Here is a 576,716-nt window from a genome sequence, read left to right as displayed (position 1 = left end):
GGGAAGCCCTCACTCATAGTGATTTAGACCTCTCCAAAAGCTCTGAAGTTATTCATGTAACAGCTATTACATGTTATAAGTTTCTCCTATTAAAACTTGAAAGACTAACAGACTCTTACTTTTCATCTAAATTCAGTGTTGTGCTAAATTCAGTGTTGGACTTTTTTTTACAAGTCCTTTGAAATGTATCCTCCTCTAGTCACTGGTCATGCTGGAATGTACTTTCTTGTGAAGACAGGATTTGAGCAAATTGACACAAGTACAGTTTGCCACTACTCTGGACACCTGGTTAAATATCGAGATGCCTAAATGGTGTGTGTTTTACTTTGATCTCTGCTCCCTCTTTGCCCATCCAGTTAGAACCACAGGGCTCCAGGCCATAGCGTTCTAGGCCTAAACAAGAAAATTTCCATTCCGTTTTGGGAGTTCATTCGTCTCTCATAATTAATTTTTCCACAAATGTGTGCTTCAGGAGAGGCCCTGTCTAAATGCAGAGAGGCCCATTTTCATTCACTCACTTTCAGACTTTCTAAGATTTTCAGTTACTAGAGGTTTGCCCAGACTTGCCATTGTCAAGGGACAGTGCACTTCACTTAAAGTTGTGCAGTATTACTTCATGTGTGACCGTGGAAATTCCACCAATGGGAAACTCTTGCTGTAGTCATCTCCAAGTGTTTCTGCGTAAGAAAATATAACTAACAAAGGATGTGGTTTCAAGCAGAATGAGGAATGAAGGGATAATCTTTATTTCAGTTCAGGTTGACCTTTCATAGAAACAGTAATTCCTATGAAATAGGAGGTAAAATCTTTTGTAAAGAGACATGGATATGACATGCTCAACATTATGTCACATTTTTTTAAAAAGCCAAGGGCATTTGAGAAATTCTTGGCTGCTGAATTGTCCCTTTTTTCAAATTTCTCTTAGGTAAGACACTCCATTTTCTTCAAACCATGGTACTGTTCCTTCCATGTAAAAAACCAAAGCAAAAAACAAAATAAATAAAACAAAACCCATCACATTACATTTGAGAGCACACAATTGCTCAGCAGGCCCACTATTCAAGAAGCTAGAGGTACAGAAGCCTCAGCCTTCAGCCCATGGCCTGAAGTTTTGTCTCTATCATGGCCCCTCAGTTCCCTGGCATGTCCACATTAACTCATGAATCTTTACACATTTCCTCTTCAAATGCACAGGATCCAATATATTTGAGCCCTGTACACCTGGGCGGTAATCATTGAAGGACACACCACAGGAAGGGCAGCAACCCCCTTGCCTGGGGCCTTGGAGCTTATCACAATAGAAATGGAAACCTGAACAAGGGGAGCCAAAACAAAGAGAGGAATATTCCTAAAGTCTGAAACACAGAAGCTACCTATAGACCAGTAGTGGGATTTCACAAATTATGTAAGAATCTCTGTGCACATCCTTGGCATGGTCGCTCATGCCTATAATCCCAGCAATCTGGGGGCTGAGGTGGATGGATCTTTGGGAGTTCCAGTCCATCGTGGGCTATGAATTTATCTCAAGGCCTCTTTCAACAACTACATAAGATGCTGTTTCCAAAAAGAGGACAACAGAAAACTGGACACACTTGGTCTAGGTGCCGGGGTTCACTACATGAGTTGTGGAATCTAAATATTCCATGCCATGAGAAAATACCTGGGATTTTTAGTGAAAGGGGCATATGAATCCCTTTTCTAAGGGTTACCCTTTCACCATGCTACATTTGAATTCTGGGAAACCCTGCTGGTGACAAGCTATCTAGCATTATGTTGGTTTAGGTATTGAGCTAGTACCTCATGTTTAGTGTTCAGGGTTATGCTGGAGTGGCTGCAGACCTCCCTGAAATAGCTATTGCAGACAAGTGAACCCCGAGGAAGCTGGATAGTTGAAGCAGGCACTCCAAATATTCATGCACTGCAAGGATTCACTTTCATTTTGGGACTCATCTTCTGGTTGCTGGCTTTTAGTGCTAACTGATACTACCATGGTGGCAGTAATCCAGCAGAGACTGCATGTATGGTTTGCAGGTTTGCTTCCCAAGCCACCAGAAACTTGGCAGAACACAAATCATTGTGGCATTTTCTTTCCTCCCCTGAAACATTTGGCTTTCTAAGTTTGAAAATTGAATAGACTGGCCAAGTCAGGTTTGGACCCCATGTACCACCAACAGAGCTAAAGACAGAGCCAATTACTTCCCTCCACTTGTCAAAATATGTCAAATTTGCTAGGTCAACACCACTTCAAAGAAAATTCTGAGGCAACTTAGAGAGGTGAATCAAATACTGCCTGATTGGAATGGATGGCTGTAGTTGTATGAGGTGGAAAGCTGCAGAGTTGGGCTGAAACTGTTCACAGAAATCCACAGGCTTGTGGTTGCCAGGCAACCACACTGGGCTGAGATTGGCTGAACATCACTGTGAAGTGGATTTTAGGTTCTAGGTTTGAAAATTAAAAGACTGTGGTAGTCAAGTTTGGAACACATCGACCACAGACAGACCAAAAGGTCTTTCAATTACTTCCCTCCACTTCTCAAAATATGTCAAATTTTGTTGATCACTACAACTGTAAAAAAAAAATTCTGAGGCAACATAGAGAGGCTAATCAAATACTGCATGATTGGAATGGCTGTGGTTGTAGGAGGTGGAAAGCTGCAGAGTTGGGCTGAAACAGTTCACAGAAAGCCACAAGCTTGTGGTTGCCAGGCAACCACACTGGGCAGTGATTGGCTGAGCACCATTGTGAGCTGGACTTTAGGCTCTAGGATACAAGTGTGCAGTAGGAGACCTGAGTCACAATGCTGGGCATTGCCATGGAGACCTCAGTGGCACAGAGGACCTTGTAGGGCAAGATTTAAATAGGATGAATATTCTTGGCCTGATATGCCACAGGATTCTCACTGAAGGCTTCCCTGCTCAGAATTTGGGGATGGAAATGCTTGCCAATCTACACATGGATGTACTTTCAATGGGATATGAAATATGCCAGGGCCTGGCAGATGTTCTCTGACATGTCCTATCCTTGAGCATGTGCTTTTCCCTTGTGATGTCTGTCATTTGGCTGAGTCCTGTTCCCTAAGCTATTCAGTCAAGACTTGCTGGAATCATTCACCTGCAGTATAAGAGCTTTCTGTGAAATTTCTCTGCAGAAATCCTCTGCAAGCGTATAGCTTTGGATATGAGAGACAGTGGTGGAAGTTGAATTTCAAGGGCAGATATTTCAAAACAATGAAACAAGCCCCGAATAAGATCTTTACATGTTTCCCAGATGAATATGTTTGGAAATACGGGGGAAGATGGAGATCAAGACTGAGAAGAGTGAACACCCATTTCAAGGTACAAAAACCAGGGAAAAACATGGGAAAGCAAGAGAGCTGGTTAATTTAATGTAAAAATCTTTGATGATGAAAGGAAAATTATATTCTCATGGTGATTTATTCAGGCTGTAGCAGTGATGTTCTCTTGTTGGTTGTCCTATGTGTGGCCTTCTGCATTGGGCAGTGGATGCAGGACAGGAGATCTTCAAATAAATCTGGTGGAACACAAAATACTGAAAAAAATATCAATCTAAATCCTGTGTATTCCCTCCCTTTGAGAACATATATGGATAATGTCCGGAGTTTCAAAAGAGAAAATGTCTATTGGGTCATGGTTTCACTAATTAAATGGTCACTTCACATAACATTTTGAATTTTGCTTTCACAGTTGCTCATGTACCGGGCCTGAATAAAGCAGAATGCAGAGTAAGCCTCATCAATAGTTGTGCATTCCATAAGTGGTTTTAAAACCAGTGAAACCCTTTGGACCTATTGTTTGCATTTAATTGATTGATTGGTTTTTCAAATTGTTTGTTTTACTATTTTTAACTTTGGGAGTCAGGGAAGTCCTCACTCATAGTGATTTAGACCTCTCCAAAAGCTCTGAAGTTATTCATGTAACAGCTATTACATGTTATAAGTTTCTCCTATTAAAACTTGAAAGACTAACAGACTCTTACTTTTCATCTAAATTCAGTGTTGTGCTAAATTCAGTGTTGGACTTTTTTTTACAAGTCCTTTGAAATGTATCCTCCTCTAGTCACTGGTCATGCTGGAATGTACTTTCTTGTGAAGACAGGATTTGAGCAAATTGACACAAGTACAGTTTGCCACTACTCTGGACACCTGGTTAAATATCGAGTTGCATAAATGGTGTGTGTTTTACTTTGATCTCTGCTCCCTCTTTGCCCATCCAGTTAGAACCACAGGGCTCCAGGCCATAGTGTTCTAGGCCTAAACAAGAAAATTTCCATTCCGTTTTGGGAGTTCATTCGTCTCTCATAATTAATTTTTCCACAAATGTGTGTTTCAGGAGAGGCCCTGTCTAAATGCAGAGAGGCCCATTTTCATTCACTCACTTTCAGACTTTCTAAGATTTTCAGTTACTAGAGGTTTGCCCAGACTTGCCATTGTCAAGGGACAGTGCACTTCACTTGAAGTTGTGCAGTATTACTTCATGAGTGTCCGTGGAAATTCCACCAATGGGAAACTCTTGCTGTAGTCGTCTCCAAGTGGTTCTGCGTAAGAAAATATAACTAACAAAGATGTCGTTTGAAGCAGAATGAGGAATGGAGGGATAATCTTTATTTCAGTGCAGGTTGACCTTTCAAAGAAACAGTAATTCCTATGAAATAGGAGGTAAAATCTTTTGTAAAGAGACATGGATATGACGTGCTCAACTTTATGTCACATTTTTTAAAAAGCCAAGGGCATTTGAGAAATTCTTGGCTGCTGAATTGTCCCTTTTTTCAAATTTCTCTTAGGTAAGACACTCCATTTTCTTCAAACCATGGTACTGTTCCTTCCATGTAAAAAACCAAAGCAAAAAACAAAATAAATAAAACAAAACCCATCACATTACATTTGAGAGCACACAATTGCTCAGCAGGCCCACTATTCAAGAAGCTAGAGGTACAGAAGCCTCAGCCTTCAGCCCATGGCCTGAAGTTTTGTCTCTATCATGGCCCCTCAGTTCCCTGGCATGTCCACATTAACTCATGAATCTTTACACATTTCCTCTTCAAATGCACAGGATCCAATATATTTGAGCCCTGTACACCTGGGCGGTAATCATTGAAGGACACACCACAGGAAGGGCAGCAACCCCCTTGCCTGGGGCCTTGGAGCTTATCACAATAGAAATGGAAACCTGAACAAGGGGAGCCAAAACAAAGAGAGGAATATTCCTAAAGTCTGAAACACAGAAGCTACCTATAGACCAGTAGTGGGATTTCACAAATTATGTAAGAATCTCTGTGCACATCCTTGGCATGGTCGCTCATGCCTATAATCCCAGCAATCTGGGGGCTGAGGTGGATGGATCTTTGGGAGTTCCAGTCCATCGTGGGCTATGAATTTATCTCAAGGCCTCTTTCAACAACTACATAAGATGCTGTTTCCAAAAAGAGGACAACAGAAAACTGGACACACTTGGTCTAGGTGCCGGGGTTCACTACATGAGTTGTGGAATCTAAATATTCCATGCCATGAGAAAATACCTGGGATTTTTAGTGAAAGGGGCATATGAATCCCTTTTCTAAGGGTTACCCTTTCACCATGCTACATTTGAATTCTGGGAAACCCTGCTGGTGACAAGCTATCTAGCATTATGTTGGTTTAGGTATTGAGCTAGTACCTCATGTTTAGTGTTCAGGGTTATGCTGGAGTGGCTGCAGACCTCCCTGAAATAGCTATTGCAGACAAGTGAACCCCGAGGAAGCTGGATAGTTGAAGCAGGCACTCCAAATATTCATGCACTGCAAGGATTCACTTTCATTTTGGGACTCATCTTCTGGTTGCTGGCTTTTAGTGCTAACTGATACTACCATGGTGGCAGTAATCCAGCAGAGACTGCATGTATGGTTTGCAGGTTTGCTTCCCAAGCCACCAGAAACTTGGCAGAACACAAATCATTGTGGCATTTTCTTTCCTCCCCTGAAACATTTGGCTTTCTAAGTTTGAAAATTGAATAGACTGGCCAAGTCAGGTTTGGACCCCATGTACCACCAACAGAGCTAAAGACAGAGCCAATTACTTCCCTCCACTTGTCAAAATATGTCAAATTTGCTAGGTCAACACCACTTCAAAGAAAATTCTGAGGCAACTTAGAGAGGTGAATCAAATACTGCCTGATTGGAATGGATGGCTGTAGTTGTATGAGGTGGAAAGCTGCAGAGTTGGGCTGAAACTGTTCACAGAAATCCACAGGCTTGTGGTTGCCAGGCAACCACACTGGGCTGAGATTGGCTGAACATCACTGTGAAGTGGATTTTAGGTTCTAGGTTTGAAAATTAAAAGACTGTGGTAGTCAAGTTTGGAACACATCGACCACAGACAGACCAAAAGGTCTTTCAATTACTTCCCTCCACTTCTCAAAATATGTCAAATTTTGTTGATCACTACAACTGTAAAAAAAAAATTCTGAGGCAACATAGAGAGGCTAATCAAATACTGCATGATTGGAATGGCTGTGGTTGTAGGAGGTGGAAAGCTGCAGAGTTGGGCTGAAACAGTTCACAGAAAGCCACAAGCTTGTGGTTGCCAGGCAACCACACTGGGCAGTGATTGGCTGAGCACCATTGTGAGCTGGACTTTAGGCTCTAGGATACAAGTGTGCAGTAGGAGACCTGAGTCACAATGCTGGGCATTGCCATGGAGACCTCAGTGGCACAGAGGACCTTGTAGGGCAAGATTTAAATAGGATGAATATTCTTGGCCTGATATGCCACAGGATTCTCACTGAAGGCTTCCCTGCTCAGAATTTGGGGATGGAAATGCTTGCCAATCTACACATGGATGTACTTTCAATGGGATATGAAATATGCCAGGGCCTGGCAGATGTTCTCTGACATGTCCTATCCTTGAGCATGTGCTTTTCCCTTGTGATGTCTGTCATTTGGCTGAGTCCTGTTCCCTAAGCTATTCAGTCAAGACTTGCTGGAATCATTCACCTGCAGTATAAGAGCTTTCTGTGAAATTTCTCTGCAGAAATCCTCTGCAAGCGTATAGCTTTGGATATGAGAGACAGTGGTGGAAGTTGAATTTCAAGGGCAGATATTTCAAAACAATGAAACAAGCCCCGAATAAGATCTTTACATGTTTCCCAGATGAATATGTTTGGAAATACGGGGGAAGATGGAGATCAAGACTGAGAAGAGTGAACACCCATTTCAAGGTACAAAAACCAGGGAAAAACATGGGAAAGCAAGAGAGCTGGTTAATTTAATGTAAAAATCTTTGATGATGAAAGGAAAATTATATTCTCATGGTGATTTATTCAGGCTGTAGCAGTGATGTTCTCTTGTTGGTTGTCCTATGTGTGGCCTTCTGCATTGGGCAGTGGATGCAGGACAGGAGATCTTCAAATAAATCTGGTGGAACACAAAATACTGAAAAAAATATCAATCTAAATCCTGTGTATTCCCTCCCTTTGAGAACATATATGGATAATGTCCGGAGTTTCAAAAGAGAAAATGTCTATTGGGTCATGGTTTCACTAATTAAATGGTCACTTCACATAACATTTTGAATTTTGCTTTCACAGTTGCTCATGTACCGGGCCTGAATAAAGCAGAATGCAGAGTAAGCCTCATCAATAGTTGTGCATTCCATAAGTGGTTTTAAAACCAGTGAAACCCTTTGGACCTATTGTTTGCATTTAATTGATTGATTGGTTTTTCAAATTGTTTGTTTTACTATTTTTAACTTTGGGAGTCAGGGAAGTCCTCACTCATAGTGATTTAGACCTCTCCAAAAGCTCTGAAGTTATTCATGTAACAGCTATTACATGTTATAAGTTTCTCCTATTAAAACTTGAAAGACTAACAGACTCTTACTTTTCATCTAAATTCAGTGTTGTGCTAAATTCAGTGTTGGACTTTTTTTTACAAGTCCTTTGAAATGTATCCTCCTCTAGTCACTGGTCATGCTGGAATGTACTTTCTTGTGAAGACAGGATTTGAGCAAATTGACACAAGTACAGTTTGCCACTACTCTGGACACCTGGTTAAATATCGAGTTGCATAAATGGTGTGTGTTTTACTTTGATCTCTGCTCCCTCTTTGCCCATCCAGTTAGAACCACAGGGCTCCAGGCCATAGTGTTCTAGGCCTAAACAAGAAAATTTCCATTCCGTTTTGGGAGTTCATTCGTCTCTCATAATTAATTTTTCCACAAATGTGTGTTTCAGGAGAGGCCCTGTCTAAATGCAGAGAGGCCCATTTTCATTCACTCACTTTCAGACTTTCTAAGATTTTCAGTTACTAGAGGTTTGCCCAGACTTGCCATTGTCAAGGGACAGTGCACTTCACTTGAAGTTGTGCAGTATTACTTCATGAGTGTCCGTGGAAATTCCACCAATGGGAAACTCTTGCTGTAGTCGTCTCCAAGTGGTTCTGCGTAAGAAAATATAACTAACAAAGATGTCGTTTGAAGCAGAATGAGGAATGGAGGGATAATCTTTATTTCAGTGCAGGTTGACCTTTCAAAGAAACAGTAATTCCTATGAAATAGGAGGTAAAATCTTTTGTAAAGAGACATGGATATGACGTGCTCAACTTTATGTCACATTTTTTAAAAAGCCAAGGGCATTTGAGAAATTCATGGCTGCTGAATTGTCCCTTTTTTCAAATTTCTCTTAGGTAAGACACTCCAGTTTCTTCAAACCATGGTACTGTTTCTTCCATGTAAAAAACCAAAGCAAAAAACAAAATAAATTAAAACAAAACCCATCAAATTACATTTGAGAGCACACAATTGCTCAGCAGGGCCACTATTTAAGAAGCTAGAGGTACAGAAGCCTCAGCCTTCAGGCCATGGCCTGAAGTTTTGTCTCTATCATGGCCCCTCAATTCCCTGGCATGTCCACATTAACTCATGAATCTTTACTCATTTCCTCTTCAAATGCACAGGATCCAATATATTTGAACCCTGTTCACCTGGGCTGGAATCATCCAAGGACACACCAGAGGAAGGGCAGCCACCCCTTGCCTGGGGCCTTGGAGCTTATCACAATGGAAATGGAAACCTGAACAAGGGGAGCCAAAACAAAGAGAAGCATATTCCTAAAGTCGGAAACACAGAAGCTACCTATAGACCAGTATTGGGATTTCACAAATTATGTAAGAATCTCTGTGCACATTCTTGGCATGGTCGCTCATGCCTATAATCCCAGCAATCTGGGGGCTGAGGTGGATGGATCCTTGGGAGTTCCAGTCCATCATGGGCTACGAATTTATCTCAAGGCCTCTTTCAACAACTACATAAGATGCTGTTTCCAAAAAAGAGGACAACAGAAAACTAGACACACTTGGTCTAGGTCCCGGGGTTCACTACATGAGTTGTGGAGTCTAAATATTCCATGCCATGAGAAAATACCTGGGATTTTTAGTGAAAGGGGCATTTGCATCCCATTTCTAAGTGTTTCACTTTCACCATGTTACATTTGAATTCTGGGAAAACCTGCTGGTGACAAGCTATCTAGCATTATGTTGGGTTAGGTATTGATCTAGTACTGCATGTTTAGTGTTCAGGGTTATGCTGGAATGGCTGCAGACCTCCTTGAAATAGCTATTGCAGACAAGTGAACCCCAAGGAAGCTGGATAGTTGAAGCAGGCACTCCAAATATTCATGCACTGCAAGGATTCACTTTCATTTTGGGACTCATCTTCTGGTTGCTGGCTTTTAGTGCTAACTGATACTACCATGGTGGCAGTAATCCAGCACAGACTGCATGTATGTTTGCAGGTTTGCTTCCCAAGCCACCAGAAACTTGGCAGAACCCAAATCATTGTGGCATTTTCTTTCCTCCCCTGAAACATTTGGCTTTCTAAGTTTGAAAATTGAATAGACTGGGCTAGTCAGGTTTGGACCCCATGTACCACCAACAGAGCTAAAGACAGAGCCAATTACTTCCCTCCACTTGTCAAAATATGTCAAATTTGCTTGGTCACCACAACTTCAAAGAAAATTCTGAGGCAACTTAGAGAGGTGAATCAAATACTGCCTGATTGGAGTGGCTGTGGTTGTATGAGGTGGAAAGCTGCAGAGTTGGGCTGAAACTGTTCACAGAAATCCACAGGCTTGTGTTTGCAAGGCAACCACACTGGGCTGAGATTGGCTGAACATCACTGTGAGGTGGATTTTAGGCTCTAGGTTTGAAAATTTAAAAGACTGGTGTAGTCAGGTTTGGAACACATCGACCACAGACAGACCAAAAGGTCTTTCAATTACTTCCCTCCACTTCTCAAAATATGTCAAATTTTCTTGATCACTACAACTGTAAAAAAATTCTGAGGCAACATAGAGAGGCTAATCAAATACTGCATGATTGGAGTGGCTGTGGTTGTATGAGGTGGAAAGCTGCAGAGTTGAGCTGAAACAGTTCATAGAAAGCCACAAGCTTGTGGTTGCCAGGCAACCACACTGGGCTGTGATTGGCTCAGCACCATTGTGAGCTGGACTTTAGGCTCTAGGATACAAGTGTGCAGTAGGAGACCTGAGTCACAATGCTGGGCGTTGCCATGGAGACCTCAGTGGCACAGAGGACCTTGTAGGGCAAGATTTAAATAGGATGAATATTCTTGGCCTGGTATGCCACAGGATTCTCACTGAAGGCTTCACTGCTCAGAATTTGGGGATGGAAATGCTTGCCAATCTACACATGGATGTACTTTCAATGGGATATGAAATATGCCAGGGCCTGGAAGATGTTCTCTGACATGTCCTATCCTTGAGCATATGCTGTTCCCTTGTCATGTCTGTCATTTGGCTGAGTCCTGTTCCCTAAGCTATTCAGTCAAGAATTGCTGGAATCATTCACCTGCAGTATAAGAGCTTTCTGTGAAGTTTCTCAGCAGAAATCCTCTGCAAGCACATAGCTTTGGATATGAGAGACAGTGGTGGAAGTTGAATTTCAAGGGCAGATATTTGAAAACAATGAAACAAGCCCCAAATAAGATCTTTACATGTTTCCCAGATGAATATGTTTGGAAATACAGGGGAAGATGTAGATCAAGACTGAGAAGAGTGAACACCCATTTCAAGGAACAAAAACCAGGGAAAAACTTGGGAAAGCAAGAGAGCTGGTTAATTTGATGTAAAAATCTTTGATGATGAAAGGAAAATTATATTCTCATGGTGATTTAATCAGGCTGTAGCAGTGAAGTTCTCATGTTGTTTGTCCTATGTGTGGCCTTCTGCATTGGGCAGTGGATGCAGGACAGGGGATCTTCAAATAAATCTGGTGGAACACAAAATAGTGAAAAAAATATTAATCTAAATCCTGTGTATTAGTTCCCTTTGAGAACATATATGGATAATGTCCGGAGTTTCAAAAGAGAAAATGTCTATTGGGTCATGGTTTCACCAATGAAATGGTCACTTCACATAACATTTTGAATTTTGCTTTCACATTTGCTCATGTACCGGGCCTGAGTAAAGCACAATGCAGAGTAAGCCTCATCAATAGTTGTGCATTCCATAAGTGGTTTTAAAACCAGTGAAACCCTTTGGACCTAGTGTTTGTATTTAATTGGTTGATTGGTTTTTCAAATTGTTTGTTTTACTATTTTTAACTTTGGGAGTCAGGGAAGCCCCCACTCATAGTGATTTAAACCTCTCCAAAAGTTCTGAAGTTATTCATGTAACAGCTATTACATGTTACAAGTTTCTCCTATTAAAACTTGAAAGACTAACAGACTCTGCTACTTTTCATATAAATTCAGTGTTGCGCTAAATTCAGTGTTGGACTTTTTTTTTACAAGTCCTTTAAAATGTGTCCTCCTCTAGTCACTGGTCGTGCTGGAATGTACTTTCTTGTGAAGACAGTATTTGAGCAAATTGACACAAGTACAGTTTGCCACTACTCTGGACATCTGGTTAAATATCGAGTTGCCGAAATGGTGTGTGTTTTACTTTGATCTCTGCTCACACTTTGCTCATCCAGTTAGAACCACAGGGCTCCAGGCCATAGCCTTCTAGGCCTAAACAAGAAAATTTCCATTCCGTTTTGGGAGTTCATTCGTCTCTCATAATTACTTTTTCCACAAATGTGTGCTTCAGGAGAGTCCCTGTCTAAATGTGGAGAGGCCCATTTTCATTCACTCACTTTCAGACTTTCTAAGATTTTCAGTTACTAGAGGTTTGCCCAGACTTGCCATTGTCAAGGGACAGTGCACTTCACTTGAAGTTGTGCAGTATTACTTCATGAGTGTCCGTGGAAATTCCACCAATTGGAAACTCTTGCTGTAGTCGTCTCCAAGTGTTTCTGCTTAAGAAAATATAACTAACAAAGGATGTCGTTTGAAGCAGAATGAGGAATGGAGGGATAATCTTTATTTCAGTGCAGGTTGACCTTTCAAAGTAACAGTAATTCCTATGAAATAGGAGGTAAAATCTTTTGTAAAGAGACATGGATATGACATGCTCAACTTTATGTCACATTTTTTAAAAAGCCAAGGGCATTTGAGAAATTCTTGGCTGCTGAATAGTCCGTTTTTTCAAATTTCTCTAAGGTAAGACACTCCAGTTTCTTCAAACCATGGTACTGTTCCTTCCATGTAAAAAAACAAAGCAAAAAACAAAATAAATTAAAACAAAACCCATCAAATTACATTTGAGAGCACACAATTGCTCAGCAGGCCCACTATTCAAGAAGCTAGAGGTACAGAAGCCTCAGCCTTCAGGCCATGGCCTGAAGTATTGTCTCTATCATGGCCCCTCAATTCCCTGGCATGTCCACATTAACTCATGAATCTTTACTCATTTCCTCTTCAAATGCACAGGATCCAATATATTTGAACCCTGTTCACCTGGGCTGGAATCATCCAAGGACACACCAGAGGAAGGGCAGCCACCCCTTGCCTGGGGCCTTGGAGCTTATCACAATGGAAATGGAAACCTGAACAAGGGGAGCCAAAACAAAGAGAGGCATATTCCTAAAATCTGAAACACAGAAGCTACCTATAGACCAGTAGTGGGATTTCACAAATTATGTAAGAATCTCTGTGCACATGCTTGGCATGGTCGCTCATGCCTATAATCCCAGCAATCTGGGGGCTGAGGTGGATGGATCCTTGCGAGTTCCAGTCCATCGTGGGCTACGAATTTATCTCAAGGCCTCTTTCAACAACTACATAAGATGCTGCTTCCAAAAAAGAGGACAACAGAAAACTAGACACACTTGGTCTAGGTCCCGGGGTTCACTACATGAGTTGTGGAGTCTAAATATTCCATGCCATGAGAAAATACCTGGGATTTTTAGTGAAAGGGGCATTTGCATCCCTTTTCTAAGGGTTTCCCTTTCACCATGTTACATTTGAATTCTGGGAAAACCTGCTGGTGAGAAGCTATCTATCATTATGTTGGGTTAGGTATTGAGCTAGGTCCTCATGTTTAGTGTGCAGGGTTATGCTGGAATGGCTGCAGACCTCCTTGAAATAGCTATTGCAGACAAGTGAACCCCAAGGAAGCTGGATAGTTGAAGCAGGCACTCCAAATATTCATGCACTGCAAGTATTCACTTTCATTTTGGGACTCATCTTCTGGTTGCTGTGTTTTAGTGCTAACTGATACTACCATGGTGGCAGTAATCCAGCACAGACTGCATGTATGTTTGCAGGTTTGCTTCCCAAGCCACCAGAAACTTGGCAGAACCCAAATCATTGTGGCATTTTCTTTCCTACCCTGAAACATTTGGCTTTCTAAGTTTGAAAATTGAATAGACTGGGCTAGTCAGGTTTGTGTCCATGTACCACCAACAGAGCTAAAGACAGAGCCAATTACTTCCCTCCACTTGTCAAAATATGTCAAATTTGCTTGGTCACCACAACTTCAAAGAAAATTCTGAGGCAACTTAGAGAGGTGAATCAAATACTGCCTGATTGGAATGGCTGTGGTTGTATGAGGTGGAAAGCTGCAGAGTTGGGCTGAAACTGTTCACAGAAATCCACGGGATTGTGTTTGCCAGGCAACCACACTGGGCTGAGATTGTCTGAACATCACTGTGAGGTGGATTTTAGGCTCTAGGTGTGAAAATTTAAAAGACTGGGGTAGTCAAGTTTGGAACACATCGACCACAGACAGACCAAAAGGTCTTTCAATTACTTCCCTCCACTTCTCAAAATATGTCAAATTTTCTTGATCACTACAACTGTAAAAAAATTCTGAGGCAACATAGAGAGGCTAATCAAATACTGCATGATTGGAATATCTGTGGTTGTATGAGGTGGAAAGCTGCAGAGTTGAGCTGAAACAGTTCATAGAAAGCCACAAGCTTGTGGTTGCCAGGCAACCACACTGGGCTGTGATTGGCTCAGCACCATTGTGAGGTGGACTTTAGGCTCTAGGATACAAGTGTGCAGTAGGAGACCTGAGTCACAATGCTGGGCGTTGCCATGGAGACCTCAGTGGCACAGAGGACCTTGTAGGGCAAGATTTAAATAGGATGAATATTCTTGGCCTGGTATGTCACAGGATTCTCACTGAAGGCTTCACTGCTCAGAATTGGGGGATGGAAATGCTTGCCAATCTACACATGCATGTACTTTCAATGGGATATGAAATATGCCAGGGCCTGGAAGATGTTCTCTGACATGTCCTATCCTTGAGCATATGCTGTTCCCTTGTCATGTCTGTCATTTGGCTGAGTCCTGTTCCCTAAGCTATTCAGTCAAGAATTGCTGGAATCATTCACCTGCAGTATAAGAGCTTTCTGTGAAGTTTCTCAGCAGAAATCCTCTGCAAGCACATAGCTTTGGATATGAGAGACAGTGGTGGAAGTTGAATTTCAAGGGCAGATATTTGAAAACAATGAAACAAGCCCCAAATAAGATCTTTACATGTTTCCCAGATGAATATGTTTGGAAATACAGGGGAAGATGTAGATCAAGACTGAGAAGAGTGAACACCCATTTCAAGGTACAAAAACCAGGGAAAAACATGGGAAAGCAAGAGAGCTGGTTAATTTGATGTAAAAATCTTTGATGAAGAAAGGAAAATTATATTCTCATGATGATTTAATCAGGCTGTAGCATGAGGTTCTCATGTTGGTTATCCTATGTGTGGCCTTCTGCATTGGGCAGTGGATGCAGGAAAGGAGATCTTCAAATAAATCTGGTGAAACACAAAATAGTGAAAAAATATCAATCTAAATCCTGTGTATTCCTTCCCTTTGAGAACATATATGGATAATGTCCGGAGTTTCAAAAGAGAAAATGTCTATTGGGTCATGGTTTCACCAATGAAATGGTCACTTCACATAACATTTTGAATTTTGCTTTCACAGTTGCTCATGTACCAGGCCTGAGTAAAGCAGAATGCAGAGTAAGCCTCATCAATAGTTGTGCATTCCATAAGTGGTTTTAAAACCAGTGAAACCCTTTGGACCTAGTGTTTGTATTTAATTGGTTGATTGGGTTTTCAAATTGTTTGTTTTACTATTTTTAACTTTGGGAGTCAGGGAAGCCCTCACTGATAGTGATTTAGACCTCTCCAAAAGCTCTGAAGTTATTCATGTAACAGCTATTACATGTTATAAGTTTCTCCTATTAAAACTTGAAAGACTAACAGACTCTGCTACTTTTCATATAAATTCAGTGTTGCGCTAAATTCAGTGTTGGACTTTTTTTTTACAAGTCCTTTGAAATGTGTCCTCCTCTAGTCACTGGTCGTGCTGGAATGTACTTTCTTGTGAAGACAGGATTTGAGCAAATTGACACAAGTACAGTTTGCCACTACTCTGGACACCTGGATAAATATCGAGTTTCCTAAATGGTGTGTGTTTTACTTTGATCTCTGCTCACACTTTGCTCATCCAGTTAGAACCACAGGGCTCCAGGAAATAGCGTTCTAGGCCTAAACAAGAAAATTTCCATTCCATTTTTGGAATTCATTCGTCTCTCATAATTACTTTTTCCACAAATGTATGCTTCAGAAGAGTCCCTGTCTAAATGTGGAGAGGCCCGTTTTCATTCACTCACTTTCAGACTTTCTAAGATTTTCAGTTACTAGAGGATTGCCCAGACTTGCCATTGTCAAGGAACAGTGCACTTGATTTGAAGTTGTGCAGTATTACTTCTTGTGTGTCGTGGAAATTCCACCAATGGGAAACTCTTGCTGTAGTCATCTCCAAGTGTTTCTACATAAGAAAATATAACTAACAAAGGATGTGGTTTGAAGCAGAATGAGGAATGGAGGGATAATCTTTATTTCAGTGCAGGTTGACCTTTCAAAGAAACAGTACTTCCTATGAAATAGGAGGTAAAATCTTTTGTAAAGAGACATGGATATTACATGCTCAACTTTATGTCACTTTTTTTAAAAAGCCAAGGGCATTTGAGAATTTCTTGGCTGCTGAATTGTCCCTTTTTTAAAATTTCTCTTAGGTAAGACACTCCAGTTTCTTCAAACCATGGATCTGTTCCTTCCATGTAAAAAACCAAAGCAAAAAACCAAATAAATTAAAACAAAACCCATCAAATTACATTTGAGAGCACACAATTGCTCAGCAGGCCCACTATTCAAGAAGCTAGAGGTACAGAAGCCTCAGCCTTCAGCCCATGGCCTGAAGGTTTGTCTCTATCATGGCCCCTCAATTCCCTGGCATGTCCACATTAACTCATGAATCTTTACTCATTTCCTCTTCAAATGCACAGGATCCAATATATTTGAACCCTGTTCACCTGGGCTGTAATCATCCAAGGACACACCAGAGGAAGGCAGCCACCCCCTTGCCTGGTGCCTTGGAGCTTATCACAATAGAAATGGAAACCTGAACAAGGGGAGCCAAAACAAAGAGAGGCATATTCCTAAAGTCTGAAACACAGAAGCTACCTATAGACCAGTAGTGGGATTTCACAAATTATGTAAGAATCTCTGTGCACATGCTTGGCATGGTCGCTCATGCCTATAATCCCAGCAATCTGGGCCCTGAGGTGGATGGATCCTTGGGAGTTCCAGTCCATCGTGGGCTACGAATTTATCTCAAGGCCTCTTTGAACAACTACATAAGATGCTGTTTCTAAAAAGAGGACAACAGAAAAGTAGACACACTTGGTCTAGGTCCCGGGGTTCACTACATGAGTTGTGGAGTCTAAATATTCCATGCCATGAGAAAATACCTGGGATTTTTAGTGAAAGGGGCATTTGCATTCCTTTTCTAAGGGTTTCCCTTTCACCATGTTACATTTGAATTCTGGGAAAACCTGCTGGTGACAAGCTATCTAGCATTATGTTGGGTTAGGTATTGAGCTAGGACCTCATGTTTAGTGTTCAGGGTTATGCTGGAATGGCTGCAGACCTCCTTGAAATAGCTATTGCAGACAAGTGAACCCCTAGGAAGCTGGATAGTTGAAGCAGGCACTCCAAATATTCATGCACTGCAAGGATTCACTTTCATTTTGGGACTCATCTTCTGGTTGCTGTGTTTTAGTGCTAACTGATACTACCTTGGTGGCAGTAATCCAGCAGAGACTGCATGTATGGTTTGCAGGTTTGCTTCCCAAGCCACCAGACACGTGACAGAACCCAAATCATTGTGGCATTTTCTTTCCTCCCCTGAAACATTTGGCTTTCTAAGTTTGAAAATTGAATAAACTGGGCTAGTCAGGTTTGGACCCCATGTACCACCAACAGAGCTAAAGACAGAGCCAATTACTTCCCTCCACTTGTCAAAATATGTCAAATTTGCTTGGTCACCACAACTTCAAAGAAAATTCTGAGGCAACTTAGAGAGGTGAATCAAATACTGCCTGATTGGAATGGCTGTGGTTGTATGAGGTGGAAAGCTGCAGAGTTGGGCTGAAACTGTTCACAGAAATCCACAGGCTTGTGTTTGCCAAGCAACAATACTGGGCTGAGATTGGCTGAACATCACTATGAGGTGAATTTTAGGCTGTAGGTTTGAAAATTTAAAAGACTGTGTTAGTCATGTTTGGAACACATTGACCACAGACAGACCAAAAGGTCTTTCAATTACTTCCCTCCACTTCTCAAAATATGTCAAATTTTCTTGATCGCTACAACTGTAAAAAAAATTCTGAGTCAACATAGAGAGGCTAATCAAATACTGCATGATTGGAATGGCTGTGGTTGTATGAGGTGGAAAGCTGCAGAGTTGAGCTGAAACAGTTCACAGAAAACCACAAGCTTGTGGTTGCCAAGCAATCACACTGGGCTGTGATTGGCTGAGCACCATTGTGAGCTGGACTTTAGGCTCTAGGATACAAGTGTGCAGTAGGAGACCTGAGTCACAATCCTGGGCGTTGCCATGGAGACCTCAGTGGCACAGAGGACCTTGTAGGGCAAGATTTAATAGGATGAATATTCTTGGCCTGTATGCCACAGGATTCTCACTTAATTCTTCCCTGCTCAGAATTTGGGGATGGAAATGCTTGCCAATCTACACATGGATGTACTTTCAATGGGATATGAAATATGCCAGGGCCTGGCAGATGTTCTCTGACATGTCCTATCCTTGAGCATATGCTTTTCCCTTGTCATGTCTGTCATTTGGCTGAGTCCTGTTCCCTAAGCTATTCAGTCAAGACTTGCTGGAATCATTCACCTGCAGTATAAGAGCTTTCTGTGAAATTTCTCAGCAGAAATCGTCTGCAAGCACATAGCTTTGGATATGAGAGACAGTGGTGGAAGTTGAATTTCAAGGGCAGATATTTGAAAACAATGAAACAAGCCCCAAATAAGATCTTTACATTTTTCCCAGAAGAATATGTTTGGAAATACAGGGGAAGATGTAGATCAAGACTGAGAAGAGTGAACACCCATTTCAAGGTACAAAAACCAGGGAAAAACATGGGAAAGCAAGAGAGCTGGTTAATTTGATGTAAAAATCTTTGATGATGAAAGGAAAATTATATTCTCATGGTGATTTAATCAGGCTGTAGCAATGAGGTTCTCATGTTGTTTGTCCTATGTGTGGCCTTCTGCAATGGGCAGTGGATGCAGGACAGGAGATCTTCAAATAAATCTGGTGGAACACAAAATAGTGAAAAAAATATCAATCTAAATCCTGTGTATTCCTTCCCTTTGAGAACATATATGGATAATTACCCGAGTTTCAAAAGAGAATATGTCTATTTGGTCATGGTTTCACCAATGAAATTGTCACTTCACATAACATTTTGAATTTTGCTTTCACAGTTGCTCATGTACCGGGCCTGAGTAAAGCAGAATGCAGAGTAAGCCTCATCAATAGTTGTGCATTCCATAAGTGGTTTTAAAACCAGTGAAACCCTTTGGAACTAGTGTTTGTATTTACGTGGTTGATTGGTTTTTCAAATTGTTTGTTTTACTATTTTTAACTTTGGGAGTCAGGGAAGCCCTCACTCATAGTGATTTAGACCTCTCCAAAAGCTCTGAAGTTATTCATGTAACAGCTATTACATGTTATGAGTTTTTCCTATTAAAACTTGAAAGACTAACAGACTCTGCTACTTTTCATCTAAATTCAGTGTTGCACTAAATTTGGTGTTGGACTTTTTTTTTACAAGTCCTTTGAAATGTGTCCTCCTCTAGTCACTGGTCGTGCTGGAATGTACTTTCTTGTGAAGACGGGATTTGAGCAAATTGACACAAGTACAGTTTGCCACTACTCTGGACATTTGGTTAAATATCCAGTTGCCCAAATGGTGTGTGTTTTACTTTGATCTCTGCTCACACTGTGCTCATCCAGTTAGAACCACAGGGCTCCAGGCCATAGCGTTCTAGGCCTAAACAAGAAAATTTCCATTCCGTTTTGGGAGTTCATTCGTCTCTCATAATTACTTTTTCCACAAATGTGTGCTTCAGGAGAGTCCCTGTCTAAATGTGGAGAGGCCCATTTTCATTCACTCACTTTCAGACTTTCTAAGATTTTCAGTTACTAGAGGTTTGCCCAGACTTGCCATTGTCAAGGGACAGTGCACTTCACTTGAAGTTGTGCAGTATTACTTCATGTGTGTCCGTGGAAATTCCGCCAATGGGAAACTCTTGCTGTAGTCATCTCCAAGTGTTTCTCCGTAAGAAAATACAAGTAACAAAGGATGTGGTTGGAAGCAGAATGTGGAATGGAGGGATAATGTTTATTTCAGTGCAGGTTGACCTTTCAAAGAAACAGTAATTCCTATGAAATAGGAGGTGAAATCTTTTGTAAAGAGACATGGATATGACATGCTCAACTTTATGTCACATTTTTCAAAAAGCCAAGGGCATTTGAGAAAATCTTGGCTGATGAATTGTCCGTTTTTTCAAATTTCTCTTAGGGAAGACACTCCAGCTTCTTCAAACCATGGTACAGTTCCTTCCATGTAAAAAACCAAAGCAAAAAACAAAATAAATTAAAACAAAACCCATCAAATTACATTTGAGAGCACACAATTTCTCAGCAGGCCACTATTCAAGAAGCTAGAGGTACAGAAGCCTCAGCCTTCAGCCCATGGCCTGAAGTTTTGTCTCTATCATGGCCCCTCAATTCCCTGGCATGTCCACATTAACTCATGAATCTTTACTCATTTCCTCTTCAAATGCACAGGATCCAATATATTTGAACCCTGTTCACCTGGGCTGTAATCATCCAAGGACACACCAGAGGAAGGGCAGCCACCCCCTTGCCTGGGGCCTTGGAGCTTATCACAATAGAAATGGAAACCTGAACAAGGGGAGCGAAACCAAAGAGAGGAATATTCCTAAAGTCTGAAACACAGACGCTACCTATAGACCAGTAGTCGGATTTCACAAATTATGTAAGAATCTCTGTGCACATGCTTGGCATGGTCGCTCATGCCTATAATCCCAGCAATCTGGGGGCTGACGTGGAATGATCCTTGGGAGTTCCAGTCCATCCTGGGCTACGAATTTATCTCAAGGCCTCTTTCAACAACTACATAAGATGCTGTTTCCAAAAAGAGGACAACAGAAACCTAGACACACTTGGTCTAGGTCCTGGGGTTCACTACATGAGTTGTGGAGTCGAAATATTCCATGCCATGAGAAAATACCTGGGATTTTTAGTGAAAGGGGCATTTGCATCCCTTTTCTAAGTGTTTCCCTTTCACCATGTTACATTTGAATTCTTGGAAAACCTGCTGGTGACAAGCTATCTAGCATTATGTTGGGTTAGGTATTGAGCTAGGACCTCATGTTTAGTGTGCAGGGTTATGCTGGAATGGCTGCAGACCTCCTTGAAATAGCTATTGAAGACAAGTGAACCCCGAGGAAGCTGGAGAGTTGAAGCCGGCACTCCAAATATTCATGCACTGCAAGGATTCACCTTCATTTTGGGACTGGTCTTCTGGTTCCTGGCTTTTAGTGCTAACTGATACTACCATGGTGGCAGTAATCCAGCAGAGACTGCATGTATAGTTTGCAGGTTTGCTTCCTAAGCCAGCAGAAACTTGGCAGAACCCAAATCATTGTGGCATTTTCTTTCCTCCCCTGAAACATTTGGCTTTCTAAGTTTGAAAATTGAATAGACTGGGCTAGTCAGGTTTGGACCCCATGTACCACCAACAGAGCTAAAGACAGAGCCAATTACTTCCTTCCACTTCTCAAAATATGTCAAATTTGCTTGGTCACCACAACTTCAAAGAAAATTCTGAGGCAACTTAGAGAGGTGAATCAAATACTGCCTGATTGGAATGGCTGTGGTTGTATGAGGTGGAAAGCTGCAGAGTTGGGCTGAAACTGTTCACAGAAATCCACAGGCTTGTGTTTGCCAGGCAACCACACTGGGCTGAGATTGGCTGAACATCACTGTGAGGTGGATTTTAGGCTCTAGGTGTGAAAATTTAAAAGACTGGGGTAGTCAAGTTTGGAACACATCGACCACAGACAGACCAAAAGGTCTTTCAATTACTTCCCTCCACTTCTCAAAATATGTCAAATTTTCTTGATCACTACAACTGTAAAAAAAATTCTGAGGCAACATAGAGAGGCTAATCAAATACTGCATGATTGGAATGGCTGTGGTTGTATGAGGTGGAAAGCTGCAGAGTTGAGCTGAAACAGTTCACAGAAAGCCACAAGCTTGTGGTTGCCAGGCAACCACACTGGGCTGTGATTGGCTCAGCACCATTGTGTGCTGGACTTTAGCCTCTAGGATACAAGTGTGCAGTAGGAGACCTGAGTCACAATGCTGGGCGTTGCCATGGAGACCTCAGTGGCACAGAGGACCTTGTAGGGCAATTTTTAAATAGGATGAATATTCTTGGCCTGGTATGCCACAGGATTCTCACTGAAGGCTTCACTGCTCAGAATTTGGGGATGGAAATTCTTGCCAATCTACACATGGATGTACTTTCAATGGGATATGAAATATGCCATGGCCTGGAAGATGTTCTCTGACATGTCCTATCCTTGAGCATATGCTTTTCCCTTGTCATGTCTGTCATTTGGCTGAGTCCTGTTCCCTAAGCTATTCAGTCAAGACTTGCTGGAATCATTAACCTGCAGTATAAGAGCTTTCTGTGAAATTTCTCAGCAGAAATCCTCTGCAAGCACATAGCTTTGGATATGAGAGACAGTGGTGGAAGTTGAATTTCAAGGGCAGATATTTGAAAACAATGAAACAAGCCCCAAATAAGATCTTTACTGTTTCCCTGATGAATATGTTTGGAAATACAGGGGAAGATGTAGATCAAGACTGAGAAGAGTGAACACCCATTTCAAGGTACAAAAACCAGGGAAAAACATTGGAAAGCAAGAGAGCTGGTTAATTTGATATAAAAATCTTTGATGAAGAAAGGAAAATTATATTCTCATGATGATTTAATCAGGCTGTAGCAGTGAGGTTCTCATGTTGGGTGTCCTATGTGTGGCCTTCTGCATTGGGCAGTGGATGCAGGACAGGAGATCTTCAAATAAACCTGGTGGAACACAAAATAGTGAAAAAAATATCAATCTAAATCCTGTGTATTCCTTCCCTTTGAGAACATATATGGATAATGTCCGGAGTTTCAAAAGAGAAAATTTCTATTGGGTCATGGTTTCACCAATGAAATGGTCACTTCACATAACATTGTGAATTTTGCTTTCACAGTTGCTCATGTACCGGGCCTGAGTAAAGCAGAATGCAGAGTAAGCCTCATCAATAGTTGTGCATTCCATAAGTGGTTTTAAAACCAGTGAAACCCTTTGGACCTAGTGTTTGTATTTAATTGGTTGATTGGTTTTTCAAATTGTTTGTTTTACTATTTTTAACTTTGGGAGTCAGGGAAGCCCTCACTGATAGTGATTTAGACCTCTCCAAAAGCTCTGAAGTTATTCATGTAACAGCTATTACATGTTATAAGTTTCTCCTATTAAAACTTGAAAGACTAACAGACTCTGCTACTTTTCATCTAAATTCAGTGTTGCGCTAAATTCAGTGTTGGACTTTTTTTTTACAAGTCCTTTGAAATGTGTCCTCCTCTAGTCACTGGTCGTGCTGGAATGTTCTTTCTTGTGAAGACAGGATTTGAGCAAATTGACACAAGTATAGTTTGCCACTACTCTGGACACCTGGTTAAATATCGAGTTGCCTAAATTGTGTGTGTTTTACTTTAATCTCTGCTCACACTTTGCTCATCTAATTAGAACCACAGGGCTGCAGGCCATAGCGTTCTAGGCCTAATCAAGAAAATTTCCATTCCGTTTTGGGAGTTCATTCGTCTCTCATAATTACTTTTTCCACAAATGTGTGCTTCAGGAGAGTCCCTGTCTAAATGTAGAGAGTCCCATTTTCATTCACTCACTTTCAGACTTTCTAAGATTTTCAGTTACTTGAGGTTTGCCCAGACTTGCCATTGTCAAGGGACAGTGCACTTCACTTGAAGTTGTGCAGTATTACTTCATGTGTCTCCGGGGAAATTCCACCAATGGGAAATTCTTGCTGTATTCATCTCCAAGTGTTTCTGCGTAAGAAAATATAACTAACAAAGGATGTGGTTTCAAGCAGAATGAGGAATGGAGGGATAATCTTTATTTCAGTGCAGGTTGACCTTTCAAAGAAACAGTAATTCCTATGAAATAGGAGGTAAAATCTTTTGTAAAGAGACATGGATATGACATGCTCAACTTTATGTCACATTTTTTAAAAAGCCAAGGGCATTTGAGAAATTCTTGGCTGCTGAATTGTCCCTTTTTTCAAATTTCTCTTAGGTAAGACACTCCAGTTTCTTCAAACCATGGTACAGTTCCTTCCATGTAAAAAACCAAAGCAAAAAACAAAATAAATTAAAACAAAACCCATCCAATTACATTTGAGAGCACACAATTGCTCAGCAGGCCCACTATTCAAGAAGCTAGAGGTACAGAAGCCTCAGCCTTCAGGCCATGGCCTGAAGTTTTGTCTCTATCATGGCCCCTCAATTCCCTGGCATGTCCACATTAACTCATGAATCTTTACTCATTTCCTCTTCAAATGCACAGGATCCAATATATTTGAACCCTGTTCACCTGGGCTGTAATCATCCAAGGACACACCAGAGAAAGGGCAGCCACCCCCTTGCCTGGGGCCTTGGAGCTTATCATAATAGAAATGGAAACCTGAACAAGGTGAGCCAAAACAAAGAGAGGAATATTCCTAAAGTCTGAAACACAGAAGCTACCTATAGACCAGTAGTGGGATTTCACAAATTATGTAAGAATCTCTGTGCACATGCTTGGCATGGTCGCTCATGCCTATAATCCCAGCAATCTGGGGGCTGAGGTGGATGGATCCTTGGGAGTTCCAGTCCATCGTGGGCTATGAATTTATCTCAAGGCCTCTTTGAACAACTACATAAGATGCTGTTTCCAAAAAGAGGACAACAGAAAACTAGACACACTTGGTCTAGGTCCCGGGGCTCACTACATGAGTTGTGGAGTCTAAATATTCCATGCCATGAGAAAATACCTGGGATTTTTAGTGAAAGGGGCATTTGCATCCCTTTTCTAAGGGTTTCCCTTTCACCATGTTACATTAGAATTCTGGGAAACCCTGCTGGTGACAAGCTATCTAGGATTATGTTGGGTTAGGTATTGAGCTATGACCTCATGTTTAGTGTGCAGGGTTATGCAGGAATGGTTGCAGACATCCTGGAAATAGCTATTGCAGACAAGTGAACCCCGAGTAAGCTGGAGAGTTGAAGCAGGCCCTCCAAATATTCATGCACTGCAAGGATTCACTTTCGTTTTGGGACTCATCTTCTGGTTGCTGGCTTTTAGTGCTAACTGATACTACCATGGTGGCAGTAATCCAGCAGAGACTGCATGTATGGTTTGCAGGTTTGCTTCCCAAGCCACCAGAAACTTGGCAGAACCCAAATCATTGTGGCATTTTCTTTCCTCCCCTGAAACATTTGGCTTTCTAAGTTTGAAAATTGAATAGACTGGGCTAGTCAGGTTTGGACCCCATGTACCACCAACAGAGCTAAAGACAGAGCCAATTACTTCCCTCCACTTGTCAAAATATGTCAAATTTGCTTGGTCACCACAACTTCAAAGAAAATCCTGAGGCAACTTAGAGAGTTGAATCAAACACTGCCTGATTGGAATGGCTGTGGTTGTATGAGGTGGAAAGCTGCAGAGTTGGGCTGAAACTGTTCACAGAAATCCACAGGCTTGTGGTTGCCAGGCAACCACACTGGGCTGAGATTGGCTGAACATCACTGTGAGGTGGATTTTAGGCTCTAGGTTTGAAAATTTCAAAGACTGGGGTAGTCAAGTTTGGAACACATCGACCACAGACAGACCAAAAGGTCTTTCAATTACTTCCCTCCACTTCTCAAAATATGTCAAATTTTCTTGATCACTACAACTGTAAAAAAAATTCTGAGGCAACCTAGAGAGGTTAATCAAATACTGCATGATTGGAATGGCTGTGGTTTGAATGGGGTGGAAAGCTGCAGAGTTGGGCTGAAACAGTTCACAGAAAGCCACAAGCTTGTGGTTGCCAGGCAACCACAAAGGGCTGTGATTTGCTGAGCACCATTGTGAGCTGGACTTTAGGCTCTAGGATACAACTGTGCAGTAGGAGACCTGAGTCACAATGCTGGGCGTCGCCATGGAGACCTCAGTGGCACAGAGGACCTTGTAGGGCAAGATTTAAATAGGATGAATATGCTTGGCCTGGTATGCCACAGGATTCTCACTGAAGGCTTCACTGCTCAGAATTTGGGGATGGAAATGCTTGCCAATCTACACATGGATGTACTTTCAATGGGATATGAAATATGCCAGGGCCTGGCGGATGTTCTCTGACATGTCCTATCCTTGAGCATATGCTTTTCACTTGTCATGTCTGTCATTTGGCTGAGTCCTGTTCCCTAAGCTATTCAGTCAAGACTTGCTGGAATCATTCACCTGCAGTATAAGAGCTTTCTGTGAAATTTCTCAGCAGAAATCCTCTGCAAGCACATAGCTTTGGATATGAGAGACAGTGGTGGAAGTTGAATTTCAAGGGCAGATATTTGAAAACAATGAAACAAGCCCCAAATAAGATCTTTACATGTTTCCCAGATGAATATGTTTGGAAATACGGGGGAAGATGTAGATCAAGACTGAGAAGAGTGAACTCCCATTTCAAGGCACAAAAACCATTGAAAAACATGGGAAAGCAAGAGAGCTGGTTAATTTGATGTAAAAATCTTTGATGATGAAAGGAAAATTATATTCTCATGGTGATTTAATCAGGCTGTAGCAGTGAAGTTCTCATGTTGGTTGTCCTATGTGTGGCCTTCTGCATTGGGCAGTGGATGCAGGACAGGAGATCTTCAAATAAATCTGGTGGAACACAAAATAGTGAAAAAAATATCAATCTAAATCCTGTGTATTCCTTCCCTTTGAGAACATATATGGATAATGTCCAGAGTTTCAAAAGAGAAAATGTCTATTGGGTCATGGTTTCCCCAATGAAATGGTCACTTCACATAACATTTTGAATTTTGCTTTCACAGTTGCTCATGTACCGGGCCTGAGTAAAGCAGAATGCAGAGTAAGCCTCATCAATAGTTGTGCATTCCATAAGTGGTTTTAAAACCAGTGAAACCGTTTGGACCTAGTGTTTGTATTTAATTGGTTGATTGGTTTTTCAAATTGTTTGTTTTACTATTTTTAACTTTGGGAGTCAGGGAAGCCCTCACTCATAGTGATTTAGACCTCTCCAAAAGCTCTGAAGTTATTCATGTAACAGCTATTACATGTTATAAGTTTCTCCTATTAAAACTTGAAAGACTAACAGACTCTGCTACTTTTCATCTAAATTCAGTGTTGCGCTAAATTCAGTGTTGGACTTTTTTTTTACAAGTCCTTTGAAATGTGTCCTCCTCTAGTCACTGGTCGTGCTGGAATGTACTTTCTTGTGAAGACAGGATTTGAGCAAATTGACACAAGTACAGTTTGCCACTACTCTGGACACCTGGTTAAATATCGAGTTGCCTAAATTGTGTGTGTTTTACTTTGATCTCTGCTCACACTTTGCTCATCCAGTTAGAACCACAGGGCTCCAGGCCATAGCGTTCTAGTCCTAAACAAGAAAATTTCCATTCCGTTTTGGGAGTTCATTCGTCCCTCATAATTAATTTTTCCACAAATGTGTGCTTCAGGAGAGTCCCTGTCTAAATGTGGAAAGGCCCATTTTCATTCACTCACTTTCAGACTTTCTAAGATTTTCAGTTAGTAGAGGTTTTCGCAGACTTGTCATTGTCCAGGGACAGTGCACTTCACTTGAAGTTGTGCAGTATTAATTCATGTGTGTCCGTGGAAATTCCACCAATGGGAAACTCTTGCTGTAGTCATCTCCAAGTGTTTCTGCTTAAGAAAATATAACTAACAAAGGTTGTGGTTTCAAGCAGAATGAGGAATAGAGGGATAATCTTTATTTCAGTGCCAGTTGACCTTTCAAAGAAACAGTAATTCCTATGAAATAGGAGGTAAAATCTTTTGTAAAGAGACATGGATAGGACATGCTCAACTTTATGTCACATTTTTTAAAAAGCCAAGGGCATTTGAGAAATTCTTGGCTGCTGAATTGTCCCTTTTTTCAAATTTCTCTTAGGTAAGACACTCCAGTTTCTTCAAACCATGGTACTGTTCCTTCCAGGTAAAAAACAGAAGCAAAAAACCAAATAAATTAAAACAAAACCCATCAAATTACATTTGAGAGCACACAATTGCTCAGCAGGCCCACTATTCAAGAAGCTAGAGGTACAGAAGCCTCAGCCTTCAGCCCATGGCCTGAAGTTTTGTCTCTATCATGGCCTCTCAATTCCCTGGCATGTCCACATTAACTCATGTATCTTTACTCATTTCCTCTTTAAAATGCACAGGATCCAATATATTTGAACCCTGTTCACCTGGGCTGTAATCATCCAAGGACACACCAGAGGAAGGGAAGCCACCCCCTTGCCTGGGGCCTTGGAGCTTATCACAATAGAAATTGAAACCTGAACAAGGGGAGCCAAAACAAAGAAAGGAATATTCCTAAAGTCTGAAACACAGAAGCTACCTATAGACCCGTAGTGGGATTTCACAAATTATGTAAGAATCTCTGTGCACATGCTTGGCATGTTCGCTCATGCCTATAATCCCAGCAATCTGGGGGCTGAGGTGGATGGATCCTTGGGAGTTCCAGTCCATTGTGGGCTACGAATTTATCTCAAGGCCTCTTTCAACAACTAGATAAGATGCTGTTTCCAAAAAGAGGACAACAGAAAACTAGACACACTTGGTCTAGGTCCCGGGGTTCACTACATGAGTTGTGGAGTCTAAATATTCCATGCCATGAGAAAATACCTGGGATTTTTAGTGAAAGGGGCATTTGCATCCCTTTTCTAAGGGTTTCCCTTTCACCATGTTACATTTGAATTCTTGGAAAACCTGCTGGTGACAAGCTATCTAGCATTATGTTGGGTTAGGTATTGAGCTAGTACCTCATGTTTAGTGTTCAGAGTTATGCTGGAATGGCTGCAGACCTCCTTGAAATAGCTACTGCAGACAAGTGAACCCCGCGGAAGCTGGATAGTTGAAGCAGGCACTCCAAATATTCATGCACTGCAAGGATTCACTTTCATTTTGGGACTCATCTTCTGGTTGTTGGCTTTTAGTGCTAACTGATACTACCATGGTGGCAGTAATCCAGCAGAGACTGCATGTATGGTTTGCTGGTTTGCTGCCCAAGCCACCAGAAACTTGGCAGAACCCAAATCATTGTGGCATTTTATTTCCTCCCCTGAAACATTTGGCTTTCTAAGTTTGAAAATTGAATAGACTGGGCTAGTCAGGTTTGGACCCCATGTACCACCAACAGAGCTAAAGACAGAGCCAATTACTTCCCTCCACTTTTCAAATATGTCAAATTTGCTTGGTCACCACAACTTCAAAGAAAATCCTGAGGCAACTTAGAGAGTTGAATCAAACACTGCCTGATTGGAATGGCTGTGGTTGTATGAGGTGGAAAGCTGCAGAGTTGGGCTGAAACTGTTCACAGAAATCCACAGGCTTGTGGTTGCCAGGCAACCACACTGGGCTGAGATTGGCTGAACATCACTGTGAGGTGGATTTTAGGCTCTAGGTTTGAAAATTTCAAAGACTGGGGTAGTCAAGTTTGGAACACATCGACCACAGACAGACCAAAAGGTCTTTCAATTACTTCCCTCCACTTCTCAAAATATGTCAAATTTTCTTGATCACTACAACTGTAAAAAAAATTCTGAGGCAACCTAGAGAGGCTAATCAAATACTGCATGATTGGAATGGCTGTGGTTTGAATGGGGTGGAAAGCTGCAGAGTTGGGCTGAAACAGTTCACAGAAAGCCACAAGCTTGTGGTTGCCAGGCCACCACACTGGGCTGTGATTTGCTGAGCACCATTGTGAGCTGGACTTTAGGCTCTAGGATACAATTGTGCAGTAGGAGACCTGAGTCACAATGCTGGGCGTCGCCATGGTGACCTCAGTGGCACAGAGGACCTTGTAGGGCAAGATTTAAATAGGATGAATATGCTTGGCCTGGTATGCCACAGGATTCTCACTGAAGGCTTCACTGCTCAGAATTTGGGGATGGAAATGCTTGCCAATCTACACATGGATGTACTTTCAATGGGATATGAAATATGCCATGGCCTGGAAGATGTTCTCTGACATGTCCTATCCTTGAGCATATGCTTTTCCCTTGTCATGTCTGTCATTTGGCTGAGTCCTGTTCCCTAAGCTATTCAGTCAAGACTTGCTGGAATCATTCACCTGCAGTATAAGAGCTTTCTGTGAAATTTCTCAGCAGAAATCCTCTGCAAGCACATAGCTTTGGATATGAGAGACAGTGGTGGAAGTTGAATTTCAAGGGCAGATATTTGAAAACAATGAAACAAGCCCCAAATAAGATCTTTACATGTTTCCCAGATGAATATGTTTGGAAATACGGGGGAAGATGTAGATCAAGACTGAGAAGAGTGAACTCCCATTTCAAGGCACAAAAACCATTGAAAAACATGGGAAAGCAAGAGAGCTGGTTAATTTGATGTAAAAATCTTTGATGATGAAAGGAAAATTATATTCTCATGGTGATTTAATCAGGCTGTAGCAGTGAAGTTCTCATGTTGGTTGTCCTATGTGTGGCCTTCTGCATTGGGCAGTGTATGCAGGACAGGAGATCTTCAAATAAATCTGGTGGAACACAAAATAGTGAAAAAAATATCAATCTAAATCCTGTGTATTCCTTCCCTTTGAGAACATATATGGATAATGTCCGGAGTTTCAAAAGAGAAAATGTCTATTGGGTCATGGTTTCACCAATGAAATGGTCACTTCACATAAGATTTTGAATTTTGCTTTCACAGTTGCTCATGTACCGGGCCTGAGTAAAGCAGAATGCAGAGTAAGCCTCATCAATAGTTGTGCATTCCATAAGTGGTTTTAAAACCAGTGAAACCGTTTGGACCTAGTGTTTGTATTTAATTGGTTGATTGGTTTTTCAAATTGTTTGTTTTACTATTTTTAACTTTGGGAGTCAGGGAAGCCCTCACTCATAGTGATTTAGACCTCTCCAAAAGCTCTGAAGTTATTCATGTAACAGCTATTACATGTTATAAGTTTCTCCTATTAAAACTTGAAAGACTAACAGACTCTGCTACTTTTCATCTAAATTCAGTGTTGCGCTAAATTCAGTGTTGGACTTTTTTTTTACAAGTCCTTTGAAATGTGTCCTCCTCTAGTCACTGGTCGTGCTGGAATGTACTTTCTTGTGAAGACAGGATTTGAGCAAATTGACACAAGTACAGTTTGCCACTACTCTGGACACCTGGTTAAATATCGAGTTGCCTAAATGGTGTGTGTTTTACTTTGATCTCTGCTCACACTTTGCTCATCCAGTTAGAACCACAGGGCTCCAGGCCATAGCGTTCTAGTCCTAAACAAGAAAATTTCCATTCCGTTTTGGGAGTTCATTCGTCCCTCATAATTAATTTTTCCACAAATGTGTGCTTCAGGAGAGTCCCTGTCTAAATGTGGAAAGGCCCATTTTCATTCACTCACTTTCAGACTTTCTAAGATTTTCAGTTAGTAGAGGTTTTCGCAGACTTGCCATTGTCCAGGGACAGTGCACTTCACTTGAAGTTGTGCAGTATTAATTCATGTGTGTCCGTGGAAATTCCACCAATGGGAAACTCTTGCTGTAGTCATCTCCAAGTGCTTCTGCTTAAGAAAATATAACTAACAAAGGTTGTGGTTTCAAGCAGAATGAGGAATAGAGGGATAATCTTTATTTCAGTGCCAGTTGACCTTTCAAAGAAACAGTAATTCCTGTGAAATAGGAGGTAAAATCTTTTGTAAAGAGACATGGATATGACATGCTCAACTTTATGTCACATTTTTTAAAAAGCCAAGGGCATTTGAGAAATTCTTGGCTGCTGAATTGTCCCTTTTTTCAAATTTCTCTTAGGTAAGACACTCCAGTTTCTTCAAACCATGGTACTGTTCCTTCCAGGTAAAAAACCAAAGCAAAAAACAAAATAAATTAAAACAAAACCCATCAAATTACATTTGAGAGCACACAATTGCTCAGCAGGCCCACTATTCAAGAAGCTAGAGGTACAGAAGCCTCAGCCTTCAGCCCATGGCCTGAAGTTTTGTCTCTATCATGGCCTCTCAATTCCCTGGCATGTCCACATTAACTCATGTATCTTTACTCATTTCCTCTTTAAAATGCACAGGATCCAATATATTTGAACCCTGTTCACCTGGGCTGTAATCATCCAAGGACACACCAGAGGAAGGGCAGCCACCCCCTTGCCTGGGGCCTTGGAGCTTATCACAATAGAAATTGAAACCTGAACAAGGGGAGCCAAAACAAAGAAAGGAATATTCCTAAAGTCTGAAACACAGAAGCTACCTATAGACCCGTAGTGGGATTTCACAAATTATGTAAGAATCTCTGTGCACATGCTTGGCATGTTCGCTCATGCCTATAATCCCAGCAATCTGGGGGCTGTGGTGGATGGATCCTTGGGAGTTCCAGTCCATCGTGGGCTACGAATTTATCTCAAGGCCTCTTTCAACAACTAGATAAGATGCTGTTTCCAAAAAGAGGACAACAGAAAACTAGACACACTTGGTCTAGGTCCCGGGGTTCACTACATGAGTTGTGGAGTCTAAATATTCCATGCCATGAGAAAATACCTGGGATTTTTAGTGAAAGGGGCATTTGCATCCCTTTTCTAAGGGTTTCCCTTTCACCATGTTACATTTGAATTCTTGGAAAACCTGCTGGTGACAAGCTATCTAGCATTATGTTGGGTTAGGTATTGAGCTAGTACCTCATGTTTAGTGTTCAGGGTTATGCTGGAATGGCTGCAGACCTCCTTGAAATAGCTACTGCAGACAAGTGAACCCCGCGGAAGCTGGATAGTTGAAGCAGGCACTCCAAATATTCATGCACTGCAAGGATTCACTTTCATTTTGGGACTCATCTTCTGGTTGTTGGCTTTTAGTGCTAACTGATACTACCATGGTGGCAGTAATCCAGCAGAGACTGCATGTATGGTTTGTTGGTTTGCTGCCCAAGCCACCAGAAACTTGGCAGAACCCAAATCATTGTGGCATTTTATTTCCTCCCCTGAAACATTTGGCTTTCTAAGTTTGAAAATTGAATAGACTGGGCTAGTCAGGTTTGGACCCCATGTACCACCAACAGAGCTAAAGACAGAGCCAATTACTTCCCTCCACTTTTCAAATATGTCAAATTTGCTTGGTCACCACAACTTCAAAGAAAATCCTGAGGCAACTTAGAGAGTTGAATCAAACACTGCCTGATTGGAATGGCTGTGGTTGTATGAGGTGGAAAGCTGCAGAGTTGGGCTGAAACTGTTCACAGAAATCCACAGGCTTGTGGTTGCCAGGCAACCACACTGGGCTGAGATTGGCTGAACATCACTGTGAGGTGGATTTTAGGCTCTAGGTTTGAAAATTTCAAAGACTGGGGTAGTCAAGTTTGGAACACATCGACCACAGACAGACCAAAAGGTCTTTCAATTACTTCCCTCCACTTCTCAAAATATGTCAAATTTTCTTGATCACTACAACTGTAAAAAACATTCTGAGGCAACCTAGAGAGGCTAATCAAATACTGCATGATTGGAATGGCTGTGGTTGAATGGGGTGGAAAGCTGCAGAGTTGGGCTGAAACAGTTCACAGAAAGCCACAAGCTTGTGGTTGCCAGGCCACCACACTGGGCTGTGATTTGCTGAGCACCATTGTGAGCTGGACTTTAGGCTCTAGGATACAATTGTGCAGTAGGAGACCTGAGTCACAATGCTGGGCGTTGCCATGGAGACCTCAGTGGCACAGAGCACCTTGTAGGGCAAGATTTAAATAGGATGAATATTCTTTTCCTGGTATGCCACCGGATTCTCACTGAAGGCTTCATTGCTCAGAATTTGGGGACGGAAATGCTTGCCAATTTACACATGGATGTACTTTCAATGGGATATGAAATATGCCAGGGCCTGGCAGATGTTCTCTGACATGTCCTATCCTTGAGCATATGCTTTTCCGTTGTCATGTCTGTCATTTGGCTGAGTCCTGTTCCCTAAGCTATTCAGTCAAGAATTGCTGGAATCATTCACCTGCATTATAAGAGCTTTCTGTGAAATTTCTCAGCAGAAATCCTCTGCAAGCACATAGCTTTGGATATGAGAGACAGTGGTGGAAGTTGAATTTCAAGGGCAGATAGTTGAAAACAATGAAACAAGCCCCAAATAAGATCTTTACATGTTTCCCAGATGAATATGTTTGGAAATACGGGGGAAGATGGAGATCAAGACTGAGAAGTGTGAACACGCATTTCAAGATACAAAAACCAGGGAAAAACATGGGAAAGCAAGAGATCTGGTTAATTTGATGTAAAAATCTTTGATGATGAAAGGAAAATTATATTCTCATGGTGATTTAATCAGGCTGTAGCAGTGAAGTTCTCATGTTGGTTGTCCTATGTTTGGCCTTCTGCATTGGGCAGTGGATGCAGGACAGGAGATCTTCAAATAAATCTGGTAGAACACAAAATAGTGAAAAAAATATCAATCTAAATCCTGTGTATTCCTTCCCTTTGAGAACATATATGGATAATGTCTGGAGTTTCAAAAGAGAAAATCTCTATTGGGTCATGGTTTCACCAATGAAATGGTCACTTCACATAACATTTTGAATTTTGCTTTCACAGTTGCTCATGTACCGGGCCTGAGTAAAGCAGAAAGCAGAGTAAGCCTCATCAATAGTTATGCATTCCATAAGTGGTTTTAAAACCAGTGAAACCCTTTGGACCTAGTGTTTGTATTTAATTGGTTGATTGGTTTTTCAAATTGTTTGTTTTACTATTTTTAACTTTGGGAGTCAGGGAAGCCCTCACTCATAGTGATTTAGACCTCTCCAAAAGCTCTGAAGTTATTCATGTAACAGCTATTACATGTTATAAGTTTCTCCTATTAAAACTTGAAAGACTAACAGACTCTGCTACTTTTCATCTAAATTCAGTGTTGGAATTTTTTTTTTACAAATCCTTTGAAATGTGTCCTCCTCTAGTCACTGGTCGTGCTGGAATGTACTTCCTTGTGAAGACAGGATTTGAGCAAATTGACACAAGTACAGTTTGCCACTACTCTGGACACCTGGTTAAATATCGAGTTGCCTAAATGGTGTGTGTTTCACTTTGATCTCTGCTCACACTTTGCTCATCCAGTTAGAACCACAGGGCTCCAGGCCATAGCGTTCTAGGCCTAAACAAGAAAATTTCCATTCCATTTTGGGAGTTCATTCGTCCCTCATAATTACTTTTTCCACAAATGTGTGCTTCAGGAGAGTCCCTGTCTAAATGTGGAAAGGCCCATTTTCATTCACTCACTTTCAGACTTTCTAAGATTTTCAGTTAGTAGAGGTTTTCCCAGATTTGCCATTGTCAAGGGACAGTGCACTTCACTTGAAGTTGTGCAGTATTACTTCATGTGTGTCCGTGGAAATTCCACCAATGGGAAACTCTTGCTGTAGTCATCTCCAAGTGTTTCTGCATAAGAAAATATAACTAACAAAGGATGTTGTTTCAAGCAGAATGAGGAATGGAGGGATAATCTTTATTTCAGTGCAGGTTGACCTTTCAAAGAAACAGTAATTCCTATGAAATAGGAGGTAAAATCTTTTGTAAAGAGACATGGATATGACATGCTCAAATTTATGTCACATTTTTTAAAAAGCCAAGGGCATTTAAGAAATTCTTGGCTTCTGAATTGTCCCTTTTTTCAAATTTCTCTTAGGTAAGACACTCCAGTTTCTTCAAACCATGGTACTGTTCCTTCCATGTAAAAAACCAAAGCAAAAAACAAAATAAATTAAAACAAAACCCATCAAATTACATTTGAGAGCACACAATTGCTCAGCAGGCCCACTATTCAAGAAGCTAGAGGTACAGAAGCCTCAGCCTTCAGCCCATGGCCTGAAGTTTTGTCTCTATCATGGCCTCTCAATTTCCTGGCATGTCCACATTAACTCATGAATCTTTACTCATTTCCTCTTTAAAATGCACAGGATCCAATATATTTGAACCCTGTTCACCTGGGCTGTAATCATCCAAGGACACACCAGAGGAAGGGCAGCCACCCCCTTGCCTGGGGCCTTGGAGCTTATCACAATAGAAATTGAAACCTGAACAAGGGGAGCCAAAACAAAGAGAGGAATATTCCTAAAGTCTGAAACACAGAAGCTACCTATAGACCCGTAGTGGGATTTCACAAATTATGTAAGAATCTCTGTGCACATGCTTGGCATGGTCGCTCATGCCTATAATCCCAGCAATCTGGGGGCTGAGGTGGATGGATCCTTGGGAGTTCCAGTCCATCGTGGTCTATGAATTTATCTCAAGGCCTCTTTCAACCACTACATAAGATGCTGTTTCCAAAAAGAGGACCACAGAAAACTAGACACACTTGGTCTAGGTCCCGGGGTTCACTACATGAGTTGTGGAGTCTAAATATTCCATGCCATGAGAAAATACCTGGGATTTTTAGTGAAAAGGGCATTTGCATCCCTTTTCTAAGGGTTTCCCTTTCACCATGTTACATTTGAATTCTGGGAAAACCTGCTGTTGACAAGCTGTCTAGCATTATGTTGGTTTAGGTATTGAGCTAGTACCTCATGTTTAGTGTTCAGGGTTATGCTGGAATGGCTGCAGACCTCCTTTTAATAGCTATTGCAGACAAGTGAAACCCGAGGAAGCTGGATAGTTGAAGCAGGCACTCCAAATATTCATGCACTGCAAGTATTCACTTTCATTTGGGGACTCATCTTCTGGTTGCTGTCTTTTAGTGCTAACTGATACTACCATGGTGGCAGTAATCCAGCAGAGACTGCATGTATGGTTTGCAGGTTTGCTTCCCAAGCCACCAGAATCTTGGTAGAACCCAAATCATTGTGGCATTTTCTTTCCTCCCCTGAAACATTTGGCTTTCTAAGTTTGAAAATTGAATAGACTGGGCTAGTCAGGTGTGGACCCCATGTACCACCAACAGAGCTAAAAACAGAGCCAATTACTTCCCTCCACTTGTCAAAATATGTCAAATTTGCTTGGTCACCACAACTTCAAAGAAAATTCTGAGGCAACTTAGAGAGGTGAATCAAATACTGCCTAATTGGAATGGCTGTGGTTGTATGGGGTGGAAAGCTGCAGAGTTGGGCTGAAACTGTTCACAGAAATCCACAGGCTTGTGTTTGCTAGGCAACCACACTGGGCTGAGATTGGCTGAACATCACTGTGAGGTGGATTTTAGGCTCTAGGTTTGAAAATTTAAAAGACTGGGGTAGTCAAGTTTGGAACACATCGACCACAGACAGACCAAAAGGTCTTTCAATTACTTCCCTCCACTTCTCAAAATATGTCAAATTTTCTTGATCACTACAACTGTAAAAAAAATTCTGAGGCAACATAGAGAGGCTAATCAAATACTGCATGATTGGAATGGCTGTGGTTGTATGAGGTGGAAAGCTGCAGAGTTGAGCTGAAACAGTTCACAGAAAGCCACAAGCTTGTGGTTGCCAGGCAACCACACTGGGCTGTGATTGGCTGAGCACCATTGTGAGCTGGACTTTAGGCTCTAGGATACAAGTGTGCAGTAGGAGACCTGAGTCACAATGCTGGGCGTTGCCATGGAGACCTCAGTGGCACAGAGCACCTTTTAGGGCAAGATTTAAATAGGATGAATATTCTTGGCCTGGTATGCCACAGGATTCTCACTGAAGGCTTCACTGCTCAGAATTTGGGGATGGAGATGCTTGCCAATCTACACATGGATGTACTTTCAGTGGGATATGAAATATGCCAGGGCCTGGCAGATGTTCTCTGACATGTCCTATCCTTGAGCATATGATTTTCCCTTGTCATGTCTGTCATTTGGCTGAGTCCTGTTCCCTAAGCTATTCAGTCAAGACTTGCTGGAATCATTCAGCTGCAGTATAAGAGCTTTCTGTGAAATTTCTCAGCAGAAATTCTCTGCAAGCACATAGCTTTGGATATGAGAGACAGTGGTGGAAGTTGAATTTCAAGGGCAGATATTTGAAAACAATGAAACAAGCCCCAAATAAGATCTTTACGTGTTTCCCAGATGAATATGTTTGGAAATACGGGGGAAGATGTAGAACAAGACTGAGAAGAGTGAACACCCATTTCATGGTAAAAAACCAGGGAAAAACATGGGAAAGCAAGAGAGCTGGTTAATTTGATGTAAAAATCTTTGATGATGAAAGGAAAATTATATTCTCATGGTGATTGAATCAGGCTGTAGCAGTGAGGTTCTCATGTTGGTTGTCCTATGTGTGGCCTTCTGCATTGGGCAGTGGATGCAGGACAGGAGATCTTCAAATAAATCTGGTGGAACACAAAATAGTGAAAAAAATATCAATCTAAATCCTGTGTATTCCTTCCCTTTGAGAACATATATGGATAATGTCCGGAGTTTCAAATGAGAAAATGTCTATTGGGTCATGGTTTCACCAATGAAATTGTCACTTCACATAACATTTTGAATTTTGCTTTCACAGTTGCTCATGTACCGGGCCTGTGTAAAGCAGAATGCAGAGTAAGCATCATCAATTGTTGTGCATTCCATAAGTGGTTTTAAAACCAGTGAAACCCTTTGGACCTAGTGTTTGTATTTAATTGGTTGATTGGCTTTTCAAATAGTTTGTTTTACTATTTTTAACTTTGGGAGTCAGGGAAGCCCTCACTCATAGTGATTTAGACCTCTCCAAAAGCTCTGAAGTTATTCATGTAACAGCTATTACATGTTATAAGTTTCTCCTATTAAAACTTGAAAAACTAACAGACTCTGTTACATTTCATCTAAATTCAGTGTTGCGCTAAATTCAGTGTTGGACTTTTTTTTTACAAGTCCTTTGAAATGTGTCTTCCTCTAGTCACTGGTCGTGCTGGAATGTACTTTCTTGTGAAGACAGGATTGGAGCAAATTGACACAAGTACAGTTTGCCACTACTCTGGACACCTGGTTAAATATCGAGTTGCCTAAATGGTGTGTGTTTTATTTGATCTCTGCTCACACTTTGCTCATCCAGTTAGAACCACAGGGCTCCAGGCCATAGCGTTCTAGGCCTAAACAAGAGAATTTCCATTCCGTTTTGGGAGTTCATTCGTCTCTCATAATTACTTTTTCCACAAATGTGTGCTTCAGGAGAGGCCCTGTCTAAATGTGGAGAGGCCCATTTTCATTCACTCACTTTCAGACTTTCTAAGATTTTCAGTTACTAGAGGTTTGCCCAGACTTGCCATTTTCAAGGGACAGTGCACTTCACTTGAAGTTGTGCAGTATTACTCCTTGTGTGTCCGTGGAAATTCCACCAATGGGAAACTCTTGCTGTAGTCATCTCCAAGTGTTTCTGCGTAAGAAAATATAACTAACAAAGGATGTGGTTTCAAGCAGAATGAGGAATGGAGGGATAATCTTTATTTCAGTGCAGGTTGACCTTTCAAAGAAACAGTAATTCCTATGAAATAGGAGGTAAAATCTTTTGTACAGAGACATGGATATGACATGCTCAACTTTATGTCACATTTTTTAAAAAGCCAAGGGCATTTGAAAAATTCTTGGCTGCTGAATTGTCCCTTTTTTCAAATTTCTCTTAGGTAAGACACTCCAGTTTCTTCAAACCATGGTACTGTTCCTTCCATGTAAAAAACCAAAGCAAAAAACAAAATAAATTAAAACAAAACCCATCAAATTACATTTGAGAGCACACAATTCCTCAGCAGGCCCACTATTCAAGAAGCTAGAGGTACAGAAGCCTCAGCCTTCAGCCCATGGCCTGAAGTTTTGTCTCTATCATGGCCCCTCAATTCCCTGGCATGTCCACATTAACTCATGAATCTTTACTCATTTCCTCTTCAAATGTACAGGATTCAATATATTTGAACCCTGTTCCCCTGGGCTGTATTCATCCAAGGACACACCAGAGGAAGGGCAGCCACCCCCTTGCCTGGGGCCTTGGATCTTATCACAATAGAATTGGAAACCTGAACAAGGGGAGATAAAACAAAGAGAGGAATATTCCTAAAGTCTGAAACACAGAAGCTACCTATAGACCAGTAGTGGGATTTCACAAATTATGTAAGAATCTCTGTGCACATGCTTGGAATGGTCGCTCATGCCTATAATCCCAGCAATCTGGGGGCTCAGGTGGATGGATCCTTGGGAGTTCCTGTGAATCGTGGCCTACGAATTTATCTCAAGGCCTCTTTGAACAACTACATAAGATGCTGTTTCCAAAAAGAGGACAACAGAAACTGGACACACTTGGTCTAGGTCCCGGGGTTCACTACATGAGTTGTGGAGTCTAAATATTCCATGCCATGAGAAAATACCTGGGATTTTTGGTGAAAGGGGCATTTGCATCCCTTTTCTAAGGGTTTCCCTTTCACCATGTTACATTTGAATTCTGGGAAAACCTGCTGGTGACAAGCTATCTAGCATTATGTTGGTTTAGGTATTGAGCTAGTACCTCATGTTTAGTGTTCAGGGTTATGCTGGAATGGCTGCAGACCTCCTTCAAATAGCTACTGCAAACAAGTGAACCCTGAGGAAGCTGGATAGGTGAAGCAGGCACTCCAAATATTCATGCACTGCAAGGATTCACTTTCATTTTGGGACTCATCTTCTTGTTGCCGGCTTTTAGTGTTAACTGATACTACCATGGTGGCAGTAATCCAGCAGAGACTGCATGTATGGTTTGCAGGTTTCCTTCCCAAGCCACCAGAAACTTGGCAGAACCCAAATCTTTGTGGCATTTTCTTTCCTACACTGAAATATTTGGCTTTCTAAGTTTGAAAATTGAATAGACTGGGCTAGTCAGGTTTGGACCCCATGTTCCACCAACAGAGCTAAAGACAGAGCCAATTACTTCCCTCCACTTGTCAAAATATGTCAAATTTGCTTGGTCACCACAACTTCAAAGAAAATTCTGAGGCAACTTAGAGAGGTGAATCAAATACTGCCTGATTGGAATGGCTGTGGTTGTATGAGGTGGAAAGCTGCAGAGTTGGGCTGAAACAGTTCACAGAAATCCACAGGCTTGTGTTTGCCAGGCAACCACACTGGGCTGAGATTGGCTGAACATCACTGTGAGGTGGATTTTAGGCTCTAGGTTTGAAAATTTAAAAGACTGGTGTAGTCAAGTTTGGAACACATCGACCACAGACACACCAAAAGGTCTTTCAATTACTTCCCTCCACTTCTCAAAATATGTCAAATTTTCTTGATCACTACAACTGTAAATAAAATTCTGAGGCAACATAGAGAGGCTAATCAAATACTGCATGATTGGAATGGCTGTGGTTGTATGACGTGGAAAGCTGCAGAGTTGGGCTGAAACAGGTCACAGAAAGCCACAAGCTTGTGGTTGCCAGGCACCCAAACTGGGCTGTGATTGGCTGAGCACCATTGTGAGCTGGCCTTTAGGCTCTAGGATACAAGTGTGCAGTAGTAGACTTGAGTCACAATGCTGGGCGTTGCCTTGGAGACCTCAGTGGCACAGAGGACCTTGTAGGGCAAGATTTAAATAGGATGAATATTCTTGGCCTGGTATGCCACAGGATTCTCACTGAAGGCTTCACTGCTCAGAATTGGGGGATGGAAATGCTTGCCAATCTACACATGGATGTACTTTCAATGGGATATGAAATATGCCAGGGCCTGGCAGATGTTCTCTGACATGTCCTATCCTTGAGCATATGCTTTTCCCTTGTCATGTCTGTCATTTGGCTGAGTCCTGTTCCCTAAGCTATTCAGTCAAGACTTGCTGGAATCATTCACCTGCAGTATAAGAGCTTTCTGTGAAATTTCTCAGCAGAAATCCTCTGCAAGCACATGGCTTTGGATATGAGAGACAGTGGTGGAAGTTGAATTTCAAGGGCAGATATTTGAAAACAATGAAACAAGCCCCGAATAAGATCTTTACATGTTTCCCAGATGAATATGTTTGGAAATACGGGGGAAGATGTAGATCAAGGCTGAGAAGAGTGAACACCCATTTCAAGGTACAAAAACCAGGGAAAAACATGGGAAAGCAAGAGATCTGGTTAATTTGATGTAAAAATCTTTGATGATGAAAGGAAAATTATATTCTCATGGTGATTTAATCAGGCTGTAGCAGTGAAGTTCTCATGTTGGTTGTCCTATGTGTGGCCTTCTGCATTGGGCAGTGGATGCAGGACAGGAGATCTTCAAATAAATCTGGTGGAACACAAAATAGTGAAAAAAATCAATCTAAATCCTGTGTATTCCTTCCCTTTGAGAACATATATGGATAATGTCCGGAGTTTCAAAAGAGAAAATGTCTATTGGGTCATGGTTTCACCAATGAAATGGTCACTTCACATAACATTTTGAATTTTGCTTTCACAGTTGCTCATGTACCGGGCCTGAGTAAAGCAGAATGCAGAGTAAGCCTCATCAATAGTTGTGCATTCCATAAGTGGTTTTAAAACCAGTGAAACCGTTTGGACCTAGTGTTTGTATTTAATTGGTTGATTGGTTTTTCAAATTGTTTGTTTTACTATTTTTAACTTTGGGAGTCAGGGAAGCCCTCACTCATAGTGATTTAGACCTCTCCAAAAGCTCTGAAGTTATTCATGTAACAGCTATTACATGTTATAAGTTTCTCCTATTAAAACTTGAAAGACTAACAGACTCTGCTACTTTTCATCTAAATTCAGTGTTGTGCTAATTTCAGTGTTGGACTTTTTTTTACAAGTCCTTTGAAATGTGTCCTCCTCTAGTCACTGGTCATGCTGGAATGTAATTTTTTGTGAAGACAGGATTTGAGCAAATTGACACAAGTACAGTCTGCCACTACTATGGACACCTGGTTAAATATTGAGTTGCCTAAATGGTGTGTGTTTTACTTTGATCTGTGCTCACACTTTGCTCATCCAATTAGAACCACAGGGCTCCAGGCCATAGCATTCTAGGCCTAAACAAGAAAATTTCCATTCTGTTTTGGGAGTTCATTCGGCTCTCATAATTACTTTTTCCACAAATGTGTGCTTCAGGAGAGGCGATGTCTAAATGTGGAGAGGCCCATTTTCATTCACTCACTTTCAGACTTTCTAAGATTTTCAGTTAGTAGAAGTTTGCCCAGACTTGCCATTGTCAAGGGACAGTGCACTTCACTTGAAGTTGTTCAGTGTTACATCATGTGTGTCCGTGGAAATTCCACCAATGTGAAACTCTTGCTGTAGTCATCTCCAAGTATTTCTGCGTAAGACAATATAACTAACAAAGGATGTGGTTTCAAGCAGAATGAGGAATGGAGGGATAATCTTTATTTCAGTGCAGGTTGACCTTTCAAAGAAACAGTAATTCCTATGAAATAGGAGGTAAAATCTTTTGTAAAGAGACATGGATATGACATGCTCAACTTTATGTCACATTTTTTAAAAAGCCAAGGGCATTTGAGAAATTCTTGGCTGCTGCATTGTCCCTTTTTTCAAATTTCTCTTAGGTAAGACACTCCAGTTTCTTCAAACCATGGTACTGTTCCTTCCATGTAAAAAACCTAAGCAAAAAACAAAATAAATTAAAACAAAACCCATCAAATTTCATTTGAGAGCACACAATTGCTCAGCAGGCACACTATTCAAGAAGCTAGAGGCACGGAATCCTCAGCCTTCAGCCCATGGCCTGAAGTTTTGTCTCTATCGTGGCCCCTCAATTCCCTGGCATGTCCACATTAACTCATGAATCTTTAGTCATTTCCTCTTCAAATGCACAGGATCCAATATATTTGAACCCTGTTCACCTGGGCTGTAATCATCCAAGGACACAGCAGAGGAAGGGCAGCCACCCCCTTGCCTGGGGCCTTGGAGATTATCACAATAGAAATGGAAACGTGAACAAGGGGAGCCAAAGCAAAGAGAGGAATATTCCTAAAGGCTGAAACACAGAAGCTACCTATAGACCAGTAGTGGGATTTCACAAATTATGCAAGAATCTCTGTGCACATGCTTGGCATGGTCGCTCATGCCTATAATCCCAGCAATCTGGGGGCTCAGGAGGATGGATCTTTGGGAGTTCCAGTCCATCGTGGGATACGAATTTATCTCAAGGCCTCTTTGAACAACTACATAAGATGCTGTTTCCAAAAAGAGGACAACAGAAAACTAGACACACTTGGTCTAGGTCCCTGGTTTCACTATATGAGTTGTGGATTCTAAATATTCCATGCCATGAGAAAATACCTGGGATTTTTGGTGAAAGGGGCATTTGCATCCCTTTTCTAAGGGTTTCCCTTTCACCATGTTACATTTGAATTCTGGGAAAACCTGCTGGTGACAAGCTATCTAGCATTATGTTGGTTTAGGTATTGAGCTAGTACCTCATGTTTAGTGTTCAGGGTTATGCTGGAATGGCTGCAGACCTCCTTGAAATAGCTATTGCAGACAAGTGAACCCTGAGGAAGCTGGATAGGTGAAGCAGGCACTCCAAATATTCATGCACTGCAAGTATTCACTTTCATTTTGGGACTCATCTTCTGGTTGCTGGCTTTTAGTGTTAACTGATACTACCATGGTGGCAGTAATCCAGCAGAGACTGCATGTATGGTTGCAGGTTTGCTTCCCAAGCCACCAGAAACTTGGCAGAACCCAAATCATTGTGGCATTTTCTTTCCTACCCTGAAATATTTGGCTTTCTAAGTTTGAAAATTGAATAGACTGGGCTAATCAGGTTTGGACCCCATGTACCACCAACAGAGCAAAAGACAGAGCCAATTACTTCCCTCCACTTGTCAAAATATGTCAAATTTGCTTGGTCCCCACAACTTCAAAGAAAATTTTGAGGCAACTTAGAGAGGTGAATCAAATACTGCCTGATTGGAATGGCTGTGGTTTTATGAGGTGGAAAGCTGCAGAGGTGGGCTGAAACTGTTCACAGAAATCCACAGGCTTGTGTTTGCCAGGCAACCACACTGGGCTGAGATTGGCTGAACATCACTGTGAGGTGGATTTTAGGCTCTAGGTTTGAAAATTTAAAAGACTGGTGTAGTCAAGTTTGGAACACATCGTCCACAGACACACCAAAAGGTCTTTCAATTACTTCCCTCCACTTCTCAAAATATGTCAAATTTTCTTGATCAGTACAACTGCAAAAAAAATTCTGAGGCAACATAGAGAGGCTAATCAAATACTGCATGATTGGAATGGCTGTGGTTGTATGAGGTGGAAAGCTGCAGAGTTGGGCTGTAACAGTTCACAGAAAGCCACAAGCTTGTTGTTGCCAGGCAACCACACTGGGATGTGATTGGCTGAGCACCATTGTGAGCTGGACTTTAGGTTCTAGGATACAAGCGTGCAGTAGGAGACCTGAGTCACAATGCTGGGCATTGCCATGGAGACCTCAGTGGCACAGAGGACCTTGTAGGGCAAGATTTCAATAGGATGAATATTCTTGGCCTGGTATGCCACAGGATTCTCACTGAAGGCTTCACTGCTCAGAATTGGGGGATGGAAATGCTTGCCAATCTACACATGGATGTACTTTCAATGGGATATGAAATATGCCAGGGCCTGGCAGATGTTCTCTGACATGTCCTATCCTTGAGCATATGCTTTTCCCTTGTCATGTCTGTCATTTGGCTGAGTCCTGTTCCCTAAGCTATTCAGTCAAGACTTGCTGGAATCATTCACCTGCAGTATAAGAGCTTTCTGTGAAATTTCTCAGCAGAAATCCTCTGCAAGCACATGGCTTTGGATATGAGAGACAGTGGTGGAATTTGAATTTCAAGGGCAGATATTTGAAAACAATGAAACAAGCCCCGAATAAGATCTTTACATGTTTCCCAGATGAATATGTTTGGAAATACGGGGGAAGATGGAGATCAAGGCTAAGAAGAGTGAACACCCATTTCAAGGTACAAAAACCAGGGAAAACCATGGGAAAGCAAGAGAGCTGGTTAATTTGATGTAAAAATCTTTGATGATGAAAGGAAAATTATATTCTCATGGTGATTTAATCAGGCTGTAGCAGTGAAGTTCTCATGTTGGTTGTCCTATGTGTGGCCTTCTGCATTGGGCAGTGGTTGCAGGACAGGAGATCTTCAAATAAATCTGGTGGAACACAAAATAGTGAAAAAAATATCAATCTAAATAATGTGTATTCCTTCCCTTTGAGAACATATATGGATAATGTCCGGAGTTTCAAAAGAGAAAATGTCTATTGGGTCATGGTTTCACCAATGAAATGGTCACTTCACATAACATTTTGAATTTTGCTTTCACAGTTGCTCATGTACCGGGCCTGAGTAAAGCAGAATGCAGAGTAAGCCTCATCAATAGTTGTGCATTCCATAAGTGGTTTTAAAACCAGTGAAACCCTTTGGACCTAGTGTTCGTATTTAATTGGTTGATTGGTTTTTCAAATTGTTTGTTTTACTATTTTTAACTTTGGGAGTCAGGGAAGCCCTCACTCATAGTGATTTAGACCTCTAAAAAGCTCTGAATTTATTCATGTAACAGCAATTTCATGTTATAAGTTTCTCCTATTAAAACTTGAAAGACTAACAGACTCTGCTACTTTTCATCTAAATTCAGTGTTGTGCTAATTTCAGTGTTGGACTTTTTTTTACAAGTCCTTTGAAATGTGTCCTCCTCTAGTCACTTGTCGTGCTGGAATGTACTTTCTTGTGAAGACAGGATTTGAGCAAATTGACACAAGTACAGTCTGCCACTACTCTGGACACCTGGTTAAATATTGAGTTGCCTAAATGGTGTGTGTTTTACTTTGATCTGTGCTCACACTTTGCTCATCCAGTTAGAACCAGAGGGCTCCAGGCCATAGCATTCTAGGCCTAAACAAGAAAATTTCCATTCTGTTTTGGGAGTTCATTCGTCTCTCATAATTACTTTTTCCACAAATGTGTGCTTCAGGAGAGGCCCTGTCTAAATGTGGAGAGGCCCATTTTCATTCACTCACTTTCAGACTTTCTAAGATTTTCAGTTAGTAGAGGTTTGCCCACACTTGCCATTGTCAAGGGACAGTGCACTTCACTTGAAGTTGTGCAGTATTACTTCATGTGTGTCCGTGGAAATTCCACCAATGGGAAACTCTTGCTGTAGTCATCTCCAAGTGTTTCTGCGTAAGACAATATAACTAACAAAGGATGTGGTTTCAAGCAGAATGAGGAATGGAGGGATAATCTTTATTTCAGTGCAGGTTGACCTTTCAAAGAAACGGTAATTCCTATGAAATAGGAGGTAAAATCTTTTGTAAAGAGACATGGATATGACATGCTCAACTTTATGTCACATTTTTTAAAAAGCCAAGGGCCTTTGAGAAATTCTTGGCTGCTGCATTGTCCCTTTTTTCAAATTTCTCTTAGGTAAGACACTCCAGTTTCTTCAAACCATGGTACTGTTCCTTCCATGTAAAAATCCTAAGCAAAAAACAAAATAAATTAAAACAAAACCCATCAAATTTCATTTGAGAGCACACAATTGCTCAGCAGGCACACTATTCAAGAAGCTAGAGGCACGGAAGCCTCAGCCTTCTGCCCATGGCCTGAAGTTTTGTCTCTATCGTGGCCCCTCAATTCCCTGGCATGTCCACATTAACTTATGAATCTTTACTCATTTCCTCTTCAAATGCTCAGGATCCAATATATTTGAACCCTGTTCACCTGGGCTGTAATCATCCAAGGACACACCAGAGGAAGTGCAGCCACCCCCTTGCCTGGGGACTTGGAGATTATCACAATAGAAATGGAAACGTGAACAAGGGGAGCCAAAGCAAAGAGAGGAATATTCCTAAAGTCTGAAACACATCAGCTACCTATAGACCAGTAGTGGGATTTCACAAATTATGTAAGAATCTCTGTGCACATGCTTGGCATGGTCGCTCATGCCTATAATCCCAGCAATCTGGGCCTCAGGTGGATGGATCCTTGGGAGTTCCAGTCCATCGTGGGATACGAATTTATCTCAAGGCCTCTTTGAACAACTACATAAGATGCTGTTTCCAAAAAGAGGACAACAGAAAACTAGACACACTTGGTCTAGGTCCCGGGGTTCACTATATGAGTTGTGGAGTCTAAATATTCCATGCCATGAGAAAATACCTGGGATTTTTGGGGAAAGGGGCATTTGCATCCCTTTTCTAAGGGTTTCCCTTTCACCATGTTACATTTGAATTCTGGGAAAACCTGCTGGTGAGAAGCTATCTAGCATTATGTTGGTTTAGGTATTGAGCTAGTACCTCATGTTTAGTGTTCAGGGTTATGCTGGAATGGCCTCAGACCTCCTTGAAATAGGTATTGCAGACAAGTGAACCCTTAGGAAGCTGGATAGGTGAAGCAGGCACTCCAAATATTCATGCACTGCAAGGATTCACTTTCATTTTGGGACTCATCTTCTGGTTGCTGGCTTTTAGTGTTAACTGATACTATCATGGTGGCAGTAATCCAGTAGAGACTGCATGTATGGTTGCAGGTTTGCTTCCCAAGCCACCAGAAACTTGGCAGAACCCAAATCATTGTGGCATTTTCTTTCCTACCCTGAAATATTTGGCTTTCTAAGTTTGAAAATTGAATAGACTGGGCTAATCAGGTTTTGACCCCATGTACCACCAACAGAGCTAAAGACAGAGCCAATTACTTCCCTCCACTTGTCAAAATATGTCAAATTTGCTTGATCACCACAACTTCAAAGAAAATTTTGAGGCAACTTAGAGAGGTGAATCAAATACTGCCTGATTGGAATGGCTGTGGTTGTATGAGGTGGAAAGCTGCAGAGTTGGGCTGAAACAGTTCACAGAAAGCCACAAGCTTGTGGTTTCCAGGCAACCACACTGGGCTGTGATTGGCTGAACACCATTGTGAGCTGGACTTTAGGTTCTAGGATACAAGCGTGCAGTAGGAGACCTGAGTCACAATGCTGGGCATTGCCATGGAGACCTCAGTGGCACAGAGGACCTTGTAGGGCAAGATTTAAAGAGGATGAATCTTCTTCGCCTGGTATGCCACAGGATTCTCACTGAAGGCGTCACTGCTCAGAATTGGGGGATGGAAATGCTTGCCAATCTACACATGGATGTACTTTCAATGGGATATGAAATATGCCAGGGCCTGGCAGATGTTCTCTGACATGTCCTATCCTTGAGCATATGATTTTCCCTTGTCATGTCTGTCATTTGGCTGAGTCCTGTTCCCTAAGCTATTCAGTCAAGACTTGCTGGAATCATTCAACTGCAGTATAAGAGCTTTCTGTAAAATTTCTCAGCAGAAATCCTCTGCAAGCACATAGCTTTGGATATGAGAGACAGTGGTGGAACTTGAATTTCAAGGGCAGATATTTGAAAACAATGAAACAAGCCCCGAATAAGATCTTTACATGTTTCCCAGATGAATATGTTTGGAAATACGGGGGAAGATGGAGATCAAGGTTGAGAAGAGTGAACACCCATTTCAAGGTACAAAAACCAGGGAAAAACATGGGAAAGCAAGAGAGCTAGTTAATTTGATGTAAAAATCTTTGATGATGAAAGGAAAATTATATTCTCATGGTGATTTAATCAGGCTGTAGCAGTGAAGTTCTCATGTTGGTTGTCCTATGTGTGGCCTTCTGCATTGGGCAGTGGATGCAGGACAGGAGATCTTCAAATAAATCTGGTGGAACACAAAATAGTGAAAAATATCAATCTAAATCCTGTGTATTCCTTCCCTTTGAGAACATATATGGATAATGTCCGGAGTTTCAAAAGAGAAAATGTCTATTGGGTCATGGTTTCACCAATGAAATGGTCACTTCACATAACATTTTGAATTTTGCTTTCACAGTTGCTCATGTACCGGGCCTGAGTAAAGCAGAATGCAGAGTAAGCCTCATCAATAGTTGTGCATTCCATAAGTGGTTTTAAAACCAGTGAAACCCTTTGGACCTAGTGTTCGTATTTAATTTGTTGATTGGTTTTTCAAATTGTTTGTTTTACTATTTTTAACTTTGGGAGTCAGGGAAGCCCTCACTCATAGTGATTTAGACCTCTAAAAAGCTCTGAATTTATTCATGTAACAGCTATTTCATGTTATAAGTTTCTCCTATTAAAACTTGAAAGACTAACAGACTCTGCTACTTTTCATCTAAATTCAGTGTTGTGCTAATTTCAGTGTTGGACTTGTTTTTACAAGTCCTTTGAAATGTGTCCTCCTCTAGTCACTTGTCGTGCTGGAATGTACTTTCTTGTGAAGACAGGATTTGAGCAAATTGACACAAGTACAGTCTGCCACTACTCTGGACACCTAGTTAAATATTGAGTTGCTTAAATGGTGTGTGTTTTACTTTGATCTCTGCTCACACTTTGCTCATCCAGTTAGAACCACAGGGCTCCAGGCCATAGCATTCTAGGCCTAAACAAGAAAATTTCCATTCTGTTTTGGGAGTTCATTCGGCTCTCATAATTACTTTTTCCACAAATGTGTGCTTCAGGAGAGGCCCTGTCTAAATGTGGAGAGGCCCATTTTCATTCACTCACTTTCAGACTTTCTACGATTTTCAGTTACTAGAGGTTTGCCCAGACTTGCCATTGTCAACGGACAGTGCACTTCACTTGAAGTTGTGCAGTATTACTTCATGTGTGTCCGTGGAAATTCCACCAAAGGGAAACTCTTGCTGTAGTCATCTCCAAGTGTTTCTGCGTAAGACAATATAACTAATAAAGGATGTGGTTTCAAGTAGAATGAGGAATGGAGGGATAATCTTTATTTCAGTGCAGGTTGACCTTTCAAAGAAACAGTAATTCCTATGAAATAGGAGGTAAAATCTTTTGTAAAGAGACATGGATATGACATGCTCAACTTTATGTCACATTTTGTAAAAGCCAAGGGCATTTGAGAAATTCTTGGCTGCTGAATTGTCCCTTTTTTCAAATTTCTCTTAGGTAAGACACTCCAGTTTCTTCAAACCATGGTACTGTTCCTTCCATGTAAAAAACCAAAGCAAAAAACAAAATAAATTAAAACAAAACCCATCAAATTACATTTGAGAGCACACAATTGCTCAGCAGGCCCACTATTCAAGAAGTTAGAGGTACAGAAGCCTCAGCCTTCAGCCCATGGCCTAAAGTTTTGTCTCTATCATGGCCCCTCAATTCCCTGGCATGTCCACATTAACTCATGAATCTTTACTCATTTCCTCTTCAAATGCACAGGATCCAATATATTTGAACCCTGTTCACCTGGGCTGTAATCATCCAAGGACACACCAGAGGAAGGGCAGCCACCCCCTTGCCTGGGGCCTTGGAGCTTATCACAGTAGAAATGGAAACCTGAACAAGGGGAGCCAAAACAAAGAGAGGCATATTCCTAAAGTCTGAAACACAGAAGCTACCTATAGACCAGTAGTGGGATTTCACAAATTATGTAAGAATCTCTGTGCACATGCTTGGCATGGTCGCTCATGCCTATAATCCCAGCAATTTGGGGGCTGACGTGGATGGATCCTTGGGAGTTCCAGTCCATCGTGGGCTACGAATTTATCTCAAGGCCCCTTTGAACAACTAGATAAGATGCTGTTTCCAAAAAGAGGACAACAGAAAACTAGACACACTTGGTCTAGGTCCCGGGGCTCACTACATGTGTTGTGGAGTCTAAATATTCCATGCCATGAGAAAATACCTGGGATTTTTAGTGAAAGGGGCATTTGCATCCCTTTTCTAAGGGTTTCCCTTTCACCATCTTACATTTGAATTCTGGGAAAACCTGCTGGTGACAAGGTATCTAGCATTATGTTGGTTTAGGTATTGAGCTAGTACCTCATGTTTAGTGTTCAGGGTTATGCTGGAATGGCTGCAGACCTCCTTGAAATAGCTATTGCAGACAAGTGAACCCCGAGGAAGCTGGATAGTTGAAGCAGGCACTCCAAATATTCATGCACGGCAAGGATTCACTTTCATTTTGGGACTCATCTTCTGGTTGCTGGCTTTTAGTGCTAACTGATACTACCATGGTGGCAGTAATCCAGCAGAGACTGCATGTATGGTTTGCAGGTTTGCTTCCCAAGCCACCAGAAACTTGACAGAACCCAAATCATTGTGGCATTTTCTTTCCTCCCCTGAAACATTTGGCTTTCTAAGTTTGAAAATTGAATAGACTGGGCTAGTCAGGTTTGGACCCCATGTACTACCAATAGAGCTAAAGACAGAGCCAATTAATTCACTCCACTTGTCAAAATATGTCAAATTTGCTTGGTCACCACAACTTCAAAGAAAATTCTGAGGCAACTTAGAGAGGTGAATCAAATACTGCCTGATTGGAATGGCTGTGGTTTTATGAGGTGGAAAGCTGCAGAGTTGGGCTGAAACTGTTCAGAGAAATCCACAGGCTTTTGGTGGCCAGGCAAGCACACTGGGCTGAGATTGGCTGAACATCACTGTGAGGTGGATTTTAGGCTCTAGGTTTGAAAATTTAAAAGACTGGAGTAGTCAAGTTTGGAACACATCGACCACAGACAGAACAAAAGATCTTTCAATTACTTCCCTCCACTTCTCAAAATATGTCAAATTTTCCTGATCACTACAACTGTAAAAAAATTCTTAGGCAACATAGAGAGGCTAATCAAATACTGCATGATTGGAATGGCTGTGGTTGTATGAGGTGGAAAGCTGCAGATTTGGGCTGAAACAGTTCACAAAAAGCCACAAGCTTGTGGTTGCCAGGCAACCACACTGGCTGTGATTTGCTGAGCACCATTGTGAGCTGGACTTTAGGCTCTAGGATACAAGTGTGCAGTAGGAGACCTGAGTCACAATGCTGGGCGTGTCCATGGAGACCTCAGTGGCACAGAGGACCTTGTAGGGCAAGATTTAAATAGGATGAATATTCTTCGCCTGATATGCCACAGGATTCTCACTGAAGGCTTCACTGCTCAGAATTTGGGGATGGAAATGCTTACCAATCTACACATGGATGTACTTTCAATAGGATATGAAATATGCCAGGGCCTTGCAGATGTTCTCTGACATGTCCTATCCTTGAGCATATGCTTTTCCCTTGTCATGTCTGTCATTTGGCTGAGTCATGTTCCCTAAGCTATTCAGTGAAGACCTGATTGAATCATTCACCTGCAGTATAAGAGCCTTCTGTGAAATTTCTCAGCAGAAATCCTCTGCAAGAACATAGCTTTGGATATGAGAGACAGTGGTGGAAGTTGAATTTCAAGGGCAGATATTTGAAAACAATGAAACAAGCCCCGAATAAGATCATTACATGTTTCCCAGATGAATATGTTTGGAAATACTGGGGAAGATGTAGATCAAGACTGAGAAGAGTGAACACCCACTTCAAGGTACAAAAACCAGGGAAAAACATGGGAAAGCAAGAGAGCTGGTTAATTTGATGTAAAAATCTTTGATGATGAAAGGAAAATTGTATTCTCATGGTGATTTAATCAGGCTGTAGCAGTGAAGTTCTCATGTTGGTTGTCCTATGTGTGGCCTTCTGCATTGGGCAGTGGATGCAGGACAGGAGATCTTCAAATAAATCTGGTGGTACACAAAATAGTGAAAAAAATATCAATCTAAATCCTGTGTATTCCTTCCCTTTGAGAACATATATGGATAATGACCCGAGTTTCAAAAGAGAATATGTCTATTGGGTCCTGGTTTCACCAATGAAATTGTCACTTCACATAACATTTTGAATTTTGCTTTCACAATTGCTCATGTACCGGGCCTGAGTAAAGCAGAATGCAGAGTAAGCCTCATCAATAGTTGTGCATTCCATAAGTGGTTTTAAAACCAGTGAAACCCTTTGGACCTAGTGTTTGTATTTAAGTGGTTGATTGGTTTTTCAAATTGTTTGTTTTACTATTTTTAACTTTGGGAGTCAGGGAAGCCCTCACTCATAGTGATTTAGACCTCTCCAAAAGCTCTGAAGTTATTCATGTAACAGCTATTACATGTTATGAGTTTCTCCTATTAAAACTTGAAAGACTAACAGACTCTCCTACTTTTCATCTAAATTCAGTGTTGCGCAAAATTTGGTGTTGGACTTTTTTTTTACAAGTCCTTTGAAATGTGTCCTCCTCTATTCACTGGTCGTGCTGGAATGTACTTTCTTGTGAAGACAGGATTTGAGCAAATTGACACAAGTACAGTTTGCCTCTACTCTGGACACCTGGTTAAATATCGAGTTGCCTAAATGGTGTGTGTTGTACTTTGATCTCTGCTCACACTTTGCTCATCCAGTTAGAACCACAGGGCTCCAGGCCATAGCGTTCTAGGCCTAAACATGAAAATTTCCATTCCGTTTTGGGAGTTCATTCGTCTCTCATAATTACTTTTTCCACAAATGTGTGCTTCAGGAGAGGCCCTGGCTAAATGTGGAGACGCCCATTTTCATTCACTCACTTTCAGACTTTCTAAGATTTTCAGTTACTAGAGGTTTTCCCAGACTTGCCATTGTCAAGGGACAGTGCACTTCACTTGAAGTGGTGCAGTATTACTTCATGTGTGTCCGTGGAAATTCCACCAATGGGAAACTCTTGTTGTAGTCATCTCCAAGTGTTTCTGCGTAAGAAAATATAACTAACAAAGGATGTGGTTTCAAGCAGAATGAGGAATGGAGGGATAATCTTTATTTCAGTGCAGTGTGAACTTTCAAAGAAACAGTAATTCCTATGAAATAGGAGGTAAAATCTTTTGTAAAGAGACATGGATATGACATGCTCAATGTTATGTCACATTTTTTAAAAAGCCAAGGCATTTGAGAAATTCTTGGCTGCTGAATTGTCCCTTTTTTCAAATTTCTCTTAGGTAAGACACTCCTGTTTCTTCAAACCATGGTACGGTTCCTTCCATGTAAAAAACCAAAGCAAAAAGCAAAATAAATTAAAACAAAACCCATCAAATTACATTTGAGAGCACACAATTGCTCAGCAGGCCCACTATTCAAGAAGCTATAGGCACAGAAGCCTCAGCCTTCAGCCCATGGCCTGAAATTTTGTCTCTATCATGGCCCCTCAATTCCCTGGCATGTCCACATTAACTCATGAATCTTTACTCATTTCCTCTTCAAATGCACAGGATCCAATATATTTGAACCCTGTTCACCTGGGCTGTAATCATCCAAGGACACACCAGAGGAAGGGCAGCCACCCCTTGCCTGGGGCCTTGGAGCTTATCACAATAGAAATGGAAACCTGAACAAGGGGAGCCAAAACAAAGAGAGGAATATTCCTAAAGTCTGAAACACAGAAACTACCTATAGACCAGTAGTGGCATTTCACAAATTATGTAAGAATCTCTGTGCACATACTTGGCATGGTCGCTCATTCCTATAATCCAGGCAATCTGGGGGCTGAGGTGGATGGATCCTTGGGAGTTCCAGTCCATCGTGGGCTACGAATTTATCTCAAGGCCTCTTTCAACAACTACATAAGATGCTGTTTCCAAAAAGAGGACAACAGAAAACTAGACACACTTGGTCTAGGTCCCGGGGTTCACTACATGAGTTGTGGAGTCTAAATATTCCATGCCATGAGAAAATACCTGGGATTTTTAGTTAAAGGGACATTTGCATCCCTTTTCTAAGGGTTTCCCTTTCACCATGTTACATTTGAATTCTGGGAAAACCTGCTGGTGACAAGATGTCTAGCATTATGTTGGTTTAGGTATTGAGCTAGGACCTCATGTTTAGTGTTCAGGGTTATGCTGGAATGGCTGCAGACCTCCTTGAAATAGGTATTGCAGACAAGTGAACCCTGAGGAAGCTGGATAGTTGAAGCAGGCACTCCAAATATTCATGCACTGCAAGGATTCACTTTCATTTTGGGACTCATCTTCTGGTTGCTGTCTTTTAGTGCTAACTGATACTACCATGGTGGCAGTAATCCAGCAGAGACTGCATGTATGGTTTGCAGGTTTGCTTCCCAAGCCACCAGAAACTTGACAGAACACAAATCATTGTGGCATGTCAGTGTCGCTCCCAGCCAGCAGCAAAAACACACGACAGATTCTGACGGTGTGCAACCTTGTCTTTATTAGTCTCCGCGTGTGCTCTGCGAGTCCTCCACTCTGCCACCAGTCTTTTCTCACTGGTGGACTTTCTCTATCCCTCTCTCTATCTCTCTCTTGCAGGGTGGGTCACACACATATATATGGGCTCATTGTCCAATAGGGCAGCAGCAGGCAATGTGAGCTGATTGGTCATCGTCATTAGTTGCTGGGTAGATCAGTCTATTGCGCGGGCTCTTTAAGTCGCCAGGGCAATCAGGGGGCAGGAAGCAGGCGCCAACTTGGCTCACTCGATGGAGGGGTAATCTAGCTCAGGCTTTGCTCTTTTCTACCGGCCTCACGTGCGCCATGTAAGGTGACCGGCTTGGCCGCGGCTCCCAACATCTCCCCCTATTTTATTTTAAATGAATACATGCATCGCAGCCCGTCCTGGATAGAGTGCAGAGGCCTATGCCCTGTGTTGAGGCCCTCCGTAGGCCCTTGGCTTGGACCCTGGTCGGCCGCCCCTGGGTTCGCCAAGGCCTTGAGACCCTCGTCCTTTTTTCAGGGCCAGGAGTGAACTGGATGGAACCTGGATGCACATAGGCATGCACTCATGCCCCTCCGTGTGATCCCCTCGGAGAGGCATCTAGATCTGGGCAGATTCTAATAATCCAGCGGCTTTCGTGCAATATGGGGTAGGGCCTGGCTTAGGTCGAGTCGTTCTGGGGAGGCACGCTCTTACCCGTCATTGACTCACCTACCCTGCTGTGTGTTGTCAATAGGGAAGGAGTAAGGAAGACCCGCCACATCTAGACCCGGTCGTAGGCCAGTCGAGCGAGCCATGCGTAAGCCTGGGGATCATTGTGCCCATCACGGGCTGCTGCCAGGGCTTCATGGGCAACCAGGCGTACTTGATGCCGGGCCGCCGCAAGGCGCCCATTAATGAACGATGTGACCCATCGGAGCAAGCATGGTCCTATAAGCAGGAGCAGAAGCAAGGAGCACAAGGGACCTACCAATGGTAGAACATAGGGGAGCAAGCCATTCCAGGCTCCCCAAAAGGGATTGTCTTGTAGTTCTTTTCTTCTCTTTTCTAGGTCTTCTTGCAGTTTCTTTAAATGGTCCGGAACGATTCTGGACTTGTTGGCATAAAAGCAGCATCTTTCCTGTAAGGCAATACAGATACCTCCCCTTTCTACAGTGAGTAGATCTAGGCCCCTTCTATTCTGCAGAACAACCTCTGCAAGGGAATCAATTTGATCTTGTATCTCCTGAAGGGTTCTCTCAACTATAGACATGTCTTCTATCAATTGCTTGGATAACTGAGTATATTTGGTTAATGAAACTCCTAGGCCAGCAGTCCCGGTGGCCAGGGCTCCAGTTATCCCCAGACCAGCCAAGAGAGGTAAAATCAGTACATCTCTCTTATGTCTTTTTATAAAGGTGTCCACAGCTGGGATGGGCATGGGTTGGTCCCCAGGGACGATACCAATGTCAGGTAACAAGTAAGCTAGGCCACATAGGCCGGTCCAATTACTGGGCAGGTAAGTATAAGCATGACCATTGCCGCAAGCAAATACTTTGCCAAAGGGGGCACATAGCGGCGAGCTACTACTTACATTGGTTACGGACTCACACGAGGCGACTGCCAGCGCTCCAACAACAATATCATAACTATTATTTTGTGGGTACTTTTGGAAACAGGATGCATTAAACTGCCCCATAAATTGGACCCGAAATGGAGGCCCATGTGAGCAATTATAGGGTGTGTTGTAATTGTAAGGTTCACTTTCATTGTCTCTAAATGGCATGGCCAGCGGCCATGATTCTCCCATCATCATACACAGCCAACAATCGGAGGCCAGCCCTGGGTCAGTAAGATTGAGCCTTGTGGGTAGCCTCTAATATGGATTCAGTAGCGGGGTCAAGGTTAATGCCTCGGGATTTTGGGCGTAGGAGTGGATGGTAATTGACTTCAGGGAACGGATTTAATTGTTCCCATCGCTCGATGACCTGTTCCTGCCGGTACTGGTCTTGGACCCCTCCACAGTCAGAGATGTGAATGGGAGCGGTCATAGACCAACAGACCGTTTCTCCAACCTCTCCATTACAACCTGACTGCATGAATGGAGAACTGCCTACAGCAGCGGGAATATGGTTAGGGGCAACAGGGCTTTTAGTTGTAGTTAGCGTTGCCATCCAATAGGTTGTACTCTTAAGTTTGCATTGTTTTGTCTCTGTATAGCATGTAACATGCATGGATTCCTCAAACTTAGTGCAGGGACATGTGGCGAGATCACCAGGCCCTGAGGGACTCACCTTAGGCTTAAGTATGCACTGATAGGATGGTTGACTAAATCCTCCTGCAGTGGAGGGGTACACAACTGAGAATGCTGTTTTATCCCCACAATCAGTCCCTGGTCCTTTTTTGGCGCTAGGTGGTATACTGCTTACCATGCCACCTCCGCAATCGCACGGACTGCCAAGAAGGCTCGTGCGAAGATCTATTCCAGAAGCGGGGCCCCCCAGCCCCGCATGTACCATACTTATCCTGAGGAGTGCTAGGACAACGCCCCCAATGAAAAAGGCAGCCTTTTTCGGGTTCATCTGGCTGTCAGGCCTGCTGCTGGTCTCCGGCAGGACAGGATTAGTCTTCAGTCAAAGGGCTTGTCGCACGCGTCAGTCTTTCTGGGACCCACAATGGTTCTCGTCCCGGTTCCTGCGGGAAAACACAAACCGCACCTCGGTTCCAGCTGACTACCGGATCCGGGCCCATCCATTGTCCCGTCAGGACATCTTTGCATTTTACCCATCCCTTATTGCTAGGAGATGGATTACAATGCTCCATAGCCGGGGGGTGGTTGTTATTGTTCAGGTTTAAAAAATTGTATGTGAATAGTGCCATGGATAGCCGTGCCTTTGGGGGCAGGCCCTGGCCTACTCCCCCTTTTTGTTTACATAAGATTTCTTTGAGGCTTTTATGAGCTCTTTCAATAATTCCTTGGCCTTGAGGATTATATGGGATACCATGTTTTAAGTGTACTTCCATAGTCTTACAGAACTCATTGAAGGCTTTTCCTGTATAGGCTGGTCCATTGTCTGTCTTTAATATTTTGGGCTTGCCCCACGCGGCCCAAGCCGCTAGGCAGTGATTGATCACATTAGATACCTTTTCACCTGTCTCTGCAGTTGCGAATATAATATGAGAACAGGTGTCCGTGGAGACATGGACATACTTAAGAGATCCAAATTCTGTCATGTGTGTGACATCCATTTGCCAAATATCACCAGGGATCAACCCTCTGGGGTTAACCCCCATTGATATGGCAGGCGTGTGTGTGGTGCATGAGCCGCACAGTCGCACGATGTCCCGCGCGTCAGCCCTGGAGATGCGGTACTGGTTGGCTAGCGTCCTGGCATTGACATGGAATTTGTCATGGAACTGACGGGCTTGCTCTATTGGAGATAACATATTGAAAATCCATAACGGGCAAGTGGCCACGTCAGCAGCCGCATTGCCCTGTACCATGGGCCCTGGTAGGTGTGTATGTGCTCTTATGTGAGTGATGTATATTTTGTTGTGTCTATTTATGAGCAATGTCTGGATAGACAAAAACAAGTTAGTTACTTTGGAGGTTGGTTTAATTGGGCCTGCAGTCTCAAGGACCTGCATGGCATTGACAACATATTTTGAATCAGAAACAATATTAAGGGCCCCTGGGAACTTCTCGAGGACGGTTTGTACAATTTGTAACTCCACCACCTGTGGTTGATCTGGTTCAAACTGTATGTTAACTGGAGGCATGCCTGAGACCACATAGGCCCCTATCCCGGTTTTTGACCCATCAGTATAGACTGTTGTTGCAGGAGTAAGGGGTGCAGGGGCGGTGATTTTTGGAAATATCACTGGATGTTGAGTAATAAACTGTAGTATAGGGTCCTTAGGGAACTGATTGTCTATCTCCCCAAGAAATACACATCTCAGGATGGCCCAAGTATCTATGCAAGCAGTCAGAATTTTTATTTGAGAAGCGGTATAAGGCACCCGAATAGCGTGAGGCGTGGAGCCAAAGTGCTGGATGGCTCTACTATGTTCCTCCAGAGCCAGAGAAGCAACTGCTTCCGGGTAATGTTCAATAATCTTGGCAGGTGAAACCTTAGGGTGCACCCACAGAAGTGGTCCTTTCTGCCAAATCACTGCCGTGGGCTGGGAACTGGTCTGCAACAAGCAGACCTCAAAAGGCTGTTCTGGGTCAATTCTCTGTAATGTAGCTTTGCTTAGAGCCTCTTCTATCTTTTTTAGAGCAACTCTGGCCTCTGGGGTGAACTCTCTAGGGGAGGCAATATCCGGATCCCCTCTTAGGAGATCAAACAGGTGCTTTAAGTCTGAATTACGGATGTGCAAGTAAGGTCTGATCCAATTTATATCTCCCAGTAACTTTTGCATGTCATTTAGGGTTGTAAGATTATCTGTTCTGATGGTTACCTTCTGTGGAGAAATCGATGTAGGGGAGACTTTGGTACCCAAGTAAGTCACTATGTCTCCTCCTTGAATCTTGTCAGGGGCAATATGTAAATTAGCCTTTCTCAGGGCCTTGACCAGTTGGCCTAGCATATCCTCTAACCTATTTATGTCCTTCGCACTGATCAGCAGATCATCCATGTAATGAATGCACCTAACTCTGGGGAAGGCTTTGCGTAGGGGGGCCAGTAGGGAATCAAGGTAAATCTGACACATAGTGGGACTGTTGGCCATACCTTGGGGCAGCGTTATCCACTCGTATCTGAGATCAGGGCTTTCTTGGTTAATGGTGGGTAAAGTAAAGGCGAACCTATGGGTGTCCTCTGGATGCAGGGGGATTGAGAAGAAACAGTCTCTAAGATCTATAACATAAACTGGCCAAGACTGAGGGATGGCTGAGAGAGCTGGCAGCCCACTCTGGACCGCCCCCAGGGGCTGCATCTGCGCGTTGACCGCCCTTAGATCATTGAGCAGCCTCCACTTACCTGATTTCTTTCTAATAACAAAAACAGGGGTATTCCAAGGGGAGGTTGATGGCTTTATGTGCCCTGCCTGAAGCTGGGTTTTGACTATCTCGGTTAACGCTAAAAGCTTCTCCTTGGGTAGGGGCCGCTGAGGTACCCAAACCGGATTCAGGGACTTCCAAGTGATCTTAATTGGAGTAGGCAGGAGAACTTCCTCAGCGGCCCCTAGGAAAAACCCAGCCCATGTCTACCTTCCATTTTCTCTACAGGTACGGGAGATGTCCGGCCCTGCAGGGCAGAGCCTAGGCCCTTGCCGGGGACATATCCCTGATTCTTAAGTATACCCTTGGCTTGGGGAGAGCAGGTGGTTGTAAGAGTGACATCCATCTGAGTGAGGATGTCTCTTCCCCACAAAGATACCGGCAGCTGTAGAACAAAAGGTTGAAAATGTCCTTGGTGACCCTCCTCATCACACCAAGGCAGGGTCACGGCACTAACCTGGGGGGCAGCCACCATCCCCAACCCTTGGAGTGTGTTATCAGCTGTATTGGTGGGCCAGCTAGAAGGCCAGTCCCTCTTGGAGACAATGGAGCGGTCTGCCCCTGTATCAAAGAGTCCTGTTATATTTCTACCATTAACCCTGAGCGAGAGCATGGGTCTTTTATCAAGAGTCATATGAAGTCCTTCAAAAATTTCTCCAGAGGAGCCAAAACCCTGATCCCCTCTAACCCATTGTCTAGACTGGAATCTCTCATGGAGACTGGGGAGCAATAAAAGTTGTGCTATCTTATCCCCCTCATTAATCACCATGGTCCCTACATGAGATTGGACCATAATCTTAATGTTTCCTGTGTAGTCTGAGTCTATAACCCCAGGGAGCACGGTAAGGCCCCGGAGGGCTGTGGAGGACCGTCCAATCACTAAACCAACTGACTTTTCAGGTAGCGGTCCCTTGAAGGTGGTCCCGACCACCTGAACGCCCATATCGGGCGTTAATAGGAGTCTGGAGGCGACACAGAGGTCCACGCCTGCTGACCCAGGGGTAGCCCTTGTGGAGGGCTGCCACTTTGTGTTGTCCTGTCTAGGGGGCGGGGGCCCGTCCGTAAGGAGGGCCCCCTCTGGCCGTTTTTTGGCTCCTGAATCCCCCTGCCACTAATGCGGTTTCCCTGGGCATCAAAAAATGATCTGCAATCTTTCGCTTTGTGTGTTCCCTTCCTGCATCATTCGCACACGCCTATTGGCCCTTCCCGTGTATTAACACTGTGCGGACAGTCTCTCCTAATATGCCCTGGTTCCCCGCAGCCAAAACATCCTTTGGGCTTACGATCTCGCTTAGGTCCGGAAGCATCCTTAGCTTGTGCTGTCGCAGCTACAAAGGCCGCCGCAAGCTTTGCTGCAGTCATCTGCCCTCCAATCTCCCTACAAATCCTAATACAAGCATTGAGATCCTTGCTTTTATGCGGGGCAAGAGCCGCTTTGCACTCCGTTGTGCATTGTTCAAAAATGAGTTGTTTGATCAGGGGCTTTGCTACCTCTTGGTCTGAAAAAACTTTATCGCCCGCGTCTTGCATCCTAGCCACGAAATCAACAAATGGCTCTGTGGCACCCTGCACTATCTTTGAAAGGCATAATGAGGCCGCCCCCGCACCGTTCACCTGTTTCCATGCGCGGAGCCCAATATTAGAGATTTGGTCATACACCTCATTGGGGAACTGAGTTTGGTCATCCCTATATTTACCTGAGCCCTGGAGCATATCTTCGTTCCACCTTGCATGCCCCCTGCTAACATTCTTTTCTGCTTGCTCGATGGCAAACTCGGCATACCAGGCTCGCCAATCAAGATAACTACCCGAAGGAAGGCATGCCTTGGCCAGCTGCATCCAATCACCTGGTGTAAGAGGCTGAGAGGCAAGATTCTCTAGCATAGCTATAGTATAAGGAGCTGTGGGCCTGAAGGTCATGACAGCGCATTTTAATTCTCTAATCTGTTTTATTTCGAATGGTTCCCAAACATTGCGCCCTTGGCCTGGGGCCATTTGCACAGGATATACTCCATAAAGACCGTAATCCATTCCTTGCATCAGTGGATCCCCTCCGGGCCATCGTTCACCCCTCCATAACCGCCCATGAAAATATCGTCCGCCCCGCAGCGCAACGTCATAGGACGGCGGTCGCGACAGAGTGGAACGGGGCGTCACTTCCTGTGCCGGCTGAGAGAAGGGAGGGTCCCCTGTAGCGGCCTCTCGGCGGGGAACCGCTTCTGGAAAAGAATTCCAGGGCGGAGCGGATGGCTCTCTATCTCCTCCCCGCCAGAGGGCTCTCGGGAGCTCCCTACTCTTTAGTAAGCCTACCTGAGCAGAGCGTAGGTCGCGATGCAACGCGGCAAAAGGGCCCCGCACCTTCTCTTTATCTGACTCGGCCTCCTGGCAATCGGCCTTCTCGGCCCCTTCGCCTTCTAAGTCCCCCTCGTCCTCTGAGTCGGACGACTCCGAGGCTTGAGCCTCGGCTTCCTCTTTTGTATCTCTGCCCTCTTTGACTGACCCTTCTCGGGAGCTTTCCGATCTTGCCTGCTCAAAAGCCTTACGTGCGTCCATGATTTCCATGTCTCTAACTGCCGACAGGAACCCCTTCCCCTCCCCTTCAAGGCACGCATGTATCATTTCCCACAGGGGGCGAATAGCCGGCGAAATATCGCCTCCCAATTCCGCCGAGGCAAGGTCCCCGCCTAACTTCTCCCATGACGGCAGGTTTAAATGCCCCGTGGGTAAAAACCAGGGAGCTATCCTATCTACCTCTGCTATGAATAGTTCCAGTGTTTTTTGACCTACCCTGAGGTCCCTAGATTTAAAAGCTTCTTAAGGGCCTTTACCAAGGGCCGTGCCTCTGCGCTCCGTAAATTACCCATTTTAACCTCTAAGGGCTGTAACTCACCGCGTGTGACTTAGAGAACCCGTCACCTACGCGTGAGCTTGAGGGGAGTCTAAAAGCCCGGTAGGTGCGCGCCAACCAGAGCCCTGGCTTACCCCCAACTCACCTGTCCGGCACCACCACGCTGGAGCGTTGCACACCACCGCCGTATCTCGGGGTTGATCAGTCCCCGTGCGGGCCACCAAATGTCAGTGTAGCTCCCAGCCAGCAGGAAAAACATACGACAGATTCTGACTGTGTGCAACCTTGTCTTTATTAGTCTCCACGTGGGCTCCGCGAGGCCTCCACTCTGCCACCAGTCTTTTCTCACTGGTGGACTTTCTCTATCCCTCTCTCTATCTCTCTCTTGCAGGGTGGGTCACACACATATATATGGGCTCATTGTCCAATAGGGCAGCAGCAGGCAATGTGAGCTGATTGGTCATCGTCATTAGTTGCTGGGTAGATCAGTCTATTGCGCAGGCTGTTTAAGTCGCCAGGGCAATCAGGGGGAAGGAAGCAGGCGCCAACTTGGCTCATTTGATGGGAGGGGTAATTTAGCTCAGGCTTGGCTCTATTCTACCGGCCTCACGTCCTCCAAGTAAGGCGACCGGCTCGGCCGCGGCTCCCAACAGTGGCATTTTCTTTCCTCCCCTGAAACATTTGGCTTTCTAAGTTTCAAAATTGAATAGACTGGGCTAGTCAGGTTTGGACCCCATGTACCACCAACAGAGCTAAAGACAGAGCCAATTACTTGCCTCCACTTGTCAAAATATGTCAAATTTGCTTGGTCACCACAACTTCAAAGAAAATTCTGAGGAAACTAAGAGAGGTGAATCAAATACTGCCTGATTGGAATGGCTGTGGTTGTATGAGGTGGAAAGCTGCAGAGTTGGGCTGAAACTGTTCACAGAAATCCACAGGCTTGTGTTTGCCAGGCAACCACACTGGGCTGAGATTGGCTGAACATCACTGTGAGGTGGATTTTAGGCTCTAGGTTTGAAAACTTAAAAGCCTGGGGTAGTCAAGTTTGGAACACATCGACCACAGACAGACCAAAAGTTCTTTCAATTACTTTCCTCCACTTCTCAAAATATGTCAAATTTTCTTGATCATTACAACTGTAAAAAAAATTCTGAGGCAACATAGAGAGGCTAATCAAATACTGCATGATTGGAATGGCTGTGGTTACATGAGGTGGAAAGCTGCAGAGTTGGGCTGAAACAGTTCACAGAGAGCCACAAGCTTGTGGTTGCCAGGCAACCACACTGGGCTGTGATTGGCTGAGCACCATTGTGAGCTGGACTTTAGGTTCTAGGATACAAGTGTGCAGTAGGAGACCTGAGTCACAATGCTGGGCGTTGCCATGGAGACCTCAGTGGCACAGAGGACCTTGTAGGGCAAGATTTAAATAGGATGAATATTCTTGGCCTGGTATGCCACAGGATTCTCACTGAAGGCTTCACTGCTCAGAATTTGGGGATGGAAATGCTTGCCAATCTACACATGGATGTACTTTCAATGGGATATGAAATATGCCAGGGCCTGGCAGATGTTCTCTGACATGTCCTATCCTTGAGCATATGCTTTTCCCTTGTCATGTCTGTCATTTGGCTGAGTCCTGTTCCCTAAGCTATTCAGTCAAGACTTGCTGGAATCATTCACCTGCAGTATAAGAGCTTTCTGTGAAATTTCTCAGCAGAAATCCTCTGCAAGCACATAGCTTTGGATATGAGAGGCAGTGGTGGAAGTTGAATTTCAAGGGCAGATATTTGAAAACAATGAAACAAGCCTCGAATAAGATCTTTACAAGTTTCCCAGATGAATATGTTTGGAAATACGGGCAAAGATGGAGATCAAGACTGAGAAGAGTGCACACCCATTTCAAGGTACAAAAGCCAGGGAAAAACATGGGAAAGCAAGAGAGCTGGTTAATTTGATGTAAAAATCTTTGATGATGAAAGGAAAATTATATTCTCATGGTGATTTAATCAGGCTGTAGCAGTGAATTTCTCATGTTGGTTGTCCTATGTGTGGCCTTCTGCATTGGGCAGTGGATGCAGGACAGGAGATCTTCAAATAAATCTGGTGGAACACAAAATAGTGAAAAAAAATATCAATCTAAATCCTGTGTATTCCTTTCATATATGGATAATGTCGGGAGTTTCAAAAGAGAAAATGTCTATTGGGTCATGGTTTCACCAATGAAATGGTCACTTCACATAACATTTTGAATTTTGCTTTCACAGTTGCTCATGTACCGGGCCTGAGTAAAGCAGAATGTAGAGTAAGCCTCATCAATAGTTGTGCATTCTATAAGTGGTTTTAAAACCAGTGAAACCCTTTGGACCTAGTGTTTGTATTTAATTGGTAGATTGGTTTTTCAAATTGTTTGTTTTACTTTTTTTAACTTTGGGAGTCAGGGAAGCCCTCACTCATAGTGATTTAGACCTCTCCAAAAGCTCTGAAGTTATTCATGTAACAGCTATTACATGTTATAAGTTTGTCCTATTAAAACTTGAAAGACTAACAGACTCTGCTACTTTTCATCTAAATTCAGTGTTGCACTAAATTCAGTGTTGGACTTTTTTTACAATTCCTTTGAAATGTGTCTTCCTCTAGTCACTGGTCGTGCTGGAATGTACTTTCTTGTGAAGACAGGATTTGAGCAAATTGACACAAGTACAGTTTGCCACTACTCTGGACACCTGGTTAAATATCGAGTTGCCTAAATGGTGTGTGTTTTACTTTGATCTCTGCTCACACTTTGCTCATCCAGTTAGAACCACAGGGCTCCAGGCCATAGCGTTCTAGGCCCAAACAAGAAAATTTCCATTTCGTTTTGGGAGTTCATTCGTCTCTCATAATTACTTTTTCCACAAATGTGTGCTTCAGGAGAGGCCCTGTCTGAATATGGAGAGGCCCATTTTCATTCACTCACTTTCAGACTTTCTAAGATTTTCAGTTACTAGAAGTCTGCCCAGACTTGCCATTGTCAAGGGACAGTGGACTTCACTTGAAGTCGTGCTGTATTACTTCATGTGTCTCCGTGGAAATTCCACCAATGGGAAACTCTTGCTGTAGTCATCTCCAAGTGTTTCTACGTAAGACAATATAACTAACAAAGGAAGTGGTTTCAAGCAGAATGAGGAATGGAGGGATAATCTTTATTTCATTGCAGGTTGACCTTTCAAAGAAACAGTAATTCCTATGAAACAGGAGGTAAAATCTTTTGTAAAGAGACATGGATATGACATGCTCAACTTTATGTCACATTTTGTAAAAGCCAAGGGCATTTGAGAAATTCTTGGCTGCTGAATTGTCCCTTTTTTCAAATTTCTCTTAGGTAAGACACTCCAGTTTCTTCAAACCATGGTACTGTTCCTTCCATGTAAAAAACCAAAGCAAAAAACAAAATAAATTAAAACAAAACCCATCAAATTACATTTGAGAGCACACAATTGCTCAGCAGGCCCACTATTCAAGAAGTTAGAGGTACAGAAGCCTCAGCCTTCAGCCCATGGCCTAAAGTTTTGTCTCTATCATGGCCCCTCAATTCCCTGGCATGTCCACATTAACTCATGAATCTTTACTCATTTCCTCTTCAAATGCACAGGATCCAATATATTTGAACCCTGTTCACCTGGGCTGTAATCATCCAAGGACACACCAGAGGAAGGACAGCCACCCCCTTGCCTGGGGCCTTGGAGCTTATCACAGTAGAAATGGAAACCTGAACAAGGGGAGGCAAAACAAAGAGAGGCATATTCCTAAAGTCTGAAACACAGAAGCTACCTATAGACCAGTAGTGGGTTTCACAAATTATGTAAGAATCTCTGTGCACATGCTTGGCATGGTCGCTCATGCCTATATTCCCAGCAATCTGGGGGCTGAGGTGGATGGATCCTTGGGAGTTCCAGTTCATCCTGGGCTACGAATTTATCTCAAGGCCTCTTTCAACAACTACCTAAGATGCTGTTTCCAAAAAGAGGACAACAGAAAACTAGACACACTTGGTCTAGGTCCCGGGATTCACTACATGAGTTGTGGAGTCTAAATATTCCATGCCATGAGGAATTACCTTTGATTTTTAGTGAAAGGGGCATTTGCATCCCTTTTCTAAGAGTTTCCCTTTCACCATGTTACATTTAAATTCTGGGAAAACCTGCTGGTGACAAGCTCTCTAGTATTATGTTGGGTTAGGTATTGAGCTAGTACCTCATGTTTAGTGTTCAGGGTTATGCTGGAATGGCTGCAGACCTCCTTGAAATAGCTATTGCAGACAAGTGAACCCCAAGGAAACTGGATAGTTGAAGCAGGCACTCCAAATATTCATGCACTGCAAGGATTCACTTTCGTGTTGGGACTCATCTTCTGGTTGCTGGCTTTTAGTGCTAACTGATACTACCATGGTGGCAGTAATCCAGCAGAGACTGCATGTGTGGTTTGCAGGTTTGCTTCCCAAGCCACCAGAAACTTGGCAGAACACAAATCATTGTGGCATTTTCTTTCCTCCCCTGAAACATTTGGCTTTCTAAGTTTGAAAATTGAATAGACTGGGCTAGTCAGGTTTGGACCCCATGTACCACCAACAGAGCTAAAGACAGAGCCAATTACTTGCCTCCACTTGTCAAAATATGTCAAATTTGCTTGGTCACCACAACTTCAAAGAAAATTCTGAGGCAACTTAGAGAGGTGAATCAAATACTGCCTGATTGGAATGGCTGTGGTTGTATGAGGTGGAAAGCTGCAGAGTTGGGCTGAAACTGTTCACAGAAATCCACAGGCTTGTGTTTGCCAGGCAACCACACTGGGCTGAGATTGGCTGAACATCACTGTGAGGTGGATTTTAGGCTCTAGTTTTGAAAATTTAAAAGACTGGGGTACTCAAGTTTGGAACACATCGAACACAGACAGACCAAAAGGTCTTTCAATTACTTCCCTCCACTTCTCAAAATATGTCAAATTTTCTTGATCACTACAACTGTAAAAAAAATTCTGAGGCAACATAGAGAGGCTAATCAAATACTGCATGATTGGAATGGCTGTGGTTGTATGAGGTGGAAAGCTGCAGAGTTGAGCTGAAACAGTTCACAGAAAGCCACAAGCTTGTGGTTGCCAGGCAACCACACTGGGCTGTGATTGGCTGAGCACCATTGTGAGCTGGACTTTAGGGTCTAGGATACAAGTGTGCAGTAGGAGACCTGAGTCACAATGCTGGGCGTTGCCATGGAGACCTCAGTGGCACAGAGGACCTTGTAGGGCAAGATTTAAATAGGATGAATATTATTGGCCTGGTATGCCACAGGATTCTCACTGAAGGCTTCACTGCTCAGAATTTGGGGATGGAAATGCTTGCCAATCTACACATGGATGTACTTTCAATGGGATATGAAATATGCCAGGGCCTGGCAGATGTTCTCTGACATGTCCTATCCTTGAGCATATGCTTTTCCCTTGTCATGTCTGTCATTTGGCTGAGTCCTGTTCGCTAAGCTATTCAGTCAAGACTTGCTGGAATCATTCACCTGCAGTGTAAGAGCTTTCTGTGAAATTTCTCAGCAGAAATCCTCTGCAAGCACATAGCTTTGGATATGAGAGACAGTGGTGGAAGTTGAATTTCAAGGGCAGATATTTGAAAACAATGAAACAAGCCCCAAAGAAGATCTTTAATTGTTTCCCCGATGAATATGTTTGGAAATACAGGGGAAGATGTACATCAAGACTGAGAAGAGTGAACACCCATTTCAAGGCACAAAAACCAGGGAAAAACATGGGAAAGCAAGAGAGCTGGTTAATTTGATGTAAAAATCTTTGATGATGAAAGGAAAATTATATTCTCATGGTGATTTATTCAGGCTGTAGCAGTGAGGTTCTCATGTTGGTTATCCTGTGTGTGGCCTTCTGCATTGGGCAGTGGATGCAGGACAGGAGATCTTCAAATATATCTGGTGGAACACAAAATAGTGAAAAAAATGTCAATCTAAATCCTGTGTATTCCTTCCCTTTGAGAACATATATGGATAATGTCCGGAGTTTCAAAACAGTAAATGTCTATTGGGTCATGGTTTCACCAATGAAATGGTCACTTCACATAACATTTTGAATTTTGCTTTCACAGTTGCTCATGTACCGGGCCTGAGTAAAGCAGAATGCAGAGTAAGCCTCATCAATAGTTGTGCATTCCATAAGTGGTATTAAAACCAGTGAAACCCTTTGGACCTAGTGTTTGTATTTAATTGGTTGATTGGTTTTTCAAATTGTTTGTTTTACTATTTTTAACTTTGGGAGTCAGGGAAGCCCTCACTCATAGTGATTTAGACCTCTCCAAAAGCTCTGAAGTTATTCATGTAACAGCTATTACATGTTATAAGTTTGTCCTATTAAAACTTGAAAGACTAACAGACTCTGCTACTTTTCATCTAAATTCAGTGTTGCGCTAAATTCAGTGTTGGAGTTTTTTTTTTACAAGTCCTTTGAAATGTGTCCTCCTCTAGTCACTGGTCGTGCTGGAATGTACTTTCTTGTGAAGACAGGATTTGAGCAAATTGACACAAGTACAGTTTGCCACTACTCTGGACACCTGGTTAAATATCGAGTTGCCTAAATGGTGTGTGTTTTACGTTGATCTCTGCTCACAGTTTGCTCATTCAGTTAGAACCACAGGGCTCCAGGCCATAGCGTTCTAGGCCTAAACAAGAAAATTTCCATTCCGTTTTGGGAGTTCATTCGTCTCTCATAATTTCTTTTTCCACAAATGTGTGCTTCAGGAGAGTCCCTGTCTAAATGTGGAGAGGCCCATTTTCATTCACTCACTTTCAGACTTTCTAAGATTTTCAGTTACTAGAAGTTTGCCCAGACTTGCCATTGTCAAGTGACAGTGCACTTCACTTGAAGTTGTGCAGTATTACTTCATGTCTCCGTGGAAATTCCACCAATGGGAAACTCTTGCTGTAGTCATCTCCAAGTGTTTCTGCGTAAGACAATATAACTAACAAAGGATGTGGTTTCAAGCAGAAGGAGGAATGGAGGGACAATCTTTATTTCAGTGCAGGTTGACCTTTCAAAGAAACAGTAATTCCTATGAAATAGGAGGTAAAATCTTTTGTAAAGAGACATGGATATGACATGCTCAACTTTATGTCACATTTTTAAAAAGCCAAGGGCATTTGAGAAATTCTTGGCTGCTGAATTGTCCCTTTTTTCAAATTTCTCTTAGGTAAGACACTCCAGCTTCTTCAAACAATGGTACAGTTCCTTCAATGTAAAAAACCAAAGCAAAAAACAAAATAAATTAAAACAAAACCCATCAAATTACATTTGAGAGCACACAATTCCTCAGCAGGCCCACTATTCAAGAAGCTAGAGGTACAGAAGCCTCAGCCTTCAGCCCATGGCCTGAAGTTTTGTCTCTATCATGGCCCCTCAATTCCCTGGCATGTCCACATTAACTCATGAATCTTTACTCATTTCCTCTTCAAATGCACAGGATCCAATATATTTGAACCCTGTTCACCTGGGCTGTAATCATCCAAGGACACACCAGAGGAAGGGCAGCCACCCCCTTGCCTGGGGCCTTTTAGCTTATCACAATAGAAATGGAAACCTGAACAAGGGGAGCCAAAACAAAGAGAGGCATATTCCTAAACTCTGAAACAGAGAAGCTACCTATAGACCAGTAGTGGGATTTCACAAATTATGTAAGAATCTCTGTGCACATGCTTGGCATGGTCGCTCATGCATATAATCCCAGCAATCTGGGGGCTGAGGTGGATGGATCCTTGGAAGTTCCAGTCCATCATGGGCTACGAATTTATCTCAAGGCCTCTTTCAACAACTACATAAGATGCTGTTTCCAAAAAGAGGACAACAGAAAACTAGACACACTTGGTCTAGGTCCCGGGGTTCACTACATGAGTTGTGGAGTCTAAATATTCCATGCCATGAGAAAATACCTGGGATTTTTAGTGAAAGGGGCATTTGCATCCCTTTTCTAAGGGTTTCCCTTTCACCATGTTACATTTGAATTCTGGGAAAACCTGCTGGTGACAAGCTATCTAGCATTATGTTGGGTTAGGTATTGAGCTAGTACCTCATGTTTAGTGTTCAGGGTTATGCTGGAATGGCTGCAGACCACCTTGAAATAGCTATTGCAGACAAGTGAACCCCGAGGAAGCTGGATAGTTGAAGTAGGCACTCCAAATATTCATGCACTGCAAAGATTCACTTTCATTTTGGGACTCATCTTCTGGTTGCTGGCTTTTAGTGTTGATACTAACTTGGTGGCAGTAATCCAGCAGAGACTGCATGTATGGTTTGCAGGTTTGCTTCCCAAGCCACCAGAAACTTGGCACAACCCAAATCATTGTGGCATTTTATTTCCTCCCCTGAAACATTTGGCTTTCTAAGTTTGAAAATTGAATAGACTGGGCTAGTCAGGTTTGGACCCCATGTACCACCAACAGAGCTAAAGACAGAGCCAATTACTTCCCTCCACTTGTCAAAATATGTCAAATTTGCTTGGTCACCACAACTTCAAAGAAAATTCTGAGGCAACTTAGAGAGGTGAATCAAATACTGCCTGATTGGAATGGCTGTGGTTGTATGAGGTGGAAAGCTGCAGAGTTGGGCTGAAACTGTTCACAGAAATCCACAGGCTTGTGTTTGCCAGGCAACCACACTGGGCTGAGATTGGCTGAACATAACTGTGAGGTGGATTTTAGGCTCTAGGTTTGAAAATTTAAAAGACTGGGGTAGTCATGTTTGGAACACATCGACCACAGACAGACCAAAAGGTCTTTCAATTACCTCCCTCCACTTCTCAAAATATGTCAAATTTTCTTGATCACTACAACTGTAAAAAAAAATTCTGGGGCAACATAGAGAGGCTAATCAAATACTGCATGATTGGAATGGCTGTGGTTGTATGAGGTGGAAAGCTGCAGAGTTGAGCTGAAACAGTTCACAGAAAGCCACAAGCTTGTGGTTGCCAGGCAACCACACTGGGCTGTGATTGGCTGAGCACCATTGTGAGCTGGACTTTAGGGTCTAGGATACAAGTGTGCAGTAGGAGACCTGAGTCACAATTCTGGGCGTTGCCATGGAGACGTCAGTGGCACAGAGGACCTTGTAGGGCAAGATTTAAATAGGATGAATATTCTTGGCCTGGTATGCCACAGGATTCTCACTGAAGGCTTCACTGCTCAGAATTTGGGGATGGAAATGCTTGCCAATCTACACATGTATGTACTTTCAATGAGATATGAAATATGCCAGGGCCTGGCAGATGTTCTCTGACATGTCCTATCCTTGAGCATATGCTTTTCCCTTGTCATGTCTGTCATTTGGCTGAGTCCTGTTCCCTAAGCTATTCAGTCAAGACTTGCTGGACTTATTCACCTGCAGTATAAGAGCTTTCTGTGAAATTTCTCAGCAGAAATCCTCTGCAAGCACATAGCTTTCGATATGAGAGAAAGTGGTGGAAGTTGAATTTCAAGGGCAGATATTTGAAAACAATGAAACGAGCCCCAAAGAAGATCTTTACATGTTTCCCAGATGAATATGTTTGGAAATACGGGGGAAGATGGAGATCAAGACTGAGAAGAGTGAACACCCATTTCAAGGCACAAAAACCAGGGAAAAACATGGGAAAGCAAGAGAGCTGGTTAATTTGATGTAAAAATCTTTGATGATGAAAGGAAAATTATATTCTCATGGTGATTTAATCAGGTTGTAGCAGTGAAGTTCTCATGTTGATTGTCCTATGTGTGGCCTTCTGCATTGGGCAGTGGATGCAGGACAGAAGATCTTCAAATAAATCTGGTGGAACACAAAATAGTGAAAAAAATATCAATCTAAATCCTGTGTATTCCTTCCCTTTGAGAACATATATGGATAATGTCCGGAGTTTCAAAAGAGAAAATGTCTATTGGGTCATGGTTTCACCAATGAAATGGTCACTTCACATAACATTTTGAATTTTGCTTTCACAGTTGCTCATGTACCGGGCCTGAGTAAAGAAGAATGCAGAGTAAGCCTCATCCATAGTTCTGCATTCCATAAGTGGTTTTAAAACCAGTGAAACCGTTTGGACCTAGTGTTTGTATTTAATTGGTTGATTGGGTTTTCAAATTGTTTGTTTTACTATTTTTAACTTTGGGAGTCAGGGAAGCCCTCACTGATAGTGATTTAGACCTCTCCAAAAGCTCTGAAGTTATTCATGTAACAGCTATTACATGTTATAAGTTTCTCCTATTAAAACTTGAAAGACTAACAGACTCTGCTACTTTTCATCTAAATTCAGTGTTGCGCTAAATTCAGTGTTGGAGTTTTTTTTTTACAAGTCCTTTGAAATGTGTCCTCCTCTAGTCACTGGTCGTGCTGGAATGTACTTTCTTGTGAAGACAGGATTTGAGCAAATTGACACAAGTACAGTTTGCCACTACTCTGGACACCTGGTTAAATATCGAGTTGCCTAAATGGTGTGTGTTTTACTTTGATATCTGCTCACACTTTGCTCATCCAGTTAGAACCACAGGGCTCCAGGCCATAGCGTTCTAGGCCTAAACAAGAAAATTTCCATTCCGTTTTGGGAGTTCATTCGTCCCTCATAATTACTTTATCCACAAATGTGTGCTTCAGGAGAGTCCCTGTCTAAATGTGGAGAGGCCCATTTTCATTCACTCACTTTCAGACTTTCTAAGATTTTCAGTTAGTAGAGGTTTGCCCAGACTTTCCATTGTCAAGGGACAGTGCACTTCACTTGAAGTTGTGCAGTATTACTTCATGTGTGTCCGTGGAAATTCCACCAATGGGAAACTCTTGCTGTAGTCAACTCCAAGTGTTTCTGCGGAAGAAAATATAACTAAAAAAGGATGTGGTTTCAAGCAGAATGAGGAATGGTGGGATAATCTTTATTTCAGTGCATGTTGACCTTTCAAAGAAACAGTAATTCCTATGAAAAAGGAGGTAAAATCTTTTGTAAAGAGACATGGATATGACATGCTCAACTTTATGTCGCATTTTTTAAAAAGCCAAGGGCATTTGAGAAATTCTTGGCTGCTGAATTGTCCCTTTTTTCAAATTTCTCTTAGGTAAGACACTCCAGTTTCTTCAAACCATGGTACTGTTCCTTCCATGGAAAAAACCAAAGCAAAAAACAAAATAAATTAAAACAAAACCCATCAAATTACATTTAGGAGCACACAATTGCTCAGCAGGCCCACTATTCAAGAATCTAGAGGTACAGAAGCCTCAGCCTTCATCCCATGGCCTGAAGTTTTGTCTCTATCATGGCCTCTCAATTCCCTGGCATGTCCACATTAACTCATGAATCTTTACTCATTTCCTCTTCAAATGCACAGGATCCAATATATTTGAACCCTGTTCACCTGGGCTGTAATCATCCAAGGACACACCAGAGGAAGGGCAGCCACCCCCTTGCCTGAGGCCTTGGAGCTTATCACAATAGAAATGGAAACCTGAACAAGGGGAGCCAAAACAAAGAGAGGCATATTCCTAAAGTCTGAAGCACAGAAGCTACCTATAGACCAGTAATGGGATTTCACAATTTATGTAAGAATCTCTGTGCACATGCTTGGCATGGTCACTCATGCCTATATTCCAGGCAATCTGGGGGCTGAGGTGGATGGATCCTTGGGAGTTCCAGTCCATCGTGGGCTACGAATTTATCTCAAGGCCTCTTTCAACAACTACATAAGATGCTGTTTCCAAAAAGAGGACAACAGAAAACTAGGCACACTTGGTCTAGGTACCGGGGTTCACTACATGAGTTGTGGAGTCTAAATATTCCATGCCATGAGAAAATACCTGGGATTTTTAGTGAAAGGGGCATTTGCATCCCTTTTCTAAGGGTTTCCCTTTCACCATGTTACATTTAAATTCTGGGAAAACCTGCTTGTGACAAGCTAACTAGCAATATGTTGGGTTATGTATTGAGCTAGGACGTCATGTTTAGTGTTCAGGGTTATGCTGGAATGGCTGCAGACCTCCTTGAAATAGCTATTGTAGACAAGTGAACCCCGAGGGAGCTGCATAGTTGAAGAAGGCACTCCAAATATTCATGCACTGCAAGGATTCACTTTCATTTTGGGACTCATCTTTTGGTTGCTGGCTTTTAGTGCTAACTGATACTACCATGGTGGCAGTAATCCAGCAGAGACTGCATGTATGGTTTGCAGGTTTGCTTCCCAAGCCACCAGAAACTTGGCACAACCCAAATCATTGTGGCATTTTATTTCCTCCCCTGAAACATTTGGCTTTCTAAGTTTGAAAATTGAATAGACTGGGCTAGTCAGGTTTGGACCCCATGTACCACCAACAGAGCTAAAGACAGAGCCAATTACTTCCCTCCACTTGTCAAAATATGTCAAATTTGCTTGGTCATCACAACTTCAAAGAAAAGTCTGAAGCAACTTAGAGAGGTGAATCAAATACTGCCTGATTGGAATGGCTGTGCTTATATGAGGTGGAAAGATGCAGAGTTGGGCTGAAACTGTTCACAGAAATCCACAGGCTTGTGTTTGCCAGGCAACCACACTGGGCTGAGATTGGCTGAACATCACTGTGAGGTGGATTTTAGGCTCTAGGTTTGAAAATTTAAAAGACTGGGGTAGTCAAGTTTGGAACACATCGACCACAGACAGAACAAAAGGTCTTTCAATTACTTCCCTCCACTTCTCAAAATATGTCAAATTTTCTTGATCACTACAACTGTAAAAAAATTCTGAGGCAACATAGAGAGGCTAGTCAAATACTGCATGATTGGAATGGCTGTGGTTGTATGACGTGGAAAGCTGCAGAGTTGGGCTGAAACAGTTCATAGAAGGCCACAAGCTTGTGGTTGCCAGGCAACCACACTGGGCTGTGATTGGCTGAGCACCATTGTGAGCTGGACTTTAGGGTCTAGGACACAAGTGTGCAGTAGGAGACCTGAGTCACAATGCTGGGCGTTGCCATGGAGACCTCAGTGGCACAGAGGACTTTGTAGGGCAAGATTTAAATAGGATGAATATTCTTGGCCTGGTATGCCACAGGATTCTCACTGAAGGCTTCACTGCTCAGAATTTGGGGATGGAAATGCTTGCCAATCTACATATTGATGTACTTTCAATGGGATATGAAATATGCCAGGGCTTGGCAGATGTTCTCTGACATGTCCTATCGTTGAGCATATGCTTTTCCCTTGTCATGTCTGTCATTTGGCTGAGTCCTGTTCCCTAAGCTATTCAGTCAAGACTTCCTGGAATAATTCACCTGCAGTATAAGAGCTTTCTGTGAAATTTCTGAGCAGAAATCCTCTGCAAGCACATAGCTTTGGATATGAGAGACAGTGGTGGAAGTTGAATTTCAAGGGAAGATATTTGAAAACAATGAAACAAGCCCCGAATATGATCTTGATATCTTTCCCAGATGAATATGTTTGGAAATACGGGGTAAGATGGAGATCAAGACAGAGAAGAGTGAACACCCATTTCAAGGCACAAAAACCAGGGAAAAACATGGGAAAGCAAGAGAGCTGGTTAATTTGATGTAAAAATCTTTGATGATGAAAGGAAAATTATATTCTCATGGTGATTGAATCAGGCTGTAGCAGTGAAGTTCTCATGTTGGTTGTCCTATGTGTGGCCTTGTGCATTGGGCAGTGGATGCAGGACAGGAGTTCTTCAAAGAAATCTGGTGGAACACAAAATAGTGAAAATAATATCAATCTAAATCCTGTGTATTCCTTCCCTTTGAGAACATATATGGATAATGTCGGGAGTTTCAAAAGAGAAAATGTCTATTGGGTCATGGTTTCACCAATGAAATGGTCACTTCACATAACATTTTGAATTTTGCTTTCACAGTTGCTCATGTACCGGGCCTGAGTAAAGAAGAATGCAGAGTAAGCCTCATCAATAGTTGTGCATTCCAAAAGTGGTTTTAAAACCAGTGAAACCCTTTGGACCTAGTGTTTGTATTTAATTGGTTGATTGGTTTTTCAAATTGTTTGTTTTACTATTTTTAACTTTGGGAGTCAGCGAAGCCCTCACTCATAGTGATTTAGACCTCTCCAAAAGCTCTGAAGTTATTCATGTAACAGCTATTACGTGTTATAAGTTTCTCCTATTAAAACTTGAAAGACTAACAGACTCTGCTACTTTTCATCTAAATTCAGAGTTGCGCTAAATTCAGTGTTGGACTTTTTTTTTACAAGTCCTTTGAAATGTGTCCTCCTCTAGTCACTGGTCGTGCTGGAATGTACTTTCTTGTGAAGACAGGATTTGAGCAAATTGACACAAGTACAGTTTGCCACTACTCTGGACACCTGGTTAAATATCGAGTTGCCTAAATGGTGTGTGTTTTACTTTGATCTCTGCTCACACGTTGCTCATCCAGTTAGAACCACAGGGCTCCAGGCCATAGAGTTCTAGGCCTAAACAAGAAAATTTCCATTCCGTTTTGGGAGTTCATTCGTCCCTCATAATTACTTTTTCCACAAATGTGTGCTTCAGGAGAGTCCCTGTCTAAATGTGGAGAGGCCCATTTTCATTCATTCACTTTCAGACTTTCTAAAATTTTCAGTTAGTAGAGGTTTTCCCAGACTTGCCATTGTCAAGGGACAGTGCACTTCACTTGAAGTTGTGCAGTATTACTTCATGTGTGTCCGTGGAAATTCCACCAATGGGAAACTCTTGCTGTAGTCAACTCCAAGTGTTTCTGCATAAGAAAATATAACTGAAAAAGGATGTGGTTTCAAGCAGAATGAGGAATGGAGGGATAATCTTTATTTCAGTGCAGGTTGACCTTTCAAAGAAACAGTAATTCCTATGAAATAGGAGGTAAAATCTTTTGTAAAGAGACATGGATATGACATGCTCAACTTTATGTCACGTTTTTAAAAAGCCAAGGGCATTTGAGAAATTCTTGGCTGCTGAATTGTCCCTTTTTTCAAATTTCTCTTAGGTAAGACACTCCAGTTTCTTCAAACCATGGTACTGTTCCTTCCATGTAAAAAACCAAAGCAAAAAACAAAATAAATTAAAACAAAACCAATCAAATTACATTTGAGAGCACACAATTGCTCAGCAGGCCCACTATTCAAGAAGCTAGAGGTACAGAAGCCTCAGCCTTCAGCCCATGGCCTGAAGTTTTGTCTCTATCATGGCCGCTCAATTCCCTGGCATGTCCACATTAACTCATGAATCATTACCCATTTCCTCTTCAAATGCACAGGATCCAATATATTTGAACCCTGTTCACCTGGGCTGTAATCATCCAAGGACACACCAGAGGAAGGGCAGCCACCCCCTTGCCTGGGGCCTTGGAGCTTACCACAATAGAAATGGAAACCTGAACAAGGGGAGCCAAAACAAAGAGAGGCATATTCCTAAAGTCTGAAACACAGAAGCTACCTATAGACCAGTAGTGGGATTTTACAAATTATGTAAGAATCTCTGTGCACATGCTTGGCATGGTCGCTCATGCCTATAATCCCAGCAATCTGGGGGCTGAGGTGGATGGATCCTTGGGAGTTCCAGTCCATCATGGGCTACGAATTTATCTCAAGGCCTCTTTCAACAACTACATAAGATGCTGTTTACAAAAAGAGGAATACAGAAAACTAGACACACTTGGTCTATGTCGCGGGGTTCACTACATGAGTTGTGGAGTCTAAATATTCCATGCCCTGAGAAAATACCTGGGATTTTTAGTGAAAGGGGCATTTGCATCCCTTTTCTAAGGGTTTCCCTTTCACCATGTTACATTTGAATTCTGGGAAAACCTGCTGGTGACAAGCTATCTAGCACTATGTTGCTTTAGGTATTGAGCTAGGACGTCATGTGTAGTGTTCAGGGTTATGCTGGAATGGCTGCAGACCTCCTTGAAATAGCTATTGCAGACAAGTGAACCCCGAGGAAGCTGTATAGTTGAAGTAGGCACTCCAAATATTCATGCACTGCAAGGATTCACTTTCATTTTGGGACTCATCTTCTGGTTGCTGGCTTTTAGTGCTAACTGATACTACCATGGTGGCAGTAATCCAGCAGAGACTGCATGTATGGTTTGCAGGTTTGCTTCCCAAGCCACCAGAAACTTGGCAGAACACAAATCATTGTGGCATTTTCTTTCCTCCCCTGAAACATTTGTCTTTCTAAGTTTGAAAATTGAATAGACTGGGCTAGTCAGGTTTGGACCCCATGTACCACCAACAGAGCTAAAGACAGAGCCAATTACTTCCCTCCACTTGTCCAAATATGTCAAATTTGCTTGGTCACCACAACTTCGAAGAAAATTCTGAGGCAACTTAGAGAGGTGAATCAAATACTGCCTGATTGGAATGGCTGTGGTTGTATGAGGTGGAAAGCTGCAGAGTTGGGCTGAAATTGTTCACAGAAATCCACAGGCTTGTGGTTGCCAGGCAACCACACTGGGCTGAGATTGGCTGAACATCACTGTGAGGTCGATTTTAGGCTCTAGGTTTGAAAATTTAAAAGACTGGTGTAGTCAGGTTTGGAACATATCGACCACAGACAGACCAAAATGTCTTTCAATTACTTCCCTCCACTTCTCAAAATATGTCAAATTTTCTTGATCACTACAGCTGTAAAAAAATTCTGAGGCAACAAAGAGAGGCTAAGCAAATACTGTGTGATTGGAATGGCTGTGGTTGTATGAGGTGGAAAGCTGCAGAGTTGGGCTGAAACAGTTCACAGAAAGCCACAGGCTTGCGGTTGCCAGGCAACCACACTGCGCTGTGATTGGCTGAGCACCATTGTGAGCTGGACTTTGGGCTCTAGGATACAAGTGTGCAGTAGGAGATCAGAGTCACAATGCTGGGCGTTGCCATGGAGACCTCAGTGGCACAGAGGACCTTGTAGGGCAAGATTTAAATAGGATGAATATCCTTGGCCTCTTATGCCACAGATTCTCACTGAAGGCTTCACTCCTCAGAATTTGGGGATGGAAATGCTTTCCAATCTACACATGGATGTACTTTCAATGGGATGTGAAATATGCCAGGGCCTGGCAGATGTTCTCTGACATGTCCTATCCTTGAGCATATGCTTTTCCCTTGTCATGTCTGTCATTTGGCTGAGTCCTGTTCCCTAAGCTATACAGTCAAGACTTGCTGGAATCATTCACCTGCAGTATAAGAGCTTTCTGTGAAATTTCTCAGCAGAAATCCTCTGCAAGCACATAGCTTTGGATATGAGAGACAGTGGTGAAACTTGAATTTCAAGGGCAGATATTTGAAAACAATGAAACAAGCCCCGAATAAGATCTTTACATGTTTCCCAGATGAATATGTTTGGAAATATGGGGGAAGATGGAGATCAAGACTGAGAAGTGTGAACACCCATTTCAAGGCACAAAAACCAGGGAAAAACATGGGAAAGCAAGAGAGCTGGTTAATTTGATGTAAAAATCTTTGATGATGAAAGGAAAATTATATTCTCATGGTGATTTAATCAGGCTGTAGCAGTGAAGTTCTCATGTTGGTTGTCCTATGTGTGGCCTTCTGCATTGGGCAGTGGATGCAGGACAGGATATCTTCAAATAAATCTGGTGGAACACAAAATAGTGAAAAAAATATCAATTTAAATCCTGTGTATTCCTTCCTTTTGAGAACGTATATGGATAATGTCCGGAGTTTCAAAAGAGGAAATGTCTATTGGGTCATGGTTTCACCAATGAAATCGTCACTTCACATAACATTTTGAATTTTGCTTTCACAGTAGCTCATGTACCGGGCCTGAGTAAAGCAGAATGCAGAGTAAGCCTCATCAATAGTTGTGCATTCCATAAGTGGTTTTAAAACCGGTGAAACCCTTTGGACCTAGTGTTTGTATTTAATTGGTTGATTGGTTTTTCAAATTGTTTGTTTTACTATTTTTAACTTTGGGAGTCAGGGAAGCCCTCACTCATAGTGATTTAGACCTCTCCAAAAGCTCTGAATTTATTCATGTAACAGCTATTACATGTTATAAGTTTCTCCTATTAAAACTTGAAAGACTAACAGACTCTGCTACTTTTCATCTAAATTCAGTGTTGCGCTAAATTCAGTGTTGGACTTTTTTTACAATTCCTTTGAAATGTGTCCTCCTCTAGTCACTGGTCATGCTGGAATGTACTTTCTTGTGAAGACAGGATTTGAGCAAATTGACACAAGTACAGTTTGCCACTACTCTGGACACCTGGTTAAATATCGAGTTGCCTAAATGGTGTGTGTTTTACTTTGATCTCTGCTCACACTTTGCTCATCCAGTTAGAACCACAGGGCTCCAGGCCATAGCGTTCTAGGCCCAAACAAGAAAATTTCCATTCCATTTTGGGAGTTCATTCGTCTCTCATCATTACTTTTTCCACAAATGTGTGCTTCAGGAGAGTCCCTGTCTAAATGTGGAGAGGCCCATTTTCATTCACTCACTTTCAGACTTTCTAAGATTTTCAGTTACTAGAGGTTTGCCCAGACTTGCCATTGTCAAGGGACAGTGCACTTCACTTGAAGTTGTGCAGTATTACTTCATGTGTCTCCGTGGAAATTACACCAATGGGAAACTCTTGCTATAGTCATCTACAAGTGTTTCTGCGTAAGAAACTATAACTAACAAAGGATGTGGTTTCAAGCAGAATGAGGAATGGAGGGATAATCTTTATTTCAGTGCAGGTTGACCTTTCAATGAAACAGTAATTCCTATGAAATAGGTTGTAAAATCTTTTGTAAAGAGACATGGATATGACATGCTCAACTTTATGTCACATTTTTTTAAAAAGCCAAGGGCATTTGAGAAATTCTTGGGTGCTGAATTGTCCCTTTTTTCAAACTTCTCTTAGGTAAGACACTCCAGTTTCTTCAAACCATGGTACTATTCCTTCCATGTAAAATACCAAAGCAAGAAACAAAATAAATTAGGGGCTGGGGATTTAGCTGGTGCTGGGGATTCAGCTCAGCGGCATAAGCGCCTGCCTTGCAAGCAGGCAGTCGTTAGTTCGATCCCTGGTACCGATAAAAAATGAAAAAGACAAAAAAAAAAAAAAAAAGAAAAAAAAAGAAACAAAATAAATTAAAACAAAACCCATTAAATTACATTTGAGAGCACACAATTGCTCAGCAGTCCCACTCTTCAAGAAGTTAGAGGTACAGAAGCCTCAGCCTTCAGCCCATGGCCTGAAGTTTTGTCTCTATCATGGCCCCTCAATTCCCTGGCATGTCCACATTAACTCATGAATCATTACCCATTTCCTCTTCAAATGCACAGGATCCAATATATTTGAACCCTGTTCACCTGGGCTGTAATCATACAAGGACACACCAGAGGAAGGGCAGCCACCCCCTTGCCTGGGGCCTTGGAGCTTATCACAATAGAAATGGAAACCTGAACAAGGGGAGCCCAAACAAAGAGAGGGATATTCCTAAAGTCTGAAACACAGAAGCTACCTATAGACAAGTAGTGGGATTTCACAAATTATGTAAGAATCTCTGTGCACATGCTTGGCGTGGTCGCTCATCCCTATAATCCCAACAATCTGGGGGCTGAAGTGGATGGATCCTTGGGAGTTCCAGTCCATCGTGGGCTACAAATTTATCTCAAGGCCTCTTTCAACAAACTACTTAAGATGCTGTTTACAAAAAGAGGAAAACAGAAAACTAGACACACTTGGTCTAGGTCACGGGGTTCATTACATGAGTTGTGGAGTCTAAATATTCCATGCAATGAGAAAATACCTGGGATTTTTAGTGAAAGGGGCATTTGCATCCCTTTTCTAAGGGTTTCCCTTTCACCATGTTACATTTGAATTCTGGGAAAACCTGCTGGTGACAAGCTATCTAGCACTATGTTGGTTTAGGTATTGAGCTAGTACCTCATGTTTAGTGTTCAGGGTTATGCTGGAATGGCTGCAGACCTCCTTGAAATAGCTATTGCAGACAAGTGAACCCCGAGGAAGCTGGATATTTGAAGCAGGCACTCCAAATATTCATGCACTGCAAGGATTCACTTTCATTTTGGGACTCATCTTCTGGTTGCTCGCTTTTAGTGCTAACTGATACTACCATGGTGGCAGTAATCCATCAGAGACTGCATGTATGGTTTGCAGGTTTGCTTCCCAAGCCACCAGAAACTTGGCAGAACACAAATCATTGTGGCATTTTTTTCCTCCCATGAAACATTTGTCTTTCTAAGTTTGAAAATTGAATAGACTGGGCTAGTCAGGTTTGGACCCCATGTACCACCAACAGAGCTAAAGACAGAGCCAATTACTTCCCTCCACTTGTCCAAATATGTCAAATTTGCTTGGTCACCACAACTTTGAAGAAAATTCTGAGGCAACTTAGAGAGGTGAATCAAATACTGCCTGATTGGAATGGCTGTGGTTGTATGAGGTGGAAAGCTGCAGAGTTGGGCTGAAACTGTTCACAGAAATCCACAGGCTTGTGGTTGCCAGGCAACCACACTGGGCTGAGATTGGCTGAACATCACTGTGAGGTGGATTTTAGGCTCTAGGTTTGAAAATTTAAAAGACTGGGGTAGTCAAGTTTGGAACACATCGACCACAGACAGACCAAAAGGTCTTTCAATTACTTCCCTCCACTTCTCAAAATATGTCAAATTTTCTTGATCACTACAACTGTAAAAAAATTCTGAGGCAACATAGAGAGGCTAATCAAATACTGCATGATTGGAATGGCTGTGGTTGTATGAGGTGGAAAGCTGCAGAGTTGGGCTGAAACAGTTCACAGAAAGCCACAAATTTGTGGTTGCCAGGCAACCACACTGGGCTGTGATTGTCTGAGCACCATTGTGAGCTGCACTTTAGGCTCTAGGATACAAGTGTGCAGTAGGAGACCTGAGTCACAATGTTGGGCGTTGCCATGGAGACCTCAGTGGCACAGAGGACCTTGTAGGGCAAGATTTAAATAGGATGAATATTCTTGGCCTGGTATGCCACAGGATTCTCACTGAAGGCTTCACTGCTCAGAATTTGGGGGTGGAAATGCTTGCCAATCTACACATGGATGTACTTTCAATGGGATATGAAATATGCCAGGGCCTGGCAGATGTTCTCTTACACGTCCTATCCTTGAGCATGGGCTTTTCCCTTGTCATGTCTGTCATTTGGCTGAGTCCTGTTCCCTAAGCTGTTCAGTCAAGACTTGCTGGAATCATTCACCTGCAGTATAAGAGCTTTCTGTGAAATTTCTCAGCAGAAATCCTCTGCAAGCACATAGCTTTAGAAATGAGAGATAGTGGTGGAAGTTGAATTTCAAGGGCAGATATTTGAAAACAATGAAACAAGCCCCGAATAAGATCTTGACAGGTTTCCCAGATGAATATGTTTGGAAATAAAGGGGAAGATGGAGATCAAGACTGAGAAGAGTGCACACCCATTTCAAGGTACAAAAGCCAGGGAAAAACATGGGAAAGCAAGAGAGCTGGTTAATTTGATGTAAAAATCTTTGATGATGAAAGGAAAATTATATTCTCATGGTGATTTAATCAGGCTGTAGCAGTGAAGTTCTCATGTTGGTTGTCCTATGTGTGGCCTTCTGCATTGGGCAGTGGATGCAGGACAGGAGATCTTCAAATAAATCTGGTGGAACACAAAATAGTGAAAAAAATATCAATCTAAATCCTGTGTATTCCTTCCCTTTGAGAACATATATGGATAATGTCCGGAGTTTCAAAAGAGAAAATGTCTATTGGGTCATGGTTTCACCAATGAAATGGTCACTTCACATAACATTTTGAATTTTGCTTTCACAGTTGCTCATGTACCGGGCCTGAGTAAAGCAGAATGCAGAGTAAGCCTCATCAATAGTTGTGCATTCCATAAGTGGTTTTAAAATCAGTGAAACCCTTTGGACCTAGTGTTTGTATTTAATTGGTTGATTGGTTTTTCAAATTGTTTGTTTTACTATTTTTAACTTTGGGAGTCAGGGAAGCCCTCACTCATAGTGATTTAGACCTCTCCAAAAGCTCTGAAGTTATTCATGTAACAGCTATTACATGTTATAAGTTTGTCCTATTAAAACTTGAAAGTCTAACAGACTCTGCTACTTTTCATCTAAATTCAGTGTTGCACTAAATTCAGTGTTGGACTTTTTTTACAATTCCTTTGAAATGTGTCTTCCTCTAGTCACTGGTCGTGCTGGAATGTACTTTCTTGTGAAGACAGGATTTGAGCAAATTGACACAAGTACAGTTTGCCACTACTCTGGACACCTGGTTAAATACCGAGTTGCCTAAATGGTGTGTGTTTTACTTTGATCTCTGCTCACACTTTGCTCATCCAGTTAGAACCACAGGGCTCCAGGCCATAGCGTTCTAGGCCCAAACAAGAAAATTTCCATTCCGTTTTGGGAGTTCATTCGTCTCTCATAATTACTTTTTCCACAACTGTGTGCTTCAGGAGAGGCCCTGTCTGAATATGGAGAGGCCCATTTTCATTCACTCACTTTCAGACTTTCTTAGATTTTCAGTTACTAGAAGTCTGCCCAGACTTGCCATTGTCAAGGGACAGTGCACTTCACTTGAAGTCGTGCTGTATTACTTCATGTGTCTCCGTGGAAATTCCACCAATGGGAAACTCTTGCTGTAGTCATCTCCAAGTGTTTCTGCGTAAGAAAATATAACTAACAAAGGAAGTGGTTTCAAGCAGAATGAGGAATGGATGGATAATCTTTATTTCAGTGCAGGTTGACCTTTCAAAGAAACAGTAATTCCTGTGAAATAGGAGGTAAAATCTTTTGTAAAGAGACATGGATATGACATGCTCAACTTTATGTCACATTTTTTAAAAAGCCATGGGCATTTGAGAAATTCTTGCCTGCTGAATTGTCCCTTTTTTCAAATTTCTCTTAGTTAAGACACTCCAGTTTCTTCAAATCATGGTACTGTTCCTTCCATGTAAAAAACCAAAGCAAAAAACAAAATAAATTAAAACAAAACCCATCAAATTACATTTGAGAGCACACAATTGCTCAGCAGGCCCACTATTCAAGAAGCTAGAGGTACAGAAGCCTCAGCCTTCAGAGCATGGCCTGAAGTTTTGTCTCTATCATGGCCCCTCAATTCCCTCGCATGTCCACATTAACTCATGAATCTTTACCCATTTCCTCTTCAAATGCACAGGATCCAATATATTTGAACACTGTTCACCTGGGCTGTAATCATCCAAGGACACACCAGAGGAAGGGCAGCCACCCCCTTGCCTGGGGCCTTGGAGCTTATCACAATAGAAATGGAAACCTGAACGAGCAGAGCCAAAACAAAGAGAGGAATACTCCTAAAGTCTGAAACACAGAAGCTACCTATAGACCAGTACTGGGATTTTACAAATTATGTAAGAATCTCTGTGCACATGCTTGGCATGGTTGCTCATGCCTATAATCCCAGCAATCTGGGGGCTGAGGTGGATGGATTCTTGGGTGTTCGAGTCCATCGTGGGCTACAAATTTATCTCAAGGCCTCTTTCAACAACTACATAAGATGCTGTTTACAAAAAGAGGACAACAGAAAACTAGACACACTTGGTCTAGGTCCCGGGGTTCACTACATGAGTTGTGGAGTCTAAATATTCCATGCCATGAGAAAATACCTGGGATTTTTACTGAAAGGGGCATTTGCATCCCTTTTCTAAGAGTTTCCCTTTCACCCTGTTACATTTGAATTCTGGGAAAACCTGCTGGTGACAAGCTATCTAGCATTATGTTTGTTTAGGTATTGAGCTAGTACCTCATGTTTAGTGTTCAGGGTTATGCTGGAATGGCTGAAGACCTCCTTGAAATAGCTATTGCAGACAAGTGAACCCCGAGGAAGCTGGATAGTTGAAGCAGGCACTCCAAATATTCATGCACTGCAAGGATTCACTTTCATTTTGGGACTCATCTTCTGGTTGGTGGCTTTTAGTGCTAACTGATACTACCATGGTGGCAGTAATCCAGCAGAGACTGCATGTATGGTTTGCAGGTTTCCTTCCCAAGCCACCAGAAACTTGGCAGAATACAAATCATTTTGGCATTCTCTTTCCTCCCCTGAAACATTTGGCTTTCTAAGTTTGAAATTTGAATAGAATGGGCTAGTCAGGTTTGGACCCCATGTACCACCAACAGAGCTAAAGACAGAGCCAAGTACTTCCCTCCACTTGTCAAAATATGTCAAATTTGCTTGTTCACCACAATTTCGAAGAAAATTCTGAGGCAACTTAGAGAGGTGAATCAAATACTGCCTGATTGGAATGGCTGTGGTTGTATGAGGTAGAAAGCTGCAGAGTTGGGCTGAAACTGTTCACAGAAATCCACAGGCTTGTGGTTGCCAGGCAACCACACTGGGCTGAGATTGGCTGAACATCACTGTGAGGTGGATTTTAGGCTCTAGGTTTGAAAATTTAAAAGACTGGTGTAGTCAAGTTTGGAACACATCGACCACAGAGAGACCAAACGGTCTTTCAATAACTTCCCTCCACTTCTCAAAATATGTCAAATTTTGTTGATCACTACAAGTGTAAAAAAAATTCTGAGGCAACATAGAGAGGCTAATCAAATACTGCATGATTGGAGTGGCTGTGGTTGTATGAGGTGGAAAGCTGCAGAGTTGGGCTGAAACAGTTCACAGAAAGCCACAAGTTTGTGGTTGCCAGGCAACCACACTTGGCTGTGATTGGCTGAGCACCATTGTGAGCTGGACTTTAGGCTCTAGGATACAAGTGTGCAGTAGGAGACCTGAGTCACAATGCTGGGCATTGCCATGGAGACCTCAGTGGCACAGAGGACCTTGTAGGGCAAGATTTAAATAGGATGAATATTCTTGGCCTGGTATGCCACAGGATTCTCACTGAAGGCTTCACTGCTCAGAAATTGGGGGTGGAAATGCTTGCCAATCTACACATGGATGTACTTTCAATGGGATATGAAATATACCAGGGCCTGGCAGACGTTCTCTGACATGTCCTATCCTTGAGCATATGCTTTTCCCTTGTCATGTCTGTCATTTGGCTGAGTCCTGTTCCATAAGCTATTCAGTCAAGACTTGCTGGAATCATTCACCTGCAGTATAAGAGCTTTCTGTGAAATTTCTCAGCAGAAATCCTCTGCAAGCACATAGCTTTGGATATGAGAGGCAGTTGTGGAAGTTGAATTTCAAGGGCAGATATTTGAAAACAATGAAACAAGCCCCGAATAAGATCTTTACAAGTTTCCCAGATGAATATGTTTGGAAATATGGGCGAAGATGGAGATCAAGACTGAGAAGAGTGCACACCCATTTCAAGGTACAAAAGCCAGGGAAAAACATGGGAAAGCAAGAGAGCTGGTTAATTTGATGTAAAAATCTTTGATGATGAAAGGAAAATTATATTCTCATGGTGATTTAATCAGGCTGTAGCAGTGAAGTTCTCATGTTGGTTGTCCTATGTGTGGCCTTCTGCATTGGGCAGTGGATGCAGGACAGGAGATCTTCAAATAAATCTGGTGGAACACAAAATAGTGAAAAAAAATATCAATCTAAATCCTGTGTATTCCTTCCCTTTGAGAACATATATGGATAATGTCCGGAGTTTCAAAAGAGAAAATGTCTATTGGGTCATGGTTTCACCAATGAAATGGTCACTTCACATAACATTTTGAATTTTGCTTTCACAGTTGCTCATGTACCGGGCCTGAGTAAAGCAGAATGCAGAGTAAGCCTCATCAATAGTTGTGCATCCCATAAGTGGTTTTAAAACCAGTGAAACCCTTTGGACCTAGTGTTTGTATTTAATTGGTTGATTGGTTTTTCAAATTGTTTGTTTTACTATTTTTAACTTTGGGAGTCAGGGAAGCCCTCACTCATAGTGATTTAGACCTCTCCAAAAGCTCTGAAGTTATTCATGTAACAGCTATTACATGTTATAAGTTTCTCCTATTAAAACTTGAAAGTCTAACAGACTCTGCTACTTTTCATCTAAATTCAGTGTTGCACTAAATTCAGTGTTGGACTTTTTTTACAATTCCTTTGAAATGTGTCGTCCTCTAGTCACTGGTCGTGCTGGAATGTACTTTCTTGTGAAGACAGGATTTGAGCAAATTGACACAAGTACAGTTTGCCACTACTCTGGACACCTGATTAAATATCGAGTTGCCTAAATGGTGTGTGTTTTACTTTGATCTCTGCTCACACTTTGCTCATCCAGTTAGAACCACAGGGCTCCAGGCCATAGCGTTCTAGGCCCAAACAAGAAAATTTCCATTCCGTTTTGGGAGTTCATTCGTCTCTCATAATTACATTTTCCACAAATGTGTGCTTCAGGAGAGGCCCTGTCTGAATATGGAGAGGCCCATTTTCATTCACTCACTTTCAGACTTTCTAAGATTTTCAGTTACTAGAAGTCTGCCCAGACTTGCCATTGTCAAGGGACAGTGCACTTCACTTGAAGTCGTGCTGTATTTCTTCATGTGTCTCCGTGGAAATTCCACCAATGGGAAACTCTTGCTGTAGTCATCTCCAAGTGTTTCTGCGTAAGAATATATAACTAACAAAGGATGTGGTTTCAAGCAGAATGAGGAATGGAGGGATAATCTTTATTTCAGTGCAGGTTGACCTTTCAAAGAAACAGTAATTCCTATGAAATAGGAGGTAAAATCTTTTGTAAAGAGACATGGATATGACATGCTCAACTTTATGTCACATTTTTTAAAAAGCCATTGGCATTTCAGAAATTCTTGGCGGCTGAATTGTCCCTTTTTTCAAATTTCTCTTAGGTAAGACACTCCAGTTTCTTCAAACCATGGTACTGTTCCTTCCATGTAAAAAACCAAAGCAAAAAACAAAATAAAGTAAAACAAAACCCATCAAATTACATTTGAGAGCACACAATTGCTCAGCAGGCCCACTATTCAAGAAGCTAGAGGTACAGAAATCTCATGCTTCAGCCCATGGCCTGAAGTGTTATCTCTATCATGGCCCCTCAATTCCCTGGCATGTCCACATTAACTCATGAATCTTTACTCATTTCCTCTTCAAATGCACAGGATCCAATATATTTGAACACTGTTCACCTGGGCTTTAATCATCCAAGGACACACCAGAGGAAGGGCAGCCACCCCATTGCCTGGGGCCATGGAGCTTATCACAATAGAAATGGAAACCTGAACAAGAGGAGCCAAAACAAAGAGAGAAATATTCCTAAAGTCTGAAACATAGAAGCTACCTATAGACTAGTAGTGGGATTTCACAAATAATGTAAGAATCTCTGTGCACATGCTTGGCATGGTCGCTCATGCCTATAATCCCAGCAATCTGGGGCTGAGGTGGATGGATCCTTGGGAGTTCCAGTCCATCGTGGGCTACAAATTTATCTCAAGGCCTCTTTCAACAACTACATAAGATGCTGTTTCCAAAAAGAGGACAACAGAAAACTAGACACACTTGGTCTAGTTCCCGGGGTTCACTACATGAGTTGTGGAGTCTAAATATTAAATGCCATGAGAAAGTACCTGGGATTTTTAGTGAAAGGGGCATTTGCATCCCTTGTCTAAGGGTTTCCCTTTCACCATGTTACATTTGAATTCTGGGAAAACCGGCTGGTGACAAGCTATCTAGCATTACGTTGGTTTAGGTATTGAGTTAGTACCTCATGTTTACTGTTCAGGGTTATGCTGGAATGGCTGCAGACCTCCTTGAAATAGTTATTGCAGACAAGTGAACACCCAGGAAGCTGGATAGTTGAAGCAGGCACTCCAAATATTCATGCACTGCAAGGATTCACTTTCATTTTGGGACTCATCTTCTGATTGCTGGCTTTTAGTGCTAACTGATACTACCCTGGTGGCAGTAATCCAGCAGAGACTGCATGTATGGTTTGCAAGTTTGCTTCCCAAGCCACCAGAAACTTGGCAGAACCCAAATCATTGTGGCATTTTCTTTCCTCCCCTGAAACATTTGGATTTCTAAGTTTGAAAATTGAATAGACTGGGCTAGTCAGGTTTGGACCCCACGTACCACCAACAGAGCTAAAAACAGAGCCTAGTACTTCCCTCCACTTGTCAAAATATGTCAAATTTGCTTGGTCACCACAACCTCGAAGAAAATTCTGAGGCAACTTAGAGAGGTGAATCAAATACTGCCTGATTGAAATGGCTGTGGTTGTATGAGGTGGAAAGCTGCAGAGTTGGGTGAAACTATTCACAGAAATCCACAGGCTTGTGTTTGCCAGGCAACCACACTGGGCTGAGATTGGCTGAACATCACTGTGAGGTGGATTTTAGGCTCTAGGTTTGAAAATTTAAAAGACTGGGGTAGTCAAGTTTGGAACACATCGACCACAGAGAGACCAAACAGTCTTTCAATAACTTCCCTCCACTTCTCAAAATATGTCAAATTTTGTTGATCACTACAAGTGTAAAAAAAATTCTGAGGCAACATAGAGAGGCTAATCAAATACTGCATGATTGGAATGGCAGTGGTTGTATGAGGTGGAAAGCTGCAGAGTTGGGCTGAAACAGTTCACAGAAAGCCACAAGCTTGTGGTTGCCAGGCAATCACACTGGGCTGTGATTGGCTGAGCACCATTGTGAGCTGCACTTTAGGCTCTAGGATAAAAGTGTGTAGTAGGAGACCTGAGGCACAATACTGGGCGTTGCCATAAAGACCTCAGTGGCACAGAGGACCTTGTAGGGCAAGATTTAAATATGATGAATATTCTTGGCCTGGTATGCCACAGGATTCTCAATGAAGGCTTCACTTCTCAGAATTTGGGGATGGAAATGCTTGCCAATCTACACATGGATGTACTTTCAATGGGATATGAAATATGCCAGGGCCTGGTAGATGTTCTCTGACATGTCCTAAATTTGAACATATGCTTTTCCCTTGTCATGTCTGTCATTTGGCTGAGTCCTCTTCCCTAAGCTATTCAGTCAAGACTTGCTGGAATCATTCACCTGCAGTATAAGAGCTTTCTGTGAAATTTCTCAGCAGAAATCCTCTGCAAGCAGATAGCTTTTCATATGAGAGACAGTGGTGGAAGTTGCATTTCAAGGTCAGATATTTGAAAACAATGAAACAAGCCCCGAATAAGATCTTTACATGTTTCCCAGATGAATATGTTTGGAAATACGGGGGAAGATGGAGATCAAGACTGAGAAGTGTGCACACCCATTTCAAGGTACAAAAGCCAGGGAAAAACATGGGAAAGCAAGAGAGCTGGTTAATTTGATGTAAAAATCTTTGATGATGAAAGGAAAATTATATTCTCATGGTGATTTAATCAGGCTGTAGCAGTGAAGTTCTCATGTTGGTTGTCCTATGTGTGGCCTTCTGCATTGGGCAGTGGATGCAGGACAGGAGATCTTCAAATAAATCTGGTAGAACACAAAATAGTGAAAAAAATATCAATCTAAATCCTGTGTATTCCTTCCCTTTGAGAACATGTATGGATAATGTCCAGAGTTTCAAAAGAGAAAATGTCTATTGGGTCATGGTTTCACCAATGAAATGGTCACTTCACATAACATTTTGAATTTTGCTTTCACATTTGCTCATGTACCGGGCCTGAGTAAAGCAGAATGCAGAGTAAGCCTCATCAATAGTTGTGCATTCCATAAGTGGTTTTAAAATCAGCGAAACCCTTTGGACCTAGTGTTTGTATTTAATTGGTTGATTGGTTTTTCAAATTGTTTGTTTTACTATTTTTAACTTTGGGAGTCAGGGAAGCCCTCATTCATAGTGATTTAGACCTCTCCAAAAGCTCTGAAGTTATTCATGTAACAGCTATTACATGTTATAAGTTTCTCATATTAAAACTTGAAAGACTAACAGACTCTGCTACTTTTCATCTAAATTCAGTGTTGTGCTAAATTCAGTGTTGGACTTTTTTTTACAAGTCCTTTGAAATGTGTCCTCCTCTAGTCACTGGTCGTGCTGGAATGTACTTTCTTGTGAAGACAGGATTTGAGCAAATTGACACAAGTACAGTTTGCCACTACTCTGGACACTTGGTTAAATATCGAGTTGCCTAAATGGTGTGTGTTTTACTTTGATCTCTGCTCACACTTTGCTCATCCAGTTGGAACCACAGGGCTCCAGGCCATAGCGTTCTAGGCCTAAAGAAGAAAATTTCCATTCTGTTTTGGGAGTTCATTGGTCGCTCAAAATTACTTTTTCCACAAATGTGTGCTTCAGGAGAGGCCCTGTCTAAATGTGGAGAGGCCCATTTTCATTCACTCACTTTCAGACTTTCTAAGATTTTCAGTTACTAGAGGTTTGCCCAGACTTGCCATTGTCAAGGGACAGTGCACTTCACTTGAAGTCATGCAGTATTACTTTATGTGTCTCCGTGGAAATTCCAGCAATGGGAAACTCTTGCTGTAGTCATCTCCAAGTGTTTCTGCGTAAGACAATATAACTAACAAAGGATGTGCTTTCAAGCAGAATGAGGAATGGAGGGATAATCTTTATTTCAGTGCAGGTTTACCATTCAAAGAAACAGTAATTCCTATGAAATAGGAGGTAAAATCTTTTGTAAAGAGACATGGATATGACATGCTCAACTTTATGTCACATTTTTCATACTTATTTATTCTTTATTTTAAAAAAATTTTCATTTAAGGAGAAAAAAAAACAGAAAAAGTGTACAAGTTATACAGAATTTCAAAAATAAACAGTAGGAAATCACTAGTTAATAGATTACATATTGTCATTTTAGAAATAGTTGTTCAAGTTACAAAATTAAATCATACAAAGTGGACATTCAAACAGTGAGACTGCAAACAGTTCGGTTCAATGATCCAACAAAACTCAGTAATATAGTCATCTATCTCATACACTTAAATATACATTCAGTTATATTCTTTAGAGCACTTTCTTTTCCTCTCTTTTTTTACAAGAACAATTACACATTTTGCAATTTATTACTCCCACAGTTCTTATTACTTTTTTGAAGAGAATAAAACCAAATGTGACAAAACAAAACAGAGTCAGTGAAATCAAAAGGATGGACATAGTACATGATGTAAAAACAGAATACAAGGTGATCATCAATGGTTACCATAATGCCTCTTGCTATCTTAAAAAAAAGAATTGCCTATATCATCAGTTATAATAAAATTGAACAAAACAGTAAAGAACAAAACCAATAAAACCAAAACATTGGAGACATTAGAGGACTTCAAAAGAAGATAATAGTCAAACCAGAACAGGATTCATACTGAATCTTATTGTCTTCACAGTTGTTGCCAATACTCTCAAACTTGGTACTATCAAGAAAAACAAAATAGAGGAACTTGAGTCAAAAGAAAATGGTGAGAGCAATACAGGGTTTCAAATCAAGTTAATAGGAAATCAAAGTGGTTACTATGATATATCCTGCTATTTTTAATTTTTTTCCCTTAATTAAAAAGATAAAAATAAAAAAATAAACAATAAAAAAGGAGATTGAGATAAAAGAGGACATAACAACAAAACAGCACAGGTCAGAACATAACCATTTAAGCAAAATAGTGTTTCACCACAAGATATCCTGACATAAAAGTAGATACCATAGTGTCTCTTCCCTTAAAATCTTTGGGTAAAACTTCGTATACTGTAGCATCAAACATATCAAGACAATATAAAACCATTCAAGAGAATGACATTATTATAGGGTATTTAGAACCAACTAACAGAAAATGAACAATGGTTTCTGTATAATCTCCTTGTCTATAGTTTTTGTTTATATTATCTCATATAATAAAATCCAGTCAGATACACCTGTTAAGACCAATGAAGACAGAAGAAGAAATGCTTGATGGGACTTCAAAACAAGATGATATTAAATCAGCACTACCTATTATGATGTCTTGTTTTTTCCAAAATAGCTGTTCCAACCATCTCATCTTCTCTGCCTCATTTCTGTTGAGCTCTTTTTCTGTCATTAGTTGTCAGTTTGTCTTCTTCATTTCGCTTTCTGCTCCATTCATTGCAGCCTCTCTGCCACTGTTTCTGGAATCTTGGAATTTTTCTTTTTTAGACTATCCTGCAGTAATCTCTATAGAGTTGAATTGGTGATTGCAAATTCCCCTAGTTCCTCTTTATCCTGTAAGCACCTTGTTTCTCCACTAATTTCTAGTGACAGTTGTGCAAGATATATAAATCTTGGCTGGATGTTATTGTCTTTCAAAGCTTGAATTATTTCGCTCCATACTCTTCGTGATTTGATGGTTTGTGCCGAGAAGTCTGCTGTAATTCTTTTTTTATTTTTATTTTTATTTTTATTTTTATTTTTTTAAAATTTTATTTAAGGAGAAAAGAAAAAAAAAGCAGGGAAAGGGTACAAGTTATACAGATTTACAGAAAAAAAATGAACAGTAGGAAATCACTAGTTAATGGATTACATATTGTCATCTTAGAAATAATTGTTCAAGTCACAAAATTAAAGCTTGTAAAGTGGACATTCCATCAATGATACTGCAAACAGTTCTGTTCATTGATCCAATAAAACTCTGTGATATCATTTTCTATCTTATACACTTAAATATACATGCAGTTATATAGTTGGAGCACTTTCATTTCCTCTCTTTTGTACCATGACTATTACACATTTTGGGTTTCATTGCTCTCACGGTTCTTATTACTTTTTTGGAAGAGAGTAAAACCAAATGTGACATAACAGAACAGAAACGGTCATGTCAAAAGGGTGGACATAATAGATAATGTAAAAACATAATACAAGGTGATCAACAATGGTTACTATAATGCCTCCCGCTATCTCTAATAGAATTGTCTATATCGTTAGTTTTAATACAATTGAACAAAACTGTAAAGAATAAAACTGACAAAACCAAAACATTGGAGACATTGTAGGTCTTCAAAAGTAGATAAAAGTCAACAAGAATGGGCGTCATAATGAATCTCATTATCTTCACAGCTGATGCCTAAACTTTCAAACCTGATACTATCCAGCAAAACAGAATAGGGGAACATCAGTTAAAAACCAGATGGTGAGAGTAATACAGGGCTTTAAATCAAGGCAATGAAAAGTCAAAGTGTGTTACTATAAAAAAGCCAAGGGCATTTGAGAAATTCTTGGCTGCTGAATTGTGCCTTTTTTCAAATTTCTCTTAGGTAAGACACTCCAGTTTCTTCAAACCATGGTACTGTTCCTTCCATGTAAAAAACCAAAGCAAAAAACAAAATAAATTAAAAGAAAACCCATCAAATTACATTTGAGAGCACACAATTGCTCAGCAGGCCCACTATTCAAGAAGCTAGAGGTACAGAAGCCTCAGCCTTCAGCCCATGGCCTGAAGTTTTGTCTCTATCGTGGACAGTCAGTTCACGGACATGTCCACATTAACTCATGAATCTTTACTCATTTCCTCTTCAAATGCACAGGATCCAATATATTTGAACCCTGTTCACCTGGGCTGTAATCATCCAAGGACACAGCAGAGGAAGGGCAGCCACCCCCTTGCCTGGGGCCTTGGAGCTTATCACAATAGAAATGGAAACCTGAACAAGGGGAGCCAAAACAAAGAGAGGAATATTCCTAAATTCTGAAACACATAAGCTACCTATAGACCAGTAGTGGGATTTCACAAATTATGTAAGAATCTCTGTGCACATGCTTGGCATGGTCGCTCATGCCTATAATCCCAGCAATCTGGGGGCTGAGGTGGATGGATCCTTGGGAGTTCCAGTCCATCGTGGGCTACGAATTTATCTCAAGGCCTCTTTCAACAACTACATAAGATGCTGTTTCCAAAAAGAGGACAACAGAAAACTAGACACACTTGGTCTAGGTCCCGGGGTTCACTACATGAGTTGTGGAGTCTAAATATTCCATGCCATGAGAAAATACCTGGGATTTTTAGTGAAAGGGGCATTTGCATCCCTTTTCTAAGGGTTTCCCTTTCACCATGTTACATTTGAATTCTGGGAAAACCTGCTGGTGACAAGCCATCTAGCATTATGTTGGTTTAGGTATTGAGCTGGTACCTTATGTTTAGTGTTCAGGCTTATGCAGGAATGGCTGAAGACCTCCTTGAAATAGCTATTGCAGACAAGTGAACCCCGAGGAACCTGGATAGTTGAAGCAGGCACTCCAAATATTCATGCACTGCAAGGATTCACTTTGATTTTGGGACTCATCTTCTGGTTGCTGGCTTTTAGTGCTAACTGATACTACCATGGTGGCAGTAATCCAGCAGAGACTGCATGTATGGTTTGCAAGTTTGCTTCCCAAGCCACCAGAAACTTGGCAGAACACAAATCATTGTGGCATTTTATTTCCTCCCCTGAAACTTTTGGCTTTCTAAGATTGAAAATTGAATAGACTGGGCTAGTCAGGTTTGGACCCCATGTACCACCAACAGAGCTAAAGACAGAGCCAATTACTTCCCTCCACTTGTCAAAATATGTCAAATTTGCTTGGTCACCACAACTTCGAAGAAAATTCTGAGGCAACTTAGAGAGGTGAATCAAATACTGCCTGATTGGAATGGCTGTGGTTGTATGAGGTGGAAAGCTGCAGAGTTGGGCTGAAACTATTCAACAGAAATCCACAGGCTTGTGGTTGCCAGGCAACCACACTGGGCTGAGATTGGCTGAACATAACTGTGAGGTGGATTTTAGGCTCTAGGTTTGAAAATTTAAAAGACTGGTGTAGTCAAGTTTGGAACACATCGACCACAGACAGACCAAAAGGTCTTTCAATTACTTCCCTCCACTTCTCAAAATATGTCAAATTTTCTTGATCACTACAACTGTAAAAAAAATTCTGAGGCAACATAGAGAGGCTAGTCAAATACTGCATGATTGGAATGGCTGTGGTTGTATGAGGTGGAAAGCTGCAGAGTTGGGCTGAAACAGTTCACAGAAAGCCACAAGCTTGTGGTTGCCAGGCAACCACACTGGGCTATGATTGGCTGAGCACCATTGTGAGCTGGACTTTAGGCTCTAGAATACAAGTGTGCAGTAGGAGACCTGAATCACAATGCTGGGCGTTGCCATGGAGACCTCAGTGGCACAGAGGACCTTTTAGGGCAAGATTTAAATAGGATGAATATTCTTGGCCTGGTATGCCACAGGATTCTCACTGAAGGCTTCACGGCTCAGAATTTGGGGATGGAAATGCTTGCCAATCTACACATGGATGTACTTTCAATGGGATATGAAATATGCCAGGGCCTGGCAGATGTTCTCTGACATGTCCTATCCTTGAACATATTCTTTTCCCTTGTCATGTCTGTCATTTGGCTGAGTCCTGTTCCCTAAGCTATTCAGTCAAGACTTGCTGGAATCATTCACCTGCAGTATAAGAGCTTTCTGTGAAATTTCTCAGCAGAAATACTCTGCAAGCACATAGCTTTGGATATGAGAGACAGTGGTGGAAGTTGAATTTCAAGGGCAGATATTTGAAAACAATGAAACAAGCCCCGAATAAGATCTTTACATGTTTCCCAGATTAATATGTTTGGAAATACGGGGGAAGATGGAGATCAAACTGAGAAGAGTGCACACCCATTTCAAAGTACAAAAGCCAGGGAAATACATGGGAAAGCAAGAGAGCTGGTTAATTTGATGTAAAAATCTTTGATGATGAAAGGAAAATTATATTCTAATATGGTGATTTAATCAGGCTGTAGCGGTGAAGTTCTCACGTTGGTTGTCCTATGGGTGGCCTTCTGCATTGGGCAGTGGATGCAGGACAGGAGATCTTCATATAAATCTGGTGGAACACAAAATAGTGAAAAAATATCAATCTAAATCCTGTGTATTCCTTCCCTTTGAGAACATATATGGATAATGTCCGGAGTTTCAAAAGAGAAAATATCTATTGGGTCATGGTTTTACCAATGAAATGGTCACTTCACATAACATTTTGAATTTTGCTTTCACAGTTGCTCATGTACCGGGCCTGAGTAAAGCAGAATGCAGAGTAAGCCTCATCAATAGTTGTGCATTCCATAAGTGGTTTAAAAACCAGTGAAACCCTTTGGACCTAGTGTTTGTATTTAACTGGTTGATTGGTTTTTCAAATTGTTTGTTTTACTATTTTTAACTTTGGGAGTCAGGGAAGCCCTCACTCATAGTGATTTAGACCTCTCCAAAAGCTCTGAAGTTATTCATGTAACAGCTATTACATGTTATAAGTTTCTCCTATTAAAACTTGAAAGACTAACAGACTCTGCTACTTTTCATCTAAATTCAGTGTTGCGCTAAATTCAGTGTTGGACTTTTTTTTACAAGTCCTTTGAGATGTGTCCTCCTCTAGACACTGGTCGTGCTGGAATGTACTTTCTTGTGAAGACAGGATTTGAGCAAATTGACACAAGTACAGTTTGCCACTACTCTGGACACCTGGTTAAATATCGAGTTGCCTAAATGGTGTGTGTTTTACTTTGATCTCTGCTCACACTTTGCTCATCCATTTGGAACCACAGGGCTATAGACCATAGCGTTCTAGGCCTAAAAAAGAAAATTTCCATTCCGTTTTGGGAGTTCATTCCTCTCTCATAATTAATTTTTCCACAAATGTGTGCTTCAGGAGAGGCCCTGTCTAAATGTGGAGAGGCCCATTTTCATTCCCTCAATTTCAGACTTTTTAAGATTTTCAGTTACTATAGGTTTGCCCAGACTTGCCATTGTCAAGGGACAGTGCACTTCACTTGAAGTCGTGCAGTATTACTTCATGTGTCTCCGTGGAAAATCCACCAATGGGAAACTCTTGCTGTAGTCATCTCCAAGTGTTTCTGTGTAAGACAATATAACTAACAAAGGATGTGATTTCAAGCAGAATGAGGAATGGAGGGATAATCTTTATTTCAGTTCAGGTTGACCTTTCAAAGAAACAGTAATTCCTATGAAATAGGAGGTAAAATCTTTTGTAAAGAGACATGGATATGACATGCTCAACTTTATGTCACATTTTTTAAAAAGCCAAGGCCATTTGAGAAATTCTTCGCTGCTGAATTGTCCCTTTTTTCAAATTTCTCTTAGGTAAGACACGCCAGTTTCTTCAAACCATGGTACTGTTCCTTCCATGTAAAAAACCAAAGCAAAAAACAGAATAAATTAAAACAAAACCTATCAAATTACATTTGAGAGCACAGAATTGCTCAGCAGGCCCACTATTCAAGAAGCTAGAGGTACAGAAGCCTCAGCCTTCAGCCCATGGCCTGAAGTTTTGTCTCTATCATGGCCCCTCAATTCCCTGGCATGTCCACATTAACTTATGAATCTTTACTCATTTCCTCTTCAAATGCACAGGATCCAATATATTTGAACCCTGTTCACCTGGGCTGTAATCATCCAAGGACACACCAGAGGAAGGGCAGCCACCCCCTTGCCTGGGGCCTCGGAGCTTATCACAATAGAAATGGAAACCTGAAAAAGGGGAGCCAAAACAAAGAGAGGAATATTCCTAAAGTCTGAAACACAGAAGCTACCTATAGACCAGTAGTGGGATTTCACAAATTATGTAAGAATCTCTGTGCACATGCTTGGCATGGTCGCTCATGCCTATAATCCCAGCAATCTGGGGGCTGAGGTGGATGGATCCTTAGGAGTTCCAGTCCATCATGGGCTACGAATTTATCTCAAGGCCTCTTTCAACAACTAGATAAGATGCTGTTTCCAAAAAGAGGACAACAGAAAACTAGACACACTTGGTCTAGGTCCCGGGGTTCACTACATGAGTTGTGGATTCTAAATATTCCATGCCATGAGAAAATACCTGGGATTTTTAGTGAAAGGGGCATTTGCATCCCTTTTCTAAGGGTTTCCCTTTCACCATGTTACATTTGAATTCTGGGAAAACCTGCTGGTGACAAGCTATCTAGCATTATGTTGGTTTAGGTATTGAGCAAGTACCTCATGTTTAGTGTTCAGGGTTATGCTGGAATGGCTGCAGACCTCCTTGAAATAGCTATTGCAGACAAGTGAACCCTGAGGAAGCTGGATAGTTGAAGCAGGCACTCCAAATATTCATGCACTGCAAGGATTCACTTTCATTTTGGGACTCATCTTCTGGTTGCTGGCTTTTAGTGCTAACTGATACTACCATGGTGGCAGTAATCCAGCAGAAACTGCATGTATGGTTTGCAAGTTTGCTTCCCAAGCCACCAGAAACTTGGCAGAACACAAATCATTGTGGCATTTTCTTTCCTCCCCTGAAACATTTGGATAAGTTTGAAAATTGAATAGACTGGTCTAGTGAGGTTTTGACCCCATGTACCACAGACAGAGCTAAAGACAGAGCCAATTACTTGCCTCCACTTGTCAAAATATGTCAAATTTGCTTGGTCACCACAACTTCGAAGAAAATTCTGAGGCAACTTAGAGAGGTGAATCAAATACTGCCTGATTGGAATGGCTGTGGTTGTATGAGGTGGAAAGCTGCAGAGTTGGGCTGAAACTGTTCACAGAAATCCACAGGCTTGTGTTTGCCAGGCAACCACACTGGGCTGAGATTGGCTGAACATCACTGTGAGGTGGATTTTAGGCTGTAGGTTTGAAAATTTAAAAGACTGGGGTAGTTATGTTTGGAACACATCGACCACAGACAGACCAAAAGGTCTTTCAATTACTTCCCTCCACTTCTCAAAATATGTCAAATTTTCTTGATCACTACAAGTGTAAAAAAATTTTGAGGCAACATAGAGAGGCTAATCAAATACTGCATGATTGGAATGGCTGTGGTTGTATGAGGTGGAAAGCTGCAGAGTTGAGCTGAAACAGTTCACAAAAAGCCACAAGCTTGTGGTTGCTAGGCAACCACACTGGGCTGTGATTGGCTGTGCACCATTGTGAGCTGGACTTTAGGCTCTAGGATACAAGTGTGCAGTAGGAAACCTGAATCACAATGCTGGGCTTTGCCATGGAGACCTCAGTGGCACAGAGGACCTTGTAGGGCAAGAATTAAATAGGATGAATATTCTTTGCCTCGTATGCCACAGGATTCTCACTGAAGGCTTCACTGCTCAGAATTTGGGGATGGAAATGCTTGGCAATCTACACATGGATGTACTTTGAATGGGATATGAAATATGCCAGGGCCTGGCAGATGTTCTCTGACATGTCCTATCCTTGAGCATATGCTTTTCCCTTGTCATGTCTGTCATTTGGCTGAGTCCTGTTCCCTAAGCTATTCAGTCAAGACTTGCTGGAATCATTCACCTGCAGTATAAGAGCTTTCTGTGAAATTTCTCAGCAGAAATCCTCTGCAAGCACATGGCTTTGGATATGAGAGACAGTGGTGGAAGTTGAATTTCAAGGGCAGATATTTGAAAACAATGAAACAAGCCCCGAATAAGATCTTGATATGTTTCCCAGATGAATATGTTTGGAAATACGGGGGAAGATGGAGATCAAGACTGAGAAGAGTGAACACCCATTTCAAGGCACAAAAACCAGGGAAAATCATGGTAAAGCAAGAGAGCTGGTTAACTTGATGTAAAAATCTTTGATGATGAAAGGAAAATTATATTCTCATGGTGATTTAATCAGGCTGAAGCAGTGAAGTTCTCATGTTGGTTGTCCTATGTGTGTCCTTCTGCATTGGGCAGTGGATGCAGGACAGGAGATCTTCAAATAAATCTGTTGGAACACAAAATAGTGAAAAAATATCAATCTAAATCCTGTGTATTCCTTCCCTTTGAGAACATATATGGATAATGTCCGGAGTTTCAAAAGAGAAAATGTCTATTGGGTCATGGTTACACCAATGAAATGGTCACTTCACATAACATTTTGAATTTTGCTTTCACAGTTGCTCATGCACCGGGCTTGAGTAAAGCAGAATGCAGAGTAAGCCTCATCAATAGTTGTGCATTCCATAATTGGTTTTAAAACCAGTGAAACACTTTGGACTTAGTGTTTGTATTTAATTGGTTGTTTGGTTTTTCAAATTGTTTGTTTTACTATTTTTAACTTTGGGAGTCAGGGAAGCCCTCACTCATAGTGATTTAGACCTCTCCAAAAGCTCTGAAGTTATTCATGTAACAGCTATTACATGTCATAAGTTTCTCCTATTAAAACTTCAAAGAGTAACAGACTCTGCTACTTTCCATCTAAATTCAGTGCTGCACTAAATTCAGTGTTGGACTTTTTTTTTACAAGTCCTTTGAGATGTGTCCTCCTCTAGTCACTGCTCGTGCTGGAATGTACTTTCTTGTGAAGACAGGATTTGAGCAAATTGACACAAGTACAGGTTGCCACTACTCTGGACACCTGGTTAAATATCGAGTTGGCTAAATGGTGTGTGTTTTACTTTGATCTCTGCTCACACTTTGCTCATCCAGTTAGAACCACAGGGCTCCAGACGATAGCGTTCTAGGCCCAAACAAGAAAATTTCCATTCCGTTTTGGGAGTTCATTCGTCTCTCATAATTACCTTCTCCACAAATGTGTGCTTCAGGAGATTCCCTGTCTAAATGTGGAGAGGCCCATTTTCATTCACTCACTTTCAGACTTTCTAAGATTTTCAGTTACGAGAGGTTTGCCCAGACTTGCCATTGTCAAGGGACAGTGCACTTCACTTGAAGTTGTGCAGTATTACTTCGTGTGTGTCTGTGGAAATTCCATCAATGGGAAAATCTTGCTGTAGTCATCTCCAAGTGTTTCTGCGTAAGACAATATAACTAACAAAGGATGTGGTTTCCAGCAGAATGAGGAATGGAGGGATAATCTTTATTTCAGTGCAGGTTGACCTTTCAAAGAAACAGTAATTCCTATGAAATAGGAGGTAAAATCTTTTGTAAAGAGACATGGATATGACATGCTCAACTTTATGTCACATTTTTTAAAAAGCCAAGGGCATTTGAGAAATTCTTGGCTGCTGAATTGTCCCTTTTTTTCAAATTTCTCTTAGGTAAGACACTCCAGTTTGTTCAAACCATGGTACTGTTCCTTCCATGTAAAAAACCAAAGCAAAAAACAAAATAAATTAAAACAAAACCCATCAAATTACATTTGAGAGCTCACAATTGCTCAGCAGGCCCACTATTCAAGAAGCTAGAGGTACAGAAGCCTCAGCCTTCAGCCCATGGCCTGAAGTTTTGTCTCTATCATGGCCCCTCAATTCCCTGGCATGTCCACATTAACTCATGAATCTTTACTCATTTCCTCTTCAAATGCACAGGATCCAATATATTTGAACCCTGTTCACCTGGGCTGTAATCATCCAAGGACACACCAGAGGAAGGGCAGCCACCCCCTTGCCTGGGGCCTTGGAGCTTATCACAATAGAAATGGAAACTTGAACAAGGGGAGCCAAAACAAAGAGAGGCATATTCCTAAAATCTGAAACACAGAAGCTACCTATAGACCAGTAGTGGGATTTCACAAATTATGTAAGAATCTCTGTGCACATGCTTGGCATGGTCGCTCATGCCTATAATCCCAGCAATCTGGGGGCTGAGGTGGATGGATCCTTGGAGTTCCAGTCCATCGTGGGCTACGAATTTATCTCAAGACCTCTTTCAACAACTACATAAGATGCTGTTTCCAAAAAAGAGGAAAACAGAAAACTAGACACACTTGGTCTAGGTCCCGGGGTTCACTACATGAGTTGTGGATTCTAAATATTCCATGCCATGAGAAAATACCTGGGATTTTTAGTGAAAGGGGCATTTGCATCCCTTTTCTAAGGGTTTCCCTTTCACCATGTTACATTTGAATTCTGGGGAAACCTGCTGGTGACAAGCTATCTAGCACTATGTTGGTTTAGGTATTGAGCTAGTACCTCATGTTTAGTGTTCAGGGTTATGCTGGAATGGCTGCAGACCTCCTTGAAATAGCTATTGCAGACAAGTGAACCCCGAGGAAGCTGGATAGTTGAAGCAGGAACTCCAAATATTCATGCACTGCAAGGATTCACTTTCATTTTGGGACTCATCTTCTGGTTGCTGGCTTTTAGTGCTAACTGATACTACCATGGTGGCAGTAATCCAGCAGAGACTGCATGTATGTTTTTCAAGTTTGCTTCGCAAGCCACCAGAAACTTGGCAGAACACAAATTATTGTGACATTTTCTTTCCTCCTCTGAAACTTTTGGCTTTCTAAGTTTGAAAATTGAATAGACTGGGCTAGTCAGGTTTGGACCCCATGTACCACCAACAGAGCTAAAGACAGAGCCAATTACTTCCCTCCACTTGTCAAAATATGTCAAATTTGCTTGGTCACCACAACTTCGAACAAAATTCTGAGGCAACTTAGAGAGGTGAATCAAATACTGCCTGATTGGAATGGCTGTGGTTGTATGAGGTGGAAAGCTGCAGAGTTGGGCTGAAACTGTTCACAGAAATCCACAGACTTGTGGTTGCCAGGCAACCACACTGGGCTGTGATTGGCTGAGCACCATTATGAGCTGGACTTTAGGCTCTAGGATACAAGTATGCAGTAGGAGACCTGAGTCACAACGCTGGGCGCTGCCATGGAGACCTCAGTGACACAGAGGACCTTGTAGGGCAAGATTTAAATAGGATGAATATTCTTGGCCTGATATGCCACAGGATTCTCACTGAAGGCTTCACTACTCAGAATTTGGGGATGGAAATGCTTGCCAATCTACACATGGATGTACTTTCAATGGGATATGAAATATGCCAGGGCCTGGCCGATGTTCTCTGACATGTCCTATCCTTGAGCATATGCTTTTCCCTTGTCATGTCTGTCATTTGGCTGAGTCCTGTTCCCTAAGCTATACAGTCAAGACTTGCTGGAATCATTCACCTGCAGTATAAGAGCTTTCTGTGAAATTTCTCAGCAGAAATCCTCTGCAAGCACATAGCTTTGGATATGAGAGACAGTGGTGGAAATTGAATTTCAAGGGCAGATATTTGAAAACAATGAAACAAGCCCCCAATAAGATCTTTACATGTTTCCCAGATGAATATGTTTGGAAATATGGGGGAAGATGGAGATCAGGACTGAGAAGAGTGCACACCCATTTCAAGGTACAAAAGCCAGGGAAATACATGGGAAAGCAAGAGAGCTGGTTAATTTGATGTAAAAATCTTTGATGATGAAAAGAAAATTATATTCTCATGGTGATTTAATCAGGCTGTAGCAGTGAAGTTCTCATGTTGGTTGTCCTATGTGTGGCCTTCTGCATTGTGCATTGGATGCAGGACAGGAGATCTTCAAATAAATCTGGTGGAACACAAAATAGTGAAAAAAATATCAGTCTAAATCCTGTGTATTCCTTCCCTTTGAGAACATATATCGATAATGTCCGGAGTTTCAAAGAGAAAATGTCTATTGGGTCATGGTTTCACCAATGAAATGGTCACTTCACATAACATTTTGAATTTTGCTTTCACAGTTCCTCATGTACCTGGCCTGAGTAAAGCAGAATGCAGAGTAAGCCTCATCAATAGTTGTGCATTCCATAAGTGGTTTTAAAACCAGTGAAACCCTTTGGGCTTAGTGTTTGTATTTAATTGGTTGATTGGTTTTTCAAATTGTTTGTTTTACTATTTTTAACTTGGGAGTCAGGGAAGCCCTCACTCATAGTGATTTAGACCTCTCCAAAAGCTCTGAAGTTATTCATGTAACAGCTATTACATGTTATAAGTTTCTCCTATTAAAACTTCAAAGAGTAACAAATTCTGCTACTTTCCATCTAAATTCACTGTTGCACTAAATTCAGTGTAGGCCTTTTTTTTTACAAGTCCTTTGAAATGTGTCGTCCTCTAGTCACTGGTCGTGCTGGAATGTACTTTCTTGTGAAGACAGGATTTGAGCAAATTGACACAAGTACAGTTTGCCACTACTCTGGACACCTGCTTAAATATCGAGTTGCCTAAATGGTGTGTGTTTTACTTTGATCTCTGCTCACACTTTGCTCATCCAGTTAGAACCACAGGGCTCCAGGCCATAGCGTTCTATGCCTAAACAAGAAAATTTCCATTCCGTTTTGGGAGTTCATTCGTCTCTCATAATTACTTTTTCCACAAATGTGTGCTTCAGAGAGGCCCTGTCTAAATGTGGAGAGGCCCATTTTCATTCACTAACTTTCAGACTTTCTAAGATTTTCAGTTACTAGAGGTTTGCCCAGACTTGCCATTGTCAAGGGACAGTGCACTTCACTTGAAGTTGTGCAGTATTACTTCATGTGTGTCCGTGGAAATTCCACCAATGGGAAACTCTTGCTGTAGTCATCTCCAAGTGTTTCTGCATAAGAAAATATAACTAACAAAGGATGTGGTTTCAAGCAGAATGAGGAATGGAGGGACAATCTTTATTTCAGTGCAGGTTGACCTTTCAAAGAGACAGTAATTCCTATGAAATAGGAGGTAAAATCTTTTGTAAAGAGACATGGATATGACATGCTCAACTTTATGTCACATTTTTTAAAAAGCCAAGGGCATTTGAGAAATTCTTGGCTCCTGAATTGTCCCTTTTTTTCAAATTTCTCTTAGGTAAGACACTCCAGTTTCTTCAAACCATGGTACTGTTCCTTCCATGTAAAAAACCAAAGCAAAAAACAAAATAAATTAAAACAAAACCCATCAAATTACATTTGAGAGCACACAATTGCTCAGCAGGCCCACTATTCAAGAAGCTAGAGGTACAGAAGCCTCAGCCTTCAGCCCATGGCCTGAAGTTTTGTCTGTATCATGGCCCCTCAATTCCCTGGCATGTCCACATTAACTCATGAATCTTTACTCATTTCCTCTTCAAATGCACAGGATCCAATATATTTGAACCCTGTTCACCTGGGCTGTAATCATCCAAGGACACAGCAGAGGAAGGGCAGCCACCCCCTTGCCTGGGGCCTTGGAGCTTATCACAATAGAAATGGAAACCTGAACAAGGGGAGCCAAAACAAAGAGAGGAATATTGCTAAAGTCTGAAACACAGAAGCTACCTATAGACCAGTAGTGGGATTTCACAAATTATGTAAGAATCTCTGTGCACATGCTTGGCATGGTCGCTCAAGCCTATAAACCCAGCAATCTGGGGGCTGAGGTGGATGGATCCTTGGGAGTTCCAGTCCATCGTGGGCTACGAATTTATCTCAAGGCCTCTTTCAACAACTACATAAGATGCTGTTTCCAAAAAGAGGACAACAGAAAAGTAGACACACTTGGTCTAGGTCCCAGGGTTCACTACATAAGTTGTGGAGTCTAAATATTCCATGCCATGAGAAAATACCTGGGATTTTTAGTGAAAGGGGCATTTGCATCCCTTTTCTAAGGGTTTCCCTTTCACCATGTTACATTTGAATTCTGGGAAAATCTGCTGGTGACAAGCTATCTAGCATTATGTTGTTTTAGGTATTGAGCTAGTACCTCATGTTTAGTGTTCAGGGTTATGCTGGAATGGCTGCAGACCTCCTTGAAATAGCTATTGCAGACATGTGAACCCCGAGGAAGCTGGATAGTTGAAGCAGGCACTCCAAATATTCATGCACTGCAAGGATTCACTTTCATTTTGGGACTCATCTTCTGGTTGCTGTCTTTTAGTGCTACCTGATACTACCATGGTGGCAGTAATCCAGCAGAGACTGCATGTATGGTTTGCAGGTTTGCTTCCCAAGCCACCAGAAACTTGGCAGAACACAAATCATTGTGGCATTTTCTTTCCTCCCCTGAAACTTTTGGCTTTCTAAGTTTGAAAATTGAATAGACTGGTCTAGGGAGGTTTGGACGCCATGTACCACCAAAAGAGCTAAAGACAGAGCCAATTACTTGCCTCCACTTGTCAAAATATGTCAAATTTGCTTGGTCACCACAACTTCAAAGAAAATTCTGAGGCAACTTAGAGAGGTGAATCAAATACTGCCTGATTGGAATGGCTGTGGTTGTATGAGGTGGAAAGCTGCAGAGTTGGGCTGAAACTGTTCACAGAAATCCACAGGCTTGTGTTTGCCAGGCAACCACACTGGGCTGAGATTGGCTGAACATCACTGTGAGGTGGATTTTAGGCTCTAGGTTTGAAAATTTAAAAGACTGGTGTAGTCAGGTTTGGAACACATCGACCACAGACAGACCAAAAGGTCTTTCAATTACTTCCCTCCAATTCTCAAAATATGTCAAATTTTCTTGATCGCTACAACTGTAAAAAAATTCTGAGGCAACATAGAGAGGCTAATCAAATACTGCATGATTGGAATGGCTGTGGTTGTATGAGGTGGAAAGCTGCAGTGTTGGGCTGAAACAGTTCACAGAAAGCCACAAGCTTTGGTTGCCAGGCAACCACATTGGGCTGTGATTGGCTGAGCACCATTGTGAGCTGGACTTTAGGCTCTAGGATACAAGTGTGCAGTAGGAGACCTGAGTCACAATGCTGGGCGTTGCCATGGAGACCTCAGTGGCACAGAGGACCTTGTAGGGCAAGATTTAAATAGGATGAATATTCTTGGCCTGGTATGCCACAGGATTCTCAATAAAGGCTTTACTGCTCAGAATTTGGGGATGGAAATGCTTGCCAATCTACACATGGATGTACTTTCAATGGGATATGAAATATGCCAGGGCCTGGCAGATGTTCTCTGACATGTCCTATCCTTGAGCATATGCTTTTCCCTTGTCATGTCTGTCATTTGGCTGAGTCCTGTTCCCTAAGCTATTCAGTCAAGACTTGCTGGAATCATTCACCTGCAGTATAAGAGCTTTCTGTGAAATTTCTCTGCAGAAATCCTCTGCAAGCAGATAGCTTTGGTTATGAGAGACAGTGGTGGAAGTTGAATTTCAAGGGCAGATATTTGAAAGCAATGAAACAAGCCCCGAATAAGATCTTTACATGTTTCCCAGATGCATATGTTTGGAAATACGGGTGAAGATGGAGATCAAGACTGAGAAGAGTGCACACCCATTTCAAGGTACAAAAACCAGGGCAAAACATGGGAAAGCAAGAGAGCTGGTTAACTTGATGTAAAAATCTTTGATGATGAAAGGAAAATTATATTCTCATGGTGATTTAATCAGGCTGTAGCAGTGAAGTTCTCATGTTGGTTGTCCTATGTGTGGCCTTCTGCATTGGGCAGTGGATGCAGGACAGGAGATCTTCAAATAAATCTGGTGGAACACAAAATAGTGAAAAAAATATCAATTTAAATCCTGTGTATTCCTTCCCTTTGAGAACATATATGGATAATGTCCGGAGTTTCAAAAGAGAAAATGTCTATTGGGTCATGGTTTCACCAATGAAATGGTCACTTCACATAACAGTTTCAATTTTGCTTTCACAGTTGCTCATGTACCGGGCCTGAGTAAAGTAGAATGCAGAGTACGCCTCATCAATAGTTGTTAATTCCATAAGTGGTTTTAAAACCAGTGAAACCCTTTGGATCTAGTGTTTGTATTTAATTGGTTGATTGGTTTTTCAAATTGTTTGTTTTACTATTTTTAACTTTTGGAGTCAGCGAAGCCCTCACTCATAGTGATTTAGACCTCTCCAAAAGCTCTGAAGTTATTCATGTAACAGCTATTACATGTTATGAGTTTCTCCTATTAAAACTTGAAAGACAAACAGACTCTGCTACTTTTCATCTAAATTCAGTGTCGCGCTAAATTCAGTGTTGGACTTTTTTTTACAAGTTCTTTGAAATGTGTCCTCCTCTAGTCACTGGTCCTGCTGGAATGTACTTTCTTGTGAAGACAGGATTTGAGCAAATTGACACAAGTACAGTTTGCCACTACTCTGGACACCTGGTTAAATATCGAGTTGCCTTAATCGTGTGTGTTTTACTTTGATCTCTGCTCACACTTTGCTCATCCAGTTAGAACCACAGGGCTCTAGGCCATAGCGTTCTAGGCATAAACAAGAAAATTTCCATTCCGTTTTGGGAGTTCATTCGTCTCTCATAATTACTTTTTCCACAAATGTGTGCTTCAGGAGAGGCCCTGTCTAAATGTGCAGTGGCCCATTTTCATTCACTCACTTTCAGACTTTCTAAGATTTTCAGTTACTAGAGGTTTGCCCAGACTTGCCATTGTCAAGGGACAGTGCACTTCACTTGAAGTTGTGCAGTATTACTTCATGTGTGTCCGTGGAAATTCCACCAATGGGAAACTCTTGCTGTAATCATCTCCAAGTGTTTCTGCGTGAGAAAATATAACTAACAAAGGATGTGGTTTCAAGCAGAATGAGGAATGGAGGGATAATCTTTATTTCAGTGCAGGTTGACCTTTCAAAGAAACAGTAATTCCTATGAAATAGGAGGTAAAATCTTTTGTAAAGAGATATGGATATGACATGCTCAACTTTATGTCACATTTTTTAAAAAGCCAAGGGCATTTGAGAAATTCTTGGCTGCTGAATTGTCCCTTTTTTCAAATTTCTCTTAGGTAAGACACTCCAGTTTCTTCAAACCATGGTACTGTTCCTTCCATGTAAAAAACCAAAGCAAAAACAAAATAAATTAAAACAAAACCCATCAGATTACATTTGAGAGCACACAATTGCTCAGCAGGCCCACTATTCAAGAAGCTAGAGGTACAGAAGCCTCAGCCTTCAGCCCATGGCCTGAAGTTTTGTCTGTATCATGGCCCCTCAATTCCCTGGCATGTCCACATTAACTCATGAATCTTTACTCATTTCCTCTTCAAATGCACAGGATCCAATATATTTGAACCCTGTTCACCTGGGCTGTAATCATCCAAGGACACAGCAGAGGAAGGGCAGCCACCCCCTTGCCTGGGGCCTTGGAGCTTATCACAATAGAAATGGAAACCTGAACAAGGGGAGCCAAAACAAAGAGAGGAATATTGCTAAAGTCTGAAACACAGAAGCTACCTATAGACCAGTAGTGGGATTTCACAAATTATGTAAGAATCTCTGTGCACATGCTTGGCATGTTCGCTCAAGCCTATAATCCCATCAATCTGGGGGCTGAGGTGGATGGATCCTTGGGTGTTCCAGTCCTTCGTGGGCTACGAATTTATCTCAAGGCCTCTTTCAACAACTACATAAGATGCTATTTCCAAAAAGAGGACAACAAAAACTAGACACACTTGGTCTAGGTCCCGGGGTTCACTACATGAGTTGTGGAGTCTAAATATTCCATGCCATGAGAAAATACCTGGGATTTTTAGTGAAAGGGGCATTTGCATCCCTTTTCTAAGGGTTTCCCTTTCACCATGTTACATTTGAATTCTGGGAAAACCTGCTGGTGACAAGCTATCTAGCATTATGTTGGTTTAGGTATTGAGCTAGTACCTCATGTTTAGTGTTCAGGGTTATGCTGGAATGGCTGCAGACCTCCTTGAAATAGCTATTGCAGACAAGTGAACCCCGAGGAAGCTGGATAGTTGAAGCAGGCACTCCAAATATTGATGCACTGCAAGGATTCACTTTCATTTTGGGACTCATCTTCTGGTTGCTGTCTTTTAGTGCTAACTGATACTACCATGGTGGCAGTAATCCAGCAGAGACTGCATGTATGGTTTGCAGGTTTGCTTCCCAAGCCACCAGAAACTTGGCAGAACACAAATCATTGTGGCATTTTCTTTCCTCCCCTGAAACGTTTGGCTTTCTAAGTTTGAAAATTGAATAGACTGGTCTAGGGAGGTTTGGACGCCATGTACCACCAAAAGAGCTAAAGACAGAGCCAATTACTTGCCTCCACTTGTCAAAATATGTCAAATTTGCTTGGTCACCACAACTTCAAAGAAAATTCTGAGGCAACTTAGAGAGGTGAATCAAATACTGCCTGATTGGAATGGCTGTGGATTTATGAGGTGGAAAGCTGCAGAGTTGGGCTGAAACTGTTCACAGAAATCCACAGGCTTGTGGTTGCCAGGCAACCACACTGGGCTGAGATTGGCTGAACATCACTGTGAGGTGGATTTTAGGCTCTAGGTTTGAAAATTTAAAAGACTGTGGTAGTCAAGTTTGGAACACATCGACCACAGACAGACCAAAAGGTCTTTCAATTACTTCCCTCCACATCTCAAAATATGTCAAATTTTCTTCATCACTACAATTGTAAAAAAAAAAATTCTGAGGCAACATAGAGAGGCTAATCAAATACTGCATGATTGGAATGGCTGTGGTTGTATGACGTGGAAAGCTGCAGAGTTGGGCTGAAACAGTTCACAGAAAGCCACAAGCTTGTGGTTGCCAGGCAGCCACACTGGGCTGTGATTGGCTGAGCACCATTGTGAGCAGGACTTTAGGCTCTAAGATACAAGTGTGCAGTAGGAGACCTGAATCACAATGCTGGGTGTTGCCATGGAGACCTCAGTGGCACAAAGGACCTTGTAAGGCAAGATTTAAATATAATGAATATTCTTGGCCTGGTATGCCACAGGATTCTCACTGAAGGCTTCACTGCTCAGAATTTGGGGATGGAAATGCTTGCCAATCTACACATGGATGTACTTTCAATGGGATATGAAATATGCCAGGGCCTGGCAGATGTTCTCTGACATGTCCTATCCTTGAGCATATGCTTTTCCCTTGTCATGTCTGTGATTTGGCTGAGTCCCTAAGCTATTCAGTCAAGACTTGCTGGAATCATTCACCTGCAGTATAAGAGCTTTCTGTGAAATTTCTCAGCAGAAATCCTCTGCAAGCAGATAGCTTTGCATATGAGAGAGTGGTGGAAGTTGAATTTCAAGGGCAGATATTTGAAAACAATGAAACAAGCCCCGAATAAGATCTTTACATGTTTCCCAGATGAATATGTTTGGAAATATGGGGGAAGATGGAGATCAAGACTGAGAAGAGTGCACATGCATTTCAAGGTACAAAAAGCAGGGAAAAACATGGGAAAGCAAGAGAGCTGGTTGATTTGATGTAAAAATCTTTGATGATGAAAGGAAAATTATATTCTCATGGTGATTTAATCAGGCTGTAGCAGTGAAATTCTCATGTTGGTTGTCCTATGTGTGGCCTTCTGCATTGGGCAGTGGATGCAGGACAGGAGATCTTCAAATAAATCTGGTGGAACACAAAATAGTGAAAAAAATATCAATCTAAATCCTGTGTATTCCTTCCCTTTGAGAACATATATGGATAATGTCGGGAGTTTCAAAAGAGAAAATGTCTATTGGGTCATGGTTTCACCAATGAAATGGTCACTTCACATAACAGTTTCAATTTTGCTTTCACAGTTCCTCATGTACCAGGCCTGAGTAAAGCAGAATGCAGAGTACGCCTCATCAATAGTTGTTAATTCCATAAGTGGTTTTGAAACCAGTGAAACCCTTTGGATCTAGTGTTTGTATTTAATTGGTTGATTGGTTTTTCAAATTGTTTGTTTTACTATTTTTAACTTTGGGAGTCAGGGAAGCCCTCACTCATAGTGATTTAGACCTCTCCAAAAGCTCTAAAGTTATTCATGTAACAGCTATTACATGTTATGAGTTTCTACTATTAAAACTTGAAAGACTAACAGACTCTGCTACTTTTCATCTAAATTCAGTGTCGCGCTAAATTCAGTGTTGGACTTTTTTTTACAAGTCCTTTGAAATGTGTCCTCTTCTAGTCACTGGTCGTGCTGGAATGTACTTTCTTGTGAAGACAGGATTTGAGCAAATTGACACAAGTACAGTTTGCCACTACTCTGGAAACCTGGTTAAATATCGAGTTGCCTAAATGGTGTGTGTTTTACTTTGATCTCTGCTCACACTTTGCTCATCCAGTTAGAACCACAGGGCTCCAGGCCATAGCGTTCTAGGCCTAAACAAGAAAATTTCCATTCCGTTTTGGGAGTTCATACGTCTCTCATAATTACTTTTTCCACAAATGTGTGCTTCAGGAGAGGCCCTGTCTAAATGTGCAGAGGCCCATTTTCATTCACTCACTTTCAGACTTTCTAAGATTTTCAGTTACTAGAGGTTTGCCCAGACTTGCCATTGTCAAGGGACAGTGCACTTCACTTGAAGTTGTGCAGTATTACTTCATGTGTGTCCGTGGAAATTCCACCAATGGGAAACTCTTGCTGTAATCATCTTCAAGTGTTTCTGCGTGAGAAAATATAACTAACAAAGGATGTGGTTTCAAGCAGAATGAGGAATGGAGGGATAATCTTTATTTCAGTGCAGGTTGACCTTTCAAAGAAACAGTAATTCCTATGAAATAGGAGGTAAAATCTTTGTAAAGAGATATGGATATGACATGCTGAACTTTATGTCACATTTTTTAAAAAGCCAAGGGAATTTGAGAAATTCTTGGCTGCTGAATTGTCCCTTTTTCAAATTTCTCGTAGGTAAGACACTCCAGTTTCTTCAAACCATGGTACTGTTCCTTCCATGTAAAAAACCAAAGCAAAAACAAAATAAATTAAAACAAAACCCATCAAATTACATTTGAGAGCACACAATTGCTCAGCAGGCCCACTATTCAAGAAGCTAGAGGTACAGATGCCTCAGCCTTCAGCCCATGGCCTGAAGTTTTGTCTCTATCATGGCCCCTCAATTCCCTGGCATGTCCACATTAACTCATGAATCTTTACTCATTTCCTCTTCAAATGCACAGGATCCAATATATTTGAACCCTGTTCAACTGGGCTGTAATCATCCAAGGACACAGCAGAGGAAGGGCAGCCACCCCCTTGCCTGGGGCCTTGGAGCTTATCACAATAGAAATGGAAACCTGAACAAGGGGAGACAAAACAAAGAGAGGAATATTGCTAAAGTATGAAACACAGAAGCTACCTATAGACCAGTAGTGGGATTTCACAAATTATGTAAGAATCTCTGCACATGCTTGGCATGGTCGCTCAAGCCTATAAACCCAGCAATCTGGGGGCTGAGTTGGATGGATCCTTGGGAGTTCCAGTCCATCGTGGGCTACGAATTTATCTCAAGGCCTCTTTCAACAACTACATAAGATGCTGTTTCCAAAAAGAGGACAACAGAAAAGTAGACACACTTGGTCTAGGTCCCGGGGTTCACTACATGAGTTGTGGAGTCTAAATATTCCATGCCATGAGAAAATACCTGGGATTTTTACTGAAAAGGGCATTTGCATCCCTTTTCTAAGGGTTTCCCTTTCACCATGTTACAATTGAATTCTAGGAAAACCTGCTGGTGACAAGCTATCTAGCATTATGTTGGTTTAGGTATTGAGCTAGTACCTCATGTTTAGTGTTCAGGGTTATGCTGGAATGGCTGCAGACCTCCTTGAAATAGCTATTGCAGACAAGTGAACCCCGAAGACGCTGGATAGTTGAAGCAGGCACTCCAAATATTCATGCACTGCAATGATTCACTTTCATTTTGGGACTCATCTTCTGGTTGCTGGCTTTTAGTGCTAACTGATACTACCATGGTGGCAGTAATCCAGCAGAGACTGCATGTATGGTTTGCAGGTTTGCTTCCCAAGTCACCAGAAACTTGGCAGACCACAAATCATTGTGGCATTTTCTTTCCTGCCCTGAAACATTTGGCTTTCTAAGTTTGAAAATTGAATAGACTGGTCTAGTGAGGTTTGGATGCCAAGTACCACCAAAAGAGCTAAAGACCGAGCCAATTACTTGCCTCCACTTGTCAAAATATATCAAATTTGCTTGGTCACAGGAACTTCAAAGAAAATTCTGAGGCAACTTAGAGAGGTGAATGAAATACTGCCTGATTGGAATGGCTGTGGTTGTATGAGGTGGAAAGCTACAGAGTTGGGCTGAAACTGTTCACAGAAATCCACAGGCTTGTGGTTGCCAGGCAACCACACTGGGCTGAGATTGGCTGAAGGTCACTGTGAGGTGGATTTTAGGCTCTAGGTTTGAAAATTTAAAAGACTGGGGTAGTCAAGTTTGGAACACATGGACCACAGACAGACCAAAAGTTCTTTCAATTACTTCCCTCCACTTCTCAAAATATGTCAAATTTTCTTGATCACTACAACTGTAAAAAAATTCTGAGGCAACATAGAGAGGCTAATCAAATACTGCATGATTGGAATGGCTGTGGTTTTATGAGGTGGAAAGCTGCAGAGTTGGGCTGAAACAGTTCACAGAAAGCCACAAGCTTGTGGTTGCCAGGCAACCACACTGGGCTGTGATTGGCTGAGCACCATTGTGAGCTGGACATTAGGCTCTAGGATACAAGTGTGCAGTAGGAGACCTGAGTCACAATGCTGGGCGTTGCCATGGAGACCTCAGTGGCACAGAGGACCTTGTAGGGCAAGATTTAAATAGGATGAATATTCTTGGACTGGTATGCTACAGGATTCTCACTGAAGGCTTCACTGCTCAGAATTTCGGGATGGAAATGCTTGCCAATCTACACATGGATGTACTTTCAATGGGAAATGTAATATGCCAGGGCCTGGCAGATGTTCTCTGACATGTCCTATCCTTGAGCATATGATTTTCCCTTGTCATGTCTGTCATTTGGCTGAGTCCTGTTCCCTAAGCTATTCAGTCAAGACTTGCTGGAATCATTCACCTGCAGTACAAGAGCTTTCTGTGAAATTTATCAGCAGAAATCCTCTGCAAGCACATAGCTTTTATATGAGAGACAGTGGTGGAAGTTGAATTTCAAGGGCAGATATTTGAAAACAATGAAACAAGCCCCGAATAAAATCTTTGCATGTTTCCCAGATGAGTATGTTTGGAAGTACTGGGGAAGATGGAGATCAAGACTGAGAAGAGTGCACACGCATTTCAAGGTACAAAAAGCAGGGAAAAGCATGGGAAAGCAAGAGAGCTGGTTAATTTGATGTAAAAACCTTTGATGATGAAAGGAAAATTATATTCTCATGGTGATTTAATCAGGCTGTAGCAGTTAAGTTCTCATGTTGGTTGTCCTATGTGTGGCCTTCTGCATTGGGCAGTGGATGCAGGACAGGAGATCGTCAAATAAATCTGGTGGAACACAAAATAGTGAAAAAAATATCAATCTAAATCCTGTGTATTCCTTCCCTTTGAGAACATGTATGGATAATGTCCGGAGTTTCAAAAGAGAAAATGTGTATTGGGTCATGGTTTCACCAATGAAATGGTCACTTCACATAACATTTTGAATTTTGCTTTCACAGTTGCTCATGTACTGGGCCAGAGTAAAGCAGAATGCAGAGTAAGCCTCATTAATAGTTGTGCATTCCATAAGTGGTTTTAAAACCAGTGAAACCCTTTGGACCTAGTGTTTGTATTTAATTAGTTGATTGGTTTTTCAAATTGTTTGTTTTACTCTTTTTAACTTTGGGAGTCAGTGAAGCCCTCACTCATAGTGATTTAGACCTCTCCAAAAGCTCTGAAGTTATTCATGTAACAGCTATTACATGTTATAAGTTTCTCCTATTAAAACTTGAAAGACTAACAGACTCTGCTACTTTTCATCTAAATTCAGTGTTGCACTAAATTCAGTGTTGGACTTTATTTACAAGTCCTTTGAAATGTGTCCTCCTCTAGTCACTGATCGTGCTGGGATGTACTTTCTTGTGAAGACAGGATTTGAGCAAATTGACACAAGTACAGTTTGCCACTACTCTGGACAACTGGTAAAATATCGAGTTGCCTAAATGGTGTGTGTTTTACTTTGATCTCTGCTCACACTTTGCTCATCCAGTTAGAACCACAGGGCTCCAGGCCATAGCATTCTAGGCCTAAACAAAAAAATTTCCATTCCATTTTGGGAGTTCATTCGTCTCTCATTATTACGTTTTCCACAAATGTGTGCTTCAGGAGAGTCCCTGTCTAAATGTGGAGAGGCCCATTTTCATTCACTCACTTTCAGACTTTCTAAGATTTTCAGTTACTAGAGGTTTGCCCAGACTTGCCATTGTCAAGGGACAGTGCACTTCACTTGAAGTTGTGCAGTATTACTTCATGTGTCTCCGTGGAAATTCCACAATGGGAAACTCTTGCTGTAGTCATCTCCAAATGTTTCTGCGTAAGAAAATATAACTAACAAAGGATGTGGTTTCAAGCAGAATGAGGAATGGAGGGATAATCTTTATTTCAGTGCAGGTTGACCTTTCAAAGAAACAGTAATTCCTATGAAATAGGAGGTAAAATCTTTTGTAAAGAGACATGGATATGACATGCTCAACTTTATGTCACATTTTTTAAAAAGCCAAGGGCCTTTGAGAAATTCTTGGCTGCTGAATTGTCCCTTTTTTCAAATTTCCCTTAGATAGGACACTCCAGTTTCTTCAAACCATGGTACTGTTCCTTCCATGTAAAAAACCAAAGCAAAAAACAAAATAAATTAAAACAAAACCCATCAAATTACATTTGAGAGCACACAATTGCTCAGAAGGACCACTCTTCAAGAAGCTAGAGGTACAGAAGCCTCAGCCTTCAGGCCATGGCCTGAAGTTTTGTCTCTATCATGGCCCCTCAATTCCCTGGCATGTCCCCATTAACTCATGAATCTTTACTCATTTCCTCTTCAAATGCACAGGATCCAATATATTTGAACCCTGTTCACCTGGGCTGTAATCATACAAGGACACACCAGAGAAAGGGCAGCCACCCCCTTGCCTGGGGCCTTGGAGCTTATCACAATAGAAATGGAAACCTGAACAAGGGGAGCCAAAACAAAGAGAGGAATATTCCTAAAGCCTGAAACAGAGAAGCTACCTATAGACCAGTAGTGGGATTTCACAAATTATGTAAGAATCTCTGTGCACATGCTTGGCATGGTCGCTCATGCCTATAATACCAGCAATCTGGGGGCTGAGGTGGATGGATCCTTGGGAGTTCCAGTCCATCGTGGGCTATGAATTTATCTCAAGGCCTCTTTCAACAACTACATAAGATGCTGTTTCCAAAAAGAGGACAACAGAAAACTAGACACACTTGGTCTAGCTCCCGGGGTTCACTACATGAGTTGTGGAGTCAAAATATTCAATGCCATGAGAAAATACTTGGGATTTTTAGTGAAAGGAGCATTTGCATCCCTTTTCTAAGGGTTTCCCTTTCACCATGTTACATTTGAATTCTGGGAAAACCTGCTGGTGACAAGCTATCTAGCATTATGTTGGTTTAGGTATTGAGCTAGTACCTCATGTTTAGTGTTCAGGGTTATGCTGGAATGGCTGCAGACCTCCTTGAAATAGCTATTGCAGACAAGTGAACCCCGAGGAAGCTGGATAGTTGAAGCAGGCACTCCAAATATTCATGCACTGCAAGGATTCACTTTCATTTTGGGACTCATCTTCTGGTTGCTGGCTTTTAGTGCTAACTGATACTACCATGGTGGCAGTAATCCAGCAGAGACTGCATGTCTGGTTTGCAGGTTTGCTTCCCAAGCCACCAGAAACTAGGCAGAACACAAATCATTGTGGCATTTTCTTTCCTCCCCTGAAACATTTGGCTTTCTAAGTTTGAAAATTGAATAGACTGGGCTAGTCAGGTTTGGACCCCATGTACCACCAACAGAGCTAAAGACAGAGCCAATTACTTGTCTCCACTTGTCAAAATATGTCAAATTTGCTTGGTCACCACAACTTCGAAGAAAATTCTGAGGCAACTTAGAGAGGTGAATGAAATACTGCCTGATTGGAATGGCTGTGGTTGTATGAGGTGGAAAGCTGCAGAGTTGGGCTGAAACTGTTCACAGAAATGCACAGGCTTGTGGTTGCCAGGCAACCACACTGGGCTGAGATTGGCTGAACATGACTGTGAGGTGGATTTTAGGCTCTAGGTTTGAAAATTTAAAACACTGGTGTAGTCAAGTATGGAACACATCGACCACAGACAGACCAAAAGGTCTTTCAATTACTTCCCTCCACTTCTCAAAATATGTCAAATTTTCTTGATCACTACAACTGTAAAAAAAATTCTGAGGCAACATAGAGAGGCTAATCAAATACTGCATGATTGGAATGGCTGTGGTTGTATAAGGTGGAAAGCTGCAGAGTTGGGCTGAAACAGTTCACAGAAAGCCACAAGCTTGTGGTTGCCAGGCAACCACACTGGGCTGTGATTGGCTGAGCAGCACTGTGAGCTGGACTTTAGGCTCTAGGATACAAGTGTGCAGTAGGAGACCTGAGTCACAATGCTGGGCGTTGCCATGGAGACCTCAGTGGCACAGAGGACCTTGTAGGGCAAGATTTAAATAGGATGAATATTCTTGGCCTGGTATGATACAGGATTCTCACTGAAGGCTTCACTGCTCAGAATTTGGGGATGGAAATGCTTTCCAATCTACACATGGAAGTACTTTCAATGGGATATGAAATATGCCAGGGCCTGGCAGATGTTCTCTGACATGTCCTATCCTTGAGCATATGCTTTTCCCTTGTCATGTCTGTCATTTGGCTGAGTCCTGTTCCCTAAGCTATTCAGTCAAGACTTGCTGGAATCATTCACCTGCAGTATAAGAGCTTTCTGTGAAATTTCTCAGCAGAAATCCTCTGCAAGCACATAGCTTTGGATATGAGAGACAGTGGTGGAAGTTGAATTTCAAGGGCAGATATTTGAAAACAATGAAACAAGCCCCGAATAAGATCTTTACATGTTTCCCAGATGAATATGTTTGGAAATATGGGGGAAGATGGAGATCAAGATTGAGAAGAGTTCACACCCATTTCAAGTTACAAAAACCAGGGAAAAACATGGGAAAGCAAGAGAGCTGGTTAATTTGATGTAAAAACCTTTGATGATGAAAGGAAAATTATATTCTCATGGTGATTTAATCAGGCTGTAGCAGTGAAGTTCTCATGTTGGTTGTCCTATGTGTGGCCTTCTGCATTGGGCAGTGGATGCAGGACAGGAGATCTTCAAATAAATCTGGTGGAACACAAAATACTGAAAAAAATATCAATCTAAATCCTGTGTATTCCTTCCCTTTGAGAACATATATGGATAATGTCGGGAGTTTCAAAAGAGAAAATGTCTATTGGGTCATGGTTTCACCAATGAAATGGTCACTTCACATAACATTTTGAATTTTGCTTTCACAGTTGCTCATGTACCAGGCCTGAGTAAAGCAGAATGCAGAGTAAGCCTCCTCAATAGTTGAGCATTCCATAAGTGGTTTTAAACCAGTGAAACCCTTTGGACCTAGTGTTTGTATTTAATTGGTTGATTGGTTTTTCAAATTGTTTGTTTTACTATTTTTAACTTTGGGAGTCAGGGAAGCCCTCACTCATAGTGATTTAGACCTCTCCAAAAGCTCTGAAGTTATTCATGTAACAGCTATTACATGTTATAAGTTTCTCCTATTAAAACTTGAAAGACTAACAGACTCTGCTACTTTTCATCTAAATTCAGTGTTGCGCTAAATTCAGTGTTGGACTTTTTTTTACAAGTCCTTTGAAATGTGTCCTCCTCTAGTCACTGGTCGTGCTGGAATGTACTTTCTTGTGAAGACAGGATTTGAGCAAATTGACACAAGTACAGTTTGCCACTACTCTGGACACCTGGTTAAATATCGAGTTGCCTAAATCGTGTGTGTTTTACTTTGATCTCTGCTCACACTTTGCTCATCCAGTTAGAACCACAGGGCTCCAGGCCATAGAGTTCTAGGCCTAAACAAGAAAATTTCCATTCCGTTTTGGGAGTTCATTGGTCTCTCATAATTACTTTTTCCACAAATGTGCGCTTCAGGAGAGGCCGAGTCTAAATGTGGAGAGCCCCATTTTCATTCACTCACTTTGATACTTTGTAAAATTTTCAGTTACTAGAGGTTTGCCCAGACTTGCCATTGTCAAGGGACAGTGCACTTCACTTGAAGTTGTGCAGTATTACTTCATGTGTCTCCGTGGAAATTCCACCAATGGGAAACTCTTGCTGTAGTCATCTCAAGGTGCTTCTGCGTAAGAAAATATAACTAAGAAAGGATGTGGTTTCAAGCAGAATGAGGAATGGAGGGATAATCTTTATTTCAGTGCAGGTTGACCTTTCAAAGAAACAGTAATTCCTATGAAATAGGAGGTAAAATCTTTTGTAAAGAGACATGGATATGACATGCTCAACTTTATGTCACATTTTTTAAAAAACCAAGGGCATTTGAGAAATTCTTGGCTGCTGAATTGTCCCTTTTTTCAAATTTCCCTTAGATAGGACACTCCAGTTTCTTCAAACCATGGTACTGTTCCTTCCATGTAAAAAACCAAAGCAAAAAACAAAATAAATTAAAACAAAACCCATCAAATTACATTTGAAAGCACACAATTGCTCAGAAGGACCACTCTTCAAGAAGCTAGAGGTACAGAAGCCTCAGCCTTCAGGCCATGGCCTGAAGTTTTGTCTCTATCATGGCCCCTCAATTCCCTGGCATGTCCCCATTAACTCATGAATCTTTACTCATTTCCTCTTCAAATGCACAGGATCCAATATATTTGAACCCTGTTCACCTGGGCTGTAATCATCCAAGGACACACCAGAGAAAGGGCAGCCACCCCCTTGCCTGGGGCCTTGGAGCTTATCACAATAGAAATTGAAACCTGAACAAGGGGAGCCAAAACAAAGAGAGGAATATTCCTAAAGCCTGAAACAGAGAAGCTACCTATAGACCAGTAGTGGGATTTCACAAATTATGTAAGAATCTCTGTGCACATGCTTGGCATGGTCGCTCATGCCTATAATCCCAGCAATCTGGGGGCTGAGGTGGATGGATCCTTGGGAGTTCCAGTCCATCGTGGGCTATGAATTTATCTCAAGGCCTCTTTCAACAACTACATAAGATGCTGTTTCCAAAAAGAGGACAACAGAAAACTAGACACTCTTGGTCTAGCTCCCGGGGTTCACTACATGAGTTGTGGAGTCAAAATATTCAATGCCATGAGAAAATACCTGGGATTTTTAGTGAAAGGAGCATTTGCATCCCTTTTCTAAGGGTTTCCCTTTCACCATGTTACATTTGAAGTCTGGGAAAACCTGCTGGTGACAAGCTATCTAGCATTATGTTGGTTTAGGTATTGAGCTAGTACCTCATGTTTAGTGTTCAGGGTTATGCTGGAATGGCTGCAGACCTCCTTGAAATAGCTATTGCAGACAAGTGAACCCCGAGGAAGCTGGATAGTTGAAGCAGGCACTCCAAATATTCATGCACAGCAAGGATTCACTTTCATTTTGGGACTCATCTTCTGGTTGCTGGCTTTTAGTGCTAACTGATACTACCATGGTGGCAGTAATCCAGCAGAGACTGCATGTATGGTTTGCAGGTTTGCTTCCCAAGCCACCAGAAACTAGGCAGAACACAAATCATTGTGGCATTTTCTTTCCTCCCCTGAAACATTTGGCTTTCTAAGTTTGAAAATTGAATAGACTGGGCTAGTCAGGTTTGGACCCCATGTACCACCAACAGAGCTAAAGACAGAGCCAATTACTTGTCTCCACTTGTCAAAATATGTCAAATTTGCTTGGTCACCACAACTTCGAAGAAAATTCTGAGGCAAATTAGAGAGGTGAATGAAATACTGCCTGATTGGAATGGCTGTGGTTGTATGAGGTGGAAAGCTGCAGAGTTGGGCTGAAACTGTTAACAGAAATCCACAGGCTTGTGGTTGCCAGGCAACCACACTGGGCTGAGATTGGCTGAACATGACTGTGAGGTGGATTTTAGGCTCTAGGTTTGAAAATTTAAAACACTGGTGTAGTCAAGTATGGAACACATCGACCACAGACAGACCAAAAGGTCTTTCAATTACTTCCCTCCACTTCTCAAAATATGTCAAATTTTCTTGATCACTACAACTGTAAAAAAAATTCTGAGGCAACATAGAGAGGCTAATCAAATACTGCATGATTGGAATGGCTGTGGTTGTATAAGGTGGAAAGCTGCAGAGTTGGGCTGAAACAGTTCACAGAAAGCCACAAGCTTGTGGTTGCCAGGCAACCACACTGGGCTGTGATTGGCTGAGCAGCACTGTGAGCTGGACTTTAGGCTCTAGGATACAAGTGTGCAGTAGGAGACCTGAGTCACAATGCTGGGCGTTGCCATGGAGACCTCACTGGCACAGAGGACCTTGTAGGGCAAGATTTAAATAGGATGAATATTCTTGGCCTGGTATGCCACAGGATTCTCACTGAAGGCTTCACTGCTCAGAATTTGGGGATGGAAATGCTTTCCAATCTACACATGGAAGTACTTTCAATGGGATATGAAATATGCCAGGGCCTGGCAGATGTTCTCTGACATGTCCTATCCTTGAGCATATGCTTTTCCCTTGTCATGTCTGTCATTTGGCTGAGTCCTGTTCCCTAAGCTATTCAGTCAAGACTTGCTGGAATCATTCACCTGCAGTATAAGAGCTTTCTGTGAAATTTCTCAGCAGAAATCCTCTGCAAGCACATAGCTTTGGATATGAGAGACAGTGGTGGAAGTTGAATTTCAAGGGCAGATATTTGAAAACAATGAAACAAGCCCCGAATAAGATCTTTACATGTTTCCCAGATGAATATGTTTGGAAATATGGGGGAAGATGGAGATCAAGATTGAGAAGAGTTCACACCCATTTCAAGTTACAAAAACCAGGGAAAAACATGGGAAAGCAAGAGAGCTGGTTAATTTGATGTAAAAACCTTTGATGATGAAAGGAAAATTATATTCTCATGGTGATTTAATCAGGCTGTAGCAGTGAAGTTCTCATGTTGGTTGTCCTATGTGTGGCCTTCTGCATTGGGCAGTGGATGCAGGACAGGAGATCTTCAAATAAATCTGGTGGAACACAAAATACTGAAAAAAATATCAATCTAAATCCTGTGTATTCCTTCCCTTTGAGAACATATATGGATAATGTCGGGAGTTTCAAAAGAAAAAATGTCTATTGGGTCATGGTTTCACCAATGAAATGGTCACTTCACATAACATTTTGAATTTTGCTTTCACAGTTGCTCATGTACCAGGCCTGAGTAAAGCAGAATGCAGAGTAAGCTTCATCAATAGTTGTGCATTCCATAAGTGGTTTTAAAACCAGTGAAACCCTTTGGACCTAGTGTTTGTATTTAATTGGTTGATTGGTTTTTCAAATTGTTTGTTTTACTATTTTTAACTTTGGGAGTCAGGGAAGCCCTCACTCATAGTGATTTAGACCTCTCCAAAAGCTCTGAAGTTATTCATGTAACAGCTATTACATGTTATAAGTTTCTCCTATTAAAACTTGAAAGACTAACAGACTCTGCTACTTTTCATCTAAATTCAGTGTTGCGCTAAATTCAGTGTTGGACTTTTTTTTACAAGTCCTTTGAAATGTGTCCTCCTCTAGTCACTGGTCGTGCTGGAATGTACTTTCTTGTGAAGACAGGATTTGAGCAAATTGACACAAGTACAGTTTGCCACTACTCTGGACACCTGGTTAAATATCGAGTTGCCTAAATGGTGTGTGTTTTACTTTGATCTCTGCTCACACTTTGCTCATCCAGTTAGAACCACAGGGCTCCAGGCCATAGAGTTCTAGGCCTAAACAAGAAAATTTCCATTCCGTTTTGGGAGTTCATTGGTCTCTCATAATTACTTTTTCCACAAATGTGCGCTTCAGGAGAGGCCGAGTCTAAATGTGGAGAGCCCCATTTTCATTCACTCACTTTGATACTTTGTAAAATTTTCAGTTACTAGAGGTTTGCCCAGACTTGCCATTGTCAAGGGACAGTGCACTTCACTTGAAGTTGTGCAGTATTACTTCATGTGTCTCCGTGGAAATTCCACCAATGGGAAACTCTTGCTGTAGTCATCTCAAGGTGCTTCTGCGTAAGAAAATATAACTAAGAAAGGATGTGGTTTCAAGCAGAATGAGGAATGGAGGGATAATCTTTATTTCAGTGCAGGTTGACCTTTCAAAGAAACAGTAATTCCTATGAAATAGGAGGTAAAATCTTTTGTAAAGAGACATGGATATGACATGCTCAACTTTATGTCACATTTTTTAAAAAACCAAGGGCATTTGAGAAATTCTTGGCTGCTGAATTGTCCCTTTTTTCAAATTTCTCTTAGGTAAGACACTCCAGTTTCTTCAAACCATGGTACTGTTCCTTCCATGTAAAAAACCAAAGCAAAAAACAAAATAAATTAAAACAAAACCCATTAAATTACATTTGAGAGCACACAATTGCTCAGCAGGCCCACTATTCAAGAAGCTAGAGGTACAGAAGCCTCAGCCTTCAGCCCATGGCCTGAAGTTTTGTCTCTATCATGGCCCCTCAATTCCCTGGCATGTCCACATTAACTCATGAATCTTTACTCATTTCCTCTTCAAATGCACAGGATCCAATATATTTGAACCCTGTTCCCCTGGGCTGTAATCATCCAAGGACACACCAGAGGAAGGGCAGCCACCCCCTTGCCTGGGGCCTTGGAGCTTATCACAATAGAATTGGAAATCTGAACAAGGGGAGCCAAACCAAAGACAGGAATGTTCCTAAAGTCTGAAACACAGAAGCTACCTATATACCAGTAGTGGCATTTCAGAAATTATGTAAGAATCTCTGTGCACATGCTTGGCATGGTCGCTCATGCCTATAATCCCAGCAATCTGGGGGCTGAGGTGGATGGATCCTTGGAAGTTCCAGTCCATCCTGGGCTACGAATTTATCTCAAGGCCTCTTTCAACAACTACATAAGATGCTGTTTCCAAAAAGAGGACAACAGAAAACTAGACACACTTGGTCTAGGTCCCGGGGTTCACTACATGAGTTGTGGAGTCTAAATATTCCATGCTATGAGAAAATACCTCGAATTTTTAGTGAAAGGGGCATTTGCATCCCTTTTCTAAGGGTTTCCCTTTCACCATGTTACATTTGAAGTCTGGGAAAACCTGCTGGTCACAAGCTATCTAGCATTATGTTGGTTTAGGTATTGAGCTAGTACCTCAGGTTTAGTGTTCAGGGTTATGCTGGAAAGGCTGCAGACCTCCTTGAAATAGCTATTGCAGACAAGTGAACCCCGAGGAAGCTGGATAGTTGAAGCAGGCACTCCAAATATTCATGCACTGCAAGGATTCACTTTCATTTTGGGACTCATCTTCTGGTTGCTGGCTTTTAGGGCTAACTGATACTACCATGGTGGCAGTAATCCAGCAGAGACTGCATGTATGGTTTGCAGGTTTGCTTCCCAAGCCACCAGAAACTTGGCAGAACCCAAATCATTGTGGCATTTTCTTTCCTCCGCTGAAACCTTTGGCTTTCTAAGTTTGAAAATTGAATAGACTGGGCTAGTCAGGTTTGGACCCCACGTACCACCAACAGAGCTAAAGACAGAGCCAATTACTTTCCTCCACTTGTCAAAATATGTCAAATTTGCTTGGTCACCACAACTTCAAAGAAAATTCTGAGGCAACTTAGAGAGGTGAATCAAATACTGCCTGATTGGAATGGCTGTGGTTGTATGAGGTGGAAAGCTGCAGAGTTGGGCTGAAACTGTTCACAGAAATCCACAGGCTTGTGGCTTCCAGGCAACCACACTGGGCTGAGATTGGCAGAACATCACTGTGAGGTGGATTTTAGGCTCTAGGTTTGAAAATTTTAAAGACTGAGGTAGTCAAGTTTGGAACACATGGACCACAGACAGACCAAACGGTCTTTCAAATACTTCCATCCACTTCTCAAAATATGTCAAATTTTCTTGATCACTACTACTGTAAAAAAATTCTGAGGCAACATAGAAAGGCTAATCAAATACTGCATGATTGGAATGGCTGTTGTTTTATGAGGTGGAAAGCTGCAGAGTTGGGCTGAAACAGTTCACAGAAAGCCACAAGCTTGTGGTTTCCAGGCAACCACACTTGGCTATGATTGGTTGAGCACCACTGTAGGCCGCACTTTAGGTTCTAGGATACAAGTGTGCAGTAGGAGACCTGAGTCACAATGCTGGTCGTTGCCATGGAGAACCTCAGTGGCACAGAGGACCTTGTAGGGCAAGATTCAAATAGGATGAATATTCTTGGCCTGGTATGCCACAGGATTCTCACTGAAGGCTTCACTGCTCAGAATTTGGGGATGGAAATGCTTGCCAATCTACACATGGAAGTACTTTCAATGGGATATGAAATATGCCAGGGCCTGGCAGATGTTCTCTGACATTTCCTATCCTTGAGCATATGCTTTTCCCTTGTCATGTCTGTCATTTGGCTGAGTCCTGTTCCCTAAGCTATTCAGTCAAGACATGCTGGAATCATTCACCTGCAGTTTAAGAGATTTATGTGAAATTTCTCAGCAGAAATACTCTGCAAGCACATAGCTTTAGATATGAGAGGCAGTGGTGGAAGTTGAATTTCAAGGGCAGATATTTGAAAACAATGAAACAAGCCCCGAATAAGATCTTTACATGTTTCCCAGATGAATATGTTTGGAAATACGGGGGAAGATGGAGATCAAGACTGAGAAGAGTGCACACCCATTTCAAGGTACAAAAACAAGGGAAAAACATGGGAAAGCAAGAGAGCTGGTTAATTTGATGTAAAAATCTTTGATGATGAAAGGAAAATTATATTCTCATGGTGATTTAATCAGGCTGTAGCAGTGAAGTTCTCATGTTGGTTGTCCTATGTGTGGCCTTCTGCATTGGGCAGTGGATGCAGGACAGGTGATCTTCAAATAAATCTGGTGGAACACAAAATAGTGAAAAAAATATCAATGTAAATCCTGTGTATTCCTTCTCTTTGAGAACATAACTGGATAATCTCCGGAGTTTGAAAAGAGAAAATGTCTATTGGGTCATGGTTTCACCAATGAAATGGTCACTTCACATAACATTTTGAATTTTGCTTTCACAGTTGCTCATGTACCGGGCCTGAGTAAAGCAGAATGCAGAGTAAGCCTCATCAATAGTTGTGCATTCCATAAGTGGTTTTAAAACCAGTGAAACCCTTTGGACCTAGTGTTTGTATTTAACTGGTTGATTGGTTTTTCAAATTGTTTGTTTTACTATTTTTAACTTTGGGAGTCAGGGAAGCCCTCACTCATAGTGATTTAGACCTCTCCAAAAGCTCTGAAGTTATTCATGTAACAGCTATTACATGTTATAAGTTTCTCCTATTAAAACTTGAAAGACTAACAGACTCTGCTACTTTTCATCTAAATTCAGTGTTGCGCTAAATTCAGTGTTGGACTTTTTCTTACAAGTCCTTTGAGATGTGTCCTCCTCTAGTCACTGGTCGTGCTGGAATGTACTTTCTTGTGAAGACAGGATTTGAGCAAATTGACACAAGTACAGCTTGCCACTACTCTGGACACCTGGTTAAATATCGAGTTGCCTAAATGGTGTGTGTTTTACTTTGATCTCTGCTCACACTTTGCTCATCCAGTTGGAACCACAGGGCTCCAGGCCATAGAGTTCTAGGCCTAAACAAGAAAATTTCCATTCCGTTTTGGGAGTTCATTGGTCACTCATAATTACTTTTTCCACAAATGTGTGCTTCAGGAGAGGCCCTGTCTAAATGTGGAGTGCCCCATTTTCATTCACTCACTTTCAGACTTTCTAAAATTTTCAGTTACTAGAGGTTTGCTCAGACTTGCCATTGTCAAAGACAGTGCACTTCACTTGAAGTTGTGCAGTATTACTTCATGTGTCTCCGTGGAAATACTACCAATGGGAAACTCTTGCTGTAGTCATCTCCAGGTGTTTCTGTGTAGGAAAATATAACTAACAAAGGATGTGGTTTCAAGCAGAATGAGGAATGGAGGGATAATCTTTATTTCAGTGCAGGTTGACCTTTCAAAGAAACAGTAATTCCTATGAAATAAGAGGTAAAATCTTTTGTAAAGAGACATGGATATGACATGCTCAACTTCATGTCACATTTTTTTAAAAAGCCAAGGGCATTTGAGAAATTCTTGCCTGCTTAATTGTCCCTTTTTTCAAATTTCTCTTAGGTAAAACACTCCAGTTTCTTCAAACCATGGTACTGTTCCTTCCATGTAAAAAACCAAAGCAAAAACAAAATAAATTTAAACAAAACCCATCAAATTACATTTGAGAGCACACAATTGCTCAGCATGCCCACTATTCTAGAAGCTAGATGTACAGAAGCCTCAGCATTCAGCCCATGGCCTGAAGTTTTGTCTCTATCATGGCCCCTCAATTCCTTGGCATGTCCACATTAACTCATGAATCTTTACTCATTTCCTCTTCAAATGCACAGGATCCAATTAATTTGAACCCTGTTCACCTGGGCTGTAATCATCCAAGGACACAGCAGAGGAAGGGCAGCCACCCCCTTGCCTGGGGCCTTGGAGCTTATTACATTAGAAATGGAAACCTGAACAAGGGGAGCCAAAACAAAGAGAGGAATATTCCTAAAGTCTGAAACACAGAAGCTACCTATAGACCAGTAGTGGGATTTCACAAATTATGTAAAAATTTCTGTGCACATGCTTGGCATGGTTGCTCATGCCTATAATCCCAGCAATCTGGGGGCTGAGGTGGATGGATCCTTGGGAGTTCCAGTCCATGAATTTATCTCAAGACCTCTTTCAACAACTACATAAGATGCTGTATCCAAAAAGAGGACAACAGAAAACTAGACACACTTGGTCTAGGTCCCGGTGTTAACTACATGAGTTGTGGAGTCTAAATATTCCATGCCATGAGAAAATACCTGGGATTTTTAGTGAAAGGGGCATTTGCATCACTTTTCTAAGGGTTTCCCTTTCACCATGTTACATTTGAATTCTGGGAAAACCTGCTGGTGACAAGCTATCTAGCATTATGTTGGTTTAGGTATTGAGCTAGTACCTCATGTTTAGTGTTCAGGGTTATGCTGGAATGGCTGCAGACCTCCTTGAAATAGCTATTGCAGACAAGTGAACGGCGAGGAAGCTGGATAGTTGAAGCAGGCATTCCAAATATTCATGCACTGCAAGGATTCACTTTCATTTTGGGACTCATCTTCTGGTTGCTGGCTTTTAGTGCTAACTGATACTACCATGGTGGCAGTAATCCAGCAGAGAGTGCATGTATGGTTTGCAGGTTTGCTTCCCAAGCCACCAGAAATTTGGCAGAACACAAATCATTGTGGCATTTTCTTTCCTCCCCTGAAACATTTGGCTTTCTAAGTTTGAAAATTGAATAGACTGGGCTAGTCAGGTTTGGAACCCATGTACCACCAACAGAGCTAAAGACAGAGCCAATTACTTCCCTCCACTTGTCAAAATATGTCAAATTTGCTTGGTCACCACAACTTCAAAGAAAATTCTGAGGCAAATTAGAGAGGTGAATCAAATGCTGCCTGATTGGAATGGCTGTGGTTGTATGAGGTGGAAAGCTGCAGAGTTGGGCTGAAACTGTTAACAGAAATCCACAGGCTTGTGGTTGCCAGGCAACCACACTGGGCTGATATTGGCTGAACATCACTGTGAGGTGGATTTTAGGCTCTAGGTTTGAAAATTTAAAAGACTGGGGTAGTCAAGTTTGGAAGACATCGACCACAGACAGACCAAAAGGTCTTTCAATTACTTCCCTCCACTTCTCAAAATATGTCAAATTTTCTTGATCACTACAAGTGTAAAAAAAATTCTGACGCAACATAGAGAGGCTAATCAAATACTGCATGATTGCAATGGCTGTGGTTTACGAGGTGGAAAGCTGCAGAGTTGGGCTGAAACAGTTCACAGAAAGCCACAAGCTTGTGGTTGCCAGCCAACCACACTGGGCTGTGATTGGCTGAACACCATTGTGAGCTGGACTTTAGGCTCTAGTATACAAGTGTGCAGTAGGAGACCTGAGTCACAATGCTGGGCGTTGCCATGGAGACCTCAGTGGCACAGAGGACCTTGTAGGGCAAGATTTAAATAGGATGAATATTCTTGGCCTGGTGTGCCACAGGATTCTCACTGAAGGCTTCACTGCTCAGAATTTGGGGATGGAAATGCTTGCCAATCTACACATGGAAGTACTTTCAATGGGATATGAAATATGCCAGGGCCTGACAGATGTTCTCTGACATGTCCTATCCTTGAGCATATGCTTTTCCCTTGTCATGTCTGTCATTTGGCTGAATCCTGTTCCATAAGCTATTCAGTCAAGACTTGCTGGAATCATTCACCTGCAGTATAAGAGCTTTCTGTGAAATTTCTCAGCAGAAATCCTCTGCAAGCACATAGCTTTGGATATGAGAGACAGTGGTGGAAGTTGAATTTCAAGGGCAGATATTTGAAAACAATGAAACAAGCCCCAAATAAGATCTTTATATGTTTCCCAGATGAATATGTTTGGAAATACGGGGAAGATTGAGATCAAGACTGAGAAGAGTGAACACCCATTTCAAGGTACAAAAACCAGGGAAAAACATGGGAAAGCAAGAGAGCTGGTTAATTTGATGTAAAAATCTTTGATGATGAAAGGAAAATTATATTCTCATGGTGATTTAATCAGGCTGTGGCAGTGAAGTTCTCATGTTGGTTGTCCTATATGTGGCCTTCTGCATTGAGCCGTGGATGCAGGACAGGAGATCTTCAAATAAATCTAGTGGAACACAAAATAGTGAAAAAAATATCAATCTAAATCCTGTGTATTCCTTCCCTTTGAGAACATATATGGATAATGTCGGGACTTTCAAAAGAGAAAATGTCTATTGGGTCAAGGTTTCACCAATGAAATGGTCACTTCACATAACATTTTGAATTTTGCTTTCACTGTTGCTCATGTACCGGGCCTGAGTAAAGCAGAATGCAGAGTAAGCCTCATCAATAGTTGTGCATTCCATAAGTGGTTTTAAAATCAGTGAAACCCTTTGGACCTACTGTTTGCTTTTAATTGGTTGATTGGTTTTTCAAATTGTTTGTTTTACTATTTTTAACTTTGGGAGTCAGTGAAGCCCTCACTCATAGTGATTTAGACCTCTCCAAAAGCTCTGAAGTTATTCATGTAACAGCTATTACATGTTATAAGTTTTTCCTGTTAAAACTTGAAAGACTAACAGATTCTGCTACTTTTGATCTAAATTCAGTGTTGCGCTAAATTCAGTGTTGGACTTTTTTTTACAAGTCCTTTGAAATATGTCCTCCTCTTGTCACTGGTCGTGCTGGAATGTACTTTCTTGTGAAGACAGGATTTGAGCAAATTGACACAAGTACAGTTTGCCACTGCTCTGGACACCTGGTAAAATATCGAGTTGCCTAAATGGTGTGTGTTTTACTTTGATCTCTGCTCACACTTTGCTCATCCAGTTAGAACCACAGGGCTACAGGCCATAGAGTTCTAGGCCTAAACCAGAAAATTTCCATTCCATTTTCGGAGTTCATTCTTCTCTCATAATTACTTTTTCCACAAATGTGTGCTTCAGGAGAGGCACTGTCTAAATGTGGAGAGGCCAATTTTCATTCACTCACTTTCAGACTTTCTAAGATTTTCAGTTAGTAGATGTTTGCCCAGACATGTCATTGTCAAGGGACAGGGCACTTCACTTGAAGTTGTGCTGTATTACTTCATGTGTCTCCGTGGAAATTCACCCAATGGGAAACTCTTGCTGTAGTCATCTCCAAGTGTTTCTGCGTAAGAAAATATAACTAACAAAGGATGTGGTTTCAAGCAGAATGAGGAATGGAGGGATAATCTTTATTTCAGTGCAGGTTGACCTTTCAAAGAAACAGTAATTCCTATGAAATAGGAGGTAAAATCTTTTGTAAAGAGACATGGATATGACATGCTCAACTTTATGTCACATTTTTTAAAAAGCCAAGGGCATTTGAGAAATTCTTGGCTGCTGAATTGTCCCTTTTTTCAAATTTCTCTTAGGTAAGACACTCCAGTTTCTTCAAACCATGGTACTGTTCCTTCCATGTAAAAAACCAAAGCAAAAAAAAAATAAATTAAAACAAAACCCATCAAATTACATTTGAGAGCACACAATTGCTCAGCAGGCCCACTATTGAAGAAGCTAGAGGTACAGAAGCCTCAGCCTTCAGCCCATGGCCTGAAGTTTTGTCTCTATCATGGCCCCTCAATTCCCTGGCATGTCCACATTAACTCATGAACCTTTACTCATTTCCTCTTCAAATGAACAGGATCCAATATATTTGAACACTGTTCACCTGGGCTGTAATCATCCAAGGACACACCAGAGCAAGGGCAGCCACCCCCTTGCCTGGGGCCTTGGAGCTTATCACAATAGAAATGGAAACCTGAACAAGGGGAGCCAAAACAAAAAGAGGCATATTCCTAAAGAATGAAATACAGAAGCTACCTATAGACCAGTAGTGGGATTTCACAAATTATGTAAGAATCTCTGTGCACATGCTTGGCATGGTCGCTCATGCCAATAATCCCAGCAATCTAGGGGCTGAGGTGGATGGATCCTTGGGAGTTCCAGTCCATCGTGGGCTACAAATTTATCTCAAGGCCTCTTTCAACAACTACATAAGATGCTGTTTCCAAAAAGAGGACAACAGAAAACTAGACACACTTGGTCTAGGTCGCGGGGTTCACTACATGAGTTGTGGAGTCTAAATATTCCATGCCATGAGAAAATACCTGGGATTTTTAGTGAAAGGGGCATTTGCATCCCTTTTCTAAGGGTTTCCCTTCACCATGTTACATTTGAATTCTGGGAAAACCTGCTGGTGACAAGTTATCTAGCATTATGTTGGTTTAGGTATTGAGCTAGTACCTCATGTTTAGTGTTCAGGGTTATGCTGGAATGGCTGCAGACCTCCTTGAAATAGCTATTGCAGACAAGTGAACCCCGAGGAAGCTGGATAGTTGAAGCAAGCACTCCAAATATTCATGCAATTCAAGTCTTCACTTTCATTTTGGGACTCATCTTCTGGTTGCTGGCTTTTAGTGCTAACTGATACTACCATGGTGGCAGTAATCCAGCAGAGACTGCATGTATGGTTTGCAGGTTTGCTCCCCAAGCCACCAGAAACTTGGCAGAACACAAATCATTGTGGCATTTTCTTTCCTCCCCTGAAACTTTTGGCTTTCTAAGTTTCAAAATTGAATAGAATGGGCTAGTCAGGACTGGACCCCAAGTACCACCAACAGAGCTAAAGACAGAGGCAATTACTTCACTCCACTTGTCAAAATATGTCAAATTTTCTAGGTCACCACAACTTCAAAGAAAATTCTGAGGCAACTTAGAGAGGTGAATCAAATACTGCCTGATTGGAATGGCTGTGGTTGTATGAGGTGGAAAGCTGCAGAGTTGGGCTGAAACTGTTCACAGAAATCCACAGGCTTGTGTTTGCCAGGCAACCACACTGGGCTGAGATTGGCTGAACATCACTGTGAGGTGGATTTTAGGCTCTAGGTTTGAAAATTTAAAAGACTGGGGTAGTCAAGTTTGGAACACATCGACCACAGACAGACCAAAAGGTCTTTCAATTACTTCCCTACACTTCTCAAAATATGTCAAATTTTCTTGATCACTACAACTGTAAAAAAAGTTCTGAGGCAACATAGAGAGGCTAATCAAATACTGCATGATTGGAATGGCTGTGGTTGTATGAGGTGGAAAGCTGCAGAGTTGGGATGAAACATTTCACAGAAAGCCACAAGCTTGTGGTTGCCAGGAAACCACACTGGGCTGTGATTGGCTGAGCACCATTGTGAGCTGGACTTTAGGCTCTAGGATACAAGTGTGCAGTAGGAGACCTGAGTCACAATGCTGGGCGTTGCCATGGAGACCTCAGTGGCACAGAGGACCTTGTAAGGCAAGATTTAAATAGGATGAATATTTTTGGCCTGGTATGCCACAGCATTCTCACTGAAGGCTTCACTGCTCAGAATTTGGGGATGGAAATGCTTGCCAATCTACACATGGATGTACTTTCAATGGGATATGAAATATGCCAGGGCCTGGCAGATGTTCTCTGAAATGTCCTATCCTTGAGCATATGCTTTTCCCTTGTCATGTCTGTCATTTGGCTGAGTCCTGTTCCCTAAGCTATTCAGTCAAGACTTGCTGGAATCATTCACCTGCAGTATAAGAGCTTTCTGTGAAATTTCTCAGCAGAAATCCTATGCAAGCACATAGCTTTGAATATGAGAGAAAGTCGTGGAAGTTGAATTTCAAGGGCAGATATTTGAAAACAATGAAACAAGCCCCAAATAAGATCTTTACGTGTTTCCCAGTTGAATATGTTTGGAAATATGGGGGAAGATGGAGATCAAGACTGAGAAGAGTGAACACCCATTTCAAGGTACAAAAACCAGGGAAAAACATGGGAAAGCAAGAGAGCTGGTTAATTTGATGTAAAAATCTTTGATGATGAAAGGAAAATTATATTCTCATGGTGATTTAATCAGGCTGTGGCAGTGAAGTTCTCATGTTGGTTGTCCTATGTGTGGACTTCTGCATTGAGCCGTGGATGCAGGACAGGAGATCTTCAAATAAATCTAGTGGAACACAAAATAGTGAAAAAAATATCAATCTAAATCCTGTGTATTCCTTCCCTTTGAGAACATATATGGATAATGTCGGGACTTTCAAAAGAGAAAATGTCTATTGGGTCAAGGTTTCACCAATGAAATGGTCACTTCACATAACATTTTGAATTTTGCTTTCACAGTTGCTCATGTACCGGGCCTGAGTAAAGCAGAATGCAGAGTAAGCCTCATCAATAGTTGTGCATTCCATAAGTGGTTTTAAAATCAGTGAAAGCCTTTGGACCTACTGTTTGTTTTTAATTGGTTGATTGGTTTTTCAAATTGTTTGTTTTACTATTTTTAACTTTGGGAGTCAGTGAAGCCCTCACTCATAGTGATTTAGACCTCTCCAAAAGCTCTGAAGTTATTCATGTAACAGCTATTACATGTTATAAGTTTTTGCTGTTAAAACTTGAAAGACTAACAGATTCTGCTCCTTTTGATCTAAATTCAGTGTTGCGCTAAATTCAGTGTTGGACTTTTTTTTACAAGTCCTTTGAAATGTGTCCTCCTCTAGTCACTGGTCGTGCTGTAATGTACTTTCTTGTGAAGACAGGATTTGAGCAAATTGACACAAGTACAGTTTGCCACTGCTCTGGACACCTGGTAAAATATCGAGTTGCCTAAATGGTGTGTGTTTTACTTTGATCTCTGCTCACACTTTGCTCATCCAGTTAGAACCACAGGGCTACAGGCCATAGAGTTCTAGGCCTAAACCAGAAAATTTCCATTCCATTTTTGAAGTTCATTCTTCTCTCATAATTACTTTTTCCACAAATGTGTGCTTCAGGAGAGGCCCTGTCTAAATGTGGAGAGGCCCATTTTCATTCACTCACTTTCAAACTTTCTAAGATTTTCAGTTAGTAGATGTTTGCCCAGACATGTCATTGTCAAGGGACAGTGCACTTCACTTGAAGTTGTGCTGGATTACTCCATGTGTCTCCGTGGAAATTCCCCCAATGGGAAACTCTTGCTGTAGTCATCTCCAAGTGTTTCTGCATAAGAAAATATAACTAACAAATGATGTGGTTTCAAGCAGAATGAGGAATGGAGGGATAATCTTTATTTCAGTGCAGGTTGACCTTTCAAAGAAACAGTAATTCCTATGAAATAGGAGGTAAAATCTTTTGTAAAGAGACATGGATATGACATGCTCAACTTTATGTCACATTTTTTAAAATGTCAAGGGCATTTGAGAAATTCTTGGCTGCTGAATTGTCCCTTTTTTCAAATTTCTCTTAGGTAAGACACTCCAGTTTCTTCAAACCATGGTACTGTTCTTTCCATGTAAAAAACCAAAGCAATAAACAAAATAAATTAAAACAAAACCCATCAAATTACATTTGAGAGCACACAATTGCTCAGCAGGCCCACTATTGAAGAAGCTAGAGGTACAGAAGCCTCAGCCTTCAGCCCATGGCCTGAAGTTTTGTCTCTATCATGGCCCCTCAATTCCCTGGCATGTCCACATTAACTCATGAATCTTTACTCATTTCCTCTTCAAATGAACAGGATCCAATATATTTGAACCCTGTTCACCTGGGCTGTAATCATCCAAGGACACACCAGAGGAAGGGTAGCCACCTCCTTGCCTGGGGCCTTGGAGCTTATCACAATAGAAATGGAAACCTGAACAAGGGGAGCCAAAACAAAGAGAGGCATATTCCTAAAGCCTGAAACACAGAAGCTACCTATAGACCAGTAGTGGGATTTCACAAATTATGTAAGAATCTCTGTGCACATGCTTGGCATGGTCGCTCATGCCAATAATCCCAGCAATCTAGGGGCTGAGGTGGATGTATCCTTGGGAGTTCCAGTCCATCCTGGGCTACGAATTTATCTCAAGGCCTCTTTCAACAACTACATAAGATGCTGTTTCCAAAAAGAGGACAACAGAAAACTAGACACATTTGGTCTAGGTTCCGGGGTTCACTACATGAGTTGTGGAGTCTAAATATTCCATGCCATGAGAAAATACCTGGGATTTTTAGTGAAAGGGGCATTTGCATCCCTTTTCTAAGGATTTCCCTTCACCATGTTACATTTGAATTCTGGGAAAACCTGCTGGTGACAAGTTACCTAGCATTATGTTGGTTTAGGTATTGAGCTAGTACCTCATGTTTAGTGTTCAGGGTTATGCTGGAATGGCTGCAGACCTCCTTGAAATATCTATTGCAGACAAGTGAACCCCGAGGAAGCTGGATAGTTGAAGCAAGCACTCCAAATATTCATGCAATTCAAGTCTTCACTTTCATTTTGGGACTCATCTTCTGGTTGCTGGCTTTTAGTGCTAACTGATACTACCATGGTGGCAGTAATCCAGCAGAGACTGCATGTATGGTTTGCAGGTTTGCTTCCCAAGCCACCAGAAACTTGGCAGAACACAAATCATTGTGGCATTTTTTTTCCTCCCCTGAAACTTTTGGCTTTCTAAGTTTCAAAATTGAATAGAATGGCCTAGTCAGGTCTGGACCCCAAGTACCACCAACAGAGCTAAAGACAGAGGCAATTACTTCCCTCCACTTGTCAAAATATGTCAACTTTTCTAGGTCACCACAACTTCAAAGAAAATTCTGAGGCAACTTAGAGAGGTGAATCAAATACTGCCTGATTGGAATGGGTGTGGTTGTATGAGGTGGAAAGCTGCAGAGTTGGGCTGAAACTGTTCACAGAAATCCACAGGCTTGTGGTTGCCAGGCAACCACACTGGGCTGAGATTGGCTGAACATCACTGTGAGGTGGATTTTAGGCTCTAGGTTTGAAAATTTAAAAGACTGGGGTAGTCAAGTTTGGAACACATCGACCCCAGACAGACCAAAAGGTCTTTCAATTACTTCCTTACACTTCTCAAAATACGTCAAATTTTCTAGATCACTACAACTGTAATAAAAATTCTGAGGCAACATAGAGAGGCTAATCAAATACTGCATGATTGGAATGGCTGTGGTTGTATGAGGTGGAAAGCTGCAGAGTTGGGATGAAACAATTCACAGAAAGCCACAAGCTTGTGGTTGCCAGGCAACCACACTGGGCTGTGATTGGCTGAGCACCATTGTGAGCTGGACTTTAGGCTCTAGGATACAAGTGTGCAGTAGGAGACCTGAGTCACAATGCTGGGCGTTGCCATGGAGACCTCAGTGGCACAGAGGACCTTGTAAGGCAAGATTTAAATAGGATGAATATTCTTGGCCTGGTATGCCACAGCATTCTCACTGAAGGCTTCACTGCTCAGAATTTGGGGATGGAAATGCTTGCCAATCTACACATGGATGTACTTTCAATGGGATATGAAATATGCCAGGGCCTGGCAGATGTTCTCTGACATGTCCTATCCTTGAGCATATGCTTTTCCCTTGTCATGTCTGTCATTTGGCTGAGTCCTGTTCCCTCAGCTATTCAGTCAAGACTTGCTGGAATCATTCACCTGCAGTATAAGAGCTTTCTGTGAAATTTCTCAGCAGAAATCCTATGCAAGCACATAGCTTTGGATATGACATAAAGTCGTGGAAGTTGAATTTCAAGGGCAGATATTTGAAAACAATGAAACAAGCCCCAAATAAGATCTTTACGTGTTTCCCAGATGAATATGTTTGGAAATATGGGGGAAGATGGAGATCAAGACTGAGAAGAGTGAACACCCATTTCAAGGTACAAAAGCCAGGGAAAAACATGGGAATGCAAGAGAGCTGGTTAATTTGATGTAAAAATCTTTGATGATAAAAGGAATATTATATTCTCATGGTGATTCAATCAGGCTGAATCAGTGAAGTTCTCATTTTGGTTGTCCTATGGGTGGCCTTCTGCATTGGGCAGTGGATGCAGGACAGGAGATCTTCAAATAAATCTGGTGGAACACAAAACAGTGAAAAAAATATCGATCTAAATCCTGTGTATTCCTTCCCTTTGAGAACATATATGGATAATGTCCGGAGTTTGAAAAGAGAAAATGTCTATTGGCTCATGGTTTCACCAATGAAATGGTCACTTCACATAACATTTTGAATTTTGCTTTCACTGTTGCTCATGTACCGGACCTGAGTAAAGCAGAATGCAGAGTAAGCCTCATCAACAGTTGTGCATTCCATAAGGGGTTTTAAATCCAGTGAAACCCTTTGGACCTAGTGTTTGTATTTAATTGGTTGATTGGTTTTTCAAATTGTTTGTTTTACTATTTTTAACTTTGGGAGTCAGGGAAGCCCTCACTCATAGTGATTTAGACCTCTCCAAATGCTCTGAAGTTATTCATGTAACTGCTATTACATGTTATAAGTTTTTCCTATTAAAACTTGAAAGACTAACAGATTCTGCTACTTTTGATCTATATTCAGTGTTGCGCTAAATTCAGTGTTGGACACTTTTTTACAAGTCCTTTGAAATGTGTCCTCCTCTAGTCATTGGTCGTGCTGGAATGTACTTTCTTGTGAAGACAGGATTTGAGCAAATTGACACAAGTACAGTTTGCCACTGCTCTGGACACCTGGTTAAATATCGAGTTGCCTAAATGGTGTGTGTTTTACTTTGATCTCTGCTCACACTTTGCTCATCCAGTTAGAACCACAGGGCTACAGGCCATAGAGTTCTAGGCCTAAACCAGAAAATTTCCATTCCATTTTGGGAGTTCATTCTTCTTTCATAATTACTTTTTCCACAAATGTGTGCTTCAGGAGAGGCCCTGTCTAAATGTGGAGAGGCACATTTTCATTCACTCACTTTCAGACTTTCTAAGGTTTTCAGTTAGTAGATTTTTGCCCAGACATGTCATTGTCAAGGGACAGTGCACTTCACTTGAAGTTGTGCAGTATTACTTCATGTGTCTCCGTGGAAATTCCCCCAATGGGAAACTCTTGCTGTAGTCATCTCCAAGTGTTTCTGCATAAGAAAATATAACTAACAAATGATGTGGTTTCAAGCAGAATGAGGAATGGAGGGATAATCTTTATTTCAGTGCAGGTTGACCTTTCAAAGAAACAGTAATTCCTATGAAATAGGAGGTAAAATCTTTTGTAAAGAGACATGGATATGACATGCTCAACTTTATGTCACATTTTTTAAAATGTCAAGGGCATTTGAGAAATTCTTGGCTGCTGAATTATCCCTTTTTTCAAATTTCTCTTAGGTAAGACACTCCAGTTTCTTCAAACCATGGTACTGTTTCTTCCATGTAAAAAACCAAAGCAATAAACAAAATAAATTAAAACAAAACCCATCAAATTACATTTGAGAGCACACAATTGCTCAGCAGGCCCACTATTGAAGAAGCTAGAGGTACAGAAGCCTCAGCCTTCAGCCCATGGCCTGAAGTTTTGTCTCTATCATGGCCCCTCAATTCCCTGGCATGTCCACATTAACTCATGAATCTTTACTCATTTCCTCTTCAAATGAACAGGATCCAATATATTTGAACCCTGTTCACCTGGGCTGTAATCATCCAAGGACACACCAGAGGAAGGGCAGCCACCTCCTTGCCTGGGGCCTTGGAGCTTATCACAATAGAAATGGAAACCTGAACAAGGGGAGCCAAAACAAAGAGAGGCATATTCCTAAAGCCTGAAACACAGAAGCTACCTATAGACCAGTAGTGGGATTTCACAAATTATGTAAGAATCTCTGTGCACATGCTTGGCATGGTCGCTCATGCCTATAATCCCAGCAATCTGGGGGCTGAGGTGGATGTATCCTTGGGAGTTCCAGTCCATCCTGGGCTACGAATTTATCTCAAGGCCTCTTTCAACAACTACATAAGATGCTGTTTCCAAAAAGAGGACAACAGAAAACTAGACACACTTGGTCTAGGTTCCGGGGTTCACTACATGAGTTGTGGAGTCTAAATATTCCATGCCATGAGAAAATACCTGGGATTTTTAGTGAAAGGGGCATTTGCATCCCTTTTCTAAGGATTTCCCTTCACCATGTTACATTTGAATTCTGGGAAAACCTGCTGGTGACAAGTTACCTAGCATTATTTTGGTTTAGGTATTGAGCTAGTACCTCATGTTTAGTGTTCAGGGTTATGCTGGAATGGCTGCAGACCTCCTTGAAATAGCTATTGCAGACAAGTGAACCCCGAGGAAGCTGGATAGTTGAAGCAATCACTCCAAATATTCATGCAATTCAAGTCTTCACTTTCATTTTGGGACTCATCTTCTGGTTGCTGGCTTTTAGTGCTAACTGATACTACCATGGTGGCAGTAATCCAGCAGAGACTGCATGTATGGTTTGCAGGTTTGCTTCCCAAGCCACCAGAAACTTGGCAGAACACAAATCATTGTGGCATTTTTTTTCCTCCCCTGAAACTTTTGGCTTTCTAAGTTTCAAAATTGAATAGAATGGCCTAGTCAGGTCTGGACCCCAAGTACCACCAACAGAGCTAAAGACAGAGGCAATTACTTCCCTCCACTTTTCAAAATATGTCAAATTTTCTAGGTCACCACAACTTCAAAGAAAATTCTGAGGCAACTTAGAGAGGTGAATCAAATACTGCCTGATTGGAATGGCTGTGGTTGTATGAGGTGGAAAGCTGCAGAGTTGGGCTGAAACTGTTCACAGAAATCCACAGGCTTGTGGTTGCCAGGCAACCACACTGGGCTGAGATTGGCTGAACCTCACTGTGAGGTGGATTTTAGGCTCTAGGTTTGAAAATTTAAAAGACTGGGGTAGTCAAGTTTGGAACACATCGACCCCAGACAGACCAAAAGGTCTTTCAATTACTTCCTTACACTTCTCAAAATATGTCAAATTTTCTAGATCACTACAACTGTAAAAAAAATTCTGAGGCAACATAGAGAGGCTAATCAAATACTGCATGATTGGAATGGCTGTGGTTGTATGAGGTGGAAAGCTGCAGAGTTGGGATGAAACAATTCACAGAAAGCCACAAGCTTGTGGTTGCCAGGCAACCACACCCTGCTGTGATTGGCTGAGCACCATTGTGAGCTGGACTTTAGGCTCTAGGATACAAGTGTGCAGTAGGAGACCTGAGTCACAATGCTGGGCGTTGCCATGGAGACCTCAGTGGCACAGAGGACCTTGTAAGGCAAGATTTAAATAGGATGAATATTCTTGGCCTGGTATGCCACAGCATTCTCACTGAAGGCTTCACTGCTCAGAATTTGGGGATGGAAATGCTTGCCAATCTACACATGGATGTACTTTCAATGGGATATGAAATATGCCAGGGCCTGGCAGATGTTCTCTGACATGTCCTATCCTTGAGCATATGCTTTTCCCTTGTCATGTCTGTCATTTGGCTGAGTCCTGTTCCCTCAGCTATTCAGTCAAGACTTGCTGGAATCATTCACCTGCAGTATAAGAGCTTTCTGTGAAATTTCTCAGCAGAAATCCTATGCAAGCACATAGCTTTGGATATGACATAAAGTCGTGGAAGTTGAATTTCAAGGGCAGATATTTGAAAACAATGAAACAAGCCCCAAATAAGATCTTTACGTGTTTCCCAGATGAATATGTTTGGAAATATGGGGGAAGATGGAGATCAAGACTGAGAAGAGTGAACACCCATTTCAAGGTACAAAAGCCAGGGAAAAACATGGGAATGCAAGAGAGCTGGTTAATTTGATGTAAAAATCTTTGATGATAAAAGGAATATTATATTCTCATGGTGATTCAATCAGGCTGAATCAGTGAAGTTCTCATTTTGGTTGTCCTATGGGTGGCCTTCTGCATTGGGCAGTGGATGCAGGACAGGAGATCTTCAAATAAATCTGGTGGAACACAAAACAGTGAAAAAAATATCGATCTAAATCCTGTGTATTCCTTCCCTTTGAGAACATATATGGATAATGTCCGGAGTTTGAAAAGAGAAAATGTCTATTGGCTCATGGTTTCACCAATGAAATGGTCACTTCACATAACATTTTGAATTTTGCTTTCACTGTTGCTCATGTACCGGACCTGAGTAAAGCAGAATGCAGAGTAAGCCTCATCAACAGTTGTGCATTCCATAAGGGGTTTTAAATCCAGTGAAACCCTTTGGACCTAGTGTTTGTATTTAATTGGTTGATTGGTTTTTCAAATTGTTTGTTTTACTATTTTTAACTTTGGGAGTCAGGGAAGCCCTCACTCATAGTGATTTAGACCTCTCCAAATGCTCTGAAGTTATTCATGTAACTGCTATTACATGTTATAAGTTTTTCCTATTAAAACTTGAAAGACTAACAGATTCTGCTGCTTTTGATCTATATTCAGTGTTGCGCTAAATTCAGTGTTGGACACTTTTTTACAATTCCTTTGAAATGTGTCCTCCTCTAGTCATTGGTCGTGCTGGAATGTACTTTCTTGTGAAGACAGGATTTGAGCAAATTGACACAAGTACAGTTTGCCACTGCTCTGGACACCTGGTTAAATATCGAGTTGCCTAAATGGTGTGTGTTTTACTTTGATCTCTGCTCACACTTTGCTCATCCAGTTAGAACCACAGGGCTACAGGCCATAGAGTTCTAGGCCTAAACCAGAAAATTTCCATTCCATTTTGGGAGTTCATTCTTCTTTCATAATTACTTTTTCCACAAATGTGTGCTTCAGGAGAGGCCCTGTCTAAATGTGGAGAGGCACATTTTCATTCACTCACTTTCAGACTTTCTAAGGTTTTCAGTTAGTAGATTTTTGCCCAGACATGTCATTGTCAAGGGACAGTGCACTTCACTTGAAGTTGTGCAGTATTACTTCATGTGTCTCCGTGGAAATTCCCCCAATGGGAAACTCTTGCTGTAGTCATCTCCAAGTGTTTCTGCATAAGAAAATATAACTAACAAATGATGTGGTTTCAAGCAGAATGAGGAATGGAGGGATAATCTTTATTTCAGTGCAGGTTGACCTTTCAAAGAAACAGTAATTCCTATGAAATAGGAGGTAAAATCTTTTGTAAAGAGACATGGATATGACATGCTCAACTTTATGTCACATTTTTTAAAATGTCAAGGGCATTTGAGAAATTCTTGGCTGCTGAATTGTCCCTTTTTTCAAATTTCTCTTAGGTAAGACACTCCAGTTTCTTCAAACCATGGTACTGTTCCTTCCATGTAAAAAACCAAAGCAAAAAAAAAATAAATTAAAACAAAACCCATCAAATTACATTTGAGAGCACACAATTGCTCAGCAGGCCCACTATTGAAGAAGCTAGAGGTACAGAAGCCTCAGCCTTCAGCCCATGGCCTGAAGTTTTGTCTCTATCATGGCCCCTCAATTCCCTGGCATGTCCACATTAACTCATGAACCTTTACTCATTTCCTCTTCAAATGAACAGGATCCAATATATTTGAACCCTGTTCACCTGGGCTGTAATCATCCAAGGACACACCAGAGCAAGGGCAGCCACCCCCTTGCCTGGGGCCTTGGAGCTTATCACAATAGAAATGGAAACCTGAACAAGGGGAGATAAAACAAAAAGAGGCATATTCCTAAAGAATGAAATACAGAAGCTACCTATAGACCAGTAGTGGGATTTCACAAATTATGTAAGAATCTCTGTGCACATGCTTGGCATGGTCACTCATGCCAATAATCCCAGCAATCTAGGGGCTGAGGTGGATGGATCCTTGGGAGTTCCAGTCCATCGTGGGCTACGAATTTATCTCAAGGCCTCTTTCAACAACTACATAAGATGCTGTTTCCAAAAAGAGGACAACAGAAAACTAGACACACTTGGTCTAGGTCGCGGGGTTCACTACATGAGTTGTGGAGTCTAAATATTCCATGCCATGAGAAAATACCTGGGATTTTTAGTGAAAGGGGCATTTGCATCCCTTTTCTAAGGGTTTCCCTTCACCATGTTACATTTGAATTCTGGGAAAACCTGCTGGTGACAAGTTATCTAGCATTATGTTGGTTTAGGTATTGAGCTAGTACCTCATGTTTAGTGTTCAGGGTTATGCTGGAATGGCTGCAGACCTCCTTGAAATAGCTATTGCAGACAAGTGAACCCCGAGGAAGCTGGATAGTTGAAGCAAGCACTCCAAATATTCATGCAATTCAAGTCTTCACTTTCATTTTGGGACTCATCTTCTGGTTGCTGGCTTTTAGTGCTAACTGATACTACCATGGTGGCAGTAATCCAGCAGAGACTGCATGTATGGTTTGCAGGTTTGCTCCCCAAGCCACCAGAAACTTGGCAGAACACAAATCATTGTGGCATTTTCTTTCCTCCCCTGAAACTTTTGGCTTTCTAAGTTTCAAAATTGAATAGAATGGGCTAGTCAGGACTGGACCCCAAGTACCACCAACAGAGCTAAAGACAGAGGCAATTACTTCCCTCCACTTGTCAAAATATGTCAAATTTTCTAGGTCACCACAACTTCAAAGAAAATTCTGAGGCAACTTAGAGAGGTGAATCAAATGCTGCCTGATTGGAATGGCTGTGGTTGTATGAGGTGGAAAGCTGCAGAGTTGGGCTGAAACTGTTCACAGAAATCCACAGGCTTGTGTTTGCCAGGCAACCACACTGGGCTGAGATTGGCTGAACATCACTGTGAGGTGGATTTTAGGCTCTAGGTTTGAAAATTTAAAAGACTGGGGTAGTCAAGTTTGGAACACATCGACCACAGACAGACCAAAAGGTCTTTCAATTACTTCCCTACACTTCTCAAAATATGTCAAATTTTCTTGATCACTACAACTGTAAAAAAAGTTCTGAGGCAACATAGAGAGGCTAATCAAATACTGCATGATTGGAATGGCTGTGGTTGTATGAGGTGGAAAGCTGCAGAGTTGGGATGAAACATTTCACAGAAAGCCACAAGCTTGTGGTTGCCAGGCAACCACACTGGGCTGTGATTGGCTGAGCACCATTGTGAGCTGGACTTTAGGCTCTAGGATACAAGTGTGCAGTAGGAGACCTGAGTCACAATGCTGGGCGTTGCCATGGAGACCTCAGTGGCACAGAGGACCTTGTAAGGCAAGATTTAAATAGGATGAATATTCTTGGCCTGGTATGCCACAGCATTCTCACTGAAGGCTTCACTGCTCAGAATTTGGGGATGGAAATGCTTGCCAATCTACACATGGATGTACTTTCAATGGGATATGAAATATGCCAGGGCCTGGCAGATGTTCTCTGACATGTCCTATCCTTGAGCATATGCTTTTCCCTTGTCATGTCTGTCATTTGGCTGAGTCCTGTTCCCTCAGCTATTCAGTCAAGACTTGCTGGAATCATTCACCTGCAGTATAAGAGCTTTCTGTGAAATTTCTCAGCAGAAATCCTATGCAAGCACATAGCTTTGGATATGACATAAAGTCGTGGAAGTTGAATTTCAAGGGCAGATATTTGAAAACAATGAAACAAGCCCCAAATAAGATCTTTACGTGTTTCCCAGATGAATATGTTTGGAAATATGGGGGAAGATGGAGATCAAGACTGAGAAGAGTGAACACCCATTTCAAGGTACAAAAGCCAGGGAAAAACATGGGAATGCAAGAGAGCTGGTTAATTTGATGTAAAAATCTTTGATGATAAAAGGAATATTATATTCTCATGGTGATTCAATCAGGCTGAATCAGTGAAGTTCTCATTTTGGTTGTCCTATGGGTGGCCTTCTGCATTGGGCAGTGGATGCAGGACAGGAGATCTTCAAATAAATCTGGTGGAACACAAAACAGTGAAAAAAATATCGATCTAAATCCTGTGTATTCCTTCCCTTTGAGAACATATATGGATAATGTCCGGAGTTTGAAAAGAGAAAATGTCTATTGGCTCATGGTTTCACCAATGAAATGGTCACTTCACATAACATTTTGAATTTTGCTTTCACTGTTGCTCATGTACCGGACCTGAGTAAAGCAGAATGCAGAGTAAGCCTCATCAACAGTTGTGCATTCCATAAGGGGTTTTAAATCCAGTGAAACCCTTTGGACCTAGTGTTTGTATTTAATTGGTTGATTGGTTTTTCAAATTGTTTGTTTTACTATTTTTAACTTTGGGAGTCAGGGAAGCCCTCACTCATAGTGATTTAGACCTCTCCAAATGCTCTGAAGTTATTCATGTAACTGCTATTACATGTTATAAGTTTTTCCTATTAAAACTTGAAAGACTAACAGATTCTGCTGCTTTTGATCTATATTCAGTGTTGCGCTAAATTCAGTGTTGGACACTTTTTTACAAGTCCTTTGAAATGTGTCCTCCTCTAGTCATTGGTCGTGCTGGAATGTACTTTCTTGTGAAGACAGGATTTGAGCAAATTGACACAAGTACAGTTTGCCACTGCTCTGGACACCTGGTTAAATATCGAGTTGCCTAAATGGTGTGTGTTTTACTTTGATCTCTGCTCACACTTTGCTCATCCAGTTAGAACCACAGGGATACAGGCCATAGAGTTCTAGGCCTAAACCAGAAAATTTCCATTCCATTTTGGGAGTTCATTCTTCTTTCATAATTACTTTTTCCACAAATGTGTGCTTCAGGAGAGGCCCTGTCTAAATGTGGAGAGGCACATTTTCATTCACTCACTTTCAGACTTTCTAAGGTTTTCAGTTAGTAGATTTTTGCCCAGACATGTCATTGTCAAGGGACAGTGCACTTCACTTGAAGTTGTGCAGTATTACTTCATGTGTCTCCGTGGAAATTCCCCCAATGGGAAACTCTTGCTGTAGTCATCTCCAAGTGTTTCTGCATAAGAAAATATAACTAACAAATGATGTGGTTTCAAGCAGAATGAGGAATGGAGGGATAATCTTTATTTCAGTGCAGGTTGACCTTTCAAAGAAACAGTAATTCCTATGAAATAGGAGGTAAAATCTTTTGTAAAGAGACATGGATATGACATGCTCAACTTTATGTCACATTTTTTAAAATGTCAAGGGCATTTGAGAAATTCTTGGCTGCTGAATTGTCCCTTTTTTCAAATTTCTCTTAGGTAAGACACTCCAGTTTCTTCAAACCATGGTACTGTTCCTTCCATGTAAAAAACCAAAGCAAAAAAAAAATAAATTAAAACAAAACCCATCAAATTACATTTGAGAGCACACAATTGCTCAGCAGGCCCACTATTGAAGAAGCTAGAGGTACAGAAGCCTCAGCCTTCAGCCCATGGCCTGAAGTTTTGTCTCTATCATGGCCCCTCAATTCCCTGGCATGTCCACATTAACTCATGAACCTTTACTCATTTCCTCTTCAAATGAACAGGATCCAATATATTTGAACCCTGTTCACCTGGGCTGTAATCATCCAAGGACACACCAGAGCAAGGGCAGCCACCCCCTTGCCTGGGGCCTTGGAGCTTATCACAATAGAAATGGAAACCTGAACAAGGGGAGATAAAACAAAAAGAGGCATATTCCTAAAGAATGAAATACAGAAGCTACCTATAGACCAGTAGTGGGATTTCACAAATTATGTAAGAATCTCTGTGCACATGCTTGGCATGGTCACTCATGCCAATAATCCCAGCAATCTAGGGGCTGAGGTGGATGGATCCTTGGGAGTTCCAGTCCATCGTGGGCTACGAATTTATCTCAAGGCCTCTTTCAACAACTACATAAGATGCTGTTTCCAAAAAGAGGACAACAGAAAACTAGACACACTTGGTCTAGGTCGCGGGGTTCACTACATGAGTTGTGGAGTCTAAATATTCCATGCCATGAGAAAATACCTGGGATTTTTAGTGAAAGGGGCATTTGCATCCCTTTTCTAAGGGTTTCCCTTCACCATGTTACATTTGAATTCTGGGAAAACCTGCTGGTGACAAGTTATCTAGCATTATGTTGGTTTAGGTATTGAGCTAGTACCTCATGTTTAGTGTTCAGGGTTATGCTGGAATGGCTGCAGACCTCCTTGAAATAGCTATTGCAGACAAGTGAACCCCGAGGAAGCTGGATAGTTGAAGCAAGCACTCCAAATATTCATGCAATTCAAGTCTTCACTTTCATTTTGGGACTCATCTTCTGGTTGCTGGCTTTTAGTGCTAACTGATACTACCATGGTGGCAGTAATCCAGCAGAGACTGCATGTATGGTTTGCAGGTTTGCTTCCCAAGCCACCAGAAACTTGGCAGAACACAAATCATTGTGGCATTTTCTTTCCTCCCCTGAAACTTTTGGCTTTCTAAGTTTCAAAATTGAATAGAATGGGCTAGTCAGGACTGGACCCCAAGTACCACCAACAGAGCTAAAGACAGAGGCAATTACTTCCCTCCACTTGTCAAAATATGTCAAATTTTCTAGGTCACCACAACTTCAAAGAAAATTCTGAGGCAACTTAGAGAGGTGAATCAAATGCTGCCTGATTGGAATGGCTGTGGTTGTATGAGGTGGAAAGCTGCAGAGTTGGGCTGAAACTGTTCACAGAAATCCACAGGCTTGTGTTTGCCAGGCAACCACACTGGGCTGAGATTGGCTGAACATCACTGTGAGGTGGATTTTAGGCTCTAGGTTTGAAAATTTAAAAGACTGGGGTAGTCAAGTTTGGAACACATCGACCACAGACAGACCAAAAGGTCTTTCAATTACTTCCCTACACTTCTCAAAATATGTCAAATTTTCTTGATCACTACAACTGTAAAAAAAGTTCTGAGGCAACATAGAGAGGCTAATCAAATACTGCATGATTGGAATGGCTGTGGTTGTATGAGGTGGAAAGCTGCAGAGTTGGGATGAAACATTTCACAGAAAGCCACAAGCTTGTGGTTGCCAGGCAACCACACTGGGCTGTGATTGGCTGAGCACCATTGTGAGCTGGACTTTAGGCTCTAGGATACAAGTGTGCAGTAGGAGACCTGAGTCACAATGCTGGGCGTTGCCATGGAGACCTCAGTGGCACAGAGGACCTTGTAAGGCAAGATTTAAATAGGATGAATATTCTTGGCCTGGTATGCCACAGCATTCTCACTGAAGGCTTCACTGCTCAGAATTTGGGGATGGAAATGCTTGCCAATCTACACATGGATGTACTTTCAATGGGATATGAAATATGCCAGGGCCTGGCAGATGTTCTCTGACATGTCCTATCCTTGAGCATATGCTTTTCCCTTGTCATGTCTGTCATTTGGCTGAGTCCTGTTCCCTCAGCTATTCAGTCAAGACTTGCTGGAATCATTCACCTGCAGTATAAGAGCTTTCTGTGAAATTTCTCAGCAGAAATCCTATGCAAGCACATAGCTTTGGATATGACATAAAGTCGTGGAAGTTGAATTTCAAGGGCAGATATTTGAAAACAATGAAACAAGCCCCAAATAAGATCTTTACGTGTTTCCCAGATGAATATGTTTGGAAATATGGGGGAAGATGGAGATCAAGACTGAGAAGAGTGAACACCCATTTCAAGGTACAAAAGCCAGGGAAAAACATGGGAATGCAAGAGAGCTGGTTAATTTGATGTAAAAATCTTTGATGATAAAAGGAATATTATATTCTCATGGTGATTCAATCAGGCTGAATCAGTGAAGTTCTCATTTTGGTTGTCCTATGGGTGGCCTTCTGCATTGGGCAGTGGATGCAGGACAGGAGATCTTCAAATAAATCTGGTGGAACACAAAACAGTGAAAAAAATATCGATCTAAATCCTGTGTATTCCTTCCCTTTGAGAACATATATGGATAATGTCCGGAGTTTGAAAAGAGAAAATGTCTATTGGCTCATGGTTTCACCAATGAAATGGTCACTTCACATAACATTTTGAATTTTGCTTTCACTGTTGCTCATGTACCGGACCTGAGTAAAGCAGAATGCAGAGTAAGCCTCATCAACAGTTGTGCATTCCATAAGGGGTTTTAAATCCAGTGAAACCCTTTGGACCTAGTGTTTGTATTTAATTGGTTGATTGGTTTTTCAAATTGTTTGTTTTACTATTTTTAACTTTGGGAGTCAGGGAAGCCCTCACTCATAGTGATTTAGACCTCTCCAAATGCTCTGAAGTTATTCATGTAACTGCTATTACATGTTATAAGTTTTTCCTATTAAAACTTGAAAGACTAACAGATTCTGCTGCTTTTGATCTATATTCAGTGTTGCGCTAAATTCAGTGTTGGACACTTTTTTACAAGTCCTTTGAAATGTGTCCTCCTCTAGTCATTGGTCGTGCTGGAATGTACTTTCTTGTGAAGACAGGATTTGAGCAAATTGACACAAGTACAGTTTGCCACTGCTCTGGACACCTGGTTAAATATCGAGTTGCCTAAATGGTGTGTGTTTTACTTTGATCTCTGCTCACACTTTGCTCATCCAGTTAGAACCACAGGGATACAGGCCATAGAGTTCTAGGCCTAAACCAGAAAATTTCCATTCCATTTTGGGAGTTCATTCTTCTTTCATAATTACTTTTTCCACAAATGTGTGCTTCAGGAGAGGCCCTGTCTAAATGTGGAGAGGCACATTTTCATTCACTCACTTTCAGACTTTCTAAGGTTTTCAGTTAGTAGATTTTTGCCCAGACATGTCATTGTCAAGGGACAGTGCACTTCACTTGAAGTTGTGCAGTATTACTTCATGTGTCTCCGTGGAAATTCCCCCAATGGGAAACTCTTGCTGTAGTCATCTCCAAGTGTTTCTGCATAAGAAAATATAACTAACAAATGATGTGGTTTCAAGCAGAATGAGGAATGGAGGGATAATCTTTATTTCAGTGCAGGTTGACCTTTCAAAGAAACAGTAATTCCTATGAAATAGGAGGTAAAATCTTTTGTAAAGAGACATGGATATGACATGCTCAACTTTATGTCACATTTTTTAAAATGTCAAGGGCATTTGAGAAATTCTTGGCTGCTGAATTGTCCCTTTTTTCAAATTTCTCTTAGGTAAGACACTCCAGTTTCTTCAAACCATGGTACTGTTCCTTCCATGTAAAAAACCAAAGCAAAAAAAAAATAAATTAAAACAAAACCCATCAAATTACATTTGAGAGCACACAATTGCTCAGCAGGCCCACTATTGAAGAAGCTAGAGGTACAGAAGCCTCAGCCTTCAGCCCATGGCCTGAAGTTTTGTCTCTATCATGGCCCCTCAATTCCCTGGCATGTCCACATTAACTCATGAACCTTTACTCATTTCCTCTTCAAATGAACAGGATCCAATATATTTGAACCCTGTTCACCTGGGCTGTAATCATCCAAGGACACACCAGAGCAAGGGCAGCCACCCCCTTGCCTGGGGCCTTGGAGCTTATCACAATAGAAATGGAAACCTGAACAAGGGGAGATAAAACAAAAAGAGGCATATTCCTAAAGAATGAAATACAGAAGCTACCTATAGACCAGTAGTGGGATTTCACAAATTATGTAAGAATCTCTGTGCACATGCTTGGCATGGTCACTCATGCCAATAATCCCAGCAATCTAGGGGCTGAGGTGGATGGATCCTTGGGAGTTCCAGTCCATCGTGGGCTACGAATTTATCTCAAGGCCTCTTTCAACAACTACATAAGATGCTGTTTCCAAAAAGAGGACAACAGAAAACTAGACACACTTGGTCTAGGTCGCGGGGTTCACTACATGAGTTGTGGAGTCTAAATATTCCATGCCATGAGAAAATACCTGGGATTTTTAGTGAAAGGGGCATTTGCATCCCTTTTCTAAGGGTTTCCCTTCACCATGTTACATTTGAATTCTGGGAAAACCTGCTGGTGACAAGTTATCTAGCATTATGTTGGTTTAGGTATTGAGCTAGTACCTCATGTTTAGTGTTCAGGGTTATGCTGGAATGGCTGCAGACCTCCTTGAAATAGCTATTGCAGACAAGTGAACCCCGAGGAAGCTGGATAGTTGAAGCAAGCACTCCAAATATTCATGCAATTCAAGTCTTCACTTTCATTTTGGGACTCATCTTCTGGTTGCTGGCTTTTAGTGCTAACTGATACTACCATGGTGGCAGTAATCCAGCAGAGACTGCATGTATGGTTTGCAGGTTTGCTCCCCAAGCCACCAGAAACTTGGCAGAACACAAATCATTGTGGCATTTTCTTTCCTCCCCTGAAACTTTTGGCTTTCTAAGTTTCAAAATTGAATAGAATGGGCTAGTCAGGACTGGACCCCAAGTACCACCAACAGAGCTAAAGACAGAGGCAATTACTTCCCTCCACTTGTCAAAATATGTCAAATTTTCTAGGTCACCACAACTTCAAAGAAAATTCTGAGGCAACTTAGAGAGGTGAATCAAATACTGCCTGATTGGAATGGCTGTGGTTGTATGAGGTGAAAAGCTGCAGAGTTGGGCTGAAACTGTTCACAGAAATCCACAGGCTTGTGTTTGCCAGGCAACCACACTGGGCTGAGATTGGCTGAACATCACTGTGAGGTGGATTTTAGGCTCTAGGTTTGAAAATTTAAAAGACTGGGGTAGTCAAGTTTGGAACACATCGACCACAGACAGACCAAAAGGTCTTTCAATTACTTCCCTACACTTCTCAAAATATGTCAAATTTTCTTGATCACTACAACTGTAAAAAAAGTTCTGAGGCAACATAGAGAGGCTAATCAAATACTGCATGATTGGAATGGCTGTGGTTGTATGAGGTGGAAAGCTGCAGAGTTGGGATGAAACATTTCACAGAAAGCCACAAGCTTGTGGTTGCCAGGCAACCACACAGGGCTGTGATTGGCTGAGCACCATTGTGAGCTGGACTTTAGGCTCTAGGATACAAGTGTGCAGTAGGAGACCTGAGTCACAATGCTGGGCGTTGCCATGGAGACCTCAGTGGCACAGAGGACCTTGTAAGGCAAGATTTAAATAGGATGAATATGCTTGGCCTGGTATGCCACAGGATTCTCACTGAAGGCTTCACTGCTCAGAATTTGGGGATGGAAATGCTTGCCAATCTACACATGGATGTACTTTCAATGGGATATGAAATATGCCAGGGCCTGGCAGATGTTCTCTGAAATGTCCTATCCTTGAGCATATGCTTTTCCCTTGTCATGTCTGTCATTTGGCTGAGTCCTGTTCCCTAAGCTATTCAGTCAAGACTTGCTGGAATCATTCACCTGCAGTATAAGAGCTTTCTGTGAAATTTCTCAGCAGAAATCCTCTGCAAGCACATAGCTTTGAATATGAGAGAAAGTCGTGGAAGTTGAATTTCAAGGGCAGATATTTGAAAACAATGAAACAAGCCCCAAATAAGATCTTTACGTGTTTCCCAGATGAATATGTTTGGAAATATGGGGGAAGATGGAGATCAAGACTGAGAAGAGTGAACACCCATTTCAAGGTACAAAAACCAGGGAAAAACATGGGAAAGCAAGAGAGCTGGTTAATTTGATGTAAAAATCTTTGATGATGAAAGGAAAATTATATTCTCATGGTGATTTAATCAGGCTGTGGCAGTGAAGTTCTCATGTTGGTTGTCCTATGTGTGGACTTCTGCATTGAGCCGTGGATGCAGGACAGGAGATCTTCAAATAAATCTACTGGAACACAAAATAGTGAAAAAAATATCAATCTAAATCCTGTGTATTCCTTCCCTTTGAGAACATATATGGATAATGTCGGGACTTTCAAAAGAGAAAATGTCTATTGGGTCAAGGTTTCACCAATGAAATGGTCACTTCACATAACATTTTGAATTTTGCTTTCACAGTTGCTCATGTACCGGGCCTGAGTAAAGCAGAATGCAGAGTAAGCCTCATCAATAGTTGTGCATTCCATAAGTGGTTTTAAAATCAGTGAAAGCCTTTGGACCTACTGTTTGTTTTTAATTGGTTGATTGGTTTTTCAAATTGTTTGTTTTACTATTTTTAACTTTGGGATTCAGTGAAGCCCTCACTCATAGTGATTTAGACCTCTCCAAAAGCTCTGAAGTTATTCATGTAACAGCTATTACATGTTATAAGTTTTTGCTGTTAAAACTTGAAAGACTAACAGATTCTGCTCCTTTTGATCTAAATTCAGTGTTGCGCTAAATTCAGTGTTGGACTTTTTTTTACAAGTCCTTTGAAATGTGTCCTCCTCTAGTCACTGGTCGTGCTGTAATGTACTTTCTTGTGAAGACAGGATTTGAGCAAATTGACACAAGTACAGTTTGCCACTGCTCTGGACACCTGGTAAAATATCGAGTTGCCTAAATGGTGTGTGTTTTACTTTGATCTCTGCTCACACTTTGCTCATCCAGTTAGAACCACAGGGCTACAGGCCATAGAGTTCTAGGCCTAAACCAGAAAATTTCCATTCCATTTTTGAAGTTCATTCTTCTCTCATAATTACTTTTTCCACAAATGTGTGCTTCAGGAGAGGCCCTGTCTAAATGTGGAGAGGCCCATTTTCATTCACTCACTTTCAAACTTTCTAAGATTTTCAGTTAGTAGATGTTTGCCCAGACATGTCATTGTCAAGGGACAGTGCACTTCACTTGAAGTTGTGCTGGATTACTCCATGTGTCTCCGTGGAAATTCCCCCAATGGGAAACTCTTGCTGTAGTCATCTCCAAGTGTTTCTGCATAAGAAAATATAACTAACAAATGATGTGGTTTCAAGCAGAATGAGGAATGGAGGGATAATCTTTATTTCAGTGCAGGTTGACCTTTCAAAGAAACAGTAATTCCTATGAAATAGGATGTAAAATCTTTTGTAAAGAGACATGGATATGACATGCTCAACTTTATGTCACATTTTTTAAAATGTCAAGGGCATTTGAGAAATTCTTGGCTGCTGAATTGTCCCTTTTTTCAAATTTCTCTTAGGTAAGACACTCCAGTTTCTTCAAACCATGGTACTGTTTCTTCCATGTAAAAAACCAAAGCAATAAACAAAATAAATTAAAACAAAACCCATCAAATTACATTTGAGAGCACACAATTGCTCAGCAGGCCCACTATTGAAGAAGCTAGAGGTACAGAAGCCTCAGCCTTCAGCCCATGGCCTGAAGTTTTGTCTCTATCATGGCCCCTCAATTCCCTGGCATGTCCACATTAACTCATGAATCTTTACTCATTTCCTCTTCAAATGAACAGCATCCAATATATTTGAACCCTGTTCACCTGGGCTGTAATCATCCAAGGACACACCAGAGGAAGGGCAGCCACCTCCTTGCCTGGGGCCTTGGAGCTTATCACAATAGAAATGGAAACCTGAACAAGGGGAGCCAAAACAAAGAGAGGCATATTCCTAAAGCCTGAAACACAGAAGCTACCTATAGACCAGTAGTGGGATTTCACAAATTATGTAAGAATCTCTGTGCACATGCTTGGCATGGTCGCTCATGCCAATAATCCCAGCAATCTAGGGGCTGAGGTGGATGTATCCTTGGGAGTTCCAGTAAATCCTGGGCTACGAATTTATCTCAAGGCCTCTTTCAACAACTACATAAGATGCTGTTTCCAAAAAGAGGACAACAGAAAACTAGACACACTTGGTCTAGGTTCCGGGGTTCACTACATGAGTTGTGGAGTCTAAATATTCCATGCCATGAGAAAATACCTGGGATTTTTAGTGAAAGGGGCATTTGCATCCCTTTTCTAAGGATTTCCCTTCACCATGTTACATTTGAATTCTGGGAAAACCTGCTGGTGACAAGTTACCTAGCATTATGTTGGTTTAGGTATTGAGCTAGTACCTCATGTTTAGTGTTCAGGGTTATGCTGGAATGGCTGCAGACCTCCTTGAAATAGCTATTGCAGACAAGTGAACCCCGAGGAAGCTGGATAGTTGAAGCAAGCACTCCAAATATTCATGCAATTCAAGTCTTCACTTTCATTTTGGGACTCATCTTCTGGTTGCTGGCTTTTAGTGCTAACTGATACTACCATGGTGGCAGTAATCCAGCAGAGACTGCATGTATGGTTTGCAGGTTTGCTTCCCAAGCCACCAGAAACTTGGCAGAACACAAATCATTGTGGCATTTTTTTTCCTCCCCTGAAACTTTTGGCTTTCTAAGTTTCAAAATTGAATAGAATGGGCTAGTCAGGTCTGGACCCCAAGTACCACCAACAGAGCTAAAGACAGAGGCAATTACTTCCCTCCACTTTTCAAAATATGTCAAATTTTCTAGGTCACCACAACTTCAAAGAAAATTCTGAGGCAACTTAGAGAGGTGAATCAAATACTGCCTGATTGGAATGGCTGTGGTTGTATGAGGTGGAAAGCTGCAGAGTTGGGCTGAAACTGTTCACAGAAATCCACAGGCTTGTGGTTGCCAGGCAACCACACTGGGCTGAGATTGGCTGAACCTCACTGTGAGGTGGATTTTAGGCTCTAGGTTTGAAAATTTAAAAGACTGGTGTAGTCAAGTTTGGAACACATCGACCCCAGACAGACCAAAAGGTCTTTCAATTACTTCCTTACACTTCTCAAAATATGTCAAATTTTCTAGATCACTACAACTGTAAAAAAAATTCTGAGGCAACATAGAGAGGCTAATCAAATACTGCATGATTGGAATGGCTGTGGTTGTATGAGGTGGAAAGCTGCAGAGTTGGGATGAAACAATTCACAGAAAGCCACAAGCTTGTGGTTGCCAGGCAACCACACTGGGCTGTGATTGGCTGAGCACCATTGTGAGCTGGACTTTAGGCTCTAGGATACAAGTGTGCAGTAGGAGACCTGAGTCACAATGCTGGGCGTTGCCATGGAGACCTCAGTGGCACAGAGGACCTTGTAAGGCAAGATTTAAATAGGATGAATATTCTTGGCCTGGTATGCCACAGGATTCTCACTGAAGGCTTCACTGCTCAGAATTTGGGGATGGAAATGCTTGCCAATCTACACATGGATGTACTTTCAATGGGATATGAAATATGCCAGGGCCTGGCAGATGTTCTCTGACATGTCCTATCCTTGAGCATATGCTTTTCCCTTGTCATGTCTGTCATTTGGCTGAGTCCTGTTCCCTAAGCTATTCAGTCAAGACTTGCTGGAATCATTCACCTGCAGTATAAGAGCTTTCTGTGAAATTTCTCAGCAGAAATCCTATGCAAGCACATAGCTTTGGATATGACAGAAAGTCGTGGAAGTTGAATTTCAAGGGCAGATATTTGAAAACAATGAAACAAGCCCCAAATAAGATCTTTACGTGTTTCCCAGATGAATATGTTTGGAAATATGGGGGAAGATGGAGATCAAGACTGAGAAGAGTGAACACCCATTTCAAGGTACAAAAGCCAGGGAAAAACATGGGAATGCAAGAGAGCTGGTTAATTTGATGTAAAAATCTTTGATGATAAAAGGAATATTATATTCTCATGGTGATTCAATCAGGCTGAATCAGTGAAGTTCTCATGTTGGTTGTCCTATGGGTGGCCTTCTGCATTGGGCAGTGGATGCAGGACAGGAGATCTTCAAATAAATCTGGTGGAACACAAAACAGTGAAAAAAATATCGATCTAAATCCTGTGTATTCCTTCCCTTTGAGAACATATATGGATAATGTCCGGAGTTTGAAAAGAGAAAATGTCTATTGGCTCATGGTTTCACCAATGAAATGGTCACTTCACATAACATTTTGAATTTTGCTTTCACTGTTGCTCATGTACCGGGCCTGAGTAAAGCAGAATGCAGAGTAAGCCTCATCAACAGTTGTGCATTCCATAAGGGGTTTTAAATCCAGTGAAACCCTTTGGACCTAGTGTTTGTATTTAATTGGTTGATTGGTTTTTCAAATTGTTTGTTTTACTATTTTTAACTTTGGGAGTCAGGGAAGCCCTCACTCATACTGATTTAGACCTCTCCAAATGCTCTGAAGTTATTCATGTAACTGCTATTACATGTTATAAGTTTTTCCTATTAAAACTTGAAAGACTAACAGATTCTGCTACTTTTGATCTATATTCAGTGTTGCGCTAAATTCAGTGTTGGACTTTTTTTTACAAGTCCTTTGAAATGTGTCCTCCTCTAGTCACTGGTCATGCTGGAATGTACTTTTTTGTGAAGACAGGATTTGAGCAAATTGACACAAGTACAGTTTGCCACTACTCTGGACACCTGGTTAAATATCGAGTTGCCTAAATGGTGTGTGTTTTACTTAGATCTCTGCTCACTCTTTGCTCATCCAGTTAGAACCACATGGATCCAGGCCGTAGCGTTCTAGCCCTAAACAAGAAAATTTCCATTCCATTTGGGAGTTCATTCGTCTCTCATAATTACTTTTTCCACAAATGTGTGCTTCAGCAGAGTTCCTGTCTAAATGTGGAGAGGCCCATTTTCATTCACTCACTTTCAGATTTTCTAAGATTTTCAGTTACTAGAGGTTTGCCCAGACTTTCCATTGTCAAGGGACAGTGCACTTCACTTGAAGTTGTGCAGTATTACTTCATGTGTCTCCGTGGAAATTCCACCAAAGAGAAACCCTTGCTGTAGTCATCTCCAAGTGTTTCTGCATAAGAAAATATAATTAACAAAGGATGTGGTTTCAAGCAGAATGAAGAATGGAGGGATAATCTTTATTTCAGTGCAGGTTGACCTTTCAAAGAAACAGGAATTCCTATGAAATAGGAGGTAAAATCTTTTGTAAAGAGACATGGATATGACATGCTCAACTTTATGTCACATTTTTTAAAAAGCCAAGGGCTTTTGAGAAATTCTTGGCTGCTGAATTGTCCCTTTTTTCAAATTTCTCTTAGGTAAGACACTCCAGTTTCTTCAAACCATGGTACTGTTTCTTCCATGTAAAAAACCAAAGCAAAAAGCAAAATAAATTAAAACAAAACCCATCAAATTACATTTGAGAGCACACAATTGCTCAGCAGGCCCACTATTTAAGAAGCTAGAGGTACAGAAGCCTCAACCTTCAGCCCATGGCCTGAAGTTTTGTCTCTATCATGGCCCCTCAATTCCCTGGCATGTCCACATTAACTCATGAATCTTTACTCATTTCCTCTTCAAATGCACAGGATCCAATATATTTTGACCGGAGCCGCGGGAGACAGGAGACCAAACTCGAGCAGGATCAGCTCTCAAACTTTATTACGTACAGCGAACGGGACCTGACAAGGTCCGCCACCCTCGGTGTTGATTCCTCTTCCGCCGTTGGGGGCAGGAACAACCTCTTATAAGGGTAAGCAGTATCCAATCACAGAGAAGCGCTCCTAACAAGCTGATAGGCTAGCGTCACGGGTAACTGGGCAGATATGACAATTTGGTGGGCTTGTTCAGGCCGGGAAGAACCCGGAAGCAGGAAATGGGCGCCATTCATAGGCGGCTTCCCACATCTCCCCCTTTTTTATTTATTAAAATAGGATGGTCTGTGGGTCCCTCCAAGGTGTCTATGACCTTGTTGCTGTTAGACACCTAGGAGTGGGCCTACCTTGTAGGCCGAGGCATGAGAGAATGTAGAGGTCTATACCCTGCTGTGCATCACCCTGTTTTGTGCATATCCTTGCGCCAGGACCATGCTCAAGGTGAGTGGTTCATTTTTTCGCAGGGCCAGGCTTTTGTGAACCGAACCTGGATGCATATAGACATTCATTCCTGCCTTCCCCCCAACCTTTGAGGCGGATGGCACTGCAGTACCCTTGGTCTCGCATCTCAATGCCAATAATTTGACTTCAGAAGGGACCCCTGGCCTTATAGACCATGTATATCTGAGTGGAGCCTGTCTTAGTTTGACCGGTAGGGCTTTTCCCGTCTTACCCGTCATTGGCTTGCCCACTCAGCTCTTATAGCTGATGTTCTGCAATGTGAAGGAGATATGCGGCGGCCTGCTGGCCTGATGGGCCACCTGCTGCCATTTGCATGGCTGCCATAGCTGTGATCTTAACCTGCTGCTGAGTTTGTATGAGGTGATCTAACAAGCATTTAATAACCACAAGCCCCACTAGGAAGGCCACGGCAATCAGGATCCAAATAGTCAGGTTGGGCCAGGAGAACCAGGAGGTGACGCATTCCCACAAACTGGCTATAACACTGCCTAAAGTTGATAAATCGAACCTGACTGGACCTAGTTGGATACCGTCCATATTGTCAAGTTCCTGACCGACTATGAGGGACAAATTGTGAAACTTAGGTAGGTAGGTGTCTTGCAGCCAAGCTGTCATATTTTTAACAGTGTTGGTCAAATTTGTGCGAACAGGGGTGATTAATAGGAACCCACAGAATAGAAAAGGCTCCAAACCAGACATTTTAGTTTGTAGATGGTCTCAGGTGCTGAGCGTCGGTCCCAGAAGGGTTGAGTTGACTTGTGTCCGTGGGCTTATCCTCCTGTGCTTTATCAGGAACTGGTGGGGAATTTACTGCTCGCGTCAATCTTTCCGGGACCCACAGCGGTTCACAGCCTGGTTCCTGTGGGAAGACACAAACCGCACCTCGGGTCCAGCTAATCACTGGATCTGGGCCCATCCATTGTCCTGTAAGGACATCTTTCCATCTCACCAGCCCTTTGTCGGCCGGGGACGGGTTATTGTGCTCCATGGCAGGGGAATGATTATTGTGATTAAGATTTAAAAAATTTATGGTAAAGAGTGCCAATGATATTCTTCCTTTGGGCGTTAGGCCATGGCCTATTCCCTCCTTTTGTTTTTGTAAGACATCCTTGAGTGTCCGATGGGATCGCTCAATGATGCCTTGTCCTTGGGGGTTGTAAGGAATGCCATGTTTAAGAGTGACTTCCATTTGTTGACAAAATGTCATAAAAATTTTGCTGGTATAGGCAGGACCATTGTCTGTTTTTAGTATATTGGGCTTTCCCCAAGCAGCCCAGGCTGCCAGGCAATGATTAATAACGTGGGTGGCCCTTTCTCCGGGTTCTGCTGAGGCAAACATAACCTGGGAGGTGGTATCTACCGAAACATGAACATATTTAAGTTTTCCGAATTCTGGGATGTGTGTAACATCCATTTGCCAAATATGATTTGGGCGAAGTCCTCTTGGGTTAATGCCAATAGATTGTTGGGGTGAAGAGATCACACAAGCTGGGCAATACCGTACAATCTCTCGTGCTTGTGCTCTCGTGATGTTGAAGCGCGCCCTGAGGGTGCGGGCATTAACATGGAACTGAGAGTGGAATTTTTGGGCTGCTTCCAGAAGGTTGGGAAAGGTGAAGACCCATATCAGGCGCGTGGCTGAGTCTGCCAAGGCATTGCCCTCCGCCAAGGGCCCAGGTAAATTAGTATGGGCTCTGATATGTGAGATGAACACTTTTGAGGTTCTATTCCATAGCTGATGTTGAATACCTAAGAATATGGAGGCTACCGTTGAAGAGGGTTTAATGGGACCCGCCGTCTCCAGAACTTGGAGAGCATTTACCACATACTTGGAGTCTGACAGGAGGTTAACGTCGCCTGGGAAGCGACGTAAGACTTCCTGTATTATCTGGAGCTCGACCACCTGGGGTTGGTCTGGAGTGAATTGGATAGTTTTTGGCTCTTGACCCATAACCACATATGCGCCTATGCCTGATTTGGAGCCATCCGTGAAGATTATTGGAGCTCCAGTTATGGGGTATGCGGATGTAACCTTGGGAAAAATCACAGGGTGTACTGTAATAAACTGAAGTAGTGGGTCTTTTGGGAATTGATTATCTATGGTCCCTTGAAATGTACACCGGAGAATCGCCCAGGAATCTAGACATGTTGTTAAGGTCTCAATTTGTTCTCTTGTGTATGGTACATGTAGGGAGGAAGGAGGCACCCCAAAGTGTTGTATGGCTCGTGAGATGCCCTCTAGAGAAAGGGAAGCGACCGCATCTGGATAATGGTCAATAGCCTTAGCAGGAGACATTTTTGGGTGGACCCAAAGCAAGGGTCCTTGCTGCCAAATGACAGCCGTAGGTTGTCTAGCTGTTTTGAGAATGCACAAGGCGAAGGTCTTTTCTGGATTAATACGCCTTAATGCGGCCGTGGTCAGGGCCTGCTCTACTGCTTGTAGTGCCACTTCTGCCTCCGGTGTAAGTTCTCGGGATGAATTTAAGTCAGGGTCTCCCTTAAGTAAGTCAAAGAGGGGTTTTAATTTGCTGTTAGGTAAGGCCAAGTACGGCCTGATCCAATTGATATCCCCAACTAATTTTTGCATGTCATGTAAACTTAGGATCGTATCACGCCGGATAACCAATTTTAATGGTGATACCTGAGAGGAAGTAATTTTTGTCCCTAAATATTGGGCTATCTCTGACCGCTGGATCTTGTCTGGGGCAATGTGCAGATTAGCGGCTCTAAGAGTAGAGACCAGCTGTCTAAGCATTTGCTCTAAGCTCGGGAGGTCCTTTCCTGATATTAGGATGTCGTCCATATAATGGAGGCATCTATTTTTTGGGAATTTATGTCTTATGGGCTCTATGACAGCGTCGACAAACAATTGGCACATAGTGGGACTGTTGGTCATCCCTTGGGGTAACATTATCCACTCATATCTAAGGTCTGGCTTTTCCTGATTGATAGTGGGCAAGGTAAAAGCGAAGCGAGGTGAATCATCTGGGTGAAGAGGGATGGAGAAAAAGCAATCTTTAAGATCGATGACATAGACCGGCCAATTTTGTGGGAGCGCTGATAGTGCAGGCATGCCTCTCTGAACTGCACCCAGGGGTTGCATCTGAGCATTGACTGCCCTCAGGTCATGGAGGAGCCGCCATTTTCCCGAGCGCTTTTTAATGACAAAAATAGGGGTATTCCAGGGGGAGGTTGATGGTCTGATATGTCCCGCCTGGAGTTGGTCCTGAATTAGCTCCAGAGCGGCTTCTGCCTTCTCCTTTGGTAGGGGCCACTGTTGAACCCACACAGGGGTGTCAGTTTTCCAAGTAATTTTTATGGGTTCAGGTGTGAGAAGGCTTTCAGTGACCCCTAGGAAAAACCCAGTCCTTTTTTGTCTTCTTTGGGGCTGCCTTGAATAGGTGAGGTTCGGCCTTGTAGGTGAACACCTAGGCCCTTTCCAGGGATATACCCTTGTTTTAGCAACATGGAGTGAGCTTTTTGGGAGTAGATGTTAGTTAAGGTGATGCCCATGTCTGTCAAAATATCTCTTCCCCATAGAGATATGTGAAGCTGGAGTACGAAGGGACGGAAGTGACCAGAATGACCTTCCTTGTCGCGCCATGTCAGGAGCGAAGCACTCACCTTAGGGGCGTGGACAAACCCAAGCCCCTGTAGGCTCTGGGATGCCACATCTGTGGGCCAAGAGCTAGGCCAATCTTTTTGTGAAATGATTGAGCGATCTGCTCCAGTGTCAAGCAAGCCTTTAATGGGTCTGCCATTGATGTCAATGGTTAGCATAGGACGTTCTTGCAACGTCAAATGTAAGCCTTCAAAGGTATCCCCGGAAGAGCCGAAGCCCTGAGCGCCTCGGGTCAGGTTTCTCGTGGGGAAGTTTTTATGAAGGCTTGGTAGAACCAACAGCTGGGCTATTTTATCTCCTTTATTAATGATAATCGTGCCTTGTAGGGCTTGAACCATAATTTTGATTGTGCCAGTGAAATCTGAGTCAATTACACCTGGGATGATTGTAAGGCCCCTGAGTGCCACCGAGGACCTCCCCAATAGAAGTCCGACCGTGTAATAGGAGGTCGGAGGTGGCACTGAGGTCCAGCCCTGCTGAGCCTGGGGTTAAAGGGACCTGGGGTGTTTGTGGTTGCTGGGGCTGGAACTGAAGGAAGGTTTGGGCCAGAGGGGGCCCCGCCTGCAGGAGGGGCCCCCTTCGGCCGTTTTTTGGCTGATTGTCTGGACGTCCTGAAAGCCTATTGCCATCTTTATCGAATATCGACCGGCACTTGGCTGCTGAATGATTACCTTTTTGGCATCTTGGGCATAATCCAGGGCCAGGGGCTCCTCCCTGCCAGATCTGTTTGTTGGGGCAATTACGCTTAATGTGTCCTAGTTGGCCACAGCCAAAGCAAGAAGTGTTGTTTCTATTTTTATTTCTATTGCCCCCTACCCGAGGCTTGCCTCCGTTGGCAGCGCCTTGAAGGGCAGCGACCATGGCGGCAACGAGCCCGTGATTAGTTACCGGGCCACCCAGTTCATGGCACAGGCGTGTCCACTCTTCTAAAGACCTATTTTTGTTGGACCTTAGGACATCACGACACTCTTTAGTGCACTGTTCGAAAATCAGTTGTTTTATGAGAGGGTGAGCCACCTCAGTGTCTGGAAAAATTCTGTTAGCGGCCTCAAGCATGCGGGCCACGAAATTGGAGAAGGGCTCCCCCTGCTGTTGTAAAATTTTTGTGAGGTGGCCCGTATGCTCTCCCTTTCCAGCCAGCCGTCTCCAGGCCTGAAGGCCACAGCGACTGATTTGTTCATAAACCTGGCGAGGGTACTGGGTCTGATCTTCCTCGAAAGCTCCTTGCCCTAATAACATGTCTCTGTTCCAATCTCTTTGGCCATGTTCCCGGTTAGCCGCCGCCTGCTCTACGCAGAATTCCTCATTCCAAGACTTCCAATCTAAATACTGTCCGGGGTAAAGGCAGGCACGCGCCAGCTGGGTCCAATCTCCTGGAGTTAAAAACAGGCCAGCCAATGCCTCTAAAAGCGCCATGGTAAATGGTGCATTGGGCCCATAAGCTGAAACTGCATCCTTGATAGCTTTAAGTTGTTTAATTTCTAAGGGCTCATAATATCCTCCTCCTCCCCTGCCTCCTACTTGTACCGGGAATGCATGGAGACCGGGACACTCAAAGGGAAGCCGCGACCATACCCTCTGGTGGAAGGAACGTGCTCCTCCTCCCCCAAAAGGGGGCGCAGGAGGTAACCCAGGAAATAGCTCTCCCTCTAACCAGGGCGGTGCCATGGATTGTGGGCGCCCTCCGGCGGCCACGGGTGGAGGTGGCAGCCCAGGGAGCAACTCCTCTTCCGGCCACGGCGGTGCAGTAGGGCCTGGCGTCCTAAAGGGGGCGACCATGGGTCGCGAGCTTGCCAAGGAGCGGAAGGGCCTAAGTTCCTCCCTCGAAGCGGAATAGCTCGGGCAGGGTGGTGTTTGGTTACCCTTTTTAACTTCCCGAGCCCTAAGTTCCTTTTTTAACGGTGTAGGAGGGTCATGCTTAGCAAAGACGACCTCCTCTTCTGAGCCCTCCGAATCCAAATCAGAATCGGAGCCCTTGTGTTTCTCTGGAGGCCCAAAGTCAGGTGTGACTTCGGGCTCCTCCGAGCACTCGGATCGAGCTTTGTCAAGAGCCTGTCGGGCTGAGCAAAGCCCGGGGGATTGTTTGTCCGTCAGACAAGCCCTAATCAGTTCCCACAGGGGTAAAACCATGGGATCCAAGAGTCCCTCTTCTCGGGCGCATCTAAGATCCCCTCCTAACTTCTCCCATGACGGGAGGGTTAGAGAGCCCGTGGGCCAAAACCAGGGGGCAATCTCATTAACACTATCCAGAAACCTCGAAAGGGTGACCCGGTTTATGTAGATGCCTCGGGTCCGCAGCAGGACTCTTAGGGAGTCAGCGAGGGGTTTGCGAGCAGCGTTGCCCATAATGGCAAAGCGAAAGCGAAACAAATGCAAGGGGAAAGAAAAAAAAAAGGACCGGCGTCCACCCGTGTGGCACTCAAAATCTGTTAGGTGCGTCCACCCAACCCAGGCGATTACTCACCTGTCCCGGGAACCGCTGTATCTCACGTAGCTGATCAGGGTGAAGAGAAGAGGTTCTCGGGGCCTTCCGTTGTTATTGAGCCGGGTTCTCCGTCGTACCGCAGGTGACAGCAGTCCCGCACGCGCCTCGCTGAACCTTCCCCGTGCGGGCTACCAGATGACCGGAGCCACGGGAGAGAGGAGACCAAACTCGAGCAGGATCAGCTCTCAAACTTTATTACGTACAGCGAACCGGAACTGACAAGGTCCGCCAACCTCGGTGTTGATTCCTCTTCCGCCGTTGGGGGCAGGAACAACCTCTTATAAGGGGAAGCAGTATCCAATCACAGAGAAGCGCACCTAACAAGCTGATAGGCTAGCGTCACGGGTAACTGGGCAGATATGACAATTTGGCGGGCTTGTTCAGGCCAGGAAGAACCCGGAAGCAGGAAATGGGCGCCATTCATAGGCGGCTTCCCACAATATTTGAACCCTGTTCACCTGGGTTGTAATCAACAAGGACACACCAGAGGAAGGGCAGCCACCCCCTTGCCTGGGGCCTTGGAGCTTATCACAATAGAAATGGAAACCTGAACAAGGGGAGCCAAAAAAAGAGAGGAATATTCCAAAAGTCTGAAACACAGAAGCTAAATATAGACCAGTAGTGGGATTTCAAAAATTATGTAAGAATCGATGTGCACATGCTTGGCATGGTCGCTCGTGCCTATAATCCCAGCAATCTGGGGGCTGAGGTAGATGGATCCTTGGGAGTTCCAGTCCATCTTGGGCTACGAATTTATCTCAAGGCCTCTTTCAACAACTACATAAGATGCTGTTTCCAAAAAGAGGACAACAGAAAACTAGACACACTTGGTCTAGGTCCCGGGATTCACTACATGAGTTGTGGAGTCGAAATATTCCATGCTATGAGAAAATACCTGGGATTTTTAGTGAAAGGAGTATTTGCATCCCTTATCTAAGGGTTTCCCTTTCACCATGTTACATTTGAATTCTGGGAAAACCTGCTGGTGACAAGCTATCTAGCATTATGTTGGTTTAGGTATTGAGCTAGTACCTCATGTTTAGTGTTCAGGGTTATGCTGGAATGGCTGCAGACCTCCTTGAAATAGCTATTGCAGACAAGTCAACCACAAGGAAGCTGAATAGTTGAAGCAGGCACTCCAAATATTCATGCACTGAAAGGATTCACTTTCATTTTGGGACTCATCTTCTGGTTGCTGGCTTTTAGTGCTAACTGATACTACCATGGTGGCAGTAATCCAGCAGAGACTGCATGTATGGTTTGCAAGTTTGCTTCCCAAGCCACCAGAAACTTGGCAGAACACAAATCATTGTGGCATTTTCTTTCCTCCCCTGAAACATTTGTCTTTCTAAGTTTGAAAATTGAATAGACTGGGCTAGTCAGGTTTGGACCCCACGTTCCACCAACAGAGCTAAAGACAGAGCCAATTACTTCCCTCCACTTGTCAAAGTATGTCGAATTTTGTTGGTCACCACAACTTCAAAGAAAATTCTGAGGCAACTTAGAGAGGTGAATCAAATACTGCCTGATTGGAATGGCTGTGGTTGTATGAGGTGGAAAGCTGCAGAGTTGGGCTGAAACTGTTCACAGAAATCCACAGGCTTGTGGTTGCCAGGCAACCACACTGGGCTGAGATTGACTGAACATCACTGTGAGGTGGATTTTAGGCTCTAGGTTTGAAAATATAACAGACTGGTGTAGTCAAGTTTGGAAAACATCGACCACAGACAGACCAAAAGGTCTTTCAATTACTTCCCTCCACTAATCAAAATATGGAAAATGTTCTTGATCAGTACAATTGTAAAAAAAAAATTCTGAGGCAACATAGAGAGGCTAATCAAATACTGCATGATTGGAATGGCTGTGGTTGTATGAGGTGGAAAGCTGCAGAATTGGGCTGAAACAGTTCACAGAAATCCACAAGCTTGTGGTTGCCAGGCAACCACACTGGTCTGTGATTGGCTGAGCACCATTGTGAACTGGACTTTAGGCTCTAGGATACAAGTGTGCAGTAGGAGACCTGAGTCACAATGCTGGGCGTTGCCATGGAGACCTCAGTGGCACAGAGGACCTTGTAGGGCAAGATTTAAATAGGATGAATATTCTTGGCCTGGTATGCCACAGGATTCTCACTGAAGGCTTCACTGCTCAGAATTTGGGGATGGAAACGCTTGCCAATCTACAGATGGATGTACTTTCAATGGGATATGAAATATGCCAGGGCCTGCCAGATGTTCTCTGAAATGTCCTAACCTTGAGCATATGCTTTTCCCTTGTCATGTCTGTCATTTGGCTGAGTCCTGTTCCCTAAGCTATTCAGTCAAGACTTGCTGGAATCATTCTCCTGCTGTATAAGAGCTTTCTGTGAAATTTCTCAGCAGAAATCCTCTGCAAGCACATAGCTTTGGATATGAGAGACAGTGGTGGAAGTTGAATTTCAAGGGCAGATATTTGAAAACAATGAAACAAGCCCCGAATAAGATCTTTACATGTTTCCCATATGAATATGTTTGAAAATACGGGGGAAGATGGAGATCAAGACTGACAAGAGTGCACACCCATTTCAAGGCACAAAAACCAGGGAAAAACATGGGAAAGCAAGAGAGCTGGTTAATTTGATGTAAAAATCTTTGATGATGAAAGGAAAATTATATTCTCATGGTGATTTAATCATGCTCTAGCAGTGAAGTTCTCATGTTCGTTGTCCTATGTGTGGCCTTCTGCATTGGGCAGTGGATGCAGGACAGGAGATCTTCAAATAAATCTGGTGGAACACAAAATACTGAAAAAAATATCAATCTACATCCTGTGTATTCCTTCCCTTTGAGAATATATATGGATAATGTCCGGAGTTTCAAAAGAGAAAATGTCTATTGGGTCATGGTTTCACCAATGAAATGGTCACTTCACATAACATTTTGAATTTTGCTTTCACAGTTGCTCATGTACCAGGCCTGAGTAAAGCAGAATGCAGAGTAAGCCTCATCAATAGTTGTGCATTGCATAAGTGGTTTTAAAACCAGTGAAACCCTTTGGACCTAGTGTTTGTATTTAATTTGTTGATTGGTTTTTCAAATTGTTTGTTTTACTATTTTTAACTTTGGGAGTCAGGGAAGCCCTCACTCATAGTGATTTAGACCTCTCCGAAAGCTCTGAAGTTATTCATGTAACAGCTATTACATGTTATAAGTTTCTCCTGTTAAAACTTGAAAGACTAACAGACACTGATACTTTTCATCTAAATTCAGTGTTGCGCTAAATTCAGTGTTGGACTTTTTCTTACAAGTCCTTTGAAATGTGTCCTCCTCTAGTCACTGGTCGTGCTGGAATGTACTTTCTTGTGAAGACAGGATTTGAGCAAATTGACACAAGTACAGTTTGCCACTACTTTGGATACCTGTTTAAATATCGAGTTGCCTAAATGGTGTGTGTTTTACTTTGATCTCTGCTCACACTTTGCTCATCCAATTAGAACCACAGGGCTCCAGGCCATAGCGTTCTGGGCCTAAACAAGAAAATTTCCATTCCGTTTTGGGAGTTCATTCGTCTCTCATAATTACTTTTTCCACAAATGTGTGCTTCAGGAGAGTCCCTGTCTAAATGTGGAGAGGCCCATTTTCATTCACTCACTTTCAGACTTTCTAAGATTTTCAGTTACTAGAGGTTTGCCCAGACTTGCCATTGTCAAGGGACAGTGCACTTCACTTGAAGTTGTGCAGTATTACTTCATGTGTCTACGTGGAAATTCCACCAATGGGAAACGCTTGCTGTAGTCATCTCCAAGTGTTTCTCCGTAAGACAATATAACTAACAAAGGAAGTGGTTACAAGCAGAATGAGGAATGGAGGGATAATCTTTATTTCAGTTCAGGTTGACCTTTCAAAGAAACAGTAATTCCTATGAAATAGGAGGTAAAATCTTTTGTAAAGAGACATGGATATGACATGCTCAGCTTTATGTCACATATTTTAAAAAGCCAAGGACATTTGAGAAATTCTTGGCTGCTGAATTGTCCCTTTTTTCAAATTTCTCTTAGGTAAGACACTCTAGTTTCTTCAAACCATGGTACTGTTCCTTCCATGTAAAAAACCAAAGCAAAAAACAAAATAAATTAAAACAAAACCCATCAAATTACATTTGAGAGCACACAATTGCTCAGCAGGCCCACTATTCAAGAAGCTAGAGGTACAGAAGCCTCAGCCTTCAGCCCATGGCCTGAAGTTTTGTCTCTATAATGGCCCCTCCATTCCCTGGCATGTCCACATTAACTCATGAATCTTTACTCATTTCCTCTTCAAATGCACAGGATCCAATATATTTGAACCTTGTTCACCTGGGCTGTAATCATCCAAGGACACACCAGAGGAAGGGCAGCCACCCCCTTGCCTGGGGCCTTGGAGCTTATCACAATAGAAATGGAAACTGGAACAAGGGGAGCCAAAACAAAGAGAGGCATATTCCTAAAGCCTGAAACACAGAAGCTACCTATAGACCAGTAGTGGGATTTCACAAATTATGTAAGAATCTCTGTGCACATGCTTGGCATGATCGCTCATGCCTATAATCCCAGCCATCTGGGGGCTGAGGCTGATGGATCCTTGGGAGTTCCAGTCCATCGTGGGCTACGAATTTATCTCAAGGCGTCTTTCAACAACTACATAAGATGCTGTTTCCAAAAAGAGGACAACACAAAACTAGACACACTTGGTCTAGGTCCCGGGGTTCACTACATGAGTTGTGGAGTCTAAATATTCCATGCCATGAGAAAATACCAGGGATTGTTAGTGAAAGGGGCATTTGCATCCCTTATCTAAGTGTTTCCCTTTCACCATGTTACATTTGAATTCTGGAAAAACCTGCTGGTGACAAGCTATCTAGCATTATGTTGGTTTAGTTATTGAGCTAGTACCTCATGTTTAGTGTTCAGGGTTATGCTGGAATGGCTGCAGACCTCCTTGAAATTGCTATTGCAGACAAGTGAACCCCGAGGAAGCTGGATAGTTGAAGCAGGCACTCCAAATATTCATGCACTGCAAGGATTCACTTTCATTTTGGGACTCATCTTCTGGTTGCTGGCTTTTAGTGCTAACTGATACTACCATGGTGGCAGTAATCCAGCAGAGACTGCATGTATGGTTTGCAGGTTTGCTTCCCAAGCCACCAGAAACTTGGCAGAACACAAATCATTGTGGCATTTTCTTTCCTCCCCTGAAACATTTGTGTTTCTAAGTTTGAAAATTGAATAGACTCGGCTAGTCAGGTTTGGACCCCATGTACCACCAACAGAGCTAAAGACAGAGCCAATTACTTCACTCCACTTGTCAAAATATGTCAAATTTGCTTGGTCACCACAACTGCAAAGAAAATTCTGAAGCGTCTTAGAGAGGTGAATCAAATACTGCCTTATTGGAATGGCTGTGTTTGAATGAGGTGGAAAGCTGCAGAGTTGGGCTGAAACTGTTCACAGAAATCCACAGGCTTGTGGTTGCCAGGCAACCACACTGGGCTGAGATTGGCTGAACATCAATGTGAGGTGGATTTTAGGCTCTAGGTTTGAAAATTTAAAAGACTGTTGTAGTCAATTTTGGAACACAACGACCACAGACAGACCAAAAGGTCTTTCAATTACTTCCCTCCACTTCTCAAAATATGTCAAATTTTCTTGATCACTACAACTGTAAAAAAAATTCTGAGGCAACATCGAGAGGCTAATCAAATACTGCATGATTTGAATGGCTGTGGTTGTGTGAGGTGGAAAGCTGCAGAGTTGGGCTGAAACAGTTCACAGAAATCCACAAGCTTGTGGTTGCCATGCAAAGAAACTGGGCTGTGATTGGCTGAGCACCATTGTGAGCTGGACTTTAGGGTCTAGGATACAAGTGTGCAGTAGGAGACCTGAGTCACAATGCTGGGCGTTGCCATGGAGACCTCAGTGGCAAAGAGGACCTTGTAGGGCAAGATTTAAATAGGACGAATATTCTTGGCCTGGTATGCCACAGGATTCTCACTGAAGGCTTCACTGCTCAGAATTTGGGGACGGAAATGCTTGCCAATCTACACATGGATGTACTTTCAATGGGATATGAAATATGCCAGGGCCTGGCAGATGTTCTCTGACATGTCCTATCCTTGAGCATATGCTTTTCCCTTGTCATGTCTGTCATTTGGCTGAGTCCTGTTCCCTAAGCTATTCAGCCAAGACTTGCTGGAATCATTCACCTGCAGTATAAGAGCTTTCTGTGAAATTTCTCAGCAGAAATCCTCTGCAAGCACATAGCTTTGGACATGAGAGACAGTGGTGGAAGTTGAATTGCAAGGGCAGATGTTTGAAAACAATGAAACCAGCCCCGAATAAGATCTTTACATGTTTCCCAGATGAATATGTTTGGAAATACGGGGGAAGATGGAGATCAAGACTGAGAAGAGTGAACACCCATTTCAAGGTACAAAAACCAGGGAAAATCATGGGAAAGCAAGAGAGCTGGTTAATTTGATGTAAAAATCTTTGAGGATGAAAGGAAAATTATATTCTCATGGTGATTTAATCAGGCTGTAGCAGTGAAGTTCTCATGTTGGTTGTCCTATGTGTGGCCTTCTGCATTGGGCAGTGGATGCAGGACAGGAGATCTTCAAATAAATCTGGTGGAACACAAAATAGTGAAAAAAATATAAATCTAAATCCTGTGTATTCCTTCCCTTTGAGAACATATATGGATAATGTCCAGAGTTTCAAAAGAGAAAATGTCTATTGGGTCATGGTTTCACCAATGAAATGGTCACTTCACATAGCATTTTTAATTTTGCTTTCACAGTTGCTCATGTACCGGGCCTGAGTAAAGAAGAATGCAGAGTAAGCCTCATCAATAGTTGTGCATTCCATAAGTGGTTTTAAAACCAGTGAAACCCTTTCGACCTAGTGTTTGTATTTAATTGGTTGATTGGTTTTTCAAATTGTTTGTTTTACTATTTTTAACTGTGGGAGTCAGGGAAGCCCTCACTCATAGTGATTTAGACCTCTCCAAAAGCTCTGAAGTTATTCATGTAACAGCTATTACATGTTATAAGTTCCTCCTATTAAAACTTGAAAGACTAACAGACTCTGCTACTTTTCATCGAAATTCAGAGTTGCGCTAAATTCAGTGTTGGACTTTTTTTTACAAGTCCTTTGAAATATGTCCTCCTCTAGTCACTGGTCGTGCTGGAATGTACTTTCTTGTGAAGACAGGATTTGTGCAAATTGACACAAGTACAGTTTGCCACTACTCTGGACACCTGGTTAAATGTCGAGTTGCCTAAATGGTGTGTGTTTTACTTTGATCTCTGCTGACACTTTGCTCATCCAGTTAGAACCACAGTGCTCCAGGCCATAGCGTTCTAGGCCTAAACAAGAAAATTTCCATTCCGTTTTGGGAGTTCATTCGTCCCTCATAATTACTTTTTCCACAAATGTGTGCTTCAGGAGAGTCCCTGTCTAACTGTGGAGAGGCCCATTTCATTCACTCACTTTCAGACTTTTTAAGATTTTCAGTTACTAGAGGTTTGCCCAGACTTGCCATTGTCAAGGGACAGTGCACTTCACTTGAAGTTGTGCAGTATTACTTCATCTGTCTCCGTGGAAATTCCACCAATGGGAAACTCTTGCTGTAGTCATCTCCAAGTGTTTCTGCGTAAGAAAATATAACTAACAAAGGATGTGGTTTCAAGCAGAATGAGGAATGGAGGGATAATCTTTATTTCAGTGCAGGTTTGACCTTTCAAAGAAACCATAATTCCTATGAAATAGGAGGTAAAATCTTTTGTAAAGAGACATGGATATGACATGCTCAACTTTATGTCACATTTTTTAAAAAGCAAAGGGCATTTGAGAAATTCTTGGCTGTTGAATTGTCCCTTTTTTCAAATTTCTCTTAGGTAAGACACTCCAGTTTCTTCAAACCATGTTACTGTGCCTTCCATGTAAAAAACCAAAGCAAAAAACAAAATAAATTAAAACAAAACCCATCAAATTACATTTGAGAGAACACAATTGCTCAGCAGGCCCACTATTCAAGAAGCTAGAGGTACAGAAGCCTCAGCCTTCAGCCCATGGCCTGAAGTTTTGTCTCTATCATGGACCCTCAATTCCCTGGCATGTTCACATTAACTCATGAATCTTTCCTCATTTCCTCTTCAAATGCACAGGATCCAATATATTTGAACCCTGTTCACCTGGGCTGTAATCATCCAAGGACACACCAGAGGAAGGACAGCCACCCCCTTGCCTGGGGCCTTGGAGCTTATCACAATAGAAATGGAAACATGAACAAGGGGAGCCAAAACAAAGAGAGGAATATTCCAAAAGTCTAAAACACAGAAGCTACCTATAGACCAGTAGTGGGATTTCACAAATTATGTAAGAATCTCTGTGCACATGCTTGGCATGGTCGCTCATGCCTATAATCCCAGCCATCTGGGGGCTGAGGTGGAAGGATCCTTGTGAGTTCCAGTCCATCGTGGGCTACGAATTTATCTCAAGGCCTCTTTCAACAACTACATAAGATGCTGTTTCCAAAAGGAGGACAACAGAAAACTAGACACACTTGGTCTAGGTCCCGAGGTTCACTACATGAGTTGTGGAGTCTAAATATTCCATGCCATGAGAAAATACCTGGGATTTTTAGTGAAAGGGGCATTTGCATCCCTTTTCTAAGGGTTTCCCTTTCACCATGTTACATTTGAATTCTGGGAAAACCTGCTGGTGACAAGCTATCTAGCATTATGTTGGTTTAGGTATTGAGCTAGTACCTCATGTTTAGTGTTCAGGGTTATGCTGGAATGGCTGCAGACATCCTTTAAATAGCTATTGCAGACAAGTGAACCCCGAGGAAGCTGGATAGTTGAAGCAGGCACTCCAAATATTCATGCACTGCAAGGATTCACTTTCATTTTGGGACTCATCTTCTGGTTTCTGGCTTTTAGTGCTAACTGATACTACCATGGTGGCAGTAATCCAGCAGAGAATGCATGTATGGTTTGCAAGTTTGCTTCCCAAGCCACCAGAAAATTGGCAGAACCCAAATCATTGTGGCATTTTCTTTCCTCCCCTGAAACATTTGGCTTTCTAAGTTTGAAAATTGAATAGACTGGGCTAGTCAGGTTTGGACCCCATGTACCACCAACAGAGCTAAAGACAGAGCCAATTACTTCCCTCCACTTGTCAAAATATGTCAAATTTGCTTGGTCACCACAACTTCAAAGAAAATTCTGAGGCAACTTAGAGAGGTGAATCAAATACTGCCTAATGTAAATGGGTGTAGTTGTATGAGGTGGAAAGCTGCAGAGTTGGGCTGAAACTGTTCACAGAAATCCACAGGCTTGTGGTTGCCAGGCAACCACACTGGGCTGAGATTGGCTGAACATCACTGTGAGGTGGATTTTAGGCTCTAGGTTTGAAAATTTAAAAGACTGTTGTAGTCAATTTTGGAACACAACGACCACAGACAGACCAAAAGGTCTTTCAATTACTTCCCTCCACTTCTCAAAATATGTCAAATTTTCTTGATCACTACAACTGTAAAAAAAATTCTGAGGCAACATCGAGAGGCTAATCAAATACTGCATGATTGGAATGGCTGTGGTTGTATGAGGTGGAAAGCTGCAGACTTGGGCTGAAACAGTTCACAGAAATCCACAAGCTTGTGGTTGCCATGCAAAGAAACTGGGCTGTGATTGGCTGAGCACCATTGTGAGCTGGACTTTAGGCTCTAGGATACAAGTGTGCAGTAGGAGACCTGAGTCACAATGCTGGGCATTGCCATGGAGACCTCAGTGGCACAGAGGACCTTGTAGGTCAAGATTTAAATAGGACGAATATTCTTTGCCTGGTATGCCACAGGAATCTCACTGAAGGCTTCACTGCTCAGAATTTGGGGATGGAAGTGCTTGCCAATCTACACATGGATGTACTTTCAATGGGATATGAAATATGCCAGGGCCTGGCAGATGTTCTCTGACATGTCCTATCCTTGAGCATATGCTTTTCCCTTGTCATGTCGGTCATTTGGCTGAGTCCTGTTGCCTAAGCTATTCAGTCAAGACTTGCTGGAATCATTCACCTGCAGTATAAGAGCTTTCTGTGAAATTTCTCAGCAGAAATCCTCTGCAAGCACATAGCTTTGGACATGAGAGACAGTGGTGGAAGTTGAATTTCAAGGGCAGATATTTGAAAACAATGAAACCAGCCCCGAATAAGATCTTTACATGTTTCCCAGATGAATATGTTTGGAAATACGGGGGAAGATGGAGATCAAGACTGAGAAGAGTGAACACCCATTTCAAGGTACAAAAACCAGGGAAAATCATGGGAAAGCAAGAGAGCTGGTTAATTTGATGTAAAAATCTTTGATGATGAAAGGAAAATTATATTCTCATGGTGATTTAATCAGGCTGTATCAGTGAAGTTCTCATGTTGGTTGTCCTATGTGTGGCCTTCTGCATTGGGCAGTGGATGCAGGACAGTAGATCTTCAAATAAATCTGGTGGAACACAAAATAGTGAAAAAAATATCAATCTAAATCCTGTGTATTCCTTCCCTTTGAGAACATATATGGATAATGTCCAGAGTTTCAAAAGAGAAAATGTCTATTGGGTCATGGTTTCACCAATGAAATGGTCACTTCACATAACATTTTGAATTTTGCTTTCACAGTTGCTCATGTACCGGGCCTGAGTAAAGCAGAATGCAGAGTAAGCCTCATCAATAGTTGTGCATTCCATAAGTGGTTTTAAAACCAACGAAACCCTTTGGACCTAGTGTTTGTATTTAATTGGTTGATTGGTTTTTCAAATTGTTTGTTTTACTATTTTTAACTGTGGGAGTCAGGGAAGCCCTCACTCATAGTGATTTAGACCTCTCCAAAAGCTCTGAAGTTATTCATGTAACAGCTATTACATGTTATAAGTTTCTCCTATTAAAACTTGAAAGACTAACAGACTCTGCTACTTTTCATCTAAATTCAGTGTTGTGCTAAATTCAGTGTTGGACTTTTTTTTACAAGTCCTTTGAAATGTGTCCTCCTCTAGTCCCTGGTCGTGCTGGAATGTACTTTCTTGTGAAGACAGGATTTGAGCAAATTGACACAAGTACAGTTTGCCACTACTGTGGACACCTGGTTAAATATCGAGTTGCCTAAATGGTGTGTGTTTTACTTTGATCTCTGCTCACACTTTGCTCATCCAGTTAGAACCACAGGGCTCCAGGCCATAGCGTTCTAGGCCTGAACAAGAAAATTTCCATTCCGTTTTGGGAGTTCATTCGTCTCTCATAATTACTTTTTCCACAAATGTGTGCTTCAGGAGAGGCCCTGTCTAAATGTGGAGAGGCCCATTTTCATTCACTCACTTTCAGACTTTTTAAGATTTTCAGTTACTAGAGGTTTGCCCAGACTTGCCATTGTCAAGGGACAGTGCACGTCACTTGAAGTTGTGCAGTATTACTTCATCTGTCTCCGTGGAAATTCCACCAATGGGAAACTCTTGCTGTAGTCATCTCCAAGTGTTTCTGCGTAAGAAAATATAACTAACAAAGGATGTGGTTTCAAGCAGAATGAGGAATGGAGGGATAATCTTTATTTCAGTGCAGGTTTGACCTTTCAAAGAAACCATAATTCCTATGAAATAGGAGGTAAAATCTTTTGTAAAGAGACATGGATATGACATGCTCAACTTTATGTCACATTTTTTAAAAAGCAAAGGGCATTTGAGAAATTCTTGGCTGTTGAATTGTCCCTTTTTTCAAATTTCTCTTAGGTAAGACACTCCAGTTTCTTCAAACCATGTTACTGTGCCTTCCATGTAATAAACCAAAGCAAAAAACAAAATAAATTAAAACAAAACCCATCAAATTACATTTGAGAGCACACAATTGCTCAGCAGGCCCACTATTCAAGAAGCTAGAGGTACAGAAGCCTCAGCCTTCAGCCCATGGCCTGAAGTTTTGTCTCTATCATGGACCCTCAATTCCCTGGCATGTTCACATTAACTCATGAATCTTTCCTCATTTCCTCTTCAAATGCACAGGATCCAATATATTTGAACCCTGTTCACCTGGGCTGTAATCATCCAAGGACACACCAGAGGAAGGACAGCCACCCCCTTGCCTGGGGCCTTGAAGCTTATCACAATAGAAATGAAAACCTGAACAAGGGGAGCCCAAAAAAAGACAGGAATATTCCTAAAGCCTGAAACACAGAAGCTACCTATAGACCAGTAGTGGGATTTCACAAATTATGTAAGAATCTCTGTGCACATTCTTGGCATGGTTGCTCATGCCTATAATCCCAGCAATCTGGGGGCTGAGGTGGATGGATCCTTGTGAGTTCCAGTCCATCATGGGCTACGAATTTATCTCAAGGCCTCTTTCAACAACTACATAAGATGCTGTTTCCAAAAAGAGGACAACAGAAAACTAGACACACTTGGTCTAGGACCCGGGGTTCACTTCATTAGTTGTGGAGTCTAAATATTCCATGCCATGAGAAAATACCTGGGATTTTTAGTGAAAGGGGCATTTGCATCCCTTTTCTAAGGGTTTCCCTTTCACCGTGTTACATTTGAATTCTGGGAAAACCTGCTGGTGACAAGCTATCTAGCATTATGTTGGTTTAGGTATTGAGCTAGTACCTCATGTTTAGTGTTCAGGGTTATGCTGGAATGGCTGCAGACCTCCTTGAAATAGCTATTGCAGACAAGTGAACCCCGAGGAAGCTGGATAGTTGAAGCAGGCACTCCAAATATTCATGCAATGCAAGGATTCCCTTTCATTTTGGGACTCATCTTCTGGTTGCTGGCTTTTAGTGCTAACTGATACTACCATGGTGGCAGTAATCCAGCAGAGAATGCATGTATGGTTTGCAAGTTTGCTTCCCAAGCCACCAGAAAATTGGTAGAACACAAATCATTGTGGCATTTTCTTTCCTCCCCTGAAACATTTGGGTTTCTAAGTTTGAAAATTGAATAGACTGGGCTAGTCAGGTTTGGACGCCATGTACCACCAACAGAGCTAAAGACAGAGCCAATTACTTCCCTCCTCTTGTCAAAATATGTCAAATTTGCTTGGTCACCACAACTTCAAAGAAAATTCTGAGGCAACTTAGAGAGGTGAATCAAATACTGCCTGATTGGAATGGCTGTGGTTGTATGAGGTGGAAAGCTGCAGAGATGGGCTGAAACTGTTCACAGAAATCCACAGGCTTGTGGTTTCCAGGCAACCACACTGGGCTGAGATTGGCTGAACATCACTGTGAGGTGGATTTTAGGCTCTAGGTTTGAAAATTTAAAAGACTGTTGTAGTCAAGTTTGGAACACATCGACCACAGACAGACCAAAAGGTCTTTCAATTACTTCCCTCCACTTCTCAAAATATGTCAAATTTTCTTGATCACTACAACTTTAAAAAAATTCTGAGGCAACATCGAGAGTCTAATCAAATACTGCATGATTGGAATGGCTGTGGTTGTATGAGGTGGAAAGCTGCAGAGTTGGGCTGAAACAGTTCACAGAAAGCCACAAGCTTGTGGTTGCCATGCAAACAAACTGGGCTGTGATTGGCTGAGCACCATTGTGAGCTGGACTTTAGGCTCTAGGATTCAAGTGTGCAGTAGGAGACCTGAGTCACAATGCTGGGCGTTGCCATGGAGACCTCAGTGGCACAGAGGACCTTGTAGGTCAAGATTTAAATAGGACGAATATTCTTTGCCTGGTATGCCACAGGAATCTCACTGAAGGCTTCACTTCTCAGAATTTGGGGATGAAATGCTTGCCAATCTACACATGGATGTACTTTCAATGGGATATGAAATATGTCAGGGCCTGGCAGATGTTCTCTGACATGTCCTATCCTTGAGCATATGCTTTTCCCTTTTCATGTCGGTCATTTGGCTGAGTCCTGTTCCCTAAGCTATTCAGTCAAGACTTGCTGGAATCATTCACCTGCAGTATAAGAGCTTTCTGTGAAATTTCTCAGCAGAAATCCTCTGCAAGCACATAGCTTTGGACATGAGAGACAGTTGTGGAAGTTGAATTGCAAGGGCAGATATTTGAAAACAATGAAACAAGCCCCGAATAAGATCTTTACATGTTTCCCAGATGAATATGTTTGGAAATACGAGGGAAGATGGAGATCAAGACTGAGAAGAGTGAACACCCATTTCAAGGTACAAAAACCAGGGAAAATCATGGGAAAGCAAGAGAGCTGGTTAATTTGATGTAAAAATCTTTGATGATGAAAGGAAAATTATATTCTCATGGTGATTTAATCAGGCTGTAGCAGTGAAGTTCTCATGTTGGTTGTCCTATGTGTGGCCTCCTGCATTGGGCAGTGGATGCAGGACAGGAGATCTTCAAATAAATCTGGTGGAACACAAAATAGTGAAAAAAATATCAATCTAAATCCTGTGTATTCCTTCCCTTTGAGAACATATATGGATAATGTCCGGAGTTTCAAAAGAGAAAATGTCTATTGGGTCATGGTTTCACCAATGAAATGGTCACTTCAAATAACATTTTGAATTTTGCTTTCACAGTTGCTCATGCACCGGGCCTGAGTAAAGCAGAATGCAGAGTAAGCCTCATCAATAGTTGTGCATTCCATAAGTGGTTTTAAAACCAACAAAACTCTTTGGACCTAGTGTTTGTATTTAATTGGTTGATGGGTTTTTCAAATTGTTTGTTTTACTATTTTTAACTTTGGGAGTCAGGGAAGCCCTCACTCATAGTGATTTAGACCTCTCCAAAAGCTCTGAAGTTTTTCATGTAACAGCTATTACATGTTATAAGTTTCTCCTATTAAAACTTGAAAGACTAACAGATTCTGCTACTTTTGATCTAAATTCAGTGTAGCGCTAAATTCAGTGTTGGACTTTTTTTTACAAATCCTTTGAAATGTGTCCTCCTCGAGTCACTGGTCGTGCGGGAATGTACTTTCTTGTGAAGACAGGATTTGAGCAAATTGACACTAGTACAGTTTGCCACTGCTCTGGACACCTGGTTAAATATCGAGTTGCCTAATGGTGTGTGTTTTACTTTGATCTCTGCTCACACTTTGCCCATCCAATTAGAACCACAGGGCTCCAGGCCATAGCGTTCTAGGCCTAAACAAGAAAATTTCCATTCCGTTTTGGGAGTTCATTTGGCTCTCATAATTACTTTTTCCACAAATGTGTGCTTCAGGAGAGGCCCGGTCTAAATGTGGAGAGGCCCATTTTCATTCACTGACTTTCAGACTTTCTAAGATTTTCAGTTATTAGAGGTTTGCCCAGACTTGCCATTGTCAAGGGATAGTGCACTTCACTTGAAGTTGTGCTGTATTACTTCATGTGTCTCCGCGGAAATTCCACCAATGGGAAACTCTTGCTGTAGTCATCTCCAAGTGTTTCTGCGTAAGAAAATATAACTAACAAAGGATGTGGTTCCAAGCAGAATGACGAATGGAGGGATAATCTTTATTTCAGTGCAGGTTGACCTTTCAAATAAAAGAAATTCCCATGAAATAGGAGGTAAATCCTTTGGTAAAGAGACATGGATATGACATGCTCATCTTTATGTCACATTTTTTAAAAAGCCAAGGGCATTTGAGAAATTCTTACCTGCTGAATTGTCCCTTTTTTCAAATTTCTCTTAGGTAAAACACTCCAGTTTCTTCAAACCATGGTACTGTTCCTTCCATGTAAAAAACCAAAGCAAAAAACAAAATAAATTAAAACAAAACCCATCAAATTACATTTGAGAGCACACAATTGCTCAGCAGGCCCACTATTCAAGAAGCTAGAGGTACAGAAGCCTCAGCATTCAGCCCATGGCCTGAAGTTTTGTGTCTCTCATGGCCCCTCAATTCCCTGGCATGTCCACATTAACTCATGAATCTTCATTCATTTCCTCTTCAAATGCACAGGATCCAATATATTTGAACCCTGTTCACCTGGGCTGTAATCATCCAAGGACACACCAGAGGAAGGACAGCCACCCTCTTGCCTGGGGCCTTGGAGCTTATCACAATAGAAATGGAAACCTGAACAAGGGGAGCCAAAACAAAGAGAGGAATATTCCTAAAGTCTGAAACACAGAAGCTACCTATAGAACAGTAGTGGGATTTCACAAATTATGTAAGAATCTCTGTGCACATGATTGGCATGGTCGCTCGTGCCTATAATCCCAGCCATCTGGGGGCTGAGGTGGATGGATCCTTGGGGGTTCCAGTCCATCGTGGGCTATGAATTTTTCTCAAGGCCTCTTTCAACAACTACATAAGATGCTGTTTCCAAAAAGAGGACAACAGAAAACTAGACACATTTGTTCTAGGTCCCGGGGTTCACTACATGAGTTGTGGATTCTAAATATTCCATGCCATGAGAAAATACCTGTGATTTTTAGTGAAAGGGGCATTTGCATCCCTTTTCTAAGGGTTTCCCTTTCACCATGTTACATTTGAATTCTGGGAAAACCTGCTGGTGACAAGCTATCTAGCATTATGTTGGTTTAGGTATTGAGATAGTACCTCATGTTTAGTGTTCAGGGATATGCTGGAATGGCTGCAGACCTCCTTGAAATAGCTATTGCAGACAAATAAACCCCGAGGAAGCTGGATAGTTGAAGCAGGCACTCCAAATATTCATGCACTGCAAGGATTCACTTCCATTTTGGGACTCATCTTCTGGTTGCTGGCTTTTAGTGCTAACTGATACTACCATGGTGGCAGTAATCCAGCAGAGACTGCATGTATGGTTTGCAGGTTTGCTTCCCAAGCCACCAGAAACTTGGCAGAACACAAATCATTGTGGCATTTTCTTTTCTCCCCTGAAACATTTGGCTTTCCAAGTTTGAAAATTGAATAGACTGGGCTAGTCAGATTTGGACCCCATGAACCACCAACAGAGCTAAAGACAGAGCCAATTACTTCCCTCCACTTGTCAAAATATCTCAAATTTGCTTGGTCACCACAACTTCAAAGAAAATTCTGAGGCAACTTAGAGAGGTGAATCAAATACTGCCTGATTGGAATGACTGTGGTTATATGAGGGGGAAAGCTGCAGAGTTGGGCTGAAACTGTTCACAGAAATCCACAGGCTTGTTTTTGCCAGGCAAACACACTGGGCTGAGATTGGCTGAACATCACTGTGAGGTGGATTTTAGGCTCTAGGTTTGAAAATTTAAAAGACTGGGGTAGTCAAGTTTGGAACACATCGACCACAGACAGACCAAAAGGTCTTTCAATTACTTCCCTCCACTTCTCAAAATATGTCAAATTTTCTTGATCACTACAACTGTAAAAAAAATTCTGAGGCAACATAGAGAGGCTAATCAAATACTGCATGATTGGAATGGCTGTGGTTGTATGAGGTGGAAAGCTGCAGAGTTTGGCTGAAACAGTTCACAGAAAGCCAGAAGATGGGGTTGCCAGGCAACCACACTGGGCTGTGATTGGCTGAGCACCATTGTGAGCTGGACTTTAGGCTCTAGGATACAAGTGTGCAGTAGGAGACCTGAGTCACAATGCTGGGCGTTGCCTTGGAGACCTCAGTGGCACAGAGGACCTTGTAGGGCAAGATTTAAATAGGATGAATATTCTTGGCCTGGTATGCCACAGGATTCTCACTGAAGGCTTCACTGCTCAGAATTTGGGGATGGAAATGCTTGCCAATCTACACATGGATGTACTTTCAATGGGATATGAAATATGCCAGGGCCTGGCAGATGTTCTCTGACATGTCCTGTCCTTGAGCATACGCTTTTCCCTTGTCATGTCTGTCATTTGGCTGAGTCCTGTTCCCTAAGCTATTCAGTCAAGACTTGCTGGAATCATTTACCTGCAGTACAAGAGCTTTCTGTGAAATTTCTCAGCAGAAATCCTCTGCAAGCACATAGCTTTGGATATGAGAGACAGTGGGGGAAGTTGAATTGCAAGGGCAGATATTTGAAAACAATGAAACAAGCCCCGAATAAGATCTTAACATGCTTCCCTGATGAATATGTTTGGAAATACGGGGGAAGATGGAGATCAAGACTGAGAAGAGTTAACACGCTTTTCAAGGTACAAAAACCAGGGAAAAACATTGGAAAGCAAGAGAGCTGGTTAATTTGATGTAAAAATCTTTGATGATGAAAGGAAAATTATATTCTCATGGTGATTTAATCAGGCTATCGCAGTGAAGTTCTCATGTTGGTTGTCCTATGTGTGGCCTTCTGCATTGGCCAGTGGTTGTAGGACAGGAGATCTTCAAATAAATCTGGTGGAACACAAAATAGTGAAAAAAATATCAATCTAAATCCTGTGTATTCCTTCCCTTTGAGAACATGTATGGATAATGTCCGGAGTTTGAAAAGAGAAAATGTCTATTGGGTCATGGTTTCACCAATGAAATGGTCACTTCACATAACATTTTGAATTTTGCTTTCACAGTTGCTCATGTACCGGGCCTGAGTAAAGCAGAATGCAGAGTAAGCCTCATCAATAGTTGTGCATTCCATAAGTGGTTTTAAATCCAGTGAAACCCTTTGGACCTAGTGTTTGTATTTAATTTGTTGATTGGTTTTTCAAATTGTTTGTTTTATTATTTGTAACTTTGGGAGTCAGGGAAACCCTCACTCATAGTGATTTAGACCTCTCTAAAAGCTCTGAAGTTATTCATGTAACAGCTATTACATGTTATAAGTTTCTCCTATTAAAACTTGAAAGACTAACAGACTCGGCTACTTTTCATCTAAATTCAGTGTTGCGCTAAATTCAGTGTTGGACATTTTTTTACAAGTCCTTTGAAATGTGTCCTCCTCTAGTCACTGGTTGTGCTGGAATATACTTTCTTGTGAAGACAGGGTTTGAGCAAATTGACACAAGTACAGTTTGTCACTACTCTGGACACCTACTTAAATATCGAGTTGCCTAAATGGTGTGTGTTTTACTTTGATCTCTGCTCACACTTTGCTCATCCTGTTAGAACCACAGGGCTCCAGGCCATAGCATTCTAGGCCTAAACAAGAAAATTTCCATTCCGTTTTGGGAGTTCATTCGTCTCTCATAATTAATTTTTCCACAAATGTGTGCTTCAGGAGAGGCCCTGTCTAAATGTGGAGAGTCCCATTTTCATTCACTCACTTTCAGACTTTCTAAGATTTTCAGTTACTAGAGGTTTGCCCAGACTTGCCATTGTCAAGGGACAGTGCACTTCACTTGAAGTTGTGCAGTATTACTTCATGTGTCTCCGTGGAAATTCCAGCAATGGGAAACTCTTGCTGTAGTCATCTCCAAGTGTATCTGCGTAAGACAATATAACTAACAAAGGATGTGGTTTCAAGCAGAATGAGGAATGGAGGAATAATCTTTATTTCAGTGCAGGTTGACCTTTCAAAGAAAAAGTAATTCCTATGAAATAGGAGGTAAAATCTTTTGTAAAGAGAGATGGATATGACATTCTCAAATTTATGTCACATTTTTTAAAAAGCCAAGGGCATTTGAGAAATTCTTGGCTGCTGAATTGTCCCTTTTTTCAAATTTCTCTTAGGTAAGACACTCCAGTTTCTTCAAACCATGGTACTGTTCCTTCCATGTAAAAAACCAAAGCAAAAAACAAAATAAATTAAAACAAAACCCATCAAATTACATTTGAGAGCACACAATTGCTCAGCAGGCCCACTATTCAAGAAGCTAGAGGTACAGAAGCCTCAGCCTTCAGCCTATGGCCTGAAGTTTTGTCTCTATCATGGCCCCTCAATTCCCTGGCATGTCCACATTAACTCATGAATCTTTACTCCTTTCCTCTTCAAATGCACAGGATCCAATATATTTGAACCCTGTTCACCTGGAGTGTAATCATCCAAGGACACACCAGAGGAAGTGCAGCCACTCCCTTGCCTGGGGCCTTGGAGCTTATCACAATAGAAATGGAAACCTGAACAAGGGGAGCCAGAACAAAGAGATGAATATTCCTAAAGCCTGAAACACAGAAGCTACCTATAGACCAGTAGTGGGATTTCACAAATTATGTAAGAATCTCTGTGCACATGCTTGGCATAGTCGCTCATGCCTATAATCCCAGCAATCTGGGGGCTGAGGTGGATGGATCCTTGGGAATTCCAGTCCATCGTGGGCTACGAATTTATCTCAAGGCCTCTTTCAACAGCTACATAAGATTCTGTTTCCAAAAAGAGGACAACAGAAAACTAGCCACATTTGGTCTAGGTCCCGGGGTTCACTACATGAGTTGTGGATTCTAAATATTCCATGCCATGAGAAAATACCTGTGATTTTTAGTGAAAGGGGCATTTGCATCCCTTTTCTAAGGGTTTCCCTTTCACCATGTTACATTTGAATTCTGGGAAAACCTGCTGGTGACAAGCTATCTAGCATTATGTTGGTTTAGGTATTGAGATAGTACCTCATGTTTAGTGTTCAGGGATATGCTGGAATGGCTGCAGACCTCCTTGAAATAGCTATTGCAGACAAATAAACCCCGAGGAAGCTGGATAGTTGAAGCAGGCACTCCAAATATTCATGCACTGCAAGGATTCACTTCCATTTTGGGACTCATCTTCTGGTTGCTGGCTTTTAGTGCTAACTGATACTACCATGGTGGCAGTAATCCAGCAGAGACTGCATGTATGGTTTGCAGGTTTGCTTCCCAAGCCACCAGAAACTTGGCAGAACACAAATCATTGTGGCATTTTCTTTTCTCCCCTGAAACATTTGGCTTTCCAAGTTTGAAAATTGAATAGACTGGGCTAGTCAGATTTGGACCCCATGAACCACCAACAGAGCTAAAGACAGAGCCAATTACTTCCCTCCACTTGTCAAAATATCTCAAATTTGCTTGGTCACCACAACTTCAAAGAAAATTCTGAGGCAACTTAGAGAGGTGAATCAAATACTGCCTGATTGGAATGACTGTGGTTATATGAGGGGGAAAGCTGCAGAGTTGGGCTGAAACTGTTCACAGAAATCCACAGGCTTGTTTTTGCCAGGCAAACACACTGGGCAGAGATTGGCTGAACATCACTGTGAGGTGGATTTTAGGCTCTAGGTTTGAAAATTTAAAAGACTGGGGTAGTCAAGTTTGGAACACATCGACCACAGACAGACCAAAAGGTCTTTCAATTACTTCCCTCCACTTCTCAAAATATGTCAAATTTTCTTGATCACTACAACTGTAAAAAAAATTCTGAGGCAACATAGAGAGGCTAATCAAATACTGCATGATTGGAATGGCTGTGGTTGTATGAGGTGGAAAGCTGCAGAGTTTGGCTGAAACAGTTCACAGAAAGCCAGAAGATGGGGTTGCCAGGCAACCACACTGGGCTGTGATTGGCTGAGCACCATTGTGAGCTGGACTTTAGGCTCTAGGATACAAGTGTGCAGTAGGAGACCTGAGTCACAATGCTGGGCGTTGCCTTGGAGACCTCAGTGGCACAGAGGACCTTGTAGGGCAAGATTTAAATAGGATGAATATTCTTGGCCTGGTATGCCACAGGATTCTCACTGAAGGCTTCACTGCTCAGAATTTGGGGATGGAAATGCTTGCCAATCTACACATGGATGTACTTTCAATGGGATATGAAATATGCCAGGGCCTGGCAGATGTTCTCTGACATGTCCTGTCCTTGAGCATACGCTTTTCCCTTGTCATGTCTGTCATTTGGCTGAGTCCTGTTCCCTAAGCTATTCAGTCAAGACTTGCTGGAATCATTCACCTGCAGTACAAGAGCTTTCTGTGAAATTTCTCAGCAGAAATCCTCTGCAAGCACATAGCTTTGGATATGAGAGACAGTGGTGGAAGTTGAATTGCAAGGGCAGATATTTGAAAACAATGAAACAAGCCCCGAATAAGATCTTAACATGCTTCCCTGATGAATATGTTTGGAAATACGGGGGAAGATGGAGATCAAGACTGAGAAGAGTTAACACGCTTTTCAAGGTACAAAAACCAGGGAAAAACACGGGAAAGCAAGAGAGCTGGTTAATTTGATGTAAAAATCTTTGATGATGAAAGGAAAATTATATTCTCATGGTGATTTAATCAGGCTATCGCAGTGAAGTTCTCATGTTGGTTGTCCTATGTGTGGCCTTCTGCATTGGCCAGTGGTTGTAGGACAGGAGATCTTCAAATAAATCTGGTGGAACACAAAATAGTGAAAAAAATATCAATCTAAATCCTGTGTATTCCTTCCCTTTGAGAACATGTATGGATAATGTCCGGAGTTTGAAAAGAGAAAATGTCTATTGGGTCATGGTTTCACCAATGAAATGGTCACATCACATAACATTTTGAATTTTGCTTTCACAGTTGCTCATGTACCGGGCCTGAGTAAAGCAGAATGCAGAGTAAGCCTCATCAATAGTTGTGCATTCCATAAGTGGTTTTAAATCCAGTGAAACCCTTTGGACCTAGTGTTTGTATTTAATTTGTTGATTGGTTTTTCAAATTGTTTGTTTTATTATTTGTAACTTTGGGAGTCAGGGAAACCCTCACTCATAGTGATTTAGACCTCTCTAAAAGCTCTGAAGTTATTCATGTAACAGCTATTACATGTTATAAGTTTCTCCTATTAAAACTTGAAAGACTAACAGACTCGGCTACTTTTCATCTAAATTCAGTGTTGCGCTAAATTCAGTGTTGGACATTTTTTTACAAGTCCTTTGAAATGTGTCCTCCTCTAGCCACTGGTTGTGCTGGAATATACTTTCTTGTGAAGACAGGGTTTGAGCAAATTGACACAAGTACAGTTTGTCACTACTCTGGACACCTACTTAAATATCGAGTTGCCTAAATGGTGTGTGTTTTACTTTGATCTCTGCTCACACTTTGCTCATCCAGTTAGAACCACAGGGCTCCAGGCCATAGCATTCTAGGCCTAAACAAGAAAATTTCCATTCCGTTTTGGGAGTTCATTCGTCTCTCATAATTAATTTTTCCACAAATGTGTGCTTCAGGAGAGGCCCTGTCTAAATGTGGAGAGGCCCATTTTCATTCACTCACTTTCAGACTTTCTAAGATTTTCAGTTACTAGAGGTTTGCCCAGACTTGCCATTGTCAAGGGACAGTGCACTTCACTTGAAGTTGTGCAGTATTACTTCATGTGTCTCCGTGGAAATTCCAGCAATGGGAAACTCTTGCTGTAGTCATCTCCAAGTGTATCTGCGTAAGACAATATAACTAACAAAGGATGTGGTTTCAAGCAGAATGAGGAATGGAGGGATAATCTTTATTTCAGTGCAGGTTGACCTTTCAAAGAAAAAGTAATTCCTATGAAATAGGAGGTAAAATCTTTTGTAAAGAGAGATGGATATGACATGCTCAAATTTATGTCACATTTTTTAAAAAGCCAAGGGCATTTGAGAAATTCTTGGCTGCTGAATTGTCCCTTTTTTCAAATTTCTCTTAGGTAAGACACTCCAGTTTCTTCAAACCATGGTTCTGTTCCTTCCATGTAAAAAACCAAAGCAAAAAACAAAATAAATTAAAACAAAACCCATCAAATTACATTTGAGAGCACACAATTGCTCAGCAGGCCCACTATTCAAGAAGCTAGAGATACAGAAGCCTCAGCCTTCAGCCTATGGCCTGAAGTTTTGTCTCTATCATGGCCCCTCAATTCCCTGGCATGTCCACATTAACTCATGAATCTTTACTCCTTTCCTCTTCAAATGCACAGGATCCAATATATTTGAACCCTGTTCACCTGGAGTGTAATCATCCAAGGACACACCAGAGGAAGTGCAGCCACTCCCTTGCCTGGGGCCTTGGAGCTTATCACAATAGAAATGGAAACCTGAACAAGGGGAGCCAGAACAAAGAGATGAATATTCCTAAAGCCTGAAACACAGAAGCTACCTATAGACCAGTAGTGGGATTTCACAAATTATGTAAGAATCTCTGTGCACATGCTTGGCATGGTCGCTCATGTCTATAATCCCAGCAATCTGGGGGCTGAGGTGGATGGATCCTTGGGAATTCCAGTCCATCGTGGGCTACGAATTTATCTCAAGGCCTCTTTCAACAGCTACATAAGATTCTGTTTCCAAAAAGAGGACAACAGAAAACTAGACACACTTGGTCTAGGTCCCGGGGTTCACTACATGAGGTGTGGAGTCTAAATAATCCATGCCATGAGAAAATACCTGGGATTTTTAGTGAAAGGGGCATTTGCATCCCTTTTCTAAGGGTTTCCCTTTCTGTTGGGAGCCGTGGCACTGTTAAGTCATCAGACGCAGTGATAGCGAAGCCTGTAGGAAAGTACAAAAGCCTGAGCTATATTACCCCTCTTATCGAGCCCGCCTGTGTGGCACCTGTTTCCTGCTTCCTGATCCCTATCACCCCACTAAGTTCCCGCCTCGCAGGGCAGTCTGCTAGCCAATCAGCTTACGCGACCCGCCTTGATTTGATTGGAGGCCACAATCCTATATATAGCCAGTACCTCCACCCCTGGAGGAGAGAAGCACAGAAGGAGACGCGGAGAGCGGACCGGTAGAGGCTTCGGGGCAGACTGAAGCACGGAAGGAGCCGCGGGGAGCGGACCAACAGAGGCTTCGGCCGGGACGAGTCCCGGGGTAGACTGTGAAGGAGGAGAGAAATAAAATAGAATACTTCGCCACCGCCAGATTTTGTCGTGTGTTCTTCCTGCCGGCCGGTAGCGACACCGACGGCTGGGGGCCCGTACGGGTGTTGATAATCCCTGAGACGCGGCCGTGGACTGCATTCTCCTACACAGTGCTGCAGGACAGGTGAGTAGCGGATAAACCTTGGCCCTGGGTGGCGCGCACCTACAGGGTTTGTAGACTCCTCTCAACCTCACTCGTAAGTGGCGGGTTTCTTGGGCCTCACTCGGTGAGTATGAAACATAACACCAGAACTTAAGGTAATAAAAGAGTGTAAAACATGAACATAGAAGTAAAAATAACAGAAGATATATTAAAAATGGGAAACATGCCAAGTAAAGATACACAGCTTGGTGTTGGTCCTTCGGAGACTCCTAAAGTCCAAGGACCTCAAGGTGGGGCGTAAGACTCTAGAAAATTTCCTTGCAGAAATTGGCAGCTTTGCTCCCTGGTTTCTGCCTACAGGGCATGTAAACCTACCCTCCTGGGAAAAGTTGGGCAGAGACCTTTCCCTAGCAGAACGGGAGGGTAGAGCTTTGGTCTCTGCTCATCCATTGTGGGAAATGATACACGCGTGCCTAAAGAGTGAGGGTAGTTACGGGGGGAGCTCTCAAGAAATTGTAGAAATACGCAAGGTGTTTGAACAGGAACAGTCAGGAAGCTCCCGAGAAGGGTCCGTCAAGGAGGACAGAGATACAAAAGAGGAAGCCAAGGCGCGGTTTGTGTCTTTCCGCAGGGACCGGGACGAGAACCACTGTGGGTCCCAGAGAGGTTGACAAGTCCCTCGACTGAAGATCAGGCCTGTTCCACCAGAGGCCAACCGCAGACCCAACAACAAGATGAGCCCTAAAAGAACTGCAGGACAATCCCTTTTTGGGGGCCTGGAACGGCTTGCTCCCCTATGTGCTACCCTTGTATACGCATGGCTCGCTCGCATGGCTTACGACCGCGTTTAAAAGTGACAGGCTTCCCACATTCTCCTCCCTAGACAACAACATGTAGCAGGGTGGGTGAGTCAATGAAGGGTAAGAGAGTGCCTCCCCAGCACGACTCAACCTAAGCCAGGCCCTACCCCGTTCTGCTCGAAAGCCGCTGGATTGTTAGATAAATTTCTCTCCGAGGGGATTAGTGGAGAGAAATGAGTGCATGCCTATGTGCAACCAGGTTCTGTCTGGTTCATTCCTGGCCCTAGAAAAAAGGACAAGGGCCTCAAGGCCTTGGTGGACCCTGGGACGGCCGACCAGGGTCTACGACAAGGGCCTATGGTGGGCCTCAGTTCGGGGAATAGGCCTCTGCACTCTATCCAGGACGGGCTGCGATGCGCGTATTCATTTAAAATAAAATAGGGGGAGATGTTGGGAGCCTTGGCACTGTTAAGTCATCAGACGCGGTGATTGCGAGGCCTGTAGGAAAGTACAAAAGCCTGAGCTAGATTACCCCTCTCATCGAGCCCACCTGTGTGGCACCTGTTTCCTGCTTCCTGATCCCTATCACCCCACTAAGTTCCCGCCTCGCAGGGTAGTCTGCTAGCCAATCAGCTTACGCGACCTGCCTTGATTTGATTGGAGGCCACAATCCTATATATAGCCAGTACCTACACCCCTGGAGGAGAGAAGCACAGAAGGAGCCACAGAGAGCGGACCGGTAGAGGCTTCGGGGCAGACTGAAGCACGGAAGGAGCCGCGGGGAGCGGACCAACAGAGGCTTCGGCCGGGACGAGTCCCGGGGTAGACTGTGAAGGAGGAGAGAAATAAAATAGAATACTTCGCCACCGCCAGATTTGGTCATGTGTTCTTCCTGCTGGCCGGGAGCGACACCGACACCTTTCACCATGTTACATTTGAATTCTGGGAAAACCTGTTGGTGACAAGCTATCTAGCATTATGTTGGTTTAGGTATTGAGCTAGTACCTCATGTTTAGTGTTCAGGGATATGCTGGAATGGCTGCAGACCTCCTTGAAATAGCTATTGCAGACAAGTGAACCCCGAGGAAGCTGAATAGTTGAAGCAGGCACTCCAAATATTCATGCACTGCAAGGATTCACTTTTATTTTGGGACTCATCTTCTGGTTGCTGCTTTTAGTGCTAACTGATACTACCATGGTGGCAGTAATCCAGCAGAGACTGCATGTGTGGTTTCCAAGTTTGCTTCCCAAGCCAATAGAAACTTGGCAGAACCCAAATCATTGTGGCATTTTCTTTCCTCCCCTGAAACATTTAGCTTTCTAAGTTTGAAAATTCAATAGACTGGGCTAGTCAGATTTGGAGCCCATGTACCACCAACAGAGCTAAAGAAGGAGCCAATTACTTCCCTCCACTTGTCAAAATATGTCAAATTTGCTTGGTCACCACAACTTCAAAAAAAATTCTGAGGCAACTTAGATAGGTGAATCAAATACTGCATGATGGGAATGGCTGTGGTTGTATGAGGTGGAAAGCTACAGAGTTGGGCTGAAACTGTTCACAGAAATCCACAGGCTTGTGGTTTCCAGGCAACCACACTGGGCTGAGATTGGCTGAACATCACTGTGAGGTGGATTTTAGGCTCTAGGTTTGAAAATTTAAAAGACTGGTGTAGTCAAGTTTGGAACACATCGACCGCAGAGAGACCAAAAGGTCTTTCAATTACTTCCCTCCACTTCTCAAAATATGTCAAATTTTCTTGATCACTACAACTGTAAAAGAAATTCTGAGGCAACATCGAGAGGCTAATCAAATACTGCATGATTGGAATGGCTGTGGTTGTATGAGGTGGAAAGCTGCAGAGTTGGGCTGAAACAGTTCACAGAAAGCCACAAGCTTGTGGTTGCCATGCAAACAAACTGGGCTGTGATTGGCTGAGCACCATTGTGAGCTGGACTTTAGCATCTAGGATACAAGTGTGCAGTAGGAGACCTGAGTCACAATGCTGGGCGTTGCCATGGAGACCTCAGTGGCACAGAGGAACTTGTAGGTCAAGATTTAAATAGGACGAATATTCTTTGCCTGGTATGCCACAGGAATCTCACTGAAGGCTTCACTGCTCAGAATTTGGGGATGGAAATGCTTGCCAATCTACACATGGATGTACTTTCAATGGGATATGAAATATGCCAGGGCCTGGCAGATGTTCTCTGACATGTCCTATACTTGAGCATATGCTTTTCCCTTGTCATGTAGGTCATTTGGCTGAGTCCTGTTCCCCAAGCTATTCAGTCAAGACTTGCTGGAATCATTCACCTGCAGTATAAGAGCTTTCTGTGAAATTTCTCAGCAGAAATCCTCTGCAAGCACATAGCTTTGGGTATGAGAGACAGTGGTGGAAGTTGAATTTCAAGTGCACATATTTGAAAACAATGAAACAAGCCCCGAATAAGATCTTTACATGTTTCCCAGATGAATATGTTTGGAAATACGGGGGAAGATGGAGATCAAGACTGAGAAGAGTGAACACACATTTCAAGGTAAAAAAACCAGGGAAAATCATGGGAAAGCAAGAGAGCTGGTTAATTTGATGTAAACATCTGTGATGATGAAAGGAAAATTATATTCTCATGGTGATTTAATCAGGCTGTAGCAGTGAAGTTCTCATGTTGGCTGTCTTATGTGTGGCCCACTGCATTGGGCAGTGGATGCAGGACAGGAGATCTTCAAATAAATCTGGTGGAACACAAAATAGTGAAAAAAATATCAATCTAAATCCTGTGTATTCCTTCCCTTTGAGAACATATATGGATAATGTCCGGAGTTTCAAAAGTGAAAATGTCTATTGGGTCATGGTTTCACCAATGAAATGGTCACTTCACATAACATTTTGAATTTTGCTTTCACAGTTGCTCATGTACCGGGCCTGAGTAAAGCAGAATGCAGAGTAAGCCTCATCAACAGTTGTGCATTCCATAAGTGGTTTTAAAACCAGTGAAACCCTTTGGACCTAGTGTTTGTATTTAATTGGTTGATTGGTTTTTCAAATTGTTTGTTTTAATATTTTTAACTGTGGGAGTCAGGGAAGCCCTCACTCATAGTGATTTAGACCTCTCCAAAAGCTCTGAAGTTATTCATGTAACAGCTATTACATGTTATAAGTTTCTCCTATTAAAACTTGAAAGACTAACAGACTCTGATACTTTTCATCTAAATTCAGCGGTGCACTAAATTCAGTGTAGGACTTTTTTTTACAAGTCCTTTGAAATGTGTCCTCCTCTAGTCCCTGGTCGTGCTGGAATGTACTTTCTTGTGAAGACAGGATTTGAGCAAATTGACACAAGTAGAGTTTGCCAGTACTCTGGACACCTGGTTAAATATCGAGTTGCCTAAATGGTGTGTGTTTTACTTTGATCTCTGCTCACACTTTGCTCATCCAGTTAGAACCACAGGGCTCCAGGCCATAGCGTTCTAGGCCTAAACAAGAAAATTTCCATTCCATTTTGGGAGTTCATTCGTCTCTCATAATTACTTTTTCCACAAATATGTGCTTCAGGAGAGGCCCTGTCTAAATGTGGAGAGGCCCATTTTCATTCACTCACTTTCAGACTTTCTAAGATTTTCAGTTACTAGAGGTTTGCCCAGACTTGCCATTGTCAAGGGACAGTGCACTTCACTTGAAGTTGTGCAGTATTACTTCATGTGTCTCCGTGGAAATTCCACCAATGTGAAACTCTTGCTGTATTCATCTCCAAGTGTTTCTGTGTAAGAAAATATAACTAACAAAGGATGTGGTTTCAAGCAGAATGAGGAATGGAGGGATAATCTTTATTTCAGTGCAGGTTTAACCTTTCAAAGAAACAGTAATTCCTATGAAATAGGAGGTAAAATCATTTGTAAAGAGACATGGATATGACATGCTCAACTTTATGTCACATTTTTTAAAAAGCAAAGGGCATTTGAGAAATTCTTGGCTGTTGAATTGTCCCTTTTTTCAAATTTCTCTTAGGTAAGACACTACAGTTTCTTCAAACCATGTTACTGTGCCTTCCATGTAAAAAACCAAAGCAAAAAACAAAATAAATTAAAACAAAACCCATCAAATTACATTTGAGAGCACACAATTGCTCGGCAGGCCCACTATTCAAGAAGCTAGAGGTTCAAAAGCCTCAGCCTTCAGCCCATGGCCTGAAGTTTTGTCTCTATCATGGACCCTCAATTCCCTGGCATGTCCACATTAACTCATGAATCTTTACTCATTTCCTCTTCAAATGCACAGGATCCAATATATTTGAACCCTGTTCACCTGGGCTGTAATCATCCAAGGACACACCAGAGGAAGGACAGCCACCCCCTTGCCTGGGGCCTTGGAGCTTATCACAATAGAAATGAAAACCTGAACAAGGGGAGACCAAAAAAAGAGAGGAATATTCCTAAAGCCTGAAACACAGAAGCTACCTATAGACCAGTAGTGAGATTTAACAAATTATGTAAGAATCTCTGTGCACATCCTTGGCATGGTCGCTCATTCCTATAATCCCAGCCATCTGGGGGCTGAGGTGGATGGATCCTTGTGAGTTCCAGTCCATTGTGGGCGACGAATTTATCTCAAGACCTCTTTCAACAACTACATAAGATGCTGTTTCCAAAAAGAGGACAACAGAAAACTAGACACACTTGGTCTAGGTCCCGGGGTTCACTACATGAGTTGTGGAGTCTAAATATTCCATGCCATGAGAAAATACCTGGGATTTTTAATGAAAGGGGCATTTGCATCCCTTTTCTAAGGGTTTCCCTTTCACCATGTTACATTTGAATTCTGGGAAAACCTGCTGGTGACAAGCTATCTAGCATTATGTTGCTTTAGGTATTGAGCTAGTACCTCATGTTTAGTGTTCAGGGTTATGCTGGAATGGCTGCAGACCTCCTTGAAATAGCTATTGCAGACAAGTGAACCCCAAGGAAGCTGGATAGTTGAAGCAGGCACTCCAAATATTCATGCACTGCAAGGATTCACTTTCATTTTGGCACTCATCTTCTGGTTGCTGGCTTTTAGTGCTAACTGATACTACCATGGTGGCAGTAATCCAGGAGAGAATGCATGTATGGTTTGCAAGTTTACTTCCCAAGCCACCAGAAAATTGGCAGAACACAAATCATTGTGGCATTTTCTTTCCTCCCCTGAAACATTTGGCTTTCTAAGTTTGAAAATTGAGTAGACTGGGCTAGTCAGGTTTGGACCCCATGTACCACCAACAGAGCTAAAGACAGAGCCAATTACTTCCCTCCACTTGTTAAAATATGTCAAATTTGCTTGGTCACCACAACTTCAAAGAAAATTCTGAGGCAACTTAGAGAGGTGAATCTAATACTGCCTGATGGGAATGGCTGTGGTTGTATGAGGTGGAAAGCTGCAGAGTTGGGCTGAAACTGTTCACAGAAATCCACAGGCTTGTGGTTTCCAGGCAACCACACTGGGCTGAGATTGGCTGAACATCACTGTGAGGTGGACTTTAGGCTCTAGGTTTGAAAATTTAAAAGACTGTTGTAGTCAAGTTTGGAACACATCGACCACAGACAGACCAAAAGGTCTTTCAATTACTTCCCTCCACTTCTCAAAATATGTCAAATTTTCTTGATCACTACAACTGTAAAAGAAATTCTGAGGCAACATCGAGAGGCTAATCAAATACTGCATGATTGGAATGGCTGTGGTTGTATGAGGTGGAAAGCTGCAGAGTTGGGCTGAAACAGTTCACAGAAAGCCAGAAGCTTGTGGTTTCCATGCAAACAAACTGGGCTGTGATTGGCTGAGCACCATTGTGAGCTGGACTTTAGCATCTAGGATACAAGTGTGCAGTAGGAGACCTGAGTCACAATGCTGGGCGTTGCCATGGAGACCTCAGTGGCACAGAGGACCTTGTAGGTCAAGATTTAAATAGGACGAATATTCTTTGCCTGGTATGCCACAGGAATCTCACTGAAGGCTTCACTGCTCAGAATTTGGGGATGGAAATGCTTGCCAATCTACACATGGATGTACTTTCAATGGGATATGAAATATGCCAGGGCCTGGCAGATGTTCTCTGACATGTCCTATCCTTGAGCATATGCTTTTCCCTTGTCATGTAGGTCATTTGGCTGAGTCCTGTTCCCTAAGCTATTCAGTCAAGACTTGCTGGAATCATTCACCTGCAGTATAAGAGCTTTCTGTGAAATTTCTCAGCAGAAATCCTCTGCAAGCACATAGCTTTGGACATGAGAGACAGTGGTGGAAGTTGAATTTCAAGGGCAGATATTTGAAAACAATGAAACCAGCCCCGAATAAGATCTTTACATGTTTCCCAGATGAATATGTTTGGAAAGAAGGGGAAGATGGAGATCAAGACTGAGAAGTGTGAACACCCATTTAAAGGTACAAAAACCAGGGAAAATCATGGGAAAGCAAGAGAGCTGGTTAATTTGATGTAAAAATCTTTGAGGATGAAAGGAAAATTATATTCTCATGGTGATTTAATCAGGCTGTAGCAGTGAAGTTCTCATTTTGGTTGTCCTATGTGTGGCCATCTGCATTGGGCAGTGGATGCAGGACAGGAGATCTTCAAATAAATCTGGTGGAACACAAAATAGTGAAAAAAATATCAATCTAAATCCTGTGTATTCCTTCCCATTGAGAACATGTATGGATAATGTCCGGAGTTTCAAAAGAGAAAATGTCTATTGGGTCATGGTTTCACCAATGAAATGGTCACTTCACATAACATTTTGAATTTTGCTTTCACAGTTGCTCATGTACCGGGCCTGAGTAAAGCAGAATGCAGAGTAAGCCTCATCAATAGTTGTGCATTCCATAAGTGGTTTTAAAACCAACGAAACCCTTTGGTCCTAGTGTTTGTATTTAATTGGTTGATTGGTTTTTCAAATTGTTTGTTTTACTATTTTTAACTTTGGGAGTCAGGGAAGCCCTCACTCATAGTGATTTAGACCTCTCCAAAAGCTCTGAAGTTATTCATGTAACAGCTATTACATGTTATAAGTTTCTCCTATTAAAACTTGAAAGAATAACAGACTCTTACTTTTCATCTAAATTCAGTGTTGTGCTAAATTCAGTGTTGGACTTTTTTTTACATGTCCTTTGAAATGTGTCCTCCTCGAGTCACTGGTCGTGCTGGAATGTACTTTCTTGTGAAGACAGGATTTGAGCAAATTGACACAAGTACAGCTTGCCACTGCTCTGGACACCTGGTTAAATATCGAGTTGCCTAATGGTGTGTGTTTTACTTTGATCTCTGCTCACACTTTGCTCATCCAATTAGAACCACAGGGCTCCAGGCCATAGCGTTCTATGCCTAAACAAGAAAATTTCCATTCCGTTTTGGTAGTTCATTTGGCTCTCATAATTACTTTTTCCACAAATGTGTGCTTCAGGAGAGGCCCGGTCTAAATGTGGAGAGGCCCATTTTCATTCACTCACTTTCAGACTTTCTAAGATTTTCAGTTACTAGAGGTTTGCCCAGACTTGCCATTGTCAAGGGACAGTGCACTTCACTTGAAGTTGTGCAGTATTACTTCATGTGTCTCCGTGGAAATTCCACCAATGGAAAACTCTTGCTGTAGTCATCTCCAAGTGTTTCTGCCTAAGACAATATTACTAACAAAGCAGGTGGTTTCAAGCAGAATGACGAATGGAGGGATAATCTTTATTTCAGTGCAGGTTGACCTTTCAAAGTAAAAGTAATTCTTTTGAAATAGGAGGTAAAACCTTTGGTAAAGAGACCTGGATATGACATGCTCAACTTTATGTCACATTTTTTAAAAAGCCAAGCACATTTGAGAAATTCTTGGCTGCTGAATTGTCCCTTTTTTCAAATTTCTCTTAGGTAAGACACTCCAGTTTCTTCAAACCATGGTACTGTTCCTTCCATGTAAAAAACCAAAGCAAAAAACAAAATAAATTAAAACAAAACCCATCAAATTACATTTGAGAGCACTCAATTGCTCAGAAGGCCCACTATTCAAGAAGCTAGAGGTACAGAAGCCTCAGCCTTCAGCCCATGGCCTGAAGTTTTGTCTCTCTCATGGCCCCTCAATTCCCTGGCATGTCCACATTAACTCATGAAACTTTATTCATTTCCTCTTCAAATGCACAGGATCCAATATATTTGAACCCTGTTCACCTGGGCTGTAATCATCCAAGGACACACCAGAGGAAGGACAGCCACCCCTTTGCCTGGGGCCTTGGAGCTTATCACAATAGAAATGGAAACGTGAACAAGGGGAGCCAAAACAAAGAGAGGAATATTCCAAAAGTCTCAAACACAGAAGCTACCTATAGACCAGTAGTGGGATTTCACAAATTATGTAAGAATATCTGTGCACATGCTTGGCATGGTCGCTCATGCCTATAATCCCAGCCATCTGGGGGCTGAGGTGGATGGATCCTTGGGAGTTCCAGTCAATCGTGGGCTATGAATTTTTATCAAGGCCTCTTTCAACAACTACATAAGATGCTGTTTCCAAAAAGAGGACAACAGGAAACTAGACACATTTGGTCTAGGTCCCTGGGTTCACTACATGAGTTGTGGATTCTAAATATTCCATGCCATGAGAAAATACCTGTGATTTTTAGTGAAAGGGGCATTTGCATCCCTTTTCTAAGGGTTTCCCTTTCACCATGTTACATTTGAATTCTGGGAAAACCTGCTGGTGACAAGCTATCTAGCATTATGTTGGTTTAGGTATTGAGCTAGTACCTCATGTTTAGTGTTCAGGAATATGCTGGAATGGCTGCAGACCTCCTTGAAATAGCTATTGCAGACAAGCGAACCCCGAGGAAGCTGGATAGTTGAAGCAGGCACTCCAAATATTCATGCACTGCAAGGATTCACTTTCATTTTGGGACTCATCTTCTGGTTGCTGGCTTTTAGTGCTAACTCATACTACCATTGTGGCAGTAATCCAGGAGAGATTGCATGTATGGTTTGCAGGTTTGCTTCCCAAGCCACCAGAAACTTGGCAGAACACAAATCATTGTGGCATTTTCTTTCCTCCCCTGAAACATTTGGCTTTCTAAGTTTGAAAATTGAATAGAATGGGCTAGTCAGATTTGGACCCCATGTACCACCAACAGAGCTAAAGACAGAGCCAATTACTTCCCTCCACTTGTCAAAATATGTCAAATTTGCTTGGTCACCACAACTTCTAAGAAAATTCTGAGGCAACTTAGAGAGGTGAATGAAATACTGCATGATTCGAATGGCTGTGTTTGTATGAGGTGGAAAGCTGCAGAGATGGGCTGAAACTGTTCACAGAAATCCACAGGCTTGTGGTTTCCAGGCAACCACACTAGGCTGAAATTGGCTGAACATCACTGTGAGGTGGATTTTAGGCTCTAGGTTTGAAAATTTAAAAGACTGTTGTAGTCAAGTTTGGAACACATCGACCACAGACAGACCAAAAGGTCTTTCAATTACTTCCCTCCACTTCTCAAAATATGTCAAATTTTCTTGATCACTACAACTGTAAAAAAAATTCTGAGGCAAAATCGAGAGGCTAATCAAATACTGCATGATTGGAATGGCTATGGTTGTATGAGGTGGAAAGCTGCAGAGTTGGGCTGAAACAGTTCACAGAAAGCCACAAGCTTGTGGTTGCCATGCAAACAAACTGGGCTGTGATTGGCTGAGCACTATTGTGAGCTGGTCTTTAGGCTCTAGGATTCAAGTGTGCAGTAGGAGACCTGAGTCACAATGCTGGGCGTTGCCTTGGAGACCTCAGTGGCACAGAGGACCTTGTAGGTCAAGATTTAAATAGGACGAATATTCTTTGCCTGGTATGCCACAGGAATCTCACTGAAGGCTTCACTGCTCAGAATTTGGGGATGGAAATGCTTGCCAATCTACACATGGATGTACTTTCAATGGGATATGAAATATGCCAGGGCGTGGCAGATGTTCTCTGACATGTCCTATCCTTGAGTATATGCTTTTCCCTTGTCATGTCGGTCATTTGGCTGAGTCCTGTTCCCTAAGCTATTCAGTCAAGACTTGCTGGAATCATTCACCTGCAGTATAAGAGCTTTCTGTGAAATTTCTCAGCAGAAATCCTCTGCAAGCACATAGCTTTGGACATGAGAGACAGTGGTGGAAGTTGAATTTCAAGGGCAGATATTTGAAAACAATGAAACAAGCCCCGAATAAGATCTTTACATGTTTCCCAGATGAATATGTTTGGAAATATGGGGGAAGATGGAGATCAAGACTGAGAAGAGTGAACACCCATTTCAAGGTACAAAAACCAGGGAAAATCATGGGAAAGCAAGAGAGCTGGTTAATTTGATGTAAAAATCTTTGATGATGAAAGGAAAATTATATTCTCATGGTGATTTAATCAGGCTGTAGCAGTGAAGTTCTCATGTTGGTTGTCCTATGTGTGGCCTTCTGCATTGGGCAGTGGATGCAGGACAGGAGATCTTCAAATAAATCTGGTGGAACACAAAATAGTGAAAAAAATATCAATCTAAATCCTGTGTATTCCTTCCCTTTGAGAACATATATGGATAATGTTTGGAGTTTCAAAAGAGAAAATGTCTATTGGGTCATGGTTTCACCAATGAAATGGTCACTTCACATAACATTTTGAATTTTGCTTTCACAGTTGCTCATGTACCGGGCCTGAGTAAAGCAGAATGCAGAGTAAGCCTCATCAATAGTTGTGCATTCCATAAGTGGTTTTAAAACCAACAAAACTCTTTGGACCTAGTGTTTGTATTTAATTGGTTGATTGGTTTTTCAAATTGTTTGTTTTACTATTTTTAACTTTGGGAGTCAGGGAAGCCCTTACTCATAGTGATTTAGAACTCTCCAAAAGCTCTGAAATTATTCATGTAACAGCTATTACATGTTATAAGTTTCTACTATTAAAACTTGAAAGACTAAGAGACTCTGCTACTTTTCATCTAAATTCAGTGTTGTGCTAAATTCAGTGTTGGACTTTTTTTTACATTTCCTTTGAAATGTGTCCTCCTCGAGTCACTGGTCGTGCTGGAATGTACTTTCTTGTGAAGACAGGATTTGAGCAAATTGACACAAGTACAGTTTGCCACTGCTCTTGACACCTGGTTAAATATCGAGTTGCCTAAATGGTGTCTGTTTTACTTTGATCTCTGCTGTCACTTTGCTCATCCAATTAGAACCACAGGGCTCCAGGCCATAGCGTTCTATGCCTAAAGAAGAAAATTTCCATTCCGTTTTGGTAGTTCATTTGGCTCTCATAATTACTTTTTCCACAAATGTGTGCTTCAGGAGAGGCCCGGTCTAAATGTGCAGAGGCCCATTTTCATTCACTCACTTTCAGACTTTCTAAGATTTTCAGTTACTAGAGGTTTGCCCAGACTTGCCATTGTCAAGGGACAGTGCACTTCACTTGAAGTTGTGCAGTATTACTTCATGTGTCTCCGTGGAAAGTCCACCAATGGAAAACCCTTGCTGTAGTCATCTCCAAGTGTTTCTGCCTAAGACAATATAACTAACAAATGTGGTGGTTTCAAGCAGAATGACGAATGGAGGGATAATCTTTATTTCAGTGCAGGTTGACTTTTCAAAGTAAAAGTAATTCCTATGAAATAGGAGGTTAAACCTTTGGTAAAGATACATGGATATGACATGCTCAACTTTATGTCACATTTTTTAAAAAGCCAAGGGCATTTGAGAAATTCTTGGCTGCTGAATTGTCCCTTTTTTCAAATTTCTCTTAGGTAAGACACTCCAGTTTCTTCAAACCATAGTACTGTTCCTTCCATGTAAAAAACCAAAGCAAAAAACAAAATAAATTAAAACAAAACCCATCAAATTACATTTGAGAGCACACAATTGCTCAGCAGGCCCACTATTCAAGAAGCTAGAGGTACAGAAGCCTCAGCCTTCAGCCCATGGCCTGAAGTTTTGTCTCTCGCATGGCCCCTCAATTCCCTGGCATGTCCACATTAACTCATGAATCTTTATACATTTCCTCTTCAAATGCACAGGATCCAATATATTTGAACCCTGTTCACCTGGGCTGTAATCATCCAAGGACACACCAGAGGAAGGACAGCCACCCCCTTGCCTGGGGCCTTGGAGCTTATCACACTAGAAATGGAAACCTGAACAAGGGGAGCCAAAACAAAGAGAGGAATATTCCGAAAGTCTGAAACACAGAAGCTACCTATAGACCAGTAGTGGGATTTCACAAATTATGTAAGAATCTCTGTGCACATGCTTGGCATGGTCGCTCATGCCTATAATCCCAGCCATCTGGGGCTGAGGTGGATGGATCCTTGGGAGTTCCAGTCCATCGTGGGCTATGAATTTTTCTCAAGGCCTCTTTCAACAACTACATAAGATGCTGTTTCCAAAAAGAGGACAACAGAAAACTAGACACATTTGGTCTAGGTCCCGGGGTTCACTACATGAGTTGTGGATTCTAAATATTCCATGCCATGAGAAAATACCTGTGATTTTTAGTGAAAGGGGCATTTGCATCCCTTTTCTAAGGGTTTCCCTTTCACCATGTTACATTTGAATTCTGGGAAAACCTGCTGGTGACAAGCTATCTAGCATTATGTTGGTTTAGGTATTGAGCTAGTACCTCATGTTTAGTGTTCAGGGATATGCTGGAATGGCTGCACACCTCCTTGAAATAGCTATTGCAGACAAGTGAACCCCAAGGAAGCTGGATAGTTGAAGCAGGCACTCCAAATATTCATGCACTGCAATTATTCACTTTCATTTTAGGACTCATCTTCTGGTTGCTGGCTTTTAGTGCTAACTGATACTACCATGGTGGCAGTAATCCAGCAGAGACTGCATGTATGGTTGCATGTTTGCTTCCCAAGCCACCAGAAACTTGGCAGAACACAAATCATTGTGGCATTTTCTTTCCTCCCCTGAAAAGTTTGGCTTTCTAAGTTTGAAAATTGAATAGACTGGGCTAGTCAGATTTGGACCCCATGTACCACCAACAGAGCTAAAGACAGAGCCAATTACTTCCCTCCACTTGTCAAAATATGTCAAATTTGCTTGGTCACCACAACTTCAAAGAAAATTCTGAGGCAACTTAGAGAGGTGAATCAAATACTGCCTGATTGGAATGACTGTGGTTGTATGAGGTGGAAAGCTGCAGAGTTGGGCTGAAACTGTTCACAGAAATCCACAGGCTTGTGGTTGCCAGGCAACCACACTGGGCTGAGATTGGCTTAACATCACTGTGAGGTGGATTTTAGGCTCTAGGTTTGAAAATTTAAAAGACTGGTGTAGTCAAGTTTGGAACACATCGACCACAGACAGACCAAAAGGTCTTTGAATTACTTCCCTCCACTTCTCAAAATATGTCAAATTTTCTTGATCACTACAACTGTAAAAAAAATTCTGAGGCAACATAGAGAGGCTAATCAAATACTGCATGATTGGAATGGCTGTGGTTGTATGAGGTGGAAAGCTGCAGAGTTGGGCTGAAACTGTTCACAGAAATCCACAGGCTTGTGGTTGCCAGGCAACCACACTGGGCTGAGATTGGCTTACCATCACTGTGAGGTGGATTTTAGGCTCTAGGTTTGAAAATTTAAAAGACTGGGGTAGTCAAGTTTGGAACACATCGACCACAGACAGACCAAAAGCTCTTTCAATGACTTCCCTCCACTTCTCAAAATATGTCAAATTTTCTTGATCACTACAATTGTAAAAAAAAAAAATCTGAGGCAACATAGAGAGGCAAATCAAATACTGCATGATTGGAATGGCTGTGGTTGTATGAGGTGAAAAGCTGCAGATTTGGGATGAAACAGCTCACAGAAAGCCACAAGCTTGTGGTTGCCAGGCAACCACACTGGGCTGTGATTGGCTGAGCACCATTGTGAGCTGGACTTTAGGCTCTAGGATCCAAGTGTGCAGTAGGAGACCTGAGTCACAATGCTGGGCGTTGCCATGGAGGCCTCATGGCACAGAGGCCCTTGTAGGGCAAGATTTAAATAGGATGAATATTCTTGGCCTGGTATGCCACAGGATTCTCACTGAAGTCTTCATTCCTCAGAATTTGTTGATGGAAATGCTTGCCAATCTACACATGGATGTACTTTCAATGGGATATGAAATATGCCAGGGCCTGGCAGATGTTCTCTGACATGTCCTATCCTTGAGCATATGCTTTTCCCTTGTCATGTCTGTCATTTGGCTGAGTCCTGTTCCCTAAGCTATTCAGTCAAGACTTGCTGGAATCATTCACCTGCAGTATAAGAGCTTTCTGTGAAATTTCTCAGCAGAAATCCTCTGCAAGCACATAGCTTTGGATATGAGAGACAGTGGTGGAAGTTGAATTTCAAGGGCAGATATTTGAAAACAATGAAACAAGCCCCGAATAAGATCTTTACATGTTTCCCAGATGAATCTGTTTGGAAATACGGGGGAAGATGGAGATCAAGACTGAGAAGTGTGCACACGCATTTCAAGGTACAAAAACCAGGGAAAAACATGGGAAAGCAAGAGAGCTGGTTAATCTGATCTACAAATCTTTGATGATGAAAGGAAAATTATATTCTCATGGTGATTTAATCAGGCTGTAGCAGTGAAGTTCTCATGTTGGTTGTCCTATGTGTGGCCTTCTGCATTGGGCAGTGGATGCAGGACAGGAGATCTTCAAATAAATCTGGTGGAACACAAAATAGTGAAAAAAATATCAATCTCAATCCTGTGTATTCCTTCCCTTTGAGAACATATATGGATAATGTCCGGAGTTTCAAAAGAGAAAATGTCTATTGGGTCATGGTTTCACCAATGAAATGGTCACTTCACATAACCTTTTGAATTTTGCTTTCACAGTTGCTCAGGTACCGGGCCTGAGTAAAGCAGTATGCAGAGTAAGCCTCATCAATAGTTGTGCATTCCATAAGTGGTTTTAAAACCAGTGAAACCCTTTGGATCTAGTGTTTGTATTTAATTGGTTGATTGGTTTTTCAAATTGTTTGTTTTACTATTTTTAACTTTGGGAGTCAGGGAAGCCCTCACTCATAGTGATTTAGACCTCTCCAAAGCTCTGAAGTTATTCATGTAACAGCTATTACATGTTATGAGTTTCTCCTATTAAAACTTGAAAGACTAACAGATTCTGCTACTTTTCATCTAAATTCAGTGTTGCGCTAAATTCAGTGTTGGACTTTTTTTTTACAAGTCCTTTGAAATGTGTCCTCCTCTAGTCACTGGTCGTGCTGGAATGTACTTTCTTTTGAAGACAGGATTTGAGCAAATTGACACAAGTACAGTTTGCCACTACTCTGGACACCTGGTTAAATATCGAGTTGCCTAAATGGTGTGTGTTTTACTTTGATCTCTGCTCACACTTTGCTCATCCAGTTAGTACCACAGGGCTCCAGGCCATAGGGTTCTATGCCTAAACAAGAAAATTTCCATTCCGTTTTGGGAGTTCATTCGTCTCTCATAATTACTTTTTCCACAAATGTGTGCTTCAGGAGAGGCCCTGTCTAAATGTGGAGAGGCCCATTTTCATTCACTCACTTTCAGACTTTCTAAGATTTTCAGTTACTAGAGGTTTGCCCACACTTGCCATTGTCAAGGGACAGTGCACTTCACTTGAAGTTGTGCAGTATTACTTCCTGTGTGTCCGTGGAAATTCCACCAATGGGAAACTCTTGCTGTAATCATCTCCAAGTGTTTCTGCGTAAGAAAATATAACTAACAAAGGATGTGGTTTCAAGCAGAATGAGGAATTGAGGGATAATCTTTATTTCAGTGCAGGTTGACCTTTCAAAGAAACAGTAATTCCTATGAAATAGGAGGTAAAATCTTTTGTAAGGAGACATGGATATGACATGCTCAACTTTATGTCACATTTTTTAAAAAGCCAAGGGCATTTGAGAAATTCTTGGCTGCTGAATTGTCCCTTTTTTCAAATTTCTCTTAGGTAAGACACTCCAGTTTCTTCAAGCCATGGTACTGTTCCTTCCATGTAAAAAACCAAAGCAAAAAACAAAATAAATTAAAACAAAACCCATCAAATTACATTTGAGAGCACACAATTGCTCAGCAGGCCCACTATTCAAGAAGGTAGAGGTACAGAAGCCTCAGCCTTCCGCCCATGGCCTGAAGTTTTGTCTCTATCATGGACCCTCAATTCCCTGGCATGTCCACATTAACTCATGAATCTTTACTCATTTCCTCTTCAAATGCACAGGATCCAATATATTTGAACCCTGTTCACCTGGTCTGTAATCATCCAAGGACACACCAGAGGAAGTGCAGCCACCCCCTTGCCTGGGGCCTTGGAGCTTATCACAATAGAAATGGAAACCTGAACAAGGGGAGCCAAAACAAAGAGAGGAATATTCCTAAAGCCTGAAACACAGAAGCTACCTATAGACCAGTAGTGGCATTTCACAAATTATGTAAGAATCTCTGTGCACATGCTTGGCATGGTCGCTCATGCCTATAATCCCAGCCATCTGGGGGCTGAGGTGGATGGATCCTTGGGAGTTCCAGTCCATGGTGGGCTACGAATTTATCTCAAGGCCTCTTTCAACAACTACATAAGATGCTGTTTCCAAAAAGAGGACAACAGAAAACTAGACACACTTGGTCTAGGTCCCGGGGTTCACTACATGAGTTGTGGAGTCTAAATATTCCATGCCATGAGAAAATACCTGTGATTTTTAGTGAAAGGGGCATTTGCATCCCTTTTCTAAGGGTTTCCCTTTCACCATGTTACATTTGAATTCTGGGAAAACCTGCTGGTGACAAGCTATCTAGCATTATGTTGGTTTAGGTATTGAGCTAGTACCTCATGTTTAGTGTTCAGGGTTATGCTGGAATGGCTGCAGACCTCCTTGGAATCGCTATTGCAGACAAGTGAACCCCGAGGAAGCTGGATAGTTGAAGCAGGCACTCCAAATATTCATGCCCTGCAATCATTCACTTTCATTTTGGGATTCATCTTCTGGTTTCTGGCTTTTAGTGCTAACTGATACTACCATGGTGGCAGTAATCCAGCAGAGACTGCATGTATGGTTTGCAGGTTTGCTTCCCAAGCCACCAGAAACTTGGAAGAACACAAATCATTGTGGCATTTTCTTTCCTCCCCTGAAACATTTGGCTTTCTAAGTTTGAAAATTGAATAGACTGGGCTAGTCAGGTTTGGACGCCATGTACCACAAAAAGAGCTAAAGACAGAGCCAATTACTTCCCTCCACTTGTCAAAATATGTCAAATTTGCTTGGTCACCACAACTTCAAAGAAAATTCTGAGGCAACTTAGAGAGGTGAATCAAATACTGCCTGATTGGAATGGCTGTGGTTGTATGAGGTGGAAAGCTGCAGAGTTGGGCAGAAACTGTTCACAGAAATCCACAGGCTTGTGGTTGCCAGGCAACCACACTGGGCTGAGATTGGCTGAACATCACTGTGAGGTGGATTTTAGGCTCTAGGTTTGAAAATTTAAAAGACTGGGGTAGTCAAGTTTGGAACACATCGACCACAGACAGACCAAAAGGTCTTTCAATTACTTCCCTCCACTTCTAAAAATATGTCAAATTTTCTTGATCACTACAATTGAAAAAAAAAACAATTCTGAGGCAACATAGAGAGGCTAATCAAATACTGCATGATTGGAATGGCTGTGGTTGTATGAGGTAGAAAGCTGCAGAGTTGGGCTGAAACAGTTCACAGAAAGCCACAAGCTTGTGGTTTCCAGGCAACCACACTGGGCTCTGATTGGCTGAGGACCATTGTGAGCAGGACTTTAGGCTCTAGGATACAAGTGTGCAGTAGGAGACCTGAGTCACAATGCTGGGCGTTGCCATGGAGACCTCAGTGGCACAGAGGACCTTGTAGGGCAAGGTTTAAACAGGATGAATATTCTTGGCCTGGTATGCCACAGGATTCTCACTGAAGGCTTCACTGCTCAGAATTTGGGGATGGAAATGCTTGCCAATCTACACATGGATATACTTTCAATGGGATATGAAATATGCCAGGGCCTGGCAGATGTTCTCTGACATGTCCTATCCTTGAGCATATGCTTTTCCCTTGTCATGTCTGTCATTTGGCTGAGTCCTGTTCCCTAAGCTATTCAGTCAAGACTTGCTGGAATCATTCACCTGCAGTATAAGAGCTTTCTGTGAAATTTCTCAGCAGAAATCCTCTGCAAGCCCATAGCTTTGGATATGAGAGACAGTGGTGGAATTTGAATTTCAAGGGCAGATATTTGAAAACAATGAAACAAGCCCCGAATAAGATCTTTACATGTTTCCCAGATGAATATGTTTGGAAATACGTGGGAAGATGGAGATCAAGACTGAGAAGAGTGCACACGCATTTCAAGTTACAAAAACCAGGGAAAAACATGGGAAAGCCAGAGAGCTGGTTAATTTGATGTGAAAATCTTTGATGATAAAAGGAAAATTATATTCTTATGGTGATTTATTCAGGCTGTAGCAGTGAAGTTCCCATGTTGGTTGTCCTATGTGTGGCCTTCTGCATTGGGCAGTGGATGCAGGACAGGAGATCTTCAAATAAATCTGGTAGAACACAAAATAGTGAAAAAAATATCAATCTAAATCCTGTGTATTCCTTCCCTTTGAGAACATATATGGATAATGTCCGGAGTTTCAAAAGAGAAAATGTCTATTGGGTCATGGTTTCACCAATGAAATGGTCACTTCACATAACCTTTTGAATTTTGCTTTCACAGTTGCTCATGTACCGGGCCTGAGTAAAGCAGAATGCAGAGTAAGCCTCATCAATAGTTGTGCATTCCATAAGTGGTTTTAAAACCAGTGAAACCCTTTGGATCTAGTGTTTGTATTTAATTGGTTGATTGGTTTTTCAAATTGTTTGTTTTACTATTTTTAACTTTGGGAGTCAGGTAAGCCCTCACTCATAGTGATTTAGACCTCTCCAAAGCTCTGAAGTTATTCATGTAACAGCTATTACATGTTATGAGTTTCTCCTATTAAAACTTGAAAGACTAACAGATTCTGCTACTTTTCATCTAAATTCAGTGTTGCGCTAAATTCAGTGTTGGACTTTTTTTTTACAAGTCCTTTGAAATGTGTCCTCCTCTAGTCACTGGTCGTGCTGGAATGTACTTTCTTTTGAAGACAGGATTTTAGCAAATTGACACAAGTACAGTTTGCCACTACTCTGGACACCTGGTTAAATATCGAGTTGCCTAAATGGTGTGTGTTTTACTTTGATCTCTGCTCACACTTTGCTCATCCAGTTGGAACAACAGGGCTCCAGGCCATAGCGTTCTAGGCCTAAACAAGAAAATTTCCATTCCATTTTGGGAGTTCATTCGTCTCTCATAATTACATTTTCCACAAATGTGTGCTTCAGGAGAGGCCCTGTCTAAATGTGGAGAGGCCCATTTTCATTCACTCACTTTCAGACTTTCTAAGATTTTCAGTTACTTGAGGTTTGCCCACACTTGCCATTGTCAAGGGACACTGCACTTCACTTGAAGTTGTGCAGTATTACTTCATGTGTGTCCGTGGAAATTCCACCAATGGGAAACTCTTGCTGTAATCATCTCCAAGTGTTTCGGCGTAAGAAAATATAACTAACAAAGAATGTGGTTTCAAGCAGAATGAGGAATGGAGGGATAATCTTTATTTCAGTGCAGGTTGACCTTTCAAAGAAACAGTAATTCCTATGAAATAGGAGGTAAAATCTTTTGTAAGGAGACATGGATATGACATGCTCAACTTTATGTCACATTTTTTAAAAAGCCAAGGGCATTTGAGAAATTCTTGGCTGCTGAATTGTCCCTTTTTTCAAATTTCTCTTAGGTAAGACACTCCAGTTTCTTCAAGCCATGGTACTATTCCTTCCATGTAAAAAACCAAGCAAAAAACAAAATAAATTAAAACAAAACCCATCAAATTACATTTGAGAGCACACAATTGCTCAGCAGGCCCACTATTCAAGAAGCTAGAGGTACAGAAGCCACAGCCTTCCGCCCATGGCCTGAAGTTTTGTCTCTATCATGGACCCTAAATTCCCTGGCATGTCCACATTAACTCATGAATCTTTACTCATTTCCTCTTCAAATGCACAGGATCCAATATATTTGAACCCTGTTCACCTGGTCTGTAATCATCCAAGGACACACCAGAGGAAGGGCAGCCACACCCTTGCCTGGGGCCTTGGAGCTTATCACAATAGAAATGGAAACCTGAACAAGGGGAGCCAAAACAAAGAGAGGAATATTCCTAAAGCCTGAAACACAGAAGCTACCTATAGACCAGTAGTGGCATTTCACAAATTATGTAAGAATCTCTGTGCACATGCTTGGCATGGTCGCTCATGCCTATAATCCCAGCAATCTGGGGGCTGAGGTGGATGGATCCTTGGGAGTTCCAGTCCATCGTGGGCTATGAATTTTTCTCAAGGATTCTTTCAACAACTACATAAGATGCTGTTTCCAAAAAGAGGACAACAGAAAACTAGACACACTTGGTCTAGGTCCCTGGGTTCACTACATGAGTTGTGGATTCTAAATATTCCATGCCATGAGAAAATACCTCTGATTTTTAGTGAAAGGGGCATTTGCATCCCTTTTCTAAGGGTTTCCATTTCACCATGTTACATTTGAATTCTGGGAAAACCTGCTGATGACAAGCTATCTAGCATTATGTTGGTTTAGGTATTGAGCTAGTACCTCATGTTTAGTGTTCAGGGATATGCTGGAATGGCTGCAGACCTCCTTGAAATAGCTATTGCAGACAAGTGAACCCTGAGGAAGCTGGATAGTTGAAGCAGGCACTCCAAATATTCATGCACTGCAAGGATTCACTTTCATTTTGGGACTCATCTTCTGGTTGCTGGATTTAGTGCTAACTGACACTACCATGGTGGCAGTAATCCAGCAGAGACTGCATGTATGGTTTGCAGGTTTGCTTCCCAAGCCACCAGAAACTTGGCAGAACACAAATCTTTGTGTCACTTTCTTTCCTCCCCTGAAACATTTAGCTTTCTAAGTTTGAAATTTGAATAGAATGGGCTAGTCAGATTTGGACCCCATGTACCACCAACACAGCTAAAGACAGAGCCAATTACTTCCCTCCACTTGTCAAAATATGTCAAATTTGTTTGGTCACCACAACTTCAAAGAAAATTCTGAGGCAACTTAGAGAGGTGAATCAAATACTGCATGATTGGAATGACTGTGGTTGTATGAGGTGGAATGCTGCAGAGTTGGGCTGAAACTGTTCACAGAAATCCACAGGCTTGTGGTTGCCAGGCAACCACACAGGGCTGAGATTGGCTGAACATCACTGTGAGTTGGATTTTAGGCTCTAGGTTTGAAAATTTAAAAGACTGGGGAAGTCAAGTTTGGAACACATCGACCACAGACAGACCAAAAGGTCTTTCAATTACTTCCCTCCACTTCTCAAAATATGTCAAATTTTCTTGATCACTGCAACTGTAAAAAAAATTGTGAGGCAACATAGAGAGGCTAATCAAATACTGCATGATTGGAATGGCTGTGTTTGTATGAGGTGGAAAGCTGCAGAGTTGGGCTGAAACAGTTCACAGAAAGCCAGAAGCTTGTGGTTGCCAGGCAACCACACTGGTCTGTGATTGGCTGAGCACCATTGTGAGCTGGACTTTAGGCTCTAGGATACAAGTGTGCAGTAGGAGACCTGAGTCACAATGCTGGTCGTTGCCTTGGAGACCTCATTGTCACAGAGGACTTTGTAGGGCAAGATTTAAATAGGATGAATATTCTTGGCCTGGTATGCCACAGGATTCTCACTGAAGGCTTCACTGCTCAGAATTTGGGGATTGAAATGCTTGCCAATCTACACATGGATGTACTTTCAATGGGATATGAAATATGCCAGGGCCTGGCAGATGTTCTCTGACATGTCCTTTCCTTGAGCATACGCTTTTCCCTTGTCATGTCTGTCATTTGGCTGAGTCCTGTTCCCTAAGCTATTCAGTCAAGACTTGCTGGAATCATTCACCAGCAGTATAAGAGCTTTCTGTGAAATTTCTCAGCAGAAATCCTCTGCAAGCACATAGCTTTGGATATGAGAGACAGTGGTGGAAGTTGAATTGCAAGGGCAGATATTTGAAAACAATGAAACAAGCCCCGAATAAGATCTTAACATGCTTCCCTGATGAATATGTTTGGAAAAACGGGGGAAGATGGAGATCAAGACTGAGAAGAGTGCACACCCAATTCAAGGTACAAAAACCAGGGAAAAACATGGGAAAGCAAGAGAGCTGGTTAATTTGATGTAAAAATCTTTGATGATGAAAGGAAAATTATATTCTCATGGTGATTTAATCAGGCTGTAGCAGTGAAGTTCTCATGTTGGTTGTCCTATGTGTGGCCTTCTGCATTGGCCATTGGTTGCAGGACTGGAGATCTTCAAATAAATCTGGTGGAACACAAAATAGTGAAAAAAATATCAATCTAAATCCTGTGTATTCCTTCCCTTTGAGAACATGTATGGAAAATGTCCGGAGTTTCAAAAGAGAAAATGTCTATTGGGTCATGGTTTCACCAATGAAATGGTCACTTCACATAACATTTTGAATTTTGCTTTCACAGTTGCTCATATACCGGGCCTGAGTAAAGCAGAATGCAGAGTAAGCCTCATCAATAGTTGTGCATTCCATAAGTGGTTTTAAAACCAGTGAAACCCTTTGGACCTAGTGTTTGTATTTAATTGGTTGATTGGTTTTTCAAATTGTTTGTTTTACTATTTTTAACTTTGGGAGTCAGGGAAGCCCTCACTCATAGTGATTTAGAACTCTCCAAAAGCTCTGAAGTTATTCATGTAACAGCTATTACATGTTATAAGTTTCTCCTATTAAAACTTGAAAGACTAACAGACTCTGCTACTTTTCATCTAAATTCAGTGTTGTGCTAAATTCAGTGTTGGACTTTTTTTACAAGGCCTTTGAAATGTGTCCTCCTCTAGTCACTGGTCATGCTGGAATGTACTTTCTTGTGAAGACAGGATTTAAGCAAATTGACACAAGTACAGTTTGCCACTGCTCTCGACACCTGGTTAAATATCGAGTTGCCTAAATGGTGTGTGTTTTACTTTGATCCCTGCTCACACTTTGCTCATCCAATTAGAACCACAGGGCTCCAGGCCATAGCATTCTAGGCCTAAAGAAGAAAATTTCCATTCCGTTTTGGTAGTTCATTTGGCTCTCATAATTACTTTTTCCACAAATGTGTGCTTCAGGAGAGGCCCGGTTTAAACGTGGAGAGGCCCATTTTCATTCACTCACTTTCAGACTTTCTAAGATTTTCAGTTACTAGAGGTTTGCCTAGACTTGCCATTGTCAAGGGACAGTGCACTTCACTTGAAGTTGTGCAGTATTACTTCATGTATCTCCTTGGAAATTCCACCAATGGGAAACTCTTGCTGTAGTCATCTCCAAGTGTTTCTGAGTAAGACAATATAACTAACAAAGGATGTGGTTTCAAGCAGAATGAGGAATGGAGGGATAATCTTTATTTCAGTGCAGGTTGACGTTTCAAAGTAAAAGTAATTCCTATGAAATAGGAGGTAAAACCTTTGGTAAAGAGACATGGATATGACATGCTCAACTTTGTGTCACATTTTTTAAAAAGCCAAGTGCATTTGAGAAATTCTTGGCTGCTGAATTGTCCCTTTTTTCAAATTTCTCTTAGGTAAGACACTCCAGTTTATTCAAACCATGGTACTGTTCCTTCCATGTAAAAAACCAAAGCAAAAAACAAAATAAATTAAAACAAAACCCATCAAATTACATTTGAGAGCACACAATTGCTCAGCAGGCCCACTATTCAAGAAGCTAGAGGTACAGAAGCCTCAGCCTTCAGCCCATGGCCTGAAGTTTTGTCTCTCTCATGGCCCCTCAATTCCCTGGCATGTCCACATTAACTCATGAATCTTTATTCATTTCCTCTTCAAATGCACAGGATCCAATATATTTGAACCCTGTTCACCTGGGTTGTAATCATCCAAGGACACACCAGAGGAAGGACAGCCACCCCCTTGCCTGGGGCCTTGGAGCTTATCACAATAGAAATGGAATCCTGAACAAGGGGAGCCAAAACAAAGAGAGGAATATTCCGAAAGTCTGAAACACAGAAGCTACCTATAGACCAGTAGTGGGATTTCACAAATTATGTAAGAATCTCTGTGCACATGCTTGGCATGGTCGCTCATGCCTATAATCCCAGCCATCTGGGGGCTGAGGTGGATGGATCCTTGGGAGTTCCAGTCCATCGTGGGCTATGAATTTTTCTCAAGGCCTCTTTCAACAACTACATAAGATGCTGTTTCCAAAAAGAGGACAATAGAAAACGAGACACACTTGGTCTAGGTCCCGGGGTTCACTACATGAGTTGTGGATTCTAAATATTCCATGCCATGAGAAAATACCTGTGATTTTGAGTGAAAGGGGCATTTGCATCCCTTTTCTAAGGGTTTCCCTTTCACCATGTTACATTTGAATTCTGGGAAAACCTGCTGGTGACAAGCTATCTAGCATTATGTTGGTTTAGGTATTGAGCTAGTACCTCATGTTTAGTGTTCAGGGATATGCTGGAATGGCTGCAGACCTCCTTGAAATAGCTATTGCAGACAAGTGAACCCCGAGGAAGCTGGATAGTTGAAGCAGGCACTCCAAATATTCATGCACTGCAAGGATTCACTTTCATTTTGGGACTCATCTTCTGGTTGCTGGCTTTTAGTGCTAACTGATACTACCATGGTGGCAGTAATCCAGCAGAGACTGCATGTATGGTTTGCAGGTTTGCTTCCCAAGCCACCAGAAACTTGGCAGAACACAAATCTTTGTGTCACTTTCTTTCCTCCCCTGAAACATTTAGCTTTCTAAGTTTGAAATTTGAATAGACTGGGCTAGTCAGATTTGGACCCCATGTACCACCAACAGAGCTAAAGACAGAGCCAATTACTTCCCTCCACTTGTCAAAATATGTCAAATTTGCTTGGTCACCACAACTTCAAAGAAAATTCTGAGGCAACTTAGAGAGGTGAATCAAATACTGCCTGATTGGAATGACTGTGGTTGTATGAGGTGGAAAGCTGCAGAGTTGGGCTGAAACTGTTCACAGAAATCCACAGGCTTGTGGTTGCCAGGCAACCACACTGGGCTGGTACTGGCTGAACATCACTGTGAGGTGGATTTTAGGTCTAGGTTTGAAAATTTAAAAGACTGGGGTAGTCAAGTTTGGAACACATTGACCACAGACAGACCAAAAGGTCTTTCAATTACTTCCCTCCACTTCTCAAAATATGTCAAATTTTCTTGATCACTACAACTGTAAAAAAATTCTGAGGCAACATAGAGAGGCTAATCAAATACTGCATGATTGGAATGGCTGTGTTTGTATGAGGTGGAAAGCTGCAGAGTTGGGCTGAAACAGTTCACAGAAAGCCAGAAGCTTGTGGTTGCCAGGCAACCACACTGGGCTGTGATTGGCTGAGCACCATTGTGAGCTGGACTTTAGGCTCTAGGATACAAGTGTGCAGTAGGAGACCTGAGTCACAATGCTGGGCGTTGCCTTGGAGAACTCAGTGTCACAGAGGACCTTGTAGGGCAAGATTTAAATAGGATGAATATTCTTGGCCTGGTATGCCACAGGATTCTCACTGAAGGCTTCACTGCTCAGAATTTGGGGATGGAAATGCTTGCCAATCTACACATGGATGTACTTTCAATGGGATATGAAATATGCCAGGGCCTGGCAGATGTTCTCTGACATGTCCTGTCCTTGAGCATACGCTTTTCCCTTGTCATGTCTGTCATTTGGCTGAGTCCTGTTCCCTAAGCTATTCAGTCAAGACTTGCTGGAATCATTCACCTGCAGTACAAGAGCTTTCTGTGAAATTTCTCAACAGAAATCCTCTGCAAGCACATAGCTTTGGATATGAGAGACAGTGGTGGAAGTTGAATTGCAAGGGCAGATATTTGAAAACAATGAAACAAGCCCCGAATAAGATCTTAACATGTTTCCCTGATGAATATGTTTGGAAATATGGGGGAAGATGGAGATCAAGACTGAGAAGAGTTAACACGCTTTTCAAGGTACAAAAACCAGGGAAAAACATGGGAAAGCAAGAGAGCTGGTTAATTTGATGTAAAAATCTTTGATGATGAAAGGAAAATTATATTCTCATGGTGATTTAATCAGGCTGTAGCAGTGAAGTTCTCATGTTGGTTGTCCTATGTGTGGCCTTCTGCATTGGCCAGTGGTTGCAGGACAGGAGATCTTCAAATAAATCTGGTGGAACACAAAATAGTGAAAAAAATATCAATCTAAATCCTGTGTATTCCTTCCCTTTGAGAACATGCATGGATAATGTCCAGAGTTTCAAAAGAGAAAATGTCTATTGGGTCATGGTTTCACCAATGAAATTGTCACTTCACATTACATTTTGAATTTTGCTTTCACAATTGCTCATGTACCAGGCCTGAGTTAAGCAGAATGCAGAATAAGCCTCATCAATAGTTGTGCATTCCATAAGTGGTTTTAAAACCAGTGAAACCCTTTGGACCTAATGTTTGTATTTAATTGGTTGATTGGGTTTTCAAATTGTTTGTTTTACTATTTTTAACTTTGGGAATCAGGGAAGCCCTCACTCATAGTTATTTAGAACTCTCCAAAAGCTCTGAAGTTATTCATGTAACAGCTATTACATGTTATAAGTTTCTCCTATTAAAACTTGAAAGACTAACAGACACTGCTACTTTTCATCTAAATTCAGTGTTGCGCTAAATTCAGTGTTGGACTTTTTTTTACAAGTCCTTTGAAACGTGTCCTCCTCGAGTCACTGATCCTGCTGGAATGTACTTTCTTGTGAAGACAGGATTTGAGCAAATTGACACAAGTATAGTTTGCCACTGCTCTCGGCACCTGGTTAAATATCGAGTTGCCTAAATGGTGTGTGTTTTACTTTGATCTCTGCTCACACTTTGCTCATCCAATTAGAACCACAGGGCTCCAGGCCATAGCGTTCTAGGCCTAAAGAAGAAAATTTCCATTCCGTTTTGGTAGTTCATTTGGCTCTCATAATTACTTTTTCCACAAATGTGTGCTTCAGGAGAGGCCCGGTCTAAATGTGGAGAGGCCCATTTTCATTCACTCACTTTCAGACTTTATAAGATTTTCAGTTACTAGAGGTTTGCCCAGACTTGCCATTGTCAAGGGACAGTGCACTTCAGTTGAAGTTGTGCAGTATTACTTCATGTGTCTCCGTGGAAATTCCACCAATGGGAAACTCTTGCTGTAGTCATCTCCAAGTTGTTCTGAATAAGACAATATAACTAACAAAGGATGTGGTTTCAAGCAGAATGAGGAATGGAGGTATAATCTTTATTTCAGTGCAGGTTGACCTTTCAAAGTAAAAGTAATTCCTATGAAATAGGAGGTAAAACCTTTGGTAAAGAGACATGGATATGACATGCTCAACTTTATGTCACATTTTTTAAAAAGCCAAGGGCATTTGAGAAATTCTTGGCTGCTGAATTGTCCCTTTTTTCAAATTTCTCTTAGGTAAGACACTCCAGTTTCTTGAAACCATGGTACTCTTCCTTCCATGTAAAAACCAAAGCAAAAAACAAAATAAATTAAAACAAAACCCATCAAATTACATTTCAGAGCACACAATTGCTCAGCAGGCCCACTATTCAAGAAGCTAGAGGTACAGAAGCCTCAGCCTTCAGCCCATGGCCTGAAGTTTTGTCTCTCTCATGGCCCCTCAATTCCCTGGCATGTCCACATTAACTCATGAATCTTTATTCATTTCCTCTTCAAATGCACAGGATCCAATATATTTGAACCCTGTTCACCTGGGCTGTAATCATCCAAGGACACACCAAAGGAAGGACAGCCACCCCCTTGGCTGGGGCCTTGGAGCTTATCACAATAGAAATGGAAACCTGAACAAGGGGAGCCAAAACAAAGAGAGGAATATTCCGAAAGTCTGAAACACAGAAGCTACCTATAGACCAGTAGTGGGATTTCACAAATTATGTAAGAATCTCTGTGCACATGCTTGGCATAGTCGCTCATGCCTATAATCCCAGCCATCTGGGTGCTGAGGTGGATGGATCCTTGGGAGTTCCCGTCCATCGTGGGCTATGAATTTTTCTCAAGGCCTCTTTCAACAACTACATAAGATGCTGTTTCCAAAAAGAGGACAACAGAAAACTAGACACATTTGGTCTAGGTCCCGGGGTTCACTACATGAGTTGTGGATTCTAAATATTCCATGCCATGAGAAAATACCTGTGATTTTTAGTGAAAGGGGCATTTGCATCCCTTTTCTAAGGGTTTCCCTTTCACCATGTTACATTTGAATTCTGGGAAAAACTGCTGGTGACAAGCTATCTAGCATTATGTTGGTTTAGGTATTGAGCTAGTACCTCATGTTTAGTGTTCAGGGATATGCTAGAATGGCTGCAGACCTCCTTGAAATAGCTATTGCAGACAAGTGAACCCCAAGGAAGCTGGATAGTTGAAGCAGGCACTCCAAATATTCATGCACTGCAAGGATTCACTTTCATTTTAGGACTCATCTTCTGGTTGCTGGCTTTTAGTGCTAACTGATACTACCATGGTGGCAGTAATCCAGCAGAGACTGCATGTATGGTTGCATGTTTGCTTCCCAAGCCACCAGAAACTTGTCAGAACACAAATCATTGTGGCATTTTCTTTCCTCCCCTGAAACATTTGGCTTTCTAAGTTTGAAAATTGAATAGACTGGGCTAGTCAGATTTTGACCCCATGTACCACCAACAGAGCTAAAGACAGAGCCAATTACTTCCCTCCACTTGTCAAAATATGTCAAATTTGCTTGGTCACCACAACTTCAAAGAAAATTCTGAGGCAACTTAGAGAGGTGAATCAAATACTGCCTGATTGGAATGACTGTGGTTGTATGAGGTGGAAAGCTGCAGAGTTGGGCTGAAACTGTTCACAGAAATCCACAGGCTTGTGGTTGCCAGGCAACCACACTGGGCTGAGATTGGCTGAACATCACTGTGAGGTGGATTTTAGGCTCTAGGTTTGAAAATTTAAAAGACTGGGGTAGTCAAGTTTGGAACACATCGACCACAGACAGACCAAAAGGTCTTTCAATTACTTCCCTCCACTTCTCAAAATATGTTAAATTTTCTTGATCACTACAACTGTAAAAAAAATTCTGAGGCAACATAGAGAGGCTAATCAAATACTGCATGATTGGAATGGCTGTGTTTGTACGAGGTGGAAAGCTGCAGAGTTGGGCTGAAACAGTTCACAGAAAGCCAGAAGCTTGTGGTTGCCAGGCAACCACACTGGGCTGTGATTGGCTGAGCACCATTGTGAGTTGGACTTCAGGCTCTAGGATACAAGTGTGCAGTAGGAGACCTGAGTCACAATGCTGGGTGTTGCCTTGGAGACCTCAGTGTCACAGAGGACCTTGTAGGGCAAGATTTAAATAGGATGAATATTCTTGGCCTGGTATGCCACAGGATTCTCACTGAAGGCTTCATTGCTCAGAATTTGGGGATGGAAATGCTTGCCAATCTACACATGGATGTACTTTCAATGGGATATGAAATATGCCAGGGCCTGGCAGATGTTCTCTGACATGTCCTATCCTTGAGCATATGCTTTTCCCTTGTCATGTCTGTCATTTGGCTGAGTCCTGTTCCCTAAGCTATTCAGTCAAGACTTGCTGGAATCATTCACCAGCAGTATAAGAGCTTTCTGTGAAATTTCTCAGCAGAAATCCTCTGCAAGCACATAGCTTTGGATATGAGAGACAGTGGTGGAAGTTGAATGTCAAGGGCAGATATTTGAAAACAATGAAACAAGCCCCAAATAAGATCTTTACATGTTTCCCAGATGAATATGTTTGGAAATATGGCGGAAGATGGAGATCAAGACTGAGAAGAGTGAACACCCATTTCATGGTAAAAAAACCAGGGAAAAACATGGGAAAGCAAGAGAGCTGGTTAATTTGATGTAAAAATCTTTGATGATGAAAGGAAAATTATATTCTCATGGTGATTTAATCAGGCTGTAGCAGTGAAGTTCTCATGTTGGTTTTCCTATGTGTGGCCTTCTGCATTGGGCAGTGGATGCAGGACAGGAGATCTTCAAATAAATCTGGTGGAACACAAAATAGTGAAAAAAATATCAATCTAAATCCTGTGTATTCCTTCACTTTGAGAACATATATGGATAATGTCCGGAGTTTCAAAAGAGAAAATGTCTATTGGGTCATGGTTTCACCAATGAAATGGTCACTTCACATAAAAGTTTGAATTTTGCTTTCACAGTTGCTCATGTACCGGGCCTGAGTAAAGCAGAATGCAGAGTAAGCCTCATCAATAGTTGTGCATTTTATAAGTGGTTTTAAAACCAGTGAAACCCTTTGGACCTAGTGTTTGTATTTAATTGGTTGATTGGTTTTTCAAATTGTTTGTTTTACTATTTTTAACTTTGGGAGTCAGGAAAGCCCTCACTCTTAGTGATTTAGACCTCTCCAAAAGCTCTGAAGTTATTCATGTAACAGCTATTACATGTTATAAGTTTCTCCTATTAAAACTTGAAAGACTAACAGACTCTGCTACTTTTCATCTAAATTCAGTGTCGCGCTAAATTCAGTGTTGGACTTTTTTTACAAGTCCTTTGAAATGTGTCCTTCTCTAGTCCCTGGTCATGCTGGAATGTACTTTCTTGTGAAGACAGGATTTGAGCAAATTGACACAAGTACAGTTTGCCACTATTCTGGACACCTGGTTAAATATCGACTTGCCTAAATGGTGTGTGTTTTACTTTGATCTCTGCTCACACTTTGCTCATCCAGTTAGAACCACAGGGCTCCAGGCCATAGCGTTCTAGGACTAAACAAGAAAATTTCCATTCCGTTTTGCGAGTTCATTCATCTCTCATAATTACTTTTTACACAAATGTGTGCTTCAGGAGAGTCCCTGTCTAAATGTGGAGAGGCCCATTTTCATTCACTCACTTTCAGACTTTCTAAGATTTTCAGTTACTAGAGGTTTGCCCAGACTTGCCATTGTCAAGGGACAGTGCACTTCACAAGAAGTTGTGCAGTATTACTTCATGTGTCCCCCTGGAAATTCCACCAATGTTAAACTCTTGCTGTAGTCATCTCGAAGTGTTTCTGCCAAAGACAATATAACTAACAAAGCAGGTGGTTTCAAGCAGAATGACGAATGGAGGGATAATCTTTATTTCAGTGCAGGTTGACCTTTCAAAGAAACAGTAATTCCTATGAAATAGGAGGTAAAATCTTTTGTAAAGAGACATGGATATGACATGCTCAACTTTATGTCACATTTTTTAAAAATCCAAGGGAATTTGAGAAATTCTTGGCTGCTGAATTGTCCCATTTTTCAAATTTCTCTTAGGTAAGACACTACAGTTTCTTCAAACCGTGGTACTGTTCCTTCCATGTAAAAAACCAAAGCAAAAAACAAAATAAATTAAAACAAAACCCATCAAATTACATTTGAGAGCACACAATTGCTCAGCAGGCCCACTATTCAAGAAGCTAGAGGTACAGAAGCCTCAGCCTTCAGCCCATGGCCTGAAGTTTTGTCTCTATCGTGGCCCCTCAATTCCCTGGCATGTCTACATTAACTCATGGATCTTTACCCATTTCCTCTTCAAATGCACAGGATCCAATATATTTGAACCCTGTTCACCTGGGCTGTAATCATCCAAGGACACACCAGAGGAAGGGCAGCCACCCCCGTGCATGGGGCCTTGGCGCTTATCACAATAGAAATGGAAACCTGAACAAGGGGAGCCAAAACAAAGAATGGAATATTCCTAAAGCCTGAAACACAGAAGCTACCTATAGAACAGCAGTGGGATTTCACAAATTATGTAAGAATCTCTGTGCACATGCTTGGCATGGTTGCTCATGCCTATAATCCCAGCAATCTGGGGGCTGAGATGGATGGATCCTTGGGATTTCCAGTCCATCGTGGGCTACGAATTTATCTCAAGGCCTCTTTCAACAACTACATAAGATTCTGTTTCCAAAAGGAGGACAACAGAAAACTAAACAACTTGGTCTAGGTCCCGGGGTTCACTACAAGAGGTGTGGAGTCTAAATATTCCATGCCATGGGAAAATACCTGTGATTTTGAGTGAAAGGGGCATTTGCATCCCTTTTCTAAGGGTTTCCCTTTCACCATGTTACATTTGAATTCTGGGAAAACCTGCTGGTGACAAGCTATCTAGCATTATGTTGGTTTAGGTATTGAGCTAGTACCTCATGTTTAGTGTTCAGGGTTATGCTGGAATGGCTGCAGACCTCCTTGAAATAGCTATTGCAGACAAGTGAACCCCGAGGAAGCTGGATAGTTGAAGCAGGCACTCCAAATATTCATGCACTGCAAGGATTCACTTTTATTTTGGGACTCATCTTCTGGTTGCTGGATTTTAGTGCTAACTGATACTACCATGGTGGCAGTAATCCAGCAGAGACTGCATGTATGGTTTGCAAGTTTGCTTCCCAAGCCACCAGAAACTTGGCAGAACACAAATCTTTGTGGCATTTTCTTTCCTCCCCTGAAACATTTGGCTTTCTAAATTTGAAATTTGAATAGACAGGGCTAGTCAGGTTTGGACCCGATGTACCACCAACAGAGCTAAAGACAGAGCCAATTACTTCCCTCCACTTGTCAAAATATGTCAAATTTGCTTGGTCACCACAACTTCAAAGAAAATTCTGAGGAAATTAAGAGAGGTGAATCAAATACTGCCTGATGGGAATGGCTGTGGTTGTATGAGGTGGAAAGCTGCAGAGTTGGGCTGAAACTGTTCAGAGAAATCCACAGGCTTGTGGTTGCCAGGCAACCACACTGGGCTGAGATTGGCTTAACATCACTGTGAGGTGGATTTTAGGCTCTAGGTTTGAAAATTTAAAAGACTGGTGTAGTCAAGTTTGGAACACATCGACCACAGACAGACCAAAAGGTCTTTGAATTACTTCCCTCCACTTCTCAAAATATGTCAAATTTTCTTGATCACTACAACTGTAAAAAATATTCTGAGGCAACATAGAGAGGCTAATCAAATACTGCATGATTGGAATGGCTGTGGTTGTATGAGGTGGAAAGCTGCAGAGTTGGGCTGAAACAGTTCACAGAAAGCCACAAGCTTGTGGTTGCCAGGCAACCACACTGGGCTGTGATTGGCTGAGCACCATTGTGCTCAGCTGGACTTTAGGCTCTAGGATACAAGTGTGCAGTAGGAGACCTGAGTCACAAAGCTGGGCGCTGCCATGGAGACCTCAGTGGCACAGAGGACCTGGTAGGGCAAGATTTAAATAGGATGAATATTCTTTGCCTGGTATGACACAGGATTCTCACTGAAGGCTTCATTGCTCAGAATTTGGGGATGGAAATGCTTGCCAATCTACACATGGATGTACTTTCAATGGGATATGAAATATGCCAGGGCCTGGCAGATGTTCTCTGACATGTCCTATCCTTGAGCATATGCTTTTCCCTTGTCATGTCTGTCATTTGGCTGAACCTGTTCCCTAAGCTATTCAGTCAAGACTTGCTGGAATCATTCACCTGCAGTATAAGAGCTTTCTGTGAAATTTCTCAGCAGAAATCCTCTGCAAGCACATAGCTTTGGATATGAGAGACAGTGGTGCAAGTTGAATTTCAAGTGCAGATATTTGGAAACAATGAAACAAGCCCAGAATAAGATCTTTACATGTTTCCCAGATGAATATGTTTGGAAATATGGGGAAAGATGGAGATCAAGACTGAGAAGAGTGAACACACATTTCAAGGTACAAAAACCATGAAAAAACATGGGAAAGCAAGAGAGCTGGTTAATTTGATGTAAACATCTTTGATGATGAAAGGAAAATTATATTCTCATGGTGATTTAATCAGGCTGTAGCAGTGAAGTTCTCATGTTGGTTGTCCTATTTGTGGCCTTCTGCATTGGGCAGTGGATGCAGGACAGGAGATCTTCAAATAAATCTGGTGGAACACAAAATACTGAAAAAATATCAATCTAAATCCTGTGTATTCCTTCCCTTTGAGAACATATATGGATAATATCCGGAGTTTCAAAAGAGAAAATGTCTATTGGGTCATGGTTTCACCAATGAAATGGTCACTTCACATAACATTTTGAATTTTGCTTTCACGGTTGCTCATGTACCGGGCCTGAGTAAAGCAGAATGCAGAGTAAGCCTCATCAATAGTTGTGCATTCCATAAGGAGTTTTAAAACCAGTGAAACCCTTTGGACATAGTGTTTGTATTTATTTGGTTGATTGGTTTTGCAAATTGTTTGTTTTACTATTTATAACTTTGGGAGTCAGAGAAGCCCTCACTCATAGTGATTTAGACCTCTCCAAAAGCTCTGAAGTTATTCATGTAACAGTTATTACATGTTATAAGTTTCTCCTATTAAAACTTGAAACACTAACAGACTCTGCTACTTTTCATCTAAATTCAGTGTTGCGCTAAATTCAGTGTTGGACTTTTTTTTACAAGTCCTTTGAAATGTGTCCTCCTCTAGTCCCTGGTCGTGCTGGAATGTACTTTCTTGTGAAGACAGGACTTGAGCAAATTGACACAAGTACAGTTTGCCACTACTCTGGACACCTGGTTAAATATCGAGTTGCCTAAATGGTGTGTGTTTTACTTTGATCTCTGCTCACACTTTGCTCATCCCGTTAGAACCACAGGGCTCCAGGCCATAGCTTTCTAGGCCTAAACAAGAAAATTTCCATTCCGTTTTGGGAGTTCATTCGTCTCTCATAATTACTGTTTCCACAAATGTGTGCTTCAGGAGAGTCCCTGTCTAAATGTGGAGAGGCCCATTTTCATTCACTCACTTACAGACTTTCTAAGATTTTCAGTTACTAGAGGTTTGCCCAGACTTGCCATTGTCAAGGGACAGTGCACTTCACAAGAAGTTGTGCAGTATTACTTCATGTGTCCCCCTGGAAATTCCACCAATGGGAAACTCTTGCTGTAGTCTTCTCCAAGTGTTTCTGCCTAAGACAATATAACTAACAAAGGATGTGGTTTCAAGTAGAATGACGAATGGAGGGATAATCTTTATTTCAGTGCAGGTTGACCTTTCAAAGAAACAGTAATTCCTATGAAATAGGAGGTAAAATCTTTTGTAAAGAGACATGGATATGACATGCTCAACTTTATGTCACATTTTTTAAAAAGCCAAGGGCATTTGAGAAATTTTTGGCTGCTGAATTGTCCCTTTTTTCAAATTTCTCTTAGGTAAGACACTCCAGTTTCTTCAAACCATGGTACTGTTCCTTCCATGTAAAAAACCAAAGCAAAAAACAAAATAAATTAAAACAAAACCCATCAAATTACATTTGAGAGCACACAATTGCTCAGCAGGCCCACTATTCAAGAAGCTAGAGGTACAGAAGCCTCAGCCTTCAGCCCATGGCCTGAAGTTTTGTCTCTATCGTGGCCCCTAAGTTCCCTGGCATGTCCACATTAACTCATGAATCTTTAATCATTTCCTCTTCAAATGCACAGGATCCAATATATTTGAACCCTGTTCACCTGGGCTGTAATCATCCAAGGACACACCAGTGGAAGGACAGCCACCGCCTTGCATGGCGCCTTAGAGCTTATCACAATAGAAATGGAAACCTGAACAAGGGGAGCGAAAACAAATAGAGGAACATTCCTAAAGCCTGAAACACAGAAGCTACCTATGGACCAGTAGTGGGATTTCACAAATTATGTAAGAATCTCTGTGCACATGCTTGGCATCGTCGCTCATGCCTATAATCCCAGCAATCTGGGGGCTGAGGTGGATGGATCCTTGGGAGTTCCAGTCCATCGTGGGCTACAAATTTATCTCAAGGCCTCTTTCAACAACTACATAAGATGCTGTTTCCAAAAAGAGGACATCAGAAAACTAGACACACTTGGTCTAGGTCCTGGGGTTCACTACATGAGTTGTGGAGTCTAAATATTCCATGCCATGAGATAATACCTGGGATTTTTAGTGAAAGGGGCATTTGCATCCCTTTTCTAAGTTTTTCCCTTTCACCATGTTACATTTGAATTCTGGGAAAACCTGCTGGTGTCAAGCTATCTAGCATTATGTTGGTTTAGGTATTGAGCTAGTACCTCATGTTTAGTGTTCAGGGTTATGCTGGAATGGCTGCAGACCTCCTTGAAATAGCTATTGCAGACAAGTGAACCCCGAGGAAGCTGGATAGTTGAAGCAGGCACTCCAAATATTCACGCACTGCAAGGATTCACTTTCATTTTGGGACTCATCTTCTGGTTGCTGGCTTTTAGTGCTAACTGATACTACCATGGTGGCAGTAATCCAGCAGGGACTGCATGTATGGTTTGCAGGTTTGCTTCCCAAACCACCAGAAACTTCGCAGAGCACAAATCATTGTGGCATTTTCTTTCCTCCACTGAAACACTTGGCTTTCTAAGTTTGAAAATTGAATAGACAGGGCTAGTCAGGTTTGGACCCCATGTACCACCAACAGAGCTAAAGACAGAGCCAATTACTTCCCTCCACTTGTGAAAATATGTCAAATTTGCTTGGGGCTTCAATTCTGAGGCAACTTAGAGAGGTGAATCAAATGCTACCTGATTGAAATGGCTGTGGTTGTATGAGTTGGAAAACTGCAGAGTTGGGCAGAAACTGTTCACAGAAATCCACAGGCTTGTGGTTGCCAGGCAACCACACAGGGCTGAGATTGGCTGAACATCGCTGTGAGGTGGATTTTAGGCTCTAGGTTTGAAAATTTAAAAGACTGGGGTAGTCAAGTTTGAAACACATCTACCACAGACAGACCAAAAGGTCTTTCAATTACTTCCCTCCACTTCTCAAAATGTGTCAAATTTTATTGATCACTACAACTGTAAAAAAAACTCTGAGGCAACATAGAGAGGCTAATCAAATACTGCATGATTGGAATGGCTGTGGTTGTATGAGGTGGAAAGCTGCAGAGTTGGGCTGAAACAGTTCACAGAAATCCTCAAGCTTGTGGTTGCCAAGCAACCACACTGGGCTGTGATTGGCTGAGCACCATTGTGAGCTATATTTTAGGCTCTAGGATACAAGTGTGCAGTAGGAGACCTGAGTCACAATGCTGGGCGTTGTCATGGAGACCTCAGTGGCACAGAGGACCTTGTAGGGCAAGATTTAAATAGGATGAATATTCTTGGCCTGGTATGCCACAGGATTCTCACTGAAGGCTTCACTGCTCAGAATTTGGGGATGGAAATGCTTGCCAATCTACACATGGATGTACTTTCAATGGGATATGAAATATGCCAGGGCCTGGCAGATGTTCTCTGACATGTCCTATCCTTGAGCATATGCTTTTCCCTTGTCATGTCTGTCATTTGGCTGAGTCCTGTTCCCTAAGCTATTCAGTCAAGACTTGCTGGAATCATTCACCTGCAGTATAAGAGCTTTCTGTGAAATTTCTCAGCAGAAATCCTCTGCAAGCACATAGCTTTGGATATGAGAGACAGTGGTGGAAGTTGAATTGCAAAGGCAGATATTTGAAAACAATGAAACAAGCCCCAAATAAGATCTTTACATGTTTCCCAGATGAATAAGTTTGGAAATATGGGGGAAGATGGAGATCAAGACTGAGAAGGGTGAACACCCATTTCAAGGTACAAAAACAAGGGAAAAACATGGGAAAGCAAGAGAGCTGGTTAATTTGTTGTAAAAATCTTTGATGATGAAAGGAAAATTATATTCTCATGGTGATTTAATCAGGCTGTAGCAGTGAAGTTCTCATGTTGGTTGTCCTATGTGTGGCCTTCTGCATTGGCCAGTGGTTGCAAGACAGGAGATCTTCAAATAAATCTGGTGGAACACAAAATAGTGAAAAAAATATCAATCTAAATCCTGTGTATTCCTTCCCTTTGAGAACATGTATGGATAATGTCCGGAGTTTCAAAAGAGAAAATGTCTATTGGGTCATGGTTTCACCAATGAAATGGTCACTTCACATTACATTTTGAATTTTCCTTTCACAGTTGCTCATGTACCGGGCCTGAGTAAAGCAGAATGCAGAGTAAGCCTCATCAATAATTGTGCATTCCATAAGTGGTTTTAAAACCAGTGAAACCCTTTGGACCTAGTGTTTGTATTTAATTGGTTGATTGGTTTTTCAAATAGTTTGTTTTACTATTTTTAACTTTGGGAGTCAGGGAAGCCCTCACTCATAGTGATTTAGAACTCTCCAAAAGCTCTGAAGTTATTCATGTAACAGCTATTACATGTTATAAGTTTCTCCTATTAAAACTTGAAAGACTAACAGACCCTGCTGCTTTTCATCTAAATTCAGTGTTGTGCTAAATTCAGTGTTGGACTTTTTTTTACAAGTCCTTTGAAAGGTGTTCTCCTCCAGTCACTTATCTTGCTGGAATGTACTTTCTTGTGAAGACAGGATTTGAGCAAATTGACACAAGTACAGTTTGCCACTGCTCTCGACACCTGGTAAAATATCGAGTTGCCGAAATGGTGTCTGTTTTACTTTGATCTCTGCTCACACTTTGCTCATCCAATTAGAACCTCAGGGCTCCAGGCCATAGCGTTCTAGGCCTAAACAAGAAAATTTCCATTCCGTTTTGGTAGTTCATTTGGCTCTCATAATTACTTTTTCCAAAAATGTGTGCTTCAGGAGAGGCCCGGTCTAAATTTGGAGAGGCCCATTTTCATTCACTCACTTTCAGACTTTCTAAGATTTTAAGTTACTAGAGGTTTGCCCAGACTTGCCATTGTCAAGGAACAGTGCACTTCACTTGAAGTTGTGCAGTATTACTTCATGTGTCTCCGTGGAAATTCCACCAATGGGAAACTCTTGCTGTAGGCATCTCCAAGTGTTTCTGCCTAAGACAATATAACTAACAAAGCAGGTGGTTTCAAGCAGAATGACGAATGGAGGGATAATCTTTATTTCAGTGCAGGTTGACCTTTCAAAGTAAAAGTAATTCCTATGAAATAGGAGGTAAAACCTTTGGTAAAGAGACATGGATATGACATGCTCAACTTTATGTCACATTTTTTAAAAAGCCAAGGGCATTTGAGAAATTCTTGACTGCTGAATTGTCCCTTTTTTCAAATTTCTCTTAGGTAAGACACTCCAGTTTCTTCAAGCCATGGTACTGTTCCTTCCATGTAAAAACCCAAAGCAAAAAACAAAATAAATTAAAACAAAACCCATCAAATTACATTTGAGAGCACACAATTGCTCAGCAGGCCCACTATTCAAGAAGCTAGAGGTACAGAAGCCTCAGCCTTCAGCCCATGGCCTGAAGTTTTGTCTCTCTCATGGCCCCTCAATTCCCTGGCATGTCCACATTAACTCATGAATATTTATTCATTTCCTCTTCAAATGCACGGGATCCAATATATTTGAACCCTGTTCACCTGGGCTGTAATCATCCAAGGACACACCAGAGGAAGGACAGCCACCCCCTTGCCTGGGGCCTTGGAGCTTATCACAATAGAAATGGAAACCTGAACAATGGGAGCCAAAACAAAGAGAGGAATATTCCGAAAGTCTGAAACACAGAAGCTACCTATAGACCAGTAGTGGGATTTCACAAATTAGGTAAGAATCTCTGTGCACATGGTTGGCATGGTCGCTCATGCCTATAATCCCAGCCACCTGGGGGCTGAGGTGGATGGATCCTTGGGAGTTCCAGTCCATCGTGGGCTATGAATTTTTCTCAAGGATTCTTTCAACAACTACATAAGATGCTGTTTCCAAAAAGAGGACAACAGAAAACTAGACACACTTGGTCTAGGTCCCTGGGTTCACTACATGAGTTGTGGATTCTAAATATTCCATGCCATGAGAAAATACCTGTGATTTTTAGTGAAAGGGGCATTTGCATCCCTTTTCTAAGGGTTTCCATTTCACCATGTTACATTTGAATTCTGGGAAAACCTGCTGATGACAAGCTATCTAGCATTATGTTGGTTTAGGTATTGAGCTAGTACCTCATGTTTAGTGTTCAGGGATATTCTGGAATGGCTGCAGACCTCCTTAAAATAGCTATTGCAGACAAGTGAACCCTGAGGAAGCTGGATAGTTGAAGCAGGCACTCCAAATATTCATGCACTGCAAGGATTCACTTTCATTTTGGGACTCATCTTCTGGTTGCTGGATTTAGTGCTAACTGATACTACCATGGTGGCAGTAATCCAGCAGAGACTGCATGTATGGTTTGCAGGTTTGCTTCCCAAGCCACCAGAAACTTGGCAGAACAGAAATCTTTGTGTCACTTTCTTTCCTCCCCTGAAACATTTAGCTTTCTAAGTTTGAAATTTGAATAGATTGGGCTAGTCAGATTTGGACCCCATGTACCACCAACACAGCTAAAGACAGAGCCAATTACTTCCCTCCACTTGTCAAAATATGTCAAATTTGCTTGGTCACCACAACTTCAAAGAAAATTCTGAGGCAACTTAGAGAGGTGAATCAAATACTGCCTGATTGGAATGACTGTGGTTGTATGAGGTGGAATGCTGCAGAGTTGGGCTGAAACTGTTCACAGAAATCCACAGGCTTGTGGTTGCCAGGCAACCACACAGGGCTGAGATTGGCTGAACATCACTGTGAGTTGGATTTTAGGCTCTAGGTTTGAAAATTTAAAAGACTGGGGTAGTCAAGTTTGGAACACATCGACCACAGACAGACCAAAAGGTCTTTCAATTACTTCCCTCCACTTCTCAAAATATGTCAAATTTTCTTAATCACTACAACTGTAAAAAAAATTCTGAGGCAACATAGAGAGGCTAATCAAATACTGCATGATTGGAATGGCTGTGTTTGTATGAGGTGGAAAGCTGCAGAGTTGGGCTGAAACAGTTCACAGAAAGCCAGAAGCTTGTGGTTGCGAGGCAACCACACTGGTCTGTGATTGGCTGAGCACCATTGTGAGCTGGACTTTAGGCTCTAGGATACAAGTGTGCAGTAGGAGACCTGAGTCACAATGCTGGGCGTTGCCTTGGAGACCTCATTGTCACAGAGGACTTTGTAGGGCAAGATTTAAATAGGATGAATATTCTTGGCCTGGTATGCCACAGGATTCTCACTGAAGGCTTCACTGCTCAGAATTTGGGGATGGAAATGCTTGCCAATCTACACATGGATGTACTTTCAATGGGATATGAAATATGCCAGGGCCTGGCAGATGTTCTCTGACATGTCCTTTCCTTGAGCATACGCTTTTCCCTTGTCATGTCTGTCATTTGGCTGAGTCCTGTTCCCTAAGCTATTCAGTCAAGACTTGCTGGAATCATTCACCTGCAGTACAAGAGCTTTCTGTGAAATTTCTCAGCAGAAATCCTCTGCAAGCACATAGCTTTGGATATGAGAGACAGTGGTGGAAGTTGAATTGCAAGGGCAGATATTTGAAAACAATGAAACAAGCCCCGAATAAGATCTTAACATATTTCCCTGATGAATATGTATGGAAAAACGGGGGAAGATGGAGATCAAGACTGAGAAGAGTGCACACCCAATTCAAGGTACAAAAACCAGGGAAAAACATGGGAAAGCAAGAGAGCTCGTTAATTTGATGTAAAAATCTTTGATGATGAAAGGAAAATTATATTCTCATGGCGATTTAATCAGGCTGTAGCAGTGAAGTTCTCATGTTGGTTGTCCTATGTGTGGCCTTCTGCATTGGCCAGTGGTTGCAGGACAGGAGATCTTCAAATAAATCTGGTGGAACACAAAATAGTGAAAAAAATATCAATCTAAATCCTGTGTATTCCTTCCCTTTGAGAACATGTATGGATAATGTCCGGAGTTTCAAAAGAGAAAATGTCTATTGGGTCATGGTTTCACCAATGAAATGGTCACTTCACATAACATTTTGAATTTTGTTTTCACAGTTGCTCATGTACCGGGCCTGAGTAAAGCAGAATGCAGAGTAAGCCTCATCAATAGTTGTGCATTCCATAAGTGGTTTTAAAACCAGTGAAACCCTTTGGACCTAGTGTTTGTATTTAATTGGTTGATTGGTTTTTCAAATTGTTTGTTTTACTATTTTTAACTTTGGGAGTCAGGGAAGCCCTCACTCATAGTGATTTAGAACTCTCCAAAAGCTCTGAAGTTATTCATGTAACAGCTATTACATGTTATAAGTTTCTCCTATTAAAACTTGAAAGACTAACAGACTCTGCTACTTTTCATCTAAATTCAGTGTTGTGCTAAATTCAGTGTTGGACTTTTTTTTACAAGGCCTTTGAAATGTGTCCTCCTCTAGTCACTGGTCATGCTGGAATGTACTTTCTTGTGAAGACAGGATTTGAGCAAATTGACACAAGTACAGTTTGCCACTGCTCTCGGCACCTGGTTAAATATCGAGTTGCCTAAATGGTGTGTGTTTTACTTTGATCCCTGCTCACACTTTGCTCATCCAATTAGAACCACAGGGCTCCAGGCCATAGCATTCTAGGCCTAAAGAATAAAATTTCCATTCCGTTTTGGTAGTTCATTTGGCTCTCATAATTACTTTTTCCACAAATGTGTGCTTCAGGAGAGGCCCGGTCTAAATGTGGAGAGGCCCATTTTCATTCACTCACTTTCAGACTTTCTAAGATTTTCAGTTACTAGAGGTTTGCCCAGACTTGCCATTGTCAAGGGACAGTGCACTTCACTTGAAGTTGTGCAGTATTACTTCATGTGTCTCCGTGGAAATTCCACCAATGGGAAACTCTTGCTGTAGTCATCTCCAAGTGTTTCTGAGTAAGACAATATAACTAACAAAGGATGTGGTTTCAAGCAGAATGAGGAATGGAGGGATAATCTTTATTTCAGTGCAGGTTGACCTTTCAAAGTAAAAGTAATTCCTATGAAATAGGAGGTAAAACCTTTGGTAAAGAGACATGGATATGACATGCTCAACTTTGTGTCACATTTTTTAAAAAGCCAAGTGCATTTGAGAAATTCTTGGCTGCTGAATTGTCCCTTTTTTCAAATTTCTCTTAGGTAAGACACTCCAGTTTATTCAAACCATGGTACTGTTCCTTCCATGTAAAAAACCAAAGCAAAAAACAAAATAAATTAAAACAAAACCCATCAAATTACATTTGAGAGCACACAATTGCTCAGCAGGCCCACTATTGAAGAAGCTAGAGGTACAGAAGCCTCAGCCTTCAGCCCATGGCCTGAAGTTTTGTCTCTCTCATGGCCCCTCAATTCCCTGGCATGTCCACATTAACTCATGAATCTTTATTCATTTCCTCTTCAAATGCACAGGATCCAATATATTTGAACCCTGTTCACCTGGGCTGTAATCATCCAAGGACACACCAGAGGAAGGACAGCCACCCCCTTGCCTGGGGCCTTGGAGCTTATCACAATAGAAATGGAATCCTGAACAAGGGGAGCCAAAACAAAGAGAGGAATATTCCGAAAGTCTGAACCACAGAAGCTACCTATAGACCAGTAGTGGGATTTCACAAATTATGTAAGAATCTCTGTGCACATGCTTGGCATGGTCGCTCATGCCTATAATCCCAGCCATCTGGGGGCTGAGGTCGATGGATCCTTGGGAGTTCCAGTCCATCGTGGGCTATGAATTTTTCTCAAGGCCTCTTTCAACAACTACATAAGATGCTGTTTCCTAAAAGAGGACAACAGAAAACTAGACACACTTGGTCTAGGTCCCGGGGTTCACTACATGAGTTGTGGATTCTAAATATTCCATGCCATGAGAAAATACCTGTGATTTTGAGTGAAAGGGGCATTTGCATCCCTCTTCTAAGTGTTTCCCTTTCACCATGTTACATTTGAATTCTGGGAAAACCTGCTGGTGACAAGCTATCTAGCATTATGTTGGTTTAGGTATTGAGCTAGCACCTCATGTTTAGTGTTCAGGGATATGCTGGAATGGCTGCAGACCTCCTTGAAATAGCTATTGCAGACAAGTGAACCCCGAGGAAGCTGGATAGTTGAAGCAGGCACTCCAAATATTCATGCACTGCAAGGATTCACTTTCATTTTGGGACTCATCTTCTGGTTGCTGGCTTTTAGTGCTAACTGATACTACCATGGTGGAAGTAATCCAGCAGAGACTGCATGTATGGTTTGCAGGTTTGCTTCCCAAGCCACCAAAAACTTGGCAGAACACAAATCTTTGTGTCACTTTCTTTCCTCCCCTGAAACATTTAGCTTTCTAAGTTTGAAATTTGAATAGATGGGCTAGTCAGATTTGGACCCCATGTACCACCAACAGAGCTAAAGACAGAGCCAATTACTTCCCTCCACTTGTCAAAATATGTCAAATTTGCTTGGTCACCACAACTTCAAAGAAAATTCTGAGGAAATTTAGAGAGGTGAATCAAATACTGCCTGATGGGAATGGCTGTGGTTGTATGAGGTGGAAAGCTGCAGAGTTGGGCTGAAACTGTTCAGAGAAATCCACAGGCTTGTGGTTGCCAGGCAACCACACTGGGCTGAGATTGGCTTAACATCACTGTGAGGTGGATTTTAGGCTCTAGGTTTGAAAATTTAAAAGACTGGTGTAGTCAAGTTTGGAACACATCGACCACAGACAGACCAAAAGGTCTTTCAATTACTTCCCTCCACTTCTCAAAATATGTCAAATTTTCTTGATCACTACAACTGTAAAAAATATTCTGAGGCAACATAGAGAGGCTAATCAAATACTGCATGATTGGAATGGCTGTGGTTGTATGAGGTGGAAAGCTGCAGAGTTGGGCTGAAACAGTTCACAGAAAGCCACAAGCTTGTGGTTGCCAGGCAACCACACTGGGCTGTGATTGGCTGAGCACCATTGTGCTCAGCTGGACTTTAGGCTCTAGGATACAAGTGTGCAGTAGGAGACCTGAGTCACAAAGCTGGGCGTTGCCATGGAGACCTCAGTGGCACAGAAGACCTGGTAGGGCAAGATTTAAATAGGATGAATATTCTTTGCCTGGTATGCCACAGGATTCTCACTGAAGGCTTCACTGCTCAGAATTTGGGGATGGAAATGCTTGCCAATCTACACATGGATGTACTTTCAATGGGATATGAAATATGCCAGGGCCTGGCAGATGTTCTCTGACATGTCCTATCCTTGAGCATATGCTTTTCCCTTGTCATGTCTGTCATTTGGCTGAACCTGTTCCCTAAGCTATTCAGTCAAGACTTGCTGGAATCATTCACCTGCAGTATAAGAGCTTTCTGTGAAATTTCTCAGCAGAAATCCTCTGCAAGCACATAGCTTTGGATATGAGAGACAGTGGTGGAAGTTGAATTGCAAGGGCAGATATTTGAAAACAATAAAACAAGCCCCGAATAAGATCTTAACATGTTTCCCTGATGAATATGTTTGGAAATATGGGGGAAGATGGAGATCAAGACTGAGAAGAGTTAACACGCTTTTCAAGGTACAAAAACCAGGGAAAAACATGGGAAAGCAAGAGAGCTGGTTAATTTGATGTAAAAATCTTTGATGATGAAAGGAAAATTAGATTCTCATGGTGATTTAATCAGGCTGTAGCAGTGAAGTTCTCATGTTGGTTGTCCTATGTGTGGCCTTCTGCATTGGCCAGTGGTTGCAGGACAGGAGATCTTCAAATAAATCTGGTGGAACACAAAATAGTGAAAAAAATATCAATCTAAATCCTGTGTATTCCTTACCTTTGAGAACATGTATGGATAATGTCCGGAGTTACAAAAGAGAAAATGTCTATTGGGTCATGGTTTCACCAATGAAATTGTCACTTCACATTACATTTTGAATTTTGCTTTCAACAGTTGCTCATGTACCAGGCCTGAGTTAAGCAGAATGCAGAATAAGCCTCATCAATAGTTGTGCATTCCATAAGTGGTTTTAAAACCAGTGAAACTCTTTGGACCTAGTGTTTGTATTTAATTGGTTGATTGGGTTTTCAAATTGTTTGTTTTACTATTTTTAACTTTGGAAGTCAGGGAAGCCCTCACTCATAGTTATTTAGAACTCTCCAAAAGCTCTGAAGTTATTCATGTAACAGCTATTACATGTTATAAGTTTCTCCTATTAAAACTTGAAAGACTAACAGACTCTGCTACTTTTCATCTAAATTCAGTGTTGCGCTAAATTCAGTGTTGGACTTTTTTTTACAAGTCCTTTGAAACGTGTCCTCCTCGAGTCACTGATCCTGCTGGAATGTACTTTCTTGTGAAGACAGGATTTGAGCAAATTGACACAAGTACAGTTTGCCACTGCTCTCGACACCTGGTTAAATATCGAGTTGCCTAAATGGTGTGTGTTTTACTTTGATCTCTGCTCACACTTTGCTCATCCAATTAGAACCACAGGGCTCCAGGCCATAGCGTTCTAGGCCTAAAGAAGAAAATTTCCATTCCGTTTTGGTAGTTCATTTGGCTCTCATAATTACTTTTTCCACAAATGTGTGCTTCAGGAGAGGCCCGGTCTAAATGAGGAGAGGCCCATTTTCATTCACTCACTTTCAGACTTTCTAAGATTTTCAGTTACTAGAGGTTTGCCCAGACTTGCCATTGTCAAGGGACAGTGCACTTCACTTGAAGTTGTGCAGTATTACTTCATGTGTCTCCGTGGAAATTCCACCAATGGGAAACTCTTGCTGTAGTCATCTCCAAGTGTTTCTGAGTAAGACAATATAACTAACAAAGAATGTGGTTTCAAGCAGAATGAGGAATGGAGGGATAATCTTTATTTCAGTGCAGGTTGACCTTTCAAAGTAAAAGTAATTCCTATGAAATAGGAGGTAAAACCTTTGGTAAAGAGACATGGATATGACATGCTCAACTTTATGTCACATTTTTTAAAAAGCCAAGGGCATTTGAGAAATTCTTGTCTGCTGAATTGTCCCTTTTTTCAAATTTCTCTTAGGTAAGACACTCCAGTTTCTTCAAACCATGGTACTCTTCCTTCCATGTAAAAACCAAAGCAAAAAACAAAATAAATTAAAACAAAACCCATCAAATTACATTGGAGAGCACACAATTGCTCAGCAGGCCCACTATTCAAGAAGCTAGAGGTACAGAAGCCTCAGCCTTCAGCCCATGGCCTGAAGTTTTGTCTCTATCGTGGCCCCTAAGTTCCCTGGCATGTCCACATTAACTCATGAATCTTTAATCATTTCCTCTTCAAATGCACAGGATCCAATATATTTGAACCCTGTTCACCTGGGCTGTAATCATCCAAGGACACACCAGTGGAAGGGCAGCCACCGCCTTGCATGGCGCCTTAGAGCTTATCACAATAGAAATGGAAACCTGAACAAGGGGAGCGAAAACAAATAGAGGAACATTCCTAAAGCCTGAAACACAGAAGCTACCTATGGACCAGTAGTGGGATTTCACAAATTATGTAAGAATCTCTGTGCACATGCTTGGCATGGTCGCTCATGCCTATAATCCCAGCAATCTGGGGGCTGAGGTGGATGGATCCTTGGGAGTTCCAGTCCATCGTGGGCTACAAATTTATCTCAAGGCCTCTTTCAACAACTACATAAGATGCTGTTTCCAAAAAGAGGACAACAGAAAACTAGACACACTTGGTCTAGGTCCTGGGGTTCACTACATGAGTTGTGGAGTCTAAATATTCCATGCCATGAGATAATACCTGTGATTTTTAGTGAAAGGGGCATTTGCATCCCTTTTCTAAGGGTGTCCCTTTCACCATGTTACATTTGAATTCTGGGAAAACCTGCTGGTGACAAGCTATCTAGCATTATGTTGGTTTAGGTATTGAGCTAGTACCTCATGTTTAGTGTTCAGGGATATGCTGGAATGGCTGCAGACCTCCTTGAAATAGCTATTGCAGACCAGTGAACCCCAAGGAAGCTGGATAGTTGAAGCAGGCACTCCAAATATTCATGCACTGCAAGGATTCACTTTCATTTTAGGACTCATCTTCTGGTTGCTGGTTTTAGTGCTAACTGATTCTACCATGGTGGCAGTAATCCAGCAGAGACTGCATGTATGGTTGCATGTTTGCTTCCCAAGCCACCAGAAACTTGGCAGAACACAAATCATTGTGGCATTTTCTTTCCTCCCCTGAAACATTTGGCTTTCTAAGTTTGAAAATTGAATAGACTGGGCTAGTCAGATTTGGACCCCATGTACCACCAACAGAGCTAAAGACAGAGCCAATTACTTCCCTCCACTTGTCAAAATATGTCAAATTTGCTTGGTCACCACAACTTCAAAGAAAATTCTGAGGCAACTTAGAGAGGTGAATCAAATACTGCCTGATTGGAATGACTGTGGTTGTATGAGGTGGAAAGCTGCAGAGTTGGGATGAAACTGTTCACAGAAATCCACAGGCTTGTGGTTGCCAGGCAACCACACTGGGCTGAGATTGGCTGAACATCACTGTGAGGTGGACTTTAGGCTCTAGGTTTGAAAATTTAAAAGACTGGGGTAGTCAAGTTTGGAACACATCGACCACAGACAGACCAAAAGGTCTTTCAATTACTTCCCTCCACTTCTCAAAATATGTTAAATTTTCTTGATCACTACAACTGTAAAAAAAATTCTGAGGCAACATAGAGAGGCTAATCAAATACTGCATGATTGGAATGTCTGTGGTTGTATGAGGTGGAAAGCTGCAGAGTTGGGCTGAAACAGTTCACAGAAAGCCAGAAGCTTGTGGTTGCCAGGCAACCACACTGGGCTGTGATTGGCTGAGCACCATTGTGAGTTGGACTTCAGGCTCTAGGATACAAGTGTGCAGTAGGAGACCTGAGTCACAATGCTGGGTGTTGCCTTGGAGACCTCAGTGTCACAGAGGACCTTGTAGGGCAAGATTTAAATAGGATGAATATTCTTGGCCTGGTATGCCACAGGATTCTCACTGAAGGCTTCATTGCTCAGAATTTGGGGATGGAAATGCTTGCCAATCTACACATGGATGTACTTTCAATGGGATATGAAATATGCCAGGGCCTGGCAGATGTTCTCTGACATGTCCTATCCTTGAGCATATGCTTTTCCCTTGTCATGTCTGTCATTTGGCTGAGTCCTGTTCCCTAAGCTATTCAGTCAAGACTTGCTGGAATCATTCACCAGCAGTATAAGTGCTTTCTGTGAAATTTCTCAGCAGAAATCCTCTGCAAGCACATAGCTTTGGATATGAGAGACAGTGGTGGAAGTTGAATTGCAAAGGCAGATATTTGAAAACAATGAAACAAGCCCCAAATAAGATCTTTACATGTTTCCCAGATGAATATGTTTGGAAATATGGGGGAAGATGGAGATCAAGACTGAGAAGGGTGAACACCCATTTCAAGGTACAAAAACCATGGAAAAACATGGGAAAGCAAGAGAGCTGGTTAATTTGATGTAAACATCTTTGATGATGAAGGGAAAATTATATTCTCATGGTGATTTAATCAGGCTGTAGCAGTGAAGTTCTCATGTTGGTTGTCCTATGTGTGGCCTTCTGCATTGGGCAGTGGATGCAGGACAGGAGATCTTCAAATAAATCTGGTGGAACACAAAATAATGAAAAAATATCAATCTAAATCCTGTGTATTCCTTCCCTTTGAGAACATATATGGATAACATCCGGAGTTTCAAAAGAGAAAATGTCTATTGGGTCATGGTTTCACCAATGAAATGGTCACTTCACATAACATTTTGAATTTTGCTTTCACGGTTGCTCATGTACCGGGCCTGAGTAAAGCAGAATGCAGAGTAAGCCTCATCAATAGTTGTGCATTCCATAAGGGGTTTTAAAACCAGTGAAACCCTTTGGACATAGTGTTTGTATTTAATTGGTTGATTGGTTTTGCAAATTGTTTGTTTTACTATTTTTAACTTTGGGAGTCAGGTAAGCCCTCACTCATAGTGATTTAGACCTCTCCAAAAGCTCTGAAGTTATTCATGTAACAGTTATTACATGTTATAAGTTTCTCCTATTAAAACTTGAAACACTAACAGACTCTGCTACTTTTCATCTAAATTCAGTGTTGCGCTAAATTCAGTGTTGGACTTTTTTTTACAAGTCCTTTGAAATGTGTCCTCCTCTAGTCACTGGTCGTGCTGGAATGTACTTTCTTGTGAAGACAGGACTTGAGCAAATTGACACAAGTACAGTTTGCCACTACTCTGGACACCTGGGTAAATATCGAGTTGCCTAAATGGTGTGTGTTTTACTTTGATCCCTGCTCACACTTTGCTCATCCAGTTAGAACCACAGGGCTCCAGGCCATAGCGTTCTAGGCCTAAACAAGAAAATTTCCATTCCGTTTTGGGAGTTCATTCGTCTCTCATAATTATTTTTCCACAAATGTGTGCTTCAGGAGAGTCCCTGTCTAAATGTGGAGAGGTCCATTTTCATTCACTCACTTACAGACTTTCTAAGATTTTCAGTTACTAGAGGTTTGCCCAGACTTGCCATTGTCAAGGGACAGTGCACTTCACAAGAAGTTGTGCAGTATTACTTCATGTGTCCCCCTGGAAATTCCACCAATGGGAAACTCTTGCTGTAGTCTTCTCCAAGTGTTTCTGCCAAAGACAATATAACTAACAAAGGATGTGGTTTCAAGCAGAATGAGGAATGGAGGGATAATCTTTATTTCAGTGCAGGTTGACCTTTCAAAGAAACAGTAATTCCTATGAAATAGGAGGTAAAATCTTTTGTAAAGAGACATGGATATGACATGCTCAACTTTATGTCACATTTTTTAAAAAGCCAAGGGCATTTCAGAAATTCTTGGCTGCTGAATTGTCCCTTTTTTCAAATTTCTCTTAGGTAAGACACTCCAGTTTCTTCAAACCATGGTACTGTTCCTTCCATGTAAAAAACCAAAGCAAAAAACAAAATAAATTAAAACAAAACGCATTAAATTACATTTGAGAGCACACAATTGCTCAGCAGGCCCACTATTCAAGAAGCTAGAGTTACAGAAGCCTCAGCCTTCAGCCCATGGCCTGAAGTTTTGTCTATATCGTGGCCCATAAGTTCCCTGGCATGTCCACATTAACTCATGAATCTTTAATCATTTCCTTTTCAAATGCACAGGATCCAATATATTTGAACCCTGTTCACCTGGGCTGTAATCATCCAAGGACACACCAGTGGAAGGACAGCCACCGCCTTGCATGGCGCCTTAGAGCTTATCACAATAGAAATGGAAACCTGAACAAGGGGAGCGAAAACAAATAGAGGAACATTCCTAAAGCCTGAAACACAGAAGCTACCTATGGACCAGTAGTGGGATTTCACAAATTATGTAAGAATCTCTGTGCACATGCTTGGCATGGTCGCTCATGCCTATAATCCCAGCAATCTGGGGGCTGAGGTGGATGGATCCTTGGGAGTTCCAGTCCATCGTGGGCTACAAATTTATCTCAAGGCCTCTTTCAACAACTACATAAGATGCTGTTTCCAAAAAGAGGACAACAGAAAACTAGACACACTTGGTCTAGGTCCTGGGGTTCACTACATGAGTTGTGGAGTCTAAATATTCCATGCCATGAGATAATACCTGGGATTTTTAGTGAAAGGGGCATTTGCATCCCTTTTCTAAGGTTTTCCCTTTCACCATGTTACATTTGAATTCTGGGAAAACCTGCTGGTGTCAAGCTATCTAGCATTATGTTGGTTTAGGTATTGAGCTAGTACCTCATGTTTAGTGTTCAGGGTTATGCTGGAATGGCTGCAGACCTCCTTGAAATAGCTATTGCAGACAAGTGAACCCCGAGGAAGCTGGATAGTTGAAGCAGGCACTCCAAATATTCATGCACTGCAAGGATTCACTTTCATTTTGGGACTCATCTTCTGGTTGCTGGCTTTTAGTGCTAACTGATACTACCATGGTGGCAGTAATCCAGCAGGGACTGCATGTATGGTTTGCAGGTTTGCTTCCCAAACCACCAGAAACTTCGCAGAACACAAATCATTGTGGCATTTTCTTTCCTCCACTGAAACATTTGGCTTTCTAAGTTTGAAAATTGAATAGACAGGGCTAGTCAGGTTTGGACCCCATGTACCACCAACAGAGCTAAAGACAGAGCCAATTACTTCCCTCCACTTGTGAAAATATGTCAAATTTGCTTGGTCATCACAACTTCAAAGAAAATTCTGAGGCAACTTAGAGAGGTGAATCAAATGCTACCTGATTGAAATGGCTGTGGTTGTATGAGTTGGAAACCTGCAGAGTTGGGCAGAAACTGTTCACAGAAATCCACAGGCTTGTGGTTGCCAGGCAACCACACAGGGCTGAGATTGGCTGAACATCACTGTGAGGTGGATTTTAGGCTCTAGGTTTGAAAATTTAAAAGACTGGTGTAGTCAAGTTTGAAACACATCTACCACAGACAGAAGAAAAGGTCTTTCATTTACTTATCTCCACTTCTCAAAATATGTCAAATTTTCTTGATCACTACAACTGTAAAAAATATTCTGAGGCAACATAGAGAGGCTAATCAAATACTGCATGATTGGAATGGCTGTGGTTGTATGAGGTGGAAAGCTGCAGAGTTGGGCTGAAACAGTTCACAGAAAGCCACAAGCTTGTGGTTGCCAGGCAACCACACTGGGCTGTGATTGGCTGAGCACCATTGTGAGCTATACTTTAGGCTCTAGGATACAAGTGTGCAGTAGGAGACCTGAGTCACAATGCTGGGCGTTGTCATGGAGACCTCAGTGGCACAGAGGACCTTGTAGGGCAAGATTTAAATAGGATGAATATTCTTGGCCTGGTATGCCACAGGATTCTCACTGAAGGCTTCACTGCTCAGAATTTGGGGATGGAAATGCTTGCCAATCTACACATGGATGTACTTTCAATGGGATATGAAATATGCCAGGGCCTGGCAGATGTTCTCTGACATGTCCTATCCTTGAGCATATGCTTTTCCCTTTTCATGTCTGTCATTTGGCTGAGTCCTGTTCCCTAAGCTATTCAGTCAAGACTTGCTGGAATCATTCACCTGCAGTATAAGAGCTTTCTGTGAAATTTCTCAGCAGAAATCCTCTGCAAGCACATAGCTTTGGATATGAGAGACAGTGGTGGAAGTTGAATTGCAAAGGCAGATATTTGAAAACAATGAAACAAGCCCCAAATAAGATCTTTACATGTTTCCCAGATGAATATGTTTGGAAATATGGGGGAAGATGGAGATCAAGACTGAGAAGGGTGAACACCCATTTCAAGGTACAAAAACCAGGGAAAAACATGGGAAAGCAAGAGAGCTGGTTAATTTGATGTAAACATCTTTGATGATGAAGGGAAAATTATATTCTCATGGTGATTTAATCAGGCTGTAGCAGTGAAGTTCTCATGTTGGTTGTCCTATGTGTGGCCTTCTGCATTGGGCAGTGGATGCAGGACAGGAGATCTTCAAATAAATCTGGTGGAACACTAAATAATGAAAAAATATCAATCTAAATCCTGTGTATTCCTTCCCTTTGAGAACATATATGGATAACATCCGGAGTTTCAAAAGAGAAAATGTCTATTGGGTCATGGTTTCACCAATGAAATGGTCACTTCACATAACATTTTGAATTTTGCTTTCACGGTTGCTCATGTACCGGGCCTGAGTAAAGCAGAATGCAGAGTAAGCCTCATCAATAGTTGTGCATTCCATAAGGGGTTTTAAAACCAGTGAAACCCTTTGGACATAGTGTTTGTATTTAATTGGTTGATTGGTTTTGCAAATTGTTTGTTTTACTATTTTTAACTTTGGGAGTCAGGTAAGCCCTCACTCATAGTGATTTAGACCTCTCCAAAAGCTCTGAAGTTATTCATGTAACAGTTATTACATGTTATAAGTTTCTCCTATTAAAACTTGAAACACTAACAGACTCTGCTACTTTTCATCTAAATTCAGTGTTGCGCTAAATTCAGTGTTGGACTTTTTTTTACAAGTCCTTTGAAATGTGTCCTCCTCTAGTCACTGGTCGTGCTGGAATGTACTTTCTTGTGAAGACAGGACTTGAGCAAATTGACACAAGTACAGTTTGCCACTACTCTGGACACCTGGGTAAATATCGAGTTGCCTAAATGGTGTGTGTTTTACTTTGATCCCTGCTCACACTTTGCTCATCCAGTTAGAACCACAGGGCTCCAGGCCATAGCGTTCTAGGCCTAAACAAGAAAATTTCCATTCTGTTTTGGGAGTTCATTCTTCTCTCATAATTATTTTTCCACAAATGTGTGCTTCAGGAGAGTCCCTGTCTAAATGTGGAGAGGCCCACTTTCATTCACTCACTTTCAGACTTTCTAAGATTTTCAGTTACTAGAGGTTTGCCCAGACTTGCCATTGTCAAGGGACAGTGCACTTCACTTGAAGTTGTGCAGTATTACTTCATGTGTCCCCCTGGAAATTCCACCAAATGGAAACTCTTGCTGTAGTCATCTCCAAGTGTTTTTGCCTAAGACAATATAACTAACAAAGCAGGTGGTTTCAAGCAGAATGAGGAATGGAGGGATAATCTTTATTTCAGTGCAGGTTGACCTTTCAAAGAAACAGTAATTCCTATGAAATAGGAGGTAAAATCTTTTGTAAAGAGACATGGATATGACATGCTCAACTTTATGTCACATTTTTTAAAAAGCCAAGGGCATTTGAGAAATTCTTGGCTGCTGAATTGTCCCTTTTTTCAAATTTCTCTTAGGTAAGACACTCCAGTTCCTTCAAACCATGGTACTGTTCCTTCCATGTAAAAAACCAAAGCAAAAAACAAAATAAATTAAAACAAAACCCATCAAATTACATTTGAGAGCACACAATTGCTCAGAAGGCCCACTATTCAAGAAGCTAGAGGTACAGAAGCCTCAGCCTTCAGCCCATGGCCTGAAGTTTTGTCTCTATCGTGGCCCATAAGTTCCCTGGCATGTCCACTTTAACTCATGAATCTTTAATCATTTCCTCTTCAAATGCACAGGATCCAATATATTTGAACCCTGTTCACCTGGGCTGTAATCATCCAAGGACACACCAGTGGAAGGGCAGCCACCGCCTTGCATGGCGCCTTAGAGCTTATCACCATAGAAATGGAAACCTGAACAAGGGGAGCGAAAACAAATAGAGGAACATTCCTAAAGCCTGAAACACAGAAGCTACCTATGGACCAGTAGTGGGATTTCACAAATTATGTAAGAATCTCTGTGCACATGCTTGGCATGGTCGCTCATGCCTATAATCCCAGCAATCTGGGGGCTGAGGTGGATGGATCCTTGGGAGTTCCAGTCCATCGTGGGCTACAAATTTATCTCAAGGCCTCTTTCAACAACTACATAAGATGCTGTTTCCAAAAAGAGGACAACAGAAAACTAGACACACTTGGTCTAGGTCCTGGGGTTCACTACATGAGTTGTGGAGTCTAAATCTTCCATGCCATGAGATAATACCTGGGATTTTTAGTGAAAGGGGCATTTGCATCCCTTTTCTAAGGTTTTCCCTTTCACCATGTTACATTTGAATTCTGGGAAAACCTGCTGGTGTCAAGCTATCTAGCATTATGTTGGTTTAGGTATTGAGCTAGTACCTCATGTTTAGTGTTCAGGGTTATGCTGGAATGGCTGCAGACCTCCTTGAAATAGCTATTGCAGACAAGTGAACCTCGAGGAAGCTGGATAGTTGAAGCAGGCACTCCAAATATTCATGCACTGCAAGGATTCACTTTCATTTTGGGACTCATCTTCTGGTTGCTGGCTTTTAGTGCTAACTGATACTACCATGGTGGCAGTAATCCAGCAGGGACTGCATGTATGGTTTGCAGGTTTGCTTCCCAAACCACCAGAAACTTCGCAGAACACAAATCATTGTGGCATTTTCTTTCCTCCCCTGAAACATTTGGCTTTCTATGTTTGAAAATTAAATAGACAGGGCTAGTCAGGTTTGGACCCCATGTACCACCAACAGAGCTAAAGACAGAGCCAATTACTTCCCTCCACTTGTGAAAATATGTCAAATTTGCTTGGTCATCACCACTTCAAAGAAAATTCTGAGGCAACTTAGAGAGGTGAATCAAATGCTACCTGATTGAAATGGCTGTGGTTGTATGAGTTGGAAAACTGCAGAGTTGGGCCGAAACTGTTCACAGAAATCCACAGGCTTGTGGTTGCCAGGCAACCACACTGGGCTGAGATTGGCTGAACATCACTGTGAGGTGGATTTTAGGCTCTAGGTTTGAAAATTTAAAAGACTGTGGTAGTCAAGTTTGAAACACATCTACCACAGACAGACCAAAAGGTCTTTCAATTACTTCCCTCCACTTCTCAAAATATGTCAAATTTTCTTGATCACTACAACTGTAAAAAATGTTCTGAGGCAACTTAGAGAGGCTAATCAAATACTGCATGATTGGAATGGCTGTGGTTGTATGAGGTGGAAAGCTGCAGAGTTGGGCTGAAACAGTTCACAGAAAGCCACAAGCTTGTGGTTGCCAGGCAACCACACTGGGCTGTGATTGGCTGAGCACCATTGTGAGCTATACTTTAGGCTCTAGGATACAAGTGTGCAGTAGGAGACCTGAGTCACAATGCTGGGCGTTGTCATGGAGACCTCAGTGGCACAGAGGACCTTGTAGGGCAAGATTTAAATAGGATGAATATTCTTGGCCTGGTATGCCACATGATTCTCACTGAAGGCTTCACTGCTCAGAATTTGGGGATGGAAATGCTTGCCAATCTACACATGGATGTACTTTCAATGGGATATGAAATATGCCAGGGCCTGGCAGATGTTCTCTGACTTGTCCTATCCTTGAGCATATGCTTTTCCCTTGTCATGTCTGTCATTTGGCTGAGTCCTGTTCCCTAAGCTATTCAGTCAAGACTTGCTGGAATCATTCACCTGCAGTATAAGAGCTTTCTGTGAAATTTCTCAGCAGAAATCCTCTGCAAGCACATAGCTTTGGATATGAGAGACAGTGGTGGAAGTTGAATTGCAAAGGCAGATATTTGAAAACAATGAAACAAGCCCCGAATAAGATCTTTACATGTTTCCCAGATGAATATGTTTGGAAATATGGGGGAAGATGGAGATCAAGACTGAGAAGGGTGAACATCCATTTCAAGGTACAAAAACCAGGGAAAAACATGGGAAAGCAAGAGAGCTGGTTAATTTGATGTAAAAATCTTTGATGATGAAAGGAAAATTATATTCTCATGGTGATTTAGTCAGGCTGTAGCAGTGAAGTTCTCATATTGGTTGTCCTATGTGTGGCCTTCTGCATTGGGCAGTGGATGCAGGACAGGAGATCTTCAAATTAATCGGGTGGAACACAAAATAGTGAAAAAATATCAATCTAAATCCTGTGTATTCCTTCCCTTTGAGAACATATATGGATAATGTTTGGAGTTTCAAAAGAGAAAATGTCTAATGTGTCATGGTTTCACCAATGAAATGGTCACTTCACATAACAGTTTGAATTTTGCTTTCACAGTTGCTCATGTACCGGGCCTGAGTAAAGCAGAATGCAGAGTAAGCCTCATCAATAGTTGTGTATTCCATAAGTGGTTTTAAAACCAGTGAAACCCTTTGGACCTAGTGTTTGTATTTAATTGGTTGATTGGTTTTTCAAATTGTTTGTTTTACTATTTTTAACTTTGGGAGTCAGGTCAGAGCTCACTCATAGTGATTTAGACCTCTCCAAAAGCTCTGAAGTTATTCATGTAACAGCTATTACATGTTATAAGTTTCTCCTATTAAAACTTGAAAGACTAACAGACTCTGCTACTTTTGATCTAAATTCAGTGTGCGCTAAATTCAGTGTTGGACTTTCTTTTACAAGTCCTTTGAAATGTGTCCTCCTCTAGTCACTGGTCGTACTGGAATGTACTTTCTTGTGAAGACAGGATTTGAGCAAATTGACACAAGTACACTTTGCCACTACTCTGGACACCTGGGTAAATATCGAGTTGCCTAAATGGTGTGTGTTTTACTTTGATCTCTGCTCACACTTTGCTCATCCAGTTAGAACCACAGGGCTCCAGGCCATAGCGTTCTAGGCCTAAACAAGAAAATTTCCATTCCGTTTTTGGAGTTCATTCGTCTCTGATAATTACTTTTTCCACAAATGTGTGCTTCAGGAGATTCCCTGTCTAAATGTGATGAGGCCAACTTTCATTCACTCACTTTCAGACTTTCTAAGATTTTCAGTTACTAGAGGTTTGCCCAGACTTGCCATTGTCAAGGGACAGTGCACTTCACTTGAAGTTGTGCAGTATTACTTCATGTGTCCCCCTGGAAATTCCACCAAAGGGAAACTCTTGCTGTAGTCATCTCCAAGTGTTTCTGCCTAAGACAATATAACTAACAAAGGATGTGGTTTCAAGCAGAATGAGGAATGGAGGGATAATCTTTATTTCAGTGCAGGTTGACCTTTCAAAGAAACAGTAATTCCTATGAAATAGGAGGTAAAATCTTTTGTAAAGAGACATGGATATGACATGCTCAACTTTATGTCACATTTTTTAAAAAGCCAAGGGCATTTGAGAAATTCTTGGCTGCTGAATTGTCCCTTTTTTCAAATTTCTCTTAGGTAAGACACTCCAGTTTCTTCAAACCGTGGTACTGTTCCTTCCATGTAAAAAACCAAAGCAAAAAACAAAATAAATTAAAACGAAACCCATCAAATTACATTTGAGAGCACACAATTGCTCAGCAGGCCCACTATTCAAGAAGCTAGAGTTACAGAAGCCTCAGCCTTCAGCCCATGGCCTGAAGTTTTGTCTCTATCATGGCCCCTCACTTCCCTGGCATGTCTACATTAACTCATGGATCTTTACCCATTTCTTCTTCAAATGCACAGGATCCAATATATTTGAACCCTGTTCACCTGGGCTGTAATCATCCAAGGACACACCAGAGGAAGGGCAGCCACCCCCTTGCCTGGGGCCTTGGCGCTTATCACAATAGAAATGGAAACCTGAACAAGGGGAGAGAAAACAAAGAGAGGAATATTCCTAAAGCCTGAAACACAGAAGCTACCTATAGACCAGTAGTGGGATTTCACAAATTATGTAAGAATCTCTGTGCACATGCTTGGCATGGTCGCTCATGCCTATAATCCCAGCAATCTGGGGGCTGAGGTGGATGGATCCTTGGGAGTTCCAGTCCATCGTGGGCTACGAATTTATCTCAAGGCCTCTTTCAACAACTACATAAGATGCTGTTTCCAAACTGAGGACAACAGAAAACTAGACACACTTGGTCTAGGTCCTGGTGTTCACTACATGAGTTGTGGAGTCTAAATATTCCATGCCATGAGAGAATACCTGGGATTTTTAGTGAAAGGGGCATTTGCATCCCTTTTCTAAGGTTTTCCCTTTCACCATGTTACATTTGAATTCTGGGAAAACCTGCTGGTGACAAGCTATCTAGCATTATGTTGGTTTAGGTATTGAGCTAGTACCTCATGTTTAGTGTTCAGGGTTATGCTGGAATGGCTGCAGACCTCCTTGAAATAGCTATTGCAGACAAGTGAACCCCAAGGAAGCTGGATAGTTGAAGCAGGCACTCCAAATATTCATGCACTGCAAGGATTCACTTTCATTTTGGGACTCATCTTCTGGTTGCTGGCTTTTAGTGCTAACTGATACTACCATGGTGGCAGTAATCCAGCAGGGACTGCATGTATGGTTTGCAGGTTTGCTTCCCAAGCCACCAGAAACTTGGCAGAACACAAATCATTGTGGCATTTTCTTTCCTCCCCTGAAACATTTGGCTTTCTAAGTTTGAAAATTGAATAGACTGGGCTAGTCAGGTTTGGACCCCATGTACCACCAACAGAGCTAAAGACAGAGCCAATTACTTCCCTCCACTTGTGAAAATATGTCAAATTTGCTTGGTCATCACAACTGCAAAGAAAATTCTGAGGCAACTTAGAGAGGTGAATCAAATGCTACCTGATTGGAATGGCTGTGGTTGTATGAGTTGGAAAACTGCAGAGTTGGGCAGAAACTGTTCACAGAAATCCACAGGCTTGTGGTTGCCAGGCAACCACACTGGGCTGAGATTGGCTGAACATCACTGTGAGGTGGATTTTAGGCTCTAGGTTTGAAAATTTTAAAGACTGGGGGAGTCAAGTTTGAAACACATCGACCACAGACAGACCAAAAGGTCTTTCATTTACTTCCCTCTACTTCTCAAAATATGTCAAATTTTCTTGATCACTACAACTGTAAAAAATATTCTGAGGCAACATAGAGAGGCTAATCAAATACTGCATGATTGGAATGGCTGTGGTTGTATGAGGTGGAAAGCTGCAGAGTTGGGCTGAAACAGTTCACAGAAAGCCACAAGCTTGTGGTTGCCAGGCAACCACACTGGGCTGTGATTGGCTGAGCACCATTGTGAGCTGGACTTTAGGCTCTACGATACAAGTGTGCAGTAGGAGACCTGAGTCACAATGCTGGGCATTGCCATGGAGACCTCACTGGCACACAGGACCTGGTAGGGCAAGATTTAAATAGGATGAATATTCTTTACCTGGTATGCCACAGGATTCTCACTGAAGGCTTCACTGCTCAGAATTTGGGGATGGAAATGCTTGCCAATCTACACATGGATGTACTTTAAATGGGATATGAAATATGCCAGGGCCTGGCAGATGTTCTCTGACATGTCCTATCCTTGAGCATATGCTTTTCCCTTGTCATGTCTGTCATTTGGCTGAGTCCTATTCCCTAAGCTATTCAGTCAAGACTTGCTGGAATCATTCACCTGCAGTATAAGAGCTTTATGTGAAATTTCTCAGCAGATATCCTCTGCAAGCACATAGCTTTGGATATGAGAGACAGTGGTGGAAGTTGAATTGCAAGGGCAGATATTTGAAAACAATGAAACAAGTCCCGAATAAGATCTTTACATGTTTCCCAGATGAATATGTTTGAAAATATGGGGGATGATGGAGATCAAGACTGAGAAGAGTGAACACCCATTTCAAGGTACAAAAACCAGGGAAAAACATGGGAAAGCAAGAGAGCTGGTTAATTTGATGTAAAAACCTTTGATGATGAAAGGAAAATTATATTCTCATGGTGATTTAATCAGGCTGAAGCAGTGAAGTTCTCATGTTGGTTGTCCTATGTGTGGCCTTCTGCATTGGGCAGTGGATGCAGGACAGGAGATCTTCAAATAAATCTGGTGGAACACAAAATAGTGAAAAAAATATCAATCTAAATCCTGTGTATTCCTTCCCTTTGAGAACATATATGGGTAATGTCCGGAGTTTCAAAAGAGAAAATGTCTATTGGGTCATGGTTTAACCAATGAAATGGTCACTTCACATAACAGTTTGAATTTTGCTTTCACAGTTGCTCATGTACCAGGCCTGAGTAAAGCAGAATGCAGAGTAAGCCTCATCAATAGTTGTGTATTCCATAAGTTGTTTTAAAACCAGTGAAACCCTTTGGACCTAGTGTTTGTATTTAATTGGTTGATTGGTTTTTCAAATTGTTTGTTTTACTATTTTTAACTTTGGGAGTCAGGGAAGCCCTCACTCATAGTGATTTAGACCTCTCCAAAAGCTCTGAAGTTATTCATGTAACAGCTATTACATGTTATAAGTTTCTCCTATTAAAACTTGAAAGACTAACAGACTCTGCTACTTTTGATCTAAATTCAGTGTGCGCTAAATTCAGTGTTGGACTTTCTTTTACAAGTCCTTTGAAATGTGTCCTCCTCTAGTCACTGGTCGTGCTGGAATGTACTTTCTTGTGAAGACAGGATTTGAGCAAATTGACACAAGTACAGTTTGCCACTACTCTGGACACCTGGTTAAATATCGAGTTGCCTAAATGGTGTGTGTTTTAATTTGATCTCTGCTCACACTTTGCTCATCCAGTTAGAACCACAGGGCTCCAGGCCATAGCGTTCTAGGCCTAAACAAGAAAATTTCCATTCCGTTTCGGGAGTTCATTCGTCTCTCATAATAACTTTTTCCACAAATGTGTGCATCAGGAGATTCCCTGTCTAAATGTGGAGAGGCCCACTTTCATTCACTCACTTTCAGACTTTCTAAGATTTTCAGTTACTAGAGGTTTGCCCAGACTTGCCATTGTCAAGGGACAGTGCACTTCACTTGAAGTTGTGCAGTATTACTTCATGTGTCCCCCTGGAAATTCCACCAAATGGAAACTCTTGCTGTAGTCATCTCCAAGTGTTTTTGCCTAAGACAATATAACTAACAAAGGATATGGTTTCAAGCAGAATGAGGAATGGAGGGATAATCTTTATTTCAGTGCAGGGTGACCTTTCAAAGAAACAGTAATTCCTATGAAATAGGAGGTAAAATCTTTTGTAAAGAGACATGGATATGACATTCTCAACTTTATGTCACATTTTTTAAAAAGCCAAGGGCATTTGAGAAATTCTTGGCTGCTGAATTGTCCCTTTTTTCAAATTTCTCTTAGGTAAGACACTCCAGTTCCTTCAAACCATGGTACTGTTCCTTCCATGTAAAAAACCAAAGCAAAAAGCAAAATAAATTAAAACAAAACCCATCAAATTACATTTGAGAGCACACAATTGCTCAGAAGGCCCAATATTCAAGAAGCTAGAGGTACAGAAGCCTCAGCCTTCAGCCCATGGCCTGAAGTTTGGTCTCTATCATGGCCCCTCAATTCCCTGGCATGTCCACATTAACTCATGAATCTTTAATCATTTCCTCGTCAAATGCACAGGATCCAATATATTTGAACCCTGTTCACCTGGGCTGTAATCATCCAAGGACACACCAGAGGAAGGGCAGCCACCCCCTTGCCTGGGGCCCTGGAGCTTATCACAATAGAAATGGAAACCTGAACAAGGGGAGCCAAAACAAAGAGAGGAATATTCCTAAAGCCTGAAACACAGAAGCTACCTATAGACCAGAAGTGGGATTTCACAAATTATGTAAGAATCTCTGTGCACATGCTTGGCATTGTCGCTCATGCCTATAATCCCAGCAATCTGGGGGCTGAGGTTGATGGATCCTTGGGATTTCCAGTCCATCGTGGGCTATGAATTTATCTCAAGGCCTCTTTCAACAACTACATAAGATTCTGTTTCCAAAAAGAGGACAACAGAAAACTAGACACACTTGATCTATGTCCCGGGGTTCACTAAATGAGTTGTGGAGTCTAAATATTCCATGCCATGAGAAAATACCTGGGATTATTAGTGAAAGGGGCATTTTCATCCCTTTTCTAAGGGTTTCCCTTTCACCATGTTACATTTGAATTCTGGGAAAACCTGCTGGTGACAAGCTATCTAGCATTATGTTGGTTTAGGTATTGAGCTAGTACCTCATGTTTAGTGTTCAGGGTTATGCTGGAATGGCTGCAGACATCTTTGAAATAGCTATTGCAGACAAGTGAACCCCGAGGAAGCTGGATAGTTGAAGCAGGCACTCCAAATATTCATGCACTGCAAGGATTCACTTTCATTTTGGGACTCATCTTCTGGTTGCTGGCTTTTAGTGCTAACTTATACTACCATGGTGGCAGTAATCCAGCAGTGACTGCATGTATGGTTTGCAAGTTTGCTTCCCAAGCCACCAGAAACTTGGAAGAACACAAATCATTGTGGAATTTTCTTTCCTCCCCTGAAACATTTGGCTTTCTAAGTTTGAAAATTGAATAGACTAGGCTAGTCAGGTTTGGACCCCATGTACCACCAATAGAGATAATTACAGAGCCAATTATTTCCCTCCACTTGTCAAAATATGTCAAATTTGCTTGGTCACCACAACTTCAAAGAAAATTCTGAGGCAACTTAGATGGGTGAATCAAATACTGCCTGATTGGAATGGCTGTGGTTGTATGAGGTGGAAAGCTGCAGAGTTGGGCTGAAACAGTTCACAGAAAGCCACAAGCTTGTGGTTGCCAGGCAACCACACTGGGCAGTGATTGGCTGAGCACCATTGTGAGCTGGACTTTAGGCTCTAGGATACAAGTGTGCAGTAGGAGACCTGAGTCACAATGCTGGGCGTTGCCATGGAGACCTCACTGGCACAGAGGACCTGGTAGGGCAAGATTTAAATAGGATGAATATTCTTTACCTGGTATGCCACAGGATTCTCACTGAAGGCTTGACTGCTCAGAATTTGGGGATGGAAATGCTTGCCAATCTACACATGGATGTACTTTCAATGGGATATGAAATATGCCATGGCCTGGCAGATGTTCTCTGACATGTCCTATCCTTGAGCATATGCTTTTCCCTTGTCATGTCTGTCATTTGGCTGAGTCCTGTTCCCTAAGCTATTCAGTCAAGACTTGCTGGAATCATTCACCTGCAGTATAAGAGCTTTCTGTGAAATTTCTCAGCAGAAATCCTCTGCAAGCACATAGCTTTGGATATAAGAGACAGTGGTGGAAGTTGAATTTCAAGGGCAGATATTTGAAAACAATGAAACAAGTCCCGAGTAAGATCTTTACATGTTTCCCAGATGAATATGTTTGGAAATACAGGGGGAGATGGAGATCAAGACTGAGAAGAGTGCACACGCATTTCAAGGCACAAAAACCAGGGAAAAACATGGGAAAGCAAGAGAGCTGGTTAATTTGATGTAAAAACCTTTGATGATGAAAGGAAAATTATATTCTCATGGTGATTTAATCAAGCTGTAGCAGTGAAGTTCTCATGTTGGTTGTCCTATGTGTGGCCTTCTGCATTGGGCAGTGGATGCAGGACAGGAGATCTTCAAATAAATCTGGTGGAACACAAAATAGTGAAAAAAATATCAATCTAAATCCTGTGTATTCCTTCCCTTTGAGAACATGTATGGATAATATCCGGAGTTTCAAAAGAGAAAATGTCTATTGGGTCATGGTTTCACCAATGAAATGGTCACTTCACATAACATTTTGAATTTTGATTTCACAGTTGCTCATGTACCGGGCCTGATTAAAGCAGAATGCAGAGTAAGCCTCATCAATAGTTGTGCATTCCATAAGTGGTTTTAAAACCAGTGAAACCCTTTGGACCTAGTGTTTGTATTTAATTGGTTGATTGGTTTTTCAAATTGTTTGTTTTACTATTTTTAACTTTGGGAGTCAGGGAAGCCCTCACTCATAGTGATTTAGACCTCTCCAAAAGCTCTGAAGTTATTCATGTAACAGCTATTACATGTTATGAGTTTCTCCTATTAAAACTTGAAAGACTAACAGACTCTGCTACTTTTCATCTAAATTCAGTGTTGCGCTAAATTCAGTGTTGGACTTTTATTTACAAGTCCTTTGAAATGTGTCCTCCTCTAGTCACTGGTCGTGCTGGAATGTACTTTCTTGTGAAGATAGGATTTGAGCAAATTGACACAAGTACAGTTTGCCACTACTCTGGACACCTGGTTAAATATCAAGTTGCCCAAATGGTGTGTGTTTTACTTTGATCTCTGCTCACACTTTGCTCATCCAGTTAGAACCACAGGGCTCCAGGCCATAGCGTTCTAGGCCTAAACAAGAAAATTTCCATTCCGTTTTGGGAGTTCATTCGTCTCTGATAATTACTTTTTCCACAAATTTGTGCTTCAGGAGATTCCCTGTCTAAATGTGGAGAGGCCCACTTTCATTCACTCACTTTCAGACTTTCTAAGATTTTCAGTTACTAGAGGTTTGCCCAGACTTGCCATTGGCAAGGGACAGTGCACTTCACTTGAAGTTGTGCAGTATTACTTCATGTGTCCCCCTGGAAATTCCACCAAAGGGAAACTCTTGCTGTAGTCATCTCCAAGTGTTTCTGCCTAAGACAATATAACTAACAAAGGATGTGGTTTCAAGCAGAATGAGGAATGGAGGGATAATCTTTATTTCAGTGCAGGTTGACCTTTCAAAGAAACAGTAATTCCTATGAAATAGGAGGTAAAATCTTTTGTAAAGAGACATGGATATGACATGCTCAACTTTATGTCACATTTTTTAAAAAGCCAAGGGCATTTGAGAAATTCTTGGATGCTGAATTGTCCCTCTTTTCAAATTTCTCTTAGGTAAGACACTCCAGTTTCTTCAAACCGTGGTACTGTTCCTTCCATGTAAAAAACCAAAGCAAAAAACAAAATAAATTAAAACAAAACCCATCAAATTACATTTGAGAGCACACAATTGCTCAGCAGGCCCACTATTCAAGAAGCTAGAGTTACAGAAGCCTCAGCCTTCAGCCCATGGCCTGAAGTTTTGTCTCTATCATGGCCCCTCACTTCCCTGGCATGTCTACATTAACTAATGGATCTTTACCCATTTCCTCTTCAAATGCACAGGATCCAATATATTTGAACCCTGTTCACCTGGGCTGTAATCATCCAAGGACACACCAGAGGAAGGGCAGCCACCCCCTTGCCTGGGGCCTTGGCGCTTATCACAATAGAAATGGAAACCTGAACAAGGGGAGCGAAAACAAAGAGAGGAAAATTCCTAAAGCCTGAAACACAGAAGCTACCTATAGACCAGTAGTGGGATTTCACAAATTATGTAAGAATCTCTGTGCACATGCTTGGCATTGTCGCTCATGCCTATAATCCCAGCAATCTGGGGGCTGAGGTGGATGGATCCTTGGGAGTTCCAGTCCATCGTGGGCTACGAATTTATCTCAAGTCCTCTTTCAACAACTACATAAGATGCTGTTTCCAAAAAGAGGACAACAGAAAACTAGACACACTTGGTCTATGTCCTGGTGTTCACTACATGAGTTGTGGAGTCTAAATATTCCATGCCATGAGAGAATACCTGGGATTTTTAGTGAAAGGGGCATTTGCATCCCTTTTCTAAGGTTTTCCCTTTCACCATGTTACATTTGAATTCTGGGAAAACCTGCTGGTGACAAGCTATCTAGCATTATGTTGGTTTAGGTATTGAGCTAGTACCTCATGTTTAGTGTTCAGGGTTATGCTGGAATGGCTGCAGACCTCCTTGAAATAGCTACTGCAGACAAGTGAACCCCAAGGAAGCTGGATAGTTGAAGCAGGAACTCCAAATATATATGCACTGCAAGGATTCACTTTCATTTTGGGACTCATCTTCTGGTTGCTGGCTTTTAGTGCTAACTGATACTACCATGGTGGCAGTAATCCAGCAGGGACTGCATGTATGGTTTGCAGGTTTGCTTCCCAAGCCACCAGAAACTTGGCAGAACACAAATCATTGTGGCATTTTCTTTCCTACCCTGAAACATTTGGCTTTCTAAGTTTGAAAATTGAATAGACTGGGCTAGTCAGGTTTGGACCCCATGTACCACCAACAGAGCTAAAGACAGAGCCAATTACTTCCCTCCACTTGTCAAAATATGTCAAATTTGCTTGGTCATCACAACTTCAAAGAAAATTCTGAGGCAACTTAGAGAGGTGAATCAAATGCTACCTGATTGGAATGGCTGTGGTTGTATGAGTTGGAAAACTGCAGAGTTGGGCAGAAACTGTTCACAGAAATCCACAGGCTTGTGGTTGCCAGGCAACCACACTGGGCTGAGATTGGCTGAACATCACTGTGAGGTGGATTTTAGGCTCTAGGTTTGAAAATTTTAAAGACTGGGGGAGTCAAGTTTGAAACACATCGACCACAGACAGACCAAAAGGTCTTTCAATTAGTTCCCTCTACTTCTCAAAATATGTCAAATTTTCTTGATCACTACAACTGTAAAAAATATTCTGAGGCAACATAGAGAGGCTAATCAAATACTGCATGATTGGAATGGCTGTGGTTGTATGAGGTGGAAAACTGCAGCGTTGGGCAGAAACTGTTCACAGAAATCCACAAGCTTGTGGTTGCCAGGCAACCACACTGGGCTGTGATTGGCTGAGCACCATTGTGAGCTGGACTTTAGGCTCTAGGATACAAGTGTGCAGTAGGAGACCTGAGTCACAATGCTGGGCATTGCCATGGAGACCTCACTGGCACAGAGGACCTGGTAGGGCAAGATTTAAATAGGATGAATATTCTTTACCTGGTATACCACAGGATTCTCACTGAAGGCTTCACTGCTCAGAATTTGGGGATGGAAATGCTTGCCAATCTACACATAGATGTACTTTAAATGGGATATGAAATATGCCAGGGCCTGGCAGATGTTCTCTGACATGTCCTATCCTTGAGCATATGCTTTTCCCTTGTCATGTCTGTCATTTGGCTGAGTCCTATTCCCTAAGGTATTTAGTCAAGACTTGCTGGAATCATTCACCTGCAGTATAAGAGCTTTCTGTGAAATTTCTCAGCAGATATCCTCTGCAAGCACATAGCTTTGGATATGAGAGACAGTGGTGGAAGTTGAATTTCAAGGGCAGATATTTGAAAACAATGAAACAAGCCCCGAATAAGATCTTTACATGTTTCCCAGATGAATATGTTTGGAAATATGGGGGAAGATGGAGATCAAGACTGAGAAGAGTGAACACCCATTTCAAGGTACAAAAACAAGGGAAAAACTTGGGAAAGCAAGAGAGCTGGTTAATTTGATGTAAAAACCTTTGATGATGAAAGGAAAATTATATTCTCATGGTGATTTAATCAGGCTGAAGCAGTGAAGTTCTCATGTTGGTTGTCCTATGCGTGGCCTTCTGCATTGGGCAATGGTTGCAGGACAGGAGATCTTTAAATAAATCTGGTGGAACACAAAATAGTGAAAAAAATATCAATCTAAATCCTGTGTATTCCTTCCCTTTGAGAACATATATGGATAATGTCCGGAGTTTCAAAAGAGAAAATGTCTATTGGGTCATGGTTTAACCAATGAAATGGTCACTTCACATAACAGTTTGAATTTTGCTTTCACATTTGCTCATGTACCAGGCCTGAGTAAAGCAGAATGCAGAGTAAGCCTCATCAATAGTTGTGTATTCCATAAGTGGTTTTAAAACCAGTGAAACCCTTTGGACCTAGTGTTTGTATTTAATTTTTTTGATTGGTTTTTCAAATTGTTTGTTTTACTATTTTTAACTTTGGGAGTCAGGGAAGCGCTCACTCATAGTGATTTAGACCTCTCCAAAAGCGCTGAAGTTATTCATGTAACAGCTATTACATGTTATAAGTTTCTCCTATTAAAACTTGAAAGACTAACAGACTCTGCTACTTTTGATCTAAATTCAGTGTGCGCTAAATTCAGTGTTGGACTTTCTTTTACAAGTCCTTTGAAATGTGTCCTCCTCTAGTCACTGGTCGTGCTGGAATGTACTTTCTTGTGAAGACAGGATTTGAGCAAATTGACACAAGTACAGTATGCCACTACTCTGGACACCTGGTTAAATATCGAGTTACATAAATGGTGTGTGTTTTACTTTGATCTCTGCTCACACTTTGCTCATCCAGTTAGAACCACAGGGCTCCAGGCCATAGAGTTCTAGGCCTAAACAAGAAAATTTCCATTCCGTTTTGGGAGTTCATTCGTCTCTCATAATAACTTTTTCCACAAATGTGTGCATCAGGAGATTCCCTGTCTAAATGTGGAGAGGCCCACTTTCATTCAGTCACTTTCAGACTTTCTAAGATTTTCAGTTACTAGAGGTTTGCCCAGACTTGCCATTGTCAAGGGACAGTGCACTTCACTTGAAGTTGTGCAGTATTACTTCATGTGTCCCCCTGGAAATTCCACCAAATGGAAACTCTTGCTGTAGTCATCTCCAAGTGTTTTTGCCTAAGACAATATAACTAACAAAGGATATGGTTTCAAGCAGAATGAGGAATGGAGGGATAATCTTTATTTCAGTGCAGGTTGACCTTTCAAAGAAACAGTAATTCCTATGAAATAGGAGGTAAAATCTTTTGTAAAGAGACATGGATATGACATTCTCAACTTTATGTCACATTTTTTAAAAAGCCAAGGGCATTTGAGAAATTCTTGGCTCCTGAATTGTCCCTTTTTTCAAATTTCTCTTAGGTAAGACACTCCAGTTCCTTCAAACCATGGTACTGTTACTTCCATGTAAAAAACCAAAGCAAAAAACAAAATAAATTAAAACAAAACCCATCAAATTACATTTGAGAGCACACAATTGCTCAGAAGGCCCACTATTCAAGAAGCTAGAGGTACAGAAGCCTCAGCCTTCAGCCCATGGCCTGAAGTTTTGTCTCTATCATGGCCCCTCAATTCCCTGGCATGTCCACATTAACTCATGAATCTTTAATCATTTCCTCATCAAATGCACAGGATCCAATATATTTGAACCCTGTTCACCTGGGCTGTAATCATCCAAGGACACACCAGAGGAAGGGCAGCCACCCCCTTGCCTGGGGCCCTGGAGCTTATCACAATAGAAATGGAAACCTGAACAAGGGGAGCCAAAACAAAGAGAGGAATATTCCTAAAGCCTGAAACACAGAAGCTACCTATAGACCAGAAGTGGGATTTCACAAATTATGTAAGAATCTCTGTGCACATGCTTGGCATTGTCGCTCATGCCTATAATCCCAGCAATCTGGGGGCTGAGGTTGATGGATCATTGGGATTTCCAGTCCATCGTGGGCTATGAATTTATCTCAAGGCCTCTTTCAACAACTACATAAGATTCTGTTTCCAAAAAGAGGACAACAGAAAACTAGACACACTTGGTCTATGTCCCGGGGTTCACTAAATGAGTTGTGGAGTCTAAATATTCCATGCCATGAGAAAATACCTGGGATTATTAGTGAAAGGGGCATTTTCATCCCTTCTCTAAGGGTTTCCCTTTCACCATGTTACATTTGAATTCTGGGAAAACCTGCTGGTGACAAGCTATCTAGCATTATGTTGGTTTAGGTATTGAGCTAGTACCTCATGTTTAGTGTTCAGGGTTATGCTGGAATGGCTGCAGACATCTTTGAAATAGCTATTGCAGACAAGTGAACCCCGAGGAAGCTGGAGAGTTGAAGCAGGTACTCCCAATATTCATGCACTGCAAGGATTCACTTTCATTTTGGGACTCATCTTCTGGTTGCTGGCTTTTAGTGCTAACTGATACTACCATGGTGGCAGTAATCCAGCAGAGACTGCATGTATGGTTTGCAAGTTTGCTTCCCAAGCCACCAGAAACTTGGCAGAACACAAATCATTGTGGAATTTTCTTTCCTCCCCTGAAACATTTGGCTTTCTAAGTTTGAAAATTGAATAGACTAGGCTAGTCAGGTTTGGACCCCATGTACCACCAATAGAGATAATTACAGAGCCAATTATTTCCCTCCACGTGTCAAAATATGTCAAATTTGCTTGGTCACCACAACTTCAAAGAAAATTCTGAGGCAACTTAGATGGGTGAATCAAATACTGCCTGATTGGAATGGCTGTGGTTGTATGAGGTGGAAAGCTGCAGAGTTGGGCTGAAACAGTTCACAGAAAGCCACAAGCTTGTGGTTGCCAGGCAACCACACTGGGCTGTGATTGGCTGAGCACCATTGTGAGCTGGACTTTAGGCTCTAGGATACAAGTGTGCAGTAGGAGACCTGAGTCACAATGCTGGGCGTTGCCATGGAGACCTCACTGGCACAGAGGACCTGGTAGGGCAAGATTTAAATAGGATGAATATTCTTTACCTGGTATGCCACAGGATTCTCACTGAAGGCTTCACTGCTCAGAATTTGGGGATGGAAATGCTTGCCAATCTACACATGGATGTACTTTCAATGGGATATGAAATATGCCATGGCCTGGCAGATGTTCTCTGACATGTCCTATCCTTGAGCATATGCTTTTCCCTTGTCATGTCTGTCATTTGGCTGAGTCCTGTTCCCTAAGCTATTCAGTCAAGACTTGCTGGAATCATTCACCTGCAGTATAAGAGCTTGCTGTGAAATTTCTCAGCAGAAATCCTCTGCAAGCACATAGCTTTGGATATGAGAGACAGTGGTGGAAGTTGAATTTCAAGGGCAGATATTTGAAAACAATGAAACAAGCCCCGAATAAGATCTTTACATGTTTCCCAGATGAATATGTTTGCAAATACAGGGGGAGATGGAGATCAAGACTGAGAAGAGTGCACACGCATTTCAAGGTACAAAAACCAGGGAAAAACATGGGAAAGCAAGAGAGCTGGTTAATTTGATGTAAAAACCTTTGATGATGAAAGGAAAATTATATTCTCATGGTGATTTAATCAAGCTGTAGCAGTGAAGTTCTCATGTTGGTTGTCCTATGTGTGGCCTTCTGCATTGGGCAGTGGATGCAGGACAGGAGATCTTCAAATAAATCTGGTGGAACACAAATTGTGAAAAAAATATCAATCTAAATCCTGTGTATTCCTTCCCTTTGAGAACATATATGGATAATATCCGGAGTTTCAAAAGAGAAAATGTCTATTGGGTCATGGTTTCACCAATGAAATGGTCACTTCACAGAACATTTTGCATTTTGATTTCACAGTTGCTCATGTACCGGGCCTGATTAAAGCAGAATGTAGAGTAAGCCTCATCAATAGTTGTGCATTCCATAAGTGGTTTTAAAACCAGTGAAACCCTTTGGACCTAGTGTTTGTATTTAATTGGTTGATTGGTTTTTCAAATTGTTTGTTTTACTATTTTTAACTTTGGGAGTCAGGGAAGCGCTCACTCATAGTGATTTAGACCTCTCCAAAAGATCTGAAGTTATTCATGTAACTGCTATTACATGTTATAAGTTTCTGCTATTAAAACTTGAAAGACTAACAGACTCTGCTACTTTTCATCTAAATTCAGTGTTGCGCTAAATTCAGTGTTGGACTTTTATTTACAAGTCCTTTGAAATGTGTCCTCCTCTAGTCACTGGTCATGCTGGAATGTACTTTTTTGTGAAGACAGGATTTGAGCAAATTGACACAAGTACAGTTTGCCACTACTCTGGACACCTGGTTAAATATCAAGTTGCCCAAATGGTGTGTGTTTTACTTTGATCTCTGCTCACACTTTGCTCATCCAGTTAGAACCACAGGGCTCCAGGCCATAGCGTTCTAGGCCTAAACAAGAAAATTTCCATTCCGTTTTGGGAGTTCATTCGTCTCTCATAATTACTTTTTCCACAAATGTGTGCTTCAGGAGATTCCCTGTCTAAATGTGGAGAGGCCCACTTTCATTCACTCACTTTCAGACTTTCTAAGATTTTCAGTTACTAGAGGTTTGCCCAGACTTGCCATTGTCAAGGGACAGTGCACTTCACTTGAAGTTGTGCAGTATTACTTCATGTGTGCCCCTGGAAATTCCACCAAAGGGAAACTCTTGCTGTAGTCATCTCCAAGTGTTTCTGCCTAAGACAATATAACTAACAAAGGATGTGGTTTCAAGCAGAATGAGGAATGGAGGGATAATCTTTATTTCAGTGCAGGTTGAACTTTCAAAGAAACAGTAATTCCTATGAAATAGGAGGTAAAATCTTTTGTAAAGAGACATGGATATGACATTCTCAACTTTATGTCACATTTTTTAAAAAGCCAAGGGCATTTGAGAAATTCTTGGCTGCTGAATTGTCCCTTTTTTCAAATTTCTCTTAGGTAAGACACTCCAGTTTCTTCAAACCGTGGTACTGTTCCTTCCATGTAAAAAACCAAAGCTAAAAACAAAATAAATTAAAACAAAACCCATCAAATTACATTTGAGAGCACACAATTGCTCAGCAGGCCCACTATTCAAGAAGCTAGAGTTACAGAAGCCTCAGCCTTCAGCCCATGGCCTGAAGTTTTGTCTCTATCGTGGCCCCTCACTTCCCTGGCATGTCTACATTAACTCATGGATCTTTACCCATTTCCTCTTCAAATGCACAGGATCCAATATATTTGAACCCTGTTCACCTGGGCTGTAATCATCCAAGGACACACCAGAGGAAGGGCAGCCACCCCCTTGCCTGGGGCCTTGGCGCTTATCACAATAGAAATGGAAACCTGAACAAGGGGAGCGAAAACAAAGAGAGGAATATTCCTAAAGCCTGAAACACAGAAGCTACCTATAGACCAGTAGTGGGATTTCACAAATTATGTAAGAATCTCTGTGCACATGCTTGGCATGGTCGCTCATGCCTATAATCCCAGCAATCTGGGGGCTGAGGTGGATGGATCCTTGGGAGTTCCAGTCCATCGTGGGCTACGAATTTATCTCAAGGCCTCTTTCAACAACTACATAAGATGCTGTTTCCAAAAAGAGGACAACAGAAAACTAGACACACTTGGTCTAGGTCCTGGTGTTCACTACATGAGTTGTGGAGTCTAAATATTCCATGCCATGAGAGAATACCTGGGATTTTTAGTGAAAGGGGCATTTGCATCCCTTTTCTAAGGTTTTCCCTTTCACCATGTTACATTTGAATTCTGGGAAAACCTGCTGGTGACAAGCTATCTAGCATTATGTTGGTTTAGGTATTGAGCTAGTACCTCATGTTTAGTGTTCAGGGTTATGCTGGAATGGCTGCAGACCTCCTTGAAATAGCTATTGCAGACAAGTGAACCCCAAGGAAGCTGGATAGTTGAAGCAGGCACTCCAAATATTCATGCACTGCAAGGATTCACTTTCATTTTGGGACTCATCTTCTGGTTGCTGGCTTTTAGTGCTAACTGATACTACCATGGTGGCAGTAATCCAGCAGAGACTGCATGTATGGTTTGCAAGTTTGCTTCCCAAGCCACCAGAAACTTGGCAGAACACAAATCATTGTGGAATTTTCTTTCCTCCCCTGAAACATTTGGCTTTCTAAGTTTGAAAATTGAATAGACTAGGCTAGTCAGGTTTGGACCCCATGTACCACCAATAGAGATAATTACAGAGCCAATTATTTCCCTCCACTTGTCAAAATATGTCAAATTTGCTTGGTCACCACAACTTCAAAGAAAATTCTGAGGCAACTTAGATGGGTGAATCAAATACTGCCTGATTGGAATGGCTGTGGTTGTATGAGGTGGAAAGCTGCAGAGTTGGGCTGAAACAGTTCACAGAAAGCCACAAGCTTGTGGTTGCCAGGCAACCACACTGGGCTGTGATTGGCTGAGCACCATTGTGAGCTGGACTTTAGGCTCTAGGATACAAGTGTGCAGTAGGAGACCTGAGTCACAATGCTGGGCGTTGCCATGGAGACCTCACTGGCACAGAGGACCTGGTAGGGCAAGATTTAAATAGGATGAATATTCTTTACCTGGTATGCCACAGGATTCTCACTGAAGGCTTCACTGCTCAGAATTTGGGGATGGAAATGCTTGCCAATCTACACATGGATGTACTTTCAATGGGATATGAAATATGCCATGGCCTGGCAGATGTACTCTGACATGTCCTATCCTTGAGCATATGCTTTTCCCTTGTCATGTCTGTCATTTGGCTGAGTCCTGTTCCCTAATCTATTCAGTCAAGACTTGCTGGAATCATTCACCTGCAGTATAAGAGCTTTCTGTGAAATTTCTCAGCAGAAATCCTCTGCAAGCACATAGCTTTGGATATGAGAGACAGTGGTGGAAGTTGAATTTCAAGGGCAGATATTTGAAAACAATGAAACAAGCCCCGAATAAGATCTTTACATGTTTCCCAGATGAATATGTTTGGAAATACAGGGGCAGATGGAGATCAAGACTGAGAAGAGTGCACACGCATTTCAAGGTACAAAAACCAGGGAAAAACATGGGAAAGCAAGAGAGCTGGTTAATTTGATGTAAAAACCTTTGATGATGAAAGGAAAATTATATTCTCATGGTGATTTAATCAAGCTGTAGCAGTGAAGTTCTCATGTTGGTTGTCCTATGTGTGGCCTTCTGCATTGGGCAGTGGATGCAGGACAGGAGATCTTCAAGTAAATCTGGTGGAACACAAATTGTGAAAAAAATATCAATCTAAATCCTGTGTATTCCTTCCCTTTGAGAACATATATGGATAATATCCGGAGTTTCAAAAGAGAAAATGTCTATTGGGTCATGGTTTCACCAATGAAATGGTCACTTCACATAACATTTTGCATTTTGATTTCACAGTTGCTCATGTACCGGGCCTGATTAAAGCAGAATGTAGAGTAAGCCTCATCAATAGTTGTGCATTCCATAAGTGGTTTTAAAACCAGTGAAACCCTTTGGACCTAGTGTTTGTATTTAATTGGTTGATTGGTTTTTCAAATTGTTTGTTTTACTATTTTTAACTTTGGGAGTCAGGGAAGCGCTCACTCATAGTGATTTAGACCTCTCCAAAAGATCTGAAGTTATTCATGTAACTGCTATTACATGTTATAAGTTTCTCCTATTAAAACTTGAAAGACTAACAGACTCTGCTACTTTTCATCTAAATTCAGTGTTGCGCTAAATTCAGTGTTGGACTTTTATTTACAAGTCCTTTGAAATGTGTCCTCCTCTAGTCACTGGTCATGCTGGAATGTACTTTTTTGTGAAGACAGGATTTGAGCAAATTGACACAAGTACAGTTTGCCACTACTCTGGACACCTGGTTAAATATCAAGTTGCCCAAATGGTGTGTGTTTTACTTTGATCTCTGCTCACACTTTGCTCATCCAGCTAGAACCACAGGGCTCCAGGCCATAGCGTTCTAGGCCTAAACAAGAAAATTTCCATTCCGTTTTGGGAGTTCATTCGTCTCTCATAATTACTTTTTCCACAAATGTGTGCTTCAGGAGATTCCCTGTCTAAATGTGGAGAGGCCCATTTTCATTCACTCACTTTCAGACTTTCTAAGATTTTCAGTTACTAGAGGTTTGCCCAGACTTGCCATTGTCAAGGGACAGTGCACTTCACTTGAAGTTGTGCAGTATTACTTCATGTGTGCCCCTGGAAATTCCACCAAAGAGAAACTCTTGCTGTAGTCATCTCCAAGTGTTTCTGCCTAAGACAATATAACTAACAAAGGATGTGGTTTCAAGCAGAATGAGGAATGGAGGGATAATCTTTATTTCAGTGCAGGTTGACCTTTCAAAGAAACAGTAATTCCTATGAAATAGGAGGTAAAATCTTTTGTAAAGAGACATGGATATGACATTCTCAACTTTATGTCACATTTTTTAAAAAGCCAAGGGCATTTGAGAAATTCTTGGCTGCTGAATTGTCCCTTTTTTCAAATTTCTCTTAGGTAAGACACTCCAGTTTCTTCAAACCGTGGTACTGTTCCTTCCATGTAAAAAACCAAAGCAAAAAACAAAATAAATTAAAACAAAACCCATCAAATTACATTTGAGAGCACACAATTGCTCAGCAGGCCCACTATTCAAGAAGCTAGAGTTACAGAACCCTCAGCCTTCAGCCCATGGCCTGAAGTTTTGTCTCTATCGTGGCCCCTCACTTCCCTGGCATGTCTACATTAACTCATGGATCTTTACCCATTTCCTCTTCAAATGCACAGGATCCAATATATTTGAACCCTGTTCACCTGGGCTGTAATCATCCAAGGACACACCAGAGGAAGGGCAGCCAGACCCTTGCCTGGGGCCTTGGCGCTTATCACAATAGAAATGGAAACCTGAACAAGGGGAACGAAAACAAAGAGAGAAATATTCCTAAAGCCTGAAACACAGAAGCTACCTATAGACCAGTAGTGGGATTTCACAAATTATGTAAGAATCTCTGTGCACATGCTTGGCATGGTCGCTCATGCCTATAATCCCAGCAATCTGGGGGCTGAGGTGGATGGATCCTTGGGAGTTCCAGTCCATCGTGGGCTACGAATTTATCTCAAGTCCTCTTTCAACAACTACATAAGATGCTGTTTCCAAAAAGAGGACAACAGAAAACTAGACACACTTGGTCTAGGTCCTGGTGTTCACTACATGAGTTGTGGAGTCTAAATATTCCATGCCATGAGAGAATACCTGGGATTTTTAGTGAAAGGGGCATTTGCATCCCTTTTCTAAGGTTTTCCCTTTCACCATGTTACATTTGAATTCTGGGAAAACCTGCTGGTGACAAGCTATCTAGCATTATGTTGGTTTAGGTATTGAGCTAGTACCTCATGTTTAGTGTTCAGGGTTATGCTGGAATGGCTGCAGACCTCCTTGAAATAGCTATTGCAGACAAGTGAACCCCAAGGAAGCTGGATAGTTGAAGCAGGCACTCCAAATATTCATGCACTGCAAGGATTCACTTTCATTTTGGGACTCATCTTCTGGTTGCTGGCTTTTAGTGCTAACTGATACTACCATGGTGGCAGTAATCCAGCAGGGACTGCATGTATGGTTTGCAGGTTTGCTTCCCAAGCCACCAGAAACTTGGCAGAACACAAATCATTGTGGCATTTTCTTTCCTCCCCTGAAACATTTGGCTTTCTAAGTTTGAAAATTGAATAGACTGGGCTAGTCAGGTTTGGACCCCATGTACCACCAACAGAGCTAAAGACAGAGCCAATTACTTCCCTCCACTTGTCAAAATATGTCAAATTTGCTTGGTCATCACAACTTCAAAGAAAATTCTGAGGCAACTTAGAGAGGTGAATCAAATGCTACCTGATTGGAATGGCTGTGGTTGTATGAGTTGGAAAACTGCAGAGTTGGGCAGAAACTGTTCACAGAAATCCACAGGCTTGTGGTTGCCAGGCAACCACACTGGGCTGAGATTGGCTGAACATCACTGTGAGGTGGATTTTAGGCTCTAGGTTTGAAAATTTTAAAGACTGGGGGAGTCAAGTTTGAAACACATCGACCACAGACAGACCAAAAGGTCTTTCAATTACTTCCCGCTACTTCTCAAAATATGTCAAATTTTCTTGATCACTACAACTGTAAAAAAAATATTCTGAGGCAACATAGAGAGGCTAATCAAATACTGCATGATTGGAATGGCTGTGGTTGTATGAGGTGGAAAGCTGCAGAGTTGGGCTGAAACAGTTCACAGAAAGCCACAAGCTTGTGGTTGCCAGGCAACCACACTGGGCTGTGATTGGCTGAGCACCATTGTGAGCTGGACTTTAGGCTCTAGGATACAAGTGTGCAGTAGGAGACCTGAGTCACAATGCTGGGCATTGCCATGGAGACCTCACTGGCACACAGGACCTGGTAGGGCAAGATTTAAATAGGATGAATATTCTTTACCTGGTATGCCACAGGATTCTCACTGAAGGCTTCACTGCTCAGAATTTGGGGATGGAAATGCTTGCCAATCTACACATGGATGTACTTTAAATGGGATATGAAATATGCCAGGGCCTGGCAGATGTTCTCTGACATGTCCTATCCTTGAGCATATGCTTTTCCCTTGTCATGTCTGTCATTTGGCTGAGTCCTATACCCTAAGATATTCAGTCAAGACTTGCTGGAATCATTCACCTGCAGTATAAGAGCTTTCTGTGAAATTTCTCAGCAGATATCCTCTGCAAGCACATAGCTTTGGATATGAGAGACAGTGGTGGAAGTTGAATTGCAAGGGCAGATATTTGAAAACAATTAAACAAGCCCCGAATAAGATCTTTACATGTTTCCCAGATGAATATGTTTGGAAATATGGGGGAAGATGGAGATCAAGACTGAGAAGAGTGAACACCCATTTCAAGGTACAAAAACCAGGGAAAAACATGGGAAAGCAAGAGAGCTGGTTAATTTGATGTAAAAACCTTTGATGATGAAAGGAAAATTATATTCTCATGGTGATTTAATCAGGCTGAAGCAGTGAAGTTCTCATGTTGGCTGTCCTATGTGTGGCCTTCTGCATTGGGCAGTGGATGCAGGACAGGAGATCTTCAAATAAATCTGGTGGAACACAAAATAGTGAAAAAAATATCAATCTAAATCCTGTGTATTCCTTCCCTTTGAGAACATATATGGATAATGTCCGGAGTTTCAAAAGAGAAAATGTCTATTGGGTCATGGTTTAACCAATGAAATGGTCACTTCACATAACAGTTTGAATTTTGCTTTCACAGTTGCTCATGTACCAGGCCTGAGTAAAGCAGAATGCAGAGTAAGCCTCATCAATAGTTGTGCATTCCATAAGTGGTTTTAAAACCAGTGAAACCCTTTGGACCTAGTGTTTGTACTTAATTGGTTGATTGGTTTTTCAAATTGTTTGTTTTACTATTTTTAACTTTGGGAGTCAGGGAAGCCCTCACTCATAGTGATTTAAACCTCTCCAAAAGCTCTGAAGTTATTCATGTAACAGCTATTACATGTTACAAGTTTCTCCTATTAAAACTTGAAAGACTAACAGACTCTGCTACTTTTCATCTAAATTCAGTGTTGCGCTAAATTCAGTGTTGGACTTTTTTTTACAAGTCCTTTGAAATGTGTCCTCCTCTAGTCACTGGTCGTGCTGGAATGTACTTTCTTGTGAAGACAGGATTTGAGCAAATTGTCACAAGTACAGTTTGCCACTACTCTGGACACCTGGTTAAATATCGAGTTGCCTAAATGGTGTGTGTTTTACTTTGATCTCTGCTCACACTTTTCTCATCCAGTTAGAACCACAGGGCTCCAGGCCATAGCTTTCTAGGCCTAAACAAGAAAATTTCCATTCCGTTTTGGGAGTTCATTCGTCTCTCATAATTACTTTTTCCACAAATGTGTGCTTCAGGAGAGGCCCTGTCTAAATGTGGAGAGGCCTATTTTCATTCACTCACTTTCAGACTTTCTAAGATTTTCAGTTACTAGAGGTTTGCCCAGACTTGCCATTGTCAAGGGACAGTGCACTTCACTTGAAGTTCTGCAGTATTACTTCATGTGTCTCCGTGGAAATTCCTCCAATGGGAAACTCTTGCTGTAGTAATCTCCAAGTGTTTCTGCCTAAGACAATATAACTAACAAAGGATGTGGTTTTAAGCAGAATGAGGAATGGAGGGATAATCTTTATTTCAGTGCAGCTTGACCTTTCAAAGAAACAGTAATTCCTATGAAATAGGAGGTAAAATCTTTTGTAAAGAGACATGGATATGACATGCTCAACTTTATGTCACATTTTTTAAAAAGCCAAGGGCATTTGAGAAATTCTTGGCTGCTGAATTGTCCCTTTTTTCAAATTTCTCTTAGGTAAGACACTCCAGTTTCTTCAAACCATGGTACTGTTCCTTCCATGTAAAAAACCAAAGCAAAAAACAAAATAAATTAAAACAAAACCCATCAAATTACATTTCAGAGCACACAATTGCTCAGCAGGCCCACTATTCAAGAAGCTAGAGGTACAGAAGCCTCAGCCTTCAGCCCATGGCCTGAAGTTTTGTCTCTATCGTGGCCCCTAAGTTCCCTGGCATGTCCACATTAACTCATGAATATTTAATGATTTCCTCTTCAAATGCACAGGATCCAATATATTTGAACCCTGTTCACCTGGGCTGTAATCATCCAAGGACACACGAGTGGAAGGGCAGCCACCCCCTTGCATGGGGCCTTGGAGCTTATCACAATAGAAATGGAAACCTGAACAAGGGGAGCGAAAATAAAAAGAGAGGAACATTCCTAAAACCAGAAACACAGAAGCTACCTATAGACCAGTAGTGGGATTTCACAAATTATGTAAGAATCTCTGTGCACATGCTTGGCATGGTCGCTCATGCCTATAATCCCAGCAATGTGGGGGCTTAGGTGGATGGATCCTTGGGAGTTCCAGTCCATCATGGGCTACAAATTTATCACAAGGCCTCTTTCAACAACTACATAAGATGCTGTTTCCAAAAAGAGGACAACAGTAAACTAGACACACTTGGTCTAGGTCCTGGTGTTCATTACATGAGTTGTGGAGTCTAAATATTCCATGCCATGAGAGAATACCTGGGATTTTTAGTGAAAGGGGCATTTGCATCCCTTTTCTAAGGTTTTCCCTTTCACCATGTTACATTTGAATTCTGGGAAAACCTGCTGGTGACACGCTATCTAGCATTATGTTGGTTTAGGTATTGAGCTAGTACCTCATGTTTAGTGTTCAGGGTTATGCTGGAATGGCTGCAGACCTCCTTGAAATAGCTATTGCAGACAAGTGAACCCCGAGGAAGCTGGATAGTTGAAGCAGGAACTCCAAATATTCATGCACTGCAAGGATTCACTTTCATTTTGGGACTCATCTTCTGGTTGCTGGCTTTTAGTGCTAACTGATACTACCATGGTGGCAGTAATCCAGCAGAGACTGCATGTATGGTTTCTAGGTTTGCTTCCCAAGTCACCAGAAACTTGGCAGAACACAAATCATTGTGGCATTTTCTTTCCTCCCCTGAAACATTTGGCTTTCTACGTTTGAAAATTGAATAGATTGGGCTAGTCAGGTTTGGACCCCATGTACCACCAACAGAGCTAAAGACAGAGCCAATTACTTCCCTCCACTTCTGAAAATATGTCAAATTTGCTTGGTCATCACAACTTCAAAGAAAATTCTGAGGCAACTTAGAGAGGTGAATCCAATGCTACCTGATTGGAATGGCTGTGGTTGTATGAGTTGGAAAACTGCAGAGTTGGGCAGAAACTGTTCACAGAAATCCACAGGCTTGTGGTTGCCAGGCAACCACACTGGGCTGAGATTGGCTGAACATCACTGTGAGGTGGATTTTAGGCTCTAGGTTTGAAAATTTAAAAGACTGGTGTTGTCAAGTTTGAAACACATCGACCATAGACAGACCAAAAGGTCTTTCAATTACTTCCCTCCACTTCTCAAAATATGTCAAATTTTCTTGATCACTACAACTGTAAAAAAATATTCTGAGGCAACATAGAGAGGCTAATCAAATACTGCATGATTGGAATGGCTGTGGTTGTAGGAGGTGGTAAGCTGCAGAGTTGGGCTGAAACAGTTCACAGAAAGCCACAAGCTTGTGATTGCCAGGCAACCACACTGGGCTGTGATTGGCTGAGCACCATTGTGAGCTGGACTTTAGGCTCTAGGATACAAGTGTGCAGTAGGAGACCTGAGTCACAATGCTGGGCGTTGCCTTGGAGACCTCAGTGGCACAGAGGACCTTGTAGGGCAAGATTTAAATAGGATGAATATTGTTGGCCTGGTATGCCACAGGATTCTCACTGATGGCTTCACTGCTCAGAATTTGGGGATGGAAATGCTTGCCAATCTACACATGGATGTACTTTAAATGGGATATGAAATATGCCAGGGCCTGGCAGATGTACTCTGACATGTCCTATCCTTGAGCATATGCTTTTCCCTTGTCATGTCTGTCATTTGGCTGAGTCCTGTTCCCTAAGCTATTCAGTCAAGACTTGCTGGAATCATTCACCTGCAGTATAAGAGCTTTCTGTGAAATTTCTCAGCAGAAATCCTCTGCAAGCACATAGCTTTGGATATGAGAGACAGTGGTGGAAGTTGAATTTCAAGGGCAGATATTTGAAAACAATGAAACAAGCCCCGAATAAGATCTTTACATGTTTCCGAGATGAATATGTTTGGAAATACGGGGGGAGATGGAGATCAAGACTGAGAAGAGTGCACACACATTTCAAGGTACAAAAACCAGGGAAAAACATGGGAAAACAAGAGAGCTGGTTAATTTGATGTAAAAACCTTTGATGATGAAAGGAAAATTATATTCTCATGGTGATTTAATCAGGCTGTAGCAGTGAAGTTCTCATGTTGGTTGTCCTGTGTGGCCTTCTGCATTGGGCAGTGGATGCAGGACAGGAGATCTTCAAATAAATCTATTGGAACACAAAATAGTGAAAAAAAATATAAATCTAAATCCTGTGTATTCCTTCCCTTTGAGAACATATATGGATAATGTCCGGAGTTTCAAAAGAGAAAATGTCTATTGGGTCATGGTTTCACCAATTAAATGGTCACTTCACATAACATTTTGAATTTTGCTTTCACAGCTGCTCATGTACTGGGCCTGATTAAAGCAGAATGCAGAGTAAGCCTCATCAATAGTTGTGCATTCCATAAGTGGTTTTAAAACCAGTGAAACCCTTTGGACCTAGTGTTTGTATTTAATTGGTTGATTGGTTTTTCAAATTGTTTGTTTTACTATTTTTAACTTTGGGAGTCAGGGAAGCCCTCACTCATACTGATTTAGACCTCTCCAAAAGCTCTGAAGTTATTCATGTAACAGCTATTACATGTTATGAGTTTCTCCTATTAAAACTTGAAAGACTAACAGACTCTGCTACTTTTCATCTAAATTCAGTGTTGCGCTAAATTCAGTGTTGGACTTTTTTTTACAAGTCCTTTGAAATGTGTCCTCCTCTAGTCACTGGTCGTGCTGGAATGTACTTTCTTGTGAAGACAGGATTTGAGCAAATTGACACAAGTACAGTTTGCCACTACTCTGGACACCCGGTTAAATATCGAGTTGCCTAAATGGTGTGTGTTTTACTTTGATCTCTGCTCACACTTTGCTCATCCAGTTAGAACCACAGGGCTCCAGGCCATAGCGTTCTAGGCCTAAACAAGAAAATTTCCATTCCGTTTTGGGAGTTCATTCGTCTCTCATAATTACTTTTTCCACAAATGTGTGCTTCAGGAGATTCCCTGTCTAAATGTGGAGAGGCCCATTTTCATTAACTCACTGTCAGACTTTCTAAGATTTTCAGTTACTAGAGGTTTGCCCAGACTTGCCATTGTCAAGGGACAGTGCACTTCACTTGAAGTTGTGCAGTATTACTTCATGTGTCCCCCTGGAAATTCCACCAATTGGAAACTCTTGCTGTAGTCATCTCCAAGTGTTTCTGCCTAAGACAATATAACTAACAAAGGATGTGGTTTCAAGCAGAATGAGGAATGGAGGGATAATCTTTATTTCAGTGCAGGTTGACCTTTCAAAGAAACAGTAATTCCTATGAAATAGGAGGTAAAATCTTTTGTAAAGAGACATGGATATGACATGCTCAACTTTATGTCACATTTTTTAAAAAGCCAAGGGCATTTGAGAAATTCTTGGCTGCTGAATTGTCCCTTTTTTCAAATTTCTCTTAGGTAAGACACTCCAGTTCCTTCAAACCATGGTACTGTTCCTTCCATGTAAAAAACCAAAGCAAAAAACAAAATAAATTAAAACAAAACCCATCAAATTACATTTGAGAGCACACAATTGCTCAGATGGCCCACTATTCAAGAAGCTAGAGGTACAGAAGCCTCAGCCTTCAGCCCATGGCCTGAAGTTTTGTCTCTATCATGGCCCCTCAATTCCCTGGCATGTCCACATTAACTCATGAATCTTTAATCATTTCCTCTTCAAATGCACAGGATCCAATATATTTGAACCCTGTTCACCTGGGCTGTAATCATCCAAGGACACACCAGTGGAAGGGCAGCCACCCCCTTGCCTGGGGCCTTGGAGCTTATCACAATAGAAATGGAAACCTGAACAAGGGGAGCCAAAACAAAGAGAGGAATATTCCTAAAGCCTGAAACACAGAAGCTACCTATAAACCAGTAGTGGGATTTCACAAATTATGTAAGCATCTCTGTGCAAATGCTTGGCATGGTCGCTCATGCCTATAATCCCAGCAATCTGGGGGCTGAGGTGGATGGATCCTTGGGATTTCCAGTCCATCGTGGGCTACGAATTTATCTCAAGGCCTCTTTCCACAACTACATAAGATTCTGTTTCCAAAAAGAGGACAACAGAAAACTAGACACACTTGGTCTATGTCCCGGGGTTCACTACATGAGTTGTGGAGTCTAAATATTCCATGACATGAGAAAATACCTGGGATTTTTAGTGAAAGGGGCATTTGCATCCCTTTTCTAAGGGTTTCCCTTTCACCATGTTACATTTGAATTCTGGGAAAACCTGCTGGTGACAAGCTATCTAGCATTATGTTGGTTTGGATATTGAGCTAGTACCTCATGTTTAGTGTTCAGGGTTATGCTGGAATGGCTGCAGACATCCTTGAAATAGCTATTGCAGACAAGTGAACCCCGAGGAAGCTGGATAGTTGAAGCAGGCACTCCAAATATTCATGCACTGCAAGGATTCACTTTCATTTAGGGACTCATCTTCTGGTTGCTGGATTTTAGTGCTAACTGATACTACCATGGTGGCAGTAATCCAGCAGAGACTGCATGTATGGTTTGCAAGTTTGCTTCCCAAGCCACCAAAAACTTGGCAGAACACAAATCATTGTGGAATTTTCTTTCCTCCCCTGAAACATTTGGCTTTCTAAGTTTGAAAATTGAATAGACTCTGCTAGTCAGGTTTGGACCCCATGTAACACAAATAGAGATAATTACAGAGCCAATTACTTCCCTCCACTTGTCAAAATATGTCAAATTTGCTTGGTGACCACAACTTCAAAGAAAATTCTGAGGCAACTTAGATGTGTGAATCAAATACTGCCTGATTGGAATGGCTGTGGTTGTATGAGGTGGAAAGCTGCAGAGTTGGGCTGAAACAGTTCACAGAAAGCCACAAGCTTGTGGTTGCCAGGCAACCACACTGGGCTGTGATTGGCTGAGCACCATTGTGAGCTGGACTTTAGGCTCTAGGATACAAGTGTGCAATAGGAGACCTGAGTCACAATGCTGGGCATTGCCATGGAGACCTCACTGGCACGGAGGACCTGGTAGGGCAAGATTTAAATAGGATGAATATTCTTGGCCTGGTATGCCACAGGATTCTCACTGAAGGCTTCACTGCTAAGAATTTGGGGATGGAAATGCTTGCCAATCTACACATGGATGTACTTTAAATGGGATATGAAATATGCCAGGGCCTGGCAGATGTTCTCTGACATGTCCTATCCTTGAGCATATGCTTTTCCCTTGTCATGTCTGTCTTTTGGATGAGTCCTATTCCCTAAGCTATTCAGTCAAGACTTGCTGGAATCATTCACCTGCAGTATAAGAGCTTTCTGTGAAATTTCTCAGGAGAAATCCTCTGCAAGCACATAGCTTTGGATATGAGAGACAGTGGTGGAAGTTGAATTGTAAGGGCAGATATTTGAAAACAATGAAACAAGCCCCGAATAAGATCTTTACATGTTTCCCAGATGAATATGTTTGGAAATATGGGGGAAGATGGAGATCAAGAATGAGAAGAGTGAGCACCCTTTTCAAGGTACAAAAACCAGGGAAAAATATGGGAAAGCAAGTGAGCTGGTTAATTTGATGTAAAAACCTTTGATGATGAAAGGAAAATTATATTCTCATGGTGATTTAATCAGGCTGTAGCAGTGAAGTTCTCATGTTGGTTGTCCTATGTGTGGCCTTCTGCATTGGCCAGTGGATGCAGGACAGGAGATCTTCAAATAAATCTGGTGGAACACAAAATACTGAAAACAATATCAATCTAAATCCTGTGTATTCCTTCCCTTTGAGAACATATATGGATAATGTCCGGAGTTTCAAAAGAGAAAATGTCTATTGGGTCATGGTTTCACCAATGAAATGGTCACTTCACATAACAGTTTGAGTTTTGCTTTCACAGTTGCTCATGTACGGGGACTGAGTAAAGCAGAATGCAGAGTAAGCCTCATCAATAGTTGTGCATTCCATAAGTGGTTTTAAAACCAGTGAAACTCTTTGGACCTAGTGTTTGTACTTAATTGGTTGATTGGTTTTTCAAATTGTTTGTTTTACTATTTTTAACTTTGGGAGTCAGGGAAGCCCTCACTCATAGTGATTTAGACCTCTCCAAAAGCTCTGAAGTTATTCATGTAACAGCTATTACATGTTATAAGTTTCTCCTATTAAAACTTGAAAGACTAACAGACTCTGCTACTTTTCATCTAAATTCAGTGTTGCGCTAAATTCAGTGTTGGACTTTTTTTTACAAGTCCTTTGAAATGTGTCCTCCTCTAGTCACTGGTCGTGCTGGAATGTACTTTCTTGTGAAGACAGGATTTGAGCAAATTGACACAAGTACAGTTTGCCACTACTCTGGACACCTGGTTAAATATCGAGTTGCCTAAATGGTGTGTGTTTTACTTTGATCTCTGCTCAACCTTTGCTCATCCAGTTAGAACCACAGGGCTCCAGGCCATAGCATTCTAGGCCTAAACAAGAAAATTTCCATTCCGTTTTGGGAGTTCATTCGTCTCTCATAATTACTTTTTCCACAAATGTGTGCTTCAGGAGAGGCCCTGTCTAAATGTGGAGAGGCCTATTTTCATTCACTCACTTTCAGACTTTCTAAGATTTTCAGTTACTAGAGGTTTGCCCAGACTTGCCATTGTCAAGGGACAGTGCACTTCACTTGAAGTTGTGCAGTATTACTTCATGTGTCTCCGTGGAAATTCCACCAATGGGAAACCCTTGCTGTAGTCATCTCCAAGTGTTTCTGCCTAAGAAAATATAACTAACAAAGGATGTGGTTTCAAGCAGAATGAGGAATGGAGCGATAATCTTTATTTCAGGGCAGGTTGAACTTTCAAAGAAACAGTAATTCCTATGAAATAGGAGGTAAAATCTTTTGTAAAGAGACATGAATATGACATGCTCAACTTTATGTCACATTTTTTAAAAAGCCAAGGGCATTTGAGAAATTCTTGGCTGCTGAATTGTCCCTTTTTTCAAATTTCTCTGGGGTAAGACACTCCAGTTTCTTCAAACAATGGTACTGTTCCTTCCATGTAAAAAACCAAAGCAAAAAACAAAATAAATTAAAACAAAACGCATCAAATTACATTTGAGAGCACACAATTGCTCAGCAGGCCCACTATTTAAGAAGCTAGAGGTACAGAAGCCTCAGCCTTCAGCCCATGGCCTGAAGTTTTTTCTCTATCGTGGCCCCTAAGTTCCCTGGCATGTCCACATTAACTCATGAATCTTTACTCATTTCCTCTTCAAATGCACAGGATCCAATATATTTGAACCCTGTTCACCTGGGCTGTAATCATCCAAGAACACACCAGAGGAAGGGCAGCCACCCCCTTGCCAGGGGCCTTGGAGCTTATCACAATAGAAATGGAAACCTGAACAAGGGGAGCCAAAACAAAGAGAGGAATATTCCTAAAGCCTGAAACAGAGAAGCTACCTATGGACCAGTAGTGGGATTTCACAAATAATGTAAGAATCTCTGTGCACGTGCTTGGCATTGTGGCTCATGCCTATAATCCCAGCAATCTGGGGGCTGAGGTGGATGGTTCTTTGGGAGTTCCAGTCCGTCGTGGGCTACGAATTTATCTCGAGGCCTGTTTCAACAACTACATAAGATGCTGTTTTCAAAAAGAGGACAACAGAAATGTAGACATTCTTGGTCTAGTTCCCGGGGTTCACTACATGAGTTGTGGAGTCTAAATATTCCATGCCATGAGAAAATACCTGGGATTTTTAGTGAAAAGGGCATTTGCATCCCTTTTCTAAGGGTTTCCCTTTCACCATGTTACATTTGAATTCTGGGAAAACCTGCTGGTGACAAGCTATCTAGCATTATGTTGGTTTAGGTATTGAGCTAGTACCTCATGTTTAGTGTTCAGGGTTATGCTGGAATGGCTGCAGACCTCCTTGAAATAGCTATTGCAGACAAGTGAACCCCGAGGAAGCTGGATAGTTGAAGCAGGCACTCCAAATATTCATGCAATGCAAGGATTCACTTTCATTTTGGGACTCATCTTCTGGTTGCTGGCTTTTAGTGCTAACTGATACTACCATGGTGGCAGTAATCCAGCAGGGACTGCATGTATGGTTTCCAGGTTTGCTTCCCAGGCCACCAGAAACTTGGCAGAACACAAATCATTGTGGCATTTTCTTTCCTCCCCTGAAACATTTGGCTTTCTAAGTTTGAAAATTGAATAGACTGGGCTAGTCAGGTTTGGACCCCATGTACCACCAACAGAGCTAAAGACAGAGCCAATTACTTCCCTCCACTTGTCAAAATATGTCAAATTTGCTTGGTCATCACAACTTCAAAGAAAATTCTGAGGCAACTTATAGAGGTGAAACAAATGCTACCTGATTTGAATGCCTGTGGTTGTATGAGTTGGAAAACTGCAGAGTTGGGCAGAAACTGTTCACAGAAATCCACAGGCTTGTGGTTGCCAGGCAACCACACTGGGCTGAGATGGGCTGAACATCACTGTGAGGTGGATTTTAGGTTCTAGGTTTGAAAATTTTAAAGACTGGTGTAGTCAAGTTTGAAACACATCGACCACAGACAGACCAAAAGGTCTTTCAATTACTTCCCTCCACTTCTCAAAATATGTCAAATTTTCTTGATCAATACAACTGTAAAAAAAATTCTGAGGCAACATAGAGAGGCTAATCAAATACTGCATGATTGGAATGGCTGTGGTTGTATGAGGTGGAAAGCTGCAGAGTTGGGCTGAAACAGTTCACAGAAAGCCACAAGCTTGTGGTTGCCAGGCAACCACACTGGGCTGTGATTGGCTGAGCACCATTGGGAGCTGGACTTTAGGCTCTAGAATACAAGTGTGCAGTAGGAGACCTGAGTCACAATGCTGGGCGTTGCCATGGAGACCTCAGTGGCACAGATGACCTGGAAGGGCAAGATTTAAATAGGATGAATATTCTTGGCCTGGTATGCCACAGGATTCTCACTGAAGGCTTCACTGCTCAGAATTTGGGGATGGAAATGCTTGCCAATCTACACATGGATGTACTTTCAATGGGATATGAAATATGCCAGGGCCTGGCAGATGTTCTCTGACATGTCCTATCCTTGAGCATATGCTTTTGCCTTGTAATGTCTGTCATTTGGCTGAGTCCTGTTCCCTAAGCTATTCAGTCAAGACTTGCTGGAATCATTCACCTGCAGTATAAGAGCTTTCTGTGAAATTTCTCAGCAGAAATCCTCTGCAAGCACATAGCTTTGGATATGAGAGACAGTGGTGGAAGTTGAATTTCAAGGGCACATATTTGAAAACAATGAAACAAGCCCCGAATAAGATCTTTACATGTTTCCCAGATGAATATGTTTGGAAATACGGGGGGAGATGGAGATCAAGACTGAGAAGAGTGCACACCCATTTCAAGGTACAAAAACCAGGGAAAAACATGGGAAAGCAAGAGAGCTGGTTAATTTGATGTAAAAACCTTTGATGATGAAAGGAAAATTATATTCTCATGGTGATTTAATCAGGCTGTAGCAGTGAAGTTCTCATGTTGGTTGTCCTATGTGTGGCCTTCTGCATTGGGCAGTGGATGCAGGACAGGAGATCTTCAAATAAATCTATTGGAACACAAAATAGTGAAAAAAATATCAATCTAAATCCTGTGTATTCCTTCCCTTTGAGAACATATATGGATAATGTCCGGAGTTTCAAAAGAGAAAATGTCTATTGAGTCATGGATTCACCAATGAAATGGTCACTTCACATAACATTTTGAATTTTGCTTTCACAGTTGCTCATGTACCGGGACTGAGTAAAGCAGAATGCAGAGTAAGCCTCATCAATAGTTGTGCATTCCATAAGTGGTTTTAAAACCAGTGAAACCCTTTGGACCTAGTGTTTGTATTTAATTGGTTGATTGGTTTTTCAAATTGTTTGTTTTACTATTTTTAACTTTGGGAGTCAGGGAAGCCCTCACTCATACTGATTTAGACCTCTCCAAAAGCTCTGAAGTTATTCATGTAACAGCTATTACATGTTATAAGTTTCTCCTATTAAAACTTGAAAGACTAACAGACTCTGCTACTTTTCATCTAAATTCAGTGTTGCGCTAAATTCAGTGTTGGACTTTTTTTTACAAGTCCTTTGAAATGTGTCCTCCTCTAGTCACTGGTCGTGCTGGAATGTACTTTCTTGTGAAGACAGGATTTGAGCAAATTGACACAAGTACAGTTTGCCACTACTCTGGACACCTGGTTAAATATCGAGTTGCCTAAATGGTGTGTGTTTTACTTTGATCTCTGCTCACACTTTGCTCATCCAGTTAGAACCACAGGGCTCCAGGCCATAGCGTTCTAAGCCTAAACAAGAAAATTTCCATTCCGTTTCGGGAGTTCATTCGTCTCTCATAATTACTTTTCCACAAATGTGTGCTTCAGGAGAGGCCCTGTCTAAATGTGGAGAGGCCCATTTTCATTCACTCACTTTCAGACTTTCTAAGATTTTCAGTTACTAGAGATTTGCCCAGACTTGCCATTGTCAAGGGACAGTGCACTTCACTTGAAGTTCTGCAGTATTACTACATGTGTGGTGGAAATTCCACCAATGGGAAACTCTTGCTGTAGTCATTTCCAAGTGTTTCTGCCTAAGAAAATATAACTAACAAAGGATGTGGTTTCAAGCAGAATGGGGAATGGAGGGATAATCTTATTTCAGTGCAGGTTGACCTTTCAAAGAAACAGTAATTCCTATGAAATTGGAGGTAAAATCTTTTGTAAAGAGACATGGATATGACATGCTCAACTTTATGTCACATTTTTTTAAAAAGCCAAGGGCATTTCAGAAATTCTTGGCTGCTGAATTGTCCCTTTTTTCAAATTTCTCTTAGGTAAGACACTCCAGTTTCTTCAATCCATGGAACTGTTCCTTCCATGTAAAAAACCAAAGCAAAAAACAAAATAAATTAAAACAAAACCCATCAAATTACATTTGAGAGCACACAATTGCTCAGCAGGCCCACTATTCAAGAAGCTAGAGGTACAGAAGCCTCAGCCTTCAGCCCATGGCCTGAAGTTTTGTCTCTATCGTGGCCCCTATGTTCCCTGGCATGTCCACATTAACTCATGAATCTTTACTCATTTCCTCTTCAAATGCACAGGATCCAATATATTTGTACCCTGTTCAACTGGGCTGTAATCATCCAAGAACACACCAGAGGAAGGGCAGCCACCCCCTTGCCAGGGGCCTTGGAGCTTATCACAATAGAAATGGAAACCTGAACAAGGGGAGCCAAAACAAAGAGAGGAATATTCCTAAAGCCTGAAACAGAGAAGCTACCTATGGAACAGTAGTGGGATTTCACAAATAATGTAATAATCTCTGTGCACGTGCTTGGCATTGTGGCTCATGCCTATAATCCCAGCAATCTGGGGGCTGAGGTGGATGGTTCTTTGGGAATTCCAGTCCGTCGTGGGCTACGAATTTATCTCGAGGCCTGTTTCAACAACTACATAAGATGCTGTTTTCAAAAAGAGGACAACAGAAATGTAGACATTCTTGGTCTAGTTCCCGGGGTTCACTACATGAGTTGTGGAGTCTAAATATTCCATGCCATGAGAAAATACCTGGGATTTTTAGTGAAAGGGGCATTTGCATTCCTTTTCTAAGGGTTTCCCTTTCACCATGTTACATTTGAATTCTGGAAAACCTGCTGGTGACAAGCTATCTAGCATCATGTTGGTTTAGGTATTGAGCCTGTACCTCATGTTTAGTGTTCAGGGTTATGCTGGAATGGCTGCAGACCTCCTTGAAATAGCTATTGCAGAAAGTGAACCCCGAGGAAGCTGGATAGTTGAAGCAGGCACTCCAAATATTCATGCACTGCAAGGATTCACTTTCATTTTGGGACTCATCTTCTGGTTGCTGGCTTTTAGTGCTAACTGATACTACCATGGTGGCAGTAATCCAGCAGGGACTGCATGTATGGTTTCCAGGTTTGCTTCCCAAGCCACCAGAAACTTGGCAGAACACAAATCATTGTGGCATTTTCTTTCCTCCACTGAAACATTTGGCTTTCTAAGTTTGAAAATTGAATAGACTGGGCTAGTCAGGTTTGGACCCCATGTACCACCAACAGAGCTAAAGACAGAGCCAAATACTTCCCTCCACTTGTGAAAATATGTCAAATTTGCTTGGTCATCACAACTTCAAAGAAAATTCTGAGGCAACTTAGAGAGGTGAATCAAATGCTAACTGATTGGAATGGCTGTGGTTGTATGAGTTGGAAAACTGCAGAGTTGGGCAGAAACTGTTCACAGAAATCCACAGGCTTGTGGTTGCCAGGCAACCACACCGGGCTGAGATTGGCTGAACATCACTGTGAGGTGGATTTTAGGCTCTAGGTTTGAAAATTTAAAAGACTGGGGAAGTCAAGTTTGGAACACATCGACCACAGACAGACCAAAATATCTTTCAATTACTTCCCTCCACTTCTCAAAATATGTCAAATTTTCTTGATCACTACAACTGTAAAAAACATTCTGAGGCAACATAGAGAGGCTAATCAAATACTGCATGATTGGAATGGCTGTGGTTGCATGAGGTGGAAAGCTGCAGAGTTGGGCTGAAACAGTTCACAGAAAGCCACAAGCTTGTGGTTGCAGGGCAACCACACTGGGCTGTGATTGGCTGAGCACCATTGTGAGCTGGACTTTAGGATCTAGGATACAAGTGTGCAGTAGGAGACCTGAGTCACAATGCTGGGCGTTGCCATGGAGACCTCAGTGGCACAGAGGACCTTGTAGAGCAAGATTTAAATAGGATAAATATTCTTGGCCTGGTATGCCACAGGATTCTCACTGAAGGCTTCACTGCTCAGAATTTGGTTATGTAAGTGCTTGCCAATCTACACATGGATGTACTTTCAATGGGATATGAAATATGCCAGGGCCTGGCAGATGTTCTCTGACATGTCCTATCCTTGAGTATATGCTTTTCCCTAGTCATGTCTGTCATTTCGCTGAGTCCTGTTCCCTAAGCTATTCAGTCAAGACTTGCTGGAATCATTCACCTGTAGTATAAGAGCTTTCTGTGAAATTTCTCAGCAGAAATCCTCTGCAAGCACATAGCTTTGGATATGAGAGACAGTGGTGGAAGTTGAATTTCAAGGGCAGATATTTGAAAACAATGAAACAAGCCCTGAATAAGATCTTTACATGTTTCCCAGATGAATATGTTTGGAAATACGGGGGAAGATGGAGATCAAGACTGAGAAGAGTGCACACCCATTTCAAGGTATAAAAACCAGGGAAAAACATGGGAAAGCAAGAGAGCTGGTTAATTTGATGGAAAAATATTTGATAATGAAAGAAAAATTAAATTCTCATGGTGATTTAATCAGGCTGTAGCAGTGAAGTTCTCATGTTGGTTGTCCTATGTGTGGCCTTCTGCATTGGGCAGTGGATGCAGGTCAGGAGATCTTCAAATAAATCTGGTGGAACACAAAATAGTGAAAAAATATCCTGCTAAATCCTGTGTATTCCTTCCCTTTGAGAACATATATGAATAATGTCCGAAATTTCAAAGAGAAAATGTCTATTGGGTCTTGGTTTCACTAATGAAATGGTCACTTCACATAACATTTTGAATTTTGCTTTTACAGTTGCTCATGTACCGGGCCTGAGTAAAGCAGAATGCAGAGTAAGCCTCATCAATAGTTGTGCATTCCAAAAGTGGTTTTAAAACCAGTGAGACCCTTTGGACCTAGTGTTTGTATTTAATTGGTTGATTGGTTTTTCAAATTGTTTGTTGTACTATTTTTAAATTTGGGAGTCAGGGAAGCCCTCACTCATAGTGATTTAGACCTCTCCAAAAGCTCTGAAGTTATTCATGTGACAGCTATTACATGTTACAAGTTTCTCTTGTTAAAACTTGAAAGACTAACAGACACTGCTACTTTTCATCTAAATTCAGTGTTGCGCTAAATTCAGTGTTGGACATTTTTTTACAAGTCCTTTGAAATGTGTCATCCTCTAGTCACTGGTCGTGCTGGAATGTACTTTTTGTGAAGACAGGATTTGAGCAAAGTGACACAAGTACAGTTTGCCACTACTCTGGACACCTGGTTAGATATCGAGTTGCCTAAATGGTGTGTGTTTTACTTTGATCTCTGCTCACACTTTGCTCATCCAGTTAGAAGCACAGAGCTCCAGGCCATAGTGTTCTAGGCCTAAACAGGAAAATTCCCATTCCATTTTGGGAGTTCATTCATCTCTCATAATTACTTTTTCCACAAATGTGTGCTTCAGGAGAGTCCCTGTCTAAATGTGGAGATGCCCATTTTCCTTCTCTCACTTTCAGACTTTCTAAGATTTTCAGTTACTAGAGGTTTTCCCAGACTTGCCATTGTCAAGGGACAGTGCACTTCACTTGAAGTTGTGCAGTATTACTTCATATGTCTCCGTGGAAATTCCACCAATGGGAAACTCTTGCTGTAGTCATCTCCAAGTGTTTCTGCCTAAGACAATATAACTAACAAAGGATGTTGTTTCAAGCAGAATGAGGAATGGAGGGATAATCTTTATTTCAGTGCAGGTTGACCTTTCAAAGAAACAGTAATTCCTATGAAATAGGAGGTAAAATCTTTTGTAAAGAGACATGGATATTACATGCTCAACTTTATGTCACATTTTTTAAAAAGCCAAGGGCATTTGAGAAATTCTTGGCTGCTGAATTGTCCCTTTTTTCAAATTTCTCATAGGTAAGACACTCCAGTTATTTAAAACATGGTACTGATCCTTCCATGTAAAAAACCAAAACAAAAAACAAAATAAATTAAAACAAAACCCATCAAATTACATTTGAGAGCACACAATTGCTCAGCAGGCCCACAATTCAAGAAGCTAGAGGTACAGAAGCCTCAGCCTTCAGCCCATGGCCTGAAGTTTTGTCTCTATCGTGGCCCCTCAATTCCCTGGCATGTCCACACTAACTCATGAATTTTTACTCATTTCCTCTTCACATGCACAGGATCCAATATATTTGAACCCTGTTCACCTGGGCTGTAATCATCCAAGAAAACACCAGAGGAAGTACAGCCACCCACTAGCCTGGGACCTTGGAGCTTATCACAATAGAAATGGAAACCTGAACAAGGGGAGCCAAAACAAAGAGAGGAATATTCCTAAAGTCTGAAACACAGAAGCTACCTATAGACCAGTAGTGGGATTTCACAAATTATGTAAGAATCTCTGTTCACATGCTTGGCATGGTCGCTCATGCCTATAATCCCAGCAATCTTTGGGCTGAAGTGGATGGATCCTTGGGAGTTCCAGTCCATCGTGGGCTTCGAATTTATCTCAAGGCCTCTTTCAACAAATACATAAGATGCTGTTTCCAAAAAGAGGACAACAGAAAACTAGACACACTTGGTCTAGTTCCCCGGGGTTCACTACATGAGTTGTGGAGTCTAAATATTCCATGCCATGAGAAAATACCTGGGATTTTTAGTGAAAGGGGCATTTGAATCCCTTTTCTAAGGGTTTCCCTTTCACCATGTTACATTTGAATTCGGGGAAAACCTGCTAGTGACAAGCTATCTAGCATTATGTTGGTTTAGGTATTGAGCTAGTACCTCATGTTTAGTGTTCAGGGTTATGCTGGAATGGCTGCAGACCTCCTTGAAATAGCTATTGCAGACAAGTGATCCCCGAGGAAGCTGGATAGTTGAAGCAGGCACTCCAAATATTCATGCACTGCAAGGATTCACTTTCATTTTGGGACTCATCTTCTGGTTGCTGGCTTTTAGTGCTAACTGATACTACCATGGTGGCAGTAATCCAGCAGAGACTGCATGTATGGTTTGCAGGTTTGCTTCCCAAGCCACCAGAAACTTGGCAGAACACAAATCATTGTGGCATTTTCTTTCCTCCCCTGAAACATTTGGCTTTCTAAGTTTGAAAATTGAATAGACTGGGCTAGTCAGGTTTGGACCCCATGTACCACCAACAGAGCTAAAGACAGAGCCAATTGCTTCCCTCCACTTGTCAAAATATGTCAAATTTGCTTGGTCACCACAACTTCAAAGAAAATTCTGAGGCAACTTAGAGAGGTGAATCAAATGCTGCCTGATTGGAATGGCTGTGGTTGTTTGAGGTGGAAAGCTGGAGAGTTGGGCTGAAACTGTTCACAGAAATCCACAGGCTTGTGGTTGCCAGGCAACCACACTGGGATGAGATTGGCTGAACATCACTGTGAGGTGGATTTTAGGCTCTAGGTTTGAAAATTTAAAACACTGGCGTAGTCAAGTTTGGAACACATCGACCACAGACAGACCAAAAGGTCTTTCAGTTACTTCCCTCCACTTCTCAAAATATGTCAAATTTTCTTGATCACTACAACTGTAAAAAAAAAATTGAGGCAACATTGAGAGGCTACTCAAATACTGCATTATTGGAATGGCTGTGGTTTTAGGAGGTGGAAAGCTGCAGAGTTGGGCTGAAACAGTTCACAGAAAGCCACAAGCTTGTGGTTGCCAGGCAACCACACTGGGCTGTGATTGGCTGAGCACCATTGTGAGCTGGACTTTAGGCTCTAGGGTACAAGTGTGCAGTAGGAGACCTGAGTCACAACGCTGGGCGTTGCCATGGAGACCTCAGTGGCACAGAGGACCTTGTAGGGCAAGATTTAAATAGGATGAATATTGTTGGCCTGGTATGCCACAGGATTCTCTCTGAAGGCTTCACTGCTCAGAATTTGGTTATGGAAGTGCTTGCCAATCTACACATGGATGTACTTTCAATGGGATATGAAATATGCTAGGGCCTGGCAGATGTTCTCTGACATGCCCTATCCTTGAGCATATGCTTTTCCCTTGTCATGTCTGTCATTTGACTGAGTCCTGTTCCATAAGATATTCAGTCAAGACTTGCTGGAATCATTCACCTGCAGTATAAGAGCTTTCTGTGAAATTTCTCAGCAGAAATCCTCTGCAAGCACATAGCTTTGGATATGAGAGACAGTGGTGGAAGTTGAATTTCAAGGGCACATATTTGAAAACAATGAAACAAGCCCCGAATAAGATCTTTACATGTTTCCCAGATGAATCTGTTTCGAAATACGGGGGAAGATGGAGATCAAGACTGAGAAGAGTGCACACAAATTTCAAGGTATAAAAACCAGGGAAAAACGTCTGAAAGCAAGAGAGCTGGTTAATTTGATGTAAAAATCTTTGATGATGAAAGGAAAATTATATTCTCATGGTGATTTAATCAGGCTGTAGCAGTGATGTTCTCATGTTGGTTGTCCTATGTGTGGCCTTCTGCATTGGGCAGTGGATGCAGGACAGGAGATCTTCAAATAAATCTGGCGGAACACAAAATAGTGAAAAAAATATCAATCTAAATCCTGTGTATTCCTTCCCTTTGAGAACATATATGGATAATGTCCGGAGTTTCAAAAGAGAAAATGTCTATTGGGTCATGGTTTCACCAATGAAATGGTCACTTCACATAACATTTTGAATTTTGCTTTCACAGTTGCTCATGTACCTGGCCTGAGTAAAGCTGAATGCAGAGTAAGCCTCATCAATAGTTGTGCATTCCATAAGTGGTTTTAAAACCAGTGAAACCCCTTGGACCTAGTGTTTGTATTTAATTGGTTGATTGGTTTTTCAAATTGTTTGTTTTACTATTTTTAACTTTGGGAGTCAGGGAAGCCCTCACTCATAGTGATTTAGACCTCTCCAAAAGCTCTGAAGTTATTCATGTAACAGCTATTACATGTTATGAGTTTCTCCTATTAAAACTTGAAAGACTAACAGACTCTTCTACTTTTCAATTAAATTCAGTGTTGCACTAAATTCAGTGTTGGACTTTTTTTTACAAGTCCTTTGAAATGTGTCCTCCTCTAGTCACTGGTCGTGCTGGAATGTACTTTCTTGTGAAGACAGGATTTGAGCAAATTGACACAAGTACAGTTTGCCACTACTCTGGACACCCGGTTAAATATCGAGTTGCCTAAATGGTGTGTGTTTTACTTTGATCTCTGCTCACACTTTGCTCATCCAGTTAGAACCACAGGGCTCCAGGCCATAGCGTTCTAGGCCTAAACAAGAAAATTTCAATTCCATTTTGGGAGTTCATTCGTCTCTCATAATTACTTTTTCCACAAATGTGTGCTTCAGGAGAGGCCCTGTCTAAATGTGGAGAGGCCCATTTTCATTCACTCACTCTGAGACTTTCTAAGATTTTCAGTTATTAGAGATTTGCCCACACTTGCCATTGTCAAGGGACAGTGCACTTCACTTGAAGTTGTGCAGTATTACTTCATGTGTGTCCGTGGAAATTCCACCAATGGGAAACTCTTGCTGCAGTCATCTCCAAGTGTTTCTGCATGAGAAAATATAACTAACAAAGGATGTGGTTTCAAGCAGAATGAGGAATGGAGTGATAATCTTTATTTCAGTGCAGGTTGACCTTTCAAAGAAACAGTAATTCCTATGAAATAGGAGGTAAAATCTCTTGTAAAGAGACATGGATATGACATGCTCAACTTTATGTCACATTTTTTAAAAAGCCAAGGGCATTTGAGAAATTCTTGGCTGCTGAATTGTCCCTTTTTTCAAATTTCTCTTAGGTAAGACACTCCAGTTTCTTCAAGCCATGTTACTGTTCCTTCCATGTAAAAAACCAAAGCAAAAAACAAAATAAATTAAAACAAAACCATCAAATTACATTTGAGAGCACACAATTTCTCAGCAGGCCCACTATTCAAGAAGCTAGAGGTACAGAAGCCTCAGCCTTCAGCCCTTGGCCTGAAGTTTTGTCTCTATCATGGCCCCTCAATTCCCTGGCATGTCCACATTAACTCATGAATCTTTACTCATTTCCTCTTCAAATGCACAGGATCCAATATATTTGAACCCTGTTCACCTGGGCTGTAATCATCCAAGGACACACCAGAGGAAGGGCAGCCACCCCCTTGCCTGGGGCCTTGGAGCTTATCACAATAGAAATGGAAACCTGAACAAGGGGAGCCAAAACAAACAGAGGAATATTCCTAAAGCCTGAAACACAGAAGCTACCTATAGACCAGTAGTGGGATTTCACAAATTATGTAAGAATCTCTTTGCACATGCTTGGCATGGTCGCTCATGCCTATAATCCCAGCAATCTGGTGGCTGAGGTGGATGGATCCTTGGGAGTTCCAGTCCATCGTGGGCTACGAATTTATCTCAAGGCCTCTTTCAACAACTACATAAGATGCTGTTTACAAAAAGAGGACAACAGAAAACTAGACACACTTGGTCCTGGTCCCGGGGTTCACTACATGAGTTGTGGAGTCTAAATATTCCATGCCATGAGAAAATACCTGGGATTTTTAGTGAAAGGGGCATTTGCATCCCTTTTCTAAGGGTTTCCCTTTCACCATGTTACATTTGAATTCTGGGAAAACCTGCTGGTGACAAGCTATCTAGCATTATGTTGGTTTAGGTATTGAGCTAGTACCTCATGTTTAGTGTTTAGGGTTATGCTGGATTGGCTGCAGACCTCCTTGAAATAGCTATTGCAGACAAGTGAACCCCGAGGAAGCAGGATAGTTGAAGCAGGTACTCCAAATATTCATGCACTGCAAGGATTCTCTTTCATTTTGGGACTCATTTTCTGGTTGCTGGCTTTTAGTGCTAACTGATACTACCATGGTGGCAGTAATCCAGCAGAGCCTGCATGTATGCTTTGGTGGTTTGCTTCCCAAGCCACCAGAAACTTGGCAGAACACAAATCATTGTGGCATTTTCTTTCCTCCCTTGAAACATTTGGCTTTCTAAGTTTGAAAATTGAATAGACTGGGATAGTCAAGTTTGGACCCCACGTACCACCAACAGAGCTAAAGACAGAGCCAATTACTTCCCTCCACTTGTCAAAATATGTCAAATTTGCTTGGTCACCACAACTTCAAAGAAAATTCTGAGGCAACTTAGAGAGGTGAATCAAATACTGCCTGATTGGAATGGCTGTGGTTGTATGAGGAGGAAAGCTGCAGAGTTGGGCTGAAACTGTTCACAGAAATCCACAGGCTTGTGGTTGCCAGGCAACCACACTGGGCTGAGATTGGCTGAACATCACTGTGAGGTGGATTTTAGGCTCTAGGTTTGAAAATTTAAAAGACTGATGTAGTCAAGTTTAGAACACATTGACCACAGACAGACCAAAAGGTCTTTCAAATACTTCCCTCCACTTCTCAAAATATGTCAAATTTTCTTGATCACTACCATTGTAAAAATAAATTCTGAGGCAACATACAGAGGCTAATCAAATACTGCATGATTGGAATGGCTGTGGTTGTATGAGGTGGAAAGCTGCAGAGTTGGGCTGAAACAGTTCACAGAAAGCCACAAGCTTGTGGTTGCCAGGCAACCACACTGGGCTGTGGTTGGCTGAGCACCATTGTGAGCTGGACTTTAGGCTCTAGGATACAAGTGTGCAGTAGGGGACCTGAGTCACAATGCTGGGCGTTGCCATGGAGACCTCAGTGGCACAGAGGACCTGGTAGGGCAAGATTTAAATAGGATGAATATTCTTTGCCTGGTATGCCACAGGATTCTCACTGAAGGCTTCCCTGCTCAGAATTTAGGGATGGAAATGCTTGCCAATCTACACATGGATGTACTTTCAATGGGATATGAAATATGCCAGGGCCTGGCAGATGTTCTCTGACATGTCCTATCCTTGTGCATATGCTTTTCCCTTGTCATGTCTGTCATTTGGCTGAGTCCTGTTCCCTAAGCTATTCAGTCAAGACTTGCTGGAATCATTCACCTGCAGTATAAGAGCTTTCTGTGAAATTTCTCAGCAGAAATCCTCTGCAAGCAGATAGCTTTGGATATGAGAGACAGTGGTGGAAGTTGAATTTCAAGGGCAGATATTTGAAAACAATGAAACAAGCCCCGAATAAGATCTTTACATGTTTCCCAGATGAATATGTTTGGAAATACGGGGGAAGATGGAGATCAAGACTGAGAAGAGTGCACACGCATTTCAAGGTACAAAAACCAGGGAAAAACATGGTAAAGCAAGAGACCTGGTTAATTTGATGTAAAAATCTTTGATGATGAAAAGAAAATTATATTCTCATGGTGATTTAATCATGCTGTAGCAGTGATGTTCTCATGTTGGTTGTCCTATGTGTGGCCTTCTGCATTGGGCAGTGGATGCAGGACAGGAGATCTTCAAATAAATCTGGTGGAACACAAAATAGTGAAAAAAATATCAATCTAAATCCTGTGTATTCCTTCCCTTTGAGAACATATATGAATAATGTCCGGAGTTTCAAAAGACAAAATGTCTATTGGGTCATGGTTTCACCAATGAAATGGTCACTTCACATAACATTTTGAATTTTGCTTTCACAGTTTCTCATGTACCGGGCCTGAGTAAAGCAGAATGCAGAGTAAGCCTCATCAATAGTTGTGCATTCCATAAGTGGTTTTAAAACCAGTGAAAACCTTTTGATGTATTGTTTGTATTTAATTGGTTGATTGGTTTTTCAAATTGTTTGTTTTACTATTTTTAACTTTGGGAGTCAGGGAAGCCCTCACTCATAGTGATTTAGACCTCTCCAAAAGCTCTGAAGTTATTCATGTAACAGCTATTACATGTTATGAGTTTCTCCTATTAAAACTTGAAAGACTAACAGACTCTGCTACTTTTCATCTAAATTCAGTGTTGCGCTAAATTCAGTGTTGGATTTTTTTTTACAAGTCCTTTGAAGTGTGTCCTCCTCTAGTCACTGGTCGTGCTGGAATGTACTTTCTTTTGAAGACAGGATTTGAGCAAATTGACACAAGTACAGTTTGCCACTACTCTGGACACCTGGTTAAATATCGAGTTGCCTAAATGGTGTGTGTTTTACTTTGATCTCTGCTCACACTTTGCTCATCCAGTTAGAACCACAGGGCTCCAGGCCATAGCATTCTAGGCCTAAACAAGAAAATTTCCATTCCATTTTGGGAGTTCATTTGTCGCTCATAATTACTTTTTCCACAAATGTGTGCTTCAGGACAGGCCCTGTCTAAATGTGGAGAGGCCCATTTTCATTCACTCACTTTCAGACTTTCTAAGATTTTCAGTTACTAGAGGTTTGCCCAGACTTGCCATTGTCAAGGGACTGTGCACTTCACTTGAAGTTGTGCAGTATTACTTCATGTGTCTCCGTGGAAATTCCACCAATGGGAAACTCTTGCTGTAGTCATCTCCAAGTGTTTCTGCGTAAGAAAATATAACTAACAAAGGATGTGGTTTCAAGCAGAATGAGGAATGGAGGGATAATCTTTATTTCAGTGCAGGTTGACCTTTCAAAGAAACAGTAATTCCTATGAAATAGGAGGTAAAATCTTTTGTAAAGAGACATGGATACGACATGCTCAACTTTATGTAACATTTTTTAAAAAGCCAAGGGCATTTGAGAAATTCTTGGCTGCTGAATTGTCCCGTTTTTCAAATTTCTCTTAGTTAAGACACTCCAGTTTCTTCAAACCATGGTACAGTTCCTTCCATGTAAAAAACCAAAGCAAAAAACAAAATAAATTAAAACAAAACCCATCAAATTACATTTGAGAGCACACAATTGCTCAGCAGGCCCACTATTCAAGAAGCTAGAGGTACAGAAGCCTCAGCCTTCAGCCCATGACCTGAAGTTTTGTCTCTATCATGGCCTCTCAATTCCCTGGCATGTCCACATTAACTCATGAATCTTCACTCATTTCCTCTTCAAATGCACAGGATCCAATATATTTGAACCCTGTTGACCTGGGCTGTAATCATCCAAGGACACACCAGAGGAAGGGCAGCTACCCCCTTGCCTGGGGCCTTGGAGCTTATCACAATAGAAATGGAAACCTGAACAAGGGGAGCCAAAACAAACAGAGGAATATTATTAAAGCCTGAAACAAAGAAGCTAACTATAGACCAGTAGTGGGATTTCACAAATTATGTAAGAATCTCTTTGCACATGCTTGGCATGGTCGCTCATGCCTATAATCCCAGCAATCTGGTGGCTGAGGTGGATAGATCCTTGGGCCTTCCAGTCCATCGTGGGCTACGAATTTATCTCAAGGCCTCTTTCAAAAACTACATAAGATGCTGTTTCCAAAAAGAGGACAACAGAAAACTACACACACTTGGTCCTGGTCCCGGGGTTCACTACATGAGTTGTGGAGTCTAAATATTCCATGACATGAGAAAATACCTGGGATTTTTAGTGAAAGGGGCATTTGCATCCCTTTTCCAAGGGTTTCCCTTTCACCATGTTACATTTGAATTCTGGGAAAACCTGTTGGTGACAAGCTATCTAGCATTATGTTGGTTTAGGTATTGAGCTAGTACCTCATGTTTAGTGTTTAGGGTTATGCTGGATTGGCTGCAGACCTCCTTGAAATAGCTATTGCAGACAAGTGAACCCCGAGGAAGCTGGATAGTTGAAGCAGGCACTCCAAATATTCATGCACTGCAAGGATTCACTTTCATTTTGGGACTCATTTTCTGGTTGCTGGCTTTTAGTGCTAACTGATACTACCATGGGGGCAGTAATCCAGCAGAGCCTGCATGTATGCTTTGGTGCTTTGCTTCCCAAGCCACCAGAAACTTGGCAGAACACAAATCATTGTGGCATTTTCTTTCCTCCCTTGGAAGATTGGCTTTCTAAGTTTGAAAATTGAATAGTCTGGGCTAGTCAAGTTTGGACCCCACGTACCACCAACAGAGCTAAAGACAGAGCCAATTACTTCCCTCCACTTGTCAAAATATGTCAAATTTGCTTGGTCACCACAACTTCAAAGAAAATTCTGAGGCAACTTAGAGAGGTGAATCAAATACTGCCTGATTGGAATGGCTGTGGTTGTATGAGGAGGAAAGCTGCAGAGTTGGGCTGAAACTGTTCACAGAAATCCACAGGCTTGTGGTTGCCAGGCAACCACACTGGGCTGAGATTGGCTGAATATCACTGTGAGGTGGATTTTAGGCTCTAGGTTTGAAAATTTAAAAGAATGGTGTAGTCAAGTTTGGAACACATTGACCACAGACAGACCAAAAGGTCTTTCAAATACTTCCCTCCACTTCTCAAAATATGTCAAATTTTCTTGATCACTACCATTGTAAAAAAAAATTCTGAGGCAACATAGAGAGGCTAATCAAATACTACATGATTGGAATGGCTGTGGTTGTATGAGGTGGAAAGCTGCAGAGTTGGGCTGAAACAGTTCACAGAAAGCCACAAGCTTGTGGTTGCCAGGCAACCACACTGGGCTGTGATTGGCTGAGCACCATTGTGAGCTGGACTTTAGGCTCTAGGATACAAGTGTGCAGTAGGAGAACTGAGTCACAATGCTGGGCGTTGCCATGGAGACCTCAGTGGCACAGAGGACCTTGTAGGGCAAGATTTAAATAGGATGAATATTCTTGGCCTGGTATGCCACAGGATTCTCACTGAAGGCTTCACTGCTAAGAATTTGGGGATGCAAATGCTTGCCAATCTACACATGGATGTACTTTCAATGGGATATGAAATATGCCAGGGCCTGGCAGATGTTCTCTGACATGTCCTATCCTTGAGCATATGCTTTTCCCTTGTCATGTCTGTGATGTGGCTGTGTCCTGTTCCCTAAGCTATTCAGTCAAGACTTGCTGGAATCATTCACCTGCAGTATAAGAGCTTTCTGTGAAATTTCTCAGCAGAAATCCTCTGCAAGCACATAGCTTTGGATATGAGAGACACTGGTGGAAGTTGAATTTCAAGTGCAGATATTTGAAAACAATGAAACAAGCCCCGAATAAGATCTTTACATGTTTCCCAGATGAATATGTTTGGAAATACAGGGGAAGATGTAGATCAAGACTGAGAAGAGGGAACACCCATTTCAAGGTACAAAAACCAGAGAAAAACATGGTAAAGCAAGAGATCTGGTTAATTTGATGTAAAAATCTTTGATGATGAAAGGAAAATTATATTCTTGTGGTGATGTAATCAGGCTGTAGCAGTGAAGTTCTCATGTTGGTTGTCCTATGTGTGGCCTTCTGCATTGGGCAGTGGATGCAGGACAGGAGATCTTCAAATAAATCTGGTGGAACACAAAATAGTAAAAAAAATATCAATCTAAATCCTGTGTATTCCTTCCCTTTGAGAACATATATTTATAATGTCCGGAGTTTCAAAAGACAAAATGTCTATTGGGTCATGGTTTCACCAATGAAATGGTCACTTCACATAACATTTTGAATTTTGCTTTCACATTTGCTCATGTACCGGGCCTGAGTAAAGCAGAATGCAGAGTAAGCCTCATCAATAGTTGTGCATTACATAAGTGGTTTTAAAACCAGTGAAAACCTTTGGATCTAGTGTTTGTATTTAATTGGTTGATTGGATTTTCAAATTGTTTTTTTAATATTTTTCACTTTGGGAGTCAGTGAAGCCCTCACTCATAGTGATTTAGACCTCTCCAAAAGCTCTGAAGTTATTCATGTAACAGCTATCACATGTTATGAGTTTCTCCTATTAAAACTTGAAAGACTAACAGACTCTGCTACTTTTCATGTAAATTCAGTGTTGCGCTAAATTAGGAGTTGGATTTTTTTTTTTACAAGTCCTTTGAAATGTGTCCTCCTCTAGTCACTGGTCGTGCTGGAATGTACTTTCTTGTGAAGACAGGATTTGAGCAAATTGACACAAGTACAGTTTGCCACTACTCTGGACACCTAGTTAAATATCGAGTTGCCTAAATGGTGTGTGTTTTACTTTGATCTCTGCTCACACTTTGCTCATCCAGTTAGAACCACAGGGCTCCAGGCCATAGCGTTCTAGGCCTAAACAAGAAAATTTCAATTCCATTTTGGGAGTTCATTCGTCTCTCATAATTACTTTTTCCACAAATGTGTGCTTCAGGAGAGGCCCTGTCTAAATGTGGAGAGGCCCATTTTCATTCACTCACTCTGAGACTTTCTAAGATTTTCAGTTATTAGAGATTTGCCCACACTTGCCATTGTCAAGGGACAGTGCACTTCACTTGAAGTTGTGCAGTATTACTTCATGTGTGTCCGTGGAAATTCCACCAATGGGAAACTCTTGCTGCAGTCATCTCCAAGTGTTTCTGCATGAGAAAATATAACTAACAAAGGATGTGGTTTCAAGCAGAATGAGGAATGGAGTGATAATCTTTATTTCAGTGCAGGTTGACCTTTCAAAGAAACAGTAATTCCTATGAAATAGGAGGTAAAATCTCTTGTAAAGAGACATGGATATGACATGCTCAACTTTATGTCACATTTTTTAAAAAGCCAAGGGCATTTGAGAAATTCTTGGCTGCTGAATTGTCCCTTTTTTCAAATTTCTCTTAGGTAAGACACTCCAGTTTCTTCAAGCCATGTTACTGTTCCTTCCATGTAAAAAACCAAAGCAAAAAACAAAATAAATTAAAACAAAACCATCAAATTACATTTGAGAGCACACAATTTCTCAGCAGGCCCACTATTCAAGAAGCTAGAGGTACAGAAGCCTCAGCCTTCAGCCCTTGGCCTGAAGTTTTGTCTCTATCATGGCCCCTCAATTCCCTGGCATGTCCACATTAACTCATGAATCTTTACTCATTTCCTCTTCAAATGCACAGGATCCAATATATTTGAACCCTGTTCACCTGGGCTGTAATCATCCAAGGACACACCAGAGGAAGGGCAGCCACCCCCTTGCCTGGGGCCTTGGAGCTTATCACAATAGAAATGGAAACCTGAACAAGGGGAGCCAAAACAAACAGAGGAATATTCCTAAAGCCTGAAACACAGAAGCTACCTATAGACCAGTAGTGGGATTTCACAAATTATGTAAGAATCTCTTTGCACATGCTTGGCATGGTCGCTCATGCCTATAATCCCAGCAATCTGGTGGCTGAGGTGGATGGATCCTTGGGAGTTCCAGTCCATCGTGGGCTACGAATTTATCTCAAGGCCTCTTTCAACAACTACATAAGATGCTGTTTACAAAAAGAGGACAACAGAAAACTAGACACACTTGGTCCTGGTCCCGGGGTTCACTACATGAGTTGTGGAGTCTAAATATTCCATGCCATGAGAAAATACCTGGGATTTTTAGTGAAAGGGGCATTTGCATCCCTTTTCTAAGGGTTTCCCTTTCACCATGTTACATTTGAATTCTGGGAAAACCTGCTGGTGACAAGCTATCTAGCATTATGTTGGTTTAGGTATTGAGCTAGTACCTCATGTTTAGTGTTTAGGGTTATGCTGGATTGGCTGCAGACCTCCTTGAAATAGCTATTGCAGACAAGTGAACCCCGAGGAAGCAGGATAGTTGAAGCAGGTACTCCAAATATTCATGCACTGCAAGGATTCTCTTTCATTTTGGGACTCATTTTCTGGTTGCTGGCTTTTAGTGCTAACTGATACTACCATGGTGGCAGTAATCCAGCAGAGCCTGCATGTATGCTTTGGTGGTTTGCTTCCCAAGCCACCAGAAACTTGGCAGAACACAAATCATTGTGGCATTTTCTTTCCTCCCTTGAAACATTTGGCTTTCTAAGTTTGAAAATTGAATAGACTGGGATAGTCAAGTTTGGACCCCACGTACCACCAACAGAGCTAAAGACAGAGCCAATTACTTCCCTCCACTTGTCAAAATATGTCAAATTTGCTTGGTCACCACAACTTCAAAGAAAATTCTGAGGCAACTTAGAGAGGTGAATCAAATACTGCCTGATTGGAATGGCTGTGGTTGTATGAGGAGGAAAGCTGCAGAGTTGGGCTGAAACTGTTCACAGAAATCCACAGGCTTGTGGTTGCCAGGCAACCACACTGGGCTGAGATTGGCTGAACATCACTGTGAGGTGGATTTTAGGCTCTAGGTTTGAAAATTTAAAAGACTGATGTAGTCAAGTTTAGAACACATTGACCACAGACAGACCAAAAGGTCTTTCAAATACTTCCCTCCACTTCTCAAAATATGTCAAATTTTCTTGATCACTACCATTGTAAAAATAAATTCTGAGGCAACATACAGAGGCTAATCAAATACTGCATGATTGGAATGGCTGTGGTTGTATGAGGTGGAAAGCTGCAGAGTTGGGCTGAAACAGTTCACAGAAAGCCACAAGCTTGTGGTTGCCAGGCAACCACACTGGGCTGTGGTTGGCTGAGCACAATTGTGAGCTGGACTTTAGGCTCTAGGATACAAGTGTGCAGTAGGGGACCTGAGTCACAATGCTGGGCGTTGCCATGGAGACCTCAGTGGCACAGAGGACCTGGTAGGGCAAGATTTAAATAGGATGAATATTCTTTGCCTGGTATGCCACAGGATTCTCACTGAAGGCTTCCCTGCTCAGAATTTAGGGATGGAAATGCTTGCCAATCTACACATGGATGTACTTTCAATGGGATATGAAATATGCCAGGGCCTGGCAGATGTTCTCTGACATGTCCTATCCTTGAGCATATGCTTTTCCCTTGTCATGTCTGTCATTTGGCTGAGTCCTGTTCCCTAAGGTATTCAGTCAAGACTTGCTGGAATCATTCACCTGCAGTAGAAGAGCTTTCTGTGAAATTTCTCAGCAGAAATCCTCTGCAAGCAGATAGCTTTGGATATGAGAGACAGTGGTGGAAGTTGAATTTCAAGGGCAGATATTTGAAAACAATGAAACAAGCCCCGAATAAGATCTTTACATGTTTCCCAGATGAATATGTTTGGAAATACGGGGGAAGATGGAGATCAAGACTGAGAAGAGTGCACACGCATTTCAAGGTACAAAAACCAGGGAAAAACATGGTAAAGCAAGAGACCTGGTTAATTTGATGTAAAAATCTTTGATGATGAAAAGAAAATTATATTCTCATGGTGATTTAATCATGCTGTAGCAGTGATGTTCTCATGTTGGTTGTCCTATGTGTGGCCTTCTGCATTGGGCAGTGGATGCAGGACAGGAGATCTTCAAATAAATCTGGTGGAACACAAAATAGTGAAAAAAATATCAATCTAAATCCTGTGTATTCCTTCCCTTTGAGAACATATATGAATAATATCCGGAGTTTCAAAAGACAAAATGTCTATTGGGTCATGGTTTCACCAATGAAATGGTCACTTCACATAACATTTTGAATTTTGCTTTCACAGTTTCTCATGTACCGGGCCTGAGTAAAGCAGAATGCAGAGTAAGCCTCATCAATAGTTGTGCATTCCATAAGTGGTTTTAAAACCAGTGAAAACCTTTTGATGTATTGTTTGTATTTAATTGGTTGATTGGTTTTTCAAATTGTTTGTTTTACTATTTTTAACTTTGGGAGTCAGGGAAGCCCTCACTCATAGTGATTTAGACCTCTCCAAAAGCTCTGAAGTTATTCATGTAACAGCTATTACATGTTATGAGTTTCTCCTATTAAAACTTGAAAGACTAACAGACTCTGCTACTTTTCATCTAAATTCAGTGTTGCGCTAAATTCAGTGTTGGATTTTTTTTTACAAGTCCTTTGAAGTGTGTCCTCCTCTAGTCACTGGTCGTGCTGGAATGTACTTTCTTTTGAAGACAGGATTTGAGCAAATTGACACAAGTACAGTTTGCCACTACTCTGGACACCTGGTTAAATATCGAGTTGCCTAAATGGTGTGTGTTTTACTTTGATCTCTGCTCACACTTTGCTCATCCAGTTAGAACCACAGGGCTCCAGGCCATAGCATTCTAGGCCTAAACAAGAAAATTTCCATTCCATTTTGGGAGTTCATTTGTCGCTCATAATTACTTTTTCCACAAATGTGTGCTTCAGGACAGGCCCTGTCTAAATGTGGAGAGGCCCATTTTCATTCACTCACTTTCAGACTTTCTAAGATTTTCAGTTACTAGAGGTTTGCCCAGACTTGCCATTGTCAAGGGACTGTGCACTTCACTTGAAGTTGTGCAGTATTACTTCATGTGTCTCCGTGGAAATTCCACCAATGGGAAACTCTTGCTGTAGTCATCTCCAAGTGTTTCTGCGTAAGAAAATATAACTAACAAAGGATGTGGTTTCAAGCAGAATGAGGAATGGAGGGATAATCTTTATTTCAGTGCAGGTTGACCTTTCAAAGAAACAGTAATTCCTATGAAATAGGAGGTAAAATCTTTTGTAAAGAGACATGGATACGACATGCTCAACTTTATGTAACATTTTTTAAAAAGCCAAGGGCATTTGAGAAATTCTTGGCTGCTGAATTGTCCCTTTTTTCAAATTTCTCTTAGTTAAGACACTCCAGTTTCTTCAAACCATGGTACAGTTCCTTCCATGTAAAAAACCAAAGCAAAAAACAAAATAAATTAAAACAAAACCCATCAAATTACATTTGAGAGCACACAATTGCTCAGCAGGCCCACTATTCAAGAAGCTAGAGGTACAGAAGCCTCAGCCTTCAGCCCATGACCTGAAGTTTTGTCTCTATCATGGCCTCTCAATTCCCTGGCATGTCCACATTAACTCATGAATCTTCACTCATTTCCTCTTCAAATGCACAGGATCCAATATATTTGAACCCTGTTGACCTGGGCTGTAATCATCCAAGGACACACCAGAGGAAGGGCAGCTACCCCCTTGCCTGGGGCCTTGGAGCTTATCACAATAGAAATGGAAACCTGAACAAGGGGAGCCAAAACAAACAGAGGAATATTATTAAAGCCTGAAACAAAGAAGCTAACTATAGACCAGTAGTGGGATTTCACAAATTATGTAAGAATCTCTTTGCACATGCTTGGCATGGTCGCTCATGCCTATAATCCCAGCAATCTGGTGGCTGAGGTGGATAGATCCTTGGGCCTTCCAGTCCATCGTGGGCTACGAATTTATCTCAAGGCCTCTTTCAAAAACTACATAAGATGCTGTTTCCAAAAAGAGGACAACAGAAAACTACACACACTTGGTCCTGGTCCCGGGGTTCACTACATGAGTTGTGGAGTCTAAATATTCCATGACATGAGAAAATACCTGGGATTTTTAGTGAAAGGGGCATTTGCATCCCTTTTCCAAGGGTTTCCCTTTCACCATGTTACATTTGAATTCTGGGAAAACCTGTTGGTGACAAGCTATCTAGCATTATGTTGGTTTAGGTATTGAGCTAGTACCTCATGTTTAGTGTTTAGGGTTATGCTGGATTGGCTGCAGACCTCCTTGAAATAGCTATTGCAGACAAGTGAACCCCGAGGAAGCTGGATAGTTGAAGCAGGCACTCCAAATATTCATGCACTGCAAGGATTCACTTTCATTTTGGGACTCATTTTCTGGTTGCTGGCTTTTAGTGCTAACTGATACTACCATGGGGGCAGTAATCCAGCAGAGCCTGCATGTATGCTTTGGTGCTTTGCTTCCCAAGCCACCAGAAACTTGGCAGAACACAAATCATTGTGGCATTTTCTTTCCTCCCTTGGAAGATTGGCTTTCTAAGTTTGAAAATTGAATAGTCTGGGCTAGTCAAGTTTGGACCCCACGTACCACCAACAGAGCTAAAGACAGAGCCAATTACTTCCCTCCACTTGTCAAAATATGTCAAATTTGCTTGGTCACCACAACTTCAAAGAAAATTCTGAGGCAACTTAGAGAGGTGAATCAAATACTGCCTGATTGGAATGGCTGTGGTTGTATGAGGAGGAAAGCTGCAGAGTTGGGCTGAAACTGTTCACAGAAATCCACAGGCTTGTGGTTGCCAGGCAACCACACTGGGCTGAGATTGGCTGAATATCACTGTGAGGTGGATTTTAGGCTCTAGGTTTGAAAATTTAAAAGAATGGTGTAGTCAAGTTTGGAACACATTGACCACAGACAGACCAAAAGGTCTTTCAAATACTTCCCTCCACTTCTCAAAATATGTCAAATTTTCTTGATCACTACCATTGTAAAAAAAAATTCTGAGGCAACATAGAGAGGCTAATCAAATACTACATGATTGGAATGGCTGTGGTTGTATGAGGTGGAAAGCTGCAGAGTTGGGCTGAAACAGTTCACAGAAAGCCACAAGCTTGTGGTTGCCAGGCAACCACACTGGGCTGTGATTGGCTGAGCACCATTGTGAGCTGGACTTTAGGCTCTAGGATACAAGTGTGCAGTAGGAGAACTGAGTCACAATGCTGGGCGTTGCCATGGAGACCTCAGTGGCACAGAGGACCTTGTAGGGCAAGATTTAAATAGGATGAATATTCTTGGCCTGGTATGCCACAGGATTCTCACTGAAGGCTTCACTGCTAAGAATTTGGGGATGGAAATGCTTGCCAATCTACACATGGATGTACTTTCAATGGGATATGAAATATGCCAGGGCCTGGCAGATGTTCTCTGACATGTCCTATCCTTGAGCATATGCTTTTCCCTTGTCATGTCTGTGATGTGGCTGTGTCCTGTTCCCTAAGCTATTCAGTCAAGACTTGCTGCAATCATTCACCTGCAGTATAAGAGCTTTCTGTGAAATTTCTCAGCAGAAATCCTCTGCAAGCACATAGCTTTGGATATGAGAGACACTGGTGGAAGTTGAATTTCAAGTGCAGATATTTGAAAACAATGAAACAAGCCCCGAATAAGATCTTTACATGTTTCCCAGATGAATATGTTTGGAAATACAGGGGAAGATGTAGATCAAGACTGAGAAGAGGGAACACCCATTTCAAGGTACAAAAACCAGAGAAAAACATGGTAAAGCAAGAGATCTGGTTAATTTGATGTAAAAATCTTTGATGATGAAAGGAAAATTATATTCTTGTGGTGATGTAATCAGGCTGTAGCAGTGAAGTTCTCATGTTGGTTGTCCTATGTGTGGCCTTCTGCATTGGGCAGTGGATGCAGGACAGGAGATCTTCAAATAAATCTGGTGGAACACAAAATAGTAAAAAAAATATCAATCTAAATCCTGTGTATTCCTTCCCTTTGAGAACATATATTTATAATGTCCGGAGTTTCAAAAGACAAAATGTCTATTGGGTCATGGTTTCACCAATGAAATGGTCACTTCACATAACATTTTGAATTTTGCTTTCACAGTTGCTCATGTACCGGGCCTGAGTAAAGCAGAATGCAGAGTAAGCCTCATCAATAGTTGTGCATTACATAAGTGGTTTTAAAACCAGTGAAAACCTTTGGATCTAGTGTTTGTATTTAATTGGTTGATTGGATTTTCAAATTGTTTTTTTAATATTTTTCACTTTGGGAGTCAGTGAAGCCCTCACTCATAGTGATTTAGACCTCTCCAAAAGCTCTGAAGTTATTCATGTAACAGCTATCACATGTTATGAGTTTCTCCTATTAAAACTTGAAAGACTAACAGACTCTGCTACTTTTCATGTAAATTCAGTGTTGCGCTAAATTAGGAGTTGGATTTTTTTTTTTACAAGTCCTTTGAAATGTGTCCTCCTCTAGTCACTGGTCGTGCTGGAATGTACTTTCTTGTGAAGACAGGATTTGAGCAAATTGACACAAGTACAGTTTGCCACTACTCTGGACACCTGGTTAAATATTGAGTTGCCTAAATGGTGTGTGTTTTACTTTGATCTCTGCTCACACTTTGCTCATCCAGTTAGAACCACAGGGCTGCAGGCCATAGCGTTCTAGGCCTAAACAAGAAAATTTCCATTCCGTTTTGGGAGTTCATTCGTCTCTCATAATTACTTTTTCCACAAATGTGTGCTTCAGCAGAGTCCCTGTCTAAATGTGGAGAGGCCCATTTTCATTCACTCACTTTCAGACTTTCTAAGATTTTCAGTTACTAGAGGTTTTCCCACACTTGCCATTGTCAAGGGACTGTGCACTTCACTTGAAATTGTGCAGTATTACTTCATGTGTGTCCGTGGAAATTCCACCAATGGGAAACTCTTGCTGTAGTAATCTCCAAGTGTTTCTGCATAAGAAAATATAACTAACAAAGGATGTGGTTTCAAGCAGAATGAGGAATGGAGGGATAATCTTTATTTCAGTGCAGGTTGACCTTTCAAAGAAACAATAATTCCTATGAAATAGGAGGTAAAATCTTTTGTAAAGAGACATGGATATGACATGCTCAACTTTATGTCACATTTTTTAAAAAGCCAAGGGCATTTGAGAAATTCTTGGCTGCTGAATTGTCCCTTTTTTCAAATTTCTCTTAGTTAAGACACTCCCGTTTCTTCAAACCATGGTACAGTTCCTTCCATGTAAAAAACCAAAGCAAAAAACAAAATAAATTAAAACAAAACCCATCAAATTACATTTGAGAGCACACAATTGCTCAGCAGGCCCACTATTCAAGAAGCTAAAGGTACAGAAGCTTCAGCCTTCAGCCCATGGCCTGAAGTTTTGTCTCTATCATTTGCCCTCAATTCCCTGGCATGTCCACATTAACTCATGAATCTTTACTCATTTCCTCTTCAAATGCACAGGATCCAATATATTTGAAACCTGTTCACCTGGGCTATAATCATCCAAGGACACACCAGAGGAAGGGCAGCCAGCCCCTTGCTGGGGCATTGGAGCTTATCCCAATAGAAATGGAAACCTGAACAAGGGGAGCCAAAACAAACAGAGGAATATTCCTAAAGCCTGAAATATAGAAGCTACCTATGGACCAGTAGTGGGATTTCACAAAATATGTAAGAATCTCTTTGCACATGCTTGGCATGGTCGCTCATGCCTATAATCCAAGCAATCTGGGGGCTGAGGTGGATGGATCCTTGGGAGTTCCAGTCCATCGTGGGCTACGAATTTATCTCAAGGCCACTTTCAACAACTATATAAGATGCTGTTTCCAAAAAGAGGACAACAGAAAAGTAGACACACTTGGTCTAGGTCCCGGGGTTCACTACATGAGTTGTGGAGTCAAAATATTCCATGCCATGAGAAAATACCTGGGATTTTTAGTGAAAGGGGCATTTGCATCCCTTTACTAAGGGTTTCCCTTTCACCATGTTAAATTTGAATTCTGGGAAAACCTGCTGGTGACAAGCTATCTACAATTATGTTGGTTTAGGTATTGAGCTAGCACCTCATGTTTAGTGTTCAGGGTTATGCTGGAATGGCTGCAGACCTCCTTGAAATAGCTATTGCAGACTAGTGAACCCCGAGGAAGCAGGATAGTTGAAGCAGGTACTCCAAATATTCATGCACTGCAAGGATTCACTTTCATTTTGGGACTCATCTTCTGGTTGCTGGCTTTTAGTGCTAACTGATACTACCATGGTGGCAGTAATCCAGCAGAGACTGTATGTATGGTTTGCTGGTTTGCTTTCCAAGCCACCAGAAACTTGGCAGAACACTAATCATTGTGGCATTTTCTTTCCTCCCTTGAAACATTTGGCTTTCTAAGTTTGAAAATTGAATAGACTGGGCGAATCCGGTTTGGACCCCACGTACCACCAACAGAGCTAAAGACAGAGCCAATTACTTCCCTCCACTTGTCAAAATATGTCAAATATCCTTGGTCACCACAAATTCAAAGAAAATTCTGAGGCAACTTAGAGAGGTGAATCAAATACTGCCTGATTGGAATGGCTGTGGTTGTATGAGGTGGAAAGCTGCAGAGTTGGGCTGAAACTGTTCACAGAAATCCACAGGCTTGTGTTTGCCAGGCAACCACACTGGGCTGAGATTGGCTGAACATCACTGTGAGGTGGATTTTAGGCTCTAGGTTTGAAAATTTAAAAGACTGGCATAGTCAAGTTTGGAACACATCGACCACAGACAGACCAAAAGGTCTTTCAATTACTTCCCTCCACTTCTCAAAATATGTCAAATTTTCTTGATCACTACAATTGTAAAAAATATTTTTGAGGCAACATAGAAAGGCTAATCAAATAAGGCATGATTGGAATGGCTGTGGTTGTATGCGGTGGAAAGCTGCAGAGTTGGGCTGAAACAGTTCACAGAAAGCCACAAGCTTGTGGTTGCCAGGCAACCACACTGGGCTGTGATTGGCTGAGCACCATTGTGACCTGGACTTTAGACTCTAGGATACAAGTGTGCAGTAGGAGACCTGAGTCACAATGCTGGGCGTTGCCATGGAGACCTCAGTGGCACAGAGGACCTTGTAGGGCAAGATTTAAATAGGATGAATATTCTTGGCCTGGTATGCCACGCAATTCTCACTGAAGGCTTCACTGCTCAGAATATAGGGATGGAAATGCTTGCCAATCTACACATGGATGTACTTTCAATGGAATATGAAATATGCCAGGGCCTGGCAGATGTTCTCTGACATGGCCTATCCTTGAGCATATGCTTTTCCCTTGTCATGTCTGTGATTTGGCTGAGTCCTGTTCCCTCAGCTATTCAGTCAAGACTTGCTGCAATCATTCACCTGCAGTATAAGAGCTTTCTGTGTAATTTCTCAGTAGAAATCCTCTGCAAGCACATAGCTTTGGATATGAGAGACAGTGGTGGAAGTTGAATTTCAAGGGCAGATATTTGAAAACAATGAAACAAGCCCCGAATAAGATCTTTACATGTTTCCCAGATGAATATGTTTGGAAATACAGGGGAAGATGGAGATCAAGACTGAGAAGAGTGCACACCCATTTCAAGGTACAAAAACCAGGGAAAAACATGGGAAAGCAAGAGAGCTGGTTAATTTGATGTAAAAATCTTTGATGATGAAAGGAAAATTATATTCTCATGGTGAGTTAATCAGGCTGTAGCAGTGAAGTTCTCATGTTGGTTGTCCTATGTGTGGCCTTCTGCATTGGGCAGTGGATGCAGGACAGGAGATCTTCAAACAAATCTGGTGGAACACAAAATAGTGAAAAAAATATCAATCTAAATCCTGTGTATTCCTTCCCTTTGAGAACATATATGGAAAATGTCCGGAGTTTCAAAAGAGAAAATGTCTATTGGGTCATGGTTTCACCAATGAAATGGTCACTTCACATAACATTTTGAATTTTGCTTTCACAGTTGCTCATGTACCGGGCCTGAGTAAAGCAGAATGCAGAGTAAGCCTCATCAATAGTTGTGCATTCCATAAGTGGTTTTAAAACCAGTGAAACCCTTTGGACCTAGTGTTTCTATTTAATTGGTTGATTGGTTTTTCAAATTGTTTGTTTTACTATTTTTAACTTTGGGAGTCAGGGAAGCCCTCACTCATAGTGATTTAGACCTCTCCAAAAGCTCTGAAGTTATTCATGTAACAGCTATTACATGTTATGAGTTTCTCCTATTAAAACTTGAAAGACTAACAGACTCTGCTACTTTTCATCTAAATTCAGTGTTGCGCTAAATTCAGTGTTGGACTTTTTTTTACAAGTCCTTTGAAATGTGTCCTCCTCTAGTCACTGGTCGTGCTGGAATGTACTTTCTTGTGAAGACAGGATTTGAGCAAATTGACACAAGTACAGTTTGCCACTACTCTGGACACCTGGTTAAATATCGAGTTGCCTAAATGGTGTGTGTTTTACTTTGATCTCTGCTCACACTTTGCTCATCCAGTTAGAACCACAGGGCTCCAGGCCATAGCGTTCTAGGCCTAAACAAGGAAATTTCCATTCCGTTTTGGGAGTTCATTCCTCTCTTAATTACTTTTTCCACAAATGTGTGCTTCAGGAGAGGCCCTGTCTAAATGTGGAGAGGCCCATTTTCATTCACTCACTTTCAGACTTTCTAAGATTTTCAGTTACTAGAGGTTTGCCCAGACTTGCCATTGTCAAGGGACAGTGCACTTCACTTGAAGTTGTGCAGTATTACTTCATGTGTCTCCGTGGAAATTCCACCAATGGGAAACTCTTGCTGTAGTCATCTCCAAGTGTTTCTGCGTAAGAAAATATAACTAACAAAGGATGTGGTTTCAAGCAGAATGAGGAATGGAGGGATAATCTTTATTTCAGTGCAGGTTGACCTTTCAAAGAAACAGTAATTCCTATGAAATAGGAGGTAAAATCTTTTGTAAAGAGACATGGATATGACATGCTCAACTTTATGTCACATTTTTTAAAAAGCCAAGGGCATTTGAGAAATTCTTGGCTGCTGAATTGTCCCTTTTTTCAAATTTCTCTTAGGTAAGACACTCCAGTTTCTTCAAAACATGGTACTGTACGTTCCATGTAAAAAGCCAAAGCAAAAAACAAAATTAATTAAAATAAAACCCATCAAATTATATTTGAGAGCACAAAATTGCTCAGCAGGACCACTCTTCAAGAAGATAGAGGTACAGAAGCCTCAGCCTTCAGCCCATGGCCTGAAGTTTTGTCTCTATCATGGCCCCTCAATTCCCTGGCATGTCCACATTAACTCATGAATCTTTACTCATTTCCTCTTCAAATGCACAGGATCCAATATATTTGAACCCTGTTCTCCTGGGCTGTAATCATCCAAGAACACACCAGAGGAAGTGCAGCCACCCCCTTGCCTGGGGCCTTGGAGCTTAGCACAATACAAATGGAAACCTGAACAAAGGGACCCAAAACAAAGAGAGGAATATTCCTAAAGTCTGAAACACAGAAGCTACCTATAGACCAGTACTGGAATTTCACGAATTATGTAAGAATCTCTGTGCACATGCTTGGCATATTCGCTCATGCCTATAATCCCAGCAATCTGGGGGCTGATGTGGATGGATCCTTGGGAGTTCCAGTCCATCGTGGGCTACGAATTTATCTCAAGGCCTCTTTCAACAACTACATAAGATGCTGTTTCCAAAAAGAGGACAACAGAAAACTAGACACACTTGGTCTAGGTCCCGGGGTTCACTACATGAGTTGTGGAGTCTAAATATTCCATGCCATGAGAAAATACCTGGGATTTTTAGTGAAAGGGGCATTTGCATCCCTTTTCTAAGGGTTTCCCTTTCACCATGTTACATTTGAATTCTGGGAAAACCTGCTGGTGACAAGCTATCTAGCATTATGTTGGTTTAGGTATTGAGCTAGTACCTCATGTTTAGTGTTCAGGGTTATGCTGGAATGGCTGCAGACCTGCTTGAAATAGCTATTGCAGACAAGTGAACCCCGAGGAAGCTGGATAGTTGAAGGAGGCACTCCAAATATTCATGCACTGCAAGGATTCACTTTCATTTTGGGACTCATCTTCTGGTTGCTGGCTTTTAGTGCTAACTGATACTAACATGGTGGCAGTAATCCAGCAGAGACTGCATGTATGGTTTGCAGATTTGCTTCCCAAGCCACCAGAAACTTGGCAGAACACAAATCATTGTGGCATTTTCTTTCCTCCCTTTCAACATTTGGCTTTCTAAGTTTGAAAATTGAATAAACTGGGCTAGTCAGGTTTGGACCACACATACCAAAAACAGAGCTAAAGACAGAGCCAATTACTTCCCTCCACTTGTCAAAATATGTCAAATTTGCTTGGTAACCACAACTTCAAAGAAAATTCTGAGGCAACTTAGAGAGGTGAATCAAATACTGCCTGATTGGAATGGCTGTGGTTGTATGAGGTAGAAAGCTGCAGAGTTGGGCTGAAACTGTTCACAGAAATCCACAGGCTTGTGGTTGCCAGGCAACCACACTGGGCTGAGATTGGCTGAACATCACTGTGAGGTGGATTTTAGGCTCTAGGTTTGAAAATTTAAAAGACTGGGGTAGTCAAGTTTGGAACACATCGACCACAGACAGACCAAAAGGTCTTTCAATGACTTCCCTCCACCTCTAAAAATATGTCAAATTTTCTTGATCACTACAAGTGTAAAAAAAAAAATTTCGAGGCAACATAGAGAGGCAAATCAAATACTGCATGATTGGAATGGCTGTGGTTGTATGAGGTGGAAAGCTGCAGAGTTGGGCTGAAACAGTTCACAGAAAGCCACAAGCTTGTGGTTGCATGGCAACCACACTGGGCTGTAATTTTCCTGAGCACCATTGTGAGCTGGACTTTAGGCTCTAGGATACAAGTGTGCAGTAGGAGACCTGAGTCACAATGCTGGGCGTTGCCATGGAGACCTCAGTGGCACAGAGGACCTTGTAGGGCAAGATTTAAATAGGATGAATATTGTTGGCCTGGTATGCCACAGGATTCTCACTGATGGCTTCACTGCTCAGAATTTGGGGATGGAAATGCTTGCCAATCTACACATGGATGTACTTTCAATGGGATATGAAATATGCCAAGGCCTGACAGATGTTCTCTGACATGGCATATCCTTGAGCATATGCTTTTCCCTTGTCATGTCTGTCATTTGGCTGAGTCCTGTTCCCTAAGCTATTCAGTCAAGACTTGCTGGAATCATTCACCTGCAGTATAAGAGCTTTCTGTGAAATTTCTCAGCAGAAATCCTCTGCAAGCACATGGCTTTGGATATGAGAGACAGTGGTGGAAGTTGAATTTCAAGGGCAGATATTTGAAAACAATGAAACAAGCCCCGAATAAGATCTTTACATGTTTCCCAGATGAATATGTTTGGAAATACGGGGGAAGATGGAGATCAAGACTGAGAAGAGTGCACACACATTTCAAGGTACAAAAACCAGGGAAAAACATGGGAAAGCAAGAGAGCTGGTTAATTTGATGTAAAAATCTTTGATGATGAAAGGAAAATTATATTCTCATGGTGATTTAATCAGGCTGTAGCAGTGAAGTTCTCATGTTGGTTGTCCTATGTGTGGCCTTCTGCATTGGGCAGTGGATGCAGGACATGAGATCTTCAATAAATCTGGTTGAACACAAAATAGTGAAAAAATATCAATCTAAATCCTGTGTATTCCTTCCCTTTGAGAACATATATCGATAATGTTCAGAGTTTCAAAAGAGAAAATGTCTATTGGGTCATGGTTTCACCAATGAAATGGTCACTTCACATATCATTTTGAATTTTGCTTTCACAGTTGCTCATGTACCGGGCCTGAGTAAAGCAGAATGCAGAGTAAGCCTCATCAACAGTTGTGCATTCCATAAGTGGTTTTAAAACCAGTGAAACCCTTTGGACCTAGTGTTTGTATTTAATTAGTTGATTGGTTTTTCAAATTGTTTGTTTAACTATTTTTAACTTTGGGATTCAGGGAAGCCCTCACTCATAGTGATTTACACCTCTCCAAAAGCTGTGAAGTTATTCATGTAACAGCTATTACATGTTATGAGTTTCTCATATTAAAATTTGAAAGACTAACAGACTCTGCTACTTTTCATCTAAATTCAGTGTTGCGCTAAATTCAGTTTTGGACTTTTTTTTACAAGTCCTTTGAAATGTGTCCTCCTCTAGTCACTGGTCGTGCTGGAATGTACTTTCTTGTGAAGACAGGATTTGAGCAAATTGACACAAGTACAGTTTGCCACTACTCTGGACACCTGGTTAAATATCGAGTTGCCTAAATGGTGTGTGTTTTACTTTGATCTCTGCTCACACTTTGCTCATCCTGTTAGAACCACACGGCTCCAAGCCATAGCATTCTAGGCCTAAACAAGAAAATTTCCATTCCGTTTTGGGAGTTCATTCATCTCTCATAATTACTTTTTCCACAAATGTGTGCTTCAGGAGAGGCCCTGTCTAAATGTGGAGAGGTCCATTTTCATTCACTCACGTTCAGACTTTCTCAGATTTTCAGTTACTAGAGGTTTGCCCAGACTTGCCATTGTCAAGGGACAGTGCACTTCACTTGAAGTTGTGCAGTATTACTTCATGTGTCTCCGTGAAAATTCCTCCAATGGGAAACTCTTGCTGTAGTAATCTCCAAGTGTTTCTGCATAAGAAAATATAACTAACAAAGGATGTGGCTGCAAGCAGAATTAGGAATGGAGGGATAATCTTTATTTCAGTGCAGGTTGACCTTTCAAAGAAACAGTAATTCCTATGAAATAGGAGGTAAAATCTTTTGTAAAGGGACATGGATATGACATGCTCAACTTTATGTCACATTTTTTAAAAAGGCAAGGGCATTTGAGAAATTCTTGGCTGCTGAATTGTCCCTTTTTTCAAATTTCTCTTAGGTAAGACACTCCAGTGTCTTCAAACCATGGTACTGTTCCTTCCATGTAAAAAACCAAAGCAAAAAACAAAATAAATTAAAACAAAACCCGTCAAATTACATTTGAGAGCACACTATTGCTCAGCAGGCCCACTATTCAAGAAGCTACAGGTACAGAAGCCTCAGCCTTCAGCCCATGGCCTGAAATTTTGTCTCTATCATGGCCCCTCAATTCCCTGGCATGTCCACATTAACTCATGAATCTTTACTCATTTCCTCTTCAAATGTACAGGATCCAATATATTTGAACCCTGTTCACCTGGGCTGTAATCATCCAAGGACACACCAGAGGAAGGGCAGCCACCCCCTTTCCTGGGGCCTTGGAGCTTATCCCAATAGAAATGGAAACCTGAACAAGGGGAGCCAAAACAAAGAGAGGAATATTCCTAAAGCCTGAAACATAGAAGATACCTATAGACCAGTAGTGGGATTTCACAAATTATGTAAGAATCTCTGTGCACATGCTTGGCATGGTCGCTCATGCCTATAATCCCAGCAATCTGGGGGCTGAGGTGGATGGATCCTTGGGAGTTCCAGTCCATCGTGAGCTACAAATTTATCTCAAGGCCTCTTTCAACACCTACATAAGATGCTGTTTCCAAAAAGAGGACAACAGAAAACTAGACACACTTGGTCTAAGTCCCGGGGTTCACTATATGAGTTGTGGAGTCTAAATATTCCATGCCATGAGAAAATACCTGGGATTTTCAGTGAAAGTGGCATTTGCATCCCTTTTCTAAGGGTTTCCCTTTCACCATGTTACATTTGAATTCTGGGAAAACCTGCTGGTGACAAGCATCCTAGCATTATGTTGGTTTAGGTATTGAGCTAGTACCGCATGTTTAGTGTTCAGGGTTATGCTGGAATGGCTGCCGACCTCCTTGAAATAGCTATTGCAGACAAGTGAACCCCGAGGAAGCTGGATAGTTGAAGCAGGCATTCCAAATATTCATGCACTGCAAGGATTCACTTTCATTTTGGGACTCAACTTCTGGTTGCTGGCTTTTAGTGCTAACTGATACTACCATGGTGGCAGTAATCCAGCACAGACTGCATGTATGGTTTGCAGGTTTGCTTCCCAAGGCACCAGAAACTTGGCAGAACACAAATCATTGTGCCATTTTCTTTCCTCCCCTGAAACTTTTGGCTTTCTAAGTTTGAAAATTGAATAGACTGGGCTAGTCATGTTTGGACCCCATGTACCACCAACAGAGCTAAAGACAGAGCCAATTACTTCCCTCCACTTGTCAAAATATGTCAAATTTGCTTGGTCACCACAACTTCAAAGAAAATTCTGAGGCAACGTAGAGAGGTGAATCAAATACTGCCTGATTGGATAGGCTGTGGTTGTATGAGGTGGAAAACTGCAAAGTTGGGCTGAAACTGTTCACAGAAATCCACAGGCTTGTGGTTGCCAGGCAACCACACTGGGATGAGATTGGCTGAACATCACTGTGAGGTGGATTTTAGGCTCTAGGTTTGAAAATTTAAAAGACTGGGGTAGTCAAGTTTGGAACACATCGACCCCAGACAGACCAAAAGGTCTTTCAATTACTTCCCTCCACTTCTCAAAATATGTCAAATTTTCTTGATCACTACAACTGTAAAAAAAATTCTGAGGCAACATAGAGAGGCTAATCAAATACTGCATGATTGGAATGGCTGTGGTTGTAGGAGGTGGAAAGCTGCAGAGTTGGGCTGAAACAGTTCACAGAAAGTCACAAGCTTGTGGTTGCCAGGCAATCACACTGGGCTATGATTGGCTGAGCACCATTGTGAGCTGGACTTTAGGCTCTAGGATACAAGTGTGCAGTAGGAGACCTGAGTCACAATGCTGGGCGTTGCCATGGAGACCTCAGTGGCACAGAGGACCTTGTAGGGCGAGATTTAAATAGGATGAATACTGTTGGCCCGGTATGCCACAGGATTCTCACTGAAGGCTTCACTGCTCAGAATTTGGGGATGGAAATGCTTGCCAATCTACACATGGATGTACTTTCAATGGGATATGAAATATGCCAGGGCCTGTCAGATGTTCTCTGACACGTCCTATCCTTGAGCATATGCTTTTACCTTGTCATGTCTGTCATTTGGCTGAGTCCTGTTCCCTAAGCTATTCAGTCAAGACTTGCTGGAATCATTCATCTGCAGTATAAGAGCTTTCTGTGAAATTTCTCAGCAGAAATCCTCTGCAAGCACATAGCTTTGGATATGAGAGACAGTGGTGGAAGTTGAATTTCAAGGGCAGATATTTGAAAACAATTAAAGAAGCCCCAAATAAGATCTTTACATGTTTCCCAGATGAATATGTTTGGAAATATGGGGGAAGATGGAGATCAAGACTGAGAAGAGTGAACACCCATTTCAAGGTACAAAAGCCAGGGAGAAACATAGGAAAGCAAGAGAGCTGGTTAATTTGATGTAAAAATCTTTGATGATGAAAGGAAAATTATATTCTCATGGTGATTTAATCAGGCTGTAGCAGTGAAGTTCTCATGTTGGTTGTCCTATGTGTGGCCTTCTGCATTGGGCAGTGGATGCAGGACAGGAGATCTTCAAATAAATCTGGTTTAACACAAAAAACTGAAAAAAATATCAAGATAAATCCTGTGTATTCCTTCCCTTTGAGAACATATATGGATAATATCCGGAGTTTCAAAAGAGAAAATGTCAATTGGGTCATGGTTTCACCAATGAAATGGTCACTTCACATAACATTTTGAATTTTGCTTTCACAGTTGCTCATGTACCGGGCCTGAGTAAAGCTGAATGCAGAGTAAGCCTCATCAATAGTTGTGCATTCCATAAGTGGTTTTCAAACCAGTGAAACCCTTTGGACCTAGTGTTTGTATTTAATTGGTTGATTGGTTTTTCAAATTGTTTGTTTTACTATTTTTAACTTTGGGAGTCAGGGAAGCCCTCACTCATAGTGATTTAGACCTCGCCAAAAGCTCTGAAGTTATTCATGTAACAGCTATTACATGTTATAAGTTTCTCCTATCAAAACTTGAAAGACTAACAGACTCTGCTACTTTTGATCTAAATTCAGTGTTGCGCTAAATTCAGTTTTGGACTTTTTTTTACAAGTCCTTTGAAATGTGTCCTCCTCTAGTCACTGGTCGTGCTGGAATGTACTTTCTTGTGAAGACAGGATTTGAGCAAATTGACACAAGTACAGTTTGCCACTACTCTGGACACCTGGTTAAATATCGAGTTGCCTAAATGGTGTGTGTTTTACTTTGATCTCTGCTCACACTTTGCTCATCCAGTTAGAACCAAAGGGATCCAGGCCATAGCATTCGAGGCCTAAACAAGAAAATTTTCATTACGTTTTGGGAGTTCATTCGTCTCTCATAATTACTTTTTCCACAAATGTGTGCTTCAGGAGAGGCCCTGTCTAAATGTGGAGAGGTCCATTTTCATTCACTCACTTTCAGACTTTCTAAGATTTTCAGTGACTAGAGGTTTGCCCAAACTTGCCAATGTCAAGGGACAGTGCACTTCACTTGAAGTTGTGCAGTATTACTTCATGTGTCTCCGTGGAAATTCCACCAATGGGAAACTCTTGCTGTAGTCATCTCCAAGTGTTTCTGCGTAAGACAATATAACTAACAAAGGATGTGGTTTCAAGCAGAATGAGGAATTAAGGGATAAATTTTATTTCAGTGCAGGTTGACCTTTCAAGAAACAGTAATTCCTATGAAATAGGAGGTAAAATCTTTTGTAAAGGGACATGGATATGACATGCTCAACTTTATGTCACATTTTTTAAAAAGGCAAGGGCATTTGAGAAATTCTTGGCTGCTGAATTGTCCCTTTTTTCAAATTTCTCTTAGGTAAGACACTCCAGTGTCTTCAAACCATGGTACTGTTCCTTCCATGTAAAAAACCAAAGCAAAAAACAAAATAAATTAAAACAAAACCCGTCAAATTACATTTGAGAGCACACAATTGCTCAGCAGGCCCACTATTCAAGAACCTAGAGGTACAGAAGCCTCAGCCTTCAGCCCATTGCCTGAAGTTTTGTCTCTATCATGGCCCCTCAATTCCCTGGCATGTCCACATTAACTCATGAATCTTTACTCCTTTCCTCTTCAAAGGCACAGGATCCAATATATTTGAACCCTGTTCACCTGGGCTGTAATCATCCAAGGACACACCAGAGGAAGGGCAGCCACCCCCTTTCCTGGGGCCTTGGAGCTTATCACAATAGAAATGGAAACCTGAACAAGGGGAGCCAAAACAAAGAGAGGCATATTCCTAAAGCCTGAAACACAGAAGCTACCTATAGACCAGTAGTGGGATTTCACAAATTATGTAAGAATCTCTGTGCACATGCTTGGCCTGGTCGCTCATGCCTATAATCCCAGCAATCTGGGGGCTGAGGTGGATGGATCCTTGGGAGTTCCAGTCCATCGTGGGCTACGAATTTATCTCAATTCCTCTTTGAACAACTACATAAGATGCTGTTTCCAAAAAGAGGACAACAGAAAACTAGACACACTTGGTCTAAGTCCCGGGGTTCACTATATGTGTTGTGGAGTCTAAATATTCCATGCCATGAGAAAATACCTGGGATTTTTAGTGAAAGGGGCATTTGCATCCCTTTTCTAAGGGTTTCCCTTTCACCATGTTACATTTGAATTCTGAGAAAACCTGCTGGTGACAAGCTATCTAGCATTATGTTGGTTTAGGTATTGAGCTAGTACCGCATGTTTATTGTTCAGGGTTATGCTGGAATGGCTGCAGACCTCCTTGAAATAGCTATTGCAGACAAGTGAAACCCGAGGAAGCTGGATAGTTGAAGCAGGCACTCCAAATATTCATGCACTGCAAGGATTCACTTTCATTTTGGGACTCATCTTCTGGTTGCTGGCTTTTAGTGCTAACTGATACTACCATGGTGGCAGTAATCCAGCAGAGACTGCATGTATGGTTTGCAGGTTTGCTTCCCAAGCCACGAGAAACTTGGCAGAACACAAATCATTGTGGCATTTTCTTTCCTCCCCTGAAACTTTTGGCTTTCTAAGTTTGAAAATTGAATAGACTGGGCTAGTCATGTTTGGACCCCATGTACCACCAACAGAGCTAAAGACAGAGCCAATTACTTCCCTCCACTTGTCAAAATATGTCAAATTTGCTTGGTCACCACAACTTCAAAGAAAATTCTGAGGCAACGTAGAGAGGTGAATCAAATACTGCCTGAGTGGATTGGCTGTGGTTGTATGAGGTGGAAAGCTGCAGAGTTGGGCTGAAACTGTTCACAGAAATCCACAGGCTTGTGGTTGCCAGGCAACCACACTGGGCTGAGATTGGCAGAACATCACTGTGAGGTAGATTTTAGGCTCTAGGTTTGAAAATTTAAAAGACTGTGGTAGTCAAGTTTGGAACACATCGACCACAGACAGATCAAAAGGTCTTTCAATTACTTCCCTCCACTTCTCAAAATATGTCAAATTTTCTTGATCACTACAACTGTAAAAAAAATTCTGAGGCAACATAGAGAGGCTAATCAAATACTGCATGATTGGAATGGCTGTGGTTGCATAAGGTGGAAAGCTGCAGAGTTGGGCTGAAACAGTTCACAGAAAGTCACAAGCTTGTGGTTGCCAGGCAATCACACTGGGCTATGATTGGCTGAGCACCATTGTGAGCTGGACTTTAGGCTCTAGGATACAAGTGTGCAGTAGGAGACCTGAGTCACAATGCTGGGCGTTGCCATGGAGACCTCAGTGGCACAGAGGACCTTGTAGGGCAAGATTTAAATAGGATGAATATTGTTGGCCTGGTATGCCACAGGATTCTCACTGAAGGCTTCACTGCTCAGAATTTGGGGATGGAAATGCTTGCCAATCTACACATGGATGTACTTTCAATGGGATATGAAATATGCCAGGGCCTGTCAGATGTTCTCTGACAGGTCCTATCCTTGAGCATATGCTTTTCCCTTGTCATGTCTGTCATTTGGCTGAGTCCTGTTCCCTAAGCTATTCAGTCAAGACTTGCTGGAATCATTCATCTGCAGTATAAGAGCTTTCTGTGAAATTTCTCAGCAGAAATCCTCTGCAAGCACATAGCTTTGGATATGAGAGACAGTGGTGGAAGTTGAATTTCAAGGGCAGATATTTGAAAACAATTAAAGAAGCCCCAAATAAGATCTTTACATGTTTCCCAGATGAATATGTTTGGAAATATGGGGGAAGATGGAGATCAAGACTGAGAAGAGTGAACACCCATTTCAAGGTACAAAAGCCAGGGAAAAACATAGGAAAGCAAGAGAGCTGGTTAATTTGATGTAAAAATCTTTGATGATGAAAGGAAAATTATATTCTCATGGTGATTTAATCAGGCTGTAGCAGTGAAGTTCTCATGTTGGTTGTCCTATGTGTGGCCTTCTGCATTGGGCAGTGGATGCAGGACAGGAGATGTTCAAATAAATCTGGTTTAACACAAAAAACTGAAAAAAATATCAAGCTAAATCCTGTGTATTCCTTCCCTTTGAGAACATATATGGATAATGTCCGGAGTTTCAAAAGAGAAAATGTCAATTGGGTCATGGTTTCACCAATGAAATGGTCACTTCACATAACATTTTGAATTTTGCTTTCACAGTTGCTCATGTACCGGGCCTGAGTAAAGCTGAATGCAGAGTAAGCCTCATCAATAGTTGTGCATTCCATAAGTGGTTTTCAAACCAGTGAAACCCTTTGGACCTAGTGTTTGTATTTAATTGGTTGATTGGTTATTCAAATTGTTTGTTTTACTATTTTTAACTTTGGGAGTCAGGGAAGCCCTCACTCATAGTGATTTAGACCTCGCCAAAAGCTCTGAAGTTATTCATGTAACAGCTATTACATGTTATAAGTTTCTCCTATCAAAACTTGAAAGACTAACAGACTCTGCTACTTTTCATCTAAATTCAGTGTTGCGCTAAATTCAGTTTTGGACTTTTTTTTACAAGTCCTTTGAAATGTGTCCTCCTCTAGTCACTGGTCGTGCTGGAATGTACTTTCTTGTGAAGACAGGATTTGAGCAAATTGACACAAGTACAGTTTGCCACTACTCTGGACACCTGGTTAAATATCGAGTTGCCTAAATGGTGTTTGTTTTACTTTGATCTCTGCTCACACTTTGCTCATCCAGTTAGAACCAAAGGGATCCAGGCCATAGCATTCGAGGCCTAAACAAGAAAATTTTCATTACGTTTTGGGAGTTCATTCGTCTCTCATAATTACTTTTTCCACAAATGTGTGCTTCAGGAGAGGCCCTGTCTAAATGTGGAGAGGTCCATTTTCATTCACTCACTTTCAGACTTTCTAAGATTTTCAGTGACTAGAGGTTTGCCCAAACTTGCCATTGTCAAGGGACAGTGCACTTCACTTGAAGTTGTGCAGTATTACTTCATGTGTCTCCGTGGAAATTCCACCAATGGGAAACTCTTGCTGTAGTCATCTCCAAGTGTTTCTGCGTAAGACAATATAACTAACAAAGGATGTGGTTTCAAGCAGAATGAGGAATTAAGGGATAAATTTTATTTCAGTGCAGGTTGACCTTTCAAGAAACAGTAATTCCTATGAAATAGCAGGTAAAATCTTTTGTAAAGGGACATGGATATGACATGCTCAACTTTATGTCACATTTTTTAAAAAGGCAAGGGCATTCGAGAAATTCTTGGCTGCTGAATTGTCCCTTTTTTCAAATTTCTCTTAGGTAAGACACTCCAGTGTCTTCAAACCATGGTACTGTTCCTTCCATGTAAAAAACCAAAGCAAAAAACAAAATAAATTAAAACAAAACCCGTCAAATTACATTTGAGAGCACACAATTGCTCAGCAGGCCCACTATTCAAGAAGCTAGAGGTACAGAAGCCTCAGCCTTCAGCCCATGGCCTGAAGTTTTGTCTCTATCATGGCCCCTCAATTCCCTGGCATGTCCACATTAACTCATGAATCTTTACTCATTTCCTCTTCAAATGCACAGGATCCAATATATTTGAACCCTGTTCACCTGTTCTGTAATCATCCAAGGACACACCAGAGGAAGGGCAGCCACCCCCTTTCCTGGGGCCTTGGAGCTTATCACAATAGAAATGGAAACCTGAACAAGGGGAGCCAAAACAAAGAGAGGCATATTCCTAAAGCCTGAAACACAGAAGCTACCTATAGACCAGTAGTGGGATTTCACAAATTATGTAAGAATCTCTGTGCACATGCTTGGCCTGGTCGCTCATGCCTATAATCCCAGCAATCTGGGGGCTGAGGTGGATGGATCCTTGGGAGTTCCAGTCCATCGTGGGCTACGAATTTATCTCAATTCCTCTTTGAACAACTACATAAGATGCTGTTTCCAAAAAGAGGACAACAGAAAACTAGACACACTTGGTCTAAGTCCCGGGGTTCACTATATGTGTTGTGGAGTCTAAATATTCCATGCCATGAGAAAATACCTGGGATTTTTAGTGAAAGGGGCATTTGCATCCCTTTTCTAAGGGTTTCCCTTTCACCATGTTACATTTGAATTCTGAGAAAACCTGCTGGTGACAAGCTATCTAGCATTATGTTGGTTTAGGTATTGAGCTAGTACCGCATGTTTATTGTTCAGGGTTATGCTGGAATGGCTGCCGACCTCCTTGAAATAGCTATTGCAGACAAGTGAAACCCGAGGAAGCTGGATAGTTGAAGCAGGCACTCCAAATATTCATGCACTGCAAGGATTCACTTTCATTTTGGGACTCATCTTCTGGTTGCTGGCTTTTAGTGCTAACTGATACTACCATGGTGGCAGTAATCCAGCAGAGACTGCATGTATGGTTTGCAGGTTTGCTTCCCAAGCCACGAGAAACTTGGCAGAACACAAATCATTGTGGCATTTTCTTTCCTCCCCTGAAACTTTTGGCTTTCTAAGTTTGAAAATTGAATAGACTGGGCTAGTCATGTTTGGACCCCATGTACCACCAACAGAGCTAAAGACAGAGCCAATTACTTCCCTCCACTTGTCAAAATATGTCAAATTTGCTTGGTCACCACAACTTCAAAGAAAATTCTGAGGCAACGTAGAGAGGTGAATCAAATACTGCCTGAGTGGATTGGCTGTGGTTGTATGAGGTGGAAAGCTGCAGAGTTGGGCTGAAACTGTTCACAGAAATCCACAGGCTTGTGGTTGCCAGGCAACCACACTGGGCTGAGATTGGCAGAACGTCACTGTGAGGTAGATTTTAGGCTCTAGGTTTGAAAATTTAAAAGACTGTGGTAGTCAAGTTTGGAACACATCGACCACAGACAGACCAAAAGGTCTTTCAATTACTTCCCTCCACTTCTCAAAATATGTCAAATTTTCTTGATCACTACAACTGTAAAAAAAATTATGAGGCAACATAGAGAGGCTAATCAAATACTGCATGATTGGAATGGCTGTGGTTGCATAAGGTGGAAAGCTGCAGAGTTGGGGTGAAACAGTTCACAGAAAGCCACAAGCTTGTGGTTGCCAGGCCACCATACTGGGCTGTGATTGGCTGAGCACCATTGTGAGCTGGACTTTAGGCTCTAGGATACAAGTGTGCAGTAGGAGACCTGAGTCACAATGCTGGGCATTGCCATGGAGACCTCAGTGGCACAGAGGACCTTGTAGGGCAAGATTAAATAGGATGAATATTCTTGGCCTCATATGCCACAGGATTCTCACTGAACGCTTCACTGCTCAGAATTTGGGGATGCAAATGCTTGCCAATCTACACATGTGTCGATGTCCGCTCCCGGCCGGCAGGAAGGACACACGACAAAGTCTGGCAGTGGACAACCTTTTCTTTTATTTTCCTTCTCCGTACAGCCTGCCCTGGGATCGCGCCCAGCCGAAGCCTCCTTTGGTCCGCTCCCCGCGGCTCCTTCTGGGCTTCTACTTCCGGGTTCTTCTTCCCCCCCAGGGGTGGCACCAGTATATATACGGATACAGTGTCCAATCATGTTAAAGTGAGCAAGGCAAGCTGATTGGCTAACATCATCAGTTGCCAGGCAGACTATATTGTTGAGCGGTTTGCTTACGCGGTAAGCAGGAAACTAACGTGCTCGATGGGAGGGGTAATCTACCTCAGGCTTTACTCTTTACTACAGGCCTCACGTCCGCCAAGTGAGGTGACCGGGCTCAGGGCTGCGGCTCCCAACATCTCCCCCTTTTTTATTTTTTATGAATGTGCGCATCGTAGCCCTTTCTGGACTGGGTGCAGAGGCTTATGCCCTATGCGTAGGCCCACCGTAGGTCCTTGGCTTAGACCCTGGTCGGCCGTCCCATGGTCTGCCAAGGCCCTGAGGCCCTCGTCCTTTTTCTAGGGCCAGGCACAAACTGGACGGAACCTGGATGCACACAAGCTTGCACTCATTTCCTCTCCGTAAAGAAATCCCCTCGGAGAGAAATTTAGACCTGGGCAGCATCTAACAGTCCAGCGGCTTACGTGCAGAATGGGGTAGGGCCTGGCTTAGGTTGAGTTGCACCGGGGGAGTATGCTCTTACCCGTCATAGACTCTCCTACCCAGCTATGTCATAATTTTTTAGAGGAGGAGTGTGGGAAGCTCACCGTCCCTAGACTCGGTCGTAGGCTAGGCGAGCGAGCCATGCATATGCCTGAGGATCTTCTTGTCCATTTCGGGCTACCGCTGTTTCTATTCATCTTGTTGGTTGGTCTGTGATGGATCTCCGGTAGGGCAGGTCTGATCTTCAGTCGAGGGCTTTGTTGCCCGTGTCAGTCTCTCCGGTACCCACAGTGGTTCTCGTCCCGATTCCTGTGGGAAAACACAAACCGCGCCTCGGTTCCAGCTGACCACTGGATCCGGGCCCATCCATTGTCCTGTCAGGACATCTTTCCACTTCACCCACCCTTTATGGTTGGGGGAAGGGTTGCAGTGCTCCACAGCTGGGGAGCGATTATCATTATTTAAATTTAAAAAATTGTGTGTGAATAGTGCCATGGATAATCGTGCCTTTGGGGCCAGGCCTTGGCCTACTCCCCCTTTTTGTTTTTGTAAAATTTCTTTGAGGCTTCTATGAGCCCTCTCAATGATTCCTTGACCTTGGGGATTGTATGGGATACCATGTTTTAATTGAACCTCCATCATTTTGCAGAACTCATTGAAGGCTTTGCCTATATAGGCTGGTCCATTATCAGTTTTTAATATTTTTGGTTTGCCCCATGCGGCCCAAGCCGCCAGGCAATGATTGATCACATTAGACACTTTTTCACCTGTTTCTGCTGTTGCAAATATGATGTGAGAACAGGTGTCTGTGGAAACATGAACATATTTAAGAGTTCCAAACTCCTGTATATGTGTGATGTCCATCTGCCAAACATCACCAGGGATCAAACCTCGAGGGTTTACTCCCATCGGTATGGCAGGTTTGTATGTGGCACAGGAGTCACATAGTCGCACGATATCTCGTGCATCTGCTCTGGAAACATGGAAATGGTTTGCTAGTGTCCTGGCATTGACATGAAACTTATCATGGAAGGCACGGGCTCGCTCGATTGGTGTTAGTAAGGTAAAAATCCATAACGGGCGAGTGGCAGTGTCAGCAGCCGCATTCCCCTGTGCCATGGGCCCCGGCAGGGATGTATGTGCTCTTATGTGGGTGGTGAAGACCTTATGGTGTCTGTTCTGAAGCAATGTCTGGATAGACAGGAACAGCCCAGCCACTGTGGAAGTGGATCTAATTAAACCGGCAGTCTCAAGCACTTGCATAGCATTGACCACATACCTAGAATCGGAGACAATATTAATGGCTTCTGAGAACCGTTCAAGAATCATTTTAACGATCTGCAGTTTCACCACCTGAGGCTGATCTGGTTCAAATTGTATGGTAACCGGGGGCTTGCCTAGGATCACATAGGCGCCTATCCCCGTCTTGGAGCCATCTGTGTATATTGTAGTTGCTGGGACTAATGGCTCAGAGGCAGTAACCTTTGGAAAAATTATAGGGTGCTGAGTGACAAATGACAAGATAGGGTCTTTAGGGTATTGATTGTTTATATCCCCATGGAAAACACATCTCAGAATGGCCCATGTATCTATGCAGGCAGCCAGGGTCTTGATCTGGCTGGCGGTATAGGGTACTCGGATGGCTTGTGGTCCTGAGCCAAAATGTTGGACAGCTCTATCATGCGCCTCAAGGGCCAATGAAGCGACTGCCTCCGGGTAATGCTCTATGACTTTTGCAGGTGAGACCTTAGGGTGTATCCACAGTAATGGTCCTTTCTGCCAAATCACCGCTGTGGGCTGTAGACTAGTCTGTAGCAAACAGACATCAAAGGGTCGCCCTGGTTCAATTCTGTGTAAGGTAGCCCCACCTAAGGCTTTTTCCACTCTCTGTAAGGCAGCTCTTGCCTCAGGAGTGAGCCTCCTGTGGGAGGCTATATCTGGGTCTCCCTTCAGAAGGTCGAACAGGGGTTTGAGATCTGAATTTGGTATATGTAAATATGGCCTAATCCAATCAATGTCTCCCAATAGTTTTTGCATGTCATTTAGGGTCCTAACGCCATCCGTCCTAATGGTGACCTTCTGTATAAGTCTGGAGGCGACACTGAGGTCCACACCTGCTGACCCAGGGGTGGCCCTTGTTGACTGCTGCCACCCTGAGCTGTCCTGTCTCTGGGGCGGGGGCCCGCCTGTGAAGGGGGCCCCCTCTGGCCGTTTTTTGGCTCTGTAGCATCTCGTCCACAAATACGGTTGCCCTGAGCATCAAAGACCGACCTACACTCCTCAGCTTTGTGTGATCCCTTCTTGCATCGCCCACAAACATATGGTTCTTCATTCCTAGGACGGGGCCTAGCATCTGCATTGTTTGGGCAGTGACGTTTAATGTGTCCTGGCTCCCCGCAGGCAAAACACCCTTTAGCCTTACATTCCCCTCCTGACCCGCGAGGTCCCCTCTGCTGTACAGCCGCGGCCAGGAGAGCAGCCACTCCCGAGTTGGAGAGCGGCCCCCCTATCTCTCTACATATCCTAATCCAGGCGTTGAGGTCCTTGTTCTTATGAGGAGCTATCGCTGCCTTGCACTCCTTTGTACATTGCTCAAAAATCAGCTGCCTTACCAGCGGTCGAGCCACTCCCGGATCAGAAAATATCTTATCGGCAGCATCTTGCATTCGGGCCACAAGGTCAACAAATGGCTCTGTGGTACCCTGAATTATTTTTGAAAGACACAAGGAGGCTGTTCCGGCACCACTTACTTGCTTCCAGGCCCGGAGCCCTATGGCATTGATTTGTTCATAGACAGCGCCGGGGAACTGAGTCTGATCATCAGCGTGCCGACCTTCTCCCATAAGCATTTCTTTGTTCCACCCCCGGTTTCCCCGATTGGCGTTTCTCTCAGCCTGCTCTGCAGAGAACTCTGCGTACCAGGCTCGCCAATCCAGGTAACTGCCCGAGGGCAGACACGCCTTTGCCAGCTGAATCCAGTCCGCAGGGGTGAGGGGCCCAGAAGACAGATTCTCCAGCATGGCAATGGTGTAAGGCGCAGTCGGCCCAAAGGTTGTAACTGCATTTTTAAGTTCTCTAATCTGCTTTATCTCAAAAGGCTCCCATACATTGCGTCCCTGGCCCATAGCTACTTGTACAGGAAATATCCCGTAGGGGCCACTATCTATCCCAGGTGGTGGATGTACCTCATGAGACAAGCGTCCCCCCTGCCAAAGCCGCCTGTAAAAATACCGACCCGCCGGCGGCGGAGCATAAGACGGCGGCCGTGATTGGGCGGAAAATGGGGGCCCGTGCATCACTTCCTGTTCTGGCGAAAGGGGAGAGAGCTCCCAGGCGGCCGCCTCGTGGCGAGGGATCGCCTCCCTCTCGCGCCGGGGAGCACTCAGGAGCTCTCTACTCCTCCGCAGACCAAGTTGAGCAGAGCGCAATTCACGGCGCAACGCTGGAAAAGAACCCTGTGACTCCTTATCGAGTGACTTGGGCTCCTGACAGCTGGTCTCTTTGGCCTCCTTGCCATTCAACTTTCCCTCGTCCTCGGAGTCAGACGACTCCGAGGCTAGAGCCCCGTCCTTCTCCTTAGCATCTTTGTTCCCCTTGACGGGACACTCTCGGGAGCTCCCTGACTGGGTCTGCTCAAATACCCTGTGTACTTTTGTAAGCTCTTGAGAGCTTTCTCCACAAACACCCTCGCTCTTAATGTTACTACCTAGCATGTTTCCCATTTTTTAATATGTTACTCACTGCGTGAGGCCCAAGGAACCCGCCACTTACGCGTGAGCCTGAGGGGAGTCTAAAAGCCCTGTAGGTGCACGCCACCCAGAGCCCAGGCTTATCCCCAACTCACCTGTCTCGCAGCTCTGTACTGGAGCATTGTCCACTTCCACGTCTCGGGGGTGATCAGTCCCCGGGCGGGCATCCAAATGTCGATGTCCGCTCCCGGCCGGCAGGAAGGACACACGACAAAGTCTGGCAGTGGACAACCTTTTCTTTTATTTTCCTTCTCCGTACAGCCTGCCCTGGGATCGCTCCCAGCCGAAGCCTCTTTGGTCCGCTCCCCGCGGCTCCTTCTGGGCTTCTACTTCCGGGCTTCTTCTTCCCCCCCAGGGGTGGCACCAGTATATATACGGATACAGTGTCCAATCATGTTAAAGTGAGCAAGGCAAGCTGATTGGCTAACATCATCAGTTGCCAGGCAGACTATATTGTTGAGCGGTTTGCTTACGCGGTAAGCAGGAAACTAATGTGCTCGATGGGAGGGGTAATCTACCTCAGGCTTTACTCTTTACTACAGGCCTCACGTCCGCCAAGTGAGGCGACCGGGCTCGGGGCTGCGGCTCCCAACACACATGGATGTACTTTCAATGGGATATGAAATATGCCAGGGACTGGCAGATGTTCTCTGACATGACTTATCCATGAGCATATGCTTTTCCCTTGTCATGTCTGTCATTTGGCTGAGTCCTGTTCCCTAAGCTATTCAGTCAAGACTTGCTGGAATCATTCACCTGCAGTATAAGAGCTTTCTGTGAAATTTCTCAGCAGAAATCCTCTGCAAGCACATAGCTTTGGATATGAGAGACAGTGGTAGAAGTTGAATTTCAAGGGCAGATATTTGAAAACAATGAAACAAGCCCCAAATAAGATCTTTACGTGTTTCCCAGATGAATATGTTTGGAAATATGGGGGAAGATGGAGATCAAGACTGAGAAGAGTGAACACCCATTTCAAGGTACAAAAGCCAGGGAAAAACATGGGAAAGCAAGAGAGCTGGTTAATTTCATGTAAAAATCTTTGATGATGAAAGGAAAATTATATTCTCATGGTGATTTAATCAGGCTGTAGCAGTGAAGTTCTCATGTTGGTTGTCCTATGTGTGGCCTTCTGCATTGGGCAGTGGATGCAGGAAAGGAGATCTTCAAATAAATCTGGTGGAACACAAAATACTGAAAAAAATATCAATCTAAATGCTGTGTATTCCTTCCCTTTGAGAACATATATGGATAATGTCCGGAGTTTCAAAAGAGAAAATGTCTATTGTGTCATGGTTTCACCAATGAAATGGTCACTTCACATAACATTTTGAATTTTGCTTTCACAGTTGCTCATGTACGGGGCCTGAGTAAAGCATAATGCAGAGTAAGCCTCATCAATAGTTGTGCATTCCATAAGTGGTTTTCAAACCAGTGAAACCCCTTGGACCTAGTGTTTGTATTTAATTGGTTGATTGGTTTTTCAAATTGTTTGTTTTACTATTTTTAACCTTGGGAGTCAGGGAAGCCCTCACTCATAGTGATTTAGACCTCTCCAAAAGCTCTGAAGTTATTCATGTAACAGCTATTACATGTTATAAGTTTCTCCTATTAAAACTTGAAAGATTAACAGATTTTGCTACTTTTGATCTAAATTCAGTGTTGCGCTAAATTCAGTGTTGGACTTTTTTTTACAAGTCCTTTGAAATGTGTCCTCTTCTAGTCACTGGTCGTGCTGGAATGTACTTTCTTGTGAAGACAGGATTTGAGCAAATTGACACAAGTACAGTTTGCCACTACTCTGGACACCTGGTTAAATATCGAGTTGCCTAAATGGTGTGTGTTTTACTTTGATCTCTGCTCACACTTTGCTCATCCAGTTAGAACCACAGGGCTACAGGCCAAAGAGTTCTAGGCCTAAACCAGAAAATTTCCATTCCATTTTGGGAGTTCATTCTTCTCTCATAATTACTTTTTCCACAAATATGTTCTTCAGGAGAGGCCCTGTCTAAATGTGGAGAGGCCCATTTTCATTCACTCACTTTCAGACTTTCTAAGATTTTCAGTTACTAGAGGTTTGCCCAGACTTGCCATTGTCAAGGGACAGTGCACTTCACTTGAAGTTGTGCAGTATTACTTCATGTGTCTCCGTGGAAATTCCACCAATGGGAAACTCTTGCTATAGTCATCTCCAAGTGTTTCTGCATAAGAAAATATAACTAACAAAGGATGTGGTTTCAAGCAGAATGAGGAATGGTGGGATAATCTTTATTTAAGTGCAGGTTGACCTTTCAAAGAAATAGTAATTCCTATGAAATAGGAGGTAAAATCTTTTGTAAAGTTACATGGATATGCCATGCTCAAATTCATGTCACATTTTTTAAAAAGCCAAGGGCATTTGAGAAATTCTTGGCTGCTGAATTGTCCCTTTTTTCCAATTTCTCTTAGGTAAGACACTCCAGTTTCTTCAAACCATGGTACTGTTCCTTCCATGTAAAAAACCAAAGCAAGAAACAAAATAAATTAAAACAAAACCCATCAAATTATATTTGATAGCCCACAATTGCTCAGCAGGCCCCCTATTCAAGAAGCTAGAGGTACAGAAGCCTCAGCCTTCAGCCCATGGCCTGAAGTTTGTCTCTATCATGGCCCCTCAATTCCCTGGCATGTCCACATTAAATCATGAATCTTTACTCATTTCCTCTTCAAATGCACAGGATCCAATATATTTGAACCCTGTTCAACTGGACTGTAATCATCCAAGGACACACCAGAGGAAGGGCAGCCACCCCCTTGCCTGGGGCCTTGGAGCTTATCACAATAGAAATGGAAACCTGAACAAGGGGAGCCAAAACAAAGAGAGGCATATTCCTAAAGCCTGAAACACAGAAGCTACCTATAGACCAGTAGTTGGATTTCACAAATTATGTAAGAATCTCTGTGCACATGCTTGGCATGGTCGCTCATTCCAATAATCCCAGCAATCTGGGGGCGGAGGTGGATGGATCCTTGGGAGTTCCAGTCAATCGTGGGCTACGAATTTATCTCAAGGCCTCTTTCAACAACTACATAAGATGCTGTTTCCAAAAAGAGGGCAACAGAAAACTAGACACACTTGGTCTAGGTCCCTGGGTTCACTACATGAGTTGTGGAGTCTAAATATTCCATGCCATGAGAAAATACCTGGGATTTTTAGTGAAAGGGGCATTTGCATCCCTTTTCTAAGGGTTTCCCATTCACCATGTTACATTTGAATTCTGGGAAAACCTGCTGGTGACAAGCTATCTAGCATTATGTTGGTTTAGGTATTGAGCTAGTACCTCATGTTTAGTGTTCAGGGTTATGCTGGAATGGCTGCAGACCTCCTTGAAATAGCTATTGCAGACAAGTGAACGCCGAGGAAGCTGGATAGTTGAAGCAGGCACTCCAAATATTCATGCACTGCAAGGATTCACTTTCATTTTGGGACTCATCTTCTGGTTGCTGGCTTTTACTGCTAACTGATACTACCATGGAGGCACTAATCCAGCAGAGACTGCATGTATGGTTTGCAGGTTTGCTTCCAAAGCCACCAGAAACTTGGCAGAACACAAATCATTGTCAGCATTTTCTTTCTTCCCCTGAAACTTTTGTCTTTCTAAGTTTGAAAATTGAATAGACTGGGCTAGTCAGGTTTGGAACCCAGGTACCACCAACAAAGCTAAAGACAGAGCCAATTACTTCCCTCCACTTGTCAATATGTCAAATTTGCTTGGTCACCACAACTTCAAAGAAAATTCTGAGGCAACTTGGAGAGGTGAATCAAATACTGCCTGATTGGAATGGCTGTGGTTGTATGAGGTGGAAAGCTGCAGAGTTGGGCTGAAACTGTTCACAGAAATCCACAGGCTTCTGGTTGCCAGGCAACCACACTGGGCTAAGATTGGCTGAACATCACTGAGAGGTAGATTTTAGGCTCTAGGTTTGAAAATTTAAAAGACTGGGGTAGTCAAGTTTTGAAGACATTGACCACAGACAGACGAAAAGGTCTTTGAAGTACTTCCCTCCACTTCTCAAAATATGTCAAATTTTCTTGATCACTACAAGTGTAAAAAAAAATTCTGAGCCAAGATAGAGAGGCTAATCAAATACTGCATGATTGGAATGGCTGTGGTTGTATGAGGTGGAAAGCTGCAGAGTTGGGATGAAACAGTTCACAGAAAGCCACAAGCTTGTGGTTGCCAGGCAACTATACTGGGCTGTGATTGGCTGAGCACCATTGTGAGCTGGACTTTAGGCTCTAGGATACAAGTGTGCAGTAGGAGACCTGAGTCACAATGCTGGGTGTTGCCATGGAGATCTCAGTAGCACAGAGGACCTTGTAGGGCAAGATTAAATAGGATGAATATTCTTGGCCTGGTATGCCACAGGATTCTCACTGAAGGCTTCACTGCTCAGAATTTGGGGATGGAAATGCTTGCCAATCTACACATGGATGTACTTTCAATGGGATATGAAATATGCCAAGGCCTGGCAGATGTTCTCTGACATGTCCTATCCTTGAGCATATGCTTTTCCCTTGTCATGTCTGTCATTTGGCTGAGTCTTGTGCCCTAAGCTATTCAGTCAAGACTTGCTGGAATCATTCACCTGCAGAATAAGAGCTTTCTTTGAAATTTCTCAGCAGAAATCCTCTGCAAGCACATAGCTTTGGATATGAGAGACTGTGGTGGAAGTTGAATTTCAAGGGCAGATATTTGAAAACAATGAAACAAGCCCCAAATAAGATCTTTACGTGTTTCCCAGATGAATATGTTTGGAAATATGGGGGAAGATGGAGATCAAGACTGAGAAGAGTGAACACCCATTTCAAGGTACAAAAGCCAGGGAAAAACATGGGAAAGCAAGAGAGCTGGTTAATTTGATGTAATAATCTTTGATGATGAAAGGAAATTTATATTCTCATGGTGATTTAATCAGGCTGTAGCAGTGAAGTTCTCATGTTGGTTGTGCTATCTGTGGCCTTCTGCATTGGGCAGTGGATGCAGGACAGGAGATCTTCAAATAAATCTGGTGGAACACAAAATACTGAAAAAAATATCAATCTAAATCCTGTGTATTCCTTCACTTTGAGAACATATATGGATAATGTCCGGAGTTTCAAAAGAGAAAATGTCTATTGGGTCATGGTTTCACCAATGAAATGGTCACTTCACATAACATTTTGAATTTTGCTTTCACAGTTGCTCATGTACCGGGCCTGAGTAAAGCAGAATGCAGAGTAAGCCTCATCAATAGTTGTGCATTCCATAAGTGGTTTTCAAACCAGGGAAACCCTTTGGACCTAGTGTTTGTATTTAATTGGTTGATTGGTTTTTCAAATTGTTTGTTTTACTATTTTTAACTTTGGGAGTCAGGGAAGCCCTCACTCATAGTGATTTAGACCTCTCCAAAGCTCTGAAGTTATTCATGTAACAGCTATTACATGTTATAAGTTTCTCCTATTAAAACTTGAAAGACTAACAGATTCTGCTACTTTTGATCTAAATTCAGTGTTGCGCTAAATTCAGTGTTGGACTTTTTTTTACAAGTCCTTTGAAATGTGTCCTCTTCTAGTCACTGGTCGTGCTGGAATGTACTTTCTTGTGAAGACAGGATTTGAGCAAATTGACACAAGTACAGTTTGCCACTACTCTGGACACCTGGTTAAATATCGAGTTGCCTAAATGGTGTGTGTTTTACTTTGATCTCTGCTCACACTTTGCTCATCCAGTTAGAACCACAGGGCTACAGGCCATAGAGTTCTAAGCCTAAACAAGAAAATTTCCGTTCCATTTTGGGAGTTCATTCTTCTCTCATAATTACATTTTCCACAAATGTGTGCTTCAGGAGAGGCCCTGTCTAAATGTGGAGAGGCCCATTTTCATTCACTCACTTTCAGACTTTCTAAGATTTTCAGTTACTAGAGGTTTGCCCAGACTTGCCATTGTCAAAGGACAGTGCACTTCACTTGGAGTTGTGCAGTATTACATCATGTGTCTCCGTGGAAATTCCACCAATGGGAAACTCTTGCTGTAGTCATCTCCAAGTGTTTCTGCGTTAGAAAATATAACTAACAAAGGATGTGGTTTCAAGCAGAATGAGGAATGGAGGGATAATCTTTATTTCAGTGCAGGTTGACCTTTCAAAGAAACAGTAATTCCTATGAAATAGGAGGTAAAATCTTTTGTAAAGAGACATGGATATGACATGCTCAACTTCATGTCACATTTTTTAAAAAGCCAAGGGCATTTGAGAAATTCTTGGCTGCTGAATTGTCCCTTTTTTCCAATTTCTCTTAGGTAAGACCATCCAGTTTTTTCAAACCATGGTACTGTTCCTTCCATGTAAAAAACCAAAGCAAGAAACAAAATAAATTAAAACAAAACCCATCAAATTACATTTGAGAGCACACAATTGCTCAGCAGGCCCACTATTCAAGAAGCTAGAGGTACAGAAGCCTCAGCCTTCAGCCCATGGCCTGAAGTTTTGTCTCTATCATGGCCCCTCAATTCCCTGGCATGTCCACATTAAATCATGAATCTTTACTCATTTCCTCCTCAAATGCACAGGATCCAATATATTTGAACCCTGTTCACCTGGGCTGTAATCATCCAAGGACACACCAGAGGAAGGGCAGCCACCCCCTTGCCTGGGGCCTTGGAGCTTATCACAATAGAAATGGAAACCTGAACAAGGGGAGCCAAAACAAAGAGAGGCATATTCCTAAAGCCTGAAACACAGAAGCTACCTATAGACCAGTAGTTGGATTTCACAAATTATGTAAGAATCTCTGTGCACATGCTTGGCATGGTCGCTCATGCCAATAATCCCAGCAATCTGGGGGCGGTGGTGGATGGATCCTTGGGAGTTCCAGTCAATCGTGGGCTACGAATTTATCTCAAGGCCTCTTTCAACAACTACATAAGATGCTGTTTCCAAAAAGAGGGCAACAGAAAACTAGACACACTTGGTCTAGGTCCCTGGGTTCACTACATGAGTTGTGGAGTCTAAATATTCCATGCCATGAGAAAATACCTGGGATTTTTAGTGAAAGGGGCATTTGCATCCCTTTTCTAAGGGTTTCCCATTCACCATGTTACATTTGAATTCTGGGAAAACCTGCTGGTGACAAGCTATCTAGCATTATGTTGGTTTAGGTATTGAGCTAGTACCTCATGTTTAGTGTTCAGGGTTATGCTGGAATGGCTGCAGACCTCCTTGAAATAGCTATTGCAGACAAGTGAACGCCGAGGAAGCTGGATAGTTGAAGCAGGCACTCCAAATATTCATGCACTGCAAGGATTCACTTTCATTTTGGGACTCATCTTCTGGTTGCTGGCTTTTACTGCTAACTGATACTACCATGGAGGCACTAATCCAGCAGAGACTGCATGTATGGTTTGCAGGTTTGCTTCCAAAGCCACCAGAAACTTGGCAGAACACAAATCATTGTCAGCATTTTCTTTCTTCCCCTGAAACTTTTGTCTTTCTAAGTTTGAAAATTGAATAGACTGGGCTAGTCAGGTTTGGAACCCAGGTACCACCAACAAAGCTAAAGACAGAGCCAATTACTTCCCTCCACTTGTCAATATGTCAAATTTGCTTGGTCACCACAACTTCAAAGAAAATTCTGAGGCAACTTGGAGAGGTGAATCAAATACTGCCTGATTGGAATGGCTGTGGTTGTATGAGGTGGAAAGCTGCAGAGTTGGGCTGAAACTGTTCACAGAAATCCACAGGCTTGTGGTTGCCAGGCAACCACACTGGGCTAAGATTGGCTGAACATCACTGAGAGGTAGATTTTAGGCTCTAGGTTTGAAAATTTAAAAGACTGGGGTAGTCAAGTTTTGAAGACATTGACCACAGACAGACGAAAAGGTCTTTGAAGTACTTCCCTCCACTTCTCAAAATATGTCAAATTTTCTTGATCACTACAAGTGTAAAAAAAAATTCTGAGCCAAGATAGAGAGGCTAATCAAATACTGCATGATTGGAATGGCTGTGGTTGTATGAGGTGGAAAGCTGCAGAGTTGGGATGAAACAGTTCACAGAAAGCCACAAGCTTGTGGTTGCCAGGCAACTATACTGGGCTGTGATTGGCTGAGCACCATTGTGAGCTGGACTTTAGGCTCTAGGATACAAGTGTGCAGTAGGAGACCTGAGTCACAATGCTGGGTGTTGCCATGGAGACCTCAGTAGCACAGAGGACCTTGTAGGGCAAGATTAAATAGGATGAATATTCTTGGCCTGGTATGCCACAGGATTCTCACTGAAGGCTTCACTGCTCAGAATTTGGGGATGGAAATGCTTGCCAATCTACACATGGATGTACTTTCAATGGGATATGAAATATGCCAAGGCCTGGCAGATGTTCTCTGACATGTCCTATCCTTGAGCATATGCTTTTCCCTTGTCATGTCTGTCATTTGGCTGAGTCTTGTGCCCTAAGCTATTCAGTCAAGACTTGCTGGAATCATTCACCTGCAGTATAAGAGCTTTCTTTGAAATTTCTCAGCAGAAATCCTCTGCAAGCACATAGCTTTGGATATGAGAGACTGTGGTGGAAGTTGAATTTCAAGGGCAGATATTTGAAAACAATGAAACAAGCCCCAAATAAGATCTTTACGTGTTTCCCAGATGAATATGTTTGGAAATATGGGGGAAGATGGAGATCAAGACTGAGAAGAGTGAACACCCATTTCAAGGTACAAAAGCCAGGGAAAAACATGGGAAAGCAAGAGAGCTGGTTAATTTGATGTAATAATCTTTGATGATGAAAGGAAATTTATATTCTCATGGTGATTTAATCAGGCTGTAGCAGTGAAGTTCTCATGTTGGTTGTGCTATCTGTGGCCTTCTGCATTGGGCAGTGGATGCAGGACAGGAGATCTTCAAATAAATCTGGTGGAACACAAAATACTGAAAAAAATATCAATCTAAATCCTGTGTATTCCTTCACTTTGAGAACATATATGGATAATGTCCGGAGTTTCAAAAGAGAAAATGTCTATTGGGTCATGGTTTCACCAATGAAATTGTCACTTCACATAAAATTTTGAATTTTGCTTTCACAGTTGCTCATGTACCGGGCCTGAGTAAAGCAGAATGCAGAGTAAGCCTCATCAATAGTTGTGCATTCCATAAGTGGTTTTCAAACCAGGGAAACCCTTTGGACCTAGTGTTTGTATTTAATTGGTTGATTGGTTTTTCAAATTGTTTGTTTTACTATTTTTAACTTTGGGAGTCAGGGAAGCCCTCACTCATAGTGATTTAGACCTCTCCAAAAGCTCTGAAGTTATTCATGTAATAGCTATTACATGTTATAAGTTTCTCCTATTAAAACTTGAAAGACTAACAGATTCTGCTACTTTTGATCTAAATTCAGTGTTGCGCTAAATTCAGTGTTGGACTTTTTTTTACAAGTCCTTTGAAATGTGTCCTCTTCTAGTCACTGGTCGTGCTGGAATGTACTTTCTTGTGAAGACAGGATTTGAGCAAATTGACACAAGTACAGTTTGCCACTACTCTGGACACCTGGTTAAATATCGAGTTGCCTAAATGGTGTGTGTTTTACTTTGATCTCTGCTCACACTTTGCTCATCCAGTTAGAACCACAGGGCTACAGGCCATAGAGTTCTAAGCCTAAACAAGAAAATTTCCGTTCCATTTTGGGAGTTCATTCTTCTCTCATAATTACTTTTTCCACAAATGTGTGCTTCAGGAGAGGCCCTGTCTAAATGTGGAGAGGCCCATTTTCATTCACTCACTTTCAGACTTTCTAAGATTTTCAGTTACTAGAGGTTTGCCCAGACTTGCCATTGTCAAAGGACAGTGCACTTCACTTGAAGTTGTGCAGTATTACATCATGTGTCTCCGTGGAAATTCCACCAATGGGAAACTCTTGCTGTAGTCATCTCCAAGTGTTTCTGCGTTAGAAAATATAACTAACAAAGGATGTGGTTTCAAGCAGAATGAGGAATGGAGGGATAATCTTTATTTCAGTGCAGGTTGACCTTTCAAAGAAACAGTAATTCCTATGAAATAGGAGGTAAAATCTTTTGTAAAGAGACATGGATATGACATGCTCAACTTCATGTCACATTTTTTAAAAAGCCAAGGGCATTTGAGAAATTCTTGGCTGCTGAATTGTCCCTTTTTTCCAATTTCTCTTAGGTAAGATAATCCAGTTTTTTCAAACCATGGTACTGTTCCTTCCATGTAAAAAACCAAAGCAAGAAACAAAATAAATTAAAACAAAACCCATCAAATTACATTTGAGAGCACACAATTGCTCAGCAGGCCCACTATTCAAGAAGCTAGAGGTACAGAAGCCTCAGCCTTCAGCCCATGGCCTGAAGTTTTGTCTCTATCATGGCCCCTCAATTCCCTGGCATGTCCACATTAAATCATGAATCTTTACTCATTTCCTCCTCAAATGCACAGGATCCAATATATTTGAACCCTGTTCACCTGGGCTGTAATCATCCAAGGACACACCAGAGGAAGGGCAGCCACCCCCTTGCCTGGGGCCTTGGAGCTTATCACAATAGAAATGGAAACCTGAACAAGGGGAGCCAAAACAAATAGAGGCATATTCCTAAAGCCTGAAATACAGAAGCTACCTATAGACCAGTAGTGGGATTTCACAAATTATGTAAGAATCTCTGTGCACATGCTTGGCATGGTCGCTCATGCCAATAATCCCAGCAATCTGCGGGCTGAGGTGGATGGATCCTTGGGAGTTCCAGTCCATCGTGGGCTACGAATTTATCTCAAGGCCTCTTTCAACAACTACATAAGATGCTGATTCCAAAAAGAGGACAACAGAAAACTAGACACACTTGGTCTAGGTCCCGGGGTTCACTACATGAGTTGTGGAGTCCAAATATTCCATGCCATGAGAAAATACCTGGGATTTTTAGTGAAAGGGGCATTTGCATCCCTTTTCTAAGGGTTTCCCTTTCACCATGTTACATTTGAATTCTGGGAAAACCTGCTGGTGACAAGCTATCTAGCATTATGTTGGTTAAGGTATTGAGCTAGTACCTCATGTTTAGTGTTCAGGGTTATGCTGGAATGGCTGCAGACCTCCTTGAAATAGCTATTGCAGACAAGTGAACCCTGAGGAAGCTGGATAGTTGAAGCAGGGACCCCAAATATTCATGCACTGCAAGGATTCACTTTCATTTTGGGACTCATCTTCTGGTTGCTGGCTTTTAGTGCTGATACTACCATGGTGGCAGTAATCCAGCAGAGACTGCATGTATGGTTTGCAGGTTTGCTTCCCAAGCCACCAGAAACTTGGCAGAACACAAATCATTGTCTGCATTTTCTTTCCTCCCCTGAAACTTTTGGCTTTCTAAGTTTGAAAATTGAATAGACTGGGCTAGTCAGGTTTGGACTCCAAGTACCACCAACAGAGCTAAAGACAGAGCCAATTACTTCCCTCTGCTTGTCAATATGTCAAATTTGCTTGGTCACCACAACTTCAAAGAAAATTCTGAGGCAACTTAGAGAGGTGAATCAAATACTGCCTGATTGGAATGGCTGTGGTTGTATGAGGTGGAAAGCTGCAGAGTTGGGCTGAAACTGTTCACAGAAATCCACAGGCTTGTGGTTGCCAGGCAACCACATTGGGCTGAGATTGGTTGAACATCACTGTGAGGTGGATTTTAGGATCTAGGTTTGAAAATTTAAAAGACTGGTGTAGTCAAGTTTGGAACACATCGACCACAGACAGACCAAAATGTCTTTCAATTACTTCCCTCCACTTCTCAAAATATGTCAAATTTTCTTGATCACTACAACTGTAAAAAAATTCTGAGGCAACATAGAGAGGCTAATCAAATACTGCATGATTGGAATGGCTGTGGTTGTATGAGGTGGAAAGCTGCAGAGTTGGGCTGAAACAGTTCACAGAAAGAAACAAGCTTGTGTTTGCCAGGCAAACATACTGGGCTGTGATTGGCTGAGCACAATTGTGAGCTGGACTTTAGGCTCTAGGATACAAGTTTGCAGTAGGAGACCTGAGTCACAATGCTGGGCGTTGCATGGAGACCTCAGTGGCACAGAGGACCTTGTAGGGCAAGATTAAATAGGATGAATATTCTTGGCCTGGTATGCCACAGGATTCTCACTGAACGCTTCACTGCTCAGAATTTGGGATGGAAATTCTTGCCAATCTACACATGGATGTACTTTCAATGGGATATGAAATATGCCAGGGCCTTGCAGATGTTCTCTGACATGTCCTATCCTTGAGCATATGCTTTTCCCTTGTCATGTCTGTCATTTGGCTGAGTCCTGTTCCCTAAGCTATTCAGTCAAGACTTGCTGGAATCATTCACCTGCAGTATAAGAGCTTTCTGTGACATTTCTCAGCAGAAATCCTCTGCAAGCACATAGCTTTAGATATGAGAGACAGTGGTGGAAGTTGAATTTCAAGGGCTGATATTTGAAAACAATGAAACAAGCCCCAAATAAGATGTTTACATGTTTCCCAGATGAATATGTTTGGAAATACGGGGGAAAAGGGAGATCAAGTCTGAGAAGAATTAACACCCATTTCAAGGTACAAAAACCAGGGAAAAACATGGGAAAGCAAGAGAGCTGGTGAATTTGATGTAAAAATATTTGATGATGAAAGGAAAATTATATTCTCATGGTGATTTAATCAGGCTGTAGCCGTGAATTTCTCTTGTTGGTTGTCCTATGTGTGGCCTTCTGCATTGGGCAGTGTATGCAGGACAGGAGATCTTCAAATAAATCTGGTGGAACACAAAATACTGAAAAAAATATCAATCTAAATGCTGTGTATTCCTTCCCTTTGAGAACATATATGGATAATGTCCGGAGTTTCATAAGAGAAAATGTCTATAGGGTAATAGTTTCACCAATGAAATGGTCACTTCACATATCATTTTGAATTATGCTATCACCGTTGGTCATGTACTGGGCCTGAGTAAAGCAGAATGCAGAGTAAGCCTCATCAATAGTTGTGCATTCCATAAGTGGTTTTAAAACCAGTGAAACCCTTTGGACCTAGTGTTTGTATTTAATTGGTTGATTGGTTTTTCAAATTGATTGTTTTACTATTTTTAACTTTGGGAGTCAGGGAAGCCCTCACTCATAGTGATTTCGACCTCTCCAAAAGCTCTGAAGTTATTCATGTAACAGCTATTTCATGTTATAAGTTTCTCCTATTAAAACTTAAAAGACTAACAGACTCTGCTACTTTTCATCTAAATTCAGTGTTGTGCTAAATTCACTGTTGGAATTTTTTTACAAGTCCTTTGAAATGTGTCCTCCTCTAGTCACTGGTCATGCTGGAATGCACTTTCTTGTGAAGACAGGATTTGAGCAAATTGACACAAGTACAGTTTGCCACTACTCTGGACACCTGGTTAAATATCGAGTTGCCTAAATGGTGTGTGTTTTACTTTGATCTCTGCTCACACTTTGCTCATCCAGTTAGAACCACAGGGCTCCAGGCCATAGCGTTCTAGGCCTAAACAAGAAAATTTCCATTCCTTTTTGGGAGTTCATTCGTCTCTCATAAATACTTTTTCCACAAATGTGTGCGTTACGAGAGTCCCTGTCTAAATGTGGAGAGGCCCATTTTCATTCACTCACTTTCAGACTTTCTAACATTTTCAGTTACTAGAGATTTGCCGAGACTTGCCATTGTCAAGGGACAGTGCACTTAACTTGAAGTTGTGCAGTATTATTTCATGTGTCTCCGTGTAAATTCCACCAATGGGAAACTCTTGCTGTAGTCATCTCCAAGTGTTTCTGTGTAAGAAAATATAACTAACAAAGGATGTGGTTTCAAGCAGAATGTGGAATGGAGGGATAATCTTTATTTCAGTGCAGGTTGACCTTTCAATGAAACAGTAATTCCTATGAAATAGGAGGTAAAATCTTTTGTAAAGAGACATGGATATGACATGCTCAACTTGTGTCACATTTTTTTAAAAAGCCAAGGAAATTTGAGAAATTCTTGGCTGCTGAATTGTCCCTTTTTTCAAATTTCTCTTACGTAAGACACTCCAGTTTCTTCAAACCATGTTACTGTTCCTTCCATGTAAAAAACCAAAGCAAAAAACATAATAAATTAAAACAAAACCCACTAAATTACATTTGAGAGCACACAATTGCTCAGCAGGCCCACTATTCAAGAAGCAAGAGGTACAGAAGCCTCAGCCTTCAGCCCATGGCCTGAAGTGTTGTGTCTATCATGGCCCCTCAATTCCCTGGCATGTCCACATTAACTCTTGAATCTTTGCCCATTTCCTCTTCAAATGCAGAGGATCCAATATATTTGAACCCTGTTCACCTGGGCTGTAATCATCCAAGGACACACCAGAGGAAGGGCAACCACTCCCTTTCCTGGGGCCTTGGAGCTTATCACAATAGAAATGGAAAACTGAACAAGGGGAGCCAAAACAAAGAGAGGAATATTTCTAAAGTCTGAAACACAGAAGCTACTTATAGACCAGTAGTGGGATTTAACAAATTATGTAAGAATCTCTGTGCACATGCTTGTCATGGTCGCTCATGCCTATAATCCCAGCAATCTGGGGGCTGAGGTGTATGGATCCTTGGGAGTTCCTGTCCATCGTGGGCTACGAATTTATCTCAAGGCCTCTTTGAACAACTACATAAGATGCTGTTTCCAAAAAGAGGACAACAGAAAACTAGACACACTTGGTCTAGGTCCCGGGGTTCACTACATGAGTAGTGGAGTCTAAATATTCCATGCCATGAGAAAATACCTGGGATTTTTAGTGAAAGGGGCATTTGCATCCCTTTTCTAAGGGTTTCCCTTTCACCATGTTACATTTGAATTCTGGGAAAACCTGCTGGTGACAAGCTATCTAGCATTATGTTGGTTTAGGTATTGAGCTAATACCTCAAGTTTAGTGTTCAGGGTTATGCTGGAATGGCTGCAGACCTCCTTGAAATATCTATTGCAGACAAGTGAACCCCGAGGAAGCTGGATAGTTGAAGCAGGCACTCCAAATATTCATGCACTGCAAGGATTCACTTTCATTTTGGGACTCATCTTCTGGTTGCTGGCTTTTAGTGCTAACTGATACTACCATGGTGGCAGTAATCCAGCAGAGACTGCATGTATGGTTTGCAGGTTTGCTTCCCAAGCCACCAGAAACTTGGCAGAACACAAATCATTGTGGCATTTTCTTTCCTCCCCTGAAACTTTTGGCTTTCTAAGTTTGAAATTTGAATAGACTGGTCTAGTCAGGTTTGGAACTCACGTACCACCAACAGAGCTAAAGACAGAGCCAATTACTTCCCTCCACTTGTCAAAATATGTCAAATTTGCTTGGTTACCACAACTTCAAAGAAAATTCTGAGGCAACTTAGAGAGGTGCATCAAATACTGCCTGATTGGAATGGCTGTGGTTGTATGAGTTGGAAAACTGCAGAGTTGGGCAGAAACTGTTCACAGAAATCCACAGGCTTGTGGTTGCCAGGCAACCACACCGGGTTGAGATTGGCTGAACATCACTGTGAGGTGGATTTTAGGCTCTAGGTTTGAAAATTTAAAAGACTGGGGAAGTCAAGTTTGGAACACATCAACCACAGACAGACCAAAAGGTCTTTCAATTACTTCCCTCCACTTCTCAAAATATGTCAAATTTTCTTGATCACTACAACTGTAAAAAACATTCTGAGGCAACATAGAGAGGCTAATCAAATACTGCATGATTGGAATGGCTGTGGTTGTATGAGGTGGAAAGCTGCAGAGTTGGGCTGAAACAGTTCACAGAAAGCCACAAGCTTGTGGTTGCCAGGCAACCACACTGGCCTGTGATTGGCTGAGCACCATTGTGTGCTGGACTTTAGGCTCTAGGATACAAGTGTGCAGTAGGAGACTTGAGTCACAATGCTGGGCGTTGCCATGGAGACCTCAGTGGCACAGAGGACCTTGTAGGGCAAGATTTAAATAGGATGAATATTCTTGGCCTGGTATGCCACAGGATTCTCACTGAAGGCTTCACTGCTCAGAATTTGGGGATGGAAATGCTTGCCAACCTACACATGGATGTACTTTCAATGGGATATGAAATATGCCAGGGCCTGGCAGATGTTCTCTGACATGTCCTATCCTTGAGCATATGCTTTTCCCTTGTCATGTCTGTCATTTGGCTGAGTCCTGTTCCCTAAGCTATTCAGTCAAGACTTGCTGGAATCATTCACCTGCAGTATAAGAGTTTCTGTGAAATTTCTCAGCAGAAATCCTCTGCAAGCGCATAGCTTTGGATATGAGAGACAGTGGTGTAAGTTGAATTTCAAGGGCAGATATTTGAAAAAATGAAAGAAGCCCTAAATAAGATCTTTACATGTTTCCCAGATGAATATGTTTGGAAATACGGGGGTAGATGGAGATCAAGACTGAGAAGAGTGAACACCCATTTCAAGGTACAAAAACCAGGGAAAAACATGGGAAAGCAAGAGAGCTGGTTAATTTGATGTAAAAATCTTTGATGATGAAAGGAAAATTATATTCTCATGGTGATTTATTCAGGCTGTAGCAGTGAAGTTCTCTTGTTGGTTGTCCTATGTGTGGCCGTCTGCATTGGGCAGTGGATGCACGACAGGAGATCTTCAAATCTGGTGGAACACAAAATACTGAAAAAAATATCAATCTAAATGCTGTGTATTCCTTCCCTTTGAGAACATATATGCATAATGTCCGGAGTTTCAAAAGAGAAAATGTCTATTGGGTCATGGTTTCACCAATGAAATTGTCACTTCACATAACATTTTGAATTTTGCTTTCACATTTGCTTATGTACCGGGCCTGAATAAAGCAGAATGCAGAGTAAGCCTCATCAATAGTTGTGCATTCCATAAGTGGTTTTAAAACCAGTGAAACCCTTTGGACCTAGTGTTTGTACTTAATTGGTTGATTGGTTTTTCAAATTGTTTGTTTTACTATTTTTAACTTTGGGTGTCGGGGAAGCCCTCACTCATAGTGATTTAGACCTCTCCAAAAGCTCTGAACTTATTCATGTAACAGCTATTACATGTTATAAGTTTCTCCAATTACAACTTGAAAGACTAACAGACTCTGCTACTTTTCTTCTAAATTCAGTGTTGCGCTAAATTCAGTGTTGGACTTTTTTTTACAAGTCCTTTGAAATGTATCCTCCTCTAGTCACTGGTCGTGCTGGAATGTACTTTCTTGTGAAGACAGGATTTGAGCAAATTGACACAAGTACAGTTTGCCACTACTCTGGACACCTGGTTAAATATCGAGTTGCGTAAATGGTGTGTGTTTTACTTTGATCTCTGCTCACTCTTTGCTCATCCAGTTAGAACCACAGGGCTCCAGGCCATAGCGTTCTACGCCTAAACAAGAAAATTTCCATTCCGTTTGGGAGTTCATTCGTCTCTCATAATTACTTTTTCCATAAATGAGTGCTTCAGGAGAGGCCCTGTCTAAATGTGGAGAGGCCCATTTTCATTCACTCACTTTCAGACTTTCTAAGATTTTCAGTTACTAGAGGTTTGCCCAGACTTGCCATTGTCAAGGGACAGTGCACTTCACTTGAAGTTGTGCAGTATTACTTCATGTAGGTCCGTGGAAATTGCACCAATGGGAAACTCTTGCTGTAGTCATCTCCAAGTGTTTCTGCATAAGAAAATATAAGTAACAAAGGATGTGGTTTCAAGCAGAATGAGGAATGGAGGGATAATCTTTATTTCAGTGCAGGTTGACCTTTCAAAGAAACACTAATTCCTATGAAATAGGAGGTAAAATCTTTTGTAAAGAGACATGGATATGACATGCTCAACTTTTTGTCACATTTTTTTAAAAAGCCAAGGGCATTTGAGAAATTCTTGGCTGCTGAATTGTCCCTTTTTTCAAATTTCTCTTAGGTAAGACACTCCAGGTTCTTCAAACCATGGTACAGTTCCTTCCATGTAAAAAACCAAAGCAAAAAACAAAATAAATTAAAACAAAACCCATCAAATTACATTTGAGAGCACACAATTGCTCAGCAGGCCCACTATTCAAGAAGCTAGAGGTACAGAAGCCTCAGCCTTCAGCCCATGGCCTGAAGTTTTGTCTCTATCATGGCCCCTCAGTTCCCTGGCATGTCCACATTGACTCATGAATCTTTACTCATTTCCTCTTCAAATGCACAGGATCCAATATATTTGAACCCTGTTCACCTGGGCTGTAATCATCCAAGGACACACCAGAGGAAGGGCAGCAACCCCCTTGCCTGGGGCCTTGGAGCTTATCACAATAGAAATGGAAACCTGAACAAGGGGAGCCAAAACAAAGAGAGGAATATTCCTAAAGTCTGAAACACAGAAGCTACCTATAGACCAGTAGTGGGATTTCACAAATTATGTAAGAATCTCTGTGCACATGCTTGGCATGGTCACTCATGCCTATAATCCCAGCAATCTGGGAGCTGATGTGGATGGATCCTTGGGAGTTCCAGTCCATCATGGGCTACGAATTTATCTCAAGGCCTCTTTCAACAACTACATAAGATGCTGTTTCCAAAAAGAGGACAACAGAAAACTAGACACACTTGATCTAGGTCCCGGGGTTCACTACATGAGTTGTGGAGACGAAATATTCCATGCCATGAGAAAATACCTGGGATTTTTAGTGAAAGGGGTATTTGAATTCCTTTTCTAATTGTTTGCCTTTCACCATGTTGCATTTGAATTTTGGGAAAACCTGCTGGTGACAAGCTATCTAGCATTATGTTGGTTTAGGTATTGAGCTAGTTCCTCATGTTTAGTGTTCAGGGTTATGCTGGAATGGCTGCAGACCTCCTTGAAATAGCTATTGCAGACAAGTGAACCCCGAGGAAGCTGGATAGTTGAAGCAGGCACTCCAAATATTCATGCACTGCAACGATTCACTTTCATTTTGGGACTCATCTTCTGGTTGCTGGCTTTTAGTGCTAACTGATACTACCATGGGGGCAGTAATCCAGCAGAGACTGCATGTATGGTTTGCAGGTTTGTTTCCCAAGCCACCAGAAACTTGGCAGAACACAAATCATTGTAGCATTTTCTTTCCTCCCCTGAAACTTTTGGCTTTCTAAGTTTGAAAATTGAATAGACTGGACTAGTCAGGAGTGGACCCCATGTACCACCAACAGAGCGAAAGACAGAGCCAATTACTTCCCTCCACTTGTCAAAATATGTCAAATTTGCTTGGTCACCACAACTTCAAAGAAAATTCTGAGGCAACTTAGAGAGGTGAATCAAATACTCACTGATTGGAATGGCTGTGGTTGTATGAGGTGGAAAGCTGCAGAGTTGGGCTGAAACTGTTCACAGAAATCCACAGGCTTCTGGTTGCCAGGCAACCACACTGGGCTGAGATTGGCTGAACATCACTGTGAGGTGGATTTTAGGCTCTAGGTTTGAAAATTTAAAAGACTGGTGTAGTCAAGTTTGGAACACATCGACCACAGACAGACCAAAAGGTCTTTCAATTACTTCCCTCCACTTCTCAAGATAGTCAAATTTTCTTGATCACTACAACTGTAAAAAAAATTCTGAGGCAACATAGAGAGGCTAATCAAATGCTGCATGATTGGAATGGCTGTGGTTGTATGAGGTGGAAAGCTACAGATTTGGGCTGAAACAGTTCACAGAAAGCCACAAGCTTGTGGTTGCCAGGCAACCACACTGGGCAGTGATTGGCTGAGCACAATTCTGAGCTGGACTTTAGGCTCTAGGATACAAGTGTGCAGTAGGAGACCTGACTCACAATGCTGGGCCTTGCCATGGAGACCTCAGTGGCACAGAGGACCTTGTAGGGCAAGATTTAAATAGGATTAATATTCTTGGCCTGGTATGCCACAGGATTCTCATTGAAGGCTTCACTGCTCAGAATTTGGGGATGGAAATGCTTGCCAATCTACACATGGATGTACTTTCAATGGGATATGAAATATGCCAGGGCCTGGCAGAGGTTCTCTGACATGTCCTATCCTTGAGCATATGCTTTTCCCTTGTCATGTCTGTCATTTGGCTGAGTCCTGTTCCCTAAGCTATTCAGTCAAGACTTGCTGGAATCATTCACCTGCAGTATAAGAGCTTTCTGTGTAATTTCTCAGCAGAAATCCTCTGCAAGCACATAGCGTTGGATATGAGAGACAGTGGTGGAAGTTGAATTTCAAGGGCAGATATTTGAAAACAATGAAACAAGCCCCGAATAAGATCTTTACATGTTTCCCAGATGAATACGTTTGGAAATACGGGGGAAGATGGAGATCAAGACTGAGAAGAGTGAACACCCATTTCAAGGTACAAAAGCCAGGGAAAAACATGGGAAAGCAAGAGAGCTGCTTAATTTCATGTAAAAATCTTTGATGATGAAAGGAAAATTATATTCTCATGGTGATTTAATCAGGCTGTAGCACTGAAGTTCTCATGTTGGTTGTCCTATGTGTGGCCTTCTGCATTGTGCAGTGGATGCAGGACAGGAGATCTTCAAATAAATCTGGTGGAACACAAAATAGTGAAAAAAATATAAATCTAAATCCTGTGTATTCCTTCCCTTTGAAAACATATATGGATAATGTCCGGAGTTTCCAAAGAGAAAATGTCTATTGGGTCATGGTTTCACCAATGAAATGGTCACTTCACATAGCATTTTGAATTTTGCTTTCACGGTTGCTCATGTACCGGGCCTGAGTAAAGCATAATGCAGAGTAAGCCTCATCGATAGTTGTGCATTCCATAAGTGGTTTTAAAACCAGTGAAACCCTTTGGACCTAGTGTTTGTATTTAATTGGTTGATTGGTTTTTCATATTGTTTCTTTTACTATTTTTAACTTTGGGAGTCATGGAAGCACTCACTCATAGTGATTTAGACCTCTCCAAAAGCTCTGAATTTTATCATGTAACAGCTATTAGATGTTATAAGTTTCTCCTATTAAAACTTGAAAGACTAACAGATTCTGCTACTTTTCATCTAAATTCAGTGTTGCGCTAAATTCAGTGTTGGACTTTTTTTTACAAGTCCTTTGAAATGTGTCCTCCTCTAGTCACTGGTTGTGCTGGAATGTACTTCCTTGTGAGGACAGGATTTGAGCAAATTGACACAAGTACAGTTTGCCACTACTCTGGACACCTGGTTAAATATCGAGTTGCCTAAATGGTGTGTGTTTTATTTGATCTCTGCTCACACTTTGCTCATCCAGTTAGAACCACAGGGCTCCAGGCCATAGAGTTCTAGGCCTAAACAAGAAAATTTCCATTCCATTTTGGGAGTTCATTCATCTCTCATAATTACTTTGTCCACAAATATGTGCTTCAGCAGAGGCCCTGTCTAAATGTGGAGAGGCCCATTTTCATTCACTCATTTTCAGACTTTCTAAGATTTTCAGTTACTAGAGGTTTGCCCAGACTTGCCATTGTCAAGGGACAGTGCACTTCACTTGAAGTTGTGCAGTATCACTTCATGTGTGTCCGTGGAAATTCCACCAATGGGAAACTCTTGCTGTGGTCATCTCCAAGTGTTTCTGCATTAGAAAATATAACTAACAAAGGATGTGGTTTCAAGCAGAATGAGGAATGGAGGGATAATCTTTATTTCAGTGCAGGTTGACCTTTCAAAGAAACAGTAATTCCTATGAAATAGGAGGTAAAATCTTTTGTAAAGAGACATGGATATGACATGCTCAACTTTATGTCACATTTTTTAAAAAGCCAAGGGCATTTGAGAAATTCTTGGCTGCTGAATTGTCCCTTTTTTCAAATTTCTCTTAGGTAAGACACTCCAGTTTCTTCAAACCATGGTACTGTTCCTTCCATGTAAAAAACCAAAGCAAAAAACAAAATAAAATTAAAATAAAACCCATCAAATTACATTTGACAGCACACAATTGCTCAGCAGGCCCACTATTCAAGAAGCTAGAGGTACAGAAGCCTCAGCCTTCAGCCCATGGCCTGAAGTTTTGTCTCTATCATGGCCCCTCAGTTCCCTGGCATGTCCACATTAACTCATGAATCTTTACTCATTTCCTCTTCAAATGCACAGCATCCAATATATTTGAACCCTGTTCACCTGGGCTGTAATCATCCAAGGACACACCAGAGGAAGGGCAGCAACCCCCTTGCCTGGGGCCTTGGAGCTTATCACAATAGAAATGGAAACCTGAACAAGGGGAGCCAAAACAAAGAGAGGAATATTCCTAAAGTCTGAAACACAGAAGCTACCTATAGACCAGTAGTGGGATTTCACAAATTATGTAAGAATCTCTGTGCACATGCTTGGCATGGTCGCTCATGCCTATAATCCTAGCAATCTGGGGGCTGATGTGGATGGATCCTTGGGAGTTCCAGTCCATCGTGGGCTACGAATTTCTCTCAAGGCCTCTTTCAACAACTACATAAGATGCTGTTTCCAAAAAGAGGACAACAGAAAACTAGACACACTTGGTCTAGGTCCGGGGGTTCACTACATGAGTTGAGGAGTCTAAATATTCCATGCCATGAGAAAATACCTGGGATTTTTAGTGAAAGGGGCATTTGAATCCCTTTTCTAAGGGTTACCCTTTCACCATGCTACATTTGAATTCTGGGAAAACCTGCTGGTGACAAGCTATCTAGCATTATGTTGGTTTAGGTATTGAGCTAGTACCTCATGTTTTGTGTTCAGGGTTATGCTGGAGTGGCTGAAGACCTCCCTGAAATCGCTGTTGCAGACAAGTGAACCCAAAGGAAGCTGGATAGTTGAAGCAGGCACTCCAAATATTCATGCACTGCAAGGATTCACTTTCATTTTGGGACTCATCTTCTGGTTGCTTGCTTTTATTGCTAACTGATACTACCATGGTGGCAGTAATCCAGCAGAGACTGCATGTATGGTTTGCAGGTTTGCCTCTGAAGCCACCAGAAACTTGGCAGAACACAAATCATTGTGGCATTTTCTTTCCTCCCCTGAAACATTTGGCTTTCTAAGTTTGAAAATTGAATAGACTGGCCTAGTCAGGTTTGGACCACATGTACCACCCACAGAGCTAAAGACAGAGCCAATTACTTCCCTCCACTTGTCAAAATATGTCAAATTTGCTTGGTAAACACCACTTCAAAGAAAATTCTGAGGCAACTTAGAGAGGTGAATCAAATACTGCCTGATTCGAATGGATGGCTGTGGTTGTATGAGGTGGAAAGCTGCAGAGTTGGGCTGAAACTGTTCACAGAAATCCACAGGCTTGTGGTTGCCAGGCAACCACACTGGGCTGAGATTGGCTTAACATCACTGTGAGGTGGATTTTAGGCTCTAGGTATGAAAATTTAAAAGACTGGGGTAGTCAAGTTTCGAACACATCGACCACAGACAGACCAAAAGGTCTTTCAATTAATTCCCTCCACTTCTCAAAATATGTCAAATTTTCTTGATCACTACAACTGTAAAAAAAAAATTCTGAGGCAACATAGAGAGGCTAATCAAATACTGCATGATTGGAATGGCTGTGGTTGTATGAGGTGGAAAGCTACAGAGTTGGGCTGAAACAGTTCACAGAAAGCCACAAGCTTGTGGTTGCCAGGCAACCACACTGGGCAGTGATTGGCTGAGCACCATTGTGAGCTGGACTTTAGGCTCTAGGATACAAGTGTGCAGTAGGAGACCTGAGTCACAATGCTGGGCGTTGCCATGGAGACCTCAGTGGCACAGAGGACCTTGTAGGGCAAGATTTAAATAGGATGAATATTCTTGGCCTGGTATGCCACAGGATTGTCACTGAAGGCTTCACTGCTCAGAATTTGGGGATGGAAATGCTTGCCAATCTATACATGGATGTACTTTCAATGGGATATGAAATATGCCAGGGCCTGGCAGATGTTCTCTGACAAGTCCTATCCTTGAGCATATGCTTTTCCCTTGTGATGTCTGTCATTAGGCTGAGTCCTGTTCCCTAAGCTATTCAGTCAAGACTTGCTGAAATCATTCACCTGCAGTATAAGAGCTTTCTGTAAAATTCTCAGCAGAAATCCTCTGCAAGCGCATAGCTTTGGATATGAGAGACAGTGGTGGAAGTTGAATTTTAAGGGCAGATATTTGAAAACAATGAAACAAGCCCCGAATAAGATCTTGACATGTTTCCCAGATGAATATGTTTGGAAATACGTGGGAAGATGGAGATCAAGACTGAGAAGAGTGAACACCCATTTCAAGGTACAAAAGCCAGGGAAAAACATGGGAAAGCAAGAGAGCTGGTTAATTTGATGTAAAAATCTTTGATGATGAAAGGAAAATTATATTCTCATGGTGATTTAATCAGGCTGTAGCAGTGAAGTTCTCATGTTGGTTGTCCTATGTGTGGCCTTCTGCATTGTGCAGTGGATGCAGGACAGGAGATCTTCAAATAAATCTGGTGGAACACAAAATGCTGAACAAAATATCAATCTAAATCCTGTGTATTCCTTCCCTTTGAGAACATATATGGATAATGTCCAGAGATTCAAAAGAGAAAATGTCTATTGGGTCATGGTTTAACCGATGAAATGGTCACTTCACATAACATTTTGAATATCGGTTTCACATTTGCTCATGTACCGTTCCTGAATAAAGCAGAATGCAGAGTAAGCCTCATCAATAGTTGTGCATTCCATAAGTGGTTTTAAAACCAGTGAAACCCTTTGGACCTAGTGTTTGCATTTAATTGGTTGATTCGTTTTTCTAATTGTTTGTTTTACTATTTTTAACTTTGGGAGTCAGGGAAGCCCTCACTCATAGTGATTTAGACCTCTCCAAAAGCTCTGAAGTTATTCATGTAACAGCTATTACATGTTATAAGTTTCTCCTATTAAAACTTGAAAGACTAACAGACTCTTACTTTTCATCTAAATTCAGTGTTGCGCTAAATTCAGTGTTGGACTTTTTTTACAAGTCCTTTGAAATGTATCCTCCTCTAGTCACTGGTCTTGCTGGAATGTACTTTCTTGTGAAGGCAGGATTTGAGCAAATTGACACAAGTACAGTTTAGCACTACTCTGAACACCTGGTTAAATATCGAGTTGCCTAAATGGTGTGTGTTTTACTTTGATCTCTGCTCACTCTTTGCCCATCCAGTTAGAACCACAGGGCTCCAGGCCATAGCGTTCTAGGCCTAAACAAGAAAATTTCCATTCCGTTTTGGGAGTTCATTCGTCTCTCATAATTACATTTTTCCACCAATGTGTGCTTCAGGAGAGACCCTGTCTAAATGCGGAGAGGCCCATTTTCATTCACTCACTTTCAGACTTTCTAAGATTTTCAGTTACTAGAGGTTTGCCCAGACTTGCCATTGACAAGGGACAGTGCACTTCACTTGAAGTTGTGCAGTATTACTTCATGTGTGTCCGTGGAAATTCCACCAATGGGAAACTCTTGCTATAGTCATCTCCAAGTGTTTCTGCATAAGAAAATATAACTAACAAAGGATGTGGTTTCAAGCAGAATGAGGAATGGAGGGATAATCTTTATTTCAGTGCAGGTTGACCTTTCAAAGAAACAGTAATTCCTATGAAATAGGAGGTAAAATCTTTTTGTAAAGAGACATGGATATGACATGCTCAACTTTATGTCACATTTTTTAAAAAGCCAAGGGCATTTGAGAAATTCTTGGCTGCTGAATTGTCCCTTTTTTCAAATTTCTCTTAGGTAAGACACTCCACTTTCTTCAAACCATGGTGCTGTTCCTTCCATGTAAAAAACCAAAGCAAAAAACAAAATAAATTAAAACAAAACCCATCAAATTATATTTGAGAGCACACAATTGCTCAGCAGGCCCACTATTCAAGAAGCTAGAGGTACAGAATCCTCAGCCTTCAGCCCATGGCCTGAAGTTTTGTCTCTATCATGGCCCCTCAGTTCCCTGGCATGTCCACATTAACTCATGAATCTTTATTCATTTCCTCTTCAAATGCACAGGATCCAATATATTTGAACCCTGTTCACCTGGGCTGTAATCATCCAAGGACACACCATAGGAAGGGCAGCAACCCCCTTGCCTGGGGCCTTGGAGCTTATCACAATAGAAATGGAAACCTGAACAAGGGGAGCCAAAACAAAGAGAGGAATATTCCTAAAGTCTGAAACACAGAAGCTACCTATAGACCAGTAGTGGGATTTCACAAATTATGTAAGAATCTCTGTGCACATGCTTGGCATGGTCGCTCATGCCTATAATCCCAGCAATCTGGGGGCTGATGTGGATGGATTCTTGGGAGTTCCAGTCCATCGTGGGCTACGAATTTATCTCAAGGCCTCTTTCAACAACTACATAAGATGCTGTTTCCAAAAAGAGGACAACAGAAAACTAGACACACTTGGTCTAGGTCCCGGGGTTCACTACATGAGTTGTGGAGTCTAAATATTCCATGCCATGAGAAAATACCTGGGATTTTTAGTGAAAGGGTCATTTGAATCCCTTTTCTAAGGGTTACCCTTTCACCATGCAACATTTGAATTCTGGGAAAACCTGCTGGTGACAAGCTATCTAGCATTATGTTGGTTTAGGTATTGAGCTAGTACCTCATGTTTTTTGTTCAGGGTTATGCTGGAGTGGCTGCAGACCTCCTTGAAATAACTATTGCAGACAAGTGAACCCCAAGGAAGCTGGATAGTTGAAGCAGGCACTCCAAATATTCATGCACTGCAAGGATTCACTTTTATTTTAGGACTCATCTTCTGGTTGCTGGCTTTTAGTGCTAACTGATACTACCATGGTGGCAGTAATCCAGCAGAGACTGCATGTATGATTTGCAGGTTTGCTTCCCAAGCCACCATAAACTTGGCAGAACACAAATCATTGTGGCATTTTCTTTCCTCCCCTGAAATATTTGGCTTTCTAAGTTTGAAAATTGAATAGCCTCGGTTAGTCAGGTTTGGACCCCATGTACCACCAACAGAGCTAACGACAGAGCCAATTACTTCCCTCCACTTGTCAAAATATGTCAAATTTGCTTGGTCACCACAACTTCGAAGAAAATTCTGAGGCAACTAAGAGAGGTGAATCAAATACTGCCTGATTGGAATGGCTGTGGTTGTATGAGGTGGAAAGCTGCAGAGTTGGGCTGAAACTGTTCACAGAAATCCACAGGCTTGTGGTTGCCAGGCAACCACACTGGGCTGAGATTGGCTGAACATCACTGTGAGGTGGATTTTAGGCTCTAGGTTTGAAAATTTAAAAAACTGGGGTAGTCAAGTTTGGAACACATCGACCACAGACCGACCAAAAGGTCTTTCAATTACTTCCCTCCACTTCTCAAAATATGTCAAATTTTCTTGATCACTACAACTGTAAAAAAAATTCTGAGGCAACATAGAGAGGCTAATCAAATACTGCATGATTGGAATGGCTGTGGTTGTATGAGGTGGAAAGCTGCAGAGTTGAGCTGAAACAGTTCACAGAAAGCCACAAGCTTGTGGTTGCCAGGCAACCACACTGGGCTGTGATTGGCTGAGCACCATTGTGAGCTGGACTTTAGGCTCTAGGATACAAGTGTGCAGTAGGAGACCTGAGTCACAATGCTGGGCGTTGCCATAGAGACCTCAGTGACACAGAGGACCTTGTAGGGCAAGATTTAAATAGGATGAATATTCTTGGCCTGGTATGCCACAGGATTCTCACTGAAGGCTTCACTGCTCAGAATTTGGGGATGGAAATGCTTGCCAATCTACACATGGATGTACTTTCAATGGGATATGAAATATGCCAGGGCCTGGCAGATGTTCTCTGACATGTCCTATCCTTGAGCATATGCTTTTCCCTTGTCATGTCTGTCATTTGGCTGAGTCCTGTTCCCTAAGCTATTCAGTCAAGACTTGCTGGAATCATTCACCTGCAGTATAAGAGCTTTCTGTGAAATTTCTCAGCAGAAATCTTCTGCAAGCACATAGCTTTGGATATGAGACACAGTGGTGGAAGTTGAATTTCAAGGGCAGATATTTGAAAACAATGAAACAAGCCCCGAGTAAGATCTTTACATGTTTCCGAGATGAATATGTTTGGAAATACGGGGGAAGATGGAGATCAAGACTGAGAAGAGTGCACACCCGTTTCAAGGTACAAAAACCAGTGAAAATCATGGGAAAGCAAGAGAGCTGGTTAATTTGATGTAAAAATCTTTGATGATGAAAGGAAAACTATATTCTCATGGTGATTTAATCAGGCTGTAGCAGTGAAGTTCTCATGTTGGTTGTCCTATGTGTGGCCTTCTGCATTGGGCAGTGTATGCAGGACAGGAGATCTTCAAATAAATCTGGTGGAACACAAAATAGTGAAAAAAATATCAATCTAAATCCTGTGTATTCCTTCCCTTTGAGAACATATATGGATAATGTCCGAAGTTTCAAAAGAGAAAATGTCTATTGGGTCATGGTTTCACCAATGAAATGGTCACTTCACATAATATTTTGAATTTTGCTTTCACAGTTGCACATGTACCGGGCCTGAGTAAACAGAATGCCGAGTAAGCCTCATCAATGGTTGTGCATTCCATAAGTGGTTTTAAAACCAGTGAAACCCTTTGGACCTAGTGTTTGTATTTAATTGGTTGATTGGTTTTTCAAATTGTTTGTTTAACTATTTTTAACTTTGGGAGTCAGGGAAGCCCTCACTCATAGTGATTTAGACCTCTCCAAAAGCTCTGAAGTTATTCATGTAACAGCTATTACATGTTATAAGTTTCTCCTATTAAAACTTGAAAGACTAACAGACTCTGCTACTTTTCATCTAAATTCAGTGTTGCGCTAAATTCAGTGTTGGACTTTTTTTACAAGTCCTTTGAAATGTGTCCTCCTCTAGTCACTGGTCGTGCTGGAATGTACTTTCTTGTGAAGACAGGATTTGAGCAAATTGACACAAGTACAGTTTGCCACTACTCTGGACACATGGTTAAATATCGAGTTCCCTAAATGGAGTGTGTTTTATTTTGATCTCTGCTCACACTTTGCTCATCCAGTTAGAACCACAGGGCTGCAGGCCATAGCATTCCAGACCTAAACAAGAAAATTTCCATTCCGTTTTGGGAGTTCATTCGTCTCTCATAATTACTTTTTATACAAATGTGTGCTTCAGGAGAGTCCCTGTCTAAATGTGGAGAGGCCCATTTTCATTCACTCACTTTCAGACTTTCTAAGATTTTCAGTTACTAGAGGTTTGCCCAGACTTGCCATTGTCAAGGGACAGTGCACTTCACTTGAAGTTGTGCAGTATTACTTCATGTGTGTCCGTCGAAATTCCACCAATGGGAAACTCTTGCTGTAGTCATCTCCAAGTGTTTCTGCGTAAGAAAATATAACTAACAAAGGATGTGGTTTCAAGCAGAATGAGGAATGGAGAGATAATCTTTATTTCAGTGCAGGTTGACCTTTCAAAGAAACAGTAATTCCTACAAAATACGAAGGAAAATCTTTTGTAAAGAGACAGGGATATGACATGCTCAACTTTATGTCACATTTTTTAAAAAGCCAAGGGCATTTGAGAAATTCTTGGCTGCTGAATTGTCCCTTTTTTCTAATTTCTCTTAGGTAAGACACTCCAGTTTCTTCAAACCATGGTACTGTTCATTCCATGTAAAAAACCAAAGAAAAAACAAAATAAATTAAAACAAAACCCATCAAATTACATTTGAGAGCACACAATTGCTCAGCAGGCCCACTCTTCAAGAAGCTAGAGGTACAGAAGCCTCAGCCTTCAGCGCATGGCCTGAAGTTTTGTCTCTATCATGGCCCCTACTTCCCTGGCATTTCCACATTAACTCATGAATCTTTACTCGTTTCCTCTTCAAATGCACAGGATCCAATATATTTGAACCCTGTTCACCTGGGCTGTAATCATCCAAGGACACACCAGAGGAAGGGCAGCCACCCCCTTGCCTGGGGCCTTGGAGCTTATCACAATAGAAATGGAAACCTGAACAAGGGGAGCCAAAACAAAGAAAGGAATATTCCTAAAGTCTGAAACACAGAAGCTACCTATAGACCAGTAGTGGGATTTCACAAATTATGTTAAAATCTCTGTGCACATGCTTGGCATGGTCGCTCATGCCTATAATCCCAGCAATCTGGGGGCTGAGGTGGATGGATCCTTGGGAGTTCCAGTCCATCTTGGGCTACGAATTTATCTCAAGGCCTCTTTCAACAACTACATAAGCTGCTGTTTCCAAAAAGAGGACAACAGAAAACTAGACACACTTGGTCTAGGTCCCGGGGTTCACTACATGAATTGTGGAGTCTAAATATTCCATGCCATGAGAAAATACCTGGGATTTTTAGTGAAAGGGGCATTTGCATCCCTTTTCTAAGGGTTTCCCTTTCACCATGTTACATTTGAATTCTGGGAAAACCTGCTGGTGACAAGCTATCTAGCATTATGTTGGTTTAGGTATTGAGCTAGTACCTCATGTTTAGTGTTCAGGGTTATGCTGGAGTGGCTGCAGACCTCCCTGAAATAGCTATTGCAGACAAGTGAACCCCGAGGATGCTGGATAGTTGAAGCAGGCACTCCAAATATTCATGCACTGCAAGGATTCACTTTCATTTTGGGACTCATCTTCTGGTTGCTGGCTTTTAGTGCTAACTGATACTACCATGGTGGCAGTAATCCAGCAGAGACTGCATGTATGGTTTGAAGGTTTGCTTCCCAAGCCATCAGAAACTTGGCAGAACACAAATCATTGTGGCATTTTCTTTCCTCCCCTGAAACATTTGGCTTTCTAAGTTTGAAAATTGAATAGACTGGGCTAGTCAGGATTGGACACCACGTACCACCAACAGAGCTAAAGACAGAGCCAATTACTTGCCTCCACTTGTCAAAATATGTCAAATTTGCTTGGTCACCACAACTTCAAAGAAAATTCTGAGGCAACTTAGAGAGGTGAATCAAATACTGCCTGATTGGAATGGCTGTGGTTGTATGAGGTGGAAAGCTGCAGAGTTAGGCTGAAATTGTTCCCAGAAATCCACAGGCTTGTGGTTGCCAGGCAACCACACTGGGCTGAGATTGGCTGAACATCACTCTGAGGTGGATTTTAGGCTCTAGGTTTGAAAATTTAAAAGACTGGGTTAGTCAAGTTTGGAACACATCGACCACAGACAGACCAAAAGGTCTTTCAATTACTTCCCTCCACTTCTCAAAATATGTCAAATTTTCTTGATCACTACAACTGTAAAAAAAAAAATTCTGAGGCAACATAGAGAGGCTAATCAAATACTGCATGATTGGAATGGCTGTGGTTGTATGAGGTGGAAATGCTGCAGAGTTGGGCTGAAACAGTTCACAGAAAGCCACAAGCTTGTGGTTGCCAGGCAACCACACTGGGCAGTGATTGGCTGAGCACCATTGTGAGCTGGACTTTAGGCTCTAGGATACAAGTGTGCAGTAGGAGACCTGAGTCATAATACTGGGCCTTGCCATGGAGACTTCAGTGGCACAGAGGACCTTGTAGGGCAAGATTTAAATAGGATGAATATTCTTGGCCTGGTATGCCACAGGATTCTCACTGATGGCTTCACTGCTCAGAATTTGGGGATGGAAATGCTTGCCAATCTACACATGGATGTACTTTCAATGGGATATGAAATATGCCAGGGCCTGGCAGATGTTCTCTGACATGTCCTATCCTTGAGCATGTGCTTTTCCCTTGTCATGTCTGTCATTTTGCTGAGTCCTGTTCCCTAAGGTATTCAGTCAAGACTTCCTGGAATCATTCACCTGCATTATAAGAGCTTTCTGTAAAATTTCTCAGCAGAAATCTCCTGCAAGCAAATAGCTTTGGATATGGGAGACAGTGGTCGAAGTTGAATTTCAAGGGCAGATATTTGAAAACAATGAAACAAGCCCCGAATAAGATCTTTACATGTTTCCCAGATGAATATGTTTGGAAATACGGGGGAAGATGGAGATCAAGCCTGAGAAGAGTGCACACCCGTTTCAAGGTACAAAAACCAGTGAAAATCATGGGAAAGCAAGAGAGCTGGTTAATTTGATGTAAAAATCTTTGATGATGAAAGGAAAATTATATTCTCATGGTGATTTAATCAGGCTGTAGCAGTGAAGTTCTCATATTGGTTGTCCTATGTGTGGCCTTCTGCATTGGGCAGTGTATGCAGGACAGGAGATCTTCAAATAAATCTGGTGGAACACAAAATAGTGAAAAAAATATCAATCTAAATCCTGTGTATTCCTTCCCTTTGAGAACATATATGGATAATGTCCGAAGTTTCAAAAGAGAAAATGTCTATTGGGTCATGGTTTCACCAATGAAATGGTCACTTCACATAATATTTTGAATTTTGCTTTCACAGTTGCACATGTACCGGGCCTGAGTAAACAGAATGCAGAGTAAGCCTCATCAATGGTTGTGCATTCCATAAGTGGTTTTAAAACCAGTGAAACCCTTTGGACCTAGTGTTTGTATTTAATTGGTTGATTGGTTTTTCAAATTGTTTGTTTTACTATTTTTAACTTTGGGAGTCAGGGAAGCCCTCACTCATAGTGATATAGACCTCTCCAAAAGCTCTGAAGTTATTCATGTAACAGCTATTACATGTTATAAGTTTCTCCTATTAAAACTTGAAAGACTAACAGACTCTGCTACTTTTCATCTAAATTCAGTGTTGCACTAAATTCAGTGTTGAACTTTTTTTACAAGTCCTTTGAAATGTGTCCTCCTCTAGTCACTGGTCGTGCTGGAATGTACTTTCTTGTGAAGACAGGATTTGAGCAAATTGACACAAGTACAGTTTGCCACTACTCTGGACACATGGTTAAATATCGAGTTCCCTAAATGGAGTGTGTTTTATTTTGATCTCTGCTCACAATTTGCTCATCCAGTTAGAACCACAGGGCTGCAGGCCATAGCATTCCAGACCTAAACAAGAAAATTTCCATTCTGTTTTGGGAGTTCATTCGTCTCTCATAATTACTTTTTATACAAATGTGTGCTTCAGGAGAGTCCCTGTCTAAATGTGGAGAGGCCCATTTTCATTCACTCACTTTCAGACTTTCTAAGATTTTCAGTTACTAGAGGTTTGCCCAGACTTGCCATTGTCAAGGGACAGTGCACTTCACTTGAAGTTGTGCAGTATTACTTCATGTGTGTCCGTCAAAATTCCACCAATGGGAAACTCTTGCTGTAGTCATCTCCAAGTGTTTCTGCGTAAGAAAATATAACTAACAAAGGATGTGGTTTCAAGCAGAATGAGGAATGGAGAGATAATCTTTATTTCAGTGCAGGTTGACCTTTCAAAGAAACAGTAATTCCTACAAAATACGAAGGAAAATCTTTTGTAAAGAGACAGGGATATGACATGCTCAACTTTATGTCACATTTTTTAAAAAGCCAAGGGCATTTGAGAAATTCTTGGCTGCTGAATTGTCCCTTTTTTCAAATTTCTCTTAGGTAAGACACTCCTGTTTCTTCAAACCATGGTACTGTTCATTCCATGTAAAAAAACAAAGAAAAAACAAAATAAATTAAAACAAAACCCATCAAATTATATTTGAGAGCACACAATTGCTCAGCAGGCCCACTCTTCAAGAGGCTAGAGGTACAGAAGCCTCAGCCTTCAGCGCATGGCCTGAAGTTTTGTCTCTATCATGGCCCCTAGTTCCCTGGCATGTCCACATTAACTCATGAAACTTTACTCATTTCCTCTTCAAATGCACAGGATCCAATATATTTGAACCCTGTTCACCTGGGCTGTAATCAGCCAAGGACACACCAGAGGAAGGACAGTCACCCCCTTGCCTGGGGCCTTGGAGCTTATCACAATAGAAATGGAAACCTGAACAAGGGGAGCCAAAACCAAGTTGGGAATATTCCTAAAGTCTGAAACACAGAAGCTACCTATAGACCAGTAGTGGGATTTCATAAATTATGTAAGAATCTCTGTGCACATGCTTGGCATGGTCGCTCATGCCTATAATCCCAGCAATCTGGGGGCTGAGGTGGATGGATCCTTGGGAGTTCCAGTCCATCTTGGGCTACGAATTTATCTCAAGGCCTCTTTCAACAACTACATAAGCTGCTGTTTCCAAAAAGAGGACAACAGAAAACTAGACACACTTGGTCTAGGTCCCGGGGTTCACTACATGAATTGTGGAGTCTAAATATTCCATGCCATGAGAAAATACCTGGGATTTTTAGTGAAAGGGGCATTTGCATCCCTTTTCTAAGCTACATTTGAATTCTGGGAAAACTGCTGGTGACAAGCTATCTAGCATTATGTTGGTTTAGGTATTGAGCTAGTACCTCATGTTTAGTGTTCAGGGTTATGCTGGAGTGGCTGCAGACCTCCCTGAAATAGTTATTGCAGACAAGTGAACCCCGAGGAAGCTGGATAGTTGAATCAGGCACTCCAAATATTCATGCACCGCAAGGATTCACTTTCATTTTGGGACTCATCTTCTGGTTGCTGGCTTTTAGTGCTAACTGATACTACCATGGTGGCAGTAATCCAGCAGAGACTGCATGTATGGTTTGCAGGTTTGCTTCCCAAGCCATCAGAAACTTGGCAGAACACAAATCATTGTGGCATTTTCTTTCCTCCCCTGAAACATTTGGCTTTCTAAGTTTGAAAATTGAATAGACTGGCCTAGTCAGGATTGGACACCACGTACCACCAACAGAGCTAAAGACAGAGCCAATTACTTCCTCCACTTGTCAAAATATGTCAAATTTGCTTGGTCACCACAACTTCAAAGAAAATTCTGAGGCAACTTAGAGAGGTGAATCAAATACTGCCTGATTGGAATGGCTGTGGTTGTATGAGGTGGAAAGCTGCAGAGTTGGGCTGAAACTGTTCACAGAAATCCACAGGCTTGTGGTTGCCAGGCAACCACACTGGGCTGAGATTTGCTGAACATCGCTGTGAGGTGGATTTTAGGCTCTAGGTTTGAAAATTTAAAAGACTGGGTTAGTCAAGTTTGGAACACATCGACCACAGACAGACCAAAAGGTCTTTCAATTACTTCCCTCCACTTCTCAAAATATGTCAAATTTTCTTGATCACTACAACTGTAAAAAAAAAAATTCTGAGGCAACATAGAGAGGCTAATCAAATACTGCTTGATTGGAATGGCTGTGGTTGTATGAGGTGGAAATGCTGCAGAGTTGGGCTGAAACAGTTCACAGAAAGCCACAAGCTTGTGGTTGCCAGGCAACCACACTGGACAGTGATTGGCTGAGCACCATTGTGAGCTGGACTTTAGGCTCTAGGATACAAGTGTGCAGTAGGAGACCTGAGTCACAATGCTGGGACTTGCCATGGAGACCTCAGTGGCACAGAGGACCTTGTAGGGCAAGATTTAAATAGGATGAATATTCTTGGCCTGGTATGCCACAGGATTCTCACTGATGGCTTCACTGCTCAGAATTTGGGGATGGAAATGCTTGCCAATCTACACATGGATGTACTTTCAATGGGATATGAAATATGCCAGGGCCTGGCAGATGTTCTCTGACATGTCCTATCCTTGAGCATGTGCTTTTCCCTTGTCATGTCTGTCATTTTGCTGAGTCCTGTTCCCTAAGGTATTCAGTCAAGACTTCCTGGAATCATTCACCTGCAGTATAAGAGCTTTCTGTGAAATTTCTCAGCAGAAATCCTCTGCAAGCACATAGCTTTGGATATGAGAGACAGTGGTGGAAGTTGAATTTCAAGGTCAGATATTTGAAAACAATGAAACAAGCCCCGAATAAGATCTTGACATGTTTCCCAGATGAATATGTTTGGAAATACGGGGTAAGATGGAGATCAAGACTGAGAAGAGTGCACACCCGTTTCAAGGTACAAAAACCAGTGAAAATCATGGGAAAGCAACAGAGCTGGTTAATTTGATGTAAAAATCTTTGATGATGAAAGGAAAATTATATTCTCATGGTGATTTAATCAGGCTTTAGCAGTGAAGTTCTCATGATGGCTGTCCTATGTGTGGCCTTCTGCATTGGGCAGTGTATGCAGGACAGGAGATCTTCAAATAAATCTGGTGGAACACAAAATAGTGAAAAAAATATCAATCTAAATCCTGTGTATTCCTTCCCTTTGAGAACATATATGGATAATGTCCGAAGTTTCAAAAGAGAAAATGTCTATTGGGTCATGGTTTCACCAATGAAATGGTCACTTCACATAATATTTTGAATTTTGCTTTCACAGTTGCACATGTACCGGGCCTGAGTAAACAGAATGCAGAGTAAGCCTCATCAATGGTTGTGCATTCCATAAGTGGTTTTAAAACCAGTGAAACCCTTTGGACCTAGTGTTTGTATTTAATTGGTTGATTGGTTTTTCAAATTGTTTGTTTTACTATTTTTAACTTTGGGAGTCAGGGAAGCCCTCACTCATAGTGATTTAGACCTCTCCAAAAGCTCTGAAGTTATTCATGTAACAGCTATTACATGTTATAAGTTTCTCCTATTAAAACTTGAAAGACTAACAGACTCTGCTACTTTTCATCTAAATTCAGTGTTGCACTAAATTCAGTGTTGGACTTTTTTTACAAGTCCTTTGAAATGTGTCCTCCTCTAGTCACTGGTCGTGCTGGAATGTACTTTCTTGTGAAGACAGGATTTGAGCAAATTGACACAAGTACAGTTTGCCACTACTCTGGACACATGGTTAAATATCGAGTTCCCTAAATGGAGTGTGTTTTATTTTGATCTCTGCTCACACTATGCTCATCCAGTTAGAACCACAGGGCACCAGGCCATAGCGTTCTAGGCATAAACTAGAAAATTTCCATTCCGTTTTGGGAGTTCATTCGTCTCTCATAATTACTTTTTCCACAAATGTGTGCTTCAGGAGAGTCCCTGTCTTAATGTGGAGAGGTCCATTTTCATTCACTCACTTTCAGATTTTCTAAGATTTTCAGTTCCTAGAAGTCTGCCCAGACTTGCCATTGTCAAGGGACAGTGCACTTCACTTGAAGTCGTGCTGTATTACTTCATGTGTGTCCGTCGAAATTCCACCAATGGGAAACTCTTGCTGTAGTCATCTCCAAGTGTTTCTGCGTAAGAAAATATAACTAACAAAGGATGTGGTTTCAAGCAGAATGAGGAATGGAGGGATAATCTTTATTTCAGTGCAGGTTGACCTTTCAAAGAAACAGTGATTCCTATGAAATAGGAGGTAAAATCTTTTGTAAAGAGACATGGATATGACATGCTCAAATTTATGTCACATTTTTTTAAAAGCCAATGGCATTTGAGAAATTCTTGGTGGCTGAATTGTCCCTTATTTCAAATTTCTCTTAGGTAAGACACTCCAGTTTCTTCAAACCATGGTACTGTTCCTTCCATGTAAAAAACCAAAGCAAAAAACAAAATAAATTAAAAGAAAACCCATCAAATTACATTTGAGAGTACACAATTGCTCAGCAGGCCCACTATTCAAGAAGCTAGAGGTACAGAAGCCTCAGCCTTCAGCCCATGGCCTGAAGTTTTGTCTTTATCATGGCCCCTCTATTCCCTGGCATGTCCATATTAACTCATGAATCTTTACTCATTTCCTCTTCAAATGCACAGGATCCAATATATTTGAACCCTGTTCACCTGGGCTGTAATCATCCAAGGACACACCAGAGGAAGGGCAGCCACCCCCTTGCCTGGGGCCTTGGAGCTTATCACAATAGAAATGGAAAGCTGAACAAGAGGAGCCAAAACAAAGAGAGGAATATTCCTAAAGTCTGAAACACAGAAGCTACCTATAGACCAGTAGTGGGATTTCACAAATTATGTAAGAATCTCTGTGCACATGCTTGGCGTGGTCACTCATGCCTATAATCCCAGCAATCTGGGGGCTGAGGTGGATGGATCCTTGGGAGTTCCAGTCCATCGTGGTCTACGAATTTATCTCAAGGCCTCTTTCAACAACTACATAAGATGCTGTTTCCAAAAAGAGGACAACCGAAAACTAGACACACTTGGTCTAGGTCCCAGGGTTCACTACATGAGTTGTGGAGTCTAAATATTCCATGCCATGAGAAAATACCTGGGATTTTTAGTGAAAGGGGCATTTGCATCCCTTGTATAACGGTCTCCCTTTCAGCATGTTACATTTGAATTCTGGGAAAACCTGCTGGTGACAAGCTATCTAGCATTATGTTGGTTTAGGTATTGAGCTAGTACCTCATGTTTAGTGTTCAGGGTTATGCTGGAGTGGCTGCAGACCTCCCTGAAATAGTTATTGCAGACAAGTGAACCCCGAGGAAGCTGGATAGTTGAATCAGGCACTCCAAATATTCATGCACCGCAAGGATTCACTTTCATTTTGGGACTCATCTTCTGGTTGCTGGCTTTTAGTGCTAACTGATACTACCATGGTGGCAGTAATCCAGCAGAGACTGCATGTATGGTTTGCAGGTTTGCTTCCCAAGCCATCAGAAACTTGGCAGAACACAAATCATTGTGGCATTTTCTTTCCTCCCCTGAAACATTTGGCTTTCTAAGTTTGAAAATTGAATAGACTGGCCTAGTCAGGATTGGACACCACGTACCACCAACAGAGCTAAAGACAGAGCCAATTACTTCCTCCACTTGTCAAAATATGTCAAATTTGCTTGGTCACCACAACTTCAAAGAAAATTCTGAGGCAACTTAGAGAGGTGAATCAAATACTGCCTGATTGGAATGGCTGTGGTTGTATGAGGTGGAAAGCTGCAGAGTTGGGCTGAAACTGTTCACAGAAATCCACAGGCTTGTGGTTGCCAGGCAACCACACTGGGCTGAGATTTGCTGAACATCGCTGTGAGGTGGATTTTAGGCTCTAGGTTTGAAAATTTAAAAGACTGGGTTAGTCAAGTTTGGAACACATCGACCACAGACAGACCAAAAGGTCTTTCAATTACTTCCCTCCACTTCTCAAAATATGTCAAATTTTCTTGATCACTACAACTGTAAAAAAAAAAATTCTGAGGCAACATAGAGAGGCTAATCAAATACTGCTTGATTGGAATTGCTGTGGTTGTATGAGGTGGAAATGCTGCAGAGTTGGGCTGAAACAGTTCACAGAAAGCCACAAGCTTGTGGTTGCCAGGCAACCACACTGGACAGTGATTGGCTGAGCACCATTGTGAGCTGGACTTTAGGCTCTAGGATACAAGTGTGCAGTAGGAGACCTGAGTCACAATGCTGGGACTTGCCATGGAGACCTCAGTGGCACAGAGGACCTTGTAGGGCAAGATTTAAATAGGATGAATATTCTTGGCCTGGTATGCCACAGGATTCTCACTGATGGCTTCACTGCTCAGAATTTGGGGATGGAAATGCTTGCCAATCTACACATGGATGTACTTTCAATGGGATATGAAATATGCCAGGGCCTGGCAGATGTTCTCTGACATGTCCTATCCTTGAGCATGTGCTTTTCCCTTGTCATGTCTGTCATTTTGCTGAGTCCTGTTCCCTAAGGTATTCAGTCAAGACTTCCTGGAATCATTCACCTGCAGTATAAGAGCTTTCTGTGAAATTTCTCAGCAGAAATCCTCTGCAAGCACATAGCTTTGGATATGAGAGACAGTGGTGGAAGTTGAATTTCAAGGTCAGATATTTGAAAACAATGAAACAAGCCCCGAATAAGATCTTGACATGTTTCCCAGATGAATATGTTTGGAAATACGGGGTAAGATGGAGATCAAGACTGAGAAGAGTGCACACCCGTTTCAAGGTACAAAAACCAGTGAAAATCATGGGAAAGCAACAGAGCTGGTTAATTTGATGTAAAAATCTTTGATGATGAAAGGAAAATTATATTCTCATGGTGATTTAATCAGGCTTTAGCAGTGAAGTTCTCATGATGGCTGTCCTATGTGTGGCCTTCTGCATTGGGCAGTGTATGCAGGACAGGAGATCTTCAAATAAATCTGGTGGAACACAAAATAGTGAAAAAAATATCAATCTAAATCCTGTGTATTCCTTCCCTTTGAGAACATATATGGATAATGTCCGAAGTTTCAAAAGAGAAAATGTCTATTGGGTCATGGTTTCACCAATGAAATGGTCACTTCACATAATATTTTGAATTTTGCTTTCACAGTTGCACATGTACCGGGCCTGAGTAAACAGAATGCAGAGTAAGCCTCATCAATGGTTGTGCATTCCATAAGTGGTTTTAAAACCAGTGAAACCCTTTGGACCTAGTGTTTGTATTTAATTGGTTGATTGGTTTTTCAAATTGTTTGTTTTACTATTTTTAACTTTGGGAGTCAGGGAAGCCCTCACTCATAGTGATTTAGACCTCTCCAAAAGCTCTGAAGTTATTCATGTAACAGCTATTACATGTTATAAGTTTCTCCTATTAAAACTTGAAAGACTAACAGACTCTGCTACTTTTCATCTAAATTCAGTGTTGCACTAAATTCAGTGTTGGACTTTTTTTACAAGTCCTTTGAAATGTGTCCTCCTCTAGTCACTGGTCGTGCTGGAATGTACTTTCTTGTGAAGACAGGATTTGAGCAAATTGACACAAGTACAGTTTGCCACTACTCTGGACACATGGTTAAATATCGAGTTCCCTAAATGGAGTGTGTTTTATTTTGATCTCTGCTCACACTATGCTCATCCAGTTAGAACCACAGGGCACCAGGCCATAGCGTTCTAGGCATAAACTAGAAAATTTCCATTCCGTTTTGGGAGTTCATTCGTCTCTCATAATTACTTTTTCCACAAATGTGTGCTTCAGGAGAGTCCCTGTCTTAATGTGGAGAGGTCCATTTTCATTCACTCACTTTCAGATTTTCTAAGATTTTCAGTTCCTAGAAGTCTGCCCAGACTTGCCATTGTCAAGGGACAGTGCACTTCACTTGAAGTCGTGCTGTATTACTTCATGTGTGTCCGTCGAAATTCCACCAATGGGAAACTCTTGCTGTAGTCATCTCCAAGTGTTTCTGCGTAAGAAAATATAACTAACAAAGGATGTGGTTTCAAGCAGAATGAGGAATGGAGGGATAATCTTTATTTCAGTGCAGGTTGACCTTTCAAAGAAACAGTGATTCCTATGAAATAGGAGGTAAAATCTTTTGTAAAGAGACATGGATATGACATGCTCAAATTTATGTCACATTTTTTTAAAAGCCAATGGCATTTGAGAAATTCTTGGTGGCTGAATTGTCCCTTATTTCAAATTTCTCTTAGGTAAGACACTCCAGTTTCTTCAAACCATGGTACTGTTCCTTCCATGTAAAAAACCAAAGCAAAAAACAAAATAAATTAAAAGAAAACCCATCAAATTACATTTGAGAGTACACAATTGCTCAGCAGGCCCACTATTCAAGAAGCTAGAGGTACAGAAGCCTCAGCCTTCAGCCCATGGCCTGAAGTTTTGTCTTTATCATGGCCCCTCTATTCCCTGGCATGTCCATATTAACTCATGAATCTTTACTCATTTCCTCTTCAAATGCACAGGATCCAATATATTTGAACCCTGTTCACCTGGGCTGTAATCATCCAAGGACACACCAGAGGAAGGGCAGCCACCCCCTTGCCTGGGGCCTTGGAGCTTATCACAATAGAAATGGAAAGCTGAACAAGAGGAGCCAAAACAAAGAGAGGAATATTCCTAAAGTCTGAAACACAGAAGCTACCTATAGACCAGTAGTGGGATTTCACAAATTATGTAAGAATCTCTGTGCACATGCTTGGCGTGGTCACTCATGCCTATAATCCCAGCAATCTGGGGGCTGAGGTGGATGGATCCTTGGGAGTTCCAGTCCATCGTGGTCTACGAATTTATCTCAAGGCCTCTTTCAACAACTACATAAGATGCTGTTTCCAAAAAGAGGACAACCGAAAACTAGACACACTTGGTCTAGGTCCCAGGGTTCACTACATGAGTTGTGGAGTCTAAATATTCCATGCCATGAGAAAATACCTGGGATTTTTAGTGAAAGGGGCATTTGCATCCCTTGTATAACGGTCTCCCTTTCAGCATGTTACATTTGAATTCTGGGAAAACCTGCTGGTGACAAGCTATCTAGCATTATGTTGGTTTAGGTATTGAGCTAGTACCTCATGTTTAGTGTTCAGGGTTATGCTGGAATGGCTGCAGACCTCCTTGAAATAGCTATTGCAGACAAGTGAACCCGAGGAAGCTGGATAGTTGAAGCAGGCAATCCAAATATTCATGCACTGCAAGGATTCACTTTCATTTTGGGACCCATCTTCTGGTTGCTGGCTTTTAGTGGTAACTGATACTACCATGGTGGCAGTAATCCAGCAGAGACTGCATGTATGGTTTGCAAGTTTGCTTCCCAAGCCACCAGAAACTTGGCAGAACACAAATCATTGTGGCATTTTCTTTCCTCCCCTGAAACATTTGGCTTTCTAAGTTTGAAAATTGAATAGACTGGGCTAGTCAGGTTTGGACCCCATGTACCACCAACAGAGCTAAAGACAGAGCCAATTACTTCCCTCCACTTGTCAAAATATGTCAAATTTGCTTGGTCACCACAACTTCAAAGAAAATTCTGAGGCAACTTAGAGAGGCTAATCAAATAATGCATGATTGGAATGGCTGTGGTTGTATGAGGTGGAAAGCTGCAGAGTTGGGCTGAAACAGTTCACAGAAAGCCACAAGCTTGTGGTTGCCAGGCAACCACACTGGGCTGTGATTGGCTGAGCCCATTGTGAGCTGGACTTTAGGCTCTAGGATACAAGTGTGCAGTAGGAGACCTGAGTCACAATGCTGGGCGTTGCCTTGGAGACCTCAGTGGCACAGAGGACCTTGTAGGGCAAGATTTAAATAGGATGAATATTCTTGGCCTGGTATGCCACAGGATTCTCATTGAAGGCTTCACTTCTCCGAATTTGGGGATGGAAATGCTTGCCAATCTACACATGGATGTACTTTCAATGGGATATGAAATATGCCAGGGCCTGGCAGATGTTCTCTGACATGTCCTATCCTTGAACATATGCTTTTCCCTTGTCATGTCTGTCATTTGGCTGAGTCCTGTTCCCTAAGCTATTCAGTCAAGACTTGCTGGAATCATTCCCCTGCAGTATAAGAGCTTTCTGTGAAATTTCTCAGCAGATATCCTCTGTAAGCACATAGCTTTGGATATGAGAGACAGTGGTGGAAGTTGAATTTCAAGGGCAGATATTTGAAAACAATGAAACAAGCCCCGAATAAGATCTTTACATGTTTCCGAGATGAATATGTTTGGAAATATGGGCGAAGATGGAGATCAAGACTGAGAAGAGTGCACACCCATTTCAAGGTACAAAAGCCAGTGAAAAACATGGAAAAGCAAGAGAGCTGGTTAATTTGATGTAAAAATCTTTGATGATGAAAGGAAAATTATATTCTCATGGTGATTTAATCAGGCTGTGGCAGTGAAGTTCTCATGTTGGTTGTCCTATGTGTGGCCTTCTGCATTGGGCAGTGGATGCAGGACAGGAGATCTTCAAATAAATCCGGTGGAACACAAAATAGTGAAAAAAATATCAATCTAAATCCTGTGTATTCCTTCCCTTTGAGAACATATATGGATAATGTCCGGAGTTTCAAAAGAGAAAATGTCTATTGGGTCATGGTTTCACCAATGAAATGGTCACTTCACATAATATTTTGAATTTTGCTTTCACAGTTGCTCATGTACCGGGCCTGAGTAAAGCACAATGCAGAGTAAGCCTCATCAATACTTGTGCATTCCATAAGTGGTTTTAAAACCTGTGAAACCCTTTGGACCTAGTGTTTGTATTTAATTGGTTGATTGGTTTTTCAAATTGTTTGTTTTACTATTTTTAACTTTGGGAGTCAGCGAAGCCCTCACTCATAGTGATTTAGACCTCTCCAAAAGCTCTGAAGTTATTCATGTAACAGCTATTACATGTTACAATTTTCTCATATTAAAACTTGAAAGCCTAACAGACTCTGCTACTTTTCTTCTAAATTCAGTGTTGCGCTAAATTCAGTGTTGGACTTTTTTTTACAAGTCCTTTGAAATGTGTCCTCCTCTAGTCACTGGTCGTGCTGGAATGTACTTTCTTGTGAAGACAGGATTTGAGCAAATTGACACAAGTACAGTTTGCGACTACTCTGGACACTTGGTTAAATATCGAGTTGCCTAAATGGTGTGTGTTTTACTTTGATCTATGCTCACACTTTGCTCATCCAGTTGGAAACACAAGGCTCCAGGCCATAGCATTCTAGGCCTAAACAAGAAAATTTCCATTCCGTTTTGGGAGTTCATTGGTCTCTCATAATTACTTTTTCCACAAATGTGTGCTTCAGGAGAGGCCCTGTCTAAATGTGGAGAGGCCCATTTTCATTCACTCACTTTCAGACTTTCTAAGATTTTCAGTTACTAGAGGTTTGCCCAGACTTGCCATTGTCAAGGGACAGTGCACTTCACTTGAAGTCGTGCAGTATTACTTCATGTGTCTCCGTGGAAATTCCAGCAATGGGAAACTCTTGCTGTAGTCATCTCCAAGTGTTTCTGCGTAAGACAATATAACTAACAAAGGAGTTGGTTTCAAGCAGAATGAGGAATGGAGGGATAATCTTTATTTCAGTGCAGGTTGACCTTTCAAAGAAACAGTAATTCCTATGAAATAGGAGGTAAAATCTTTTGTAAAGAGACATGGATATGACATGCTCAACTTTATGTCACATTTTTTTATACTTATTTATTCTTTATTTTAAAAAAATTTTTATTTAAGGAGAAAAAAAACAGAAAAAGTGTACAAGTTATACAGAATTTCAAAAATAAACAGTAGGAAATCACTAGTTAATAGATTACATATTGTCATTTTAGAAATAGTTGTTCAAGTTACAAAATTAAAGCATACAAAGTGGACATTCAAACAGTGAGACTGCAAACAGTTCGGTTCAATGATCCAACAAAACTCAGTAATATAGTCATCTATCTCATACACTTAAATATACATGCAGTTATATTCTTTAGAGCACTTTCTTTTCCTCTCTTTTTTTACAATAACAATTACACATTTTGCAATTTATTACTCCCACAGTTCTTATTACTTTTTTGAAGAGAATAAACCAAATGTGACAAAACAAACCAGAGTCAGTGAAATCAAAAGGATGGACATAGTACATGATGTAAAAACAGAATACAAGGTGATCAACAATGGTTACCATAATGCGTCTTGCTATCTTAAAAAAAAGAATTGCCTATATCATCAGTTATAATAAAATTCAACAAAACAGTAAAGAACAAAACCAATAAAACCAAAACATTGGAGACATTAGAGGACTTCAAAAGAAGATAATAGTCAAACCAGAACAGGATTCATACTGAATCTTATTGTCTTCACAGTTGTTGCCAATACTCTCAAACTTGGTACTATCAAGAAAAACAGAATAGAGGAACTTGAGTCAAAAGAATATGGTGAGAGCAATACAGGGTTTCAAATCAAGTTAATAGGAAATCAAAGTGGTTACTATGATATATCCTGCTATTTTTAATTTTTTTCCCTTAATTAAAAAGATAAAAATAAAAAATAAACAATAAAAAAGGAGATTGAGATAAAAGAGGACATAACAACAAAACAGCACATGTCAGAACATAACCATTTAAGCAAAATAGTATTTCACCACAAGATATCCTGACATAAAAGTAGTTACCATAGTGTCTCTTCCCTTAAAATCTTTGGGTAAAACTTCATATACTGTAGCATCAAACATATCAAGACAATATAAAACCATTCAAGAGAATGACATTATTATAGGGTATTTAGAACCAACTAACAGAAAATGAACAATGGTTTCTGTATAATCTCCTTGTCTATAGTTTTTGTTTATATTATCTCATATAATAAAATCCAGTCAGATACACCTGTTAAGACCAATGAAGACAGAAGAACAAATGCTTGATGGGACTTCAAAACAAGATGATATTAAATCAGCACTACCTATTATGATGTCTTGTTTTTTCCAAAATAGCTGTTCCAACCATCTCATCTTCTCTGCCTCATTTCTGTTGAGCTCTTTTTCTGTCATTAGTTGTCAGTTTGTCTTCTTCATTTCGCTTTCTGCTCCATTCATTGCAGCCTCTCTGCCACTGTTTCTGGAATCTTGGAATTTTTCTTTTTTAGACTATCCTGCAGTAATCTCTATAGAGTTGAATTGGTGATTGCAAATTCCCCTAGTTCCTCTTTATCCTGTAAGCACCTTGTTTCTCCACTAATTTCTAGTGACAGTTGTGCAAGATATATAAATCTTGGCTGGATGTTATTGTCTTTCAAAGCTTGAATTATTTTGCTCCATACTCTTCGTGATTTGATGGTTTGTGCCGAGAAGTCTGCTGTAATTCTTTTTTTATTTTTATTTTTATTTTTATTTTTTTTTTAATTTTATTTAAGGAGAAAAGAAAAAAAAAGCAGGGAAAGGGTACAAGTTATACAGATTTACAGAAAAAAAATGAACAGTAGGAAATCACTAGTTAATGGATTACATATTGTCATCTTAGAAATAATTGTTCAAGTCACAAAATTAAAGCTTGTAAAGTGGACATTCCATCAATGATACTGCAAACAGTTCTGTTCATTGATCCAATAAAACTCTGTGATATCATTTTCTATCTTATACACTTAAATATACATGCAGTTATATAGTTTGGAGCACTTTCTTTTCCTCTCTTTTGTACCATGACTATTACACATTTTGGGTTTCATTGCTCTCACGGTTCTTATTACTTTTTTGGAAGAGAGTAAAACCAAATGTGACATAACAGAACAGAATCGGTCAAGTCAAAAGGGTGGACATAATAGATAATGTAAAAACATAATACAAGGTGATCAACAATGGTTACTATAATGCCTCCCGCTATCTCTAATAGAATTGCCTATATCGTTAGTTTTAATACAATTGAACAAAACAGGAAAAGAATAAAACTGACAAAACCAAAACATTGGAGACATTGTAGGTCTTCAAAAGTAGATAAAAGTCAACAAGAATGGGCGTCATAATGAATCTCATTATCTTCACAGCTGATGCCTAAACTTTCGAACCTGATACTATCCAGCAAAACAGAATAGGGGAACATCAGTTAAAAACCAGATGGTGAGAGTAATACAGGGCTTTAAATCAAGGTAATGAAAAGTCAAAGTGGGTTACTATAAAAAAGCCAAGGGCATTTGAGAAATTCTTGGATGCTGAATTGTCCCTTTTTTCAAATTTCTCTTAGGTAAGACACTCCAGTTTCTTCAAACCATGGTACTGTTCCTTCCATGTAAAAAACCAACGCAAAAAACAAAATAAATTAAAACAAAACCCATCAAATTACATTTGAGAGCAAACAATTGCTCAGCAGGCCCACTATTCAAGAAGCTAGAGGTACAGAAGCCTCAGCCTTCAGCCCATGGCCTGAAGTTTTGTCTCTATCATGGCCAGTCAGTTCACTGGCATGTCCACATTAACTCATGAATCTTTACTCATTTCCTCTTCAAATGCACAGGATCCAATATATTTGAACCCTGTTCACCTGGGCTGTAATCATCCAAGGACACACCAGAGGAAGGGCAGCCACCCCCTTGCCTGGGGCCTTGGAGCTTATCACAATAGAAATGGAAACCTGAACAAGGGGAGCCAAAACAAAGAGAGGAATATTCCTAAAGTCTGAAACACAGAAGCTACCTATAGACCAGTAGTGGGATTTCACAAATTATGTAAGAATCTCTGTGCACATGCTTGGCATGGTCACTCATGCCTATAATCCCAGCAATCTGGGGGCTGAGGTGGATGGATCCTTGGGAGTTCCAGGCCATCGTGGGCTACGAATTTATCTCAAGGCCCCTTTCAACAAATACATAAGATGCTGTTTCCAAAAAGAGGACAACAGAAAACTAGACACACTTGGTCTAGGTCCCGGGGTTCACTACATGAGTTGTGGAGTCTAAATATTCCATGCCATGAGAAAATACCTGGGATTTTTAGTGAAAGGGGCATTTGCATCCCTTGTCTAAGGGTTTCCCTTTCACAACGTTACATTTGAATTCTGGGAAAACCTGCTGGTGACAAGCTATCTAGCATTATGTTGGTTTAGGTATTGAGCTAGTACCTCATGTTTAGTGTTCAGGGTTATGCTGGAATGGCTGCAGACCTCCTTGAAATAGCTATTGCAGACAAGTGAATCCCGAGGAAGCTGTATAGTTGAAGCAGGCACTCCAAATATTCATGCATGGCAAGGATTCACTTTCATTTTGGGACTCATCTTCTGGTTGCTGGCTTTTAGTGCTAACTGATACTACCAGGGTGGCAGCAATCCAGCAGAGATTGCATGTATGGTTTGCAGGTTTGCTTCCCAAGCCACCAGAAACTTGGCAGAACACAAATCATTGTGGCATTTTCTTTCCTCCTCTGAAACATTTGGCTTTCTAAGTTTGAAAATTGAATAGACTGGGCTAGTCAGGTTTGGACCCCATGTACCACCAACAGAGCTAAAGACAGAGCCAATTACTTCCCTCCACTTGTCAAAATATGTCAAATTTGCTTGGTCACCACAACTTCGAAGAAAATTCTGAGGCAACTTAGAGAGGTGAATCAAATACTGCCTGATTGGAATGGCTGTGGTTGTATGAGGTGGAAAGCTGCAGAGTTGGGCTGAAACTGTTGACAGAAATCCACAGGCTTGTGGTTGCCAGGCAACTGAACTAGGCTGAGATTGGCTGAACATCACTGTGAGGTGGATTTTAGGCTCTAGGTTTGAAAATTTAAAAGACTGGGGTAGTCAAGTTTGGAACACATCGACCACAGAGAGACCAAAAGGTCTTTCAATTACTTCCCTCCACTTTTCAAAATATGTCAAATTTTCTTGATCACTACAACTTTAAAAAAAATTCTGAGGCAACATAGAGAGGCTAATCAAATACTGCATGATTGGAATGGCTGTGGTTGTATGATGTGGAAAGCTGCAGAGTTGGGCTGAAACAGTTCACAGAAAGCCACAAGCTTGTGGTTGCCAGGCAACCACACTGGGCTGTGATTGGCTGAGCTCCATTGTGAGCTGGACTTTAGGCTCTAGGATACAAGTGTGCAGTAGGAGACCTGAGTCACAATGCTGGGCGTTGCCATGGAGACCTCAGTGGCACAGAGGACCTTGTAGGGCAAGATTTAAATAGGATGAATATTCTTGGCCTGGTATGCCACAGGATTCTCACTGAAGGCTTCACTGCTCAGAATTTGGGGATGGAAATGCTTGCCAATCTACACATGGATGTACTTTCAATGGGATATGAAATATGCCAGGGCCTGGCAGATGTTCTCTGACATGTCCTATCCTTGAGCATATGCTTTTCCCTTGTCATGTCTTTCATTTGGCTGAGTCCTGTTCCCTACGCTATTCAGTCAAGACTTGCTGGAATCATTCCCCTGCAGTATAAGAGCTTTCTGTGAAATTTCTCAGCAGAAATCCACTGCAAGCACATAGCTTTGGATATGAGAGACAGTGGTGGAAGTTGAATTTCAAGGGCAGATACTTGAAAACAATGAAACAAGCCCCGAATAAGATCTTTACATGTTTCCGAGATGAATATGTTTGGAAATATGGGCGAAGATGGAGATCAAGACTGAGAAGAGTGCACACCCATTTCAAGGTACAAAAGCCAGGGAAAAACATGGGAAAGCAAGAGAGCTGGTTAATTTGATGTAAAAATATTTGATGATGAAAGTAAAATTATATTCTCATGGTGATTTAATCAGGCTGTAGCAGTGAAGTTCTCATGTTGATTGTCCTATGTGTGGCTTTCTGAATTGGGCAGTGGATGCAGGACAGGAGATCTTCAAATAAATCTGGTGGAACACAAAATACTGAAAAAAATATCAATCTAAACCCTGTGTATTCCTTCCCTTTGAGAACATATATGGATAATGTCCGGAGTTTCAAAAGAGCAAATGTCTATTGCGTCATGGTTTCACCAATGAAATGGTCACTTCACATAACATTTTGAATTTTGCTTTCACAGTTGCTCATGTACTGGGCCTGAGTAAAGCAGAATGCAGAGTTAGCCTCATCAATAGTTGTGCATTCCATAAGTGGTTTTAAAACCAGTGAAACCCTTTGGACCTAGTGTTTGTATTTAATTGGTTGACTGGTTTTTCAAATTGTTTGTTTTACTATTTTTAAATTTGGGAGTCAGGGAAGCCCTCACTCATAGTGATTTAGACCTCTCCAAAAGCTCTGAAGTTATTCATGTAACAGCTATTACATGTTATAAGTTTCTCCTATTAAAACTTGAAAGACTAACAGACTCTGCTACTTTTCATCTAAATTCAGTGTTGCGCTAAATTCAGTGTTGGACTTTTTTTACAAGTCCTTTGAAATGTGTCCTCCTCTAGTCACTGGTCGTGCTGGAATGTACTTTCTTGTTAAGACAGGATTTGAGCAAATTGACACAAGTACAGTTTGCCACTACTCTGGACACCTGGTTAAATATCGAGTTGCCTAAATGGTGTGTGTTTTACTTTGATCTCTGCTCACACTTTGCTCATCCAGTTAGAACCACAGGGCTCCAGGCCATAGCGTTCTAGGCCCAAACAAGAAAATTTCCATTCCGTTTTGGGAGTTCATTCATCTCTCATAATTACTTTTTCCACAAATGTGTGCCTCAGGGGAGTCCCTGTCTGAATATGGAGAGGCCATTTTCATTCACTCACTTTCAGACTTTCTTAGATTTTCAGTTACTAGAAGTCTGTCCAGACTTGCCATTGTCAAGGGACAGTGCACTTCAATTGAAGTCGTGCTGTATTACTTCATGTGTCTCCGTGGAAATTCCACCAATGGGAAACTCTTGCTGTAGTCATCTCCAAGTGTTTCTGCGTAAGACAATATAACTAACAAAGGATGTGGTTTCAAGCAGAATGAGGAATGGAGGGATAATCTTTATTTCAGTGCAGGTTGACCTTTCAAAGAAACAGTAATTCCTATGAAATAGGAGGTAAAATCTTTTGTAAAGAGACATGGATATGACATGCTCAAATTTATGTCACATTTTTTAAACAGCAAAGGGCATTTGAGAAATTCTTGGCGGCTGAATTGTCCCTTTTTCCAATTTCTCTTAGGTAAGACACTCCAGTTTCTTCAAACCATGGTACTGTTCATTCCACGTAAAAAACCAAAGCAAAAAACAAAATAAATTAAAAAAAACCCATCAAGTTACATTTGAGAGCACACAATTGCTCAGCAGGCCCACTATTCAAGAAGCTAGAGGCACAGAAGCCTCAGCCTTCAGCCCGTGGCCTGAAGTTTTGTCTTTATCATGGCCTCTCAATTCCCTGGCATGTCCACATTAACTCATGAATCTTTACTCATTTCCTCTTCAAATGCACAGGATCCAATATATTTGAACCCTGTTCACCTGGGCTGTAATCATCCAAGGACACACCAGAGGAAGGGCAGCCACCCCCTTGCCTGGGGCCTTGGAGCTTATCACAATAGAAATGGAAACCTGAACAAGGGGAGCCAAAACAAAGAGAGGAATATTCCTAAAGTCTGAAACACAGAAGCTACCTATAGACCAGTAGTGGGATTTCACAAATTATGTAAGAATCTCTGTGCACATGCTTGGCATGGTCACTCATGCCTATAATCCCAGCAATCTGGGGGCTGAGGTGGATGGATCCTTGGGAGTTCCAGGCCATCGTGGGCTACGAATTTATCTCAAGGCCCCTTTCAACAAATACATAAGATGCTGTTTCCAAAAAGAGGACAACAGAAAACTAGACACACTTGGTCTAGGTCCCGGGGTTCACTACATGAGTTGTGGAGTCTAAATATTCCATGCCATGAGAAAATACCTGGGATTTTTAGTGAAAGGGGCATTTGCATCCCTTGTCTAAGGGTTTCCCTTTCACAACGTTACATTTGAATTCTGGGAAAACCTGCTGGTGACAAGCTATCTAGCATTATGTTGGTTTAGGTATTGAGCTAGTACCTCATGTTTAGTGTTCAGGGTTATGCTGGAATGGCTGCAGACCTCCTTGAAATAGCTATTGCAGACAAGTGAATCCCGAGGAAGCTGTATAGTTGAAGCAGGCACTCCAAATATTCATGCATGGCAAGGATTCACTTTCATTTTGGGACTCATCTTCTGGTTGCTGGCTTTTAGTGCTAACTGATACTACCAGGGTGGCAGCAATCCAGCAGAGATTGCATGTATGGTTTGCAGGTTTGCTTCCCAAGCCACCAGAAACTTGGCAGAACACAAATCATTGTGGCATTTTCTTTCCTCCTCTGAAACATTTGGCTTTCTAAGTTTGAAAATTGAATAGACTGGGCTAGTCAGGTTTGGACCCCATGTACCACCAACAGAGCTAAAGACAGAGCCAATTACTTCCCTCCACTTGTCAAAATATGTCAAATTTGCTTGGTCACCACAACTTCGAAGAAAATTCTGAGGCAACTTAGAGAGGTGAATCAAATACTGCCTGATTGGAATGGCTGTGGTTGTATGAGGTGGAAAGCTGCAGAGTTGGGCTGAAACTGTTGACAGAAATCCACAGGCTTGTGGTTGCCAGGCAACTGAACTAGGCTGAGATTGGCTGAACATCACTGTGAGGTGGATTTTAGGCTCTAGGTTTGAAAATTTAAAAGACTGGGGTAGTCAAGTTTGGAACACATCGACCACAGAGAGACCAAAAGGTCTTTCAATTACTTCCCTCCACTTTTCAAAATATGTCAAATTTTCTTGATCACTACAACTTTAAAAAAAATTCTGAGGCAACATAGAGAGGCTAATCAAATACTGCATGATTGGAATGGCTGTGGTTGTATGATGTGGAAAGCTGCAGAGTTGGGCTGAAACAGTTCACAGAAAGCCACAAGCTTGTGGTTGCCAGGCAACCACACTGGGCTGTGATTGGCTGAGCTCCATTGTGAGCTGGACTTTAGGCTCTAGGATACAAGTGTGCAGTAGGAGACCTGAGTCACAATGCTGGGCGTTGCCATGGAGACCTCAGTGGCACAGAGGACCTTGTAGGGCAAGATTTAAATAGGATGAATATTCTTGGCCTGGTATGCCACAGGATTCTCACTGAAGGCTTCACTGCTCAGAATTTGGGGATGGAAATGCTTGCCAATCTACACATGGATGTACTTTCAATGGGATATGAAATATGCCAGGGCCTGGCAGATGTTCTCTGACATGTCCTATCCTTGAGCATATGCTTTTCCCTTGTCATGTCTTTCATTTGGCTGAGTCCTGTTCCCTACGCTATTCAGTCAAGACTTGCTGGAATCATTCCCCTGCAGTATAAGAGCTTTCTGTGAAATTTCTCAGCAGAAATCCACTGCAAGCACATAGCTTTGGATATGAGAGACAGTGGTGGAAGTTGAATTTCAAGGGCAGATACTTGAAAACAATGAAACAAGCCCCGAATAAGATCTTTACATGTTTCCGAGATGAATATGTTTGGAAATATGGGCGAAGATGGAGATCAAGACTGAGAAGAGTGCACACCCATTTCAAGGTACAAAAGCCAGGGAAAAACATGGGAAAGCAAGAGAGCTGGTTAATTTGATGTAAAAATATTTGATGATGAAAGTAAAATTATATTCTCATGGTGATTTAATCAGGCTGTAGCAGTGAAGTTCTCATGTTGATTGTCCTATGTGTGGCTTTCTGAATTGGGCAGTGGATGCAGGACAGGAGATCTTCAAATAAATCTGGTGGAACACAAAATACTGAAAAAAATATCAATCTAAACCCTGTGTATTCCTTCCCTTTGAGAACATATATGGATAATGTCCGGAGTTTCAAAAGAGCAAATGTCTATTGCGTCATGGTTTCACCAATGAAATGGTCACTTCACATAACATTTTGAATTTTGCTTTCACAGTTGCTCATGTACTGGGCCTGAGTAAAGCAGAATGCAGAGTTAGCCTCATCAATAGTTGTGCATTCCATAAGTGGTTTTAAAACCAGTGAAACCCTTTGGACCTAGTGTTTGTATTTAATTGGTTGACTGGTTTTTCAAATTGTTTGTTTTACTATTTTTAAATTTGGGAGTCAGGGAAGCCCTCACTCATAGTGATTTAGACCTCTCCAAAAGCTCTGAAGTTATTCATGTAACAGCTATTACATGTTATAAGTTTCTCCTATTAAAACTTGAAAGACTAACAGACTCTGCTACTTTTCATCTAAATTCAGTGTTGCGCTAAATTCAGTGTTGGACTTTTTTTACAAGTCCTTTGAAATGTGTCCTCCTCTAGTCACTGGTCGTGCTGGAATGTACTTTCTTGTTAAGACAGGATTTGAGCAAATTGACACAAGTACAGTTTGCCACTACTCTGGACACCTGGTTAAATATCGAGTTGCCTAAATGGTGTGTGTTTTACTTTGATCTCTGCTCACACTTTGCTCATCCAGTTAGAACCACAGGGCTCCAGGCCATAGCGTTCTAGGCCCAAACAAGAAAATTTCCATTCCGTTTTGGGAGTTCATTCATCTCTCATAATTACTTTTTCCACAAATGTGTGCCTCAGGGGAGTCCCTGTCTGAATATGGAGAGGCCATTTTCATTCACTCACTTTCAGACTTTCTTAGATTTTCAGTTACTAGAAGTCTGTCCAGACTTGCCATTGTCAAGGGACAGTGCACTTCAATTGAAGTCGTGCTGTATTACTTCATGTGTCTCCGTGGAAATTCCACCAATGGGAAACTCTTGCTGTAGTCATCTCCAAGTGTTTCTGCGTAAGACAATATAACTAACAAAGGATGTGGTTTCAAGCAGAATGAGGAATGGAGGGATAATCTTTATTTCAGTGCAGGTTGACCTTTCAAAGAAACAGTAATTCCTATGAAATAGGAGGTAAAATCTTTTGTAAAGAGACATGGATATGACATGCTCAAATTTATGTCACATTTTTTAAACAGCAAAGGGCATTTGAGAAATTCTTGGCGGCTGAATTGTCCCTTTTTCCAATTTCTCTTAGGTAAGACACTCCAGTTTCTTCAAACCATGGTACTGTTCATTCCACGTAAAAAACCAAAGCAAAAAACAAAATAAATTAAAAAAAACCCATCAAGTTACATTTGAGAGCACACAATTGCTCAGCAGGCCCACTATTCAAGAAGCTAGAGGCACAGAAGCCTCAGCCTTCAGCCCGTGGCCTGAAGTTTTGTCTTTATCATGGCCTCTCAATTCCCTGGCATGTCCACATTAACTCATGAATCTTTACTCATTTCCTCTTCAAATGCACAGGATCCAATATATTTGAACCCTGTTCACCTGGGCTGTAATCATCCAAGGACACACCAGAGGAAGGGCAGCCACCCCCTTGCCTGGGGCCTTGGAGCTTATCACAATAGAAATGGAAACCTGAACAAGGGGAGCCAAAACAAAGAGAGGAATATTCCTAAAGTCTGAAACACAGAAGCTACCTATAGACCAGTAGTGGGATTTCACAAATTATGTAAGAATCTCTGTGCACATGCTTGGCATGGTCACTCATGCCTATAATCCCAGCAATCTGGGGGCTGAGGTGGATGGATCCTTGGGAGTTCCAGGCCATCGTGGGCTACGAATTTATCTCAAGGCCCCTTTCAACAAATACATAAGATGCTGTTTCCAAAAAGAGGACAACAGAAAACTAGACACACTTGGTCTAGGTCCCGGGGTTCACTACATGAGTTGTGGAGTCTAAATATTCCATGCCATGAGAAAATACCTGGGATTTTTAGTGAAAGGGGCATTTGCATCCCTTGTCTAAGGGTTTCCCTTTCACAACGTTACATTTGAATTCTGGGAAAACCTGCTGGTGACAAGCTATCTAGCATTATGTTGGTTTAGGTATTGAGCTAGTACCTCATGTTTAGTGTTCAGGGTTATGCTGGAATGGCTGCAGACCTCCTTGAAATAGCTATTGCAGACAAGTGAATCCCGAGGAAGCTGTATAGTTGAAGCAGGCACTCCAAATATTCATGCATGGCAAGGATTCACTTTCATTTTGGGACTCATCTTCTGGTTGCTGGCTTTTAGTGCTAACTGATACTACCAGGGTGGCAGCAATCCAGCAGAGATTGCATGTATGGTTTGCAGGTTTGCTTCCCAAGCCACCAGAAACTTGGCAGAACACAAATCATTGTGGCATTTTCTTTCCTCCTCTGAAACATTTGGCTTTCTAAGTTTGAAAATTGAATAGACTGGGCTAGTCAGGTTTGGACCCCATGTACCACCAACAGAGCTAAAGACAGAGCCAATTACTTCCCTCCACTTGTCAAAATATGTCAAATTTGCTTGGTCACCACAACTTCGAAGAAAATTCTGAGGCAACTTAGAGAGGTGAATCAAATACTGCCTGATTGGAATGGCTGTGGTTGTATGAGGTGGAAAGCTGCAGAGTTGGGCTGAAACTGTTGACAGAAATCCACAGGCTTGTGGTTGCCAGGCAACTGAACTAGGCTGAGATTGGCTGAACATCACTGTGAGGTGGATTTTAGGCTCTAGGTTTGAAAATTTAAAAGACTGGGGTAGTCAAGTTTGGAACACATCGACCACAGAGAGACCAAAAGGTCTTTCAATTACTTCCCTCCACTTTTCAAAATATGTCAAATTTTCTTGATCACTACAACTTTAAAAAAAATTCTGAGGCAACATAGAGAGGCTAATCAAATACTGCATGATTGGAATGGCTGTGGTTGTATGATGTGGAAAGCTGCAGAGTTGGGCTGAAACAGTTCACAGAAAGCCACAAGCTTGTGGTTGCCAGGCAACCACACTGGGCTGTGATTGGCTGAGCTCCATTGTGAGCTGGACTTTAGGCTCTAGGATACAAGTGTGCAGTAGGAGACCTGAGTCACAATGCTGGGCGTTGCCATGGAGACCTCAGTGGCACAGAGGACCTTGTAGGGCAAGATTTAAATAGGATGAATATTCTTGGCCTGGTATGCCACAGGATTCTCACTGAAGGCTTCACTGCTCAGAATTTGGGGATGGAAATGCTTGCCAATCTACACATGGATGTACTTTCAATGGGATATGAAATATGCCAGGGCCTGGCAGATGTTCTCTGACATGTCCTATCCTTGAGCATATGCTTTTCCCTTGTCATGTCTTTCATTTGGCTGAGTCCTGTTCCCTACGCTATTCAGTCAAGACTTGCTGGAATCATTCCCCTGCAGTATAAGAGCTTTCTGTGAAATTTCTCAGCAGAAATCCACTGCAAGCACATAGCTTTGGATATGAGAGACAGTGGTGGAAGTTGAATTTCAAGGGCAGATACTTGAAAACAATGAAACAAGCCCCGAATAAGATCTTTACATGTTTCCGAGATGAATATGTTTGGAAATATGGGCGAAGATGGAGATCAAGACTGAGAAGAGTGCACACCCATTTCAAGGTACAAAAGCCAGGGAAAAACATGGGAAAGCAAGAGAGCTGGTTAATTTGATGTAAAAATCTTTGATGATGAAAGGAAAATTATATTCTCATGGTGATTTAATCAGGCTGTAGCAGTGAAGTTCTCATGTTGATTGTCCTATGTGTGGCTTTCTGAATTGGGCAGTGGATGCAGGACAGGAGATCTTCAAATAAATCTGGTGGAACACAAAATACTGAAAAAAATATCAATCTAAACCCTGTGTATTCCTTCCCTTTGAGAACATATATGGATAATGTCCGGAGTTTCAAAAGAGCAAATGTCTATTGCGTCATGGTTTCACCAATGAAATGGTCACTTCACATAACATTTTGAATTTTGCTTTCACAGTTGCTCATGTACTGGGCCTGAGTAAAGCAGAATGCAGAGTTAGCCTCATCAATAGTTGTGCATTCCATAAGTGGTTTTAAAACCAGTGAAACCCTTTGGACCTAGTGTTTGTATTTAATTGGTTGACTGGTTTTTCAAATTGTTTGTTTTACTATTTTTAAATTTGGGAGTCAGGGAAGCCCTCACTCATAGTGATTTAGACCTCTCCAAAAGCTCTGAAGTTATTCATGTAACAGCTATTACATGTTATAAGTTTCTCCTATTAAAACTTGAAAGACTAACAGACTCTGCTACTTTTCATCTAAATTCAGTGTTGCGCTAAATTCAGTGTTGGACTTTTTTTACAAGTCCTTTGAAATGTGTCCTCCTCTAGTCACTGGTCGTGCTGGAATGTACTTTCTTGTTAAGACAGGATTTGAGCAAATTGACACAAGTACAGTTTGCCACTACTCTGGACACCTGGTTAAATATCGAGTTGCCTAAATGGTGTGTGTTTTACTTTGATCTCTGCTCACACTTTGCTCATCCAGTTAGAACCACAGGGCTCCAGGCCATAGCGTTCTAGGCCCAAACAAGAAAATTTCCATTCCGTTTTGGGAGTTCATTCATCTCTCATAATTACTTTTTCCACAAATGTGTGCCTCAGGGGAGTCCCTGTCTGAATATGGAGAGGCCATTTTCATTCACTCACTTTCAGACTTTCTTAGATTTTCAGTTACTAGAAGTCTGTCCAGACTTGCCATTGTCAAGGGACAGTGCACTTCAATTGAAGTCGTGCTGTATTACTTCATGTGTCTCCGTGGAAATTCCACCAATGGGAAACTCTTGCTGTAGTCATCTCCAAGTGTTTCTGCGTAAGACAATATAACTAACAAAGGATGTGGTTTCAAGCAGAATGAGGAATGGAGGGATAATCTTTATTTCAGTGCAGGTTGACCTTTCAAAGAAACAGTAATTCCTATGAAATAGGAGGTAAAATCTTTTGTAAAGAGACATGGATATGACATGCTCAAATTTATGTCACATTTTTTAAACAGCAAAGGGCATTTGAGAAATTCTTGGCGGCTGAATTGTCCCTTTTTCCAATTTCTCTTAGGTAAGACACTCCAGTTTCTTCAAACCATGGTACTGTTCATTCCACGTAAAAAACCAAAGCAAAAAACAAAATAAATTAAAAAAAACCCATCAAGTTACATTTGAGAGCACACAATTGCTCAGCAGGCCCACTATTCAAGAAGCTAGAGGCACAGAAGCCTCAGCCTTCAGCCCGTGGCCTGAAGTTTTGTCTTTATCATGGCCTCTCAATTCCCTGGCATGTCCACATTAACTCATGAATCTTTACTCATTTCCTCTTCAAATGCACAGGATCCAATATATTTGAACCCTGTTCACCTGGGCTGTAATCATCCAAGGACACACCAGAGGAAGGGCAGCCACCCCCTTGCCTGGGGCCTTGGAGCTTATCACAATAGAAATGGAAACCTGAACAAGGGGAGCCAAAACAAAGAGAGGAATATTCCTAAAGTCTGAAACACAGAAGCTACCTATAGACCAGTAGTGGGATTTCACAAATTATGTAAGAATCTCTGTGCACATGCTTGGCATGGTCACTCATGCCTATAATCCCAGCAATCTGGGGGCTGAGGTGGATGGATCCTTGGGAGTTCCAGGCCATCGTGGGCTACGAATTTATCTCAAGGCCCCTTTCAACAAATACATAAGATGCTGTTTCCAAAAAGAGGACAACAGAAAACTAGACACACTTGGTCTAGGTCCCGGGGTTCACTACATGAGTTGTGGAGTCTAAATATTCCATGCCATGAGAAAATACCTGGGATTTTTAGTGAAAGGGGCATTTGCATCCCTTGTCTAAGGGTTTCCCTTTCACAACGTTACATTTGAATTCTGGGAAAACCTGCTGGTGACAAGCTATCTAGCATTATGTTGGTTTAGGTATTGAGCTAGTACCTCATGTTTAGTGTTCAGGGTTATGCTGGAATGGCTGCAGACCTCCTTGAAATAGCTATTGCAGACAAGTGAATCCCGAGGAAGCTGTATAGTTGAAGCAGGCACTCCAAATATTCATGCATGGCAAGGATTCACTTTCATTTTGGGACTCATCTTCTGGTTGCTGGCTTTTAGTGCTAACTGATACTACCAGGGTGGCAGCAATCCAGCAGAGATTGCATGTATGGTTTGCAGGTTTGCTTCCCAAGCCACCAGAAACTTGGCAGAACACAAATCATTGTGGCATTTTCTTTCCTCCTCTGAAACATTTGGCTTTCTAAGTTTGAAAATTGAATAGACTGGGCTAGTCAGGTTTGGACCCCATGTACCACCAACAGAGCTAAAGACAGAGCCAATTACTTCCCTCCACTTGTCAAAATATGTCAAATTTGCTTGGTCACCACAACTTCGAAGAAAATTCTGAGGCAACTTAGAGAGGTGAATCAAATACTGCCTGATTGGAATGGCTGTGGTTGTATGAGGTGGAAAGCTGCAGAGTTGGGCTGAAACTGTTGACAGAAATCCACAGGCTTGTGGTTGCCAGGCAATTGAACTAGGCTGAGATTGGCTGAACATCACTGTGAGGTGGATTTTAGGCTCTAGGTTTGAAAATTTAAAAGACTGGGGTAGTCAAGTTTGGAACACATCGACCACAGAGAGACCAAAAGGTCTTTCAATTACTTCCCTCCACTTTTCAAAATATGTCAAATTTTCTTGATCACTACAACTTTAAAAAAAATTCTGAGGCAACATAGAGAGGCTAATCAAATACTGCATGATTGGAATGGCTGTGGTTGTATGATGTGGAAAGCTGCAGAGTTGGGCTGAAACAGTTCACAGAAAGCCACAAGCTTGTGGTTGCCAGGCAACCACACTGGGCTGTGATTGGCTGAGCTCCATTGTGAGCTGGACTTTAGGCTCTAGGATACAAGTGTGCAGTAGGAGACCTGAGTCACAATGCTGGGCGTTGCCATGGAGACCTCAGTGGCACAGAGGACCTTGTAGGGCAAGATTTAAATAGGATGAATATTCTTGGCCTGGTATGCCACAGGATTCTCACTGAAGGCTTCACTGCTCAGAATTTGGGGATGGAAATGCTTGCCAATCTACACATGGATGTACTTTCAATGGGATATGAAATATGCCAGGGCCTGGCAGATGTTCTCTGACATGTCCTATCCTTGAGCATATGCTTTTCCCTTGTCATGTCTTTCATTTGGCTGAGTCCTGTTCCCTACGCTATTCAGTCAAGACTTGCTGGAATCATTCCCCTGCAGTATAAGAGCTTTCTGTGAAATTTCTCAGCAGAAATCCACTGCAAGCACATAGCTTTGGATATGAGAGACAGTGGTGGAAGTTGAATTTCAAGGGCAGATACTTGAAAACAATGAAACAAGCCCCGAATAAGATCTTTACATGTTTCCGAGATGAATATGTTTGGAAATATGGGCGAAGATGGAGATCAAGACTGAGAAGAGTGCACACCCATTTCAAGGTACAAAAGCCAGGGAAAAACATGGGAAAGCAAGAGAGCTGGTTAATTTGATGTAAAAATATTTGATGATGAAAGTAAAATTATATTCTCATGGTGATTTAATCAGGCTGTAGCAGTGAAGTTCTCATGTTGATTGTCCTATGTGTGGCTTTCTGAATTGGGCAGTGGATGCAGGACAGGAGATCTTCAAATAAATCTGGTGGAACACAAAATACTGAAAAAAATATCAATCTAAACCCTGTGTATTCCTTCCCTTTGAGAACATATATGGATAATGTCCGGAGTTTCAAAAGAGCAAATGTCTATTGCGTCATGGTTTCACCAATGAAATGGTCACTTCACATAACATTTTGAATTTTGCTTTCACAGTTGCTCATGTACTGGGCCTGAGTAAAGCAGAATGCAGAGTTAGCCTCATCAATAGTTGTGCATTCCATAAGTGGTTTTAAAACCAGTGAAACCCTTTGGACCTAGTGTTTGTATTTAATTGGTTGACTGGTTTTTCAAATTGTTTGTTTTACTATTTTTAAATTTGGGAGTCAGGGAAGCCCTCACTCATAGTGATTTAGACCTCTCCAAAAGCTCTGAAGTTATTCATGTAACAGCTATTACATGTTATAAGTTTCTCCTATTAAAACTTGAAAGACTAACAGACTCTGCTACTTTTCATCTAAATTCAGTGTTGCGCTAAATTCAGTGTTGGACTTTTTTTACAAGTCCTTTGAAATGTGTCCTCCTCTAGTCACTGGTCGTGCTGGAATGTACTTTCTTGTTAAGACAGGATTTGAGCAAATTGACACAAGTACAGTTTGCCACTACTCTGGACACCTGGTTAAATATCGAGTTGCCTAAATGGTGTGTGTTTTACTTTGATCTCTGCTCACACTTTGCTCATCCAGTTAGAACCACAGGGCTCCAGGCCATAGCGTTCTAGGCCCAAACAAGAAAATTTCCATTCCGTTTTGGGAGTTCATTCATCTCTCATAATTACTTTTTCCACAAATGTGTGCCTCAGGGGAGTCCCTGTCTGAATATGGAGAGGCCATTTTCATTCACTCACTTTCAGACTTTCTTAGATTTTCAGTTACTAGAAGTCTGTCCAGACTTGCCATTGTCAAGGGACAGTGCACTTCAATTGAAGTCGTGCTGTATTACTTCATGTGTCTCCGTGGAAATTCCACCAATGGGAAACTCTTGCTGTAGTCATCTCCAAGTGTTTCTGCGTAAGACAATATAACTAACAAAGGATGTGGTTTCAAGCAGAATGAGGAATGGAGGGATAATCTTTATTTCAGTGCAGGTTGACCTTTCAAAGAAACAGTAATTCCTATGAAATAGGAGGTAAAATCTTTTGTAAAGAGACATGGATATGACATGCTCAAATTTATGTCACATTTTTTAAACAGCAAAGGGCATTTGAGAAATTCTTGGCGGCTGAATTGTCCCTTTTTCCAATTTCTCTTAGGTAAGACACTCCAGTTTCTTCAAACCATGGTACTGTTCATTCCACGTAAAAAACCAAAGCAAAAAACAAAATAAATTAAAAAAAACCCATCAAGTTACATTTGAGAGCACACAATTGCTCAGCAGGCCCACTATTCAAGAAGCTAGAGGCACAGAAGCCTCAGCCTTCAGCCCGTGGCCTGAAGTTTTGTCTTTATCATGGCCTCTCAATTCCCTGGCATGTCCACATTAACTCATGAATCTTTACTCATTTCCTCTTCAAATGCACAGGATCCATTATATTTGAACCCTGTTCACCTGGGCTGTTATCATCCAAGGACACACCAGAGGAAGGGCAGCCACCCCCTTGCCTGGGGCCTTGGAGCTTATCACAATAGAAATGGAAACCTGAACATGAGGAGCCAAAACAAAGAGAGGAATATTCCTAAAGTCTGAAACACAGAAGCTACCTATAGACCAGTAGTGAGATTTCACAAATTATGTGAGAATCTCTGTGCAAATGCTTGTCATGGTCGCTCATGCCTATAATCCCAGCAATCTGGGGGCTGAGGTGGATGGATCCTGGGAGTTCCAGTCCATTGTGCCTACGAATTTATCTCAAGGCCTCTTTCAACAACTACATAAGATGCTGTTTCCAAAAAGAGGACAACAGAAAACTAGACACACTTGGTCTAGGTCCCGGGGTTCACTACATGAGTTTTGGAGTCTAAATATTCCATGCCATGAGAAAATACCTGGGATTTTTAGTGAAAGGGGCATTTGCATCTCTTGTCTAAGGGTTTCCCTTTCACCATGTTACATGTGAATTCTGGGAAAACCTGCTGGTGACAAGCTATCTAGCATTATGTTGGTTTAGATATTGAGCTAGTACCTCATGTTTAGTGTTCAGGGTTATGCTGGAATGGCTGCAGACCACCTTGAAATAGCTATTGCAGACAAGTGAACCCCGAGGAAGCTGGATAGTTGAAGCAGGCCCTCCAAATATTCATGCACTGCAAGGATTCACTTTAATTTTGGGAATCATCTTCTGGTTGCTGGCTTTTAGTGCTAACTGATACTACCATGGTGGCAGTAATCCAGCAGAGACTGCATGTATGGTTTGCAAGTTTGCTTCACAAGCCACCAGAAACTTGGCAGAACACAAATCATTGTGGCATTTTCTTTCCTCCCCTGAAACATTTGGCTTTCTAAGTTTGAAAATTGAATAGACTGGGCTAGTCAGGTTTGGACCCCAAGTACCACCAACAGAGCTAAAGACAGAGCCAATTACTTCCCTCCACTTGTCAAAATATGTCAAATTTGCTTGGTCACCACAACTTCAAAGAAAATTCTGAGGCAACTTAGAGAGGTGAATCAAATACTGCCTGATTGGAATGGCTGTGGTTGTATGAGGAGGAAAGCTGCAGAGTTGGGCTGAAACTGTTCACAGAAATCCACAGGCTTGTAGTTGCCAGGCAACCACACTGGGCTGAGATTGGCAGAACATCACTGTGAGGTGGATTTTAGGCTCTAGGATTGAAAATTTAAAAGACTGGGGTAGTCAAGTTTGGAAAACATCCACCACGGACAGACCAAAAGGTCTTTCAATAACTTCCCTCCACTTCTCAAAATATGTCAAATTTTCTTGATCACTACAAGTGTAAAAAAAATTCTGAGCCAACATAGAGAGGCTAATCAAATACTGCATGATTGGAATGGCTGTGGTTTTATGAGGCGGAAAGCTGGAGACTTGGGCTGAAACAGTTCACAGAAAGCCACAAGCTTGTGGTTGCCAGGCAACCACACTGGGCTGTGATTGTCTGAGCACCATTGTGAGCTGGACTTTAGGCTCTAGGATACAAGTGTGCAGTAGGAGACCTGAGTCACAATGCTGGGCGTTGCTATGGAGACCTCAGTGGCACAGAGGACCTTGTAGGGCAGGATTTAAATAGGATGAATATTCTTGGCCTGGTATGCCACAGGATTCTCACTGAAGGCTTCACTTCTCAGAATTTGGGGATGGAAATGCTTGCCAATCTACACATGGATGTACTTTCAATGGGATATGAAATATGCCAGGGCCTGGCAGATGTTCTCTGACATGTCCTATCCTTGAACATATGCTTTTCCCTTGTCATGTCTGTCATTTGGCTGAGTCCTGTTCCCTAAGCTATTCAGTCAAGACTTGCTGGAATCATTCCCCTGCAGTATAAGAGCTTTCTGTGAAATTTCTCAGCAGATATCCTCTGCAAGCACATAGCTTTGGATATGAGAGACAGTGGTGGAAGTTGAATTTCAAGGGCAGATATTTGAAAACAATGAAACAAGCCCCGAATAAGATCTTTACATGTTTCCGAGATGAATATGTTTGGAAATATGGGCGAAGATGGAGATCAAGACTGAGAAGAGTGCACACCCATTTCAAGGTACAAAAGCCAGTGAAAAACATGGGAAAGCAAGAGAGCTGGTTAATTTGATGTAAAAATCTTTGATGATGAAAGGAAAATTATATTCTCATGGTGATTTAATCAGGCTGTAGCAGTGAAATTCTCATGTTGGTTGTCCTATGTGTGGCCTTCTGCATTGGGCATTGGATGCAGGACAGGAGATCTTCAAATAAATCCGGTGGAACACAAAATAGTGAAAAAAATATCAATCTAATCCTGTGTATTCCTTCCCTTTGAGAACATATATGGATAATGTCCGGAGTTTCAAAAGAGAAAATGTCTATTGGGTCATGGTTTCACCAATGAAATGGTCACTTCACATAACATTTTGAATTTTGCTTTCACAGTTGCTCATGTACCGGGCCTGAGTAAAGCACAATGCAGAGTAAGCCTCATCAATACTTGTGCATTCCATAAGTGGTTTTAAAACCTGTGAAACCCTTTGGACCTAGTGTTTGTATTTAATTGGTTGATTGGTTTTTCAAATTGTTTGTTTTACTATTTTTAACTTTGGGAGTCAGCGAAGCCCTCACTCATAGTGATTTAGACCTCTCCAAAAGCTCTGAAGTTATTCATGTAACAGCTATTACATGTTACAATTTTCTCATATTAAAACTTGAAAGCCTAACAGACTCTGCTACTTTTCTTCTAAATTCAGTGTTGCACTAAATTCAGTGTTGGACTTTTTTTTACAAGTCCTTTGAAATGTGTCCTCCTCTAGTCACTGGTCGTGCTGGAATGTACATTCTTGTGAAGACAGGATTTGAGCAAATTGACACAAGTACAGTTTGCGACTACTCTGGACACTTGGTTAAATATCGAGTTGCCTAAATGGTGTGTGTTTTACTTTGATCTATGCTCACACTTTGCTCATCCAGTTGGAACCACAGGGCTCCAGGCCATAGCATTCTAGGCCTAAACAAGAAAATTTCCATTCCGTTTTGGGAGTTCATTGGTCTCTCATAATTACTTTTTCCACAAATGTGTGCTTCAGGAGAGGCCCTGTCTAAATGTGGAGAGGCCCATTTTCATTCACTCACTTTCAGACTTTCTAAGATTTTCAGTTACTAGAGGTTTGCCCAGACTTGCCATTGTCAAGGGACAGTGCACTTCACTTGAAGTCGTGCAGTATTACTTCATGTGTCTCCGTGGAAATTCCAGCAATGGGAAACTCTTGCTGTAGTCATCTTCAAGTGTTTCTGCGTAAGACAATATAACTAACAAAGGATGTGGTTTCAAGCAGAATGAGGAATGGAGGGATAATCTTTATTTCAGTGCAGGTTGACCTTTCAAAGAAACAGTTATTCCTATGAAATAGGAGGTAAAATCTTTTGTAAAGAGACATGGATATGACATGCTCAACTTTATGTCACATTTTTTTATACTTATTTATTCTTTATTTTAAAAAAAATTTTATTTAAGGAGAAAAAAACAGAAAAAGTGTACAAGTTATACAGAATTTCAAAAATAAACAGTAGGAAATCACTAGTTAATAGATTACATATTGTCATTTTAGAAATAGTTGTTCAAGTTACAAAATTAAAGCATACAAAGTGGACATTCAAACAGTGAGACTGCAAACAGTTCGGTTCAATGATCCAACAAAACTCAGTAATATAGTCATCTATCTCATACACTTAAATATACATGCAGTTATATTCTTTAGAGCACTTTCTTTTCCTCTCTTTTTTTACAATAACAATTACACATTTTGCAATTTATTACTCCCACAGTTCTTATTACTTTTTTGAAGAGAATAAACCAAATGTGACAAAACAAACCAGAGTCAGTGAAATCAAAAGGATGGACATAGTACATGATGTAAAAACAGAATACAAGGTGATCAACAATGGTTACCATAATGCGTCTTGCTATCTTAAAAAAAAGAATTGCCTATATCATCAGTTATAATAAAATTCAACAAAACAGTAAAGAACAAAACCAATAAAACCAAAACATTGGAGACATTAGAGGACTTCAAAAGAAGATAATAGTCAAACCAGAACAGGATTCATACTGAATCTTATTGTCTTCACAGTTGTTGCCAATACTCTCAAACTTGGTACTATCAAGAAAAACAGAATAGAGGAACTTGAGTCAAAAGAAAATGGTGAGAGCAATACAGGGTTTCAAATCAAGTTAATAGGAAATCAAAGTGGTTACTATGATATATCCTGCTATTTTTAATTTTTTTCCCTTAATTAAAAAGATAAAAATAAAAAATAAACAATAAAAAAGGAGATTGAGATAAAAGAGGACATAACAACAAAACAGCACAGGTCAGAACATAACCATTTAAGCAAAATAGTATTTCACCACAAGATATCCTGACATAAAAGTAGTTACCATAGTGTCTCTTCCCTTAAAATCTTTGGGTAAAACTTCATATACTGTAGCATCAAACATATCAAGACAATATAAAACCATTCAAGAGAATGACATTATTATAGGGTATTTAGAACCAACTAACAGAAAATGAACAATGGTTTCTGTATAATCTCCTTGTCTATAGTTTTTGTTTATATTATCTCATATAATAAAATCCAGTCAGATACACCTGTTAAGACCAATGAAGACAGAAGAACAAATGCTTGATGGGACTTCAAAACAAGATGATATTAAATCAGCACTACCTATTATGATGTCTTGTTTTTTCCAAAATAGCTGTTCCAACCATCTCATCTTCTCTGCCTCATTTCTGTTGAGCTCTTTTTCTGTCATTAGTTGTCAGTTTGTCTTCTTCATTTCGCTTTCTGCTCCATTCATTGCAGCCTCTCTGCCACTGTTTCTGGAATCTTGGAATTTTTCTTTTTTAGACTATCCTGCAGTAATCTCTATAGAGTTGAATTGGTGATTGCAAATTCCCCTAGTTCCTCTTTATCCTGTAAGCACCTTGTTTCTCCACTAATTTCTAGTGACAGTTGTGCAAGATATATAAATCTTGGCTGGATGTTATTGTCTTTCAAAGCTTGAATTATTTTGCTCCATACTCTTCGTGATTTGATGGTTTGTGCCGAGAAGTCTGCTGTAATTCTTTTTTTATTTTTATTTTTTTTTTTTTTTAATTTTATTTAAGGAGAAAAGAAAAAAAAAGCAGGGAAAGGGTACAAGTTATACAGATTTACAGAAAAAAAATGAACAGTAGGAAATCACTAGTTAATGGATTACATATTGTCATCTTAGAAATAATTGTTCAAGTCACAAAATTAAAGCTTGTAAAGTGGACATTCCATCAATGATACTGCAAACAGTTCTGTTCATTGATCCAATAAAACTCTGTGATATCATTTTCTATCTTATACACTTAAATATACATGCAGTTATATAGTTTGGAGCACTTTCTTTTCCTCTCTTTTGTACCATGACTATTACACATTTTGGGTTTCATTGCTCTCACGGTTCTTATTACTTTTTTGGAAGAGAGTAAAACCAAATGTGACATAACAGAACAGAATCGGTCAAGTCAAAAGGGTGGACATAATAGATAATGTAAAAACATAATACAAGGTGATCAACAATGGTTACTATAATGCCTCCCGCTATCTCTAATAGAATTGCCTATATCGTTAGTTTTAATACAATTGAACAAAACAGGAAAAGAATAAAACTGACAAAACCAAAACATTGGAGACATTGTAGGTCTTCAAAAGTAGATAAAAGTCAACAAGAATGGGCGTCATAATGAATCTCATTATCTTCACAGCTGATGCCTAAACTTTCGAACCTGATACTATCCAGCAAAACAGAATAGGGGAACATCAGTTAAAAACCAGATGGTGAGAGTAATACAGGGCTTTAAATCAAGGTAATGAAAAGTCAAAGTGGGTTACTATAAAAAAGCCAAGGGCATTTGAGAAATTCTTGGATGCTGAATTGTCCCTTTTTTCAAATTTCTCTTAGGTAAGACACTCCAGTTTCTTCAAACCATGGTACTGTTCCTTCCATGTAAAAAACCAACGCAAAAAACAAAATAAATTAAAACAAAACCCATCAAATTACATTTGAGAGCAAACAATTGCTCAGCAGGCCCACTATTCAAGAAGCTAGAGGTACAGAAGCCTCAGCCTTCAGCCCATGGCCTGAAGTTTTGTCTCTATCATGGCCAGTCAGTTCACTGGCATGTCCACATTAACTCATGAATCTTTACTCATTTCCTCTTCAAATGCACAGGATCCAATATATTTGAACCCTGTTCACCTGGGCTGTAATCATCCAAGGACACACCAGAGGAAGGGCAGCCACCCCCTTGCCTGGGGCCTTGGAGCTTATCACAATAGAAATGGAAACCTGAACAAGGGGAGCCAAAACAAAGAGAGGAATATTCCTAAAGTCTGAAACACAGAAGCTACCTATAGACCAGTAGTGGGATTTCACAAATTATGTAAGAATCTCTGTGCACATGCTTGGCATGGTCGCTCATGCCTATAATCCCAGCAATCTGGGGGCTGAGGTGGATGGATCCTTGGGAGTTCCAGGCCATCGTGGGCTACGAATTTATCTCAAGGCCCCTTTCAACAAATACATAAGATGCTGTTTCCAAAAAGAGGACAACAGAAAACTAGACACACTTGGTCTAGGTCCCGGGGTTCACTACATGAGTTGTGGAGTCTAAATATTCCATGCCATGAGAAAATACCTGGGATTTTTAGTGAAAGGGGCATTTGCATCCCTTGTCTAAGGGTTTCCCTTTCACAACGGTACATTTGAATTCTGGGAAAACCTGCTGGTGACAAGCTATCTAGCATTATGTTGGTTTAGGTATTGAGCTAGTACCTCATGTTTAGTGTTCAGGGTTATGCTGGAATGGCTGCAGACCTCCTTGAAATAGATATTGCAGACAAGTGAACCCCGATGAAGCTGGATAGTTGAAGCAGGCACTCCAAATATTCATGCACTGCAAGGATTCACTTTCATTTTGGGACTCATCTTCTGGTTGCTGGCTTTTAGTGCAAACTGATACTACCAGGGTGGCAGTAATCCAGCAGAGATTGCATGTATGGTTTGCAGGTTTGCTTCCCAAGCCACCAGAAACTTGGCAGAACACAAATCATTGTGGCATTTTCTTTCCTCCTCTGAAACATTTGGCTTTCTAAGTTTGAAAATTGAATAGACTGGGCTAGTCAGGTTTGGACCCCATGTACCACCAACAGAGCTAAAGACAGAGCCAATTACTTCCCTCCACTTGTCAAAATATGTCAAATTTGCTTGGTCACCACAACTTCAAAGAAAATTCTGAGGCAACTTAGAGAGGTGAATCAAATACTGCCTGATTGGAATGGCTGTGGTTGTATGAGGTGGAAAGCTGCAGAGTTGGGCTGAAACTGTTGACAGAAATCCACAGGCTTGTGGTTGCCAGGCAACTGAACTGGGCTGAGATTGGCTGAACATCACTGTGAGGTGGATTTTAGGCTCTAGGTTTGAAAATTTAAAAGACTGGGGTAGTCAAGTTTGGAACACATCGACCACAGAGAGACCAAAAGGTCTTTCAATTACTTCCCTCCACTTCTCAAAATATGTCAAATTTTCTTGATCACTACAACTTTAAAAAAAATTCTGAGGCAACATAGAGAGGCTAATCAAATACTGCATGATTGGAATGGCTGTGGTTGTATGATGTGGAAAGCTGCAGAGTTGGGCTGAAACAGTTCACAGAAAGCCACAAGCTTGTGGTTGCCAGGCAACCACACTGGGCTGTGATTGGCTGAGCACCATTGTGAGCTGGACTTTTGGCTCTAGGATACAAGTGTGCAGTAGGAGACCTGAGTCACAATGCTGGGCGTTGCCATGGAGACCTCAGTGGCACAGAGGACCTTGTAGGGCAAGATTTAAATAGGATGAATATTCTTGGCCTGGTATGCCACAGGATTCTCACTGAAGGCTTCACTGCTCAGAATTTGGGGATGGAAATGCTTGCCAATCTACACATGGATGTACTTTCAATGGGATATGAAATATGCCAGGGCCTGGCAGATGTTTTCTGACATGTCCTATCCTTGAGCATATGCTTTTCCCTTGTCATGTCTTTCATTTGGCTGAGTCCTGTTCCCTACGCTATTCAGTCAAGACTTGCTGGAATCATTCCCCTGCAGTATAAGAGCTTTCTGTGAAATTTCTCAGCAGAAATCATCTGCAAGCACATAGCTTTGGATATGAGAGACAGTGGTGGAAGTTGAATTTCAAGGGCAGATACTTGAAAACAATGAAACAAGCCCCGAATAAGATCTTTACATGTTTCCCAGATGAATATGTTTGGAAATACGGGGGAAGATGTAGATCAAGACTGAGAAGTGTGAACACCCATTTCAAGGCACAAAAACCAGGGAAAAACATGGGAAAGCAAGAGAGCTGGTTAATTTGATGTAAAAATCTTTGATGATGAAAGGAAAATTATATTCTCATGGTGATTTAATCAGGCTGTAGCAGTGAAGTTCTCATGTTGGTTGTCCTATGTGTGGCCTTCTGCATTGGGCAGTGGATGCAGGACAGGAGATCTTCAAATAAATCTGGTGGAACACAAAATAGTGAAAATTTTATCAATCTAAATCCTGTGTATTCCTTCCATTTCAGAACATATATGGATAATGTCCGGAGTTTCAAAAGAGAAAATGTCTATTGGGTCATGGTTTCACCAATGAAATGGTCACTTCACATAACATTTTGAATTTTGCTTTCACAGTTGCTCATGTACCAGGCCTGAGTAAAGCACAATGCAGAGTAAGCCTCATCATATTTGTGCATTCCATAAGTGGTTTTAAAACCAGTGAAACCTTTTGGACCTAGTGTTTGTATTTAATTGGTTGATTGGTTTTTCAAATTGTTTGTTTTACTATTTTTAATTTTGGGAGTCAGGGAAGCCCTCACTCATAGTGATTAAGACCTCTCCAAAAGCTCTGAAGTTATTCATGTAACAGCTATTACATGTTATAAGTTTCTCCTATTAAAACTTGAAAGACTAACAGACTCTGCTACTTTTCATCTAAATTCAGTGCTGCGCTAAATTCAGTGTTGGCCTTTTTTTTTACAAGTCCTTTGAAATGTGTCCTCCTCTAGTCACTGGTCGTGCTGGAATGTACTTTCTTGTGAAGACAGGATTTGAGCAAATTGACACAAGTACAGTTTGCCACTACTCTGGACACCTGGTTAAATATCGAGTTGCCTAAATGGTGTGTGTTTTACTTTGATCTCTGCTCACACTTGGCTCATCCAGTTAGCACCACAGGGTTGCTGGCCATAGCATTTTAGGCCTAAACAAGAAAATTTCCATTCCGTTTTGGGAGTTCACTCGTCTCTCATAATTACTTTTTCCACAAATGTGTTCTTCAGGAGAGTCCCTGGCTAAATGTGGAGAGGCCCATTTTCATTCACTCACTTTCAGACTTTGTAAGATTTTCAGTTACTAGAGGTTTGCCCAGACTTGCCATTGTCAAGGGACAGTGCACTTCACTTGAAGTTGTGCAGTATTACTTCATGTGTGTCTGTGGAAATTCCACCAATGGGAAACTCTTGCTGTAGTCATCTCCAAGTGTTTCTGCATAAGAAAATATAACTAACAAAGGATGTGGTTTCAAGCAGAATGAGGAAAGGAGGGATTATCTTTATTTCAGTTCAGATTGACCTTTCAAAGAAACAGTAATTCCTATGAAATAGGAGGTAAAATCTTTTGTAAAGAGACATGGATATGACATGCTCAACTTTATGTCACATTTTTTAAAAAGCCAAGGGCATTTGAGAAATTCTTGGCTGCTGAATTGTCCCTTTTTTCAAATTTCTCTTAGGTAAGACACTCCAGCTTCTTCAAACCATGGTACAGTTCCTTCCATGTAAAAAACCAAAGCAAAAAACAAAATAAATTAAAACCAAACCCATCAAATTACATTTGAGAGCACACAATTGCTCAGCAGGCCCACTATTCAAGAAGCTAGAGGTACAGAAGCCTCAGCCTTCAGCCCATGGCCTGAAGTTTTGTCTCTATCATGTCCCCTCAATTCCCTGGCATGTCCATATTAACTCATGAATCTTTACTCATTTCCTCTTCAAATGCACAGGATCCAATATATTAGAACCCTGTTCACCTGGGCTGTAATCATCCAAGGACACACCAGAGGAAGGGCAGCCACCCCCTTGCCTGGGGCCTTGGAGCTTATCACAATAAAAATGGCAACCTGAACAAGGGGAGCCAAAACAAAGAGAGGCATATTCCTAAAGTCTGAAACACAGAAGCTACCTATAGACCAGTAGTGGCATTGCACAAATTATGTAAGAATCTCTGTGCACATGCTTGGCATGGTCACTCATGCCTATAATCCCAGCAATATGGGGGCTGAGGTCGATGGATCCTTGGGAGTTCCAGTCCATTGTGGGCTACGAATTTATCTCAAGGCCTCTATCAACAACTACATAAGATGCTGTTTCCAAAAAGAGGACAACAGAAAACTAGACACACTTGGTCTAGGTCCCGGGGTTCACTACATGAGTTGTGGAGTCTAAATATTCCATGCCATGAGAAAATACCTGGGATTTTTAGTGAAAAGGGCATTTGCATCCCTTTTCTAAGGGTTTCCCTTTCACGATGTTACATTTGAATTATGGGAAAACCTGCTGGTGACAAGCTATCTAGCATTATGCTGGTTTAGGTATTGAGCTAGTACCTCATGTTTAGTGTTCAGGGTTATGCTGGAATGGCTGCAGACCTCCTTGAAATAGCTATTGCCGAAAAGTGCACCTCGAGGAAGCTGGATAGTTGAAGCAGGCACTCCAAATATTCATGCACTGCAAGGATTCACTTTCATTTTGGGACTCATCTTCTGGATGCTGGCTTTTAGTGCTAACTGATCTTACCATGGTGGCAGTAATCCAGCAGAGACTGCATGTATGGTTTGCAGGTTTGCTCCCCAAGCCACCAGAAACTTGGCAGAACACAAATCATTGTGGCATTTTCTTTCCTCCCCAGAAACATTTGGCTTTCTAAGTTTGAAAATTTAATAGACTGGGCTAGTCAGGTTTGAACCCCATGTACCACCAACAGAGCTAAAGACAGAGCCAATTACTTCCCTCCACTTGTCAAAATATGTCAAATTTGCTTTGTCACCACAACTTCAAAGAAAATTCTGAGGCAACTTAGAGAGTTGAATCAAATGCTGCCTGATTGGAATGGCTGTGGTTGTATAAGGAGGAAAGCTGCAGAGTTGGGCTGTAACTGTTCACAGAAATGCACAGGCTTGTGTTTGCCAGGCAACCACACTGGGCTGAGATTGGCTGAACATCACTGTGAGGTGGATTTTAGGCTCTAGGTTTGAAAATTTAAAAGACTGGGGTAGTCAAGTTTGGAACACATCGACCACAGACAGACCAAAAGGTCTTTCAATTACTTCCCTCCACTTCTCAAAATATGTCAAATTTTCTTGATCACTACAACTGTAAAAAAAATTCTGAGGCAACATAGAGAGGCTAATCAAATACTGCATGATTGGAATGGCTGTGGTTGTATGAGGTGGAAAGCTGCAGAGTTGAGCTGAAACAGTTCACAGAAAGCCACAAGCTTGTGGTTGCCAGGCAACCACACTGGGCTGTGATTGGCTGAGCACCATTGTGAGCTAGACTTTAGGCTCTAGCATACAAGTGTGCAGTAGGAGACCTGAATCACAATGCTGGGCGTTGCCATGGAGACCTCAGTGGCACAGAGGACCTTGTAGGGCAAGATTTAAATAGGATGAATATTCTTGGCCTGGTATGCCACAGGATTCTCACTGAAGGCTTCACTGCTCAGAATTTGGGGATGGAAATGCTTGCCAATCTACACATGGATGTACTTTCAATGGGATATGAAATATGCCAGGGCCTGGCAGATGTTCTCTGACATGTCCTATCTTTGAGCATATGCTTTTCCCTTGTCATGTCTGTCATTTGGCTGAGTCCTGTTCCCTAAGCTATTCAGTCAAGACTTGCTGGAATCATTCACCTGCAGTCTAAGAGCTTTCTGTGAAAATTCTCAGCAGAAATCCTCTGCAAGCACATAGCTTTGGATATGAGAGACAGTGGTGGAAGTTGAATTTCAAGGGCAGATATTTGAAAACAATGAAACAAGCCCCGAATAAGATCTTTACATGTTTCCCAGATGAATATGTTTGGAAATACGGGGGAAGATGTAGATCAAGACTGAGAAGTGTGAACACCCATTTCAAGGCACAAAAACCAGGGAAAAACATGGGAAAGCAAGAGAGCTGGTTAATTTGATGTAAAAATCTTTGATGATGAAAGGAAAATTATATTCTTATGGTGATTTAATCAGGCTGTAGCAGTGAAGTTCTCATGTTGGTTGTCCTATGTGTGGCCTTCTGCATTGGGCAGTGGATGCAGGACAGGAGATCTTCAAATAAATCTGGTGGAACACAAAATAGTGAAAAAAATATCAATCTAAATCCTGTGTATTCCTTCCCTTTGAGAACATATATGGATAATGTCCGGAGTTTCAAAAGAGAAAATGTCTATTGGGTCATGGTTTCACCAATGAAATGGTCACTTCACAAAACATTTTGAATTTTGCTTTCACAGTTGCTCATGTACCGGGCCTGAGTAAAGCAGAATGCAGAGTAAGCCTCATCATATTTGTGCATTCCATAAGTGGTTTTAAAACCAGTGAAACCTTTTCGACCTAGTGTTTGTGTTTAATTGGTTGATTGGTTTTTCAAATTGTTTGTTTTACTATTTTTAATTTTGGGAGTCAGGGAATCCCTCACTCATAGTGATTTAGACCTCTCCAAAAGCTCTGAAGTTATTCATGTAACAGCTATTACATGTTATAAGTTTCTCCTATTAAAACTTGAAAGACTAACAGACTCTGCTACTTTTCATCTAAATTCACTGTTGCGCTAAATTCAGTGTTGGACTTTTTTTTTACAAGACCTTTGAAATGTGTCCTCCTCTAGTCACTGGTCGTGCTGGAATGTACTTTCTTGTGAAGACAGGATTTGAGCAAATTGACACAAGTACAGTTTGCCACTACTCTGGACACCTGGTTAAATATCGAGTTGCCTAAATGGTGTGTGTTTTACTTTGATCTCTGCTCACACTTTGCTCATCCAGTTAGAACCACAGGGCTGCTGGCCATAGCGTTCTAGGCCTAAACAAGAAAATTTCCATTCCGTTTTGGAAGTTCACTCGTCTCTCATAATTACTTTTTCCACAAACGTGTGCTTCAAGAGAGTCCCTGTCTAAATGTGGAGAGGCCCATTTTCATTCACTCACTTTCAGACTTTCTAAGATTTTCAGTTACTAGAGGTTTGCCAAGACTTGCCATTGTCAAGGGACAGTGCACTTCACTTGAAGTTGTGCAGTATTACTTCATGTGTGTCCGTGGAAATTCGACCAATGGGAAACTCTTGCTGTAGTCATCTACAAGTGTTTCTGCATAAGAAAATATAACTAACAAAGGATGTGGTTTCAAGCAGAATGAGGAATGGAGGGATAATCTTTATTTCAGTGCAGGTTGACCTTTCAAAGAAACAGTAATTCCTATGAAATAGGAGGTAAAATCTTTTGTAAAGAGACATGGATATGACATGCTCAACTTTATGTCACATTTTTTAAAAAGCCAAGGGCATTTGAGAAATTCTTGGCTGCTGAATTGTCCCTTTTTTCAAATTTCTCTTAGGTAAGACACTCCAGCTTCTTCAAACCATGGTACAGTTCCTTCCATGTAAAATACCAAAGCAAAAAACAAAATAAATTAAAACAAAACCCATCAAATTACATTTGAGAGCACACAATTTCTCAGCAGGCCCACTATTCAAGAAGCTAGAGGTACAGAAGCCTCAGCCTTCAGCCCATGGCCTGAAGTTTTGTCTCTATCATGGCCCCTCAATTCCCTGGCATGTCCACATTAACTCATGAATCTTTACTCATTTCCTCTTCAAATGCACAGGATCCAATATATTTGAACCCTGTTCACCTGGGCTGTAATCATCCAAGGATACACCAGAGGAAGCGCAGCCACCCCCTTGCCTGGGGCCTTGGAGCTTATCACAATAGAAATGGAAACCTGAACAAGGGGAGCCAAAACAAAGAGAGGAATATTCCTAAAGTCTGAAACACAGAAGCTACCTATAGACCAGTAGTGGGATTTCACAAATTATGTAAGAATCTCTGTGCACATGCTTGGCATGTTCGCTCATGCCTATAATCCCAGCAATCTGGGGGCTGAGGTGGATGGATCTTTGGGAGTTCCAGTCCATCATGGGCTACGAATTTATCTCAAGGCCTCTTTCAACAACTACATAAGATGCTGTTTCCAAAAAGAGGACAAGAGAAAACTAGACACACTTGGTCTAGGTCCCGGGGTTCCCTACATGAGTTGTGGAGTCTAAATATTCCATGCCATGAGAAAATACCTGGGATTTTAAGTGAAAGGGGCATTTGCATCCCTTTTCTAAGGGATTCCCTTTCACCATGTTACATTTGAATTCTCGGAAAACCTGCTGGTGACAAGCTATCTAGCATTATGTTGGGTTAGGTATTGAGGTAGGACCTCATGTTTAGTGTTCAGGGTTATGCTGGAATGGCTGCAGACATCCTTGAAATAGCTATTGCAGACAAGTGAACCCCGAGGAAGCTGGATAGTTGAAGCAGGCACTCCAAATATTCATGCACTGCAAGGATTCACTTTCATTTTGCGACTCATCTTCTGGTTGCTGGCTTTTAGTGCTAACTGATACTACCATGGTGGCAGTAATCCAGCAGAGACTGCATGTATGGTTTGCAGGTTTGCTTCCCAAGCCACCAGAAACTTGGCAGAACCCAAATCATTGTGGCATTTTCTTTCCTCCCCTGAAACACTTGGCTTTCTAAGTTTGAAAATTGAATAGACTGGGCTAGTCAGGTTTGGACCCCATGTACCACCAACAGAGCTAAAGACAGAGCCAATTACTTCCCTCCACTTGTCAAAATATGTCAAATTTACTTGGTCACCACAACTTCAAAGAAAATTCTGAGGCAACTTAGAGAGGTGAATCAAATACTGCCTGTTTGGAATGGCTGTGGTTGTATGAGGTGGAAAGCTGCAGAGTTGGGCTGAAACTGTTCACAGAAATCCACAGGCTTGTGTTTGCCAGGCAACCACACTGGGCTGAGATTGGCTGAACATCACTGTGATGTGGATTTTAGGCTCTAGGTTTGAAAATTTAAAAGACTGGGGTAGTCAAGTTTGGAACACATCGACCACAGACAGACCAAAAGGTATTTCAATTACTTCCCTCCACTTCTCAAAATATGTCAAATTTTCTTGATCACTACAACTGTAAAAAAAATTCTGATTCAAGATAGAGAGGCTAATCAAATACTGCATAATTGGAATGGCTGTGGTTGTAGTAGGTGGAAAGCTGTAGAGTTGGGCTGAAACAGTTCACAGAAAGCCACAAGCTTGTGGTTGCCAGGCAACCACATTGGGCTGTGATTGGCTGAGCACCATTGTGAGCTGGACTTTAGGCTCTAGGATACAAGTGTGCAGTAGGAGACCTGAGTCACAATGCTGGGCGTTGCCATGGAGACCTCAGTGGCACAGAGGACCTTGTAGGGCAAGATTTAAATAGGATGAATATTCTTGGCCTGGTATGCCACAGGATTCTCACTGAAGGCTTCACTGCACAGAATTTGGGGATGGAAGTGCTTGCCAATCTCCACATGGATGTACTTTCAATGGGATATGAAATATGCCAGGGCCTGGCAGATGTTCTCTGACATGTCCTATCCTTGAGCATATGCTTTTCCCTTGTCATGTCTGTCATTTGGCTGAGTCCTGTTCCCTAAGCTATTCAGTCAAGACTTGCTGGAATCATTCACCTGCAGTCTAAGAGCTTTCTGTGAAAATTCTCAGCAGAAATCCTCTGCAAGCACATAGCTTTGGATATGAGAGACAGTGGTGGAAGTTGAATTTCAAGGGCAGATATTTGAAAACAATGAAACAAGCCCCGAATAAGATCTTTACATGTTTCCCAGATGAATATGTTTGGAAATACGGGGGAAGATGTAGATCAAGACTGAGAAGTGTGAACACCCATTTCAAGGCACAAAAACCAGGGAAAAACATGGGAAAGCAAGAGAGCTGGTTAATTTGATGTAAAAATCTTTGATGATGAAAGGAAAATTATATTCTCATGGTGATTTAATCAGGCTGTAGCAGTGAGGTTCTCATGTTGGTTGTCCTATGTGTGGCCTTCTGCATTGGGCAGTGGATGCAGGACAGGAGATCTTCAAATAAATCTGGTGGAATAAAAAATAGTGAAAAAAATATCAATCTAAATCCTGGGTATTCCTTCCCTTTGAGAACATATATGGATAATGTCCGGAGTTTCAAAAGAGAAAATGTCTATTGGGTCATGGTTTCACCAATGAAATGGTCACTTCACAAAACATTTTGAATTTTGCTTTCACAGTTGCTCATGTACCGGGCCTGAGTAAAGCAGAATGCAGAGTAAGCCTCATCAATAGTTGTGCATTCCATAAGGGGTTTTAAAACCAGTGAAACCTTTTCGACCTAGTGTTTGTGTTTAATTGGTTGATTGGTTTTTCAAATTGTTTGTTTTACTATTTTTAATTTTGGGAGTCAGGGAATCCCTCACTCATAGTGATTTAGACCTCTCCAAAAGCTCTGAAGTTATTCATGTAACAGCTATTACATGTTATAAGTTTCTCCTATTAAAACTTGAAAGACTAACAGACTCTGCTACTTTTCATCTAAATTCACTGTTGCGCTAAATTCAGTGTTGGACTTTTTTTTTACAAGTCCTTTGAAATGTGTCCTCCTCTAGTCACTGGTCGTGCTGGAATGTACTTTCTTGTGAAGACAGGATTTGAGCAAATTGACACAAGTACAGTTTGCCACTACTCTGGACACCTGGTTAAATATCGAGTTGCCTAAATGGTGTGTGTTTTACTTTGATCTCTGCTCACACTTTGCTCATCCAGTTAGAACCACAGGGCTGCTGGCCATAGCGTTCTAGGCCTCAACAAGAAAATTTCCATTCCGTTTTGGGAGTTCACTCGTCTCTCATAATTACTTTTTCCACAAATGTGTGCTTCAAGAGAGTCCCTGTCTAAATGTGGAGAGGCCCATTTTCATTCACTCACTTTCAGACTTTCTAAGATTTTCAGTTACTAGAGGTTTGCCCAGACTTGCCATTGTCAAGGGACAGTGCACTTCACTTGAAGTTGTGCAGTATTACTTCATGTGTGTCCGTGGAAATTCGACCAATGGGAAACTCTTGCTGTAGTCATCTACAAGTGTTTCTGCGTAAGAAAATATAACTAACAAAGGATGTGGTTTCAAGCAGAATGAGGAATGGAGGGATAATCTTTATTTCAGTGCAGGTTGACCTTTCAAAGAAACAGTAATTCCTATGAAATAGGAGGTAAAATCTTTTGTAAAGAGACATGGATATGACATGCTCAACTTTATGTCACATTTTTTAAAAAGCCAAGGGCATTTGAGAAATTCTTGGCTGCTGAATTGTCCCTTTTTTCAAATTTCTCTTAGGTAAGACACTCCAGCTTCTTCAAACCATGGTACAGTTCCTTCCATGTAAAATACCAAAGCAAAAAACAAAATAAATTAAAACAAAACCCATCAAATTACATTTGAGAGCACACGATTTCTCAGCAGGCCCACTATTCAAGAAGCTAGAGGTACAGAAGCCTCAGCCTTCAGCCCATGGCCTGAAGTTTTGTCTCTATCATGGCCCCTTAATTCCCTGGCATGTCCACATTAACTCATGAATCTTTACTCATTTCCTCTTCAAATGCACAGGATCCAATATATTTGAACCCTGTTCCCCTGGGCTGTAATCATCCAAGGACACACCAGAGGAAGGGCAGCCACCCCTTTGCCTGGGACCTTGGAGCTTATCACAATAGAAATGGAAACCTGAGCAAGGTTAGCCAAAACAAAGAGAGGAATATTCCTAAAGTCTGAAACACAGAAGCTACCTATAGACCAGTAGTGGGATTTCACAAATTATGTAAGAATCTCTGTGCACATGCTTGGCATGGTCGCTCATGCCTATAATCCCAGCAATCTGGGGGCTGAGGTGGATGGATCTTTGGGAGTTCCAGTCCATCGTGGGCTACGAATTTATCTCAAGGCCTCTTTCAACAACTACATAAGATGCTGTTTCCAAAAAGAGGACAAGAGAAAACTAGACACACTTGGTCTAGGTCCCGGGGTTCCCTACATGAGTTGTGGAGGCTAAATATTCCATGCCATGAGAAAATACCTGGGATTTTAAGTGAAAGGGGCATTTGCATCCCTTTTCTAAGGGATTCCCTTTCACCATGTTACATTTGAATTCTCGGAAAACCTGCTGGTGACAAGCTATCTAGCATTATGTTGGGTTAGGTATTGAGCTAGGACCTCATGTTTAGTGTTCAGGGTTATGCTGGAATGGCTGCAGACATCCTTGAAATAGCTATTGCAGACAAGTGAACCCCGAGGAAGCTGGATAGTTGAAGCAGGCACTCCAAATATTCATGCACTGCAAGGATTCACTTTCATTTTGGGACTCATCTTCTGGTTGCTGGCTTTTAGTGCTAACTGATACTACCATGGTGGCAGTAATCCAGCAGAGACTGCATGTATGGTTTACAGGTTTGCTTGCCAAGCCACCAGAAACTTGGCAGAACCCAAATCATTGTGGCATTTTCTTTCCTCCCCTGAAACACTTGGCTTTCTAAGTTTGAAAATTGAATAGACTGGGGTAGTCAGGTTTGGACCCCATGTACCACCAACAGAGCTAAAGACAGAGCCAATTACTTCCCTCCACTTGTCAAAATATGTCAAATTTGCTTGGTCACCACAACTTCAAAGAAAATTCTGAGGCAACTTAGAGAGGTGAATCAAATACTGCCTGATTGGAATGGCTGTGGTTGTATGAGGTGGAAAGCTGCAGAGTTGGGCTGAAACTGTTCACAGAAATCCACAGGCTTGTGTTTGCCAGGCAACCACACTGGGCTGAGATTGGCTGAACATCACTGTGATGTGGATTTTAGGCTCTAGGTTTGAAAATTTAAAAGACTGGGGTAGTCAAGTTTGGAACACATCGACCACAGACAGACCAAAAGGTCTTTCAATTACTTCCCTCCACTTCTCAAAATATGTCAAATTTTCTTGATCACTACAACTGTAAAAAAAATTCTGATTCAACATAGAGAGGCTAATCAAATACTGCATAATTGGAATGGCTGTGGTTGTATGAGGTGGAAAGCTGCAGAGTTGGGCTGAAACAGTTCACAGAAAGCCACAAGCTTGTGGTTGCCAGGCAACCACACTGGGCTGTGATTGGCTGAGCACCATTGTGAGCTGGACTTTAGGCTCTAGGATACAAGTGTGCAGTAGGAGACCTGAGTCACTATGCTGGGCGTTGCCATGGAGACCTCAGTGGCACAGAGGACCTCGTAGGGCAAGATTTAAATAGGATGAATATTCTTGGCCTGGTATGCCACAGGATTCTCACTGAAGGCTTCACTGCACAGAATTTGGGGATGGAAATGCTTGCCAATCTCCACATGGATGTACTTTCAATGGGATATGAAATATGCCAGGGCCTGGCAGATGTTCTCTGACATGTCCTATCCTTGAGCATATGCTTTTCCCTTGTCATGTCTGTCATTTGGCTGAGTCCTGTTCCCTAAGCTATTCAGTCAAGACTTGCTGGAATCATTCACCTGCAGTCTAAGAGCTTTCTGTGAAAATTCTCAGCAGAAATCCTCTGCAAGCACATAGCTTTGGATATGAGAGACAGTGGTGGAAGTTGAATTTCAAGGGAAGATATTTGAAAACAATGAAACAAGCCCCGAATAAGATCTTTACATGTTTCCCAGATGAATATGTTTGGAAATACGGGGGAAGATGTAGATCAAGACTGAGAAGAGTGAACACGTATTTCAAGGCACAAAAACCTGGGAAAACATGGGAAAGCAAGAGAGCTGGTTAATTTGATGTAAAAATCTTTGATGATGAAAGGAAAATTATATTCTCATGGTGATTTAATCAGGATGTAGCAGTGAGGTTCTCATGTTGGTTGTCCTATGTGTGGCCTTCTGCATTGGGCAGTGGATGCAGGACAGGAGATCTTCAAATAAATCTGGTGGAACACAAAATAGTGAAAAAAATATCAATCTCAATCCTGTGTATTCCTTCCCTTTGAGAACATATATGGATAATGTCCGGAGTTTCAAAAGAGAAAATGTCTATTGGGTCATGGTTTCACCAATGAAATGGTCACTTCACAAAACATTTTGAATTTTGCTTTCACAGTTGCTCTTGTACCGGGCCTGAGTAAAGCAGAATGCAGAATAAGCTTCATCAATAGTTGTGCATTCCATAAGTGGTTTTAAAACCAGTGAAACCTTTTGGACCTAGTGTTCGTATGTTATTGTTTGATTGGTTTTTCAAATTGTTTGTTTTACTATTTATATCTTTGGGAGTCATGGAAGCCCTCACTCATAGTGATTTAGACCTCTCCAAAAGCTCTGAACTTATTCATGTAACAGCTATTACATGTTATAAGTTTCTCCTATTAAAACTTGAAAGACTAACAGACTCTGCTACTTTTCATCTAAATTCAGTATTGCGCTAAATTCAGTGTTGGACTTTTTTTTTTACAAGTCCTTTGAAATGTGTCCTCCTCTAGTCACTGGTAGTACTGGAATGTACTTTCTTGTGAAGACAGGATTTGAGCAAATTGACACAAGTACAGTTTGCCACTACTCTGGACACCTGGTTAAATATCGAGTTGCCTAAATGGTGTGTGTTTTACTTTGATCTCTGCTCACACTTTGCTCATACAGTTAGAACCACAGTGCTGCAGACCATAGCGTTCTAGGCCTAAACAAGAAAATTTCCATTCCATTTTGGGAGTTCATTCGTCTCTCATAATTACTTTTTCCACAAATGTGTGCTTCAGGAGAGTCCCTGTCTAAATGTGGAAAGGCCCATTTTCCTTCACTCACTTTCAGACTTTGTAAGATTTTCAGTTACTAGAGGTTTGCCCAGACTTGCCATTGTCAAGGGACAGTGCACTTCACTTGAAGTTTTGCAGTATTACTTCATGTGTGTCCGTGGAAATTCGACCAATGGGAAACTCTTGCTTTAGTCATCTCCAAGTGTTTCTGCGTAAGAAAATATAACTAACAAAGGATGTGGTTTCAAGCAGAATGAGGAATGGAGGGATAATCTTTATTTCAGTGCAGGTTGACCTTTCAAAGAAACAGTAATTCCTATGAAATAGAAGGTAAAATCTTTTGTAAAGAGACATGGATATGACATGCTCACCTTTTGTCACATTTTTTAAAAAGCCAAGGGCATTTGAGAAATTCTTGGCTGCTGAATTGTCCCTTTTTTCAAATATCTCTTATGTAAGACACTCCAGTTTCTTCAAACCATGGTACTGTTCCTTCCATGTAAAAAACCAAAGCAAAAAACAAAATAAATTAAAACAAAACCCATCAAATTACATTTGAGAGCACTCAATTGCTCAGCAGGCCCACTATTCAAGAAGCTAGAGGTACAGAAGCCTCAGCCTTCAGCCCATGGCCTGAAGTTTTGTCTCTATCATGGCCCCTCAATTCCCTGGCAATTCCACATTAACTCATGAATTTTTACTCATTTCCTCTTCAAATGCACAGGATCCAATATATTTGAACCCTGTTCACCTGGGCTGTAATCATCCAAGGACACACCAGAGGAAGGGCAGCCACCCCCTTGCCTGGGGCCTTGGAGCTTAGCACAATAGAAATTGAAACCTGAACAAGGGGAGCCAAAATAAAGAGAGGAATATTCCTAAAGTCTGAAACACAGAAGCTACCTATAGACCAGTAGTGGGATTTCACAAATTATGTAAGAATCTCTGTGCACATGCTTGGCATGGTCGCTCATGCCTATAATCCTAGCAAGATGGGGGCTGAGGTGGATGGATCCTTGGGAGTTCCAGTCCATCGTGGGCTACGAATTTATCTCAAGGCCTCTTTCAACAACTACATAAGATGCTGTTTCCAAAAAAAGGACAACAGAAAACTAGACACACTTGGTCTAGGTACTGGGGTTCACTACATGAGTTGTGGAGTCTAAATATTCCATGCCATGAGAAAATACCTGGGATTTTTAGTGAAAGGGGCATTTGCATCCCTTTTCTAAGGGTTTCCTTTCACCATGTTACATTTGAATACTGGGAAAACCTGCTGGTGTCAAGCTATCTAGCATTATGTTGGGTTAGGTATTGAGCTAGGACCTCATGTTTAGTGTTCAGGGTTATGCTGGAATGGCTGCAGACATCCTTGAAATAGCTATTGCAGACAAGTGAACCCCGAGGAAGCTGGATAGTTGAAGCAGGCACTCCAAATATTCATGCACTGCAAGGATTCACTTTCATTTTGGGACTCATCTTCTGGTTGCTGGCTTTTAGTGCTAACTGATACTACCATGGTGGCAGTAATCCAGCAGAGACTGCATGTATGGTTTGCAGGTTTGCTTCCCAAGCCACCAGAAACTTGGCAGAACCCAAATCATTGTGGCATTTTCTTTCCTCCCCTGAAACACTTGTCTTTCTAAGTTTGAAAATTGAATAGACTGGGGTAGTCAGGTTTGGACCCCATGTACCAAAAACAGAGCTAAAGACAGAGCCAATTACTTCCCTCCACTTGTCAAAATATGTCAAATTTGCTTGGTCACCACAACTTCAAAGAAAATTCTGAGGCAACTTAGAGAGGTGAATCAAATACTGCCTGATTGGAATGGCTGTGGTTGTATGAGGTGGAAAGCTGCAGAGTTGGGCTGAAACTGTTCACAGAAATCCACAGGCTTGCGGTTGCCAGGCAACCACACTGGGCTGAGATTGGCTGAACATCACTGTGAGGTGGATTTTAGGCTCTAGGTTTGAAAATTTAAAAGACTGGCGAAGTCAAGTTTGGAACACATCGACCACAGACAGACCAAAAGGTCTTTCAATTACTTCCCTCCACTTCTCAAAATATGTCAAATTTTCTTGATCATTACAACTGTAAAAAAAATTCTGAGGCAACATAAAGAGGCTAATCAAATACTGCATGATTGGAATGGCTGTGGTTGTATGAGGTGGAGAGCTGCAGAGTTGGGCTGAAACTGTTCACAGAAATCCACAGGCTTGTGGTTGCCAGGCAACCACAATGGGCTGTGATTGGCTGAGCACCATTGTGAGCTGGACTTTAGGCTCTAGCATACAAGTGTGCAGTAGGAGACCTGAGTCACAATGCTGGGCGTTGCCATGGAGACCTCAGTGGCACAGAGGACCTTGTAGGGCAAGATTTAAATAGGATGAATATTCTTGGCCTGGTATGCCACAGGATTCTCACTGAAGGCTTCACTGCACAGAATTTGGGGATGGAAATGCTTGCCAATCTACACATGGATGTACTTTCAATGGGATATGAAATATGCCAGGGCCTGGCAGATGTTCTCTGACATGTCCTATCCTTGAGCATATGCTTTTCCCTTGTCATGTCTGTCATTTGGCTGAGTCCTGTTCCCTAAGCTATTCAGTCAAGACTTGCTGGAATCATTCACCTGCAGTATAAGAGCTTTCTGTGAAATTTCTCAGCAGAAATCCTCTGCAAGCACATAGCTTTGGATACCATCTTCCCCCATATTTCCAAACATATTCATCTGGGAAATATGTAAATATCTTATTCAGGGCTTGTTTCATTGTTTTCAAATATCTGCCCTTGAAATTCATCTTCCACCTCTCTCTCTCATATCCAAAGCTATATGCTTGCAGAGGATTTCTGCTGAGAAATTTAACAGAAAGCTCTTATACTGCAGGTGAATGATGCCAGCAAGTCTTGACTGAATAGCTTATGGAGGAGGACTCAGCCAAATGACTGACATGAAAAGGGAAAACCGTATGCTCAAGGATAGGACATGGCAGAGATCATCTGCCAGGACCTGGCATATTTCATATCCCATTGAAAGTACATCCATGTGTAGATTGGCAAGCATTTCCATCCACAAATTCTGAGCAGTGAAGCCTTCAGAGAGAATATTGTGGCATACCAGCCCAAGAATATTCATCCTATTTCAATCTTGCCCTACAAGGTCCTCTGTGCCACTGAGGTCTCCATGGCAACGCCCAGCATTGTGACTCAGGTCTCCTACTGCACACTTGTATCCTAGAGCCTAAAGTCCAGCTCACAATGGTGCTCAGCCAGTCACAGCCCAGTGTGGTTACCTGGCAACAACAAGCTTGTGGATTTCTGTGAACTGTTTCAGCCCAACTCTGCAGCTTTCCACCTCATACAACGACAGCCATTGCAATCATGCAGTATTTGATTAGCCTCTCAATGTTGCCTCAGAATTTTTTTTTACAGTTGTAGTGATCAAGAAAATTTGACATATTTTGAGAAGTGGAGGGATGTAATTGGAAAACTTTTTTGGTATGTCTGAAGTCTATGGGTTCCAAACTTGACTACACCAGTCTTTTAAATTTTCAAACCTAGAGCCAAAAATCCACCTCCCAGTGATGTACAGCCAATCTCAGCCCAGTGTGGTTCCCTGGCAACCACCAGCCTGTGGATTTCTGTGAACAGTCGAGCCCATCTCTGCAGCTCTCCACCTCATACAACCACAGCCATTCCAATCATGCAGTATTTGATTCACCTCTCTAATTTGACTCCGAATTTTCTTGGAAGTTGTGGTGATCAAGCAAATTTGACATATTTTGACAAGTGAAGGGAAGTAATTGGCTCTGTCTTTAGCTATGTTTGTGGTATATGGGGTCCAAACTTGACTACCCCAGTCTATTCAATTTTCAAACTTAGAAAGCCAAAAGTTTCCGGGGAGGAAAGAAAATGCCACAATGATTTGGGTTCTGCTGAGTTTCTGGTGGCTTGGGAAGCAAACCTGCAAACCATACATGCAATCTCTGCTGGATTACTGCCACCATGGTAGTATTATTTAGCATGAAAAGCTAGCAACCAGAAGATGAGTCCCAAAATGAAAGTGAATCCTTGCAGTGCATGAATATTTGGAGTGCCTGCTTCAACTACCCAGCTTCCTCAGGGTTCACATGTCTGCAATCGCTATTTCAAGGAGGTCTGCAGCCATTCCAGCATAACCCTGAACACTAAACATGAGATACTAGCTCAATACCTAACCAATATAATGCTAGATAGCTTATCACCAGCAGGTTTTCCCAGAATGCAAATGTAACATGGTGAAAGGGAAACCCTTAGAAATTGGATGCAAATGCCCCTTTCCCTAAAAATCCCAGGTATTTTCTCATGGCATGGAATATTTAGACTCCACAACTCATGTACGGAACCCAGGGACCTGGACCAAGTGTGTCTAGTTTTCTGTTGTCCTCTTTTTGGAAACAGCATCTTATGTAGTTGTTGAATGAGGCCTTGAGATAAATTCGTAGCCGAAGATGGACTGGAATTCCAAAGGATCGATCCACCTCAGCCCCCAGATTGCTGGGATTATAGGCAAGAGCGACCATGCCAATCATGTGCACAGAGATTCTTACATAATTTGTGAAATCCCACTACTGGTCTATAGGTAGCTTGTGTGCTTCAGGCTTTAGGAATATGCCTCTCTTTGTTTTGGCTCCCCTTGTTCAGGTGTCCATTTCTATTGTGATAAGCTCCGAGGCCCCAGGCAAGGGGGTGGCTGCGCTTCCTCTGGTGTGTCCTTGGAAGATTGCTGCCCAGGTGAACAGGGTTCAAATATATTGAATCCTGTGCATATGTAAAGGAAATGAGTAAAGACTCATGAGTTAATGTCTACCTGCCAGGGAATTGAGGGACCATGATAGAGACAAAACTTCAGACCATGGGCTGAAGGCTGAGGCTTCTGTACCTCTAGCTTCTTGAATAGTGTTTATATGGGCCTGATGAGCAATTGTGTGCTCTAAAATGTTATTTAATGGGTTTTGTTTTAATTTATTTTGTTTTTTCCTTTGGTTTTTTACATGGAAGGAACAGTACCATGGTTTGAAGAAGCTGGAGTGTCTTACCTAAGAGAAATGTGAAAAAAGGGACAATTCAGCAGCCAAGAATTTCTCAAATGCCCTTGGTGTTTTAAAAAAAGTGACATAAATTTGAGCGTGTCATGTCCATGTCTCTTTACAAACGATTTTCCCCCTATTCCATAGGAATTACTGTTTCTTTGAAAGGTCAACCTGCACTGAAATAAAGATAATCCCTCCTTTCCTCATTCTGCTTGAAACCACATCCTTTGTTAGTTATATTTTCTTATGCAGAAACACTTGGAGATGACTACAGCAAGAGTTTGCCATTGGTGGAATTTCCACGGAGACACATGAAGTAATACTGCACAACATCAACTGAAGTGCACTGTCCCTTGACAATGGCAAGTCTGGGCAAACCTCTAGTAACTGAAAATCTTAGAAAGTCTGAAAGTGAGTGAATGAAAATGGGCCTCTCCACATTTGGACAGGGCCTCTCCTGAAGCACACATTTGTGGAAAAAGTAATTATGAGAGACGAGTGAACTCCCAAAACGAAATGGAAATTTTCTTGTTTAGGCCTAGAACGCTAGGGCCTGGAGCCCTGTGGTTCTAACTGGATGAGCAAAGTGTGAGCAGAGATCAAAATAAAACACACACCATTTAGGGAACTCGATATTTAACCAGGGGTCCAGAGTAGTGGTAAACTTTACATGTATCAATTTGCTCAAATCCTGTCTTCACAAGAAAGTAAATTCCAGCCCCACCAGTGACTAGAGGAGGACACCTTTCAAAGGACTTGTAAGAAGTCCAACACTGAATTTAGCCCAACACTGAATTTAGATAAAAAGTAGCAGAGTCTGTTAGTCTTTCAAGTTTTAATAGCAGAAACTTATAACATGTAATAGCTTGTACACGAATAACTTCAGAGCTTTTGGAGAGGTCTAAATCACTATGAGTGAGGGCTTCCCTGACTCACAAAGTTAAAAATCGTAAAACCAACAATTTGAGAAACCAATCAACCATTAAAATACAAACACTAAGTCCAAAGGGTTTCACTGGTTTTAAAACCACTAATGGAAAGCACAACTATTGAAGAGGCTTACTCTGCATTCTGCTTTACTCAGGCCTGGTACATGAGCAACTGTGAAAGCAAGAGTCAAAATGTTATGTGAAGTGACAATTTCATTGGAGAAACCATGACCCAAGAGACATTTTCTCTTTTGAAACTTCGTACATTATCCTTATATGTTCTCAAAGGGAAGGAATACACAGGATTTAGGCTGATTTTTTTTTTTTTAGTATTTTGTGTTCCCCCAGATTTATTTGAAGATCTCCTGTCCTGTATCCACTGCCCAATGCAGAAGGCCACACATATGACATCCAACCTGAGAACTTCACTTCTACAGCCTTATTAAATCATCATGAGAATATAATTTTCCTTTCATCATCAAAGAATTTTACATCAGATTAACCAGCTCTCTTGGTTTCCCATGTTTGTCCCTGGTATTTGTACCTTGAAATGGGTGTGCACTCTTCTCATTCTTGATCTCCATCTTCCCCCATATTTCCAAACATATTCATCTGAGAAACATGTAAAGATCTTATTCAGGGCTTGTTTCATTGTCTTCAAATATCTGCCCTTGAAATTCATCTTCCACCTCTGTCTCTCATATGCAAAGTTATATTCTTGCAGAGGATTGCTGCTGAGAAATTTCACAAAAAGCTCTTATATTGCAGGTGAATGATGCCAGCAAGTCTTGACTGAATAGCTTAGGGAATAGGACTCAGCCAAATGACTGACATGACAAGGGAAAACCGTATGCTCAAGGATAGGACATGGCAGAGATCATCTGCCAGGCCCTGGCATATTTCATATCCCATTGAAAGTACATCCATGTGTAGATTGGCAAGCATTTCCATCCACAAATTCTGAGAAGTGAAACCTTCACAGAGAATATTGTGGCATACCAGCCCAAGAATATTCATCCTATTTAAATCTTGCCCTACAAGGACCTCAGTGCCACTGAGGTCTCTATGGCAATGCCCAGCAATGTGACTCAGGTCTCCTACTGCACACTTGTATCCTAGAGCCTAAAGTCCAGCTCACAATTGTGCTCAGCCAATCACAGCCCAGTGTGGTTGCCTGGCAACCACAATCTTGTGGATTTCTGTGAACTGTTTCAGCCCAACTCTGCAGCTTTCCACCTCATACAACCACAGCCATTCCAATTATGCAGTATTTGATTAGCCTCTCTATGTTGCCTCAGAATTTTTTTTTACAGTTGTAGTGATCAAGAAAATTTGACATATTTTGAGAAGTGGAGGGAAGTAATTGGAAAACATTTTTGGTATGTCTGAAGTCTATGGGTTCCAAACTTGACTACACGAGTCTTTTAAATTTTCAAACCTAGAGCCTAAAATCCACCTCACAGTGATGTTCAGCAAATCTCAGCCCAGTGTGGTTGCCTGGCAACCACAAGCCTGTGGATTTCTGTGAACAGTTTGAGCCCATCTCTGCAGCTCTCCACCTCATACAACCACAGCCATTCCAATCATGCAGTATTTGATTCACCTCTCTAATTTGACTCCGAATTTTCTTGGAAGTTGTGGTGATCAAGCAAATTTGACATATTTTGACAAGGAGAGGGAAGTAATTGGCTCTGTCTTTAGCTCTGTTTGTGGTATATGGGGTCCAAACTTGACTACCCCAATCTATTCAATTTTCAAACTTAGAAAGCCAAAAGTTTCTGGGGAGGAAAGAAAATGCCACAATGATTTGGGTTCTGCTGAGTTTCTGGTGGCTTGGGAAGCAAACCTGCAAACCATACATGCAATCTCTGCTGGATTACTGCCACCATGGTAGTATTACTTAGCACTAAAAGCTAGCAACCAGAAGATGAGTCCCAAAATGAAAGTGAATCCTTGCAGTGCATGAATATTTGGAGTGCCTTCTTCAACTACCCAGCTTCCTCAGGGTTCACATGTCTGCAATCGCAATTTCAAGGAGGTCTGCAGCCATTCCAGCATAACCCTGAACACTAAACATGAGATACTAGCTCAATACCTAAACAAATATAATGCTAGATTGCTTATCACCAGCAGGTTTTCCCAGAATGCAAATGTAACATGGTGAAAGGGAAACCCTTAGAAACTGGATGTAAATGCCCCTTTCCCTAAAAATCCCAGGTATTTTCTCATGGCATGGAATATTTAGACTCCACAACTCATGTATGGAACCCAGGGACCTGGACCAAGTGTGTCCAGTTTTCTGTTGTCCTCTTTTTGGAAACAGCATCTTATGTAGTTGTTGAAGGAGGCCTTGAGATAAATTAGTAGCCCAAGATGGACTGGAACTCCAAAGGATCCATCCACCTCAGCCCCCAGATTGCTGTGATTATGGGCAAGAGCGACCATGCCCATCATGTGCACAGAGATTCTTACATAATTTGTGAAATCCCACTACTGGTCTATAGGTAGCTTATGTGTTTCAGGCTTTAGGAATATGCCTCTCTTTGTGTTGGCTCCCCTTGTTCAGGTGTCCATTTCTATTGTGATAAGCTCCAAGGCCCCAGGCAAGGGGGTGGCTGCCCTTCCTCTGGTTTGTCCTTGGAAGATTGCTGCCCAGGTGAACAGGTTCAAATATATTGAATCCTGTGCATATGTAAAGGAAATGAGTAAAGACTCATGAGTTAATGTCTACCTGCCAGGGAATTGAGGGACCATGATAGAGACAAAACTTCAGACCATGGGCTGAAGGCTGAGGCTTCTGTACCTCTAGCTTCTTGAATAGTGTTTACATGGGCCTGCTGAGCAATTGTGTGCTCTAAAATGTTATTTAATGGGTTTTGTTTTAATTTATTTTGTTTTTTCCTTTGGTTTTTTACATTGAAGGAACAGTACCATGGTTTGAAGAAGCTGGAGTGTCTTTCCTAAGAGAAATTTGAAAAAAGGGACAATTCAGCAGCCAAGAATTTCTCAAATGCCCTTGGTGTTTTAAAAAAAAGTGACATAAAGTTGAGCGTGTCATGTCCATGTCTCTTTACAAACGATTTTCCTCCTATTCCATAGGAATTACTGTTTCTTTGAAAGGTCAACCTGCACTGAAATAAAGATAATCCCTCCTTTCCTCATTCTGCTTGAAACCACATCCTTTGTTAGTTATATTTTCTTATGCAGAAACACTTGGAGATGACTACAGCAAGAGTTTCCCATTGGTGGAATTTCCACGGAGACACATGAAGTAATACTGCACAACATTAAGTGAAGTGCACTGTCCCTGGACAATGGCAAGTCTGGGCAAACCTCTAGTAACTGAAAATCTTAGAAAGTCTGAAAGTGAGTGAATGAAAATGGGCCTCTCCACATTTGGACAGGGTCTCTCCTGAGGCACCCATTTGTGGAAAAAGTAATTATGAGAGACGAATGAACTCCCAAAATGGAATGGAAATTTTCTTGTTTAGGCCTGGAACGCTATGGCCTGGAGCCCTGTGTTTCTAACTGGATGAGCAAAGTGTGAGCAGAGATCAAAATAAAACACACACCATTTAGGGAACTCGATATTTAACCAGGTGTCCAGAGTAGTGGCAAACTGTACATGTATCAATTTGCTCAAATCCTGTCTTCACAAGAAAGTAAATTCCAGCACCACCAGTGACTATAGGAGGACACCTTTCAAAGGACTTGTAAGAAGTCCAACACTGAATTTAGCCCAACACTGAATTGAGATCAAAAGTAGCAGAGTCTGTTAGTCTTTCAAGTTTTAATAGGAGAAACTTATAACATGTAATAGCTGTTACACGAATACCTTCAGAGCTTTTGGAGAGGTCTAAATCACTATGAGTGAGTGCCTCCCTGACTCACAAATTTAAAAATCGTAAAACCAACAATTTGAAAAACCAATCAACCATTAGAATACAAACACCAAGTCCAAAGGGTTTCACTGGTTTTAAAACCACTAATGGAATGCACATCTATTGAAGAGGCTTACTCTGCATTCTGCTTTACTCAGGCCTGGTACATGAGCAACTGTGAAAGCAAAATTCAAAATGTTATGTGAAGTGACAGTTTCATTGGTGAAACCATGACCCAAGAGACATTTTCTCTTTTGAAACTTCGTACATTATCCATATATGTTCTCAAATGGAAGGAATACACAGGATTTAGGCTGATTTGTTTTTTTTTTTTTTTAGTATTTGTGTTCCACCAGATTTATTTGAAGATCTCCTGTCCTGCATCCACTGCCCAATGCAGAAGGCCTCACATATGACAACCAACATGAGAACTTCACTTCTACAGCCTGATTAAATCATCATGAGAATATAATTTTCCTTTCATCATCAAAGATTTTTACATCAGATTAACCAGCTCTCTTGGTTTCCCATGTTTGTCCCTGGTTTTTGTACCTTGAAATGGGTGTGCACTCTTCTCATTCTTGATCTCCATCTTCCCCCATATTTCCAAACATATTCATCTGGGAAACATGTAAAGATCTTATTCAGGGCGTGGTTTGTTAGGGCCGACGCCACAGGGAAACAGACCCCAAGGACTTAACTCTTGGTGAGGGAAAAAGTTTTATTTCCATGCGCATGTGGTCCCCCAGGCAACCAAGTGCGGAGGGTCCCGAATTTGAATTGTGTAGGGTTTTTAAGGGCGCAGGGAGGCAAGCGAATTTACAGAAGCAGATTGCATTGGTTAATTTTGAGCAGGATAGGACTTGGCAGAAGTTGATTGGAGGGGTTTGGGGTTGAGTAACCATGGAGACTGGGGGTCCTAACCCTGTCACTATGTGCCCAGAACAGAATAGTTACTTGTCTTACTTATCTCGTTAAGACAGAATAACCTTGCAGGTGCATTCTTTTTTTGCTAGGTTCTGATAGCTCTGGGAAGTTAGGCATTTCTTTTTGCTCTGCTCTGATAGCTCTGGGGAGTTAGGGAGTTAACCCTTTCATCTCCCCCTTCTTCTGCATAATACCTCTAATCTTAGAGGTCAGTTATAGCTAAGGGAGTATGTTGTTGTCTAAGGACCATTATTTTTATCTGAGAGACTTGGGAGTTAATAAACTGAGTTATGTGATTTATAAAGAAACCTGTAGAGCCATCAAACTTGTTGACCCATGTTTGGAAACTGTATTGTTGTTTACCTAGCTCTGACAATCTCGGGAGCCCTCGGTGTTTTCTCAAATTACTCCCATCCTGCAGACTGACGTTATCTCAGAGTGGCACGTCTGCAGCAATATTAGGAGAAGAAAGTGGAGAGTTAATTATCTCAGGACAGCTTGCCTTTGCTAGTGAGTGTGAAGGGGTCATAAGTTATGAGACACTGGAACTTAAGTTTTACAAAGACCTGATATCTAACTCATTTGATACATACAGAACAAAAGGAAAGCACCGATTGGGGTTTGGGCCATAGTATTACCCGGTAATTTTTTGAAGCTAAACAGTTTTTAAACTTTGGGGCAGGCTTATTTTATGACAGGTCATCACCGGGTTGGGAGAAGGTCACCAGAAACCCAAATTCTTTATGGCCTAGACAGATAGGTGAGGGGAGAGGGAGGCAATAAGGCGCCATACAGAACAGAAAACGGTGGTTATGTGTCAAGGTCAGAGTAAAGGGCCAAACTCACACGCAAATCTCTCTGCATACAAGCAGGTTATTTTAAACAAATGTAAATTAATTGTCATTTTAGGTTTTTTTTAACGGAGAATAGAGGCGCCTAGCAGTGATTAATAACCCTTGTTAGCTTGTTTTAGTACAGCTTTTGTAGTTTGTAGAGGGCAACAATGTTTAACATATCAATTAGGTGAGATTCTTGTAATTTTTTACAAAGGAGGGTGTTACTCAACATATCAATTAGGTCACTTAACATATCAGTTAGGGAAAAAGGATAAAAAAACATTTAGTAAGTCACTTTACAGGTTTGTTATAATACACATATAACGAAGCTATTTTTTTAGAGTACAACATTTTTCATTGATTGACTCATTGGCATCTGTTTATAACCTTGCATGTGTCTTTAAAATCACAAGCTTTTAAGAACTTTGACATAGTTTATCAACTTGTTTACAACATAAGGCCCAGTAGGAGGATTAACAAAGGTCTTGTAGCTGTCATTAAAGCTGTTAACCAAAAGGAGAAAGAAAAACAACATTTAAATTTACTCTGTTTTATCATATAAGTAACAATTTTTAAGTCAGACAGAGGCCTCCTTGGGGTCTCTATAAAGGAGGAGAACACAAAATTATCAGTTATATTAGACAATCTTAAGCTTTAAAGTGTCCTTGGAAGAAATTACAGTTTACTTATTTGCAGGCTGATGGTCTTTTGAAGTTGGGACTTGTCTGTATTGGGAACATTGAATCCAGGCAGGCTTTTAGTTATTTGACATTCCATTGCAGCTCAAGAGATTTATGGTGAGGTTGCTTGTCCAGGTGCCTAGGCTCTTTAGCTGCAGTGGGCAGCAGCGAAGTAACCAGTGGATGGAAGTCACAGCTAGCTGAAAAGTCTGGGGGAGACTTAATAAGATCTTGATTAGTTAAATTAGCTAATTTTTAGAAACCTCACATAAAACCTCAAAAGAGGAAATATCTGCAACATAGGGGGTGTATCACGCATGCAAAGGGGCAGAAGGAAAAGAGACTCACCCAGTTTTCGCCAGTTTTTAAGGCCATTAGTAATTATAGTCTTTAAAATCTAACTTATCTTTTTATCGTTTTGAACTCTGAGGCTGGTAAGCCCAATCGAGTTTTTTTAATTGATCTGTAAAGCTTAGGTTAATTTGAGTTACTAGGCTATAAAATCCAGGCCATTGTTGGACCCCACGGTAAAAAGGGAGACCAAATCAGAGAAACTGCTATCAGAGCTGACTCAGACTAAGTAGAAAACACTTATATTTTTGAAGTTTAGGCTTTTTATTTTTGTAAAATCTATTTTTTAGTGTTTTTAGGCATAGTCCCACGATAACCAGTGGTTTTTATTTGTTGCAGTACTTTTAGATTTACCAATTGGCCCTGAGGGCATCTGAAGCTCACAGACTGGGCTAACTTGATATTAGCCCCCGGAATCTCTTGGAAGTTGAGCTGCCAGATGTTGGTCTTTTTAAGTGTAAATGGGCTCTGACAAAGAAAATAGGTGGGATCAGTAGTAATGTCAAGCTTATCTCAATCTCCACTGATTTTGGGGCTTTTTGGCTGTCTTTTGGAAGGTGGCATTTGTTAAATTATTTTCCTGTATAACAAATCTTTTTCTGCCCTATGGCTTATATTGCAGATAGTAGCCACTCTCCTTGGCATCTAGATGGTAGCCAACAAGTCTAAATTTGGGGAGTAGTTTTAATCTTTTGACTCCAGAAGACAGTAAACACCATTTTTGATAAAGACAACTTGAGGCCTCAGTGTGGCCAATGAGTTTAGCCCACTATGCTGATGTCTCTGGCTCTAAGATTTGTTCCCATAGAACCTAAGATTTTGTGTAACGGCAGCTCCCACGACCCGCTTACCTTGATAGACATAACTGTTTTCATCAGAGAAGTAGGATGGAACTCTAGACAGTAGCTTATCAACTAGATAAGGTCGATGTTCCGTGCGCTGATCAATGAGGCAACGAGGGGTCATCCTCAGGCAGCAAAGTAGCCGAGTTTGAAGCTGTTGTTTCCAGAAATAGTGCCTGATAATGTATGGCTCAGGAATTAGACATCTATCAGTCTGGTGGGACCTTGATGAGAGTCTCCAGTGAATAGGAGGAAACAATTAAGAGTTTGTGTCCAAAAGTCAATTTTTAAGCCTCTTTTGTGAGGGGGCCATTGATGAAATCACCGCAGACAGGGTGGCCATCTGGCTGCCACAGAACCAAGTCTCTTGGAAAGGTAGGCAACAGGCCTCTGCCAGGGTCCCAAACTCTGGATCAGTCCTGTGGCTCCTAGAAATTTTGTACTTGTCTTTTAGTCACAGGGACTGGAATCCGTTAGATGGCTCACAACAACCAATGTAGTCTTTTTTTGTGTAGACTGGTTCTGATAAGGTCGGGGGGACTCGCATCAGAGCAGTTACTTTTTCGGCTGGCCTCTCTCATGTGATTGTTACTCTTTCAGCGGCCTGATCTGCCAAATTGTTTCCTCAGGTGAATAGCAGCAATCTGCTGACAGCCAGACTGCTGCCAGCAAATTTAGGATTTGTGGAGCCCTCTTTTTTTTTTTTTTAATCTTAGCTCTGGCCAAGGTTAAGAGACCTCGCTCTTAATAGATGGCTCTATGTATATGTATAGTAGCAAAAGCATATCTACTATCAGTATAGATGTTTACCCTCTTTTTTGTGGCTAGTTTTAGTACATCAGTCAAAGCAATGAGCTCCGCCTTTTGGGCAGAGGTGCCAGGCTCTAACCCTTTAACCTAGAGTACCTCCTTTTTGGTGGTCACTGCTGTCCCGGCCACTCATCTGTCTCTGCCATTTTGGATGAAGCTGCTTCCATCGAACAGTTGTCGGCATTTTCCAAAAGCTGGTCAGTAAGATCAGCCTGTAGGTTCCGCTGCAGTTTGAGGATGTCAGCACACTCATGGAGAGGTGTCCTTTGTTCCTCCAGGTCATCATCAGGCATAAGGGTGGCTGGGTTTAAAGCTGAAGAAGTCTTGAATATCATTGACTCTGGGTCTAGAAGCAGGGGTTGACAGTAGAATTCTGGCATTGGAGAGCCTTTTTTTAGGAGGGGTTTTGATAAGAGTCTCTAAACTGTGAGAGGTTACCACAGAAATCACTTGCCCAAAGCGTGTTTCTTTCCTTCCTTAAGTAACATTGTCACAGTAGCTAGTATTTTAAGGCAGGGGGCCATACTCCTGTTACTGGATTAAGTCTTTTGGAGAGGTAGGCTATAGGCCTCTTTCAAGGGCCAATGTCCTGAGTTAGGACTCTTTTGGCAATGTCCCTGAGTTTATCTATGAACAAGATGAAAGGCTTGGTAATGTCAGGGAGTCCCAGGGCTGGGGCCTCTGTCAAGGCCCGCTTGTGCTGTTGGAAGGCCTGTTTACATTTATCAGTCCAGTTCAGTGAATTTTGAGTTTCTCCCTTATGGGAGTCATACAGAGGCAAGCTTTACAGTAAAATTTAGCCTACAGTATCTAATTGCCCCCAGAAACTCTCGTCTGTTTTTTAAAAGTTTTTTCTCATAGAGCAATTTTAACATCTTGGCTATCTTTTTGTAAATTTTTTAGTTTTTAAAGACCTTTTTGTGCTATCTCTATTAACTGGCTGAGGGGCATTTCCTTAAACCTCTCAAACCTTTGTGATTTTTGTCTAACATGTGGGGCCGACTGAGTTACAAAGAGAACAACTGGCGATACTGGGAAACCTCCTTACCTCTGGATGTCCAGTCAGGGTGGCACAAAAGGAGAACATGGTTTTGGCATTCCGGATCAGAGAGCCGGCTTCATCTGGATGGCACACTGCTTTTTGTCTAAGGGTGTCACGTGGCAGGCCATCATTTTACTAAAATTATATTCTTAACAAAAAGGGCTTTTTTATAGGTAACAAAATTGTGCTGCATAATCTCCCAGATATTCACAGTACATGTAAGAACTTGTATCTTATTTTTAGTATCACCTATAATCTCATTTTAATGGAAACATTTTGCAGCAAAGTACAATCTTATGAATACTTTTACCAAAACTGATCTAATACTGTCAAATTCAGAACACATTTACTTTTTGTCAAACATGTTATTTGTAGTACTATAAACCAAGACAAATAAAATTCACATCCTCTTGAGCCTTTTATAACTTACAATAATACCTCTCAAACTAAGCTTTAATCTTTTTCTACATTCTGGCATAGCCAGACACCTTTACTTGAAGACCACTCTCTTTGTCCCTCTTTTTACTATTACCAGTCAATTACCTTTTTTTTTTGCTTCTCAGACAACATAAAAACTCACAACAGAACCCTTGAAGTCACCTTTTAGTAGTCTAAATCATATTTAATTATTTTATGTCTTTTTACCACATTAAAATGCTGGGGTTTTTTTTTTGTTTGTTTTGTTTTTTTTTAAACTATAAACTTTTTACTAGCTCAATTACAGTATGACCTGGTTTTTACTTGGTAAAGTTGATATGATTCTTAATAACCATAGATATACATATATATGTGCACATGTTTACATTTTCACCAGAGAGAAAAAAATACTCCTTTTAAAAGGCATGTTGAGGTTGCAAGCAATCAATTGAAGTCTTACATATTAAACACGGTGCCACAACATTAAAGACACAAACAAAGGGAGCTTCTTGCATAGTTTGGTCAGCTAAAGGAAATAATTTTTTTTATCATGAACCTTGAATCTAATAAGCCATATGGATCCTGCAACAGAAATGGGCAACAAGCCCCTAAGTTAGTAACAAGTTTAAACAGGCAACCAAGGAGAGGGCAGAGGAAGGAAGGGTTTTATCCGCGGTGGGGGCTTTTCCCTGAGGTCCTGCCATATCAAGATGTAGGCGACCTGGTCGGGGTGGCCCTCTTGTCCGGGGCGGAAGATGATGTTCTTAACTGCTAAGATGAGGGGAAGGTGGAAAGTCCCCTCCGGTGGCCAACCCACGGAGAATGTGGGCCACTCAGATGAGCAGAAAGTCTGTCATTTACTTTTTTAACCTGTAAGGAGAGATTGTGAGCCCTTTCTCGAACCTCCGACCAATGGTCGAGGGTGAGGGACAATGGGGACGATGTCGTTTGTCCCATGGTGTTCTGAAGACAAAGAGTGGTTAGCGTACGCGCGACACAACAAATAACCGATCACAACAGGCACAACACACAGGACAAACAGGCCGGCCACCTCACTCTCACGCATTAGTTTCACACCAAACGAGTCACCTTAGGGGGTGCCTCCAGATTGGCCCGGACAGACCACAGATTGGGAATGAAATTCCCCAGATTGGCCCAGATGGACCACAGATTGGGAATGAAATTCCCCAGATTGGCCCAGACGGACCACAGATTGGGAATGAAATTCCCCAGATTGGCCCAGAAGGACCACAGATTGGGAATGAAATTCCCCAGATTGGCCCAGAAGGACCACAGATTGGGAATGAAATTCCCCAGATTGGCCCAGAAGGACCACAGATTGGGAATGAAATTCCCCAGATTGGCCCAGAAGGACCACAGATTGGGAATGAAATTCCCCAGACCTATAGGAAAATCCTATCGCAGACGGTGAGTCACAGAAAACCGTGTGGGGCGTCCCCCGGTCACCAGAGAACAGAGAACAGATAACAAAAACAGGTAACAAAAATTGCCCGGTTGGCTCGGGGTGGAAAATACCAGTAGATTGATCCTCAGAGTAAAAATCAGAAGCGACCGGTCGTACTCACCCACTGCAGAGCCTTTGAGGTCACCTCCCATGAGACATGCTATCTCGCTGGGGCCTCCAAGATGTTAGGGCCGACGCCACAGGGAAAGAGACCCCAAGGACTCAACTCTTGGTGAGGGAAAAAAGTTTATTTCCATGCGCACGGGGTCCCCCAGGCAAACAAGTGCGGAGGGCCCTGAAGGGGAATTGTGTAGGGATTTTAAGGGCGCAGGGAGGCAAGCAAATTTAAAGAAGCAGATTGCATTGGTTAATTTTGAGCAGGATAGGACTTGGCAGAAGTTGATTGGAGGGGTTTGGGGTTGAGTAACCATGGAGATTGGGGGTTCTAGCCCTGTCACTATGTGCCCAGAACAGAACAGTTATTGGTCTTACTTATCTCGTTGAGACAGAACAACCTTAGAGGTGCATTCTTTTTTTGCTCGGTTCTGATAGCTCTGGGGAGTTAGGCAATTTTTTTGCTCTGCTCTGATAGCTCTGGGGAGTTAGGGAGTTAACCCTTTCAGTTTCATTGTTTTCAAATATCTGCCCTTGAAATTCATCTTCCACCTCTGTCTCTCATATCCAAAGCTATATGTTTGCAGAGGATTTCTGCTGAGAAATTTCACAGAACACTCTTATACTGCAGGTGAATGATGCCAGCAAGTCGTGACTGAATAGCTTAGGGAACAGGACTCAGCCAAATGACTGACATGACAAGGGAAAACCTTATGCTCAAGGATAGGATGTGGCAGAGATCATCTGCCAGGCCTTGGCATATTTCATATCCCATTGAAAGTACATCCATGTGTAGATTGGCAAGCATTTCCATCCACAAATTCTGAGCAGTGAAGCCTTCAGAGAGAATTTTGTGGCATACCAGCCCAAGAATATTCATCCTATTTAAAACTTGCCAAGTGCCACTGAGGTCTCCATGGCAACGCCCAACATTGTGACTCAGGTCTCCTACTGCACAGTTGTATCCTAGAGACTAAAGTCCAGCTCGCAATGGTGCTCAGCCAATCACAGCCCAGTGTGGTTGCCTGGAAACCACAAGCTTGTGGATTTCTGTGAACTGTTTCAGCCCAACTCTGCAGCTTTCCACCTCATACAACCACAGCCATTCCAATAATGCAGTATTTGATTAGCCTCTATATGTTGCCTCAGAATTTTTGTTACATTTGTAGGGATCAAGAAAATTTGACATATTATGAGAAGTGGAGGGAAGTAATTGGAAAACATTTTTGGTATGTCTGAGGTCTATGGGTTCCAAACTTGACTACACCAGTCTTTTAAATTTTCAAACCTAGAGCTTAAAATCCACCTCACAGTGAAGTTCAGCCAATCTCAGCCCACTGTGGTTGCCTGGCAACCACAAGCCTGTGGATTTTTGTGAACAGTTTCAGCCCAACTCTGCAGCTCTTCACCTCATACAACCACAGCCATTCAAATCATGCAGTATTTGATTCACCTCTCTAATTTGGCTCCAAATTTTCTTGGAAGATGTGGAGATCAAGCATATTTGACATATTTTGACAAGTGGAGGGAAGTAATTTGTTCTGTCTTTAGCTCTGTTTGTGGTATATGGGGTCCAAACTTGACTACCCCAGTCTATTCAATTTTCAAACTTGGAAAGCCAAAGGTTTACGGGGAGGAAAGAAAACGCCACAATGATTTGTGGTCTGCCGAGTTTCTGGTGGCTTGGGAAGCAAACCTGCAAACCATACATGCAATCTCTGCTGGATTACTGCCACCATGGTAGTATTAGTTAGCACGAAAAGCCAGCAACCAGAAGATGAGTCCCAAAATGAAAGTGAATCCTTGCAGTGCATGAATATTTGGAGTGCCTGCTTCAACTGTCAGGCTTCCTCAGGGTTCACATGTCTGCAATCGCTATTTCAAGGAGGTCTGCAGCCATTCCAGCATAACCCTGAACACTAAACATGAGGTACTAGCTCAATACCTAAACCAATATAATGCTAGATAACTTAACACCAGCAGGTTTTCCCAGAATGCAAATGTAACATGGTGAAAGGGAAACCCTTAGAAACTGGATGCAAAACCCCTTTCCCTAAAAATCCCAGGTATTTTCTCATGGCATTGAATATTTAGACTCCACACCTCATGTAGGGAAATCAGGGACCTGGACAAAGTGTGTTTAGTTTTCTGTTGTCCTCTTTTTGGAAACAGCATCTTATGTAGTTGTTGAAAGAGGCCTTGACATAAATTCGTAGCCCAAGATGGACTGGAACTCCCAAGGATCCATCCACCTCAGCCCCCAGATGGCTGGGATTATAGGCATGAGCGACCATGCCAAGCATGTGAACAGAGATTCTTACATAATTTGTGAAATCCCACTACTGGTCTATAGGTAGCTTGTGTGCTTCAGGCTTTAGGAATATGCCTCTCTTTGTTTTGGCTCCCCTTGGTCACGTGTCCAATTCTATTGTGATAAGCTCCAAGGCCCCAGGCAAGGGGGTGGCTGCCCTTCCTCTGCTGTGTCCTTGGATGATTACTGCCCAGGTAAACAAGGTTAAAATATATTGGATCCTGTGCATTTCAAAAGGAAATGAGTAAAGATTCATGAGTTAATATGGACATGCCAGGGAATTGAGGGACCATTATAGAGACAAAACTTCAGGCCATTGGCTGAAGGCTGAGGCTTCTGTACCTCTAACTTCTTGAATAGTGTTTACATGGGCATGCTGAGCAATTGTGTGCTCCCAAATGTTATTTAATGGGTTTTGTTTTAATTTATTTTGTTTTTTCCTTTGGTTTTTTACATGGAAGGAACAGTACCATGGTTTGAATAAGCTGGAGTGTCTTACCTAAGAGAAATTTGAAAAAAGGGATCATTCAGCAGCCACAAAATTCTCAAATGCCCTTGGCATTTAAAAAAAGTGACATAAAGTTGAGCGTGTCATGTCCATGTCTCTTTACAAAAGATTTTACCTCCTATTCCAAAGGAATTACTGTTTCTTTGAAAGGTCAAAGGGTTTCACTGGTTTTAAAACCCCTAATGGAATGCACAACTATTGAAGAGGCTTACTCTGCATTCTGCTTTACTCAGGCCTGGTACATGAGCAACTGTGAAGGCAAAATTCAAAATGTAATGTGAACTGACCATTTCATTGGTGAAACCATGACCCAATAGACATTTTCTCTTTTGAAACTTCATACATTTCCATATATGTTCTCAAAGGGAAGGAATACCAGGATTTAGCCTGATTTTTTTACTATTTAGATTTCCACCAGATTTATTTGAAGATCTCCTGTCCTGCATCCACTGCCCAATGCAGAAGGCCACACATAGGACAACCAACATGAGAACTTCACTGCTACAGCCTGATTAAATAATCATGAGAATATAATTTTCCTTTCATCATCAAAGATTTTTACATCAGATTAACCAGCTCTCTTGGTTTCCCATGTTTGTCCCTGGTTTTTGTACCTTGAAATGGGTGTGCACTCTTCTCATTCTTGATCTCCATCTTCCCCCATATTTCCAAACATATTCATCTAGGAAACATGTAAAGATCTTATTCAGGGCTTGTTTCATTGTTTTCGAATATCTGCCTTTGAAATTCATCTTCCACCTCTGTCTCTCATATCCAAAGCTATATGCTTGCAGAAGATTTCTGCTGAGAAATTTCAGAGAAAGCTCTTATACTGCAGGTGAATGATGCCAGCAAGTCTTGACTGAATAGTTTAGGGAACAGGACTCAGCCAAATGACTGACATGACAAGGGAAATCTGTATGCTCAAGGATAGGACATGGCAGAGATCATCTGCCAGGCCCTGGCATATTTCATATCCCATTGAAAGTACATCCATGTGTAGATTGGCAAGCATTTCCATCCACAAATTCTGAGAAGTGAAGCCTTCAGTGAGAATATTGTGGCATACCAGCCCAAGAATATTCATCCTATTTAAAACTTGCCCTACAAGGTCCTCTGTGCCACTGAGGTCTCCATGGCAACGCCCAGCATTGTGACTCAGGTCTCCTACTGCACACTTGTATCCTAGAGCCTAAAGTCCAGCTCAGAATGGTGCTCAGCCAATGACAGCTCAGTGTGGTTGCCGAATTTTCTTGGAAGTTGTGGTGATCAAGCAAATTTGACATGTTGTGACAAGTGGAGGGAAGTAATTGGCTCTGTCTTTAGCTCTGTTTGTGGTATATGTGGTCCAAACTTGACTACCCCAGTCTATTCAATTTTCAAACTCAGAAAGCCAAATGTTTCTGGGGAGGAAAGAAAATGCCACAATGATTTGTGTTCTGCCAAGTTTCTGGTGTCTTGGGAAGCAAACCTGAAAACCATACATGCAATCTCTGCTGGATTACTGCCACCATGGTAGTATTAGTTAGCACGAAAAGCCAGCAACCAAAAGATGAGTCCCAAAATGAATGTGATTCCTTGCAGTGCATGAATATTTGGAGTGCCTGCTTCCACTACCCAGCTTCCTCAGCGTACACATGTCTGCAATTGCTATTTCAAGAGGTCTGCAGCCATTCCAGCATAACCCTGAACACTAAACATGAGGTACTAGCTCAATACCTAACCCAACATAATGCTAGATAGCTTGTCACCAGCAGTGATCAAGAAAATTTGACATATTTTGAGAAGTGGAGGGAAGTAATTGAAAGACCTTTTGGTCTGTCTGTGGTCGATGGGTTCCAAATTTGACTACACCAGTCTTTTAAATTTTCAAACCTAGAGCCTAAAATCCACCTCACAGTGATGTTCAGCCAGTCTCAGCCCAGTGTGGTTGCCTGGCAACCACAAGCCTGTGGGTTTCTGTGAACAGTTTCAGCCCAACTCTGCAGCTTTCCACCTCATACAACCACAGCCGTTCCAATCATGCAGTGTTTGATTCACCTCTCTAAGTTGCTTCAGAATTTTCTTTGAAGTTGTGGTGATCAAGCAAATTTGACATATTTTGACAAGTGGAGGGAAGTAATTGGCTCTGTCTTTAGCTCTGTTGGTGGTACATGGGGTCCAAACTTGACTAGCCCTGTCTATTCAATTTTCAAACTTAGAAAGCCAAATGTTTCAGGGGAGGAAAGAAAATGCCACAATGATTTGGGTTCTGCCAAATTTCTGGTGGCTTGGGAAGCAAACCTGCAAACCATACATGCAGTCTCTGCTGGATTACTGCCACCATGGTAGTATCGGTTAGCACTAAAAGCCAGCAACCAGAAGATGAGTCCCAAAATGAAAGTGAATCCTTGCAGTGCATGAATATTTGGAGTGCCTGCTTCAACTATCCAGCTTCCTCGAGGTTCACTTGTCTGCAATCGCTATTTCAAGGAGGTCTAAAACCATTCCAGCATAACCCTGAACAGTAAACATGAGGTACTAGCTCAATACCTAAACCAATATAATGTTAAATAGCTTATCACCATCAGGTTTTCACAGAATGCAAATGTAACATGGTGAAAGGGAAACTCTTAGAAACTCGATGCAAAAGCCCCTTTCCCTAAAAATCCCAGGTATTTTCTCATGGCATGGAATATTTAGAATCCACAACTGATGTAGGGAACCCAGGGACCTAGACCAAGTGTGTCTAGTTTTCTGTTGTCCTCTTTTTGGAAACAGCATCTTATGTAGTTGTTGAAAGAGACCTTGAGATAAATTCTTAGCCCAAGATGGACTGGAACTCCCAAGGATAATTCCACCTCAGCCGCAGATTGCTGGGATTATAGGCATGAGCGACCATGCCAAGCATGTGCACAGAGATTCTTACATAATTTGTGAAATCCCACTACTGGTCTATAGGTAGCTTGTGTGCTTCAGGCTTTAGGAATATGCGTCTCTTTGTTTTGACTGCCCTCGTTCAGGTTTCCATTTCTATTGTGATAAGCTCCAAGGCCCCAGGCAAGGGGGTGGCTGCCCTTCCTCTGGTGTATCCTTGGATGATTACTGCCCAGGTGAACAGGGTTCAAATATATTGGATCCTGTGCATTTGAAAAGGAAATGACTAAAGATTCATGAGTTAATGTGGACATGCCAGGGAATTGAGGGACCATTATAGAGACAACACCTCAGACCATGGGCTGAAGGCTGAGGCTTCTGTACCTCTAGCTTCTTGAATAGTGTTTACATGGGCATGCTGAGCAATTGTGTGCTCTCAAATGTTATTTAATGGGTTTTGTTTTAATTTATTTTGTTTTTTCCTTTGGTTTTTTACATGGAAGGAACAGTGACATGGTTTGAAGAAGCTGGAGTGTCTTACCTAAGAAAATTTGAAAAAAGGAACAATTCAGCAGCCAAGAATTTCTCAAATGCCCTTGGCGTTTTACAAAAAGTGACATAAAGTTGAGCGTGTCATGTCCATGTCTCTTTACAAAAAATTTTACCTCCTATTCCATAAGAATTACTGTTTCTTTGAAAGGTCAACCTGCACTGAAATAAAGATAATCCCTCCTTTCCTCCTTCTGCTTGAAACCACATCTTTGTTAGTTATATTTTCTTATGCAGAAACACTTGGAGATGACTACAGCAAGAGTTTGCCATTAGTGGAATTTCCACGGAGACACATGAAGTAATACTGCACAACTTCAAGTGACGTCCACTGTCCCTTGACAATCGCAAATCTGGGCAAATGTCTTGTAACTGAAAATCTTAGAAAGTCTGAAAGTGAGTGAATGAAAATGGGCCTCTCCACATTTGGACAGGGCCTCTCCTGAATCACACATTTGTGGAAAAAGTAATTATGAGAGAAGAATGAACTCCCAAAACGGAATGGAAATTTTCTTGTTTAGGCCTGGAACGCTAGGGCCTGGAGCCCTGTGGTTCTAACTGGATGAGCAAAGTGTGAGCAGATATAAAAATAAAACACACACTATTTAGGGAACTTGATATTTAACCAGGTGTCCAGAGTAGTGGAAAACTGTACATGTGTCAATTTGCTCAAATCCTGTCTTCAGAAGAAAGTAAATTCCAGCACAACCAGTGACTAGAAGAGGACATCTTTCAAAGGACTTGTAAAAAGTCCAACACTGAATCTAGCCCAACACTGAATTTAGATAAAAAGTAGCAGAGTCTCTTAGTCTTTCAAGTTTTAATAGGAGAAACTTATAACATGAAATAGCTGTTACATGAATACCTTCAGAATTTTTGGAGAGGTCTAAATCACTATGAGTGAGGGCTTCCCTGACTCACAAAGTTAAAAATAGTAAAACAAACCATTTGAAAAACCAATCAACCAATAAAATACAAACACTAAGTCCAAAGCGTTTCACTGGTTTTAAAACCACTTATGGAATGCACAACCATTGAAGAGGCTTACTCTGCATTCTGCTTTACTGACGCCTGGTACATGAGCAACTGTGAAAGCAAAATTCAAAATGTTATGTGAACTTACCATTTCATTGGTGAAACCGTGATCCAATAGACATTTTCTCTTTTGAAAATTCGTATATTATCCATATATTTTCTAAAAGGGAAGGAATACACAGGATTTAGGCCGATTTTTTTTAGTATTTTGTGTTCCACCAGATTTATTTGAAGATCTCCTGTCCTGCATCCACTGCCCAATGCAGAAGGCCACACATATGACAACCAACATGAGAACTTCACTTCTACAGCCTGAGTAAATCATCATGAGAATATAATTTTCCATTCATCATCAAAAATTTTTACATCAGATTAACCAGCTCTCTTGCTTTCCCATGTTTTCCCCTGGTTTTTGTATCTTGAAATGGGTGAGCTCTGTTTTCAGTCTTGATCTCCATCTTCCCCATATTTCCAAACATATTCATCAGGGAAACATGTAAAGATCTTATTTGGGGCTTGTTTCATTATTTTCAAATAGCTGCTCTTGAAATTCAACTTCCACCACTGTCTCTCATATCCAAAGACAAGTGCTTACAGAGGATTTATGCTTAGAAATTTCATAGAAAGCTCTTATCCTATAGGTGAATGCTGATGGCAAGTCTTCACTGAATATGTTAGGGAACAGGACTCAGCCAAATAACAGACATGACAAGGGAAAAGCATATGCTCAAGGAAAGGAAATATCAGAGATCATCTACCAGGCCCTGGCATGTTTCATATCCCATTGATAGTACATCCATGTTAAGATTTGCACGCATTTCAATCCACAAATTCTGAGCAGTGAAGCCTTCAGAGAGAATACTGTGGCATACCAGACCTATGAATATTCATGCTACTTAAATTTGCCCTACCAGGTCCTCTGTGCCACTATGGTCTCCATGGCCACACCCAGCATTGTGACTCAGGTCTCCTACTGCAAACTTGTATCCTAGAGCCTAAAGTCCAGCTCACAGTGCTGCTCAGCCAATCATAGCCCAGTGTGGTTGCCTGGCAACCACAAGCTTGTGGATTTCTGTGAAGTGTTTCAGCCCAACTCTGCAGCTCTTCACCTCATACAACCAGGCCTACGAATATTCATCCTATTTAAATTTGCCCTAAAAGGTCCTCTGTGCCACTGTGGTCCTCATAGCAATGCCCACCATTGTGACTCTGGTCTCCTACTGCAAACTTGTATCCTAATGCCTAAATTGCAGCTCAAAATGCTGTTCAGCCAATCACAGCCCAGTGTGTTTGCCTGGCAAGCACAAGCATGGGGATTTATGTGAACTGTTTAAACCCAACTCTGCAGCTTTTCACCTCATACAACCAGGCCTAGGAATATTTATCCTATTTAATTTTGACCTACAAGGTCCTCTGTGCCACTGTGGTCTATATGGCAATGCCCAGCATTTTGACTCAGGTCTCCTACTGCAAACTTGTATCCTAGAGCCTAAATTCCAGATCACAATGCTGCTCAGCCAGTCAAAGCCCAGTGTGGTTGCCTGGCAACCTCAAGCTTGTGGATTTCTGTGAAGTGTTTCCGACCATCTCTGTAGCTTTCCACCTCATACAACCACAGCCATTCCAATCATGCAGTATTTGATTAGAATCTCTATGTTGTGTCAGAATTTTCTTTACATTTGTAGTGATCAAGCAAATTTGACATATTTTGAGAAGTGAAGGGAAGTAATGAGCTCTGTTTTAGCTCTGTCTGTGGTCTATGGGCTCCAAACTTGACTACCCCAGTCTATTAAATGTTCAAACATAGAATGCCAAATGTTTCAGGGGAGGAAAGAAAACACCACAATGATTTGGGTTCTGCCGAGTTTCTGGTGGCTTGGGAAACAAACCTGCAAACCATACATGCAATCTCTGCTGGGTTACTGCCACCATGGTAGTATCAGTTAGCACTGAAAGCCAGCAACCAGAAGATGAGTCCCAAAGTGAAAGTGAATCCTTGCAGTGCATGAAAATTTGGAGTGCCTGTTCAACTATTCAGCTTCCTAGGGGTTCACATGTCTCTGATAGCTATTTCAAGGAGGCCTGCAGCCCTTCCAGCATAACCCTGAACACTAAACATGAGGTACTAGCACCATATCTAAACCAACATAATGCTAGATAGCTTATAACAAACAGGTATTACCAGAATTCAAATGTAACATGGTGAAAGTGAAACACTTAGAAACGGGATCCAAATGCCCCTTTCCCTCAAAATCCCAGGAATTTTCTCATGGCATGGAATATTTAGTCTCCACAACTCATGAAGTGAACCCAGGGACCTAGGCCAAGTGTGTCTAGTTTTCTGTGGTTCTCTTTTTGGAAACAGCATCTTATGAAGTTGTTGAAAGAGGCTTTGAGATAACTTCTTAGCCCAAGATGGAGGGAAACTCCCAAAGATCCATCCACCTCAGGCCCCAGGTTGCTGGGATCATAGGCATGAGCAACCAAGCCAAGCATGAGCACAGAGATTCTTACATAGTTTGTGAAATCCCACTACCAGTCTAGAAGTAGCTTCTGTGCTTCAGGCTTTAGGAATATGCCTCTCTATGTTTTGGCTCCCCTTGTTCAGGTGTCTATTTGTATGGTGAAGAGCTCCACGGCCCCAGGCAAGGGTGTGGCTGCCCTTTCTCTGGTGTGTCCTTGGATGATTACAGCCCAGGTGAACAGGGTTCAAATATATTGGATCCTGTTCATTTGAAGAGGAAATGAGTAAAGATTCATGAGTTTATGAGGACATGCGAGGGGAATGAGTGTCCATGATAGAGACAAAACTTCAGGCCATGGGCTGAAGACTGAGGCTTCTGTACCTCTACCTTCTTGAATAGTGTTTACATGAGCCTGCTGAGCCAATGTGTGCTCTCAAATGTAATTTAATGTGTTTTGTTTGAATTTGTTTTGTATTTGCTTTCATTTTTTACATGGAAGGAACATTACCATGGTGTGAAGAAGCTGGAGTGTCTTACCTAAGAGATATTTGAAAAAAGGGATCATTCAGCAGCCAAAAAATTCTCAATTGCCCTTGGCGTTTCAAAAAAAGGGAAATAAAGTTGAGCGTGTCATGTCCATGTCTCCTTACCAAAGATTTTACCTCCTATTTGAAAGGAATTACTGTTTCTTTGAAAGTTCAACCTGCCCCTAAACAAAGATAATTCCTCCTTTCCGCATTCTGCTTGAAACCACTTCCTATGTTAGTTATATTTTGTTCCGCAGAAACACTTGGAGATGACTACAGCAAGAGTTTCCCATTGGTGGAATTTCCTCGGAGACACATGAAGTAATACCATACAACTTCAAGTGAAGTGCACTGTCCCTTAACAATGGCAAGTCTGGGAAAACCTCTAGTAACTGAAAAATCTTAGAAAGTCTGAAGGTTAGTGAAAGAAAATGGGCCTATATTCAGTTGGATAGGGCCTCTCCTGGAGCACACATTTGTGGAAAAGTTAATTATGAGAGACGAATGAACTCCCAAACTGGAATGGAAATTTTCTTGTTCAGGCCTAGAACGCTATTGCCTGGAGACCTGTGGTTCCAATGGGATGACCAAAGTGTGAGCAGAGATCAAAATAAAACACACACTGTTTAGGGAACTCGATATTTAACCATGTGTCCAGAATAGTGGCAAACAGTATTGTGTCAATTTGCTGAGATCCTGTCTTCACAAGAAATAAATTCCAGCACGACCAGTGACTAGAGGAGGACACATTTCAAGGACTTGTAAAAAGTCATTTAGCACAACACTGAATTAGGTGAAAAGTAGAAGAGTCTGTCAGTCTTTCAAGTTTTAGTAGGAGAAACTTAAAACATGTAATAGCTGTTTCATGAATAACTTCAGAGTTTTTGGAGAGGTCTAAATCACTACGAGCGAGTGAGGGCTTCCCTGACTCACAAAGTTAAAAATAGTAAAACAAACAGTTTCAAAAACCAATCAACCAAAAAAATACAAACATTAAGTCCAAAAGGTTTCACTGCTTTTGAAACCACTTATGGAATGCACATTTATTAAACAGGCTTACCCTGCGTTCTGCTTCACTCAGACCCTGTACCTGAGCAACTTGTGAAAGCAAAATTCAAAATGTAATGTAAAGTGACCATTCAATTGGGGAAACCATGACCCAATAGGCATTTTCTCTTTTGAAACTTTTACATTATCCATATGTGCTCTCAAAAGAAAGGAATACACAGGATTTAGGTGATTTTTTTTCAGTATTTTGTGTTCCACCAGATTTATTTAAAGATCTCCTGTCCTGCATCCACTGCCCAATGCAGGAGACCATACATATGACAACCAACATGAGAACTTCACTTCTACAGCCTGATTAAATCATCATGAGAATATAATTTTCCATTCATCATCAAAGATTTTTACATCAGATTAACCAGCTCTCTTGCTTTCCCATGTTTTTCCCTGGTTTTTGTATCTTGAAATGGGTGAGCTCTGTTTTCAGTCTTGATCTCCATCTTCCCCATATTTCCAAACATATTCATCTGGGAAACATGTAAAGATCTTATTTGGGGCTTGTTTCATTATTTTCAAATAGCCGCTCTTGAAATTCAACTTCCACCACTGTCTCTCATATCCAAAGCCAAGTGCTTGCAGAGGATTTATGCTTAGAAATTTCATAGAAAGCTCTTATCCTATAGGTGAACGCTGATGGCAAGTCTTCACTGAATATCTTAGGGAACAGGACTCAGCCAAACTACAGACATGACAAGGGAAAAGCATATGCTCAAGGAAAGGAAATATCAGAGATCATCTACCAGGCCCTGGCATGTTTCATATCCCATTGATAGTACATCCATGTTTAGATTTGCACGCATTTCAATCCACAAATTCTGAGCAGTGAAGCCTTCAGAGAGAATACTGTGGCATACCAGGCCTATGAATATTCATGCTACTTAAATTTGCCCTACCAGGTCCTCTGTGCCACTATGGTCTCCATGGCCACACCCAGCATTGTGACTCAGGTCTCCTACTGCAAACTTGTATCCTAGAGCCTAAAGTCCAGCTCACAATGCTGCTCAGACAATCATAGCCCAGTGTGGTTGCCTGGCAACCACAAGCTTGTGGATTTCTGTGAAGTGTTTCAGCCCAACTCTGCAGCTCTTCACCTCATACAACCAGGCCTACGAATATTCATCCTATTTAAATTTGCCCTAAAAGGTCCTCTGTGCCACTGTGGTCCTCATAGCAATGCCCAGCATTGTGACTCTGGTCTCCTACTGCAAACTTGTATCCTAATGCCTAAATTACAGCTCAAAATGCTGTTCAGCCAATCACAGCCCAGTGTGTTTGCCTGGCAAGCACAAGGATGGGGATTTATGTGAACTGTTTAAACCCAACTCTGCAGCTTTTCACCTCATACAACCAGGCCTAGGAATATTTATCCTATTTAATTTTGACCTACAAGGTCCTCTGTGCCACTGTGGTCTATCTGGCAATGCCCAGCATTTTGACTCAGGTCTCCTACTGCAAACTTGTATCCTAGAGCCTAAATTCCAGATCACAATGCTGCTCAGCCAGTCAAAGCCCAGTGTGGTTGCCTGGCAACCTCAAGCTTGTGGATTTCTGTGAAGTGTTTCCGACCATCTCTGTAGCTTTCCACCTCATACAACCACAGCCATTCCAATCATGCAGTATTTGATTAGAATCTCTATGTTGTGTCAGAATTTTCTTTACATTTGTAGTGATCAAGCAAATTTGACATATTTTGAGAAGTGAAGGGAAGTAATGAGCTCTGTTTTAGCTCTGTCTGTGGTCTATGGGGTCCAAACTTGACTACCCCAGTCTATTAAATGTTCAAACATAGAATGCCAAATGTTTCAGGGGAGGAAAGAAAACACCACAATGATTTGGGTTCTGCCGAGTTTCTGGTGGCTTGGGAAACAAACCTGCAAACCATACATGCAATCTCTGCTGCGTTACTGCCACCATGGTAGTATCAGTTAGCACTGAAAGCCAGCAACCAGAAGATGAGTCCCAAAGTGAAAGTGAATCCTTGCAGTGCATGAAAATTTGGAGTGCCTGTTCAACTATTCAGCTTCCTAGGGGTTCACATGTCTCTGATAGCTATTTCAAGGAGGCCTGCAGCCCTTCCAGCATAACCCTGAACACTAAACATGAGGTACTAGCACCATACCTAAACCAACATAATGCTAGATAGCTTATAACAAGCAGGTATTACCAGAATTCAAATGTAACATGGTGAAAGTGAAACACTTAGAAACGGGATCCAAATGCCCCTGTCCCTCAAAATCCCAGGAATTTTCTCATGGCATGGAATATTTAGTCTCCACAACTCATGAAGTGAACCCAGGGACCTAGGCCAAGTGTGTCTAGTTTTCTGTGGTTCTCTTTTTGGAAACAGCATCTTATGAAGTTGTTGAAAGAGGCTTTGAGATAACTTCTTAGCCCAAGATGGAGGGAAACTCCCAAGGATCCATCCACCTCAGCCCCCAGATTGCTGGGATTATAGGCATGAGCAACCAAGCCAAGCATGAGCACAGAGATTCTTACATAGTTTGTGAAATCCCACTACCAGTCTAGAAGTAGCTTCTGTGCTTCAGGCTTTAGGAATACGCCTCTCTTTGTTTTGGCTCCCTATGTTCAGGTGTCCATTTGTATGGTGAAGAGCTCCAAGGCCCCAGGCAAGGGTGTGGCTGCCCTTTCTCTGGTGTGTCCTTGGATGATTACAGCCCAGGTGAACAGGGTTCAAATATATTGGATCCTGTTCATTTGAAGAGGAAATGAGTAAAGATTCATGAGTTTATGAGGACATGCGAGGGGAATGAGGGGCCATGATAGAGACAAAACTTCAGGCCATGGGCTGAAGACTGAGGCTTCTGTACCTCTACCTTCTTGAATAGTGTTTACATGAGCCTGCTGAGCCAATGTGTGCTCTCAAATGTCATTTAATGTGTTTTGTTTGAATTTGTTTTGTTTTTGCTTTCGTTTTTTACATGGAAGGAACATTACCATGGTGTGAAGAAGCTGGTGTGTCTTACCTAAGAGATATTTGAAAAAAGAGATCATTCAGCAGCCAAAAAATTCTCAATTGCCCTTGGCGTTTCAAAAAAAGGGAAATAAAGTTGAGCGTGTCATGTCCATGTCTCCTTACCAAAGATTTTACCTCCTATTTGAAAGGAATTACTGTTTCTTTGAAAGTTCAACCTGCCCTGAAACAAAGATAATTCCTCCTTTCCGCATTCTGCTTGAAACCACTTCCTATGTTAGTTATATTTTGTTCCACAGAAACACTTGGAGATGACTACAGCAAGAGTTTCCCATTGGTGGAATTTCCTCGGAGACACATGAAGTAATACCATACAACTTCAAGTGAAGTGCACGGTCCCTTAACAATGGCAAGTCTGGGAAAACCTCTAGTAACTGAAAAATCTTAGAAAGTCTGAAGGTTAGTGAAAGAAAATGGGCCTATATTCAGTTGGATAGGGCCTCTCCTGGAGCACACATTTGTGGAAAAGTTAATTATGAGAGACGAATGAACTCCCAAACTGGAATGGAAATTTTCTTGTTCAGGCCTAGAACGCTATTGCCTGGAGCCCTGTGGTTCCAATGGGATGACCAAAGTGTGAGCAGAGATCAAAATAAAACACCCACCGTTTTGGGAACTCGATATTTAACCAGGTGTCCAGAATAGTGGCAAACAGTATTGTGTCAATTTGCTGAGATCCTGTCTTCACAAGAAAGTAAATTCCACCACGACCAGTGACTAGAGGAGGACACATTGCAAGGACTTGTAAAAAGTCATTTAGCACAACACTGAATTAGGTGAAAAGTAGAAGAGTCTGTCAGTCTTTCAAGTTTTAGTAGGAGAAACTTAAAACATGTAATAGCTGTTACATGAATAACTTCAGAGTTTTTGGAGAGGTCTAAATCACTACGAGCGAGTGAGGGCTTCCCTGACTCACAAAGTTAAAAATAGTAAAACAAACAGTTTCAAAAACCAATCAACCAAAAAAATACAAACATTAAGTCCAAAAGGTTTCACTGCTTTTGAAACCACTTATGGAATGCACATTTATTGAACAGGCTTACCCTGCGTTCTGCTTCACTCAGACCCTGTACCTGAGCAACTGTGAAAGCAAAATTCAAAATGTAATGTAAAGTGACCATTCAATTGGGGAAACCATGACCCAATAGGCATTTTCTCTTTTGAAACTTTTACATTATCCATATGTGCTCTCAAAAGAAAGGAATACACAGGATTTAGGTGATTTTTTTTCAGTATTTTGTGTTCCACCAGATTTATTTAAAGATCTCCTGTCCTGCATCCACTGCCCAATGCAGGAGACCATACATATGACAACCAACATGAGAACTTCACTTCTACAGCCTGATTAAATCATCATGAGAATATAATTTTCCATTCATCATCAAAGATTTTTACATCAGATTAACCAGCTCTCTTGCTTTCCCATGTTTTTCCCTGGTTTTTGTATCTTGAAATGGGTGAGCTCTGTTTTCAGTCTTGATCTCCATCTTCCCCCATATTTCCAAACATATTCATCTGGGAAACACGTAAAGATCTTATTTGGGGCTTGTTTCATTGTTTTCAAATATCTGCCCTTGAAATTCAACTTCCACCACTGTCTCTCATATCCAAAGCCAAGTGCTTGCAGAGGATTTATGCTTAGAAATTTCATAGAAAGCTCTTATCCTATAGGTGAACGCTGATGGCAAGTCTTCAATGAATATCTTAGGGAACAGGACTCAGCCAAACTACAGACATGACAAGGGAAAAGCATATGCTCAAGGAAAGGAAATATCAGAGATCATCTACCATGCCCTGGCATGTTTCATATCCCATTGATAGTACATCCATGTTTAGATTTGCACTCATTTCAATCCACAAATTCTGAGCAGTGAAGCCTTCAGAGAGAATACTGTGGCATACCAGGCCTACGAATATTCATGCTACTTAAATTTGCCCTACCAGGTCCTCTGTGCCACTATGGTCTCCATGGCCACACCCAGCATTGTGACTCAGGTCTCCTACTGCAAACTTGTATCCTAGAGCCTAAAGTCCAGCTCACAATGCAGCTCAGCCAATCATAGCCCAGTGTGGTTGCCTGGCAACCACAAGCTTGTGGATTTCTGTGAAGTGTTTCAGCCCAACTCTGCAGCTCTTCACCTCATACAACCAGGCCTACGAATATTCATCCTATTTAAATTTGCCCTAAAAGGTCCTCTGTGCCACTGTGGTCTTCATAGCAATGCCCAGCATTGTGACTCTGGTCTCCTACTGCAAACTTGTATCCTAGAGCCTAAATTCCAGATCACAATGCTGCTCAGCCAGTCAAAGCCCAGTGTGGTTGCCTGGCAACCTCAAGCTTGTGGATTTCTGTGAAGTGTTTCCGACCATCTCTGTAGCTTTCCACCTCATACAACCACAGCCATTCCAATCATGCAGTATTTGATTAGAATCTCTATGTTGTGTCAGAATTTTCTGTACATTTGTAGTGATCAAGCAAATTTGAGATATTTTGAGAAGTGAAGGGAAGTAATGAGCTCTGTTTTAGCTCTGTCTGTGGTCTATGGGGTCCAAACTTGACTACCCCATTCTATTAAATGTTCAAACATAGAATGCCAAATGTTTCAGGGGAGGAAAGAAAACACCACAATGATTTGGGTTCTGCCGAGTTTCTGGTGGCTTGGGAAACAAACCTGCAAACCATACATGCAATCTCTGCTGCGTTACTGCCACCATGGTAGTATCAGTTAGCACAGAAAGCCAGCAACCAGAAGATGAGTCCCAAAGTGAAAGTGAATCCTTGCAGTGCATGAAAATTTGGAGTGCCTGTTCAACTATTCAGCTTCCTAGGGGTTCACATGTCTCTGATAGCTATTTCAAGGAGGCCTGCAGCCCTTCCAGCATAACCCTGAACACTAAACATGAGGTACTAGCACCATACCTAAACCAACATAATGCTAGATAGCTTATAACAAGCAGGTATTACCAGAATTCAAATGTAACATGGTGAAAGTGAAACACTTAGAAACGGGATCCAAATGCCCCTGTCCCTCAAAATCCCAGGAATTTTCTCATGGCATGGAATATTTAGTCTCCACAACTCATGAAGTTAACCCAGGGACCTAGGCCAAGTGTGTCTAGTTTTCTGTGGTTCTCTTTTTGGAAACAGCATCTTATGAAGTTGTTGAAAGAGGCTTTGAGATAACTTCTTAGCCCAAGATGGAGGGGAACTCCCAAGGATCCATCCACCTCAGCCCCCAGATTGCTGGGATTATAGGCATGAGCAACCAAGCCAAGCATGAGCACAGAGATTCTTACATAGTTTGTGAAATCCCACTACCAGTCTAGAAGTAGCTACTGTGCTTCAGGCTTTAGGAATAGGCCTCTCTTTGTTTTGGCTCCCCATGTTCAGGTGTCCATTTGTATGGTGAAGAGCTCCAAGGCCCCAGGCAAGGGTGTGGCTGCCCTTTCTCTGGTGTGTCCTTGGATGATTACAGCCCAGGTGAACAGGGTTCAAATATATTGGATCCTGTTCATTTGAAGAGGAAATGAGTAAAGATTCATGAGTTTATGAGGACATGCGAGGGGAATGAGGGGCCATGATAGAGACAAAACTTCAGGCCATGGGCTGAAGACTGAGGCTTCTGTACCTCTACCTTCTTGAATAGTGTTTACATGAGCCTGCTGAGCCAATGTGTGCTCTCAAATGTCATTTAATGTGTTTTGTTTGAATTTGTTTTGTTTTTGCTTTCGTTTTTTACATGGAAGGAACATTACCATGGTGTGAAGAAGCTGGTGTGTCTTACCTAAGAGATATTTGAAAAAAGGGATCATTCAGCAGCCAAAAAATTCTCAATTGCCCTTGGCGTTTCAAAAAAAGGGAAATAAAGTTGAGCGTGTCATGTCCATGTCTCCTTACCAAAGATTTTACCTCCTATTTGAAAGGAATTACTGTTTCTTTGAAAGTTCAACCTGCCCTGAAACAAAGATAATTCCTCCTTTCCGCATTCTGCTTGAAACCACTTCCTATGTTAGTTATATTTTGTTCCGCAGAAACACTTGGAGATGACTACAGCAAGAGTTTCCCATTGGTGGAATTTCCTCGGAGACACATGAAGTAATACCATACAACTTCAAGTGAAGTGCACTGTCCCTTAACAATGGCAAGTCTGGGAAAACCTCTAGTAACTGAAAAATCTTAGAAAGTCTGAAGGTTAGTGAAAGAAAATGGGCCTATATTCAGTTGGATAGGGCCTCTCCTGGAGCACACATTTGTGGAAAAGTTAATTATGAGAGACGAATGAACTCCCAAACTGGAATGGAAATTTTCTTGTTCAGGCCTAGAACGCTATTGCCTGGAGCCCTGTGGTTCCAATGGGATGACCAAAGTGTGAGCAGAGATCAAAATAAAACACCCACCGTTTAGGGAACTCGATATTTAACCAGGTGTCCAGAATAGTGGCAAACAGTATTGTGTCAATTTGCTGAGATCCTGTCTTCAAAAGAAATAAATTCCAGCACGACCAGTGACTAGAGGAGGACACATTTCAAGGACTTGTAAAAAGTCATTTAGCACAACACTGAATTAGGTGAAAAGTAGAAGAGTCTGTCAGTCTTTCAAGTTTTAGTAGGAGAAACTTAAAACATGTAATAGCTGTTTCATGAATAACTTCAGAGTTTTTGGAGAGGTCTAAATCACTACGAGCGAGTGAGGGCTTACCTGACTCACAAAGTTAAAAATAGTAAAACAAACAGTTTGAAAAACCAATCAAGCAAAAAAATACAAACATTAAGTCCAAAAGGTTTCACTGCTTTTGAAACCACTTATGGAATGCACATTTATTGAACAGGCTTACCCTGCGTTCTGCTTCACTCAGACCCTGTACCTGTGCAACTGTGAAAGCAAAATTCAAAATGTAATGTAAAGTGACCATTCAATTGGGGAAACCATGACCCAATAGGCATTTTCTCTTTTGAAACTTTTACATTATCCATATGTGCTCTCAAAAGAAAGGAATACACAGGATTTAGGTGATTTTTTTTCAGTATTTTGTGTTCCACCAGATTTATTTAAAGATCTCCTGTCCTGCATCCACTGCCCAATGCAGGAGACCATACATATGACAACCAACATGAGAACTTCACTTCTACAGCCTGATTAAATCATCATGAGAATATAATTTTCCATTCATCATCAAAGATTTTTACATCAGATTAACCAGCTCTCTTGCTTTCCCATGTTTTTCCCTGGTTTTTGTATCTTGAAATGGGTGAGCTCTGTTTTCAGTCTTGATCTCCATCTTCCCCATATTTCCAAACATTCATCTGGGAAACATGTAAAGATCTTATTTGGGGCTTGTTTATTATTTTCAAATAGCTGCTCTTGAAATTCAACTTCCACCACTGTCTCTCATATCCAAAGCCAAGTGCTTGCAGAGGATTTATGCTTAGAAATTTCATAGAAAGCTCTTATCCTATAGGTGAACGCTGATGGCAAGTCTTCACTGAATATCTTAGGGAACAGGACTCAGCCAAACTACAGACATGACAAGGGAAAAGCATATGCTCAAGGAAAGGAAATATCAGAGATCATCTACCAGGCCCTGGCATGTTTCATATCCCATTGATAGTACATCCATGTTTAGATTTGCACTCATTTCAATCCACAAATTCTGAGCAGTGAAGCCTTCAGAGAGAATACTGTGGCATACCAGGCCTACGAATATTCATGCTACTTAAATTTGCCCTACCAGGTCCTCTGTGCCACTATGGTCTCCATGGCCACACCCAGCATTGTGACTCAGGTCTCCTACTGCAAACTTGTATCCTAGAGCCTAAAGTCCAGCTCACAATGCTGCTCAGCCAATCATAGCCCAGTGTGGTTGCCTGGCAACCACAAGCTTGTGGATTTCTGTGAAGTGTTTCAGCCCAACTCTACAGCTCTTCACCTCATACAACCAGGCCTACGAATATTCATCCTATTTAAATTTGCCCTAAAAGGTCCTCTGTGCCACTGTGGTCCTCATAGCAATGCCCACCATTGTGACTCTGGTCTCCTACTGCAAACTTGTATCCTAATGCCTAAATTACAGCTCAAAATGCTGTTCAGCCAATCACAGCCCAGTGTGTTTGCCTGGCAAGCACAAGCATGGGGATTTATGTGAACTGTTTAAACCCAACTCTGCAGCTTTTCACCTCATACAACCAGGCCTAGGAATATTTATCCTATTTAATTTTGACCTACAAGGTCCTCTGTGCCACTGTGGTCTATATGGCAATGCCCAGCATTTTGACTCAGGTCTCCTACTGCAAACTTGTATCCTAGAGCCTAAATTCCAGATCCCAATGCTGCTCAGCCAGTCAAAGCCCAGTGTGGTTGCCTGGCAACCTCAAGCTTGTGGATTTCTGTGAAGTGTTTCCGACCATCTCTGTAGGTTTCCACCTCATACAACCACAGCCATTCCAATCATGCAGTATTTGATTAGAATCTCTATGTTGTGTCAGAATTTTCTGTACATTTGTAGTGATCAAGCAAATTTGAGATATTTTGAGAAGTGAAGGGAAGTAATGAGCTCTGTCTTTAGCTCTGTCTGTGGTCTATGGGTTCCAAACTTGACTACCCCAGTCTATTAAATTTTCAAACATAGAATGCCAAATGTTTCAGGGGAGGAAAGAAAACACCACAATGATTTGAGTTCTGCCGAGTTTCTGGTGGCTTGGGAAACAAACCTGCAAACCATACATGCAATCTCTGCTGCATTACTGCCACCATGGTAGTATCAGTTAGCACTGAAAGCCAGCAACCAGAAGATGAGTCCCAAAGTGAAAGTGAATCCTTGCAGTGCATGAATATTTGGAGTGCCTATTCAACTATTCAGCTTCCTCGGGGTTCACATGTCTCTGATAGTTATTTCAAAGTGGCCTGCAGCCCTTCCACCATAACCCTGAACTCTAAACATGAGGTACTAGCACAATACCTAAACCAACATAATGCTAGATAGCTTATAACCAGCAGGTATTACCAGAATTCAAATGTAACACGGTGAAAGTGAAACACTTAGAAACGGGATCCAAATGCCCCTTTCCCTCAAAATTCCAGGAATTTTCTCATGGCATGGAATATTTAGTCTCCAAAACTCATGAAGTGAACCCAGGGACCTAGGCCAAGTGTGAGTAGTTTTCTGTTGTCCTCTTTTTGGAACAGCATCTTATGTAGTTGTTGAAAGAGGCCTTGAGATAAATTTGTAGCCCAAGATGGACTGGAACTCCCAAAGTTCCATCCACCTCAGCCCCCAGATTGCTGGGATTATAGGCATGAGCGACCATGCCAAGCATGTGCACAAGGATTCTTACATAATTTGTGAAATCCCACTAGTGGTCTATAGGTAGTTTCTGTGCTTCAGGCTTTAGGATTATGCCTCTCTTTGTTTTGGCTCCCATTGTTCAGGTGTCCATTTCTATTGTGATAAGCTCCAAGGCCCCAGGCAAGGGGGTGGCTGCCCTTCCTCTGGTGTGTCCTTGGATGATTACTGCCCAGGTGAACAGGGTTCAAATATATTGGATCCTGTGCATTTGAAAAGGAAATGAGTAAAGATTCATGAGTTAATGTGGACATGCCAGGGAATTGAGGGGCCATGATACAGAGAAAACTTCAGGCCATGGGCTGAAGGCTGAGGCTTCTGTACCTCTAGCTTCTTGAATAATGTTTACATGGGCCTGCTGAGCAATTGTGTGCTCTCAAATGTTATTTAGTGGGTTCAGTTTTAATTTATTTTGTTTTTTCTTTTTTTTTTTTTTTTTTTTTAACATGGAAAGAACAGTACCATGGATTGAAGAAACTGGAATGACTTACCTAAGAGTAATGTGAAAAAAGGGACAATTCAGCAGCCAAGAAGTTCTCAAATGCCCTTGGCGTTTAAAAAAAAGTGACATAAAGTTGAGCGTGTCATGTCCATGTCTCTTTACAAAAGATTTTACCTCCTATTCCATAGGAATTACTGTTTCTTTGAAAGGTCAACCTGCACTGAAATAAAGATAATCCGTCCGTTCCTCATTCTGCTTGAAATCACATCCTTTGTTAGTTATATTTTCTTACACAGAAATACTTGGAGGTGACTACAGCAAGAGTTTGACATTGGTGGAATTTCCATGGAGACACATGAAGTAATACTGCATAACTTCAAGTGAAGTGCACTGTCCCATGACAGTGGCAAGTCTGGGAAAACCTCTAGTAACTGAAAATCTTAGAAAGTCTGAAAGTGAGTGAATGAAAATGGGCCTCTCCACATTTGGACAGGGCCTCCCCTGAAGCACACATTTGTGGAAAAAGTAATTATGAGAGATGAATGAACTCCCAAAATGGAATGGAAATTTTCTTGTTTAGGCCTGGAACGCTATGGCCTCGAGCCCTATGGTTCTAACTCGATGAGCAAAGTGTGAGCAGATATCAAAATGAAACACACACCATTTATGGAACTCGATATTTAACCAGGTGTCCAGAGTAATGGCAAACTGTACTTGTGTCAATTTGCTCAAATGATGTCTTCACACGAAAGTAAATTCCTGCACGACCAGTGACTAGAGGAGGACACATTTCAAAGGGCTTGTAAAAATTCCAACACTGAAATTAGTCCAACACTGAATTTAGATGAAAATTAGCAGAGTCTGTTTGTCTTTCAAGTTTTAATAGGAGAAACTTATAACATGCAATAGCTGTTACATGAATACCTACAGAGTTTTGGAGAGGTGTAAATCACTATTAGTGAGGGCTTCCCTGACTCACAAAGTTAAAAAGAGTAAAACAAACAATTTGAAAAACCAATCAACCAATAAAATACAAACACTAAGTCCAAAGGGTTTCACTGGTTTTAAAACCACTTATGGAATGCACAACTATTGAAGAGGCTTACTCTGCTTTCTGCTTTACTCAGGCCTGGTACATCAGCAACTGTGAAAGCAAAATTCAAAATGTTATGTGATTTGACCATTTCATTGGTGAAACCATGAACCAGTACACATTTTCTCTTTTGAAACTTCGTACATTATCCATATATGTTCTCAAAGGGAAGGAATACACAGAATTTAGGCTGATTTTTTTTCAGTATTTTGTGTTCCACCAGATGTATTTGAAGATCTCCTGTCCTGCATCCACTGCCCAATGCAGAAGGCCTCACATATGACAACCAACATGAGAACTTCCCTTCTACAGCCTGATTAAATCATCATGAGAATATAATTTTCCTTTCATCATCAAAGATTTTTACATGAGATTAACCAGCTCTCTTGGTTTCCCATGTTTTTCCCAAGTTTTTGTACCTTGAAATGGGTGTGCACTCTTCTCAGTCTTGATTTCCATCTTCCCCCATATTTCCAAACATATACATCTGTGAAACAAGTAAAGATCTTATTCAGGGCTTGTTTCATTGTTTTCAAATATCTGCCCTTGAAATTCATCTTCCACCTCTGTCTCTCATATCCAAAGCTTTAGGCTTGCAGAGGATTTCTGCTGAGAAATTTCACAGAAAGCTCTTATACTGCAGGTGAATGATGCCAGCAAGTCTTGACTGAATAGCTTAGGGAACAGGAATCAGCCAAATGACTGACATGACAAGGGAAAACCGTATGCTCAAGGATAGGACATGGCAGAGATCATCTACCAAGCCTTGGCATATTTCATATCCCATTAAAAGTACATCCATGTGTAGATTGGCAAGAATTTCCACCCACAAATTCAGAGCAGTGAAGCCTTCAGAGAGAATATTGTGGCATACCTGCCCAAGAATATTCATCCTATTTAAATCTTGCCCTACAAGGTCCTCTGTGCCCCTGAGGTCTCCAAGGCAACGCCCAGCAATGTGACTCAGGTCTCCTACTGCACACTTGTATCCTAGAGCTTAAAGTCCAGCTCACAATGGTGCTCAGCCAAGCATAGCCCAGTGTGGTTGCCTGGCAACCACAAGCTTGTGGATATCTGTGAACTGTTTCAGCCCAACTCTGCAGCTTTCCACCTCATACAACCACAGAAATTCCAATCATGCAGTATTTGATTAGCCTCTCTATGTTGCCTCAGAATTTTTCTTACAGTTGTAGTGATCAAGAAAATTTGACATATTTTGAGAAGTGGAGGGAAGTAATTGGAAATTATTTTTGGTATATCTGAGGTCTATGGGTTCCAAACTTGACTACACCAGTCTTTTAAATTTTCAAACCTAGAGCCTCAAATCCACCTCAATGATGTTTAGCCAATCTCAGCCCAGTGTGGTTGCCTTGCAACCACAAGCCTGTGGATTTCTGTGAACAGTTTCAGCCCAACTCTGCAGCTCTCCACCTCATACAACCACAGCCATTCCAATCATGCAGTATTTGATTCACCTCTCTAATTTGGCTCCGAATTTTCTTGGAAGTTGTGGTGATCAAGCCAATTTGACATATTTTGCAAGGTTGAGGGAAGTAATTGGCTCTGTCTTTAGCTCTGTTTGGGGTATATGGGGTCCAAACTTGACTACCCCAGTCTATTCAATTTTCAAACATAGAAATCCAAATGTTTCAGGGGAGGAAAGAAAATGCCACAATGATTTGGGTTCTGCGGAGTTTCTGGTGGCTTGGGAAGCAAACTTGAAAACCATACATGCAATCTCTGCTGGATTACTGCCACCATGGTAGTATCAGCACTAAAAGGCAGCAACCAGAAAATGAATCCCAAAATGAAAGTGAATCCTTGCAGCGCATAAATATTTGGAGTGACTGCTTCAACTATCCAGCTTCCTTGGGGTTCACATGTCTGCCATCCCTATTTCAATGAGGTCTGCAGCCATTCCAGCATAAAACTGAACACTAAACATGAGGCACTAGCTCAATACCTAAACCAACATAATGCTAGATAGCTTGTCACCAGCAGGTTTTCCCAGAATTCAAATGTAACAAGGTGAAAGGGAAACCCTTAGAAACGGGATGCAAATGCCCCTTTCCCTAAAAATCCCAGGTATTTTCTCATGGCATGGAATATTTAGACTCCACAACTCATGTAGTGAATCAAGGAACCTGGACCAAGTGTGTCTAGATTTCTGTTGTCCTCTTTTTGGAAACAGCATCTTATGTAGTTGTTGAAAGAGGCCTTAAGATAAATTCATAGCCCAAGATGGACTAGAACTCCCAAAGATCCATCCACCTCCACCCCCAGATTGCTGGGATTATAGGCATGAGCGACCATGCCAAGCATGTGCACAGAGATTCTTACATAATTTGTGAAATCCCACTACTGGTCTATAGGTAGCTTGTGTGCTTCAGGCTTTAGGAATATGCCTCTCTTTTTTTTGGCTCCCTTTGTTCAGGTGTCCAATTCTGTTGTGATAAGCTCCAAGGCCCCAGGCAAGGGGGTGCCTGCCCTTCCTCTGGTGTGACCTTGGATGATAACAGCCCAGGTGAACAGGATTCAAATATATTGGATCCTGTGCATTTGAAAAGGAAATGAGTAAAGTTTCATGAGTTAATGTAGACATGCCAGGGAATTGACGGACCATGATAGAGACAAAACTTCAGACCATGGGCTGAAGGCTCAGTCTTCTGTACCTCTAGCTTCTTGAATACTGTTTACATGGGCCTGCTGAGCAATTGTGTGCTCTCAAATGTTATTTAATGGGTTTTGTTGTAATTTATTTTGTCTTTTCCTTTGGTTTTTTACATGGAAGCAACAGTACCATGGTTTGAAGAAGCTGGAGTGTCTTACCTAAGAGAAATGTGAAAAAAGGGACAATTCAGCAGCCAAGAATTTCTCAAATGCCCTTGGCGTTTTAAAAAAGTGACATAAATTTGAGCGTGTCATGTCCATATCTCTTTACAAAAGATTTTACATCCTATTCCATGGGAATTACTGTTTCTTTGAAAGGTCAACCTGCACTGACATAAAGATAATCCCTCCTTTCCTCACTCTGCTTGAAACCACATCCTTTGTTAGTTATATTTTCTTGCACAAAAACACTTGGAGATGACTACAACAAGAGTTTCCCATTGATGGAATTTCCACAGAGACACATGAAGTAATACTGCACAACTTCAAGTGAAGTGCACTGTCCCTTAACAAGGGCAAGTCGGGGCAAACCTCTAGTAACTGAAAATCTTAGAAACTCTGAAAGTAAGTGAATGAAAATGGGCCTCTCCACATTTGGACAGGGCCTCTCCTGAAGCACACATTTGTGGAAAAAATGATTATGAGAGACGAATGAACTCCCAAAATGGAATGGAAATTTTTTTGTTTAGGCCTGGAAGCTAGGACCTGGAGGCCTGTGGTTCTAAATGAATGAGCAAAGTGTGAGCATAGATCAAAATAAAACACACATCATTTAGGGAACTCGATATTTAACCAGGTTTCCGGGTCAGTGGCAAACTGTACATGTGTCAATTTGCTCAAATCTTGTCTTCACAAGAAAGTAAATTCCAGCACGACCACTGACTAGAGGAGGACACATTTCAAAAGACTTGTAAAAAGTCCAGCACTGAATTTAGCCCAACACTGCATTTAGATAAAAAGTAGCAGACTCTGTTAGTCTTTCAAGTTTTAATACGATAATAATACGATAATAATACGATATAGCATGTAATAGCTGTTACATGAATACCTTCAGAGCTTTTGGAGAGGTCTAAATCACTATGAGTGAGGGCTTCCCTGACTCACAAAGTTAAAAGTTTTACAACAAACTATTAGAAAAAACAATCAACCAATAAAATACAAACAGTAAGTCCAAAGGGTTTCACTGGTTTTAAAACCACTTATGAAATGCACAACTATTGAAGAGGCTTACTCTGCATTCTGCTTTACTCAGGCCTGGTACATGAGCAACTGTGGAAGCAAAATTCAAAATGTTATGTGAACTGACCATTTCATTGGTGAAACCATGACACAATAGACATTTTCTTTTTTGAAACTTCGTACATAATCCATATATGTTCTCAAAGGGAAGGAATACACAGGATTTAGGCTGATTTTTTTTTAGTATTCTGTGTTCCACCAGATTTATTTGAAGCTCTCCTGTCCTGCATCCACTGCCCAATGCAGAAAGCCACACATATGACAACCAATATGAGAACTTCACTTCTACAGCCTGATTAAATCATCATGAGAATACAATTTTCCTTTCATCATCAAAGATTTTTACATGAGATTAACCAGCTCTCTTGGTTTCCCATGTTTTTCCCTGGTTTTTTGTACCTTGAAATGGGGGTGCACTCTTCTCAGGCTTGATCTCCATGTTCCCCCATATTTCCAAACATATTCACCTGGGAAACATGTAAAGATCTTACTCAGGGCTTGTTTCATTGTTTTCAAATATCTGCCCTTGAAATTCATCTTCCACCTCTGTCTCTCATATCGGAAGCTATATGCTTGCAGAGCATTTCGACTGAGAAATTTCACAGAAAGCTCTTATACTGCAGGTGAATGATGCCAGCAAGTCTTGACTGAATAGCTTAGGGAACAGGACTCAACCAAATGACTGACATGACAAGGGAAAACCGTATGCTCCAGGATAGGACATGGCAGAAATCATCTGCCATGCCCTGGAATATTTCATATTCCATTGAAAGTACATCCATGTGTAGATTGGCAAGCATTTCCATCCACAAATTCTGAGCAGTGAAGCCTTCATAGAGAATATTGTGGCATACCAGCAAAAGAGTATTCATCCTATTTAAATCTTGCCCTACAAGGTCCTCTGTGCCACTGAGGTCTCCATGGCAACGCCCAGCATTGTGACTCAGGTCTCCTACTGCACACTTGTATCCTAGAGCCTAAAGTCCAGCTCACAATGGTGCTCAGCCAATCACAGCCCAGTGTGTTTGCCTGGCAACCACAAGCTTGTGGATTTCTGTGAACTGTTTCAGCCCAACTCTGCAGGTTTCCACATCATACAACCACAGCCATTCCAATCATGCAGTATTTGATTAGCCTCTCTATGTTGCCTCAGAATTTTTTTTTACAGTTGTAGTGATCAAGAAAATATGACATAATTTGAGAAGTGGAGGGAATTAATTGGAAAACATTTTTGTATGTCTGAGGTCTATGCGTTCCAAACTTGACTACACCAGTCTTTTAAATTTTCAAACCTAGAGCCTAAAATCCACCTCACAGTGATATTCAGCCAATCTCAGCCCAGTGTGGTTGCCTGGCAACCACAAGCCTGTGGATTTCTGTGAGCAGTTTCAGCCCAACTCTGCAGCTCTCCACCACATACAAACACAGCCATTCCAATCATGCAATATTTGATTCACCTCTCTAATTTGACACCGAATTTTCTTGGAAGTTGTGGTGATCAATTAAATTTGACATATTTTGACAAGTGGAGGGTAGTAATTGGCTCTGTCTTGAGCTCTGTTTGTGGTATATGGTGTCCAAACTGGACTACCCCAGTCTATTGAATTTTCAAACATGGAAAGCCAAATATTTAGGGGGAGGAAAGAAAATGCAACAATGATTTGGGTAATGTCGAGTTTCTGGTGGCTTGGGAAGCAAACCTGCAAACCATACATGCAATCTCTGCTGGATTACTGCCACCATGGCAGTATTAGTTTGCACGAAATGCCAGCAACCCAAAGAAGAGTCCCAAAATGAAAGTGAATCCTTGCAGTGCATGAATATTTGGAGTGCCTGCTTCAACTGTCCAGCTTCCTCGGGGTTCATATGTCTGCAATCACTATTTCAAGGAGGTCTGCAGTCATTCCAGCATAACCCTGAACACTAAACATGAGGTACTAGCTGAATACCTAAACCAACATAATGCTAGATAGCTTCTCAACAGCAGGTTTTCCCAGAATTCAAATGTAACATGGTGAAAGGCAAACCCTTAGAAACGGGATGCAGATGCCCCTTTCCCTAAAAATCCCAGGTATTTGCTCATGGCATGGAATATTTAGACTCCACAACTCATGTAGTGAACAAGGGACCTGCACCAAGTGTGTCTAGTTTTCTGTTGTCCTCTTTTTGGAAACAGGATCTTATGTAGTGTTGAAAGAGGTCTTGAAATAAGTTCGTAGCCCAAGATGGACTGGAACTCCCAAGGATCCATCCACCTCAGCCCCCAGTTTGCTGGAATTATAGTCATGAGCGACCATGCCAAGCATGTGCACAGAGATTCTTACATAATTTGTGAAATCCCACTACTGGTCTATAGGTAGCTTCTGTGCTTCAGGCTGTAGGAATATGCCTCTTTTTATTTTGTCTCCCCTTGTTCAGGTGTCCATTTCTACTGTGATAAGCTCCAAGGCCCAGGCAAGTGGGTGGCTGCTCTTCCTCTGGTGTGTCCTTGGATGATTACTGCCCAGGTGAACAGGGTTCAAATATATTGGATCCTGTGCATTTGAAAAGGAAATGAGTAAAGATTCATGAGTTAATGTGGACATGCCAGGGAATTGAGGGGTCACTATAGAGACAAAACTTCAGGCCATGGGCTGAAGCCTGAGGCTTCTGTACCTCTAGCTTCTTGAATAGTGGGCCTGCTGAGCAATTGTGTGCTCTCAAATGTTATTTAATGGGTTTTATTTTAATTTATTTTGTTTTTTCCTTTGGTTTTTTACATGGAAGAAACAGTACCATGGTTTTAAGAAGCTGGTGTGTCTTACCTAAGAGAAATTTGTAAAAAGTTACAATTCAGCAGCCAAGAATTTCTCAAATGCCCTTGGCGTTTTAAAAAAAGTGACATAAAGTTGAGCGTGTCATGTCCATGTCTCTTTACAAAATATTTTACCTCCTATTCCATAGGAATTAATGTTTCTTTGAAAGGTCAACCTGCACTAAAATAAAGATCATCCCTCCTTTCCACATTCTGCGTGAAACCACATCCTTTGTTAGTTATATGTTCTTACACAGAAATACTTGGAAATGACTACAGCAAGAGTTTGGCATTGGTGGAATTTCGACGGAGACACATGAAGTAATACTGCACAACTTCAAGTGAAGTGCACTGTCCCTTGACAATGGCAAGTTTGGGAAACCTCTAGTAACTGAAAACCTTAGAAAGTCTGAATGTGAGTGAATGAAAATGGGCCTCTCCACATTTGGACAGGGCCTCCCCTGAAGCACACATTTGTGGAAAAAGTAACTATGAGAGACGAATGAACTCCCAAAATGGAATGGAAATTTTCTAGTTTAGGCTTGGAAAGCTATGGCCTGGAGCCCTGTGGTTCTAACTGGATGAGCAAAGTGTGAGCAGAGATCAAAATAAAACGCACACCATTTAGGGAACTCGATATTTAACCAGGTGTCCAGAGTAGTGGCAAACTGTACTTGTGTCAATTTGCTCAGATGATGTCTTCACAAGAAAGTAAGTTCCAGCACGACCAGTTACTAGAGGAGGACACATTTCAAAGGGCTTGCAAAAATTCCAACACTGAATTTAGCCCAACACTGAATTTAGATGAAAATTAGCAGAGTCTGTTAGTCTTTCAAGTTTTAATAGGAGAAACTTATAACATGTAATAGCTGTTACATGAATACTTACAGAGTTTTGGAGAGGTGTAAGTCACTATGAGTTTGGGCTTCCCTGACTCACAAAGTTAAAAAGAGTAAAACAAACAATTTGAAAAACCAATCAACCAATAAAATACAAACACTAAGTCCAAAGTGTTTCACTGGTTTTAAAACCACTTATGGAATGCACAAATATTGAAGAGGCTTACACTGCATTCTGCTTTACTCAGGCCCGGTACATGAGCAACTGTGAAAGCAAAATTCAAAATGTTATGTGATGTGACCATTTCATTGGTGAAACCATGAACCAATACACATTTTCTCTTTTGAAACTTCGTACATTATCCATATATGTTCTCAAAGGGAACGAATACACAGGATTTAGGATGATTTTTTTTAGTATTTTTGTTCCACCAGATTTATTTGAAGATCTCCTGTCCTGCATCCACTGCACAATGCAGAAGGCCACACATATGACAACCTACATGAGAACTTCACTTCTACAGCCTGATTAAATCATCATGAGAATATAATTTTCCTTTCATCATCAAAGATTTTTACATCAGATTAATCAGCTCTCTTGGTTTCCCATGTTTTTCCCTGGTTTTTGTACCATGAAATGGGTGTGCACTCTTCTCAGTCTTGATCTCCATCTTCCCCCATATTTTCAAACATATTCATCAGGGAAACATGTAAAGATCTTATTCAGGGCTTGTTTCATTGTTTTCACATATCTGCCCTTGAAATTCATCTTCCACCTCTGTCTCTCATATAAGGAGCTATATGCTTGCAGAGGATTTCTGCTGAGAAATTTCACAGAAAGCCCTTATACTGCAGGTGAAAGATGCCAGCAAGTCTTGACTTAATAGCTTAGGGAACTGGACTCAGCCAAATGACTGACATGACAAGGGAAAACCTTATGCTCAAGGATAGGACATGGCAGAGATCATCTGCCAGGCCTTGGCATATTTCATATCCAATTGAAGGTACATCCATGTGTAGATTGGCAAGAATTTCCATCCACAAATTCAGAGCAGTGAAGCCTTCAGAGAGAATATTGTGGCATACCAGCCCAAAAATATTCATCGTATTTAAATCTTGCCGTACAAAGTTCTCTGTGCCCCTGAGGTCTCCAAGGCCAATCCCAGCATTGTGACTCAGGTCTCCTACTGCACACTTGTATCCTAGAGCCTAAAGTCCAGCTCATAATGGTGCTCAGCCAATGACAGCCCAGTGTGGTTGCTTGGCAACCACAAGCTTGTGGATTTCTGTGAACTGTTTCAGCCCAACTCTGCAGCTTTCCACCTCATACAACCACAGCCATTCCAATCATGCAGTATTTGAGTAGCCTCTCTATGTTGCCTCAGAATTTATTTTTACAGTTGTAGTGATCAAGAAAATTTGACATATTATGACAAGTTCAGGGAAGTAATTGGAAAAAATTATTGGTATATCTGAGGTCTATGGGTTCCAAACTTGACTACACCAGTCTTTAAATTTTCAAACCTAGAGCCTAAAATCCACCTCACAGTGATGTTCAGCCAATCTCAGCCCAGTGTGGTTGCCTGGAAACCACAAGCCTGTGGATTTCTGTGAACAGTTTCAGCCCAACTATGCAGCTCTCCACCTCATACAACCACAGCCATTCCAATCATGCAGTATTTGATTCACCTCTCTAATTTGGCTCCGAATTTTCTTGGAAGTTGTGGTGATCAAGCAAATTTTACATATTTTGACAGGTGGAGGGAAGTAATTGGCTCTGTCTTTAGCTCTGTTTGTGGTATATGGTGTCCAAACTTGACTACCCCAGTCTATTTAATTTTCAAACTTAGAAAGCCAAATGTTTCGGGGGAGGAAAGAAAATGCCACAATGATTTGGGTAATGCCGAGTTTCTGGTGGCTTGGGAAGCAAACCTGCAAACCATACATGCAATCTCTGCTGGATTACTGCCACCATGGTAGTATCAGTTAGCAGTAAAAGCCAGCAACCAGAAGATGAGTCCTAAAATGAAAGTGAATCCTTGCAGTGAATGAATATTTGGAGTGACTGCTTCAACTATCCAGCTTCCTTGGGGTTCACAGGTCTGCAATCGCTATTTCAATTAGGTCTGCAGCCATTCCAGCATAACCCTGAACACTAAACATGAGGTAGTAGCTCAATACCTAAGCCAACATAATGCTAGATAGCTTCTCAGCAGCAGGTTTTCCCAGAATTCAAATGTAACAAGGTGAAAGGGAAACCCTTAGAAACCGGATGCAAATGCCCCTTTCCCTAAAAATCCCAGGTATTTTCTCATGGCATGGAATATTTAGACTCCACAACTCATGTAGTGAACCCAGGGACCTGGACCAAGTGTGTCTAGTTTTCTGTTGTCCTCTTTTTGGAAACAGCATCTTATGTAGTTGTTGAAAGAGGCCTTGAGATAAATTCTTATTCCAGGATAGAATGGAAGTCCCAAAGATCCGTCCACCTCAGCCCCCAGAATGCTGGGATTATAGGCATGAGCGACCATGCCAAGCATGTGCACAGAGATTCTTACATAATTTGTGAAATCCCACTACTGGTCTATAGGTAGCTTCTGTGCTTCAGGCTTTAGGATTATGCCTCCCTTTGTTTTGGCTCCCCTTGTTCAGGTGTCCATTTCTATTGTGATAAGCTCCAAGGCCCCAGGCAAGGGGGTGGCTGCCCTTCCTCTGGTGTGTCCTTGGATGATTACTGCCCAGGTGAACAGGGTTCAAATATATTGGATCCTGTGCATTTGAAAAGGAAATGAGTAAAGATTCATGAGTTAATGTGGACATGTCAGGGACTAGAGGGCCATGAAGGAGATAAAACTTCAGGCCATGGGCTGAAGGCTGAGGCTTCTGTACCTCTAGCTTCTTGAATAGTGTTTACATGGGCCTGCTGAGCAATTGTGTGCTCTCAAATGTTATTTAATGGGTTTAGTTTTAATTTATTTTGTTTTTTCCTTTTTTTTTTACATGGAAGGAACACTACCATGGTTTGAAGAAGCTGGAGTGTCTTACCTAAGAGTAATGTGAAAAAAGGGACAATTCAGCAGCCAAGAATTGCTCAAATGCCCTTGGTATTTTAAAAAAAAGTGACATAAATTTGAGCGTGTCATGTCCATGTCTCTTTACAAAACATTTTACCTCCTATTCCATAGGAATTACTGTTTCTTTGAAAGGTCAACCTGCACTGAAATAAAGATAGTCCCTCCTTTCCTCATTCTGCTTGAAACCACATCGTTTGTTAGTTATATTTTCTTACACAGAAATACTTGGAGGTGACTACAGCAAGAGTTTTTCATTGGTGGAATTTCCACAGAGACACATGAAGTAATACTGCATAACTTCAAGTGAAGTGCACTGTCCCTTGACAATGGCAATTCTGGGAAAACCTCTAGTAACTGAAAATCTTAGAAAGTCTGAATGTGAGTGAATGAAAATGGGCCTCTCCACATTTGGACAGGGCCTCCCCTGAAGCACACATGTGGCAAAAAAGTAATTATGAGAGACGAATGAAGTCCCAAAATGGAATGGAAATTTTCTTGTTTAGGCCTGGAAAGCTATGGCAAGGAGACCTGTGGTTCTAACTGGATGAGCAAAGTGTGAGCAGATATCAAAATAAAACACACACCATTTAGGGAACTCGATATTTATCCAGGTGTCCAGAGTAGTGGCAAACTGTACTTGTGTCAATTTGCTCAAATGATGTCTTCACACAAAAGTAAATTCCAGCACGACCAGTGACTAGAAGAGGACACAATTAAAAGGGCTTGTAAAAATTCCAACACTGAATTTAGCCCAACAATGAATTTAGATTAAAAGTAGCAGACTCTCTTAGTCTTTCAAGTTTTAATAGGAGAAACTTATGACATGTAATAGCTGTTACATGAATACCTTCAGAGCTTTTGGAGAGGTCTAAATCACTATGAGTGATGGCTTCCCTGACACACAAAGTTAAAAATAGGAAAAGAAACAATTAGAAAAACCAATCAACCAACAAAATACAAACAGTAAGTCCAAAGGGTTTCACTGGTTTTAAAACCACTTATGGAATGCACAACTATTGAAGAGGCTTACTCTGCATTCTGCTTTACTCAGGCCTGGTACATGAGCAACTGTGAAAGCAAAATTCAAAATGTTATGTGAACTGACCATTTCATTGGCGAAACCATGACCCAATAGACATTTTCTCCTTTCAAACTTCATATATTATCCATATATGTTCTCAAAGGGAAGGAATACACAGGATGTAAGCTGAATTTTTTTAGTATTTTGTGTTCCACCAGATTTATTTGATCTCCTGTCCTGCATCCACTGCCCAATGCAGAAGGCCACACATATGACAACCAACATGAGAACTTCACTTCTACACCCTGATTAAATCATCATGAGAATACAATTTTCCTTTCATCATCAAAGATTTTTACATCAGATTAATCAGCTCTCTTGGTTTCCCATGTTTTTCCCTGGTTTTTGTACCTTGAAATGGGTGTGCACTCTTCTCAGTCTTAATCTCCATGTTCCCCCATATTTCCAAACATATTCATCTGGGAAACATGTAAAGATTTTATTCAGGGCTTGTTTCATTGTTTTCACATATCTGCCCTTGAAATTCATCTTCCACCTCTGTTTCTCATATCCAAAGCTATGGGCTTGCAGAGGATTTCTGCTGAGAAATTTCACAGAAAGCTTTTATACTGCAGGTGAATGATGCCAGCAAGTCTTGACTGAATAGCTTAGGGAACTGGACTCAGCCAAAGGACTGACATGACAAGGGAAAACCTTATGCTCAAGGATAGGTCATGGCAGAGATAATCTGCCAGGCCCTGGCATATTTCATATCAGATTGAAAGTACATCAATGTGTAGATTGGCAAGCATTTCCAAACACAAATTGTGAGCAGTGAAGCCTTCAGAGAAAATATTGTGGCATACCAGCCCAAGAATATTCATCCTATTTAAATCTTGCCCTACAAGGTCCTCTGTACCACTGAGGTCTCCATGGCAACGCCCAGCATTGTGACTCAGGTCTCCTACTGCACACTTGTATCCTAGGTCTTAAAGTCCAGCTCACAATGGTGCTCAGCCAATCACAGCCCAGTGTGGTTGCCTGGCAACCACAAACTTGTGGGTTTCTGTGAACTGTTTCAGCCCAACTCTGCAGCTTTCCAACTCATACAACCAAAGCCATTCCAATCATGCAGTATTTGATTAGCCTCTCTATGTTGCCTCACAATTTTTTTTACAGTTGTAGTGATCACGAAAATTTGACATATTCTGAGAAGTGGAGGGAAGTAATTGGAAAACATTTTTGGTATGTCTGAGGTCTATGGGTTCCAAACTTGACTACACCAGTCTTCTAAATTTTCAAACCTAGAGCCTAAAATCCACCTCACAGTTATGTTCAGCCAATCTCAGCCCAGTGTGGTTGCCTGGCAACCACAAGCCTGTGGATTTCTGTGAACAGTTTCAGCCCAACTATGCAGCTCTCCACCTCATACAAACACAGCCATTCCAATCATGCAGTATTTGATTCACCTCTCTAATTTGGCTCCGAATTTTCTTGGAAGTTGTGGGGATCAAGCAGATTTGACATATTTTGACAAGTGGAGGGGAGTAATTGGCCCAGGCTTTAGCTCTGTTTGTGGTATATGAGGTCCAAACTTGATTACCCCAGTCTATTCAATTTTCAAACTCAGAAAGACAAATGTTTCAGGGGAGGAAAGAAAATGCCACAATGATTTGGGTTCTGCCGAGTTTCTGGTGGCTTGGGAAGCAAACCTGCAAACCATACCTGCAATCTCTGCTGGATTACTGCCACCATGGTAATATAGTTAGCACGAAAAGCCAGCAACCAGAAGATGAGTCCCAAAATGAAAGTGAATCCTTGCACTGCATGAATATTTGGCGAGCCTGCTTCAACTATCCAGCTTCCTCGGAGTTCACATGTCTGCATTCGCTATTTCAAGGAGGTCTGCAGCCATTCCAGCATAACCCTGAACACTAAATATGAGGTACTAGCTCAATACCTAAACCAACATAATGCTACATAGCTTATAACCATCAGGTTTTCCCATAATTCAAATGTAACATGGTTAAAGGGAAACCCTTAGAAACGGGATGCAAATGCCCCTTTCCCTAAAAATCCTAGGTATTTTCTCATGGCATGGAATATTTAGACTCCACAACTCATGTAGTGAACCCAGGGACCTGGACCTAGTGTGTCTAGTTTTCTGTTGTCCTCTTTTTGGAAACAGCATCTTATGCAGTTGTTCAAAGAGGCCTTGAGATAAATTCCTAGCCCAAGATGGACTGGAACTCCCAAGGATCCATCCACCTCAGCCCCCAGATAGCTGGCATTATAGTCATGAGCGACCATGCCAAGCATGTGCACAGAAATTCTTACATAGTTTGTGAAATCCCACTACTGGTCTATAGGTAGCTTCTGTGCTTCAGCCTTTAGGAATATGCCTCTCTTTGTTTTGGCTCCCCTTGTTCAGGTGTCCATTTCTATTGTGATAAGCTCCAAGGAATCCAGCCAAGGGGGTGGCGGCCCTTCCGCTGGTGGGTCCTTGGATGATTACTGGCCAGGTGAACATGGTTCAAATATATTGGATCCTGTGCATTTGAAAAGGAAATGAGTAAAGATTCATGAGTTAATGTGGAAATGCCGGGGAATTGAGGGACCATGATAGAGACAAAACTTCAGACCATGGGCTGAAGGCTGAGGCTTCTGTACCTCTAGCTTCTTCAATAGTGTTTACATGGGCCTGCTGAGCCATTGTGTGCTCTCAAATGTTATTTAATGGGTTTTGTTGTAATTTATTTTGTCTTTTCCTTTGCTTTTTTACATGGAAGGAACAGTACCATGGTTCGAAGAAGCTGGAGTGTCTTACCTAAGAGAAATGTGAAAAAAGGGACAATTCAGCAGCCAAGAATTTCTCAAATGCCCTTGGCCTTTTAAAGAAAGTGACATAAAGTTGAGCGTGTCATGTCCATGTCTCTTTACAAAAGATTTTACCTCCAATTCCATAGGAATTACTGTTTCTTTGAAAGGTCAACCTGCACTGAAATAAAGATAATCCCTCCTTTCCTCATTCTGCTTGAAACCACATCCTTTGTTAGTTATATTTTCTTACGCAGAAACACTTGGAGATGACTACAGCAAGAGTTTGCCTTTGGTGGAATTTCCACGGAGACACATGAAGTAATACTGCACAACTTCAAGTAAAGTGCACTGTCCCTTGAAAATGGCAAGTCTGGGAAAACCTCTAGTAACTGAAAATCTTAGAAAGTCTGAAAGTGAGTGAATGAAAATGGGCCTCTCCACATTTGGACATGGCCTCTCCTGAAGCACACATTTTTGGAAATAATAATTATGAGAGACGAATGAACTCCCAAAAAGAAATGGAAATTGTCTTATTTAGGCCTGGAACTCTATGGCCTGGATCCCTGTGGTTCTACCTGGATGAGCAAAGTGTGAGCAGAGATCAAAATAAAACACACACCAGTAGGGAACTCGATATTTAACCAGGTGTCCAGAGTAGTGGCAAAATGTACACGTGTCAATTTGCTCACATCTTGTCTTCACAAGAAAGTAAATTCCAGCACAACCAGTGACTAGAGGAGGACACATTTCAAAGGATTTGTAAAAAGTCCAACACTGAATTTAGCCCAACACTAAATTTAGATAAAAAGTAGCAGACTCTGTTAATCTTTCATGTTGTTATAGGAGAAACTTATAACATGTAATAGCTGTTACATGAATACCTTCAGAGCTTTTGGAGAGGTCTAAATCACTATGAGTGAGGGCTTCCCTGACTCACAAAGTTAAAAATTATAAAACAAACAATTTGAAAAACCAATCAACCAATAAATTACAAACACTAAGTCCAAAGGGTTTCACTGGTTTTAAAACCACTTATGGAATGCACAACTATTGAAGAGGCTTACTCTGCATTCTGCTTTACTCAGGCCTGGTACATGAGCAACTGTGAAAGCAAAATTCAAAATGTTATGTGAACTGACCATTTCATTGGTGAAACCATGACCCAATAGACATTTTCTCTTTTGATACTTCGTACATTCTCCATATATGTTCTCAAAGGGAAGGAATACACAGGATTTAGGATGATTTTTTTTAGTATTTTGTGTTGCCCAGATTTATTTGAAGATCTCCTGTCCTGCATCCACTGCCCAATGCAGAAGGCCACACATATGACAACCAACATGAGAACTTCACTTCTACAGCCTGATTAAATCATCATGAGAATACAATTTTCCTTTCATCATCAAAGATTTTTACATCAGACTAACCAGCTCTCTTGGTTTCCCATGTTTTTCCTTGTTTTTGTACCTTGAAATGGGTGTTAACTCTTCTCAGTCTTGATCTCCATGTTCTCCCATATTTCCAAACATATTCATCTGGGAAACATGTAAAGATCTTATTCAGGGCTTGTTTCATTGTTTTCAAATATCTGCCCTTGAAATTCATCTTCCACCTCTGTCTCTCATATCAAGAGCTATATGCTTGCAGAGGATTTCTGCTGAGAAATTTCATAGAAAGCTCTTATACTGCAGCTGAATGATGCCAGTAAGTCTTGACTGAATAGCTTAGGGAACTGGACTCAGCCAAATGACTGACATGACAAGGGAAAACCGTATGCTCAAGGATAGGACATGGCAGAGATCATCTGCCAGGGCCTGGCACATTTCATATCCCATTGAAAGTACATCCATGTGTAGATTGGCAAGCACTTTCATCCACAAATTCTGAGCAGTGAAGCCTTCAGTGAGAATCCTGTGGCATACCAGGCCAAGAATATTCATCCTATTTAAATCTTGCCCTACAAGGTCCTCTGTGCCACTGAGGTCGCCATGGCAATGCCCAGCATTGTGAATCTGATCTCCTACTGCACACTTATATCCTACAGCCTAAAGTCCAGCTCACAATGGTGCTCAGCCAATCACAGCCCAGTGTGGTTGCCTGGCAACCACAAGCTTGTGGATTTCTGTGAACTGTTTCAGCCCAACTCTGCAGCTTTCCACCTCATACAACCAACAGCCATTCCAATCATGCAGTATTTGATTAGCGTCTCTTTCTTGCCTCAGAATTTTTTTTTACAGTTGTAGTGATCAAGAAAATTTGACATATTTTGAGAAGTGCAGGGAAGTAATTGGAAAACATTTTTGGTATGTGAGGTCTATGGGTTCCAAACTTGAGTACACCAGTCTTTTAAATTTTCAAACCTAGAGCCTAAAATCCACCTCACAGTGATGTTCAGCCAATCTCAGCGCAGTGTGGTTGCCTGGCAACCACAAACCTGTGGATTTCTGTGAACAGTTTCAGCCCAACTCTTCAGCTCTCCACCTCATACAAAGACAGCCATTCCAATCATGCAGTATTTGATTCACCTCTCTAATTTGGCTCTGAATTTTCTTGGAAGTTGTGGTGATCAATCAGATGTGACATATTTTGACAAGTGGAGGCAAGTAATTTGCTCTGTCTTTAGCTCTGTTTGTGGTATATGAGGTCCAAACTTGACTACTCCAGTCTATTCAATTTTTAAACTTAGAAAGCCAAATGTTTCGGGGGAGGAAAGAAAATGCCACAATGATTTGGGTTCTGCTGAGATTCCGGTGGCTTGGGAAGCAAACCTGCAAACCATACATGCAATCTCTGCTGGATTACTGCCACCATGGTAGTGTCAGTTAGCACGAAATGCCAGCAACCAGAAGATGAGTACCAAAATGAAAGTGAATCCTTGCAGTGCATGAATATTTGAAGTGCCTGCTTCAACTATCCAGCTTCCTTGGAGTTCACATGTCTGCATTCGCTATTTCAAGGAGGTCTGCAGCCATTCCAGGATAACCCTGAACACTAAACATGATGTTCTAGCTCAATACCTAAACCAACATAATGCAACATGGTTTATAACCAGCAGGTTTTCCCAGAATTCAAATGTAACATGGTGAAAAGCAAACCCTTAGAAATGGGATGCAAATGCCCCTTTCCCTAAAAATCCCAAGTATTTTCTCATGGCATGGAATATTTAGACTCCACAACTCATGTAGTGAACCCAGGGACCTGGACCAAGTGTGTCTAGTTTTCTGTTGTCCTCTTTTTGGAAACAGCATCTTATGCAGCTGTTGAAAGAGGCCTTGAGATAAATTCATAGCCCAAGTTGGACTGGAACTGCCAAGGATCCATCCACCTCTGCTCCCAGATTGCTGGGATTATAGGCATGAGCGACCATGCCAAGCATGTGCACAGAGATTCTTACATAATTTGTGAAATCCCACTACTGGTCTATAGGCAGCTTCTGTGCTTCAGGCTTTAGGAATATGCCTCTCTTTGTTTTGGCTCCCCTTGTTCAGGTGTCCATTTCTATTGTAATAAGTTCCAAGGCCCCAGGCAAGGGGGTTGCTGCCCTTCCTCTGGTATGTCCTTGGATGATTAATGCCCAGGTTAACAGGGTTCAAATATATTGGATCCTGTGCATTTGAAAAGGAAATGAGTAAAGATTCATGAGTTAATATGGAAATGCCAGGGAATTGAGGGAACATGATAGAGACAAAACTTCAGACCATGGGCTGAAGAATGAGGCTTCTGTACCTCTAGCTTCTTGAATAGTGTTTACATGGGCCTGCTGAGCAATTGTGTGCTCTCAAATGTTGTTTAATGGATTTTTGTTTTAATTTATTTTGTCTTTTCCTTTGGTATTTTCCATGGAAGGAACAGTACCATAGTTTGAAGAAGCTGGAGTGTCTTACCTAAGAGAAATGTGAAAAAAGGGACAATTCAGCAGCCAAGAATTTCTCAAATGCCCTTGGCTTTTTAAAAAAAGTGACATAAAGTTGATCGTGTCAGGTCCATGACTCTTTACAAAAGATTTTACCTCCTATTCCACAGGAATTACTTTTTCTGTGAAAGGTCAACCTGCACTGAAATAAAGATAATCCCTCCTTTCCTCATTCTGCTTGAAAACACATCCTTTGTTAGTTATATTTTCTTACGCAGAAACACTTGGAGATGACTACAGGAAGAGTTTGCCATTGGTGGAATTTCAACTCAGACACATGCAGTAATACTGCACAACTTCAAGTGAAGTGCACTGTCCCTTGACAAGGGCAAGGCTGGGTAAACATCTAGTAACTGAAAATCTTAGAAAGTCTGAAAGTGAGTGAATGAAAATGGGCCTCTCAACATTTGGACTGGGACTCTCCTGAAGCACACACTTGTGGAAAAAATAATTTGAGAGACGAATGAACTCCCAAAACGAAATGGAAATTTTCTTGTTTAGGCCTGGAACGCTAGGGCCTGGAGCCCTGTGGTTCTAACAGGATGAGCAAAGTGTGAGCAGAGATCAAAATAAAACACACACCACTTAGGGAACTCGATATTTAACCAGGTGTCCAGAGTTGTGGCAAAGTGTACATGTGTCAATTTGCTCAAATCTTGTCTTCACAAGAAAGTAAATTAGAGCACAACCACTGACTAGAGGAGGACACATTTCAAAGGACTTGTAAAAAGTCCAACACTGAATTTAGCCCAACACTGCATTTAGATAAAAAGTAGCAGACACTGTTAGTCTTTCAAGTTTTAATAGGAGAAACTTATAACATGTAATAGCTGTTACATGAATAGCTTCAGAGCTTTTGGAGAGGTCTAAATCACTATGAGTGATGGCTTCCCTGACACACAAAGTTAAAAATAGGAAAACAAACAATTAGAAAAACCAATCAACCAATAAATACAAACACTAAGTCCAAAAGGTTTCACTGGTTTTAAAACCACTTATGGAATGCACAACTATTGAAGAGGCTTACTCTGCATTCTGCTTTACTCAGGCCTGGTACATGAGCAACTGTGGAAGCAAAATTCAAAATGTTATGTGAACTGACCATTTCATTGGTGAAACCATGACACAATAGACATTTTCTCCTTTGAAACTTCGTACATTATCCATATATGTTCTCAAAGGGAAGGAATACACAGGATTTAGGATGATTTTTTTTAGTATTTTGTGTTCCACCAGATTTATTTGAAGATCTCCTGTCCTGCATCCACTGCCCAATGCAGAAGGCCACACATATGACAACAAACATGAGAACTTCACTTCTACAGCCTGATTAAATCATCGGAGAATATAATTTTCCTTTCATCATCAAAGATTTTTACATCAGACTAACCAGCTCTCTTGGTTTCCCATGTTTTTCCCTGGTTTTTGTACCTTTAAATGGGTGTGAACTCTTCTCAGTCTTGATCTCCATCTTCCCCCATATTTCCAAACATATTCATCTGGGAAACATGTAAAGATCTTACTCAGGGCTTGTTTCATTGTTTTCAAATATCTGCCCTTGAAATTCATCTTCCACCTCTGTCTCTCATATCCAATGCTATATACTTGCAGAGGATTTCTGCTGAGAAATTTCACAGAAAACCCTTATACTGCAGGTGAATGATGCCAGCAAGTCTTGACTGAATAGCTTAGGGAACAGGACTCAGCCAAATGACTGACATGACAAGGGAAAACCGTATGCTCAAGGATAGGACATGGGAGAGATCATCTGCCAGGCCTTGGCATATTTCATATCCCATTGAAAGTACATCCATGTGTAGATTGGCAAGCATTTCCATCCACAAATTCTGAGCAGTGAAGCCTTCAGAGAGAATATTGTGGCATAACAGCCCAAGAATATTCATCCTATTTAAATCTTGCCCTACAAGGTCCTCTGTGCCACTGAGGTCTCCATGGCAAAGCCCAGCATTGTGACTCAGGTCTCCTACTGCACACTTATATCTTACAGCCTAAAGTCCAGCTCACAATGGTGCTCAGCCAATCACAGCCCAGTGTGGTTGCCTGGCAACAACAAGCTTGTGGATTTCTGTGAATTGTTTCAGCCCAACTCTGCAGGGTTCCACCTCTTACAACCACAGCCATTCCAATCATGCAGTGTTTGATTAGCCTCTCTATGTTGCCTTAGAATTTTTTTTACAGTTGTAGTTATCAAGAAAATTTGACATATTATGAGAAGTGCAGGGAAGTAATTGGAAAAAATTTTTGGTATGTCTGAGGTCTATGGGTTCCAAACTTGACTACACCAGTCTTTTAAATTTTCAAACCTAGAGCCTAAAATCCACCTCACAGTGATGTTCAGCCAATCTCAGCCCAGTGTGGTTGCCTGGGAACCACAAGCCTGTGGATTTCTGTGAACAGTTTCAGCCCAACTATGCAGCTCTCCACCTCATACAAACACAGCCATTCCAATCATGCAGTATTTGATTCACCTCTCTAATTTGGCTCCGAATTTTCTTGGAAGTTGTGGTGATCAAGCAGATTTGACCTATTTTGACAAGTGGAGGAAGTAATTGGCTCTGTCTTTAGCTCTGTTTGTGGTATATGGGGTCCAAACTTGACTACCCCAGTCTATTGAATTTTCAAACTTAGAAAGCCAAATGGTTCGGGGGAGGAAAGAAAATGCCACAATGATTTGGGTTCTGCCGAGATTCTGGTGGCTTGGGAAGCAAACCTGCAAACCATACATGCAATCTCTGCTGGATTACTGCCACCATGGTAGTGTTAGTTAACACGAAAAGCCAGCAACCTGAATATCAGTCCCAAAATGAAAGTGAATCCTTGCAGTGCATGAATATTTGGAGTGCCTGCTTCAACTATCCAGCTACCTCGGAGTTCACATGTCTGCAATTGCTATTTCAAGCAGGTCTGCAGCCATTCCAGCATTACCCTGAACACTAAACATGAGGTACTAGCTCAATACCTAAACCAACATAATGCTACATAGCTTATAACCAGCAGGTTTTCCCAGAATTCAAATGCAACATGGTGAAAGGCAAACCCTTAGAAACGGGATGCAAATTCCCCTTTGTCTAAAAATCCCAGAGATTTTCTCATGGCATGGAATATTTAGACTCCACAACTCATGTAGTGAACCCAGGGACCTGGACCAAGTGTGTCTAGTTTTCTGTTGTCCTCTTTTTGGAAACAGCATCTTATGCAGTTGTTGAAAGAGGCCTTGAGATAAATTCGTAGCCCAAGATGGACTGGAACTGCCAAGGATCCATCCACCTCAGCCCACAGATTGCTGGGATTATAGGCATGAGCGACCATGCCAAGCATGTGCACAGAGATTCTTACATAATTTGTGCAATGCCACTACTGGTCTATAGGTAGCTTCTGTGCTTCAGGCTTTAGGAATATGCCTCTCTTTGTTTTGGCTCCCCTTGTTCAGGTGTCCATTTCTATTGTGATAAGCTCCAAGGCCCCAGGCAAGGGGGTGGCGGCACTTCCTCTGGTGTGTCCTTGGATGATTACTGCCCAGGTGAACAGGGTTCAAATATATTGGATCCTGTGCATTTGAAAAGGAAATGAGTAAAGATTCATGAGTTAATGTGGACATGCCAGGGAATTGAGGGAACATGATAGAGACAATGCGTCAGACCATGGGCTGAAGGCTGAGGCTTCTGTACCTCTAGCTTCTTGAATAGTGTTTACATGGGCCTGCTGAGCAATTGTGTGCTCTCAAATGTTATTTAATGGGTTTTGTTGTAATTTATTTTGTCTTTTCCTTTGGTTTTTTACATGGAAGGAACAGTACCATGGTTTAAAATAGCTGGAGTGCCTTACCTAAGAGAAATGTGAAAAAAGGGACAATTCAGCAGCCAAGAATTTCTCAAATGCCCTTGGCGTTTTAAAAAAAGTGACATAAATTTCAGCGTGTTATGTCCATGTCTCTTTACAAAAGATTTTACCTCCTATTCCATAGGAATTACTGTTTCTTTGAAAGGTCAACCTGCACTGCAATAAAGATAATCCCTCCTTTCCTCATTCTGCTTGAAACCACATCCTTTGTTAGTTATATTTTCTTACACAGAAACACTTGGAGGTGACTACAGCAAGAGTTTGCCATTGTTGGAATTTCCACGGAGACACATGAAGTAATACTGCATAACTTCAAGTGAAGTGCACTGTCCCTTGACAATGGCAAGTCTGGGCAAACCTCTAGTAACTGAAAATCTTAGTTTGAAAGTGAGTGAATGAAAATGGGCCTCTCCACATTTGGACAGGGCCTCCCCTGAAGCACACATTTGGGGAAAAAGTAATTATGAGAGAAGAATGAACTCCCAAAATGGAATGGAAATTTTCTTGTTTAGGTCTGGAACGCTATGGCCTGGAGCCCTGTGGTTCTAACTGGATGAGCAAAGTGTGAGCAGATATCAAAATAAAACACACACCATTTTTGGAACTCGATATTTATCCCGGTGTCCAGAGTAGTGGCAAAGTGTACTTGTGTCAATTTTCTCAAATGATGTCTTCACACGAAAGTAAATTCCAGCACGACCAGTGACTAGAGGAGGACACATATCAAAGGGCTTGTAAAAATTCCAACACTGAATTTAGCCCAACACTAATTGAGATTAAAAGTAGCAGACTCTGTTAGTCTTTCAAGTTTTAATAGGAGAAACTTATAACATGTAATAGCTGTTACATGAATACCTACAGTGTTTTGGAGAGGTGTAAATCACTATGAGTGAGGGCTTCCCTGACTCCCAAAGTTAAAAATAGTAAAACAAACAATTTGAAAAACCAATCAACCAATAAAATACAAACACTAAGTCCAAAGGGTTTCACTGGTTTTAAAACCACTTATGGAATGCACAACTGTTGAAGAGGCTTATTCTGCATTCTGCTTTACTCAGGCCTGTTACCTGAGAAACTGTGAAAGCAAAATTCAAAATGTTATGTGAACTGACCATTTCATTGGTGAAACCATGACCCAATAGACATTTTCTCTTTGAAACTTCATACATTATCCATATATGTTCTCAAAGTGAAGGAATAAACAGGATTTAGGATGATTTTTTTTAGTATTTTGTTTTCCACCAGATTTATTTGAAGATCTCCTGTCCTGCATCCACTGCCCAAGGCAGAAGGCCACACATATGACAACCAACATGAGAGCTTCACTTCTACAGCCTGATTAAATCATAATGAGAATATAATTTTCCTTTCATCATCAAAGATTTTTACATCAGATTAATCAGCTCTCTTGGTTTCCCATGTTTTTCCCTGGTTTTTGTACCTTGAAATGGGTGTGCACTCTTCTCAGTCTTGATCTCCATCTTCCCCCATATTTCCAAACATATTCATCTGGGAAACATGTAAAGATCTTATTTAGGGCTTGTTTCATTGTTTTCACATATCTGCCCTTGAAATTCATCTTCCACCTCTGTCTCTCATATCAAGAGCTATATGTTTGCATAGGATTTCTGCTGAGAAATTTCACAGAAAGCCCTTATACTGCAGGTGAATGATGCCAGCAACTCTTGACTGAATAGCTTAGGGAACTGGACTCAGCCAAATGACTGACATGACAAGGGAAAACCGTATGCTCAAGGATAGGACATGGCAGAGATCATCTGCCAGGCCTTGGCATATTTCATATCCCATTGAAAGTACATCCATGTGTAGATTGGCAAGAATTTCCATCCACAAATTCAGAGCAGTGAAGACTTCAGAGAAAATATTGTGGCATACCAGCCCAAGAATATTCATCCTAATTAAATCTTGCCCTACAAGGTCCTCTGTGCCACTGAGGTCTCCATGGCAATGCCCAGCATTGTGACTCAGGTCACCTATTGCACACTTGTATCCTAGAGCCTAAAGTCCAGCTCACAATGGTGCTCAGCCAATCACTGCCCAGTGTGGTTGCCTGGCAACCACAAACTTGTGGATTTCTGTGAACTGTTTCAGCCTAACTCTGCAGCTTTCCACCTGATACAACCACAGCCATTCCACTCATGAAGTATTTGATTAGCCTCTCTATGTTGCCTCAGAATTTTTTTTTTACAATTGTAGTGATCAAGAAAATTTGACATTTTGGAAACTGGAGGGAAGTAATTGGAAAATATATTTGGTATGTCTGAGGTCTATGGGGTCCAAACTTGACTACACCAGTCTTTTAAATTTTCAAACCTAGAGCCTAAAATCTACCTCACAGTGATGTTCAGCCAATCTCAGCCCAGTGTGGTTGCCTGGCAACCACAAGCCTGTGGATTTCTGTGAACTGTGTCAGCCCAACTCTGCAGCTCTCCACCTCATACAAACACAGCCATTCCAATCATGCAGTATTTGATTCACCTCTCTAATTTGGCTCTGAATTTTCTTGGAAGTTGTGGTGATCAAGCAAATTTGACATATTTTGACAAGTGGAGGGAAGTAATTGGCTCTGTCTTTAGCTCTGTTTGTGGTATATGGGGTCCAAACTTGACTACCCCAGTCTATTCAATTTTCAAACTTAGAAAGCCAAATGTTTCAGGGGAGGAAAGAAAATGCCACAATGATTTGGGTTCTGCTGAGATTCTGGTGGCTTCGGAAGCAAACCTGCAATCCATACATGCAATCTCGGCTGGATTACTGCCACCATGGTAGTATTAGTCAGCATGAAAAGTCAGCAACCAAAAGATGACTCCCAAAATGAAAGTGAATCCTTGCAGTGCATGAATATTTGAAGTGCCTGCTTCAACTATCCAGCTTCCTCGGAGTTCACATGTCTGCATTCGCCATTTCAAGGAGGTCTGCAGCCATTCCATCATAACCCTGAACACTAAACATGAGGTACTAGCTCAATACCTAAACCAACATAATGGTACATAGCTTATAACCAGCAGGTTTTCCCAGAAATCAAATGTAACATGGTGAAAGGCAAACCCTTAGAAACGGGATGCAAATGCCCCTTTCCCTAAAAATCCAAAGTATTTTCTCATGGCATGGAATATTTAGACTCCACAACTCATGTAGTGAACACAGGGACCTGGACCAAGTGTGTATAGTTTTCTGTTGTCCTCTTTTTGGAAACAGCATCTTATGCAGTTGTTCAAAGAGGCCTTGAGATAAATTCTTAGCCCAAGATGGTCTGGAACTACCAAGGATCCCTCCACCTCAGCCCCCAGATTGCTGGGATTATAAGCATGAGCGACCAGGCCAAGCACGTGCACAGAGATTCTTACATAATTTGTGAAATCCCACTACTGGTCTATAGGTAGCTTGTGTGCTTCAGGCTTTAGGAATATGCCTCTCTTTGTTTTGGCTCCCCTTGTTCAGGTGTCCATTTCTATTGTGATAAGCTCCAAGGCCCCAGGCAAGGGGGTGGCTGCCCTTCCTCTGTTGTGTCCTTGGATGATTATTGCCCAGGTGAACAGGGTTCAAATATATTGGATCCTGTGCATTTGAAAAGGAAATGAGTAAAGATTCATGAGTTAATGTGGAATTGCCAGGGAATTGAGGGACCATAATAGAGACAAAACTTCAGACCATGAGCTGAAGGCTGAGGCTTCTGTACCTCTAGCTTCTTGAATAGTGTTTACATGGGCCTGCTGAGCAATTGTGTGCTCTCAAATGTTATTTAATGGGTTTTGTTTTGATTTATTTTGTCTATTCCTTTGGTATTTTCCATGGAAGGAACAGTACCATGGTTTGAAGAAGGTGGAGTGTCTTACCTAAGAGAAATGTGAAAAAAGGGACAATTCAGCAGCCAAGAGTTTATCATATGCCCTTGGCATTTTAAAAAAAGTGACATAAAGTTGAGCGTGTCAGGTTCATGTCTCTTTACAAAAGATTTTAACTCTTATTCCACATGAATTACTGTTTCTTTGAAAGGTAAACCTGCACTGAAATAAAGATAATCCCTCCTTTCCTCATTCTGCTTGAAACCACATCCTTTGTTAGTTATATTTTCTTACACAGAAACACTTGGAGATGACTACAGCAAGAGTTTGCCATTGGTGGAAATTCCACTCAGACACATGCAGTAATACTGCACAACTTCAAGTGAAGTGCACTGTCCCTTGACAAGGGCAAGGCTGGGTAAACCTCTAGTAACTGAAAATCTTAGAAAGTCTGAAAGTGAGTGAATGAAAATGGGTCTCTCCACATTTGGACAGGAACTCTCCTGAAGCACACATTTGTGGAAATAATAATTCGAGAGACGAATGAACTCCAAAAACGAAATGGAAATTTTCTTGTTTAGGCCTGGAACGCTAGGGCCTGGAGCCCTGTGGTTCTAACTGGATGAGCAAAGTGTGAGCAGAGATCAAAATAAAACACACACCATTTAGGGAACTCGATAATTAACCAGGTGTCCAGAGTAGTGGCAAAGATGGCTTCCCTGACCCAAAAAGTTAAAAATAGTAAAACAAACAATTTGACAAACCAATCAACCAATAAAATACAAACACTAAGTCCAAAGGGTTTCACTGGCTTTAAAACAACTTATGGCATGCACAACTATTGAAGAGGCTTACTCTGCATTCTGCTTTACTCAGGCCTGGTACATGAGCAACTGTGAAAGCAAAATTCAAAATGTTATGTGAACTGACCATTTCACCATTTCATTGGTGAAACCATGACACAATAGACATTTTCTCTTTTGAAGCTTCATACATTATCCATATATGTTCTCAAAGGGAAGGAATACACATGATTTAGGCTGTTTTTTTTTTTAGTATTTGTGTTCTACCAGATTTATTTGAAGATCTCCTGTCCTGCATCCACTGCCCAATGCAGAAGGCCACACATATGACAACCAACATGAGAACTTCAGTTCTACAGCCTGATTAAATCATCATGAGAATATAATTTTCCTTTCATCATCAAAGATTTTTACATCAGATTAACCAGCTCACTTGGTTTCCCATGTATTTCCCTGGTTTTTGTACCTTGAAATGAGTGTGCTCTCGTCACATGCTTGATCTCCATGTTCCCCCTTATTTCCAAACATATTAATCTGGGAAACATGTAAAGATCTTATTCAGGGCTTGTTTCATTGTTTCCACATATTGGCCCTTGAAATTCATCTTCCACCTCTGTCTCTCATATCCAAAGCTATAGGCTTGCAGAGGATTTCTGCTGAGAAATTTCCCAGAAAGCTCTTATACTGCAGGTGAATGATGCCAGCAAGTCTTGACTGAATAGCTTAGGGAACGGGATTCAGCCAAATGACTGACATGACAAGGGAAAACCGTATGCTCAAGGATAGGACATGGCAGAGATCATATGCGAGGCCCAGGCATATTTCATATCCCATTGAAAGTACATCCATGTGTAGATTGGCAAGCATTTCCATCAACAAATTCTGAGCAGTGAAGCCTTCAGAGAAAATATTGTCGCATACCAGCCCAAGAATATTCATCCTATTTAAATCTTGCCCTACAAGGTCCCCTGTGCCCCTGAGGTCTCCATGGCAACCACCAGCATTGTGACTCAGGTCTCCTACTGCACACTTGTATCCTAGAGACTAAAGTCCAGCTCACAATAGTGCTCAGCCAATCACAGCCCAGTGTGATTGCCTGGCAACCACAAACTTGTGGATTTCTGTGAACTGTTTCAGCCCAACTGTGCAGCTTTCCACCTCATACAACCACAGCCATTCCAATCATGCAGTATTTGATTAGCCTCTCTATGTTGCCTCAGAATTTTTTTTTACAGTTGTAGTGATCAAGAAAATTTGACATATTTTGAGAAGTGGAGGGAAATAATTGGAAAACATTTTTGGTATGTCTGAGGTCTATGGGTTCCAAATTTTATTGCACCAGTCTTTTAAATTTTCAAACCTAGAGCCTAAATTCTACCTCACAGTGATGTTCAGCCAATCTCAGCCCAGTGTGGTTGCCTGGCAACCACAAGCCTGTGGATTTCTGTGAACTGTGTCAGCCCAACTCTGCTGCTCTCCACCTCATACAAACACAGCCATTCCAATCATGCAGTATTTGATTCACCTCTCTAATTTGGCTCTGAATTTTCTTTGAAGTTGTGGTGATCAAGCAAATTGGACATATTTTGACACGTGGAGGGAAGTAATTGGCTCTGTCTTTAGCTCTGTTTGTGGTATATGGGGTCCAAACTTGACTACACCAGTCTATTCAATTTTCAAACTTAGAAAGCCAAATGTTTCGGGGGAGGAAAGAAAATGCCACAATGATTTGGGTTCTGCTGAGATTCTGGTGGCTTCGGAAGCAAACCTGCAAACCGTACATGCAATCTCTGCTGGATTACTGCCACCATGGTAGTATTAGTTAGCATGAAAAGTTAGCAACCGAAAGATGAGTCCCAAAATGAAAGTGAATCCTTGCAGTGCATGAATATTTGAAGTGCCTGCTTCAACTATCCAGCTTCCTCGGAGTTCACATGTCTGCATTTGCCATTTCAAGGAGGTCTGCAGCCATTCCAGCATAACCCTGAACACTAAACATGAGGTACTAGCTCAATACCTAAACCAACATAATGCTACATAGCTTATAAGCAGCAGGTTTTCCCAGAATTCAAATGTAACATGGTGAAAGGCAAACCCTTAGAAACGGGATGCAAATGCCCCTTTCCCTAAAAATCCAAAGTATTTTCTCATGGCATGGAATATTTAGATTCCACAACGCATGTAGTGAACCCAGGGACCTGGACCAAGTGTGTATAGTATTCTGTTGTCCTCTTTTTGGAAACAGCATCTTATGCAGTTGTTCAAAGAGGCCTAGAGATAAATTCATAGCCCAAGATGGTCTGGAACTCCCAAGGATCCATCCACCTCAGCCCCCAGATTGCTGGGATTATAGGCATGAGCTACCATGCCAAGCATGTGCACAGAGATTCTTACATAATTTGTGAAATCCGACTACTGGTCTATAGGTAGCTTGTGTGCTTCAGGCTTTAGGAATATGCCTCTCTTTGATTTGGCTCCCCTTGTTCAGGTGTCCATTTCTATTGTGATAAGCTCCAAGGCCCCAGGCAAGGGGTTGGTGGCCCTTCCTCTGGTGTGTCCTTGGATGATTACTGCCCAGGGGAACAAGGTTCAAATATATTGGATCCTGTGCATTTGAAAAGGAAAGGAGTAAAGATTCATGAGTTAATGTGGACATGCCAGGGAATTGAGGGACCATGATAGAGACAAAACTTCAGACCATGGGCTGAAGGCTGAGGCTTCTGTACCGCTTGCTTCTTGAATAGTGTTTACATGGGCATGCTGAGCAATTGTGTGCTCTCAAATGTTATTTAATGGGTTTTGTTGTAATTTATTTTGTCTTTTCCTTTGGTTATTTACATGGAAGGAACAGTACCATGGTTTGAAGAAGCTGGAGTGTCTTACCTAAGAGAAATGTGAAAAAAGGGACAATTCAGCAGACAAGAATTTCTCAAATGCCTTTGGCATTTTAAAAAAAGTGACATAAAGTTGAGCGTGTCATGTCCATGTCTCTTTACAAAAGATTTTACCTCCTATTCCATAGGAATTACTGTTTCTTTGAAAGGGCAACCTGCACTGAAATAAAGATAATCCCTCCTTTCCTCATTCTGCTTGAAACCACATCTTGTTAGTTATATTTTCTTACACAGAAATACTTGGAGGTGACTACAGCAAGAGTTTGCCATTAGTGGAATTTCCACGGAGACACATGAAGTAATACTGCTTAACTTCAAGTGAAGTACACTGTCCCTTGATAATGGCAAGTCTGGGCAAACCTCTAGTAACTGAAAATCTTAGAAAGTCTGAAAGTGAGTGAATGAAAATGGGCCTCTCCACATTTGGACAGGGCCTCCCCTGAAGCACACATTTGGGGAAAAAGTAATTATGAGAGATGAATGAACTCCCAAAATGGAATGGAAATTTTCTTGTTTAGGCCTGGAACGCTATGGCCTGGAGCCCTGTGGTTTTAACTGGATGAGCAAAGTGTGAGCAGATATCAAAATAAAACACACACCATTTATGGAACTTGATATTTATCCCGGTGTCCAGAGTAGTGGCAAAGTGTACTTGTGTCAATTTTCTCAAATGATGTCTTCACACGAAAGTAAATTCCAGCACGACCAGTGACTAGAGGAGGACACATATCAAAGGGCTTGTAAAAATTCCAACACTGAATTTAGCCCAACACTGAATTTAGATTAAAAGTAGCAGACTCTGTTAGTCTTTCAAGTTTTAATAGGAGAAACTTATAACATGTAATAGCTGTTACATGAATACCTACAGTGTTTTGGAGAGGTGTAAATCACTATGAGTGAGGGCTTCCCTGACTCACAAAGTTAAAAAGAGTAAAACAAACAATTTGAAAAACCAATCAAAGAATCAAATACAAACACTAAGTCCAAAGGGTTTCACTGGTTTTAAAACCACTTATAGAATGCACAACTATTGAGGAGGCTTACTCTGCATTCTGCTTTACTCAGGCCTGTTACCTGAGAAACTGTAAAAGCAAAATTCAAAATGTTATGTGAAGTGACCATTTCATTGGTGAAACCATGACCCAATAGACATTTTCTCTTTTGAAACTTCGCACATTATCCATATATGTTCTCAAAGTGAAGGAATACACAGGATTTAGGATGATTTTTTTTAGTATTTTGTGTTCCACCAGATTTATTTGAAGATCTCCAGTCCAGCATCCACTGCCCAAGGCAGAAGGCCACACATATGACAACCAACATGAGAGCTTCACTTCTACAGCCTGATTAAATCATAATGAGAATATAATTTTCCTTTCATCATCAAAGATTTTTACATCAGTTTAATCAGCTCTCTTGGTTTCCCATGTTTTTCCCTGGTTTTTGTACCTTGAAATGGGTGTGCACTCTTCTCAGTCTTGATCTCCATCTTCCCACATATTTCCAAACATATTCATCAGGGAAACATGTAAAGATCTTATTCAGGGCTTGTTTCATTGTTTTCACATATCTGCCCTTGAAATTCATCTTCCACCTCTGTCTCTCATATCAAGAGCTATATGTTTGCATAGGATTTCTGCTGAGAAATTTCACAGAAAGCCCTTATACTGCAGGTGAATGATGCCAGCAATTCTTGACTGAATAGCTTAGGGAACTGGACTCAGCCAAAAGACTGACATGTCAAGGGAAAACCGTATGCTCAAGGATGGGACATGGCAGAGATCATCTGCCAGGCCTTGGCATATTTCATATCCCATTGAAAGTACATCCATGTGTAGATTGGCAAGAATTTCCATCCACAAATTCAGAGCAGTGAAGCATTCAGAGAGAATATTGTGGCATACCAGCCCAAGAATATTCATCCTATTTAAATCTTGCCCTACAAGGTTCTCTGTGTCCCTGAGGTCTCCAAGGCAATGCCCAGCATTGTGACTCAGGTCTCCTACTGCACACTTGTATCCTAGAGCCTAAAGTCCAGCTCACAATGGTGCTCAGCCAATCACAGCCCAGTGTGGTTGCCTGGCAACCACAAGCTTGTGGATTTCTGTGAACTGTTTCAGCCCAAATCTGCAGCTTTCCACCTAATAAAACCACAGCCATTCCAATCATGCAGTATTTGATTAGCCTCTCTATTTTGCCTCAGAATTTTTTTACAGTTTTAGTGATCAAGAAAATTTGACATATTTTGAGAAGTGGAGGGAAGTAATTGGAAAACATTTTTGGTATGTCCGAGGTCGATGGGTTCCAAACTTGACTACACCAGTCTTTTAAATTTTCAAACCTAGAGCCTAAAATCCACTTCACAGTGATGTTCAGCCAATCTCAGCCCAGTGTGGTTGCCTGGCAACCACAAGCCTGTGGATTTCTGTGAACAGTTTCAGCCCAACTCTGCAGCTCTCCACCTCATACAACCACAGCCATTCCAATCATGCAGTATTTGATTCACCTCTCCAATTTGGCTTCGAATTTTCTTGGAAGTTGTGGTGATCAAGCAGATTTGACATATTTTGACAAGTGGAGGGAAGTAATTGGCTCTGTCTTTAGCTCTGTTTGTGGTATATGGGGTCCAAACTTGCCTACCCCAGTCTATTCAATTTTCAAACTTAGAAAGCCAAATGTTTCAGGGGAGGAAAGAAAATGCCACAATGATTTTGGTTCTGCCGAATTTCTGGTGGCTTGGGAAGCAAACCTGCAAACCATACATGCAATCTCTGCTGGATTACTGCCACCATGGTAGTATTAGTTAGCACGAAAAGCCAGCAACCAGAAGATGAGTCCCAAAATGAAAGTGAATCCTTGCAGTGCATGAATATTTGGAGTGCCTGCTTCAACTATCCAACTACCACGGAGTTCACATGTCTGCATTCGCTATTTCAAGGAGGTCTGCAGCCATTCCAGCATAACCCTGAACACTAAACATGAGGTACTAGCTCAATACCTAAACCAACATAATGCTACATACCTTATAACTAGCAGGTTTTCCCAGAATTCAAATGTAACATGGTGAAAGGCAAACCCTTAGAAACGGGATGCAAATGCCCCTTTCCCTAAAAATCCTAGGTATTTTCTCATGGCATGGAATATTTAGACTCCACAACTCATGTAGTGAACCCAGGGACCAAGTGTGTATACTATTCTGTTGTCCTCTTTTTGGAAACAGCATCTTATGCAGTTGTTGAAAGAGGCCTTGAGATAAATTCCTAGCCCAAGATGGACTGGAACTCCCAAGGATCCATCCACCTCAGCCCCCAGATTGCTGGCATTATAGGCATGAGCGACCATGCCAAGCATGTGCACAGAGATTCTTACATAGATTGTGAAATCCCACTACTGGTCTATAGGTAGCTTCTGTGCTTCAGGCTTTAGGAATATGCCTCTCTTTGTTTTGGCTCCCCTTGTTCAGGTGTCCATTTCTATTGTGATAAGCTCCAAGGAACCAGGCAAGGGGGTGGCGGCCCTTCCGCTGGTGTGTCCTTGAATGATTACTGGCCAGGTGAACATGGTTCAAATATATTGGATCCTATGCATTTGAAAAGGAAATGAGTAAAGATTCATGAGTTAATCTGGACATGCCAGGGAATTGAGGGACCATGATAGAGACAAAACTTCAGACCATGGGCTGAAGGCTGAGGCTTCTGTACCTCTAGCTTCTTCAATAGTGTTTACATGGGCCTGCTGAGCCATTGTGTGCTCTCAAATGTTATTTAATGGGGTTTGTTGTAATTTATTTTGTTTCTTCCTTTGCTTTTTTACATGGAAGCAACAGTACCATGGTTTGAAGAAGCTGGAGTGTCTTACCTAAGAGAAATGTGAAAAAAGGGACAATTCAGCAGCCAAGAATTTCTCAAATGCCCTTGGCATTTTAAAAAATGTGACATAAAGTTGATCGTGTCATGTCCATGTCTCTTTACAAAAGATTTTACCTCCTATTCCACAGGAATTACTGTTTCTTTGAAAGGTCAACCTGCACTGAAATAAAGATAATCCCTCCTTTCCTCATTCTGCTTGAAACCACATCCTTTGTTAGTTATATTTTCTTATGCAGAAACACTTAGAGATGACTACAGCAAGAGTTTGCCATTGGTGGAATTTCAACTCAGACACATGCAGTAATACTGCACAACTTCAAGTAAAGTGCACTGTCCCTTGACAACGGCAAGCCTGGGCAAACTTCTAGTAACTGAAAATCTTAGAAAGTCTGCAAGTGAGTGAATGAAAATGGGCCTCTCCACATTTGGACATGGCCTCTCCTGAAGCACACATTTTTGGAAATAATAATTATGAGAGACGAATGAACTCCCAAAATGAAATGGAAATTGTCTTGTTTAGGCCTGGAACGCTATGGCCTATAGCCCTGTGTTTCTAACTGGATGAGCAAATTGTGAGCAGAGATCAAAATAAAACACACACCATGTAGGGAACTCAATATTTAACCAGTTGTCCAGAGTAGTGGCAAACTGTACATGTGTCAATTTGCTCAAGTCTTGTCTTCACAAGAAAGTAAATTCGAGCACAACCAGTGACTAGAGGAGGACACATTTCAAAGGACTTGTAAAAAGTCCAACACTGAATTTAGCCCAACACTGTATTTAGATAAAAAGTAGCAGACTCTTTTAGTCTTTCAAGTTTTAATAGGAGAAACTTATAACATGTAATAGCTGTTACATGAATACCTTCAGAGCTTTTGGAGAGGTCTAAATCACTATGAGTGAGGGCTTCCCTGACACACAAAGTTAAAAATAGTAAAACAAACAATTTGAAAAACCAATCAACCAATAAATTACAAACACTAAGTCCAAAGGGTTTCAGTGGTTTTAAAACCACTTATGGAATGCACAACTATTGAAGAGGCTTACTCTGCATTCTGCTTTACTCAGGACTGGTACATGAGCAACTGTGAAAGCATAATTCAAAATGTTATGTGAACTGACCATTTCATTGGTGAAACCATGACCCAACAGACATTTTCTCTTTTGAAACTTCATACAATTTCCATATATGTTCTAAAAGTGAAGGAATACACAGGATTTAGGATGATTTTTTTTAGTATTTTGTGTTCCACCAGATTTATTTGAAGGTCTCCTGTCCTGCATCCACTGCCCAATGCAGAAGGCCACACATATGACAACCTGCATGAGAACTTCACTTCTACAGCCTGATTAAATCATCATGAGAATAAAATTTTCCATTCATTATCAAAGATTTTTACATCAGATTAATCAGCTCGCTTGGTTTCCCATGTTTTTCCCTGGTTTTTGTACCTTGAAATGGGTGTGCACTCTTCTCAGTCTTGATCTCCATCTTCCCCCATATTTCCAAATATATTCATCAGGGAAACATGTAAAGATCTTATTCAGGGCTTGTTTCATTGTTTTCACATATCTGCCCTTGAAATTCATCTTCCACCTCTGTCTCTCATATGAAGAGCTATATGCTTGCAGAGGATTTCTGCTGAGAAATTTCACAGAAAACTCTTATACTGCAGGTGAATGATGCCAGCAAGTCTTGACTGAATAGCTTAGGGAACTGGACTCAGCCAAATGACTGACATGACAAGGGAAAACCCTATGCTCAAGGATAGGACATGGCAGAGATCATCTGCCAGGCCCTGGCATATTTCATATCCCATTGAAAGTACATCCATGTGTAGATTGGCAAGCATTTCCATCCACAAATTCTGAGCAGTGAAGCCTTCAGAGAGAATATTGTGGCATACCAGCCCAAGAATATTCATCCTATTTAAATCTTGCCCTATAAGGTCCTCTGTGCCACTGAGGTCTCCATGGCAACGCCCAGCATTGTGAATCAGGACTCCTACTGCTCAGTTATATCCTACAGCCTAAAGTCCAGCTCACAATGGTGCTCAGCCAATCACAGCCCAGTGTGGTTGCCAACATAATGCTACATAGCTTATAACCAGCATGTTTTCCCAGAATTCAAATGTAACATGGTGAAAGGCAAACCCTTAGAAATGGGATACAAATGCCCCTTTCACTAAAAATCCCAAGTATTTTCTCATGGCATGGAATATGTTGACTCCACAACTCATGTAGTGAAGCCAGGGACCTGGACCATGTGTGTCTAGTTTTCTGTTGTCCTCTTTTTGGAAACAGCATCTTATGCAGTTTTTGAAAGAGGCCTTGAGATAAATTCATAGCCCAAGATGGACTGTAACTGCCAAGGATCCATTCAGCTTAGCCCACAGATTGCTGGGATTATAGGCATGAGCGACCATGCCAAGCAGGTGCACAGAGATTCTTACATAATTTGTGAAATCCCACTATTGGTCTATAGGTAGCTTCTGTGCTTCAGGCTTTAGGAATATGCCTCTCTTTGTTTTGGCTCCCCTTTTGCAGGTGTGCATTTCTATTGTGATAAGCTCCAAGGCCCCAGGCAAGGGGGTGGCGGCCCTTCCTCTGGTGTGTCCTTGGATGATTACTGCCCAGGTGAACAGGGTTCAAATTCATTGGATCCTGTACATTTGAAAAGGAAATGAGTAAAGATTCATGAGTTAATATGGACATGCCAGGGATTGAGGGGCCATGATAGAGACAAAACTTCAGGCCATGGGCTGAAGGCTGAGGCTTCTGTACCTCTAGCTTCTTGAATAGAGTTTATATGGGCCTGCTGAGCAATTGTGTGCTCTCAAATGTTATTTAATGGGTTTTGTTTTAATTTATTTTATTTTGTTCTTTGGTTTTTTACATGGAAGAAACAGTACCGTGGTTTGAAAAAGCTGGAGTGTCTTACCAAAGAGAAATTTGAAAAAAGGTACAATTCAGCAGCCAAGAATTTCTCAAATGCCCTTGGCGTTTTAAAAAAAATTGACATAAATTTGAGCGTGTCAAGTTCATGACTCTTTACAAAAGATTTTACCTCCTGTTCCATAGGAATTACTGTTTCTTTGAAAGGTCAACCTGCACTGAAATAAAGATAATCCCTCCTTTCCTCATTCTGCTTGAATCCACATCCTTTGTTAGTTATATTTTGTTACGCAGAAACACTGGGAGATGACTACAGCAAGAGTTTGCCATTGGTGGAATTTCCACGGAGACACATGCAGTAATACTGCACAACTTCAAGTGAAGTGCACTGTCCCTTGACAATGGCAAGGCTGGGTAAACCTCTAGTAACTGAAAATCTTAGAAAGTCTGAAACTGAGTGAATGAAAATGGGCCTTTCCACATTTGGACAGGGCCTCTCCTGAAGCACACATTTGTGGAAAAAATAATTATGAGAAACAAATGAACTCCCAAAACGGAATGGAAGTTTTTTTCTTTAGGGCTGGAACGCGAGGGCCTGGAGCCCTGTGGTTCTAATTGGATGAGCAAAGTGTGAGCAGAGATCAAAATAAAACACACACCATTTAGGGAACTCGATATTTAACCAGGTGTCCAGAGTAGTGGCAAAGTGTACATGTGTCAATTTGCTCAAATCTTGTCTTCACAAGAAAGTAAATTCCAGCACAACCACTGACTAGAGGAGGACACATTTCAAAGGACTTGTAAAAAGTCCAACACTGAATTTAGCCCAACACTGCATTTAGATAAAAAGTAGCAGACTCTCTTAGTTTTTCAAGTTTTAATAGGAGAAACTTATAACATGTAATAGCTGTTACATGAATACCTTCAGAGCTTTTGGAGAGGTCTAAATCATTATGAGTGATGGCTTCCCTGACACACAAAGTTAAAAATAGGAAAAGAAACAATTAGAATAACCAATCAACCAATAAAATACAAACACTAAGTCCAAAGGGTTTCACTGGTTTTAAAACCACTTATGGAATGCACAACTATTGAAGAAGCTTACTCTGCTTTCTGCTTTACTCAGGCCTGGTACATGAGCAACTGTGAAAGCAAAATTCAAAATGTTATGTGAACTGACCATTTCATTGGTGAAACCATGACCCAATAGACATTTTCTCTTTTGAAACTTCGTTCATTATCCATATATGTTCTCAAAGGGAAGGAATACACGGGATTTAGGATGATTTTTTTTAGTATTTTGTGTTGCCCAGATTTATTTGAAGATCTCCTGTCCTGCATCCACTGCCCAATGCAGAAGGCCACACATATGACAACCAACATGAGAACTTCACTTCTACAGCCTCATTAAATCATCATGAGAATACAATTTTCCTTTCATCATCAAAGATTTTTACATCAGACTAACCAGCTCTCTTGGTTTCCCATGTTTTTCCCTGGTTTTTGTACCTTGAAATGGGTGTGAACTCTTCTCAGTCTTGATCTCCATGTTGCCCCATATTTCCAAACATATTCATCTGGGAAACATGTAAAGATCTTATTCAGGGCTTGTTTCATTGTTTTCACATATCTGCCCTTGAAATTCATCTTCCACCTCTGTCTCTCATATCCAATGCTATATGCTTGCAGAGGATTTCTGCTGAGAAATTTCACAGAAAACTCTTATACTGCAAGTGAATGATGCCAGCAAGTCTTGACTGAATAGCTTAGGGAACAGGAATCAGCCAAATGACTGACATGACAAGGGAAAACCGTATGCTCAAGGATCGGACATGGCAGAGATCATCTCCCAGGCTCTGGCATATTTCCTATCCCATTGAATGTACATCCCTGTGTAGATTGGCAAATATTTCCATCCACAAATTCTGAGCAGTGAAGCCTTCAGAAAGAATATTGTGGCATACCAGCCCAAGAATATTCATCCTAATTAAATCTTGCCCTACAAGGTCCTCTGTGCCACTGAGGTCTCCATGGCAACCCCCAGCATTGTGACTCAGGTCTCCTACTGCACACTTGTATCCTAGAGCCTAAAGTGCAGCTCACAATGGTGCTCAAACCATCACAGCCCAGTGTGCTTGCCTGGCAACCACAAGCTTGAGGATTTCTGTGAACTGTTACAGCCCAAATCTGCAGCTTTCCACCTCATACAACCACTGCCATTCCAATCATGCAGTGTTTGATTAGCCTCTCTATGTTGCCACAGAATTTTTTTTTTACAGTTGTAGTGATCAAGAAAATTTGACATATTTTGAGAAGTGGAGGCAAGTAACTGGAAAACATTTTTGGTATGTCTGAGGTCTGTGGGTTCCAAACTTGACTTCACCAGTCTTTTAAATTTTCAAACCTAGAGCCTAAAATCCACCTCACAGTGATGTTCAGCCAATCTCAGCCCAGTGTGGTTGCCTGACAACCACAAGCCTGTGGATTTCTGCCAACAGTTTCAGCCCAACTATGCAGCTCTCCACCTCATACAAACACAGACATTCCAATCATGCAGTATTTGATTCACCTCTCTAATTTGGCTCCGAATTTTCTTGGAAGTTGTGGTGATCAAGCAAATTTGACATATTTTGACAAGTGGAGGGAAGTAATTGGCTCTGTCTTTAGCTCTGTTTGTGGTATATGGGGTCCAAAGTTGACTACCCCAGTCTATTCAATTTTCAAACTTAGAAAGACAAAGGTTTCGGAAGAGGAAAGAAAATGCCACAATGATTTGGGTTCTGCCGAGATTCTGGTGGCTTGGGAAGCAAACCTGCAAACCATACATGCAATCACTGCTGGATTACTGATACCATGGTAGTATTAGTTAGCACGAAAAGCCAGCAACCAGAAGATGAGTCCCAAAATGAAAGTGAATCCTTGCAGTGCATGAATATTTGGAGTGCGTACTTCAACTATCCAGCTACCTCGGAGTTCACATGTCTGCAATCGCTATTTCAAGCAGGTCTGCAGCCATTCCAGCATAACCCTGAACACTAAACATGAGGTTCTAGCTCAATACCTAAACCAACAGAATGCTACATAGCTTATAACCAGCAGGTTTTCCCAGATTTCAAATGTAACATGGAGAAAGGCAAACCCTTAGAAATGGGATGCAAATGCCCCTTTCCCTAAAAATCCCAGAGATTTTCTTATTGCATGGATTATTTAGACTCCACAACTCATGTAGTGAACCCAGGGACCTGGACCAAGTGTGTCTAGTTTTCTGTTGTCCTCTTTTTGGAAACAGCATCTTATGCAGTTGTTGAAAGAGGCTTTGAGATAAATTCGTAGCCCAAGATGGACTGGAACTCCCAAGGATCCATCCACCTCAGCCCACAGACTGCTGGGATTATAAGCATGAGCGACCATGCCAAGCATGTGCACAGAGATTCTTACATAATTTGTGAAATCCCACTACTGGTCTATAGGTAGTTTGTGTACTTCAGGCTTTAGGAATATGCCTCTCTTTGTTTTGGCTCCCCGTTTTCAGGTGTCGATTTCTATTGTGATAAGCTCCAAGGCCCCAGGCAAGGGGGTGGCTGCCCTTCCTCTGGTGTGTCCTTGGATGATTACTGCCCAGGTGAACAGGGTTCAAATATATTGGATCCTGTGCATTTGAAAAGGAAATGAGTAAAGTTTCATGAGTTAATGTGGACATGCCAGGGAATTGAGGGACAATGATAGAGACAAAACTTCAGGCCATGGGCTGAAAGCTGAGGCTTCTGTACCTCTAGCTTCTTGAATAGAGTTTACATGGGCCTGCTGAGCAATTGTGTGCTCTCATATGTTATTTAATGGGTTTTGTTTTAATTTATTTTGTTTTTTCCTTAGGTTTTTTACATGGAAGGAACAGTACCATGGTTTGAAGAAGCTGGAGTGTCTTACCTAAGAGAAATTTGAAAAAAGGGACAATTCAGCAGCCAAGAATTTCCCAAATGACCTTGGTGTTTCAAAAAAATAGTGTCATAAAGCTGAGCGTGTCATGTCCATGTCTCTTTACAAAAGATTTTACCTCCTATTCCATAGGACTTACTGTTTCTTTGAAAGGTCAACCTGCACTGAAATAAAGAAAATACCTCCTTTCCTCATTCTGCTTGAAACCACATCCTTTGTTAGTTATACTTTCTTATGCAGAAATACTTGGAGATGACTACAGCAAGAGTTTGCCATTGGTGGAATTTCCATGGAGACACATGAAAAATACTGCACAACTTCAACTTGAATGCACTGTCCCTTGACAATGGAAAGTCTGAGCAAACCTCTAGTAACTGAAAATCTTAGAAAGTCTGAAAGTGAGTGAATGAAAATGGGCCTCTCCACATTTGGACAGGGCCTCTCCTGAAGCACACATTTGTGGAAAAAATAATTATGAGAGACAAATGAACTCCCAAAACGGAATGGAAGTTTTTTTGTTTAGGGCTGGAACGCGAGGGCCTGGAGCCCTGTGGTTCTAACTGGATGAGCAAAGTGTGAGCAGAGATCAAAATAAAACACACACCATTTAGGGAACTCGATATTTAACCAGGTGTCCAGAGTAGTGGCAAACTGTACATGTGTCAATTTGCTCAAATCTTGTCTTCACAAGAAAGTAAATTCCAGCACAACCACTGACTAGAGGAGGACACATTTCAAATGACTTGTAAAAAGTCCAACACTGAATTTAGCCCAACACTAAATTTAGATAAAAAGTAGCAGACACTGTTAGTCTTTCAAGTTTTAATAGGAGAAACTTACAACATATAATAGCTGTTACATGAATAGCTTCAGAGCTTTAGGAGAGGTCTAAATCACTATGAGTGAGGGCTTCCCTGACACACAAAGATAAAAATAGTAAAACAAACAATTTGAAAAACCAATCAACCAATAAAATACAAACACTAAGTCCAAAGGGTTTCACTGGTTTTAAAACCACTTATGGAATGCACAACTATTGAAGAGGCTTACTCTGCATTCTGCTTTATTCAGGCCTGGTACATGAGCAACTGTGAAAGCAAAATTCAAAATGTTATGTGAACTGACCATTTCATTGGTGAAACCATGACCCAATAGACATTTTCTCTTTTGAAACTTCGTACATTATCCATATATGTTCTCAAAGGGAAGGATTACACAGGATTTAGGATGATTTTTTTTTAGTATTTTTGTTCCACCAGATTTATTTGAAGATCTCCTGTCCTGCATCCACTGCCCAATGCAGAAGGCCACACATATGACAACCAACATGAGAACTTCACTTCTACAGCCTCATTAAATCATCATGAGAATACAATTTTCCTTTCATCATCAAAGATTTTTTACATCAGATTAATCAGCTCTCTTGGTTTCCCATGTTTTTCCCTGGTTTTTGTACCTTGAAATGGGTGTGAACTCTTCTCAGTCTTGATCTCCATGTTCCCCCATATTTCCAAACATATTCATCTGGGAAACATGTAAAGATCTTATTCAGGGCTTGTTTCATTGTTTTCGCATATCTGCCCTTGAAATTCATCTTCCACCTCTCTTTCTCATATCCAAAGCTATAGGCTTGCAGAGGATTTCTGCTGAGAAATTTCCCAGAAAGCTCTTATACTGCAGGTGAATGATGCCAGCAAGTCTTGACTGAATAGCTTAGGGAACTGGACTCAGCCAAATGACTGACATGACAAGGGAAAACTGTATGATCAAGGATAGGACATGGCAGAGATAATCTGCCAGGCCCTGGCATATTTCATATCAGATTGAAAGTACATCAATGTGTAGATTGGCAAGCATTTCCAACCACAAATTCTGAGCAGTGAAGCCTTCAGAGAAAATATTGTGGCATACCAGCCCAAGAATATTCATCCTATTTAAATCTTGCCCTACAAGGTCCTCTGTGCCACTGAGGTCTCCATGGCAACGCCCAGCATTGTGACTCAGGTCTCCTACTGCACACTTGTATCCTAGGGCTTAAAGTCAAGCTCACAATGGTGCTCAGCCAATCACAGCCCAGTGTGATTGCCTGGCAACCACAAGCTTGTGGGTTTCTGTGAACTGTTTCAGCCCAACTCTGCAGCTTTCCACCTCATACAACCAAAGCCATTCCAATCATGCAGTACTTGATTAGCCTCTCTATGTTGCCTCAGATTTTTTTTACACTTGTAGCGATCACGAAAATTTAACATATTCTGAGAAGTGGAGGGAAGTAATTGGAAAACATTTTTGGTATGTCTGAGGTCTATGGCTTCCAAACTTGACTACACCAGTCTTTTAAATTTTCAAACCTAGAGCCTAAAATCCACCTCACAGTGATGTTCAGCCAATCTCAGCCCAGTGTGGCTGCCTGGCAACCACAAGCCTGTGGATTTCTGTGAACAGATTCAGTCCAACTATGCAGCTCTCCTCCTCATACAACCACAGCCATTCCAATCATGCAGTATTCGATTCACCTCTCTAATTTAGCTCCGAATTTTCTTGGAAGTTGTGGTGATCAAGCAAATTTGACATATTTTGACAAGTGGAGGGAAGTAATTGGCTCTGTCTTTAGCTCTGTTTGTGGTATATGGTGTTCAAACTAGACTACACCAGTCTATTCAATATTCAAACTTAGAAAGCCAAATGTTTCAGGGGAGGAAAGAAAATGCCACAATGATTTGGGTTCTGCCGAGATTCTGGTGGCTTGGGAAGGAAACCTGCAAACCATACATGCAATCTCTGCTGGATTACTGCCACCATGGTAGTATTACTAAGCACGAAAACTCAGGAACCAGAAGATGAGTCCCAAAATGAAAGTGAATCCTTGCAGTGCATGAATATTTGGAGTGCCTGCTTAAATTATCCAGCTCCCTCAGAGTTCACATGTGTGCAATCTCTATTTCAAGGAGGTCTGCATCCATTCCAGCATAACCCTGAACACGAAACATGAGGTACTAGCTCAATACCTAAACCAAGGAATGCTACATAGCTTATAACCAGCAGGTTTTCCCAGAATTCAAATGAAACATGGTGAAAGGCAAACCCTTAGAAACGGGATGCAAATGCCCCTTTCCCTAAAAATCCCAGGTATTTTCTCATGGCATGGAATATTTAGACTCCACAACTCATGTAGTGAACCCAGGGACCTGGACCAAGTGTGTATAGTATTCTGTTGTCCTCGTTTTGCAAACAGCATCTTATGCAGTTGTTGAAAGAGGGCTTGAGATAAATTCGGAGCCCAAGATGGACTGGAACGACCAAGGATCCATACACCTCAGCCCCCAGATTGCTCGGTTTATAGGCATGAGAGACCATGCCAAGCATGTGCACAGAGATTCTTACATAATTTGTGAAATCCCACTACCGGTCTATAGGTAGCTTCTGTGCTTCAGGCTTTAGAAATATGCCTCCTTTGTTTTGGCACCCCTTGTTCAGGTGTCCATTTCTATTGTGAAAAGCTCCAAGGCCCCAGGCAAGGGGGTGGCTGCCCTTCCTCTGGTGTGTCCTCGGATGATTACTGCCCAGGTTAACAGGGTTCAAATATATTGGATCCTGTGCTTTTGAAAAGGAAATGAGTAAAGATTCATGAGTTAATGTGGACATGCCAGGGAATTGAGGGACCATGATAGAGACAAAACTTCAGACCATGGGCTGAAAGCTGAGGCTTCTGTACCTCTAGCTTCTTGAATAGTATTTACATGGGCCTGCTGAGCAATTGTGTGCTCTCAAATGTTATTTAATGGGTTTTGTTGTAATTTATTTTTTCTTTTCCTTTGCTTTTTTACATGGAAGGAACAGTACCATGGTTTGAAGAAGCTGGAGTGTCTTACCTAAGAGAAATATGAGAAAAGGGACAATTCAGCAGCCAAGAATTTCTCAAATGCCATTGGCGATTTTAAAAAAGTGACATAAATTTGAGCTTGTCATGTCCATGTCTCTTTACAAAAGATTTTACCTCCGATTCCATAGGAATTACTGTTTCTTTGAAAGGTCAACCTGCACTGAAATAAAGATAATCCCTCCTTTCCTCATTCTGCTGTAAAACACATCCTTTGTTAGTTATATTTTCTTACACAGAAACACTTGGAGATGACTACAGCAAGAGTTTGCCATTGGTGGAATTTCCACGGAGACACATGAAAAATACTGCACAACTTCAAGTTGAATGCACTGTCCCTTGACAATGGAAAGTCTGGGCAAACCTCTAGTAACTGAAACTCTTAGAAAGTCTGAAAGTGAGTGAATGAAAATGGGCCTCTCCACATTTGGACAGGGCCTCTCCTGAAGCACACATTTGTGGAAAAAATAATTAGGAGAGACGAATGACCTCCCAAAACCGAAAGGAAATTTTCTTGTTTAGCCTGGAACGCTAGGGCCTGGAGCCCTGTGGTTCTAACTGGATGAGCAAAGTGTGAGCAGAGATCAAAATAAAACACACAACATATTAGGGAACTCGATATTTAACCAGGTGTCCAGAGTAGTGGCAAAGTGTACATGTGTCAATTTGCTCAAATCTTGTCTTCACAAGAAAGTAAATTCCAGCACGACCAGTGACTAGAGGAGGACACATTTCAAAGGACTAGTAAAGAGTCCAACACTGAATTTAGCCCAACACTGCATTTAGATAAAAAGTAGCAGACTCTGTTAGTCTTTCAAGTTATAATAGGAGAAACTTATAACATGTAATAGCTGTTAGATGAATACTTTCAGAGCTTTTGGAGAGGTCTAAATCACTATGAGTGAGGGCTTCCCTGACTCACAAAGTTAAAAATAGTAAAACAAACAATTTGAAAAACCAATCAACCAATAAAATACAAACACTAAGCGTGAAGGGTTTCACTGGTTTTAAAACCACTTATGCAATGAACAACTATTGAAGAGGCTTACTCTGCATTCTGCTTTTCTCAGGCCTGGTACATGAGCAACTGTGAAAGCAAAATTCAAAATGTTATGTGAACTGACCATTTCATTGGTGAAACCATGACCCAATAGACATTTTCTCTTTTGAAACTTCGTACATTATCCATATATGTTCTCAAAGGGAACGAATACACAGGATTTAGGATGATTTTTTTTTGTATTTTTGTTCCACCAGATTTATTTAAGGATCTCCTGTCCTGCATCCACTGCCCAATGCAGAAGGCCACACATATGACAACCAACATGAGAACTTCACTTCTACAGCCTGATTAAATCATCATGAGAATACAATTTTCCTTTCATCATCAAGATTTTTATATCAGATTAATCAGCTCTCTTGGTTTCCCATGTTTTTCCCTGGTTTTTGTACCTTGAAATGGGTGTGAACTCTTCTCAGACTTGATCTCCATGTTCCCCTTTATTTCCAAACATATTCATCTGGGAAACATGTAAAGATCTTATTCAGGGCTTGTTTCATTGTTTTCACATATCTGCCCTTGAAATTCATCTTCCACCTCTGTTTCTCATATCCAAAGCTATAGGCTTGCAGAGGATTTCTGCTGAGAAATTTCCCAGAAAGCTCTTATACTGCAGGTGAATGATGCCAGCAAGTCTTGACTGAATAGCTTAGGGAACTGGACTCAGCCAAATGACTGACATGACAAGGGAAACCGTATGCTCAAGGATAGGACATGGCAGAGATAATCTGCCAGGCCCTGGCATATTTCATATCAGATTGAAAGTACATCAATGTGTAGATTGGCAAGCATTTCCAACCACAAATTCTGAGCAGTGAAGCCTTCAGAAAAAATATTGTGGCATACCAGCCCAAGAATATTCATCCTATTTAAATCTTGCCCTACAAGGTCCTCTGTGCCACTGAGGTCTCCATGGCAACGCCCAGCATTGTGACTCAGGTCTCCTACTTCACACTTGTATCCTAGGGCTTAAAGTCAAGCTCACAATGGTGCTCAGCCAATCACAGCCCAGTGTGATTGCCTGGCAACCACAAGCTTGTGGGTTTCTGTGAACTGTTTCAGCCCAACTCTGCAGCTTTCCACCTCATACAACCAAAGCCATTCCAATCATGCAGTACTTGATTAGCCTCTCTATGTTGCCTCAGATTTTTTTTACACTTCTGGTGATCACGAAAATTTAACATATTCTGAGAAGTGGAGGGAAGTAATTGGAAAACATTTTTGGTATGTCTGAGGTCTATGGCTTCCAAACTTGACTACACCAGTCTTTTAAATTTTCAAACCTAGAGCCTAAAATCCACCTCACAGTGATGTTCAGCCAGTCTCAGCCCAGTGTGGTTGCCTGGCAACCACAAGCCTGTGGATTTCTGTGAACAGATTCAGTCCAACTATGCAGCTCTCCTCCTCATACAACCAGAGCCATTCCAATCATGCAGTATTTGATTCACCTCTCTAATTTGGCTCCGAATTTTCTTGGAAGTTGTGGTGATCAAGCAAATTTGACATATTTTGACAAGTGGAGGGAAGTAATTGGCTCTGTCTTTAGCTCTGTTTGTGGTATATGGTGTTCAAACAAGACTACACCAGTCTATTCAATATTCAAACTTAGAAAGCCAAATGTTTCGGGGGAGGAAAGAAAATGCCACAATGATTTGGGTTCTGCCGAGATTCTGGTGGCTTGGGAAGGAAACCTGCAAACCATACATGCAATCTCTGCTGGATTACTGCCACCATGGTAGTATTACTTAGCACGAAAACCCAGGAACCAGAAGATGAGTCCCAAAATGAAAGCGAATCCTTGCAGTGCATGAATATTTGGAGTGCCTGCTTAAATTATCCAGCTCCCTCAGAGTTCACATGTGTGCAATCTCTATTTCAAGGAGGTCTGCATCCATTCCAGCATAACCCTGAACACGAAACATGAGGTACTAGCTCAATACCTAAACCAATGAATGCTACATAGCTTATACCAGCAGGTTTCCCAGAATTCAAATGTAACATGGTGAAAGGCAAACCCTTAGAAACGGGATGCAAATGCCCCTTTCCCTAAAAATCCCAGGTATTTTCTCATGGCATGGAATATTTAGACTCCACAACTCATGTAGTGAACCCAGGGACCTGGACCAAGTGTGTATAGTATTCTGTTGTCCTCTTTTTGCAAACAGCATCTTATGCAGTTGTTGAAAGAGGGCTTGAGATAAATTCGGAGCCCAAGATGGACTGGAACGACCAAGGATCCATACACCTCAGCCCCCAGATTGCTGGGTTTATAGGCATGAGCTACCATGCCAAGCATGTGCACAGAGATTCTTACATAATTTGTGAAATCCCACTACCGGTCTATAGGTAGCTTCTGTGCTTCAGGCTTTAGAAATATGCCTCCTTTGTTTTGGCACCCCTTGTTCAGGTGTCCATTTCTATTGTGATAAGCTCCAAGGCCCCAGGCAAGGGGGTTGCTGTCCTTCCTCTGGTGTGTCCTTGGATGATTACTGCCCAGGTGACCAGGGTTCAAATATATTGGATCCTGTGCTTTTGAAAAGGAAATGAGTAAAGATTCATGAGTTAATGTGGACATGCCAGGGAATTGAGGGACCATGATAGAGACAAAACTTCAGACCATGGGCTCAAAGCTGAGGCTTCTGTACCTCTAGCTTCTTGAATAGTGTTTACATGGGCCTGCTGAGCAATTGTGTGCTCTCAAATGTTATTTAATGGGTTTTGTTGTAATTTATTTTTTCTTTTCCTTTGCTTTTTTACATGGAAGGAACAGTACCATGGTTTGAAGAACCTGGAGTGTCTTACCTAAGAGAAATATGAGAAAAGGGACAATTCAGCAGCCAAGAATTTCTCAAATGCCGTTGGCGATTTAAAAAGTGACATAAATTTGAGCTTGTCATGTCCATGTCTCTTTACAAAAGATTTTACTTCCGATTCCATAGGAATTACTGTTTCTTTGAAAGGTCAACCTGCACTGAAATAAAGATAATCCCTCCTTTCCTCATTCTGCTGGAAAACACATCCTTTGTTACTTATATTTTCTTACACAGAAACACTTGGAGATGACTACAGCAAGAGTTTGCCATTGGTGGAATTTCCACGGAGACACATGAAGTAACACTGCACAATTTCAAGTGAATTGCACTGTCCCTTGACAATGGCAAGTCTGAGCCAACCTCTAGTAACTGAAAATCTTAGAAAGTCTGAAAGTGACTGAATGAAAATGGGCCTCTCCACATTTGGACAGGGCCTCTCCTGAAGCACACATTTGTGGAAAAAATAATTAGGAGAGACGAATGACCTCCCAAAACGGAAAGGAAATTTTCTTGTTTAGCCTGGAACGCTAGGGCCTGGAGCCCTGTGGTTCTAACTGGATGAGCAAAGTGTGAGCAGAGATCAAAATAAAACACACACCATATTAGGGAACTCGATATTTAACCAGGTGTCCAGAGTAGTGGCAAAGTGTACATGTGTCAATTTGCTCAAATCTTGTCTTCACAAGAAAGTAAATTCCAGCACGACCAGTGACTAGAGGAGGACACATTTCAAAGGACTAGTAAAGAGTCCAACACTGAATTTAGCCCAACACTGCATTTAGATAAAAAGTAGCAGACTCTGTTAGTCTTTCAAGTTTTAATAGGAGAAACTTATAACATGTAATAGCTGTTACATGAATACTTTCAGAGCTTTTGGAGAGGTCTAAATCACTATGAGTGAGGGCTTCCCTGACTCACAAAGTTAAAAATAGTAAAACAAACAATTTGAAAAACCAATCAACCAATAAAATACAAACACTAAGCGTGAAGGGTTTCACTGGTTTTAAAACCACTTATGGAATGCACAACTATTGAAGAGGCTTACTCTGCATTCTGCTTTTCTCAGGCCTGGTACATGAGCAACTGTGAAAGCAAAATTCAAAATGTTATGTGAATTGACCATTTCATTGGTGAAACCATGACCCAATAGACATTTTCTCTTTTGAAACTTCGTACATTATCCATATATGTTCTCAAAGTGAACGAATACACAGGATTTAGGATGATTTTTTTTAGTATTTTTGTTCCACCAGATTTATTTAAAGATCTCCTGTCCTGCATCCACTGCCCAATGCAGAAGGCCACACATATGACAACCAACATGAGAACTTCACTTCTACAGCCTGATTAAATCATCATGAGAATAAAATTTTCCTTTTATCATCAAAGATTTTTACATCAGATTAATCAGCTCTCTTGGTTTCCCATGTTTTTCCCTGGTTTTTGTACCTTGAAATGGGTGTGAACTCTTCTCATTCTTGATCTCCATGTTCCCCCATATTTCCAAACATATTCATCTGGGAAACATGTAAAGATCTTATTCAGGGCTTGTTTCATTGTTTTCACATATCTGCCCTTGAAATTCATCTTCCACCTCTGTTTCTCATATCCAAAGCTATAGGCTTGCAGAGGATTTCTGCTGAGAAATTTCACAGAAAGCTCTTATACTGCAGGTGAATGATGCCAGCAAGTCTTGACTGAATAGTTTAGGCAACTGGACTCAGCCAAATGACTGACATGACAAGGGAAAACCGTATGCTCAATTATAGGACATGACAGAGAAAATCTGCCAGGCCCTGGCATATTTCATATCAGATTGAAAGTACATCAATGTGTAGATTGGCAAGCATTTCCAACCACAAATTCTGAGCAGAAAAGCCTTCAGAGAAAATATTGTGGCATACCAGCCCAAGAATATTCGTCCTATTTAAATCTTGCCCTACAAGGTCCTCTGTGCCACTGAGGTCTCCATGGCAACGCCCAGCATTGTGACTCAGGTCTCCTACTGCACACTTGTATCCTAGGTCTTAAAGTCCAGCTCACAATGGTGCTCAGCCAATCACAGCCCAGTGTGATTGCCTGGCAACCACAAGCTTGTGGGTTTCTGTGAACTGTTTCAGCCCAACTCTGCAGCTTTCCACCTCATACAACCAAAGCCATTCCAATCATGCAGTACTTGATTAGCCTCTCTATGTTGCCTCAGATTTTTTTTACAGTTGTAGTGATCACGAAAATTTGACATATTCTGAGAAGTGGAGGGAAGTAATTGGAAAACATTTTTGGTATGTCTGAGGTCTATGGGTTCCAAACTTGACTACACCAGTCTTTTAAATTTTCAAACCTAGAGCCTAAAATCCACCTCACAGTGATGTTCATCCAATCTCAGCCCAGTGTGGTTGCCTGGCAACCAAAAGCCTGTGGATTTCTGTGAACACATTCAGCCCAACTATGCAGCTCTCCACCTCATACAACCACAGCCATTCCAATCATGCAGTATTTGATTCACCTCTCTAATTTGGCTCCGAATTTTCTTGGAAGTTGTGGTGATCAAGCAAATTTGACGTATTTTGACAAAAGGAGGGAAGTAATTGGCTCTGTCTTTAGCTCTGTTTGTGGTATATGGTGTTCAAACTCGACTACACCAGTCTATTCAATATTCAAACTTAGAAAGCCAAATGTTTCGGGGGAGGAAAGAAAATGCCACAATGATTTGGGTTCTGCCGAGATTCTGCTGGCTTGGGAAGGAAACCTGCAAACCATACATGCAATCACTGCTGGATTACTGCCACCATGGTAGTATTACTTAGCACGAAAACCCAGGAACCATAATATGAGTCCCAAAATGAAAGTGAATCCTTGCAGTGCATGAATATTTGGAGTGCCTGCTTAAATTATCCAGCACCCTCAGAGTTCACATGTCTGCAATCTCTATTTCAAGGAGGTCTGCATCCATTCCATCATAACCCTGAACACGAAACATGAGGTACTAGCTCAATACCTAAACCAAGGAATGCTACATAGCTTATAACCAGCAGGTTTTCCCAGAATACAAATGTAACATGGTGAAAGGCAAACCCTTAGAAACGGGATGCAAATGCCCCTTTCCCTAAAAATCCCAGGTATTTTCTCATGGCATGGAATATTTAGACTCCACAACTCATGTAGTTAACCCTGGGACCTGGACCAAGTGTGTATAGTATTCTGTTGTCCTCTTTTTGCAAACAGCATCTTATGCAGTTGTTGAAAGAGGCCTTGAGATAAATTCGTAGCCCAAGATGGACTGGAACGACCAAGGATCCAAACACCTCAGCCCCCAGATTGCTGGGTTTATATTCATGAGAGACCTTGCCAAGCATGTGCACAGAGATTCTTACATAATTTGTGAAATCCCACTACCGGTCTATAGGTAGCTTCTGTGCTTCAGGCTTTAGGAATATGCCTCCTTTGTTTTGGCACCCCTTGTTCAGGTGTCCATTTCTATTGTGATAAGCTCCAAGGCCCCAGGCAATGGGGTGGCTGCCCTACCTCTGGTGTGTCCTCGGATGATTACTGCCCAGGTGAACAGGGTTCAAATATATTGGATCCTGTGCATTTGAAAAGGAAATGAGTAAAGATTCATGAGTTAATGTGGACATGCCAGGGAATTGAGGGACCATGATAGAGACAAACTTCAGACCATGGGCTGAAAGCTGAGGCTTCTGTTCCTCTAGCTTCTTGAATACTGTTTACATGGGCCTGCTGAGCAACTGTGTGCTGTCAAATGTTATTTAATGGGTTTTGTTGTAATTTATTTTTTCTTTTCATTTGCTTTTTTACATGGAAGGAACAGTACCATGGTTTGAAGAACCTGGAGTGTCTTACCTAAGAGAAATATGAAAAAAGGGACAATTCAGCAGCCAAGAATTTCTCAAATGCCGTTGGCGATTTAAAAAAAGTGACATAAATTTGAGCTTGTCATGTCCATGTCTCTTTACAAAAGATTTTACCTCCGATTCCATAGGTATTACTGTTTCTTTGAAAGGTCAACCTGCACTGAAATAAAGATAATCCCTCCTTTCCTCATTCTGCTGGAAACCACATCCTTTGTTAGTTATATTTTCTTACACAGAAACACTTGGAGATGACTACAGCAAGAGTTTGCCATTGGTGGAATTTCCACGGAGACACATGAAGTAACACTGCACAATTTCAAGTGAATTGCACTGTCCCTTGACAATGGCAAGTCTGAGCCAACCTCTAGTAACTGAAAATCTTAGAAAGTCTGAAAGTGAGTGAATGAAAATGGGCATCTCCACATTTGGACAGGACCTCTCCTGAAGCACACATTTGTGGAAAAAATAATTATGAGAGACGAATGACCTCCCAAAACGGAAAGGAAATTTTCTTGTTTAGGCCTGGAACGCTAGGGCCTGGAGCCCTGTGGTTCTAACTGGATGAGCAAAGTGTGAGCAGAGATCAAAATAAATCACACACCATATTAGGGAACTCGATATTTAACCAGGTGTCCAGAGTAGTGGCAAAGTGTACATGTGTCAATTTGCTCAAATCTTGTCTTCACAAGAAAGTAAATTCCAGCACGACCAGTGACTAGAGGAGGACACATTTCAAAGGACTAGTAAAGAGTCCAACACTGAATTTAGCCCAACACTGCATTTAGATAAAAAGTAGCAGACTCTGTTAGTCTTTCAAGTTTTAATAGGAGAAACCTGTAACATGTAATAGCTGTTACATGAATACTTTCAGAGCTTTTGGAGAGGTCCAATCACTATGAGTGAGGGCTTCCCTGACACACAAAGGTAAAAATAGTAAAACAAACAATTTGAAAAACCAATCAACTAATAAAATACAAACACTAAGCGTGAAGGGTTTCACTGGTTTTAAAACCACTTATGGAATGCACAACTATTGAAGAGGCTTACTCTGCATTCTGCTTTACTCAGGCCTGGTACATGACAAACTGTGAAAGCAAAATTCAAAATGTTATGTGAACTGACCAATTCATTGGTGAAACCATGACCCAACAGACATTTTCTCTTTTGAAACTTCGTACATTATCCATATTTGTTCTCAAAGGTAAGGAATACACAGAATTTAGGCTGATTTTTTTTAGTATTTTGTTTTCCACCAGATTTATTTGAAGATCTCCTGTCCTGCATCCAGTGCCCAATGCAGAAGGCCACACATATGACAACCAACATGAGAATTTCACTTCTACAGCCTCATTAAATCATCATGAGAATATAATTTTCCTTTCATCATCAAAGATTTTTACATCAGATTAACCAGCTCTCTTGGTTTCCCATGTTTTCCCTGGTTTTTGTACCTTGAAATGGGTGTGCACTCTTCTCAGTCTTGATCTCCATGTTCCCCATATTTCCAAATATATTCATCTGGGAAACATGTAAAGATCTATTTCAGGGCTTGTATCATTGTTTTCATATATCTGCCCTTGAAATTCATCTTCCACCTCTGTTTCTCATATCCAAAGCTATAGGCTTGCAGAGGGTTTCTGCTGAGAAATTTCACAGAAAGCTCTTATACTGCAGGTGAATGATGCCAGCAAGTCTTGACTGAATAGCTTAGGGAACTGGACTCAGCCAAATGACTGACATGACAAGGGAAAACCGTATGCTCAAGGATAGGACATGGCAGAGATCATCTGCCAGGCCCTGGCATATTTCATATCAGATTGAAAGTACATCCATGTGTAGATTGGCAAGCATTTCGATCCACAAATTCTGAGCAGTGAAGCCTTCAGAGAGAATATTGTGGCATACCAGCCCAAGAATATTCATCCTATTTAAATCTTGCCCTACAAGGTCCTCTGTGCCACTGAGGTCTCCATGGCAACACCAAGCATTGTGACTCAGGTCTCCTACTGCACACTTATATCCTACAGCCTAAAGTCCAGTTCACAATGGTGCTCAGCCGATTCCAGCCCAGTGTGGTTGTCTGGCAACCACAAGCTTTTGGATTTCTGTGACTGTTTCAGCCCAACTCTGCAGCTTTCCACCTCATACAACCACAGCCATTCCAATCATGCAGTATTTGATTAGCCTCTCTATGTTGCCTCTGAATTTTTTTTACAGTTGTAGTGATCAAGAAAATTTGACATATTATGAGAAGTGCAGGGAAGTAATTGGAAAAAATTTTTGGTATGTCTGAGGTCTATGGGATCCAAACTTGACTACACCAGTCTTTTAAATTTTCAAACCTAGAGCCTAAAATCCACCTCACAGTGATGTTCAGCCAATCTCAGCCCAGTGTGGTTGCCTGCCAACCACAAGCCTGTGGATTTCTCTGAACAGTTTCAGCCCAACTATGCAGCTTTCCACCTCATACAAACACAGCCATTCCAATCATGCAGTATTTGATTCACCTCTCTAATTTGGCTCCGAATTTTCTTGGAAGTTGTGGTGATCAAGCAAATTTGACATATTTTGACAAGTGGAGGGAAGTAATTGGCTCTGTCTTTAGCTCTGTTTGTGGTATATGGGGTCCAAACTTCACTACCCCAGTCTATTCAATTTTCAAACTTAGAAAGCCAAATATTTCGGGGGAGGAAAGAAAATGCCACAATGATTTGGGTTCTGCTGAGATTCTGGTTTCTTGGGAAGCAAACCTGCAAACCATACATGCAATCTCTGCTGGATTACTGCCACCATGGTAGTATTACTTAGCACGAAAACCCAGGAACCATAATATGAGTCCCAAAATGAAAGTGAATCCTTGCAGTGCATGAATATTTGGAGTGCCTGCTTCAACTATCCAGCTTCCTCAGAGTTCACATCTGCAATCGCTATTTCAAGGAGGTCTGCAGCCGTTCCAGCATAACCCTGAACACTAAACATGAGGTACTAGCTCAATACCTAAACCAACATAATGCTACATAGCTTATAACCAGCAGGTTTTCCCAGAATTCAAATGAAACATGGTGAAAGGGAAACCCTTAGAAACGGGATGCAAATGCCCCTTTCCCTAAAAATCCCAGGTATTTTCTCATGGCATGGAATATTTAGACTCCACAATTCATATAGTGAACCCAGGGACCTGGACCAAGTGTGTCTAGTTTTCTGTTGTCCTCGTTTTGGAAACAGCATCTTATGCAGTTGTTGAAAAAGGCCTTGAGATAAATTCTTAGCCCAAGATGGACTGGAACTGCCAAGGATCCATCCACCTCAGCCCCCATATTGCTGGGATTATAGGCATGAGCTACCATGCCAAGCATGTGCACAGAGATTCTTACATATTTTGTGAAATCCCACTACGGTTCTATAGGTAGGTTCTATGCTTCAGGCTTTAGGAATATGCCTCTCTTTGTTTGGCTCCCCTTGTTCAGGTGTCCATTTCTATTGTGATAAGCTCCAAGGCCCCAGACAAGGGGGTGGCGGCTCTTCCTCTGGTGTGTCCTTGGATGATTACTGCCCAGGTGAACAGGGTTCAAATATATTGGATCCTGTGCATTTGAAAAGGAAATGAGTAAAGATTCATGAGTGAATGTGGACATGCCAGGGAAATGAGGGACAATGATAGAGACAATACTTCAGACCATGGGCTGAAGGCTGAGGATTCTGTACCTCTAGCATCTTGAATAGTGTTTACATGGGCCTGCTGAGCAATTGTGTGCTCTCAAATGTTATTTAATGGGTTTTGTTGTAATTTATTTTGTCTTTTCCTATGGTTTTTTACATGGAAGGAACAGTACCATGGTTTGAAGAAGCTGGAGTGCCTTACCTAAGAGAAATGTGAAAAAAGGGACAATTCAGCAGCCAAGAATTTCTCCAATGCCCTTGGCGTTTTAAAAAAAGTGACATAAATTTGAGCGTGTCATGTTCATGTCTCTTTACAAAAGATTTTACCTCCTATTCCATAGGAATTACTGTTTCTTTGAAAGGTCAACCTGCACTGAAATAAAGATAATCCCTCCTTTACTCATTCTGCTTGAAACCACATCCTTTGTTAGTTGTATTTTCTTACGCAGAAACACTTGGAGATGACTACAGGAAGAGTTTGCCATTGGTGGAATTTCCTCTCAGACACATGCAGTAATACTGCACAACTTCAAGTGAAGTCCACTGTCCCTTTAACAATGGCAAGGCTGGGTAAACCTCTCGTAACTGAAAATCTTAGAAAGTCTGAAAGTGAGTGAATGAAAATGGGCCTCTCCACATTTGGACAGGGCATCTCCTGAAGCACACATTTGTGGAAAAAATAATTTGAGAGACGAATGAACTCCCAAACGGAATGGAAATTTTCTTGTTTAGGCCTGGAACGCTAGGGCCTGGAGCCCTGTGGTTCTAACAGGATGAGCAAAGTGTGAGCAGAGATCAAAATAAAACACACACCATTTAGGGAACTCGATATTTAACCAGGTGTCCAGAGTAGTGGCAAACTGTACATGTGTCAATTTGCTCAAATCTTGTCTTCACAAGAAAGTAAAATCCAGCACGACCACTGACTAGAGGAGGACACATTTCAAAGGACTTGTAAAAAGTCCAACACTGAATTTAGCCCAACACTAAATTTAGATAAAAAGTAGCAGACTCTGTTAGTCTTTCAAGTTTTAATAGGAGAAACTTATAACATGTAATAGCTGTTACATGAATACCTTCAGAGCTTTTGGAGAGGTCTAAATCACTATGAGTGATGGCTTCCCTGACACACAAAGATAAAAATCTGAAAAGAAACAATTAGAAAAACCAATCAACCAATAAAATCCAAACACTAAGTCCAAAGGGTTTCACTGGATTTAAAACCACTTATGGAATGCACAACTATTGAAGAGGCTTACTCTGCATTCTGCTTTACTCAGGCCTGGTACATGAGCATCTGTGAAAGCAAAATTCAAAATGTTATGTGAACTGACCATTTCATTGGTGAAACCATGACACAATAGACATTTTGTCTTTTGATACTTTGTACATTATCCATATATGTTCTCAAAGGGAAGGAATACACAGGATTTAGGATGATGTTTTTTAGTATTTTGTGTTGCCCAGATTTATTTGCAGATCTCCTGTCCTGCATCCACTGCCCAATGCAGAAGGCCACACATATGACAACCAACATGAGAACTTCACTTCTACAGCCTGATTAAATCATCATGAGAATACAATTTTCCTTTCATCATCAAAGATTTTTACATCAGACTAACCAGCTCTCTTGGTTTCCCATGTTTATCCCTGGTTTTTGTACCTTGAAATGGGTGTGCACTCTTCTCAGTCTTGATCTCCATCTTCCCCCGTATTTCCAAACATATTCATCTGGGAAACATGTAAAGATCTTATTCAGGGCTTTTTTCATTGTTTTCAAATATCTGCCCTTGAAATTCATCTTCCACCACTGTCTCTCATATCCAAAGCTATGTGCTTGCAGAGGATTTCTTCTGAGAAATTTCCCAGAAAACACTTATACTGCAGGTGAATGATGCCAGCAAGTCTTGACTGGATAGCTTAGGGAACAGGACTCAGCCAAATGACTGACATGACAATGGAAAACCGTATGCTCAAGGATAGGACATGGCAGAGATCATATGCCAGTCCCTGGCATATTTCATATCCCATTGAAAGTACACCCATGTGTAGATTGGAAAGCATTTCCATCCACAAATTCTGAGCAGTGAAGCCTTCAGAGAGAATATTGTGGCATACCAGCCCAGGAATATTCATCCTATTTAAATCTTGCCCTACAAGTCCTCTGTGCCACTGAGGTCTCCATGGCAACGCCCAGCATTGTGACTCAGGTCTCCTACTGCACACTTATATCCTACAGCCTAAAGTCCAGCTCACAATGGTGCTCAGCCAATCACAGCCCAGTGTGGTTGCCTGGCAACCACAAGCTTGTGGATTTCTGTGAACTGTTTCAGCCCAAATCTGCAGCTTTCCACCTCATAAAACCACAGCCATTCCAATCATGCAGTATTTGATTAGCCTCTCTATGTTGCCTCTGAATTTTTTGTTACAGTTGTAGTGATCAAGAAAATTTGACATATTTTTAGAAGTGCAGGGAAGTAATTGGAAAAAATTTTTGTTATGTCTGAGGTCGATGGGTTCCATATTGACTACACCAGTCTTTTAAATTTTCAAACCTAGAGCCTAACATCCACCTCACAGTGATGTTCAGCCAATCTCAGCCCAGTGTGGTTGCCTGGCAACCACAAGCCTGTGGATTTCTGTGAACAGTTTCAGCCCAACTCTTCAGCTCTCCACCTCATACAAACACAGATATTCCAATCATGCAGTATTTGATTCACCTCTCTAATTTGGCTCCGAATTTTCTTGGAAGTTGTGGTGATCAAGCAAATTTGACATATTTTGACAAGTGGAGGGGAGTAATTGGCTCTGTCTTTAGCTCTGTTTGTGGTATATGGGGTCGAAAGTTGACTACCCCAGTCTATTCAATTTTCAAACTTAGAAAGCCAAAGGTTTCGGAAGAGGAAAGAAAATGCCACAATGATTTGGGTTCTGCCGAGATTCTGGTGGCTTGGGAAGGAAACCTGCAAACCATACATGCAATCACTGCTGGATTACTGATACCATGGTAGTATTAGTTAGCACAAAAAGCCAGCAACCAGAAGATGAGTCGCAAAATGAAAGTGAATCCTTGCAGTGCATGAATATTTGGAGTGCCTGCTTCAACTACCCAGCTTCCTCTGAGTTCACATGTCTGCAATCGCTATTTCAAGGAGGTCTGCAGCCATTGCAGCATTACCCTGAACACTAAACATGAGGTACTAGCTCAATACCTAAACCAACATAATGCTACATAGCTTATAACCAGCAGGTTTTCCCAGATTTCAAATGTAACATGGTGAAAGGCAAACCCTTAGAAACGGGATGCAAATGCCCCTTTCACTAAAAATCCCAGAGATTTTCTCATGGCATGGAATATGTAGACTCCACAACTCAGGGAGTGAACCCAGGGACATGGCCCAAGTGTGTCTAGTTTTCTCTTGTCCTCTTTTTGGAAACAGCATCTTATGAAGTTGTTGAAAGAGGCCTTGAGATAAATTCCTAGCCCAAGATGGACTGGAACTGCCAAGGATCCATCCACCTCAGCCCACAGACTGCTGGGATTATAAGCATGAGCGACCATGCCAAGCATGTGCACAGAGATTCTTACATAATTTGTGCAATGCCACTACTGGTCTATAGGTAGCTTGTGTGCTTCAGGCTTTAGGAATATGCCTCTCTTTGTTTTGGCTCCCCTTTTTCAGGTGTCCATTTCTATTGTGATAGGCTCCAAGGCCCCAGGCAAGGGGGTGGCTGCCCTTCCTCTGGTGTGTCCTTGGATGATTATTGCCCAGGTGAACAGGGTTCAAATATATTGGATCCTGTGAATTTGAAAAGGAAATGAGTAAAGTTTCATGAGTTAATGTGGACATGCCAGGGAATTGAGGGACCATGATAGAGACAAAACTTCAGGCCATGGGCTGAAAGCTGAGGCTTCTGTACCTCTAGCTTCTTGAATAGAGTCTACATGGCCCTGCTGAGCAATTGTGTGCTCTCATATGTTATTTAATGGGTTTTGTTTTAATTTATTTTGTTTTTTCCTTAGGTTTTTTACATGGAAGGAACAGTAACATGGTTTGAAGAAGCTGGAGTGTCTTACCTAAGAGAAATTTGAAAAAAGGGACAATTCAGCAGCCAAGAATTTCTCCAATGCCCTTGGCGTTTTAAAAAAAGTGACATAAATTTGAGCGTGTCATGTCCATGTCTCTTTACAAAAGATTTTACCTCCTATTCCATAGGACTTACTGTTTCTTTGAAAGGTCAACCTGCACTGAAATAAAGATAATCCCTCCTTTCCTCATTCTGCTTGAAACCACATCCTTTGTCAGTTATATTTTCTTATGCAGAAATACTTGGAGACGACTACAGCAAGAGTTTGCCATTGGTGGAATTTCCACGGAGACACATGAAAAATACTGCACAACTTCAAGTTGAATGCACTGTCCCTTGACAATGGAAAGTCTGGGCAAACCTCTCGTAACTGAAAATCTTAGAAAGTCTGAAAGTGAGTGAATGAAAATGGGCCTCTCCACATTTGGACAGGGCCTCTCCTGAAGCACACATTTGCGGAAAAAATAATTTGAGACAAGAATGAACTCCCAAAACGGAATGGAAATTTTCTTGTTTAGGCCTGGAACGCTAGGGCCTGGAGCCCTGTGGTTCTAACAGGATGAGCAAAGTGTGAGCAGAGATCAAAATAAAACACACACCATTTAGGGAACTCGATATTTAACCAGGTGTCCAGAGTAGTGGCAAAGTGTACATGTGTCAATTTGCTCAAATCTTGTCTTCACAAGAAAGTAAATTCCAGCACGACCACTGATTAGAGAAGGGCACATTTCAAAGGACTTATAAAAAGTCCAACACTGAATTTAGCCCAACACTGAATTTAGATTAAAAGTAGCAGACTCTGTTAGTCTTTCAAGTTTTAATAGGAGAAACTTATAACATGTAATAGCTGTTACATGAATACCTTCAGAGCTTTTGGAGAGGTCTAAATCACTATGAGTGATGGCTTCCCTGACACACAAAGTTAAAAATCTGAAAAGAAACAATTAGAAAAACCAATCAACCAATAAAATACAAACACTAAGTCCAAAGGGTTTCAGTGGATTTAAAACCACTTATGGAATGCACAACTATTGAAGAGGCTTACTCTGCATTCTGCTTTACTCAGGCCTGGTACATGAGCAACTGTGAAAGCAAAATTCAAAATGTTATGTGAACTGACCATTTCATTGTTGAAACCATGACACAATAGACATTTTCTCTTTTGATACTTTGTACATTATCCATATATGTTCTCAAAGGGAAGGAATACACAGGATTTAGGATGATGTTTTTTAGTATTTTGTGTTCCCCAGATTTATTTGAAGATCTCCTGTCCTGCATCCACAGCCCAATGCAGAAGGCCACACATATGACAACCAACATGAGAACTTCACTTCTACAGCCTGATTAAATCATCATGAGAATACAATTTTCCTTTCATCATCAAAGATTTTTACATCAGACTAACCAGCTCTCTTGGTTTCCCATGTTTATCCCTGGTTTTTGTACCTTGAAATGCGTGTGAACTCTTCTCAGTCTTGTTCTCCATGTTCTCCCATATTTCCAAACATATTCATCTGGGAAACATGTAAAGATCTTATTCAGGGCTTTTTTCATTGTTTTCAAATATCTGCCCTTGAAATTCATCTTCCACCTCTGTCTCTCATATCCAATGCTATATGCTTGCAGAGGATTTCTGCTGAGAAATTTCCCAGAAAACTCTTATACTGCAGGTGAATGATGCCAGCAAGTCTTGACTGAATAGCTTAGGGAACAGGACTCAGCCAAATGACTGACATGACAAGGGAAAACCGTGTGCTCAAGGATAGGACATGGCAGAGATCATCTGCCAGTCCCTGTTATATTTCATATCCCATTGAAAGTACACCCATGTGTAGATTGGAAAGCATTTCCATCCACAAATTCTGAGCAGTGAAGCCTTCAGAGAGAATATTGTGGCATACCAGCCCAGGAATATTCATCCTATTTAAATCTTGCCCTACAAGGTCCTCTGTGCCACTGAGGTCTCCATGGCAATGCCCAGCATTGTGAATCAGGTCTCCTACTGCACACTTATATCCTAAATCCTAAAGTCCAGCTCACAATGGTGATCAGACAATCACAGCCCAGTGTGGTTGCCTGGCAACCACAAGCTTGTGGATTTCTGTGAACTGTTTCAGCCCAACTCTGCAGCTTTCCACCTCATACAACTACAGCCATTCCAATCATGCAGTATTTGATTAGCCTCTCTATGTTGCCTCAGAATTTTTTTTTACAATTGTAGTGATCAAGAAAATTTGACATATTTTGAGAAGTGCAGGGAAGTAATTGGAAAACATTTTTGGTATGTCTGAGGTCTATGGGTTCCAAACTTGACTACACCAGTCTTTTAAATTTTCAAACCTAGAGCCTAAAATCCACCTCACAGTGATGTTCAGCCAATCTCAGCCCAGTGTGTTTGCCTGGCAACCACAAGCCTGTGGATTTCTGTGAACAGTTTCAGCCCAACTCTGCAGCTCTCCACCACATACAAACACAGCCATTCCAATCATGCATTATTTGATGCACCTCTCTAATTTGGTTCCGAATTTTCTTGGAAGTTGTGGTGATCAAGCAAATTTGACATATTTTGACAAGTGGAGGGGAGTAATTGGCCCAGTCTTTAGCTCTGTTTGTGGTATATGAGGTCCAAACTTGATTACCCGAGTCTATTCAATTTTCAAACTTAGCCAAATGTTTCGTGGGAGGAAAGAAAATGCCACAATGATTTGGGTTCTGCTGAGATTCTGGTGGCTTGGGAAGCAAACCTGCAAACCATACATGCAATCTCTGCTGGATTACTGCCACCATGGTAGTGTTAGTTAGCACGAAATGCCAGCAACCAGAAGATGAGTACCAAAATGAAAGTGAATCCTTGCAGTGCATGAATATTTGGAGTGCCTGCTTCAACTATCCAGCTTCCTCGGAGTTCACATGTCTGCATTCGCTATTTCAATGAGCTCTGCAGCCATTCCAGCATAACCCTGAACACTAAACATGAGGTTCTAGCTCAATACCTAAACCAACATAATGCTACATAGCTTATAACCAGCAGGTTTTCCCAGAATTCAAATGTAACATGGTGAAAGGCAAACCCTTAGAAATGGGATGCAAATGCCCCTTTCCCTAAAAATCCCAAGTATTTTCTCATGGCATGGAATATGTAGACTCCACAACTCATGTAGTGAACCCAGGGACCTGGACCAAGTGTGTCTAGTTTTCTGTTGTCCTCTTTTTGGAAACAGCATCTTATGCATTTGTTGAAAGAGGCCTTGAGATAAATTCGTAGCCCAAGATGGAATGGAACTGCCAAGGATCCATCCAGCTCAGCCCCCAGATTGCTGGGATTATAGGCATGAGCAACCATGCCAAGCATGTGCACAGAGATTCTTACATAATTTGTGAAATCCCACTACTGGTCTATAGGTAGCTTGTGTGCTTCAGGCTTTAGGAATATGCCTCTCTTTGTTTTGGCTCCCCTTGTTCCCTGTGTCCATTTCTATTGTGATAAGCTCCAAGGCCTCAGGCAAGGGGGTGGCGGCCCTTCCTCTGGTGTGTCCTTGGATTATTACTGCCCAGGTGAACAGGGTTCAAATATATTGGATCCTGTGCATTTGAAAAGGAAATGAGTAAAGATTCACGAGTTAATGTGGACATGCCAGGGAATTGAGGGTCCATGATACAGACAAAACTTCAGACCATGGGCTGAAGGCTGAGGTTTCTGTACCTCTAGCTTCAGGAACAGTATTTACATGGGCCTGCTGAGCAATTGTGTGCTCTCAAATGTTATTTAATGGGTTTTGTTGTAATTTATTTTGTCTTTTCATTTGGTTTTTTACATGGAAGGAACAGTAACATGGTTTGAAGAAGCTGGAGTGTCTTACCTAAGAGAAATGTGAAAAAAGGGACAATTCAGCAGACAAGAGTTTATCAAATGCCCTTGGCATTTTAAAAAAAGTGACATAAATTTGAGCGTGTCATGTCCATGTCTCTTTACAAAAGATTTTACCTCCTATTCCACAGGAATTGCTGTTTCTTTGAAAGGTCAACCTGCACTGAAATAAAGATAATCCCTCCTTTCCTCATTCTGCTGGAAACCACATCCTTTGTTAGTTATATTTTCTTACGCAGCAACACTTGGAGATGACTACAGCAAGAGTTTCCCATTGGTGGAATTTCCACGGAGACACATGAAGTAATACTGCACAATTTCAAGTGAAGTGCACTGTCCCTTGACAAGGACAAGGCTGGGGAAACCTCTAGTAACTGAAAATCTTAGAAAGTCTGAAAGTGAGTGAATGAAAATGGGCCTCTCCACATTTGGACAGGGACTCTCCTGAAGCACACATTTGTGGAAAAAATAATTTGAGAGACGAATGAACTCCCAAAACGTAATGGAAATTTTTTGTTTAGGCCTGGAACACGAGGGCCTGGAGCCCTGTGGTTCTAACTGGATGAGCAAAGTGTGAGCAGAGATCAAAATAAAACACACACCATTTAGGGAACTCGATATTTAACCAGGTGTCCAGAGTAGGGGCAAACTGTACATGTGTCTATTTGCTCAAATCCTATATTCACAAGAAAGTAAATTCCAGCACAACCACTGACTAGAGGAGGACACATTTCAAATCACTTGTAAAAAGTCCAACACTGAATTTAGCCCAACACTGAATTTAGATTAAAAGTAGCAGACTCTGTTAGTCTTTCAAGTTTTAATAGGAGAAACTTATAACATGTAATAGGTGTTACATGAATACCTTCAGAGCTTTTGGAGAGGTCGAAATCACTATGAGTGAGGGCTTCCCTGACACACAAAGTTAAAAATAGTAAAACAAACAATTTGAAAAACCAATCAACCAATAAAATACAAACACTAAGTCCAAAGGGTTTCACTGATTTTAAAACCACTTATGGAATGCACAACTATTGAAGAGGCTTACTCTGCATTCTGCTTTACTCAGGCCTGGTACATGAGCAACTGTGAAAGCAAAATTCAAAATGTTATGTGAACTGACCATTTCATTGGTGAAACCATGACCCAATAGACATTTTCTCTTTTGAAACTTTGTACATTATCCATATATGTTCTCAAAGGGAAGGAATACACAGGATTTAGGATGATTTTTTTACTATTTTTGTTCCACCAGATTTATTTAAAGATCTCCTGTCCTGCATCCACTGCCCAATGCAGAAGGCCACACATATGACAACCAACATGAGAATTTCACTTCTACAGCCTGATTAAATCATCATGAGAATACAATTTTCCTTTCATCATCAAAGATTTTTACATCAGATTAATCAGCTCTCTTGGTTTCCCATGTTTTTCCCTGGTTTTTGTACCTTGAAATGGGTGTGAACTCTTCTCAGTCTTGATCTCCATGTTCCCCCATATTTCCAAACATATTCATCTGGGAAACATGTAAAGATCTTATTCAGGGCTTGTTTCATTGTTTTCACATATCTGCCCTTGAAATTCATCTTCCACCTCTGTTTCTCATATCCAAAGCTATAGGCTTGCAGAGGATTTCTGCTGAGAAATTTCACAGAAAGCTCTTATACTGCAGGTGAATGATGCCAGCAAGTCTTGCCTGAATAGCTTAGGGAACAGGACTCAGCCAAATGACTGACATGACAAGAGAAAACCGTATGCTCAAGGATAGGACATGGCAGAGATCATCTGCCAGGCCCTGGCATATTTCATATCAGATTGAAAGTACATCAATGTGTAGATTGGCAAGCATTTCCAACCACAAATTCTGAGCAGTGAAGCCATCAGAGAAAATATTGTGGCATACCAGCCCAAGAATATTCATCCTATTTAAATCTTGCCCTACAAGGTCCTCTGTGCCACTGAGGTCTCCATGGCAACGCCCAGCATTGTGACTCAGGTCTACTACTGCACACTTGTATCCTAGGGCTTAAAGTCCAGCTCACAATGGTGCTCAGCCAATCACAGCCCAGTGTGATTGCCTGGCAACCACAAGCTTGTGGGTTTGTGTGAACTGTTTCAGCCCAACTCTGCAGCTTTCCACCTCATACAACCAAGGCCATTCCAATCATGCAGTACTTGATTAGCCTCTCTATGTTGCCTCTGAATTTTTTTTACAGTTGTAGTGATCAAGAAAATTTGACATATTCTGAGAAGTGGAGGGAAGTAATTGGAAAACATTTTTGGTATGTCTGAGGTCTATGGGTTCCAAAATGACTACACCAGTCTTTTAAATTTTCAAACCTAGAGCCTAAAATCCACCTCACAGTGATGTTCAGCCAATCTCAGCCCAGTGTGGTTGCCTGGCAACCACTAGCCTGTGGATTTCTGTGAACAGTTTCAGCCCAACTATGCAGCTTTCCACCTCATACAAACAGAGCCATTCCAATCATGCAGTATTTGATTCACCTCTCTAATTTGGCTCCGAATTTTCTTGGAAGTGGTGGTGATCAAACAAATTTGACATATTTTTACAAGTGGAGGGAAGTAATTGGCTCTGTCTTTAGCTCTGTTTGTGGTATATGGTGTTCAAACTCGACTACACCAGTCTATTCAATATTCAAACTTAGAAAGCCAAATGTTTCGGGGGAGGAAGGAAAATGCCACAATGATTTGGGTTCTGCCGAGATTCTGGTGGCTTGGGAAGGAAACCTGCAAACCATACATGCAATCTCTGCTGGATTACTGCCACCATGGTAGTATTACTTAGCACGAAAACCCAGGAACCATAATATGAGTCCCAAAATGAAAGTGAATCCTTGCAGTGCATGAATATTTGGAGTGCCTGCTTAAATTATCCAGCTTCCTCAGAGTTCACATGTGTGCAATCTCTATTTCAAGGAGGTCTGCATCCATTCCAGCATAACCCTTAACACGAAACATGAGGTACTAGCTCAATACCTAAACCAAGGAATGCTATATAGCTTATAACCAGCAGGATTTCCCAGAATTCAAATGTAACATGGTGAAAGGCAAACCCTTAGAAACGGGATGCAAATGCCCCTTTCCCTAAAAATCCCAGGTATTTTCTCATGGCATGGAATATTTAGACTCCACAACTCATGTAGTGAACCCAGGGACCTGGACCAAGTGTGTATAGTATTCTGTTGTCCTCTTTTTGCAAACAGCATCTTATGCAGTTGTTGAAAGAGGCCTTGAGATAAATTCGTAGCCCAAGATGGACAGGAACGACCAAGGATCCATACACTTCAGCCCCCAGATTGCTGGGTTTATAGGCATGAGAGACCATGCCAAGCATGTGCACAGAGATTCTTACATAATTTGTGAAATCCCACTACCGGTCTATAGGTAGCTTCTGTGCTTCAGGCTTTAGAAATATGCCTCCTTTGTTTTGGCACCCCTTGTTCAGGTGTCCATTTCTATTGTGATAAGCTCCAAGGCCCCAGGCAAGGGGGTGGCTGCCCTTCCTCTGGTGTGTCCTCGGATGATTACTGCCCAGGTGAACAGGGTTCAAATATATTGGATCCTGTGCATTTGAAGAGGAAATGAGTAAAGATTCATGAGTTAATGTGGACATGCCAGGGAATTGAGGGGCCATGATAGAGACAAAACTTCAGGCCATGGGCTGAAGGCTGAGTCTTCTGTACCTCTAGCTTCTTGAACAGTGTTTACATGGGCCTGCTGAGCAATTGTGTGCTCTCAAATGTTATTTAATGGGTTTTGTTGTAATTTATTTTTTCTTTTCCTTTGCTTTTTTACATCGAAGGAACAGTACCATGGTTTGAAGAACCTGGAGTGTCTTACCTAAGAGAAATATGAAAAAAGGGACAATTCAGCAGCCAAGAATTTCTCAAATGCCGTTGGCGATTTAAAAAAAGTGACATAAATTTGAGCTTGTCATGTCCATGTCTCTTTACAAAAGATTTTACCTCCGATTCCATAGGTATTACTGTTTCTTTGAAAGGTCAACCTGCACTGAAATAAAGATAATCCCTCCTTTCCTCATTCTGCTGGAAACCACATCCTTTGTTAGTTATATTTTCTTACACAGAAACACTTGGAGATGACTACAGCAAGAGTTTGCCATTGGTGGAATTTCCACGGAGACACATGAAGTAACACTGCACAATTTCAAGTGAATTGCACTGTCCCTTGACAATGGCAAGTCTGAACAAACCTCTAGTAACTGAAAATCTTAGAAAGTCTGAAAGTGAGTGAATGAAAATGGGCCTCCCCTCATTTGGACAGGGCCTCTCCTGAAGCACACATTTGTGGAAAAAGTAATTATGAGAGAAGAATGAACTCCCAAAACGGAATGGAAATTTTCTTGTTTAGGACTGGAACGCTAGGGCCTGGAGCCCTGTGGTTCTAACTGGATGAGCAAAGTGTGAGCAGAGATCAAAATAAAACACACAAAATTTAGGTAACTCGATATTTTACCAAGTGTCCAGAGTAGTGGAAAACTGTACATGTGTCAGTTTGCTCAAATGCTGTCTTCACAAGCAAGTAAATTCCAGGACCACCAGTGACAAGAGGAGGACACCTTTCAAAGGACTTGTAAGAAGTCCAACACTGAATTTAGCCCAACATTGAATTTCGATGAAAAGTAGCAGAGTCTGTTAGTCTTTCAAGTTTTAATAGGAGAAACTTATAACATGTAATAGCTGTTACATGAATACCTTCAGAGTTTTGGAGAGGTCTAAATCACTGTGAGTGAGGGCTTCCCTGACTCACAAAGTTAAAAATAGTAAAACAAACCATATGAAAAACCAATCAACCAATAAAATAGAAACACTAAGTCCAAAGGGTTTCACTGTTTTAGAACCACTTATGGAATGCACAACTTTTGAAGAGGCTTACTCTGCCTTCTGCTTTACTCAGGCCAGGTACATGAGCAACTGTGAAAGCAAAATTCAAAATGTTATGTTAACTGACCATTTCATTGGTGAAACCATGACCCAAGAGACATTTTCTCTTTTGAAACTGCGTACATTATCCATATATGTTCTCAAATGGAAGGAATACACAGGATTTCGGCTGATTTTTTTTTAGTATTTTGTATTCCACCAGATTTATTTGAAGATCTCCTGTCCTGCATCCACTGCCCAATGCAGAAGGCCACACATTGACAACCAACATGAGAACTTCACTTTTACAGCCTGATTAAATCATCATGAGAATATAATTTTCCTTTCATCATCAAAGATTTTTACATCAGATTAACCAGCTCTCTTGTTTTCCCATGTTTTTCCCTGGTTTTTGTACCTTGAAATGGGTGTGAACTCTTCTCAGTCTTGATCTCCATCTTCCCCCATATTTCCAAACATATTCATCTGGGAAACATGTAAAGATCTTATTCAGGGCTTGTTTCATTGTTTTCAAATATCTGCCCTTGAAGTTCATCTTCCACCTCTGTCTCTCATATCCAAAGCTGTATGCTTGCAGAGGATTTCTGCTGAGAAATTTCACAGAAAGCTCTTATACTGCAGGTGAATGATGCCAGCAAGTCTTGACTGAATAGCTTAGGCAACAGGATTCAGCCAAATGACTGACATGACAAGGTAAAACCCTATGCTCAAGCATAGGACATGGCAGAGATCATCTGCCAGGCCCTGGCATATTTCATATCCCATTGAAAGTACATCCATTTGTAGATTGGCAAGCATTTCGATCCACAAATTCTGAGCAGTGAAGCCTTCAGTGAGAATCCTGTGGCATACCAGCCCAAGAATATTCATCCTATTTAAATCTTGCCCAACAAGGTCCTCTGTGCCACTGAGGTCTCCATGGCAAAGCCCAGCATTGTGATTCAGGTCTCCTACTGCACACTTGTATCCTAGAGCCTAAAGTCCAGCTCACAATGGTGCTCAGCCAATCACAGCCCAGTGTGGTTGCCTGGCAACCACAAGCTTGTGGATTTCTGTGAACTGTTTCAGCCCACTTCTGCAGCTTTCCACCACATACAACGACTGCCATTCCAATCATGCAGTATTGGATTAGCCTCTCTATGATGCCTCAGAATTTTTTTTTACAGTTGTAGGGATCAAGAAAATTTGACATATTTGCAGAAGTGGAGGGAAGTAATTGGAAAACATTTTTGGTATATCTGAAGTCTATGGGTTCCAAACTTGACTACACCAGTCTTTTAAATTTTCAAACCTAGAGCCTAAAATCCACCTCACAGTGATGTTCAGCCAATCTCAGCCCAGTGTGGTTGCCTGGCAACCACAAGCCTGTGGATTTCTCTGTACAGTTTCAGCAAAACTATGCAGCTTTCTACCTCATACAAACACAGCCATTCCAATCATGCAGTATTTGATTCACCTCTCTAATTTGGCTCCGAATTTTCTTACAAGTTGTGGTGATCAAGCAAATTTGACATATTTTGACAACTGGAGGGAAGTAATTGGCTCTGTCTTTAGCTCTGTTTGTGGTATATGGGGTCCAAACTTGACTACCCCAGTCTATTCAATTTTCAAACTTAGAAAGCCAAATATTTCGGGGGAGGAAAGAAAATGCCACAATGATTTGGGTTCTGCTGAGATTCTGGTGGCTTGGGAAGCAAACCTGCAAACCATACATGCAATCTCTGCTGGATTACTGCCACCATGGTAGTATTACTTAGCACGAAAAGCCAGCGACCAGAAGGTGAGTCCCAAAATGAAAGTGAATCCTTGCAGTGCATGAATATTTGGAGTGCCTGCTTCAACTATCCAGCTTCCTCAGAGTTCACATGTCTGCAATCGCTATTTCAAGGAGGTCTGCAGCCATTCCAGCATAACCCTGAACACTAAACATGCGGTACTAGCTCAATACCTAAACTAACATAATGCTACATAGCTTATAACCAGCAGGTTTTCCCAGAATTCAAATGTAACATGGTGAAAGGCAAACCCTTAGAAACGGGATGCAAATGCCCATTTCCCTAAAAATCCCAGGTATTTTCTCATGGCATGGAATAGTTAGACTCCACAATTCATATAGTGAACCCAGGGACCTGGACCAAGTGTGTCTAGTTTTCTGTTGTCCTCGTTTTGGAAACAGCATCTTATGCAGTTGTTGAAAGAGGCCTTGAGATAAATTCATAGCCCAAGATGGACTGGAACTGCCAAGGATCCATCCACCTCAGCCCCCATATTGCTGGGATTATCGGCATGAGCTACCATGCCAAGCATGTGCACAGAGATTCTTACATATTTTGTGAAATCCCACTACTGTTCTATAGGTAGCTTCTGTGCTTCAGGCTTTAGGAATATGCCTGTCTTTGTTTGGCTCCCCTTGTTCAGGTGTCCATTTCTATTGTGATAAGCTCCAAGGCCCCAGACAAGGGGGTGGCGGCTCTTCCTCTGGTGTGTCCTTGGATGATTACTGCCCAGGTGAACAGGGTTCAAATATATTGGATCCTGTGCATTTGAAGAGGAAATGAGTAAAGATTCATGTGTTAATGTGGACATGCCAGGGAATTGAGGGACCATGATAGAGACAATACTTCAGACCATGGGCTGAAGGCTGAGGATTCTGTACCTCTAGCATCTTGAATAGTGTTTACATGGGCCTGCTGAGCAATTGTGTGCTCTCAAATATTATTTAATGGGTTTTGTTGTAATTTATTTTGTCTTTTCCTATGGTTTTTTACATGGAAGGAACAGTAACATGGGTTGAAGAAGCTGGAGTGCCTTACCTAAGAGAAATTTGAAAAAAGGGACAATTCAGCAACCAAGAATTTCTCCAATGCCCTTGGTGTTTTAAAAAAAGTGACATAAATTTGAGCGTGTCATGTTCATGTCTCTTTACAAAAGATTTTACCTCCTATTCCATAGGAATTACTGTTTCTTTGAAAGGTCAACCTGCACTGAAATAAAGATAATCCCTCCTTTCCTCATTCTGCTTGAAACCACATCCTTTGTTAGTTATATTTTCTTACGCAGAAACACTTGGAGATGACTACAGGAAGAGTTTGCCATTGGTGGAATTTCCACTCAGACAAATGCAGTAATACTGCACAACTTCAAGTGAAGTCCACTGTCCCTTTAACAATGGCAAGGCTGGGTAAACCTCTCGTAACTGAAAATCTTAGAAAGTCTGAAAGTGAGTGAATGAAAATGGGACTCTCCACATTTGGACAGGGCCTCTCCTGAAGCACACATTTGTGGAAAAAATAATTTGAGAGACGAAGAAACTCCCAAAACGGAATGGAAATTTTCTTGTTTAGGCCTGGAACGCTAGGGCCTGGAGCCCTGTGGTTCTAACAGGATGAGCAAAGTGTGAGCAGAGATCAAAATAAAACACACACCATTTAGGGAACTCGATATTTAACCAGGTGTCCAGAGTGGTGGCAAACTGTACATGTGTCAATTTGCTCAAATCTTGTCTTCACAAGAAAGTAAAATCCAGCACGACCACTGACTAGAGGAGGACACATTTCAAAGACTTGTAAAAAGTCCAACACTGAATTTAGCCCAACACTAAATTTAGATAAAAAGTAACAGACTCTGTTAGTCTTTCAAGTTTTAATAGGAGAAACTTATAACATGTAATAGCTGTTACATGAATACCTTCAGAGCTTTTGGAGAGGTCTAAATCACTATGAGTGATGGCTTCCCTGACACACAAAGTTAAAAATCGGAAAAGAAACAATTAGAAAAACCAATCAACCAATAAAATACAAACACTAAGTCCAAAGAGTTTCACTGGATATAAAACCACTTATGGAATGCACAACTATTGAAGAGGCTTACTCTGCATTCTGCTTTACTCAGGCCTGGTACATGAGCAACTGTGAAAGCAAAATTCAAAATGTTATGTGAACTGACCATTTCATTGGTGAAACCATGACACAATTGACATTTTGTCTTTTGTTACTTTGTACATTATCCATATATGTTCTCAAAGGGAAGGAATACACAGGATTTAGGATGATGTTTTTTAGTATTTTGTGTTCCCCAGATTTATTTGCAGATCTCCTGTCCTGCATCCACAGCCCAATGCAGAAGGCCACACATATGACAACCAACATGAGAACTTCACTTCTACAGCCTGATTAAATCATCATGAGAATACAATTTTCCTTTCATCATCAAAGATTTTTACATCAGACTAACCAGCTCTCTTGGTTTCCCATGTTTATCCCTGGTTTTTGTACCTTGAAATCGGTGTGAACTCTTCTCAGTCTTTATCTCCATGTTCCCCCATATTTCCAAACATATTCATCTGGGAAACATGAAAAGATCTTATTTGGGGCTTGTTTCATTGTTTTCAAATATCTGCCCTTGAAATTCATCTTCCACCTCTGTCTCTCATATCCAATGCTATATGCTTGCAGAGGATTTCTGCTGAGAAATTTCCCAGAAAACTCTTATACTGCAGGTGAATGATGCCAGCAAGTCTTGACTGAATAGCTTAGGGAACAGGACTCAGCCAAATGACTGACATGACAAGGGAAAATCGTATGCTCAAGGATAGGACATGGCAGAGATCATCTGCCAGGCCCTGGCATATTTCATATCCCATTGAAAGTACATCCAAGTGTAGATTGGAAAGCATTTCCATCCACAAATTCTGAGCAGTGAAGCCTTCAGAGAGAATATTGTGGCATACCAGCCCAGGAATATTCATCCTATTTAAATCTTGCCCTACAAGGTCCTCTGTGCCACTGAGGTCTCCATGGCAATGCCCAGCATTGTGAATCAGGTCTCCTACTGCACACTTATATCCTACAGAATAAAGTCCAGCTCACAATGGTGCTCAGCCAATCACAGCCCAGTGTGGTTGCCTGGCAACCACAAGCTTGTGGATTTCTGTGAACTGTTTCAGCCCAACTCTGCAGCTTTCCACCTCATACAACTACAGCCATTCCAATCATGCAGTATTTGATTAGCCTCTCTATGCTGCCTCAGAATTTTTTTTTTACAGTTGTAGTGATCAAGAAAATTTGACATATTTTGAGAAGTGCAGTGAAGTAATTGGAAAACATTTTTGGTATGTCTGAGGTCTATGGGTTCCAAACTTGACTACACCAGTCTTTTAAATTTTCAAACCTAGAGCCTAAAATCCACCTCACAGTGATGTTCAGCCAATCTCAGCGCAGTGTGTTTGCCTGGCAACCACAAGCCTGTGGATTTCTGTGAACAGTTTCAGCCCAACTCTTCAGCTCTCCACCTCGTACAAACACAGCCATTCCAATCATGCAGTATTTGATTCGCCTCTCTAATTTGGCTCCGAATTTTCTTGGAAGTTGTGGTGATCAAGCAAATTTGACATATTTTGACAAGTGGAGGGGAGTAATTGGCCCTGTCTTTAGCTCTGTTTGTGGTATATGAGGTCCAAACTTGATTACCCCAGTCTATTCAATTTTCAAACTTAGAAAGCCAAATGTTTCGGGGGAGGAAAGAAAATGCCACAATGATTTCGGTTCTGCCAAGATTCTGGTGGCTTGGGAAACAAACCTGCAAACCATACATGCAATCTCTGCTGGATTACTGCCACCATGGTAGTGTTAGTTAGCATGAAATACCAGCAACCAGAAGATGAGTACCAAAATGAAAGTGAATCCTTGCAGTGCATGAATATTTGGAGTTCCTGCTTCAACTACCCAGCTTCCTTGGAGTTCACGTGTCTGTATTCGCTATTTCAAGGAGGTCTGCAGCCATTCCTGCATAACCCTGAACACTAAACATGAGGTTCTAGCTCAATACCTAAACCAACATAATGCTACATAGCTTATAACCAGCAGGTTTTCCCAGAATTCAAATGTAACATGGTGAAAGGCAAACCCTTAGAAATGGGATGCAAATGCCCCTTTCCCTAAAAATCCCAAGTATTTTCTCATGGCATGGAATATGTAGACTCCACAACTCATGAAGTGAACCCAGGGACCTGGACCAAGTGTGTCTAGTTTTCTGTTGTCCTCTTTTTGGAAACAGCAACTTATGCATTTGTTGAAAGAGGCCTTGAGATAAATTCGTAGCCCAAGATGTACTGGAACTGCCAAGGATCCATCCACCTCAGCCCCCAGATTGCTGGGATTATAGGCATGAGCAACCATGCCAAGCATGTGCACAGAGACTCTTACATAATTTGTGAAATCCCACTACTGGTCTATAGGTAGCTTGTGTGCTTCAGGCTTTAGGAATATGCCTCTCTTTGTTTTGGCTCCCCTTGTTCCCGGTGTCCATTTCTATTGTGATAAGCTCCAAGGCCTAAGGCAAGGGGGTGGCGGCCCTTCCTCTGGTGTGTCCTTGGATTATTACTGCCCAGGTGAACAGGGTTCAAATATATTGGATCCTGTGCATTTGAAAAGGAAATGAGTAAAGATTCATGAGTTAATGTGGACATGCCAGGGAATTGAGGGTCCGTGATACAGACAAAACTTCAGACCATGTGCTGAAGGCTGAGGCTTCTGTACCTCTAGCTTCTTGAATAGTATTTACATGGGCCTGCTGAGCAATTGTGTGCTCTCAAATGTTATTTAATGGGTTTTGTTGTAATTTATTTTGTCTTTTCATTTGGGTTTTTACATGGAAGGAACAGTAACATGGTTTGAAGAAGCTGGAGTGTCTTACCTAAGAGAAATGTGAAAAAAGGGACAATTCAGCAGACAAGAGTTTATCAAATGCCCTTGGCATTTTAAAAAAAGTGACATAAATTTGAGCGTGTCATGTCCATGTCTCTTTACAAAAGATTTTACCTCCTATTCCACAGGAATTACTGTTTCTTTGAAAGGTCAACCTGCACTGAAATAAAGATAATCCCTCCTTTCCTCATTCTGCTTGAAACCACATCCTTTGGTAGTTATATTTTCTTACACAGAAACACTTGGAGATGACTACAGCAAGAGTTTGCCATTTGTGGAATTTCAATTCAGACACATGCAGTAATACTGCACAACTTCAAGTGAAGTGCACTGTCCCTTGACAAGGACAAGGCTGGGGAAACCTCTAGTAACTGAAAATCTTAGAAAGTCTGAAAGTGAGTGAATGAAAATGGGCCTCTCCACATTTGGACAGGGACTCTCCTGAAGCACACATTTGTGGAAAAAATAATTTGAGAGACGAATGAACTCCCAAAACGGAATGGAAATTTTCTTGTTTAGGCCTGGAACGCTAGGGCCTGGAGCCCTGTGGTTCTAACTGCATGATCAAAGTGTGAGCAGAGATCAAAATAAAACACACACCACTTAGGGAACTCGATATTTAACCAGGTGTCCAGAGTAGTGGCAAAGTGTACATGTGTCAATTTGCTCAAATCTTGTCTTCACAAGAAAGTAAATTTCAGCACAACCACTGACTAGAGGAGGACACATTTCAAAGGACTTGCAAAAAGTCCAACACTGAATTTAGCCCAACACTGCATTTAGATAAAAAGTAGCAGACTCTCTTAGTCTTTCTAGTTTTAATAGGAGAAACTTATAACATGTAATAGCTGTTACATGAATACCTTCAGAGCTTTTGGAGAGGTCTAAATCACTATGAGTGATGGCTTCCCTGACACACAAAGTTAAAAATAGGAAAAAAAACAATTAGAAAAACCAATCAACCAATAAAATACAAACACTAAGTCCAAAGCATTTCACTGGTTTTAAAACCACTTATGGAATGCACAACTATTGAAGAGGCTTACTCTACATTCTGCTTTACTCAGGCCTCGTAAATGAGCAACTGTGAAAGCAAAATTCAAAATGTTATGTGAACTGACCATTTCATTGGTGAAACCATGACTCAATAGACATTTTCTCTTTTGAAACTTCGTACATTATCCATATATGTTCTCAAAGGGAAGGAATACACGGGATTTAGGATAATTTTTTTAGTATTTTGTGTTGCCCAGACTTATTTGAAGATCTCCTGTCCTGCATCCACTGCCCAATGCAGAAGGCCACACATATGACAACCAACATGAGAACTTCACTACTACAGCCTGATTAAATCATCATGAGAATACAATTTTCCTTTCATCATCAAAGATTTTTACATCAGACTAACCAGCTCCCTTGGTTTCCCATGTTTATCCCTGGTATTTGTACCTTGAAATGGGTGTGAACTCTTCTCAGTCTTTATCTCCATGTTCCCCTATATTTCCAAACATATTCATCTGGGAAACATGAAAAGATCTTATTCAGGGCTTTTTTCATTGTTTTCAAATATCTGCCCTTGAAAGTCATCTTCCACCTCTGTCTCTCATATCCAATGCTATATGCTTGCAGAGGATTTCTGCTGAGAAATTTCACAGAAAACTCTTATACTGCAGGTGAATGATGCCAAGAAGTCTTGACTGAATAGCTTAGGGAACTGGACTCAGCCAAATGACTGACATGACAAGAGAAAACCGTATACTCAAGGATAGGACATGGCAGAGATCATCTGCCAGGCCCTGGCATATTTCATATCCCATTGAAAGTACATCCATGTGTAGATTGGCAAGTATTTCGATCCACAAATTCTGAGCAGTGAAGCCTTCAGAGAGAATATTGTGGCATACCAGCCCAAGAATATTCATCCTATTTAAATCTTGCCCTACAATGTCCTCTGTGTCACTGAGGTCTCCATGGCAACGCCCAGCATTGTGACTCAGGTCTCCTACTGCACACTTATATCCTACAGCCTAAAGTCCAGCTCACAATGGTGCTCAGCCAATCACAGCCCAGTGTGGTTGCCTGGCAACCACAAGCTTGTGGATTTCTGTGAACTGTTTCAGCCCAACTCTGCAGCTTTCCACCTCATACAACCAAAGCCATTCCAATCATGCAGTATTTGATTAGCCTCTCTATGTTGCCTCTGAATTTTTTGTTACAGTTGTAGTGATCAAGAAAATTTGACATATTTTGAGAAGTGTAGGGAAGTAATTGGAAAACATTTTTGTTATGTCTGAGGTCTATGGGTTCCATATTGACTACACCAGTCTTTAAAATTTTCAAACCTAGGGCCTAACATCCACCTCACAGTGATGTTCAGCCAATCTCAGCCCAGTGTGGTTGCCTGGCAACCACAAGCCTGTGGATTTCTGTGAACAGTTTCAGCCCAACTATGCAGCTCTCCACCTCATACAAACACAGCCATTCCAATCATGCAGTATTTGATTCACCTCTCTAATTTGGCTCCGAATTTTATTGGAAGTTGTGGCGATCAAGCAAATTTGACATATTTTGACAAGTGGAGGGAAGTAATTGGCTCTGTCTTTAGCTCTGTTTGTGGTATTTGGGGTCCAAAGTTGACTACCCCAGTCTATTCAATTTTCAAACTTAGAAAGCCAAAGGTTTCGGAAGAGGAAAGAAAATGCCACAATGATTTGGGTTCTGTCGAGATTCTGGTGGCTTGGGAAGGAAACCTGCAAACCATACATGCAATCACTGCTGGATTACTGATACCGTGGTAGTATTAGTTAGCATGAAAAGCCAGCAACCAGAAGATGAGTCCCAAAATGAAAGTGAATCCTTGCAGTGCATGAATATTTCGAGTGCCTACTTCAACTATCCAGCTACCTCGGAGTTCACATGTCTGCAATCGCTATTTCAAGCAGGTCTGCAGCCATTCCAGCATAACCCTGAACACTAAACATGAGGTACTAGCTCAATACCTAAACCAACAGTATGCTACATAGCTTATAACCAGCAGGTTTTCCCAGATTTCAAATGTAACATGGAGAAAGGCAAACCCTTAGAAACGGGATGCAAATGCCCCTTTCCCTAAAAATCCCAGAGATTTTCTCATGGCATGGAATATTTAGACTCCACAACTCATGTAGTGAACACAGGGACCTGGACCAAGTGTGTCTAGTTTTCTGTTGTCCTCTTTTTGGAAACAGCATCTTATGCAGTTGTTGAAAGAGGCCTTGAGATAAATTCGTAGCCCAAGATGGACTGGAACTGCCAAGGATCCATCCACCTCAGCCCACAGACTGCTGGGATTATAAGCATGAGCGACCATGCCTAGCATGTGCACAGAGATTCTTACATAATTTGTGCAATGCCACTACTGGTCTATAGGTAGCTTGTGTGCTTCAGGCTTTAGGAATATGCCTCTCTTTGTTTTGGCTCCCCTTTTTCAGGTGTCCATTTCTATTGTGATAGGCTCCAAGGCCCCAGGCAAGGGGGTGGCTGCCCTTCCTCTGGTGTGTCCTTGGATGATTATTGCCCAGGTGAACAGGGTTCAAATATATTGGATCCTGTGAATTTGAAAAGGAAATGAGTAAAGTTTCATGAGTTAATGTGGACATGCCAGGGAATTCTGGGACCATGATAGAGACAAAACTTCAGGCCATGGGCTGAAAGCTGAGGCTTCTGTACCTCTAGATTCTTGAATAGAGTCTACATGGCCCTGCTGAGCAATTGTGTGCTCTCATATGTTATTTAATGGGTTTTGTTTTAATTTATTTTGTTTTTTCCTTAGGTTTTTTACATGGAAGGAACAGTAACATGGTTTGAAGAAGCTGGAGTGTCTTACCTAAGAGAAATTTGAAAAAAGGGACAATTCAGCAGCCAAGAATTTCTCCAATGCCCTTGGCGTTTTAAAAAAAGTGACATAAATTTGAGCGTGTCATGTCCATGTCTCTTTACAAAAGATTTTACCTCCTATTCCATAGGACTTACTGTTTCTTTGAAAGGTCAACCTGCACTGAAATAAAGATAATCCCTCCTTTCCTCATTCTGCTTGAAACCACATCCTTTGTCAGTTATATTTTCTTATGCAGAAATACTTGGAGACGACTACAGCAAGAGTTTGCCATTGGTGGAATTTCCACGGAGACACATGAAAAATACTGCACAACTTCAAGTTGAATGCACTGTCCCTTGACAATGGAAAGTCTGGGCAAACCTCTCGTAACTGAAAATCTTAGAAAGTCTGAAAGTGAGTGAATGAAAATGGGCCTCTCCACATTTGGACAGGGCCTCTCCTGAAGCACACATTGGCGGAAAAAATAATTTGAGACAAGAATGAACTCCCAAAACGGAATGGAAATTTTCTTGTTTAGGCCTGGAACGCTAGGGCCTGGAGCCCTGTGGTTCTAACAGGATGAGCAAAGTGTGAGCAGAGATCAAAATAAAACACACACCATTTAGGGAACTCGATATTTAACCAGGTGTCCAGAGTAGTGGCAAAGTGTACATGTGTCAATTTGCTCAAATCTTGTCTTCACAAGAAAGTAAATTCCAGCACGACCACTGATTAGAGAAGGGCACATTTCAAAGGACTTATAAAAAGTCCAACACTGAATTTAGCCCAACACTGAATTTAGATTAAAAGTAGCAGACTCTGTTAGTCTTTCAAGTTTTAATAGGAGAAACTTATAACATGTAATAGCTGTTACATGAATACCTTCAGAGCTTTTGGAGAGGTCTAAATCACTATGAGTGATGGCTTCCCTGACACACAAAGTTAAAAATCTGAAAAGAAACAATTAGAAAAACCAATCAACCAATAAAATACAAACACTAAGTCCAAAGGGTTTCAGTGGATTTAAAACCACTTATGGAATGCACAACTATTGAAGAGGCTTACTCTGCATTCTGCTTTACTCAGGCCTGGTACATGAGCAACTGTGAAAGCAAAATTCAAAATGTTATGTGAACTGACCATTTCATTGTTGAAACCATGACACAATAGACATTTTCTCTTTTGATACTTTGTACATTATCCATATATGTTCTCAAAGGGAAGGAATACACAGGATTTAGGATGATGTTTTTTAGTATTTTGTGTTCCCCAGATTTATTTGAAGATCTCCTGTCCTGCATCCACGGCCCAATGCAGAAGGCCACACATATGACAACCAACATGAGAACTTCACTTCTACAGCCTGATTAAATCATCATGAGAATACAATTTTCCTTTCATCATCAAAGATTTTTACATCAGACTAACCAGCTCTCTTGGTTTCCCATGTTTATCCCTGGTTTTTGTACCTTGAAATGCGTGTGAACTCTTCTCAGTCTTGATCTCCATGTTCTCCCATATTTCCAAACATATTCATCTGGGAAACATGTAAAGATCTTATTCAGGGCTTGTTTCATTGTTTTCAAATATCTGCCCTTGAAATTCATCTTCCACCTCTGTCTCTCATATCCAATGCTATATGCTTGCAGAGGATTTCTGCTGAGAAATTTCCCAGAAAACTCTTATACTGCAGGTGAATGATGCCAGCAAGTCTTGACTGAATAGCTTAGGGAACAGGACTCAGCCAAATGACTGACATGACAAGGGAAAACCGTGTGCTCAAGGATAGGACATGGCAGAGATCATCTGCCAGTCCCTGTTATATTTCATATCCCATTGAAAGTACACCCATGTGTAGATTGGAAAGCATTTCCATCCACAAATTCTGAGCAGTGAAGCCTTCAGAGAGAATATTGTGGCATACCAGCCCAGGAATATTCATCCTATTTAAATCTTGCCCTACAAGGTCCTCTGTGCCACTGAGGTCTCCATGGCAATGCCCAGCATTGTGAATCAGGTCTCCTACTGCACACTTATATCCTAAAGCCTAAAGTCCAGCTCACAATGGTGATCAGACAATCACAGCCCAGTGTGGTTGCCTGGCAACCACAAGCTTGTGGATTTCTGTGAACTGTTTCAGCCCAACTCTGCAGCTTTCCACCTCATACAACTACAGCCATTCCAATCATGCAGTATTTGATTAGCCTCTCTATGTTGCCTCAGAATTTTTTTTTACAATTGTAGTGATCAAGAAAATTTGACATATTTTGAGAAGTGCAGGGAAGTAATTGGAAAACATTTTTGGTATGTCTGAGGTCTATGGGTTCCAAACTTGACTACACCAGTCTTTTAAATTTTCAAACCTAGAGCCTAAAATCCACCTCACAGTGATGTTCAGCCAATCTCAGCCCAGTGTGTTTGCCTGGCAACCACAAGCCTGTGGATTTCTGTGAACAGTTTCAGCCCAACTCTGCAGCTCTCCACCACATACAAACACAGCCATTCCAATCATGCATTATTTGATGCACCTCTCTAATTTGGCTCCGAATTTTCTTGGAAGTTGTGGTGATCAACAAATTTGACATATTTTGACAAGTGGAGGGGAGTAATTGGCCCTGTCTTTAGCTCTGTTTGTGGTATATGAGGTCCAAACTTGATTACCCGAGTCTATTCAATTTTCAAACTTAGCCAAATGTTTCGTGGGAGGAAAGAAAATGCCACAATGATTTGGGTTCTGCTGAGATTCTGGTGGCTTGGGAAGCAAACCTGCAAACCATACATGCAATCTCTGCTGGATTACTGCCACCATTTTAGTGTTAGTTAGCACGAAATGCCAGCAACCAGAAGATGAGTACCAAAATGAAAGTGAATCCTTGCAGTGCATGAATATTTGGAGTGCCTGCTTCAACTATCCAGCTTCCTCGGAGTTCACATGTCTGCATTCGCTATTTCAAAGAGCTCTGCAGCCATTCCAGCATAACCCTGAACACTAAACATGAGGTTCTAGCTCAATACCTAAACCAACATAATGCTACATAGCTTATAACCAGCAGGTTTTCCCAGAATTCAAATGTAACATGGTGAAAGGCAAACCCTTAGAAATGGGATGCAAATACCCCTTTCCCTAAAAATCCCAAGTATTTTCTCATGGCATGGAATATGTAGACTCCACAACTCATGTAGTGAACCCAGGGACCTGGACCAAGTGTGTCTAGTTTTCTGTTGTCCTCTTTTTGGAAACAGCATCTTATGCATTTGTTGAAAGAGGCCTTGAGATAAATTCGTAGCCCAAGATGGAATGGAACTGCCAAGGATCCATCCAGCTCAGCCCCCAGATTGCTGGGATTATAGGCATGAGCAACCATGCCAAGCATGTGCACAGAGATTCTTACATAATTTGTGCAATGCCACTACTGGTCTATAGGTAGCTTGTGTGCTTCAGGCTTTAGGAATATGCCTCTCTTTGTTTTGGCTCCCCTTGTTCCCTGTGTCCATTTCTATTGTGATAAGCTCCAAGGCCTCAGGCAAGGGGGTGGCGGCCCTTCCTCTGGTGTGTCCTTGGATTATTACTGCCCAGGTGAACAGGGTTCAAATATATTGGATCCTGTGCATTTGAAAAGGAAATGAGTAAAGATTCACGAGTTAATGTGGACATGCCAGGGAATTGAGGGTCCATGATACAGACAAAACTTCAGACCATGGGCTGAAGGCTGAGGTTTCTGTACCTCTAGCTTCAGGAACAGTATTTACATGGGCCTGCTGAGCAATTGTGTGCTCTCAAATGTTATTTAATGGGTTTTGTTGTAATTTATTTTGTCTTTTCATTTGGTTTTTTACATGGAAGGAACAGTAACATGGTTTGAAGAAGCTGGAGTGTCTTACCTAAGAGAAATGTGAAAAAAGGGACAATTCAGCAGACAAGAGTTTATCAAATGCCCTTGGCATTTTAAAAAAAGTGACATAAATTTGAGCGTGTCATGTCCAAGTCTCTTTACAAAAGATTTTACCTCCTATTCCACAGGAATTACTGTTTCTTTGAAAGGTCAACCTGCACTGCAATAAAGATAATCCCTCCTTTCCTCATTCTGCTTGAAACCACATCCTTTGTTAGTTATATTTTCTTATGCAGAAACACTTGGAGATGACTACAGCAAGAGTTTGCCATTCGTGGAATTTCAATTCAGACACATGCAGTAATACTGCACAACTTCAAGTGAAGTGCACTGTCCCTTGACAAGGACAAGCTGGGGAAACCTCTAGTAACTGAAAATCTTAGAAAGTCTGAAAGTGAGTGAATGAAAATGGGTCTCTCCACATTTGGACAGGGACTCTCCTGAAGCACACATTTGTGGAAAAAATAATTTGAGAGACGAATGAACTCCAAAAACGGAATGGAAATTTTCTTGTTTAGGCCTGGAACGCTAGGGCCTGGAGCCCTGTGGTTCTAACTGGATGAGCAAAGTGTGAGCAGAGGTCAAAATAAAACACATACCATTTAGGGAACTCGATATTTAACCAGGTGTCCAGAGTAGTGGCAAAGTGTACATGTGTCAATTTGCTCAAATCTTGTCTTCACAAGAAAGTAAATTCCAGCACATCCACTGACTAGAGGAGGACACATTTCAAAGGACTTGTAAAAAGTCCAAAACTGAATTTAACCCAACACTGCATTTAGATAAAAATTAGCAGACTATCTTAGTCTTTCAAGTTTTAATAGGAGAAACTTATAACATGTAATAGCTGTTACATGAATACCTTCAGAGCTTTTGGAGAGGTCTAAATCACTATGAGTGAGGGCGTCCCTGACTCACAAAGTTAAAAATAGTAAAACAAATAATTTGAAAAACCAATCAACCAATAAACTACAAGCATAAGTCCAAAGGGTTTCACTGGTTTTAAAACCACTTATGGAATGCACAACTATTGAAGAGGCTTACTCTGCATTCTGCTTTACTCGGGCCTGGTACATGAGCAACTGTGAAAGCAAAATTCAAAATGTTTTGTGAACTGACCATTTCATTGGTGAAACCATGACAGCATAGACATTTTCTCTTTTGAAACTTCGTACATTATCCATATATGTTCTCAAAGGGAAGGAATACACAAGATTTATGTTGATTGTTTTAATATTTTGTGTTCCACCAGATATATTTGAAGATCTCCTGTCCTGCATCCACTGCACAATGCAGAAGGCCACACATATGACAACCAACATGAAAACTTCACTTCTACAGCCTGATTAAATCATCATGAGAATATAATTTTCCTTTCATCATCAAAGATTTTTACATCAGATTGACCAGCTCTCTTGGTTTCCCATGTTTTTCTCTGGTTTTTTACCTTGAAATGGGTGTGCACTCTTCTCAGTCTTGATGTCCATCTTCCCCCATATTTCCAAACATATTCATCTGGGAAACATGTAAAGATCTTATTCAGGGCTTGTTTCATTTTTTTCAAATATCTGCCCTTGAAATTCAACTTCCACCACTGTCTCTCATATCAAAAGCTATGTGCTTGCAGAGGATTTCTGCTGAGAAATTTCACAGAAAGCTCTTATACTGCAGGTGAATGATTCCACCAAGTCTTGACTGAATAGCTTAGGGAACAGGACTCAGCCAAATGACTGACATGACAAGGGAAAACCGTATGCTCAAGGATAGGACATGACAGAGAAAATCTGCCAGGCCCTGGCATATTTCATATCAGATTGAAAGTACATCAATGTGTAGATTGGCAAGCATTTCCAACCACAAATTCTGAGCAGTGAAGCCTTCAGAAAAAATATTGTGGCATACCAGCCCAAGAATATTCATCCTATTTAAATCTTGCCCTACAAGGTCCTCTGTGCCACTGAGGTCTCCATGGCAACGCCCAGCATTGTGACTCAGGTCTCCTACTGCACACTTGTATCCTAGGGCTTAAAGTCAAGCTCACAATGGTGCTCAGCCAATCACAGCCCAGTGTGATTGCCTGGCAACCACAAGCTTGTGGGTTTCTGTGAACTGTTTCAGCCCAACTCTGCAGCTTTCCACCTCATACAACCAAAGCCATTCCAATCATGCAGTACTTGATTAGCCTCTCTATGTTGCCTCACATTTTTTTTACACTTCTGGTGATCACGAAAATTTAACATATTCTGAGAAGTGGAGGGAAGTAATTGGAAAACATTTTTGGTATGTCTGAGGTCTATGGGTTCCAAACTTGACTTCACCAGTCTTTTAAATTTTCAAAACTAGAGCCTAAAATCCACCTCACAGTGATGTTCAGCCAATCTCAGCCCAGTGTGGTTGCCTGGCAACCACAAGCCTGTGGATTTCTGTGAACAGTTTTAGCCCAACTCTGCAGCTCTCTGCCTCATACAAACACAGACATTCCAATCATGCAGTATTTGATTCACCTCTCTAATTTGGCTCCGAATTTTCTTGGAAGTTGTGGTGATCAAGCAAATTTGACATATTTTGACAAGTGGAGGAAGTAATTGGCTCTGTCTTTAGCTCTGTTTGTGGTATATGGGGTCCAAACTTGACTACCCTAATCTATTCAATTTTCAAACTTAGAAAGCCAAATGTTTCGGGGGACGAAAGAAAATGCCACAATGATTTGGTTTCTGCCGAGATTCTGGTGGCTTGGGAAGCAAACCTGCAAACCATACATGCAATCTCTGCTGGATTACTGCCACCATGGTAGTATTAGTTAGCAGGAAAAGACAGCAACCAGAAGATGAGTCCCAAAATGAAAGTGAATCCTTGCAGTGTATGAATATTTGGAGTGCCTGCTTCAACTATCCAGCTTCCTCAGAGTTCACATGTCTGCAATCGCTATTTCAAGGAGGTCTGCAGCCATTGCAGCATTACCCTGAACACTAAACATGAGGTACTAGCTCAATACCTAAACCAACATAATGCTACATAGCTTATAACCAGCAGGTTTTCCCAGATTTCAAATGTAACATGGTGAAAGGCAAACTCTTAGAAACGGGATGCAAATTCCCCTTTCCCTAAAAATCCCAGAGATTTTCTCATGGCATGGAATATTTAGACTCCACAACTCATGTAGTGAACCCAGGGACCTGGACCAAGTGTGTCTAGTTTTCTGTTGTCCTCTTTATGGAAACAGCATCATATGTAGAGATCAAAATAAAACACACACCATTTTGGGAACTCGATATTTAACCAGGTATGCAGAGTAGTGGCGAACTGTACTTGTGTCAATTCCTGTGTTCACAAGAAAGTAAATTCCAGCATGAGCAGTGAGTAGAGGAGGACACATTTCAAAGGACTTGTAAAAAGTCCAACACTGAGTTTAGCCCAACACTGAATTTAGATAAAAAGTAGCAATATTCAAAATGTTATGTGAACTGACCATTTCATTGGTGAAACCATGACCCAATAGACATTTTCTCTTTTGAAACTTCATACATTATCCACCTATGTTCTCAAAGGGAAGGAATACACTGAATTTAGGCTGATTTTTTTTTTTTTAGTATTTTGTGTTCCACCGGATTTATTTGAAGATCTCCTGTCCTGCATCCACTGCCCAATGCAGAAGGCCACACATATGACAACCAACATGAGAACTTCACTTCTACAGCCTGATTAAATCATCATGAGAACATAATTTTCCTTTCATCATCAAAGATTTTTACATCAGATTAACAAGCTCTCTTGGTTTCCCGTGTTTTTCCCTGGTTTTTGTACCTTGAAATGGGTGTGCACTCTTCTCAGTCTTGATCTCCATCTTCCCCCATATTTCCAAACATATTCATCTGGGAAACATGTAAAGATCTTATTCAGGGCTTGTTTCATTGTTTTCAAATATCTGCCCTTGAAATTCATCTTCCACCTCTGTCTCTCATATCCAAAGCTATGTGCTTGCAGAGGATTTTGGCTGAGAAATTTCCCAGAAATCTATTATACTGCAGGTGAATGATGCCAGCAAGTCTTGCCTGAATAGCTTAGGGAAAAGGACTCAGCCAAATGACTGACATGACAAGGGAAAACCATATGCTCAAGGATAGGACAATGCAGAGATCATCTGCCAGGCCCTGGCATATTTCATATCCCATTGAAAGTACATCCATGTGTAGATTGGCAAGCATTTCCATCCACAAATTCTGAGCAGTGAAGCCTTCAGAGAGAATATTGTAGCATACCAGCCCAAGAATATTCATCCAATTTAAATCTTGCCCTACAAGGTCCTCTGTGCCACTGAGGTCTCCATAGCAACGCCCAGCATTGTGACTCAGGTCTCCTACTGCACACTTGTATCCAAGAGCCTAAAGTCCAGCTCACATTGTTGCTCAGCCAATCACAGAACACTGTGGTTGTCTGGCAACCATAAGCTTGTTGATTTCTGTGAACTGTTTCAGCCCGCCTCTGCAGGTTTCCACCTCATACAACCACAGCCATTCCAATCATGCAGTATTTGATTAGCCTCTCTATGTTGCCTCAGAATATTTTTTTACAGTTGTAGTGATCAAGAAAATTTGACATATTTTGAGAAGTGCAGGGAAGTAATTGGAAAATATTTTTGGTATGTCTGAGGTCTATGGGTTCCAAACTTGACTACACCAGTCCTTTACATTTTCAAACCTAAAGCCTAAAATCCACATCACAGTGATGTTCAGCCAATCTCAGCACAGTGTGGTTGCCTGCCAACCACAAGCCTGTGGATTTGTGTGAACAGTTTCAGCCCAACTCTGCAGCTCTCCACCTCATACAAGCACAGCCATTCCAATCATGCAGTATTTGATTCACCTCTCTAATTTTGCTCCGAATTTTCTTGCAAGTTCTGGTGGTCAAGCAAATTTGACATATTTTGACAAGTGGAGGGAAGTAATTGGTTCTGTCTTTAGCTCTTTTTGTGGTATGTGGGGTCCAAACTTGACAACCCCAGTCTATTCAATTTTCAAACTTAGAAAGCCAAATGTTTCATGAGAGGAAAGAAAATGCCACAATGATTTGGGTTCTGCCGAGTTTCTGGTGGCTTGGGAAGCAAACCTGCAAACCATACATGCAATCTCTGCTGGATTACTGCCACCATGGTAGTATTAGTTAGCCCAAAAAGCCAACAACCAGAAGATGAGTCCCAAAATGAAAGTGAATCCTTGCAGTGCATGAGAATTTGGAGTGCCTGCTTCAACTACCCAGCTTCCTTTGGGTTCACATGTCTGCAATCGCTATTTCAAGGAGGTCTTCAGCCATTCCAGCATAACCCTGAACACTAAACATGAGGTACTAGCTCAATACCTAAACCAACATAATGCTAGATACCTTATCACCAGCAGGTTTCCCAGAATTCAAATGTAACATGATGAAAGGGAAACCCTTAGAAATGGGATGCAAATGCCACTTTCACTAAAAATCCCTGGTATTTTCTCATGGCATGGAATATTTAGACTCCACAACTCATGTAGGGAACCCAGGGACCAGGACAAGTGTGTCTAATTTTCTGTTGTCCTCTTTTTGGAAACAGCATCTTATGTAGTTGTTGAAAGAGTCCTTGAGATAAATCCATAGCCCAAGATGGACTGGAACTCCCAAGGATGCATCCACCTCAGAGCCCAGATTGCTGGGATTATAGGCATGAGCGACCATGCCAAGCATGTGCACAGAGATTCTTCCATAATTTGTGAAATCCCACTACTGGTCTATAGGTAGTTTGTGTGCTTCAGGCTTTAGGAATATGCCTCTCTTTGTTTTGGCTGCCCTTGTTCAGGTGTCCATTTCTATTGTGATAAGCTCCAAGGCCCCAGGCAATGGGGTGGCTGCCATTCCTCTGGTGTGTCCTTGGATGATTACTGCCCAGGTGAACAGGGTTCAAATATATTGGATCCTGTGCATTTGAAAAGGAAATGAGTAAAAATTCATGTGTTAATGTGGACATGCCAGGGAATTGAGGGACCATGGTAGAGACAAAACTTCAGACGATGGAGTGAAGGCTGAGCCTTCTGTACCTCTAGCTTCTTGAATAGTGTTTACATGTGCCTGCTGAGCAATTGTGTGCTCTCAAATGTTATTTAATTGGTTTTGTTTTAATTTATTTTGTTTTTTCCTTTGGTTTTTTACATGGAAGGAACAGTACCATGGTTTGAAGAAGCTAGAGTGTCTTACCTAAGAGAAATTTGAAAAAAGCGACAAATCAGCAGCCAAGAATTTCTCAAATGCCTTTGGAGTTTTAAAAAAAGTGATATAAAGTTGAACGTGTCATGTCCATGTCTCTTTACAAAAGATTTTACCTCCTATTCCATAGGAATTACTGTTTCTTTGAAAGGTCAACCTACACTGAAATAAAGATAATCCCTCCTTTCCTCATTCTGCTTAAAACCACATCCTTTGTTAGTTATATTTTGTTACGCAGAAACACTTGGAGATGACTACAGCAAGAGTTTGCCATTGGTGGAATTTCCACGGAGACTCATGAAGTAATACTGCACAACATCAAGTGAAGTGCACTGTCCCTTGACAATGGCAAGTCTGGGCACACCTCTAGTAACTGAAAATCTTAGAAAGTCTGAAAATGAGTGAATGAAAATGGGCCTCTCCACATTTGGACAGGGCCTCTCCTGAAGCACACATTTGTGCAAAAAGTAATTATGAGAGGCGAATGAACTCCCAAAACAGAATGGAAATTTTCTTGTTTACGCCTGGAATGCTAGGGCCTGGAGCCCTGTGGTTCTAACTGGATGAGCAAAGTGTGAGCAGAGATCAAAATAAAACACACACCATTTAGGGAACTCCATATTTAACCAGTTGTCCAGAGTAGTGGCAAACTGAACTTGTGTCAATTTGCTCAAATCCTGTCTTCACAACAAAGTAAATTCCAGCACGACCAGGGACCAGAGGAGGACAACTTTCAAAGGACTTGTAAAAAGTCCAACACTGAATTTAGGCCAACACTGAATTTAGATGAAAAGTAGCAGAGTCTTTTAGTCTTGCAAGTTTTAAAGGAGAAACATATAACATGTAATAGCTGTTACATGAATACGTTCAGAGTTTTGCAGAGGTCTAAATCACTATGAGTGAGGGCTTCCCTGACTCACAAAGTTAAAAATAGTAAAACAAACAATTTGAAAAGCCAATCAACCAATAAAATACAAACACTAAGTCCAAAGGATTTCACTGGTTTTAAAACCAATTATGGAATGCACAACTATTGAAGAGGCTTACTCTGCATTCTGCTTTACTCAGGCCTGGTACATGAGCAACTGTAAGAGCAAAATTCAAAATGCTATGTGAAGTGACAATTTCATTGGTGAAACCATGACCCAATAGACATTTTCTCTTTTGAAACTTCATACATTATCCACATATGTTCTCAAAGGGAAGGAATACACTGAATTTAGGCTGATTTTTTTTTTTAGTATTTTGTGTTCCACCAGATTTATTTGAAGATCTCCTGTCCTGCATCCACTGCACAATGCAGAAGGCCACACATTGACAACCAACATGAGAACTTCACTTCTACAGCCTGATTAAATCATCATGAGAATATAATTTTCCTTTCATCCTCAAAGATTTTTACATCAGATTAAGAAGCTCTCTTGGTTTCCCATGTTTTTCCCTGGTTTTTGTACCTTGAAATGGGTGTGAACTCTTCTCAGTCTTGATCTCCATCTTTCCCCATATTTCCAAACATATTCATCTGAGAAACATGTAAAGATCTTATTCAGGGCTTGTTTCATTGTTTTCAAATATCTGCCATTGAAATTCATCTTCCACCTCTGTCTCTCATATCCAAAGCTATGTGCTTGCAGAGCATTTCGGCTGAGAAATTTCCCAGAAAACTCTTATACTGCAGGTGAATGATGCCAGCAAGTCTTGCCTGAATAGCTTAGGAAACAGGACTCAGCCAAATGACTGACATGACAAGGCAATTCCGTATGCTCAAGGATAGGACATGGCAGAGATCATCTGCCAGGCCCTGGCATATTTCATATCCCATTGAAAGTACATCCATGTGTAGATTGGCAAGCATTTCCATCCATAAATTCTGAGCAGTGACCCTTCAGAGAGAATATTGTGGCATACCAGCCCAAGAATATTCATCCTATTTAAATCTTCCCTACAAGGTCCTCTGTGCCACTGAGGTCTCCATGGCAATGCCCAGCATTGTGACTCAGGTCTCCTACTGCACACTTGTATCCTAGAGCCTAAAGTCCAGCTCACAATGGTGCTCAGCCAATCACAGCCCAGGGTGGTTGCCTGGCAACCACAAGCTTGTGGATTTCTGTGAACTGTTTCAGCCCAACTCTGCAGCTTTCCACCACATAAAACCACAGCCATTCCAATCATGCAGTATTTGATTAGACTCTCTGTGTTGCCTCAGAATTTTTTTTACAGTTGTATGGATCAACAAAATTTGACATATTTTCAGAAGTGGAGGGAAGTAATTGGAAAATATTTTTGGTATGTCTGAGGTTTATGGGTTTCAAACTTTACTACCCCAGTCTTTTAAATTTTAAAACCTAGAGCCTAAAATCCACCTCACAGTGATGTTCAGCCAATCTCAGCCCAGTGTGGTTGCCTGGCAACCACAAGCCTGTGGAATTCTGTGAACAGTTTCATCCCAACTCTGCAGCTCTCCACCTCATACAACCACAGCCATTTTAATCATGCAGTATTTAATTCACCTCTCTAAGTTGCCTCAGAATTTTCTTTGAAGTTGTGGTGACCAAGCAAATTTGATATATTTTGACAAGTGGAGGGAAGTAATTGGCTCTGTCTTTAGCTCTGTTGGTGGTACATGGGGTCCAAACCTGACTAGCCCAGTCTATTCAAATTTCAAACTTAGAAAGCCAAATGTTTCAGTGGAGGAAAGAAAATGCCACAGTGATTTGTGTTCTGCCGAGTTTCTGGAGGCTTGGGAAGCAAACTTGGAAACCATACATGCAGTCTCTGCTGGATTACTGCCACCATGGTAGTATCAGTTAGCACTAAAATCCAGAAACCAGAAGATGAGTCCCAAAATAAAAGTGAATCCTTGCAGTGCATGAATATTTGGAGTGCCTGCTTCAACTATCCAGCTTCCTCGGGGTTCACTTGTCTGCAATAGCTATTTCAAGGAGGTCTGCAGCCATTCCAGCATAACCCTGAACACTAAACATGAGGTACTAGCTCAATACCTAAACCAACATAATGCTAGATAGCTTGTCACCGGCAGGTTTTCCCAGAATTCAAATGTAACATGGTGAAAGGGAAACCCTTAGAAAAGGGATGCAAATGCCCCTTTCACTAAAAATCCCAGGTATTTTCTCATGGCATGGAAAATTTAGACTCCACAACTCATGTAGTGAACTCCGGGACCTAGACCAAGTGTGTCCGGTTTTCTGTTGTCCTCTTTTAGGAAACAGCATCTTATGTAGTTGTTGAAAGAGATCTTGAGATAAATTCGTCGCCCACAATGGACTGGAACTCACAAGGATCCATCCACCTCAGCCCCCAGATGGCTGGTATTATAGGCATGAGCGACCAGGCCAAGCATGTGCACAGAGATTCTTACATAATTTGTGAAATCCCACTACTGGTCTATAGGTAGCTTCTGTGTTTCAGGCTTTAGGAATATTCCTCTCTTTTTTTGGGCTCCCCTTGTTCAGGTTTTCATTTCTATTGTGATAAGCTCCAAGGCCCCAGGCAAGGGGGTTCCTGCCCTTCCTCTGGTGTGTCCTTGGATGATTACAGCCCAGGTGAACAGGGTTCAAATATATTGGATCCTGTGCATTTGAAGAGGAAATGAGTAAAGATTCATGAGTTAATGTGGACATGCCAGGGAATTGAGGGGCCATGATAGAGACAAAACTTCAAGCCATGGGCTGAAGGCTGAGTCTTCTGTACCTCTAGCTTCTTGAATAGTGGGAATGCTGAGCAATTGTGTGCTCTCAAATGTAATTTGATGGGTTTTGTTTTAATTTATTTTGTTTTTTGCTTTGGTTTTTTACATGGAAGGAACAGTACCATGGTTTGAAGAAAATGGAGTGTCTTACCTAAGAGAAATTTGAAAAAAGGGACAATTCAGCAGCCAAGAATTTCTTAAATGCCCTTTGCTTTTTAAAAAATGTGACATAAAGTTGAGCATGTCATATCCATGTCTCTTTACAAAGGATTTTACCTCCCATTTCATAGGAATTACTGTTTCTTTGAAAGGTCAACCTGCACTGAAATAAAGATTATCCCTCCATTCCTCATTCTGCTTGAAACCACATCCTTTGTTAGTTATATTGTCTTAGGCAGAAACACTTGGAGATGACTACAGCAAGAGTTTCCCATTGGTGGAATTTCCACGGAGACACATGAAGTAATACTGCACAACTTCAAGTGAAGTGCACTGTCCCTTGACAATGTCAAGTCTGGGCAAACCTCTAGTAACTGAAAATCTTAGAAAGTCTGAAAGTGAGTGAATGAAAATGGGCCTCTCCACATTTAGACAGGGCCTCTCCTGAAGCACACATTTGTGGAAAAATTAATTATGAGAGATGAATGAACTCCCAAAACGAAATGGAAATTTTCTTGTTTAGGCCTAGAACACTATGGCCTGGAGCCCTGTGGTTCTAACTGGATGAGCAAAGTGTGAGCAGAGATCAAAGTAAAACACAATATATTTAAGCAACTCGATATTTAACCAAGTGTCCAGAGTAGTGGCAAACTGTACTTGTGTCAATTTGCTCAAATCCTGTCTTCACAAGAAAATACATTCCAGCACGACCAGTGACCAGAGAAGGACACATTTCAAAGGACTTGTAAAAAAAAGTCCAACACTGAATTTTGCGCAACACTGAATTTAGATGAAAAGTAGCAGAGTCTGTTAGTCTTTCAAGTTTTAATAGGAGAAACTTATAACATGCAATATCTATTACATGAATAACTTCAGAGCTTTTGGAGAGGTCTAAATCACTATGAGTGAGGGCTTCCCTGACTCCCAAAGTTACAAATAGTAAAACAAACAATTTGAAAAACCAATCAACCAATTAAATACAAACACTAGGTCCAAAGGGTTTCACTGGTTTTAAAACCACTTTTGGAATGCACAACTATTGATGAGGCTTACTCTGCATTCTGCTTTACTCAGGCCAGGTACATGAGCAACTGTGAAAGCAAAATTCAAACTGTTATGTGAAGTGACCATTTCATTGGTGAAACCATGACCCAATAGACATTTTCTCTTTTGAAACTCCGGACATTATCCATATATGTCCTCAAAGGGAAGAAATACACAGGATTTAGATTGATATTTTTTTCAGTATTTTGTGTTCCACCAGATTTATTTGAAGATCTCCTGTATTGCATCCACTGCCCAATGCAGAAGGCCACACATAAGACAACCAACATGAGAACTTCACTGCTACAGCCTGATTAAATCACAATGAAAATATAATTTTCCTTTCATCATCAAAGATTTTTACATCAAATTAACCAGCTCTCTTGCTTTCCCATGTTTTTCCCTGGTTATTGTACCTTGAAATGGGTGTTCACTCTTCTCAGTCTTAATCTCCATCTTCCCCCGTATTTCCAAACATATTCATCTGAGAAACATGTAAAGATCTTATTCGGGGCTTGTTTCATTGTTTTCAAATATCGGCCCTTGCAATTCAACTTCCACCACTGTCTCTCATATCCAAAGCTATGTGCTTGCAGAGGATTTCTGCTGAGAAATTTCACAGAAAGCTCTTATACTGCAGGTGAATGATTCCAGCAAGTCTTGACTGAATAGCTTAGGGCACTGGACTCAGCCAAATGACAGACATGACAAGGGAAAAGCATATGCTCAAGGATAGGACATGTCAGAGAACATCTGCCAGGCCCTGGCATATTTCATATCCCATTGAAAGTACATCCATGTGTAGATTGGCAAGCATTTCCATCCCCAAATTCTGAGCAGTGAAGCCTTTAGTGAGAATCCTGTGGCATACCAGGCCAAGAATATTCATCCTATTTAAATATTGCCCTAAAAGGTCTTCTGTGCCACTGAGGTCTCCATGGCAACGCCCAGCATTGTGACTCAGGTCTCCTACTGCATGCTTGTAACCTAGAGCCTAAAGTCCAGCTCACAATGGTGCTCAGCCAATCACAGCCCAGTGTGGTTGCCTGGCAACCACAAGCTTGTGGCTTTCTGTGAACTGTTTCAGCCCAACTCTGCAGCTTTCCACCTCATACACCCACAGCCATTCCAATCATGCAGTATTTGATTAGCCTCTCTATGTTGCCTCAGAATTTTTTTTACAGTTGCAGTGATCAAGAAAATTTGACATATTTTGAGAAGTGGAGGGAAGTAATTGAAAGACCTTTTGGTCTGTCTGTGGTCGATGTGTTCCAAACTTGACTACACCAGTCTTTTAAATTTTCAAACCTAGAGCCTAAAATCCACCTCCCAGTGATGTTCAGCCAATCTCAGCCCAGTGTGGTTGCCTGGAAACCACAAGCCTGTGGATTTCTGTGAACAGTTTCAGCCCAACTCTGCAGCTTTCCACCTCATACAACCAGATCCATTCCAATCAGGCAGTATTTGATTCACCTCTCTAAGTTGCCTCAGAATTTTCTTTGAAGTTGTGGTGACCAAGCAAATTTGACATATTTTGACACGTGGAGGGAAGTAATTGGCTCTGTCTTTATCTCTGTTGGTAGTACATGGGGTCCAAACCTGACTAGCCCAGTCTATTCAATTTTCAAACTTAGAAACCAAATGTTTCAAGGGACGAAAGAAAATGCCACAATGATTTGGCTTCTGCCAAGTTTCTGGTGGCTTGTGAAGCAAACTTGAAAACCATACATGCATTCTCTGCTGGATTACTGCTACCATGGTAGTATCAGTTAGCACTAAAAGCCAGCAACCAGAAGATGAGTCCAAAAAATGAAAGTGAATCCTCGCAGTGCATGAATATTTGGAGTGCCTGCTTCAACTATCCAGCTTCCTTGGGGTTCACTTGTCTGCAATAGCTATTTCAAGGAGGTCTGCAGCCATTCCAGCATAACCCTGAACACTAAACATGAGGTACTAGCTCAATACCTAAACCAACTTAATGCTAGACAGCTTGTCACCAGCAGGGTTTCCCAGAATTCAAATGTAACATGGTGAAAGGGAAACCCTTAGAAAAAGGATGCAAATGCCCCTTTCACTAAAAATCCCAGGTATTTTCTCATGGCATGGAATATTTAGACTCCACAACTCATGTAGTGAACCCTGGGACCTAGACCAAGTGTGTCTAGTTTTGTGTTGTCCTCTTTTTGGAAACAGCATCTTATGTAGTTGTTGAAAGAGGCCTTGAGATAAATTCGTAGCCCAGGATGGACTGGAACTCCCAAGGATCCATCCACCTCAGCCCCCAGACGGCTGGGATTATAGGCATGAGCGACCATGCCAAGCATGTGCACAGAGATTCTTACATAATTTGTGAAATCCCACTACTGGTCTATAGGTAGCTTCTGTGTTTAAGGCTTTAGGAATATTCCTCTCTTTTTTGGGGCTCCCCTTGTTCAGGTTTTCATTTCTATTGTGATAAGCTCCAAGGCCCCAGGTAAGGGGGTGCCTGCCATTCCTCTGGTGTGTCCTTGGATGATAACAGCCCAGGTGAACAGGATTCAAATATATTGGATCCTGTGCATTTGAAGAGGAAATGAGTAAAGATTCATGAGTTAATATGGACATGCCAGGGAATTGAGGGTCCATGATAGAGACAAAACTTCAGGCCATGGGCTGAAGGCTGAGGCTTCTGTACCTGTAGCTTTTGGAATAGTGGGCCTGCTGAGCAATTGTGTGCTCTCAAATGTAATTTGACGGGTTTTGTTTTAATTTATTTTGTTTTTTGCTTTGGTTTTTACATGGAAGGCACAGTAACCTGGTTTGAAGAAACTGGAGTGACTTACCTAAGAGAAATTTGAAAAAAGGGACAATTCAACAGCCAAGAATTTCTCAAATGCCCTTGGCTTTTTAAAAAATGTGACATTAAGTTGAGCATGTCATATCCATGTCTCTTTACGAAAGATTTTACCTCCTATTTCATAGGAATTACTGTTTCTTTGAAAGGTCAACCTGCACTGAAATAAAGATTATCCCTCCATTCCTCATTATGCTTGAAACCACATCCTTTGTTAGTTGTATTTTCTTAGGCAGAAACACTTGGAGATGACTACAGCAAGAGTTTCACATTGGTGGAAATATCCACGGAGACACATGAAGTAATACTGCACAACTTCAAGTGAAGTGCACTGTCCCTTGACAATGGCAAGTCTGGGCAAACCTCTAGTAACTGAAAATCTTAGAAAGTCTGAAAGTGAATGAATGAAAATGGGCCTCTCCACATTTAGACAGGGACTCTCCTGAAGCACACATTTGTGGAAAAAGTAATTATGAGAGACGAATGAACTCCCAAAACGGAATGGAAATTTTCTTGTTTAGGCCTAGAACGCTATGGCGTGGAGCCCTGTGGTTCTAACTGGATGAGCAAAGTGTGAGCAGAGATCAAAGTAAAACACACACCATTTAGGCAACTCGATATTTAACCAGGTGTCCAGAGTAGTGGCAAACTGTACTTGTGTCAATTTGCACAAATCCTGTCTTCACAAGAAAGTACATTTCAGCACGACCAGGGACTAGAGAAGGACACATTTCAAAGGCCTTGTAAAAAAAAGTCCAACACTGAATTTAGCGCAACACTGAATTTAGATGAAAAGTAGCAGAGTCTGTTAGTCTTTCAAGTTTTAATAGGAGAAACTTATAACATGTAATAGCTGTTACATGAATAACTTCAGAGGTTTTGGAGAGGTCTAAATCACTATGAGTGAGGGCTTCCCTGACTCCCAAAGTTAAAAATAGTAAAACAAACAATTTGAAAAACCAATCAACCAATTAAATACAAACACTAGGTCCAAAGGGTTTCACTGGTTTAAAGCCACTTATGGAATGCACAACTATTGATGAGGCTTACTCTGCATTCTGCTTTACTCAGGCCCGGTACATGAGCAACTGTGAAAGCAAAATTCAAAATGTTATGTGAAGTGACCATTTCATTGGTGAAACCATGACCCAATAGACATTTTCTCTTTTGAAACTCCGGACATTATCCATATATGTTCTCAAAGGGAAGGAATACACAGGATTTAGATTGATATTTTTTTCACTATTTTGTGTTCCACCAGATTTATTTGAAGATCTCCTGTCCTGCATCCACTGCCCAATGCAGAAGGCCACACATAGGACAACCAACATGAGAACTTCACTGCTACAGCCTGATTAAATCACCATGAGAATATAATTTTCCTTTCATCATCAAAGATTTTTACATCAAATTAACCAGCTCTCTTGCTTTCCCATGTTTTTCCCTGGTTTTTGTACCTTGAAATGGGTGTTCACTCTTCTCAGTCTTGATCTCCATCTTCCCCCATATTTCCAAACATATTCATCTGGCAAACATGTAAAGATCTTATTCGGGGCTTGTTTCATTGTTTTCAAATATCTGCCATTGAAATTCAACTTCCACCACTGTCTCTCATATCCAAAGCTATGTGCTTGCAGAGGATTTCTGCTGAGAAATTTCACAGAAAGCTCTTATAGTGCAGGTGAATGATTCCAGGAAGTCTTGACTGAATAGCTTAGGGAACAGGACTCAGCCAAATGACAGACATGACAAGGGAAAAGCGTATGCTCAAGGATAGGACATGTCAGAGAACATCTCCCAGGCCCTGGCATATTTCATATCCCATTGAAAGTACATCCATGTGTAGATTGGCAAGCATTTCCATCCCCAAATTCTGAGCAGAGAAGCCTTCAGTGAGAATCCTGTGGCATACTAGGCAAAGAATATTCATCCTATTTAAATCTTGCCCTACCAGGTCCTCTGTGCCACTGAGGTCTCCATGGCAACGCCCAGCATTGTGACTCAGGTCTCCTACTGCACACTTGTATCCTAGAGCCTAAAGTCCAGGTCACAATGGTGCTCAGCCAATCACAGCCCAGTGTGGTTGCCTGGCAACCACAAGCTTGTGGCTTTCTGTGAACTGTTTCAGCCCAACTCTGCAACTTTCCACCTCATACAACCACAGCCATTCCAATCATGCAGTATTTGATTAGCCTCTCTATGTTGCCTCAGAATTTTTTTACAGTTATAGTGATCAAGAAAATTTGACATATTTTGAGAAGTGGAGGGAAATAATTGAAAGACCTTTCGGTCTGTCTGTGCTCGATGTGTTCCAAACTTGACTACGCCAGTCTTTTAAATTTTCAAACCTAGAGCCTAAAATCCACCTCACAGTGATGTTCAGGCAATCTCAGCCCAGTGTGGTTGCCTGGATACCACAAGCCTGTGGATTTCTGTGAACAGTTTCAGCCCAATTCTGCAGCTTTCCACCTCATTCAACCACAGCCATTCCAATCAGGCAGTATTTGATTCACCTCTCTAAGTTGCCTCAGAATTTTCTTTGAAGTTGTGGTGACCAAGCAAATTTGACATATTTTGACAAGTGGAGGGAAGTAATTGGCTCTGTCTTTAGCTCTGTTGGTGGTACATGGGGTCCAAACCTGACTAGCCCAGTCTATTCAATTTTCAAACTTAGAAAGCCAAATGTTTCAAGGGAGGAAAGAAAATGCCACAAGGATTTGTGTTCTGCCAAATTTCTGGTGGCTTGGGAAGCAAACTTCCAAACCATACATGTAGTCTCTGCTGGATTACTGCAACCATGGTAGTATCAGCACTAAAAGCCAGCAACCAGAAGATGAGTCCCAAAATGAAAGTGAATCCTCGCAGTTCATGAATATTTGGAGTGCCTGCTTCAACTATCCAGCTTCCTCGGGGTTCACTTGTCTGCAATAGTTATTTCAAGGTCTGAAGCCATTCCAGCATAACCCTGAACACTAAACATGAGGTACTATCTCAATACCTAAACCAACATAATGCTAGATAGCTTGTCACCAGCAGGTTTTCCCAGAATTCAAATGAAACATGGTGAAAGGGAAACCATTAGAAAAGGGATGCAAATGCCCCTGTCACTAAAAATCCCAGGTATTTTCTCATGGCATGGAATATTTAGACTCCACAACTCATGTAGTGAACCTCGGGACCTAGACCAAGTGTGTCTAGTTTTCTGTTGTCCTCTTTTTGGAAACAGCATCTTATGTAGTTGTTGAAAGAGGCCTTGAGATAAATTCATAGCCCACGATGGACTGGAACTCCCAAGGATCCATCCACCTCAGCCCCCAGATTGCTGGGATTATAGGCATGAGCGACCATGCCAAGCATGTGCACAGAGATTCTTACATAATTTGTGAAATCCCACTACTGGTCTATAGGTAGCTTCTGTGTTTCAGGCTTTAGGAATATTCCTCTATTTGTTTTGGCTCCCCTAGCTCAGGTTTCCATTTCTATTGTGATAAGCTCCAAGGCCCCAGGCAAGGGGGTGGCTGCCCTTCCTCTGGTGTTTCTTTGGACCATTACAGCCCAGGTGAACAGGGTTCAAATATATTGGATCCTGTGCATTTGAAGAGGAAATGATTAAAGATTCATGAGTTAATGTGGACATGCCAGGGACCTGAGGGGCCATGATAGAGACAATACTTCAGGCCATGGGCTGAAGGCTGAGGCTTCTGTACCTCTAGCTTCTTGAATAGTAGGCCTGCTGAGCAATTGTGTGCTCTCAAATGTAATTTGATGGGTTTTGTTTTAATTTTTTTTGTTTTTTGCTTTGGTTTTTTACATGGAAGGAACAGTACTATGGTTTGAAGAAACTGGAGTGTCTTTCCTAAGAGAAATTTGAAGAAAGGGACAATTCAGCAGCCAAGAATTTCTCAAATGCCCTTGGCTTTTTAAAAAATGTGACATAAAGTTGCGCATGTCATATCCATGTCTCTTTACAAAAGATTTTACCTCTAATTTCCTAGGAATTACTGTTTCTTTGAAAGGTCAACCTGCACTGGCATAAAGATTATCCCTCCATTCCTCATTCTGCTTGAAACCACATCCTTTGTTAGTTACATTGTCTTAAGCAGAAACACTTGGAGATGACTAGAGCAAGAGTTTCCCATTGGTGGAATTTCCACGGAGACACATGAAGTAACACTGCACAACTTCAAGTGAAGTGCACTGTCCCTTGACAATGGCAAGTCTGGGCAAACCTCTAGTAACTGAAAATCTTAGACAGTCTGAAAGTGAGTGAATGAAAATGGGCCTCTCCACATTTAGACAGGGCCTCTCCTGAAGCACACATTTGTGGAAAAAGTAATTATGAGAGACGAATGAACTCCCAAAACGGAATGGAAATTTTCTTGTTTAGGCCTAGAACACTATGGCCTGGAGCCCTGTGGTTCTAACTGGATGAGCAAAGTGTGAGCAGAGATCAAAGTAAAACACATACCATTTAGGCAACTCGATATTTAAGCAGGTGTCCAGAGTAGTGGCAAACTGTTCTTGTGTCAATTTGCTCAAATCCTGTCTTCACAAGAAAGTACATTCCAGCACAACCAGTGACTAGAGGAGGACACATTTCAAAGGCCTTGTAAAAAAAAGTCCAACACTGAATTTAGCGCAACACTGAATTTAGATGAAAAGTATCAGACTCTGTTAGTCTTTCAAGTTTTAATAGGAGAAACTTATAACATGTAATAGCTGTTACATGAATAACTTCAGAGCTTTCGGAGAGGTCTAAATCACTATGAGTGAGGGCTTCCCTGACTCCCAAAGTTAAAAATAGTAAAACAAACAATTTGAAAAACCAATCAACCAATTAAATACAAACACTAGGTCCAAAGGGTTTCACTGGTTTTAAAGCCACTTATGGAATGCACAACTATTGATGAGGCTTACTCTGCATTCTGCTTTACTCAGGCCTGGTACATGAGCAACTGTGAAAGCAAAATTCAAAATGTTATGTGAAGTGACCATTTCATTGGTGAAACCATGACCCAATAGATATTTTCTCTTTTGAAACTCCGGACATTATCCATATATGTTCTCAAAGGGAAGGAATACACAGGATTTAGATTGATATTTTTTTCACTATTTTGTGTTCCACCAGATTTATTTGAAGATCTCCTGTCCTGCATCCACTGCCCAATGCAGAAGGCCACACATAGGACAACCAACATGAGAACTTCACTGCTACAGCCTGATTAAATCACCATGACAATATCATTTTCCTTTCATCATCAAAGATTTTTACATCAAATTAACCAGCTCTCTTGCTTTCCCATGTTTTTCCCTGGTTTTTGTACCTTGAAATGGGTGTTCACTCTTCTCAGTCTTGATCTCCATCTTCCCCCATATTTCCAAACATATTCATCTGGCAAACATGTAAAGATCTTATTCGGGGCTTGTTTCATTGTTTTCAAATATCTGCCCTTGAAATTCAACTTCCACCACTGTCTCTCATATCCAAAGCTATGTGCTTTCAGAGGATTTCTGCTGAGAAATTTCACAGAAAGCTCTTATACTGCAGGTGAATGATTCCAGCAAGTCTTGACTGAATAGCTTAGGGAACAGGACTCAGCCAAATGACAGACATGACAAGGGAAAAGCATATGCTCAAGGATAGGACATGTCAGAGAACATCTGCCAGGCCCTGGCATATTTCATATCCCATTGAAAGTACATCCATGTGTAGATTGGCAAGCATTTCCATCCCCAAATTCTGAGCAGGGAAGCCTTCAGTGAGAATCCTGTGGCATACTAGGCAAAGAATATTCATCCTATTTAAATCTTGCCCTACCAGGTCCTCTGTGCCACTGAAGTCTCCATGGCAACACCCAGCATTGTGACTCAGGTCTCCTACTGCACACTTGTATCCTAGAGTCTAAAGTCCAGCTCAAAATGGTGCTCAGCCAATCACAGCCCAGTGTGGTTGCCTGGAAACCACAAGCTTGTGGCTTTCTGTGAACTGTTTCAGCCCAACTCTGCAAATTTCCACCTCATACAACCACAGCCATTCCAATCATGCAGTATTTGATTAGCCTCTCTATGTTGCCTCAGAATTTTTTTTACAGTTGTAGTGAACAAGAAAATTTGACATATTTTGAGAAGTGGAGGGAAATAATTGAAAGACCTTTTGGTCTGTCTGTGGTCGATGTGTTCCAAACTTGACTACCCCAGTCTTTTAAATATTCAAACCTAGAGCCTAAAATCCACCTCACAGTGATGTTCAGCCAATCTCAGCCCAGCGTTGTTGCCTGACAACCACAAGCCTGTGGATTTCTGTGAACAGTTTCAGCCCAATTCTGCAGCTTTCCACCTCATACAACCACAGCCATTCCAATCAGGCAGTATTTGATTCACCTCTCTAAGTTGCCTCAGAATTTTCTTTGAAGTTGTGATGACCAAGTAAATTTGACATATTTTGACAAGTGGAGGGAAGTAATTGGCTCTGTCTTTAGCTCTGTTGGTGGTACATGGGGTCCAAACATGACTAGGCCAGTCTATTCAATTTTCAAACTTAGAAAGCCAAATGTTTCAAGGGAGGAAAGAAAATGCAACAAGGATTTGTGTTCTGCCAAGTTTCTGGTGGCTTGGGAAGCAAACTTGCAAACCATACATGCAGTCTCTGCTGGATTACTGCCACCATGGTAGTGTCAGTTAGCACTAAAAGCCAGCAACCAGAAGATGGGTCCCAAAATGAAAGTGAATCCTCGCAGGGCATGAATATTTGGAGTGCCTGCTTCAACTATCCAGCTTCCTCGGGGTTCACTTGTCTGTAATAGCTATTTCAAGGAGGTCTGCAGCCATTCCAGCATAACCCTGAACACTAAACATGAGGTACTAGCTCAATACCTAAACCAACATAATGCTAGATAGCTTGTCCCCAGCAGGTTTTCCCAGAATTCAAATGTAACATGGTGAAAGGGAAACGCTTAGAAAAGGGATGCAAATGCCCCTTTCACTAAAAATCCCAGGTATTTTCTCATGGCATGGAATATTTAGACTCCACAACTCATGTAGTGAACCTCGGGACCTAGACCAAGTGTGTCTAGTTTTCTGTTGTCCTCTTTTTGGAAACAGCATCTTATGTAGTTGCTGAAAAAGGCCTTGAGATAAATACATAGCCCTGGATGGAATGGAACTCCCAAGGATCCATCCACCTCAGCCCCCAGATTGCTGGGATTATAGGCATGAGCGACCATGCCAAGCATGTGCACAGAGATTCTTACATAATTTGTGAAATCCCACTACTGGTCTATAGGTAGCTTCTGTGTTTCAGGCTTCAGGAATATTCCTGTCTTTCTTTTGGCACCCCTTGTTCAGGTTTCCATTTCTATTGTGATAAGCTCCAAGGCCCCAGGCAAGGAGGTGGCTGCCCTTCCTCTGGTGTGTCCTTGGATGATTACAGCCCAGGTGAACAGGGTTCAAATATATTGGATCCTGTGCATTTGAAGAGGAAATGAGTAAAGATTCATGAGTTAATGTGGACACGCCAGGGAACTGAGGGGCCATGATAGAGACAAACCTTCAGGCCATGGGCTGAAGGCTGAGGCTTCTGTACCTCTAGCTTCTTGAATAGTGGGCCTGCTGAGCAATTGTGCGCTCTCAAATCTAATTTGATGGGTTTTGTTTTAATTTATTTTGTTTTTTGCTTTGGTTTTTTACATGGAAGGAACAGTACCATGGTTTGAAGAAACTGGAGTGTCTTACCTAAGAGAAATTTGAAAAAAGGGACAATTCAGCAGCCAAGAATTTCTCAAAAGCCCTTGGCTTTTTAAAAAATGTGACATAAAGTTGAGCATGTCATATCCATGTCTCTTTACAAAAGATCTTACCTCCTATTTCATAGGAATTACTGTTTCTTTAAAAGGTCAACCTGCACTGAAATAAAGATTATCCCTCCATTCCTCATTCTGCTTGAAACCACATCCTTTGTTAGTTATATTGTCTTAGGCAGAAACACTTGGAGATGACTACAGCAAGAGTTTCCCATTGGTGGAATTTCCACGGAGACACATGAAGTAATACTACACAACTTCAAGTGAAGTGCACTGTCCCTTGACAATGGCAAGTCTGGGCAAACCTCTAGTAACTGAAAATCTAAGACAGTCTGAAAGTGAGTGAATGAAAATGGGCCTCTACACATTTAGACAGGGCCTCTCCTGAAGCACACATTTGTGGAAAAAGTAATTATGAGAGACGAATGAACTCCCAAAATGGAATGGAAATTTTCTTGTTTAGGCCTAGAATGCTATGGCCTGGAGCCCTGTGGTTCTAACTGGATGAGCAAAGTGTGAGCAGAGATCAAAGTAAAACTCACACCATTTAGGCAACTCGATATTTAACCAGGTGTCCACAGTAGTGGCAATCTGTACTTGTGTCAATTTGCTCAAATCCTGTCTTCACAAGAAAGTACATTCCAGCACGACCAGTGACTAGAGGAGGACACATTTCAAAGGACTTGTAAAAAAAAGTCCAACACTGAATTTAGTGCAACACTGAATTTAGATGAAAAGTAGAAGAGTCTGTTAGTCTTCCAAGTTTTAATAGGAGAAACTTATAACATGTAATAGCTGTTACATGAATAAATTCAGAGCTTTTGGAGAGGTCTAAATCACTATGAGTGAGGGCTTCCCTGACTCCCAAAGTTAAAAATAGTAAAACAAACAATTTGAAAAACCAATCAACCAATTAAATACAAACACTAGGTCCAAAGGGTTTCACTGGTTTTAAAACCACTTATGGAATGCACAACTATTGATGAGGCTTACTCTGCATTCTGCTTAATTCAGGCCTGGTACATGAGCAACTGTGAAAGCAAAATTCAAACTGTTATGTGAAGTGACCATTTCATTGGTGAAACCATGACCCAACAGACATTTTCTCTTTTGAAACTCCGGACATTATCCATATATGTTCTCAAAGGGAAGGAATACAGAGGATTTAGATTGATATTTTTTTCACTATTTTTTGTTCCACCAGATTTATTTGAAGATCTCCTGTCCTGCATCCACTGCCCAATGCAGAAGGCCACACATAGGACAACCAACATGAGAACTTCACTGCTACAGCCTGATTAAATCACCATGAGAATATAATTTTCCTTTCATCATCAAAGATGTTTACATCAAATTAACCAGCTCTCTTGCTTTCCCATGTTTTTCCCTGGTTTTTGTACCTTGAAATGGGTGTTCACTCTTCTCAGTCTTGATCTCCATCTTCCCCCATATTTCCAAACATATTCATCTGGGAAACATGTAAAGACTTTATTCGGGGCTTGTTTCATTGTTTTCAAATATCTGCCCTTGAAATTCAACTTCCACCACTGTCTCTCATATCCAAAGCTATGTGCTTGCAGAGGATTTCTGCTGAGAAATTTCACAGAAAGCTCTTATACTGCAGGTGAATGATTCCAGCAAGTCTTGACTGAATAGGTTAGGGAACAGGACTCAGCCAAATGACAGACATGACAAGGGAAAAGCATATGCTCAAGGATAGGACATGTCAGAAAACATCTGCCAGGCCCTGGCATATTTCATATCCCATTGAAAGTACATCCATGTGTAGATTGGCAAGCATTTCCATCCCCAAATTCTGAGCAGTGAAGCCTTCAGTGAGAATCCTGTGGCATACCAGGCAAAGAATATTCATCCTATTTAAATCTTGCCCTACCAGGTCCTCTGTGCCACTGAGGTCTCCATGGCAATGCCCAACATTGTTACTCATGTCTCCTACTGCACACTTGTATCCTAGAGCCTAAAGTCCAGCTCACAATGGTGCTCGGCCAATCACAGCCCAGTGTGGTTGCCTGGCAACCACAAGCATGTGGCTTTCTGTGAACTGTTTCAGCCCAACTCTGCAGCTTTCCACCTCATACAACCACAGCCATTCCAATCATGCAGTATTTGATTAGCCTCTCTATGTTGCCTCAGAATTTTTTTTACAGTTGTAGTGATCAAGAAAATTTGACATATTTTGAGAAGTGGAGGGAAGTAATTGAAAGACCTTTTGGTCTGTCTGTGGTCGATGTGTTCCAAACTTGACTACACCAGTCTTTTAAATTTTCAACCTAGAGCCTAAAATCCACCTCACAGTGATGTTTAGCCAATCTCAGCCCAGTGTGGTTGCCTGGCAACCACAAGCCTGTGGATTTCTGTGAACAGTTTCAGCCCAACTCTGCAGCTTTCCACCTCATACAACCACAGCCATTCCAATCAGGCAGTATTTGATTCACATCTATAAGTTGCCTCAGAATTTTCTTTGAAGTTGTGGTGACCAAGCAAATTTGACATATTTTGACAAGTGGAGGGAAGTAATTGGCTCTGTCTTTAGCTCTGTTGGTGGTACATGGGGTCCAAACCTGACTAGCCCAGTCTATTCAATTTTCAAACTTAGAAAGCCAAATGTTTCAGGGGAGGAAAGAAAATGCCACAATGATTTGTGTTCTGCCAAGTTTCTGGTGGCTTGGGAAGCAAACTTGCAAACCGTATATGCAGTCTCTGCTGGATTACTGCCACCATGGTAGTATCAGTTAGCACTAAAAGCCAGCAACCAGAAGATGAGTCCGAAAACGAAAGTGAATCCTTGCATTGCATGGACATTTGGAGTGCCTGCTTCAACTATCCAGCTTCCTCGGGGTTCACTTGTCTGCAATAGCTATTTCAAGGAGGTCTGCAGCCATTCCAGCATAACCCTGAACACTAAACATGAGGTACTAGCTCAATACCTAAACCAACATAATGCTAGATAGCTTGTCACCAGCAGGTTTTCCAAGAATTCAAATGTAACATGGTGAAAGGGAAACCCTTAGAAAAGGGATGCAAATGCCCCTTTCACTAAAAATCCCAGGTATTTTCTCATGGCATTGAATATTTAGACTCCACACCTCATGTAGTGAACCCCGGGACCTAGACCAGGTGTGTCTAGTTTTCTGTTGTCCTCTTTTTGGAAGCAGCATCTTATGTAGCTGTTGAAAGAGGCCTTGAGATAAATTCGTAGCCCACGATGGACTGGAACTCCCAAGGATCCATCCACCTCAGCCCCCAGATTGCTGGGATTATAGGCATGAGCGACCGTGCCAAGCATGTGCACAGGGATTCTTACATAATTTGTGAAATCCCACTACTGGTCTATAGGTAGCTTCTGTGTTTCAGGCTTTAGGAATATTCCTCTCATTGTTTAGGCTCCCCTTGTTCAGGTTTCCATTTCTATTGTGATAAGCTCCAAGGCGCCAGGCAAGGGGGTGGGTTCCCTTCCTCTGATGTGTCCTTGGATGATTACAGCACAGGTGAACAGGGTTCAAATATATTGGATCCTGTGCATTTGAAGAGGAAAGGAGTAAAATTCATGAGTTAATGTGGACATGCCAGGGAATTGAGGGGCCACTATAGAGACAAAACTTCAGGCCATGGGCTGAAGGCTGAGGCTTCTGTGCCTCTAGCTTCTTGAATAGTGGGCCTACTGAGCAATTGTGTGCTCTCAAATGTAATTTGATGGGTTTTGTTTTAATTTATTTTGTTTTTTGCTTTGGTTTTTTACATGAAAGGAACAGTACCATGGTTTAAAAAACTGGAGTGTCTTACCTAAGAGAAATTTGAAAAAAGGGACAATTCAGCAGCCAAGAATTTCTCAAATGCCCTTGGCTTTTTAAAAAAATGTGACATAAAGTTGAGCATGTCATATCCATGTCTCTTTACAAAAGATTTTACCTCCTATTTCATAGGAATTACTGTTTCTTTGAAAGGTCAACCTGCATTGAAATAAAGATTATCCCTCCATTCCTCATTCTACTTGAAATCACATCTTTTGTTAGCTATATTGTCTTAGGCAGAAACACTTGGAGATGACTACAGCAAGAGTTTCCCATTGGTGGAATTTCCACGGACACACATGAAGTAATACTGCACAACTTCAAGTGAAGTGCACTGTCCCTTGACAATGGCAAGTCTGGGCAAACCTCTAGTAACTGAAAATCTTAGACAGTCTGAAAGTTAGTGAATGAAAATGGGCCTCTCCACATTTAGACAGGGCCTCTCCTGAAGCACACATTTGTGGAAAAAGTAAATATGAGAGACAAATGTACTCCCAAAACGGAATGGAAATTTTCTTGTTTAGGCCTAGAACGCTATGGCCTGGAGCCCTGTGGTTCTAACTGGATGAGCAAAGTGTGAGCAGAGATCAAAGTAAAACACACACCATTTAGGCAACTCGATATTTAACCAGGTGTCCAGAGTAGTGGCAAACTGTACTTGTGTCAATTTGCTCAAATCCTGTCTTCACAAGAAAGTACATTCCAGCACGACCAGTGACTAGAGGAGGACACATTTCAAAGGACTTGTAAAAAAAAGTCCAACACTGAATTTAGCACAACACTGAATTTAGATGAAAAGTAGCAGAGTCTGTTAGTCTTTCAAGTTTTAATAGGAGAAACTTACAACATGTAATAGCTGTTACATGAATAACTTCAGAGCTTTTGGAGAGGTCTAAATCACTATGAGTGAGGGCTTCCCTGACTCCCAAAGTTAAAAATAGTAAAACAAACAATTTGAAAAACCAATCAACCAATTAAATACAAACACTAGGTCCAAAGGGTTTCACTGGATTGAAAACCACTTATGGAATGCACAACTATTGATGAGGCTTACTCTGCATTCTGCTTTACTCAGGCCTGGTACATGAGCAAATGTGAAAGCAAAATTCAAACTGTTATGTGAAGTGACCATTTCATTAGTGAAACCATGACCCAATAGACATTTTCTCTTTTGAAACTCAGGACATTATCCATATATGTTCTCAAAGGGAAGGAATACACAGGATTTAGATTGATATTTTTTTCACTTTTTGTGTTCCACCAGATTTATTTGAAGATCTCCTGTCCTGCATCCACTGCCCAATGCAGAAGGCCACACATAGGACAACCAACATGAGAACTTCACTGCTACAGCATGATTAAATCCCCATGAGAATATAATTTTCCTTTCATCATCAAAGATTTTTACATCAAATTAACCAGCTCTCTTGCTTTCCCATATTTTTCCCTGGTTTTTGTACCTTGAAATGGGTGTTCACTCTTCTCAGTCTTGATCTCCATCTTCCCCCATATTTCCAAACATATTTATCTGGCAAACATGTAAAGACCTTATTCGGGGCTTGTTTCATTGTTTTCAAATACCTGCCCTTGAAATTCAACTTCCACCACTGTCTCTCATATCCAAAGCTATGCGCTTGCAGAGGATTTCTGCTGAGAAATTTCACAGAAAGCTCTTATACTGCAGGTGAATGATTCCAGCAAGTCTTGACTGAATAGCTTAGGGAATAAGACTCAGCCAAATGACAGACATGACAAGGGAAAAGCATATGCTCAAGGATAGGACATGTCAGAGAACATCTGCCAGGCCCTGGCTTATTTCATATCCCATGGAAAGTACATCCATGTGTAGATTGGCAAGCATTTCCATCCCCAAATTCTGAGCAGTGAAGCCTTCAGTGAGAATCCTGTGGCATACCAGGCAAAGAATATTCAACCTATTTAAATCTTGCCCTACCAGACCCTCTGTGCCACTGAGGTCTCCATGGAAACGCCCAGCATTGTGACTCAGGTCTCCTACTGCACACTTGTATCCTAGAGCCTAAAGTCCAGCTCACAATGGTGCTCAGCCAATCACAGCCCAGTGTGGTTGCCTGGCAACCACAAGCCTGTGGATTTCTGTGAACAGTTTCAGCCCAACTCTGCAGCTTTCTACCTCATACAACTACAGCCATTCCGTTCAGGCATTATTTGATTCACCTCTCTAAGTTGCCTCAGAATTTTCTTTGAAGTTGTGGTGACCAAGCAAATTTGACATATTTTGACAAGTGGAGGGCAGTAATTGGCTCTGTCTTTATCTCTGTTGGTAGTACACGGGGTCCAAAACTGACTAGCCCAGTCTATTCAATTTTCTAACTTAGAAAGCCAAATGTTTCAGGGAAGGAAAGAAAATGCCACAATGATTTGTGTTCTGCCAAGTTTCTGGTGGCTTGGGAAGCAAACTTGCAAACCATACATGCAGTCTCTGCTGGATTACTGCCACCATGGTAGTATCAGTTAGCACTAAAAGCCAGCAACCAGAAGATGAGTCCTAAAATGAAAGTGAATCCTCGCAGTGCATGAATATTTGGAGTGCCTGCTTCAACTATCCAGCTTCCTCGGGGTCACTTGTCTGCAATAGCTATTTCAAGGAGGTCTGCAGCCATTCCAGCATAACCCTGAACACTAATCATGAGGTACTAGCTCAATACCTAAACCAACATAATGCTAGATAGCTTGTCACCAGCAGGTTTTCCCAGAATTCAAATGTAACATGGTGAAAGGGAAACGCTTAGAAAAGGGATGCAAATGCCCCTTTCACTAAAAATCCCAGGTATTTTCTCATGGCATGGAATATTTAAACTCCACAACTCATGTAGTGAACCCTGGGACCTAGACCAAGTGTGTCTAGTTTTCTGTTGTCCTCTTTTTGGAAACAGCATCTTATGTAGTTGTTGAAAGAGGCCTTGAGATAAATTCGTAGCCCACGATGGACTGGAACTCCCAAGGATCCATCCACCTCAGCCCCCAGATTGCTGGGATTATAGGCATGAGGGACCATGCCACGCATGTACACAGAGATTCTTACATAATTTGTCAAATCCCACTACTGGTCTATAGTTAGCTTCTGTGTTTCAGGCTTTAGGAATATTCCTCTCTTTGTTTTGGCTCCCCTTGTTCAGGTTTCCATTTCTATTGTGATAAGCTCCAAGGCCCCAGGCAAGGGGGTGGCTGCACTTCCTCTGGTGTGTCCTTGAATGAGTACAGCCCAGGTGAACAGGGTTCAAATATATTGGATCCTGTGCATTTGAAGAGGAAATGAGTAAAGATTCATGAGTTAATGTGGACATGCCAGGGAATTGAGGGGTCACTATAGAGACAAAACTTCAGGCCATGGGCTGAAGCCTGAGGCTTCTGTACCTCTAGCTTCTTGAATAGTGGGCCTGCTGAGCAATTGTGTGCTCTCAAATGTAATTTCATGGGTTTTGTTTTAATTTATTTTGTTTTTTGCTTTGGTTTTTTACATGGAAGGAACAGTACCATGGTTTGAAGAAACTAGAGTGTCTTACCTAAGAGAAATTTGAAAAAAGGGACAAATCAGCAGTCAAGAATTTCTCAAATGCCCTTGGCTTTTAAAAAATGTGACATAAAGTTGAGCATATCATATCCATGTCTCTTTACAAAAGATTTTACCTCCTACTTCATAGGAATTACTGTTTCTTTGAAAGTTCAACCTGCACTGAAATAAAGATTATCCCTCCATTCCTCATTCTGCTTGAAACCACATCCTTTGTTAGTTATGTTGTCTTAGGCAGAAACACTTGGAGATGACTACAGCAAGAGTTTCCCATTGGTGGAATTTCCACGGAGACACATGAAGTAATACTGCACAACTTCAAGTGAAGTGCACCGTCCCTTGACAATGGCAAGTCTGGGCAAGCCTCTAGTAACTGAAAATCTTAGAAAGTCTGAAAGTGAGTGAATGAAAATGGGCCTCTACACATTTAGACAGGGCCTCTCCTGAAGCACACATTTGTGGAAAAAGTAATTATGAGAGACGAATGAACTCCCAAAACGGAATGGAAATTTTCTTGTTTAGGCCTAGAACACTATTGCGTGGAGCCCTGTGGTTCTAACTGGATGAGCAAAGTGTGAGCAGAGATCAAAGTAAAACACACACCATTTAGGCAACTCGATATTTACCCAGGTGTCCAGAGTAGTGGCAAACTGTACTTGTGTCAATTTGCTCAAATCCTGTCTTCACAAGAAAGTACATTCCAGCACGAACAGGGACTAGAGGAGGACACATTTCAAAGGACTTGTAAAAAAAAGTCCAACACTGAATTTAGCGCAACACTGAATTTAGATGAAAAGCAGCAGAGTCTGTTAGTCTTTCAAGTTTTAATAAGAGAAACTTATAACATGTAATAGCTGTTACATGAATAACTTCAGAGCTTTTGGAGAGGTCTAAATCACTATGAGTGAGGGCTTCCTGACTCCCAAAGTTAAAAATAGTAAAACAAACAATTTGAAAAACCAATCAACCAATTAAATACAAACACTAGGTCCAAAGGGTTTCACTGGTTTTAAAACCACTTATGGAATGCACAACTATTGATGAGGCTTACTCTGCATTCTGCTTTACTCAGGCCCGGTACATGAGCAACTGTGAAAACAAAATTCAAAATGTTATGTGAAGTGACCATTTCATTGGTGAAACCATGACCCAATAGACATTTTCTCTTTTGAAATTCCGGACATTATCCATATATGTTCTCAAAGGGAAGGAATACACAGGATTTAGATTGATATTTTTTTCAGTATTTTGTGTTCCACCAGATTTATTTGAAGATCTCCTGTCCTGCAACCACTGCCCAATGCAGAAGGCCACACATAGGACAACCAACATGAGAACTTCACTGCTACAGCCTGATTAAATCACCATGAGAATATAATTTTCCTTTCATCATCAAAGATTTTTACATCAAATTAACCAGCTCTCTTGCTTTCCCATGTTTTCCCTGGTTTTTGTACCTTGAAATGGGTGTTCACTCTTCTCAGTCTTGATCTCCATCTTCCCCCATATTTCCAAACATATTCATCTGGGAAACATGTAAAGACCTTATTCGGGGCTTGTTCCATTGTTTTCAAATATCTGCCCTTGAAATTCAACTTCCACCACTGTCTCTCATATCCAAAGCTATGTGCTTGCAGAGGATTTCTGCTGAGAAATTTCACAGAAAGCTCTTATACTGCAGGTGAATGATTCCAGCAAGTATTGACTGAATAGCTTAGGGAACAGGACTCAGCCAAATGACAGACATGGCAAGGGAAAAGCATATGCTCAATGATAGGACATGTCAGAGAACATCTGCCAGGCCCTGGCATATTTCATATCCCATTGAAAGTACATCCATGTGTAGATTGGCAAGCACTTCCATCCCCAAATTCTGAGCAGTGAAGCCTTCAGTGAGAATCCTGTGGCATACCAGGCAAAGAATATTCAAACTATTTAAATCTTGCCCTACCAGGTCCTCTGTGCCACTGAGGTCTCCATGGCAATGCCCAGCATTGTGACTCAGGTCTCCTACTGCACACTTGTATCCTAGAGCCTAAAGTCCACCTCACAATGGTGCTCAGCCAATCACAGCCCAGTGTGGTTGCCTGGCAACCACAAGCTTGTGGCTTTCTGTGAACTGTTTCAGCCCAACTCTACAGCTTTCCACCTCATACAACCACAGCCATTCCAATCATGCAGTATTTGATTAGCCTCTCTATGTTGCCTCAGAATTTTTTTTACAGTTGTAGTGATCAAGAAAAATTGACACATTTTGAGAAGTGGAGGGAAGTAATTGAAAGACCTTTTGGTCTGTCTGTGGTCTATGTGTTCCAAACTTGACTACACCAGTCTTTTAAATTTTCAAACCTAGAGCCTAAAATCCACCTCCCAGTGATGTTCAGCCAATCTCAGCCCAGTGTGGTTGCCTGGAAACCACAAGCCTGTGGATTTCTGTGAACAGTTTCAGCCCAACTCTGCAGCTTTCCACCTCATACAACCAGATCCATTCCAATCAGGCAGTATTTGATTCACCTCTCTAAGTTGCCTCAGAATTTTCTTTGAAGTTGTGGTGACCAAGCAAATTTGACATATTTTGACAAGTGGAGGGAAGTAATTGGCTCTGTCTTTATCTCTGTTGGTAGTACATGGGGTCCAAACCTGACTAGCCCAGTCTATTCAATTTTCAAACTTAGAAACCAAATGTTTCAAGGGACGAAAGAAAATGCCACAATGATTTGGCTTCTGCCAAGTTTCTGGTGGCTTGTGAAGCAAACTTGAAAACCATACATGCATTCTCTGCTGGATTACTGCCACCATGGTAGTATCAGTTAGCACTAAAAGCCAGCAACCAGAAGATGAGTCCAAAAAATGAAAGTGAATCCTCGCAGTGCATGAATATTTGGAGTGCCTGCTTCAACTATCCAGCTTCCTTGGGGTTCACTTGTCTGCAATAGCTATTTCAAGGAGGTCTGCAGCCATTCCAGCATAACCCTGAACACTAAACATGAGGTACTAGCTCAATACCTAAACCAACTTAATGCTAGACAGCTTGTCACCAGTAGGGTTTCCCAGAATTCAAATGTAACATGGTGAAAGGGAAACCCTTAGAAAAGGGATGCAAATGCCCCTTTCACTAAAAATCCCAGGTATTTTCTCATGGCATGGAATATTTAGACTCCACAACTCATGTAGTGAACCCTGGGACCTAGACCAAGTGTGTCTAGTTTTGTGTTGTCCTCTTTTTGGAACCAGCATCTTATGTAGTTGTTGAAAGAGGCCTTGAGATAAATTCGTAGCCCAGGATGGACTGGAACTCCCAAGGATCCATCCACCTCAGCCCCCAGACGGCTGGGATTATAGGCATGAGCGACCATGCCAAGCATGTGCACAGAGATTCTTACATAATTTGTGAAATCCCACTACTGGTCTATAGGTAGCTTCTGTGTTTAAGGCTTTAGGAATATTCCTCTCTTTTTTTGGGCTCCCCTTGTTCAGGTTTTCATTTCTATTGTGATAAGCTCCAAGGCCCCAGGTAAGGGGGTGCCTGCCATTCCTCTGGTGTGTCCTTGGATGATAACAGCCCAGGTGAACAGGATTCAAATATATTGGATCCTGTGCATTTGAAGAGGAAATGAGTAAAGATTCATGAGTTAATATGGACATGCCAGGGAATTGAGGGTCCATGATAGAGACAAAACTTCAGGCCATGGGCTGAAGGCTGAGGCTTCTGTACCTGTAGCTTTTGGAATAGTGGGCCTGCTGAGCAATTGTGTGCTCTCAAATGTAATTTGACGGGTTTTGTTTTAATTTATTTTTTTTTTGCTTTGGTTTTTACATGGAAGGCACAGTAACCTGGTTTGAAGAAACTGGAGTGACTTACCTAAGAGAAATTTGAAAAAAGGGACAATTCAACAGCCAAGAATTTCTCAAATGCCCTTGGCTTTTTAAAAAATGTGACATTAAGTTGAGCATGTCATATCCATGTCTCTTTACGAAAGATTTTACCTCCTATTTCATAGGAATTACTGTTTCTTTGAAAGGTCAACCTGCACTGAAATAAAGATTATCCCTCCATTCCTCATTATGCTTGAAACCACATCCTTTGTTAGTTGTATTTTCTTAGGCAGAAACACTTGGAGATGACTACAGCAAGAGTTTCACATTGGTGGAAATATCCACGGAGACACATGAAGTAATACTGCACAACTTCAAGTGAAGTGCACTGTCCCTTGACAATGGCAAGTCTGGGCAAACCTCTAGTAACTGAAAATCTTAGAAAGTCTGAAAGTGAATGAATGAAAATGGGCCTCTCCACATTTAGACAGGGACTCTCCTGAAGCACACATTTGTGGAAAAAGTAATTATGAGAGACGAATGAACTCCCAAAACGGAATGGAAATTTTCTTGTTTAGGCCTAGAACGCTATGGCGTGGAGCCCTGTGGTTCTAACTGGATGAGCAAAGTGTGAGGAGAGATCAAAGTAAAACACACACCATTTAGGCAACTCGATATTTAACCAGGTGTCCAGAGTAGTGGCAAACTGTACTTGTGTCAATTTGCACAAATCCTGTCTTCACAAGAAAGTACATTCCAGCACGACCAGGGACTAGAGGAGGACACATTTCAAAGGCCTTGTAAAAAAAAGTCCAACACTGAATTTAGCGCAACACTGAATTTAGATGAAAAGTAGCAGAGTCTGTTAGTCTTTCAAGTTTTAATAGGAGAAACTTATAACATGTAATAGCTGTTACATGAATAACTTCAGAGGTTTTGGAGAGGTCTAAATCACTATGAGTGAGGGCTTCCCTGACTCCCAAAGTTAAAAATAGTAAAACAAACAATTTGAAAAACCAATCAACCAATTAAATACAAACACTAGGTCCAAAGGGTTTCACTGGTTTAAAGCCACTTATGGAATGCACAACTATTGATGAGGCTTACTCTGCATTCTGCTTTACTCAGGCCCGGTACATGAGCAACTGTGAAAGCAAAATTCAAAATGTTATGTGAAGTGACCATTTCATTGGTGAAACCATGACCCAATAGACATTTTCTCTTTTGAAACTCCGGACATTATCCATATATGTTCTCAAAGGGAAGGAATACACAGGATTTAGATTGATATTTTTTTCACTATTTTGTGTTCCACCAGATTTATTTGAAGATCTCCTGTCCTGCATCCACTGCCCAATGCAGAAGGCCACACATAGGACAACCAACATGAGAACTTCACTGCTACAGCCTGATTAAATCACCATGAGAATATAATTTTCCTTTCATCATCAAAGATTTTTACATCAAATTAACCAGCTCTCTTGCTTTCCCATGTTTTTCCCTGGGTTTTGTACCTTGAAATGGGTGTTCACTCTTCTCAGTCTTGATCTCCATCTTCCCCCATATTTCCAAACATATTCATCTGGCAAACATGTAAAGATCTTATTCGGGGCTTGTTTCATTGTTTTCAAATATCTGCCATTGAAATTCAACTTCCACCACTGTCTCTCATATCCAAAGCTATGTGCTTGCAGAGGATTTCTGCTGAGAAATTTCACAGAAAGCTCTTATAGTGCAGGTGAATGATTCCAGGAAGTCTTGACTGAATAGCTTAGGGAACAGGACTCAGCCAAATGACAGACATGACAAGGGAAAAGCGTATGCTCAAGGATAGGACATGTCAGAGAACATCTGCCAGGCCCTGGCATATTTCATATCCCATTGAAAGTACATCCATGTGTAGATTGGCAAGCATTTCCCCAAATTCTGAGCAGAGAAGCCTTCAGTGAGAATCCTGTGGCATACTAGGCAAAGAATATTCATCCTATTTAAATCTTGCCCTACCAGGTCCTCTGTGCCACTGAGGTCTCCATGGCAACGACCAGCATTGTGACTCAGGTCTCCTACTGCACACTTGTATCCTAGAGCCTAAAGTCCAGGTCACAATGGTGCTCAGCCAATCACAGCCCAGTGTGGTTGCCTGGCAACCACAAGCTTGTGGCTTTCTGTGAACTGTTTCAGCCCAACTCTGCAACTTTCCACCTCATACAACCACAGCCATTCCAATCATGCAGTATTTGATTAGCCTCTCTATGTTGCCTCAGAATTTTTTTACAGTTATAGTGATCAAGAAAATTTGACATATTTTGAGAAGTGGAGGGAAATAATTGAAAGACCTTTCGGTCTGTCTGTGCTCGATGTGTTCCAAACTTGACTACGCCAGTCTTTTAAATTTTCAAACCTAGAGCCTAAAATCCACCTCACAGTGATGTTCAGGCAATCTCAGCCCAGTGTGGTTGCCTGGAAACCACAAGCCTGTGGATTTCTGTGAACAGTTTCAGCCCAATTCTGCAGCTTTCCACCTCATTCAACCACAGCCATTCCAATCAGGCAGTATTTGATTCACCTCTCTAAGTTGCCTCAGAATTTTCTTTGAAGTTGTGGTGACCAAGCAAATTTGACATATTTTGACAAGTGGAGGGAAGTAATTGGCTCTGTCTTTAGCTCTGTTGGTGGTACATGGGGTCCAAACCTGACTAGCCCAGTCTATTCAATTTTCAAACTTAGAAAGCCAAATGTTTCAAGGGAGGAAAGAAAATGCCACAAGGATTTGTGTTCTGCCAAATTTCTGGTGGCTTGGGAAGCAAACTTCCAAACCATAAATGTAGTCTCTGCTGGATTACTGCAACCATGGTAGTATCAGCACTAAAAGCCAGCAACCAGAAGATGAGTCCCAAAATGAAAATGAATCCTCGCAGTTCATGAATATTTGGAGTGCCTGCTTCAACTATCCAGCTTCCTCGGGGTTCACTTGTCTGCAATAGTTATTTCAAGGTCTGAAGCCATTCCAGCATAACCCTGAACACTAAACATGAGGTACTATCTCAATACCTAAACCAACATAATGCTAGATAGCTTGTCACCAGCAGGTTTTCCCAGAATTCAAATGAAACATGGTGAAAGGGAAACCATTAGAAAAGGGATGCAAATGCCCCTTTCACTAAAAATCCCAGGTATTTTCTCATGGCATGGAATATTTAGACTCCACAACTCATGTAGTGAACCTCGGGACCTAGACCAAGTGTGTCTAGTTTTCTGTTGTCCTCTTTTTGGAAACAGCATCTTATGTAGTTGTTGAAAGAGGCCTTGAGATAAATTCATAGCCCACGATGGACTGGAACTCCCAAGGATCCATCCACCTCAGCCCCCAGATTGCTGGGATTATAGGCATGAGCGACCATGCCAAGCATGTGCACAGAGATTCTTACATAATTTGTGAAATCCCACTACTGGTCTATAGGTAGCTTCTGTGTTTCAGGCTTTAGGAATATTCCTCTATTTGTTTTGGCTCCCCTAGCTCAGGTTTCCATTTCTATTGTGATAAGCTCCAAGGCCCCAGGCAAGGGGGTGGCTGCCCTTCCTCTGGTGTTTCTTTGGACCATTACAGCCCAGGTGAACAGGGTTCAAATATATTGGATCCTGTGCATTTGAAGAGGAAATGATTAAAGATTCATGAGTTAATGTGGACATGCCAGGGACCTGAGGGGCCATGATAGAGACAATACTTCAGGCCATGGGCTGAAGGCTGAGGCTTCTGTACCTCTAGCTTCTTGAATAGTGGGCCTGCTGAGCAATTGTGTGCTCTCAAATGTAATTTGATGG

The sequence above is a fragment of the Cavia porcellus genome, unplaced genomic scaffold, assembly GCF_034190915.1.
Source record: "Cavia porcellus strain 051 isolate PalLab524CR breed Dunkin Hartley unplaced genomic scaffold, mCavPor4.1 scaffold_36, whole genome shotgun sequence".
Classification (NCBI taxonomy): Eukaryota; Metazoa; Chordata; class Mammalia; order Rodentia; family Caviidae; genus Cavia; species Cavia porcellus.
The sequence above is the reverse complement of the archived record's forward strand: the minus strand, read 5'-3'. Positions refer to the sequence as shown.